Source organism: Tamandua tetradactyla, chromosome 10 (assembly GCF_023851605.1).
Source record: "Tamandua tetradactyla isolate mTamTet1 chromosome 10, mTamTet1.pri, whole genome shotgun sequence".
NCBI lineage: Eukaryota > Metazoa > Chordata > Mammalia > Pilosa > Myrmecophagidae > Tamandua > Tamandua tetradactyla.
Genome location: NC_135336.1, coordinates 57,961,477 through 58,529,602, shown reverse-complemented (window position 1 = coordinate 58,529,602; position 568,126 = coordinate 57,961,477). Strand labels below are relative to the sequence as shown.

The 568,126-nt window shown below is 36.0% G+C and overlaps 1 protein-coding gene, 2 long non-coding RNA genes, 1 other non-coding gene and 1 pseudogene across 24 annotated transcripts; 3 read left to right on the top strand and 2 right to left on the bottom strand.

Moving 5' to 3' along the window:
- Window positions 1–63,225: 63,225 nt before the first annotated feature.
- Window positions 63,226–91,057, top strand: LOC143647940 (uncharacterized). Its single transcript, XR_013158264.1, has 4 exons — window positions 63,226–63,326; window positions 79,604–79,798; window positions 89,683–89,877; window positions 90,805–91,057. It is a non-coding gene; the product is annotated as an uncharacterized LOC143647940 (long non-coding RNA).
- A 46,864-nt stretch (window positions 91,058–137,921) lies between these two features.
- LOC143648949 (U6 spliceosomal RNA) lies at window positions 137,922–138,026 on the bottom strand. The gene has a single exon (XR_013158846.1). It is a non-coding gene; the product is annotated as a U6 spliceosomal RNA (small nuclear RNA).
- An 89,688-nt stretch (window positions 138,027–227,714) lies between these two features.
- CSNK2A2IP (casein kinase 2 subunit alpha' interacting protein) lies at window positions 227,715–515,523 on the top strand. 20 transcript variants are annotated; one of them, XR_013158580.1, is made up of 5 exons: window positions 248,467–248,592; window positions 324,163–324,319; window positions 362,972–363,121; window positions 425,816–425,935; window positions 515,509–515,523. XR_013158580.1 is itself a non-coding variant. In XM_077118679.1 (4 exons), exon 4 carries the CDS (start codon window positions 363,251–363,253, stop codon window positions 365,450–365,452), a length of 2,202 nt encoding a protein of 733 aa, XP_076974794.1. In that variant the 5' UTR covers window positions 232,705–232,782; window positions 233,729–233,847; window positions 324,163–324,319; window positions 362,972–363,250; the 3' UTR covers window positions 365,453–365,476. The 20 variants fall into 20 exon arrangements, 14 of the variants coding, with proteins under 14 accessions (XP_076974795.1, XP_076974787.1, XP_076974797.1 ...); XM_077118679.1 differs by lacking the exons at window positions 248,467–248,592; window positions 425,816–425,935; window positions 515,509–515,523 and adding exons at window positions 232,705–232,782; window positions 233,729–233,847 and having other exon boundaries at window positions 362,972–365,476; XM_077118677.1 differs by lacking the exons at window positions 248,467–248,592; window positions 425,816–425,935; window positions 515,509–515,523 and adding exons at window positions 232,708–232,782; window positions 319,630–319,922 and having other exon boundaries at window positions 362,972–365,476.
- Window positions 439,165–439,749, top strand: LOC143647939 (tumor protein p53-inducible nuclear protein 1-like; annotated as a pseudogene).
- On the bottom strand, window positions 502,533–567,563 carry LOC143648508 (uncharacterized). 2 transcript variants are annotated; one of them, XR_013158585.1, is made up of 3 exons: window positions 567,129–567,563; window positions 560,968–561,125; window positions 502,533–502,651 (listed from the first exon to the last, which is right to left on the bottom strand). It is a non-coding gene; the product is annotated as an uncharacterized LOC143648508 (long non-coding RNA). The 2 variants fall into 2 exon arrangements; XR_013158584.1 differs by lacking the exon at window positions 502,533–502,651 and adding an exon at window positions 559,001–559,072.
- Between the last annotated feature and the right edge of the window lie 563 nt (window positions 567,564–568,126).

Here is a 568,126-nt window from a genome sequence, read left to right as displayed (position 1 = left end):
TCAAGCTAAATATCTTATATAACATTTTCTGAACTATTTTGGGCAATGATAAATACTACCACTAAAACAGACCTTATTCTGATTTAGATTTCAGTTAGCAGCTCAAAAAGAACATACTGTTGAAATGTTTTAAAATTTATGCCAGTTCCTAACTTTTAAATCAGTTACTGTTCTTCCTCTTGATTGATCTTAGAAGAGGTGACAAAAAGCCCACAAATTTATGTGTACATACATAAATACATATACACCTACATCATAATTTTAAAAGTTATTTGTTTTTCCAACCTCTAACTTGTGTGTTATGAGGTTTGAGTTACAAGGTTGAGCTGTCAGATTAATTACATAGTGACATTAAAGTTTAAATTCCTCATCACCCAACAACTATTTGCTGATCCTGAGTTTAGTTAGTAATTTTAATTTATAAAATTGCTATTTGAAAAAAAATTTAATTGGAAAATTGTGATGATGTACTTTATGTGTTTTACCTTTAACTCTGCTCATGGTCAAAAAAATAACTGATAAGAATGTTGGAAGCAGGAGGAGAAAACTGGTTTTCTTTTTTTGTTTTTACTACGATTCCACTTTTGAGGAGTGCAAATCGATATGTCCTAAAATAACTTAATAAAGAAGGGAGATGCCTGTTGCCTGCTACAAGAATAGTGTAATTGTTTAGATTTAATTTACAGCTGTCTTACTCTTAACGTTTTAGGCAATTAACCAAAATAAAGCATATTTTACTACTGCTAGTTACACTATCAGTGTGATATAATTAGATGAAAAGAAAACAACAATTTGCAAAATGATTACCTCATACTTTGTGAGGAATATTTTCAGTTCACGAGTCAATCAGTCCCTATCCTATAGTTCTTGAGTTTTGAAAAATTAGTAACTAAAGCCAAATCATTTTCTTCCTTAAGTTTGAAGTGTCTGTATAAAGTATAATAGATAAGTATCCTAAGAATAAAATCAGAAGCTATTTCCATCTTTTAATTTTTTTGTTCTACTGGTGTCAGATACTCGGAAATATTGCATATGGTGTGTATGGGCAAGGATTGCCTCCAGTCTCTTCAGTATTGAATTTTTGGATTTGTATAAAACCTAAGTAAGGCTACAGATTCTGCCCATAGTTTTAGCCAGCCTTAAAAATTTGAACGTTTCCTTGTAGCCTAAGCTTAAGGATTGAGTCTATGTTTTATGTGAAACCCCCAGTGGGGCACACAAAAAGAGGCCTGATGTTTGAGTGAATGGGTGAAAGGAGTGAGCAAAAGATTACTTAAGTGAAAAGGGCTTTTATGCCTCTATAGGTTATCTTCAGTTCTTATTAGTGGCAGTTTTTTGGTCATGTAGTCTATTTGAATTTTGTGATCCACAGAAAGTTTTAGGCCCCCAAATAACTCAGATTTGGGAGAACTGCACTACATTTTAAAAGCCCAGGGCTAGCTCAGCATGTATTGAGAGTGCTAAGACTACCTAACAAATAAAGGAGAAGCATATGAAGAAATCCTGTTCAGAGGAAGAAGATTTGGACAAATTGAAATCCATTCGTGAATCTTGAAGCTTGATACTTGGTCAGGTCTTTGAGGAGAACAAGAAGCACACCTGATACTGCGGAGATTGAACTTCGTATTTACTATAATTCATTTCTCTGTGTCAGGTGATGGCAAGACACCTGCTTTAGTTCTTTCTTTTTTTATCCCCAGCTGGTATTTGAAAAATCTGTAGAGTCTAGTTGTAAAGAATAATACAACCTTCTACACTTAATTCATAAAAATGGGGTGGTCAAAGTAGGGAAGCACCTGGGCTTAATTTGTTGTAGACTGATGTGTTGTAGTCTAATAAAAAGGCATACATCATGAATTTGATAATTTAAATAACTTTCTTTTATTTAAAGAAAAAAATCTTGGAATATTCTATCAGCATCTAGAATGCCTAATAACATGCTTTGGTTCATGTGTCTTATTAACTAAAATACCAAACTATAGGAAAAAGCCACCTTTAGTTTATTAAATCAACTGGCAGATGGCAAACACTGTTAACAAGACAGGAAAATGTTACTGGATTTTCAGAAAGGTAACATTTTTATGCTAGAGAAAGCCTGGTTACCTAGGCCCAGTAAGAAATTTTAATAATACCAGACAGCTTTAAACATCAGGCTAAGGCAGAGGGGTTCATAGGAATGAATAAAAAACCATACCTAAACATTTTCTTCAGCATCTCTATTTTCACCAATTTAGATGACCCTTTTTTACTGTTTCTAATTTGGTTTGGCAGAGCTGGTCATGGCTTTTTACAGATTAAGATAAAAGCTGTTCTTTCTCCTCAGGAAAAACTTTAGCATGTGGTGTTACAATATGATTCAGTGAGTTTGTGGACTTCCCTAAAGCACATCTATAAATCTTAAAGGGATCCTTATACTCCCTTTTTAAAGTAGTTCTGTTTCCCCAGACTAATTCCTCTATTAGATTGAAAAAAAGAATCAAAATTTTAGAAAATTGCGTGGCATTAACTGAGTTTCTAAGTTAAGGCTAACTTATGAATGAAAAGATAAGTCTCTTTAGGAAGTTTGTTTACAGTAGTTGTTACTTGAGAACTTTGCTTTGAAAGATGTTAGATATGAAGACAACCTACCACAGTACTGTCAAGTGGAACATAAACATACTCAGAATTCATTTTGTTTTAACAAGATAAGTCTAATGAACAATTAACATGCTTTGAAGAAAATGATAAAAATGCAAAAAGAAAAAAAAATTGAAAAAATATTTTCAAGGCCTTTACAAAAATTTTATCCAAAGAAGATATTTTCTTTATTTAGTAATGATTGTATATTGCTAATGTATTCTGATGAAGAATTTAAAAAGTATGAATGTTTCTTCTACAAGGTCTGTATATGTGATCTTCCCATCTTAACTATATTCTGCCGTAACTCCCAGCCCAAACCACAGCCAATTTATAATCTTTGTATATACCCAGTTACGATGCAGATAGCACAGCATTAGGAAATAAGACTTTTTAATATTTTCAAGTTCATTTGGCGCATATTTTATTGAGCATCTATTTGTAAGGCACTGGGCCAAGATATACATTGTATATCTAAATAGGTTATTTACCTAAACATCTTATTTTGAAGAGTGATGCTGGATTGAGTTCAAATCTTTGTCTCTGAATTAGGTGTGTTGTAGATGAGAAGGAGCAGAAGGTTTCCAATAGATCCTTAACTTTGATCCTTACATGAGCAAAAAAAAAAAAAAAACTTTAATTGAAATATTAAATAGCCAGTGTGGCTTTTAGCTAAGCCATAAAATTTTTGTCAATATACAATATAAGATATTTTGACTGATCACTTTAATGTATTTAGAGTTGGAGAAGTGTCAGAACAGAAAGTGCTTTTCAGTCCTTTTAGCTTTATTTTTTTGCTAAATAAAGTGAAAGACTGGAGCATTAATATGAAAGTTGTGTGAAATACTTACTTTTAGTCATAATATACCCCAAAATATAAATTCAGAAACTCCAATACTACGGGGTCCTCATGAAAATGCTAATAGAATCATTGGCCTAGAATTTGTGGCCTAAATTTCATTCCTCATACAGCTAAATTCCCTTATTGCTCTTTCAGTGAGTTTTGTGAGGTTCTTTGGTAATCACTTTTCATCTTCAGTTTGTAGATACCCTAAATATCAAGTATGAAATTTTATGTTTGAATTAATGAAATTAAGTATTAAAGGAACAGTCACCACTGCTAACTCTGTTACTTGTCTGATTTGGTGTTTTTGTACAAATATAAATCAATACTTAGAAAAGCCTTTTCTTTGCAGCATTCAGTTACATAACTTTACATTAATCTTTTATCATTTGATCATTTACTGAGCTTATGATTAATATCAGACTTAATTGTCCATACATTATCTCTAAGTTAAAATTGCCTCCCTAAATAGATTATAAATTCTTAAATTAGTGATTCTTACTTCACAGTATTCCTTCTTGCATTGCCTTACACAGTATAAATAATAGGTGAAATTTGGGTGCTTACTATATGCCAATTACTTTGCAGTATATTTTACATGGGCAATTCAAGAGGTATATACCATTGGACCTCTTTTACAAAAAAATAGTGTTGAACAACTTCTTACACTGTCACAGCTAATGGTAGAAGCTAGATCTACACCCAGGCATTTGAGCAGTGGAATCTATGCAGTAACTATTGATTATTGCCATTTACATATAGTAGGGTTTTGATAAATCATTTTTGACTATCTTCTGCATGCACTTATTTCCAAAGCAGAGGTGCTTTAATCTGAACTGCACATCTAAATACAGAGTAGAAGCATTAATACATCCTATACATCCCTTGTGATTATCTCTCTTCAGTTGCTTATTTACTAACTTAAAATATCCTGGAGAAAAGACCAGAATGTTCTTACATAATGATATTACTCATGAAAAATTAGAAAAGAAAGGTAATTGGGTAATATAAAAATATATAACAATTTATAACAAATTTCTTGAACTCACTATTTTATCACAATCTCCACCCTCTTCCTGTTGATGACACCATTATTCTTTCAGAGGTTTTATGTACTTTGTCTCTGGAGTAATCTTTTCCAAGCTTTTTGCATGTCTTATTTTCATCATTGAGGGCTGAGGACTTGGCTTAAATGCTGTTTCCTCTTTGACTATGGAGACCCTCTAGTTAATATTTATCAGAGCACCTTGTTTCAATCTTAGCACTTCAGATATTATTTGTTAATTTACTAATTTATTGTCTCCCCCACTACATTTTAAGCTGAGAGCAGGGAGTATATCTGTTTCACTTACATTGTATTTACATTCCTTTGCACAGAGTAAATACTCAATACATAACTTATATAAGGGAATGAATGCTACTTTTTCTTCAGAACCTTATATGTTCCTAGCCCTTTTGTGTATTGGTTAAGGAAAAATGTCTAGCATTTGTATTAGCTGTTCAGTAATATGTGTTTAAAGACTAAAGCTAAGGTTATCTGCTTAAATGATGACATGAGTTCTATTACAATTAACAACACTTTCAGGTAGATAGAATTATTAAAGTCATATTAAGATCTTGTAGAAGATGAGAAAACTACAGCCCCAAAAGTTAAGTAACATGAAATTCACCTAGTATTGTGGAGATTTATCTGACGTTTTTTGTTTTGTTTAATTTTCTTTTTAAACTACAAAGCCTTTGGTTTTCCTTGCACTTTGTTTCCAGTCTGTCTACTGCTACTGTTTTATTTTGAAAGAGTTATTTAAGCTCTAATCCTCAACTTCTTCACATTAGTATGAACCAATAGATGATTTATGAAGTCTGCTATGATTTTAAAGTTACGTGGTTTTCAATTGTATACCTTCTGAGTGATTCAAGAATGTTATTTTTAAAGGATATTTGTAGCTCATTGTTGGAGAGATTGAGTTTGTATTTCTTTTTCTTACTCATAAGTCATGCTCATTCAAAAACATTCTATGCTTAATATTCTCAAACTATACAAGTATACATTTTAAAATACATATGTGTGTATTTCTGTGTATGGAGACAAATATACAGAAAAGAATGAAAATATTCACAAATCTAGAACAAAATAGGAAAATAAAATTATAAAACCTTTAAAGTATTTCACTATTTTGTTATCACTTGAAATTCTGAAGATGTTGAAACTACTGTTCTGTAAAAAAAATTGGCCTTGTTGCATATGTTCAAATTTTAGTTCTGTGTTTAGGCAAGAGAAGTGCATGGTGTTGTGACAGGCAGTAAGCCCTAGTTAAAGATGTTTATAAATAATAAAAAATAGATTATTCTTCCTAAGAGTTTGGAGTAATAGTAGTGCCAAGCGTTTAAGAGTGCCACTGAAGATAAATGGTAGATTTAAGGTAGACTTATGGGCCTGGGTGGGTTCTGATGAGGGAGGTCAGTGAACGTTGTTCCAGGAAATTTAATGGAAACATTTGGATAGCTAAGACCAGAAATGTTGTTATACTGACTGGAATGGTACAGATTTGTGATAGAGCCTGGAATATAGAAACAAGATAACAATAAATTTAGGCACCTCAAAGGGCTTTAATGCAAGCTGACTTTAGAATGATCATAAAATCAGTGAACATCAATAGACTCACAGGAATTGAGAAATTTCAATTGTCATGATTTTAATTCTAAGAGCATACCTATGCTAGAGCAAGAGATTGAGGAAAAAGTTTATTCTAAATAATACATCAGTGTTTTATTATTTATCTATCCCAACCCCTCCGGGCATACCATTCTATGGGATTAATTACATTCACAATGTTGCAGTACCCTTACCGTTCCTTACTATAACTTTCCCTTTATCCCCAAACAAAATGTTAAATGTTTCCCTTTCAATTTGTTATTTATTGAGCTAAGCACTTTAACAAAAGACAATTGGGGGTGGGCCACGGGGGCTCAGCCATGCCTGAGACCTTGGTTTGATTCCCAGTGCATGCTCATGCAAAAAAAAAATCGTTATGGCAAAAGACAGTTGGTGCATAAAGAAGTTTGCTGTTTCTTATGTTTTTCTCACTTTGCTTAACTTGTATCAAGTAATATTTACTGTTTAATAAAGAGTTTATTTTATTAGAAAATGTTTCTTTCTAATCTCTCATTAATGCCCTTTTTACCAGGTTAACCATTTTTCAACTTCTGGTACTTACCTAAATTGTAAGGGAAATTCTAACCTTTGGACTAGAGAGTACTACTGTAAGAATGGTGATCTTTGGTAGCTTGTCAAATAGTTTGTAAGTTTCTGAGGGGAGAAAATTCACTGAAACCTTCTTTATTTCACATATAATCCCATTAAATTTTTTTAACTTTTTATTTTGAAATAATTTCAGACTTACAGGTATTTGCAAATGTAATACAAACCCCATACAGGGAACTCCAACATTCCCCCCACCCCCAATACCCATATCCACCAATTTTAATGTTTTGCCGCCTTTGCCTTATTCTATCCATCCATCCATCATCCATCCGTCCAGCATCCATCTATTTATTTTCTAAACATTTGAGAGCAAGCTGCACACATCATACTCCTTGAGCACATTAACACCTGGCATGTACATTTGCTAGGAACAAAGATATTCACTTATGTAATCACCTGAAGTACAGTTCAAGAATTTAAATGATAAAAAAATTACATTCAATATGCCAATTTTTTCCTTATGCCCCAGTGTTATCCATTTAGAGCCTTTTCTTCTCCATTCTTAGATCCTATTCAGTGTCATGTATTTCATTTAATTGTCATTATCTCTTCAATTTCTCTTTTCTTCATTTATGGAAATATGTACAACATAAATCTTCCTATCCCAGCCCCTACCAAGAATACCATTCTATGAGATTAATCACATTCCCAATGTTGCAGTACCCTTACTGTAACTTTCCCTTTATGCCCAAACAAAAACCCTACACTATTTTTGCATTAATTCCCCATTGCTCATGTCTCCCCCCAACCTTAATTTGTACTCTTATTTTCTGTCTCTGTGAATTTGCATATTCTATGGTATTTTCTTTTCCTTTTTTTTTCCTCTCCCTACCCCTCAGACTGGATTATTTAGTAGTTTATCTTAAAGCTCACTGATTTTTCTTCTAGCTCAAATCTTCTATTGAACCCTGTTTTAGTTTCCTTGGCTGCTCAAGTAAATACTGTGCAACAGATTGGCTAAAACAGTGGCAATTTAATGGCTCACAGTTTTGAGGCCTGAGAAGTCCAAATCAAGGCCTCATCAAAGTGATGCTTTCTTTCTGAAGACTGGCATTTTGGGGCTGGCTGCTGGTGATGCTTGGTCCTGGGCTCCTCTGTCATATGACAATGCATGTGGCAGTCTCTTCTGGCCTCTCCCTTCTCTTCTGGGTTCCATGGATCTTCAGCTTCTTGCTTCCTGTGTTTTATTCCTATCTGAATTTCATTCTGCTTATAAAGAACTCCAGTAATAGGATTAAGACCCATCCTGGTTGAGTTGGGTCATACCTTAAGTAACCTCATCAAAAGGCCCTATTTACGAATGGGATCACATCCACAGGAATAGATTAAGTTTAAGAACTTGTTTTTCTGGGGTACATACCTCCAAATCAGAAACCTCTCTAGGAAATTTTTAATTTGTTGCTATGGTCTTCAGCTGTGTTTCCTTTTCATAATTTCCATCTTTCTATTCATATTTTCTTTGTGTTCATCTTTTGTTCCTGATTTTATTTAGTTCTTTGTATTTTCTTTAATGTCTTTAAGTGTATATAGGATCGTCTTTATTTTTTTTTTTTTTGTCTTGAATATCCCAGGTCTGATCCTCTTCACTGATGATATCTAATGCTTTAATCTTCTCCTTTGCCTGCACCATCACTTCCTGTTTCTTTATTTTATAATCTCCTATTGAAACCTGGACATTTTGATATTATAGTGTGCTGACTGGAATTTAGACTATGAGACATCTTTTGCTTAAGCTTGTGTCCAGCTAGAGTTATGACAAGAGTTTTCCTTGAATGCCAGGAGTTAACAAAAAATAATAAAAAGGAAAGAAAAGAAAACGCCTTCCCCAGTTTGAGCAGACTGACGTGTGTGTGTGTGTGTGTGTGTGTGTGTGTGTGTGTGTGTGTATGCTTTCCTTCAAGTCTTAACCATAAAATGACTTTGGAGAATAATTCCAGGCTGAATCATAGGGGTATCTATGGTCCTTTCTGCTTATGTGTCTTGTTTTGAGCATGCGTATGTGTCCCTAGTAGTTCCTCCATTTACATGGGTACAAATGCCCCCTCTTCCCATAAAAGTTTCCTCATGGTTCTGGGTATGTATATTATCCAATAGCCAACAATCCCTTGCCCCAGGCAGCCATTTGACTGCTCTCCCACAACCTTCTGTAGGAGATGGGGAGTCCTTCAGGCCAACACCAAATAGATTGGGCTAGACATATACATGCTCCCAGTATGTCAACTGGGATTACTCTGCTCCCTCCGAACTGGATGCTCAGGCTGACGCCTAGCCAATAGTAGGGTGTGGGGGAGGGGCAAGCCAAGCTCCAGGAGAATCTACTGCTTTTTTTTTTTTTTCGCCTGGGCAGGCATCAGGAATCGAACCTAGGTCTCTGGCATGGTAGGCGGGAGCTTTGTCTGCTGAGCCACCGTAGTCTGCCCTCTACTGCTTTTAAGAGGGCTTTTTATTGATTCAGTGCTGGCCTTTTACTGCAACCCTGTAACTATTTTCTTGAGCTTTTCAAAAGATGTTTCTGCCAGTTCTCCCTGGTTATTTAAAGCTTCTGTGGGGGGATGACCCCTGAAGCATCTTATTCACCATCTTCCCCATTAAGTTTTTAAGAAAATTATATTCTTAAAGATTATGGACACATATGTATACTACAGGAATTGTGTTGCTCAGTTGCTCTTATCCAAATGCAGTTGACAGTGTTCATCTTCACTAATGGACTTTCTGTTCATTTTAATGCTTGTTAAATTTGCATTTTATGGCTGACATTGTTTTTATTATATCCCCATTTCACAAAAATGGCTTACTGAAAAATGACAAAAATAGTAAAAAAAAATACCACCACTCATTAAAATATCATAATGTAAATAGTGGAAATATTCTCATTGTGAATACAGAATCAGAATCAGTGCTGTGTAAGAGATTCTGTGAATGTGATAGTTTCAAAACCTAAGCTGAAATACATAAGTGATTAGGAGAAATGATAAATATCTGAGAAATGATAGTTTTTCTGGGGGTAGTGGTGGCTGTAATCCTTTAATCACTGGACAATAGCACATTGCCTGTCAAATATTTGTTACCATCAAAGTTTTCAGATCATTTTAAAAGTATATTGATATATCTGCAAACAAGTAAGTTTTTTAATTACATTTTTTCAAAAACAAGCATAAAAGAATGCATCCTAGTATGAATTTTTTTATGCAGATTGGAGAAGGAGCCAAAATTATAGAAACCACAATCCAAAGTCACATTCTTTAAAATAAAACCAAGTAAAAGACACTGTTGCTGAGAAGACTATTAAGGGTCTTGACATTAATAGCAAATATAATTAGAAAACTAATAAAACAAGCTATTCTATCAAGAAGAAAATTGCCTAATATTAGTAGCCAACAATGTGGAAGAGTATTCCAGAAGAATTTTTTTTTTTTTTGGCACTTAAGCCATTATTGTGGAGTGTATGAATCATTATTTAACATATATGTGTTCCGTATATGAGAAGTCCTCAACAACTTTTTCTGATAATTCCTGAATACAGAAAACAAGATTATACTTTTGAAATAAAGTTTTGGTGTAGACTAGAAAGGATGTTGTAGGACCTCTAATGATGGAATACTGGTTAACATGGGCAGCAACGAATGTACTTGTTAGTAAATAAAAGGGTTAAACAAACAAACAAAAAAGCCAGTCAACACATCTCCTTTTTAAAAGAAAGCAGTTAATTATCAGCAATAAGCTGTTAAGATATTGATTCCGTGTTGAAGGGAATAGAAAAAAACAATAAAATTTTGATCACTTTTTTGATCACTCGCATCGACATCTTTCTTATTTTGCTGTATGAAAAACCTGGCGGGAAGTACAAAACTTTTTTTGTACAGGCTGTTTGTTTAGAGGAAAGATGTTCACATGAGGTTTTAAAATATTAGCAGAGATTAAAAGCATTTCTTTGAGACAGTGTTAATATTAGTAAGGGGCCTTTCCTTGATTTTAGGTGCCTTTCTCAAATGAAATATCAGCCAATCTGTCCACTCTCTTGATGAGATATCCACTCCAGGTCCACAATGTGAATTTTTTTTAATTTAATTTATTTTGTATTATCAAACCAGAACAACATACAAGCATGAACACATTCTTAATATACAAACATTCCATATATGGTGTACAATCAACGGTTCACAATATCATCACATAGTAGTATATTCATCACCATGATCATATTTTAGAGCATTTATATCACTCCAGAAAAAGAAATAAAAAGAAAAATCTCACACATATCATACCCCTTATCCCTCCCTCTCATTGACCACTCACATTTCCATGTACTCAATAGATTTTAACCTTTGTTCCCCCTATTTTTTTCTTACCCCTTGCCACTCCCTTTCATTGTTCACTCGTATTTCAATCTACTCGATTTAACATTGTTCGCCCTATTATTTATTTATTTTAATCCATATTTTTTACTCATCTGTCAATATTGTAAATAAAAGGAGCATCAGACACAAGGTTTTCACAATCACATAGTCACATTGCAAAAGCTTTATCATTATACATTCATCTTTAAGTAGGCCAGCCTATGCTTTGCGGGGATAAGTTTCGTAAGAACAAACCCCAAGATTGAGGGCTTACCCTACTTTATGTGAATTTTAATGGTAAGGAGATAAAATTATTTTATGATCACACAGTTCTTGTGAGAAGTTCTACAAAGCTTCACGATTTCCCCCCATCATGCCATTCTCATGGTTTACTGCCTAAACTCTATTTTGGGGTTATTTAAATCACATCCACATACTACAACATAACATGAAGTAACACTTTCCTGAGCTGAATGCAAAGAATGGATTGGGAGCCCATTTAACACCATCTCACAAGATGAAATACTAAAGTTTCCAAGTTTTTATTGTGACCTAGTATCTGATGGAGCATTGAAAGTAGTTCTCAGTGAGAAGTTACTCCATAATGTCTGAGCCCTTAATTATCTGACAGAACCACAACACTTGCTTCCATTTACCCAGTAATTGTCAGAATTGACAAAATTGTCAGAATTTTCCAACTAATAAATAAAAAGTAAAAGAAATTAAATTAATATGGAGTCTGACTCCTTATTCAATTTATTTATTGGACACTGACTTGTACATTTATAATTTGTTAAAAGATTTTAAAGATGTCCCATATCTCATGATTTTTAATGTTGAAAATACATCAAGATATCAAGCCCTGATATATATAATCAATGATATAAAAAATGTTTTGTATGTGAGTAAAGTTTGGAGTGGTCATCAATTAATATTATTATGAACTTAAAATGTGATAACTTAGTTCATCATTTAAAACCATTGCAATCATTTAAAAACATTTTCACTCCAAAAATGATAGTCCCTGAAAATACTGAGTGCCTTTTTATGTAGCCAACTGATTAAAAGTGTGAGGAACATTGTTAAATATGTCAAATGCCAGTTCCTTAAATTTACCAACACAACCTGTTGTAATTTAGAGCTGAGTTTATTGCTCACCATGGTTATAGAGAATACCACCTCAACAGAGCTTTGGTAGTATCTTGGAGGAGAAAAGGCAAGGTCAGAATATATTGAGAATTTCAAATTTAGTTTAAGTGGCGTGTTTTGACGTGGGTTGTTTTTGGTGGGGCTTCATTGGCTTGTCTACAATTGATGATTAACTGTAAGAAAATTAAGGTAAGCTTTCACACAAAATGACACAAGAAAGGGCTGCAGAAACTGAAGCTTCTGGCAAAGAAGGATAAGTGTCTCTGACGTAAGCCTAGAATTGGTGCCAAACAAGTAGAAACAAGTATAAATAAAAAGGGCCAGGGTCATTGAAATGTGAAGCCTAGTCAAACGCGGGAATCTTCCTTGAGAAATTTAAATTAATCAAACTGTCTGGATAGGCTGTAATTTCTGGAGTATCCAATCAGCTGAGAAACAGGGGAGGGGCCTGTGTGCTAAGTTTAGGATATAAATACCTGTGGCATTCTATTTTTTATTGTGTCCACCACCACTTTTCTTGCAAGATTGTGAATAAATCCTTCACTTCTCCACAATCAGGTGAGTGATTATTCTCTTTCAAATTCGGTGTTTATTCTAACAATTTGGGGGCTCATCTGAGATCCAACGCTTTGGAGGAGGATCCCTGGGTAGGACAAAGTAAAGGTGCACCCTGCTGATTAAGTGGTCTCAGACTCCGCCACTGGGGGCCCACGTCCCCAGCCAGAAGGACCTGAAGAGACACTTAAGTCCACCAGTTGTGAAGAAGAAAGGGAGAATATTCTGCCTCACAGGGACCAGGCAACTCTGTGCACAGACCGAGGTAAGAAAAAGGCTATTAAGGATTGCCTTGGTGGTCAAGATGAATTCTGATGAGCCTGGTGGTGAGTAAGGGCAGAGTTCCAATCTGCAGTTCCCTTGTCCCGTGAGGGAAAGGGCTGGAATCAGAGAATTGAGATGGTGCGGAAACAAAGGAAACCAGGCAAGACTCAGAATGGGTAGAGGCAGTCGGCCAGCTGGTGCAAAAGGAAGGGGGTACCTATAACCTCCCCCACCCACCCCCGGGGAACATTCCCCTAGATAGTCCATAGTGAGAATGTTGAAACGTTGGCAGACCAAGAGAAAGAAAAATGTACATTTGGACAAAAGAAAGCATTGTGCAGCCTGATGTATTCTGGCCAAAACACAGGGCAGATGAGGATTGGCTTTGTTCAAGAGCTTTAAGGCCTCACTATACAGGGGATAAGATTGGATGTACCCAAATCTCAGAACTTAAGTAAAGCCTTTGAGGTGGCTCAAGGAAAAGACAGCTTAAACTATCCAGTAATTTTTAGTCCTTAAAAGGGACTTGAAGAAGCTATCCAGAGTTATTTGTATTCTGGTAATTTTCTAGTTTTGTCTCTTTGGTTCAATAAAACTATTTCAAAGTGGTGTGTGACCATTTAGTGCAGAGTTTGGGTTTCTCTATCATAAATCCCTTCACCAAATGCAGGAATTGCAGACTTGCTACTAACAAGAGTGAAGCAATAGGTGAATAAAACCATCTTGATGTGGGAGCATTTTTCTGTAGGAGTTCAGTCTTGATGAAAGTGTCAGGGGCAGGAATTGGGCTCCCAGGAGGGTTATGGTGTCTCTGAACAGGACCTGCCACCTACTTCTGAACAATAATGCTGGCATTATTTAAGATGGCAGAAAACATGCCTGCTTTCTAATTTATTTAGGCAACTAGCTGAGTCAAGGAGAGGTTGGATGATTAAAGAGACACAAGAGATTCTTAGTTAAACTAAGGATACATATTTTCCAGTAAAATCTTTTTTTTTTAAGGAATAAACTTAAACAAAACTCCTTCTGCTAACTTGCAAAAGTTGAGGGACCAAATAAGGAAATATTCAGGGATGGTCCCTGATAGTCCTGCAGCCCCAAAATGTAAAGGTGTCTTGGGCTAACATTCAGAAAAAGATCCAGAAAATAAATAGGTGGAAGGATAAACCACTAGGAAGGTTATTTTAAAAGTCTCGGAGTGTATTTTAGTTGTGATGTTTCACTGTATCAATTTTACTGGTGATGGCAGCCCTTAAGACCCAGTTAGACTCCTTTCTTTGCTTCCACATTTTATTTTAGATGCAGAATCACCTGTTCCTTTTTTGTCGCAGGCGTGGGCTTTTGTTTGTTGTTTGCCTGCTTTGAGGTGTTGTGTAAGAAGGAGATGGGAAGCAGATGAGAGAGGGGTGTTCAAAACTGCTCAGTAGCAGGGCTGTAAAAATTAATGGTGCTGAAGTGTTGGATGCATAACCAGCCATCGCCAGCAGTGGGGAGGCATGCAAGAGGGACCTGAGCTGGAAGGGCAGTCTCCTCTTTGTGGTGCCTCCTGGATCCCCAACCCTGCAGAGGCTATGCTGCAACAAGAAGGAGGGCTGCTGCAGTGAGCCTTAAAGCCTGGAGCTGCCGCAGGTGCAAATCTTGGTGGTAATAGCAAATATTTAAATGAGAACTTTGAAGATGAAATGGAGAAGGGTTCCATGTGAACAGCAATTAAACATGGGTCAGTCAGTCCAGAGAGCATGGGCTCAGCACCTCCCTGGCTGCCTCCTCTAAGCCCCAAATGCCTCTACTACACGTGGCCCACCCCTGGGTTCCTGGGACTGCGCAGTCGCTGGCTCCTCTAGGGTGGGGACTGGTGCAGGTATGGGCCAGAAATGAGCTGGCCGAGGGGCCAATTCAGATACTGTACGGTGTTCCCCCGGCTGCCTGCCAAGTGCAGAAACTAAGTCACTTAACTGGATGCCTTCCCCTGCCAGGCCATTGGTTATATTGGGATGGGAAAAGGGAAAAGGAAAGCAGAAACAAATTAAAATCATGTTGAACAGAGTCGACCGCATGGTCAAGAAAGGATTAGAAATAAGACAAGGAGGAGACAGGCAGAGGCAAAATAGAGAAACAGTCTGGGCCAAAGGGGATAAAGGAATGTGGAGGGCACGAGACTCAGCAGGGCATTATCACTGTGGGAAGCCTGGTCATTTCAAAGGGGAATGCCTGAATTTAAAGAAAGAAGGTTGGGGGATACCCCTAATAAGCTCTAAACATTAGAGAGGTTAAAGCCTCCTCATCTCAAGAGCCCACCAGAAGCCTTTGATAAATCTAAAGGTGGGCCTATATCAGGGAGAAAATTACGTTTTTGGTAATGTAATTTAGGGCAGCTTGATCTACGACCCATATTGCAAAGGGAATCAAGTTCTTGGTAGCTTCCTCACAGATTCAGGGGTAAAGTCCCCATTTTCAAACTTACTGATATCTATTGGGAAGATAACCAAATTATAAGCCCCCTGCTATACATTACAGAAGTTGGGAGTAGCTTGTTGGGAAAGGACCTAATAGAACCCATGGAACTGGCTAAGGGGCATGACCCAAAACTTCTACATAGATGGGCAGTGGAAGTGTTGCAGCATCTGTTAAAAATAAATAAATAAATAAATAAAGCCACTGCCAGTCAGTACTGGGAGGGAGAGGGAAGGGACGTGTTGAAGGAAAGTTTGGAAGCAAAACTATGGAGGCTGTTGTCTGAAGTCAGGAGGCCTTGGGCTGGGAGAGCAGACCCACCCAAGCACTTGGAGAGATTGGTTTTGCCCTGAGGGCAGAGAATGGGCCTTCCACCTTACAACGGGGGCATGGTGCCACCCCAGGCCTTGGAGAAAGGGTTGGGCACATTCCTTGGGGATTGGGGAGAGCCTGGCTGCCACCACATAGAGCGGTTGAGCATATAACCCAGAGGTGGAGGAAGGCCCAGGTGTGGCCCCAATGCTTGGAGAGGGTGGAGCCTAGAGGGGTGTGATCTCCCCACTGTTCCCTCGGGTTGCATTTGGAAAGAGGTGGGCTGCTGTGTGGGCCCTTGGAAAAGGTGGGACTGCTGCTTTCTGGGGCCTGAAGATAAATGACTTTTAAACTTTGAAGTCTAGTAGAGTTGGCCCTGTGGGTTTTTTGAGGCTGCTTGGATCTGGTGACCCCTGTGTTTCTCCCAATTCCTCCTTATGTAAATGGGAATATGTATCCTCTGGCTGTCCCTCCTTTATATGTTGGCAGCAAATGACTTGTTCTAAGTTTTGCAGGTCCAAAGCCAGAAGAGAGTTTTGCCTTAGGACAGACCATACCAGTAGCTGACTTTGCAAAGGACTTCTTCCTTAAGAATTATATACTGGCTTTGGCCTCTGCTTAGCCATCCCTCAGGCATCTTGGCTTGCTGGCCTAGACCCCATCTCTTGAATTTGCTGTCCATCGACACCAATCTGGCAGTTGGGTCTGCATCAAATTGTGGAGAGAGTCCAAACTCCAACTGACCTGGGAAGGATGTTGACAACTGCAATGACCATCTGGACAGCAAAGAAAGGCTGGACTCACTACACCCAAGTGAAAGGACCAATACCTAAGCTGGACGATAAGTACTCAACAGCACAGTCTGATTCCTGGGAAATAACTCCAACTTTGGACCCTTTAAAAATTGTGTAGAGAGACAATAGTTGGGAGGGTAAAAGGGTTTTTTTTTTTTTTTTTTTGGATTTGGGGTTTGGAGTCTGTATTTTAATCTAACATAATTAATAGTGACCCTGGCCAAAAAAAGACTTACCCTAGAAAGACAGATTAGGTATCTGGGGCCCAATTTAAAAATGAAAAAAATTATATTAGTTATAATGTTCCAAACTAGGAACACAGTAAGTCCTGTCAAATTAGTAATGAGTGTAACTAAAGTTTAAAGCCCCAAACTGTACAGTTTGATGAAAAGCAAACTCAGCAAAGTCACCAGGAAAGACGTGAAACAAAAGGGTTTAAGGAAAGGTTTTATTTTTTTGAAAAACAGAGCCACCCAAGCAGTGTTTCAAGAGAAAGAGAAAAATGGTTTCCCTGAGGTGGTGGGTGGGATTAAGATTTTTAAGGCTTAGGGTTAAAAAGTGGGGGGCAAGGGTTAGGCAAGTCCCTATAGGCTAGTTTTCAAAAATAGGGGCTAAGTTTGAAGTTGGCAGCTTTCCACTGGTAAAGTTTAAAATTTCCACCCTGCCTTAGGCATGCAGGGTTATAAATGCTGGAAGGTGAATAATAAATAAGGAGAGTTTACACAAAAATGCCTTTGCTGGAAAGTGGAGGCTGAATAATGAGAAGTAACTGAAAGAAGGCAGCTAATGGGGGGGGGGGGTGTTAAAGGAGATGCTGGACTGAGACAGTTTGGGGTAAGAGAGGCTTTCTGAAATATTTGCCAGGGGTAGGTTACATCCTGAGGGAAGGGATACTGGCCTCCAGGCCTAACATTTAATGCTTGGAAAATAATAGACCTCGGAGACTTAACAAATCAATCGTAATTGAGTGGGAAAAACAAATACTTGTGTCCAGAACCAGTAAGGGGGTATACAGTTCAGCCTCTCTTTGCCCCTCCTGGAATGATGTATGATGGATGTGCTGGTTTGAAATGATGTATGTACCCTAGAAAAGCCATGTTTTAATCCTAATCCCATTTTGCAAAGGCAGCCGTTTAAACTGTAATTAGATCATCTCCCTGGAGATGTGATTTAATCAATAGTGGTTGTTAAACTGGATTATGCCTCCACCCATTCGGGTGGGTCTGGATTAGTTTCTGAAGTCCTATAAAAGAGGAAACATTTTGGAGAATAAGAGATTCAGAGAGAGCAGAGCAGAATGAAATAGCCAAAAGAAGCAGAGTCCACCAGCCAGCAACCTTTGGAGATGAAGGAAAATGCCTCCTGGGCAGGGCTTCATGAAACAGGAAGCCAGGAGAGGAAGCTAACAGATGACGCCATGCTCGCCATGTGCCCTTCCAACTGAGAGAGAAACCGTGACTGTGTTCACCATGTGCCTTCTCACTTGAGAGAGAAACCCTGAACTTCATCGTCCTTCTTGAGCCAAGGTATCTTTCTCTGAATTCCTTAGATTGGACATTTCTAATTAGGCCATTTTCTCGGCCTTAGGACTGTAAACTAGCAACTTATTAAATTCCCCTTTTTAAAAGCCATTCCGTTTCTGGTATATTGCATTTCTGTAGCTAGCAAACGAGAACAACGGACAACACAATTTCAAGGATGAACTGTGGACATGGAATTAATTTCAAAAACCTGAATGCAGTGTAACCTGGTAATAATAACCATCAAGAAAGCAGACAAACATCTACAGGGGTGGCAGCAGAGATGCAGTAATAGTTGATAGAATATATGGGATGGGGCAGACCTCACTGGAAAATACCCTCAAGGAAAGTTCAGGATGCAAGTTATAGTTGATAGAATATATAGGATGGGGGCAGACCACAGAGACACAAAGTGTATTAGTGGTTTCCAGGGACTGTGAGGAAGAAGGATGGGGAGTGACTGCTTAATGGCTATGAGGTTTCCTTTGGAGTGATGAAAAAATTCTGGAATTAGATAGTGGTGATGGTTGCACAATGTTGTGAATATACTCAACCCACAGAATTGTATACTTTAAAATGATTAAAATAGTATACTTTATGCTATGTATTTTGCCATAACTTGTTGCTAAGAAAAGGACCATAAATAATTGACAGTAAGGGAAGAGCGAGCCTGAAACTTAGGCAATATAAGATTTCCTGGGACCAGGTTCTTTGCCTTCAGATTTTGAAGTTTGGTCAATTCCAGGTGTTTTAGAACTATAGCCTCATTTTTCACTTGAAATCTGCATGAATGTTTCACATTTTTAAGAGTTCATTAAGCTAGAAAAGTCCAGAGAATGGAAGCAAAATAATCAAACTAATAAATTTCCAGCATATTTATTCAATGTAGGAAAAAAGATTGATAGAGGAATTAAGATTATTTTATTAAATTGTTGAATACTGTATATATCAACTTATATTTGACTTGGCTTTCCATTAAAATATGAAGTTTGAAGGTGGTGATTTTATTCAATACAAAAGAATAAAATCATATATTAGGTTAGATGTGTATGGATATGATTAGATTCAATTACCTTGTGGGTCTGAAATATTATCAGATTTTTCAATCAATAACTTAAAAATTACACATTTGATTTCATATTACATAAATCACTTTTCTTCCCTGATTTTTCTAACAAACTCCTCCTTCAGATCTCAGCTTCTTAGAAGTCCCTTTCCCAAGGCAACCTTTCAGACCCTTGAAATTCAGATTAGATACCCCTCCCTGGTACTCTACCCTGTCAATGTTTTCAACACAATTTGCTATTTTTGCCTGTTTACTTTTCATCATGAATAATTGCAGGCCACCAAATAAAGTCTTAAGAATATGCCAAACCTAATTCAGTCCTCTTGCATATCAAAGAGAGCGGTAACTACCAGTGCTGAACCTTATCCTAAATTATTGCAACATATATTTTAATAAATGCCTATGACTGAGTCCTGTCAAACTATAAAACTGCATTCCTCTCTCCATCTTATTAAATTGTTAAAGAACATAAAAATCAGGCATTGAGAGTACAGTTTTGAAATGTTTCTCAATTATTGTTTAAAACAATGGATCTTGACATACCACTAAATAAGTAGATATGACTTCATATGCACAAGGCATTGGCTTGAGCACTTTATAGGTACTAACTCATCTACTCTTTATAACAACACTTTGAAGTAGGTGTTATTATTATACTTACTTTACAGATTGGAAAAACTAGGCATAGAGATGTTAAGTATTTACCTAAAATCATGCAAACAGATAAATGGCATAACTTTGATTTGAAAACATGTGGCATACATAGCTCTGAAGTTTGTGCCCCTCACAACTAAAATAATGAGCATTTTATCTAGAATATTTTAATAAACCATCTGCTATATTTGTAGTATTTAAAACAAACAAATGCATACACACACACACACACGTCCCTTTGTACTTAAAATAGAAAATTTCTTAATAAAAAGGGGAAGATTGGCGGGCCGCGGTGGCTCAGCGGGCAAAGTGCTTGCCTGCTATGCCGGAGGACCTCGGTTCGATTCCCGGCCCCAGCCCATGTAACGAAAACGGAGAAACAAAATACAATAAAAAACAAGAAAATGTTTAAAAGATGTTTCCCTTTCTTCCTCTCTTCCTTCCTTCTATCCTTCCTTCCTTCTCTCTGTCTCTGTCTTTCCTTTAAAAAAAAAAAAAAAAAAAAAAAAAAAAAAAAAAAAAAAAAAAAAAGGGAAGATTTTCTCCTTGGCATAACTTGTTATAAAGTGGAGTCTGTTGGTGGCACTTGTTTGGATCTCACTACCATGCCATTTGGTGTTGACCTAGATTTAACTTTATCCTCCACAGAAGTTAACATAATCTGTAGCATAGTGATAACTGATAATTATCAAAGATTCAGCACTAAACAGCTGTGTATAAACAATAAAGACTTTGTTTTTTATATTTTTAGAAAACTCACCTCTTTGCTTAGTTACACTTCTGCAACAATATCCCTAACAGTCAAGTCAGATGATATTGCTATAAATTGGGCCCTAGAGGCAAACAAGGGCCATTTGTGTGCAGATTGGCACAGTAAACAACCTTGAAAATAAAACCAAGGTTATCTGTCAAGGAGTCTTAAAATAAATGGAGTAGGAAAAAGCAAACAATTTGACTGACAGTGTAAAATTAAAATCTGTGAGTAAGGAATTTTTGGTCTTAAACTATGATTTAAATGAAACAAATGGGCAAATACATATGACCATAAAATGGCAAGCCTAAGCCAATGTTACAGTGTTTGGTCTAAAATATTCTAGTTTATTATTTATAGTTTATAAAAGTGAATTTGGTGTGTGTTCTTACATTTCTAAACAAATTTCTGAAAGTGAAAATCTTGAGGATTATTGAGACAGTTTTTTGGCTAATTTCAAGTTTGTTTAGAAATCTAACTATAAAGCTTATTTTTTTTCCCCTCTGTATTCCAAATTAGTACTCTCTGAAACTCTGATTTATTTTTATTTTTTATGACATACATAATATTAAAAGATGCACCTATTTTCAATAGTATTATCTGAAAAGTATGCAAATAAAGAACAAAATTGGAAAATATAACTATATAACTTATTTAAAAAAGCTATAATAATCCATATCCTAGGATCAATGGAATAGAATAGAGAACCCAGAAATAAACATGTGGACATTTGATTTTTAATAAAGGTAACAAAGCAATTAGGAAAGGGAAGTCACTTGGAATAACTTAATATTCATATTTAAAAACTGAATCAATGTCCACTTCATACTTTACAGAAAAATTCAGTTTAGTATCATAGATTTAAACATAAAAGTTAAAACCATAAGGCCTTTAGAGGAAACCATAGGAAAATATCTTCATAACTTAGTACTAAGAAGAGTTTTCATATAAATTACAGGAAAATCATATAAGAAAAATTTGATAACTTAGACTTTATCAAAATGAAAACCTCCTATCCATTAAAATATACCACTAAGAAATTAATATAAGCAAAGACTGGAAGAGAATTTTCAAAAACAATGAACTTGAATATAAAATACTATACATAAATAACTCTGAAAATTCAACCATATAAAGATGAGTATTCTAAATAAAAATGGGCAAAACATTTGAACAGACAGTTCACAAAAGAAGAAAGTATTGCACAGAATTATGTATATGAACAGTTTCATTTAATTTTCTAAGGTAAACCTGCAGGAAATGATCAGTTTGATTTTCTTAAATACACAAATATTATTAATTTCTTGAGTATTTTAATACAACATCATTTCTACAATAGTTGTTCAAGTTTAGATTACTTAAAGTTTATTAAATATTAATTCCATTTAAACATATTTATTGGATTACATTTTCTTAGAAACAAATTTTCTAAGAAAGGCCAAGATAGCATAAGATAACATTGTAAAACTACTTCATTTTTCTTCATCAATTTTCCCTGTCACATTAGTATTTCTTTTAACATTAAGAAGGAATCAAATAGACTTTATCATCATCTTATTCAGAACTCAAACACTGGTGCTGATTATTTTGGAGGAATAAAGCTTCTTGGAGTAGAATGTGGAATTTTAGTGACATCTTGTGGCTGAGTCTTTTCTCCAAACATGATATGTCTGTGACATAGAATTAACTTTACAGTAATGGACTTCCAACTGGAAAATAGGTACTTTTGAGGATACCTGAAGACTCTGAAAAATCTACCTGTTTAAGGCAATCCTTTCCTGATTCCCAGCCTCTTTCTGCCTATACTGCCTTGGCTGTTTCTCTGCTTCAGGTTCTATATCATTTCTTCTTTGTAACCTTCCCTTCTACAATGACCGTTGTCCCTCTTTACAAGGGAAAGACCTATTTATCACTCCTGAGTTTCACTACAGTACATTGTTCTGGGATATCAAATCTTTGGGAACTAAATAAAGAGAATTTTGAATTATTGATATTGGTTTAGGAAAAGTTTTTCTTGTAAAACTTTTGTTATACAAGAAGTGGTCAACAAAAGTTTTGCAAGTCAGGTGGATTCCAACTGCTTTAAAAATAATTTTGTTTCTGCGAAGTTAAAGAACAACTCAAATTTTCATCTGATAGGTTATTCATTAAAAATAAGTCTCAGGAACAAATCACTAAGTGATATTTTCCTTTTGATGAAAAATTTAAAAAACATTAAAATGTAGAAGTCTTCATTATAAATGTGTTAAAAATATTGCATGGTTTTATAATTTCTGTTCTATTTCCATCCCTAAAACAAAAAAGAGACATAGAATTGATGATGAACCCTGACTTATCCAAGCAAGAAATAAATCTATCATCTCATTAACTTTTACATTTCTAATGAAATGTGTTAACTATTTATGTCGTTCTGACCCATTATATACCAAAGTTATTCTAAAAATTATAAGAACTCAATCTTTTTTAGCACTTAAGAAATTGTGGTCACAGGAAATTTAAAAAGTTATCTGTATCAGCCCAGAGCCTGGGCCCCCTCCTAAACAGGAAAAGAAACCCCAAATACATAACCATCTGCTTGCCCAGGACAGGGGTCAGGAAAGAAAACAACCTCCCTGGAGGGAAAAAAGTGTAATCACAGATGTAAAGGGACAGGAATGAAATGGCACTGATTGTACTTTGTCTTAAACGTTAATCTTAGTAATACAATTGGTCTTAAGACTCTTAAATTATTATAATAGAGGCCCAATGCCTCATACCATATAGAACATTTTTGTTCTACAGTCATATATATATTGCCCCTTGCACCCCTGCCCCTCTATGGAGTTCTGTCCCTCCAGACTACCATCATTGGAGACTCTCCCCTGTTTGCAAATCCTAATAAATCCATCTACTTTGGTGCCAGGTGTGTTTTTCAGTCTCATGGCAACATGGCTGTGCTCTTCATGAACTCAGTCTGGGCCTGAACAATTGGTGAGCCAGCCAGGAGACAAAGACCCTACCAGCAGCATTAAGCATGGGTCTGGGGAATTGAGACTCAGTGGGCAAAATCCGGGGTGGGCCTGCACTGTCCATGTGGGGAGGGGTGGGTGCCTTCCTGAATATATATGTACTACCACGAGAATATGAGGATGTCCTAAAAGCTCCAGAGGCGTTGCTGTTTTTCAACAGATAGCAGGACAATCAAATCTTAGCAAAAAGAAAGAAGACCGCCAAGTAGTGGCAGCCATAGTTTTACCCCTTTTAGGAGCCATACATATGGCCACAGAAGCAGAACAAGTGGTAAAATCAACAGCCCACTGTCTTGAAGAGGAATTGACATTAGAAAGGGACACATGGCTCACTCAAGTGGACATAAAAGATACCTTAACTTAGTGCTTGTGTTGTGTGGATGATCAGTTAGAAACTCTATCACGTAGATATGCTAAAGCTTGTGGTCAGGAATTATCCTGAATTTGAGTCCAGAGAATATTAACTAATTCAGGGTAGGACCCAAAAGTTTGGGATCCCGTAGCTTCTTCATCTGATGATGAAGAGGAGGAAATGGAAGAAGTATGGGAAGTGGAGGAAGAGGAGCTGTTCCAGCAGGTATGCCTAGTGGTACAGCAAAAATTAAAAGCAGTACAAAAACTACCTAATGGGGTGGACGCTCAGAATTTACAACATCCTGAGCAAAGGCTCACATTACCATGAGAAATTATTCTTTTGCTGAATTAGATGATCTCAGGCAACATTATAGGCAGAAGGCTAGGGAGTCATTACTTGATTGGCTTTTATGATTATGGGACAAACAAGCCCAGGGAGTAATATTAAGTGGAATGGAGATGAGTAAGCTAGTACCTATTAGAACACACTCATCCCTATGCCAGCACTAAATGCTCTCCTAAATCAGGGAAAATTGGTATCTTTTTTTAGCCTGACTATAAGCTGCATGCAAGGCTGCCTGGACCAATGAGGGAGATACCCCATACACTACTCCCCATTTGCAATCTATGGAAAAATTGCAAGGTGTTTTAAGGAATCTTGGGAAGAAACATGCAATATATTCTGAGCATTTTGTAGGCCCTGAATATGAAATTTATAGGAAGAATAAATGATACCATTCTGCATACCACTCATTTCTATGAACTCCTTGTGTCCATTTTGAGTCCTCTGCTAGGACAACCCATTTTGAGAGGTGCTCAGACCATAGCAGACCTCAGAGAATCAGAGCATGCATTAGTTAAAGTTCTTTAGAGAAACAAAACCAACAGAAGAAGTCTGTAAATATGAGATTTATAAAAGTATCTCACACAACCATAGGGATGTAAGCATGCAAAATCCATAGGGCAGGCCACAAGGCAGGCAACTTTGATGAAGTTCCTTGACAAACTCTACAGGAGAGGCAGGCTGGCTGAAGAAGTGGAAATTCTCTCATCTCCCACAAAAGTCTTCAACTGATTGGATTCTCATTGTAGAATACTCACCCTTAGTTGATTGTAGATGTAACCAGTCACAGATGCAATCAATTGATTGATGACTTAAAAATTCATTCATCTGGTTTATTAACCAGTCAAAAAATATCCTTGCAATAACAGTGAGGCAAGTGCTTGCTTGGCCAGATAACTGGGCACTACCGTCTGGCCAAGTTGACACTTGAACCTAACCATCACAGCCCACCTCTTGTCAGCTTGTCAGTTATACACATCACCTTAAACCATACTGAATTTCCAAGTAGAACACAATAAAAGGCATATGCTTTGCCTAACAATACTCAATTGTTCTGCATACAACCAGAAATGCACTAAATCTCTCCAGAATAGGGTGCAAGTCCTTAGGTAACATTTACTCTTAAATTTGATATCCTATAACTTAAGCATATAGCATGAACAATATGACTTATGTCATATGACAAGAAGAGAACAAGATATTTGCTTTATGTACAAATATAAACATAATCATAAGAAAACAAGGAGGAAATGTTAATACCATCACAGTCCTCATTTCTGTAACTAGTCATGTAGTCATAGTTCATATTTATTACTGTGTTTTTCACTACCCATTCTTTGTCCCCTTTACTCTCCACAGGCACTTCAGCTGGCCATGGTTCTTTGCCTAGTGGCTTGACCCAAACCTTCACTCCTGAAGTTTCTGGGCCATTGGTAGCTGTTTTAGTTTGCTAGCTGCTGGATTGCAATATACCAGAAACAGAATGGCTTTTAAAAAGGGGAGTTTAATAAGTTGCTAGTTTACAGTTCTAAGGCCAAGAAAACATCCCAATTAAAGCAAGTTTATAGAAATGTCCAATCAAAGGCATCCATCCAGGGAAAGATACCTTGATTCAAGAAGGCCGAGGAAGTTCAGGGTTTCTCTCTCAAGTGAGAAGGCACATGGCAAACAAAGTCAGGGCTTCTCTCTCAGCTGGAAGGGCATATGGCAAACATGGCATCATCTGTTAGCTTTCTCTCCTGGCTTCCAGTTTCATGAAGCTCCCTGGGTGGCATTTTCCTTCTTCATCTCCAAAGATCGCTGGCTCGTGGAATCTCTACTTCGTGGTGCTTCAGCATTCTCTGCTCTCTCAGAATCTCTTTCATTCTCCAAAATCTTTCCTCTTTTATAGGACTCCAGAAACTTATCAAGACCCACCCAAATGGGTGGAGACATGTCATCATCTAATCCAGTTTAACAACCACTCTTGATTAAATCACATCTCCAGGGAGATGATCTGATTACAGTTTCAAACATACAGAATTGAATACGGATTATTCTGCCTTTATGAAATGGGATTTAGATTAAAACATGGCCTTTCTAGGAGACATACATCCTCTCAAAGCAGCACAGTAGTGCTGCCTGGATTGAGTTGTTGCTATTTTCCTATTGGCTTTAATCATAGGGCATGTTAGGACCAAGAAACACCCTCAGAGATCTCCTGAGGGTGTATAACCAGGCAACTCTTCTCTACCTCCATTGTATAGTTGCAATCTTATTTCCCCAATGTAGTCAGGATCAATCACCACAGCCAGTACAGCAATCCCCTTCCCTGCCTGTTGATTCAGAGGCATGAGTAGTCCAAAGTAGCTGGGTGGCACTTTGTATCTTCCAGTTCAATGGAATCATTGTGGGTTCTCCTGGTGGGAGCACTATTCCTTTTGGAACTAAGACATGTAGAACTACAACTTAAGGTTTCAGGGACAGGAAGCAAAAAATTTTCTGGTAGATCCTAAGGTGTTAGTAAGTGGAACCACTCCTATTTCCACCCCTTGATTCCTGGACCTGTGAATCCTGGCTATGGGAGAAATAGCACCGTAGAGTAGACACTGATTCAGAGCATGCACAGCTTCCTGGGGAACATTGCCCCAGGCCTGCAAGGTATTGCCACTTAATTGGCACCATAATTGGGTCTTCAAAAGACCATTCCTTATGCCCCCCCACAAAAATGTACAAAACGAAGAAAAAAACATAAAAGACCATCCCATCGTTCTATCAAGCCAGCTGCCTCTGGATGATGGGGAACATGGTAAGACCAGAGAATTCCATGAGCATGTGTCCATTCCTGCACTTCTTTTGCTGTGAAGTGGGTTCCTTGATCAGAAAGCAATGCTGTGTGAAATACCATGGTGGAGGATAAGGCATTCCAAAAGACCGCAGATGGTACTTTTGTGGAAGCATTGCATACAGGGAAGGCAAACCCATATCTGGGGTATGTGTCTATTACAGCTAGAACAAATTTCTAACTGGAAGTTTAGGCCAGAAAGCTGTTTCCTTAAGGAAGATTAGAGGTCAGGAAGCTCTTTCCTCAGGCCAGGCACAAGGTCAGGCAGCTGTCTCCTCACACAGGCTGGAGATTGGGTGCATGTTTCCTTAGGACAGACTGGAGGTGGGGCAGCTGTTTCCTCAGAACAGACCATTATAGGTCTATCTAGTAAAGACCCAGCAGATTCCAGGATTTCAATGTCCCCACTGCCAACATTATCAACCCATATTTCCCTATCTGAGGCTTCAAGATCTCATTCATTTCTTTGTTTTAAACTTTTTTTTTATATAGCATAGTATAACATGTATACAAAGCAAAGAAATAAAAAAGCAATAGTTTTCAAAGCACTCCTCAAAAAGTGCTTACAGGATAGATCCCAGAGTTTGTCCTGGGCTACCATATGATCCTCTCAGATTTTTCCTTCTAGCTGCTCCAGAATATAGGAGACTAGAGGGCTTACACACTTTTTTATCATCACAATGGACTTTTTTCCCTATCTTTTTTTGAACAATAACATACATACAAAAAAGCTATAAATTTCAAAGCACAGCACCACAATTAGTTGTAGAACATGTTTCAGACTTTGACATGGGTTACAATTTTACAATTCTAGGTTTTTGCTTCTAGTTGCTGTAAAATACTGGAGACTAAAGGAGATATCAATTTAATGATTCAGCATTCATATTCATTTGTTAAGTCCTATCTTCTATGTATAATTCCACCATCACCTGTGATCTTTCCATACCTCTTACTGGGGTTGTTTGGGCTATGGCAATTCCAAATTTTTGATATTGGAGTAGGGAGATGGAACTATATGATGTTCTGGAGAGGTTGGGCTATGTTTCAGGACTTATCTGTACCAGGGACCCATCTGGAGGTTGTAGGTTTCTGGCAACTCTAGTGCCTAGAACCCTTGAGAATCTTACAAATTGCCCTACATGTTCTTTAGGATTGTCTGGAATGGTTCTGGTTGGGGTTGGCAGGTTATGACATGTAGCAAGGTCTACCCAAAGCTTGCATAAAGGCAATCTCCAGAGTAGCCTCTCAACTCTATTTGAACTCTCTCTGCCACTGACACTTTATTAATTACACTTCTTTTCCCCCATTTGGTTAGTATGAAATTGTTGACCCCACAGTGCCAGGTCTGGTTTCATCCCTGGGAGTCCTCTCTCATGTCACTAGGTAGACTTTCACCCCTGGATGTCATGTCCCATATTGGGGGGAGGGCAATGATTTCACTTGCAGAGTCGTGCTTAGAGAGACTGAGGTCACATCTGAGCAACAACAGAGGTCCTCCAGAAGTAACTCTTAGGCATTCTTATAGCATATGTTTTCTATGCTACCTACATAAGATTCACAAGAGTAGGCCTCATGATCGAGGGCATGGTCTATTGATTTTGTTGTCCCTAAAGTTTGACACATATCAGGGGATTCCCTGATAGTAAGGTTTAATAGTTCCATAGTCCTCCTCTCCTTCAGGGGACTTTGCCAATATTTTTGAATATCTGGTTAATATACTCTAGGATGTTTCCAGGCAATACAATAATCTATACAGGATTAAAGGACCTCTTTCTCATTCTGTGTTCTCTGTGTTTCAGTTATTCAAATGAGCTATACACATAGATTGAATTAGATTATGCATTACAGAAAATTTCAGTTCCAGATCAAACAAATCTTTCTTCCATTGGTATCAAAGAGTATGTGTGGTTCTAAAATGTAGATGCTGTCTTCCTTACCCTTATGTTCTGAATTACTTTAATCCCAACTGGTTCAGTTTCGTTCTTATCTCTAAATATCAGGTTATATATATAAAACAGCCTCTCAAAATCCAGAAATAATAATCACCACTGCAGATAATGTGTCTGCTCTAAGAGCTTACAATCTAGGCCCGTGTTTTCTTATAAGCATTTTCTAAAGGTGACCATACCATTGCTGTTTTTTTGTTTCTGGCTTATTTTGTTTCACCAAATGTCCCACATGTTCATTCACATTATTTCATGCCTCATGACATTGTTCCTTTTTGTAGCAGCACAGCCTTCATTCATAAGAATACATCATCATTCACCATTCTACTTCTCCATCAGTGCATCCTTTCAGTCACCTGCATTCAATGGGCATCATGTAGACAATCCAAAGTCCACAGTCCATCGACATTCTCAATTTTAGATAATTTTATTGTTCCCAAGAGACAAAACTAATAAGCACACCCTCACCAAATAGGAGATCTAAACCTCCTCTTAACTCTTGTCCCTCACCCCATTATTTACCTCTGCTGTTGCTGTGGTAGTGCTGATGGTTTCCTTAGAATGTAATAGGCTTTTCTCCCTGTACTCTGGATTTAAACACTCTTTATACAAGAATCATATCTTTGAAGTAACTCTTACAAGAACTCATTCATATTTCTAGTGTGAGTCAGTGGGACACATAGGTCTATACAACTCCTTTCAACCTTGTTCATTTTCAATATTGTAATATTACTTTTAGACCCACCGAGAATCACCTTCACTCCTATCTATTCCCTTACATTGGAGTTTAGCCTCATTAGCTAGTGGTTCATCCATCTCTAACTTCTCTGTAGCTCTAAGTCCCCTGCATTCTGATTATAAGTCTCTGATTATACCTTTTTGCTGGTCATGAAAGTGGAATCATACAGTATCTGTCCTTTTGTGTCTGGCTAATTTTGCTCAGCATTATGTCCTCAAGGCTCATCCATCTTATCACGTGCTTCAGGACATCATTTTGTCTTACTGCTGAATAATATTCATCCTATGTATATACCACATTTTGTTGATCCACTCGTCTATTGATGGGCATTTGGATTGTTTCCATCTTTTGGCGATTGTGAATAATGCTGCTATGAACACTGGTGTGCAAATGTCTGTTTGTATCATTGCTTTCGGCTCTTCTGGGTATATACCAAGTAGTGTTATTGCTGAGTCATAGGGCAGCTCGATATTTAGTTTCCTAAGGAACTGCCAAACAGTCTTCCATAGTGGCTGCACCATTGTACATTCCCACCAGCAGTACATAAGTTTCCCAGTTTCTCCACATCCTCTTCAACATTTATAGTTTCCTGAGTGTTTAATAGCAGCCATTCTTATAGGTGTGAGGTGGTATCTCATTATAGTTTTGATCTGCATTTTCCTTATAGCCAGTGAAAATGAGCATCATTCATGTATTTTGAGCCATCTGTATTTACTCTTCAGAAAAATGTCTATGCATATCTTTAGCCCATTTTATAATTGGATTGTTTGTTTTTTTGTTGTTGAGTTGTATGATTTCTTCATATATACAGGAAATCAAACCTTTGTCTGATATGCGATTTACAAATAATTCCTCCCATTGAATTGGCTACCTTTTCACCTTTTTGGCAAAGTCTTTTGAGGTGCAGAAGCATTTGATTTTGAGGAGCTCCCATTTATCTATTTTTTTCTTTTGTTGCTTGTACTTTGGGTGTAAAGTTTAGGAAGCTAGCTCCCGTTGCTAGGTCTTGATGATGTTTTCCTACTTTTTCTTCTAGAAGCTTTGTGGGGCTAGTTTTTAAAGTTACATGTTTGATCCACTTTGAGTTGATTTTCTGTAGAGTATAACATAGGGGCCTTCTTCATTCTCTTGGCTATTGATATACAGTTCTTCCATGCCCAATTATTGAAAAGACAATTTTGTCCCAGTTCAGAGGATTTGGGGGCCTTGTGAAAAATCAGTTGACTATAGATTTGGTGGTCTATTTCTACACTTTTGATTTGATTCCATTGGTCAATGCTTCTGTCTTTGTGCCAGTACCATGCTGTTTTGACCACCAGGGCTTCCTAATAGCTTTAATGGCAGGGAGTGTTAATCCTCCCATTTTGCACTTCTTTTTTAGGATGCTTTCAGCTATTTGGAGTCTCTTTCCCTTCCAGATGAGTTTGGTAGTTAGCTTTTCCAAACCTTCAAAGTAGGTTGTTGGAATTTTGATTGGTACTGTGTTGAATCTGTAGATCAATTTGGGGAGAATTGATATCTTAATTATATTTAGCCTTCCTATCCATGAGCAAGGAATGTCTTCACACCTATTTAGAGCTCCTTTGATTTCTTTTAGCAATGCTATGTAGTTTTCTGTGTACAAGTCCTTTATGTCCCTAGTTAAGTTGCTATTCCGAATGGAATTTTTTTTCTTTAACTGACTCCTCAGCTTGTTCATTGCTTGTGTATAGAAATGTTACTGATTTTTGCACATTCATTTTATATCCCACTGTACTGGTTTGAAAGGATATGTGTCCCCTAGAAAAGCCATGTTTTAATCTAAATCTCATTTCATAAAGGCAGAATAATCCTTATTCAATTCTGCATGTTTGAAACTGTAATCAGATCATCTCCCTGGAGATGTGATTTAATCATGAGTCATTGTTAAACTGGATTAGCGATGACATGTCTCCATCCATTTGGGTGGGTCTTGATAAGTTTCTGGAGTCCTATAAAAGAGGAAACATTTTGGAGAATGAAAGAGATTTGGAAAGAGCAGAGGATGCTGCAGCACCACTAAGCAGAGAGTCCACGAGCCACTGACTTTGGAGATGAAGAAGGAAAATGCCTCCCAGGGAGCTTCATGAAACCAGAAGCCAGGAGAAGAAGCTAGCAGATGATGCTGTGTTCGCCACATGCCTTTCCAGATGAAAGAAAAACTCTGAGTGTGTTCACCATGTGCTCTTCCACTTGAGACAGAAACCCTGAACTTCACTGGCCTTTTTGAACCAAGGTATCTTTCCCAGTATGCCTTTGATTGGACATTTCTATAGACTTGTTTTAATTGGGACATTTTCTTGGCCTTAGAACTGTAAACTAGCAACTCATTAAATTCCCCTTTTTAAAAGCCATTCCATTTCTGGTATATTGCATTCTGGCAGCTAGCAAACTAGAACACCCACCATCTTGCTGAATTTGTTTATTAGCTTAAGTAACTTTGCTATATATTTCTCAGGATCTTCCAAGGATAGTATCATATCATCTACAAATAATGAGAGTTTTACTTATTCCTTACCAATTTGGATGCCTTTTATTTCTTTGCCCTGCCTGATTGCTCTAGCTAGAACTTCTAGCACAGTGTTGAATAATAGTAGTGACAATGGGCATCCTTGTCTTGTACCTGATCTTAGGGGGAAGGCTTTCAGTCTCTCTCCACTGAGTATGATGCTGGCTAGCGGTTTTTCATATGTTCCTTTTATCATTTGAGATAATTACCTTTGATTTCTATCTTTTGAAGTGTTTTTATTAGAAAAGGATGCTGAATTTTGTTGAATGCTTTTTCAGCATCTATCAAGATGATCATGTGTATTTTCCCTCTGTTAACGATTTGTTAACATGCTGTATCTGTGTTACATTTATTGATTTTCTTGTGTTGAACCATCCTTGCATTCCTGGTATAAACTCCACTTGGTCATGGTATATAATTATCTTAATGTGTTGTTGGATTTGATTTGCTAATATTTGATTAAGAATTTTTACATCTATATTCATAGGGAGGTTGGCCTGTAGTTTTTCTTATAACATCTTTACCATGTTTTGGTATTAAAATTATATTAGCTTCATAAAATGAGTTAGGTAGAGTTCCTTTTTCCTCAATTTTTTTGAAAAGTTAGAGTAGGATTGGTGTTAGTTCTTTCTGGAATGTTTGATAAAATTCCTCTGTGAAGCCATCTAGCCCTGGGCTTTCCTTTGTGGGGAGATTTTTGATGACTGATTGAATCACTTTACTTGTGTTGGTTTATTGAGATCTTTCTTCCTGAGTCAGTGTAGCTTGTTTATGTGTCTCCAGGAATTTGTCCATTTCATCTAAGTTGTCTAGTTTGTTGGTGTATAGTTGTTCATAGTATCCTTTTATGATTTCTTTTATTTCTTCAGGGTCTGTGGTAATGCACCTCTTCTCATTTCTGATTTTGTTTATTTGCATCCTCTCTCTTTTTTCTTTGTCAGTCTTCCTAGTGGCCAATCAATTTTATTGATTTTCTCAAAGAACCAACGTTTGGTTTCATCGATTCTTTCTATTGTTCTTTTGTTCTCCCAGTCATTTATCTCTGCTTTAATCTTTGTTATTTCTCTTCTCCTATTTGCTTTGGGATTAGTTTGCTGTTCTTTCTAAAGTTCCTCCAGGTTTGCTGCTAAGTCCCCAATTTTTGCTCTTTCTTGTTTTTTTGATATAGGCATTTAAGACAATAAACTGACCTCTCAGTTCAGTGCATGCCACAAAGGATCCCATTCTTCCAATCAAATTCCAAAATCCATAAGTCAGGTCATGACCCTGGCAACTCCAATGAAGTTCCCAAAAGAACTCTATAGGAGAGGCAGGCTATCTGCCTCTCTCCTCTTTTCTTAAAAGTTTTCAATTTATTGGATTAAATTTAATGGATTGTTTCTGTCCTTGAAGAAGATACACCCTTAATTGATCATAGATGTAATCAGTTACAGATGCAATCAACTTACTGATGATTTAATAAGCAAACCTTCTGGTTTATCAACTAGCCATGAAGTATTGCAGTAATGGTTAGGTCAGTGCTTGCTTGACGAGACAACTGGGCATGATCACCTGGCCAAGGTGACATTTGAACCTAACCATCATACCTTTTATTCCCCATTTAGCTCATATATTAAAATAATTGCATATGTTAACTAGAAAAAGTCATATTTGGGAATAGGATGACCCCCCAGCAGGCTACTTCTGAAAGAGCAAAAAGGGCAATGGAACAGGCACAAGCACTAACTGGAGTTGATTATGCTATAAATTGTATGTGCTAGCACTGACATTGGCTTTTGTTGGGATTTGTGGCAAAGGCAACATTCTAAATGAGTGTTCCTAGTCTTCTGGTCACAATTATGGAAAGGGGCAGAATTAGTTTGTATCACCTTAGAAAAGCAACTGTGTACTGCATATAATGCTCTATTATAAGTGGAAAGTCTGACGCAGAAATGTCCCATCACCTTGAGGATTGCCTTCCCCGCACAGGAGTGGATATGGAGATGCCAATAAGCCACACTCTGGCAGTCCACAACTAAGTACCCTAACAAAGTGCAAAGCTTACTTGTTGCAGCACAGTGTTTTCAGTACCAGCCCTCTTAGTGCCTAGATGAATGAAATTTTAGGATCAGTGTCATATGTAGAAGATGCAAGAGCTAAAATTGTGATACCTGAGAAATAGCTGTTGAATTACCCACTCTAGAGGGTATAGGAACATATCCAAAGTCTGCTGGGAATACTGATGGATTAACTAGCAGGCCACCACCTACCTGGACAGTTGTGGTGGTATAGCCAAGTACTGACACTACATGGTGGGAGACTAGTGCTATGCAAAACAGTCAATGGGCCAAATTAAGAGCCATATGAATGATTATAGTGCATAAACCAGGAGATATGCTATTTATCTGTACCAGCAACTGGGTTGTTTACAAGGCCTCATGACCTGGATGGCAACCTGGAAACAAGAACAATGGACAGAGGACTGAAACTGTTATGTACCCCCAAAAAGCCATGTTCTTTTAGTCTAATCTTGTGGGGACAGACGTATTCTAGGGTGGGACCTCTTAATTAGGTGTTTCCATGGAGACGTGACCCTGCTTATTAAAGTGGGTCTTAATGAGCTTACTGGAGTCCTTTAATAGGGAAACATTTTGGGAAAGCTCAGAGACAGATGATAGGAGATGCAGAAGGAAAACACCTCAGGAGACACCAGAAGCTGAGAAAGCCATTTGAAACCAGAAGCTGGGAAAAGACAGCAGATGTTACCATATGCCTTCCTATATAACAGAGGAACCTGGATTCAAACTGCCTTTCCTCTGAGAAGGCATCCTTTTGTTAGTGTCCTAAGTTAGGCATTTTCATGGCCTTAGATTTGTAACTTGTAACTTAATAGATCCTCTTTATAAAAGCCAATCCATTTCTAGTATATTGCATTCTGGCTTTAGCAAACTGAAGCAGTCATAGGTCACCCCTTATAGGGATGAATACTGTGGTAAGACATCTGAGATGCCTATCAGTGATGAAATGTAGCTATCTACCATGTCCCCATCCTCACTCCTAACATGCTAACCAGGAGCCTTGAGGCAGATGCCTTCACTTGAGTCCAAAGCCACAGTACTGAAATTTAAGTAGCAGCTGAGTGACTTCATCAAAAGAACAGACACTAAGGGTATCAAACTTTATGGTGTTTAGCCCTGCAGTTCCAGCTACCTATCACATCCCAACAACTTAAATATATTACATAGAAGTGCCCATTTTGTTCCCTGTGATGACCATGCTGATTGCCCAAACAGATGACATGTGTGGGCCAATCACAGGCTGCAGTGACACAATGGTGACTGGACTACATCAGCCCCCTTCCAAGAGTAGAAGGAGCAAGATATACATTTACCACAGCAGATACAGTCATGGGACTTCTATTAACTTTCCCAGTGGGAAAGGCTAATCGATGAGCACCCACACGTTGCCTTAAATAGGTAAGCAACCTCTTTGGGATAGCTACACAAATAGGCAATGATCAGGAAACCCCTTCACCAGACAAATGGCCCAAGTATGGGCTACAGAACATGATGTGATGTTTATTTACCCTATAGCCCCCCCTCCCACAGGTCTTATAGAAAGAATGAATGTCCTCTTAAAGGACAGTTGAGAGATGATAAGAAATTCCCTCAACAATGGACTAAACAGCTAACAACATTAGGCCTTAGCCCACCTAAACTCTACACCTCAGGCTACAGTCCCAGCTCCAGTTGAAATGCTAACAGCAGGGCTGATGCAAGTGTTAATAATACAAGCACCAGACACTTTACAGCCTAAAAAGGATAAATGTTAATAATAAATTATTATTGCCTATGCCTCAGACCATGCAAATGGGGCAAATGAGAGCCTTTGGCATAAGTGCTGGTCTATGCAGACACACTATTTAAGAGTCTTAAACCCATGGGGAATAGGAGCCACCCAAAGCATTGTAATATAGCCATAATTTATGCAAAAAAATGCCTGTTAAAATTTGTATTACCAATCTAGGTCCTCCTATTCCCATGGAAAATTTATGTATAATTATGTGAACCCTTCTTATGCCTAAATTAATAGTTAATAATTGTTGTCATGGTAAAAGACTCTCAAGACTTACAGGAGGAGAATATCTTGTATTTAAAACTTCACCATAGGGTAGGCAATGGCGTCTCAGTGGCAGAGTTCTTGCCTGCCATGCCGGAGACCTGGGTTCATTTCCTGGTGCCTGCCCATGTGAAAAATAAAAACCTCACCACAAGGGGTGCAAGAGTAGCTCAGTGGTAGAATTCCCACCTTCCATGCAGGACACCCGTGTTTTGATTCCAGGCCCATGCATTTCCCAAAAACAAACAAACAAGCAAAGAAAGAAAGAAAAAACAAACAAAAATTCAACAAATAGTGCTGCAATAACAGGATACCCACATGGAAAAAGAATGAAATGTGATCCCTGCCATACAGTGTAGAAACAAACAAACAAAAAAACCTCACCACAATATCCCTCTGCCTGTAACTTACTATCTTCCAATGAGAATCTTGCATGTATATTATTAGATCAACAGGGTTTACCACTCATTGTTCCCTATAAACATTTTTTTTTTTTTTTACCTGTAGTGCCCTAGCAAACACCTTTCTACAGTGGGCTTCCGGGGGACCTCATGCCCACAACTGAACCCAATGTTGGGTTTGCATGAACTTGCCATCCTTGGGTGATACTGGCCTTCCCTGGACTGTAGCTCCAGCTAACTGGACTATGTGGAACATTCTGTTGATGTGGTAGAACTTGCACAACAGCAAATCTGGAGTGAGACCTTCTCTTTTAAGATTGAAATTCAATTACCATCTTATAGGAGACTTGAATTTATGTTTTTCCCCTTTTAAGGGCTAAAAATGATTAAGAATCACTGATTGCATATGTAGAATGGAATGATTTCTAAATGTTGTGTTAGTTAATTTTTTTTAATAAAAAAAAAAATTACCAGAAAAAAAAAATGATAGCCTTTTCCAATGGCAAAATGTCTCCCACAGACACAAAAGATATGCCTCCCCCTGTGGGGTGGCTATGGACCTGAGGGCAATATGGATGGCTCTATATACCTTACAATTGGACAGGAAGCTGCTGCACATGTGGACGGTTGTGGTCTCTGCCACATTATATGATTCTTTACCACACCCTCCCAGCAACTGGGAAATGGTTAAATCTAGATATCAAGTCCTACCTCATGGTGGTTGTATCCTTTAGCTCTTCTTGCCTTAGGGAGCACTGTGATCGTCAATGAAAAGCATATAACAGCTTTAGCTAATAATACATTTCATGAGCACAATGAATCTAGGTTGGCAATATTATTGTTAAATGATAAGGCCATCTAATTATGGAAAGTAATCTTACAAAATAGAATGGCTTTAAACATTCTGAGGATGCATAAGATGGGATCTGTACCCTTATAAACACACGATGTTCTGTATATATTCTTGATCAGTTACACAAAATTTCACAAGCTTTAAATCATATGGAAAAGCATATGCACACTATTGCCCACTTACCTACTGACCCCTTTCTACTTGGGTTAATTTTCTTACTCAGTCTTAGTAACATTTCTTTGTAGGATGATCTGCCCTATGTGTTGAATTGTTACTATTTTGTTGTCTTTTATATTGTTGTTGTCCTCTGGTCAACATAATCTGTTATTGGGGATGGACTGTGGCGGTCCAGGGCCCAGGTCCCCTCGTAAATGGGAATGAAGTCCCAAGCATGTAACCATCTGCTTGACCAGGGCAAAGGTCAAGGGAAAAAAACAGCCTCTCCAGGGTGAAAAGAATGTAATCACAGATGTAAACAGATGGGAGCAGGATGATGCTGATTGTATCTTAGTCCTAAATTTTAATCTTAGTAAAACATCAGGTCTTAAGACCATTTAATGATTATACTAGAGGCCTAATATCCTCACACTATATGGAATGTCTTTGTTCTAAAATCATATACATCTTGCCCCTTGCACCCCTGTTCCTCTGTGGAGCTCTACCCTTCCAGACCATTGCCATTGGAGACTCTCTCCTGTTCATAAGTCCTACTAAACCTGTGTCTACTTCAGTGGTTGGTGTTTTGCTTCTTTTTTTTTTGTCTCATGACAGCACCAGCCTGTGCTCTTCACAAACTCAATCTGGGTCTGAACATTATGCTCACTTTAGTTAAGTAGAAGTGTTGTACAGTAGTCAATAATTCTTTTAAGATTAAAATATATCACATTGGAATAAAATTCTTAGGCAACTAGAATAAAAGTACAAGCTGAAGGAGTACAAGTAACATTTCTAACTAAAGAACTAAAGGAGAGCTTGCTTATATAAATTAAATAGAGTTGATGGATCTAAAATTCAATGAAATTTAGAATTCAATAGATATATTTAGAAGAGTTATCTTTTTTGGGGGTGCATGGTCCAGGAATCAAACCTGGTACTCCCGCACCCGTGTGGAACCACCTGTGTACCTTATATAACTCTTTTATTTAAAAAAGTGGAGTTTACTCCTTTTCAACTATTTAACCATATAATGAAATATTTCAGATGTCAACTGAAAATTTGTGAGGTGGTTAATTTTGTAAACATTCTTTTAGGGGATATGCAAGTAAACAAGTTTGAACAGTAGAGCTTTGTATCATTTAATGTGGTCCTCTGGTCATCCATCCAGACAGAGATCTCAGCTTGCCTGGAAGGAAATCACTTTCTCTTGGGCTTTAGACATGGGGCAGTATTTTCTGAAACTAAAATTGGGACAAAATCTGTGAACACTATTGGATGTTTCAAATTAAAATTTCCTAGATGTAAGAAACTGTGGTCTATATAGCATAATATAAAAATCAAGGCAAATGGAAAAATTTTAGGAGCGTTTTTTCCTTTTTCTTGTTAGAATCGATATATTTGCTTCTTAGAGTGTATTGATTATATGCTGCACCACTGATTCAATTACTTTTGGAGCTAAAGTTAGCATCACATTCAGTGGATATGTTGAGTAAAAAAAAGAATCAGTTCAGATATGTTAAAAAGAGAATGTGTGGGGATGGAGATGTCTTAAGGTCAAAGAATTATACATACGCACAACCAGTTTTAAAGTAACAGAATTTTTTTTAAATGGCAAGGTTAAATATAATGTGACCAACACTCAATATTATTATCATTAGTAACTGCAAATGATAAACATTGAGTCTGTATTATTGGTATGATGCTGTGAAGGACACTAGGGTTACACCGAAATACAGAATATGGTCAACTTTTTATATAAACAGAAAAAATTAGTGAAAAGAAAACAGCATAGTTGTCAACAGCAACTTGGAAACTTTCATAGGATAGATTGAGCTGTGCAAGAAGAGCAGGCTTAGTTACATGTAAAGTAAAGGTGGGCATATCATAACCCAAGAGCCAAATCCTGGTGAACACCTGTTTTTGTATGTTGCCTTGGGTTAAGAATTATTTTTATATCTTAAAATGGTTGAAAAAAATAATAATATTTGGCGTGTGAAAATATGTGAAATTCAAATTTTATTGGAACCAGCCATGCTAGTTCATTTATTGTTTGGCTGATTTCGTACTGTAAGGTAGAGTTGAGAGTTGTGGCAGAGATCTTATGGCCTGCAAAGACTAAAATATTTGTATTTTCATCTTTAACATAAAAATTTTGCCTGTGCAAGATATAGAGGCGCAGTTTTCTAACCATAAGTATTACTGACATCACTGACGTAGTGAATTTTTGTAGTGAAGATGTCTGAGGACTGTGTTAAGAGGCCAAGGAAAAAGGGAGTCAGTAAAAGATTTAGATAAATAATTGGCAATTTGATAGGAGGAAAACCAAGGAAGGGTAATTTCTCAGAAACCACTTGAAGAAAGAAGTTCAGGGAGGAAGGAGTGAGCAACTGTTTTAAACAATATTATTGATGACCTTGACAAAGGCCACTTTAGTGTAGTGACAGAGGACAGAAGCCTGAATAGTGTGGGGCCAAGAGGGAATGGGAAGTAAGATACTGGACTAATAACCACTCTTTATAGTGTTGTACTACTTCATAGGCGTTATACTGAGAAGAGAAATCAGGTGGTAGTTTGAAAGAGATGTGAGGTTAAGGGAGAGTTTTTTTGAAAGGTGAGAGAAATTCTGAATCCTAATAGGAATGATCCAGCATAGAAAGATAAATTAAAAATGTGTGATAGTAGGGAGGATTACTATAATGCCTTTATTTTAGTATTCTGGCTGCCAAAGCAAAAACCATGCAATGGGTTGGTTTAAACAATGGGAACTTACTGACGCCTGGTTTTGCGGTTAGGGGAAGTCCAAACCAAGTCCTCATCAAAGTGACAGTTTCTTTTCAAACACTGGCATTCTGAAGCTAGGCTGACAGCAATTCCTTGGTGCTGGCTTTTCTGACAGATGACAATGCACATGTCCATCTCTCCAATTTCTGTTTGTTTCAGCTTCTAGCTGCTTGCTCTGGATTTCTCTCTTTCTGTCTGTGTTTTATTCTGCTTATAGAGGACTCCAGTAATTGGATTAAGACTCATCTTGATTGATTTGTGCCACACCTTAACTGAAGTAACCACATCAAAAGACACTATTTACAATGAGTCCACACTCACAGGATTGATTGCATTTAAGAACATTTTTCTGAGGTACATAACTCCAAACACCACAGTTTCAGAATAGGCAAGTGGTTATAAGAACTAAGTACAATGGAAGAATTGATCTTATATAGGAGCACAGGCAGTTCATCCATATCAATGCAACGTAGCAAGGAGCAATATAATGAAGAGGCTAAGGAGAAAAGCTTGTCTACTCACTGGCTGTGTGCCTAGAGACCAAATTACTTCTCTGTGTCTCATCTCTTCCATTTGTAAAATGTGGATAATAATGGACCCTAGCCCATAGAATTGTCATGTGAATTAAATGAATTCATTTTTGTTAATCGCTTAAAACAATTTCCAAACACCTGTTAGCCCTATGTAAGTGTTTGCTGTTGCTATTATAACAATGGTAAGAATGTTACCATTGCATTACAGGTGCAGGAGGTGAAGTAGATGTGGGGGGAGTGATAGAAAATGAAGAAATTCCTTCTCGACTGCTTTCATTTATTTACTATTATTAAAATAGGAAGTGAGGCCATTAGCAGAAAGTGAGGAGGGGGAGCCAGTGTGGTGTCCACTTGTGGTTGGTGACCACAACTTAGAATACGGTTTTCTCCTTCCATAGTCAGCCTCCTGGGTGTGGGTGTGGAGGAGGCACACAGTAGAATTTAACTGGGGTTGGGTTTTTCCTAGATCAATAAAACAAAGGGAGAGAAAAGTAAAAAGAGCTAATGGTAGGCAAATGATCATAATAATGGACAATTCATCCTTGGTTGGCATAAAGAAGGAATAAAAAATCCTAGAAGACATACATGACAGTGAAAAGAGTGTAGGATTAATGGATTGTAGATTCTAGTGTGCCTAAGAATTTGGGGAGTCACAACATTAGAGGCAGTGAGCTAGAAATGTAAGTGGAAGTGGCTGTAAAATAGAATACTTGAGATTGATATTAAAAGGGGATATTGCTATAGCAGGAACAAAGTGTATAGTATGCTGATGGGAGTGGATGGGGAGGAAGGATGGTAAATAGATCATTGAAGCATGGGGGACAAGGAGCTGTGTTGTTATGGGTTATTACAAAGATCATCTGTGAAATCACAGAGAAAATAACACGTGAACCAGAATTTAAAATCCTTAAAGAAAAGGAGTGACCAAGAAGGAAGGTGTTGTTTGGTCAGACTGATGGCATGAAATTTATAACTGAATGTTTTTAGAAAAGAGAGAGGGACAATTGCTTCCTTCACACCAACTAATATGAGGAATGTGGGAAAACAAATAGATTCTACTTGGGGAGTCTGCAGAGGAAGAGAAATCTTCAAGTTAGAGTCAAAGCAAGGTTAAATACAGAGCATTCATAACAGAGCCTGATGGAATATTTACAAAAAAAAAAAAGATTATATACTTAAGTACAAAAAAGCTTCACTGGGTATATACCAAAAAAGTGGGATTGCTAGTCTTATGGCCATTCTATTTTCAACTTTTTGAAGAACTGCCAAGCTGATATACTTAAAAGAATTGAAAGCAGTGTTTCAATGTTTAGTGCAGCATTATTCATACTTGTCAAAAAGTGGAAGTAACCCAAGTGCTCATCAATGGATTAACAGATAAACAAAATGTGGTATGTACACTCAGTGGAATATTATTCAGCTATAAAAAGAATGTAATTCTAATGCATAATACAATATGGATGAAACTTGGAAATACCATCTTGAGTAATAAAAGCCAGATACAAAAGAACAAATATTGTATGATCTTACTTATAAGTGAAAACTACTTGGGAGAAGAAAATGTCATAGAAACAGATGATGGTTCATAAGTTACCAGGAACTGGGACATAGGGGTGGGAATAGGGAGTTATAGCTTAATGGGTGTGTAGTTTCTGTTTGAGGTGATGAAAAAAAAAAGGGGGTTATAAATATTGCATCCAGAAGGGGGGAGAAAGTCTACTTCATAGGGATTAGAGGAGGCATTCAGATTCCTGTAACCTGGGGAGTTCTTAAGGCCCCAAGTGAGTGAGCATAAGCCCAGGACAGGTTTAGAAGATGGAGCACACTGCACACTTTCACCTGTACTAATGTTCTTGATAGGAAGGCTGAGCTCTTAAAGAGAGTACTAGCCAATACAGAGCCAATTTTCAGAGACTATGAGAAGTCTTTTCATGCATTTGTATGTTTTTGTTAGCTCCTGATACTCAAGTAAATCCCTGTCATTTCGGTAATTGGATATAAACTTAAGGAACAGATAGAATACGGACTAAATGCCAGAGTTAACACATATGTATGTGTTAAAATATACAGTGCACAACAAAAAATTCCAAGAAAAAAGACAAAATAGGAAATGATAGCCTATCCAAAGGAAAAAGATAAAAATTCAGAAATGATCAATGATGACCAGATTTTGGACAGAATAGACAAAGACTTAAAAAAAAAATCAACCTCAATATATTCAAAGAGGTAAATGAAAACATGAGAAAGAACTAAAGAATTCCAGGAGAATGACGGAAGAATATGAGAATCTCAATAAAGAGATAGAAACTGTATAAAAGAACCAAACAGAAATACTGGAGTTGAAGACAAGAATAACTGGATAGAAAATTCCCTAGAGGGTATTAAAAGCAGCTTCGAGCCAGCATAAGAAAGAATCAATGAAGTTGAAGACAGGACAATTGAAATGAGTCAGGCTGAAGAACAGCAGAAAAAAACTAACAATGAAAAAATGAACAGAGCCTATGAAAACTCAGGGACACCATCGAGTGTGCTAATATGTGCATTATGGGAGTCCCAGAAGGTGAAGAAAGAGAGAGGAAAGAGGGAAGGGATTCAAAAAGAAAGATCTTAAATCAGAGACCTAACCTCACAATTGGAGCAACTAGAAAAGGGAGAGCAAACTGAACCCAAAGTGAGCAGAAGAGAAGAAATAAAGATTAGAATATAGATAAATTAAATAAATAATAAAAATAGAATCAATAAAACCCAAAGGTACTTCTTTGAAAAGATCTATATATATAACATCCACAGTCTTTTTAGCTAGACTGATACAGAAAGCAAGAATGAGGATTCAAGTGACAAAAATCAGAAATTAAATCAGGAACATTACTACAAATACAAAGGATTATAAGAGGATTCTAGGAACAGTTACATGCCAATGTATTAGATAATGTACATGAAATGGAGAAAGTCCTAAAAACACACAAACTGCCTACACTGAATTAAGAAGAAATAGAAGATCTCACCAGAGTAATAACAAGTAAAGAGACTGAATCGCTAATTAAAAAATTATCACGGAATTTCTCTTTGGGGGTGACCAAAAAGTTTTGGTAAGGGATAGTGGTGGTGGTAGCACAACATTTTGAACATAATTAATAGAAATGAATTATATATTTGAATATGGTTAAAAGGGGGAAATTTTAGGTTGTGAATATATTGCTAGAATATATTATATTTAAAAAAAAACCCTCTCACAGAAAAGACCGAGACCAGATGGCTTCACTGGTGAATTTTACCAAATGGTCCAAGGAGATGTAATACCAATCCTGCCTAAACTCTTCTATAAAAATTGAAGAAGAGAGAACACTTCCTGACACATTATATTAGGCTATTATTCTAATATTAGCAACAGACAAAGATATCACAAGAAAATAAAATTAAAGCTCAACATCACTGATGAATAATGATGCAAAAATTATCAACAAAATACTAGCAAACTATAGCACATTAAAATAATTAAACACCATGGTGAAGTGAGATTTATCCAAGTTATGCAAGGGTGATCCAATCAATTGATGTCATAAACCACATTAACAGAGCAAAGGAAAAAAACACATGGTCATCTCAATTGATGCAGAAAAGGCATGTTACCAAATCCAGCACCACTTGTTGATAAAACACCTAGACAACTTGGAATAGAAGGAAACATCCCCACTCTTGTAAAGGATAGTGTGGTGTTTCAAGCTGTATATCCTCCAGAAAACATATTCTTAAATGTAATCCGTTCCTGTGGGTGTGAATCCATTGTAAGTAGGACATTTGATGAAATTACTTCTGTTAAGGTGTATGTGGCCCAGCTGAAACAAGAAGGGTCTTAATCCAATTACTGGAGTCCTTCCAAATGGAATGAATTCAGACATAAGGAAAAAAGCCACAGGAAGAAAGAAGCTGAAACAGAATCCAGAGAGAAGGAAGAGACTATGAGATGATGCCATGTGTCTTGCCATGTGGCAAAGGAGCCAAGAATCACCAGCAACTGGTCGTCAGGAAGAAAGTTTCAACTTGATGATGCCATGATATAGAAGCTTTCCTGGCCTCAAAACTGTGAGCAAATAAATTACCATCAATTAAGCTGAACCATTTCATGTATTTGGTGAAGCAGCCTAGGAAACTAAAACTGGCATACATGAAAATCCATATATAATATCATGGTCAATCGTTAAAGAGTGAAAACTTCCCACCTAAAATCAGGAATAAGACAAGGGTGCCCAGTGTCACTACTGTTATTCAACATTGTGCTGCAAGTTCTAGCCAGAACTAGGAAAGTAAATAAAAGGCAGAAATAAAACTTACCCTATTTGCAGTTAACATGATCCTATACATAGAATATCTTTAAAAAGTTCACAAAAACACAAAAAAGCTACTAGAGATAAACATATTCAGCAAAGTAGTATGGAACAAGATCAGCATGTAAAAATCAGTAGTGTTTCTATACACTAGTAATGAACAATCTGAAGAAGAAATCAATTTAAAAATCCATTTACAACAGCAACTAAAAGAATGAAATATTTAGGAATAAATTTAACCAAGGATGTAAAGGGCTTGTACATTGAAAACTATGAAGCAGTGCTGAAAAAAATGGAAGTCTACTACTTATGCATTCTTTTTCTGTGACACTCCAACTGCTCTAACAAAAAAAACCCCAATAACTAAACTAAAAATAAAACAAAATAATCAACAATATAAAAATTTAAGCCCATTGTTAAATGAAAACGCATACACTAGACCACAATACACCCAATATACCCTTTCCAATAATTCATTAAAGAGTGCATCAAAATAGGAATTTAGAAATACTTTGAGTTGGCTGTCCAGTGAAAATATTAGAAAAACTATGTGAAATTATCATTTTAAAAATTTTATGTAGTCAGACCATAAATAGATATTTCACTGAGAAAGATATACAAATGTCAGTCACTCAAAAAGATGTTCCACATCAATATCTATTTGGAAAATGCAAACTAAATCACAAGATATCACCAAACACCTATCAGAGTGACTAAAAAAAAAAAAAAAAACAGTTACATTACCAACTTCTGGCAAGGATGCAGAGAAACTGGATCACTCATACATTGCTGGTGGAAATAAATAATGATACAACCTCTCTGGAAAGCAGTTTAAGAGGTATTTATAAAAGTAAACATGAAATTACTATGTAACCCAGCAATTGCATACTCTGGCATTCACCCCAGAGAAGTGAAAGTTTATATTTACACAAATATCTGTACATGAATGTTCATAGCAACTTTATGAATAGTAGGCAAAAAATGGCAACAAGCCAAATGTCCTTCAATGAATGAGTGGTTAAATAAACTGTTGCAAATTCTTACTATGGATTAGTAGCAATGAAAAAAATTGAGCTATTGATATATACAACAACTTGGATTAATATCCAGTATGTTATCTTTTTTTTAAATATAGTTTTATTGAGATACACTCACACACCAGACAGAACATCTGAAGTATACAATCTCTGGCTCCCAGTATCATCACCCAGCATGTTATCATGAGTGAAAACAGCTAACTTCAAAAGATTGCATGGTGTTTGTGTCTGTTATATAACATTCTTAAAAAGACGAAAGTGTAAAGATGGAGAACAGATTTGTGACTGCAATGGGTCAAAGAGAGAGAAGGGAGTGAGGGGCATCATGAGTGTGGCCACAAAGAACAAAGGAGGGGTCCTTGTGGTGATGGAACTGTCCTATGTCTTGACTGCATCAAGGTCAATATCATGGATTATGATATTGCAAAATAGTTTTACAAGTTGTAACCATTGGAGAAACTCATTAATGGATGACTCTATCCATTATTTCTGACAACAGCATGTGAATTGACAATAATCTCAAAATAAAAAGTTTGATTAAAAATGGCATTGGTAGGGTGGTGCGATTGTGGCTCAGTGGCAGAATTCTTACTTGCCATGCCAGAGACCCAGGTTCGATTCCCAGTGCCTACCCATGCTAAAAAAAAAAAAAAAAAGTCATTGGCAATTTCGTATAGCTTAACTTTATTCCACATATTAAAAAATCTGTTTTTATTATGATTTACTATGGAATAAGTAAATACTTATAGGAAAGCTTATAGTCATAAATGCTTATGTTAGAAAAAGAAACCATGAAAATTGATGAACTAACTGAAATAGAAAAAAGACAACAAACAAAAACTAAGGAAGCAAAAAGAAGGAAATAATAAACACAAGAGCAGAAATTAATAAAATGGAAAGGCAAAGGAATCATAGAGTATATAAAGAAAGTTAAAAATTGTTTTTTTGAAAAAAATTAAAATAATCTGTGGCTAGTTTGGTAAAGAATATAAAGCAGGCAAATGAAGTAATAAGAAAGAGTACATTGTTACACGTTAGCAGAGATTAATATAAGAGGATACCATTTACACATTTTGGCCAACAATAATTAAAACCTCCAGGGAAATGAAACATTTCATTGAAAAAAAATAGAAATGATTCACAAATGGCCCATGAAAAAATTTAATAATAATAAATAGTCTTATGACAATTAAAGAAACTGAGTCAATTATTAAAAATTTGCTCTTTTCCTTTGCCCCTCTCAAAATAAACAAATGATAAACCCAAACGTTGCCAAGATTGTTTTACAGGTGAATTCTACAAAATAATTAAGGAAAATAATTCCAAATTTCTAAAAACTTTTTTAAAGAATAGAAAAAGAGTTATTACTCTCAAAATCATGCTTGAGAATTACCTCAAAATGAAAATTACCCAAGGACAACCTAAGATAGGATAATAATAGGTCAGTGTTACTTATAAACATAAATCTTAGTGCTAAAATAATATTGTTCTAGTTTGCTAGCTACCGGAATGCAACACACCAGAGATGGATTGGCTTTTAATAAAAGGGGATTTATTTTGTTGGTTCTTCAGAGGAAAGGCAGCTAACTTTCCACTGAGGTTCTTCCTTACGTGGAAGGCACAGGATGGTCTCTGCTGGCCTTCTCTCCAGGCCCCTGGGTTCCAACAACTTTCCCCGGGGTGACTTCGTTCTGCATCTCCAAAGGCCTGGGCTGAGCTGCAAGTGCTGAGATGAGGAATACCGAGCTGCTTAGGCTGTGCTACATTGCGTTCTCTCATTTAAGCACCAGCCAATTAAGTCAAATGTCACTCATTGCAGCAGACACGCCTCCTAGCTACCTGCAGATGTAATGAGCGACAGATGAGGTTCACATACCATTGGCTTATGTCCGCAGCAACAAGACTAGGTATGCTTACCTGGCCAAGTTGACAACTAAATCTAACTAACACAAATATCAACAGCAAATTAAAAAAAATTAAAATTGTGCTTATCCCATGAAGCCAAGGATAGTTACAACATTATAAGATTAGAGGAAGAAATATCATATGATCAGAGTTAAAATATAAATCAATAAAATGTATTGTCATTTATGGAAAAAAAATTTGTAATAGAAGAGAAATTTCTCAACCAGTTAAGGATATCTACTAATTATACAGGACACAATACTTACTGGCATAATCTTAAAAGCGTTACCTTTATCAAAATGAACACAAGTATTTTTGCTTTTTTATGTGCATCATATGATTACTACCTCAATAAAAAATTAAAAGTAAATATCCTAGGGAAGGATGGCAGAGTAGTGAGCTCCAAAACTCAATCCTCCCACTAAAACAACTATTAAACAGGGAGGAGCTGCCTGAAACAACTATCTTAAAACTCCAGAGGCCAGAAGAACATTGTACCACATCCAGAGAAGGGTGGAAGGAAATAGTTGATAACTTAATGTAAAGAGCAGTAAATTGTATTCTTTGTGCAGTGGCTACTGTTGCCCACCCCCTACCCCCACTCTCATGGCAGGCTGTACATTGTCCAGTCCCTGGCTTGCTGCTGGTGAAGAAAGGGATGTAAAAATCCTCTTTCCCCTAAGCAGAGACAGGGACAGCCAATTGCTGATCACATTTTTTTTTTTTTTGTATGCTGTATGGCCAGGGTCACATTTCATTCTTTTTCCTATGTGAGTACCCTGTTTTTGCAGCACCATTTGTGGAAAATCTTTTTGTGTTTGTGGGTTTGTTTGCTTTTGTTTTTTAGTTTTGGGAAGTGCATGGGCTGGGAGTTCAGTATTACCACTGAACTACCCCTACACTCCCTGCTGATCACAATTTTGATGAGCAAATTCAGTTCACTGGTTCCTGGCTCTGAGGGCAGCTATTATTTCAACCAGCCCTGGACAAAGAAAGGGGCAGCCATCAGTTCAACAAAAACCAAGAAACAGATATCCAAGGGAGTAAATCCCAGAGTTAATGTTTTAAAATAGTTAAATGTACAGTGTGTAACCAAAAAGTACAAGACAAGTAAGGAAACAGGAAATGAAGGTCTAACCAAAAGGGGAGCATAAAAATACAGAAAACACCGGTCAAGAATATGATCATGTGCATATGTTGAACAGACCCTTTAAAAAAAATGATGTTAAAAATGCTCAAGGAGATGAAGAAAAGTATAGAGAAATAATGGAAGGATATTGGGAAAACAATGAATCAGCAATAGAGTGTCTAAGAAAATAAAAAAAATTAAAGGTACCAAACAGAAGTTGAAGACCATAATAACTGAAATTAAAAATGCCCAGAGTATTTCAAGAGCAGATTAGAGCTGGCAGAAGAAATAATCAGAGAATTTGAAGAAGCTCAGAAGACACTCGATTTGATCCAGGGTGAGAAAGAAAAAATAAATATTAAAAGTGAAAATAGGGCAGGCCATAGTGGCTCAGCAGGCAGAGTTCTTGCCTGCCATGCTGGAGACCTGGGTTCATTTCCCAGTGCCTGACCATGCAAAAAGAAAAAAAAAAAAAAAGGAAAATACTTCTACATGGTGCCTGATGAAGGCAGGTGGCTGAAAGTTGCATTGATGGAGAAGTAGATTGCTGAACGATGGTGTATACTTATGAGCAAAGGTTGTACTGCTACAAAAAGGAACAAAGTTGTGAGGCATGCAATGATGTGAATAAACATGTGGGACATTTGATGAGACAAAATAAGCCAGAAACAAAAGAACAACAGTGGTATGGTCACCTTTAGAAAATGCTTATAAGAAAACAGGGGCCTAGATTTTAAGCTTTTAGAGCAGACACATTAAGTTCGGAGTGGTGATTATTATTTCTGGATTTTGAGAGGCTGTTTTATACATAACCTGATATTTAGAGATAAGAACGAAGCTGAACAGGTTGGGGTTAAAGTAATTCAGGATATAGGGGTAACGATGACAGTGCCTATACTTTAGAACCATACATACACTTTGAGACCAAGGGAAGAAAAGTTTATTTGATCTGGAACTGAAATTTTCTGTAGTGCATAATCTAATTCAAGCTATCTGTATGGCTCATTTGAACAATTGAAACACAGGGAACACAGAATAAAAAAGTGTTCATTTAATCCTGTATAGATTATTGTAATGCCTAGAAACATCCTAGAGTATATTAAGGCAGGTAATCAAAAAGTATTGGCAAAGTCCCCTGAGGGAGGGGAGAAAGAATATGGAACTATTAAACCTTACCATCAGGGAATCCCCTGATACTGTTTCAAACTTTAGAGATATTCAAATCAATAGGTCATGCCCTCAGTCATGAGGCTTATACTCTTCTGAAGTGTATGTAGGCAGCAGAGAAGCATAGACTATCTATAGGCATACCTAAGAGTTACTTCTGGAGGGCCTCTGTTGGTGCTCAGATGTGGTCTCAGTCTCTCTAAGCCCAACTCTGCAAGTGAAATCATTGTCCTTCCCTCTATGTGGAACATGACATCCAGGGGTGAAAGTCTCCCTGGCAATGTGGGAGATGACTCCTAGGGATGAATCCAGACTTTGCACCATGGGATCAACAATTCCTTCCTGACCAAAAGGGGGAAATGAAATGTAATTTATAAAGTATCAGTGGCAGAGAGAGTTCAAATAGAATTGAGAGGCTACTCTGGAGGTTGCGCTTATGCAAGGTTCAAGTAGACCTTGCTACCTATCATAACCTACTAATCCCCAATCAAGACCATTCTAGCCAATTCTAAAGAACATGTAGGGCAATTTATAAGATTCCACAAGGGTTCCATTCTGTAGAGCAACTTTTCAGAAACCTACAACCTCCAGATGGATCCCTGGTCCAGATAAGTCCTGAAACCTAGCCCAGCCTCTCCAGAACATCAGATTGTTCCATCTCCCTACCCAATATGAGTGACAGAACCTTCCAATATAAAAAATTTAGAATTGCCATAGCCCAAAGAACTCTAAAGAGAGGTATGGAAAGATCAAAGGTAATGGTGGAGTTATACACAGAAAATAAGATTTAAAAAATGAATATGAATGCTGAAACATTAAACTGATATCTCTTTACATCTCCACTATTTTAGAGTAGCTGGAAGTAAAAACCTAAAATTGTGAAATTGTAACCCATATCAAAGTCCGAAATGTGCTCTACAACTAATTGTGTTGCTGTGTGTTGAAATCTATAACTTTTTTGTATATATGTAATTGTTCACAAAAAAGAAGGAAAAAAGTCAATTGTGATGATAAAAAAAATTTAAGCCCTCTAGCCTCTTATATTCTGGAGCAGCTAGAAGGAAAAATCTGAGAGGATCATATGGTAGCCCATGATGAACTCTGGGATCTGTCCTGAAACAACTTGTTGAAAAGTGCTATGAAAACTATTGCTGTTTTATTTCTTTGCTTTGTATATATGTTATATTATACAATAAAAGAAGTTTTAAAAAAGTGAAAATAGCCTGAGACAGCTATGGAATGCCATCAAGTGCACCAATATGCTAATTTTGGGAGTCCCAGAAGAAGAAAGAAAGTGGCAGAAGGAATAGTCAAAGAAATAGTGACAGAAAACTTCCCAAGCTTAGCAAATGTGAATATGCACATCCTAGAAACTCAGAGAACACCAAACAGGATCACATGAAGGTAAATACACCCTGACATATATTGATCACACTATCAAATTCAAAGGACAAGGAGAGATTTCTGAATGCTACAAGAGAAAAACACCATATTATGTACAAGGGAGTTCTAATAAGATTAAGTACTAATTTCTCATCAGAAACCATGGAGGCAAGAAAACATTGGGTTGAAATACTTAAAATGCTGAAGGAAAACAACTGCCAGCCATTAATTTTATATCTGGCAAGACTCTCAAAAATGACGGAGAGATTAAGATATTCTTAGAGAAACAAAAACTGAAGGAGACCATCACTATTAGACCTACCTTAGTAATGCTAAAAAGAGTTCTTCAGACTGAAAGAAAAGGACACTAGACAGTGGTTTAAAGCAGTATAGAAAATAAAGAACTGTGGTAAAGGTAGCCATTTGGGTAATTATAAATGTTAGTGTTATTGAATTATGCGGTATGTCACTCCATTCCTTCTTACAGGTGGTAAAATGCAAGTACATAAAAAGTAATGATAAATGTAAGTTTTTGGACACACAATGTACAGAGATATAAGTGGTAACAAGTACAAAAAAACAGAGGGAGACAAAGAGATATAAGAAAATTATATGTACATTCTATTGAAGTTAAGTTGGTATCAAATCAAATACGATAGTTACATAACTTAGAATGTTGAATTTTAACCCTGTGGTAACCATGAGGAAAATAGATGAAAACATATCCAGATAGAAATGAAAAGCCACTCAAAATGCTAGCACACACAAAAAACAAATATATATATAAAGGTAGGCTTTAAAAGAAAAAGTGTAAGATTTACATAGGTTAAATAGCAAAATGGCAGAGGAATGTCCTGTATTATCAGTAGTGATGTTAAATATAAATAAATTATACTCTCCATTCAATGGCTGATTGGCAGAATAGATTAAAAAAAACCACTATGATCCAACTGTATACTGACTGTATATAGCTGCCTTAAAGTCAAAGATGCAAGTGGGTTGAGGGTGAAAGGATGGAAAAATATATACAATGCAAATAATAATCAAAAGACAGCTGTGTGTGTGTGTGTGGGGGGGCATTGAATGGTGGCTCAGTGGCAGAATTCTCGCCTGCCATGCCGGAGACCCAGGTTCAATTGCTGTGCCTGCCTATGCAAAAAAAAAAAAAAAACGCAAAAAAAAATCCCAACTTTATGTCAAAAACAGTTATGAGGGATAAAGATAGTTATTACATACTGATAAAGTGATCAATTCAATAAGATGTAACAATTATAAATATATATGCACCTAAAAATAGAGCTCCAAAATATATGAAGCAAATACTTCATATATTTGAAGGAAGAAATGCGCAGTTCTAAATTAATACTAGGAGACTTTAATACACCACTCTCAATAATAGATAGACTATCTAGTCAGAAGTCAGAAGATCAATAATTTAAGTACAGGACTTCAGTGATACACTTGACCAACTAGACCTAACCCACATATGTAGAACACTGCACCCTATGCAAACAGAATACACACTCTTCTTGAGTGCACATAGTTTATTCTCCATAAATGTTGGATCACAAAATAAGTCATAATATATTTAAAAATATTGAAATTATACAATGTATATTCTCTGACCAAATTGGAATTCAGCTAGAAATCAGTAGCAGAGGGAGAAATTGAAAATTTATGAATATGTGAAAATTAAACAACATACTCTTAACCAATGTGTTAAAGATGAAATCAGAAATGAAATTAGGAAATATCTTGAGGCAAAGAAGGCAAATGAAAATGGATATACAAAACGTATGGGATACAGTGAAAACAGTGCTGAGGTTTATAGCTCTAAATTCTTACATTAAAAGAGAAGGAAGACTTCAAATCAGTGACCTAACCTTCAAATTGAAGAACTAGAGAAAGAAGAGCAACCTAAACTCAAAGTGAACAGAAGGAAGAAAATGAAAATGATCAGAATAGAGATAAATGAAGCAGAAAACAAAAAAAGTAGAATCAACAAAAGTTAAAGTTGCTTCTTTAAAAAGATTCATAAAATTGACAAACTTTGCCTTGACTGACGAAAAGAAAAAAAAGACTGTGGATACAAGTAATGAAAATCAGAAGTGAAAGGGGGCATTCTACCTACCCCAACTGAAATAAAAAGGACAATATGAGGATACTGTGAACAATATCGGCCAATAATTAGCTAACTATGGCAGAAGAATGCCTGCCAATAATTAACTAACTTGGATGAAATGGACAAATTCTTAGAAACACACACATTACCTACATTGACTCAAGAAGAAATAGAAAATCTCAACAACCAATGACTAATAAACAGATTGAACCAGTAACCAAAAACATCTCAACAACATGACTCCCAGGGGTGTGAATCTTCCTGGCAATGTGAGACATGACTCCTATGAATAAACCTAGGCTTGGCCTCATGGGATTGAGAAAGCCTTTTTGATCAAAAGGGGGAAAAGATATGAAACAAAATAAAGTTTCAGTTGCTAAGATATTTCAAATAGAGTTGAGAGGTCATTCTGGAGGTTATTCTTATGCATTATATAGATATTCCTTTTTAATTTCTAGTGTAGTAGAATAGCTAGAAGGAAATACCTGAAATTGTTGAACTGTAATCCAGTAGATTGGATTCTTGATGGTGATTGTATGACTATATCGCTTTTATAGTATGACCATGTGATTGTGAAAACATTGTGACTAATACTCCCTTTATCCAGTGTATGGGCAGATGAGGAAGAAAATAAAGTCCAAAAAAAAAAAAAAAATAGTAGGAGGGTGAAGGGGTATGGAATGTTTTGGGTGTTCCTTTTCATTTTTATTTTTTATATATTTTTAAGTAATGAAAATGTTCTAAAATTGATTGTAGCGATGAATGCACAACTATTTGATAACATTGTAAGCCACTGATTGTATCTTTGGATATTTATATGGTATGTGAATACGTCTCAATAAAGTTGATCAAAAAACCTATGTCAGGTCAGCTAAGCTTTGCTCAAAGAGATTGTGTGATGAGCAGTAGCTCTGTGGTACTTAGGCAAGAAATAAATTCAACTTTTTGACTCAAAAAAACAAAAACAAAACCAAAAAGCCTCCCAACAAAGAAGAGCCCAGACAGATGGTTTCAATGCAGAACTTTACCAAATGGTCCAAGAAGAACAAATATCAATCTTGCTTAAGCTTTTCCATAAAATTCAAGAAGAGGGAATAATCCCTAAGTCATTTTATGAGGCCACCATCACCCTTATCGCAAAGTCAGATAAAGATACCATAAGAAAAGAAAACTACAGATCAATTTCTCTTATGAATATAGATAGTAAAATCCTTAGCAAAATATTAGCAAACAGAATCCAATAGCATATTAAAAGAATTATACACCATGATCAAGTGGTGCTTATCCCAGGTATGCAAGGGTGATTTAACCTAAGAAAATCAATTAATGTAATATACTGCATTAATGGAATGAAGGAAAAAAAAACCCACTTGATCATCTCAATTGATGAAGAAAAGGCATTTGACAAAGTCCAACATTCTTTTTTTTTTTTTTTCCAAATTATAACCACCATTTATTCACTCATGTCTGTCAAATACTTGGAAGAGTAGCTACCACCTCATAATAGGTGCTCAATATTTGTTGAATGAATGGATGTGCTTGGAAAAAAAGGTCATGTGCAAGACAGAGTGAGATTGAGAGAAAAGAACAATTGAGACAGGTGCAACTTGGATCCCAATAAGGGTAAAGCTTTAGTAAGATGCAAGTTTTTTCAGTTTTCAAGATGCCAAAACAAATACCAAGCTGTGGGTTAGCTTAAACAGTGGGATTTTTCTGTCTCATGGCAATGCACATAGTAGCCTCTTTTGACTTCTACCTTCTCTTCTGGCTCCCATTACTGTTTAGTTTCTTGTTGTTCCCTCTGGTTTTCATTTACTGTCATCTTCCCTATAAATCCTTCAGGAATAGGATTAAGAGTTATCCTGATTGAGCTGGACCACACTCTAACTGAAATAATCTTATCAAAAGGTCTTACTTACGATGAGTTCACAACCACATGAATGTATTAAGTTCAAGAATATAATTTTCTGCACTACATAGCTCCAAGCCACCACATAAAATAATTGAGAGAAACAAAGATACTTCACTCAGTATTTCATTAAAAAGTATCATCTTTCTAAACTGCGCTTATATTGATGCCACTAACTAGTTATAATCATTTAATCATAGAATTTTGAGCAAAAGGGATCACAGAAATATTCTCATCCATTTCCCTTATTTTACAGGTTTAAAAACTGAGGACAGGGTGCATGGGTGGTAGAATGCTCATCTTCCATGTGGGAGACCAAGGTTCATGCACCCTAAGGTAAGATGGTGGCCAATTTGGCTGTGGAACCCACCAAAAGCTAATGGTCTCTCTCTCAGCCATAAAGGTCGGACTCGCTGAAGCAATCAGGCCTGTTTCTGAAGAGTATTTTCCCAACAGTCTTTCAGTGGTCTGTTGTGGTGACGAGGCAGTGTGTGGAGCTGGCATCAGGAAAAGGGAGTGGGGCAGAAGGCAGTGGTGGCAGTGAGCAATGACTCTCCTAAAATTTCTTTTATTGGAAAGCCAGGACAGCTTCTGGTCTTCAGGTCTTCCATACATTTTTGTTGGGGCAGGTCTTGGGTCTCAACGCTTGTTTCTCCAGCCCCAACATTCTTTCTTGATAAAAATACTTAGAACACTAGGAATAGAAGAAAACTTCTTTCATATGATTAAGGGCATATATGAAAAGCCCACAGTTAACACCCTACTTTATGGTGAAAGATTGTAAGCTTTTCTTCTGAGATCAGGAACAAGACAAGGATGGCCACTGTCACCACTGTTATTCAACATTGTGCTGGAAGATCTAGCTAGGGCAATTGGACAAGAAAAGGACATAATAAGGCATCCAAACTGGAAAGGAAGAAGTAAAGCTTTCCCTATTTGCAGATGAAATGATCCTATATATAGAAAATCCTGAAAAAAACCCAAACAAACCCATGATAAAGCTACTAGAGATAAACATATTCAGCAAAGTAGTAGGAAACAAAATGAACTTGAAAAAATCAGTAGTGTCTATACATTAGTAATTAACAGTCTTCAGAGGAAATCAAGAAAAAAAAATTGCCACTTACAATACCAACTAAAAGAATAAAATATCTAGGAATAAATTTAACCAAGGATGTAAAGGGCTTGTACACAGAAAACTACAAAACACTGCTAAAAGAAATTAAAGAAGACCTAAATAAATGGAAGGATATTTGGTGTTTATGGTTTGAAAACTAAATATTGTTAAGGTGATATTCTAGTTTGGAAGCTGCCAGAAACAGTTTTGAAAAGAGAAATTCATTAAATTGCTAGTTTACAGTTAGAAGACCATGAAAATGTCCAAATTAAAGCAAGGCTATAAAAATGCCCAATCTATGTCATCAAGGAAAGATACCTTGATTCAAGAAAGCTGATGATGTTCAAGGTTTTTCTCTCAACTGGAAATTCACATGGCAAACATAGCAAAGTCTGTTAGCTTTCTCTCCAAGTGCTTCTTGTTTCATGAAGCTCCCCCAGGGGCATTTTCCTTCTTCATCTTCAAAGGTCTCTGGCTGCATGTGCTCTAAAACTTTTTCCAAATGGTTCCATCTTAAACGGCTCCAGTAAACAACCCCCCTTGAATGGGTGGAGACACATCCCCATGGAAACCATCTGATCAAAAGTTACCACCCACAATTGAGTGGGTCACATCTCTATGGATGATCAAAAAGCTCCCACCCAGCAATGTTGAATGAGAATTAAAGGTCATGGCTTTTCAGGGGTACACCACAGATTTAAACTGGCACATTCCATCCTTTGGACTCCCAAATGATATATTCTTTCTAAGTGCAAAATACATTAATTCCATAACAATATCTGAAAGCCTCAAACTGTTTCAGTAACAATACAAGTACAATGGTCAGAAACAGTACAAAATCTCATCAAAGTTAGTTACAGGCATGGTCTGTCCTAAGGCAGAATTCTCCTCTGGGTCCAGAACTATAAAACTCAGAACAAGTTATTTGCTGCCAACATACAAAGAGGAACAGACATATGATATATATGCTCATTTCCATTAGGAGAAATTGGAAGGAACACAGGGGTCAGTGGACCCAAGCAGTTTCAAAAACCTGCAGGGAAAACTCCATTCAATTTCAAAGTCTGAGAGTCATTTATCTTCTGGGCTTTAGAAAGCAGCAGTCCCACCCTTTCCAAGGGCCTATTCAGTAGCCTGCCTTTTTCTGCATGCAACCTTGGGGCACATGGGGAGAACACCTTTTTCTTGGCTCCACCCTTTCCAAGTATAGGGGCCCCACCTGGGCTCTCTGCCATCTCCAGGACACATGCTCAATTCCTCCATGTGGCGGTAGCCAGGTTTTCCCCAATTCCCAAGGAATGTGTTCCATCCCCTTCAAGCCCCAAGGTGGCATAACTCTTCCAGTGAGATGTGGAAGGCCAACCCTCCATCTTTGGGGCAAACATCCTCTCCAAGTACTTGGGTGGGTCTGCTCTCCTGGCCTGAGGTCTCTTGACTTCAGCCCTTAGTCTCATGGTTCTGCCTTAGAAAACATTTTACCTTCACTTTGTCCCTTTTCTGAGTCTTTTAGTCCAGATTGGCAATGGTTCTGTTTATACAGGTCCCACAACACTTGTTGGCTTTCAATGCAATATACCCATCAGACAAAAGGAGTTTCCACAAATGTTTCCTGGACTCATCTCCAATCCTGGCTTTCTATGAAATGACTGACTGGTTCCACTTGTGGCCAAATCCTCATGTGGGCACCATTCTTTGAGGTCTCTCTTCCTGGAAGCCCCAAATTTTCCAAAATATCTTCTTGTTTATTTGTACCCAAGAGTTCAGTTCCCAACTTATTTCTTTTCTGTTGCACTTCTCTATAAGCTGCAAGGAGAAACCAGGCTGCACCTTCGACATTTGATTTAGAAATGTCCTCTGCTAAATACCTAAGTTCATGGCTTTAAAAATCTACCTGCCATCTAAAGCTCACAGTCAGTTTTGAAACATTTTTTGCAACTTTTAAACAAGGGTTGCCTTCCTTCCAGTTTTCAATAACACATGCCTCATTTCTGTCCAGAGCCTTAACAACAATACCTTTAGAGTCCACATTTCTACCAATAGTCTCTTTAAAACATTCTAGGCTTTCTCTATCAAGAGCCTCACAATTCCTCCAAAATCTTCCTCTCACTCACTGAAAAAGCCATTTCAACATGTTTGGTATTTGCAAACTGCAGCAGCACCCCACTTCTGGTACTAAATGTTCTAACTTGGAAGCTGCTAGAATGTGAAATACCAGAATGGAACAGTTTTTAAAAAGGAAAATTCATTAAACTATTAGTTTATATTTCTAAGGCTGTGAAAATATCCAAATTAAAGCAAGGCTATAAAAAACAATCTATGTCATCAAGGAAAGATACCTTTTCCAAGAAGGCTGATGATGTTCAAGGTTTTTCTCTCAATTGGAAAGGTACATGGCAAATATGGCAAAATCTGCTAGCTTTCTCTCCAAGTACTTCTGGCTTCATGAAGCTCCCCCAGGGACATTGTCCTTCTCCATCTTCAAAGGTCTCTAGCTGTATGGGCTCCAAAGCTTTTTCCAAAATGGTTCCTTCTTAAATAGCTCCAGTGAGCAAGCCCACCTTGAATAGGTGGAGACACATCCCCATGGAAGTCATCTAATCAAAAGTTACCACCCACAATGGGGTGGGTCACATTGCCATGGATAATCAAAAGCTCCCACCTAACAATATTGAATAAAGATTAAAGGACATGGCTTTCTGGGATCACCACAGATTCAAATTGGCACAGATGATGATACTCTCCTAAGAAATTAATAGATTCAATGCAATCCCAATGAAAACTCCAATCATCTTCTTTGCAGGAATGGAAAAGCCAATCATCACATTTATATGGAAGGGTAGGGGCCCTGAATAACCAAAGCCATCTTGAAAGAGATGAATTAATTAGGAGGACTCTCATGTTCCAATCTTAAAACTTTTTACAAAGCCACAATAATTAAAACAACAGGGTACTGGCACAAGGACAGACATATGACCTATGTAATAAAATTGAGAGGTCAGATATCAATCCTGAGTTTTTACAAGGTGGCAAAGACCACTGAATTGGGAAAGAATAGTCTTTTCAACAAATGGTGCTGGGAAAACTGGATCTCTATTTGCAAAAAAAGAAAAAGAAAAAGGAGGACCATTATGTCACACTATATACAAAATTCAACTCAAGAAGAATAAAAGACCTTAAAATGAGAGCTAGAACTATCAAATCCTAGAAAAAAATGTAGCATAGCATCTTCAGCACCTTGAGTAGTGCAAAGGTTACTTAGATTTTACACCAAAAGCAGAAGCAACAACTACAAAATAAAAAAATGGGACCTTATCAAAATTAAAAACTTGGTCCTCAAGGATTTTATTATAAAAATAAAATGATAATTTACACAATGGAAAAAATTTCTTCCACTTAACAAAAAGACAAACAATCCAATTAAAAAATGTGCAAAAGACTTGAACAGACATCTATTCAAAAAAGAGATGGCTGAAAAGCATATGAAAAGATGGCTCATCAGGGAAATGCAAATCAAAGCCACAATGAGATACCATTTGACACTCATTAGAATGGCTGCTACTTAAAAAAAAGAAAAAGGTACAGTCATTTATTGTTGGTGACAATGTAAAATGCTGTAGCCACTGTGAAGAAAGTTTGGTAGTTTCTCAGAAAGCTAAGTACAGAATTACCATATAGCCTGATAATTCTGCTACTAGGTTTATATGCAAAAGAAGCAGGGGCACACACACACACGAAGAAGTAGGGACTCAAAGATATATGATCATAGCAGCATGATTCACAATTGTCGAAAGATGGAAGCAACTCAAGTATCCTTCAACCAATGAATGAATAAATAAAATATGGTATATATATGTATTATATATATATATATATATATATATATATATATATATATATATGGTAAAAAAAAATGCAATGAATACTATCCAGCTGTAAAAATGAAGTCCTGATGCATGTGACAACATGGTTGAAACTTGAAGACGTCACGTCGAATGAAATAAGCCAGATAGAAAAGGACAAATGATCTCATTGTTTTAAAACCATTAGAATAATCAAACTCATAGAGTCAGAATCCAGAACATAGGTTACCAGGGGATGGGGTTGAGATAGGGAATGGGAAGTTAAGGTGTAAAATATACAGGGTTCCTATTTGGAATAATGAGAATATTTTGGCAATGGAAAGTGGTGATAACACAACATTGTGAAAGCAATTAACAGCACTGAAATACATATCTGAATATGATTAAAAGGGGAAATGTTAGATTTTATCTATAATAACAAGAGTAAAAACATTTAAAATATCCATGGAGCTGGACTACACAAACAGTTGAATCCTAAGCTAAACCACCGACTTTAATTAATAGTGCAATTATAAAAATGTACTACCATCAATTGTAACAAATGTTTCCCACCAATATAAGGTGCTGGTGTTGGGGTGTATATGGGAATCCTTTATTTTATTTGATTGTTCTGTAAACCCACAACTTCTGTAATAACAACAACAACAATGAAATATCCCTCAAACCATTGGTATTCCTTCCTGTGTGTTTCAAAATTTCTTATTATTCCCCCGTTATAAATTGCATCACATCATGGTTAAATAAATTATTTCTCTATCCTACATAGGGGAACTCTTCCAGGACAATGATTAGCTTATTCTTTGATATGCATTTTATGCCATAATACAAGACAAACTCACAGGGAAACTATCTCCCCCTTTCCCAATGAGAATTTATAAAATAATTATAGGAAAGTTAACTATACAAACTTTTAGGGATGTAGATAAAATAGCTCCATATCTGCATATAATATTTATACTTTAAACTTACATATACACATTATTTAAAATCATATATTAAAAACATCATAATTATATACTGATACCATGAAAATCTCCTCAACTTCCCACATTCATCCTCAACACTAGTGTCTTCAAAATCCTGTAGTCCACCAAGTCACCTAATAATTTTCTAGAGGCAATTTTCATTTTTGTTTAAATAATTTGAGACAAAACACTTTTGGAATTTTGAATGGGAAGTGAGGAATTAGTGATAGTATTGGCAAATTTATTTGGGACCTTTGCTGTGAAAGAGAAGAGACACAGGGGTATTCCTTTAAGGGAACCAAAAACAGAATGGCTTTACCTTGACATATAAATACAAGACAAGAAACCAGCTAAGGAGGAGGTTTAAAGCATGTAAAATAAAACCTAGGCCTGAAGAAGGCAAATGGAAAGAGGATACCCAGGGGATGGAAGAGTAAATGTAGTGGATAAGAGATTGGAATGCAAAGCTAGATTGCCTGGGTAAGATCCTGTCCAAAGATCACTTACTAGCTATGTAATCTTGGGCGAATATTTAACCTGTCTTTGCTTTAGTTTCCTTACTTATAAAATGGGGATTAAAGTAGTAGTATCCACCTGTCTTGGTGGTCCCATGACTACCCTCAATTTCAATGAATTGATGGAAGGAATCAGATGACTCATCATAAAGTTATACTCAAGGCTAGGATTTATCACAGCAAACAGTGGAAGATCATCAGGAAAAAGGTACACATAAGTGAAGTCTAGACAGGCGCAAAGAGGCTTTCTTGTTCTCCTATAGGAATCATACAGATGCATCCTTCTCTGCAGCTGCAAACTTCAGGGATGTGGGCAAAGGCGTCCTTGCCCAAAAAAAGCCTACTTGAATTTTGGAATCTAAAATTCTTAAAAGGAGCTGGTTACATTGGTACATATTTGCCACATGATCTGCCATGGTGTGGACTCAAATTCAGGTACCAGGTACCTAACATATATCTTGAGGTTTACTTTAAACATATTGACAACTTGGTTCATCTTAGCCTACTGCTTCCAGCATATAGAATAACATCATTACCCAATAGCTTTGTGAATATTCCAGTGGTTTAGTTCTCAGAGTTCGATCAAAGGTCATCACCGTGGTTATAGAAATAATAAAGAATTGAGTAAAGCAGGCCTGCTGTGTTAATTCTTTCTTCACACCCACCTCATAGGGTTGTTATGAACATTAAAGGAGTTTAAATATATACAGAACACTTAAATATATATTTATGTAAAACTCCCAGCCATATGGTAAGTACTGCACAAGTGTTTATTAATTTTATCACATTATCTCTTCATTATATTAGTCAGTACAATAAGATGAAATATGATGGTTTAAAGATTAGAAAGAGTTAAGCAAAATTGTCATTATTCATAAATCATATGATTACATAGAAAACAGAAGAAAGTCTGTATTATTAGAATTAGTGAGAGCTTAGCAAAGTTGATGACAAAAGATGAATATGTAAATATCACTTACGTTTGTAAAACCACTAATAAAAAACTTGAGAATATATACTTATTAAAAGATAATAGCAACTACAATATAAGGTATATTGAGTTAAATCAAAGAGATATATGACCTTTAGGAAGAAAAGTAAAGTAAATGGAAGAAAAGTAAAGTAAACAAGAGTAAAATAAATGGAAAACTATGCCATGTTCATGTATAAGAAGATTCAATACTTTGAAGATCTTGCTGCCCCTCATATTAATTTTCAAATGTGATGAGCCAAGTACAGCCAAAACAATTTTGAAATAAGCAAATGGAAACAAACAAGGTGTGGAGTCTAATATCAGGATTTTTTTTTGCATGGGCAGGAACTGGGAATCGAACCCAGGTCTCTGGCATGGCAGGAGAGTACTCTGCCTGCTGAGCCACCATGGCCCACCCCTAATATTAGGATTTTAACATACTATAAGGCTAAAGTAATTAATTCTGAACAATATTTATTTGCACAGGGATAGATATTAGATCAAATGGATGGAAGAAAGGACTAGGAAGTAACTTAGCAAATATGAGAACTTGGCCTGTAGCAAAAGATGCATTTTAGGTTAATGGGGAATTGGTGTGTTTCAATAAGAGATATTAGTACCACTGATGATTCATATGGAAAAAAATTGCTACTCTGACTCCCAAATAAATCAGTTCCATATGGTTTAAAGAACTAAGTGAGCAAAGCAAATTTTTCAGATTTTTAGAAGAAAATAAAAGAGAACATAAATGACCACAAGATGAAGTATTTCTTAAACCAGACACAACAGCACAAAAGCACATTTGCATAAAATGATTTAAGTGATATGAAACAGAATGAGGCACTTGATAAATATTACATATAATGAGTAATATTAAAAAATTTATCCATCTAAAAACATAACAAAAAGCCATAAAGATATATCAAGTTTCAGCAGAGACATTTACTTCTGTAAGAGATATGGAGTAATTTTTGGGGGGAAGGGCACGTTGGGATCTTCAATTATGCTGTTAATTCTATTTTAGATATATTCCTCTCTAACCTTTCTTGTATATTTGAAATATTTTGATCTACATTTTTGAATGGCTAAGAAAGTTTGGAGGGGGTAGGGAGCTAAACTTTGGCAGGAGGGAATCATGGGAGGTAAAAATTAAGCTGGTCATGAAGAAATGTGAAGAAAGACAGAGATTAGAGTCAAGAGGGGATCACAGGGTAAGGAAACAGTATGAGCCTCTACCCTAAAACTCAGAGAACATAAGAATGTCCCGGTTCAATTTGAACACAGTGACTGGAGAGAATGAAGGAAAGGTAATTTAGGATGTTTCAAGAGAAGTTGTTAATTAGGGTTTTCTATTTTGTTCACACACAATGAGAAGCTATTTAGGTATTTTAGCAGGAAATTATAAGATTTGATCTGTGCTTTAGGGATATTAATATGGAATAGAATAAATCAGGATCTGGAATATAGAAACATAGAGCCTAACATGGGAAAAGAGCTTAGGGAAAGAATGATAGAGGAGTGACTGTAGCTAGCATGGTGGCTCTAGAAGTGTGAAAGAAAAGATGGGGCTGAGAAATAATATTGAGGTAAGAACAAAATTCAGGGTCTGACTGAGCATGGGATGTGGGAGCCATGTGAGATTCACAGATAACTCCAAGCTTTTGAGGCTAGATGACAGAATAACTGTGATGTTCCTAAAAAGGGAAACATCAGCAGGATGTTCTGGTTTTTTAAAAAAAGATTATGAGTTCAGTTTTAAACACATTGAATTTTATGTGGTCCCTGTATAAACATTAAGAAGGCTCCTGAGAATATTGATCTAGTTGTATTTAAGAGAGAGCAGGTATTAGAACCATGTATTTGAATGCTATTGGCTCAGTGTTGATACCAGAAGCCATGTGGTTAAACTGCGAGCCACGGGAAACAAGCAAAGAAAAAGTATTGGGAACAGAATCTTCTGGAATGTCTATTTCCACAATGCTGGAAGAGAAGCTGGAATGACTTGTGTAACGAGTGCTAAGAAAAAAGTTGAGTAGGTGGTCACATCATCATGTTGAAGTGAGGTAAGGGAGCTGGAACTGAATTTAATGATTCATAGGTCACAGATGACTTTTGGGAGAACAGTTTTAATAGAATGACTAAATATGAAATGCTTTTTTTTTCAAGACAATGAAGTTCTAGTTGTAATTTAGTTTTTAAACACAATTTCTAATGCTAATTAACTAATTATGACATTTGGTTCTATAACTGTTTCTTACTGCCCTTCAGCTTTACTGCTCTTTATTTCCAAGGAATTCCTCATTTCTTGAGCATTTACCAAACAACAGTTTCCAAAAATATTTACAGGACAAATGAAGTGTAGAGAGACACTATCAAGCTTCCTTTGTATCCATTGATGGAAGCATCTTCCAAAGCCCCCAGGGTTTAAAAATGAGTTTCCTACAGCGATTTTTTTTGTTAATATCTATTATGCTTATATATTTTAGCTGTATCCATTGAACTAATGTAAGTAGTTTTGTTTTTTTTTAAAATTAAATTAGAGTAGTCAATATGCCAAACCCATGACATAGCCAGTCTCTCAAATACAACAATATGATTTTGGCATTCCATGTGCTAAATTAATTTATCTGGAGCATTTGTCTAGTCTAAAACATGTCTTTATGGACTTGCAATTGCTGTCTCCCTAAAATATTTCTCTAAAAGTGTCATAGTTATGTTGGAAAATCCTAAATATTTGGCATTTGGCTTAAAAATTTTGTATTTATTCGATTGTTATTTTTCTTTCTTGTAATTTTTTTGATTGTTATTTTTATACACAGAATCACAGAATCTTAAATCTCTAAGAGGTTTTAGAGAAAATTCACCGGCTTCATGTTGTACATGGGGATGATAATCCCAGAGAAGTTAGGGGATTAGGTAAAATCCTAATATGCATGAGCATATTAAGGCATCATGCACATTTTGTCACACAATGAAAAGAACCAAAATTACAGTACAATGATTAAAATATTGCCTATTTCTCTAAACGTCACTGGATTTCCATTATGTACATTAAATTATATTAGGAGCTGATGAGGAAACAAAAGAAGGGAATAACGTTTTCTTTGCCCCAAAGGAGGTACATACCTGGGGGAAATCTCTGCTGTGCCATCTATAGAATCTAACATAGGAAATAGTGTTGGATAAAGGACAAATGCATGAATCACTTAGTTAACAAAATGAATTTTCTCTATTATATGGTGTGCCTGTTTGAAACTGTTGTGTACCTCAGAAAAGCCATGTCTTTTAATCCTCATTCAATATTATTGGGTGGGATCTTTTTGACTAAGCTGTTTCCACAGAGATGTGACCCACTCAACTGTGGGTGAGAGCCTTTGATTGGGTGGTTTCCATGGATATATGTCTCCACCCATTCAAGGTGGGTCACTTACTAGAGTCCTTTGAAAGGTAATCATTTTGGAAAAAGCTTCAGAGCTGACACAGACAGAGACATTTGGAGATGAAGAAAGAAAACACTCCTGAGGAAGCTGTTTGAAACAAGAAACCGAAGACCCAATAGATGCCAGCCACATACTTTCCCAGCTGAAAGAGGTGTTCCGGACCCATCGGGCCTTGTTGAGCCAAGGTATTTTTCCCTGGAGTCTTAGTTTGGATATTTGTATAGCCTTAGAACTGTAAACTTGCAGCCTAATAAATTCCCTTTTTAAAAGCCATTCCATTTCTGGTATATTTCTGCAGCTTTAGCAAACTAATACAAATAAGACTAGAAATAGGCAAGCTAAATCAAGGGAGTCTATAGATCAATAAATTTTAAACAAAGTAGACAACTATTATGAAGTGTGAGATGTTTTGAAAGTTTATTTTAAACAAAATAATTTTGTTACATCAAAAAGACTTGACCTAAGAGGATTGGGAAATTTGGCTAGATTTTTTCCTTCTGTCCTTATTTAGAAAATCTCTACTGTTTACTCAATACTGGAAAAGGAAGGCATCTCCTCTTACCTGCAGAGATATCTCTTCTAAAGTCAAGCATTGGAAGAAAAGAATTAAACAGCAGTTTTCTCAGGTGTTTCAGAGAGAACTCACCAGGCACATAACAAAAGCAGATGAGCTTTTAAAGATGCTAATGACAGGCCTCTTGGAAAATAAACTAATGGTGTTTGCTCCCAAGAGAGTCCTTATCCATGGAATGCTTTAGGAAGGATGTACCTGCTTAATTTTAAGATTATGGTAAAATACTTGAAATTATGGAATTATGGGACATGGCTCCCTGAGAAACAAGGATAAGTTATGTAACCACCTGAGTCTGTTAAATAAGGATCCTTCAACAATGAGAGGGCTCTTTTCTGTGGAAGCAATGTGAAACACAAATATAATTTAGAGGCCTCACGGTTAATATAGGCCAGAGTATGGCAAATCAGCACTCTGGAGAGGTGCTTGATGGCTCCAACCTCTTGCTGCTTTGCCTGAGACTTGAGATTTCTTGTATCTTTGAAATTATTAGGAAGCTAACATCTCTGATTCATGTGAGTCTGATTTGACAAACTGATCCTTTGCATTAACTCAGACAGCACCGAAGGAAAGCTCTTCTGTCTCAAAGTCATGTTTGTCAGTTCAACTTTCCTTATTTTAGGAAGTAAAATGTTTTTTGTTTATTAGCACTTTGATTGTGCTTCTAGATACGTGTGAAATAGAAGCAAACAAAAGACAGCGAAGAGTATCAGCAATTTAAAAAGGAACATCAAGTGGTAACGTTGACAATAACCCATAATGGGCATGATTGGATAATGAAAATTTTACTACTTTCTCAGTATATTAAATCGTATTCCATTATTGGAATTTTTACATCCTGTAGGTAAAATGTATTTTTCCCTGGTTAAAATCTACGTGTTTATCATAAGCTCTTCTTCCTCTTTGAACATTTGATACCATGATACAGTTTTTGCTTATGAATTTGAAAACAGAATTTATGAAATAAAGCTTCTTATAAAGTAGCTAAAGATGAACATGCCAAACCTGCAGCTGTATTCTTCCTGTGTTCTATTAAGATGAACAGCTGCTGTAACCACACTTTGTGTACTACCTTTCCATTCACCAATTTTTAATTGTGATGGTAGCTGTGGGTTTTAATATTTATGTCAGGAACTATACTTGTTTTCTAATATAATGAAAAATATTTTATCTTTGTACCTAGTAGAAGAATTAAGAGTTTTCATTATGTGCTTGGACTGTTCGATTAATTGACTGTACCAAAAAGATGAAAGTCAGATCTATGATTTAGATTTAATGTTTATTATGAGGTAATGCACCAAAGCACAATGAAATGAGCACATATGTAAACAGCAGATTTTAGATGTTCAATCTAATCACCCAATTTTTAAAAAACACTATATAAGTTTTAAGATTAACTCAAGTCAGCATCTCAGGTTATTGGAGATCAGATATATTTTTTGAGCAAGGTGGTAATGATTTAAAAAGGTGCTTCCTGCTAGAATAGAAAAAAAGAGTTATAGTACAGTTCCCCTTGCTTTTTAATAAGTAATAATATGTTTGAATTTTTTTTAACAATTGCTTTATGCATTTGTGTGGGATGAAAGAAAGGTATTAACTACTAGAAAAGACCATAGCAAATTGTGCCAGCATTGTATTAGACCAGGATGATTATGTGATATTAATAACATTTTGGCTAAGATTAATTTTCAGGAAACCATTCAAGTTCATTCTATCTAGTATTGAATAAACGTTTAGGAGTATTACCCTTACAACTTGAAAACCAAACGTTCTCACAGAATAGTAAACGTTTCTGGAACTGACCACAGTGTGGAGATGTTGTAACATAGATTCACCTTGTCATGCCTGATGAACTGTATTCTCCCGTTGGAACATGGATTTCCATTGCCTGCTTTCATTTCCCTCTCCATTTTATAATTTCTTATCATAAAGTAGTGCTTCTGTTTTCTAGTAAAGCTCATAAATGCGTGTGACACACTTGCTTTTTTCTACATGGATGGAGTGATTTTCCTCTGTAGCATTAGAATTTCTCTGCATCTCCTACCCCTAAAAGTTCACATGTATTGTGATGCTTTTCACTGTTTGATACGCCATACAACAATTAGGTATCTGTATAATGCTAAATAAGCCAATCTCCATATATAGTGCTCTTGAAAGACCCACTAGAGCATATAAAATAATACCAAACATCACCCGAGTCTGCAGGCGTCATCAGAATGAAATGACATTCAGTGGAAAATGCATTCATGAATGCATGTGCGAATCAGGCTATTCATTTATTCTACAAATGTGAAGTGCCTACTGTATCCAAGGCACTCTTCCTGGATAGGCGGAGAGAAACAAAACAGACTTGACACCTGTCTTGTGGAACAAACTGCATTAAAAAAATAAACAGATACAGGGCAGGCAACGGTGGCTCAGTGGCAGAGTTCTCGCCTGCCAGGCTGGAGACCCGGATTCAATTCCCGGAGCCTGCCCATGTAAAAATAAATAAATAAATAAACAGATACATAATTATGATGTGAGACAAATATAATGAATAATGAAATATGATAATCTAATTTGGTTATAAAGAAAAAAGAGACGGAGGTTAGCCTGGTTTTCACAAGAACAGCATTTGGAGGGTACTGAGAGGGCAGACTTGGCAAAGTTGAGAAACTGGAACAATCATACTAGGTTGTGACTTGGCCATCTTGAAGAGGGTGAGAGAGGCAGTATAAACCTGTCAAGTCAGCAGGGGCCAGAACATTCCGGCCTGTGGGGGATGTGTCGAGGAGCAGAGTTTATCCCAAGTTCAGTAGGAAGCCATTGGAGGAATTTTTTTTTTTTTTTGTATGCTGTATGGTGGGGGCCACATTTCATTCTTTTTCCATGTGCGTTTCCCATTATTGCAGCACCATTTGTTGAATTTTTTTTTGGGGGGGGGGAATGCAAAGGCCAAGAATTGAACTAGGAGGAATTTTAAGAAGGAGAATTCGAAGATAAGCTTTTGTTTCCTGCTATTCTATATACATCACTACCTCAAAACAAAAAACAAAAACAAAACAAAACAAAAAAACCCTAAGCATTTTTTATTTTTATTTTTTTCTTCACTTCTATACTTACTTCTCCAGAAAATATCTTGGAAATGGGAAGCGTGACATTTAAGATTGAGAAGAAAAGTCCTTTCATAAATATATTTATTTTATTCTGGTAATAATATTCTGCTTTTAAATTGCAGCATAATTCTCCCATTCAGTGATGAGTTTGTGTAACTTGAAAGGAATTTAAGTTTATTAGAAAAAATTTAGATCATTAAACTGTTAAAATCTATTTTAGCAATGTACATTATATTTACTGTTCTGGAATAAAAAATCTAGAGCCAACCAAAGTTCCAAGGATCACATTCAGTACCTGATTTGAACATTAGGAGATCCTTTAAACTTGAACTGGGCATCTTTTGACAGACAATAAGGAAGCTCAGGTTTTTTTCTAGAAAATGAATTTGCCGTGTCACTCTCAGTAAACTACTAACATTCTTTGCACTCTGAGAATTCCACATCTACCTCTCCGTACAGAACTTGGAGAGTGACTAATAAGTGCAAAAAGTGCCTGAGAATTGGCCACATGATTGTTAATAAATTGCATACCTTCTACATTCATCACTTGTAGAGCTGCCACATAAAGAGAAAAGAAACAGAATGGTAAAGAGTGGAGATTAAATTATAAGGATGAAATTAAGGTATGGATTTCTCCCTAATTGATTACACTTGCTACTTATCCTTGGAGAGAAATGAAATTTACAGTAATAGAGGTATGAGAAACTAGTTTTAACAATATATAAATTTGTAGGAATTAATTTGCTTTATTTATAAAAATTGCATTTTAAAGAAGCTAAATATGAGAAAGAAGGTATTTTATATTTACTGACATACTTGCAGTTTTTAATGCTCCTCTTTAAGTGTAAATATATGCTTCTAGTATCGTTTTCCTTCTGCTTATAGAATTTACTCAAACGTACTAGGTTTCCTTAATCTAAGACATAAATGTATAAAAGAAAATATTATCCAAAACGTGTTTTAAAATGATAAAATTTATTTTCACCAAACTTTCTAAAAGCATTTGCATTCATAATTATAGGATAGTTTGGAAAACTTCTATGTAAGTGAATGTTTTTGAAAATTTGAAGCGGACTACAATGAAAATTATCTTGCAAAATTTGCAGCATAATCACTAACAATGATAATGATTTGGAGCTTACTTAAGAACAATTGCCATGTTCTCTGAGAAATTATTAGGTTTCTTATTGGGAAACAAAGTATCTGAAAATTATTCATGAGTGCATAGTCCTCTCTTGATTAATAAATCTTAATTCACTGAGTTCCCCAAGTTTAAAAATCTGAGGGTTGTCACAAATGGAAACAGGACACTTCCTTACCTGAAATCTTTTTGGGTTTTTCATGAGCTCAAGTTCTACCTCTTTTTCAAGTCACCTCTCTAATCAGTCTCACGCCCCACCCCATTCCTCTGTTGTCCTAATAAGATAACAGGACTGTTATGAGAATCAAAGAATGGGATGAGGCAAAGTTCAAAACAATTGTTAATATTATCTTCCTCTGTCATTGAAGATCCAACTTAAAAGTGACTTCCTCTATGAAGCCTTCTCAGGTATGTAATCTTAAGGTCTCCTTCTGAACATCATACCATTGTAACTATTCCTCTTTCTCAGTATTTATGTGTGTGAGTAATTTATTACAGGGGTTGGCAAACCATGGTCTGAAGTCCAAATCCCATTGGCAGGCAGTTTTTGTAAATAAAGTTCAGTCATTTATGTGTAGTGTATAACTGCTTCTGTGCTCCAATGGTAGAGTTCAGTAGTTGGACAGAGACCATTTGGCCCATAAAGCCTAAAATATTTACTATTTTGCCCTTTACAGAGAAAATTTACTAACTCTTGGGTTAGGTAAAAGAAAAAAATTGCTGAAAAGTATAAACAATTATGCATCATAATTTTTTTATGCATTGTATTTTAAGTATTTATTTCCTCTTTGAATTCTTCATTCCATAATTCCATAATGTTGAATTTCTCAACCGCAACATTTCTTAGGCATTTTGGAGCAAATAAGCCTTTTTAATAGGGGAATGTTCTGTACATGAGAGAATGCTTAGCAACACTCTTGGCCTCTGCCCACTAGATGCCAGTAGCACACCATCCTCCCTCCACAAGTTTTGACAACCAGAAATGTCTCCAGACATTGTGAAATGTTCCCTAGGGTGCAAAATCACCTCTGGGTGGGAACCACTGCTATAATGTATCTTTGTATTAACCAAACACGAGAAAATATAGAAGCTCTATGTAAATCAGTTGCCTCTTATTCATATGGTGAACATTCCGTAGTACTATCTCTAAACCTTTCATTTACTGAGTATTACACTGATACAAGTGTAAGGAATGCATCTGAATTTAAAAAGTTGTACTTACGAGAGTCATGTACATAAAATACTGACAATTGTTCTAAAGCTCAAAATTGAAGGTGTGACAGAGTGAGCAGGAAGCCTTAGTAAAACAAAAACAGATTTCTGGGTCTCAGGCCCTGAAATTTGAGTTTAGTAGGTCTAACTAGGGTCTAAGAATTTACATTTTTAATACTTTGTAAGGTGATGGTAAAGCCGTTGGTCTTGGAATCATATCTTGAGAATCACTGTTCTATAGCATAGTTATTTTTGTTTTTTAACTCTGCTAATGCTAGTTTTTCAACAAAAAGCATTTGAATGATAATGTGAAAAATTTGAGATGACCATGTGATGTATTACAAAGAAGTATAGGAACATAATCGAAAAGAAAACAAAATACCTTGGTTTAGGTCTTGCTCATCCCTTACTAGAAAGTCATTTTGCATCTTTGAATATGAGTCCTCATCTGTAGAAAGGGAATTATATGCTAGCTATCTCATAATAGTAATTATTTAATTACTTTAAATATTTAATACTTTAATTTCAAAAATTAATATCATTTTTATTCCATGTATTCTTCACACATACATGAAAAAATTATACTGACCATAATATATGGACTCCTTTAGAGGAAACTCTAAACTATTCAAGCAGAAGCCACTGGAAGACATCTTATTAGGGAAACCAAAGAATCACTATAATAATCACTTTTGTATTTTACATTCATTCTGGAATAATCACTAAGAAGTATATAGGGTCTGATTTGTGGCTGGATAGAGTATACAGGATCTACTTAACCCCTTCTTGGAATACCCATATTGGGATTTCCCTTTGAATGAATGAGAAATTTTGAGGCAGAATTATAAATATGTCCCCCTTGACAATTTCAGACTGAACTGAAAACATTTGTATCTGCCTTATTAAACTTTCTGGTTTACTTTTGGTCATTTATGAGAAATGAATGAACTTGAGAGTTTGCTTAAAAAAGCTTTTGCCAGTAAGACCCATCAGTCACTTGGAGGTTGCTTCTCAAGATACACATGTTACAGAATGCTCTTTATTGCATTTTTTTTTTCGTTCTGGAAGGATGTGCAATGTGTTACCACTTCTATCATTAAGAGTATGGATCTTGCTTAGCATAACATTTTGTGGGATCCTAGTTGTGTGGTATATTTATAGGCATCTAACCGGATGAATAACATCTGATGAGTTCAAAGCACACCCATTAATGGTAGTATGGATATCTTTTTGCAGAGACTACAAAAACAAATCCAAATTCTGTGGCAATGCTACCATCTGTCCTATGATATTCTTTATTATAGAATATCATATAGTGGTAGTGTCACAAATTTTATGTCTCCGGAGCATCATGTAACCTTGGGAGCAGCAATATCTGAAGAACCAAAGGAGAATAAAGACTATAATTAAAAATAAGCCTCAAGAAATAGTTTCCATGTGGTTGTGAGGAGCCTTGGAGCACAGCTGGAAAATTTCAGGCTGAAATATGTTGGAACAATAGTTTACAGAGGAAAGTAGCTGGGTTTGTGGTTACACTTGGAAGTGAAATTTCCTTGCTTGGTCGTAACAGCAAACTAGCTATAAAGTTTGGAGGAATATTCCCTAAAAAAGATCTTACTACCCGAGTTACAAAGAGAATAGAAAGTGATTTCTTAAATGAGAGTACAGGCTTATACTCACATTGAGTAGTTGTATTATGTACAAATGAAAATAATTTTAAGATGTAGAAAAATACAGATTTATTTAATAATTAAGGGTTGAATAATCCAAATGGAGAGGAGATTAGATTCAGTATAAAGTTTAAAGCCAGGTTAAATCTTGTGCTACAAATCTCTCATTTTAGCATTTGAATGAACATGTTGCTATATTCAAAATCCACCCATCATTTCCTTCCAGATGCAACTTCTTCTGTATTTCCTTTTTAGCTATTGTTGTTATTGGTGTCATCCTTTTTCAAGTCACTGATCTTGAAACTTTGGGGTTTTAAAAATTTCTTCTTCATATTAAACGAATTGTTAATTTCTCTCAGTTTTACTGCTGAGTCATTCATAGCTACATCTATTTTCACATTGTTTTAAAATAATGGATTTATTGAAAATAGCCTTGAAAATACCACATAAGCAGAGAAGTACTGTGAAGTTCTGAAGTCCTCAGATATGAATAATCATTTGGAAATGGAAGAAAGGGATGGCCGGGTGGCTAATTTGTGGGTGATGAGATTTTAAGAAATCAATGCACAGAAAAGTTACAGTGGAAGCCAGAGGTAGGAATAGAAAAGCTAAAAGCAGATGTGTGGCAAGCATATGCAGGTAATCATGAATAATATTTTGGATAATAGGGGTGCGTTTTACAAGAATGTATACTGCTGCTGACAAACCGCATTATCAAACTATAAAAAATGGTTCCAAATGTGGGTCTCTCTGGGGTGGCAACTGAACCTCCTTTTTAAGAAAGTGGCTTCAATTAATGCTTCTTCAGACTTCAGACATATTATTATTAATTGTTTAGTTGTTAGAAAATAATGTTGGTGATTTTGTTCAAGAGTTTTTCCAAATAATGGTGAAGTTTTACTCTTGTTGAAAGGGCAGTTTTAAAAACCAATTTATAGTTGTATTAATGTGATTTCTGAATTAGTGGTTTGGATATCAACTTGTGAAATTTTTAAGTTCTTTTTTCAAGGCTCAAATCATAATTGCATGTTCAGTAAGCTACGTGGTGAATGTTGGGATTGTTCTCTGCAGTATTAGTTTTTAATGCTGCATACCAAATTGCCACAAATGTAGCAGTTTACAGCAAAATCTACATATTTCACAGTTTTGTAAGTCAGAAGTCTGGGATGGCATGGCTGGGTTTTCTGTCAGGGTCTCACTAGACTGAATTCAAGGTATTGGCTGACTGGTTTCACCTAGGGCTATGTCTCCCCAGAATTCCTGTAGTTGACAGAATTCAGTTCCTTGCAGTTGCCTTCGTGTGGTACCCATTTCCTTGCTGGTCATCAGCCAGGTTTGCTCTTATCTTCTGAAGGTGTCTGCTTACTTATTTTTGGGGCTCCCTCCACTCTCAAAGAAGAAATGTGAATCAAGTCCTTCCCTTGCTTCAGAACTCCCTTTCTCTCCTGCCATCAGTCAGAGAAAGCTCTCTGCTTTTGAGGGCTTATGTGATCAGATCAGGCCCACTGGATGGATAATATGTCAGCCTGAAGATCAGCTGTGCTACATAACATAATCATGGATGTGACATCTCATCATTCTGCAAGCTTCAGGGGTTAGGATGGAACATCTTTGGGTGGCCATTTTAGAAATCTTGCTTACCACACCTGCATGATGTCAGCAACGAGATAGTGAAGTTGTAGCTGACAATGTGGTCCAGTAAGAATAAACAGCCAGAATGGAATTGTTCTTCCTACTGGGTCTGCAGGTACAGTCTTATCACTTTTTAAGTTGATTTAAATAAAAAAACAAATTGCATCTAAAAAAGCAAAATAAACTCTCTTTCCAAGACCACAATATCCTGATTAAAGAACAGTTAATGCAAAATTAATAATTTTCAAGGAATTAGATAAAATTCACTTATGATTATATTTAACAAATTGAATACAGAGACATTTTTGGTAAATTTGAAGGCATTGAAGTTATCAACATTGTACACAACTATTTGCATGATGCCAATACAAAGCAGAATGTTGGCCAAGGGACTGTTGTGAAATAAAATCCATTTTAGAGATTTACAAATAGAGAAAATTATAATGAAATCTTAAATTTGCATGACTTTCTGTGGTTTAAGAGACAAACAGAAAGTATTGCTTTGTTAGGAAATATTTTTAGTGTGTCTTTTCTAAGATTTCCTTATTACCTGTATGTTTTACCACTACCCTCCTTCTGCCAACACTTCATGCCTTGTGAATGCTATTAAAAATTCTCATAGGAAGAAGTTTTTGCAAAAAAAAAAAGTTGGGCAAATCATGGTTAATTGTATAAATCATAATAATTTAGTAAAATTCAGTATGACACATTCAAGTGCTAAAGATTTGACTATGAATATATCCTTTGGGAATGTAAATGGATGTTCCATTTTAAGAGGAAATATGAAATTGAATTAGTAAAAAAATATGAGAAAATCTGGTTCCAGATTTAACTATAAATAAGAGTCACTGCTTTTGATTAGCAATGCTGAATAATAATTGATTTGAAAATTTTGAAGACATTGAGCTAAAATTGAATGACTTCCCATTTCTATTTTGTAGTAAAAAATTTGGTCCTTAAGAGAAAAGAACAAAAACTATTAAAAGTTCTGAACATTGAATGTTATGGATTATTGGAAGAGATTTATTATACTGTGTGTTATGTGATAACAATGTAAAACTAATTTTAATGAGATTAATTTAATACTTTTGAGGAATTTCAGATAAGCATTATTATGTTTTCTTTTTAAATTAATATTGTTAATATACTGTTTCCTACAAATCTAGTCAAATTATCATCCATGAATATTTTCCTATAACATTAAAGCCAAATTACATTATAAATTGATAATATTAATTGTTTTAGTGAAGGACAGAAATCTTTACCCTTTCTATCCTTTAGATAATTTTATTTCTTAAATTTCCCAGGCCAAGATTTTTCTTGTCATAGTTTACAATACCATGTATATATTCTTATTCCTGAGAAATTAAAACAAAATCATATTTTAAAATGTTGATTTTAATTCTGGTTTAGAAAAAGCCATAAGTACAGAAAAATAACTCATCAAACTGTCATTAATTCAAAATGTGTAAATATTCAAATTATACTTATTGACGTTAATCTCTGTGTGAGAAGTAAAGAAATAATTAAAAATTTTACATTTTTAAAAAGAACAGGCAGTGAGGCAAGGGAAATATTAAGCCTGAGATAAAAAGGGCAATTTTTCCCTTAGAGTTTCATATATTGCTTTATATTTTTAAGTATATCTGGTATATAATATAGAACATCATATAGAAGCATATTAGCTTTCTGTTAAGCTAAATCTTAAAGTAAACTTTTCTAATTCATTCATTCATTCATTCATTCAATCATTAAACATTTTGTGAACACCTGCTATGTCCCAAGCACTGTGCAGGGGCTAATAATAATAGAAATACAAAGGGAAAGCAATGGACAGTTTCTCTGTGTCATATAATTTGGTAAGCTCTTGGCATCTTGGTCATCACAGCCTCAGCAGATGTAAAGCAGAGAAGAACTGAGAAACCCAGCTGACAGCCAGCGAAGAGACTCCAGGTGAGCTGTCCCTACCATCTTGAGCCCTTTGAGCCACCCGAATGAAGCCTCAGTTATTACAGCACAGAAACAACTATCAACTCCGAGCTCTGTCTGAATTCTTGACCTACAAAATAATGAGTTTAATAAAATATTCCACTCTATTTTCACAGCCAAATTTATGAATAAATACAAATCTCCCAAAGCAGGCATGAGCACTGAAAAATAGATGCTATACAATTTTTACGAAAGGTATTGGAAGCCTTCAGATATTCCTTAGAAATGTTATTACACATCAGACTTCAAGGAAATGTCACTGGTCTGCTTCAAAAGTTTTTGTTTTATACTTGTTACCCAGAAATATGACCCTCAATGGTGAAATTTTGCTACTTACTCTAAAAGGATTATTCCTATCAGAAGTACTGTGTATTAGAGGTGACTACTGGTGGAGTTGGTAGGAGATAAATCTTTAGCAGGAAAAGCCACTAGAAGTTTTTATGTAGGGTTGGCTTTATTTCACTGAGAATGATATATAAATTTAAATTATCTTTTCAAAATTGGAATTTTATAAAGAATACAATACTTGATCTTCCATCCATTTGCTTATTTTCACAAGTAAGAACACTTTACTCATCAAATAGTGTCTTCGAGTAATGTTTCGGGTTAAGCAATTATAATTTCTAGAATAACAACACTTTATCAACAACACACTTGTGTCAACGACACACTTGTATGTCAAGCATACATTTGGTGAAACTCCCTTTGAATATAGACAGAAGGTATTGGCTGGAAATGTTTATGCTGGCACATGTGAATTTATCACATGGAGGAAATAAGGCAACGAAGAAGAAGCTGAAAGCATTCAAGAGAGGTTTGCAGGTGAGTGTGCTGCATGGAAAAGAGAGGAGGTGTGACAGAAGAGGGTAAATCAGCAGGTGATAAAAAGGAAAAAAGCCAGGCTGTATCAGAGTCAGGGTAATGGCACTTAGGTAAAGACATAATTTCTGGAACCTTCTGTAGGTGAGGATTTGAGACATTTTTACTGATGGGCACTTGAATTTTTTCCCCTACTCTCTATTTTTCTGCCTGGACGGGTACCAGGAATCAAACCCAGGTCTCTGGCATGGCAGGCGAGAACCGTCGCACCGCCCCACTCTCTTTTTATATCAAGCAAAGATGAACATTTTCCCTTCTTATAAGAAGCCTGTAAATGATAGGCAATGGTAATATTCAAGTCATGAAAAACTTACATAGAGCCTTCTCACTAACCTCAGCTATTTAAATATCTCAGGAATTATCTGCTTTTAGACATTTCTGCTTTATTTGTTATGTTTCATATACCATTTTGTGACTTTATAGGAAACAATGGCCTCAGGATTTCTGCTGTTCATGTCTTGACTGTGGCTATCTGAAACTACTCACACGGAAAGCTCATGATGGCACTCACTATTGGTTGTCTACCCTTTCTCATTCTCACTCTTCTTGGAGACAGAACCATGATTAGCCCTGCAGAGCCATTTACACCAAAAAGAAGCTCCCTTCCCACCCTAAGAGGTAAATCTTGATTAGTTGAAGCACATTATGGTGATTAAATCCTTCCAGTTTTTGGTTCCGGTGTGTGCATGTGATGATTCTGGTCAATGTGATATGAGGGAAAGTCACCTGGGGCTGTGTCAGTTCTTAATTTTAATACCTTTTACCTCTTAATATCCCCTTTAATCTGTGCTTTATGATAAACAGTGGAATTTCCCGTCAGCCATTTGTCCTTTCAAATGAGTATGATGTTAAGCTTTCTCAGCCAATGACGCAGGAGAGACATCACAGGAAGAAGAGATTTCTTCAAATTGCCATTCTGGGTGAGTGTTGGTTGTATGGGTGTGACAGCATTCGATGGATCCTGCCTGAGTCACAGGTCCAGAATGATTCCTTTGTGATGTTGCGGACTTGGCCTATAGATAGCCTGTCCTAGCCCCCTTGACATGAAGCCAAAGCCTCCTCACACAGCTAGCATTAGGGGTATGGGATAGGAGCATTGGGATTTTGGGGAATCCATATGGAGCAGCAGCTCCCTCTGCAAGACTCCCTACCCTAGCCTACATACCCGAAGTCCCTTGGTCCAGAGCCAACACTCCCAGTGTATGCCCAAGCCATGGGTTGCTGATTCCCCACTCCCAAACCACGTTCTGGGGTTGCCTATAGTTTGTCCAGCAATACCAGACACCAGTGCCAGTCTGGATAAACCAGTAAACTTACCTTCTATGGCTGGATCACATGTTTTCCAACCAGGTCTAAACTCCTTCCAACTTTGCCTTTCTTTCTGTACTCTCCGTTAGCCCTAGGGCACCATATGACACCATACAGAAGTTCCTTATATGTTATAGTTCCTCTTTTATTACACTTAATGATTTTTGTATTAAACTTCCCCTGTTTAATCTACTGCATGATGTCTACCTCCTGAATGGACTCAGACTTCTGCAAGGAGTTCTAGGAAAGTGTTCTTCTTTCATAAAAGGCAAAGAATGAGTGAACTCTGCCCTTTTCTGCCTCTGGTTGTTAATATACATAACAACTGGAACCTCAGCAGTTACTTTTGATATATGAGAAGAAGTAAATGGAAAGGACCAGGATTTTTTATGACATCATTGAATTGTCAAGTTAACCAACCCAGGTATGGCCCTTTTCCGAAGGCTGAATAAAAATTGCCCTTATATTTGAGCTACTTAAATATAATATTTCATAAGCATTTCTTTCTTTATATATTAGTTTTCCTTTCTGATTATATCTAATTTCTAACTACCAGTTTTTATGGCAAAAAATCTAATCCAAGGAAGGTCCTGTGTTTTATTTTTTGGAGGATAAAACAGCTCTTAAACATCAATCCATCTCAAGAAACTGAGAATGGTCTTTCTCTTAGAAAGCAGATGTCATGGTCAGGTTCATCTGTCAGCTCGGCCAAGTGGTTGTGCTTGTTTGTCTGATTGGATAAGTGCTGGCCTGTCTGTTGCTATGAGGACATTTCATAGAATTAAATCATGACCATGTTGGTTGCATCTACAACTGATTCCATTTGTAATCAGCCAAGGAAGGTGTCTTCCGCAATGAGTGATGCTTAATTTAATCACTGGAAGCCTTTTAAGGAGGATTCAGAAGAGACAGGCTCTCTTCCTGCTTCGCCAGCGAGACTCTCCTGTGGAGTTCATCCAGACCCTCCATAGGAATTGTCAGCTTCTCAGCCTGCCCTACAGATTTTGGACTCTATATTCCCATGGTTGCATGAGACACTTTTATAAATTTTATATTTACGAATATTTCCTGTTGATTCTGTTTCTCTAGAGAACTCTAACTAATACAACTTGGTACCAGGAGTGGTTCTTAAGAAACAGAATCTTAAAAATGTTTTTTTATGAATGGTTTTCTACTCTGACTGGACTCAAAGGCACTAAGGACTCTGATTCCCACAATCAGAATGACACTGCCAATCCATTGAGTGAGTTGGCAAAAGAAATAGTCAAAATGTCACCATTCAATTCTTCTAATGCTTCACTTATATGAAGCCAGGCTCTGGGGGATAATGTTTTTGACACCTTTATGGAGTTTTGTGGAAATGAGAGGTATAGAGATTCTGGCTGTTTGTTGTTAGATACACTGGATACATTAATGAGTGAAAGGGATGGGCCGAAGTCTTCAAAAGAGAAGCTTAAGCACCATCTGACAGATGTAGAAGTTACTATGAGTGTCCTGAAGGAAAATCTTATTTCCTGTAGCTGTAGACTTGAGATCTCTGAAAATCAGACTCAGAATCTTATTGTTAGAGTAGCGACTTTACAGCATAAACTGAAATGTAAATCTTGCACGGTGTCTGCCGTTAAAGTGAGGGCATTGATTGGAAAGGAGTGTGTGCTAGTTTGAAAGGATGTATGGACCCTAGAAAAGCCATGTTTTAATTAAAATCCCATTTTTTAAAGGCAGAATAATCCCTACTCAATACTGTATGTTTGAAACTGTAATCAGACCATCTCCTTGGAGATTTGATTTAATCAAGAGTGGTTGCTAAGCTGGATTAGGTGATGACATGTCTCCACCCATTTGGGTGGGTCTTGATAAGTTGCTGGAGTCCTATAAAAGAGGAAACATTTTGGAGACTGGAGGAGATTCAGAGAGAGCACAATGACATAGCCACGAGAAGCAGAGTCCACCAGCCAGTGACCTTTGGAGATGAAGAAGGACAACACCTCTTGGGGAGCTTCATGAAACAGGAAGCCAGGAGAGAAAGCTGGGAGATGATGCTGTGTTTCCCTTATGCCCTCCCAGCCAAGGGAGAAACCATGACTGTGTTCACCATGTGCCTTCTCAGATGAGAGAGAAACCCTGAACTTCATCGGTCTTCTTGAACCAAGGTATCTTTCCCTGGATGTCATCTATTGGACATTTCTATAGACTTGTCTTAATTGGGACATTTTATTGGCCTTAGAACCCTAGGTCGTGCTGGGTCTTCTCTAGATAATCCTGTAATGGTTGGCCCTGAAGACACAGCCACCCCACCTCCAGGCTGCCTTGAGAAGTTGGCCACCCAACCAGCACCTGAAGGAATTAGCCCTAGAGTGATTAATACTGTTTCACCAGATAAAACTGCAAATGAATGCCCTGAAGCAAATGGCTTGGAAGATACTTCTAATTCTTTTCATGACCCTGTCCCCATCATCCCTCATTTCTTCCAGACCTATAACTAGACTAAAGTCCCAACAGACCCCTGAAGGTGAGGTACAAAGTCACACATGAGGAGGTAGATTATACTCCAAAAGAACAGTCAGTTTTGCAATTTATATAGACAGAAATCAGGGAATACATGTGGCAATGGATTTTAAGGGCATGGGATAATGGTGGGAGGAATATAAGACTGGATCAGGATGAATTTATTGATATGGGCCCACTAAACAGAGATTCTGCATTCATTGTTATAGCTCGAAGGGTTAGAAAAGGCATTAATAGTTTGTTCAGATGGTTGGTTGAAACACGGATCAAAAGGTGGCCGACATTACCTGAGGTTGAAATGGTAGAACTACACTGGTATAATGTAGATGAGGGGATCCAGAGGCTTATAGAGATTGGAATGTTAGAATGGATTTATCATGCAAAGCCCTTACACCCCAGGAATGTCTGGGGATGCACATTTTACCAGAACAGTGAGAAATAAATTCGTGAGACTAGCACCATCATCCCTGAAGAGCTCTGTAGTTGCACTTCTCTGTAGGTCAGATATTATTGTGGGAATTGCTGTCACTGAGCTGGAATTCTTAAACACAGTGGGGATGACTGGTTTCTGAGTTGGCAGAAGCCAGGTGGCAGCACTTAGTCACCAAGCCAAGGTGGATGTGACTATTATAATAGTAAACTCAAAGCAGGAGTCAAAATAATCTGACTTGCAGAGATTTGTGGCATTGGCTAATAAATCATGGGGTACCTAGAAATACAATAGATGGGCAGTCTAGTAAATTCTTGTTTGAGCTGTATAAACAAAAGAGTTCTAGGTCAAGTGACCAGAAGTCTAACTTGAATTACAAAAACACAGAGTCAAGACCCATTAATCAATTTCTGGACTTGAGACGATTCACAGACCCAGAGCCCCTTGAATGAAGGGGAGGCCAGGTCCCTTTGGGGGAGAACCCTGTTATACTGCCACAAATTTATACTGTTAATCTTCCTCCAGGCCTTCCCCAAGGAGACTGATGGTCTTTTACCAGGATAACTATGCATTGGGAAAAAGGAAATGATCAGATATTTGGGGGATTATTAGACACTGCTTCAGAAGTGACATTAATTTCCAGGGATCCAAAATGTCACTCTGGTCCACCAGTCAAAGTGGGGACTTATGGATGCCAGGTGATCGATGCAGTTTTAGCTCAGGTCCATTACGGTGGGTCCAGTGGCTCACTGGAGCTCTTCTGTAGTTATTACCCCAGTTCCAGAATGTATAATTGGAATAAACATACTGAGCAACTGGAAGAATCCCCACACTGGCTCTCTAACTCATGCAGTGCGGGTTATTATGGTGGGAAAGGCCAAGTGGAAGGTACTAGAACTGCCCCTACCTAGCAAGATAGTAAATCAGAAGCAATATCAGATTCCTGGAGGGATTGCGGAGATTACTGCCACTCTTAAGGACTTGAAGGATGCAGGGGTCATGATTCCCACCACATCCCCATTCAACTCTCCTATTTGGCCTGTGCAGAAACAGATGGGCCTTGGAGGATGACAGAAGAGTATTGTAAGCTCAACCAGGTGGTAACTCCAATTGCAGTGGCTGTTCTGGATGCAGTATCATTGTTTGAACAAATCAGTACATCCCCTGGTACCTGGTATGCAGCTATTGATCTGGCAAATGCTTTTTTCCCAACAGCTGCTAGTAAGGACCACCAGAAACAGTTTGCTTTCAGTTGGCAAGGTCAGCAATATATTTTCACTGTCGTACCTCAGGGGCATATCAACTCTCCACCCCTATGTCATAACTTTGTGTGCAGGGAACATAATTGTTTCTCCATCCCACAAGACATCACACTGGTCCATTATATTGATGATTTCATGTTGCTTGGACCTAGTGAGCAAGAAGTAGCAGCTACTCTAGACTTACTGGTAAGGCATTAGCATGTCAGAGGATGGGAGATAAATCCAATAAAAATACAGGGGACTTTCACCTCAGTGAAATTTCTAGGTGTCCAATGGTGTGGGGCATGTCGTGATATCCCTTCTAAGGTGAAGGATAAGTTGCTGCATCTGGCCCCTCTTACGACCAAAAAAGAGGCACAATGCCTAGTTGGTCACTTTGGATTTTGGTGACAATACATCCCTCATTTGGGTGTGCTACTCAGCCCATTTATCGAGTGACCAGAAAAGCTGCTATTTTGAGTGGGGACCTGAACAAGAGGAGACTCTGTGACAGGTCCAGGCTGCTGTGAAGCTGCTCTGCCACTTGGGCCATATGATTCAGCAGATCCAATGGTGCTGGAAGTGTCAGTGGCAAATAGAGGTGCTGTTTGGAGCCTTTGGCAGCCCCTATAAGAGAAGCACAATGCAGACCATTAGGATTTTGGAGCAGAGCCTTACCATCTGCTGCAGTTAACTACTCTCCTTTTGAGAAATAGCTTTTGGCCTGTTACTGGGCCTTAGTAGAGACTGAACACTTAACCTTGGGCCACCAAGTTACCATAAGACCTGAGTTGCCTATCATGAGATGGGTGTTGTCTGACACACCAAGCCATTAAATTGGGCGTGTGCAGCAGCACGCTATCATAGAATGGAAATAACAGAGCAGGTCCTGAAGGCACAAGTATGTTACATGAAGAAGTGGCCCAAATGCCCATGGTTTCCACTCTTTCCACATTACCTTCTCTTTCCCAGAACAGAGCTATGGCCTCTTGGGGAGTTCATCACAGTGAATTGACTGAAAAGGGAAAACTCAGGCCTGGTTTACAGATGATTCACCATGATATGCAGGTACCACCAGAAAGTGGACAGCTACAGCACTACAACCCCTGTCTGGGGTGTCCTTGTAGGACAGTGGTGAGGGGAAATCCTCCCAGTGGGTAGAACTTCGAGCAGTGCACCTGGATGTTCTTTTTGCTTGGAAGAAGAACTGGGCAGAGGTGTGTTTGTATACTCAATCATGGGCTGTTGCTAATGGTTTGGCTGGATGGTCAGGGACTTGGAAACACTATAATTGGAAAATTGGTGACAAAGAGGTCTGGGTAAGAGGTATGTGGATAGACCTTTTTGTGTGGGCTAAAAACATGAACATATTTGTGTCCCATGTGAATGCACACCAGAGGGTGACTTCAGCAGAGGAAGGTTTTAATAATCAAGTGAATAAGATGATCTGTTCTGTGGATACCAGTTAGCCTCTTTCCCCAACAACTCCTGTCATTGCCCAATGGGCTCATGAACAAAGTGGTCATGGTGGTAAGGATGGAGGTTATGCATGTGCTCAGCAATATGGACTCCCACTCACCAAGGCTGACCTGGCTACAGCCACTGCTGAGTGCCCAATCTACCAGCAGCAGAGACCCACACTCAGGCCCTGATATGTCACCATTCCCTGAGGTGACCATCCGGGTAGATGGTGGCAGGTTGATTACATCGGACCACTCCCTTCATGGAAGCAGCAGTGTTTTGTTCTAACTGGCATAGACAGATACTCTGGATATGGGTTTACTTTCCCTGCACACAATGCTTCTGCCAAAATTACCACCTGTGGGCTTACAGAATGCCTTATCCCTCGTCATGGTATTCCACATAGCATTGCTTCTGATCAAGGAACCCACTTCACAGCAAAGGAAGTGTGGGAATGGGCACATGCTCATGGAATTCTCTGGTCTTACCATGTTCCCCATATCCAGAAGCAGTTGGATTGATAGAACAGTGGAATGGCCTTTTGAAAACTCAATTATGGTGCCAACTAGGTGGCAATACTTTGAAGGGCTGGGATAATGTTCTCCAGGAAGCTGTGTATGCTCTGAATTAGGGTCCTCTGTATGGTGCTGTTTCTCCCATAGCCAGGATCCATGGGTCCAGGAACCAAGGGGTAGAAATGGGAATGGTACCACTCACTATTACCCCTAGTGATCCACTAGGAAAATTTTTGCTTCCTGTCCCTGTGACCCTGATCTCTGCTGGTCTACAGGTTTTAGTTCCAAAAGGAGGAGTGCTTCCACCAGGAGAAACAACAATGATTCCATTGAACTGGAATCTAAAACTGCCACCTGGTCACTTTAGGCTACTCATGCCCCTTGATCAACAAGCCAAGAAGGGGACTACATTGTTGGCTGTGGTGATTGACCTTGACTATCAGGGGGAAATAGGACTGCAACTACACAATGGAGGCAAAGAAGAGTTTTCCTGGAATATAGGAGATCCCCTAAGGTGTCTTTTAGTACTACCGTGCCCTGTGGTTATAATTAGTAGAAAATTGCAACAACCCAATCCAGGCAGGACTGTCAACAACTCTGAAACTTGAGGAATGAAGGTTTGGATCACCCCACTGGGCAAAGAACCACAGCCAGCTGAAGTGCTTGCTGAGGGTAAAGGGAACATGGAATGGGTAGTGGAAGAAGGTAGTGATAAATATGAACTATGACCAAGTGATTAGTTACAGAAATGAAGACTGTAATGCTATTTTGTTCTTGTTATACTATTTAAGTTGCAAGATATCAAGTTTAAGAATGAATATTATCCAAGGACTTGAACCCTATTCTGGAGAGATTTAATGTGTTTCCAGTTATATGCAGGACAGTTGAGTATTGTTAGGTGAAAGAAAAAAATGTGCATTTTATTGTTTTTTATTTAGAAATTAGGCATGGTTTAAGGTGATGTATATAGCTGCCAAGTTGACAAGGGGTGGACTGTCATGGTCAGGTTCATGTGCCAACTTGGCCAAGTGGTGGTACCTGTTTGGTTGGGCTAGTGCTGGCCTGTCTGTTGTGATGAGGGCATTTCATAGACTTAAAACATGATCATATTGGCTGCATCCACAGCTGATTCCATTTGTAATCAGCCATGGGATGTGGCTTCTGCAATGTGTACTCACTTGAAGCCTTTTAAGGAGGATTCAGAAGAGACAGGTTCTCTTCTTGCTTCAGCTGGTGAGCCTCTCCTGTGGAGTTCATCCAGACTCTCCATTAGGATTGTCAGCTTCACAGCCTGCCCTACAGATTTTGGACTCTACTTTCCCATGGTTACATGACACACTTTTATAAATTTTATATTTATGAATATTTCCTGTTGGTTCTGTTTCTCTAAAGAGCCCTAAATAATACAGCAGATATCAGCAGATTTCCAACTACTCCACTAGCACACAGCAGGGGATAATGCTTCCATATAAGCCTATATTTATAATTAATACTCTCACACACAAGAAAATAAAAAGGAATACCTTACTCTAAAGTCTATTGCCTCATATTGTCTCTGTCTTGTAGAAAGTACTTGCAATTTTCATCCCTGATTAAAAAGAAACCTTTTTTTGCATCTGGAAATAAGCCAAACACAGAAAGATTTACTTTTTAATCAAAACTAGAATATAAATTACCAGGGGATGGGGTAGGGATAAGGAACGGGAAGTTCAGGCTCAAAAAGTACAGGACTCCTACTTGTAACAAATAGTCCACACCAATGCAAGGTGTTAATAATAGGGTGGTCTATAGGAATCTTGTATTTTATGCATGATTATTCTGTAAACCTACAACATCCCTAATAAAGTAAAACTAAAAAGGAAATCTTCATAGCAGGATCACCTGCAGGAAGAAGACTTCTGTCACATTGCTTTCACAAATATGATCTGCTCATCACCCTGTCTTTGTCACTTTGATCCTTGTTTTTAAAGTGTGGTTTAAAAGTGTGGTTTTAAAGTGTAGTTTCCTTTGCCTTCTCTGACAACCCCAAGTTTTCCACCAGAAACTTCTCCAACACTCTAGGTATCTCCAGTCCTTTCCTGTTGGAGCCAGTGATTATAATTATTTTTTGGGAAAAACAAACATCATACAATATTCAACCCATCCCATCCTCACTCACTCCACCTCCTCATACTCTAGTCCCTTGACCAAGGATAATGCATCTGATTATGGCTTTACTATTTTTTGATGCCAGAATTTTGTCCATGAGCTGCTTTATTTTTTCTCTTCTTTTCAGAGTGGCTCACTCCACACTTCTTTAAAGCACTGCTTCCATTCTGGGTTTTAAGAGACCTGGTATCCCTTTCCAGATAGACATGGTGACTTGCATGAATGTACTTCCAACTTGCAAGCGTCTTCTAGTGAATGATAATGAGCATACTTTCTCATGGAGCTACCTATGCAAACTGGCTACTACTAAAGCTAATCACTGCCTTACAGGAAATAAAGTTTCAAACTCTTGTAATATGGAAAATTAACTGGTGTTTTTCTCAAAAGAAAGAAGCAGTTAAAATTTGTGAAGCAGACAAGAGAAGGAAACAAACAGAGCTTCCTCCTGCTGCTTACCCTCAGCACCTTCCCCCCTGCAGTGCTCAACCATATTTGCTAGTCTAAGAAAAAGGGGGTGAGACCCCAGATCTCTAATAGGAATATCTATTTCATATCACATAGGGTATAATCTTCAGAAAGCAAAACCCTCAATGAGATAAATCGCATCTTCTACATTTACACTTCCAACGTTGCAAAGCAAAATTGTTATGATTAATGACCTTCTATCAGCAAATGTCATTGCTATTTGATTTTTAAAAATCAGAAAAATGAGTGTCAGTGACTACACTATTTTGAAAACTGTAGGAGCCGCCAAAGGTGAAAGACTAATTTCAAATGCCAAGTCTGAGAAGCTATTCATTTTGTAAGTAAGGCAAGAAGCCTGACAATTCATAATCAAGGGTGTAGCTTTCTTTTGTGTATTTACTGAAAGGCTTGTCTGTGTTCTTGCAGAGTCCTTGCTTCTGTCTATTGTTTTCTTCTTTGGAAGGAAATGAAGAACTCATAAAAGGAATATTGAAGATTGGTCTCTGTTGCATTCTATTTGTTCTATCTCACTGACATCCAGAATGGAATGATGAATTAAGTGAAGACAGCTGCTGTTATCCTATATCAGGACACTTCCGAAACCATCTTGACTTCTCACAAGTTAGTAGAATCAGTTTGAATTTACAATTCTCTTCAGTAGTCTTCTCATCATAAAATCTTTAAGCTGTCTCCACCCTAAGCTTCCTTACTGCCCACTTCTCCTTGCACTAGGGACAATATAGCTTTTTTGTACTTCAGATCCTTAATAACATATTTAAATTAACGCTTGACTTGCCAATTCTTGACAAACGTCTTAAAATTTTTCATAGCTTTCCAAACTAACTTTTTTTGGGGGGGGGTACATGGTCCGGGAATCGAACCCGGGTCTCCCACATGAAAAGTGGGCATTCTAACCACTACACTGCCTGTGCAACCAGTATAACTTTTTATATCCAGGAAATTAACCTTAAAATTATGAAAGTGTGTAAAAATTTAGCTATTGGCTATTTATTATAACATTAAAAAATTCAGATGTTCAGTTTTATGGTATTGGATGTCGTTAATCATGTTGCTTTTGAAAAATACTTAATAACCTAAAAATATTTATTTTTAAGTGTCAAATCAATTTAAAAATAAGGCTTCTACATCATTTGTGTCTATCTATACCATATATATCTTCACATCTGTAGCAGCTACATCATTTATTGGCTCTATCACCCATTTCATCTGACTCATGTCCCCACCATCTCGTCTACCACTCTACTACTCTCTTTTCCTTCTTTCCTACACTCTAAAATCTGAAGAATGTTAATATCTGGGACTTAAAATTATTTCTAGTTTATGTATTTTCTCTGCCTTATTTTATATTTTTCTATAAGAATTGTATATCATTTAGCTCTATGACTCCTGCATGATTTCCTGAAGTGATTCATGATTAGAACTTCAGAAGTATCAGAAATATTTTTAGTTACAAAAATTACAATAAAAAGGGCCTTTCTACCTTGAATTATTAGTAGTTTTGAACAATTTGACTTCTTCTATTTATAGAGACTCTGGAAGCTGGAAAAGCCTTAGAAGTTATCCAAACAAGTTCTTATGGAGAGCACACTGAAATCCAGAGAAGTTGACAATTAATCAAGGCAACATCAGATGTCACAGAGTTGGTGGTGAATCTAAGATTCTCACTGTACAATGACTTTTATGAATACATCATGAACTTATTTGAAATTCCATTATTTTATTTTGATAGCTGTTAGAAAATATACATAGCTAATGCATACATGTTAATAATGACCACAGAGTTGGCATCTCTAAACCAGAACACTGAAAAAAGAAGAAAAAGTAATAATTCCAATATAGGTATGACAATCTTATAGTTTGTCTTGTGCTCAAAATAGCTTAAATTACGAGTTTAATGTTATTTCATTTTAAAGGGAAACGAATAAAATACGTCTATTATAATAAGAGAATCTTCCTTGAAGACACCATGCTAACAGAAGTCAAAATACAATCTTTATTCCTTAAGCACTGAGTTTTTATATACTAAAGTGATTCTTCTCAGCAGTTGTATTTCAGATAAAAATTTATTGTAAAAACCCACTATAAAGTTAAAATAATTCTTGTGCTTATTCTATGGGAGTGTGGATGAAAATAATTGCTGCCATTCATGAAATACAGTAGTAGCTTTACTTGTTTGAGTTACATTTTCAGTCTTTGAAAAGACAATCTCCGTGAAGCCCTCAGAGGTCCTCCCTCCAAGACACTTTAATTGACAATTGAGACCAACCGTGCTCTGCAAAATTGCAACAAAGAAATTTGTAAAGACCCCCATGATACATTTGAGCTCCTGGTTCACTGCTTCCACCTTATTTGATCTGGTTTGTTCTGGCATGTTGTTTGTATTTATACAGTGTAATAAGACATCTGCTGTCCACCAGAACCCATCATGATCCACAGCACTTCACAGCTGACTGCTGTCCTATTTATATTAATTGAATGCAGTGTATTCTGCATACACTGCTGATTACCCTCATTTATTTCAGTTCCTAAAGACCCAGGATTTCTCTATGTGCCCTACAACATTGTTCTACTCATTTGGCTCCAATTAGCTTCAGCTAACGAAAATACATTACAAACAAACCTCTGGGTAGCCATTGCTGTTTCTAATGACATAATTTGTGAGTTTTTAGCCTTTGAAAGTAAAGACATTGGAAATTAAGTTATAGTATCTTCTGTGGGGCTGAGAAATATTAATTGCTGGCATCTGGGCTTATTTCCTTAAAGAAGATTTGTGATTTCTATTTAACTAATAAATGTTGACATAATTGGAGAGCTATAAGCTCCATATGTTAGGCTTTTGAGTAGTTTCTGTTCATATCCTTGTTCAGTTGAGTGAGGAAATGCTTTGGCATTAACATTGTATCTTGGTTTATATGAATCTTACAATTATGCTGAACAGTTAAAGCACTTATCTAAGAGAGTTTCTTTAGGCATTTATTAATATATGCAAATTTATCTGGAACTATAAAGAAGTGTCAGTTTAACGAACAGTTACATATTTTTAACTGAAATTTTTATTCACAGTGAACTGATTTTTCCATTGTACTGTCCTGTTTTAGTTCTAGAGTCTGAGATCAGACTGTTTGTATTTTGAAGGTAACAGTCTTTGTAATCATGTTTTTGAATAACGATTATTTCAAAGGATATTTCAGATGTAATTAGATACTTGAAAAAAGAGAAATGAATACTTAACAAATTAAGAATGGATCAAATGGATAGTATAATAAATAAAATTTCTTCACTCATTAATAAAAATATTATAACAAGAAGTTCAGCAATTTTGGTGCATCATAGACTAGCTGTTTGCATATTGCACGGATGTCCTTCATGGTACGAAATCTGGATTTTGATCTGTTTTGAAATATAATCAATTATCATATATTAGTCTGAGGAAATTTCATTGCTAATTTATAACCCCAAGCAAAAAGCCTTTCTACTTATTACTCCTTTGAAAGAAACCAAGATACAAGTTTTTAGTGCTATTCTGAAAGCATTTCATGTTTTTTTTTTTTGCCCTTCCATCCCAAACTTGAAAAGACAAGACCAATCACAGTCACATACCATAAAAACTGTGCTCCCATGGTTTTTATGTAAAGTTAATAAAATAAATAAGAGGCAGCTGTGCATTTCAGGAAATCACTCTATTGAGGGGTACTGGGAATACTATAGCCACAAGTGTGAAACTGGAGTCACCAGAAACCCTCAATGGAATTACAGCTCAATAAATAAAAAATTTCCCGCTTTTTACTTTTACAATATAACTGCATTCTGTGTAATGCTAATGCTTTGCAACATTCCCACTGCTATCTTTTTTAATTATCATAGACCTTTTGTTTCCTTTTCCAGCACGTTGGGATTTTTGGAGAACTTTTGCTGTATGGTTGGTTGCTGTGGATCTCAACCACATGTGGGCTTAGGAACTATGGCATGGTAATAAATCCTTCTCACTTTTCATTGCCAAATAAGAAAAGAAAGAACGAGTACAAAGAATCATGATGCATTTTGATAACGTTCTGTGGAGGTGTATAGTAAATGCATCATACATATTAATAATTCCATGGACTGGCAGGTAGACCAATATACTGGTCTGTATACTATTGAGCTTGATTGATAGGCTGCCCATTATTGTTTTGGACAGTCACTGCAACATGGTTATCATTCTTCTCTTTGACTTATGTATACTTTGGTAACAAACCTGGCAAACTATTTTTTTCTCAGAATTTCAAGTTCTGTTGTATACTCCTAATTCTCACTTTCTTTAAAAGCAATAGGAAAATCTCAGGTCCTTTAATTGAGAAAATACTATAGCCGTTCTTCTAGTAGAAAAAAACACAAAAATATGCATCAATGCAAGAACCTGGGATCAAATCCTGGTCTACATCACTTGCTGGCTATATAACCATGCAGCAGTTACTTAACATTTATGTAATATCTCAGCTTTTACATAACATATCAATAATATTGACACTCAGGTCCTAACATTACCGTGAGGTTTATCAGTAAGCTTCTGCTGTGTAACAAACTACCTCAAATTAATGGCTTAATACAATAAGTATTTACTATTTGTCATAGTCCTTTGACTGGTAGGGACATCTTTCATGTCTGGAGCAGCTTGGTTGGGGATGGATGGTTTAGGATGGTTTTACTTACATGTCTGGCACTGGCAGGCTACTTGATCTAGGGAATCTTAACTCTCATGTCTACCAAATGGCCAGACAGCATCTGTGGTGATGGCTATACATCTCCCATCCTCCAACAGGCTCGCCCAGGCTTCTTCACACAATGGTCTCAGGGCAACAAAAGAGAGCAATCCCCAGTGTCATCCCTGCTTTTATCATGTTTATTAATGTCCCATTAAGCAGAGCCTTTTATACTCTCCCCTTTAAAGAAGGAGTGGAAATTCACAATACAAGGGAGTATTATGAATTCAAGGACCATTCAAGAGTGGGTGAAATTTTCAACCTTTTTTATTTTATCACATAAAGATGAGATATGTTAGCAACGCCAAGAAAAAATTTCTCAGAATTACTGACTGGCACATAGTAAAAATTCAAATAAATGCTTTTTGCAATCATGTTCATCATCTTCCAAATTAGCATCCTCCTCACACTTAACTCTTGCCATTAGAGAAGGTTTTGTGTGGTTATTTATTCTATATATAAGTAAGAGATTTTATCAATTTAGTTGCTATTGAAATTATGATCTTTAATTTCTGAGCCCCATGTAAGATCCTCCTAGATGGATTCTCTTTAAGAAGGTGAGTCAAATGGTCGTGGAAAAAAGAAGTGTCTTTTCAGTTCATCCTTCACACAGCTGCCTAGAGTGATAAGTAAAAAATCTGGATATTTTCTCTTTTAATTTTTTACTTTCTAGCTCCATTTTCCACAATACTCTGAGCCTGCCCCCAAACACAACACATGTCTTGCATTCTTGCTCAAATTTGCTACCACAACTTTTTTGCATATGCATTTCCTTCTCCCTGGAATGTTCTGAAGTCACCTGTTACTTTTTCAAATGCCATGTTTTCAGAAGATCTCCCCTCACATCTTGTGCTGAGATGAGGACTCTATCGTCTGAGCTTCCATCTGTTCTGTACATGACAATAACCTAACCCATATATTTTACTGCCAGGGAATCCTTTTCAACTTAGTGGTCAAATAGCCACCTCCATTTAACTGCTCAAAACATGAATTTACCATCCAAGACTGGATTTTGGCTATTATAGATATTTGTTTTTAACATTTTTTTTAATGCTCTATGCTCTTTGTTACATGGGAAGCTAGCTCTGTGCTCTTGGTTATATGGGAAGATAAACCAAGCATTTGGTAAAAAGTGAGGGGATCACTCCTTGGTGATGAGAAGAGGTAGACTAAGGGCATTAGCAGGAAAGCCAGTTGAGATTAAGGGACTGTAAGGTTAATTCAAGCGGGACTGAGATGTTGGAAGAACTGACTCTTTCAGAGCAGATGAACAACTGCCAGTGGACCATATATGCTCACCTGTGTGAGGTCAGAATATAAAAAAGAAGGGCGTGAGAAGGTGGAGATTAGCTAGAGTGATGCTGAAAGAAAATCAGACTAGAATAGTTCATCAGTTGATTATTAGCTCCTTGAAGGTAGTGACATCTCATATTTTATTTTTCTGTTTGGGGTGTGCTTTTTTTTAAGCACATTGCATACTCAATGCACCTTTAAAAACTACTATCAATTATATCTGTGGGTTTAACATAAAGATTTATAATGTAGTATGCAGCTTTAGATCATATAATAATATATGTATTTTTAAAGCAGAGTGCACATTAACACAAAGTGTGAGAACATGGGGAATAGGTTTCCTCAGAAGAGAGGCATTTCCTGATGTCTGTTGATTTCTTTGGAGAGAGAATATGGAACTGAATAATCTTTCTAGAGTCTGTTCAAATCACTGGAGTTCGTGGAAAATAAAATTGAACTCTTGACTAACCTCATAGATAAAACAAATATCTTCATACCTGTTGAGGAGTCTCTGCCTTAGGATTTATTTCAGAGCAGGCCTTGTAAGAGCTGCTAAATATCCTAATGCACAAGACAGCTCTTCACAACAAATAATTATCTGGAACAAAATTACAATAGTGCCACTATTTGGGACCTGGCTCAGGTCTTGGGATTTCCATTTCTTAGAATGACAGTTTTATTAAATTTATTTAATTGACCATTGTATTTTCTTGACAGTAAAATATGCAAATGTTTAGAGTAAAATGATTTTGAAAGACGTTTTAAATGAAGCAGAAATTGACCAATTGACAGAGGGTATATGGATTTCCCTCAACTGGGATCTCTAACTGATAGTAACTGAATCTCAGAGAAAAGTAGTTTTCACAATCCAGAGTTCAGAATGCAAAATGGAACCCTTGAGGTTGATACAGTAACTGAACTCATATTGGTTTGGATTTCATTATGCTTAATAACTATGATAAATGCCAGTCATGCATTCTTGCAAATTCAATCCTGGGAAAGTCTTCATAAAGATGTGACTCAGGTAAAACAAATTTGTTTTAAATATCTAATCTAAAGTGAACAACTTGTTCTATCTCTGAGGAATAAAACAATAATTTTAAACACATGTTTGGGTAACTGGACAGTAAAGGGAACATGATTGCCATAGTATCTTGTTTAAGGAAACAGTATTCATTTATAGTCTCTCTAGCATGATTATACTGAGATATTAAGAATGATACTATTTCAGCTATTTATTGATGATTTTAAACAAAGGGAAGCTACTAATGAAAGCTATCATAATGTACTGAAATTAATCTACACATCTAATAAAATACTTATAGTAGTATGAGAAATGAAGAATTACCGTTGGATCTAGGTGATTGGGAAGCTGCAGTAGGAGAAGTAGAACTTTTAAAACTGAGATGTAAAAATTCAGTTGTTCATCCATTCATGACAATCTTCCTGTGAATCAGTTAATAAATATACATTAAATATTTGATATGAATAGGGTACCATGTTAATCTCTGTAGGGCAGAATTTATAAATTCAAATGCCTACAGGATCAGTCAGCAAACAGATTAGTGAAGGCAACCAAGTATAATGTAATAGAGAATGGTAGGAACTTGGCCAAGTGGAAAACACATTTCCCACCTAAATGGGCAGCCATAACTCATACAATTCCCATTAGGCCCAATATTTCTGAGTTTTTAAATGAATATGAAGTTTCAGATTGATTTGGGTGTGTGAGGGAGAGAGATATCTTGATTTTAAAAGACTATGCCATTCTATTCAATATTGTCCTGGAGAAAGGGCAATTAGGCAAGAAAAAGAAACATAAGGCATCCAAATTGAAAAGAAAGAAGTAAAATTGTCTCTAACTGCAGTTGACATGATCTTGTATATAGAAAACTCTTATAACTCTACTAAAAACTAAATGTATTAGAACATACAAGTGAGTTTAAAAAGATTGCAGGATTCAAGACCACTACACAAATATCAATTATATTGCCATACAGTTATAAAAAAGAAGGCATTAAAAATTTAAGAAAACAATTCCACTTATAATAGCATTAATAGAGTAAAATACTTAGGAATAAATTTAATGACAGAAGCACAAGACTTGTATAGTGAGAACTACAAATCATTACTGAAAGAAATTAAATTCCTAAATAAATGGAAAGATATCCCATCCATGAATTAGAAGACTTAATATTGTTATGATGGCAATATTCCCCAAACTGGCCTGAAAATTTCATCTGGCTTATTTGCAAAAATTGACAAGCTGATCCTAAAATTCCTATGGAAATGCAAGTGACCCAGAATCACCCAGACTTAAGAGAACAAAGTTAGAGGACTCATACTTTGAGATTTCGAAACTTACTACAAGATAGTGGGATAACAGAAATAAAGAAAGTCGAAGACACATAGAACAATGAAATAGAATTGAAATTTCAGAAATATACCCTCACATTTATGGTCAGTTGATTTTTGTCTGGGATGCCAAAAAAATTCAAAGGAAGAAAGGATAACTCTTCAACAAATGGTGTTGGTATAAGTGTATATTTAAGTGCGAAAGAGCAAAGTGAGTTTCCTATCTCACATCATATTAAAAATGAACTCAAAGTGGATCATAGACCTAAATGAAAGAACTAATATCTTAAAGCTCTTAGAAGAAAGCTTAAGAGTAAATCTTTGTGACCCTGGGTCACAAACTAAGAAAATTGTTTCTTAGATGTGACAATAAAAACATAATTGCCAAAAGAAAAAAAGTAGATAAATTGAACTTCATCAAAATTAAAATCTTTTGTGCTGCAAATGATACTGTCAAGAGATTGAAAGGACAAGCCACACAATGGGGGAAATACTCGAAAGTCATATACCTGATAAAGGATGTAGATATAGAATATGTAAACAACTCATGAACAATATTAAAAAGACAAACAATCCAATTAAAAATTGGACAAAGGATATGAGTAGAATTTTTTCTAATGAAGATATATAAATAGTAAATAGGCACATGAAAAGATGCTCAACATTTTTGGTCATTAGGAAATGCAAATCAATATCATGAGATACTACGTCATACCCTCAAGAATAGCTATAATTAAAGAGGCAGATACTAGCAAATGTGGGCTAGGATATGGATAAACTGGGATCCTCATTCCTCGCAAGTGAGAACGTAAAATGGTGCAGCCAGTTTAAAAAACTGTCTGGCAGTTTCTCAAAAGGGAAATTGGCATTATCATATGACCCTGCAGTTCCACTTCAAGTATATATCAAAAGAAATTAAAACATTTGTTTCACATACAAATTTATATGCACATTTCATAACACCATTATTCACAATAGCTAAGAAGTGGAAACAATCCAAATGTCTATCAACTGGTAAATGGATAAATCAAATGTGGTCAATTCATAAATGAAATATTATTTTGCAAGATTAAGGAATAAAGTACTGATACATTATATTACATGGATGGGGTTTGAAAACGTTATGTAAAATGAAAGAGGCCAGCAACAAATGAAAACATAGTGTAGAGTTTTCTTGTAGGAAATAGCCAGAAGAGCCAAATATATAGGACCTTAGTAAATTAGTCATTTCCTAGAACTGTGTGTATGTGTGTGGTAGGAGTGAAGGTGGGAATAGTTGGTGGGGACGGGCGGGTAGTCACTGTTAATGGGTAGAGGGTTTCTTCTTGCTGCAATGAAATTGTCCTAAAATTAGATTGTAGTGATGGTTACGCATACCTGTGAAAATACTGAGAAAAACTGCATGGGAAAATGCACACACACATGCACACACATTATGTCAGCTAAACTAAATGTATCTGCAGGCTGAATCTGCCATGCAGTTTGCCAGTTCATGACCCCTGTTAGAGACAGAAAAGAGATGAAAACAGATGTTCTTGCCATTGAAGCACCTTTGGAAGACATACATAAATAATTATAACAAAAGAGAGAATTAGAAGGTAGGACCTTCTGGCTGTGTGATCACAGGAGAAGGTGTCATGAAGGTGGTGGCCTTGAAGAAATTTTTCTGTTTTAAAAAGAAAGAGAGTGGGATATGTATTGCCATATAAAGCACAAAAAAATCTAGTTGAACTGTGTTCATGTGATTTTGGAAATGTACCCTAAAATGCAATTTGCTTTTTGCCAAATACTGAATGTTGGAGTGATAAGATGACTATTTACTCAAAGCCAGGGCCAAAGAAAAAAGCACTATGAAAGAACGAACGTGTGAAATAAAGAATAGATCAGAAGTTTTATTTTAAAACTGTTTATTATTCTAGCTTTTAATAAAAAATTGGGGCATCAAATTTTATGTTTGATATAGTGGACCTTGAATATTAACTTTACAGTTTTTCAGCTGGATGGCTCATTTTCTTACTCAGTTGAATGTCTGAGGTACTAAACGCACACTCATTTTCAACTGCCAAATTCAGCAACGTCATTAATCCCTTTAATTCAGCAGAATAAACTTGAGGAAAGTGGCTTTTAATTTCATGTTTTGTCAGGTGAACTTAAGGCAAATCTTACAGAAGTCTTCATCTTTAAAAATTGAAAATCATTAAGAATCAGCATTTAAATTAGTTTTTGTTTAAATTTTAACCCCATAAACTCAAATCTAACAAATTTAATACTTTATTATTTTGCTTATTATTATGTTCCTTAATATGTTTACCTTGTGGACAATTTATTATGGATGTTGTTATGTATAATTTTGGATATTTTCCTCATTGGGTATTGTCAAGGTGGCAAAATTGGCACTCTGATTTTAATTTACCCTTATAAACTATGACAGTTCTTCAAGAGAATCTTTTTCTTGCAAAGTTTAAGGTCTTGATGGAATTAGGTAACTGATAAATACAATTCTTAAACATTATTGTCCTTCATGTGATAACTGCTGCTGCAGTTATCTCCTTCACGTGATAATGCTGGTACAACAATTCTACAACTATGGGTTATAAATGTGCTATCTTGTCTATTATTAACTTGGCACCATGACTCTCCCTTCTTACGCTGAGAACTAAGCTTTTCAGAATCTTCTTTGATGTGTATTTCTGATGAGTTTCCTGTTGAGAGCAATTTTTGCTAGTTTTGGAAGATGGTAGTCAAGTGGTCAGATAGATACGGTGGCTTTGCTGAAGGTTCCATGAGTTTCATTTGATAGGGGTGGTGGTAGAGAGAAAACTTCTCAAAGTTTTCTGCAAATTGTAGCTTCTCCTCACTCCAGTGCTTCAGGTTCAAGTCTTGAGTAGCTGTTTCCTGATCTCTTGGCTTCATCCTTCCAGACCTTCACTCCCCAGCACCCACCTAAATTATAAGACTTAACTCCTATCTTACATGTTGTATTTTCATAATTCTTATAGTGACTGTTTTTTTTTTAAATCAAACCCAGATTGGTATAGCTTTATTCTAATCTCTATTAATAAAGTTTGCATTATTTATATTTTAGAAGCATTTCTTGGCTTTCAAAGTATGTTTGTGTTTTCTCTAAAAAGAGATACATTAGCTAGTAAATATGCTCTTAGTATTAATTTAGCTGTCAATCTATTTTTTATTTAACTGTTGGAAATTTCTGAACTTCTTTTAAACTTCTTTTATTGTACAGTGTAACACTTATACAGAGCAAAGAAATAAGAAAGCAATAGTTTTCAAAGTACTCTTCAACAAGTGATTACAGGACAGATCCCAGAGTGTGTCATGGGTTAACATACTATCCTCTACTATTTTTCCTTCTAGCTGCTCCAGAATATAGGCAGCTAGAGGGCTTAAACACTATTTTTTTAATCATCAGAATAGACTTTTTTCCCTTTCTTTCTTTTTTGGTGAACAATAACACATATACAAAAAAGCTATAAATTTCAAAGCACAGCACCACAATTAGTTGTAGAACATATTTTAGACTTTGACATGGGTTACATTTTCACAATTTTAGCATTTTACTTCCAGCTGCTCTAAAATACTGGAGACTAAAAGAGATATCAGTTAAATGATTCAGCATTCATATTCATTTATTAAGTCCTATCTTCTATGTATAATTCCAACATCACCTTTGATCTTTCCATACCACTATTTGGGGTTGTTTGGGCTATGGCAATTCTAAAGTTTTGCCATTGGAAGGGTCTGTCACTAATAGGGGATAGGGAGATGGAACTATCTGATGTTCTGGAGAGGCTGGGCCCTTCTTAGGTTTCAGGACTTATTTGGGCCAGGGACACATCTGAAGGTTGTGGGTTTCTGAAAAGTTACTCTCATGCCTGGAACCCTTGTGGAATCTTGTATATTGCCCTAGGTGTTCTTTAGGATTGGCTGGAATGGTCCTGGTTGGGGGTTGGCAGGTTGTGATAGGTAGCAAGTTCTACCTGGAGCTTGCATAAGAGCAACTTCCTGATCAGCCTCTCGACTCTATTTAAACTCTCTGCCACTGATATTTATTAATTATACTTCTTTTCCCCCACTTTGTCAGGATGGAATTGTTGATCCCACAGTTTCAGGACAAGATTCATCCCTGGGAGTCATCTCCCATGTTGCAAAGGAGACTTTCACCCCTGGATGTCATGTCCCACATAGGAGAGATGTCAATGATTTCACTTGCAGAGTTGGGCTCAGAGAGACTGAGGCCACATTTGAGCAACAACAGAGGTTCTTCAAAAGTAACTCTTAGGCATGCCTATAGGTAGTCTAAGCTTCTCTGCTACCTACATAAGCCTCAGAAGAGTAAGCCTCATGGTCGAGGGCATGGCCTATTGATTTGGGTTTCCCTAAAGTTTGACACAGTATCAAGGGATTCCCTGGTAGTAAGGTTTAATAGTTCCATAGTCTTTCTCCCCTCCCTCAGGGGACTTTGCCAATACTTTTTGATTACCCAATATACTCTAGGATGCTCCCAGGCATTACAATAATCTATACAGGATTAAAGGAGCTCTTTCTTATTCTGTGCTTCCTGTGTTTTAGTTGTTCAAATGAGCTATACAGATAGGTTGAATGAGATTATGCACTACAAAAAAATTTCAGTTCCAGATCAAATAAACTTTTCTTCCATTGATCTCAAAGAGTGTATGGTTCTAAAATAAAAACACTGTCTTCCTTACCCCTATGTTCTGAATTACTTTAACTCCAACCTGTTTGGCTTCATTCTTATCTTTAAATATCAGGTTATATATATAAAACAACCTCTCAAAATCCAGAAATAATAATCACCTCTGTGGACTTAATGTATCTGCTCTAAAAGCTTACATTCTAGGCCCCTGTTTCCTTATAAGCATTTCCTAAAGGTAATCATACCATTGTTGGTTTTTGGTTCTGGATTATTTTGTCTCACCAAATGTCCCACATGTTCATTCACATCATTGTGTGCCTCACAATGTTGTTCCTTTTTGTAGCAGCACAACCTTCATTCATAAGTGTACACCACTGTTTGCCAATCTACTTCTCTACCAGTGCGTCCTTCAGCCATCTACATTCATCAGGCATCATGAAGAAGGCCCAAAGTCCAAAGTCCCTGAACATTCTCAATTTTGGATAATTTCATTATTCCCAAGAGACAGAAAACCAATAAATACACCCTCGCTGAATAGGAAATCTAAACCTTCTCTTAACTCTTGTTCCCTCACCCCATTATTTACCTCTGCTGTTGCTGTGGTAGTGCTGATGGTTTCCTTTTGAACATAGCTCATAGCATGCAATAGCCATTTCCTCCTTGTACCCTGGATTTAGATACTCTTTATACAAGAATCATACCTTTGAAGTAATTCTTATGAGATCCCATTCATATTTCTTGTGTGACTCAATGGGACATGTAGGAATATACAACCCCTTTCATTCTTGTTCATCTTCAATATGGTAATGTTACTTCTAGACCCACTAAAGAATCACCTTTGCTCCTGTCTATTCCCTTACCTTGACTTCAATCTCATTAACTAATGGTTCACCCATCTCTAGCTTCTATTGATCTTGAAGTCCCTTATCTTTTGGATTATTGGCCTCTGATTATACCATTATGCTGGCATAAAAGTGGACTCATACTGTATCTATCCTTTTGTGTCTGGCTAACTTCACTCAGCATTATGTCCTCAAGGCTTATCCATTTTGTCATGTGCTTCAGGACCTCATTTTGTCTTAATGCTCCATAATATTCCATCGTATATATATACCACATTTTGTTGATCTACTCGTCTGTTGATGGGCATTTGATTTGTTTCCATCTTTTGGCGATTGTGAATAATGCTGCTATGAACACTGGTATGCAAATGTGTTTGTATCATTGCTTTCAGCTTTTGGTTATATACCAAGTAGTGCTATTGCTGAGTCATAGGGCAGCTCCATATTTAGTTTCCTAAGGAACCACCAAACAGTGTTCCAAAGTGGCTGCACCATTACACCATACACCAGCGGTGCATAAGTGTCCCAGTTTCTCCACATCCTCTCCAGCATTTATAGTTTCCTGTTTGTTTAATAGCAGTCATTCTCGTAGATGTGAGGTGGTATCTTGTAGATGTGAGGTGGTATCTCATTGTAGTTTTGATCTGCAGTCCCCTTATAGCCAGTGAAAATGAGCATCTCTTCATGTGCTTTTGAGCCATCTGTCTTTGCTCTTCAGAAAAATGTCTATTCATATCTTTAACCCATTTTTAAATTGGATTGTTTGTTCTTTTGTTGTTGAGTTGCATGATTTCTTTGTATATACAGGAAATCAAACCTTTGTCTGATATGTGATTTCCAAATATTTTCTCCCATTGAGTTGGCTGCCTCTTCACCTTTTTGACAAAATCTTTTGAGGTGCAGAAGCATTTGATTTTGAGGAGTTCCCACTTATCTATGTTTTCTTTTCTTGCTTGTGCTTTTGGTGTAAAGTTTAGGAAACTGCCTCCTATTATTAGGTCTTGATGATGTTTCACTACATTTTCTTCTAGAAGTATTATGGTGCTAGTTCTTATATTTAGGTGTTTGATCCACTTTGAGTTAATTTTTGTGTAGGGTGTATGATAGGGGTCCTTGTTCATTCTCATGGTTATTGATATCCAGTTCTTCCATGCCCAATTTTTGAAAAGACCATTTTGTCTCAGTTCAGAGGATTTGGGGGTCTTGTCAAAAATCAGTTGACCATAGATTTGGTGGTCTATTTATGCACTCTTGATTCGATTCCATTGGTCAATGCTTCTGTCTTTGTGCCAGTACCATGCTGTTTTGACCATAGGGGCTTTATAATAGGTTTAAAGTCAGGGAGTGTTAATCCTCCCACGTTGTTCTTCTTTTTTAGGATGCTTTTAGCTATTCGGGATCTCTTTCCCTTCCAGATGAATTTGGTAGTTAGCTTTTCAAAATCTATAAAGTAGGTTGTTGAAATTTTGATTGGTATTATGTTGAATCTGTAAATCAACTTGGGGAGAATTGACATCTTAACTATATTTAGCTTTCCTATCCATGAGCAGGGAATTTCTTTCCCCCTGTTTAGATCTCCTTTGATTTCTTTTAACAATGTTATGTAGTTTTCTGTGTACAAGTCCTTTATCTCCCTTGTTAAGTTCATTCTTAAGTATATGATTCTTTTAGTTGCTATTTTGAATGGAATTTTTTCCTTTAACTGACTCCTTAGCTTGCTCATTGCTTGTGTATAGAAATGTTACTGATTTTTGCACATTAATTTTATATACTCCCAGCTTGCTGCTTTTGTTTATTAGCTCAAGTAACTTTGCTGTAGTTTCTCAGGATCTTCCAAGGGTAGTATCACATCATCTGCAAATAATGAAATTTTTACTTCTTCCTTTCCAGTTTGGTTTTCTTTTATTTTTTGTCCTACCTGATTGCTCTAGCTAGAACTTCTAGCACAACGTTGAATAATAGTAGTGACAGTGGGCATCCTTGTACCTGATCTTAGGGGGAAGGCTTTCAGTCTCTCTCCTTTGAGTACGATGCTAGCTATCAGTTTTTCATATATTCCCTTTATCATATTGAGGTAGTTACCTTTGATTGCTATTTTTGGAGTGTTTTTATCAGAAAAGGATTCTGAATTTGTTGAATGATTTTTCAGCAACAATCAAGATGATCATGTGATTTTTTCTTTTTGATTTGTTAATGTGCAGATATTCTTGTGTTGAACCATCCTTGCATTCCTGGTATAAACCCCACTCGGTCATGGTGTATAATTCTTTAAATGTGCTGTTGGATTCGATTTGCTACTATTTTATTGAAAATTTTTGCATCTATGTTCATTAGGGTGATTGACCTGTAGTTTTCCTTTCTTATAGCATCTTTATCAGGTTTTGGTGTTAAAATGATATTTGCTTCACAAAATGAGTTAGGTAGAGATCCTTTTTCCTCAATTTTTTGGAAAAATTTGAGCAGGATTGGTGTTAGCTCTTTCTGGAATGTGTGATAAAATTCCCCTGTGAAACCATCTGGCCCTGGGCTTTTCTTTGTGTGAAGATTTTTGATGACTGATGGACTCTCTTTACTTGTGATTGGTTTGTTGGGATCTTCTATTTCTTTCTGAGTCAGTGTAGCTTGTTTTTGTGTCTCCAGGAATTTGTCCATTTCATCTAAGTTGTCTAGTTTGTTGGTGTATAATTGTTCATAGTTTCCTCTTATGATTGCTTTTATTTCTTCAGAGTCTGTGGTAATGCACCCCTTCTCATTTCTGATTTCTTTTATTTGCATCCTCTCTCTTTTTTCATTTTCAATCTTGTTAGTGGCCCATGGATATTACTGATTTTCTTAAAGAATCAACTTTTAGTTTTCTTGATTCTTTCTACTGTTCTTTTGTTCTCCCAATAATTTATTTCTGCTTTAATCTTCGTATTTATTTTCTCCTATTTGCTTTGGGGTTAGTTTGCTGTTCTTTCTCAAGTTCCTCCAGGTTTGCTGTTAAGGCCTTGATTTTTGCTTTTTCTTGTTTTTTAATATAGGCATTTAAGGTAATAAATTTCTCTCTCAACACAGCCTTTGCCACATCCCATAAATTCTGATAAGTTGTATTCTCATTTTCATTCATCTCCAGATAGCTACTGATTTCTCTAGCAATTTCTTCTTTGACTCACTGGTTGTTTAAGTGTGTGTTATTTAATCTCCATATATTTGTGAATGTTCTTATTCTTTGGTGGTTATTGAGATCCAGTTTAATCCCATTGTGATCAGAGAAAATGCTTTGAATAATTTCAATATTTTAAAATTTATAAAGACCTGTTTTGTGCCCCGGCATATGCTCTATCCTGGACAATGTTCCATGAGCACTAGAGAAGAATGTATAACCTTATGTTTGGGGTGCAATGATCTATATATATCTATTGGGTTGAATTCATATATCAAGTTTTAACTTCTTGATTCCCTTGTTGATCTTCTGTCTGATTGTTCGATCTATAGAGGAGAGTGGTGTATTGAAGTCTCCTACAATTAGTGTTGAAACATCTATCACTCCCTTTAGTTTTGCCAATGTCTGTTTTATGTAGTTTGAGGGCCTTTATTGGGAGCATAAACATTTATGATTGTTATATCTTCTTAGTGAATTGACCCTTTAGTATATAGTGTCCTTCTTTGTCTTTTATGATGTCTTGACATTTAAAGCCTATTTTGTCTGATGTTAGTATAGCTTACTCTTGCTTACTTTTAGTTACAACTTGCATGGAAAATCTTTTTCCATCCTTTCACTTTCAATCTATTTGTATCCTTGTTTCTAAGATGAGTGTCTTGTAAGCAGCTTACAATTGGATTATGTTTCTTAATTCATTCTGCCAATCTGTAGCTCTTAATTGGTAAGTTTAGTCTGTTAACATTAAAACTTATTACTGAAAAGGCGTTCGATTCCACCATCTTATCTTTTGTATTTTATTTGTCAGATCTATATATTCTTTTTCCTCTTTCTTTTTGTATTCTTTAAATTACCCTTAGTGGTACTCTTCAATTTTGTGCCCTCCTCCAGACCACCCTCTCCTGTCTTTTTTTTTCAGCCGGCAGAACTCCTTTTAGTACTTCTTGTAGGGCCAATCTCTTGCTGACAAATTCTTTCAGGATTTCTTTGTCTGTGAAAACTTTAATCACTTCCTCAATTTTGAAGGACAACTTGGTTGGGTAAAGAATTCTTGGCTGGAGGTCTTTCTCTTTTAGGATCTTGAATATATTACACCACTTTGCCTCCAGGGTTCTAGTTGAGCAGTCCGAACTCAGTCTTATTTGATATCCCTTATATGTAGTAGATTGTTTTTCTCTTGCCACTTTCAGGATTTTCTGCTTCTCTTCAACATTTGACAAACTGAGTAGTATGTGCCTTGGGGAAGGCCTATTTGGATTTATTCTGTTTGCAGTTAGTTGGGCTCCTTTGACTTGTATATTTATGTCCTTTATAGGGTTGGGAAGTTTTCCCCATTATATCCTCAACTACTCTTCCTAGCCCTTTACTCCTCTCTTCTCCTTCTGGGGCACCAATGATTCTTATATTCCTGTGCTTTGTTTTGTCTATAATTTCCCTGAGTTCCCATTCAATGTTTTCCAGCTTTTTTGTCATTTGCTGTTTTGAGTCTTTGAAGTCAATTATCCTGTCCTCTATAGCACTTATTCTTTCTTATGTCTCTTGAAATCTGGTGTTGTGTGCCTCTAGTATGTTTTTCTATTTAATCAACAGAGTCTTTAATCTCAGTGATTTTGGCCATTTTTCTATTTATTCTTTCAAATTCTTTTTTGTGCTCTTCTACTGTCTTCTTGATCATCTTTATGTCATTTGCTATCCCACTTATTTTATTAAGTAGAGTTGTATGAACATCTTTGATTAGTTGTTCCAACATTTGTGTCCCCTCTGGTGTTTTAATTTGGTCATTATGCGGGGCTATATCTGTCTGCATTGTGATATTCTTAGTGATCTTCTGCTGTCTTTGTCACATGTAAATATCTTGATTGATTTACTTTGGGAGATGATTTATTTCAGTAGTCTAAGGCCTTGTGTTTGCAGGATGATTGTACAGCAGGGAGCAGGGCACAGGCTGGAGCACTCAGTACAGTGATTTGTTTTAGGCCAGGCATGGGCCCAGGTTGGGGATGTTACACTGATGATTGTGAACGGGGGAGCCCAATGGCCAGGGAGGATGTAGCTGTGTGGGTGCACCTGGCTGGAGGGTGAACCCTGGTGTGTGCTGGTCTATGACACATGGGGCCCTTTGTGTGCATGTGTAGAGCTGTGGCAGCAGGCCGGCATTATGCCTTTGTGGATTGGGGGCAGATGTGACCCAGCTGCACATGTCAGAACTTTCTTAGAGCTGGGAATCGAGGCTGAGGGCTGTGAGCATGTGTGGTTCTAGAACTGCTGTAAAGTGTGGTTACCAGAGCTGAATGACGTGATTGGGGGTCTCTGTGCATGCATGTGCCTGGGGGTGTCATAAAGGAATGTGCTGTGCTCAGGAGGGCATGGTGGGGCTGTGCAACACTGTGGGTGGGGGGCAGGGGTAGCCTAGCACACACAATCTGGCAACAGCTTGTAGGGAACAGAGAGGGGGAGGTAGTTCTCAGAATGGGTGCAGGAAAGGTGGGTTGGGCTGCACTTGGCGTGGGGTTGTGGGGCAGGTACATGCACTGGGGGCTGGTGGGGTGGGGTAGGATGGGGTCACCTGGAGTGTGGGGAATAGGAGAGGGTGATGGTGTTCAGGTGTGTGGGGTGTGGGGTGAGCAGCTGGTCATGGGGCTGCGCTGGTAAGGGGAGTGCACCCAAAGAAAGCGGTCTGGCTTACTTCCTATTCCTGTGCTCCAGTCAGTGCACTACTGTGGGCTCCACCCCTACACACCAGGCTCCAGCCTTTTGCCTCTCAGTGCCGCGGCCTCTGCAACCAGAGCTGCGACTTGTGGTGCAGAAGGCTCTCTTAGGTCTACGCATTCCTGAATTGCTGCCTCAGTCGCCCTTCTGTCCCCTCTCCAACTTTTCTGTGGATCAGGGATAATCTGGAGGCACTCTGGTCAGACATCTTCCCAGAAGTCTCTGGAAATTTCTTAACTTTAATGCCTATTTTTCAGCCTTCATGTAATTAATAATTATTTCTACTATTAATTCCGACAATAATAAAAGTATTGTACTTCAATTGACAGAATTTCAACATATAAAGCACATTGATTTTTATGTTCAGGTTACATCTAGAATGCTTTTATCTATATGTATTCATCTGAAAATGTAAAATTTCAGAGCATAACAGTAAATCTGAATGGCATGTTTTATTTATATCACTGATGTTGTTATATTGATGAGAGGTGTTGGTAACTTCTCAAACACTTGACATTGATTATGCACAACTTTAGGGACGCCAGAAGTAGTCCTTTGGATCTAACATCCAAATGCCAAGGTCAAAGAATATTTCAGCAGAATTCTTGGCAGAAGCCAAACATCAGTGCATCGTTGAGAAATATTTACTTAGTGACAAGTTGAGGTTATTAATTATGATTTACAAAAAACAGATACAGTTTTAAAGACATATCAGCATAAACAATAGTGAAAAAAAATGTCTGGCTTCTTTATCCTCCCATTTAGAGAAGGCTTGCATTAGTTTCCTTCTGGAGTTCATCAAAATGGAGTTTTTGGAAACTTTCATTATTAGCTTAGCATTTTGTACCAATTAGAATACTAAAGGATTAGTTGTCATTTCACGTGGAAAAAAATAGGAACATTTGAAAAAATATAAAATGTATTCTCACAGCTTGAGGACACTCAGTGATAAGTTGCTTTGCATTAGTAAAATAAATTTTCATTTATAAGATTCCAGAAATGATTCATTCTTATTTTTGTTTCTGAATCATCTCCATGTAACTAACTGTCTTGGAGATATATGGAAAAGTGAATTATAATATTTTGGCAATGAAACTACTGCTTAGAACTCCCTTCTGACACTGTTGTACAACTTGAGAAATAAAAGTTGTTAGAAGCTTGTAATCATGCATGTTGGAACATACCAAAAGTGTAAAGCTTTTTCCAGATCCTAAGAGAAAAAAATACATTAATATGCCGCTTTCCAGGATTATTCAAGATAACAAGAATAATATTCTTTGAGTTTGGCCTGTTGCAGTTGGGTATAATAGGTGACAATTGCTGTACTCAATAATAAAACAGATAATCAACATTATTATTTATGGGAATGTTTACCCCCAGGTATTATGGGGATAATAGGGTCCATCTGCCAAGATGAATGTTCTTCAAGGATCCAAATGGCAGTAAAAAAATTGCTTCAGACACATTAATCAAAAAAAAGTTTTAAAAAGTTTATTTCTGAGGTTATTGTTGTTCTCAGTTAATTGATAATCTTAATTGGATATGTTTGGAATTGATCCAAATTCTTATTTGGCAATTGAATTGTTTTAGTGATTAAACAAAGTAGCTGAGGTCACCACCTTATTCAATAAGATGCTTTTTGGCATGTAATTTATTATAATCTCATAAATTGTTTTGATTTAAAGGATTCTTTGTTTTGATTATGCTTTTCATTTTTTTAAATTAAAATTAAGGTAAGAGACAGATCACTCTAGAACATTTTCATGATGTTGCTACTTATTTAGTGAAAAGTCTTTATTCTTGGGTCAAAAGCAATGGATATGGCATAACTGCATTGATTCTATTATATTGAATAGGAAAGATGCATGGGGATTATGAAACTTGTCACAATTCTTTTCTCTTATAATTGTTGGTTCTTTTGTTTCAGTTTTAAAAATATGGTTAAACTCTATAGCTTTTTCTCCAAACATTAATGAATTTTGTATTCTTTTTCTTGATCGTCCTTTTTATTTACACACACACACACACACACACTTAGAAAGAAGCTATTTTAAGAAGGATGGGTGATTTTATTATTCCTCAGGCCTGGATTAATAGTTATTGCAAGCCACCCTTGGGAGTCGTGTCCTGAGTGCGGTGGGGAGGGTGGTGGGTTCTCCTGCCGTCTTGGCTGAGAGAGAGAGAGAGTGCCCAGGGATTTGTATTTTTAACAAGTATCCCAGTTGATTCTGATATAGGCCAGGTTTAAATTTCCCTCCATAAGGAGAGGGTGGAGAATGATATTTACGAGCATGCCCCGCATCTGCGACCCTCATACACTGCTGGGGGAGTATAAGTCGATACCACCATTTTGGAAAAATGTTTATCAGAATCTTCTAAAGCTAGCCATGTGCATACTCTGTGATCCAACGATTCTGCTCCTAGGTATACACCCTGTAGAAATGAGTGCATGAATATATCTAAAGATATATACAATGGTCCCATTGTCCCTGATATTCACGCCCATGTGTACTCACCTCCCTTGAGTGTGAGCAGGACCTGTGATTTGCTTCTAACCAACAGAATACAGCCAAAGTGATGAGATATCATTTCCAGCATCATGTGACTTGAAATTGTAACCTCCATCTTGCTAGAAATTCTCTTTATCAGCTCTTTTCCTTTCTGGCTTTGATAAAGTAAGCTGCCTTACAGAGAGGAGTGCATGGCAAGGACCTGAGCGTGGCCTCCAGCTGACAGCAAGGACCCGAAGCTCCCAATCCAACAGCTCATGAGGGACTGAATCCTGCCCAAACCCCATGCATTTGAAAGTGGGGCCCCCGCCCACCCAGTGCCTTCTTTGTAGCGTTAGGGGAGATCCTGACCACAAGAGCTACACCTGCATTCCCAAAGAAACTGTGACGTAATAAATGCATGTTGCTTTTGTGGTCATTTGTTACACAGCAACAGACAACTAATACAATAGAATACAATATCTTGACAAGAACAAAAAAGCTACAGCTACTTGCAACACATGGTTGAATCTCACAAACATGACAACGAGTGAAAGAAACCAGGCAGAAAATAGAATCTGTATGATTTTGTTAATTGAAAGAAGTGAGGATCGTGGTTTCTCCTGGGTGTGGGTAATGAATCAGGAGATTTCCAGGAAGTGCTGGCCTCTATGATTAGGTGGCTACAGATATTTTGTGAAAATTTATCAAGTGCACGCTTATGTGTACTTTTCAATAAGTAGGTCATTCTTTGAAAACAAGTTTACTAAAAATACAGCACTCTGTATTCAAACAGCCAGAGTTGAGATCTTGGGCCCTTCGCTTATATGATTTGAGACTGAACAAGTTACTTAACCTTTTTGTGCCTCAGGCTCCCCTTCTGTAAAAAAGGATTTGGCTGGGAATTAAATAAAATTGTGCATTAAATGCATATCACGGTGCTGATACCTAGGAAATCTGTATAAATATTATGTGGCATTGTTATCCACATTAATAAAAGTTCATTACGATTTGCAAAAAATGGTGGAGGTATGCTCAAATGTCTGAGAACAGAATTTATGGAGTTGTCTAGCAGGAACCACCCCATAGACTCTCTGAAATTCCCTCTAGGTGGTAGCCAGGGAAGGGGTTTGAGCAAATATCTGCTATTCATATCCAGAACTGTTCCTGGGCAGCCACTGTATACTATGGGGCTGTCTAAACCACCACTGACCAATCCTCTTTTCCACTGAAGTAGCCCCTACCCTACTAGTTCAAAAAGGTTTCCCCTTCTTTTGCTTGAGCTCCCACTTCTTCATGTTTATTCAGTAGAAGCTTGCTTCACTGCAAGAAAAGTTACTGTTCTCTTTCTCTTTGTAGCACCTGCATGGCCAGCTCAGACCAATTCTAGCAACTGAGCATGCTAAGCTTCTGTTTGAAAATCAAGCCTGATTTGCAGCAGAGCCTGCTCTGCTAAACCCATGCTTTAATTTACCTCCCCCCACCTGGATTAGCCCACATCATCTCATCCCAGCCTTAAACACTTCCTTAGCTTGCCTTGCCAAGATAATATACCCCCACTCCAGTCCCTGTTTGTTCTGGGAGACTGGTCTCAGGCTATTCCTCCAGTTTATTTGCTAGTTGACTATGCAATAAACTCCTCTTCTTGGGAAAAAAGAGAGTTATTGCAAGCTTATCCATAGTGTTTCAAACCAAGTAAAATGAACGATTTCATATGTTTTCTCTACAACTACTATTCAGCAGCTTGCAACTCTTACTCAATGATTATTTTTCATAAACATCAAGAAGTTTAATGTTAGAAATTAGAATTATATACTACACAGTATGTTATTTTGTTATATATGGGAATTATAGATTTTAATGTATTACATTTTCTAAATATGGAAATTCATTAAGACCTATTACTAATTTTAACATTTTCTTGTATGGAATCATTAAAAAATGATATATAAGAAAATTATCCATTCATTCTTAGAAATAAAAATCACATAGTAAAATGCAAGAGCTGCTGATTTTCTGAAGCATATGATACTATATATCATGACTGATAATAATAATTTTGAAATTATTTCAATATCATGTTATCATAAGATTAACCTCTTGGCCTGTTGCTACAACATGGCTTGAGTAGAGATCAAGTTGTGCTGATGATGAATTTTGAGGCATGAGTAGTTGAGGGTCCATAAAATAACTTGTCATCTGCCCTTTGGCTGCTTGATACAGTCAATAAAAAGTTAAGGGGAAGATACTGAAGTGAAAGCCAGAGACAACAATGAGTGAAGAAACTAAGGAAGTAAGAGGTATCAAACCTTGGGGTAGGAAGATAAAAGAAAAATTTTGGTTTGTTCACCTTGGGAGGTACTATAACTTGCACTGAATTTTAAAATGAAGCAGTGGCAAGCCAGAAGGACTTTGAAGCCCAAGATCCTGGAGGGACTTCTGACCCTGACCTTCCTGTTCTTAGCCAACTTATCTCCAATCTCTGAAGGTCAAATCAGCAGAGGGAGAATTTCACTTTCCTTCACCCCAGGCAGAGTCCTACCTGTTTCCTTATTTTCTGTTCCTCACAGGAAGCCTGGGCCAAGTCTAATGTTGCAAGTAAAGTTAATAAAGTGTATAGATGATTCATGAAGATGAACCTTAAATGTGGAATGTTTGGTCAATCAATGTGGAAAACAGAATACTTTCAAGACTACTCTAAACTATTTAAATAGTCACCTATTTACACCCTGAAATTATTCTCCATATTAAGTGCGGCATTAGAAGTGTTTTCCCACCTGAGAAGGATCTTTGTGGTCTTGTAATGTCACCATGACTTGTTTTTTTTTTTTTTCATTTTAAAAGTTTATTTCAACATAACATACTCTCATATTGGTTAGCAGAAGGCAATTTAGATTTAACCTATCCAATACCAGCCAAAACTTGATAGCAGACCTGTTGTAGGTGGGAAATTTCTGCTAGGTTATTTTAATTGAAATGTTACCCATCCTATTCAGGTTGGGTCTTAATCCTTTACTGGAGTCCTTTATGAGAGGATAAAAGGATAGAAAAAGTCTAGAAAGTTCAGAGAGAGGAAAACCCCAAAGATGCTGAGAGAGGACTCAAAAAAGCTAAGAGAGGAGACCATTAGAACCAGAAACTGAAAGCAAAGAAACCCAGGATAGAAGGACCAGCGGACATCATCATGTATTTCCCTTGTGACAGAGGTGTCCCAGATGCCAGCAGTAGCAGTCTTTCTTCAGGGTCCAGGTATCATGCTATTGATGCCTAAATTAGGACATTTCTCATGACCTTAGAACCATAAAATTTAAGTTAAAATATATACATTGTTAAAACTAAGCCATTTCTGGTATATTGCATTCTGGCAGCTTAAGCAAACCAAAAAAAAGGATATACAATCTGGTTTATTTTCCATCTGTTACAAATGTAAAATGGGTCCTCCCTCAAATACTGTAAGAACAATGAGAAATTTACCTTTGGTTTGCTTTAGAAAAATAACATACATTGTGCTGTAAAAATTTTAAATATTGGTACAACAAAATGTTTGCATGCCCGCGTACAAAGTTCAGTAACTAATGGATGTATATGTGTGTATGTACACACATGAATTGTAAAAGCTATGTGATTTTATTAAAAGAACATGTAGATTGTAAATATACATAAACCAAGACTTAGAACATTACTTAAATCTGAATTGTTATCATCTCAGTTCATCAGTTTAGGAGTACAAGAAAACTTGGTACACTGTAAATTTTTCTGATTTATGTAAAAAAATTCAGTTTCATCCCTAACTTTTCAGTTCATAACTGATACTATACTACATAAAAGGTACTCCTTCCACAGTCAACATTCATGGGGTGACAAGCCATGGGTCTTCTTAAGTTTAAATTTATTTCAGCACTCATATGCAAAATAGTCCCTAAAGTTCAAAGACCACATAACTTTAGAAATAACTCAAAAATAAAATGGCCTTTCTTGGAAGACTAGAGCAGACTATTCACCCCATAGTTATAAGAAGCCTTACCTCAATTAAAAAAAAAAATACAACAAAAGGACATTAACAAAAACAACAAAGTAGACCATAAAGGAAGAAGGAACTATGAAAAGGAGGAAAAATATAATTTAAAATTTTGAAAACAAGTGTGAATGTAGACTCATAAGAAAGTTAAAAGAGATACATTTTCATAAGACTACCTAGGATTAGACTTAATTGTATTCTAGTATTTCAAGTTTTCACTAGCTACTAACTATCAATTTACAAATAACATGTTCATTTTTTTTCCTTTATTAAAATGGAAAATTTCAGGCTCAGTTCTATCCAGTGCATGTGGGGAGTGGGGATGGCTGAGAAAATAGAAAATTCCATGCAAATATCACAGTTTTGAAATGGAAGAACTCACACCTGAGCCATCATTTCATATTAGTAACACACTTTTCATTGATATAATTTTCAGTAATAAAGGTCTGACAATCAAGTCTCTGAGTAGAAGAAACCACCATAATCTCTTTGTCCAATTTAGAGTTCTCGGGGTCCCACAATTTGATTATGCAAAGTAAACCCTTATTTTTAACATTGCGAGAGCTCCAAAATTGTCTAAATGTAATCTGAAATCACCACATGCACATCACATTGTCTAAATCATTTTGTCCTACATGGAGAAGTTTCTAAACCAGTGCTTCAGGTGAGAACTAGACCACAAACTTACTCTTAATATTAGATCTCAGAAAAAAACACTTATAATATATTCCCTCAATCTTAAATCTTCTGTTTCAATGGCGTATGGAAAGCTAAAGAGAAAAAGATTTAAATGGATGGAAACATTATAATTTAAATGTATATTGTTCTATAAGAAAGTAAATGCCCTTTTAATCAGATTCAAAGAAACATTTACTGCATTTCTTTCACATTGGGTTAAACTCTACAGCTGCTGCTACCCAGGCAAGTTACTGAAATCTTAAATAAGATTATTAAAATTAATAGCTTGGCATCTTGTTTCTAAGCCAATTATCTACTTATCTAGTGCTGTGGCCTCCTCATTATACATGAAGTTTACCATAATGTTCACAAAAGGATCATTTTTAATAAGGATTTAAGAAGAGTTTTGCGCTCACCATAGAGGCATTTTCTTTGGTTACCAATGTTCCGATGTTACTTGAGGATAATTGGGGTCCTAAATGTGGCCCAAAGAAATCTGTTTTGCCAATTTTCTAGTTATCTAACTGGAGTCTGGTGCCCTCATGAAAAGTGACTTGCTTATTTCTGTACTTCATAGTCTATGACGTTAAAATGAACCAGAACACAGTACTGGTCTTAGTAAGATGTGATGCTTTCTTTGACACAAAGGCAAGAATTTCCTATTACTAGTACCCATGTAGAAAACTGCTCAGCTCACCACAGGGATTTCTAAGGCTTGGTTCATGTCTCTTGCTGAGAGATGTGACTGATAATCTAGTAAAAGAACATGGTATGAAGTATGCCAAGCCCCAACTATCAGTATTTCTGAAAACCTTAAAGAATATCCTGAGCTCAATCTAAGACTCTGTAAATGTTATACTTAGTAGGCTCATTTTCTCAGAAACTTCAAGCCTCCAGATTGTTCCTACGCCAGATAAGCCCTGAAACCCAGAGGTACCAGTTTCTCCAAGAATATCAACCAGTTTCATTCTTACTCCAAATGTGGATACCCTTTTTCAGCACAAAGAAGTTAGAACGGCCATTGCCCAGATATCCCTGAACATTGAGAGAATGATCAAATGAGAGGGAGGAGTTGTAACTGAGAATTTGGAGTTTAACAAATCATTATGACTAGTGATTCATTATATAGATATTTATTTTTAGTTTCTAGTGTATCAGAATAGCCAGAGGGAAGAATCTGAAGTTGTTGAACTGTAATCCAGTATAATTGATGATTGCGTAACTATATAACTTTAATTATGTGACCATGCAATTTTAAAGACTTTGTGATTGATGCTTTCTTTATCCAGTGTATGAGTAGATGAGTAACAAAATAAAGATATACATGAAAAGAAAGTAATAATAATAGGTTGAGAATATGGGGAAAAATACCCTACATGAACTATTAACAACAGTTAATAGTACAATTTACTAATCTTTCCTTAATTGTAACAGATGTAACTACTGCCAAAAAAATAGTAGTAGAATTAAAAAAAGTGCTATGATCAATTGTAACAATTTTTCCACACCACTGCAAGTGTTGGTGGTAGGATGGTGTATGGAAATGGTTTATTTTATGCATGATTGTTCTGAAACACTCATAACTTCTCTAGTAAATCTTTTAAAATTAAAAAAAAAAGCAACAATGAGAAAATAATTTAATATGAGGCAAGGCATAAGTGGAATCATGGACCATGGACTCAGATAAAATTATCCTATATAAGTCACTGAATTGGGACATTAAATCTAAACTTACTTATGCAAAGACATCATTTTGATTATTTTTTACTAGTAGTTAGGGATGTCTCAATTTTAAGGACAAAGCATAGCTTATCAAGTCTTTTTTTTTTTTTTTTACATAATTTTCCCACGAATGGAAATGATTAACTTCGTCACTTCACATCCATCCATGCACTGCAAGCCTGCATTATATTAGACATTTATGGAGGGATTACAGTAAAACATAATGTCTGGAGATATTATAGTGAATCAAAATCTGCTCTCAACATGGTTATAGTCTATATTTAGGAAATATTCTAGTAGCAGACACTGATCACCTCTCTAGCATCAAATTTCTCTTCCTTTTTCTTAATATTGGTTTAGAACATCATAATGTTTTGGAAAAACTGATTTTAGACTAAACCTTACATTCCATCTCTTGGATATTGTGAGCATGGGACCTAAGATGGTTCAATAAGATCAAATCTCTGGACTTCTTCTTGAAGTTCTGTTTCCGGCTATCTTTCCTATTAAAATCCTTTATAATAGACAAGATTACAGGGTAGAAAAACACATGAAACACAGGTGACATCTACCCAATAAATGGGCCAGATCTCCCAGTACATTTGGTCACATGTATCTTAAAGCCGCCTAGTAAAATGCACATTGTACGTCCTGGAATTACTTTACTTATTCTGGTAAAACACAAGGAGAGGAAACAGAAATAATTTTGCCTTATTTTTGTATTTGAAAAGAAACATCAATTACAAAAATATAGCATAAAACAAAACTTCTCTAGGTTTTCTTGTTAATGAAATCTGGGGCAACAATTTGATGTAAAATCATTTATTAAACCAAGACAGGAATTCATAGCTTTGTGACTTATCAGAAAGATTGAATAACAAAAAAAATGCCTTTAATCCAACTGAGAGGTTTAATTAGCAGTTGCAAAATCAGGAATGGGAGTAGGAGAGGTGAGGGACCTAAGCAAAACAAAATAAGAAGGTGAATGGGTAAGTAAGAATGATAGTAAGACTGAACAGCTATTTAGAGTTAAGGTAACTTTAGCTGATGTTTTTTCTTTTCAAGAAAGTTCCCTTAATCCTTTTATTTTTGATGATGACAACCGCTTTTTAGGGCTGGAGTTACAACTTCATTTCACCCACATTGTCCCTGCTGCTAGTACACAGGACTTAGAATGTAACAACCTTTCTCTTGGTCATAACCGACATAATTTACTTCATGTTCAATAAGCTTTTCTGCAGCTTTGTGGGGCAAACTGAGCAGCACTGAGCACCCATTCTGAGCTGGGCTTGATGTGGAGATGAGGGCTAGACTCCAGTAATTCATAGCACCCAATCAAACACTTGGATTGTATTTGTGGGCAGACACTGGGACTTAGGAAATTGCACTCTTCTCTGGAAAGGATCATACTGGAGAAGTTTAAACTGAAACAAAAGCTAATGATAATTGGATAGAAACAAAGACAGACTCTAGGTGAAGAACCAGTTTTTGCTTCTTGTTTTTGTTTTTATATCTATTCTTTCCTGGTCTGAGAGTTTTTGTAAAATAAAGTACCAATAAATTGCTTAAAAACTTAAATTAAAGCTACAATTTTTATTAGATTTTACAGACACACCATACTCTTTCAAGTTGTTACAGAAGTTTCTATATATTTATGTTCATTTTCTATATATACAGCTCATTGTGGACTGGCACACTTTGGGGAGCACTTTACTGGTGCTCATTTGTAATTTTCAAACGTAAATTAAATATCATTATTAACAAGAAAGAAGAGTTCCAAGTGGTAGTACTACTCTGAGAGACAGAGGCTCAAAGAAATTCCTTTACTAGCACCTCTATTCTGGAGCTATAAATCTGCTTAAGATAACTGGAATACTACATAGAAGGCATAGCATTCATTTAAAATCTTTTTGGGGCAATGCACTGTTGAAGACTCTTTGCACATCTCTTTTAAGATTTAAAAGCTTTACTTTTAAGATTTTTGAACTAATTTAAGGAAAGAAAAATTACAATCTAAAGAGGCTGAGAAAGCAGTAACATAAAGCATGAAAATTACTTAAGGCTGTCTTGAATAGAAAATAAGAGGTGATAGGCTGGTAAAACTTTTTACTGATGTATACATTGAAAAATTTCACTTATAAAAGATGTTGGTTGATTAGTTTATAGCCTGAAGGAATAAAGGAGTCACTTTTAATCTTTGGCCAATAATTTCCCTATCAGAGAGTATCATGAATAAAATGGAGAATAATGGCTATTTTGACTGAAGATATTGCAGGGCAAAGTTGTGCTATTTTTTTCTTTATGCTGATGAGTTTGACTTTCTCCTGTGGGAAATGGAGAACAATTCAAGAACAGGAAATGGAATTGCACAACTAGATGATGTTGTTTGTTTTGAAAAATCACCGTGGTTATAAGGTGGTGAATAAATGGGAATGAGGTAGTAGATGTACATAGTAGAGGAAGGGAGACTGGATGGCTGGTTTAAAAATACAGGCAAAAGAAAATGTGAGCCTGAATTAAGACAGCAACAGTGAGTCAGAGACAGTGAACAGATTTGGAATCTTCAAGAATTATCACCACAATTATTGGTGAGTAATTGAATGAAATAGTAAGAATGAGATAGAATCCGATGGTAATTCCAAGTTTTCTGTCTTGATCAAGTGTAAGTGGTGGGGCATTTCACAGGAAAAGGAGTAAGGATGAGGACAGAACGGATTGATTCAATTTTGGTCATGTCAAATTTGAGATTATTGTGGATGTTGGTGCTAATTATGAGTAATTGGAAAAAGGATGCTTCTTTTGACTTTTGGGGCATAGTAACTAGAAAAATTATAATTATAAACATTTTTTTTTTTCTTGCATGGGTAGGCACTGGGAATCGAACCCAGGTCTCTGGCATGGCAGGCAAGAACTCTGTCTGCTGAGCCACCATGGCCTGCTCAGTTATAAATAACTTTTAACAAACTTTTTTGAGACAATTTATCCATAAAAATTGTAATGTAAGATTTAAAACAGATTCAATGCTTTATAGCAAAGTCTCTTTGTGTAATAAGTATGTATCAAAAATCAGAAATAATTGGGAGCCTGGCTGAGATGTTATTGATGTCAGACTCAGGTGATATCTAACGTGCAAGTAAAAAAAAAGGAACAAATACATTAAATCTATCAAGGATTAGTTTTCCTTAAATCTTCTGTATTGGAATTAAAGAAACATGCAATTAGCTGTGATGATTTTGACTACTTAAATTTTTTTAATGTGAAGAAAGCACATTATTAAATGAATAGCAGAAATGACTGTAGGAAAGTGGAGATAGGCTGTTTAATGACTTCTGAAGAAGTTAGGGTCAACTAAGGTTGGTAAAATAATCTAAAGGGAGGAATTCTGGACTAAGACTGGTTTGCCACTTTTTGGCTCTGAGATTTTGATAATTCGTGTATTTATTTATTCAATCATTCATCAAACATGCACTGATGTCTATTATGGCCCAGGTTCTGAGAATATCGAGGGGTTAATCGAGGGAGGCAGACAGGCACACATATCAATGTAGTATACGCATGCCACTGAAGCTGCTATGGAAAGAGGGCTCAACTCCCCTGGGGCCAGTGGAAGGACTTTTTGCTCTGATCAGTGGAAGGAAACACTGAGGGCAATAGTCTGTGTTTCAGAAACAGTTTTAAAGGGTATGGGGTAGTTTTATAGCTTTATTCTGGTTATGATGGTATCATTTAATGAAAATGTGGAGCTTGATAAGGAAAGTTCTGTGCTTTGAAAAGAGAGAGAAAGACAAGTTTGCAACTTAGGCAGGGATCCAAAAGTGAATCCAATTTTTAAGTGACCAGTTTTTAAGAAGATCAATTTAGTGTTCAGCATGTGAGTGGTTCTGTTTTATTTGAACACTGTTAATGGCTAATACTTAAATGCTGTTTTATTATTAAAGTTTCACATTTTCAAAGGAGAGGAACAAATAGAGAGTTGTAGAAATATTTATCACCATGATTCCAATGGAAATAGTGATAGGATAGAATCCTGATGCTGGTAACCTAACTTTACAGGTGGTTGGCCTGATCTGGGGGTCAATAAGCAGATTTCAATGTGGGGTTAAGGAAGAGGGGGCAATCATCTCTAGATCAGTGTGTTGAGACAATTTTATTTGGATGAATAACTCCTCCTATTCTATTTTGGGGCATGAATTTATCAAGTAAGAATTTTCATCAATTTTTCCAATAACCAAAGAAAATGTTTGCAATATTTATGTAAAGATGTTAATTGAAGTAGGGCGAAATTCAAAATGAATTAAATAGCTATAAAAATGATTGGTCAAATAACTTACTGTGAATAATATGCAGCCCTTAAAAATAATGTTGTTTGGGGGACTTCAGGGAAGATGGCCGACTAGAGTAGCTTGAAATTAGCCCTGCTCCATGGAAAAGTTAGAGAAGGAACAGGAGAGTGACTGAGGTGGCAATTCAGGAGTGCAGTTGACCTGGGAGAGCCTTTTACACTACATGCAGCAGCCTTGGTTGCAGAGGCTGTGGACGTGAGAGGCAGAAAGCTGGAGCCAAGAGGGAGGCACAGAGGCGCAGGGCCTCGGAGCCCGGGTGAGCTCATGGATGGGAACACGAGAGTAGGAAGTAAGCCAGGCTGCGTTCTTGGGGTGTGCTACCCTCACTAGTGCAGCCCCATGACCGGTGACTCACCCACACCCCACACACTGGAACACCATCACCCTCTCCCATTCCCCGTGCTCCAGGCGACCCCACCCCACCCCACCAGCCCCCAGTGCACATTCCTGTCCCACACTCCCACCCCAAGTGCAGTCCAACCCACATCTCCTGCACCCCTCTTGAGCACTATCTCCCCCTCCCTGTTCCCTGTAGGCTGTTGCCAGCACATAAAGGTTGTGTGCAGTAACCTCCCTACTTATGCTACCTCTGCCCTCCCCACCCATAGTGTCGCACAGCCCCACCATGCCCTCCCTGAGCACAGTGCAGGCACTCCAAGGTCCTTTTATGGCACTCCATAAGGAGAGAATTTTGACTTGCTTCTAGAACAAAATTTGTAGTGCAGAAGCTGAGAGTTGCAGTTTTCTAAGAATGGAGATATAACGGAGCCATCTTCTACCTTCTTTGTAAATTCTGCATCATATATGGTGTGTATTAGAAATGGTATGTACCATATTCTTTTCCCTTAATGGTCTGCCTTAGGTAAATCATAGTTTTAGAATACTTTATAAGGTAAACTATATCATGTTCTTTCAAGCTGTGTTTTTGCTTGTAGTCTGTGTCCCCCTTTCTGGGATACCCTTCTCTTTCCTCATCCTTCAAAATGCATTTTGAATACCATTTCCTTCTTGCTAAATCTGTATCCTATTCCAGGGATACATAGTTGCTTTGTGTCTGCCCCCATGGTGTCTGAAATGAGGTCCTTATCACATTATTGTGTACTTAATCTCTCTATATATCTGTTTTCTTCACTAGAAAATTCCACAAATTTCCATTTCACTAGTTGTGCAAAGACTATTGGTCCACCCAAGGTTTCTGTGAATTCTCAAATTCACTTTGGTCCCAACTTCTTGTCCATACTGAATTTCATGAGCGATCACCTTGTCATCTCACATGTGCTCTCCTAAAATTACACAGGACACAAAGTTGTGTCTTTGTATCTCCTATACTTGGGCAGTGCATGACACAGAACAGTTTTTCAGCTTGTATTGCATGGCTAATAAGCACTGGGGTTAAGTGTTTTAGAATATGGACCCCATCCTTATTCAATTCAGTAATAGTTATAAGACTATTCCACTGCGTTGAACCTACAAAACAGAATAAAGTTTTTACATTAAAAAGTATAAGCATATCACCAAGAAAACTTTAAATATAGATACATTATTCATGCTTTAAGTAAATCATACTTAAGAATGATTTTATATACTATACCATCTCCCAAAATTGATATTTACAAAAAGTTATCTTCATGTGATATTTACTTTGCAATACATTTAGAATTTTCCCATCTGTATTAAGTTTAACTTCAAACATTTTGAGATCTGTTCTGTATCCAACTTCCAGAGAAAACTGCTCTGTCCTTCTTCTATCATCTATTATTATTAGGTTTTCTGCAGTGCATTATTCCATGTGTAACTAATATTTTAAAATTATAGAGAAGCATCTGCTTCTGTTTTAATGTCTTGATAAAAGTGTTGTAAATTTTGCAGCTGTATAAGATTCCTTTCCTCAAAGTATCTGTTTCATTTCACCTGGAAACTTATCTTAATGCTTAAATCCTTCACCCAGATGATACGTCTAGGAGATGAACTGCACAGCATTTAATCAACTTCTTTGTTAATTTGTAATGGAAAACACACAGCTTTAGATTTTCAAAAAGTGGTATCAAAAATTCCGAGATAAATATAGAGCCAGTGATATAACATTTAATCCTGTAACATACAATTAACCTTTTAGAATGTAGTGCTCAAATTCATTTAATTACTCAAAGCTTGAAAATTATGCTTACAATGTAGAAATAACCGCAATGGCTCATATGGCCATGAGGGAGTACTGTCTGTCTGTGCAGCCAGGTGACTTTATTTCAGGGAATCCTCTCTCTTGGAGAGCCACTCTCCATGTGATTGCCTCTTGATGCTCCTTTCACTCAGTGATAATCACTTTAAATAAGCTTCTGGGGACAGCTGGAGGTTGCCCTTTCTCCATTTAGACATATATCCCAGTGGGAGCAGGGAGCTTGTTAGGGCTGTAGCAATCAACTCAAGTTGGGCTATATTCAGCTTGTTGCTTGAAGGTTGGGGGTGAGGGGGACGAGGTTAATTTACTATGCTCTGTGTTCAAGCCGAACGTGAGCCTAGGCAGGTGGACCTAGAGTTTTCATAAATCTCAATGTGTAAACCAATGGAAAAACAACATCCTCCTCGGTGCTGACATCTGCATAAGGTGGACACAAACTGCCATTTCACTTTAGGTGAAAAAACTATTGGCGTGATCAAGGTTTTTGTGAATTCTTAAGTTTCCTTCTGGCCCCATACTGAATTTCATGAGCGATCTCACATATGTTGTCCTGAATCAAGCAGAATTAACTTCTTTTTCTCAATCCTTTCCAAAACAAATACTCTTTCTCTAGCCTCTTGCCATACAGCTCAGTCCTGCCCCCTTTTTTCTTTTTTTTGCCATTTGATTTCCAATCAGGCTATTATATATCTTCTTATACTTGGCTTTCTTCTGAAATGGATTATTAAGTTATTATTATCTTTGTGTAAGCAAAACAAAGTTCCCTCATGCAAAGAATATATATATATATGTGTATTAGACATATATGGCTGTTAAATTAATATAAGCCAATAAATAAACACATAAATAAAAAGATGTACATAAATAAAAATTCCTAAGTCACTAAATAGTCCTTCCTTCTGGTTAATATACTGTATCTTCTTCTAAGCCCTCTTAAACTATCGCAAGAAAGAGTTCCCTTTCTCTGATCTCCTACAGTCGTCATGGTATCAGTTAATTGTTCTCATTCTTCCACATACGACAACTCCTTCTCCATATTAGACCAGTCAAAAATTTTGTTTCAGGTTTTTGTGACAAGGTTGCAAATTTCTTCACATTCTATGCAAGTGCACAAAGGAGATGCAGTTTCTTGTTTTCTCTAACTCACTGTCTGCAATCTCCCAATACCCAGGCCACACTGTAGCCCAAGCAAATAAAAATCTTTCTGTATAGCATCAAGAGTCTTTAAAACTCCCCAGTTTGTTCCAGTGTGCAGTTGAAGTTGAGATTTTCTAGGCTAGCTGATCTGATCTTACTCATGGACCTTTGAGCTGCTGGGAAGCATAGAAAAGCAAAATGTAGCACACTCCAGTAAACTTGTATCTCATTTATTCATCTACTTATTTTTCATTTGTTTTCTTAGTACTTCATATATACCAGGCACTGTTCCAAGCACTGGAGATAAAGTCTAGCATGTATGTGGGGAGGATGGCAGGTGAAGTGAAGGACTAGCTATGGAGATGGGGTGATACACGTTACACACATAAATAAGGAAAACATTGAGTAATGACAACTGCTAACCAGAGAATTAAAAGTAGTGTGAGGTCAGAGAAGCATTGGGTGCTTCTAAGCTAGCTAAGGAAGTGATGGTTAAGCTGAGGTCTGAATGACAATTCAGTAATTTACACCATGTAAATTACACCATGTAATTTACAGCTCAGTCCTTTAGATTTCATTCTCTTTCCTGATCATATCCAAGATGCCTTCTGAGTTGGTGGGGGATTGGAATTTATGCAATCCGAGTCCTCTGTGTTCTCTGTTGCTGTGAGTTGATCTATGGTCTGTCCCTTCTTTTTCTTCCCTGGTCTCTTGAATATAAAGTTCTTGCCTCTGCAGCTGGCATATGCTCTTCAAAGCTGCCAAAGCCCTATGTTCTGGGTCTCTATGTCCTAACTCCTGGGTCTTTGCCTATCCACTGACCTCTTGGAACTTCCACATTCTCTCCTGGGGCTGTCATCTGTATTTCCTACAGACAAAGGGGATGTGCCTTGGACTCATCTTTCTAGCAACCTGTCTTTTGTATTCCTAGTACTGCTCCCACACTTGGTGGAATGCTGCTGAGCACAGGGCTTCTACCTAGAGGCTGGTACCTGAGACCTGTGATAGGATTTTTTTTTCTTTTTTGCATGGGCAGGCACCAGGCACAGAGATAGAAATTTGCCAATTTTCCTGATGCCCCTTGGCATTCTTACTTATCTTGGTGGTCTTACTTATCAGGACATAGAACCCACCTTTCTTGGAGTTCCAGAATGAGAGAGGGAAGTTATTATCCCTCCTCTCTCTTTCTCCACAAAGCCTGATTTTTAAGACCACTGAGTTTCTTAAGACTTTAAAAAGTCAACTTTGTAACTCAGAGCAGATAAGTATCAACTTCTAGGACTGTTCAGTTTCCTTCTTTAGTTCATAAGACTTATTGCTTAGCTGCAGAGGTAGAAAGTCACAAGGAATATGCAAGAAAATGGAAATGGAAGTATATTGGTATGTTGGTTTAATATTTGGAAAATCTTATTCTTGGTATGCCTTTTTGCCTACTTCCTATACTGCCTAGCATGGTGTTCAGCAGCTAAAATTGTTTCTTTACTAATTGTTGCTTATATGATCAAAAACTTCAGTTCATTTATGGCTAAAATAAGGAAATAATAGGCTTGTGAGCGAAGTATTATGCATTGCTTTTCTATCTGGCTCACTGGCACATTTAATAAATGGATTCTAATAAAAGTTTATTGTTGGGTGAATCTACACATAATCTCAGTTTTCCATTTAAGGGTTGCTTCTGATTTCACATGGACTATTTACCCTTCTCTTTATCTGGGGTACCCAGTTCTGGTTAAATCCTACTCTCTAGCTCTTTACTATCTGTCCCTAAACAGCTGAATATTGCTGGAGAAATGTACCCAGCCCTGCTGAGTGATTTCTCATTAATTCTTGACTCTGCGGGTTCTCAGCCTTGCCTCAAAACCGAACTTCAATTTCTTCATTTTCTCTCCTATAGGAGATGGCTATTTCACACTGTTTCCTCTCTCCTCATATCTTCAACACCTCCTCCCCTCTTGTCTTCTTGATGAATAGTTCTGCTTCTTTTTCATTGAGAAAATAGGAGCAAGCTGAAGAGAACTTCTTCATCCCTCTATTTCCCAATCAGCTGACCTGTTGCATCTGTACCCATAAGCCTATAAAGCTGCCCCTTCTGTCAACATGGATGAACAGTCTGTGCTTATCCCTAAGGCTGGCTCTTCCACTGTGCACTGCTGTGCTTAGTGCTGTGCTTGGTACGTAACAGGTGTGCAGTAAGTATTTATGAATGAGTGAATACCACTCTCTCCTTAGTTGACATAGATTCAAGGTCTGTCCAATACATAAGAGGCATAGGCTTTTAGAAAGTGACTTTGGAATCTCCATTTCACTCACTTAGAAGCGTTCGTGCTTCCTTTCTGAATTCTGTCTATATGCGGCTGCCATAAAACCAAGTTCTCTCTCTCTTTCTCTCTTTTTTTTTGCATGGGCAGGCACCGGGAATCAAACCAGGTTTCTGGCATGGCGGGCGAGAACTCTGCCTGCTGAGCCACCGTGGCCCACCCTGAATTCCCTTTTATAGCAACAAAAACTGAGGGTTACAGTAACGGATGAGGAAAAACAAGAAACATGACAACATCCTTGCTTTTGAGAAGTTTGCATTCTAGTGAAATGAGGCATTATTGTAGCTTAAAATTTATTAAAATGTTTTGAGATTTTTTTCTTTCCATGTTTGTCAATTGACCAAAAAAAAAAAAAATCAAGTTAAACAATTATAGATGGATATTTTCCCTTACTACTCGTTGACTTGCCTTTTCTGATAGCTTATTTATTTGGTTTGATGAGTACTGTTTTATTTTTTCTTAAGAACGTCTTTATTTCTCTTCTACCTGAATCCCACCCACTGCAGCTGCTTTCCCACTATGTTTTATCCCATGACTGTAATTAAGCTGCCCATTTTCCTGTAATTAAAAAGGTTAAAGAATTGATTGTAATCATCACTCTCTGAGGAAAAACAGCAGGAATAAAATTATAGTTGATGGTTTTTTTTTTGAACCAAACATGTTTAATATGTGTTTCTTTCAAGCTATTTTCAGGATTTATAGAACAATGAGCCATATTACTTATCTTGGGGATTTTAGGCAGAACTGTAAACTATCTTGCTTAGATGGATAGTTATTCTCATAAATTGTTTTAAAAGAAAGGATTTTCTTTTTATTTTGGTTTTATGTTTTATAAATTTATACTTTTATATAATTCTTTCTTATTATCTTGACTGACATTTTTTTTGCAGAAATTTTAGCTAAAGTTTTCATAAAATAGAAGCTTAATCTCAGTAATTTCATCCATCTAATCTCCTTTCTTTAGCTTGAAATTTTAATTTCTCTGAAACTTTCCCTTAGTTTCATTTTCTCACAACTTTCTCCGTCTCACAAAATTTTTATAGACCTAACTATCAAATAGCAAAATATTTTACTGTAGTCATTATAAAACAAAATTTTTATTTGGGCCAAATACAGCAAGAAAAATACCCCCTGCTCATTTTTTTAAGTAAAAATTAAAAAAAAAAAAATGATTGCATTAATGGTGTATATTATTTAAATGTCCCAGGAAGGTAATACAATGTGTAGGATGTTCTATGTATATTAAAGGGCTCAAAATTATGTAAGAAATGCAGATTTAAAGACAGTGTAATCAAGACTTTAGTCATCCTGTTGCTAAATTGTGAAGGACTGATTCTCTTTGTTCTAGTTTGCTAGCTGTCGGAATGCAACACACCAGAGACGGATTGGCTTTCAATAAAAGGGGATTTATTTTGTTGGTTCTTCAGAGGAAAGGCAGCTAACTTTCCACTGAGGTTCTTTCTTACGTGGAAGGCACAGGATGGTCTCTGCTGGTCTTCTCTCCAGGCCCCTGGGTTCCAACAACTTTCCCCGGGGTGACTTCTCCAAAGGCCTGGGCTGAGCTGCTAGTGCTGAGATGGGGAATGCCGAGCTGCTAGCAGTGCTACGTTGCAATCTCTCATTTAAGCACCAGCCAATTAAGTCAAACGTCACTCATTGCAGCAGACACGCCTCTTAGCTGACTGCAGATGTAATTGGCAACAGATGAAGTTCACGTACCGCTGGCTTATGTCCACAGCAACAAGACTAGGTATGCTCACCTGGCCAAGTTGACAACTGAATCTAACTAACACACTCTTCTTAAATTTACAATTATAAGGGAAGATAATATATACACATGATAAATTATAGGTAATCAGTATTTGTGTGCTGAGTTGTGTGTTGGAGCATATTAGAGGTATTCATGGAAAGAAAAAATTAGGGTGGGCTTGAATAATTGGGAAAGTAATCATGCCACAGGTGGGAGTTTGGGCCCAAAACAAGAACTGGGATTTGCCTGGGGAGAAGAGAGAAAGTCATCACAGAAAAAGGAAATTCCTGAGTGAAGTCAAAGCACTTGAGATAAACTATGTGAAGATTAATAAAATTTTGACTAATATCTTCTCAAGAAGTCAGGGTTAATTTCTTAGAAAAAGAAATGTTTAGTTATTCCTCTAAAAACAATGCCTTTTATTATTAACACGGAAAAAAAATAGCAGCCTCTCAGAGTAAAACAATTGACTAATTAAGTTTACTTCACTGATGGCTCTTCCCACCCATCTATCCTCACCCTGTCTTAAATAGGTATGTTTTACTATGTATAGTTCTGTAGATATATTATAAAAACAGCTTTCATTCTTCAAGTATTCATTATATACCACAAACTTTTCTAAGTGCTTTGCAGTTATTAACTCCCTTAAATCCCTTACAAGAACTTTATGGCATAAATACCGCTATAATCTCCATTTTACAGAGGAGGCAAGTGAGGAGCAGAGAGGATACATGAGAGGTTAGTTAACATGCAGACTTATCAACAGCAGAGCTGTTGTCTGACACTGGTTGTCTCCCAGAGCTTGTGTTTTTGTTCTTATTCAGAGCCTGTGCCCCAGAAATACTCACTTTGGCATTTTTGTTGAGCATCTTCTAAGTGTTGGATACAAGATATGGTTCTGCCCTTCAAGAATTTACAACCTGTTGTACTTTATGAGGGAGTGATTCACAAGATTTAGTCATTGAAAAAAGAAATGTTTCTAAAATCAGGGGAAGTCAAGGAAGTCTGCACTGAAGGTCAAAGAGGGGTTGGATGAATCAGGTGAGATAGAAGAGGTCACTTTAGGCAGTGTAGCAATGAGAGAGGATATACTGGTAATAAGCACAGGGATTTTCAGTGCAATGGTGCAGATGCCATGCTCTTTGAGAAAAGGCAATAAGTGAAAGAATAGTGTGGAATAAGTTGGATAAATTCCATGGCTCCAAATGACTGAAGACTTCAGAGGCTGGTCATAGTGGTTGAGATCATATGCACAAGGGAATTGGGAGCGGTTTTTGAGCAGGAACAAGATGTACCACATGCAGGAAAGAGTATAAAAAAATGTATTTGGAAGCCTCAGTTAGAGATTATTGCATTAATCTGAATATAATACTTGGTCTTGGGGGGTGGGTATGGCAGGAAAAATTAAGAAGAAAATTTTATGTGGCAGGATTTGGTTTTTGACCAGAAGGATATGTTGCTAAGATTTTGAGCTTGAGTCACTTGGAGAAGCAAGATGAAGAAATTGAAAAGGGGAAACCTTTAGGTTTTTGCTTTCAGTCATATAAGTTTGAAGTCACTGGAAGACATCCTAGGAGAAATGTGCAGTTGACTGCTAGAAATACAGGATTGCAGATATGTATGAAATTTATCAGTGATAGCAGTCAAGCTAACATGTAATGAGTGTTCCGCAGGCACTGTACTAGCATTTTAAATGCAGTTTCAGTTTTCCTGCCTTTATAACCTCCTCACGAGATAGGTATAATCATTTTTTTTTCTTTTGCAAAATGAAGTGATTGAGTTTTAGAGAGTGTTCTAATTTTTTTTTGTGGTCAATCACATAGATAGAAAGTGTCAAGGACAGGACAATACAAGGGGCAATCTGAGTTCAATAAGGAAGTCATGACAATGACTACATTTTAGGAGGATGGGGGTTAAATAAGGAGTGATAGGGAATATTGACATAGGGATAGGAAAGATTGCAGCATTCTGTGTCTAAAGATGGTTTTGTGGCATGAGATGAAGAATTTAAAATTAAACTCAGGGGTGATTCTGGCAATGTTTATGTAAAATATTCAATTGTGGTTGGGGATTGAATCATGTCTCCACCGAAGACATTTCAGACCCCAACTCCTGGTCCTGTAGGTCTGAACACATTTGTAATAGGAACTTGAAGATGTTATCAGTTAAGGTGTGTCCAAAATGAATGAGGTTGGACCTTAATTCAATATGGCTGAAGTACTTAAAGTAAAGGAAATGGACATGGAGGATGTCACAGAGAGCAGCCAAAATCTGGAAGTCAACAACTGGAAGAGAAAGGAGAAGACACTGCCATGTGCATTTCCATGTGATGGAAAAGCCAAGGAATCCCAAGAAGTACCAGCCAGCCAGAAGATATCAACTCAATGATGAAGCAAGCCTTCTTGCCTCTGAAATCAGAGCCAATAAATTTCTATTGTTTAATACAATCCATTGTATGACATTTATTATGTATGACAGCACAATGGTCAAGTGATTCTATCATCTGAGTGATAATTACTAGATGTTAATATTTGTAGTACATGTTTAAAAAATGTCCAATTGTATCATTTTTGTTAACTGATTTATATTAACTTCTAGCTACCATATCCTCTCACTTCTAAAATCTCACTTATGGCCTTTGATTTAATAACTTTTTTAAGAAAAAATAATGAAAAGCAAATCCTTATCTAAATGCACAGTAAAGAAAAAAATCCACAACAGGACATATTTATCTGTATACTTTTCTACATTTTTCTCTTCAGTATCACTGTTTTAGTTTCCTTAGCTGTTCAAGCAAATTCTCTGCAATGGATTGACTCACACAACAGACCTCTTTTTGCCCATGGTTTTAAGGCTAGGTAAAAGTCCAAATCGAGACTTTACCAAAGTGATGCTTTCTCCCCTGGCGATCCTTGCTCCTTGTCACCTCTGTCACACAGCAATGCACATGCAGCTTCTTTTGGCCTCTCCTTTCTCTTCTGGGTTCTACTGACTGTCAGCTTCTTACTTCCCATGGCTTTTTCTCTGTCTGAATTTCATTCTACTTATAAAAGATTCCAGTAGTAAGATGAAGTCCTATCCCGATTGATTTGGGCCACACTTTAACAGAAGTAACCCCATCTGAAGGTCTTTTACAATGAGTTTACAACCACAGAATGTATTAAGTTTAAGAACACATTTCCCCCCCCCACCCCGGGGTACATAGCTCCAAACCACCACAGTCTGCTCAAAAGATATGCTCTCTCTACATGCAAAACGTTTTCATTCTATTACAACATCCCAAAAACCTTACATCATTTCAGTAACAATGCTCAATATAAAGTCTCATCAGTATGCGCCATGTGTTTGGTCTGTCCTTCAACACATTCTCTGTCTGTGGACCTGTGAAATCTAGAAAACAAGTTATCTGCTTCAATATATGGTGGAGCGATGGGCTTGGGATAGACAATCTCATTCTAGTAGGGAGAAATTAGAAGGAAAACAAGGATCACGAGTACCAATCAATTCTGGAACTCAGCAGGAAAGAGGGTCATCTTCGGATCAAAGTTTTGTACTTCAGGCCGAATGCAGTGGCAGCCCCACCCCTTCTAATTTCTATATGGTCAAGGCAGTACATTCTAAACAGACTGAAGGTGTCATATAAATTTTGAATTTTGAAGTTTCCATAAATTTTCATCCTCATGTGTTACCAAGTTTTCTTCCAATATGACAGTTCACTTATAGGAAAAGGATTGAGTATATTGTTTCTTGAAGAACAATATCTAACAATTAAACAGTTTATTCCATTATTCTAGTTTTGTTTTTTGCAATTTCTCAGAATATAGATACAGTAAATTATTTTCATAATGTTTTAGATTTATTTTTAAATTATGCAATTGCTGTCATATTTCACACCAGTGTAACACTTTTCTAAATGAACATGTTTTAGATTTTTTAATAAATCTGATTTGATGTATAAATGCTGGGATTTTGCTGAGCTATTTGTAATAAATCTGTTCTTTGTGCACTGCTGATCTATTTAACATAGAAAAAATATATTATTAAGATAAAACTGTCAGCTTGTTTTCTAATGGGTGGTGAGATAAGTCAGATCAATTGGAACATACAATCTCTATGCTTTTCATTCGTTCATTTACTCCTGCAACTATTCATAGGAGGTAAGAGGGTCAGTGGAGCTCATTGATAGGATTTTAGATATGCAGATTATATTGCTTTGCTGAATATAGAGGTTGAAAACAGTTGAATTATTTTATGGAAGAAGGTAGAGGAACAGTTTTTTTTTCCTTCTGGAAGGTTAGGAGAAGAGATGAGCAGATAAGGGTATGGGAGAGAGTAGAGAAGAGGCTTGAGCTAATTTTATGGGTACTTGAAACATTCTCGGGAATAAAGATCTAATATTGCATTTTAAGTTTTTTGGATTTAAAAGATATTGCTTCTCCCTCTCTCCAGTTAAAGTCTGAAGCACTAAAGGTCTTTCATATGAGTGTGTAAATCGAGGACAAGGGCTGAAGATGGATGTTGGGGATTTCATTATGTACCTCAGAGAAACATGTTCTTAATCTTAATCCATTCCTGTTGGTGTGAACCCAATGTACATAGGACTTTTTCATGAGATTGTTTTTAGTTAAGGTGTGGCCAACTCTATCAGTGTGAGCCCTAATCCTATTGCCAGGTGCCCATATACAGAAGGCCACAGATAGATGCCATAGGTAGCACCAGAAGTAGGAAGCAGACAGAATCCAAAAGAAAAAGGAGACAGTGCTACATACACTGCTATGTGATAGAAAAGCCAAGGACCCACGATCATAAGCAGCCAGTCCCAGAAGGCCACAATCTTTGGCGAGAAAGTATCACCTTGATGATTCCTCGATATTGGACTGCTCCTGACTTTGAAATGATCAGTTAATAAATTCCCATTGCTTAAGCCAACCCATTCTATGGCTTTTGTTTTAGTAGCTAGAAACCTAAAACAGTAGAGTTATAGTTATTTTAATGTGACATTGATTTCCTCATTCATTTTTGTTAATTAGAATTAAAATATTCTTCTCACTTTTTCTTTCTTAAATTTTCAAGTGATCACTCATTTTATTGTATTCCAAAACAGAAAATTATGATCATAGGTCATTTTCAAGTGCTGCAAGTGTCATTTTAAAGTCTCCAAGGAATACGTGACATTGACAATGCAGTACATCCATGAATGGTGTTCACGTGGCTGATCATCAGTGCCCCACATGCTGGTGTGTGCCAGAGCCCAGAGTGGCTTTCACAGCTTTGAGTGCACATCTATACAATACCATAATGATGGAAAGTACGACCCATTAACAATTTAGGGACTGAGTTCATGGCACTGAGGAGTCATATTTGATTTATAATGTGTGCTATCATTATCCTGTGTCACAAAATATAGAGGTCAAGAATCCCTATGGCTATAATGGCTATGCAAACATTGACACTCCATCAACCATTTAAAAAGAAAAGGGGATTTCAATGATGACAGTATCAGTGATAATATTAGGGTGCATAAACTGTTCTTATTTTATTTTTAGTGTATTAACAAAGAATAGTAAAATACTTTGAAACTGGAACTTAGTTGTAAAGTCAATCTGTGTCCTTCACATATGTGGTTCGAAATTCACCTTAATTGCTACAGTGTAGTGACATTATAATGGGATCACTCTTTCTCATGCAGAATTCTTGGACTTCTATTCCATTTCAGAAAGCAAATCTCATGATAGTTAAAGACTACGTTATTGACTTAATTTTGCTGGTGGCTTAAATCATTCATGTTTTCTTCTGCAGAATTTTGTTTGCATTTGTAAGGACATGCAATGTGCCTTATATTCCAGTTCACGACACCTTTGCTCTAAAAAATCCCATTAGATGACCTTGTGGACTTTTTGAATAGAAATATTAGTTATATGGATGCTGGTTTGTACATGCAAGCATGCAGATTTAAAATTAAATACACATGAATTCCAACTTTAATTTACATTGCTTTGAGTGACTTAATAGATGTTTTCTACTATTAAATAAGTTATGTCATGGTCATATCATGGTTTAAGATAATTAAATATATTTCAATACTTTTGTGAGGGGGAGAATAGGTCAAAATATTTTAGAATAAAATGCCTAAGCCTACCATAGCATTTAGTATTTATATAATCATAAAAGGAATTTAAAAATATCTGCAGTATGCATTTTTAGGTAATATTTCCATTTATTGCTAATCAAATTCCAATGTATATATTATAATTTTTTAAATTTATTATTTCTAAAGATACAGATGTTTTCCTTTCCATAGGAAAAACTATGGACTTCCATCGATAACAAGATTTTATTATTTAATCTATTTGTTGTAATGAAATTTGAAAAGAGATAATAGGAAGAATTACAAACTATTAAGTGATGCATACATTTGCATTGTGATGCGGTAAAATGAACAGTGACATTAAGTCAATAGGAACTTGAACAAATTGTGGTATGTTTGAAACCCAGTATGTATACTCGTGCATGCATAATGAGGGCTCACCCGGGAAAGACCCACGGGAAAACTGATATTTGCTGCCCTCATCTCCTGAGAGTGACTTTTACTTCCAAACATTCCATTCCTGATGGGCCACTGGTATTTCACGTGTGTTAGCTGAAAAAAGGCCAACTTGAACAAGACAGGTATTATTTTGAATGAAAAGAACTATTATTTAGTTGCATATTATATAAATATTACAAAATGAAGGTGAGCACACACATACGGTCACTGGTATATTCACTAGTACTGTATTTTCATTAAAAACATATATCCATGCCTGCGTCAGACCAAAACACCAAGACCTAGTTGGGAAGTGCGTTTCTATTTCCAACTCCTTTGTATTCTTCTTCCGGAAATGACATATATATAACTTCTCACTTGCTCAGCTTTCCTTGTGATTAAGGGTCTTTCTGAGACTTTCAGCCCTATGAGTTATAACTAAAGGAAAGATTTTACTGGTGGTGACTCTTTCCTTAAGGGAAAGGCCCAGAGACCTGGGAATCCAACCCCAGCATCCAGCTGGTCTACTTGCCCACAGGGTAGTCACTAGATCATTAGTCATCTGGCTAACGAGCTCTTGAAATGTGCCTTGTCTGAATTGAAATGTGCTGCAAGTATAAAAAATACACATTAGATTTCAAATACAGTATAAAAATGCAAATTACCTCACTGATGTTTTTGTATTGATTATGTGGTGAAATGATAATATTTTGGCTATACAAGTTCAATAAAATGTGACATTAAAATTTACTTTACCTGCTTCCTTTTACTTTTTTAATGTGGGTACTAGAAAATTTAATATAACATATATGGCTTGCATTTGTATCTTGCATTATTCCTTTATTGGACAACACTACTCTTGATTTCCTTTAATGTGAGAAAGTTATGTTTAGACCAATAAAAACGGAACTTCTTGTGACTTATGTCTGAAAGCATTCCTTACTGCTACCAAGTGCCTTTTTCCAATCATCATAAAAAGGATAGCTTTTATCAAACCCCGGTATAGGTTTAACCAGTTTTGTAACCATTTAATCCTATCTTCTGCTTATTATTAATTTTCAGCAAATATATATTTTAAACAACTACATATTGGGTTTCTATTATGGGCAAAGCACTCTGCTAGGCACGATGGATATAGACAAATGAATAAAGAGGAGTTTTACCTCAAATAATTTTTTAACTTTTCTTTATTGTATAGTATAATATACATACAAAGCAAAGAAATAAAAAAAAGAATGGTTTTCAAAGAACTCTTCAGCAAGTATAGGTCAGATTCCAGAGTTTGTCATGGGCTGCCATACGATACACTCAGATTTTTCCTTCTAGCTACTCCAGAATATAGGAAGCTAGAGGACTTAAGTACTTTTTTTATCATCACAATCAATTTTTTCCTTCTTTTTCTTGTGAACAATAACATATATACAGAAAAGCTATACATTTCAAAGCACAGCACCACAATTAATTGTAGAACATATTTCAGAGTTTGACATGGGTTACAATTTCACAATTTTAGGTTTTTACTTCTAGCTGCTCTAAAATACTGGAGACCAAAATAGATATCAATTTAATGATTCAGCATTCATATTCATTTGTTAAATCCTATCTTCTCTGTATAATTCCACCATCACCTTTAATCTTTCCATCCTTCTCTTTAGGGGTGTTTGGGCTATGGCAATTTTAAATTTCTCATATGGGAAGGGTCTGTCACTAATATGAGGTAGGGAAATTGAACTTTAAAAATATGGAACACTTCATGAATTTGTGTGTCATTCTTGCGCAGAGGCCAAGCTAATCTTCTCTGTATCGTTACAATTTTAGTATATGCGCCGCCAAAGCAAGCATTTAAATAAACTTTTAATATTGAAGAAGGATGTATGCAAAAAAATGTTAATACCAGGTGATAGTATTTGAACCCCAGTTATGGTAGGTTGAATTATATACCTGAGGAAAAAAATCTTAATTAAAAAATTAATCTTAATACCATTCTCATGGGTGTGACCCACTTTAAATAAGATCTTTTAAAGATGTTATTTCCAGCTAAGATGTGGCTGATTGAATCAGGATGTGTCTTAATCCTATTACTGGAGGACTTATAAAAAAAACTATGGGAAGGAGCAGGAAGCTGAAGTCTGTGGGAACCCAGAAGAAAAAGGAGAGGACATCGCCATGTAACAGGAAAGCCAAGGAATCTTAGGATTGACAATCAGCCAGAATGCTGCTGAATCCAGAAGAAAGCAAATCTTTTAGTCCCTGAAGTCATGAGCCAATAAATTCCCTTTGTTTACACCAACCCATTGTGTGGTATTTGTCATAGCACCTTGGCAGACTAAGACACAGATGAAGTTCTATACTTGATATACTCAGAGCTAAACTTTTCTACTTATAAATAAGACAGCTTGGCATAGTACAACGAAATGGACTTGGTGCACACCTAGGCTCCACCTTTTATTATCTGTAGACATTAAGCAAGTTATTTAATCTCCATGAGCCTCAATTTCCCTAGTTTTAAAACAAGTAAGATAATGCCAAACTTGTAAAATTCTATAAGGGTTAAGCAATCCAGTTCACATGAAATGGGCCACTCAGTGCCTGGCACACAGTTGTTGCTTAAGGTCTAGTGCTTTTACTATGATAGGATAAGCCTCTATCAGTCATTGTGTCAGTAAAGGAGGCTGAGGAGGGAAAGAGTTAAGAAAATGTGTGAGTTGGTTGCTATATGAAATGGTAAAAACTTGATATACAGGCTGGAGGGGGCGGGGTGGGAAGGTTGCTTTGTGCATGAGACAGGACTTAATCCTTCTCCTGGGGGCCCTGCCAAGACCCCTTCTCCAAACTACTCATTTTTTCCTTCCAAGGCCAATGAAGACTTGAGAATATTAAGGACTTACTAGTTAGGAAAGGAAAAGCAGTGTGATTATGAATTCTTAAGAAGTGAGGTTGTTTCACTCAGGGAAACTATACACTTTAAATTGTTTGTCTTTCTACAGTTTGTCTGTGTTGGCAGAACTGTTTAGGAAAATAGTCCTGCTATTAATGTTGTAAAAGGAAAAGGTGAAGATTAGAAAAGTGAGAGCACAGTAGTAAGTAGTATTGATGCTGAAAGGGAGAGGGATGGGCTTCTAGTAGTTGCCTTGGAGGAAAAAGGAAATCCACAGAAATATGCACATACACACATAAACTCATTCTTCCTGATGCGCATTCCACGTGTGGCCTGAAAATGTCCATATGTGTAGCAGGAACACTGCTGAGATACTTGATTTAATGAGAGAGTCAGTGCTTTTGCAGTCAATTTTTCAAATGCGACATTCTAAGAAAAGCATAACTGGGAAAGAGAAGGGCTTAAAATGGATTAAAATTTTAACAATTTCCAATCAAATGGAAGTGTTCTGGGAATAGTGCCAGAGAGTATTGTTGAATTGGTTTTGATATCAGCATTCTAAATTTAACCAGCTGGAATTATTTGTGATTTTTTGAAGTTATATGTATGAATATGTAGTACAGATATTGAAAATACAATATTTATTTTTATTAAAAAATCAAACTCTGTTCTCAGCAACTGAGGCATAAGAATACAAATTATGCTCAGAATATAGAATCACTGAATTTTAAGACAGGAAGGAATCATAGAGGTCAGCAAGTACAGTTTCTGGTAGGGAAATAATCTGGGGAAACTGAGGCTCATAATCATATCCAGTGAGACGCTGAGGCAGAATTGGAACAGAGTTCTCTGCTGATGTCTGAGTTAAGGCTCTTTTCATCACGTCCAGGTGCTTTCCCAATAGACACTGTGAAACTCTGCCACTGGCTTGGCCTACTTTCTGGACAAACAGATGGGCTCTTCTGGTGAACTTCTTGGGTAACATATGTGCATTTTAAACAGGACCCATGGGAAAAGCTTAATCTCATATAATGACAAATGTGGAAGACACCAAAAGCCTTTTTATAGGCTGCTGAGGCCAGCTGGCATTATCTGTTACATAGGGATTGTTTCTGTGGAAGTAACTTGAAGAATATACAAAATGTCAAGTCAACTGCATGTTTTCTCTTGATAAATGACTGAGCGATTGCTGTTTAAAGAGAAAAAAATTGTCTACTGCACACAATCTCTATAGTGAATTTTAAAAGGTTATTACCTTCTTCAACTCCATTTATATAAAGAAAGTTGGATTGCACAGGAAAGGATACAAGATGACAGGAATATCTACAGCCTCTATAGGTGAAACGTCCACGTGGCTAGCTGATACTCTCGGTTTCTCAAATGCTCCTTTCCACCTGTTTCACAGTCACCTTTCCTTTGGATTACAGCTAGTAAAGCAAACCAGAAATCATCTGCCTGCTGGGATCTCAGACCTCCCAGTGGGTCCTCGACGGAGAAAAAGTGAAGTTCTACTGCACAGTTGCTGGCAGCTGCCTTGCCCGCACCCATTGATTGCTCTGGGAATTGAATTGCCCCTCTAGTAGTGAGAAGTGATTTGACAAGAGGAGATTGGAGTCTTATCCCTTATGCAAACTTTTATTTAGTCACCCTTATTTCCCTGTGGTATCCTACTCCTTGTCTCCCTGCCTCCATAGAATAACTGTCTCATCTTTTATGGTGGGAGGAGGTAGAAGAGGATCTGGGGCTCAGATGAGTGCAGTGCACCCTGCACTCTCTCTTCAGAGGTCTTCCCGTTCCTGAGATTTGCTGAATTCTGTACAATCAGCTGACATCTAAGACCACCTCCATTGTAGCTTTTGGTTTCTCATTTTCTGGTGTGCTAAATCAATCACCAATCATTGATTTCTGGTTTCCAAAATTTTGCTGGTTGTCTTTTCTCCAATTCTCAACACCCCATCTGCCATGCTTTAAAATTTTATAACTGCCTTTTTAATAATGTACAGGAGGGAGTAAGGTAAATGTGTGCTTGATCAGCCATTTTTTAACTAGAATAGGTCCCAGAAATATAAAGCCTGAGTCAAATGGATGAATATATTAAGAGCCATTGATACACATAAGCATTTGTTTTTATTTAAAAATTTTTAAAAGCTTTGTGATATACAGTATGCTGCACATATTTAAATTGCAAGGTTTGATAAGTTTTGACACATATATATGGCTGTGATATAATCACTATAATCAAAACAGTAGCATATAAATCCCCCCTACCAAAGTTTCCTTGTACCCATAGTGCATATTGGGGACAACTGACATCTAAACAATATTGAATCATCTGACTAGCATCTTTCCATTTGTTTAGGTCTTCTTAAATTTCCCTGGACAATATTTTGTAAGTTTTAGTGTACAGGTCTTCAACCTTTTCTGTCAGATTTATCCTTAAGTATAACATACTTGAAAATGCTGTTGTAAATGATACTTTTTTCTAAATTTCAAATTCTGGTTATTCATTGTTAGTATATAGAAATATAATTGATTTTTCTATATTGATAATGTATCTTGCAACCTGCTAAACTCACTTATTAGTTCTTGTAGCTGTCTTGTAGCTTCCATGGGGTTTTCTGTATAAACATTAATGTTGGCTGTTAATAAAGATAATTTTACTTCCTTCTTGCCAATATGGACAGTTATTTCTTTATCTTGCCTAATCATATTTGTTAGACCTCCAGTACGATGTTGAATAGAGGTGGTGAGAATGGAAATTCTCATTTTGCTCCTGATCTTAAGGGCAGAGCCTTCAATCTTTCACCATTTAGGATGATGTCAGTTGTAGATTTTCTACAGATGTCTTTTATCAGATTGAGGAAATTCCCTTTAATTTATTTTTTTTCAGAGTTTTTTTTAAACAGGAATGGATATTGGATTTTGTTAAATGCATTTTTAATGTCTGTTAAGATAATCATATAGTTTTTCTTTTTTAGTTTGTTAATATGGTGAATTTAGTTGAGTGATTTCCAAATTTTAAATCTGCTTTGCATTATTGGCATAAACCCCACATATATATGACATATAATCCTGTTTTTATATTATTGAAATAAGCTTGTTAAAATTTTGTTTAGAAATTTTGCATGTATGTTCATGAAAGAAAATGTCTTTGGTTTTGATATTAAGATAATGCTGCCCTCATTGCATGAATTGGGAAGCATGCCTCTGTGTTTTTATTTTCTGGAACAATTTGAGTAGAATGGGAATTACTTCTTCCTTAAAAGTTTGGTGGATATCATCAAAAAAGCCACTGGAATGGAGTTTTCTTCCTGGGAAGTTTTTATAACTGCAAACTCAAGTTCTTTAATAGATCTAGGGTTATTCAGGTTATCTATTTCTTCCTGAATGAGCTTTGGTAGTTTTTGTCTTTGAAGAAATTTGTTTTAAGTTGTTGAATCTGTAGTCATAAATTTGTTTATAATATTTCCTTGTTATTATTTTAATGTCTGTAGAAAGTGTAATGATGTCATCTCTCTCATTACTGTTATTTGTATGTTATGTCATTCCCTCTTTTTTGCCCCTAATAAATATAGCTGGAGCTATATCAATTTTATTGACATTCTCAAAGAGCCAGCTTTTGATTTCATTAATTTTCTCTACTGATTTTCTGTTTTCATACTTTATTAGTTTGGACTGAGATCCTTATTATTTCTTTTCTTCTACTTTGGATTTCATTTACTCTTCCTTTTCTAGGTTCTTAAGGTGGAAGCTGAGTACACTGCATTCAGAACATTCTTCTTTTCCAGTACAGCCATTTAGTGCTGCCAATTTCCTGTTAAGTACTCCTTTGGTCATATCTCACAAAATTCAACTTCCTGCTTCACTATTTTTAAACACTTAAATTCCTTAGGCATTTTATAGCACAATAATATCTTGAATATTCTAACACTTTATACTATCTTTCTAGGATTCTCAAAATATTTGACCATATTTTATTCTCACAATAAGCTAAAACAGGTACTGATTGTATCCCCAGTTGAGCAGTTGGTCAGTTAAGCAATCAGCAGATATTTATTGAATACCGTACTTTGTGCTAGGCACTGGGGCTACAGTAGCAACAAAAGATTACCCTCTCTTTTTTCTTTCCAGTGGAATGAATAAGCATATTCATTCCAATAAGCATCCGATGACATATGGACACAGCAAAGTTAAGTGGCTTACCTAAGATCACACAGCTATACACATGGGATCTCATCTGTTAGCACCAATTTCAGGATCCTTTTATATGCTATAATATTTAATAATAATTTGTTTATTAAATATAAAAATAAAAGGGCATTAATAAAAAAACATATGGACATCTTTAAAGCAGAGCCATATAAAGAACCCTCAATAAAACTACAGGCTATTGTTTGCTCATGCTGATGTGATGTTTACTAATTCTAGTAAACATTACATTTTAATGAAAAGTCCAGTATAGTAAGTAATATCTGACAGGGAAGAGGAGAATTATTCCACCAAAACAGTCATCTTAGGTAAATAGATTAACTTTTCTGATTCTTAGTCTTTACTTTTTTAGAAAAGCAAGATCAGATCAAATATTTTTTCCTTCACTCTCCCTCCTAACTGTTAGATGCCAAGAATTTAAATTTTAATTATTTATTGAGCAGTCACTACAATGTTCTATTAGGGATTCAGAAGTAAGGTACAGACACAGTGCCTGTACTAAATAAAGTCTAGCTTGGCAGAAAGACACATTCACATGAAATATGTTAAGTAACACAACCAATAATGCTGTAGAACAGTATTCTTAACCAAAATAGATTTTTCCCTGCAGGGGACATTTTGCAAGGTCTGGAGACATTTTTGGTTGTCTGTACTGGGGACTGGCTCCTATTGCCATCTAGTGGTGGAGGCCAAGAATGCTGAAATTCCTGCAATGCACAAGGCAGTGTCCCAAACCTTGAATCGCCTGGACCAAAAATGTCAATAGTGTTGAGACTGAGAAACCCTGCTCTGGAAATTCTGAGGGAAAATCATTGTTGGAAGGGAAGATCAGGAAAGTTTCATATAAGGGCTGTTTGTCCATGAACTTCCAACATGGTTACAACTGAAAAATCACAGTTTAAACAAGGTTATGGAGAAAGGAATCAGTATTGTTTATTTGGAGAGTAGTGAGAAATTCAGCACAGTTGGAGTGGAGGGCTCATATATCAGGTAAGAGTTAGATTGGTGCTATATTGTGGAGAACCTCAAATGCTGGGATGAAGACTTCTTACTTTATTTATTACACAACAGAGAGCCATTGGATAGGCATCTTTTAGAGTAAGCAGTGTTTAATTAGATTAGTCTGGCAATGGTCTGAGGATCTATTGTAGTGGAGAGGTTGGGAGACAATCAGGAGGTTATTACAACAATTCGGGCTTGAGGTATTGAGTATTGATTCAAGCACAACTTCGTTTAGCCATGATGCTTGTGCCACATAGCCTTGTCTAAATGGAATTAAAGATTGGGTAAAGCCATCTGGCAGTAATAGCATCAGATGTTTTCACACAAGTGTATAAACAATGAATCCTAGTTCATAAGTGACTGAAGCTATACAACCTTGTCCATGTGCTTATATAGTATGTTGATATTTAAAAAAAACTGTGATTTTATTTCACAAAGCAAAGCAATGAAAAACTTGTGAACATGTTAGCTTTTATCATTTTAATTTTGGGTCTTTTCTTGTCCCTGGTCTCTTTCTTCTCTCTAAAACAATGTTCCTTAAATGTTGGGTTGCATAATTCATCGTGGCAGATATCTTGTTTCTTAAATTTGTCGCCATACTTATTTCCATTTCCCTAGGCAAAAATAAGCAGCCACCAAAAAGCTTAGCCCTCAGGTTCTCAGTGAGAGGTGAGGAGAAAATTTGGGGAAAGACTTTTCAAGGTTTGTAATTCTCATTATTTATTTTTTATCAGTAAAGTCAGTGTAAACAACCGTTTCTCCTCCTTCATTCTCTCCAGTCCCATTGCGAGGACTGAATCCTAGTTACATCAGTTAATTATTGCATTCTGATTTAAATAAGGGTTAGCAAATTGACTTTTTGAAGAAAGAAAGAAGCAGAAATGTGACCGTCATTGTAAATTTTCCTATTCAGTTGTCATAATCACTTTATTACACCCTGTCTGTAGCAGGTCCTCAGTGAATAGCAAAGGTGTGAATGAACAAATGAATGAGTAAATAAATGAAATACACCCAACGTGGCATGGCAAAGATCCTGAACTGATATCTGGCTGGATACTACTACAACAATTAGTATTTCATAAAGATGGAATTTTTTAAAATAGAAAGAGAAAAGTAAATTTTCTTCTTCTTTAATGGTATTAGAAATGACTTTCTGGAAAAGTCTTAATTTAGGCAAACAGCTGCTTTTAAACACTGGCCATTTGGCAATATTTATGACTGGTTTAGTTTCAGCAAAAGATGGAAGTCTAATCATGGAGAAGAAAACTGAAAATAACTGGCAGAACTGTGAATTGAAATTTTCTTTAAATTGGAAATTCTTTCTTAGAAAGAAAATTATTGAAACGATTTATATAACTAAGCAGCATTACTTAGTCTGTACATCAAATAAAATAAAGTGGCCCCCCAGTGATTAGTCTGGATAGGATTAGTTTTGGATGAAAACAAAGCCTATCCAGTAGATCATTCTGATGAGAACGAAATCCTAGTCTGTGACAGGCATTGTACCAAGGATCAAAGTGGAGGCTGCTCAGGTTAGTTTAATACCTCTGAACTGGAATTCTAGGCTCATATGAAGGGTCTTCCTCATGTAAATTCTCCTTAGAATAACTCTGCTTTTCCTAGACACACAGAAACTCAGATTTTTTTCACATTTGGAGAAAATAATCACCATTAAAAAATAAATGTGTATTACTGCTTTTACATTATATGGGATTGTGGTAATCTTGGGGCTATGTGGCTGTTTTTAGGGAAATTCTATTAACAAAGCTCTGGTTGTACAAAAGTAAGCCCTAGAACGTAGTCTGGAGTGAAGGAAATAAGTGTGAGATAAAGTGCATTACATGATTAGGTAAGAGGAGTTTGGGGACTCTAAGACAGTGCCTGGAAAGGGTAATGAATTGCAGGGGACTAGAAGTGGGCAGCAGAAAGAATGCAGGTATTGGGAGAGATGGTGAGTGAGACCTAGCAAATCTCATTAGACCAAGGACAAAGAAGATAAATGATTACTGAGTAATTCCCCATGGTGATGATAACAAAGGAACTTTGGAATATAACTGATGCTCAACTATCCAATTTAAAGTTGTTTCTTCTTTGGTTTTGCATCATAATCTCCCTCAAGTATCCTTCACCTTTAATAAAATAGACACAATAGCCTTGTGTTAATAGTACTCTTGGAAATGAAGGAGAGGCTCTTTCTTAATCTAGGCTCTGGAGAAAGTTCAGAGCTGCAGTGTTCAAGACATGGGATGGGAGATTGAGATTTAAGCAGGAATAAAAATTTGGGGCCAGAATCAATTGTCTAAGGAATATTGTAGATACACTGACTTCCCATTGTAGTGTGCTCATCGGACTGCCATTATTTTATGTAGATATTCAAAAGACTCTTAAAGACTGGAAGATGTGAGGGAAACTCTGGGTATGTTAGAAATAAGCCCAAAGGGAGAGAAAAGAAGAAAAAGGGAAGGCGTGAGGAAATGAAGCCCAACAATCATAACATTTTGATCTTTTCTCTTACCTTCCCAAACCTCTCATATAGGATAAATCAGATGAAAATGAAAGCCTAGCACAGTCTTGAAGGACAAAAGAATATATAACAGAAGTGGCTAGTGAGCAGCAACTATCCTGAAGAAGAAATGATGTTAGTGAGAAACAGGACAGACCTTTGCATTTGGACCCATACAAAAGTTTTTTGTTTTTTTTTTTTAATAACACTTAAGGCTTTTGTTTAATACCATCTGGCAAAACCACAACTTCTCCCGAAAATAAGGGAGAACTTTGGGACCTTTCTCAATCTTCTAGTTTTATTACCCCTGTGGATATCCCTGAGTAATAGTCCCTGACAATAATGGTGCTCTTGTTCCGAGGACAGTGTGAAGGCTTAGAGATGCCACCACAGACAGAGGGAATCACCAACAAGTAGACGGGGTGGGCGGGTGGGGAACACATACTTATGGGGCCAGCAGTGCAGGAATTGTGACGCTCGTCTGGAGTAATGTACTGAACTGTTCTAATAGTGGGGTGGAATTTGGAAGGAAATATTTTAAAACTCCTTACAATATCCATTCAAGGAGTTTTAATAGGTTGCGTGTTAGTGAGGCCCTACCTTCAAGAAGATACCTGGCAATATAATCATCAACCTGTAGAAAACAAAGTAAGTAATTACAACAAATGTGCAGCTTTATGTGTGACTTGGACATTATTTTAAATCCCCGGGCTTTAGTTTCCTCATCTACGAAATAAAGAGAATGAAATAAATGATATTCTAATGCTTCTAGTCCAAAGATTTTATGATTTAATAATGTTAACCATAGAGAATAATTCACATTGATTACTAATTAAATTGAAGGCACTTTAAAGGATTCTAATGATATAAGGGCTCAAACTAACCTTTGTTTTGAAGGCTCTTAAAATAAATTGGAAAAACAGGTCTCATATGACTAGTTAAAAAATCTGTTTCACAAACGCAGTGAATTTGTGTAAAAATAAAGCATCTCTTCAGTTTCTAAAAGGTAACTCAATTTAGTATGAAAAATTTTTTATCAATTATTTTGAGGGGTTTCAATTCTTCTCCAGTATTATGCCATATAAAAAAACTATAAAACATAGTTTTAGGATCTTGCACAAGGGTAAGCCAGGGTGGACTATGGTATGCGATGTTCACGTATGTTAGTGCCGAGAAGTTCAAGTCTTATTCTATTTTGCCTCAGATCTCGTGATTATTGCTGGTTCCTTGCCATGTTTAGGACATGGAACTTCTGCAAGGTTGCCTGTACCCATCTGGGAGACCCACCAACCCAACAATACTCTCTGGACTTTTTTGGTGGATATCTTTAGGGACATTTATGCTCTAAAAAATTGCAGATTTCTCTCCCTGCCCGGGAGATACCCATTCAGTCTGGCGAATCCTTTCCTGTTTCTTCACAGCTACTCTGTTTCAGCTTGTGAGCACTCTAAATTCTCCATTGGGCTCCAGTTTTTGACAAACAAAAATAAGTAAGACTTGCAAGCTATTTCTTGGTCTGCTTCTGCCAACCTGAAACAACGAATGACAGAGGCTGCTCCTTTCCTTAAAGGAAAGAAAGAGAAATTGTAAATACATTGAGAAGAAGGTTAATATTTCAAATAACATGCGTAACTAAAAACGGCTAAAACCAAAAGAAAGCATGAGAGAATAAACTTTTCATACTGGATATGTGTTTGTTCACTATAAATGCATTTTAGCATTGTATGATTGTAATGTCTAGAATTTTGAAGGCTATGCCTCTGGTGAGACCACTTTGGAGAATCTGAGAAAGTTGGAAGAATTGCCAACATCTTAAAAGAGTTAGAGAATGTCAATCTTCTCTGCTGTACAAATTAACAGGAAATTAAGCATATTCTTTCTAGAGAGGACCTCAGTGGAAATGCCAAATGAAAGGACTGCTTATTAAATGAAAAAAATAGACATCTGATGATGTTTTCATCTGAAGGAGGATGCGGGGGTGAGGCCAAAGGAACAGGCGGAGAAATCACATGAGGAAAGAGACTTCTGGGAGGTGGTACCCCTCATCTGAGGCTGTGAGTTTACTAGACTCTAAAATATGGGTCAGACCATGAGCTTCCAGGTTCTGGGTGGCCTCAAGAGTGCTTGCAATATCCTCTGTGAAACTTTTGCTTTCCCTCATAGTCTGGCTAGTGAATATATTGCAGTTTTGAGAGGGAGTTTGGTAGGACATGGAGTAGAAGCAAAGAGACTACCCAAAGGGTAAAGGAGATTTTCTCAAGGTCCAGGAAGCCATACCTTGGGTTTTGATGTGTGGTGGCTGTCCTGATGAGGTACAGTGTTTAGTCAGAGGAAGCATCTAGGTGACCCAACACTCAGAGAAAGGACCCACAAAAAGGCTCCAACATGAATATTCTTCAGATTAGGTTTATAGCATCTGGGACAGTCAGGGTTTGGTGAGGACGAGAACCAGGGGCCTGTATGCCCAGAAATTAAATCAGCCAAGTCCGTTTGTGGTTAGACCAAATTTATGTTATGGTTAAAAAATGCATACTGTAAATAGGACCGTTTCTATGATTTTGTTACTATGAGTTTGTGCTTTTGGTTGTTTGTGTTTTGTCTTTTCTTTTGCATTTTAGGAGAAACCTTTTTGAAAATTCCAGTTTGTCTCAGTGAGCCAAGGTACAAAAAAATCTCCCTCCCTTCTAGGGTAACTGTGAGGGCCACAGCTGCTAATGCCCAGCAGACGAGTGGTGGTCAGGAGCAGTAGAGCTAAGGGCATACTTGAGGGTTTTCCTAAACTAAAGACAGGATACTCCAACTACTGAACATGTAGTTCTTAGACTGAGCACTGTAGAATGTCCTTGTAGGAAGAAATAGCTGTGGTTGGGTTTGCTCAGAAAGATAATCATGAAATATTTTTTATTTGAACTAGACATTGAAATATGGGAAGGACTCAGAGAAATGGGCTTAAGTTTTTATGTACATAATGGTTTAAACACTAAATCCACTAAACACGGCCTGTTTTGGGAACAACTATTTTTTAAATTCTGGATTCTCTGGCTTGGCTCTAAGTGAATGAAGAAGCAGTGCAGTCAATTTCAAAGTCACCAGTCTAAAGTAAGTCAACAGTGGAGTAAATGAAGATATGCGGAATATTCTACAGAAACCACTAATTTTTAAGAAATCTGAAAACCTAGGTGAATCATGGTTTTAATATCTCCTTATATAAGAGTTATGAGATGGAAGATAAATATTAGCAGGTGGCAATTACAGAGCTTTAGCTTTTGGGTAAGAAGACTGGGTAAGTTGTCTTTTATAACTTCACATACAGTGGGTCAAGGAAAGAGCATTTAATTATTATTTTAAGCACATGTATATTTTTGTAGGATTTTATATGGAAATTTATCATTAGATTATAAATTCAGTAACTTGTAGATGATTTGCTTGGAGAGAGAGGCTGTCACATCAGAAAATTGGCCTCTGGATCTTGTTATGCCAATATTAGCCTGCGACTTTTGGCAAATTACTTAAATTTTCTTAGTATTTCCTCATTTGGGGATTGTTTCACAAGTCCCTGACCTTTCTCTGAATGGGAACTAGTTTTTCTTTTTCTTTTTTTCTTTTTCCTGAAGCCTTGACATCACTTTCAAAGAATTCTAAATGCTGTCTTGGTTCTGAGCAGGGTATTAAAGAACTGCTATCAACTTGATTTCATAACTTTTGTTTAGCTTGTGGTGTTAAATGGAATCGTGTAGAACTAATAATACTCCTGAGCAGAACCATGGAGGGAGCACCAATGGCTATTTCTTGATTAGGGATCTTAAAAAATTACAGGAAATAGAGGATTATTTTTAAAATATCTCATGGGTCTCCAGGCACGTAAATCCCGGCTAAGCTTGCTTTTCAGGCCTGGAGCCTATTTATTCTGGGCCAGAAAATTCAGCTTAACTTCTCTATCTTCTTTAAAGACTCCATAATTGACTATACTCTAGAGATGAAGTAGGTTGTGATATCCTAAAATCTCCGTTTTCTGGTTTTTTTTTTTTTCTTCATTTGTCTTAGGGCTTTTACAGCAATCACTATGGGGAAAAGACTAGACTAAAAATCTCTTAGATTAAACTTTGACATGATGTGTGTTGCCTGTAGGTCCTGTTTCTTTGGCTAAATGTTCTACAGCTTCTTTAGACAGTTGTGGATTGTAGACTTGAACATCTTCCCTGCTGTCTGTAGTTGTGCTGCTATAGTTTTCACCTACTAGCTTCTTTAGGTAAAGGGCACTTTTAGTCTGTTCTGCACTGATGCACAATTTTTGTTGTTTTTAAATACCCTCTTGGCTATTCCTTAGGCTCCAATCCCCAGAATTTTCACTGTTACCTTGATTTCTTGGCTTTGGCCTGGGCAGCAGTAGATAAGATTAATTTTCTCTTCACAGGGGGTTAAGTTTCTTTCAGAATCTGAACAAAAGACTTGCCACTCTCTTCTGAAGTTCATGTAGTCTGATTTCAGGCAAGTGCTCTGGGAAGCCATTGTTGCCCCATCACAATATCAGGCAAACTAAGCATTTATTGGTTCAAGAATGTTCATTACCTGTGGGAACTCTGAGTGTCTGTTTATGATATTTACACGTTTTGTGTGTAGTCCATTTGTAGAGGCCAGTGACAGACACACATTCTACCCAATGGATAACCATCCTTTTTCAGGTATGAGCTTAACCCTGAGTCTCTGATTTTCTGTGATGAATTATTAAAATGCTCTCCTGCTCATTTGCATCCTACCTCCTCTTCCCTTTCAGGAAAGATTTCTTTAATTAGTATATTAAATCATATTGTATTACAGATCACTTATTTTAAGTCATGGTATACATATTAAAATCACAATTATTTTATTCCACATGTTATTAAATATTTTTTAAAAAGCTTAAAGATGGGTGTCAGATCTTCTCTGCTTTACCCCTCCCTAAACTTGATTTGACTTTGTGACCTCTGGGCAATGCCATTTGTTAATACTTCTGAATTCCATCAATGCAGAAGTGATTATCTTTAAGTTATGTCATGTGCTGGCTTGAAAGGATATATGGACCCTGGAAAAGCCATGTTTTAATCAAAATCCCATTTTTTAAAAGCTGAATAGTCCCTATTCAATACTGTATGTTTGAAACTGTAATCACATCTTTTTGTTAAGCTGGGTTAGGTGATGACATGTCTCCATCCATTTGTGTGTGTCTTGATAAGTTTCTGAAGTCCTATAAAATAGGGAACATTTTGGAGAAAGTGAGAGATTCTGAGAGAGCAGAGAATGCTGCACCACCATGAAGCAGAGAGTTCACATTCGGAGAAGAAGAAAGAAAACGCATCCTGGGGAGCTTCATGAAACCGGAAGCCAGGAGAGAAAGCTAGAAGATGACGCCGTATTTACCATGTGCCCTTCCAGATGAGAGAGAAACCCTGACTGTGTTCACCATGTGCCTTCTCACTTGAGAAAGAAACCATGAACTTCATCAGCTTTCTTGAACCAAGGTATCTTTCCCTGGATGCCTTAGATTGGACATTTCAACAGACTTGTTTTAATTGGGACATTTTCTCGGCCTTAGAACTGCAAACTAGCAACTTATCAAATTTCCCTTTTTAAAAGCCATTCTGTTCCTGGTATATTGCATTCTGGCAGCTAGCAAACTAGAACACGTCATTTCTCTTACTCCGTGTTATCAGCATGAGGCCAATAGCTAGACCTCAGGGTAGAGAAGGGATCTGGAAGGCCATGTCCAGTATGGAAGTCCACCACATGTTCCCCATCTGCTGGCCTAGGCTAGTTGATGTCCAGGATGTCTTCTAGTGTTAATACATTAAGATTCTATATGAATCTTAGAAATATCAATGCATTTTACCCAATTAATGTCTGAAGTTCCGATTTAGAATTAGAACACAAAGCTAATTGCCTGTAAGAAGGCAACAAGATAAAAATTCTCTTACGAGGAGAATAGAAGCTGTCTTTGCTTGATGATGCTAAGCATCAACAACTTACATTCCCATGCATGAGTTTTCCAATCAACACAGCTGCTGTATGAGTCTGAACATACAGTCATAGAAACATGGATTCTCACCCTGTCTCTTTCTCTTCTCAGTCTTTCATTATCAGTTCTTCAAGAATGTTACAAGCATCCTCATAAAAAGTACTAATTATATACTTCTCTGGGCATGATTCTTGTTGACACAGCAAGTCAGTGTTTGCATTATGTGTAAGGAATTCAGTGGGCAAATTTTAAATGGTGTTGAGTGACAGGGAAATTCTGGGGTTTTACAAAAGGTGGAATTTTAGGCCATTTATCCTGAGTTTCCACTTCAGGATCACTTCTTTGTTTACTAATTTAAAAAAATTAGATGTAGATAGAACCATAACCTAAAGCTTTTAGTGAGAATGACATTTTGTCACATTCTTATATTTTTCTATCTTACTTTGAAGAGCATGAGGGTTAGCTCTTAGGCAAGAAGCATAGAAATCATTATCTTTGCCCCCATTGATCTCAAGCCTCAGAAATTACTGATTCCTCAATGTAGTGAGAATTCATAGCTATGATTATATTTGTAACAATTGAAGTCACATGGGCATCCCAGAATTATTTCATATTTATAGTGTATGGATTATGTGATATTTATAGCTCTAATATAATAGCCATCAGGCAGTTTCTATGCTACAAATGGCTATTAAAATAATGCAATCATGGAAATTAGATTTCTTTGGGCTTCTGTGGCTGCCTGAATTCCACAAAATAGATGCCAGGTTATTTTTTATTGCCAGACCCCATACTTAGGGAAACCATGAAAAACTCGTAATTTCTTAAATAACTGTCACAAAGATACAGTTCAATTTAAACTCCTAAAAAATACCTTATTTTGCAGTTTTCTCTTCCTTCTTCTACCGTGGTCATGCTTTCCTCTCCATACAACCCCTAGTACTCCTGCCATGCTATTCATATTTTCACACCTGCACACTTGACTTAGCATTCCAAATATTTTACGCTATGCATTTCATTTTACTATTAAATAAAAAGTTATAAGTCAATTTTATCATCTTTATATTCTTTTATTGTTTGGGCTAGATTTTTCCTTTTCTGGTTTATATTTGTTTTGGGGGGGCTAGATTTTTAAGGGAGATTTTCAAGCTGCATCTATCAATAAGTACTTAGGAATCACTGGTTATTTATTCAAAACTGTCCTTGGATTAGTGGCCATACAATAAGCTCTTGGACTATCATAAAGGGCTTACAGTGGCAGGTGTGATAAACTGTTTAGAAGAAAGTGCGAGGTTAAAAATAACTCTTAGAAGACTATTGTAGATACATGAATTTCGGATAAAAAGAGTACTGTGAGTGTATACAATGGCAAAAGGAATAAAGTCCGAGATTCAGAGATACACTGCCAATGAGTGAGTTATGGTATTTGTTGAAGTCAAAAAAGATGGAAATAACTTTGGGATTCAGAGTTCAATTTACACTATATATACAAGCTATCAACCATCCAAAAATGAAATTAGGAAAATAGTTCTATTTATAATGGCATCTAAAAGAATCTAAGAATAAATTTAACTAAGGAGGTCAAAGACCTGTACACTGAAAACTACCAAACACTGCTGAAAGAAATCAAAGAAGACCTAAAGAAATAGCAAGAACATCTTGTGTTCATGGACAGGAAGACTTAACACTTATAAGATGTCAATACTTCACAAGTCAATATATATATTTATTAAAATCCCTACGAAAATGCCAGCAGCCTCTTCTATAGAAATGGAATAGCTGATTCTCAAGTTCATATGGAACTCCAAGGGGTCCCAAATAGCCAAAACAATATTGAAAAAAGAACAAGGTCAGAGGGCTCACGCTTTCTAACTTCAAAATGTACTTCAAAGCTACATTAATCAAAACAGTGTGATACTGACATCAGGTAGACAATTAGTCCACTGAGATGGAAATGAAGTTCCAGAAATAAAACCACACATTTTATGGCCAACTGATTTTCAACAAGAGTGTCAGTACATGCAATGGGGAAAGAAAAGTCTCTGATAAAATGTTGTAGGGAAACTAGATATCCACCTACAAAAAAATATGAGGTTGGACCTTACCTCATACCATATACAAACGTTAATTCAAAATGGATCTTAACATAAGACCTATAATTGAACCTAAATATAAGAGCTAAAACCAGAAAATGTTTAGAAGATAACAGGGGCAAACCTTCATGATGTGGGATTCAGTAATGGATTCTAAATAGGACATTAAAAGCATGAGCAACAAAAGAAACAATAGATACTTGGACTTCATAAAAATTAAAAACTTTTCAAAGGATATTACCAAGGAAGTGAAAAGACAACCTCCTTAATGGGAGAAAATAGTTGCCTACCATATATCAGATAAGGGTTTAATATCCAGAATATATAAAGAACTGTTACAACAAAGCAACAAAAAGACAAACAACCCAAATAAAAAATGGGCAAATGATGAACAACCATTTTCAAAGCAGTTAATGCAAATGGGCAATGAACATATGAAAAAATGCATGTCATAAACCATTAAGGAAATGCAAATCAAAATCATAATGTGTTACCACTTCACAACTGCAAAGAGAGTTTTAAATAATTAAAAATGTATTAGAGAGGGTAAGAAATTGGAACTCTAGAGCATTGTTAGCAAGGAAATATAATGGTGCTGCTACTGTGGAAAGCAATAGGATTGTTCTTCAAAAGGTTAAATATAGAATTATCGTATGACTCAGAATTTCCATTTCTAGGTGTATTCCAAAGAAAATAAAAACAAGGTCTCAAAATGATTCTTGTGCACTAATGTTCATAACAGCATAAGGTGGAAACAATTCAAGTGTCTATCAATAAACGAATGTGTAAATGAACTTGGTAGAACACATAATGGCATGTTATTCAGCCATGAGAAGGAATGAAATTATGATATGTTGTAACATGGATGAAACTTGGAAACATTGTTTTGAATGAAATAAGCAAGGCATATAAGGACAAATATTGTATGATTTCAGTTATATGCGATACCTGGAACAGCAAATTTACAGGGACAGAAAGTGAATTAGAAGTTTCCAGGGGAAGGAGGTGTTTTTGTTTGGTGAATGTAAAGTATTAAAAAAAATTATTAATAAAAAAGTTCAATTTACAGACATACGTTTATCTGAATAGTGACTTCATGTGTAGACTTGACTTTCTCATCAAGTCTTGAGAGGTTTACATCATATTTAATGGTAATTATTTGGCAAAGTATTATTTTATGTATGTGTATGTACATATAAATATTTATGTACTCATATCTCTATAAATCTCTGAGTACTGCATGAGGAATATATATATATATGCACACACATATACATACTCAAATACATGCATACACACATCCCATTAACTAGCTATACTCTCTGTCATCTAATGTTTACAATTATCTGGGGGATATTTCTAAAGAAATACATCTGTTAATCTTTCACTTTTCAGATCACTGCATATAATGGCATGACTGACTCACTTTACCCTGAAAATTTCCATTCTTTATCCATTTTATTTATTTCTAGGGTATTCATTATGTATGGCAGCCTCATTTAGATATTCCATATATCATTAGTAAGAAGCCATAGCCCATATTCACTCTAAATGTGTCAATATGCTTTTCTTTTATGAGTTTTAAATTTCTGAATTATTTTTGGCACTTTGATAGTTTTAAAGGTATTTCTCAGAAAATCTCACATTTTAATCCATAAATATGTGATAGATCAAGTCTCTGCCATTTACCCCATTGCTATATTTCAGAACAATGGAGTTTTAGGGCATGTAAATATTAATTTCTGATTGACCACCTTTTCAAGGTCATATTATTTTGCTTCAATTAAAATTACACTTGAATATTTGCATATCCCATAATGTCTTTGGATTAAATAGAAAACGTATGATTAATTCCATTGGTAGCCACATCACTGCTATAGATACCTTATTAACATATAAATGACTCAGTCAGAAATGGAATGTATTCCCACTACATTTAGTCAGAATGTAGTATAAGCCCCCTCATTAGGAAAATTTCCCATGTACCACTCTTATCCTTCCCCATTTAATATCCCCAGTCTCTTCTTTTCTGTTACTTTTTTTGGTAAGATCCTTACTGGATAAATGTTGGTTTCTGCCCTGTGCTCAAAATTATACCCTTTCCTTTTTTTTTCTCCTTGTTTTACCATAAAATGACAAACATTCATGTAAATATTAGCTTTCTTTCTTTTTTCTTTTTTTAAAGGAAATCAAGTCTAGCCTCTCTGAGTAAATTGTAAATAGTGTTCACTTTTGGAAAGGTCTAAATTTTGTTTTCTCATGCTATTTATGAAATGAAATAACTGCATGGAAAGTCAAGATAAAAATTCAATGTTAAAGCCATGTATATTAGCTGTATTTTGGCCAGGACTTTGGGGCATCTGGAAGGTTTCTTAGAAAAATAATTTCTCAACTGAGACCTGAACAACCAGTTAACCAAAGTGGGAGGTAGGAGAATGCTGATGACAGAGGAAACAGTGTGTAGAAAAAAACATTCAAGAGGTAAAAAGTATGGCAAGTGCTGTAACTGAAAATGATTCAATACAGCTGAAGCATAGAATTAGAAATGAGGATGAGTGAGAAGCTTGGAGAGAGAAACAGAGTTCAGTGTCTAGGTGTCTTTTCTTTTAAACTAGCTGATTGGGTTGGATTTTATGGCCACAGCCACTGAAGTGAAACAATCTTATGTGTCTAAATAAGAATGTTATTTTCATCTCAATCACATGAGCTTACATAGTGCTGTACAGATCTTTAATGGTAATGCAACTCTGTGTTTAACATCTAGATAGTTCTATCAAACAAAATTAAACAATGTTTTAATCAATCAGTTTGACAATTCATCAATCAACAACATGTAATCTCTTTAAAGTAAAAACTACCTCTGAGGTAAAGACTTTATTTTGGCATTTCTTAAAACTCCAACATGTTTCTCGATCATTTTCCTGTCTTTAAATGACATATAGTTTAGTTCTGAGTATGTGATTGATTGATGTGTAATAAATTCTTATATGAAATGATATTCCTGAGTTAATCATACAAAAAATGCCTTTTAAGAATACCTTATTCTGGGTGGGCAACGGTGGCTCAGTGGCAAAGTTTACGCTTGGCATCCAGGTTCGATTCCCGGTCCCTGCCCATGCAAAACGAAACATAACAAAATAAAAAAAATACCTTATTCAGCTATCAGCAATAAAATTAAGAGACAATAATTTTTCCTTAAGTATTTTTAATTTTTATAAACATCAATATACAGGACACTGCCATGGAAACATTTATAAAAAAATAAAAGAGGAAACTTAATTATCTTGGGAAAAAGTTGGAAAAAACTTTAAAGCCCCTGAAGGAAAGCATACATTTACATTATTATAAAAAGGAGGAAATTAGTCACTGTAGACAAAGACCCTCAGGTGTTTGGCATTCTCAACTGTCTGAAATAATAAAAAACCAGAAATAATTTGAAAATAAGGCACTGAGCATGAACATCAACAAAAATTGCCAAAGCTTTATTAATACAAAAATCACAAGAGAAGAAATGACTAGCATTCGCATATATATATAGCTCTAGCTTTCAAAATCAGATTTTGTTAGATGAATGTGAAGACATATAAGATCTTCTTTTTAAGAAATAAATAGGGAAATAATAAAGAAAAAAATGATATTGGCAGAAAACAGGAAGAAATGGTAAAGAAGGAAATGGTAGCTGAGATTAGAAGCACTGATAGCTACATCCTTTAAAATTCTATCTGTTAAAAATTTCAAAGGATGAAAAAGCTGCCCATGTGTGAAAAGAAGGAAGAAGCACTGACCAGAAAAATATTGAGCTCTGGGCATGCTTAGCAAAAGAGAAAATCATGCTTACCTCCACAATTCTAAGCACATAATTTTGCCACATTTCAATGACACAGAAGTATTTGATCAGTCTAGGGACACATTTTAATTAATATGCAAAAATGTCTTACATCTACAAAATAATCCTAGTTCATTAAGGAAAGATCAGCATATTTAGTTATTTTAAGTACAATCATAAGGAAGAGTGCAATGAAATAGGGAACATTTAATAAATTTTAGAATGTTTTCATAAAATTATTAAAATTAAAGTTCCAGAATTTGAAGAATCAAATATGCACTTGTCTGAAACTTAATTTATCCAAGTAACTGTCTTCTAGGTGCTATCCACCCCACCACTGCATTTGCATCAGTATCAATATATAAAAATTTTTTTGAATTACCCAGTTTATATTGTCTCATTTTACCTACCTACTTTATTTCATCTGGGTAGAAACTGTCTAATTTTGGGTCTTACTATTAAATTGCTTCTTTTCTGTGATAATTGATTTAATAGAAGTTCATTTAAAAATTGCTTTAGAGAAGGATATAATCACTTGCTTTCTCAACCATTAAAAATGAGAAATCGAGGTTTCAATAATACATTATGTGTTCAACTAGAATCTAGAGCACTCAATGTTAATGAAAGCTATAATGGTAAGCCCCTGTGCATTAATATACTGCCTGAAGAATTAAATGAAACAAAATGCAAATGTTGAGACTTTTCTTCAGTCAGAAGTTTTGGACATTTTCCATTTTTATCTGCTCAAACCACACTGCCAAGGGCTGCCTGAATTTCCTTATCTTTAGTTTCATACCTGAGTTGGATGGAGTGACTTGTTTTTTTTCCATTTTAAATGTGCAGTTCAATTTTGTGAACTTCTTAAAAATAGTCTAGGGATTGTAAAAATCCTTGGAGTGGGACCAAATTTTCATGAATTAATATGCACTCTCCTCTGCCCTCAGTTACACATGACTGCCATTGACATTTTTTGTGTCCCTTTTCGTTCCAATAACTAATGTGCCACACAATGCCACTGTACTTTTAAAAACACTTTTCAAAATTAGCTTTAAGCAGGTAGGGTTCTCTTTCATTTAACATGCGATGATCTTAATGTGGTCAGAATCAGCACAATAATCTGAAAATGCTGCAAAATCAAATATGAAAAGGTCAGCAGCTTATTATTGCTACACACATCTTTGGAGTGCTATTGATTACAATTAACATGAATATTAGCAGTTTTTTTTTTGGTCTCATTTAATTCCTCTGCTTATTTGCAATCAGAGGAAAAATTTACCTTGGAGACTTAGTTTCATCTCTAGAGTTCTGTGACATCTGACAGTATTCAGTTTAGAAAATATTTGGAATAGTGTTTACTGTAATTTGGTAATTCTGAAAAATACCAAACTATGGTTGAAAGATCACTTCCATTTGTTTTGCTTGTGTGGGGGCAGTATGCATAAATATTGCATGACTATTGGTAAATATCTCTTCAGAATAGTGTGTTCATGCTTCTATTCTAAGATAAAGTCCTAAATATGAAGACAAACCATTCAGTTGGTCCCAAGTAACCAGGAAAGCTTATAAACCTTCTTATGGATTTAAAAGCCCATAAAAGTTTTCTAGCATGTATTTTGACCAATCTGATATATGGCGAAGTTAATTACCAAATCTCAAATATACACATGTTGAGATAGGATTCCCCTATCTCAACATGAAAGCAAATAATTTTTAGGTAAGTTTAAAGAGTTAATTATTTTAAGAAAATATTCTTATTATATGTTGGGAACTTGGTATCCCTTTCAATTATATTCATGTGGAATTAGTGCTAGTTATTGAAGCATAAATTTCCTTAGGGCTCTTCTTTTATTATCTGCTTAAAATTTTTGTTTGGAAGAACACTTGCACTTGCTATTATGCAACTATAATACAGCTCACTAAAGTCCTAGGTGTATTTTTGCACAGTAAATAGCTAAATGTATTTCCAGTAAAGGAAGGCACCTAAAGATATCAGGTTAAGAGGTCAATCTCTTCATTTCATGGGTCCATGAATTCACCGAGGTAGGAGAGAAATCAGACCCGAAATAGAAACGTATCTCCAGATGACCTATTTTTGAAGAGATTGTACTGTTTGTAGTAGAAGCTGGAGGTGTTCTACCCAGAGACCACCCAAACCAGAGCACCCATCTCTCAGCTGCCCTGTGCATTGCTTATTGAAGACTCATATCTACTTCCTTCTACTGAGAATTGTCCTCCCTAAGCTGATATTAGCTTCTGGCCTGGAGATGGTTAGGTACGGTTATGCTTTCCACTGTCTTAGCTCTCCAAGCTTCTACAGCGTGAGACTGATGACTGATACAGAGATCCAAAAGCTTGGTCCCTTGGCTGGCTCGAAGGGGACAACTACATGATGTTGTTAATGTTCCATACCTCCCAGTGGGGTCAGGCTGAGGTTAGACTTCAACTAAAATGATGCCTTTGATTGTGTTTCTGCTTTCCTTGTTTCCCTACAGGTTTCACTTCAACACATTCCTTGCATGGAAATCCCCTTCTCAAGCTCTGCTTCTAGGGAAAGGGATCTAAGGTAATACTGATTTCACTCCTTCATTTATGGAATGCTTATTTTACAGATGTCTACTGCAGATATTGTACACTCACATACAAAAAATGGTAAGAAATAATTCCTGCTCTTCTTACACTCAACCTGGTAGTGGTGGTTGTTGGTGGTGAGAAAACATGACAGGCAATTGCAAAGCAATATGTGTTATGACAGAGGAAAGTGCACAAATTTAAGGCTTGTATGGGGGGGGTAAAGAGGTTTCAAAGAGAACAAAATATTTGAATTGTGTATTTATCAGGAGGGACTTGTTAAGCAATAAGAAAAGATAGAGAAATAAATTCTTATTTTCAAAGACACAAATCCGTGATATCTTTGGAAAACCATGGCAAGCTCAATGTGTTCAGATGGTGCAAATGGAAGGGCAATAGAAAATTTTATTTTATTAGGCAAGAGGGAGACTATACAGGACACTAATGCAAGGGAATTAGATTTTTTCCTACAGGGTTGGACCTCTGAGGAATGTTAAGCACCAGAATGACATGGTCTTATTGGACACTAAAAAACAAAACAAAACGAAATAAAAATAATAAAAGTAAGGGTTATACTTCAGAGAAAGAAGGTATAATGAGAAGAAGGAGAGGCAGCAAGTAAAAAGAGGGGGACAATGAGAAATAGTAATGACATAGGCAATGCCAATAAGATTACTTTGAGGGGCAGATAATTTATTAAATATAGGAGAAAATGAAGAGGAAGCATCCAGGATATATTCTGGGGATCTGGCTTCAATGCCTGGGTAGCTGATGGTTCTAGGGATTATAATGGAGAGATCTGTTGATTTTACCTCCAAGCATATTTTACTTACATGCTTTAAAAAAATATTTTTTTGTTGATAAATCTTAATATACAAGCACACAAGTATTTTTAATGCCCAAACATTCCATACATGGTGTACAATCAATGGCTCACAATATCATCACATAGTTGTGTATTCATCACCATGATAATTTTTTAGAACATTTGCATCACTCCAGAAAAAAAAAATAAGAAAGAAAAAAGAAAAACTCATGCATACCATATCCCTTACCCTTCCCTCTCACTGACCACTAGTATTTCCATCTACCCAATTTATTTTAACCTTCGCCCCTCTATTATTTGCATATTTTTTTACTGATCTGTCCATACTCTAGATAAAAGGATCATCAGACACAAGGTTTTCACAATTTAAGAGTCACATTGTGAAAGCTATATCATTATATAATCATCTTCAAGAAACATGGCTACTGGAACATAGCTCTACAGTTTCAGGTACTTCCCTCTAGCCACTCCAAAGGCACCATAAGCTATACAGAAAAAAAAAAGGGATATCTATACAATGTGTAAGAATAATCTCCAGGAGAACCTCTTGACTCCAAAATCTCTCAGCCACTGACACTTTATTTTGTCTTATTTCTTTCTTCCCCATTTAGTATATTGTATACCAGAAATGGAATTACTTTTAAAAAGGGGGAATTTAATAAGTTGCTATTTTACAGTTCTAAGGCCATGGAAAATGCCCAGATTAAAGCATGGATGTAGAAATGTCCAATATAAGGCATCTGGGGAAAGATACCTTGGCTCCAGAAGGCCGATGATGTTCAGGTTTTTCTCTCTCAACTGGAAAGGCACATGGTGAACGCGGTGATATCTCCTAGCTTTTGCTCTGGGCTTCTTGTTTCATGAAGCTCCCCAGGGAGCGTTCTCCTTTATCTCCAAAGGTCATTGCTGGTGGACTCTGTGGTTCTCTCATCATTCTGGCGGCTCTCTCAAATCTCAAAACTTTTCCAAAATGTTTCCTCTTTTAAAGAATTCCAATAAAGTAATCAAGACCCACCTGGATGGAGGAGTCACATCTCCATCTAGTCAAGTTTAATGCCCACAATTGGGCAAGTCACATCTCTGTGGAGATAACCTAATCAAGTTTCCAACCTATAGTATTGAATAGGGATTAGAAGAAATGGCTGCCTTTACAAAATGAGATTAGGATTAAAACATGGCTTTTCTAAGGTACATAAATTCTTTCAAAATGGCACAGTGCCTTTCTAGGGAGTTGTCCATTTCATCTACAGTGTCTAGTTTATTAGCATGTAGTTGTTCATTGTTTGCTCTCATTACCTCCATTATTTTTGCAGGGTCAATGGTTATGTCTACTCTTTCATTTCTGATTTTATTTATTTGCATCCTCTCTATTTTTTTTTTTTGTCAACCTAGCTAAGGATCCATCAATTTTATTGATTTTCTCAAAGAACCAACTTCTGGTTTTTTCGATTTTGTTAATCATGTTCATGTTCTCAATTTCATTCATTTCTCTGATCTTCATTATTTCTTTCCTTTTGTTTGCTTTAGGATTAGTTTGCTGTTCCTTCTCTAGTTTTTCCAAGTGAATAGTTATTTCCTTGATTTTTGTTCTTCTTTTTTGATATAAGCATTTAAGGCATTACATTTCCTTCTGAGCACTGTCTTTGCTGCATCCCATAAATTTTGATATGTTGTGTTTTCATTTTCATTTGCCTTGAGATATTTACTGATTTCTCTTGTAATTTCTTCCTTGACCCACTGGTTGTTCGAGAGTGTGTTGTTTAGCCTCCATATATTTGTGAATTTTCTGGCCCTCTGCCTGTTATTGATTTTTAACTTCAGTCCTTTATGACCTGAGAAAGGGTTTCGCATGATTTTAATCTTTTTTACATTTATTGAGATTTACTTTGTGACCCAACAAATGGTCTATTCTTGAGAATGATCCATGTGCACTTGAGAAAAGGGTGTATCCTGCTGTTGTAGGGTGTAATATTCTGTAAATGTCTGTTAAGTCTAGTTCATTTATTGTGTTATTCAAATTCTCTTTCTTTATTGATCCTCTGTCTAGACGTTCTATCCATTGATGAGAGTGGGGAATTGAAGTCTCCAACTATTATATGTGTCTATTTCTCTTTTCAGTGTTTTCATTGTTTGCCTCCTGTATTTTGGAACATGCTGGCTTGGTGCATTAATATTTATGATTGTTATGTCTTCTTGTTGAATTGTTTTTTTTATTAAAACATAGTGTCCTTCTTTGTCTCTTTTAATTGTTTTACACTCAAAGTCTAATTTGTCAGATATTGGTATAGCTACTCCTGCTCTTTTCTGATTGTTGTTTGCATGAAATATATTTTCCAAACCTTTCATTTTCAACTTATTTTTGTCTTCAAGTCTAAAATGAATCTCCAGTAGACAGTATATAGATGGGTCCTGTTTTTTAATCCATTCTGCCAGCCTATGTCTTTTGATTGGGGAGTTTAATCCATTAACATTTAGTGTTATTACTGTAAAGGCGGTACTTTCTTCTACCATTTTGCCTTTTGGATTTTACATGTCATATCTAATTTTTTTCCTCTTTTTACTTTGACTGATAGTCTTCATTTCTATACTCTTCTCTAGACCTCTCTCTCCTGCCTTTTCCTATTTGCCTGTAGTGTTCCCTTTAGTATTTCTTGCAGAGCCAGTCTCTTAGTCACAAATTCTCTCAGTGATTGTTTGTCTGAAAAATATTTTAATCTCCCCCTCATTTTTGAAGGATAATTTTGCTGGATGTAGAATTCTTGGTTGACAGTTTTTCTCTTTTAGAATGTTAAATAGATCATATCATGGCCTTCTCACCTTCATGGTTTCTGCTGAGAAATCCACACATAATCTTATTGGACTTCCTTTGTATGTGATGAACTGCTTTTCTCTTGCTACTTTCAAAATTTTCTCTTTCTCTTTGCCATCTGACAGTCTGATTAGTAAGTGTTTTGGAGTATGTCTATTTGGATCTATTCTTGTTTGGGCTACACTGTACTTCTTGGATCTGTAATTTTATGTCTTTCATAAGAGATGGTAAATTTTCAATGACTATTTCCTCCATTAATATTTCTCCTCCTTTTCTCTTCTCTTCTCCTTCTGGAACACCCACAACACATATATTCAGGTGCTTCATGTTGTCATTCAGTACCCTGAAACCCTGCTCATATTTTTCCATTCTTTTCCCTATATTTTCTTTTGTGTGTCAGATTAGTGAACTAGTCAACTAGTTCACTAATCCTTTCTTCTGCCTGTTCAAATCTATCATTGTAGGTTTCCATTGTTTTTTTTCCCTCTCTTCTACTGTGCCTTTCATTCCCATAAGTTTTGTGACTTGTTTTTTCAGACTTTCAATTTCTTCTTTATATTCACCCAAATGCTTTCTTTATATCCTCCCTCAGCCTGTTGATTTGATTTTTTAAATTTTATTTATTAATCAAACCAAGCTGATTTGATTTTTAATGAGATTCTCCATGTCTGCTTGAACATCCTGAATACAGATCAACTCTTGTATCTCATTTGAAATGTTGATTTGTTTCCTTTGACTGGGCCATATCCTTGATTTGATGTTTTTGGCTGGTGTTTAAGCATTTTGATTTCCTTAATTAGTTTATACTGGAGGTTTTCACTCCTTTACACAGGATTTTCTTGCTGGATAGCTTCATTCTCTATCTGTTCTTTGACATTCAGTTCAACTTATTCTAGACTTCTAGCATAGATTCTGTTTAACTGATCAGAATTTTCAGTTCTTATTTTTCTGTTTCTTGCCCTGCCTATATGGAGTCTTTTTTTATTTTGAAGAGAGTCTCCTCAGATATTAAAGACTCCAGTCAGATTTACCCTAACTGGACTGGCCTCCTCTCAGGAAGAAAAAATCACTTGCAAAACTTTTCCCTGAGGATGAGACCCAGCAAATTGTCAGACTTTCCTAAGAAACTTTTAGACTCTGTGCTTTTCTTATCCTGCCCAGCATGTGATGCTTGTCAGCCCATGGCTTCCTACCAGCATAAAGTGATGTAGTGCCTTTAATTTCAGCAGACTTTTCCTGCTGGGGGCATGGTTGAGATAGAGGTGAGGTAGTAGGCTGGCCTTAATTGCCTCAATTTTCGAGGCCCTGGGGCCTGGGTTCCTTGAAGGAGGAATTCCACTTGAGCTGAGCCCCACCTTTTTCTTGGGGAAGATACTCCCTTTAAGGAATTAACTCCTTTCACCTGACTAGTTACTTTATTTCTCAGACAAGCTTAATTCTGCCCTTGTCTGGGGCACTACTGGAGCCTGAGAAGGCTTCCAGTTCTATTTGATGAGCTGTTAAGTGGTAGAGAAAAAGCAAAGCAAACAAACAAAAAAGCCTTTTCAGAGCAGGACCCCCACTCCTCAGGTTTGTCAATCAAGAATTTAAGTTGATATGTGGCTCTATGTATGTCCAGGTCTATGCCCCCTCTTCTTGGGGTCCAGCCCTTTTACAGTATTTTGTGTTGTCTGACTCAAAAAGCCCCTTTCTCTCTCTTTTTTTTTCCTGTCAGCCGTGCCCCCTTTCTGCAGGGCCAAAAACTCCTAGTATCTTCAGGGCGTATTCCAGGTTTCTCTATGCTGGGAGCCTAATTTCAGTAGTCAGAGTTTGTTTATTAATTCTGCAAGTGGAGGTTGGTTGAACTAAAACCTTGCTGCTAGTAAAGTCTGTTTCCTTTCCCTTTGGGGAACCAGCCTGCTTTGACCTTGGGGTACAGAATCAGTCTCCATGGCTTGGGGGACTTAGAGTTCTGTGTGGGGTCTTAGCCCATCCACTTGGTTCAGACTGGGGTATGCTGTGTGTCCATCATTGATGTAGCCCCATTAGCTGTTCTGTACTGCTCCGGCTATTTACTAGCTGTTCTGGAGGATGAACTAAATTCCTCATCTCACTAAGCTGCCATCTTGCCCCTCCTTATATGTTTTTGAAAACTTCTAATATTTCCTTAGCAGACAAATTCAGTTAGTTGGTAGACTCAGGAGGAAAGATCTGTTGATTTTACCTTTTAAAAATCTTTACTCATGCCTCCTTTTCAAGTTGCAAATGCTACCTGTGCTAGTTTGCTAGCTGCCAGAATGCAATACACCAGAAATGGAATGGCTTTTTGAAAGGGGAATTGAATAAGTTGCTAGTTTACAGTTCTAAGGCTGAGAAAATGTTCCAGTTAAAGCAAGTCTATAGAAATGTCCAATCAAAGGCATCCAGATAAAGATACCTTGGTTCAAGAAAGTCGCTGAAGTTCAGGGTTTCTTTCTCAAGTGAGAAGGCATTTGGCAAACAGGGTCAGGGTTTCTCTCTCATCTGAAAAGACATGTGGCACACATGGCATCATCTGCTAGCTTTCTTTCCTAGATTCCTTTCATGAAGCTTCCTGGGAGGCATTTTCCTTCTTCATTTACAAAGGTTGCTAGCTGGTGGGCTCTCTGCTTCTTGTGGCTGTCATTCTGCTCTCTCAGAATCTCCCTTTCTCCAAAATGTTTCTGCTTTTATAGGATTCCAGTGAACTAATCAAGACCCACCCAAATGGGTGGAGATACATTTCCACCGAATCCACTTTAACAACTACTTTTTTTTTTTTTTTTTTTTTTTACATGGGCAGGCACCGGGAATTGAACCTGGGTCCTCGGGCATGGCAGGCAAGCACTCTTACTTGCTGAGACACCGTGACCCACCCAACAACCACTTTGATCACTCAAGATCACGTCAAGATGTGACTTCCTAAGTCACACCTCCAGGGAGATGATTTAATTACAGTTTCAAACACAGTACTGAATAAGGATCAGAAGAAATGGTTGCCTTTAAAAATGGGATTAGGATTAAAACATAGCTTTTCTAGGGTACATATATCATTTCAAACCAGCTCATACCATAGCTATTAAATTTAATTTTTATTATCACTCTGTTTATGCAAACCAACTATGTCAGTTGAAAAATTTTACAAATCCCATGTTCTGGAAAATCCTGCCCCCATTCATTTTAAAATATTTTAGATAATTCTTAATAGTTACAAATTTGTTTCCATTTACTTTGAAACCATCGTTTTGACTTGTAAAAACAATATCCTTTCATGGCTTTCAATATCTGTTAATTGAAATGGTTTTGATTGAAAATGCTAAAGAAGTGATTTACTGTAGAATTTTCCCAGGGTTTCTTTAAGTGTATGTACTAGAAGATTCATGTGTATGTTTCTATTAAGTTTATGTGGTACTTGCAATCTATAAGGGCAACTGAAATTGAGGTACCACCAAAACCCAAGCGACTAGCCATAGTCAAAACCTTTGTGAAATATCATGGACACAGAAAAACAGAACCCCATATTGAAAATTGCAAGGGCAGATGTCTTGAATTGTAAGAACTGATTTACAAGTGAACTGCTTTTCAAATGGACTTCTATGTAGCTAAAGGGATTTAACAGATTTATCTGTATATGGATGGTTGATAATTCTCCCAAGGAACACTAGCGATACTTGCTAGTCTTTCAATAAATAAAATATGTAGCTGAATTGAAAGTAAAATAAGAACATGTATGTAAGAACTTTTATCAGAATAAAGTGAGGGGAACTTCTGAATATTTCTGTTATTTTGGGGTTGGGAAATAGTCTCTTTTTAGAATTCATTCTAAAATAATCTTTGTTAACTATGAATTTCTGATAGGGTGAGAAAACAATTAAAAGGGTCAAAAACTTTTTACTCATTTGTAATGTTTTCATTTCTGATCTTTTTTGAACTTATAACTTGCCCATTTAACATGGACAGTGAAATTTCTTTTTCTATTCACATTCTGTTCATATTCCTGAGATAAATAGAAATATTCCTTAAAATAAATTGTCAGTCTAACTTTGATGATTGATTGATCCCTTATTTTGTTTCCCCTTAGTATGTAGTTAAACATTGTTAAACAGTGTATCTATGGATAAGATTTTATTGAACACATGCTAAGTTTAAGAAATTGCATAATGATCATATCCCAGGAGTCCAGGAGCATTTCCCTAAGATGCAATATAAAACTGTTTTTTCTAACAATGGCATTCTGGTACTTTAAATACTAAGCTTTTTGTTTCTACAAGTTATTGTGGACTCCCATACAACTACAAGAAGATTTTAATGTTTTATAATTAGTGGAACAAATATATTATCGCTTGGAATAATTCTATCTCAATCATTGTTGATGACAAACATCACCTTCAGGTCCATAAAGACATTTACAATATATAATGTTTAAATTCTGTGATTATACAATGCATCAGTAGTCACTGATTTGGTAAGAAATAGAACGCTATTAACAATAAAATAATTCAATAATATTTGATTTGGTAATTTAGTGCTATTGGTATTTATTGAGGAACTGATATTCCGTGGGGAATTATTATTATTATGATTATTCTATTTTTTTTATTTTTGCATGGGCAGGCACCAGGAATGGAACATGGGTCTCTGGTATGGCAGGCTAGAATTCTGCCACTGAACCACCATTGCACTGCCCGATGGGGAATTATTTTAAAACCAAAACAAAGTAAATGATTTTTGCTCTTGTGTTATTTGTTATTTTACAAAGGACATTTCTGTTTTACCACAATCAATTTTGCCAACCTGATATTGCTTTTGACCCTGATCTGAGAATGTTTCACTTGTACTTGGCCTCCCAAATAAGATAAATATGGTGGTGGTTGTGGTTTGTGGAGGGCAGAGGGGCAGCCAGCCTGGGCTTACCCAACCGACACTAAGTAAAATGTTATGCTGTAAAAGAGGGAATGTGCCAATTCAAAGATGAAAGAATTTCCTGTGCTTTATTCCTCAAAGCATTTGGAATTATTGAGTTGGCCCCTGATGTACAGAAAAATTCTAAACTGGAAAGTAATTTGTTTGAGTGGATTTTCCCCGATGGTGAAAACCCATGAAAGTAACTTCAATGTATTATAATATATATGGTGAAATTTGACACCCTATATATCTCTAAGTAATATTTCTCTTGCATAAGGAAGTCTCTGGAGTTTTGATAATTAAAACTACCCCATAACACTGGCAAAGTGGATGTAGGTTGAGATTTTCCACCACATAAGTATTGGCTAAGTTTTATTGCCTGAAAAAAAATGTACTTTTTCATTAGTGAATTTTCCTATAATATTGTGTGCCAGTTCTAACCTTTATTTTTGTTTTACATAAGTTTGACTTTTCCTCATATAATTAAATTCAGATTTTTATTGGCTGGGGCTTGTTTCTTGGAATTTTTTTTTCTTCAAAATTATTCTTGCAAATAATTCTTGACTGGCCTCATTTTTGCATTGAAGGAAAGGTCCAGTTTGGATGGAAAGGAAACATGACAAGGGAATATTACTTACAAACAAATTTCACTTTCATCATGCTGTCCCTGTATTTAGGAAACTGAGTGTTTTAAACCTTATATCAAAGAGTACTAACTGAATTTGCTGCTGAACGTCTTTCATCACCAGATATATTATAACATCAATTTTATCTTTTCATCAGTAATCTATCTCCTCACGAACTTATCCAAGTTTGTCTTTTCCACCCTTGGAAACTTTGCATGTGATCCTCTTCCTGTCTAAAAGGACTACCATTTCCTGCCCATCCAAATCTTATACTTTCTTTCAGATAGTTGAAATAAATTCCTGGATTAAGCTTTCATAGACAAATCTTGACCCAGAAGGCTCTTTGTGTACTTCCATTACTTTAAATGCTGCTTTTAATCACATATATAAGACTAGCTAGCTTGGGGATAAAGGCTGTGGAGTCTAACTATCTGGATTAGAATCTTGGGAATTTTTGTCTCAAGATGTATAAACATGGCTGCAATATCAGTGATAGCAAAAGGGAAATTTGTGCTTAAATTCAGTGTGGGACAGATAGGTTATTTCATGTTTTAGATCAATCCCAAACATGTTCTTAAATTTAATCCATTCCTGTGGATGTGAACCCATTATAAGTAAGACTTTTGAAGAGGTTACTTCAGTTTAGGCATATACCATCTCAATCAGTATGGTTCTTGATCCTATTACTGGAGTCCTTTTTAAGTGGTATATAATTCAGACACACACAGAGGATGCCACAGCAAGAAGCTGAAATACAAAGGAAACTGTAAGAGAAGGGAGAGACCAGGAGATGCCACCATGTACCTTGCCATGTGACAGAGGAGCCAAGGATTTTTGACAGTCAGCTATAGCCTTTAGGGAGAAAGCACCACCTTGATGATGACTTGATTTGGATTTTCTCTTAGCCTTTAAACTGTAAGCTAATAAATTCTCATTGTTTAAGCCAACCCATTTCATGATAATTGCTTGAGCAGCTTAAGTTACTAAAAAAGATTTTGGTACTAGGAGAATGGTGTGCTGCTATTGCAAATACCAAAAAAATGTGGAAGGTGCTTTGGAATTGGGAAAGGGGTAGAGGCTGGAATAATTGTGAGGGCTCAAAAATGAGTGAGGGCTTTAGAGAGAGTGTGTATCATTTTAGAGAATGTGTAATTCATCATGAACAGATTATTGGACATTAAAGGTAGTTCCAAAAATACCTAAGAAGGGAATGATGAATTAGTTATTGGAAACTGCAGGAGAGATGATCCTTGTTTAAAAGAGACAGAGAGCTTGGCAAAAATTGAGTTCTGATGTTGGACAGAAGGTATTACTTGAAGGTGATGAACTTGATATTTAGCTGAGGGCATTTCCAAGCCAAGTATGTATTTCAGGTTGCTAAAGCTGCCAGAATGCAATATACAAGAAAGGGGGTGGCTTTTCAATGGGGATTTATTAGGTTACAAATTTACAATTCTAAGGCCATGAAAATGGCTAAATTAAGACATCAGGGGGAGGATACCTTTTCTGAGGAAAGGTTGCTGGTATCTGGGGTTCTTATGTCCCATGGGATGGGACAGGATGACATCTGTTGGACCTTCTCTTCTGGGTTCTGGTTTCTAAATAGTTCTCTCTCTCCAAATGTTTATGAACATTTCTCTCTTAGCTTCTCTGAGCTCTCTGAGTTTTATCTATCTTTATCCTCTTATAAAGGACTCTAGCAAGGGGATTAAGACACTCCTTGAATTGGATGGATCATATCTCCATAGAACTACTTAATCAGGAGGTCTCACTCAACAACAGGTCTGCCCCAAGAGAGGTGGATTAAGAGAACATGACCTGATAGGTTCAAGATGGTGGCTTAGTGAGGTGTGGAATTTAGTGTGTCCTCCAGAGCAGCTAGTATGTAGCCAGGAACAGGGCAGAACAGCTGCTGGGGTTACATCAGTGATGGGACACACAGTATACAGCAGTCGGACAAGCTGGATAAGTTGCAATCCCACCAAGAACCCTGAGTCCCTCATGCCGTGGAGGTTGGCATCCCTCTCCCACAGGCTGCTTCCCAGAGGGGAAAGAGACTTGACTAAAAGCAAGAGGCTGAGCTCAACCAAGCTGCAATTGTGGAATTAATTAACAAATTCTGACTACTAAAAATAGACCCCAGCTCAGCTGAACCTCCAGTAAAAGCTGAGGTTGCTGTTTTTTGCCCTGGCACAGAGAGGGCAGGGCTGTTGGAAAAAGGGGAAAAAAACAGGTTTGTGGATTAGACAACACAAAATACTTGATGAATTCTGGGCCCTGAGGGAAAGGAGGGGGCACATAGGACCTGGAACATACATAGGGCAACATACCAACTTAAGCTCTTAATTGGCAAACCCAAGGAATGGGAGTCTTGGTCTGAAAAGGATTTTTTTTTCTTTTCTTTTTTTTGTGGCTGTGTTTCTACAGCTTGACTGATCTTTGCATACAACTGTAAGGCTTCTCAGCCTCCAGCTGCCCCAGGCAAGGGTGGAATTAAGCTTGTCTGAGAGGCAAAGAGGTTGGTCAGGTGAAAGGAAGTAATTTCCTGGAGACTGTCTCTTCTCCAGGAGAGAGGTGGGGCCCAGCACAGGTGGAATCCCTCCCCCAAGGAATTCAGACCCCAGAGCCTGGAAAACAGAAGCACTAAAGCTGACTACAATTGCTCCTCTGTCTCCATCATGCCCCAGCAGGGAGAGTGTGCTGAAGTTAAAGGTACCACATCACTTTATGCTGGTGGGTCCCATAGGCAGACAAGTGCCACATACTGGGCAGGACAGGAAAAACACAGAGTCTAGAGGCTTCATGGGAAAGTTTTTCAACCTGCTGGTTCTCATCCTCAGGGAAAACAGATGCAGGTGATTCTTTCCTCCTGAGAGGAGGCCAGTCTGGTCTGGAAAATTATGAATGGAGACTATAATACCTAAGTAGACCTTCCTAAAGGGAAAGACAAGGTCCCATACAGGCAGGACAAGAAACAAGAAAATAAGAACTGAAAAATTCTGATCTGTTAAATAAAACCTAAGCTAGAGGTCTAAAATAAGCTGAACTGAATGTCAATGAACAGACACACAACAAAGTCATCCAGCAAGAAAATCCTAGGTAAACAAGTGAAAACAACCTCCAGAATAAACTAATTAAGGAAATTAAATGTCTAGATGCCAGCAAAAAATAATGAATCATACCAGGAAAATTGAAGATATGGTCCAGTCAAAGGAACAAAGCAACAATTCAAATGAGATACAGGAGCTGAAACACTTAATTCAGGATGTTTGAACAGACATGGAAAATCTCATCAACAATCAAATCAATGAATTGAGGGAGGATATAAAGAAGGCAAGGGATGAATAAAAAGAAAAAATCAAAAGTCTGAAAAAAACAAATCACAGAACTTATGAGAATCTTTCACAGTAGAAAAGATGAAAAAAATGAAAACCTACAATGTTAGATTTCAAGAGGCAGAAGATAGGGTTAATGAACTGGAGAACAGGACATCTGAAATCTGACAAGCAAAAGAAAATATAGGGAAAAGAATGGAAAAATATGAGAGGGACTCAAGGAATTGAATGACAACATAAAGCGCATGAATATATGTGTTGTGGGTTTCCCAGAAGGAGAAGAGAAGGGAAAGGAGGAGAAAAACTAATGGAAGAAATTATCACTGAAAACTTCCTAACTGTTATGAAAGACTTAAAATTACAGATCCAAGAAGTGCAGCATACCCCAAACAGAATAGATTCAAATAAATGTACTCCAAGACACTTACTAATCAGAATGTCAGAGGTCAAAGAGAAAGAGAGAATTTTGAAAGAAGCAAAAGGAAACCAATCATCATATACAAGGGGAGCCCAATAAGACTATGTGTATATTTCTCAGTAGAAACCATAGAGGTGAGAAGACTGCATATGATATATTTAAGATACTAAGAGAGAAAAACTGCCAACCAAGAATTCTATATCCAACAAAATTGTCCTTCAAAAATGAGGGAGAAATTAAAACATTGTAAGACAAAAAAATCACTGAGAGAATTTGTGACCAGGAGACCAGCTCTGTAAGAAATATTAAAGGGAGCATTACAGACAGATAGGAAAAGACAAGGGAGAGAGGTGTGGAGAAGAGTGTAGAAATGAAGACTATCAGTAAAGGTAAAAAGAAGAAAAATTAAATTTGGCATATGAAATCCAAAAGTCAAAATGGTAGAAGAAAGTACTGCCCTTACAGTAATAACATTAAATGTTAATGGATTAAACTCCCCAATCAAAAGACATAGATTGGCAGGATGGATTAAAAACGGGACCCATCTATATGCTGTTTACAAGAGACTTATTTTAGATCTGAGGACAAAAATAAGTTGATAATGAAAGGTTGGGAAAAGATATTTCATGCAAACAACAATCAGAAAAGAGCAGGAGTAGAAATACTCATATCCAACAAATTAGATTTCAAATATAAGACAATTAAAAGAGACAAAGAATAACACTATGTATTAATAAAAAGAACAATTCAACATGAAAACATTACAATCATAAATATTTATGCACCAAACCAGTGTGCTCCAAAATATAGGAGGCAAACACTGAAAATATAGAAAAGAGAAATAGACACATCTATCATAATAGTTGGAGACTTCAATTCCTCTCACCCATCAATGGACAGAACAGTTAGACAGAGGATCAATAAAGAAACAGAGAATTTGAATAATACTAGAAATGAACTAGACTTAACAGACATTTATAGAACATTACACCCTCCAACAGCAGGATACACCTTTCTCTCAAGTGCTCATGGATCATTCTCAAGGATAGACCATATGCTGGGTCACAAAGCAAGTCTCAATAAATTTAAAAAGATTGAAATCATATAAAATACTTTCTCAGGCCATAAGGGAATGAAATTGGAAATCAATAATAGGCAGAGGGCCAGAAAATTCACAAATGTATGGAGGCTCAACAACACACTCTTAAACAACCAGTGGGTGAAGGAAGAAATTATAAGAGAAACCAGTAAATAACTTGAGGCAAATGAAAATGAAAACTCAACATATCAAAATTTATGGGATACAGCACAGACAGTGCTAAGAGGAAAATTTATTGCCCTAAATGCCTATATCAAAAAAGAAGAAAGAGCAAAAATCAAGGAATTAACTGTTCACTTGTAAGAATTAGAGAAAGAATAGCAAGCTAACCCCAAAGCAAGTAAAAGGAAAGAAATAACAAAGATTAAAGCAGAAATAAATGAAATTGGGAACATGGAAACAGTTGAGAAAATCAACAAAACCAGAAGTTAGTTCTATGAGAAAATCAATAAGATTTTCTTAGCTAAGTTGACAAAAAGAAGAGAAAGAATGCAAATAAATAAAATAAAAAATGGAAGAGAAGACATAACCACTGACCCCACAGAAATAAAGGAGGCCTAAACAACTAATTTACTAGTTTAAGAAAACATTACTAGCTTAAGTAATAAACTAGACAATGTAGATGAAATGGGCAACTTCCTAGAAAGGCATGAACAAACAACATTGACTCGAGAAGAAATAGACGACCTCAATAAAACCAATCACAAATAAAGAAATCGAATTAGTCATTAAGAGGCTTCCCAAAAAGAAAAGTCCAGGACCAGATGGCTTCATATGTGAATTCTACCAAATATTCAAGGAGAATTAGTACCAATCCTGCTCAAACTCTTCAAAAAATTGAAGAAGAGGGAAGGCTACCTAACTCATTCTATGAAGCCAACATCATCCACATACCAAAGTCAGACAAAGATACTACAAGAAAAGAAAATTACGAACCAATCTTTCTGATGAATATGGGTGCAAAATTCCTCAACAAAATTCTTGCAAATAGAATCTAGCATCACATTAAAAGAATTAAGCACCATGATCAAGTAGGATTCATCCCAGGTTTGCAAGGATCGTTCGACATAAGAAAATCAGTTAATGTGATACAGCTTATCAACAAATCAAAGCAGAAAAACCACATGATCATCTCAATTGATGCAGAAAAGGCATTTGACAAAATTCAACATCCTTTCTTGTTGAAAACACTTCAAAGGATGGAAATAGAAGAAGGCTTCCTCAATATGTAAAGGGAATCTATGAAAAACCACAGCTAACATCATCTTCACTAGGGAAAAACTGAAAACCTTCCCCTTAAGATCAGGAACAAAACAAGGATGTCCACTGTCACCATTTATTCAATATTGTGTTGGAATTGTCTTGTCAATTAGATGAGAAAAAGAAATACAAGTCATCAAAATTGGAAAGGAACAAGTAAAACTCTCACTGTTTGCAGATCATATGATCTTATACATTGAAAACCCTGAAAAATCCACAGCAAAACTACTAGAGCTAATAAATGAGTATGGCAAAGTGGCAGATTGCAAGGTCGACACTCAAAATCTGTAGTGTTTCTAGACACTAGTAATGAGCAATCTGAGGGGGAAATGAAGAAAAAATTCCACTTACAATTGCAACCAAGAGGATAAAATATTTAGGAATAAATGTAACTAAGGATACAAAAGACCTATACGAAGAAAACTACAAATAATTACAAAAAGAAATCACAGAAGACCTGAATAAATGGAAAACATACAGTCCTCATGGATTGTAAGACTAGATATAGTTAAGATGTCAATTCTACCTAAACTGATTTATAGATTCAATGCAATACCAATTAAAATCCCAAAAACTTAATTTGAAGAAATAGAAAAACCAATAACTGAATTTATTTGGAAGGGCAGGGTTTCCCGAATAGCTAAAAATATCCTGAGAAAGAAAAATGAAGTTGGAGGTCTCACACTACCTGACTTTATGGCATATTTTAAAGCTACAGTGGTCAGAACAGCATGTTACTGGCATGAAGATAGATATAATGACCAAAGGAATCAAATGGAGTGTTGAGATACAGACCCTCTCATCTATGGACAATTGATCTTTGATAAGGCAGCCAAGCCAACTCACCTGGGACAGAGCAGTCTCTTCAATAAGTGGTGACTAGAGAACTGGATATGCATATGCAAAAGAATGAAAGAGGACCCGTATCTCACACCCTATACAAAAGTTAACTCAAAATGGATCAAAGACTTACACATTAGCTCTAAGACCATTAAACTTTTAGAAGAAAATGTAGGGAAATATCTTATAAATCTTATAATAGGAGGCAGTTTCCTAGATCTTATACCCAAAGCACCAGCATTGAAGAAAGAAATAGATAAATAGAAACTCCTCAAAATTAAACACTTCTGTGCATCAAAGAACTTTGTCAAGAAAGTAAAAAGAAGACTACACAATGGGAGACAATATTTGGAAATGATATGTCAAATAAGGGTCTAGTATCCAGAATATATAAAGAGGTTGTTCAACTCAACAATAAAAAGACAAACAACCCAGTTACAAAATGGGTAAAAGACATAAACAGACATTTCTCAGAAGAGGAAATACAAATGGCTAAAAGGCACTTTAAAAGATGCTCAACTTCCCTGGCTATAAGGAAAATGCAAATCAAAACCACAATGAGATATCATCTCACACCCACCAGAATGGCCATTATCAGTTAAACCAAAAACAACAAGTTCTGGAGAGGATGTGGAAAAAGAGGCACACTTATCCACTGTTGGTGGGAATGTAAAATGGTATGCAACCCCTGTGGAAGGCAGTTTGGTGGTTCCTCAGGAAGCTAAGTATAGAATTGACATATGACCCAAAAATACCAATACTAGGTATCTGTTCAGAGGACATGAGGGCAAGAACACAAATGGACATTTGCACACCAATGTTTATAGCAGCATTACTTACAAATTGCCAAGAGATGGAAACAACCCAAATGTCCATCAATAGATGAGTGGCTAAACAAGCTGTGGTATATACATGTGATGGAATATTGTGTACCTTAAGACAGAATAAAGTCATGAAGCATGTAAGAATATGGATGGATCTTGAGGACGTTATACAGAATGAGATCAGCCAGAAACAAAAGGATAAATACTGTCTGTTCTCACTGATATGAACTAACATTAATGCATGAACTTGGAGAATTTCAGTTAACAGCAGACCGTCAAGATATGGAAATAGGGTAGATTTTGGGTAATTGGAGCTGAAGGATATAGATTTGCAGCAGGATTGTAAAAATTCAGAAATGGATAGCACAATACTACCTGATTGTAGCACAATAATAATGTTAGTACACTGAATGAAGCTGAATGTGAGAACGGTAGAGGGAGGAGGGCTTGGGGCACAAATAAATCAGAAAGAAAGATAGACAATAAAGACTGAGATGGTATAATCTAGGAGTGCCTAGAGTGTATGATGATAGCGACTAAATGTACAAATTAAAAAAAATGTTTTGTATGAGAAAGGAATGTCAATATCGCAGGGTGTTGAAAATAGACAGTAATTAGTATTTTAAAACTTTAACTTATGTGTGAGATTAAGGCAAAAAATGTTTATTTGGCACAAACATTTATTTTGACTAGTGCATTTCCTAATATAACTTACATGGACAGTTTAATAGAACATCATAAGCACATGGAACCTTGAATAGAGCATGAGATTTTGTAGGTTTGTCCAGAGTGAGGCCCTGATAAATCCCAGAGTGATCTGAACAGAGAATAAAAGAAGTATTTTCAAAGTCCCCTTGGGGAAATGGCAAGAAAGGGGGTGTATTAGTTAGGGTTCTCTAGAGAAACAGAATCAACAAGAAATATTCATAAATATAAAATTTATAAAAGTGTCTCACATGACCGGGGGAACGCAGAGTCCAAAATATGTATGGCAGGCTGTGAAGCTGATGATTCTGATGGAGGGTCTGGATGAACTCCACAGGAGAGGCTTGCTGGCCAAAGCAGGAATAGAACCTTTCTCTTCTGAATTCTCCTTAAAAGGCTTCCAGTGATTAGATTAAGCATCACTCATTGCAGAAGACACTCCCCTTGGCTGATTACAAATGTAATCAGCTGTGGATGCAGCTGACGTGATCATGATTTAATTCTATGAAATGTCCTCATAGCAAAAGACAGGCCAGCACTTGCCCAACCACACAAACAGGTACCAGCACCTGGCCAAGTTGACACATGAACTGAGCATGATAGGGGGAAAATTTAACTTTCCTATTTGGAGAATCCCTGATATTCTCGCAAGCAGTGGGGATAACCAAATCAACAGACTGAGCCCTCAATCCTGGGGTTTGTTCATATGAAACTTATCCCCACAAAGGATAGGCTAAACCTACTTAAAATTAGGCCTAAGGGTCACCTCCACAGAAGCTCTTTCATTGCTCAGATGTGGCCTATCTCTCTCTCAGCCAACATGGCAAAGCAAACTCACCACCTTCCACCTCTCTACATGGAACATGACTCCCAGGGGTGTAAACCTCTCTGGAAACATGGGACAGAAATCCTAGAATGAGCTGGGGCTCATCATCAAGGAACTGGGAAAACCCCGACTGAAAGGGGGAAGAGAGAAATGAGACAAAATAAAGTGTCAGTGGTTGAGAGATTTCAAACAGAGTCAAGAGGTTATCCTGGAGGTTATTCTTATGCATTTTATAGATATCCCCTTTTTAGTTTAAGGTGTATTAGACAGGCTAGAGGGAATTGCCTGAAACTGTAGAGCTGTGTTCCAGTAGCCATGTTTATTGAAGATGATTCTATAATTACATAGCTTCTGCAATTTGACTATGTGATTGTGAAAACCTTGTGTCTGATGCTCCTTTTATCTATGATATTGACAGATGAGTAAAAAATATAGATGAAAAATAAATAAATAATAAGGAGAACAAATATTAAAATAAATTGCATAAATTGAAATACTAGTGAACAATGAAAGGAAGTGGTGAGGGGTATAGAAAAAACAGGAGGAACAAAGGTTAAAATCTATTGAGTAGATGGAAATACTAGTGGTCAATGAGAGGGAAGGGTAAGGGGTATCATATATGTGAGTTTTTTCTTTTTATTTCTTTTTCTGGAGAGGTGCAAATATTCTAAAAAATGATCATGGTGATGAATATACTCCTTTATGATGATACTGCGAGCCATTGATTGTATACCATACACGGAATGTTTGTATATTAAGAATGTTCATGCTTGTATGTTGTTTTGGTTTGATAATACAAAATAAGCTAAATTAAAAAAAAGAGAACATGGCCTTTTATGGGGTACATAGCAGATTCAAACCAGCACAGTGTAGAAGGAGCAGCTTGGCTTCTCTTTGCAGTTTAATGTGAGATCAGAGAGGAAAGGGATGCACTGAGAACTGAACTCCTAAGCACAAAGAATCCAGAAATTGATGGTTTGGGAAATTTTGAGCTTATCTAGGGTAGAAGTAGCTCTATCAGGGCTCTCCATGAGCCTCTAGAAAGTGAATCCCTGGAGAATAGGGCTTTAGATGAGAGTTTTAGTGGACATGGAACCAGCCAGTCAGAATCGGAAATGCAACAACGAAGGGAAGATCTATGGCGGGCTCTGTTATCTGATGGTTTGGGCTCCCCTGAACAGCAAGCAAACTAATAAGGGTTTTTGCATAATTTATATGAAAGATCCACTGCCAGCTTGGACTAAATGGTACAGAGAAGGGACAAAATAAAGGAAAAATCACTTCAAGAGCTGAACCATGGAAGGTGAAATTTGGATCAAAGACATTTTCTGAAGCTAAGAGGGAGGGCCCACTCATGTGTGTGGAGAGGAGGTGTCTGTACAGGACAGGTGCCTCGGCAGGGCAGGCCTTCTACTCTGTTGTTCAGGGAGAGGGCTGCCACTCCAGTGTTCATAGAAGGTGGGCCTTGTGCCCCAGGGCTTGTGGAGAGTCTGGCCACCACCCCAATGCTCAGAGGGGGTGGAGCCTGTGTCTTTGCATTTATGGAGAGCCTGGCTACCATTCTAATCCTTAGAGAGGGGGACTCTTCACCCCAGTGTTCTGGGAGAGCTTGACTACTGTACAAGCACTTGGAAGGTGTGGTGCTGCGGCTTCAGCAGGACTGAGGAGAAAACACCATTCTGTAGATGACCTCAGACCTTGAAATCTAATGGAGTATGCTCTGACACATTTCAGAATTGCTTGGGGTCTGTGATCCCTGTTTTCCTTACAATTTCTCCCTTCTGGAATTGGAATGTTTATACTATACCTGTTCCTCCATTGTGTATAAAAAAGTGGATAACTTGTTCTCCAGGTTTCACAGGTCCATAGAAGAGGGGAAGTATGCCCTGGGACAGGTCACACCTATAAAAAATTTTGATAAGACTTTGTACTAAGTATTGTTTTTGAAATCACTTTAGGCTTCTGGAATATTGTGATGGAATGAATGTAGTTTGCATGTCGAAAAATATGCCTTTTGGGGGTACAGAGGGTGGATTGTGGTGGCTAGAAGCTGTACATAATCCAGAAAAACATGTTTTAAAACTTAATCCATTACTATGGGTGTGTACCCCTTATAAGCAGGACCTATTGATGAGGTGACTTCAGTTAAGGTATGTCACCTCAATCAGGATGGATCTTAATCCTACTACTGGAGTCCTGTATAGGTAGTGTGAAATTCAGACAGAGAGAGAGAGGAAGCAAGAAGCTGAAATTCTACAGAACCCAGAAGAGAAAGGTGAGAACAAGAGATACTATCAAGTGCCCTGCCACATGACAGAGGAGCAAGGATTGCCAGCAGGAAGTCTCTGAACACTTCAGTTTTCAGGGAGAAAGCATCACTTTGATGATGACTTGATTTGAACTTTCTCCTAGCCTCAAAATTGTAAGCTAATAAATTATCAGAGTTTCAACCAACCTATTTCACATTTTGTTTGAGCAGCCTAGATAACTAAAACAACTTTCATATTAGGTTTACTATGGGAATTGCATAGAATAATGAATTATAAGATGATAATATAAATGGTAGTCTAGAATTTATTAAGTGCAGTTTATGACAATAACAATGTTAGGGTATTACTGGCGTTGTTGCCTTCAAAAATAGCATTTTTTAAAATAGAAAATAAATACAGAAGTTATCTTGAATGTACCAACTATGCAAGTTGACTTTGGCATTATCACTATTTGCACAAGGAGAAAAATTTTTCATTTATGAGCCTACAAATTTGGTAAGTGAACTCATTGCTGATTACTGTCATGGTGCTAAGAGGCAGTTTTGACTTCCTAGAGCCTGAATTGCTTTCTGATTATAAAAGTGTAAAAATTTATTTGACTTTGTCACATATACAGGGTATTATTTAATAAATGACCAGTCTAGTCCACCAAGTGGTACTTTACCAGTCGAATTAACTTTCCAAAGTATCTATTTGTACCCAGGAGTTTTCTGACTAATCATCTGCTAGTAACTGAACTCTGTTGCTCACTATTTTTAGTATGTTTTATTTCTACTTTCAAAGTAGGTGGCTCTTAAATCTAAAGATAAAATTTGTCTAAACAGCTATTCATATGAATTTATAGACTAAATGGATTTGGTTCATTTATTTACTCAACCATTCTTTTTTATCATTAATTCATTAATCATTTATTCATTCATTACATTTTTTACATTTCTATATTAAAATTTATAAAATAAGTAAAAAATAGCCTTAGCAATGCTGAGAGTTGCTTAGAGAAAAGTAATTAGTAAGTAACTAGAAAATAAAGCTGCAATATTGGTTTAATACAACAAGAATGGATGATTTATGGTTGTCAAGGAAGGCTTTTTGAAATTAAGGGTTGTGCCAGTTTGAAGGGATTATGTAACCTAGAAAAGCCATATTTTTATACTGATCCATCATGTGCAGGTAGTTGTTTCTTTTAATTCCTATCTAGCACTATAGGTTGGAAACTTGATTAGATTATCTCCAAAGAGATATGAAACACCCAAATGTGGATATTAATCTTTGATTAGAGGGAGATATGACCCCACCCATTCTAGGTGGGTCTTGGTTAGTTTACTGGATCTTTTAAAAGAGGAAGCATTTTGGAAGAGTCACAGAGCCCATGCAGTGAGAGACCTTTGGAAATGTAGGAACATGCCTGTGGGGGAGCTTCATGAAACAAGAAGCCTGGGGAGAAAGCTAGCAGACATCACCATGTTCGCCATGTGCCTTTCCAGTTGAGAGAGAAACCCTGAACATCATTGGTCTTCCTGAACAAAGGTATCTCTCCCTGGATGCCTTAGATTGGACATTTTTACAGACTTGCTTTAATATTGGTCATTTTTCATGACCTTAGAATTGTAAATATGCAACTTAGTAAATTCCCCTTTTTAAAAGCCATTCCATTTCTGGTATATCACATTCTGGCAGCTTTCAAACTAGAACAAGGGTTGAGAGAAGTGAACTACATGCATAGTAAGGTTAATTATGTCTTTTTCAAGTAACACATTATTCAGTTATGTAATGGGAATTAAGGTGCAAATAGACAAAATATATCTTGCTCTTTAAGCATTTTCTCTAAAATTTTGAAGCTCGTGGCTTCAAATTTAAACCTTTTCTTTTGACTTTTTTTTCACCCTTACCCATTGGAAAATATGTCCAGAATAAAACACATTCGTATATCCACTGAAAACCACTTTACAAGGGATGCACAATTTTCCCACAACCCTTGCAGCCTTGAAAATGAGCATGTGAAGGAAGAAACTGATCTGTATAAAAGTATCTCTGATCCTTGGGTGGCTCGTGGTTAGGGTTGTTTTTAAAATGTGCTTTTGGCTTTTGCGGTAGATTGACCTATATATGGAATCTCAAAGTTCCACTCTGTAGGACACTGGGTCAAAGACAAAGGGCTTTGGTCTTTCCAGTAACAATTCTTTTTCTCAATATTCACATGATGATATAAAACCCATCTTTTTATTTGAGGCAAATGTTCTTAGAACAAGCACTATGAAACTTTGGAAGCCAACTTTCAATGCCTCAAGTTCAATACTATATTAGACTGAGAAGGCAGATGAGGCAACTGTCTATTTGGTTTAACTTTAATGGTGTAGAGGGCTTGCTTTCCATGTATAAGGAGCTGCTGTTCTCAGCATTAGCCCTTAACATTTTGGTTAGGCCACACTTCTCCAGAAGGCTGCTATTAACATTCACTGTGATTTAAGCCATTTTTAGCTTAAATACAGATTCATTTACCATATTATCTAGAAAGACTATGGAGGAATAGACTGTAGATACATACATTTTTATTGGTAACAAGAAAAGGTCAAATCAGGAGTGTGGTGCACTGTCCAGTTTGGATGATGGAAAACGAGGCACTATTTATTGGAGGCAGCTGAATGGATTCCTTATGAAGAGGAAGAAGATTGAAAGTGAGTAAAGAGAAATGATGAAAGACAAGGACCCCCCCAAAGCAACTGTCCATTTCAGAATTTTGTTTAAGGTTTCCTTGATTAGAGTGAGGCTGTATCTTGTCTTGGGTTTCTGTGATTAGGGTGTGTCCATGACTGAGTAACTGGAATATACTATCTGTGAGAGTGCTACCCCCAAGGAAGTCTGATATATAAGATTTGGCATTAAAGCTACCTAATGGAAAGTTGGAGTAGAGCAAATGATTCAAGACCTTTATCTTCCTCAAAATGAAAATCTGGAAGACTTTAGAATTTCCCAAGGGCTGAGCTCTTCAAATATAGCCTGAACGTGTGGTGCATTAAGATAGTATCAGAACTTTGTCAGATGGTCTTGGACCTCAGATTTCATTTATCTCCTGCTTTATACATCCAGCGGTTTCTCTTCCCAAACGATTCTGACATATACCTCCACTGATGTCCCACATCTTTCCTTACTCCTGCCCTCATTTTTTGCTCCACCACACTATAATTTCTGAGCAGACAGAATAATAGTCGCTTCTGTGGGAACTGAAATTAAGCAATCTTCTTGAACTGGCCAAGACTACCTTGATCTCTAGACCCAGGATTTTCTTTATTATAAGATGACACCACAATTGATCCAGTTGCTCATGCTATTAGTTTGTTACGCTGTGTTATAATGAATCCACTATCTCTAATCCATAAGGGATTTCTGCTGGCTCTACCTCTTAAATCCCTACCTTCCTCTCCATCTTCAGTGCTACTACCAGAGGCAAGGCCACCACCATCTTTTATCTAGACTATACAATGCCCTCTTACTAAATCTGCCAGTTTCCACTCTTGCTTTTCCACAAACCATCCTCCACCCAGTAGCAAGGCCAATCTTTCTAAACGTGAATTGAGTTCTTAACATTCCCTAGTTTAGAAGATTTTAATGTCTTCTTATTGAATTTAAGCAAAATCAACTTTTCACCACAATCTGTAAGGCCTGATATAAACTTGCTTCACCCCTGTTTCCACAAGCTTATTTGGTATCATTCTTTCCCACAGAATTTCATTATTCAGTGACACACGCTGACCTTCTTATCAACTTGGCCACATCACGCTCCTCTGTATCTTGGAGCATCAGCCTGAAATGACGTTCCTTACATTTCTTCCATGTCCAGATCTTTCTACTTTTGAATCTTTTGATTTAAGTGCTATCTTAATCTTAGATTTTTCATTTGATTAATTTTTTTATTTGTTTGTTTATGCATTTGTTCTGTCTCCTGTACCTATATGTGCTTTTTGAAGTCATAGTCTGGTCAATATTTCACTATTATGTATCAAGGCTGTGGCACAGTTCTGACACATAGTAGCTTCTCAATAAATATTTGAAATACAACTGCCAAGGAAAGTCCTGTTCCTAATATTTCTTGTAAGGATGGCATCACTGCTTCCTCAGGGCTGCTGGTGAGACCATATCTTTGAGCTACATGACTATCCAACCGCAATTAAATTTGCAAGTGAATGAATTGGGTATAGATATCACAGAATCTGTTGGACTTCTAGAGAGTTCCCTCTAAATAAATTGCTAAACTGGATTAAATGCCTTGTACATAAGGAATTATCTTTGCCAGCATCTTGGGTTTTGAAATATACTAGCCAGCTAATATAAAATCATTTTTACAATTGGTCATAGAGTTTCCCCAAGAAGTCATGCATACCATAAACCTTTTGAGATTTTCCTTAGAAGATTGCTTTCTTAGCCGTGCATATCTTTCTGTTTTCTCACCTCTTTATAACTCTTATCTATCTATGAGAACTAATTGCAAAAAGTTCACAGATATAATTACATTGAAACATCAGAATAAACTATCCTTTCAAAATAAAACTGAATATCTGACTATAGTTATTAACTCCAAAGTATATCTGACCCATGTACACTCAATAGCATATTTCTCATCACTGTATTGTGTAAAAAGCTTGACTCCAATTCAGGAGTTTAAACTTTGCTCACTGTACATTTACTTTTCAGTAATGTTAATTAGCTAATTTGTGTGACACAAATAAGCTATAATTAGCATGGTGCTTTGATATTTTATTTCTAACAACAGGAAGATGATTACCTTCTAAAATAATAAAAGATTTAAATCTAAGTAAGGATCTAAATTACAGTCATTGAGTTGTGAAGAAAAGTGAATTCAGTTAATCCCCATTTGCATGTGCCAATTAGTTTAGTATTAATCAATTTCCTATATAAATGGAAATGAGGATGCCAGGATTCTTTGGTAAGATAATGTTTCTCATTAACACAAATACAACCTCCTGACATTTCTATGAAAAAAATCTTCCTTTTTCCATTTTTCTTTTAAAAAATTCTATTGATTTATTTTTTCCACAGTTATGTATCCTAACATATTTGTATAAAGTTTTTTTTCAGAATTTCTCTTAGAATCTAATAGTATAAAATAGCTATTGAACAGAACTCAGAGCATGCATAATTTTTTATTTCAAAAGTTTCAGATGTTAAAATCTGGATTATTGAGATCTAAGAAAGCAAAATCAGGAAGAACTGAACAGTTTAGATGAGCTGAGCTCCAGTGAATCAGTCTCTCTCCCTCTCTCTTTCTCTATCTCTATCTATCTATCTATCTATCTATCTATCTATCTATCTATCTATCTATCTATCTATCTCTACTATTTCTATCTATCTAACCATCTGTATGCAATCATCTAGGTATGCAATATACATATGTATACATGCTTAAAATATCTTTATTTAAAAGAATATTGCAGTTGATGAATTAGGACAGATTTTTTGATATTTGAAAAAGTACAAAAATTTCAATGTAAGCATTAAGTAAATGAACTATTTTTAAAGTGCTTTCACAGAACTTTTAGCTTCGAAGATCAATTTTTCACAATTCAGAATGACATAGACATGAAATTCACAGAAGCAAGAATATGTCAATGCTTTCCTGCCTGCTAGAATTTATCCTCTGGCTACATTTGCTCCCTGGCAACCTGGCCCCACACCATATTGGCATGCCTCTAAAATTCAATTAAAATATGATTATTATGCCAGGAAGTGAGAATTTAAAATAAAACCAAGATAGGCCTTTGAAACGTGATTAATGTGGGAAATATTGTAATAAGATGAATAGAAGAGTGGTCTGGTTTTTCCACCTTATTACAAACTTTAGTTTTAGGTGCTTCTAAGTATCTACTAGCACGTAGAATCCCAATTTACTCTTTTTTGATTCAAAAACCAGATGTTTTCTCGTTACTATTTATAAAAAGCAATATTATCAATATGATTATTTAGAAAATTTTTGATAAAATCAAGAACGTACAAAGATAATGATGAAGGATATAGTAATATCAGATAGCACTAATATGATTTCCTTTCCTTTATTTAGTTAATGAAAAATAAACAAAAGGCAAAAATCACCCAAAATGCAGGCTTAAAAATAATTGAAGTAATAAGTGAATGGTCTTCTCTTCTTATCCTGTTCTTAGAATAACAATCCCCAGAGGTAAACTGTAGTTGATATTTTAGTGGCTATATTTAATTTTTTTCTTATTTTATTCAAAAGCCATACATACACACACATATATTCAAATTTACACTCATTTTTCAAAAATGAAAACATGACACTTGTTTTTCATTTTTCCTTTGTGTGACTTTATATGGATAGAGATTCAATTCATTCTTTCAAATGCTTACATTGCATTTAATAATATGAGTATACCATGATTTATTCAACCATTTCCTTATTGGTGCATGTTAGGGATTTTGTTTTCTTGCTTTTTGCTTTTCTCAATACAAACAGTGCTTTAGTGGAAATTCTACTACATTTATGATCTTTTTTTGTTTTTCTTTATTTGTTTGTTTATCTCATGGTTCAAAAAGTTGCATCTCTTTTTAGTTCCATAAACAGTCTGTGAGAGGACCTATTTTCTTGCACTCTCATCATCCCTGAATGTAATTGGTAATCATTCTTAATTTTTGTTAATCTTATGACAATTATTTTATATTTCCTTAAATATTAATGAAGCACAGCATCTTTCAAATGTTTGCATATTGTCCATTTGCCTTCCCTGTTCTGTAAATTCCCTATATCTTAAGGTGTTTTAAACATTTACGCGACTATGACATTAATAGTTTTGTGATCAAAATGTAGCCCCCAAATTAAGAATACGATTTGAATCCAGACTTTTTCCTCAGTCATATGGTAAAATAAGTAAATTTTCTTAATCTTCTTTTTCCTTCTCTTTGGATTCAATGGCAGAATTTGTTCTTCATTTGACTAGGTTATAAAACCAACCTGATTAGGAGTATGAGCCATAAACCTACAAAAGCAAAGATGTGATAAAATAGCGCATTTGAATTGATGAGGTTACATTTCTTTCTTTTTTTTTTTTTTTTTTTACATGAACAGGTACCAGAAAGTGAACCCAGATCTCCTGGCATGGCAGGCAAGAATTCTGCCACCGAGCCACCATCACACTTATCTACTTTTTTTTAATTAAATAGTTCTGATGGGTAAATGCTTCCCTTAGAGCTCTTCCAACCAACACTCTGAATTAACAGTTCACTCAAAGCCCAGAAGGTGGGACTATGAGGTACAAGAAGGCAGATTGTAATTTGCCCCTGAAAATGTTCTGATTACAGTTATTTAGATGGGGACCAGTCTAAATGCACATGTTGAAATATATGCACATCTATGGGTGTCTGGGTGTGTGTACGTGTGTGTACTGATACGTGTGTGTATAGATAGATGGATAGGTTGATTGATCGATAGACTAGAAATAGAGATAGAGGCTTATTCTAAAATATGTTTCTGTGATTTCAGGAGTATAACAGTTACAGGAAACAATAAGTAGCATTTAGAGCGAGTCTGAAGCTTTCTTGCTAATATTTTGAAAGAAGCCATGGAAATCAGGTTTCCAGCTTTGATTTCAGCACTGAGAAATGTTACTAGAAATCCCTATTTAAATTTTCTCTCTATCTTTACATCTTTGTTAGACATTTTAAAAATAGTAATCAGCATACTACTCAATTCCTTTAGAGTTTTCTAGCTTGTTCAAGATTGATGACTAAACTGTATTTTCTTAGAGATCAACTGTGATTACCACAGCTAGGGATATTGATAATGAGATGGATGATACCATTCACTTTTCACTGTCATAAAGCTCTGCTTTCTTTGGGTACTAAGTGCTCTACTTATTTCCTTGTCTGTTAGTTCATTCTTTTATTTGAATTAATCTATGCATATGGCCCATAAAGAGTGCTCAGTAAAGGGTAGTGGTAGTGGTTGCTATTCCCATCTCCTTCTTCTTGAACATAAGTCTTTATATCAAGTTTTCTGTCCTCCTTTCTCTTCATTTAGCATCACAGGATAAGTCTATTCACCAGGCCCTTTCTCGAGGGATTTTTAAAAGAAAAGTTCTGTTGCATGATACATATATTTTTTTAAATAGAGATTAGAAAAGAAGTAATCATATGATAAGCACACAAAAGCTTTAGCAGATTTAAATTTAGTATATTACAACATGTCATATGTATAGGTATGTGTAAGAAAGATTATACGTGTGTGTGTGTGTGTAGTGAAGACTGACACACCTAACTCACATTGTGAGATAATTTGACACAGGAGTCCTAACTCAGTCCCTTAAAACCAGCCAGGGCATAAAATATCAGATGATGGTATCTGGTTGTGTCAGCTAATATGGCTAGTTGTCTAATATGGCTGGTAGCTTTCCTATACTTAAAAATTTAAATTTGGGGTTTTGCATGATGCTCAGCAGAAAACATACATTTCCCAGTTTCCCTCACATATTAGTATAACCACGTTACTTAGTTCTAGAAATGAAATAAAACTGGAAGTCATTGTGTGGGGCTTCTGGGAAAACTCCCTAAAAGGATCATTGACTCAGCTGGCATAGACCTTTTTGTCCTTTATTCTTAACTCTTCTTCCTACCTAGACCACATTTGTTAATCAGGGATTGGAACCATCACTGTCGCTAAGGATGCAGAGGGAGATACTAGAAACTGATGAGAGGAGACGTTGTACCAGCTTGATACCTTAGGACTGTTTGATATGTGTGAGAAAAATAAATCCTATCTTGTTCAACACACTGCCAATTGGATTTTCTGTTACAATTGAGCTCAGAGAGAGATTGGTGGATATCTTTCTTGTGAATCATAAGACTATAGATAAACTCTTTACAATTTAGATTCAGGGAAGCATTGAAAGATTTTTATTCTTTTCTATTGTGGTAGTTAGGTTCAAGTGTCAACTTGGCTAGTTAAATGTGCTTAGTTCTATTGCTGTGGACATGAGCCAATAGTATGTGAACCTCATCTGTTGCTCATTACATCTGCAGTGGGCTAGGAGGCATACCTGCTGCAATGAACGATGTTTGATTTAATTGGCTGGTGCATAAATGAGAGAGCTCAACATAGCACAACCTAAGCAGCTCAGCATACCTCATCTCGGCACTTGCAGCTCAGCCCAGGCCTTTGGAGATGCAGAAAGGAATCACCCTGGGGAAAGTTGTTGGAACCCACAGGCCTGGAGAGAAGGCCAGCAGAGATGGCCTTGTGCCTTCCCATATAAGAAAGAACCTCAGTTGAAAGTTAGTTGCCTTTTCTCTGAAGAACTATACGTCAACTAAATAAATCCCCTTTTTATTGAAAGCCAATCCATCTCTGGTGTGTTGCATTCCAGCAGGTAGCAAACTAGAACATTTTTTCTGTTGTTTTTGTTGTTATGCAAGGACATTGTGAAATAACACGGAATTGGATTTGGGGTGATAATGCAGGTGGAGGGAAAGGTTGTGTGAGGTAGTATAGGTATTGTGATTATATAGAATATATAAGTAAATTTCCATGAGTTTCCTTGGAAGCTCTTATATAAACACTCCTCATACAGTATTTCTCAGGAAAAAAACTCCCGCTAATCACCAAATAGACTCCAAAATTATCTCTGCAGTGAAATCTGTTTCTCCTGAGATATGTTTTGTTTTTTTTTTTTGTTTTTTTTTTCCTCCTGAAACATGCTTTAAATGAAGGCTTAAGTATCTTCAAAATGTTCTTAAAAAATGATCAAATTGAAGGAAGCCCATGAAAAAAATATATAGCTCATTTTGAATATTTTGTAAGTTTTTATTTACATAATTCATGTCAATACATGAGATTTTTTTGTTTTGTTGTTGCTTAAGCAACCTGGATAGTTTATACATTTCCTCTTTCATTTTGCAGGGAAATACATAGCAAAATTGGTATAATCATGTTTTTGAGTCTTTATAAGTCTTCTGTGAAAATTATATTTTACTTCAGTTTAAAGCGATTTCACAAGTTGAGTGAATATAAAACCCTAGAGAAAATTCAATTGTTAAACTTTGCTTTTTAAAAAAACTTTTTAATGGTAAATTTAAATATATACAAAGATGGAATTTTATAATGAAATCCCTTATACCTGTGATACTTTCAAATTACAAACACAAGGCTAATCTTATGTCAACTGTACCATTTGGTTTCTCTATCCCTATTTTATTTTGATGAAAGCCCAGACATCATTTTATTTCAACTTGAATTTTCATGATATATGTCAAAAAAGAGTAGATCTTACCAGGAACAATTTTGTATCCTCTCCCCAGGGAAATCTGCCAACATTTGGAGACATTTTTTTCACCACAAACTGGATGCTGACGGTGGTGGAGCTACTGGGATCTAGTGGGTAGACACCAGTGATGTTGGCTAAAGATTGTACAATTCACATGACAGCTCCCCACAATAAAATTATGTGGTCCAAAATGTCAGTAATGCTACTGTTGAGAAACTCTTCTAAAAGATAAGGTCTTTTTCTTAACATAAGCTTGGTACCATTATCCAATCTAAAAATTAATAGTTCCTTCGTATGATCAAATATTCAATTAATGTTTAGATTTTCTAAATTGTCTCACATGTTAATTTTTAAAAAATTTTTGAATCAATATTCAAAGTAAATCTTTTTTTTTTTTTAATCAGTAGGTAGTACCTGTCTTAGTTTGCCAGAATTGGTTCACAAATATAGCATAATGGGTTGGCTTAAACAACAGAAATTCATTGGCTTATGGTTTTGAGTAAAGAAGAGGTTCCAAATCAACATATCAGCAAGGCTTTCTTTTTCCCCAAACACTATAATGTTCTCATGCTGGCTGCTGGCTCTTGTTTTTTGTTTTTCTTTAATCTCAGTTTCCTGTCACATAGCCACACCCTCTCCTTTTTCACTTCTGTGACTTCCAGATTCTCTACATAAGGCCTCCATTAAATTGCATTAAGTCCCATCCTAGTTCAGTTCTTCATATTTTAACTAAAAATAATATCATCAAAAGGTCATATGTCAATTGGGTTCACATTCACAAGGATGGGATTAAGATTAAGAAAATGTGTTTGTTGGGATACATAATTCAACTGCTACGATATCCTTTCTTATTTCTTTATCACTATAATTTATTTGTTGAACAATTTGGATTTTGCTACTAAATCCTTGTGGTGCTATCTAACATGTTTTTCTATCCTCTGTGGTACTTGTAAATCAGTACTTAGTTGTACAGGCTTAGTGAGATTCAATTGATTCTTTGACATGACTACTAATTAGGAAGTAGCATTAAATTCCATCAGGAGGAGCATAATACCTGGTTGCCTCTCTTTTGTGAGGTTGGCTGCCATTGCTTGTCATTGAAAACTTCCATTATTTTATTATGGTTTGAAAAATTGTGATATTTTAACCGTAGCATTTTAGTTGAAGCCCATTTATATTAAAAAAAAATTCCTCACATCAATTCTTTGATTTCTTTGAGATTCAGTTTGAAAGGAAAGACAATTTAATCCTGGATTCTTTCCCATTATTTTTCAGTTTTCAAATTAATAATTTGATCATTTATTTTTTTTGTATTTTTATAAACTCATTTTTGAATCAATCTATTGTAGTAACTGTATTTATTGATTCTCATATTGTTTCATGTTTGGCCAGTGGGAGTATCTTCAGGTTAACATAAGCTTAATAGATATAAATAGCTTCCTTGATGACATGACATGATATTTCATACTAATCTTGAATATTTCTTGCCCCAGATCTGGAATCAGCCATTTTTCAAAGAGTTTTAGAGGAATTGTGTCTATTGGTGAATGGTCTTCAGAGGCTAAAAAATGGGTGTTAATGTATTCAATGTTCCTGTTAACTAGTCATTGTTTCTAAACCACAAGGAAAAACCTTTTTAAAAAATACACACTGTGTCTACACAGATAATTTCTATTCAAATTCAAGAATATGGGCATTTTTACATAACTTAATCAATGTTGTATTTGTATTCTCTTTCTCAAACATTGAAAATTCCTTGCTATTGAATGAAGGCAAAGGAAAGAAGGTATAGGGTTCGAAAGGAAAAAATCAAGCTATCAATATTCACAGAATACCTCATTGTATAGATATAAAATCCAAAATAACCTACAAAACTATTAAAATTAATAAGTGAATTTAGCAAGATAACTGATTACGAAGCCAATATATAAAAATAGAATTTATTTTTATATACTTGTCACAAAAATAAAATAAAATAAACATGCATTTTTTCTTTTGATATGTTGTATGGTAGGGGTCACATTTCATTCTTTTTTATGGTACTATCCCATTATTACAGTACAATTGTTGATTTTTTTTTTGGTGGGGGGGGAAGTGCATGGGCTAGAATTGAACCCTGGTCTCCTGCATGGCAGGTGAAAATTCTACCCCGAAGTACCCTTGCATCCTCCATTTATCATTTTTAAGACATCAAAAACAAAATTCTTGGGAATAAATCTATCAAAAGGCGTGCAAGACCTTCAAACAGAAGACTACAGGACATCATTGAGTGTAATTACAGCATACTCCAAACTGATCTATATATTGAAGATAGTTAAAATTTTTTAAAAAGCCAGACATTATTTTTACATGTGAAAATTGAAATGCTAAATGCAAAATTTCTATGGAAAATTAGAAGTGTCAAGAATAGCCAAAGTTTTTGGCTAGACTCACTCAGCATAATGTTCTCTAGGTCCATCCATGTTATTACATGCTTCATAAGTTTATCCTGTCTTAAAGCTGCATAATATTCCATTGTAAAAACTAAAGGACAAATACTGTATGGTCCCACTGATGTGAACTGACATTCGAGAATAAACTTGGAATATGACATTGGTAACAGAGTCCAGCAGGAGTTAGAAACAGGGTAAGATAATGGGTAATTGGAGCTGAAGGGATACAGACTGTGCAACAGGACTAGATACAAAAACTCAAAAATGGACAGCACAATAATACCTCATTGTAAAGTAATCATGTTAAAACACTGAATGAAGCTGCATCTGAGCTATAGGTTTTTTTTTTTTTTTACTATTATTATTACTTTTATTTTTTTTTCTCTTTATTAACATTCTATATCTTTTTCTGTTGTGTTGCTAATTCTTCTAAACCGATGCAAATGTACTAAGAAACGATGATCTATGTGATGATGTTAAGAATTACTGATTGCATATGTAGAATGGTATGATTTCTAAATGTTGGGTTAATTTCTTTTTTTCCGTTAATTAATAATAAAAAAAAAAGAATAGCCAAAGTAACCTTGAATAGAAAAGTTAGGAGGAGGATATACACTACCAAGATTTATACCATGTCGACTAATTATAGACCTGCCGGAATTCAGACAGTCTAGTATTGGCACAAATGTAGACAAACTGATGGATGAGACAGAGTCAGAATCCAGGACAAACTTTGACATGCATGGCTACTTGATACTGATAAAGATAATTCCAGTGCTGTGAAGAAAGCTGCTGGTAAATGATAGGTGCTAGTTTAACTGGCTGTCTATATAGAGCCTACTGAACATACTCCATCTCCAGCTCATATCATACACATAGCTAAATTAATAATTAGGTCTGAAAGGTAAACTGATAAAGCTTCTAGAAAAAAACCATAAAACAACATCCTAATGACCTTGAAGTATACGAATATTTCTTGAACGAGAGGTAAAAAGTACTGACCATAAAATAATTGATAAAGTATTCTTCATTAAAGTGAAAGAATTCCTGACTATCAAAAGACACAATTTAGGGACTAAAAAACAAACCATAGGTCATAAAATAGGAGAAATTTTCCCTATGTGTGTATGTGTGTAGAAAAATGGGCAAAAGACTTGAATAGGTACTTCAGAAAGAGAGCAACTAAATGGCTGATAAATATAATAAATAATTCTTTAATGTAGCGGTCTATAAACGCCTTCCATAAAGAGCCAAATAGTAAATACCTTAGGCACTGTGGGCAATGTGATTCTGCCACAACATTCAACTCTGTGGTAGCAGCATGAAAATAACCATAAACAATAATGAACAAATAGATATACCTATGTTCCAATAAAATTTTATTTACAAAATAAATTCAAAATTTATGAATAAATTTTGGAGAGAACATGGAACAATGGGAGCTCTCATATACTTCTGGTGGGGATATAAATTGGAACAAGAATTTTGGAAAATTATTTGACATTTCTTGTGAACCACAAATGCTATTCCTAGGTTTAAGTAAAAATTAATACATCTGGGTGGTGAGATGGTGGCTCAGTGGCTGAGCTCTCACCTGCCATGTGGGAGACCCAGGTTCAATTCCCGGTGCCGGCCCATGCAAAGAAAAAAAAATACATCTGTGCAGCAAACCTACATGCAAAAATGTTCATAGCAACATTAAGTAATAGCTCCAAACTGGAACAACCCAAATGTCCATCAACAATAGAAGCAATGAATAAATCATTTGTATTATGTGTATATAAACATATATGTCTATATGTTTATATACACATAATACATACAAGGCAGTGAAAATGAGCATATTAATGTTTCATGCAGCAACATGGATGATTCTTACAAATATAATATTGAGAGAAAACAGTTACAAAAAATTCAAAATGATAAATCCAACATGATTGCCTTTATGTAAAGTAGAAAAATAGGCACAGTAATTGATGGTGCTAGAAGTCACAATAGAGATTTACCTATGGAAGGCAATGACCAGGAGGAGGCACGTGGGGGATGTCTGAGGTTCTATTCCTTAATCTGTGTGGTAGTCACCCAGTTGTACATTTATTTTAGAAAATTTAATAAAGTATATGATTTGTGATCCTTTCTGTATCTATGCTGTGCTCCAAAAATGTTTATATACTCTTGGAGTCTATAGTCTGAAATGTAATTTAGACAGATAGAACCACATGACGTGACAAATAAAAATCTTTAGTAATGTTAAATTACAGTCATACATTAGGAATGGCATTTTTAAGAAACTGTAAAATTCTTGATAGCAATTTAGAAAATCAAGTTTATTTTTCCAAAATAATCATTCTGTTTTAGGAATAACTTAAATGTAGCTAATACTGTTGATTTTTGAATGATATGATATTTTGGAACCATTTCCAGTAGTTAATTTTTTCCTCAATATGATTAATGTTGAAAATTGAAAAATTCTTGAAGAAGAAATTTTTTTAATTCACAGAGATCTTTTTTATGAAAAAGTAGATTTCTAATATATAAAATGTTAGGCAGGACTAATTATGAGCTCTTTGAGAACAGTAAAATTTAGTAAGGAAGAGTGAGTTGTTGGCAGTGGCCATATTTTCTTTCAAGTGTCAAAGCTGAAAGGCTATGACACTAACTTGCACTGCACTTTTTTTATCTTATACATATAATCAACTCACTGCTTTAGTTACTTAGTTGGAACTTTCCTGAGGTATTAATATTCAGACTTTCCAAAAGTCTTTAATTGTCATTAGCCACTTTAGCTAATTCCTTCATCTCAGAAATGGGAATTCTACCACCTTCCTGGCATCACACTGACATCATGATTAATTATTTAATGTTTGTAAAGTGCTTTGAGGATGTAAAGCGCTAAATAAGTGTTAAGCACTGTTAAGTATGTTATAATCAATCAACATAATGTTTTATTTTATAGCTCTCACATGTTCATTAATTTACTTACTGTGAGAGATTTTTTTTTTTTTTTACTGTGAGAGTTCTTACCATATAACAGCTACCACAAAATTAGCAGAAATTTCATATATTGTAAAGATTCAGCTGGGATCAGAAAGTTTACCAATCTATTTATTTAGTTTTTAGTTTATATCCATTATTAATTTTCATCTTTAATCAAAAATAAACATTCTTCCTTTCAACTTTGCATTTTAATTTCATGCAGTAAAAATACTCATAAAATAAGCTCTACTGGAGTTCCTTAACCATCCCTAATTCTAAAAATAGTGTTTCATTTCCATAAGTATTATTAGTACATTTTAAAGACTATCCCTCCCTCCCTCCCTCCCTCCCTCCCTCCCTCCCTCTTTCTCTCTTTCTCTCTTTCTCTCTTTCTTTCTTTCTGTATCTGTCTATCTATCTTTTGGCATCAAGGAAAGCTCTGTCATAGTACTAGGTGGATAGAAGCTCAAGGAATAGAGTCTTAAAGTCTAAATTCCAACAATAACTCATTAAAATATAAAATGTCTAGATTTCAAAAAAATTATAAAATAAACGAAAAAAAACAGGAAATGATTGTCTTGGCAAAGAACAAGATTAAAGCATTTGAAAATATCAATGACGAGGCTCATACCTGAGACATTTCAGATGAAGACTGTTTAAAAAGTGGTCCTAAACATGTTCAAAGAGCTCAAAGATATTATGGACAAAGAACTAAAGCAAATCAGGAAAACAATTGAACACAAAGAAAATTTCAGCAGAGGGATGGAAATTATGAAAAGGAGCCAAACAGAGTTGATGATCACAGTCACAAAAGTTCCTAGGAGTGTTCAGCAAGTTGGAACTGATAGAAGAAAGAATCAGTGAATTGGAAAATAAATCCAATAAAAATGATCCAGTCTGAGGAGTAGAAAAATGAAAGAATGAAGAAAAGTGAACAGAACCTGAGGAATTCATGGGATACCATCAAGCAGAACAATATATGTATTGTGAGAGTCCCAGGAGACAAAAGAGAAAAAGAAGGAGAGAGAATATTCAAACAATTCATGACTCAAAACTTCTCAAATTTAGAGAAAGACATCCAAAATGCTCAACCAACTCCAGACAGGATATGCACAAATTAACCCACACTACATAATGCTATAATCAAATGGACAAATACCAAAGGTAAACAGAATTCTAAAAGCCACAGGAGAGAAACAATATGCTAAATGCAAGGGAACCTCAGTAAGAGTGTGTCATTTTCTCATCAGGGACCATAGAGGCAAGAAGGGAGTGGGAAAACATATAAAGTGCTAAAAGCAAAAAATTGCCAACCAAGAATTCTGTATCTGACAAAACTATCTTTCAAAAAAGAGGGAGGGTTTAAGACATTTCAAGATAAACGAAAGATGAGAGGCTTCACCGCCTCTCGACTGACTCTCTAAGAAATGCCAAAGAAAGTTTCTCAGGCTGAAAGAAAAGGACGCTTAGACAATTGACTGAAGCCACATGAAGAAAAAAACCTTTGGCAAAGATAATGACCTGAGTAAATATATAAATACTAATGCTATTGTATTTTTTATTTTACTCCACTTTATTTTTTCCTATAGTATCTAAAAGGCAAATACATATAATGTAATGATAAATCAATGTTTTTGAACTCATAATGTATAAATATTTAATTTGTGAGGAAAGCTACATAAAGGTGGACAGAGGACATAGGAACATAGTTTATTTATGCTATTGAAATTAAGTTGCTATCAAAGCAAACTAGATTGTTAATAGATTGAGGATGTTAAATTTAATCTGCACCTTGACCACAAACACACAAAAAATACCAAAGAATATACAAAATCCCAGAGAGAGAAAATAATAGTACAGATTACCAGAGGTAGAGGAAAGGGTCAGTGGGGATTTAATGCAAAGTGAGTGGAGAGTTTCTTTTTGAGGTAAAGGGAAAGTTCTAGTAATGGATGGTGCTGAGGATTCTGCTGCCTTTTGGATGTGATTAATCCTACTGAATGGTATGCTTGGGAGAAGGTGGATGGGGAAACTTATGTTGAATATATGTTAGTACAATTTAAAAAAGAAAAACTAAAAAGATAATGAGAAATACAATGCATGATATTGGATGGAATCAAGAATTGAGACGAAAAGTTTCAAAAGGTTATTAGTGGGACATAAGAAAAAATGAAATATGAAATGTAAATTTTATATGAGTGTTAAATTTCTTGAACTTGATAACTTCACTTAAGATGATTACATAAATGAATTTGCTTGTGTTTAGGAAATGTACATGGAAAAATTATGTGTTCAAGTATTATGATATGTGTAACTTGTCCTCAAATGTTCTGAAGATAGAAAGATAGATAGATAGATAGATAGACAGATAGAAAAATAGATAGAGAGAAAGCAAAAAAAAAAAAAAGATACAGCAAAAGTGGCAAAATCTTAAAACTGATGAATCTGGTTATCCGTGGGAGTTTAGGAGTATGCTGGGGTTCTCTTTAGGGGGTTTTATTATTTTTGCAACTTTTGTTCCATAACTTTGAAATTATTTCAAACTGAAAAATTTAAAAGGTAAATGAATAAATAAACAAATAAATAAATGAACAAGCACTATGACCCCCCCCCCCAAATAAATGGTAAGAATTCTGTAATATAGACAGTTAGGTAATATAAGAAAACTTTCATGTGGGGTGGTCTAAGAGTAACTAAAAGAGACTTGATATTTTCCGGAGACACTGACTCTAAATCCAGATGTACAGAATAATGAAGAAGGTAAGAAAAATAAATTCTTTTTCATTTTTTTAATCCTAGAGGACATTCATATTCTTTGTGTAGGAGTAAAGAGTTAAAACAAGTTCATTTATGTATATTTCATACAGAAATGAGCAAATGACAAACAGGGAAAAATCTTTGTTATTAATGATAGTTGATAAAGTATTCTTAAAAAATAGCTTAAACAGATAATTACATGAAAATATATTGTGCTCTTTGTTGCATCGATTAATTTGAGGCGTATAATGGACAGACTGAGAGAATAAACACAGAAATACACAGTTTACGAAACCTAGACAGCTTTTACTTGCCTTTGTACACTAAGGAAGTTCTTCCTCTGTGTAGACATCAGCACTTGCATGAGAATAATCTCAGAACAGCAAAGGATTAAATTAGATAATTGATTTTGCAGTAACAAACCACATTTTAGGAAACATATGGCTCTCAGAATCCTCACTCATTCTGGGAAATTACTTTCCTGGATTCCTAAAGATCATCCAGTGTAATTTTAAAAATGAGAACACTGAGTTTCAGCATGTTCTCATAACTTGTTCAAGGTCATAGGACGGTAAATCAGTGGGCTCCAGTCAAATGTTCTCTCCCCAGTGAAGTGTCCACTGTCTTTGTGGGAAAGGCACTGAGGGGCAGGTTAAGTTTAGGGAGACTAGGCTTGGGTAAATGTCTGGCATAATTTCTATTTGTGTGACTTTTAGTACATCTCAGTACCTTATAACATAGAGAAATAATGCCTGAATTTCAGTGTTCCTATAGAGTCCAGATAATGTACCTTGAGTATCCGGTTCAATGCCTTATATATAGCCAGGGGCTTAAGCTCAACTGTTGATAAATTATGTATTAGCTTATATTTCCTTCACACATTCTTATCTCAATTAGAAAATTATAATTATTGCCTTAATATAATTAGCTATATGAATACAGTACCTTGCAATAAATAATTCTCTGTACTTGCTCACTTAATCCCACAACACCATTAGGTTCATATTTACTTCTGTTTTACAAATGAGAAAATTGAGATTGTGTTGTTCATAACACAATCCAGATTTATGGTGATTAAGTAACCACTCTGTGGCAGATTGAATTATGTACCCCATCAAACAAACAAACAAATGTTCTTAATCTTTTTTTTTAACTTTTTTATTAATTAAAAAAATTAACAAACAAAACATTTAGAAATCATTCCATTCTACATATATAATCAGTAATTCTTAATATCATCACATAGTTGCATATTCATCATTTCTTAGTACATTTGCATCGATTTAGAAAAAGAAATAAAAAGACAACAGAAAAAGAAATAAAATGATAATAGAGAAAAAAAAACTATACGTTCCATACCCCTTACCCCTCACTTTCATTTACCACTATTTCAAACTGAATTTATTTTAACATTTGTTCCCCCTATTATTTATTTTTATATGTTCTACTCTTCTGTTGATAAAGTAGCTAAAAGGAGCATCAGACATAAGGTTTTCACATTCACAGTCTCATTGTGAAAGCTATATCATTGTTCAATCATCATCAAGAAACATGGCTACTGGAACACAGCACTACATTTTCAGGCAATTCCCTCCAGCCTCTCCACTACATCTTGAACAACAAGGTGATATCTACTTAATGTGTAAGAATAACCTCCAGGATAACCTCTTGACTCTGTTTGGAATCTCTCAGTCATTGCACTTTGTCTCATTTTACTCTTCCCCCTTTTGGTCGAGAAGGTTCTCTCAATCCCTTGATGTTAATTCTCAGCTTATTCTAGGGTTTTTCTCAGTCCTTTGATGCTGAGTCTCAGCTCATTCCAGGATCTTTGTCCCACGTTGCCAGGAAGGTCCACACCCCTGGGAGTCATGTCCCACGCAGAGATGGGGAGGGTGGTGAGACTGCTCATCATATTGGCTGGAGAGAGATGTCACATCTGAGCAACAAAAGAGGCTCTCTTGGGGGTGACTCTTAGGCCTAAATTTTAAGTAGACTTGACCTATCCTTTGTGGGGTTAAGTTTCATGTGAACAAACCCCAAGACTGGGGGCTCAGCCTATAGCTTTGGTTGTCCACACTGCTTGTGAGAATATCAAGAATTCAACTTGGGGAAGTTGAATTTCTCCCCACTCTCACCATTCCCCAAGGGGGCTTGCAAATACTTTTCCAGTCACTGATCAAATCATTCTGGGATTCATCGAGGGATCACTCTGGACAAACCAACAAAATCTCATGTGCTACCTGAGATTCCAAGTACTTATGACATTCAATCAAACTATCTACATGAGTTATATTAGGAAATGCTCTAGTTAAAATCTAAATTTTGTAACAAATAAACATTTTTTGCTTTAGTCTCACACATAAGGTGACATTTTAAAGTATTAATTATCATCTATTTTCAGGACCCTGTAATAATGACATTCCTTTTTTCTTCCTCATGCCAAAACATTTTTAAAATTTGTACATTGTACAATTCACTATTATTATACACTCTAGGCATTCCTAGATTATACCATCTTGATCTTTAACATCTATCTTTCTTTCTGATTTCATTTATGTCCCCAGCCCTCCTCCCTCTATCATTCTCACATGCAGCTTCATTCAGTGTTTTAACATAATTACATTACAGTTAGGTAGTACTGTGCTGTCCATTTCTGAGTTCTTGTATCCAGTCCTGTTGCACAGTTTGTACCCCTTCAGCTGCAATTACCTACTATCTTACCCTATTTCTATCTCCTGATGATCTCTGTTACCAACGACGTATTCCAAGTTTATTCACTAATGTCAGTTCATATCAGTGAGACCATACAGTATTTGTCCTTTAGTTTCTGGCTAGTCTCACTCAGCATAATGTTCTCTAGGTCCATCCATGTTGTTACATACTTCATAAGTTTATTCTGTATTAGAGCTGCATAATATTCCATCGTATGTATATACCACAGTTTGTTTAGCCACTCGTCTGTTGATGGACATTTTAGCTTAAACGTTCTTAATCTTGATGCCATTTATGTAGGTGTGAATTTATTGTGAATAGGACATTTTGAAAGTGTTACTTTTAGTTAAGGTGTGCCATCTGAATTAGGATGGGTCTTAATACAATTACTGGAGGCCACAGGGAGGGGCTTGAAGCCAGAGTCAACAGGAACCTTGAAAGAAAGAAGAGGACATCACCATGTGACAGGAAAGCAAACTCAGGGATTGCCAGCCAGTATGCTACTTAATCCTGGAGAAAGCAAGCCTTTTAGCTTCTGAAACTGTGAGAAAATAAATTCCCTTTGTTTAAGCCAACCCATTTGTGATATTTGTAATAACATCCAGGAAATAAAGACATAACCCAAGACCACACAATTTATGCCAGGGTGCTAGACCTTGACCAAATTAGCCCATTTTCTTTTCTCTGCCTAATATAGCACATTATAGTGCCAACCTAGTATAGGCACAAACAAATCCCAATAAAAGGAAGAGTATTAAAAAAATGAGGGCAGAAAAAGAAGAAAGGAAGAGATAAAGTAGAAAAATTAAGAATGTAGTAATGTTTTAGTTTGTTAATCCTGCCAGAAATGCAATATACCAGAAATGGGTTGGCTTTTTTATTTTAATGGCAGAATGGAAGGAACATTTTATTTTTTAAAATAACCCCTCTCCACTATAGTTGAAGTGCCAAAGAGTCCTGAGTGGTTGCCAAGATATAGGCAAAGCACTGGCTTTTATAAAGGGAATTTATTAAGTTATAAGTTTATGGTTCCAAAGCCATAAGAATGTTAAAACTAAGGCATCCAGAGAAAGATACCTTGACTCAAGAAAGGCTGATTTGGGAAGGTGTGTATCTTGCATCTGCTGGGCCTTTGGCTTCTGGTTTCAAACAGCTTCCCCAAGACAGTTTTCTATTTGCATCTCCAAATGTCCCTGTGTCAGCTCTGAAGCTTTTTCCAAAATAGTTCCCTCTTAAAGGACTCTAGTAAGCTGATGAAGACCCACCTTCAATGGGCAGAGACAATTTCCGTGGATACCACCTAACCAAAAGGTGCCACCCACAATTGGGTGCGTCACATCTCCATGGAAACAACTTAATTGGGAAGATCCCACCCTACAATATTAAATCAGGATTAAAGAATATGGCTTTTCTGGGGTGTACAACAATTTCAAACCAGCACAAGTAGGTAAGTTTCTTGAATAACCAATGCCACTGATACCTCCTTTTATATTGATTATAGGATTTTAAAAGACCCTGCTATTTTGCAACTCTGGTGCAAAGGCAGTATTAAAAAGGTTTGAATTTTTCTCAGTCCTAGTGTGTTACCGTTAGACAAGGTCAGTTTATATAATATTGTCTCTTTGCCACTGATTTTACAGGCTAAAATAGACTCCATTTAGTATCTTTTACTGACTTAGAACTCATTCGTCACTGTTGAATGCACATTATATCCTCCACTGTGGTAGTGACTTTATCCAAAGACCCTTGGGGAACTGGAGTATATCACTTACATCGCTTGGTGAGCTCATAAAGCTGTTTATAATGTGTAACATAAACCATTAATAGTTTAAATATTTATAACCATATTTAATAGCTATATATCACTGATGCAACAGCAAAAAAATACATATGGAAATAGAATGCTTTCTTTCTCAAAGGCAAACTGATTTCTTTGCCTTTAAATGCACTTGGGACAAAAACTAGACTAGCATTTGCACAAAACCAAAAATGGCCTTTCAAGAGAAATGCATTCTAGGATTCCTGTAGAAAATCATAATAGTGTTGTTATCTACATGAACACCACACATTTTTGGAGTTTTACTTTTCTGACCCTTCTGGGTCCACTTAGCTCAAATTGGCTTAGTTTATCTAACAGACATATTAAAATTAACAGCTACAAAACTGAACACTAACCCCACCACCCCAAACTTGCTCCACTTGAAGTCAACCTCTTCCTTGCTGATGGCATCTCTATCCTTTCAGTTGTTCATGCAACAAACTTTTGAATCAATCTTCACTCTTTCTTTACTGTCTCTCTTTATGGATCTTCTTATTAGAAAGGCTTCCCTGAGCTTAGAAACTCTATGGATTTTAGTTTAAGAACCCCTATTAATGTCCTTTTAAAGTTTATAATCACACTGTGCTTCTCATTAGAAATTTTACTGTAAAGTGGCACAAAGCAAAACATGATTGTTCATTTTCCAAAAAATAAACAATATTTTAATAATTGTTTATTTTAATCAATGGAAAATAATTAATTGGTATTTCTCAGTTTTTCTTCTAGTGTTGATGATGAGAAAGTCTGATATGGAAAATCAATCATGAGGGAGGTTAGGGTCAAATCAGGGACCTCGGTCTTCTACAGTATCTGATTCTGGAAAATTCTCAGATATTTCACCCTAGGATCAACGGACAACATTTCTGTAGCTCGTTAGGTTTTTAAGCACTAATTTAAAATTGCAATATGAAACTAGCGTCACCTACACTATATGCAAGCAAGAGACTTTAGAAACTTGGGTTTGTTAAAAATTCACTGTGGACCTTTCTCTTTGGCAAGTTTATCAACAGTTATCAAATTAATTTTTTTATACAATTGGAAATTGTACCATTATCATACAATCTTTGTTGTGTCTGCCATTTTTCTCATCCTTAAGGTCGTTATTGTCTATTAACCATTGTCACAGATCCCTACAAGTCAAAGCAACTTGAATTTCCCTCCAGTCTTGCTGCCCATTGCAGTAATTACCTTCCCCTTGCTTTCATCAGTTGATCACCACCACCTAGCCCGCGATACTTTTAAATCTCTTTAATTACATTGATAATAGAGAGCCTACATCTTGGTGACTTCTCCTACTATAAACTCCAGCATAGGAAAGGTAGCTATCACTTCTCAAAGGTGTTTCTGTCCCACCTGCCTACGTACCCACACCTCAAGAAAAACATAATTAAGTGATGGGTTTCCTGGCCTTCACATTTGAATCTCTTCTCACTCCCCCATGTCTAGTATCTTTGAGGCTCCTGACATCTTTATAAATAGTCTGCCATTTACCAGAGACATTACTGTGTCCAGCACGAAGCTATCTCAGGAGCACATTACAAATAGTTTCAACTTTCATTGCTAGGACATTTAATTTCAGATCACGGATAATAAAAGCCTGCTTGAAATTCTAACATATTTTTGATCTTAGAATTACGACATCATCTGTTTGCTACCTTGGAATGCTGCTTAGCATTTTAAGTAAAATGGAAGCTGTTTTAGTGGCTCATACCTATCTTGTTTCCGTACCTCTGAATAATCTTATTTTTAAAAATAATATTTAAATTTTAAGCCTTTAATCTTTTAAAAGTAACTAAGCTTTTAAGTTAAACTTCTAAATTTAAAACAATAGCAATTGCAACATTTCATATGAAATATTATCTGACCACCAATCCTCAGGGACAGTAGAGGTAAAATTTTCTTCCCATGAACAGAACAAATTGAATTTAGACTCTTTCAGGTATACTAATGTGTTACCACAGCAGAGTTATGAATTGAGTTAAAGTTTATTTTAGTAATAATTAGCATGACTTTTGAATATAGTTAGCCCACTTGAAATTTTCATTTTCAGAAGGGTTTATGGTTTAAAAGATATGGTTTAAAAGATCAAAAGTCTTATTGAGCTAGTCTTATTAAGAAGGTAAAAAATGCATACATGTGTTTGTGAAATCATTCTGAAACATGAATAGCAAGGTCTGAATTTGAGAGTTTATAAAATAATACAGTACAAGACAATATAATATTGCATTGTTTAAGTGAAAGAAATGTTTCTTCTTACCTAAAATAACATTATATTTGGATTTCATGGAATCATACACTTCTGACATAAAAGAGACTTTTGAGGTTATTTCATTAAAAGCTAGGTGCAATAACAATTTAGGAGAGCTCAATATTGGAATATAAACTCTATAAATATTTTTCATAATTAACTGTGTTAGATTCTATGATGCATAAAAGAAACACTGTTTTCACTGTCATCATCTCACAATGAATTCATCACAATAAATGATAAATAGTATTTTGTAGTTGTGGTACTACTCCCTTCTCCCCGACCATTGACCGTCATTATTAACTGATAACTGCACACACCTGGGAGTGACCTTATAATCCTTTTTAATATAATCCTACAAATTATTCTGAGTTGGATGATGTATGAAATCTATCTGCCATTCTTTCTCCACAGTAGCTCCAAATAGCTTACTTATCTTGTCTGGCTAGGAATTATGTCTTTTTTGGTTGGAAAGTGTTTGTAACATATATATTGTATGGACTTTTCTCAGGGATTGCTCAATGTACTTCTGCTGAACATTCAAGCTTTCTTCTTACTGACCTGTCTTTTGAAAAAATTCAAGAATACATATTCACATTGTGGGTAGTTAACTTAACAATTATCAGGAAGACTAAATAAATTGTCAGTAACCCTAAAATTCTGAATATAGGTATTCTAACCCAGGAAAGAACAATGTATGATGTTATTTAAAATATTAAAAAGTTAGGGCACATTTAGATATACTTTTACTACCTAATGTAGCAGCCTGTTCATTCTTAATAAGGTGTATTTTTTCCTCATCATTACTGATGTCAGTTACAAGTCCCCTCTAAAAGATCAATATGCTGTTAAGAAAAAGAATCTGAGAATAAATAGCGTGCATCTCTTCAGTGTAATATTTTTTTCTTTTCTTAACCTGGAGCATAAAAGCTTTTCAGTAAATGATGTTAAATTCTTAAAATAGACTGCATTATCTTCAACTATATTATCTATTCCCATATGTCATAAAATGGCAAAGTTTCTAACAGAATACCAGGAAATATACAAAAGGAGTCAGTAAGTAGTATTGTTTTCCTAATGCCTATTGGGAGACATGCTAAATTGGATTCTGAATTTTTAATGTAGCATAATAAAGCAAGATAGGAAAAATATATTTATTTGTTAAAAGCATCACAAGTTAGGGTATACTTTATTAAATTTTCTCTGATTTCAAACACCATAAAAAAGTGCAATGACAGATGTTGCAATCCCCCTGCTATTCAGTCATTCATTGAACAAATATTTATTGAGTGCCTTCTACATGTTAGTTGTTCTAGCTTACAACAATGAAAACTAAAACTAAAACTGAAACAAATCTCTGCTCTTGTGGGCAACCTCCAAAATGGTCTCCAATGATCTCTGACTCCTGGTATTCACGTCTTTGTGTAATCCCTTCCCTTGAGTGTGGGCTGGACCTAATGATGCACTTCTAATGGATAGAATATGGCAAAAATGATGGGATGTCATCCCAAGGTTAGGAAATTAAAGACTGACTTCCCTTTTGCTCAGGCTGTTTCCTGCACTGGATCTCTCTCTCTATCTCTGTCTCTCTCTCTCTCTCTCTAAGCCTTTGTTCTGCGGAAAGCACTGTGCCATATTCTGAGAGCTCTTTGGAGACATTCATGTAGCAAGGAACTGATATCTCTGACCTACAGTTTGTGAGGAACTGGGGCTTATGAATAGCCATGTGTGTGAAATTTAAAGTACATCTTCTGAGACTTAGCCAAATGAGTGAACTTGAAAGTGGAGCCTTTTCCTATCAAGACTTGAGGTGACTGCAACCCTTGCGATAAGTTGATTCAAACCTTGTGAAATAGACCATCAGAGGTACCCAGTTAAGCTCTGCCAGATTCCTGACCCTACAGAAGTTGTGAGATAATATATGCTTATTGTTTTAAGCTGCTAAAGTTTGAATAATTTGATACACAGCAACAAATAACTAATATAGCTGCCCTCATATTTATATTCAAATGTGTATACATAATGTTGGGATAAAACATCTTAGGGTATGGTGGATATAAGAATTAGTGTGAAGAAAAGCCCTCATCTTACCCCCAGGCCTTAAAGGCACCTGTTTGAATACATTTCAAAGATTGGTTTATTACAAAAGTAGGCAAGGTGCAACGTGAATGCTCCTTGTGGAAGGGGAGGAATTGGTCCTGCATTTCTGTTCCACAGAGACTCAAGAAGGATGGGAGTTACTTGAATGCTTTGGTTAATGATAATATCACATTCAACAGATAAACAGTAAAGACATAAGATGCAAAGATAAAGGTGCTTCCAAGTCAGTGTGGACAATTGAATGGGTTTAGAGGAGACAAGGTAATAAAGCTACAGAGTATATTGTCCAGAAAATATATGCTTAAGTCACTGGTGGTTTGTGGGTGTGGGACCCCACAGATTCTTCAGACTCTTTTATTTCCTCTGGATACATTCTGTGAGGAGCTTACATGGGTGTGCTTTTCAGAGCTAGTTCTATCATGGCATGTCACATAAGGCTGAATCTATCCTACAATCCAGCTAAGGAATAGATAGGAAAGATGAAGATTTGGGGCCACACTGAGAGAACGTATTTAGAGAAGATGTGGCTACATATCTCTGAGTGCCTGTATAAAGTCTTTGCTTTTGCACCCACAGATAAGATTGAGAGGACCAAGCTAACCAATAGGTACCATGCCAACCCTATAGCCTTCCTGGTGAGTCTTACTCCTGAATGGAAAGCCAGAATAGGGAATCCCATGTTAGACTGCACACTAGGGCAAGCTCAGGGATGGTGCTTAATTGCATAAGCCCAGGGATGAAAGTTTCCAAGTCCTGGTGCCACTTTCTCAGACTCTCCTTTTTATTGGCCCCTTCGACATTGAAATGAAGTTTGAAGAATATTTTGTACAATTAGAAAACTATATCATCACTAATTTCTCAGGCTTTTTGGTGCTAAAAATTATTTAACTTATGATGTCTGCGGTAGAGAATTGACAACATAGTCACAGATATAGGAAGAGCTCTCAACAGAGAGCTCCTGGCAGCTCAGGGGAGCTCAAGCACACTTGTCAAAAGTGTCCTAAGGGGTAACCAATAAGAAAAAAAGCTAAGAGAGTGATCCCAATGAATATGGTACTAAAGAGGAGAAGCACTGAACCTTCCTTATCAATTACCTCTCTCTTCTTATCATTTGCACTTCACATTGGGATGTTTCTTACATCACCAAATACCCACATTTCAATTATTAATAATAAATGCTTGATTTAGAACATATCTGCCTATGATTCACTTAAGGTGAATTATAAATTTGCTATGGCCATGTATTCAGTATTATTGAGTGTGTCAGTATACTGCCTCAGATGGCAGGGATAGAGGTGATTAAGAGAAACTCTACCTTAAGCAGCCTGCAGTAAAGTGGGAGGAAATAAATAAACAAATGTTTGTGTTGCAACATGATCTGTAGGATAATGAGGTATAGAAAAGGTGCACAGAAGAGGGAGTGTTTTGGGGGTGAGAGAAGCTTTCCTAAGAAATGTGAATGCAAAGCAGTCCTTCTAGCCTGCACAGAAGCAGCGAAAGGTGAGAGAGCATGAAGCAACTAGGGAAATGTGTTAGTACTCCTATGGCACTGCATATGGATAGAAGAAAAGACTAAGAAATGTCGGGAAAGGTCGGTGAAGCCAGTCCCTGCCGGGCTTGGCATGTCTTACCTCGTGTCCCTGTAGGTGATGAGGCACCAGAGGTAGAAGTGGGAGAAAATCAAATTTATGTTTCCTTGAGATGAAAACTATGAAAAGGAATCTCTCAGGTAAATTATAGATGCTATCAATTTTATGAATTAAATGATTCTTCTCCTTCTCCTTCACTTTTTCTGTCTCTACCTCTCTATTTTTATGATAACTATGAGTATTCAGATATACGTTATTCCCATCCTCCTTCATTCTTGATCCACCACCCATATAGGGAGACAAAAGCTGACTATGATTGAACTGGAGGTGAGAAAGTCAAGAAAAACAGTTGGTGATTTATTTGCAAAAATTAATTTAACATTGCTGTTAGTTTTTTTTTAAATCTCTTTTTGGGCTCTTTTTATCTGGGACACAATATTGATCTTGTGGATTCATTGGGTTCCTATATATCCAACCCAGCAGAAAGTCAAAAATGCATTCTTTCTTTTTTCAGAATTTAAAATTCATGATTATTCTATTATATTCTTCCCTCCTCCTAAATATTATTTAACTATTGTTTTTATTTTCAATTATTTTTGAAATGTTAAAAAATTAAGGTGACATGGTAAAAGTTTTATTTAGTAAAGCATAAGCACAAAGGAAATAAAATAATAGTATTTCATAGATACTGGAAAAATAGTTTTGCCTCCTTAGAACAGTTTCTTAAGAGTATCTTTATGCAAGCCAGATTTGGTCCCATTAATTTTATATAATCTACTGAATTATGGCAAAAATAAGATACTTGTATCATTTAATGAAACATAAGATGCAATTTCCCTACCATGAAAATCTATACTGTATACGTAAAAGCAATAATACAATTGCAAAATAAAAATATATTGAAATTTTATAATGTGAGAATTTGTTCCATGGTGAGTCTGAGAAAAATGGGTTACAGCTAAATATTTTGAATGATTTGATAGGGTTTCCTGTTCTTCTTACTTTAGAATTGATTTCTAAGAATAATAAAGGTGGAAAATCAATTTGAAGAGATTTGAAAAGTCCTCTTTAAGGTCCTGCAAAGAAATATATTTCAAAATCAACAAGCAGCAGTAGCAATGAAATGACAATAAAAATAGACAAAACTGAAATCCTGGGTAGATCTGAATTCGTTTTAGGCTCAACTCTAAATTTTCATTTTCTAAGAAAATATAAGTAGAACTATTGCTTTCTGTGCCTTTCAATTATCCATTCATTAAACAATGGGTTGCTGAGTGCTCACCACATGCTTGTCACTCTCTATAGGTGGCCTTATAGCGCTAACAAAAAATGTAGAAGACAGATCAGATAATCTTAAACTACAAGTGAGTTAAGAACTGAGAAGTTTCCCTTAGATATACTAACAAGGAGGTGGGCTTGGAATATGCTGCTTCAATGGAATGTTGGTGATTGTGATGCACTGATAAAAGATGAAAAGACAGAAATTGGACACAGACTGTAGATAGTTTTGCAAATTTTTCCTCTGAAAATCTGAAAGATGGGGTGGTAGTTTACTAACGACTTGGGGATGATGGAAGGCTTTTGTATTTTAACATTGACAGTTGAGCTCCTTTAAATACAATACAAAGGGAGTCAGAGGAGAGTAAGGGGTTGAAGATATTGGAGTGACAGTCACAATATACAATGATAGATGCATCTGTGAAATCAGACAAGTGATTGGGTTTGTAAAGGTAGGGAGTATACGCCATTTGGACTTGAAGTAGAATATAGAGGGAGGATCTTTTGGGATTCTGTTTGCAGATATGACAAGTTGAGATGGAGGGTAGACCTTTCACTGCCCTTTTTATTTCTCCTCCCAGATTGCTATTACATGTAAGATGTGGAGGTAAAAATGACTGAACCGCTTTTGTCACAGACTGTACCACAGTTTGTTTCCACTATGAAGGTTACCAAGGCTGGTTCCAAAATAATTCCTTTAAAAAGCTAAAGCAATGAGTCAAGATTAGAGCATTAGGGTTTTCTTCAGAACCTTCCTATACTCCAAATGATTTCTGTGAAATAATGAAATAGGGATGATAACCATGTGGATTGATAAAACTTGGGGAGGATAATCTATCTTTATCTTCTTCTATTTTGCTTTCTCTTTCCTTTTCTCCATGAAGGCGGTATTTCTCTCTGGTGGTTATCATAGAGAAGCAGGCATGGGCAGAGTGGAAAAAGACAAGTCTGCTTGTGTTTTGTTTTCTGAAAGTCGAAGTCTTCAGAGAAATTTGGAGATGTGATACAAGAGTTAAAAGAAAGGAGATTCGTATGTATAGGCACAATATTAGGAATACATTGTACTGAAGAGTAGTTTCCCCTCCAGCCTAGAAAGACTCTCCATGTCTTAGGCATTTAGGGAAGGAGCTGATGCATTCTCTGGGTTCTGAGATTTGTACAACCTGCTCCCTATCACCATTAGCACTGCTGGGAGCTGCAAGATCTGAGAGTGGAATGATTGTGGGGTGTCCATGCAAGTGGGATCATGGGAAGCTTTAACTTTTACCTGTGGATGCTAAGCATGGCTTTAAAGCAGTAGATCCATTGGGACCATGCGGCAAGAAAACTGGGTGGTACAGCACAAATCTGCGTGGACTGAAGACTGAGGAACAGGTGACCAGACCGCCCAATATACCTTATAGTGATTTATTTCAGATTTATTAGAAGAGTTCTGCTCAAGGTGATCTTACTGATCCAGAAAGAAGTGAGTTGTAAAGTCTGGGGAGTTTTGTAAGATGAGAAGGGAAAGCCTTATGGAGAGATATAAAGGAGGAGAGGCCCCAAACCAAATACATCCCCAAATTTCTGTATCTTTAACCTATATATTCATAATGACGTATTTTTTTCACTTTGAGCTTACTTTAATGTGGATTTATAATTTATTAGCTCATATTCTAGTCATGCAATTTGGCTAGCCCATATTCTAGCCAGATTTCTAGGCTCCTGTGGCTGAACAAATGAGACATATAGCTACTTTGTAAAGAATTTAAAAACCGAGAATGACTGTAATGGACTGCATATAGATGCCTTCAACAAAAACAGCATCAGTATAAAATTGTTTTATTTCCTTTTTTAGGTAAAATAACCCGATATATGATATATGTTTTGCATAATTTCCCTCCTCATACTCACAGCAATCATGAGAAAAATTGTGCTTTAGAGGAAAGCAACTTTTTAAGGTAAGGCATCTAGTAGGTTGCAGAAATGGTCTTTGAGTTCAGCTCTCTCTCTTAATCTTTGTTTTGTTTTTTCCTACTCTTTTGTCCTCCTTTCCATTGCTGTTGAGATGTTGAGAGTAGTGATATTTACTTTTGACAAATATAAATAATTTATGGATTCAAACAAATATATTTTCTCTTTAAAGTGGTAACTTCGTACATATGTTCAACAGTGTTACTGTTTATAAACAAATGTGGAATACCCTTTGGCATTTGCCTTCAAAACCAGTTTGTGAGCCATGTGAAAAGAACAATTTTAATTCATGTCTCATTATATCATATATGTCTAAAATTAATACTGGATTAGTTATCCACAGTTATCATGAAGTTTGATACTGGATAACTAGTAGATAATGTAAAAGTCCTTAATGGCTAAAAGACATGACATCTTTATTGACTTCAGGAAAAACTGCGTAATGAGCTCTTAAAGCAGTTAAAAAGAAAGGCTTAAAGTGTGAGATCATAGCATTTTAGAACTGGAACAGATCTTTGTCCGGCCTCCTGATTCAACTCTATGGTATGTTCAAATCGTTTAAAGATAACACACAGATTTTCGCGTTAGTAGCATAAAGATATTCAAGAAAATATTCCCCCCAAAGATTCATTTTCCATCTTTACACTTTCTTAAGACATTTAATTCCAAGAAGGAGATTTAATGCCTACCACTTGTGCTAATGGAGTAGTGAAGACAGATTTCTACTTAATCCCCATGAACCAAAGAAAAGCTCATTTTTAAGGCTTCATATAACAAGAAGATTATGAATTTCATGAAATCCAGGTGGGTAAACAATATCTATATTATGTCTTGAAAATTTACAATTTTCCTTAAATGTGTTTTAGTTTTATTTAAAAATGTAATTGAGAAATTAAATACTCTGGATTTTAATCATCATTCATTATCATGTTTTTATGATGCAGAAATATTTCATGTGTTAAGCTGCTCTATAGCTGAGTAAATAACAGTACAAACAATTATTTTTGTATAATGTATAACAGCTTTACAATGGGCAGTCAATTCTAAAATTTTGAGAGTTGTTTTTTTAAATTAATTTTTTAATTTTTTGAAAAATATAGCAACAAACAAACCTAAACAAAACTTATGATCATTCCTTTCTACATATATAATCAGTAATTCACAATATTTTCATGTAGTTGCATAGCCAACATCATAATCATTTCTTAGAACATTTGCATCAATTCAGAAAAAGAAATAAAAAGACCACAGAAAAAAATTCATTGTTTTAATGGAATTTCAATTTTCTTATGCTAGAAACTTTTTACTGAATTTACATTAAGGAAAAAAGCCTTAAAACCAATGTAATTGCCTTATTTTACTAATGAGAAAGCAAACAGCATGTACTTTTTATTTAGCGAAACCAAGTAAGTAATAATTTTTTAATGATTGTTGCAATAATCTTTTATACCTTTAGTGTTCTATGTAACAATAAAAATTGCTCAAGAGATTATGTATTGTCTAAAATCAGCACTTAAAAAAAGATACGTAAAAAGGACTTTTAAACATGTTCAGTTTCCTTTTCTGGAGAATATGATCATTAAAACTAAAAATTCTTTATTGCCGCATATAAAAGGTTATGGTGTTGTGGGAAAAATATTACTGGTTTGCTGGACAGAGCATAAAATTATAACAAAAAATATTTCTCTTCTACACATATAGATTAAATAAAATGTCTAGACCATGAAATTCCTATTAAAGTTTGAATTGAGATAAAATATTTTCAAGTATCTTTACAACATTTATTATTGTCTGAAATTCAATATATATTTTAAAAGTTAATTAAATATGTTAAGTGTTTTATCTAACTTACCTAAAGAAGGAAATATTCTTTAATAATTGACTCATATTCTTTAAATAGCCTTTAAACAGACATAATAAATGACTCATATTCTTTAAATAGCCTTTAAATAGACATTTTGGGTTTTTAGTTTTTAATACCTTTTTCGCTAGAACTTACAAACTTTCGGATGTGATGCTATTCAAAAATATGTTAATTATAATGTTATTTGAGCTATTGGAGACTGCAGCTTTCTGCTGTTAGAAAACTTATTTTATTCATCCTAATATTCCTAGACAGCACAATTCTTTAGACTTGGCCTATTTATTCAGGCATTGAATGAATAAATAAATTATACGTTCTTTATGAAGCATCTTTAGGATATCTACAGCTTCATTAATTTATGTAATTTTTATTGCTGAAATGGAAACATTTTTTGAGTTTCTTAATGCAGCTTCACTCACTTTAAAATAATTTAACAAATAAAACTAAACAAATTATTTGCTGAATACCCATGTGAAAGTAAAATAAGTTACAATAATTAAGAATGTTATCTATTTGAATGAAGGCAATGTTTAGAAATGATAAATTGGGCTAAATAATGAAGCCCTTGAATCTGAGGCATGGAATTTAGAATAAGTGAGGTAAACATTGGAATCCATTTTAGGTCATTAATCAAGATTTTAAACATGATAAACTCAGAATGTGGCATAAATGAATTTTGGTACCATATAAGAAACCACTGAAGACTGACAAGGCTGAAGACAGAGAGATAAGCTGGGAGTCTATTGCTGTAATTTAGATGTGAGCTGCGTGGTAGAAATATGAATAAAGAGAAATATAAATGGAAGATATTTAGCAGAAAATATTAAGACTGAATATAGGCCAAGGAAAAGTTAGATTCAAAACTTTTTAGCTGATCTCACTGACAAAATGATGATACCTTAAACTCCCATCAAGAAATGAAGGAGAGGGACTGGAAAATTTGATAGCTATACTTACAGCCATTAAAGTTGAAATGACAGTAGGGAATCCAAACATTCGCCTGGAAAAATTAGAATAAAAACAACAAAAACCAGCAAACCATTTGGAAATGTGAATGAAAATGCGGAGAACAATGTGGGAGTACTTAGGTCCTGTACAGAGGGTAGGCTGTGGGATTATGTAGACACAGAAAACAGGATCACTTCACTCCCCCAAACCACTATAAATTGAAAATGAGAGTTGGAAAAGGACACCTGGAGATAAGTGAGTGAAGGTCAAAGAGAGAAGAACCCAGATTGAAGTAAGGGGTTAAGAGGGTAGAGGGTGTTTTAATGAAGGAGATATAGCTGTGGTGTGCAGAACCCTGCTTCTATCAGCTCAGGAGAGAAAGTGATTGTATTTTCAGGAATTGTATGTATCAGTTTTAAAACACAGACTTGAAAAAAAAATTTATTTAAGAAAACAAATAATATACGTAGAACCACCAAAATTGGATATCTTAGCTAAATAAACAGTCATTTTTAAAAATTTAAATATACAAATGTATAAGCAAATAAAATATCAAGAATAAAATTAATAAATATCAAGTTTCTAACTATTTTACTACCTTTTACTATTATACATACTCCTTAGGTTATTTATATACAGCGTATCTGTGTGGTAGAAATATTATATAGTGGTGCTCTATTGTACAACTCTTCTCAACTAGGCATGCAGTGACATCACTTTAGTAATGCGAAATCAGCAACGGTGGGAATGTCCACACTGTGAAAAAATTGGCAGGGGCTGAAAATCAGGACTGATTTATTGCTCTGTTAATTATCTACAGCCCCTGGACTAAATCTAACCTATTGCCTATTTTTGTAAATAAAATTGAATTGGGACTAGATACAACTATTTCTCTATATTTTCTCTCTGGCTGTTTTTGTATTATACTGCAGAGATGAATAATTGAAACAGAGACCATATGGCTGGTAAAACTCAAGATATTTCCTGCCTGGACCTTTACAGAAAATGTTTCCCTACACATAGTCTAGGTATATAAAAATGATGGAGAAAATATTAATAATGCAGATTAAACTGAAAAATGTGTTCTGTGTATAGCATTACATTGTGAAGACCACAAAAAGAGGAAATATTCTATCAATATTTGAAAACGATTATCTGACTCGATAAAAAGTTGCTCACGTCATTGAGAAATGTGTGAGTTTCCAATATATGCCTTTATTATTTCATTTTTATTGTATTCTATAATATTAAAAAAGTCAACTATTATCCACATTTTAATAATATTGATTTGTAATTATAAAATAAATTCATTATAGATACAAGTTTGGCAAAAATCAACAAAAGCACTCTGAGAATCAATGGGCTACATGGACTTTTCAATTAAGAATATTGCGTATTTTATTATTATTTGTAAATTGTATTCTATACATCCTTTAAGTGTACAGAATTTGCAATAAACTTATGTGTCTTCTTTCTGTTGTAAAGAGGAGGTGGTTAAACATTTACCAGCACAACAATGTGCAACAGTTTTAGAAGAGATGTAGCTTGGAGAGAAGATAAGAATAGAAAGGGTCATTACATTTAACAAGGACTAATATATTTGTCTTTTGGAAAATTTTGTGTCAGAAACTGCCTGAGAATTATTTGCATGCTTTCTTTCTTTTGTCTTGTACTTGTTGAACAAATAGTTCATTGATTACCTGCTCTATATGGATGAGCATTATGCTAACTAATGGTGGTACTTTGAAGACTTAAGAAAAGACACAGCCTATTTTGTGGAGTTTATAATCTGGTGTAGAACGCAGATGATAAAGGAGTAAATATATTAAAATTATAATTACAAATTATATAAGCAGAATATAAAGTTGGTTAATAATACAGGTGAGCAGGAATTGACCAAGTACTTAGGTAAGGCATTTGGTTAGGCCTTTCTGGGGAAGTGCTATTTCAGCTGAGGCAAACTGGACACTGGGGAGAATTGTCCCTGGCAGAGGGAAAGGCTGTACAATTCTCCAGAGAATTTATCTTTTTTTTTTAATTTTTAAGAAATATATTCCTTTACAATAAAAAGGTAATCACTTTCAGTTGCTCTTTTATAATCATTAATTATAAAAATAAACTACATTTAAATATTACTTGGGATGCAGGCTATTTCCCTCTAAAAACCTCAAAGTTAATCATGTGTAGAAGTTAATTTCCCAAGTCTCCTTTTAAAGCTGGTGTGGAATTTTCTGTATGTTTACATACGACCGTCATTAAGGCCAAGAATTTCTTCATTTAGAGTTTGGCTTTACTTGACGCTAATATGTTACATCAGGCTGTTACTCAATCCTTCTTGTCAAAGGAGGATAACTTTTTCTTTTTTCAGTTATGTGTTTTTCAATCTCTACATCATACTTCAGCTCAGACCGGGAGGTATTCACTTCTTAACCAATTTGGATTTTTTCCCTAATTCATCAAATTGTATCAGACCGAGTACATAGCTTATTCAAGAACTTACTTCAAGAAGTTCTTTAGCTTCTTGAAAACACTGAGCAAGTTCAGCTTTACTGTGGATATTTATCATGTAAGAATATATCAGTTTTCATTTTCTCATCTTTTATTTATTTATTTTTTGCTATGTAATCATTTTTATCATAAGGCTGTCAGTTATAAGTCATTCAATTATAAAGATAAGAGCTAATATTTGTGAATAATTTGAAGTGTTGATAAAATATCCTCCTCACCACTATCCCTTCCCTTCTTCATCTGTCTCCCTTCCACCAAATTTTAAACTTTTCTCTTCTCTTCTGTTTTTCTCTTGGGCTTTGAGAACCTTCCTTCTGGTTCAGGCATCCAAAAACTAGTCATAGAGTATTATCATTGTGGAGATCTGAAAAAAAAAATATATATATATAAAAAGGTAGAAAATTTAAAGTCAAAAGTCTATTCTTACACGATAGAAAGAATATTGATTACCCAGTTCTGAGCTCCTGCTACTGCTCCTAGAGCTCCTGTGAACTGGAGAGGAGGGTAGAAGCACAGGACAGGAAGCAAAAATCTTCAGCTTGCTCAGTGATGGACCAGTGCTCTGTCTCCACTATCTACCCAGTGTTATTTCAAAACAGGGCAGAAGGTGATTGAAATTCTAAAGATATGTCTGGAGATCCAAGAGTAGAGGCAACCAGTGCTTCAGTCCCTATCTGGCACTTTGGTAGTCTCCACTCCCTTAGATATTTCCCATGTGACAAGGCTGCAAGGGCAGTAGGGTGTAGAATACTGATGGCTTTCTTTAAAATCTGAGAAAGTAAATTCTTGATAAGCTTTTAGTGATTTGGAGATTCCACAGAAGCAAGGGAAAATAGCTAATGGGTTCTCTTCAAAGAGATCACACAATTGGCTGAAAGAAAGGGCCAATAGTCTAAAACACTTTGTTAATTTTGGCTGGTTGGTGCTATGGAAGACCATGGAGCAGGCCAGATTTCAGAGGACAGCAGGAGTTTATGCAGGAACAGAGATCATGCGAAACAGAGGCCATCTTAGTAGACACCAAGTACAGAAGCCAGTCACAAGCCAGACATCCCTTCTCCTGATCCTTTTCACCTCCATATAAATCCCTGAAAGTTAGGCACCAAGTTGAAGAAAAGAAAGAGGAAGGGAAATTTTAAAGGAATTACATTTAAATCTGAAATGACCGAAGAGAGTAGGAAATGACTGAGAGGCTATTTTTCTACCATCAAACTGCTTCAGCTCAACTTATACTTACTGAACAATTGCAATGTGTCAGACACTTTTCTAGGTACTTGGTAGGGGAGCAGGGAGTTGGAACAGACCTATACCCCCATGGAGCCTTACAGTGTAACAAGAAACAAATTGATTGAGAAAGTGGGTTTGGTGGGCAAGATGTGATATGAATTGGGATGGTCAAAGTCAGCCCTATTTTGAAGATAGATTTGAATAGATGCTTAATGAAGTGAAGAGGTTAGTAACATGGCATTTAGGGGAAGAGCATTCCAGGGAGAGGAAACAGCTAGAGCAAAGGTCTATGATAGGCACATACCAGGCATATTTGAGGAAAAGCAAAGAATGGTGAAGTAGAAAAAGAAGTCAGAGAGGAAATGGAGGGGGTGGGCAGGCAGGAGAGGACCAGATTTTTAGGAACTTACAGGTTATTTTCCAGCATTTGGATTTTACTTTGTATATAACATTGGGCATTGAGGTAAGGAGTTATATGATCTGATGTGCCTTTTAAAAGGATCATTCTGCCTGTTGTGGTGAATATAGCTTGTCGGGGGTGGGGGCAAGGATGGATACAATGAGAGCAATTAGGACGTTATTTCTGTAATCATAAAACAAGTAATGGTGGCCATAGTGAAATGAGTTCAAGTGGTCAGATTTGGAATATATTTCAAAAGTAGAGCAAGCAGATTTCCTATTGGACCAGATGAGGGATATGAGAGAAAGTAAGGAGTCAATGAACTCTAAGATTTTCTGTCTTGATTAATGGAGGGATGCAGTTGTGACCAACTGATATGGAGAAGACTGCCTGATGAACAGGCTTGATCTTGGGCATATTAAGTTTGGGGTGTCTATTTGGAAACCGATTGGAATGTTAAGCATGCAGTTAGATATGCAAATCCAAATGGCTCTTGATTGGAGATATTAATCTTGTTAGCACAGAGACGGCATTTAAAACCATGGGACTGAATTGGGAGGTTGTTCCCAATTAATATGTTTGAGTAATCTTTTACCAGATAACCATCTTGCAAATAATTATAAATCTGGACTAAAGTATCACCAAGAACTATCTAAAGGCTCTGGGGAGTTAACAAACTACACAGACTGTGGAGGGAAAGCAAATTGTGAGAAGCAACTGCTTTGGGATGGATTTTTCATTTTTACAGCTTTTAGCCTGAGTACAGGCTTCAGTAGTCTTGTAAGGAGAGGCTCAGATTTCAGTAGAAAACTTTTTAAGTTTTTCTGACCCAAAGAATCAGAAGACAGAGTTTGAAGCAACCACAGAGAGGGGAAAGAGAATATCAGAGAAAGCGGCCCTAAATTTTGTGTGTAAATCCTGCCAAAATCTCTGGCTGACCATTGAACAACGCAGGTGTAGGAAAGACTTCCGTTAAGGATAAGAGAACTGAACTGACTCCTGAGTTACCACTGAAGAGACAAACTTTGAAGTCTGAGTCCAATGAAACTCATTTTCTGATAAAACAAAAATATTCTACTCTTTGAAAGAGTAATATAGCATATAAAGTTTTTACAACATTAACATTTGTAATGCTCTGGATACAGTGTGAAATCACTCAACATTATGAATAAGGAAATATGACCATTCTCAAGAGAAATAACAATCAGTGGAGGCCAACCCTGAGATAACCCAGATGTGGAAGTTAAAAGAAAAGGATTCTTAGGCAGCTGTTTAACTTTTTAACTTTGCTCAATAAAATAAAGTGAATATGCTTATAAAAAATGAAAATATAGGAAGCCTCATCAGAAAAACAGAAATGTTTTTAAAAAAAACCCTCAAATCTAAATTCTGGAACTAAAAACCACTGATCTGAAATAGAAACTTCATTAGATGGGCTTTTACAGCAAATAGATGTGACAAAGAGTGAGCTTGAGGAAAGATCAATAGAAATTATCCAATCTGAAAAAGCAAGAGAAAAGGGTTCAGAAAGTTGAACAGAGTTTTGAGAATCTGTGAACAATAGCAGAAGATATATTACACCTGTAATAACACCAGAAAAGAGGAGAGAATGGGCCAGAAAAGTTATTTTAAGCAACAATGGCTAAAATTCACCAATTTGGTGAAAGATATTAATGTACAGACTAAAGAAGCTAAATAAACCCAGAGCAAGTTAAATGTATATTGAACTACGTGATTGTGGTCACATCATAGTCAAAATGGATGAAAACCGAAGATGAAAGAAATAAATTTCAAAAACAGCAAGAGAAAAGGACCCATTACATATGGGGAATAGTGATTAAAAGTAATTGTTGACTTATAATCAGAAACAATGGAGACCAGAAGATGGTGCAACAATGTCTTTAAAGTGCTAACATAAAGTAATAGAACTAAATAAGATCACCAAGGGAGTGAATGTAAATAGAGCAAAGGAACTGAGGATTCAACAAAGAAGATTGAGTATGAAAGACTAGAGAGACAGAAGAAAAACCCAATGTGAGGTGTTCTGAATAATTTATCAAAAAGTAGGGAGACCTCTCACCTCACCCCTTTTTTCTTATGAGAGTGCCTGCATATTTCTTCTCCACCTGTGTATTCAATAAACTTTCTATTTGTGTTCTAGTTTGCTAGCTGCCAGAATGCAACATACCAGAGACAGATTGGCTTTTAATAAAAGGGGATTTATTTCATTAGTTCTTCAGAGGAAAGGCCGCTAACTTTCATCTGAGGTTCTTTCTTACGTGGGAAGGCTCAGGGTAATCTCTGCTGGCCTTCTTTCCAGGACTCTGGGTTCCAACAACTTTCCCTGGGGTGATTTCTTTCTGCATCTCCAAAGGCCGGGGCTGAGGTGAGGTATGCTGGGCTGCTTGGGCTGTGCTATGTTGAGCTCTCTCATTTTAGCACCAACCAATTAAGTCAAACATCGTTCATTACAGCAGACACGCCTCCTAGCCAACTGCAGATGTAATCAGAAACAGATGAGGTTCACATGCCATCAGGTCATGTCCACAGCAATATATCTAGGCATCTTCACCTGGCCAAGTTGACAACTGAATCTAACTACCACAATTTGCTTACTCTATACTGTGCCTTTGAATTTCTTCTCACAGCACAGCCAACAAACTGGAAGCCAAAGCTGGCAACATATTTTGGCAAGCCAGTCAGGAGACACTTCTGTCTGATGGTCTGGACTGGTAAGTCATGGCTATTGCCTAGGAGACTGGACCATGTACTTTTGCTTTTTCTTCTTGCTTGCCTCATTGATATAATCTCTTATGTCCTCATGCAACTCTTTTTTTTAATTCTCTCCCTGTCTCTGTCTCTTTCTTTTTTTTCTTGGCTCTCCAAGACTTCTCCACTCATTTGGCTTCTGTGTCTCCAGGAATCTAGGAACTTTAATCTTGCTCCCCACGGACACAAACTCTTTTTTTTTTTCTTTCTCTCTTCTATTTTCCAAGACTCTCCCACCCTCTTTTCTTCCCCTCTGAGGACCCAGATCTTACTCATGCTAAATCTCTTTAGCATCTTAGAGGAGAATCTTCTTTCTCCTCTATCTGGATTTCAGTGTCTTCTGAGACATTCCATTTTTTGTAACCAGGATTCTGAGCTAAGGATTCTTATAATAAACAAGATGTTATCTTTGACATTCTGGGGAGTCACCGTGGTCTTATGCCCATGGGAATGGGATACTTTCCAATGGGACTGTGTCCCTCCTAGGTCTTTATTGTTTAGTCTCTATTGAGACCCATTGCAGCTGAATACAAGATTTCCTTTCTAGAGCATGCTTCTTTTTAGCCCTCAAGAAACAGGAAACATAGAAGAGAAAGATATTCCCAGGAGTGTTGGTCTAGACTTCTCTCAGATCGGATGAGCACCTCCATCTCAGGGGTATAGATCTAGATGTCTCCCAGGGAGGATCACCCTGGGGATGATCAGCAACTCATCCTAGGACACATTATGACTTACTCCCTGTGTTCCAAAGAGATTGGGATGGTGTAGACTCCTCAAGAGTGTTGCCCTGGAATTCTTCTCGGCAAGGCCTGTGAAACCTCCTGATAGCATAGACCCAGAAATCTCTCAGGAAAGATGTTCCAGTTTCACAAGATGACTGTACTCACCATGTTCCCAAGAGGTTGGGCCAGCAGAGAGGGAAATGCCCAGCTCTAACATGCACCAGGATGTCATGCAATCACACTGGCTGTAGTGAGGCTCTTCTATTTCCTTTTCCAGAGAAAATGGGAAATGTCAACAGTCAACATAAGCTAAAAGGTGGAGGAAACATAGCCCTCCAATTGGATTCTCAATTGTAGTACCACCCTCCAGTCTTTAAAATCAAGGAAAGTAGCCAAAATTCCCTATGTGCAGATGTTTATGGCTCTCTATCAAAACAAGGACCTGAGAGGGACTTGTCAATTGTGTTATGCCCATTCTCAGTTTCCACTGGAGAAGATCTTAATGATCCCCCCTTTTTTTCTCTTTTCCTTCATTTTTTATATGTATTTTATTAAGGTATATTTATAAATCACACAATCCATCCAAAGTATACAATTAGGGGAGTGGTTCACAACTATAATATACAGTTGTGCATTCATCATCATGATAATTTTTAGAAAATTTACATTTCTCCAGAAAAAGGAATAAAAAGAGAAAGGAAAATACCAAACATCCTTGCTGATTTAAAATTGTTATGCATTCCAGAAGAGCCTTTTTCTTCTAACCCTGATTCAATATTGTAGGGTGGGACTCTTTGATTAGATCATTTCTATGGCAATATAATCCACTCAATTATGGGTGTGACCTTTTGATTAGATGGAGATGTGACCCCACCCATTTAAGGGTCTTGATTAGTTTACTGTAATCCTTTAAAAGAGGGAACAGTTTGGAGAAGCTCAGAGCAAACAGAGATACAGACATTTGGAGATGCTTGAAGTGCTGACAGAGAGAACAGGTACCTAGACATGGACATTTGAAGATGCAGAGCCGACCAGATGTTGTCATGTGCCTTCTCAAGCAAGCCAGAACCCAGAACTGTGTCCTGGAGAAGCTAAGTAAGGACCTACAGATGCTCAGATAGGAAACTACTGGCAGCAGACACTGGAAACAGCAGAACCAAAAACAAGGACTGACACATGTCAGCCATGTGCTTTCCCATGTGACAGACATCAGAATTCAGAGTATCTTTCTATGGATGCCTTAGTTTGAACATTTTTAATGGTCTTATAGCTATAAACTTTTGACTTAATAAATTCCTTTTAAAAAGCCATTCCATTTCTGTAGATTGCATTCTGGCAGCATTTAGCAAACTAAAACATATTTAGGTAACAGAGAAGTGTGGTGTTGTGATTTGCAAATACCAAACATGTTGGAACAGTTTTTTGATACAGGAAAGATTTTGGAAGAATTTTGTGGACTTTAATAGAGAAGGCCTCGAATTCTTTGAGGAGACTATTGATAGAAATATGAACCCTAAAGATATTCCAATAATGCCTTAGACAGAAATAATCCATGTGTTATTGCAAACTGGAAGAAAATTGATCCTTGTTTTAAAGTGGCAGCAAGTTTGGCAAAAATGACCACTGGTGTTGGATGGAAGACAGAATTTAAAAGTGGTGAGCCTGGATACTTAACTGAAGAGATTTCTAAATTAAATGTGGAAAATGCTGCCTGGATTCTCCTTGCAGCTTATAATAGAATGCAACAGGACAGAGATAAGTTGACAACTGAACTCCTGGGTACAAAGAAACCAGAAATTGATGGTTTGGAAAATTTCTGATCTTTGAGAGAAAATAGTGCCCCATGTGAGGATTTAACCAAACATGGAACCAGTCAGCCATTTCAGAAATATCTGGAATTAGAGATGGAGTTATCCAGAAAGGATTTATGGAAGATCCTTTTATCTGATGTATGTGATCTGTGTATGCTGCATGGAAAGCTGATAAGTTTCTTGAGAGATCTGTACAAACAGATCCACTACTTGTTTGGACTAAAAGGGTCAGAAAAGGAACATGTTGAAGGACAAATTACTTCAAAGTCAGAGCCATGGAAGCTAGCTCTGAATCCAGGAAATCTTGGTCCAGGAAAGCAGACCTACCTATGCACTTGGAAAGGGTGAGTTTGCCCTGAAGGCAGAGGGCAGGCCTTTTGCCTCAAAAGTCAGAAAGAGTTTTGGTGCCCCAGGCCTCAGAGATGGTGGAGCACATTCCTTGAGGATTGAGGAGAGCCTTGCTGCTGCCCAGTTGTTCTGAGGGGTTTGTGTATGTGCCCTGGAGATGGCAGAGAGCCTGGGTACTGCTCCAATGCTTGGAGACAGTGGAACCAAGAAAAAGGCAATCTCCCCAAAGTTCCCCAAGGTTGCAACTTTCACCCCAGCATTTGTAGAGAATGGGGTGTCTTCATAAGCCTTTGGAAAGAGTGGGACTGCTACTCTTCCAAGCCCCAAGAATAAATGACTCTCAGACTTTGAAATCTAATGACGTTCACCCTGCAAGTTTCCAGAACTGTTTGGGTCCAGTGACTTCTGTGTTCCTTCCAATTTTTACCTATGGAAATGGGAATATTTATCCTCTGACTGTCCCAATTTTTCCCTATGAAAATGGGAATATTTATCCTCTGACTGTCCCTTGGCAGCAGGTAACTTGCTCTTAGTTCACAAGTCCACAACCTGAGAAGAATTTTACATTAGGACAGACCATGCCTGCTGAAGACTTTGATGAAATTTGGTACTATTATGACTTTGCATGTATTTGTTTTGTTACTGAAATGGTTTAAGGTTTGTGATATTGTGATGGAGTAAGTGTATTTTGCATTTGGAAAAAGCATTTCTTTTTGAGGTACAGAGTGTGAAATGTGCTGGTTTGAAACTGTTGTGTGCCCCACAAAATCCATGTTCTCTAATCCTGATTCAAAATTGTTTAGGGTAGGACCTTTTGATTAGGTTCTTTCAATGGAGATGTGTCCCATTGAATTTTTGGTGAGATCTTTTTGATCACATTGTTTCCATGGAGATTTGACCCTACAAATTAGAGATGGAACTTTTGAATAAGTGGTTTCCATGGTGATGTTTCTCCACTGATTCGAATTGGTTGACTTACTGAAGTCCTTCAAGAGGGAGCCGTTTTATAAAAAGCTCAGAGCTGACAGAGCTGTTTTCAGATGCAGAAAGAAAATATCCCTGGGGAAGCTCTTTGAAACCAGAAGCTGAAGGACCAGTAGATGCCAGCCACATGCCTTCCCAACTAACAGAGGTGTCTCACACCACTGGCCGTTCTTGAGTCAAGGTATTTTTCTCTGGATGCCTTAGTTTGGATGTTTTTATGGCTTTAGAACAGTAACCTTGTAACTTAACAAATTCCCTTTATAAAGCCAACCCATTTCTGGTAAGTTGCATTTCTGGCAAAATTGACAAACTAAAATATAACCCATACCCCTTACTACTCCCTCTTATTGACCACTAGTATTGTACTCTACCCAATATTAAGACTTATGACTGAGGTAGGTTAAATAAGTTAGTGTATTATTGTGGAACAGAACAAAACATCCAGAAGTAGGTCCATACAAACATGGACAATTGACTTTTTTTTCTTTGCAATATAGTTGTATAATCATTATCAAAGATCAAGGCTACTGGACTACAGTTCAGCGACTTCAGGTATTTCTTTCCAGCTATTCTAAAACACTAGACACACTAAAAAAAATCTATATCATGAGTCAGTAGTCCCAGCCATTTGTTAAATCCTAATTTCTCCATTATAATTCCTCCTTCTCATTTGGGCGATGACAATTTTAACTTTTCCATACTGGGGTGCTAACCTTATGTGGATAGGAATGAAACTGGCTGATACTTTTGGAGAGACTGATACTCCAAGAAGAATTCCCTGTTCTAGGGAGCTACCAGGCTAATTTTACTCAATGTAATGTCCTCAAAGTTCATTCACCTAGTTGCATGCCACATGACTTCCTTCCTTTATCCACCTGCTCAGTATTCCATCATATGTATACACCATGGTTTGCCCTTCTGTTCATCAGTCAGTGTACCCTTAGGCTTTCTCCATCTATTGCAAATCATGAGTAATGCCAGCATAAACACCAGTGTGCAAATGCTTATTCGTGTCCCTGCTTTCAGTTCTCCCAAATCTTTGTTTAAAAATAGGATTGCAGGATCATGTGGTATCCCTATACTTAGCCTCCTCTGGAACCACCACACTGCACTCCAGAGGGAGTGCACCATTCTACTTCCCTACCTACAGTGAATAGGTGTTTATCTCTCTCTACATCTTCTCCAGCACTTGTACCCTCCTGCTTATTTTTTAAATAGCTTTATTCATGCACCATACAATCCATCCTATGCGTACAAACAATGGTTTCAGTATAATCACATAGTTATGCATTTACCTTTACAATGTATGTGAGAACATTTCCATTTCTTCTGCAAAGAAAGAAGAGGAGGAGAAAAGAGAAAAAGAGGGAGAGGAAAAACAGCAACAATGACACGGATTCTGTATCCCTCCCGTATATCCACCACTTATTGACGTTTAGCTTTGGTGTATTACCTTTGTTAAAATCAATAAAAGAACACTACAATATTACTGTTAACCATGGATCCTAGTTTGTATCAATTGTATTTTTTTCAATGTACCATCCCATTTTTTAGCACCTTGCAATGGTGACCATCAATTGTTTACCATCAAGTAAAAACTTTCTTATACAGAGAGAAAAAAAAAAGAAAAAAAGAGAACAAAACTGTTGCAGCCACTTGTGGCTCAGTGGCAGAATTTTTGCCTGCCAAACCAGAGATCTAGGTTTGATTCCTGGAGCCTGCCCAGGCCAAAAAAAGAAAACAAAAACAAAACCAAAAAACACTTTCTTATATTTGTACATTTAATTACTATCATTGTCCACTCTAAGTTTTGCTATGTTATACAGTTCCAGTTTTTGTCCTCTATCTTTCTATCTGGTGTCTTACATGTCCTTAGCCTTCCTTTCTCAACCATACTCACATTCAGCTTTGTTCATTGTACGTATAATATTGTGCAACCATCACATAGTATTGTGCTATTCATGTCTGGATCTTTACACTTTACAATCAATCCTAGTGAATGTTCTGTATTCCTTCAGCATCAAGTGCCCAAACTCTATCCTCTGTCTTTCACCTGATAATCTGTGTTCTTAACTTTAACTCTCAGAATATGCTCATAATCATTAATACACATTGTTGAGACCATACAGTATTTGTCCTTTTGTTTCTGGCTTTATTCAGAGCAAAGTCATGGCTTCCTAATATTCCATTGTGAAATATTCCAGAATATTTAGCACTTGGTGCAAGGCTCCAGTGGGTCCTGAGGGCAAAAATCATTTAAGATTTCTAGCAGGGGCCCCTGTCTCTGCCAGGGGCCCTCTGAGCCACAACTGAAGCAAGGCCTTTAAGGCTTGGAGCCGTGATTTGGGTGATGTTGAGGGGGCGTGGCACTTTTAACAGTGATGCAATAAGCTAGGCCTGTTCTATGGTCTTTCTGTTACCTCTCATTGCCTTCTCTTCCTCCTCAGCCTTGTTTCAGTCATCAAGGACAGAAAAGGAATAGGTCATTACTGGAAGTTTGTAGGCACAGGGAAAACTTTTTCAGCTTTCCTGGAATGTCAGTGGCAGGTTGGCTGATGAAATGAGTGCCCAGCAATATCTGACTTTTCCAAGAATCCAGAATTACATTAGCATACATTTTTAGGGCTTCCACTAACCTACCCCGGAACAAGGCTGGGTTTTCTTCTTGCCCCTGAGTGATTTTCCTTAGCTTATTATAATTAACTGACTTGGTGGTACCTTTCTCATGCCTTTTAGCAAACAATTTTTAAAAGTGAATCATTCTGGAAGGTAGTTTGGTGGTTCCTCAAGAAGCTAAATATAGAATTGCCATATGACCCAGCAACCCCATTACCAGGTATATATTTGGAGGAACTTAAAGCAGGGATATGAATGGACATTTACATGTTTATCGCAGCATTATTCATGATTGCCAAGAGATGGAAAGAGCCCAAATGTCTATCAACAGACAAGTGGATAAAAAAACAGTGGTATATATATATATATATATATATATATATATATATATATATAGTGAAATATTCCGGAAATTTCAAATAAAGTTAAGAAGTCATTTTAAGAGTTATGCAGATTTCAGCCAGATATTGCGAATTGCCATACTATTCCAACTTCAACCACAGTGTTCTTAAAAACTCTAAAAAATACCCTGAATTCCATCTTGCTTCTGTTCAAACCATGTGTACATTTTCTCATCCAGTTTGTTTCTTCCAGATTAGGGACCTTTCACAACAAACCTCTCCCCACCAGAGTCTATGCTCATCTTCCCCATACTCAACCAGCCACCCTCAATAGTATAGTCAGAAAATGCTGTGCTCTCATGTGTAGGGCCTATGACTCACTGACAGTTTGAAGCAGTTACAGAAGATGGCCCAAGGTCCCTTTAGATTAAAGGAAAAAGAGATAGAGTAGTGGCTTGGTTGGGGAAAGGACAAATTCTCAGAGGGAGTCAGGCCTCAAGGAAAAAATTATCTAAGAAGAGTAGCAACAAACAGCACCTGAAGTGCCAATGGACCCCCACATTTAAGGAGAAAGAATGAAGCCAACCCAACCCATCCAAATGAACTATCTACTACGAGCCATCTTCTGGGAGAGAAGGGAGGGGAAGAAAAAGAGCCTTGAATGAGGAAGGGGGATGGTGAGTAAGTAAAGTTAATCTATAAAAGCAAACTGCCTTGGGTGCATGGGTGGTTCAGTGGTAGGATGCTCACCTTCCATGCGGGAGACCTGGTTCGATTCCTGGACCGTGCACCCTGCCCCACACAGTCCCTAAAAAAGAAAAATGTAAGTTGCCTCAGAGTGTTGAGATCTCTACACCTATCATCCCCTTTTTCTTGTGAGAGTACCCGCATGCCCCTTCTCCACATGCATATTCAATAAACTTTTCCTCTGCTTACTCTAAAAAAAAAAAAAGGAGGTAATGATCAACTGTTTCAAATGGTGCTATCAAGTCAGATAAGATAAGACAATTAGACAATTAGATTGAACAACATGGAAGTCAATAATGATCTTGGAAAGAAAAGTTTGGTAGTGTGGTGTGTTTAAAGCTTGATTAGAGCAGGTTCAAGAGAGAATGAGAGCAAAGAAATTGGAAACAATAAGTAAAGGCAAAAGTTTAGTGTCTCAAAAAACTTTGCTGCCAAAGGAGGAAAAGGAATCAAATAATAGTGTGGAGAGGGAGGTCAAGAAAAGCAAGAGAAGTTTTTTGTTTATTTTCTTTTCTTTTTTTTCTATCACATGGGCAGGCACTGGGAAACGAACCCAGGTCTCCAGCATGGCATGGCAGGCGAGAACTCAGCTACTGAGCCCCCGTTGCCCACCCATTTTTTGTTTTTTCTTCATTTAAGTACCATGTTAAGTAGGATAATCCAGTAAAGAGCCCCCCAAAGTGATAGTATAGTAAATTATCTCCCAGAAAATGAGAGAATTTTCCAGTCTTATCAAGCCTATAGAAGAAAAATAAAACAAAACAGCCAGTTGAGTTGAGTTAAGGGAAAAAAATCTTTTGTACACATGACTATTTGACTTGAATTCTCATGTCTCCTATATATATATAGTGAAAAACCCTTTGCTCCCCCGACTCTCTTATTTACAGTGTGGTCATTTCCAATGTAAATATTTGCAAAGTATATTCACTAATATTTATGTAAAATTCTATAATTTTATAGAGTAGTAATTTTTATTTCTTCCTTTGTATTTTAAATTCATAGGAATTCCCAAAATTATGATCAGGATATATTTCACAAATCAATTTTTGTTATTTTAAAACTCAAAATACATTTTTCTGTTAATACTGATGTTATATGAGGTAGTTTATCCTGGCCAGCCCGTAAAGTCCTATAAAGTAGCTGAATTGCATTATTAATTACTTTAGGAAGTTTCAACTATTCAGACTTTTATTTCTATGAGAAAACTTATTCTAATTTCCCACCCAAGATTCTGGAACACATCTCCCATTATGAAGTGGGTCTGAAGGTGGGAGTGGAAACATCCTGACCTTCCAGTAGTGGGGATAGGACACCAAGGGCTCTCATGGCACCACGGATTGAAGCCATGGGGTAAGGAGATCCTGCTCATTTTTTTATCAGTGAAAATGCAATGACCATTCAGGAGACATTTTAGCTAAAGAGATGAGAAGGATGTTTCAGCAACTGGAGTGTAGTGGTGAGTTCCTGGCTACCCGGCTTGTATATAATGGCAGCTAAAGTCTTTCTGTGTTGTACTAGGTCGTGTGTGCGTGTATGTATGTGCATGTGCGTGTGTGGTCTTGTTGACCTACAAATCCAACATCTAAAAATTGTCAATGAACAAACTTTTTTCTACTTGTTTCTGTGTTTAAGGGATAAATGACCATTAAATAAACTAAAAACTCAGACTTATTCCAACTATATATTTAAAAATATGTAGCATTAAAGTCCATTTCCTATGCATTCTATACCTTCAAAGTTGTGCAATGATAATTGATGTCTCTAATGAAGATACTTAGGGCAGGGAAAAAATCCTGAAGGGGATTCTGAATCATCAATAATTAAATTATCTGCAATATTATTTTCAATACAGACTTAGTCTTCTGTGTAAATCTTTGAACATTGACAAACACTTAATTCTTGGGTAAAAAGAATTTTAATCAAAGTAAATTCCAAGCATGGTGGGTGAGATGTTGTGGCTGTTTCCTTAAATGGAGAGATCTTTTATTTAGGTATTTTGAAGTGAATTTGTTTTCTTCTTTTCTTATTCTTCAGGGTCATTACTTTAATGTCTGCATTCACCATTTCTGTCTTGAAATATAAATCTATACTTTTAGATACACGTTGGTTCTTAAGATTGGGAGATGCTTTCATGTATTTGTGAGGATATTGAATTACTTTAAACTTGCAGGGAGGAATATATTTTCTTAAATGCACTAGAGAAACACTTGAGTTCAAAAGGTTTAGAGTCATTGTAATTACGACTCATTGAAAGTAAGAATTACAGCTAAGTAATTTTCTTTTCTTGTTTCAAAAGGAATGGGTACACAGATGTATATTCTGAATGCTTTCAGAGTCTTAATTGCCTGCCATGAGATAGTTTTTAGGAGCATGATTAAATGGATTAAGACACATCTATAGAAAAGAAACTTCTAAGTAAGTGAACACTGTCTCTAAGATTGAATTTAAGATTTATAACATTTTCTCCATTTTTTAAAGTTGTGTGTGGTTTATGTGCATGTTGTTTAAAACCAGATTGTTCATGAATGATATATTATATGCTGATCCATTGATATTGCTTTTCAGATACTAGTTTCTACTTTAAATCTTCTCTTTCTTCAAAAGTCGTACAGATTTTCTTAAGTACCAAGATCTCTTCTCTATAATCTTGTTCTTCTAAGATATCTCTGGTGTTGTGATCTGGAGCTATTTGTTCAGTAATAACCTGTGGGGCTTTCTCAACCTCTTTTAAACTTAAGTGCCAATCATTAGGCTGGATATAATTATGCTTTGGTGATTTCTTTGAGCTTCACACGCTAATGGATAGCCTCAGGTACTTAAATAACTGCTTGAACTTTCTTAATTGGTACAAACTGTCTGTAATAATTCTGCTTTGTCTGGTATGCCACCTGAACAGTTTTATCTTAGGTTTATATACTTAATTGGTAGTGTTCAATGGTACGTGGTATTTATATGAATCTTTGTCTTATTGAACTAACTACATATGAGATCATTTCATATTTTGAAGCTCTATACTAGCTTCATAAACTAACAGATAATTTGGAATCAATGTTTGCATGCTAGATCAAGCAATTTAGCATTTCCATCTGTTTTGATTTGCTAAAGCTACCAAAATGCAATATATCAGTAAGAGGCTGGCTTTTAACAATGGGGATTTATTAGGTTGTAAGTTACAGTTCTAAGGCTGTGGAAACGTCCATGTTAAGGCAGCAACAAGAGTATACCTTCTCTGAAGAAAGGCCACCAGCACCTGCGACAACTCTGTTACATGGGAAGGCACATGGCCGGCATCTGTTGGTCCTTCCCTCCAAGTTTGCTTTCAGTTTCTGATTCCAGTAACTTTATCTCCGAGCATCTGTGCGTTCTCTCTTAGCATCTCTGGAACATTTCTCTCCAATGCCCTCATAAAGGGCTCCAGTAAAGGATTAATGAATTGGGTGAATCACATGTCAATTGAAACAACCTAACCAAAAGGTCCCACCCACAGTAGGTCTGTACCTACAGAATGGATTAAAAGAAAAACATGGGTTTTTCTGGCTCCAAATTATGATAGCATTCATATGATTTTTCAAGTTTTCTCACACTGCAGATTTATATGACTGCATATTTACTTTTCAATTAAAAATGAAGCATCCATGTGAAATTTATGAAAACTATGCTAAATGATTGATAATTAACTATAACAATTATCTGAAGAAAGTTTTTTCATTTTCTTTGCAGGATTTTAATTTATTTCTACATTAAAAATAATCTAGGTGTGATAATCAATATTTTCTTTAAAATTCAGGTGATAGAGTGTACATTAAATATTGACCTGAATCACGATTAATATGTTATCATTATAGATGTGGAAATAAAAAGAATTGTAAACGAGAAAATGGCTTTTGAAATTTCTCATTCAGAAACAACCTTAGCATCCTAGATTTGCTCTAGCTAGTTAGATATTCTTCGGTTAGAGTCTTTTTTCTGATGTGTCTGTCATGTAACATCAGGCAAGTTATGAAAATTCTTACAACAGCTGTTTCCTCATCTGTAATACTGAGAAATAACTTTGCAGACTAGCTATACTTATGCAAAACACATAGCACTTCTTGATAATTCATGAGCACTCAATAAATAGCATTATTATTCCCATAGAAGAAATGTCTTACTACTTTTAGTTCCACTTTAATTATAATTAGAAGTTATATTTCTAATCCAGACTGGGCTTTAAATAATCTTGGACTATTTTCAAACACTAAATATGCCCCCAAATTATTAAACGCTAACACTACTACTAGGGTTATTCATAAGAATATTTCAGAGAATGTAAAAGCAAGTCTTTTTTTCTGAAAGGTGATGACTTGAGAAATTTGAATGTAGAAATCAGAGAACGTAAAAGCAAGTCTTTTTTTCTGAAAAGTGACTACTTGAGAAAATTGAAAAAATTCAAACATGTTTGAAACAATCCTGGTTGTTCTATGATTGCTCTATATTGTACCATTTTTATTTATTGTATTCTTTCTTGATAGGTAGAGGATCATATAAAAACATGTACATCATTAACTAGGCACTGTTAATTCTAAGTCACTAAACTTTGTCAATCCTGGATTGTCTGCCTATATATTAGTTTGAATAGGTGTTTTTGTTTGATAGGTCTCTTCATTTGCAGGCTGCTATGAAAAATACCACACAGTGAGTTGTCTTAAATAAAAGGAATTGATTGATTCATAGTTTTGAGACTAGAAGATATTAAGATACTGGCCAGGTTTGCTTTTTCCTAGAATCTGTAGCATTTTGGTGTTGGCTGCTGGAAATCCTTGGGATTCCTTGGCTTGTATTTCTGCATCCCTGTCACATGGCAATGTCCTCTCCTTTCTGTGTCTGCTCTCCCAATTTCCAATGACTTCCTGTTTTGGGCTTCTCTCATATTTCCCTGACTTCTGGCTTCCTCTTTTATAAGGCGCCCTGTAATATGGATTAAGACTCACCCCAATTCACTTGGCTACAACTCAACTAAAAATAACATCTTCAAAATGTTCTGTTTACACATGAGGTCACAACCACAGGAATACAGATTAAGAGAAAGAACATTTCTTTGTGTGCTGGTTTGAGTCTGTTATGTACCCCAGAAAAGCCATGCTTTTTAAATCTAATCTTGTGGGGGCAGAACTATTGTTGGATGAGACCTTTTGATTAGGTTGTTTCCATGGAGATGTGACCCCATCTATTTAACATGGGTCTTAATTCACTTACTGGAGTCCTTTAAGAGGCGGATAATTTGGAAATCAGAACACAGACACTTGGAGACAGTAATGTCCTGGGAGATACTAAACAAGGACCCACAGAAACTGAAAGAACCAGAATCTGGGGACAGCCAAGGGAAGCTAAAGGATGAAATCCAGAGTTTGCTCTGGAGAAGCTAAGAGAAGCCCCACAGAAGCTTAGAGAGAGATGTCCTAGAGATACTGAGAAGAGACCTGCAGGACACAGAGAGCTCAAAGAGTTGTCCCTGAAGAAGCAAGCAAGGACCTATAGATGCTTAGAGAGAAAGCCAGTAGAAACAGAGGCTGAGAAAAACAAAGCCCAGGAGTAAAGGACCAGCGGATGCCAGCCACACGCCTTCCCAGCTGACAAAGGTGTTTTGGATACAAGCGGCCTTTCTTCAGAGTTCAGATGTCTTCTTGTTGATGCCTTAATTTGGACATTTTCACAGCCTTGGAACTGTTAACTTGTATCCTAATAAAAGCCAATTCTTTTCTGGTATATTGCATTCTGGCAGCTTCAGTAAACCAAAACACTTTGCGATGGTATATAACTCAATCTACTTGAAAATAAGTGTATGTGTGATTTTTTTCTTCTGTATTAGCACTACTGTGTGATAAATAATCCTCAAAACAAATCTTCACTACAGTATTGTATAGACATATGTTCTAGTTTGCTAGCTGCCAGAATGCAATTCACCAGAAATGGAATGGCTCTTAAAAAGGGGAATTTATAAGTTGCTAGTTAACAGTTCTTAGACTGAGAAAATGTCCCAATTAAACAAGTCTATAGAAATGTCTAATCACAGGCATCCAGGGAAAGATACCTTGATTCAAGAAGGCTGATAAAGTTCAGGGTTTCTCTCTCAAGTGAAAGGGCACATGGCAAACACAGTCAGAGTTTCTCTCTCATCTGGAAAGGCACATGATGAACATGGTCAGGGTTCCTCTCTCAGCTGGAAGGGCACATGGCAAACACAGTGTCATCTGCTAGCTTCTTCTCCTGGCTTCCTGTTTCGTGAAGCTCTCCAGGAGGCATTTTCCTTCTTCATCTCCAAAGGTCGCTGACTCTGCTTCTCGTGGCTATGTCGTTCTGCTCTGCTCTCTCTGAATCTCTCATTCTCCAAAATGTTTCCTCTTTTATAGGACTTCAGAAACCAGTCAAGACCCACCCAAATGGGTGGAGACATGTCATCATCTAATCCAGTTTAACAACCATTCTTGATTAAATCACATCTCTAGGGAGATGATCTAATTACAGTTTCAAACATACAGTATTGAATAGGGACTATTCTGCCTTTATGAAATGGGATTTTGATTAAAACATGGCTTTTCTAGGGTCCATACATCCTTTCAAGCCAGAATAACATATAAACACACAAGGAATATTATTCAACCATAAAATGTAATGAAGTTCTGATACATGTGACAACATGGATGAACCTTAAAGATGTCATGTTGAGCGAAATAAGCCAGGTACAAAAGGACAAATACTGTTTGATCTCATTGATATGAAATAATTAGAATAAGTAAATTCATAGAGTCAGAAAGTAGAATGTAGTTTACTAGGGGGACAGGGTGAGAATAGAAAAAGGAAAGTTAATGTTCAAATTATCCAGTTTCTCTTTTGATGATGGAAAAGTTTAGATAATGGTTGGTGGTTATGGTAGTGCAACATTGTGAATGCAATTTACAGCACTGGAATGAATATTTGAATGTGGTTAAAGGGGGAAATTTTGTTTTATTTAAGAAAAATAGAATAAAAGATTTTAAAAAATCCATGGGACTGTACAAAAAAAAAAACAAAATAACAATAGTGAACCCTAAAATAAACCATGTACTATAGTTAATAGTACAATTATAAAATGTTCTTTCTACAATATCAAGAAATATACCACATTAATCCAAGTTGTTAATAATAGGCTCGTATATAGGAACTCTGTATTGTATGCATGATTCTTTTGTAAGCCTACAACTTCTTCTTCAAAAAACGATGCAGCCGTTTGTACATTCCTTTCTCCTCAGTAAAACAAAACTAAACAAAAACAAAAAAAGCATTAGAGCACTAGTTTAAAAACTGTACATAGATGACTGTGCTACATATATTAACTTCTGGAATCAAGCTGATAATTTTGGCTTGTATCACCTCTGTTTCCAGGAACTAATAGATATAGCATAGTCATTTATGTAGAATTTCCATTTTTAATGGTAGCCATCAGCCACATGTGGCAATAAACACTTGAAATTTGGCTTCATGACAAAGAACTGAACTTTGTTTTACTTAGCATGGTTCTGTATGAATGAGAATTTTTCATGTGTGGTTACTTTTATGCCCTGCCTTGCTCCTGAGAATGCCCAGAATAAAAGTATTTTGGAGTGGCACTTCCCTGAACTAATTCCCTCATAAAATAGACATGGCCCAGAGAGTTTTAGTAAGTTGCAGAAGATTACAAAGCCACACAATAGCAGAGATGAGGTTCAGATCTCCGGTTATGGTGTCTAATACCTAATAGAATTAATCTCTGATTTCTTTTGATACGTGTCAAATTTGGTAGATGGTGATAATTATATTCAAACACTCTAATAATTAAACTCTGTGTCCACTTCTGTGGTGTGGTGACAAGAAATGGGGAAAAAAGAGACAGAATAAAGAAAGCATTCATATCATTAGTCTTTGCATCCCTGTCTCTCCAGGGACTCTATTCGAAGATATGGTTATATTCTTAACAGGCATTCTCATTAGGCTTGCTTACCAATCAGTAGTTGAATTCATTTTGTGAAAGTCACTGATTTAAGTACACAATCCCTTTGATAAAAATATTGATAGCTCAAAAAAGCTATTTTTCAGATTTTGTGTAAGGAATAAATTATTTTAATAGCAATAAACTCACATGACAAAGAAGTATACAGGGTCAATGATTCAGAGATCAAAGGGCCATTGCACCTAAATTACTAAACAGATGCCATCTAGGAGTCCGAGAAATGAATCTTTATGTTTCCTTTCACTTAATCCAGACTTTCTTTCCCTGAAACATAACATCAGACAACAGGTATATAAAACACAATAAATGCAATGTCTTTCAAAGTTAGCATTATTATGATAGAACACAAAAGAAATGACCACATAGCTGTTTTCATTCTCCTGACTTAGATATCACCATGGCTCTCGCAGATCAATCAATTGACCCTATTATTAAGATTTATTTATAGGATGGCACATAATAAGAAATTCTGACTCCTGGCATTTCTCTAAGAATAATTTCAGCAATATTTCAGAAGAATTAAAATGTAAAGATTTCATGATTTCCAATCCCAAGGGCTACAGACTTTTTGATAGAATTATAGTAGATAGTAGTAACATTTCTGCTAGAAATTGTGAGCAAGCTCAAGTGCTGTTTAAAAAGTATTCTTCAAATTAACAGAGAAGCAAGGTGTTCACTATCTGTAGGAGCTCACTTGACACTAAATAACATGTTTATAATCAGTTAAACTGGTGAGCCATTTGAAACAATTTCTGTTGCCAATGAAATTTGTAAAAGACAAATGCTCTGTTTTAAGTATCTATATATTTTGAACTTGCAAAGAAGGCATGTGCTTTTTGTTTCCTGATGATGTTCTAAAATCCTCCATTTAAATTGTTTTCTCTGACCTTTAGTAATAATTATAGGTTCCTATTGAATAGCTTATCATTTCTGGGGCAGAAAATATCAGAAATAAGAGCAGGAGAGATTTTAAATTGACAAGAACTGAGCCCCAAACTGAGTTTAAAGTTAATCATATTTATTGCTGGTCTACATGATATAAATTGTATGTCTACATGGATTAGATGTTTTAATTCTTTTTTTGATATTCGCCTTAAAAAAATCTATGTAGATAATCTATTAATGTAAAGCTGACACTTATTTAAACTTGCCATTTCCCATTTTGCTGGAAAGATTTCAGTTTAGAACTACAGGAAATAGAGCGAGCATGCCCATTCCTCATGATAAATTAATAATGAAGGAAGAGATACCATTACCACATTGTAAATCATACAGGCAGTCTTAGGTGATATATTTAGTACCTTAAACACCTAGGAAATTTCACTAGTTGGCAGCAATTGAAAACGCATATTAATTGCATGCTCTATTCTGCCTCTGAAATAAAAGGCGAATGTCAGAAAATACTAACTCTAGTTTCCTTTTGAATACGTATTTTAATTTCTTATATGCCTTTAATCTTTTCAGCAGTGCTTAAGGATTTGGAAGATGTTGATTAAAGCATTTCCTCTGATTAATTATATTTTGGCTTTCAACTGTTTTATTTTATTTTAAAATCAAGTGCACACACATTGTCTGGATTATATGAGCATCTGCTGTTCCCAGTCTCTGCAAATATTTATATAAATCTTACTGCCACTCTGTTCCCTCCAAGTTCTCACTGCTTAGCTAATCCTGATTGCATCTCCTCATTAAGTCATCTTCAGGATATGGAAACATAAATAAAACAGACTACAGCCTACATTTCAGGGATATTTGTGTGCACGGCTTGCCATTTAGCTAATGTTATTAAATTCTTAGAATTTGTCCTGAAATCATCGGGTTTCCTCTACCTCTGCTTTCTTTAATTATACATCTGATTGTTATTAACATAAAAAAGCTATTTTGGATATAAATTCTAGGCCTGAATCAAGAGGCTATATAGTACTTTGTGTGTAAGAGCTATAAAATCAATATGATTGAAAATTTTAATTTACTAGGATTTTTAAAGGTGAGGCATGAATGTCTCCTACATTAGTTTTTCCTGTTAATATCCTTAGTGTTTGTTCCTTCCTTTTTTCATTTATCTATGGGCTAAGGAAATATATAAAGATAGCACTTTGCCACATGGAAGGCTAGTATGTTTTATAGAGACGGTTGTTCACCTGGGTTCCCTTAACTAATTATGGCTTTCATATGAAGACAGGACTTTAATCCAGGGTCTTAGCTATATTTCATGCTTTGATACAGAGTGAGTGACATCGATTTGACTTCATTTTACAAATTGTCCTTTGACCGCGTAGTTTTTGCATACAGAATGATTTTTTTTTGATAGTGAATTTCTAAGGCTGAGAATTTCTGTTCTTGCAGCTTTATGTAATTATGTTCAAAGGGGTTTGAATTAAAATGGAACAGATGTGTCCATCTTTAATTATGGTGTAACAAATTGTGTTACTCTAAGGCTTTATTAAGTGAAACGCTCATCTTTATGTAATAATGGGTCAGACAGTTTCAAAATGATATCAGTGAATACAGTGTACTGCCTATTCCATTTTGACTTCAAAAGATCTCTTAAAGCTCATAGGATGTGCACAAAGAACCAGAAGAAAAAAAACGGGAAATACGTGTTTGTGTTTTATTCCAAGTTAAGTGAAAACAATCCTTAGAACCATAAGATCTTATTAATGTCATTCTAAATAAGATAAAAATTGTAACTTGTGACTTCACAGATAAATCTAAGAAGTGCTGGGAATATTCAGCTCTCAGTACTGGAAAGTACCATTTGAGTTTTCAGGAAAACCCTATTTTATACTTTTGTGTAGAGACTCTCAATAATGTGTGGTCAGAAAACTTTTTTTTTTTCATACCATTTCTGAGTACAACAAAGCCCTTTTTTGACTTTCGGGCAACTACTTAGAGGACGAGAAGGTTGCCAGAAGAATGCAGATATGCATGCATCTGTGTTGTGAGACCTAATCCAACGCTTCCATTTCTGTCAGTGATGCCTCAGTGCTTTCATGCCTCGGCAGGTCTTCAGCTCCTCTTGCTTTTCCATCCCCATGACCCAATACATCACCAATTGTTCCCATTTTTTCCAGACACATTGTCTCTCCTCTGTTATCCTCATGTCCTAATCCTGGACCCATTCCCTCATACCCAGATTATTACAATTGATTTCTAACTGCTTTTTTGACTCATTCTCTCCTCTTTCCTTACGATTCTTCAATTGGTTGCCAATCTAATGTAAAATTAATAATTTTACTGTTGCACACCCCTTCTTAAAATATTGGAATAGATTCAAGATGTCCATTACAGGAGGCCAGACATTTTAGTCAGGTCTACAGGACCATTCACAGTCTCTATAGACCTTTCTATTAGTCCTCACTACTCCTCATTAAAAGGGTGAAATGATGCTCTTCTCAGGAAGTGCCTTAACTTGCAGCAAGTAGGCACAACTTTATCCAGTCAGGGTTGTTCACTGCATTCCAACATGTCTTGATCCTCACCTCTGTGCTTTTTCTCCAGTTTAGGGTAGGTAGCTGTCCTGTTCTCACTAAAATATACCTCTTTCTTGAAAGGCCAGATTCTCCATGATGCCATCTTTTCTTTACACTTTTCTCTCTTTCTGAATTATTTCAACTTTGGTTCATGCCTTAATTGCTCTTCAAGCTGGCTTTGGCTCCTCATATAGATCTTATTCTCCTTGTGAAGTAATATCTTATTGATATAATGACTCCTTATGAATATAAATTGGTTGATTAATTAACATGAATTCTCTGAGGGATTCATTGTTAGAGCTGCCTTCTTGTTTATTGGGATGGGGCAAGAGGTATAAAGATGAAAGGTGAAAAACAGAAGATTAGGGTAATGAATATTTTATTTTATTTCCACATTCATAAAGAACAAGTGCATTAAATTTGAGAAGAGGAAAGAAATGTAAACTTCACAGAGCTATAGTAGCTATAGTAGACACCAGATGTTTTAAGACTTAGCAAACAGGCTCCTTCAAAGATCTTTCACCTCTGAGAGATGAATTAAAACAAAAAACCATAATAAACATTAAGAAACCATAGAGGACACCAAGTGAAAGAATGAAGAGGTATAGATTTCAAAACGAAGGCACACCTATTCCATTGTTTAACTTGGCCCATTTTATGGTATTTGCTTGAACAGCTCATGAAACTAAAACAGATTTTGGTAGCAAGAGAATAGGGTGCTTCTATTGCAAATATAAAAAATGTGGAAACAGCTTTGCAATTGGGTAATGAGTAGAAGATGGAAGAATTGTAAGAAACTTGAGAGAAAAGGCCTAGATGGCTTTGAAGAGACAGTTGGTAGTCTGCCAATGAGGACTTAGAAAGATGAATGTATTATTAGAAACTGGAAGAAAAGTGATCCTAGTTTCAAAATGGCAAGACCTTGGCAAAATTGAGTTCTGATGTCAGAGGAGGAAGTAGAACTTGAGAGAGACTAACTTGGATATTTGGCTGAAGAGATTTCCAAACTAAGTGTGGAGAGTGCAGCCTGGTTACTCCCTGTAGCTTATAGTAAAATGGAAGTGGAAAAGGATAAGCTGAGAACTGAAATCCTAGGCACAAACAAAGCAGAAATTGATTGTTTGGAAAATTCTGAGCTTCCTGAGAGTGAGCCCCAGAGAATAGTGTTCCATGTGAGTGTTTAAGACAACATGGAACCAGTCAGCAATTTCTGTGGAAGTCAGGATTGGAAATGCAATTATCCAGGAAGGATCTATGCAAAACTCCTTTCTCTGACATTCTGGATTCCTGTGTCACTACATGCAAGTTCCTTGCATAATTTATATGAATGGAACCTCTGCTAGTCAGAACTAAGAAGGACAGAGAAGGGACAAATTGAAGAGGAAACCACTTCAAACACAAAGCTGTGGAAGCTGAGGTCTGGACCAAAGGCATTTTCTTGGATCAGGTTGGAACCACCAATTTGTGTGGAAAGAGTAAATCTGCCCCTGTGTTTGGAGAGGGTGGGCCTTCTGCCCCATTGTTCAGGAACAGTGCTGCTGCCCCAGTGCTTGGAAAGGGTAGAGCCTATGTGGCGAGTGTAGCTGCACCCTGGTGTTCTGAGAGAATGAAGCCTGTGCCCCAGGGATTTCAGAGAGCCTGGCCCACCACCCTGATGCTTCGAGAGGGTAGAGCCTTCACCTTTTTGCAGAGAGTGGCAATTGTGCAAACATTTGGAAAAGGTGGGGCTGCTGCTCCATCAGTCCTGAAGGACAAAACATCATTCCATAGATGACTCTCAGACTTTTGAAATCTAATGAAATATTCCCTGCAGTGTTTCAGAATTGTTTGGGACTTGTGACCCCTGTTTTCCTTCCATTTCTCCCTATGGAAATAGAAATGTTTATCCTATGCTTATCCCTCCATTCTATATCCGAAGCAGGCAACTTGCTCCCAAGGTTTCATAGGTCGACAGATGAAAAGGAATAGTGCCTTAGGACAGGCCACACCCGTAACTAATTTTGATGAGACTTTGTACTATGCATTATTTCTGAAATGACTTGAGGTTTTTGGGATATTGTGATGGAATGAATTTATTTTGCACATGGAAAATACATGTGTTTTCTGGGATCTAGAGGGAGGAGAAAGGTTGTTTGAAGCTGTATGCACTCCAGAAAAACACGCTGTTAAAATTAATCCATTCCTATGTGTGTATACCTATTGTAAGTAGGAACTTTTGATTGTAAGTAGTAATGTGTATATACCTATTGTAAGTAGGAAATTTTGATAAGATTATTTCAGTTAAGGTGTGTCCCAATCAATCAGAATGGGTCTTAATCCTTCTACTGGAGTCCTTTATAAGAGAATGAAATTCATAGGGAGAGAAAGCCATGGGAGCAAAAAACTGGAATCAGTGAAACCTGGAAGAGAAGGGAGATACCAGCAGGCACCGCCATGTGTCTTGCCATGCGACAGAGGAGCCAAGGATTGCCAGCAGCTGGTCTTCTATGAGAAAGCATTTCCTAAATGATGTCTTGATTTGTACATTTTCCCAGTCTTAAAACCAAAAGTGAAGAAACTCCCATTGTTTTATCTGACTCATTTCATAGTATTTGCTCTAAGTATCTTAGGAAGCTAAAATATAAGGCATTTGTTATTCCACAATATAACCATTATTGTATTTCCTTTAAAAATGATACATATTTGTTAACCACAATATCCAACTCTTGGAATTGCATGGACAGACTCCACAGAGTTATTAAATATATATTAATTTTCTATAATTATATATGTTTTTACTTTTTCAGTATACACACACATAAAACTAACATTGATGCTGATGAAGGCAATTTTGGGCTAATGTGACTCAATTCTTACAATATTATCCATGTCTTGAATACAATTCCTGTATTCAAGACAAAGGAATTGAAAAAGCACTCTTTGAAAGGATTAATTTTAAACTTACTCTTTTTGAGACATCATTGTGGAAAAAAGGAATTTATCTATAATTGAACATATAAATTATAATAAAAGGATTGTACGGGCACTTGGAATATGTATTTGAGGGTTTTTCTTTTTGTTTAACACTGATAAAAACCATTTTATACTTGAAAATTAGACAATTAGGAATAAAGAATTTTGACTCTGAAGGAGATTTTAGAGATTATCTAATCTAATTCTTTGCAAATGAATAGTGTAAATGAATAGTGGTACTAAGAGAGTAAGTAACCCTCTCAAGTTCCACAGGTATTTAGAGGATAATTTAAATTTTCATAGGTCTCCTGTCAGCCAATGTTTTCCTTTTACTCAATACCATATTGAAGCCTGGACTTTTGTAGAGGACTAATTTATCCTAAACTTAGTCCAGAAATTTAGAAACACGTTCTTTTAGTTTGCTAATGCTGTTAGACTGCAATATACCAGAAATGGAATAGCTTTTATAAAGGGGATTTATTAAGTTACACGTTAACAGTCTTAAGGCCATAAAAATGTCCAAATTAACACATCCGCAGAAAGATTCCTAGACTTTGAAGAAATGATCAGAAAGTGCCCAGATTTCTTCTGTTACATGGGAAGCCACATGGCCAGCATCTGTTGCTCCTTTCTTAGCTTCTCTGAGGTAAGTATGGATTTCTTCTCTTAGCTTCCCTTAGCTCTCTCCAGGTTCTACCTTGCTTCACATCTCATGGAAAGGCACATGGCAATATCTGCTGGGCTCTGGTTTCTGTCTAGGCTCTGTAGACTTTCTCAGTTCCTGGTGTCACCTGGGGCTTCTGCATTTCCAAACATCTGTGCCTGTGTTGGCTCTGATCTCTCTTTCTGTGAACTCTTTCAAGGACTCCAATAAACTAATCAAGACCAACCTCGAGTGGGTGGAGTCAAGTCTCCATCTAATCAAAAGGTCACACCCACAGTTTTACCGAAAGGTTCATCCTAAACATTAGGTCTGCCCCCACAAGTGTAGATTAGCATTGAAGAACATGGCTTTTCTGGGGTACATAACAGTTTCAAAGCAGCACACACACCCAAAGAACCAATTCTAATAAATTTTACCAAACTAGTACACTACATCAGGATAATTTCTTCTCCTTAGGTTTCTGTGAAGAAATCCTATGTCACTTGTTTTCTAAGAAAATGATAAACTTCTCTACCTCCTGTCTTGAGAAATACTGTCCATTAGTATCTGGATGGACACTACTTCCTCACCATACTTTCTTATTTGGCGAATGTTGACTTAGGTGAGCTAAGCATAAACTTTCTTTCTCAGCCCTTTAGCCCCACATTACTCTGGATTCTGGAGGTGTTCATTCATTTATTCATTCAGCAAATTTACATTTATCTAGTCAACTGCTACTTTACACTGAAATTGTGCCGGGTGGAGAGGAAACAAATGTAAAAGATATCATATGATAGTCATTAAGATTCTTCTCTTTGTTTTAGGTGTCTTGTATGATTGACTTGTTTTTCTCTGTGTCTTGGACATTAGATATGACCGTGTTACTTGCTTGTCACAGATCCTTGCCTATACTTGACTCTGTATGGCTCTAATTTCCCTACCATGGAAGTATGTGTCAAGCATGTCAACTCTGGCAGCCTGGGTTCCTGAGTATTACAGTAAATAAGGCTTTTCTACTGGCCAATGTTGGACATATAGGATGAAGGTGTCATCAAACTACTAAGATTTTAGGGGTTGTTACCACAGCTTAACTTAGGCTTACATGACATGCAAAATCTTTGCTTTAAGGCCCTCTTAATTTAGTGAAGAAGAGATAATAATAAAGTATTTGAAGTATATTCTAAGAAAGTTTATTATAAAAATATGCTTACATATGATAGAAGGACTAGGGAATGAAATTAGTGATGTTGATAAGAGATCAGGCTTAAGAATGGAGTAACTCTGGGTTGAAATATTGATTCTGCTATTTTTAGCTCTAAGTCATTAAACACTCTAAGTCTCACATGCCATATCACAGAATATGGATAATAGTAATCTCTACTAAAAGGTGATTGGAATAATTAGATAAGCTTCATAATAAGTACTCAATGAAAGCTATTGCAGTTATGGTTATTATTTTATAAATCTGCATGTGGTATGGTATTGGGAGTGCTTGTGTGTTAAGCTTCATAGGAGAAGTAGTGCTGAACACTAAAAAAGTCCTGAAATTTGAAGAGTTGTGGTAGGTAAATGAGAAGCAGACATTTCAGGCAGAGGCATGGGTGAATGTGTTAGATGTGGAATTGTTATGCATAAAGCACAAGTGAGTGGCAAGAGTGAATTTAAGAAAGTAGGCAAGAATTGAAGGAAAAAAGGACATACCAACCATGACTAAGAAGAGGTGATCACCTCAGATTGGAGAAGCATTAAAGGTTTCAAGATCAAATTGACATTTTTAGAAAGATCATTAAAGCAGAAAAATGGAAGATGGTTTAGAGGAAGACACAAGATTGGAAACAGATATGTAAAGCTGTGACTGAAGTCTTCCAGGTGGGAAATGTGGATGTATAGTATGTGGATCATAACTGAAATCATGGATGTGTGACGTCACAATGAGGGGTCTATTGATGATGTCAGGGCTGGGAACGGAAACACATGCATCACTAACATTCAGCTGGCCTCATGAAGTGAAGTGTTCTTGGGAAGAATTAGGCCAGGGAGGAGAAGAAAGACAGGAACCAGGAAACTTGGCGACCATGAATGCCAAGGTAGGGGAGAATGTGAATGGGGATATTCAACACTATGAAACCTGGCAGAAGTGCAGAGTAAGATAATGTCTTAAGAGTCTCTATTTTATTTGAGCATGAAGAGATCATTGTTAATTTGCATGGGGTGATTTTGATAGATTGGGGGAGGTTAAGGCCGGATTCTAAGAGAGAAATGAGGGAGTATGGTCACTGTAAGAAAGTAGCATGAGTGAGTGCAGACTATAATTTCGAGAAGTTTGGCTATAGATAAAGGGTTATTATTTATTTATTTATTTCTGAGGTATTCCTCTTTGACCCAGGCAAATAGGACCCTTCCCTGGTCTTCATTTTAAAGTGAGTCCCTCTAGACTATTGGCCACATCTGTGTTGAAGTCAAGGGAAATCTAAATTCTCACACCCTCCTGCAGGATGTGAGAATTCTGGACCCAGCCTTCTTCCCTGAATTTGTGGTTCTGAGGTCATGGGTTGCTGGAACGTCACCCCTGGGCATGGGGGAGATGAGTAGCCATAAATTTGCTGTCATAAAGGTGGAGAGGTATGTTGGTAGGAACTCCAAGGAGTCTGGGAATTCTAAATTAACCTGCCATTCAGGTCATTATAAAACTGTATTTGTTGGGAGGTGCAACAGTGGCCCCATGCCTGCCCATGCAAAACACAAATGAACAAACAAAAACTGTAGCTGTCAAAGTAAGATGGTAAAACATATTGTTAGTAATTTGTTAGCTTGATTGACTTACTTCAAGTAGCTTTTTTTTATTTTTATTTTTTATTTATTAAAAAAATTAACTAACACAACATTTAGAAATCATTCCATTCTACATATGCAATCAGTGATTCTTAATATCATCACATAGATGTATGATCATTATTTCTTAGTACATTTTCATCGATTTAGAAAAAGAAATAGCAAGACAACAGAAAAGGAAATAAAATGATACTATAGAGAAAAAAATAAAAATAAAAATACAAAAAATATATTAAAAAACAGAAAAAAAACATACAAAAAAAAACTATACCTCAGATGCAGCTTCATTCAGTGTTTTAACATAATTACATTCCAATTAGGTAGTATTGTGCTGTCCATTTTTGAGTTTTTGTATCCAGTCCTGTTGCACAGTCTGTATCCCTTCAGCTCCAATTACCCATTATCTTACCCTATTTCTAACTCCTGATGGTCTCTGTTACCAATGACATATTCCAAGTTTATTCTCTAATGTCGGTTCACATCAGTGGGACCATACAGTATTTGTCCTTTAGTTTTGGGCTAGTCTCACTCAGCATAATGTTCTCTAGGTCCATCCGTGTTATTACATGCTTCATAAGTTTATTCTGTCTTAAAGCTGCATAATATTCCATCATATGTATATACCACAGTTTGTTTAGCCACTCATCTGTTGATGGACATTTTGGCTGTTTCCATCTCTTTGCAATTGTAAATAACGCTGCTATAAACATTGGTGTGCAAATGTCCGTTTGTGTCTTTGCCCTTAAGTCCTTTGAGTAGATACCTAGCAATGGTATTGCTGGGTCGTATGGCAATTCTATATTCAGCTTTTTGAGGAACCGCCAAACTGCCTTCCACAGTGGTTGCACCATTTGACATTCCCACCAACAGTGGATAAGTGTGCCTCTTTCTCCACATCCTCTCCAGCACTTGTCATTTTTTGTTTTGTTGATAATGGCCATTCTGGTGGGTGTGAGATGATATCTCATTGTGGTTTTGATTTGCATTTCTCTAATGGCCAGGGACATTGAGCATCTCTTCATGTGCCTTTTGGCCATTTGTATTTCCTCTTCTGAGAGGTGTCTGTTCAAGTCTTTTTCCCATTTTGTAATTGGGTTGGCTGTCTTTTTGTTGTTGAGATGAACAATCTCTTTATAAATTCTGGATACTAGACCTTTATCTGATATGTCGTTTCCAAATATTGTCTCCCATTGTGTAGGCTGTCTTTCTACTTTCTTGATGAAGTTCTTTGATGCACAAAAGTGTTTAATTTTGAGGAGCTCCCATTTATTTATTTCCTTCTTCAGTGCTCTTGCTTTAGGTTTAAGGTCCATAAAACTGCCACCAATTGTAAGTTTCATAAGATATCTCCCTACATTTTCCTCTAACTGTTTTATGGTCTTAGACCTAATGTTTAGATCTTTGATCCATTTTGAGTTAACTTTTGTATAGGGTGTGAGATATGGGTCCTCTTTCATTCTTTTGCATATGGATATCCAGTTCTCTAGGCACCATTTATTGAAGAGACTGTTCTGTCCCAGGTGAATTGGCTTGACTGCCTTATCAAAGATCAAATGTCCATAGATGAGAGGGTCTATATCTGAGCACTCTATTCGATTCCATTGGTCGATATGTCTATCTTTAGGCCAGTACCATGCTGTTTTGACCACTGTGGCTTCATAATATGCCTTAAAGTCTGGCAGCGTGAGAACTCCAGCTTCGTTTTTTTTCCTCAAGATACTTTTAGCAATTTGGGGCACCCTGCCCTTCCAGATAAATTTGCTTATTGGTTTTTCTATTTCTGAAAAATAAGTTGTTGGGATTTTGATTGGTATTGTGTTGAATCTGTAAATTGATTTAGGTAGAATTGACATCTTAACTATATTTAGTCTTCCAATCCATGAACACGGTATGCCCTTCCATCTATTTAGGTCTTCTGTGATTTCTTTTAACAGTTTTTTGTAGTTTCTTTGTATAGGTCTTTTGTCTCTTTAGTTAAATTTATTCCTAAGTATTTTATTCTTTTAGTTGCAATTGTAAATGGAATTCATTTCCTGATTTCCCCCTCTGCTTGTTCATTGCTAGTGTATAGAAACACTACAGATTTTTGAATGTTGATCTTGTAACCTGCTACTTTGCTGTACTCATTTATTAGCTCTAGTAGTTTTGTTGTGGATTTTTCCGGGTTTTCGACGTATAGTATCATATCGTCTGCAAACAGTGATAGTTTTACTTCTTCCTTTCCAATTTTGATGCCTTATATTTCTTTTTCTTGTCTAATTGCTCTGGCTAGAACCTCCAACATGATGTTGAATAATAGTGGTGATAGTGGACATCCTTGTCTTGTTCCTGATCTTAGGGGGAAAGTTTTCAATTTTTCCCCATTGAGGATGATATTAGCTGTGGGTTTTTCATATATTTCCTGTATCATTTTAAGGAAATTCCCTTGTATTCCTATCCTTTGAAGTGTTTTCAACAGGAAAGGATGTTGAATCTTGTCAAATGCCTTCTCTGCATCAATTGAGATGATCATGTGATTTTTCTGCTTTGATTTGTTGATATGGTGTATTACATTAATTGATTTTCTTATGTTGAACCATCCCTGCATACCTGGGATGAATCCTATTTGGTCATGATGTATAATTCTTTTAATGTATTGCTGGATTTGATTTGCTATAATTTTGTTGAGGATTTTTGCATCTATATTCATTAGAGAGATTGGTCTGTAGTTTTCTTTTTTTGTAATATCTTTGCCTGGTTTTGGTATGAGGGTGATGTTGGCTTCATAGAATGAATTAGGTAGCTTTCCCTCCACCTCAGTTTTTTTGAAGAGTTTGAGCAGGGTTGGTACTAATTCTTTCTGGAATGTTTGGTAGAATGTGAAGCCATCTAGTCCTGGATTTTTCTTTTTGGGAAGCTTTTGAATGACTGATTCAATTTCTTTACTTGTGATTGGTTTGTTGAGGTCATCTATTTCTTCTTGAGTCAAAGTTGGTTGTTCATGCCTTTCTAGGAACTTGTCCATTTCATCTACATTGTTGTATTTATTAGTGTAAAGTTGTTCATAGTATCCTGTTATTACCTCCTTTATTTCTTTGAGGTCAGTGGTTATGTCTCCTCTTCCATTTCTGATCTTATTTATTTGCGTCCTCTCTCTTTTTCTTTTTGTCAGTCTTGCTAAGGGCCCATCAGTCTTGTTGATTTTCTCATAGAACCAACTTCTGGTCTTATTGATTTTCTCTATTGTTTTCATGTTCTTAATTTCATTTATTTCTGCTCTAATCTTTGTTATTTCTTTCCTTTTGCTTGCTTTGGGTTTAGTTTGCTGTTCTTTCTCCAGTTCTTCCAAGTGGACAGTTAATTCCCGAATTTTTGCCCTTTCTTCTTTTTTGATATAGGCATTTAGGGCAATAAATTTCCTTCTTAGCACTGCCTTTGCTGCGTCCCATAGGCTTTGATATGTTGTGTTTACATTTTCATTCGCCTCAAGATATTTACTAATTTCTCTTGTAATTTCTTCCTTGACCCACTGGTTGTTTAAGAGTGTGTTGTTGAGCCTCCACGTATTTGTGAATTTTCTGGCACCCTGCCTATTACTGATTTCCAACTTCATTCCTTTGTGATCTGAGAAATTGTTGTGTATGATTTCAATCTTTTTAAATTTGTTGAGACATGCTTTGTGACCCAGCATATGGTCTATCTTTGAGAATGATCCATGAGCACTTGAGAAAAAGGTGTATCATGCTGTTGTGGGGTGTAATGTCCTATAAATGTCTGTTAAATCTAGCTCATTTATTGTAATATTCAAATTCTCTGTTTCTTTATTGATCCTCTGTCCAGATGTTCTGTCCATTGATGAGAGTGGCGAATTGAAGTCTCCAACTATTATGGTAGATGTGTCTATTTCCCTTTTCAGTAATTGCAGTGTATTCTACACGTATTTTGGGGCATTCTGATTCGGTGCGTAAATATTTATGATTGTTATGTCTTCTTGTTTAATTGTTCCTTTTATTAGTAGATAGTATCCCTCTTTGTTCTTTTAACTGTTTTACATTTGAAGTCTAATTTGTTGGATATTAGTGTAGCTACTCCTGCTCTTTTCTGGTTGTTATTTGCATGAAATATCTTTTCCCAACCTTTCTCTTTCAACCTATGTTCATCTTTGGGTCTAAGATGTGTTTCATGTAGACAGCATATAGGAGGATCCTGTTTTTTAATCCATTCTGCCAGTCTATGTCTTTTGATTGGGGAATTCAGTCCATTAACATTTAGTGTTATTACTGTTTGGGTAATACTTTCCTCTACCGTTTTGCCTTTTGTATTATATATACCATATCTGATTTTCCTTCTTTCTACACTCTTCTCCATACCTCTCTCTTCTGTCTTTTCGTATCTGACTCTAGTGCTCCCTTTAGTATTTCTTGCAGAGCTGGTCTCTTGGTCACAAATTCTCTCAGTGACTTTTTGTCTGAAAATGTTTTAATTTAACCCTCATTTTTGAAGGACAGTTTTGCTGGGTATAGAAGTCTTGGTTGGCAGTTTTTCTCTTTTGGTAATTTAAATATATCATCCCGCTGTCTTCTTGCTTCCATGGTTTCTGCTGAGAAATCTACACATAGTCTTATCGGGTTTCCCTTGTATGTGATGGATTGCTTTTCTCTTGCTGCTTTCACGATCCTCTCTTTCTCTTTGACCTCTGACGTTCTAACTAGTAAGTGTCTTGGAGAATGCCTATTTGGATCTATTCTCTTTGGGGTGCGCTGCAGTTCTTGGATCTGTAATTTTAGGTCTTTCATAAGAGTTGGGAAATTTTCAGTGATAATTTCTTCCATTAGTTTTTCTCCTCCTTTTCCCTTTCCTTCTCCTTCTGGGACACCCACAACACGTATATTTTTCGCTTCATATTATCATTCAATTCCCTGAGCCCCTGCTCAAATTTTTCCATTCTTTTCCCTATATTTTCTGTTTCTTTTTGGATTTCAGATGTCCCATCCTCCAGTTCACTAATTCTAAACTCTGTCTCTTGAAATCTACCATTGTAGGTTTCCATTGTTTTTTTCATCTCTTCTACTGTGTCTTTCATTCCCATAAGTTCTGTGATTTGTTTTTTCAGACTTTCCATTTCTTCTTTTTGTTCATCCTTTGCCTTCTTCATGTCCTCCCTCAATTTATTGATTTGGTTTTTGAAGAGGTTTTCCATTTCTGTTCGTATATTCAGAATTAGTTGTTTCAACTCCTGTATCTCATTTGAGCTATTGATTTGTTCCTTTGACTGGGCCATATCTTTAATTTTCCTAGTGTGATTTGTTATTTTTTGCTGGCATCTGGGCATTTAATCAGATTTCCCTGAGTGTGGGACCCACCAGGTTGAAAGACTTTCCTGTGAAGTCTCTGGGCTCTGTTTTTCTTATCCTGCCCAGTATGTGGTGCTTGTCTGTCTGTGGGTACCACCAGCAAAAGATGTTGTGGCTCCTTTAACTTTGGAAGACTCTCACTGCTGGGTGTGTGGTGGAGACAGAGGAAAGGTTGTAGGTTGGTTTTAATGACTTCAAATTGTGAAGTCCTGGGATCTGAATTCCTTGAGAGAGGGATTCCACCTGAGTTGCATTTCACCCCTCCCACGGGGAAGGTTCAGGTGGTAGAGAGCCCTGAAAGCAGCCCACCTCTGTGTTCGGGTCAGTCGCAACCTGTGTAATCCCAGCGCTGAGCCCAGAGGCAACCAAGCTTCTGCAGAAACAGCTGTAGAAGGCTCTGTTTCGCCCCCTTTCCTCTTTTTCAGTTAGCCCAATAGGCAACTTCCACCTTGATCAGTTTTGCCTGAGCTGAGGGCCTATTTTTGGTAGACAGAGTTGCTCATTAATGCCACTATTGGTGTTAGGTTGGACTCAGTCTCTACTACTGTTGGAGACTCTTTCCTTTACCTCCGGGAAATCGCCTGTGGGGAAGAGGCACCGGCTGCTTGGAGAACCACCGATCCGAGGCTCCCAGCTGGCCCGGGAAGCCACATGTGTGGGAGGGGCTCCTGCCACTGGCCGCTGTGGCTTAGGGAACCGCCGATCCGAGGCTCCCAGCCAGCCCAGGAAGGAGGGAGGGAGGGGGTTCGGCTGCCCGCCACCGCGGCCCGGTGAAGCACGCACCGCTCGGGGACCTCACTGCAGCGGAGTCTCGTAGCCGGTCCAGCCATTCCAGAGTGGGGTACACTGTGTGTCTGTTTCTGTTGTGACTCCGGGAGCTGTTCTGTACTGTTTCTAGTTATTTAGTAGTTGTTCTGAAGGAGGAACTAAGACACACACACCTTACTAAGCCGCCATCTTCTCCGGAAGTCTCTCAAGCAGCTTTTAGGTGTAATTGATATTCAGTAATCAGTATATATACAAATTATACTATTTGATGTTTTGACATTTGTATGTACCCGTGAAACATCACCACAATCCAGATGGTGGACATATCCATCATTGCGAAAACTTTCCTTGTTGCCCTTGTAATGCCACTCTCTTGGCACCTGTCTGCCTGCCACACCCCTAGGCAGCTACTTACCTGTTTTCTGTCACTCTAGATTAGTTTACATTTTAAAAAGTTTCCTGTAAGTATTCCATTATATGGATATACAGTGATTTGTTTTGTAATTAACCTGTAGATGGACATTTAAATTGTTTCCAGTTTTTTTGCTTATGTAAAATAATGTTGCTATGAAATTCTTATTAAAGTTTTTCTATGGATATATGCTTTCTTTTCTCTTGGGAGAATACCAATAATAAAATGCCACATCGTAGATGTATATTTAACTTTTAAAGAAATTGCTAAACTGTTTTACGGAGTGGTTATACAGTTTAACATTCTGAACTACAGCAAATGAGAATTCCAGTTTCTTAAATGCTCAACAGCACTTGGTATGGTCAGTCTTTAATTTTAGGCATGTTAATAGGCATATAGTGGTAGCTCACTGTGGCTTTAATTTACCTTTTTATAATGATTAATGATGCTGAATGTTCTTTCATTTATTTATTTGACATTCATATTTCTTTTTTGGTAAAGTGTCTGTTCAAATCATTTGCCCATTTTTAAATTGGTTGTTTACTCGTTGAGTTTCAAGAGTTCCTTATATATTGTTGTCATGGTCAGGTTCATGTGTCAACTTGGCCACGTGGTGGTACCTGTTTGGTTGGGCAAGTGCTGGCCTGTCTGTTGCAATGAGGACATTTCATAGAATTAGATCATGATCATGCCAGCTGCATCCACAGCTGATTCCATTTGAAATCAGCCAAGGGGAGTGTCTTCTCTAATGAGTGATGCTTAATCTAATCACTGGAAGCCTTTTAAGGAAGAGACAGGCTCTTCTTCCTGCTTTTGCTGGTGAGCCTCTCCTGTGGAGTTCATCCAGACCCTCCATCGGAGTCGTCAGCTTCACAACCTGCCCTGTAGATTTTGGACTCTGCGTTTCCACGGTCATGTGAGACACTTTTATAAATTTTAAATTTGCGAGTGTTCCCTGTTGATTCTGTTTCTCTAGAGAACCTTAACTAATACAATTGTAGCTACACATCCTTCCTCAGATATATGCTATATACGTATTTTCTCCCAGTCTGTGGCTTGTCTTTTCATTTTTTAACCATGAACTCTGAAGAGAAAAGATTTTACATTTTTATAAAATCTAATTATTAAGGTTTTGTTCTTTTTTGAGCTTGTGCTATTGATTTCAACTCTAAGAAATGTTGACCTAACACAAGGTCACAAAAAATTTCTCCTATATTTGATTCTAGAAATTTTAGTGTTTTAGGCTTTACATTTAGGTTTTGAGTTAATATTGAGTTAATAAAAGACGAACATTTTTCCACTGAATTGCTCCTGTGCCTTGGTCAAAAAACAGTTTTAAAACATGTACGGGTATGTTTCTGGACTCTATTTTGTTACATTATCTGTGTGGTTGTCTTGAAGCCAATACCAATACTACACTATCGTGATGACTAAAGATTTATAAGTCTTGAGATCAGGTAGTGTCAGCCCTTCAATTTTATTTTTCTTTTTCAAAATTGTTGTCTTAGTTTTATAGGGTTGCTGTAACAAAATACCACAAACTAAGTGACTTGAAACAACAGAAAATTATTCTCATAATTCTGGAGGCTAGATGTCTGAAATCAAGGTGCCAGCATGACCATGTTTCCTCTGAAACCTGTAAGTGATAATCCTTTTTTGCCTTTTCCTAGCTTCTGGTGGTTTGGTGATATTCTTTGGCATTCCTTAACTTTCACCTGTAGCACTTCAGTTTCTGCCTCCATCATCATGAGGCATTCTCCCCTGTGTCGATCTGTGTCTTTGTCCAAGTTTTCCTGTTCTTATAAGGACATCTGTCATACTGTTTTAAGTGCACTCTAGTCCAGTTGGACCTCATTTTAACTAACCACATCTTCAAAGACTCTATTACCAAATAAGGTCACATTCATGGACCAATGCCCATGGGCCACCAGATAGGGTGCAAACATTATCTTTTGGGGAAATCCAATTCAACTCAAAGCTGTTATTTTGACTATTGCATGCTGTGTTAGCTTCCTAGGCCTCTCCAAGCAGATTACTATAAAATGGTTCTGCTAAAACAATGGGTATTTATTCATTTACACTTAGAGTGACAAATTAAGGCATCATCAAGGCAATGCTTTCTTCCCCAAGACTGGCAGCCAGCAATCCTGGGCTCCTGTGCCACATGGCAAAACACATGGCATCTCCTGATCTCTCTCTTCTGTTCTTGGGTTTCACTGATTTCAGCCTGCTTCCTTGGCTTTTTCTCTCTCCCTCTCTTACAGTCTCTCACTCTCTCGATATATTCATTCAGTTTATAAAGTACTCCGGTAAGAGAATAGACCCATCCTGAAGTATGGTGGGTCACATCAGAACTGAAGTAGCCTCCTCAACATGTCCTATTGACAATGGGTTCACAGCTATAGAAATGGGTTAACTTTAAGAACATATTATTCTGGAATACAAGTAGCTTTAAACCACCACACTCCTCCTCTAGACTCCAAAAAGATATGTTATTTTCATATGCAAATACATTCATTTGATTACTATAACCCAAAATCCTGAAGTCATTTCAGTAACAATATTAACTACAAATTTTCATCAAAATCGAATATAGGTGAGTTCTATCCTGGAGCATAACTCCCCTCTGTCTGTGGACCTGTGAAACCTTCAGAACAAGTTTTCTGATTCTAATATGCAAAGAAGGTACATTCCCATTTCTATAGGGAGAATTTGGAAGGAAAACTGGGGTCATGCGCGCCAAACAATTCCAAAACCTAACAGGGCATACTCCATTACATTTAAAGGTCTGAGAGTTATTTATGGAATGAGGCTTTTTCCTCAGGACCTGATGGGGCAGCAGCCAACCCCCTTCTAAGCACTTGTGCAGAGTGGAATTCACTCCCCAAACACTGGGGTGAAGGCTGCCCATTATGAGAAACACCGAGGTGGTAACCAGACTCCGCAATCCTGAGGGTATAGACTCTACCCTCTGAGAAAGTTTGAATGGTAGCACTTTTCCTGAACAGCAGGCTGAAATGCCTGCCCTCGCCAGGATCCAGGGAGACTCACCCTTTTCATCCACTCTCTTGGCCTGAGAAGATATCATTGGTGCAGAACTCAGCTTTGGTGTTTCTGCCCTTGAAGTGATTTTTCCTTTGATTTGTTTCTTCTCTGTCCATTTTAGTCCAAGTTGGCAGTGATTCTATTCATAAAAATTTGCAGGAAACTTGTCAGTTTTGTATGTAGTACACAGGGTTCTAAGCTTTCAGGCAAAAGAACTGTTCCAATTTGTTAGCTACCAGAATGCAATATATCACAAATGGAATGGCTTTTAAAAAGGGGAATTTAACAAGTTGCAGGTTTACAGTTCTAAGGCTGAGGAAATGTCCCAATTAAAGCAAATGTATAAAAATATCCAAATTAAGGTGCCAACAGGAGGTACCTTCACTCAAAAAAGTCCGATGAAGTTCAGGGTTTCTCTTTCAGCTGGAAGGGCACATGGCAAAGTCTGTCAGCTTTCTCTCCTGGATTTTTGTCTCATGAAGCTCCCTGGGAGGCATTTTCCTTCTTCTTCTCCAAAAGTAGCTGGCTGGTGGACTCCCTTGCTCTGTGTAATTCTGCTGCATTCTGCTGTGACTTTTTCATGGCTCTAAAAGGGGACTCTCCAAAATGTTTTTTCTTTTAAAGGATTAGTGGGTGGAGTCAATTCCATGGAAGCTCTCTGGTCAGAAGTTACCACCCATAATTGGGTGGGTTACATCTTCACAGGAACAATCAAAATGCTCCCAGCTAGCAATATTGAATGAGGATTAAAGGACATGGCTTTTCTGGGGTCCATCACAAATTCAAAGTTGCACAAGAACTTTCCATAGATCTTTCGTGGATAACTGCATTTTCAATCTTAACTTTCACAGGAATTGCTGATTGGTTCCATGTTCTATTAAACCCAGTTATTAAGTTGCCAGAATGCAATATACCAGAACTGGAACAGCTTTTATAAAGGGGAATTTAATAAGTTACACATTTACAGTTCTAAGGAAGTGAAAGTGTAAGGCATTGACAAGAGGCTATCTTGACTCAGGAAAGGCTTGTCAGATCAGGAACGCCTCTCTCAGCTGGATAGTTATGTGGCTGGCATCTGTTGGTCCCTTATCCCTGGGATCCATTGCTTTCATCTTCTGTTTCTGTTGGGAATCCTTACTTTGCTTCTCTTTTCTGGTTTTCATCTCTTGACTCTCTCCAGGTTCTGGCTTGCTTACCATCTTATGGAAAGGTCTGCTGGGCTCCAAGCATCTCCAAACATCTGTGTCTGTGTTCCGCATGTGTCTGTATCTGCGTCAGTGCTGCTGGAAGGTCCTGTTAACTCTGAGACTTCCATCATTTCTGACTCTTTCCAAAATGTTTCCCTTTTTAAAGGATTCCAGTAAACAAATCAAAAGACACCTGGAAAAAGTAAATAAAACAAACAAAAAGACACCTGAAATGGGAAGAGTCACCTCTCCACCTAATCAAAAGATTATGCCCTTTATAGATTATACCAATTAAGTATGTCATATCTCTGTGGAGTTAATCTAATCAAAAGTTTCCATCAGCTGACTTATAGGATTTGATAACATGGCTCTTCTGTGGTACATAATACTTACAAACTGGCACATATGGGGAATTGCTCTCTGGTAGCTCAGAACTTTCTAAATAATCAACTTCTGGTTCCTTTGTTCCCAAGAGTTGAGTTCTCAGCTTATTCCTTTCTTCTTGCATTTTACCATAAGCTGCAAGGAGCAACCAGGCTGCATTTTCCATATTTAGTTTGGAAATCTTCTCAGCCAAATATCCAAGTTAATCTCTATCAAGTTCTGCTTTCTCTGTGACATCAGAACTCAGTTTCACTAAGTTCTCTGCCACTTTAAAATACAGATCACCTTTCTTCCAGTTTCTAATAACATATATTATTATTTCTGTCTAAGGCCTCATTGGAAGTACCTTTAGCAACCATGTTTCTGCCATAAGTCTCTCCAAAACAATCTAAGCCTTTTCTGTCCAACAGCCCACAATTCTTCCAACCTCAACCCTTTACTCAATTCCAAAGCCCTTTCCACATTTTTTGTGTTACTAGTAGCAGTATCTGACTCTCTTGATACCAAAATCTATTTTAGCTTCTTAGACTGCTTCAAAAAAAATTACCATGAAGTGGTTTGGCTGAAACAATTCAAATTTATTTCCTTATGGTTATAGTCCCGGAAAATGTCCAAATCATGGCATCATCAAATAATTATTTTCTTCTTGTAGACTGACTGCCAGTAGTCTTTGGCTCCTCTGACACATGGCAAGGCATATAATGGTGTCTCTTGGTTTCTCCCTTCTCTTCCTGGGTTTCATTGATTTTAGCTTCTTGCTTCTGTGTCTTTCCCTCTCTCTCTCTCTGAATCAATTCTATTTATAAAGGACTCCAGTAATAGGATTAGGACTCATCCTGAATGAATTGGGTCATCCTTAGCTGATGTAACCTCATCAAAATGTCCTACTTAAAATGGGTTCACAGGAATAGATTAGCTCTAAGAGCATGTTATTCTGGGATACATACAGCTTCAAAACACCATATATGTTTCTCACATTTTCATATACATTTTAGAATAAAAAATTTGTTGAAATTTTTGAAAAAAATTTTTGAAAAAAATTATCAATTTCTGCTACAATGACTACTGGAATTTTTAATTGTGATTGCATTAAATCTATAGATCAATTTCTGGGAAATTGATATCTTAATATATTGAGTTTTCTGGCCTATAAACAAGCTATATATATATATATATATATATATATATATATATATATATATATATATTTCCTTAGATCTTTTAATAATATGGTTAGCAGTACTTTGCATTTGTCGTTTGCAGGTATTTACCTTCTGTTGTTAGATATATCTCCAAGAAATTTATACCTTTGAAGCTATTGCAAATGGTAGTTTAAAATTTTCAATTTTTTATTGCTCATTGATAGTTGATTAAAACACTTTTAATTGATTGTAATCAATTGTGTTATGTAACGTATACATAACACAAATTTCCCATTTTGACCAAGAAAATTTCAATTGGTTTTCATATGTCTTTCAATCTTGATAAACTCAATGTTACTTCTAGTGGTTTAGTAGATTCCATCAGACTTTATACAGAAATATTACAGTCAACTGCAACTAAAGATAGGTTTACCCCTATCTTTCTCATATGGATGTTGGTTTTTGTTTTTCCTGCTGAATTACAGTACCTAGAATCTTCAATACAGTGTTGAATAGAGCATCTAAGAGTACCTGTCCTTGTTTTTCTCCTGAACTTAGGAGGAGACATTCAGTCTTTTGAACTTAAGGATATGTAGGTTTTCTGTAGATGCACTTTATCACATTGAAGAAATTACCTTCTATTCCTGTTCTGTTGAGAGTTTTAATCAGGAATGGTAATAAGATTTTGTCAAACATTTTTACTGACTCTAATAAGATTATCTTATTTTATTTTCATTTTGAGTTTGCTAATGGTGAATTATATTGATTAGTTTTCAAGTAGAAAACTAACCTTGCATTCCTGGGATTAAGCCCTATTTGATCATGGTGAATATATTTGGATTCTATTTGCTAAAATCTTGCTTTGAATTTTTGCATCTATGTTCATGAAATATATTAGTTGGCAGGTTTCTTTCTTTGTAGTTTGTTTGTCTTGTTTTGGTATCATGGTAATATTGGCTTCATGGAATGATTTGTAAAAGTAGTTCCTCCCTTCCAGTACTCTAGATGAGTTTGTGGAGAATTGAAATGAGTTCTCCTTGGTGTTGAAATTCACTAGTGGAATCATATTGTCATCGTGGCTTGGCTTGAAGCCCTCTTTGTGGGAAGGTTTTAAATACAACACATGCATCCATTTCTTCTTAAGTGAAGCTTTGATAGTTTGAGTGCTTCAAGGAGTTTACTGTTAAAATGACAGCCTTAACATTTTTCAAAATAATCCCTTATTTTCCCTTTAAAATCTATAAATGTTTGATGTCACCTCTTTCATTTCTCATACTGGCAATTTGTGTCTTCTCTTTTTTATTTTTAACGCACCAGTCTGGCTTTAATCTTACCAATTTCATTGTTCTCCAGGAACCAGCTTTTGCTTTCACTGATTTTCTCTATTGTTTTCTACATTGATTTTATTTCCTTTCATCTAGTTATTTTGCATTTTGTTTACTCTTCTTTTTTCAAATTTCTTAAGGGGGAAAATGGGGGTATTGGTTTGACTTCTTCTTTCCTAATATGGACTTTTATTGCTACAGATTTACTCATATGTGTTGCTATATCATATCATAATCACACACATTTTTTAATTGTTTTTATTTTTATTCAGTTCAAAATATTTTCAAGTTTTCCTTATTTTTTTTCTTTGACCTATGAACTTTTTGGAAATGTACTATTCAGTTTCCATAATATTTGGGGAATATTTCAAGATCTTTTCATGATTGATTTCTAATTTAATTCTGTTGTGGTCAGAGAATGTATCATACTTTGTAGACCTTGAATGCTTTTCAATTTATTGTGACTTTTTTACTGCCTAGAATATGGTGAATCTTGGCAAATAGTCTGCGTGCTCTTGAAGAAATGTGTATTCTTAGGTTGTTGAGTGAAGTGTTTCATAAATGTACTTTATATCGAGTTTGTTGGTAATATTATTAAGTCCTACCACATTCATGCTCATGCTCTGTTTACTTGTTCTGTCAGTGATCAAAAGCAGGACAGGGTGGGCCACAGTGGCTTAGCAGGCAGGGTTCTCGCCTGCCATGCCCGAGAGCAGGGTTCAATTCCTGGGGCCTGCCCATGCGGAAAAAAAAAAAAAAAAGAAAGCAGGACATAAAATCTCTGACTATAACTACAATTTTTTCAATTTTTCCTTGGAGTTCTCTCTCTCCCTTTTTTGCTTTTTGTTTTCTGAAGCTCTGTTGTTAGGGACAAAAACCTTTTAGAATTGTTGTATACTCATGATGACATAACTTCTTTGTCATTATGAATTTGCCATAATAATAATATTGTTATTATTATTGTAATGTTGTTTGCTCTGAGACCTTAATCTGGTATTAATCTCACCACTTGAGCTTTCTTTTAACTTGCATTATTAGCATAGTGTGTCTTTTCCATCTTTTCACTTTTAATCTAGTATTTCTATTCAAAGTGTATTTCTTATAGACAGCATATTGTTGGTTTCTTTTTTTAAAAAATCTAATCTGGCAGTCTCATTTTAACTGGGGGCGTGTTTAGCTCATTTATATTTAATCTGATTATTGATAAGATTAAGTCTATCATCTTTCTATTTGCACCTTGTGTTCTTTTTCTATTTTTCTGCTTTTTAAGCATTTTTATCATTTTAGCTCCTTTGTTGGGTTTTTAGGATTTGTATTATATGCCTTTAATTCATCAAAGTCTGTGTCCAAGTGATAATATGCCACTTCACATTTAGTATAATAGCATTAGAACACTCTCCTACCATCTCCTCTCCTGGCCTTAGTGTAATTATTGTAATATTTTACTTCACAAATATTGTAAACCTCACAATACAGTTATTCTTTTCTTTAAACATTTAATTATTTTTAAGGAAATTTAAGTTACGAGAATAAAATCTTATATAGTTATTCACACAAATGCCATTTCTGTTGTTCATTCCTTTGTACAGACCTAGATTTCCATCAAACATTTTCTTTCCTTTACTATATCTTGTAGTGTGGATCTGCTAATGTCAGATTATTTTGATTTTTGTATGTCTGAAAATGTACTTTGCCTTAATTTTTTGAAAGCTTTTTCACTGGGCATATGCTCTAGGTTGGAAGCTTTCTCTTTCAGTTGTCCCCTGTCTTCTCGTTTGTACTGTTCCCCATGAGAAATCTGTCATTCTTATCTTTGTTGATCTCTGCATAATGTGTCTTTTTTCTCTGACTGCTTTTGATTTTTTTTCTTTATTACTGATTGAGTAATTTGAGTAGGAAGTGTCTTGGTATAGTTCATGTGTCTTTTATTTAGGTTGTATTGATAATCTTGGACCTGTGGTTTATAATTTATATGAACCTAGAAAAATTTTCAGACATTATTCCTTCAAATAATTTTCTGACCTCCACTTCTTTGGTGACTCCAATTGCATGTATGTTAGGTTTGACATTGTCTCCAGCTAATTGATGCTTTTTACATTGCTTCATTTTTTTCTCTGTTTCACGTTTAATAGTTTCTGTTCTTATATTCTCAAATTTAATAATCTTTTCATTTTACAATATCTAATCTATGATTAATTTCATTCAGTATTTTCTTTTCACCTCAGGAGTTGTAGTTTTCATTTCTAAAAGTTTAATTTTGGTCTATTTTATATCTTTTGTGTCTCTCATCTTTTTAACATATTGAATGCAGTTATTAAAACCATTTTATTTCCTTCTTTGCTAATTCAACCACTTAGGGTTCAATTTCATTTCGTTGGTCATTCTGCTCATTATATTTCATGCTTCCTTGCTTTGCATGCTTAGTAATATTTGATTGGTGCCATACATTGTGAATTTTACTTTTTTGAACACTGCATATGTTTTCATTCCTGCAAATATTTTTGAGCTTTTTCTAGGGTACCTGGAGACTATTTGATTATTTCTGGTTTTTCCTTTTATGACTTTTTAGCTGGGGCCAGGTTAGTGTTAGCTTAGAGCTAAGTTTTCCTCACTGTGGAGGAAAAATCTTCCTGAGTTTCCCACTAATTACCTGTGAATGATGAATTTTGTTCTTTTCTTTTTTAGTGTGGCTGGTGGGAGAAGGCACTTTTCTTAACCCTGAGTTAGTTCCTGTCATTGTTCTAATTTTTAAAAAAAATTTTCCCCAGGTTGTGGGTAGTTTTCTCAAATTTATGTGCTGGTATTTCTCTGCTAATTTGTTGAAAGAGCCCCTCTGCAGATATCTAGGGTTCTCTTTCTATGTAATTCTCTTTTTTCTGGTAGTCTACCCTGTGAACCCTAGCAGATTTATTCCCCTGGACTCTTAGATCTCTTTCCTTAACTCAGGTTGTCTATTCATCTCCTCCTCGATTCTTTCTTCCTACACCATGGCCTCAAAACTCTCCAGACAGTAAAGTAGAAAAATTTTAGAACTTATGCCAGGGACCACTTTCATGTGTTGACTTATATCCAATGTCTTAAAAACTATTCTTTTATACATTTTTGCCTGACTTTTGGGGAGGTTGCTTGAGGTTGGAGAATATATCTTGTCTGTTCTTCTGTCTTGAGTGGAATCAAATGATTCTGATACCTTAATTTATAACTGTAAATGTTTAAAATATATATGGTAGGCCTCCATTTGTATTTTTGCCCTGAACTCAGCAAGTGTCTGAGTGGGCTTAGAAAAAAGTGAAAAAGAAGTGTGAAAATATAAGAGCAAAAAGAGGGTAATTGATATAACAAAATCTCAAAGGAGGCAGGATTACTACTGCTTTAAAAATTTTTACTGAAAGGAGATAAAGATTTGCAAAAAATGTTGGAAATGTTTATAGAGAGTTATTGGAGACATTTAAAAGGCTTACTGAGCCCTCACAGTAATACAATTGTTTTTAGAGATCTTAAATTTATAGTCATACTGATCCCCAGAGTTACATATTTTTCCGTCAGTTCAGCAGTATTGGTATGGAGCAGAGAAGTTGTTTCAGTTGGTTAAATTTTTTTGACTTATGTAGAGGAAAGAAAATGATGAAGTACAGATTTTAGGTTGGCTTTGGAAAAAGTTAGAAGAAAATTAAAACATTTTAGGAAAAAATAAATGAGTAAAAAGTAGCTAACATTTATTGAGCAACTGTTATATACTAGGCACTGTGTTAAATTTTCTAGATTATCTCATTTTATTTTCATAGCAGCGAAACTAGACAGGTAAGCTTATCTGATAAATTAAATACAATTTCATTTCCTTCAGATAAGGAAATCAAGGACTTGCCCATGTTTACACAGCTAAGGAGCAAGTCATCCAGGATGTGGACACAAGCAGCCTGATTTAAGAGGCCACACACTTAACCAGACTACACTGTGAATGAAATGAAAAATAGAAGTGGATTCGCATCTACAAGAGAACTGCCAGGATTGGAGATTATGGTCAGAAGGCTGGATAGTCATGTTAAAGATGTCAGGGACAGCACTGCTTTGGGTGATGTCAGGTCTGAGGTGGACAGCTGAAGAAGAGTTCACACAGATGGGATTGGAGTCGACGCACGTTACGAACCTTAAGGCAGGGTTTTGGATAACTCATGTTCGTGGTCCTTCACAATCACCCATGACACTGGCTGACTTTAGGTGGAAGGAAGACTAATGAAATTTTATTTCTCTGTACTACTTGTCATGCTGGATGACACTCTCTAGGCTTTCAGAAAAATTCAAGAAGTTGAGAAACCCCAGGTTCTGACAGTGGATACCTCTTCTTATTAGTCAGGAAAGAACCCCAGGACCTCACCTGCCAGCAGACTGGTTAATACATGTATGTTCTTGCTTTACTAGTATCCATTCGTTGTCATCACTCTTGAAATAAACTGGGTCATGAAGAACATTTTTTCATTCCCAAGAAAGGCCTTGATATTATTTGGGGGGACTTAATCTTGATGTTGTGACCTTTTGGCCTCTTTGGCAGGCATTTCGTCAGTCCCAGAGAGGAACTTCATCACCTGAGAACAGGGTCACCTGATGTTCCTTCTTTTAGTAGAGAAATTCTCCGAATGAGTATATACTGAAGGGCTAAAGTCCATGGAAGCCCTGACTTTTTGGCTGTTTATTTTATAATTTGTCTCATAGAGTATCAGCTCTCCAACTTCATCCTAACAAATGAAAACAAATTTTTAAAACAGCATATTTACATAAATTTTCTGTTGGCAATTGAAGGGTAGGCGGTGCCAATTTCAGCCCTAGAAAGGAGACCATCATGGATTTTGTACTGTACTTAATAGGATTACAATGTAAAAATCAGTCCAAATGTTACTGCAACTTGGCATATTCTCTTTCCCACGATTTGGTTTAGTGTGGGTTTCCTGTTCTGCAGCATTTGGTCTTCGATGAAGGCTTTTAAACCACAGCCCTTTGAGGTTCCACGGAGTTGTGCAAGGCCATGGATTTCCATTTGTGGCTAGTTCTATGATTAAAATGCTCCTGGGCATATCAGTGGCAAGGCAACCTTGGCATTCCAGTTCGCTCGGTTTGTGTAATGATTAAGTCACAGCTGAATATGGGTATCATGTTGTCATCACATTTGGAAGTGTGTAGACTGAAAACCAATGCAGTGAAAGCATAAAATCATCCTATAAGGCAAATCAGGAAGGAGACATTTATCTTTCTAAAAGAGATTTGAAGTTGTCATGTCAGTAAGCCCTAAAGTTTGGTTTGTGAATGAGTCTTGAAGTTGAAACCAAAATACTTTATTTCCTCTAGCAATAATTCTATCTACCCATATGTGTATATTTTAAAAGAGAATGGATAAGTACAGGTTAATCTTAATTGGAGTGTTAAAGTGATCACCCTTTTCTAAGATTGAAAAAGAGAAATAGGCAGTGGTTATATTGAAAAGGGAATGAGGGGAAAAGTAGGGGTGAAATGTGTAATTTGGAGGCAATGCAAAGGACAGGGAATGTTTCTTGAATAGTGACATAATTTAAATTTAAAGTCAGTATTCTTTTCTGAAACTTAGCTTGTATCTGAGCCTGCACCCTTGTTCTCATCAAGAGGAGTTTCCTAATTCATAGGAAGGAAGAAAAAAGTAAACCAAGATAAAAAGAAGAAACAAATAGTACCTAGAAGAATCAAATACTAGCTGGAGAAGCTAGGCTTCATTTGTGAAAGCAACGCTCAGAGTAAGTCTTAATAGTGGGTGTGGAGCCCTAGATATTTAAAGCGGAGGTTCAGGAGATAACATAGGGACAGAGGTAAAGAATGGATAAAGGATGCATAGAAGACAGTGCTTGAGCCTAACAGGTTAGCACATTCTGAGTTTTATTTTCCATGTATTATTACCCTGTAGCACTCATAATGAAAATTTTAAAAAAATTACAAATCTTTTAGAATTATTAACAAAAATAAGTAAAGTTCTAAGGGGACTCTGCATTTCATATTTAACATTCCCTTAACAGTCTGTAATCTGTGCTTTTAAAGTTGGCTTATAACTTTGTTGCAGATGGTGTTTTGCCAAACAGATCCCTATTTCCGAAAAGGGTAATGAGAATCTTCTCTACCAATAAGATGCACACTTTGCTTTCCCTCATTCAGGAATAATTCATCTGATTCTAGTCAACATTAAAGAAATGAAAACTTTCTGCATTATCCAAATTCTTTGTTTTGTTCTCTGGGCATATGATCTGGTGTTAGTATGCGAAGCCTAGTTGAATAAACCTCATTTGGATAGCATTTAATAAAAATGCAAGTCTTTTGACTAATGGCAAGATTATAATATTTAGTTCTTCTTCCAAGTAAACAGATTTATTTCCAGAAATTTGAGTAATACAAAAATAACCTTTAAACCTATTTTTCTCAAGTTCGAGAGACTGTTCTGTTGAGAAAATTCATATGCAAATATTTTGGAGCGTGCAAATCTCCAATGAATTAGCAAAGCAAAGAGCTAAACAATATGGACTTCAGGTGATATGGCTGACACATATCATTCTTTTTTTAAGCAAAGTAGTTTTGTAATATTAATTTGGAGGATTTCTATCAAAACGTTTTCTAGCCAAATTGAGACATTTCTGCTATTTTTCTGTTAACATGTCTTTGTCGAGGGCCTCCTAACTAGCAGGCCCTCTTGTAGGACTTAAGGATATGATAGTGAACAAGGCAGGGTGTCTGCCCTTGGGAATTCACATCCTTACTGGTAAAGGCAGTGAAAAGAAAAGTGTATGTGAGCAAAATAGCAAGTAAGGTTCAGTCCACAGAAGAAATAAAATAAGGCAGTTGTCTAGGGAGTAGTTGAGGAGCTACTTTAGCTAGAGAAAAGACTATCTGAAACCATTGTGCTTGAGTTGGAATCCAAATAATGAGAAAGAGGTAGGCAAATTAAAAATTGGGGGAAGAGATCTTAAAAAGAATGGATAATAATTGAAAAGACCTCAGTGCTAGAACTGGTTCAGCATTCCTGTGGAATGGAAAAAAGGCCAGTGTCCTTTCCTTCACAAGAAAGAGAAAATAAACCATTTTAATGAGTTTATACAATGAAGACGTACTATGGCTTGCATAAATAGAAGTTTAAATGTCAGGTGATTTTCAGAGTTGTTTTTTCTGGTCATCAAGAATGTCTTCCCATTTTCCTCCCCAATGTACTTTTATTATCTTTGATCTGTACCCCTTGAGGGTCAGTTCACTTTGTGGGCTGTAGAACAGGTGACAGTAGGCATCAGAGCTTCCTCATTCAAGTTCAGCAGGCAAGAATATTGTTAATTCCTGAATTTCTCTTAGTGGGCAGGAACTTTTCAGCAGCTCTGTAAACCCATCCTTATATGTTGCCAACACATACTAAATGCTGACTCCTGACCCAATAACTGGTGGAGGGAGTAGAACTACCCTTAGGGGAAAGAAGGCCACTTCTGGATCTGTCTGGGAGGTAGATCACCTCACATTCCCCACATTCCTGAGACACATAACTTACATGAGTGGAAGAAGGCCCTGGAAAAAAATCATGATTGATTTTAAGAGGGGGACAATGAGGCAAACTATTGATTAGGTGACCAGTAGCATCTGATACAACCACTTTGCCTATTGCATAGTGACAATGAGAGTGTAGAGAAATGAGGTCAGAGGTCAGATTATTCAGGATCTTATAGAATATTATATTGATTTTTTATATTGAATATATAAAAATATATTCATATATATATTTATATATTATATATATATTATATATATTATATTCAATATTATATTGAATATAATATTGAAGGGTTGTTTTAGTTTCCTTGAATGCTCAGGCAAATATCATGAAATGGGTCAGGTTGACAATGAGAATTTATTCACTCATGGTTTTGAGGTTAGGAAAATGTCCAAACCAAAGCACCATCAAGGCAATGCTTTCACCCCAAAGATTGTGGTATTCTGTGGCTGGCTGCTGGCAATACTTGGTCCTTAGCTTGTCACATGACTAGGCACACGGTGTTGTCTTTTGGTGTTTCCCTTCTCTTCTAAGTTCCGTTGATGTTCAGCTTCTGGCTGCTTCCTCTGGCTTTCTCTTTCTGTCTGAATTTCATTCTTCTTATAAAGGACTCTAGTAATAGTATTAAAACCCATCTTAATTGGGCTGGGCATGCCTTAATTGAAGTAACCTCATCAAAAGTTCATCCTTGCAGTGGGTTCATACAAGCAGGAATGGATGAGATTCCTTCTCCACAAAGGGAAAAAAATATTTTATTTTTAAGCCATAGGAGGATGAAATGGTTTATGTCTTAAACTGATCACTGGTCCTGTGTGGCATGACAAATTCAGGCAATTCTTCCTGCAGCAAACAATTATAAAGATTAAAAAGTAATGTAGACCAATGATTTGAAAATGGCAGGCAGAAACTTGAGAATTTACTCCTGAAAGATTGCTACTGCATTCAGTATAAATTGCAAATTTGTGTCTTTCTTGCAAAACCTCAACTAAATATTTAAGGGAAAATTCTAGAAGCAGGAATACCACAAAAAAGGTTGGAATCTAAAATCTGAGTACAAACTCTGCCCCAATTTCTGGCTAACTAGCAAAGTAATTATATGTGCAGTGTCCCCAGGGAGCCTGGTGAAAAAGCAGGGAAGAAGAAGAGGCAGGTCTATACGGATCCTATAAAAAAATGTTTTTTTATGTAGAATTATTTAGGCCACTGGGTGGAGAATGAATTACAGCATAGCAAGGGTTGAAGCAGGGAAGCTGGTTAGGAGCCTGTTAAAAGAATGCATATCACTTGATGGCTGATTAAATTATGGTCATTGCATTAGGATTGGCTACAGTGTTTTAATTGGTAGTATATTTTGGAAGAAGTGCTGATAGGACTTACCAGGTGATAGACATGGCATATAAGAGAAGATTAATCAATATGTCTCTTTAATTTTTGAGCAATTAAGTAGATGAGTTATTACAATGTGGAAGAATTGAATGAAGTGCATTTGGGGTAAAGGGCATATCAGGAATTATAGTTTGTACATGTTGAGTTAGAGATGCTTCTAAGATATTCAGTAGTTGTCTTATGCTTAGCTGGAGAGGTGCAGACTAAAAATATGGATTTGGGAATCATCAGTATATAGAAAAATTTTACCAAGGGACTGAATGTAGTCTCTAGACTATGAGTTTAGCTGGAAGAGAAGAGAGGGCTAAGATCTACCTGTATGTAGAAGCATATGTGAATAAGAGAAGACAAAAAATGAAGTGACTCTGTATCTACAATGAGATATTCTTCATTTATCTGCACCTCTTCCGTATTTTTCCTATTCTACAAACACCAAAACCTTACTCCTGACACTCAGATTCTCTCAGGTCTCCATGCCTTCTACTTTGACTATGAAATTACCATCCTGTCCATTTCCTTTTCATCCTGTTTCTCATCTCAAACTTTTACACTTGTTCTTTTTCTTACTGAAAAGCTCTTTCCATTGGTTTCCACACAATAGGCTCAATCATATTCAGATCTCATCTTACATTTTGCTGACTCAGAGACTCCTCCCTGTGTGAACAAAACTACCTCCTCAGCTACTCTTTATGCCATTATCTGATTTAATTTTTGTCTATAATAATATGTAAAATTACCATTAAAAATTAATTTTAATTAATTGCCACTTTATTTTCTCTCTTTTTCCTACTCTCTCCTATTTCTAAATATTAGTGTATGACAAGATTGACTTCAGCCTTTTTTATCTTTCATGGCACTTCATACTCTAGAATATATTAACTCTATGAATTCAGGTTCCTGCCTTTCTTATTCACTTCTGTATCACAGCTCCTAGAACAGTATCAGTCTGTTATGTCAGTGATGCTCAACAAGTATTTATTGAATAAATAAATGAATACTCTAGCCATTTGATCTTAGTTACCTAAAATGTCTTAATTTCAGTCTTTAACTTTCTATAGATCTTCACTTACTTTCTTCATCTTTCCTTTCTTCTAAAATAAGCAGTTTTTCCTCCCCTCTCTAAGGGGTAAACTTTCTTGGTTTTTCCTTGACTTCCCATTTCACTAGTTTCAGAATCTACCTCTGAATTAAATTCTATTTGTTTCAATTTTCAGTCATCCTTCATGTTTACTACTTTTTTCAGCCTCCAAACATATTCAGAGCAAAACATTAAAAAAAACTTGCCCTAATTTCTACCATTTTCTCAGTTTAATATACTTTCCTTTATTCTTTTTGAGGCTAAACTTATTGAAAGAGCCCTGACATTTGACTTTCAAGAAAAGCTAGGATGCTGGTTTCTGGTCTGCCCACTCTTTATCAAACTTCTCATTCAAAAGTTACTGATAATTCCTAGTTACTAAACCCAGTAACTTCTCTCAATTGTCATCCTCCTCTGTAGCATTTAAAACTCTTAATTTTTATTACTCTTTTGTACTTTGGCTTCTATGATATAGTATCTTTCTGATTTTTCATCCACCTCTGAAGTCTTTATTTCAATCTCAATAATTGGCTCAATTTCCTCATTTTACCTACAAAAACAAAGTTTCCTTATGAATCTTTTATCCACATTCTTTCCCATGGGAATCTCATTTAGTATCATGGCTTTAATGATTACCTATATGTTGATAATTTATAAAACTGCAATTTGACTTAAAATGCAGAGTTTCTTATCCTTATTTCCACTGGTCTTGGATATCTCAACTGGAAGTTCTTGCCATAGCCTGAAAATAATATTTCTGAATTGAAACCCAGCATTGTTCCTCCCAAACATCTACTTCTCAATATGTATTTGTGTTTCTCTTCCTAGATTGGAAACTCAGGTATACCCTTAGATCTCTATTTCTCTTTCATCTCCATATTAAATTACTTGTCAAATCCTATTTATTTCTAGCTTTGTTAGAAACATTATCCCCTTCTCTACATTCCTATTGCATTTACACTGTTCAGGCACAGCATTACCTTTAACCTTTGAATAATTTTATTTGCATTCCAATTGTTTTTTTTCCCTTAGATTGCAACTTCTCTTATCGATATTGTACTCTGTTGCTAAATTAATTTTCCTAAACACAGATCTGATAACGTTACACATTGCAAATATTATAGTTATAACAGCAAAAACTTGCTAGGTTGCTTTACTATATGGTGGGCACTCTTTTTAATCATCTTTCAACTAGTCCTCACAAAAATTCTAAAACATAGGTACTCTTAATGGCTCCATTTTATAGATGAGGAAGCTGAAGCACAGAAAAGTTATTTAATATGTCCAAGTTCACATAATTGGCAAATATTAATGCTGATATTTGATGATTTTTAACCACCACACTATATATGGACTTATCCATAAGAGCTGAAAAGACTCTTCGTTGTCTATAGAGTGAAAACTAATGAATTTGAGTCAATTCACTCTTATTTAATTGAAAATAATTTAGTCTTGTCCAAAGCAATATCAGTACTATAATAGATTTTATGTGCTAATATCAGTACTAAAATAGATTTTATGTGCTAGTCATACAATTTTTTAAATACCCATAAAATATAAAGTATTAAAACAAAAATTTTGCCAGTACACCATAAAGTCATTTTGCATATGATGCATCAGGACATACTTTCTACAAAATAATGTTAAAATCATTATGCTATCATTCAACTTTTTTCCCATTCAGATTTATTAGTAATTGCAATCCAAACTTAAGCTTGTAACTTTATTTACTGACTACTACATTTTATTCTCATATCAGTAAAAATCAATGAATAAATGATGAATGAATAAATGTACTACCTCCCCTACAAATCCCAACTTTTTGTGGCACCTTAACTTTTATACATGATATTTTCTTCTCTTTAATAGCCATTCCTCTAAACATTTGATTATGTCAAAATTCTATTCATTCTCTCCATTCATAAAGATTCCCCTCAGATGTTTTAATGAATTTTTGTAACTTGATATGGTCTATATTTAAATAAGTGATGTTCAACAGAACTCCTCACAGTGATGGAAATTCCTTGCTCAGTAAACAGTGTAAATGTATAGTAAACACTAGGCTATTGAGCATTTGAAATAAGACTAGTGAGATTGAGGAATTAAATTTTTACCTTTATTCAATTTTAATTAATTTAAATTTAAATCATAGCATATAGTTGATGGCTTCTACACTGGACAGCACATCTCTAAACTGTCAATCCATTACACTGACATCTCTGAATGACCATCATAATGACCAATATTACTTAAAAATTTATATTAGAGTAGCATATCTATCTTGATTTCCTTATTGCCTTCTGGAAGGAATGATCTGTGATTTATAATTTGTGTGTGTTTCCAAATGCATATAGCACATTTCTTTGTATCTAGAAACACAATGAACATTTGCTATGTGATTTGAATGAATGTTGATTTTGTTTAAATTGTGTTAGTATTAGTACCAAAATCTGCTTCGTAACTGATTTTTGTTAAAATAGCGAAAAAAACCCAAAAAACACATGCTTAAAACAAATCACTTGTCTTCATCTTTGCAGTTATCTATACTATATCTTAAAGTACTTTCATTTTATGAATTCATCCACGTTTTACCTGGCATTGCTAGAAATGAAAAACATTCTTTTTATTGACAGTCTCGACTCCAAAGTTAACAAGACCACAAAGCCCTAGTTTTACTATAGTTTAGTCAACAAACCCTGAACATGTTAACCTAGATATACTATGGTTCTAATCAGCATTTTGCACATGGAAAGCTTCCTATGTGGTTCAGACTGCTGTGACAACCATGTCTTTTTAATGCCACTGCTTGTTTCTCCCTCTCCTGGTTTTAGAATAAACGCCTTGTCAAAAAAGAATTAGATTTTGACAGCTTTTTCTCATATGGTTAATTGAGGTGATAGATATACTTGACATTTATCTAAGTGCAGAATAGAAGATTAAGGCATATTTTCCGCATGCATTCTCTGCTTTAGAGGAGGTCACTTTCTGGGGTCCTTTTAATATTCCTGTGCAATTAATAGCAATGATAATTCTGCTTCATATCACAATGTCTTAAAAGTCCTTTTTTTTTTTTTTCAAATTGTCAAACTTTTCTTTCCATGGGGTTTGAATTATTTGAATCTTCTTCAAGTTCACACTCCAGGCCTTCCCCCTTTGTCCTGTAAATTAATACTGGTTGAAAAGTTCACAAGATAGTGTGCAAACCCACTCAATTGAAAGAAAGTAGGGAGAAAAGGTTGTATTTGAGATTGCTTTAATTATTACCCCAAAATCTATGAGGGCATTTCTTGACATTGTTAGTCTGACAGTAACAAGAGATTCGAACATTTTGTTCTGTACATAAAAAGTTCTTAACATTCAATTGTATTTGTGCTGTTACTTTGTAATGCAGATTATCACTTTTGATCTTCTGGAGAGATTTTGTTTTTTTAGCTTGCTGACACTATGTCATGCAGATATTTAATAAGATCCTTGGCAGTGTTTTTCATCATTCACTTTAATACTAGGTATTGATATATTATAACTAATATATTAAACATTATATTGAGTTTTGTAGGATTTCATTTAAAACCGTAAAGCATTTTATTAAAATTAAAAAACGTTAGTATATTTTTACAATATCGATATATGAAAAGGGGTTATGAAAACATATCCTTTCAAAAGTTGATATTTTCATTGTCATGAATGAGATAGGGGATAATAATATTTACAAGGGAAAGAGTATACAAATAATTTGCAAGATTAGAAAAATGTATTTTGAAAATAAAGCAAAAATTTTCATTTTAGAAAATGTTAACAGTTCTATTCAGGTCAAATTGATCACACAGACAGTTGGCTGGGAACAAGAGTAGTAGTGCTGAAAGAAATCAACTATTTGCTATGTAAGAGACAAAAGAATTAGACAAAAGGAATATTAGATTATGTCAATAAACATTAGTAGCTCATCAAAAGGAACTTTTTAAAAAAATTTTTCAAAAGGATTTTATAGAAAGGCTTTCAAACTACAGTAAACCCTTTCTCTTTATTGTTTATTAGCATCATTAAGGACAACAGCACAGTTTTGAAAAGTTACATATGAGGTTATAGATTTGCATTTTTGTTGACTGACAGTACTCTCTACAAGAAGAAGCAGGTTAGATTAGTACATTTGAAATATGATTCAATTAAGGCACAAAGGAAACTTAATGACATGAATTAAGAAATAGAAGAAAAATAAGTGAAGATATTTGTGTCAGGAAAAGAAAATGGTAGAGATGTAAATCTACCGTCTAATGATGTTTTTAGGAGGCGAAGGATTCACAGATACATTTTTATTTCTTTTATGTGTTGAGGTATTAAGAATTAATGTCTCTTCCCACTAATGCTTATTTCTGTCAAGGAGCTTTGAAATTAGAAAGTTTTGGCTCAAAAATATATTTTTAATATATTTGTCAGCTGAATATCAAAGTGGAGCTTAAATGGGACTCCATGGAAGAGATTACTTAAAAAGCCAGGCTCATGACTTGTTCAAGTGGAGACAAAAAGTCCCCACAACAGGGAAAAGATATCTCAGTGGCCCTGCAGTTGGCCCAGGGTAGGACTAAGATCCAACTACTGTCTATAGATTAGGGGGTGACTAAGCTTTGTCCATCAAGGCTTAGATGCTCCAGGTCAGGAAATCTACTCTTTGAGAGAAAGGTTTATCCATTTATAGATGAAGACTGGGGTCTTCTCTAAGAGAAGAGAGGTCAGTAAGTATCTTTAATATTCCTCCTTGAAACTCCCAGTACAGGAGACCAAGTAAAATGACTCTGAATGGGCCTGCCCAAGGCTCATTGTCAGGCAGGGGCTTTGAAACCCTAGAAAAAAATTTCCTATGGAAACAACAAGTTTAGACTAGTTCTTTAGCTAGAATACAAAGAACCAGTTTTCATTAGAAGGGAGGAAGAATTTTGTTGGTTATGATACAGAATGGGCTGAGGTGGGAAAGCTTTGAGGTCTAACCTTGGTACTCTTATTTGGGAAACAGTTCTTGGAATATGAGAGTAGCTCCTAAGAGATGTATATCTTCAGAAACTAAGCATGGAGACCCACTGGGGTTAATATGGTAGATAAACATCTATAGGATTAAGCAAAAGTAAGCTTCAACAGTAACACAATGTTGGAAGTGAAAAACACTTCCAGATATGAGATTGTTCAAATCCTGATTTCAGAAGAGGATTAACTTTCACTGCTTTATTGGGCCTTTATGATTTCTGAACAATTCAGAAAGAAAGGAAGGGGTCTCAGGTTGAAGGAGCCAGATTTCCTACTGATAAGACATATAGGAGCTCAAAGAATTAATTTAAAAAATGAGAGGAATGGGATTATACTTGGTAACTGGGAGCAGTTAAGATATAATTATAAAGATGACTATTATTCAATCAATTAAAACTAAAAAGATAACCCATATTAGTCAAGGGATAAACTATGAATGTCTGCTTTACCCATTCGGAGAGTGGTCACAGGCAAATTTTGACCCAGGGTCCTATACTTGTTTCTCTCTTCACCTGCTTCTTCACCCTACCAAATGCAGTCTTGCTCTGTGTACTTCTCATTCAAACACCTAATGAGAGAGAATCTAACTTGTTCAGTTAATCACTATTTAGTATAAAACATTCCTGTTGGATATGGTTCTTGGGTAAGTTATCTCAGAGTTAGCATCTTACATGAAGGATGGAAACCTTTGAGGTAGGAACTAGCCCTCAGTATAATTCCCTGTAGTCAGGATATTGATATTGAGAAACAGAAGGGTAACTTAGTCTTCAGGTATTTTTGTGTGACTCATCAGATCTAGAGGTTCAGTAGAGTGATACCATTGCAGTCTTACCAGATTGGTGATGGTTAGGCAGAAGTGGTTAGTAGATGGGGCTAGATTAAGGCCTTTAAAGGCCATGAGCACTAAGAATATTATGGTAATTTTGAGTGTGATTTTTCCTACTATTTTGTAATTTGCTTTCATTGTTTTGGTTTTTGTGACTTCTACCTTGCAGACACCCATAGCAGCCTTTATTGGTCTAATGTGTCATCCAGTTATATTTAGACAAATAATTTTGGACAAATTGAACCTGCAGTTGTGGTGGTGGTGGTGGTGGGACCATTGGGCCTAGTTGTGAAGACCTAAAAATGAAAGATTCAGTAGAAACAAATCATGGATTTATCAATAATCTGTGTAACGTAGTCCCTGTAATTGAAGCAGCTATAGCCTTAGAAGGTTCTTACCTATGAGGTTTGATATGAATGCTATTTTTTAAGCTAATGGATTCTATTGCTGATATGGTTCACTTGTGTCAATGAAAACCTAATCTTTTGTTTTCATGCTATTATTTAGCTATATGCCTCTAGTTTATATTTGCATGAACTATTGGGATGAAATTGAATCCAGAAGCAAGTTTCTAATCTCACATTTGTTGCTAACTAACTGTGACATTTCAACTTTTTCTTTTTTAAAATGTAATTTTATTGAAATATAGTCATACACCATATAGTCGGTCCAATTGATTGAAAGTATACAATCAATGGCTCACAGTGTCATCACATAGTTGTGCATTCATCACCATGATCATTTTTGAAATTTGCATTACTGCAGAAAAAGAATTAAGTAGAAAAAGTAAAATCCCAGACGTCTTGTGCTGGTTTGAAAGGATATATGCCCCTTAGAAAAGCCATGTTTTAATCAAAATCTCATTTTGTAAAGGCAGAATAATCCATATTCAATACTGCACGTTTGAATCTGTAATTAGATCATCTCCCTGGAGATGTGATTTAATCAAGAGTGGTTGTTAAACTGAATTAGGTGATGACATGTCTCCACCCACTTGAGTGGGTCTTGATAAGTTTCTGGAGACTTATAAAAGAGGAAACATTTTGGAGAATGAAAGAGATTCAGAGAGAGCAGAGAATGCTGCAGTGCCATGAGAAGCAGAGTCCACCAGTCAGCAACCTTTGGAGATGAAGAAGGAAAATGCCTCTCAGGGGAGCTTCATGAAATAGGAAGCCAGGAAAAGCAGCTAGCAGATGATGCCATGTTCGCCACGTGTCCTTCCAGATGAGAGAGGAACCCTGTGTTCACCATGTTCCTTTCCAGATGAGAGAGAAACTCTGTGTTCGCCGTGTGCCCTTCCACTTGAGAGAGAAACCCTGAACTTCATAGCCTTCTTGAATCAAGGTATCTTTCCCTGGATGCCTTAGATTGGACGTTTCTATAGACTTGTTTTAACTGGGACATTTCCTCAGCCTTAGAACTGTAAACTAGCAACCTATTAAATTCCCCTTTTTAAAAGCCATTCTGTTTCTGATATAATGCATTCTGGCAGCTAGCAAACTAGACCACATCTCATACCTCTTTCCCTTTCCTCTTATTGACCACTAGTATTGAACTCTACTCAATTTTTAAGACTTACAGTAGAAGCAGGTTAACTTAGTGTACTATTGTCAGAATATCAGTGGAACAGGACAGAACATTCAGAAGTAGATCCACACAAACATGGGTAACCAACATTTTTTTTGTGTGTGTGTAGTTTTACAGTAATTATCAAGGACAAATGCTACTGGATTACAATTCAACAACTTCAGGTATTACCTTCTGGCTATTCTAAAATACTAGATATTAAAAAGAAGTATCTATATAACAAGTCAGTCATCACAGTCATTTGTTACATCCTAATTTCTCAGTTACACCTCCTTCCTCTCATTTGATCTTTCTCTCAATCTTCATAGAAAAATAAACTTACTAAGAAAGACTTTTATAAAAATTTAGATAGAGACTAAAGCAGTCCCTAGGATTTTCAAGAATACTGTTGGTTGGGGCTTGGCATACTGCAGTAGTTTTCAATATCTGGCTAAAGCATGCATAAAATTAACCTCCAGAATAACCTCTCAATTCTATTTGCAATCTCTTAGCCACTGCACCAAAAAAAAACACTTTATTTTGCTCCATTTCTTTTCCCCCTTTTGGTCAAGAAGGCATTCTCCAATCCCATGTTGATAGGGCCAGGTTCATTCCTGAGAGTCATGCCCCATGTTGCCAGGGAGGCTTGTACCCCAGGGAGTCATGACCCATGTAGGGACGTAGGCAGTGTGTTTATTTGCAGAATAAGACAGCACACTTCTGTGGGCCAAAATTAGTCCAAATCTCCTCTTCTTCCTCTTCCTCTTCCTCCTCCTCTTCTTCCTCCTCTTCTTCCTCCTTCTTTTTCTTCTTGTTCTTTATCATTATCATAATTGTCTCTTTAGAGAGCCTCAAGGAAATAAAAGTAAGTCTCCTATGGATCTCTGCTGGCCCTACTCCTTCATGCTCAGGCTCAAAAGGCACTACATTTAAACCTCATTGAAATAAGGAAAAAAGATAGGAAGTTACATAAATTGTAGAAAGCATATGACTTTAGAGTCAGGCAGATATGATTTTTAATCTAAGCTCCATCATTTGCTATTCATGAAATTTTAGACAAATTTTTATTTTCTTGAGCTCTGAATTTTTAGCTTTAAATTCAGGATGACAAACATATGCTTCAGAGTGCTGTGACTATTAAATGAGGTAAGAAATATAAAAGTCTCAGCATAATGTTTGGTATACAGTCAATTCTTCATGATTTTTAGCTTCCTTTCCAGGCGAACACTCAGAGAGCTATTTTACTGTTTATCTATTAGCATATGGCCTAAGTGGCATTTCTATACTTTTGTTAGTCATAGGCTATATCCTGGTAATTTGTTAGTCATCATTTTGAACAGCTGATGGAAATGTATTTCTTCACACCCAAAGCTCTGCTTTTGACACTGTAGATATTACTGCAGATGTGTATTAGTCAGGCTTCTCTAGAGAAACAGAACCAATAGAAGTTATCTGTAAATATGAGATTTTATAAAAGTGACTCAAGTAACTTTGGGGAAATGCAAGTCTAAATTCTGCAGGGCAGCCTATGAGGCTGGCAACACCAATGAAGGTCATTGATGAAGTCTTTGGGAGAGCTGAAGAAGAAATGAAAGTTCTCTCGTGTCCCTTAAAAGTCTTCAACTGATTAGATTATCCAACAGATTGGAATTTCACATTGCAGAAGATACTTCCTTGGCTGATCGTAGATGTAATCAGCCACAAATGTAATCAACTAACTGATGATTTAATAAATCAAATTTTTGGTTTAGCAACTAGCCATGAAATGTCCTTGCAGTTATGATTAGGCCAATGCTTGCCTGATCAGACAGCTGAACACTATCACCTGACCAGATTGACATATGAACCTAACCATCACAAGATTATAGACAATATAATCTTCCCCTAATTAGTCTTTATGTGTTAGCTCATTATTTCATTCATTTTGTTGAGAAATATTTACAAGTGTGACTGCTTTGTGTCAGGCTCTTCTTTGGAATGGTAGCAGTGTAGTGAACAGATAGATAAGATTCCTGCCTTTGTTAAAGTTACAATGTAGTATCCAGAGGTGGGTAACAAATCAGGAAATGAATGCATAAAACAAGAAAATTACTGATTGTGCAAAGATTCTGGGAAAAAGCACATTGAACTAGAGAAACTGGGAACAGAAAATGTTTATCTTTGATATGGTAGTCAGAGAATTTATTCTGATGAGGTTCCTTTCTTCTTCCTTCCTTCATCCCTCCATCCCTCCATCCCTCCCTGCCCTCCCCTTCCTTCCTTCCTTCCTTCTTTTTTCTTTCTTTCACTAAGAATTAAAGGGTTAAGAAAACACACGAAATTAAAGAGCCAGGGAAAGAAAATTGCAAGTCATGGAAGACTCTGAGACTGGAAAGAGCTTGGCAGGAATGAAAAGAGTGAAGGAAGCCAGTGTGACTGTTGCATAGGGAGATGTAATAGCAGGGTAGAGTGATATATTATGGGATTAGAGGAATCTGAGAAGAATCATTATTTTTCCTGGAACTGTTTTGTACAAGGAAGTGATGTGATTTAACTTGCATTTTAAAAGTGAATAATTTTTGTGGCTATGTGAAAGGGTAATGAGATAAAAGTGAAGCAGGAGACCAGCGGTCAACTTGATGTTGTTCAGACTGGAGATACTGCTAGCTTAACCAAAACGGAGATGATAGAAATGGAGAGAAGTGGACAGACAAATATATTTTGGAGATAGAATTAAAAGGACTTGGTGATACAGTGGATGAAGAGAATGAGGAAAATGGAGGAATAAATTCTGGTTTATAAGGAACTACAGACCATTTGCCAATTTCTGTGCTAAAACGATTAGAGGAGAAAGGTATTGCAGAAGAGAAATCAAGATTTCGCTTTAGAGTGAGACATCTTAGAGGAGACTAGCCTCAGCCATTTAAGTTGGAGATGCAAACTGGGAAAATGGGCTGGTACATATGTAGATACATAGGTCTGGATGGAGATTTAGAAATACTTAGCATAAAGGTTTTATTTCATACTGTAAGATTACCTTTGGAGAAAACATAACACAAAGAGAAAAGATAACTCAGGATGGTTATCTTGCATCATTTAAATATTTTCATAATTGGTCACAGGAGGAATAGCTGGCAAAGGAACTTGAAAAAGTGGGGGTGAAGAAGCAGAAGGAAAAATCAGCAGTGTGTAGTGATATGGTAGCCAACCGAGGAGGAAATTTCAAAATGCAAGAGTGGTCAACTACCTTTAATGTTGCTGAGCCATCAGGTACGAATAGAACAAAGAGGCTCAACTGAATTTTGGAAATATAGGTCTTTGGTGACCTTGAAAAGAGGAATATAAGGCATGTTGGGAAACTGTAACCAAGATTGGAGAATACTGAAAAGTAATTGGAAGAAAAGGAATTGAAGCTGTCAGTAGTAAACCCCTCTTTAAAAATGCTTTGCTTTTATGTTGTTTTTAATGAACTGAAAATGAAATGGTCACTGGAAGAGAATGCAGGGTCAAGCAAGTTTATTTTTTTAAAGATAGATGCTACTGAAACATAGTAAGATGATTGAAAGAAGAAATTGGTAAAATAAGCAAAAGGATGTGTGACTGAGTGGAGTAAAAGGAGGTAGAAAACCAGATTATAGAAAGTTGAAGAGAAATTAGAAGAGGAGGAACTGAGGCGGTAGTTGTAAACAAAAGATGTGAAATATGAGCTGGAGAGTAGGAAAAAAATTATTTGGGAAATCTTGTAAGGTGGAGAGCAATAGGGATAATTTAATTCAGGTTGGAATTTATGAGTGTAAAGTGAAATCTCTCTCGCAGCAATATTCACCTTCTTATATAATGTTCAGGGAAAGTAGATAATTTGGTTGTCAGGTTTGATAGGTTTTGCCAAGTAAATATAATAGAGGGAGGACAAAAGAATTAAGGCCGTTGTCAGGAAGTGGTTGTAATGATTAGACACAGTCTCTAAACTGGATTAAGCAGGCATTAAGATGAGAAATGGGGAGGAATGAAATAGTGGCAGAAAGAGAAACTAATGGGGTCAACATGTAAAGGTCAGATGTTATGGTGGGGATATAACTACAAGGGAAATGGAAGAAAAGCATGGAGTGGTCAGCAATGGAATGCTAAAATGGCTATTTTAATGTACAGTTGCTGGTGATGACAAAATTCAGGGTGTGATTGAGAGAGGAGGTGACTGAAGAGGGTGGAAGAAAAAGATGGTTGATGATGGGGAAATTCAGGAACTAGAGGTCAGTATTTAGAAGGGATATCAACATGGATGATAGTGTCACCAGTAATAAAGCTGAATTCTGACACAAGATGAGATGTGAAGCAGAAGCTAAAAATCATCAAGCATCTCCATAATTTCAGCATGCAACACTAAGTACAGTTCACATATAACTGGGTGCAAACGTGTTTCTCTTAAATTATTTTTCTCATGTTTACATGCTTACATATGTGCACCCACTGTAAAGACTAAATGTAGGCCCCCCCCATTCCCATTATCTGTGAAATGAATTTTATTCATGAGAGTACCTTGTAATTTTGCCTGTATCCCATCCTTTCCACACTTAATCTTTAGGATGGTATTTGTATGTGAGTTTTCTTTTCTCTTTCTGCTATCTGTGTTACTGACTTGAAATAATCTATAAACATTATTAAAACTCTCCTCTCCCACAGTGTTTGCCCAGGTTTGGGTTCTTAACTCTTTCCTACTTCTTTGTGCATGGTATTCACTCATTTTTTTAAAAAATGAAGGCAGTTCTATTATCAGACTTCTTTTTTAACTAGTCTTATTTTAGGCTGCAACTATTCGCATTACTTCTATACTAATTATTTTTGCCAAATAAACTCCTGATGTAATCATACATGCACAAACACACTATTATCTTACAAGAAAGAATATCTGTCTAATATCTGCATCTTAAAAATATAACTCTAGCAATTTTGGTGCTAGGCCAATTATGTTAATTAGAGTATATTAAGTAAAGTACATATTTTCAGTCTCTGAACATTTATTATTCAATTTGATCAAGCTTCAATATATAAAAGCTTTTTGTAAAATGTAGCGTCATAATGTTAATCTTTGGTCAGAATCTTGGCAGATTAAATCAATTATAGAGGTCAAAATGATGGTCCTTTATTTTACAGGAAGTACAAATGTACAGAATCTATTAGCTAATTAAATGCAATTCAGGATTAGAATTTAAATGGACCCAAGTCAAGAATTAGGAAACTTAGTTGGTTTATTAACAGTAATCAAAAATAAGATCAGCAGTCTAATTCAGTGTTGTTTATTCCCTTTTGTTGTTCTGGAAAACCTTCATGTCCCCATATAGCCATAAACATTTTCTAGTTAGGCAAGTTGTCTTTGTTATTAATTTTTTGTTGGTTTTGCATCTGCTGAATTAAGGCTGTTCTATTTGGCCACAAAGGAGTCTTCAATGAAGAACATAGGCACTCTCTGTAGATTATTTCCTCCCCCTGCCAAGTTTACTGCCAAATAAGAGTATTGATTGATTGAGTCATTTAACAAATATTCATTAATTTTCTGGTCTCTTCTTTGCACTTCTTAGGGACTGAAGATAATACAATGAACAAAATAGTAAAAACAAAAATAGAACAACAAACCAACCCTTCCTTCATCAGTCTACATTCCAGTACAGAGAGAAAGATAATACAATAAATGTGTTGTATGCATATATTAGACAGTTATAAGTGCTCTGCAAAAAAAAAAAAATCACGGAATGGGGATTGGGAGTACCGGGGAGAGGTAAAATTACAAAATTGAAAGCAGGGTGCTCAAGAAGGGCCTCACTGAGAAAGTAACATTTGATAAAAAACTAAATGGACATGAAGACTGTCATTCAGTCTTCTGAATGATCATTCTCAGAAGAGAGAACAGCAAGTATAAAGGACTTAAGGCTAACATTTGTCTGTTTGAAGAACAGCTAGGAAGCCAGTGTGGCTGGAAAGTGTGAAGGACAGTGAGAGTAGAAGGCAATGAGATGCCAGATCACATAGGGACTTATAAGCCATTGTAAAGATGTTGCCTTTTTCTCTGCATGGGATCCTGAATTAGTGTACAGAGAAATAAAGACAATCTGATATGTTTTAAAAAATCAGTCTTGTTGCTTTGCTGAGAATAGACTGGCAGATTGGGGAGTGACAAAGATAGAAGCAAGGAGAAGAGTAACCATCCAGATGATACACAGTGGCTTGGACCAGGGTGTTGGAGATAAAAGTAGTAAGGAGTGGTTGGCTTGTAGATGTATTTTAAAAATAGGACCAACAGTAGAAATCTACTTCAAAGATATATGCCTGAGTTCTGGTGGCATTGGAAGAGAGACTGAAAACTTTCCTTTTTTAACTGGGGTAGTTTTTTTATTTTTTATTTTTAAAATCAGGAAAGTTCCCTATGAAAGTACTACCTGGTTTCCATCCATTGGAAAGAGATCGTGCCAGTACACTTTCTTTCATCTGTGAAACTCATCAGAATAGATTGGCCAATAGGAATATATAAAACGAGTGCCTCCTCAATATTCTAGAGTACAGAGGTAAAAGCACCTTGTCTTAATCAGAGATTAGGCTCGGTTCTGAATGTGGATAGGACTTGAAAGCTTCTCTTCCACCCCACGGTGGAAGGAGGCATGTGTGTATCAGGAGTATGGGGTGACACATTTTGGATAAAGATACATTCAAAATCATTACAACAGATATGATACAATCAATTGGAGCCAAATGAGACTGGCAAGCAGGAAAATAGAACAAAAGATTCTCATATAGACTTACCTGATATGTGACATATCTAAATTAATAATGAGGGTTAAACAGCAGGGCATGCAATTTTAAATGTAAAAGCTTGGAAACCTAAGGCCAGGATGTGCGTAGTTGGAATAGCCCCTTGCCTCCTCCCACCCACCCCAGCTAAGCAGCACTGACATGGCCCTGTTGGTATGACTTGAGAGGAAATAATTACAAGTATAGGAAATGAAAAAATTGGCCACAAGGCATTTTTCTAGTTGATGATCAAATGTCATGCCTAGTGAGAGGTTTTCTCACAGGGACCTACCAGTAACAAATATGCAGTGAAATAAAAATATTATTGAAGAAATTAAGCAGACATTTCTTAATGTCACTTGGAGTCTGTTAAAAGTTTCGTGCTTTGGGAGGATGTTAATTCTATTAGTAATTGGAGGTACTACTCATTTCATGAAGTATTAACTTAATTAATGAGTTCTTGAACAGCCTGAAATAATTAATGTGGCAATATGTGTCTAATATTTTTACCATAGATTATTTTAAGATCTAAGAAAATATATGTCTCTGTTATCAAATATTTTGCTAGATTAGCCTGTGGTAGTATACTGACAAAAAATGACTATGAACATATTAACAACAGCATTAATAAAATATATATTTTTTATTTTATAAGCCTCTTTCTAAAATAAAAAAAGTGAACCAATTAATCAGTGTTTAAGAGGATGCATTTACAATGGTTAAGAAGTTGGATTCTGGAATCAGACTACCCTGGAACGAATCCCACCTCCATCATTTACTAGTTATGTGATTGGATCAGATAATTCTTTTTTAAAAACTTATTTATAACATACATACAAAGCAAAGAAAGAAAAAGCAATAGTTTTCAAAGTACTCTTCAACAAGTAGTTACAGGACAGATCCCAGAGTTTGTCATGTGCTACCATAATATCAACTCAGATTTTTCCTTCTAGCTGCTCCAGAACATTAGGGGCTAGAAGGAATACATATGTATATATTTTTTTTATCATCACTTTTTTCTTTTTTTTTTTTTTTTGTGAAAAACCAGATAACTTCTGTTGTGCTCAGTTTCCTCACAGGAAAAATGAGGATACTAATGCTTAATAGGCTTCAGCAAGATCCAAGTGAATAAATAAATATAATCTCCTGAGATGAGTGCATAATGCATAGTTAAGACTAAAAGTGTTACCTGTTGTTCTTGGGAAGCTTTCAAATTATGATTTTTTAGATTTTTATACAATTAAATTATACCATTCATTTATCCATTCAACAAACGTTAATCGAGCACCACCCATGTGCCATACAATGTGCTTGTGCATGTATCTGTGACCCGAATGGACATGGGTCCTGACTTAGGGATTTACAGAATAGGGCATATGCATATTAAAACTTTTAAACTAGTGAATTCCAACTTGAAACGTAAAAAAAGTGTCTAAAGATGTATATTAATGGGGAAATCCAAACTAAATAGTTCTTTTTTTTTTTTGGTTAAAATATTTAAGATGAAAGTAGATAATTTTGTAGGAAATAGCCAGGTGAGTAGTAGAGAAAAGTATTCTAGGCAGAGAGGACACCAGAACCCAAGAACCTAAGGTAAAGAGAAAATGATTTGTTCATGAGCTGTATTAAATCAATCATAGTTGGAACAGAGGAATCAAAGTTCAATCTCCATTGATGAGTTTATAGAGGTAGAAAAGGATGAGAATGTTAATAGGCTTATGAACTATAATAGAAACATGTAAATTCACTCTAAGTGTTGTGTGAAGCCATTGAAATGATTTATAAAGAGGGTGACACAATCATATTTGGATTAAAACAATATATAACCCTTGGATTAGATAATGAGGGTGGGGAAAGGCAGCTGAAAGTGGTTGCAGTGGTTCATTCAAGAGATGATAGTGATATGATGGTAGTTTGAATGGAGTGAAATGGACAGAACCAAAAAATCTTTGGGATATAGAATTAAAGGAATTTGTGGTAACTTAAGTGGGAAGGAAGGATGAGGAGGGAATAGCCAAGGACAAGCTCCAAAGTTCTGGATATATCACTTGAAGATTATACTGTCTTTTAAGAAAATAGGGAATACTACCAAAGAAGAACGTGGGGCAGGGTAGGTAAGAGCAATGGAAGATAACAAATTTTGTTCCAGCATGTAAACTTTGAATGTGTAAATGTCAAGTAAGCAGATATGTAGTTCAGAATTCAGGAGAGAATTCTGGATTGAAGATACTTAAATTGCTGTCACACATCTCAAAATAGTAATTGAAACTCGATTGAGGGTTTGAGGTAGCCCTAGGGATATAATGTAGGGTGAGAAGAGAAGCAAGCTTGGGATAATGTCCTGAGGAGAAAAAAGCAAAGGAAACTAAGTAGGAATAACCAGAGGAATAGCTAAAAAAATGAGAGAAAATTGTAATAGAAAATTTGCTTAAATTAGAGAAAGTAAACCGACTGTTCAAATTCTTCCAAAAAGTTAGGAAAGGTTAGAACTCACACATATCAGTAAACTTTAAGAGCAGAGAATACTTTAGTGACTTTGATGAAAACAGTTTCAGGGGATTTGTGAAAGCTGAAGCCAGATTGGAATGGGCCAAAAGTGAAGAAATGGAGAAAAGGGCAGCCAACACATTATATAAGTTTGGTGTGATGGAGAGGAGAGAGATAGAATAGTAGCTGGATTATAGGATCAAGGAAAGATGCTTTCAGTTTATTTTATTTTTTAAAGATGGGACAATATGGTCATTCCTTTTTTTTTTTTTTTTAGTTCTCTGTTTCTCACTCTCTCATTGCCCTCACACCACCCAGGGCCATCTATATGATCATTTAAAAAAACAGATAGGATAGAGGTGAAACATATGGTTGAGATATAGTTGAAAAATGGATAATTAACAGCAGAAGTCCAGAGAAGGAAGGATGAGCTGGACTCTACAGAACAAATAGAAGGATTAACCTTGGGAGGTGTTTTGTTTTGGTAAAGCTGCCAGAATGCAATATAGCAGAAATGGGTTGGCTTTTACAGTGGGGATATATTATCTTACAATTTACAGTTTTTAGGCCATGAAAATATCCAACTCAAAGCATCAACATTTTGATACCCGGACTCTGAAGACAGGCTGTTGGCATCGGGGACACCTCTGTCACACGGATAGGCACAATGACCAGCATCTGTTGGTCCTTCTCTTCTGGGTTCTATTGCTTTGTTTCTGACTTCAGTGGCCGGCTCTTAGCTTTTCCTGTGAGCGTATCTTAATTTAATCTCTTAACTTCTGTATGCATTTTATCCTCTTATAAAGGACTCTAGTAAGAGGATTAAGAACCATCTTAGTGAGGTGAGTCACATCTCAACTGAAATAACTTAATCAAAAGGTCCCACCTATGATAAATAGATCTGCACCCACAGGAATGGAATAAAAGAACATGGCCTTTTTCTGGGTTACGTAGTTGCTCTAAATTACCATGTAAGGGATGTATTGTATCTTCCTTTGCCTCAGGAGGAAGAGAGAAAAGATGGGTATAGCAGTTTATTATAGCTTTTGTGGTGAAAGTTGGAGAAATCGCTTGCATATCTGTGGAGGATATGAGGAATGATGGAGGGCTACAGCTTCAGGCAGATTAGAGAAGGTTTGATGTAGTCATCATGGAGAAGAAAGAATCAAGTGGTTTATGGAAATTTACAATTATGAGAAATTTGGAAGGCCCGGACCTAGTAAAGGCTTCAAATTTTGATACCAAGCTGAATAACTGTTAGGCCTATCTTCACCTGGAGTATGGAGAAAATGCATAGTGGATTCACCTGGGATTAGGAATTTGTTAGCTGTAGGTATGGGCAAAGGAATTTTAGGATAATGGAAAGAGAGTAGTGGATACGATGGATCTTTGAATCAAGATAGATGGGAGTGATATAACAGGGATGAAGTTGATAGGTGTAGATAGAATAAATAGAAGAGATGATTGAGCAATCAGTTGATACATAGATAGAAAGATAAGTGGTTTAATGAACTAGACAAATTTGAACAGTTTGTAACAGGGCGATATATCCAGACTTTTGGGTCAATAAGATTTCTGAAGTAGTTTAATGTGATTGCCAGATTTATTCTGTGTTCATAGAAATGTGTGGTTGAAATGGGGCGGGGGGAAAATGCTTTGAAGAAGTAATAAATTCAAGGGGATGTAAAACTCAGGATATAGATTTTAAAAATAATAGTAGGGTTGGTCGACATGAAATAATGTGAGATGGGTCAAACATCATTAGTGAAAAAGGAAAAAGGACCAACATCTTAGTAGATACGATAGAGGAGTAGGAGGGTTGAAGAACTAAAATAGCCTTAAGCCACAGTAAGTAAGAGTAATTTAAAGTGATATTAGGGAATGAGGAAAACATTGACCAAACTTTACATAATTATATACCTAGTTTCTGGAGTAATATGTGACCTTTACTTAAGCACTACTAGGGATATGGTGTCCTCAGGGAAGAACTGAGTTTCATTTAAGGTCGGGAGGAAGCGCATGGAGAATATTAAGGAAAAGATGTGCTGAACCCTGCCTGAATTTTTGGGTGGGGTGGTGGTCAAAATATTTCTCAGTGGGGAAGAATTGCAGAGTATTATCAAGGAGGGTACGAGAGAGTTTAAGACTCTGTGAGGGCTTACAAGTTTTACGTTAATCAAAGGCAATATGGATAGCATAAGGTGATTATTACAAAGTCTTTCAGTCCCTTGAGGAAAGTGGGGCTCCCAGAACTTAAATGTATCTTGGAATGAGACATGATATGAGCTGCTAAAAAGGCATTTCTTTTCTTTCTCTTTTTTTTGTAGTCTTACTTCATTACCCTATTATTTTAAATGTTAGCATATTGTTTTTTCATTTATTCAATTTTATCAAATATTTTACCTATAATAAAATGAACCCATTTTAAGTACAGTTTTGTGAATTTTGACATAAGTATCCATCCATGAAAGAACCTCTATAATGAAGTTATTGGATATGTTCATCACCTAGAAAAAAATCCCCTGTTCCTTTTCGCCATCAGGCTACCCACTCGCTAACTCTAGACAGACATTGATCTATTTTTTGTTACTATACATTAGTTTTATCTTTTCTAGAATGTCATAAAAATGGAGTCCTAGAGCACATTCTCTTTTGGTCTGGATTCACGTATTCAGCATAACATTTTTGAGTTTTTTTTTTCCATGCTATTGTGTGCACCAGTAGTGCACTCTTATATATAAAAGTGTATCGTATTCCATTGAATGCATATATCACAATTTGTTTATCTTTTCATCTGTTGATTCAAATTTGTGTTGTGTTCAATTTGGGGCTAGTATGAATAAAACTGCTATAAATATTTGTGTATAAATCTTTGTATGGACATTTGTACCTTTATAAGAAACTCTCAAACTATTTTCCCATGTGGATATACTATTAAACATTCCTACCAGCAAAGTATTAAAGTTCAATTTTTTTTCTAAACACCCTTTTATCATTTGCTATATTAGAGAGTGATGGCATAAACTTGTGGTTTTAATTTGCATTTCTTTGATGGCTAATGATATTGAGCATCTTTTCAATCATATATTGGTTATTCAAATATGTTTTATTCTGAAAGACTTTTGTCCATTTTTTGATTGAATTGTTTGTTTTCTTATTGAGTTGTAATTTCTTTGTATATTCTGGATACAAGTTTGTTGTCATACATACATGCACACATGAATGTGTGCATATGTATATGAGTATATAGATATGTATTTATACATATTTTCTTCTAATTGTCTTTTCATTTTTTAATAATGCCTTTCAAAAAGCAGATGTTTCAAATTTGATGAATTCCAATTTACCCATTTTTCATTATTTAACTTTTCTGCTTCCTATTTTAAGATTATGAAAATTCTCTTCTACTTTTTTCTTCCTACAAGTTTTTTAAGGTTAGAATTTACATTTAAGTATGATTCATTTCAAGTTAATTTTTGAGAACTATGTGAGGTACGGGTCAAAATTTAATTTTTTTCCATATGAATTTCCAGTTAGTTGTTTCAACACCACTTGTTGAAAAGTTTATAGTTTCCTTATTTAAATATAGGTTCTAAAATATAGACAATATCTTCCTTACCCCTGTATTCTGAATTTTCTTAATCCTGACATGATCAGTTTCATTCTTATCTCTAAATACCAGGTTATACATGAATAAAAGTCTCTCAAAATCCAGAAATGACAATTACCACCCCAGACTAAATATGGCTGCTATAAGAGTTTACAATCTAGGTCTCTGTTTTCTTATAAATATTTTCTAAATGAGACCATATAATATTTGCTATTGTATCTGGCTTATTTTGCCCCACCGAATGTCCCACAGGTTCATTTACAATGTTGCATGCCTCACAACTTTGGTCCTTCTTGTAGCAGCACACTATTTGATCATATGTATACACCATTGTTCACCAATCTACATCTCAGTCAGTGCATCCTTCAGCCACCTTCATTCATTGGGCATCATGTCCAAAGTCAACTGTCCATCAACACTCTCAATTTTAGATAATTTCATTGTTTCCAAGAGAAAGATAGCCAATAAACACACACTCACCAAATAGAAAATCCAAACCCCCTCCTAACTCTTGTCCCTCCCTCATATGTACTCCTGGTATTGCTGCAGTACTGTTGATGTTTTCCTGTTAAATATAGCCCATAGCATGCAATAACATTTTTCCTCCTATACCCCGAAATTATACACTCTTTGTACAAGTCTCATCCTTTGCAGTAAGTAGTTCATGCAAGAACTTTTTTATATTTGTAGTGTTAATTGTTGGGACACATGAGTCTATACAACCTCTTTAAATCATGTTCACATTCCATATGGTAATATTACTTATAGACCCACTAGTGAACCACCTTCACTTCTATCTATTCCCTTACATTTTAGTTAAACTTCATTAGCTAACCATTCACCCAGCTCTAGCTTCTGTGTATCTGTAGGTCCCTATATTCTGTATTATAAGCCTCTGATTTTACTTTTACCCTGGTTATGAAAGTGGAATCATACAGTATCTATCCTTTTGTGTCTGGTTTATTTCACTTGGCCTATGTCCTTAAAGCTCATCCATCCTGTCATGTGCTTCAGGAAGCCATTTTTTCTTACAGCTGCATAATATTCTCTCATATGTATATATACCACATTTTATTAAGTCACTCATCTGTTGATGGACACTTGGATTGTTTTGAACTTTTGGTAATTATGAATAATGCTGCTATCATTGTACTAATGTCTCTTTGTGTTACTGTTTTCAGTTCTTCTGGGTATATACTAAGTAGTGATACTGCTGGATCATAGGGTAACTCGATATCTAGTTTCCTAAGGAACCGCCTATTGTCTTCCATAGTGACTGAACCATTATACATTCCCACCAGCAGTGCGTAAGTGTCCCAATTTCTCCATATTCCCTCCAATATTTGTAGTTTCCAGGATGTTTAATAGCAGACATTCTTATAGATGTGAGATGGTGTCTCATTGTAGTCTTGATCTACATTTCCTTTATAGCTAACGAAAATGAGCTTCTCTTCATATGCTTTTGAGCCATTTGTATTTGCTCTTCAGAAAATGCCTATTTATATCTTTAGCCCATTTTATAATTGGGTTGTTTGTTATTTTGTTGTTGAGTTATATGATTTCTTTATGTATACAGGATATCAAGCCTTTATCCCATGTGTGATTTCCAAATATTTCTCCCATTGAGTTGGCTGCCTCCTCATCTTTATGACAAAGTCTTTTGAGGCGCAAAAGCATTTGATTTTGAAGAGTTCCCATTTGTCTATTTTTTCTTTTGTTGTTTGTGCTTTGGGTATAAATTTCAGGAAGCTACCTCCTATGACTAGGTCTTGAAGATGTTTCCCTACATTTTCTTCTAGGAGTTTTATGATACCAGCTCTTATATTTAGGTGCTTGATCCATTTTGAGTTAATTTTTGTATAGAGTATAAGATAAAGGTCCTCTTTCATTTTTTTTTGGCTATTGATATCCAGTTCCCCCATGCCCATTTATTGAAAAGAAAATTTTGACCTAGCTTAGTGGATTTGGGGGCCTTATTGAAGATCAGTTGACTATAGTTTTGCTGGTCTATTTTTGCACTCTCAATTAAATTCCATTGGTTAATATTTCTATCTTTGTACCAGGCTGTTTTGAGCACTGTGGCTTTATAATAAATTTAAAATCAGGATGTGTTAATTCTCCCATTTCATTCTTCTTTATTTTTAAGATGTTTTTAGCTATTTGGGGTCTCTTTCCCTTCGAGATGAATTTGGTAACTAGATTTTCCAAGTCCTCAAAGTAGGTTGTAGGAATTTTATTGGTACTGTGTTGAGTCTGTAGATAAGTTTGAGTAGAATTGATCTCTTAACTATTTAACCTTCCTACCCATGAGCAGATAATATCTTTCCATTTATTTAGACCTTCTTTGGTTTCTTTTAGCAGTGTTATGTTGTTTTCTGGGTACAAGTCCTTTATGTCCCTAGTTAAGTTTTCCAAGATACTTTCTTCTTTTAGTTACTATTTTGAATGGAATTTTTTCCTTAATTGAGTCCTCAGTTAAGTCATTGCTTGTGTAAAGAAACATTACTGATTTTAGCACATTAATTTTATATCCTACCACCTTGCTGAATTGTTTATTAGCTGAAGTAATTTTGTTGCAGATTTCTCAGGACGCTATGCTCCAGATAGCTACTGATTTCTCTAACAATTTCTTCTTTGACCCACTGGTTGTTTAAGAGTGTGTTTAATATCCATGTATTTGTAAAAATTCTCATTCTTTGGTGGTTATTGATTTTCAGCTGCATACTGTTGTGATCAGAGAAAGTGCTTCGAATAATTTCAATGTTTCTAAATTCATGTACCCTATCATATGATGTATACTGAAGAATGTTCTATGAGCACTAGAGAAGAATGTATATACTGGTGTTTTGGGGGTATAAAACCCATATATGTCTATTAGGTCTAGTTCATTTATCAAATTGTTTAAGGTTTCTATCTCCTTGTTGGTCCTCTGTCTGGTTGTTCTACTATACAGGAGAGTGTTGCATTGAAGTCTTCTGCCATTATTATTGAAATATCTATGACTTCCTTCAGTTTTGCCATTGTTTGTCTCATATGCTTTGACGCTCCTTGACTGGGAGTATAGACATTTATGACTCTTATAACTTCTTGGTGAACTGTCCCTTTTATTAATATATAGTGTCATTCTTTTTCTCTTATGATGTCTTAATATTTAAAGTATATTTTGTGTGATATTAGTATAGCTTCTCCTGCTTTTTTTTGGTTACAGCTTGTGTAGAATACCTTTTTTGATCCTTTTACTTTCAATCTATTTGTATCCTTGTGTCTAAGATGAACCTCTTGTAAACAGCATATAGTTGGATTATATTTCTTAATCTATTCTGCCAATCTGTATCTTTTAATTGGCAAGTTTAGTCCATGAACATTCAAAGTTATTACTGAAAAGGCATTTCTTGAGTCCACTCTTATCCTTTGGATTTTATTAGTTAGATCTATATATTCTTTTCCCTCTTTATCTTTTCATCCTTTAAGTTACCCTTACTAGTACTTTTCAATTTTATGTTCTCTTCTAGACCTCCCTCTCCTGTCTTTTTTTTCAGCTGGCATAAATCACTTTAGCATTTCTTGTAGGGCCAGTCTTTTGTTGGCACATTCTCTCAGGATTTATTTGTGAATATTTTAATCTCTCCCTAAATTTTGCAGGACAATTTTATTCTGTACAGAATTCTTGGTTGGAAGTCTTTTTCTTTCAGGATCTTACATATATTATACCACTGCTTTCTCTCCTCCATTTTCCCAGTTGAGTAGTTCAAACTCAGTCTTATGTGGTCTCCCTTGTATGTAGTAGATTGTTGTATTTTTGCTTCTTTCAAGATTTTCTGCTTCTTTTCAAAATTTGACAGACTGATTAGTATGTGTCTTGGGGAAGGCCTATTTATATTTATTCTATTTGGAATTTGTTGGGCTTCTTTGATTTGCATATTCATGTCCTTTATAAGGTTTGGGACATTTTCTCCCATTATATCCTCAACTAATCTTCTTACCCTTTACTTTTTTCTTCTTCCTCTGGAACACCAATGATTCTTTTTATTTGTGCACTGTGTTTTGTCCATCATTTCCCTGAGATCCAACTCAAAAATTTCCATGTTTTTGCCATTTACTCTTTTGTGTGCTCAAAATCAGTTGTCCTGGCCTCTAGTTTGCTTATTCTTTCTTCTGTCTCTTCAAATCTGCTGTTGTGTGTCTCTAGTATACTTTTTATTTGATCTAAGCATCTTTAATCTCTATGATATCTGCTATTTTTTAATTTATTCTTTTAAATTCCTCTTTATGCTCTTTTAGTGTCTTCTTGATCTCTTTTATGTCATTAGGTACCCATCGATTTTACTTAGTAGTTATATGAACATTTTTTGATTAGATGTTCCAATATCTGTGTCTCCTCTGGTGTTTTAATTTTGTTATTGGGCTGGACTTTAACTGTCTGCATCTTGATATACTTAGTGATCTTCTGTTACCTTCAAGGCATGTAAATATCTTGATCAGATTACTTTGGACGTTGATTTTCTTCGGTATTCCACAGCTTTCCATTTGTGGGATGGATGTGCAGCAGGATCCAGGGCATGGGGCGGAGAATGACAGTGCAGTGACTGGTTGCCATTCAGATATAGGCACGCGTCTGGGACGCTATGCAGGTGCTTGTGAATGAGAGGTGTAGGGTTCAGGATTGTAGAGGTGCGTTGTGGGGACCATGGGGATGGGGTGCAGCTCAGGCAAGCCTTGGAGCACAGGAGTAGGGTGCGACATGGGGGACACAGAAGCAGGGCACAGTGGGAGGCAGATGGGGGGCTGTGTGGATACACAGGGGCTGGTTCTCAGGCAGGATGGGGTGGGCACTTGTAGGGTGGGGGTCATGGGTGTCAGGGTGTAGAATACGGGCACAGTGGTTGGGGCACAGGGAGGGCAGTGCACGTGTGTGTCTTTGCACAGGGTGAGAAGTCCAAAGGGGGTGGGATACAGATGTGCAAGTGTGTAGACGTGCGGCACAGGTCACGGGTTTGCAGGATGTGGGTCAGGGAGGGGTGATGTTGGATTTCCAGGGCCCTGGCATGGGTGCACAGTTGCAGCGGTGTTGGGGCAGGGGTGCACACATATGCAGGGTGGGGTTATGTAGCACAGAGGCACACGTGAGTGCCTCCCAGGTTGGGAGCAAGGCACCGGTCTGCTAGGGATGGGGTTTGGGGTTTGGGGTCAAGAGGTCAGTGCACAGATGCATGGGTTCCTTGCTAGGAGGATGTGGCTGTTCATATGTGTGTGTCTCGAGGGTGGAATCCTTGCGTGTGCATGCACAGAGCTCCAGGGCAGCTGGCCAGGGCTGCATCTGCATAGGCTGGAGGCATGTGTGTCCCAGATGCATAGGTCAGCTCTTGTCCAGAGCTAGGAGACATGGCAGGGGTGCACACGAGGATGTGAATGGATGTGAGGATGCCTGAAGCTGATGTACAGGTGCGCAGAGCTAAAGGGGGCAGAGCGGGATTCCGCGACTGTATGGACTGTGGGTGGATGTGGCCTGGGCATGAAGGTGAGTGCCCACAGTCTGGATGCAGGGTGCAGGAAGTAGGAGGTAGGGGTCTAGGGGCTGGACAGGATTTTGTGGGTCTTGGGAGGGGTGAGGCAAGCCTGCGAGCTTGAGAGGGAGAGGCAGGCTCATGCTTGCATGCACATTGAAAGGTTCTGGGGTGGATATGTGGGTGGGAGGGTCAGGGCAGGGGCACTTGGAGCCTGGTGGAGAAGTGGGTGATGGAGTTCAAGTGCGCTGGGTGTGTAGGGAGTTGTGGGTTATGGAGCCAAGGTAGCTCATCTGAGGGTAGCGTGTTCAAAGAATGTGGCTTGGTTTACTTCCTGTCACCGTCTTCCTGTCCGTGCACTCCTGAGGGCTCTAGGCTTCCATCTGGAAAGCTGTACGTTAGGCTGTTTGCACTAGCTGAAAGGCCTCTGGTTCTCGGTGTCACATTTCTTTAGCTTTTGTAACCAGGGCCTCCCTGTGTGGTGTGGAAAACACTCCCAGGTCTCTTGCATCCTGAAATCACCATCCCAGTCACCTTCTTATCCCTTCTCTATCTGTTCCTTGGAGCAGGGGTAAACTCGATCTATCCTATCCTGCCATCTTACTGGAACTCTGTTATAGTCTATGTTTAACAGAAGACATCAACAGTACCACAGCAATACTAGGGGTAAATAATTGAGGGGGAAGGACAAGAGTTAAGGGAGGTTTAGGTTTTCTTTTTGATGAGTGTGTTCATCAGTTATTTTTCCCTTGGGAGCAATGCAAATTGTCTAAACCTGAGAGTATTGATGATTATGCATCTAAATGAGGATAATGTGGAACATGGGTTGTTGACTTTAGACTTTATACATGATGCCCAATAGATAGAGGTGGCTGAAGGATGCTCTGACTGAGAAGTAAAGTGATAAACTGTGGTGTATACATATGATCGAATATTGTGTGGCTACAGAAAGGAGCAAAGTTGTGAAGCCTGCAACACGGTGAATGAACCTGGGGAAAATTATGTGATGCAAAATAAGGCAGAAACAAAAGAGCAAATATTGTATGGTCCCTTTTAGAAAATACTTACAAGAAAATTGGCGCCTAGATTGTAAGCTCTTATAGCCATCACTTTTAGTCCAGAGCTGTAATTGTTATTTCTAGATTTTGAGAGGCTGTGCTATACATATGTGTAACCTGTTATTTCTCGAGAACTTTGGGTAATTATGTTACACCAAAGACTCAGAGTAGGAGTTCTGTGGGTCTGAAATTCAGCATTGCCACATATAACAATTGTTAACGAAACTGAAAAAGAGATCAAGCTACAATTGGAGATAAGACTGAAGCCAATCAGGTCAGGACTAAAGTAAATCAGAACACAGGGGTAAGGAGGACATTGTCTGTATCTTAGAACTTCACCTACCCAATGAGACCAAAGGAAGAGAGGTTTGTTTTGTCCAAAACCTAAATTTTCTGTAGCACATAATCTAACTCAATCTATCTGAATGGATGGATCATTTAAACAACTTAAATACATGGAGCCCAGAATGGGAATGAGGGCTTGTAAGTCTGTGTAGCTTAATATAATGCCTGGATACATCACAGAGTATGTTCAGCAGGTAATTAAAAAGTATTGTAAAAATCCCTTGAGGGATGGGAGAAAAAATATGGAACTATTAAGCTTTATCAATAGGGAAACCCCTGATACTATCTCAAATATTGGGGACTTCCAAGTTAATAGGCCAAGTCCTGGATGTTGAGGGTTCCTTTGTGAAGTTTATTTATGTAGTAGAGAAGCTAAGCCTACGTATAGTTATGCTTAAGAATTACTTCCAGAGGACCTGTTTTGTTGCTCAGATGTGGCCTCTCTCTAAGCCCAGCTCTGCAAGTAAAATTGTTACCCTTCCCCCTACATAGGATATGAGGTCCAGAGGTGAAGATCTCCCTGACAGCATGGGATGTGAATTCCAGGGATGAACCTGGCCTTGGTACCATGGGATCCACAATGCCTTCCTGACCAAAAGGGAAAATGAATTGTAACAAAATAAGTAATCACTGGCTGAGAGAGTTCTAATAGAGTTGACAGGTTATTCTGGAGGCTACTTTAATACAAGCTTCAGCTAGATATTGCTGTTTACCATTGTTTGCCAACCCCCAACCAAAGTTATTCCTGCCAGCCCTAAAGAATGCCTAGGGCTTTATCTAAGATTCTGCAAAAGTTCCATGCACTATGATTACTGTCCAGAAACCTACAACCTCTAGATGGGTTCCTAGATCAGATATGTCCTGAAACCCAGAGGGGCCAGTCTCTCCAGAACATCAACTAGTTCCACATTTTATATGTTCCTGTCTCATATTGTTGATAGCATTTAAATTCAGAATGCACATAGCCCAAAATACCCCTTAAGATTGTGAGGAAGATCCTTAGGGGAAGAAGGAGTTATAACAGAGCACATAGGATTTAACAAATGAATGTGACTGCTGAATCACTTTATTGATACTTGTTTTAGTCTCCAGTGTCTGGGAGTAGCTAGAAGGAAAAACATAAAATTGTGGAGCTGTCACCCATACCAAACTCGGACATCTGTTCTATAACTACTTGTTACAATGTACTTTGAAATTTATTTTTGTATCTATATTATATTGCACAATTTTTAAAAAATGTTAAGAAAACAAAACAAAATAAAATAATTTACTGTCTAGGGGAGGAAACAGATATTGATAAAGCAGTCATATAGTAAGTGTAATAAAAGGAAAGTGTCTAGTTCTCTAAGCCATATAATCAAGCATTTTGACCTTGCCAATAGGTTAAGGATAGTTTCTCTCTTTGGAGAAACTTCCAGGAAATTGATATCTGAAAGATGAATAAGAATTTATTAAGGGAAGAGGGAAGGACAGAACATTCCAACCAGGGAGAAAGCATGAGTAAAGACTCTGGTGGAGGAAGTACAGTGAGAATGTGCTGCTGAAAAGATCTTGGTAATAAGAGTGGAGAGAGATCAAACAGAAGCATGATTTTCACTTGAGAGATACGTTACTGACTAGATTATGGTCTTGAAGCCATATTTGTCATTTCCTAGATGGTTTTAGTGAGGTACATAACATGATTTATATTTCAAAAAGGTCAAAATGGTTGCCATTTGCAGCATGGATACTGGAAGGGAATCATGAAAGAATTAGGGAGAATCATTAAGTAAATATTGCAATATTCCAAGATGGAATTTTAGAATAAGGTGGTAAAATTGAAATTGGAGAAAACTGGATATATTCAGGAGGTAATAGAGAAAAAATGAGTTAATGATGGATTGGATATGTCAGGTAAAGTGAAAGGCAGGACCAAGGATGGTGTCAATGTATCAAGTCTATGGCAGTGACATTTTGAAGACATTTAAGAGGAAATGTGACAAAATAGTTGATAGTTATGTTTGGAGCTCAGAAAAGAGGTCTAGTCAGAAGATGAACATTTTTATTTTGCCCAAAGTAACAGCTGTCTATTCAGATTGTTGCTGAAGATAATATTATCACGGTAGGAATAACAGAATGAAAAAAAGAGAGCGCCACTCTCAAATGCTCTTTTCCTTCTTTCTAATTCAGATATATTTCTCTATGTGTGTTCATATTATCCTGCTCATCTTGTTTTTTATTCTCTGAAATTTCCAATTTTGTCAGTTTTTTTCTTTTTTGATTTCTTATATTTCAGGTTGCACTTGTAATAATGTACTTATAATGTTACTTGTCAGTTTTTTTCTTTTTTGATTTCTTATATTTCAGGTTGCACTTGTAATAATATACTTATAATGTTACATTTTTAACATTATTCAGCTTTTATTAATTTTATGAAGCTTTACAGAATAATAAAGCAGTCGTGCATAAAATGATAAAGATAATAGAGACTACCTGGTCCAAATATTGATAATTCCTCACATGATTGTACAAAGGTGACAACTGACAGGGCACTGTTGAGCAAATTTCTGGGTCAGTGCACTTATTTTGAGAGTCATCATTAGAAAATATAAAATGTGAAGATTTTATTTTAATAGTGTGAGGAAGAAAAATTGAGACTAAAATAGAAGATATGTATTATAATATCTATATTCATAAAATATTAAAATATTCAGGGAATATAAGTTATGGAAAATCAGCTTTTTAATGTATACTATTATTATTTATGAATAATGTATTAATTTATATTTAGGGTACCAAGTTATTTATTTTCTCTATATTTTTTTGCAAAATATCACCATAGTTTGAGACATTTCAATCCCAAATTGTAACTCTTTCATTATTAAGAGTAAAAAGTAAACTGATATCACATAAATTGGACATTCGTCTTTGAGATACCATCTATTATTTTATTTATTCACACAGAAATCCTTAGTTGGAGGGGTTAGCCAGGGAATTGATTCCATTTTATTACTTACAATAGCTTGTTGGATAAGAACCATTGTTACAGCTTAGTAAAATTGGGTAACTGTTTCCTGACAGTCTGCAGGAAAAAAATTATTTCCTATAATAAAATACTGAACCACATCCAATTCGGAGAAAATATGCTGAATTCATAAACAGAAAATTAAATGCAGTAATGTGCAATGAATATAGATACCATGGCTGCTGGAACTGTTCTTAAACTTGAGCTGTTATTACTTATACATAATGTCCAAGGAAGATGAATGGCTCATTGTTGAACCCATTGAACAAAACGCTTTGATTCCTACTAGTGATTCCAAACAGGACTCATTATATGACTTAGAATCAGATATTTAAGAATTCCATGCCTCTATTTTATCATCAGTGATCTAGGAAGAAAAATATATTTTCTCTCTGCCTTTGAACTGTTAAAGTTGTAAAGAATAATAATGTTAGAATACACCAATAAGTGCAAAAGTTTCATAATGAAACGTTATTTAAATCCAGGTTTCAGCTAGATAAGTTAATACTACAAATTAAGTATGTATAGGACTTCTACTTTTAAAAAATACCCTACATACCAAAATATATGTTCCGTATTTACCAGTGCAACTTTCCACCCAGGTAGTCTCACTGCTACAATCTAGGAAGGCAGGGACTTGAATGTAAAGAAAAAGCATAAGTGACAGATTCAAAAGCAAAAAGGCTTTATTTAATGACCTCAAGTTGAAAGTTAATCTTGCCATGAGGATTAGATACTAGAAAGAACGTCTTGATTTATCTTCAACTAGGGAGGCTTATGTACGGTTACAAATAATTCTTTATTTGGAATTATTTCCATTATTTCCTTATCTCTTACCCCTAATGACAGGGAGCATTTATGTCTTGTTCAGTGCTAGAATCTGTGCATCTCTCACACTTTCTTGCACATAACAATGATCAATAGGTATCTGAGAACGATATTCCACCAAATGAGATATCCATTTATTCATTAATTTAGAATTTTTAAAAGAAATCGTCACTGTACTAGGATACTATCAGATGCTGCAACATATTGAAGACCTGTCAGAGTGTTAAGAAATAAAACCATGTAGCTATAATAATATACTAACTTGTCAATGCTTATATATGTTGTGTTTTGAATGACGTCATTTTAGAGGGATGCTTTGACCAATAACAGCATCGTGACTGAAAGCGTTTCTGGAATACTTTTGGAATTATTCTGTTACTATGATCCACAGAGGATTTTACTACCTCTTTTATAGGCCACAGTGGTTGTTTTGGGCTTTATCATTTATATTTCATAGAAGACAACTCATTCCCTTTTAACATTTCAAAAAAAAAATCACATCAACCTCCTAAAAATATGTGTCACCAGTGAGAGGGATTCTCATGGACTGGAGTATCCAGGGAGTTTGAGAAAATCTACCTACTCCTCCTGCCCCACCAGCCCACATTAAGACATGCTAACATGGATCAGTAAAAGACTGATTTTCACATCTGTCTTTCATAGATCCTTTCATTTATGCATTTCATACGTGTTTATTAAGTGCCTACTATATGAAGGTAATCGGCTGAAAATGGGTTAAGCAGTGATGAATAGAAAGATTCTCCCAGAAGAAAAAAACAATATAACATGCACAATGACCTGAGGCTGAAGTGGGATTTCTACTTCTTCCTGCATGAATTAAAAAGAGCTGGGTCTGGGTGTGAGTCCAACTTGAGCTGCCATCCCACTTTCATTTAGAAAAGGAGGAAAGAAAAGAGAAAGGAAAACCTGCCCCGGGAAATGGCATCCTGCCTTGATATGCTTTCTAGTAAGGGGAGTACAAAGAAGAGCTCAGAAAGGAAATAGAACTAGGGAGCCTGGATGTTGCTCATAGGTACAGAACTGACTCAGATTGTAAACTATGGCACAATAAACTACAGTGGAATCATAATTGAATGGCTGACTGAGAAATAAAATAAAGAAAAAAATAAAGAACATTTCAAACATAAGAAATATAATATTTGAGAGGATAGAAGTAATGTTTGTCCTTGTATAAAACAAGTGATTACAAATTTATGTTCAGACAATAAATGTTAGAGAGGTTTGGGGTGAGAACTGTATTTAAACTGACATAATTAAAGTAAGCCTTCAAAGAAATACCATCATCTGAGCTGAGGCCACAAGTGCACATAACTTCATTCAGTAGTTATAACAAACATTTGTTAAAAATCTACTCTCCCTGAGGGAGGCCTGGGTTCGATTTCCAGCCGGTGCACTTCCCAAAGCAAACAAAGAAATCAAACAAACAAAAAATTCAACAAATGGTGCTGCAATAATACAGGATTTACACATGTGGATACACATATGGAAAAAGAATGAAATATGACCCCACCATGCAGCATACAAAAAACAAAACAAAACAAAAAACACTACTCTCCCGTAGCGATGAGATTGGTGGTCTTCTCTGTAAATAGAGATGTTGAATTGAATGATCTTTTTTAGTGTAAAACACCTACTACATCTTCTAACTCTATGAGTAAAAAGGGAAACTTTGCTAGGTAGAAGGAATAAAAGAAAGTTGTGATAGGCAAAATAATGGACCCCAAATATATCAGTTGCTAATTCCCAGAAATTCTGTTACTTTACAAGGCAAAAGAGGCTTTGTATGGTGTGATTAAATTAAGGACCTTGAGATAGAATATCATGGCTTGCTTAGGTGGCTCAATTTTGACTATGATTAGAAAGAGGGGCAGACTGGGAAATTGGTCAGAGAAATGCAATAAGGCTCGCTTTGAAGATGAAAGAACAGGGCCACAAACCAAGGAATGTGGGAAGCTTCTAGAAGGTGGAACACATCAAGGAAACAGATTTTTTTTCTAGAAAGTAATGCAAACTTGAACACATCTTGACTCAGTGAGTCTTGCATTGGATTTCTGACCTCAGAACTGTAAGATAATAAATATGTTATTTTAAGCCAATAGATTTGTGGTAATTTGCAATAAGAAGCAATATAAAAATATTTATGTACAGGTTATAGTATCACCTATGACACAGAGGGAAAAAATATGGAGTGTATTTGGTGAATAGAAGGTAAGGACTTCTGCTCGAGTATAGGATGTATGTTTAGGAACAATGGAAGATGTCTAGGAGAAAAGACAGGTTTAGGAGAATTGTTTAACTCCAAATGAAAAGTTACAGAGCTTTTTGAATTCTGCTGCTATATTAATGAAAAGTACTCAAATGCAAAGATTCTGGGGGAAGTAATTGTTGCCATATCTTAAGAAGTGGCTAACCAATTCAAACTTTACAACTGAGTATATTTAAATATAGGCTGTTACTAAAAAATAAAAAAAAGAAAAAAGAAAAAGAAAGAGGCAGAGCAAAGAAGAGAAGCAAGAGGAGGAAGGAGAGAAAAAGAAGAAAATTGAAGGGTTTTAAAAGATGCTTCTATTTACAAAAGTGTAGATTAACTAGAGAAGGTTGGACTTAATACACTAAGGTAAGTGAGTTCTGGCTTGATATCCAGTTGCTCTTTAGGAAAATGACTCAGGGCAAATATCCTCCCCGGCTTTGGAAAGAAGAGGAATCTGCTGCTATGTTTTTTTTTGTTTTGTTTTGTTTTGTTTTTTCGCGTGGGGCAGGCACTGGAATCGAATCCAGGTCTCCAAGGTGGCAGGCTAGAGCTCTGCCTGCTGAGTCACCGTGGCCCACCCTGCTATGGTTTAATCATTGTGAATAATGTTCAAGATAGGTACTAAATGGGTTAAGTAAAAATTTAGCAAACTACTTCATATCTATAACCTGTTAATTTATGACTTAAAAGACATTCATTCAAAAGTTTAACTTTGGCTTTTATAAAATCTAAATATTATTATTTTATTTCATATTCATTGCATTAATAAACTAAAAAAATTCTGACAATACCATGTGCTGGTGAGGATATGGAAAAAAGAAACCCCTCATATATTGGTAATGATTGTATATATAATTTGGAAATATCTAGTTAAGTTGACCAGGACCCAGAAATTCCACTTCTATGTGCTGAATTTACTTCAGAGAAACTTTTCAGTATCTTTCAATATTTATATAAGGAGATAGCGACAAGGTTATTCAATGCAGCTTTGTTGTTTATAGTAAAAATCTAAGAAACACTCTATTCATCATTAGGATGATGAATATATATTCATCATTAGGATGACTTTATATAAGCAGTTGCAATGAGTAAAGAAATTAAATAAAAAGAAAAATGCTGAGAGAAAGGCAAACTCATAAAACTTCATAGACTATATCTGCCATTAAAATTTTTGAAATACATAAAATAAAAATACACACATACGTATTTATTTCTAAATAGTATAAAATATGAAGTTGGAGAAGTTACACTCCAGCTTTAGAATGGTGATTATGTCCAGAATGCAAGGTGATGGAATGATAAATGATAAGATCAAGAATGATAGGATCAAGAATGATAAATGATAGGATGCACAAAAAAAGACTTCCATTCAGTTTTTACTATTTTATGTCTTTCCGAAATTATCCAAAGAAAATGTGTTAATGTGTTTATTAAATCTGAGAGGGGGGTATGAGGTGTTTGTTAGATTATTTTTCTGTGTTTTCTATATTTTGAAATATAATCCAACTAAAAAAAGCAGAGGACCATATTTATTTCACTATGTAATTAGATACCATTTATCTCATGCATTATATAGAAGTGGCTTTAATTTGGGTTAGTTTGTGTAATTCTGTCAATCTTATTTTAGTCTTAGAACCATATTTTTCATTTCAGTGAGCTGGTCTGTATTTCTATCTAGATTGTGTGGTTATAGCATAGCAGGTCTTTCCAAGGCCATCATGTATTTAGATGATTCATTCATGAAGTTATTTCTTGTTGCATTTCAAAATACTTACAGAACTATAATGTGCAATATTTCTGTTGGTTTATTTCAAGATTAAGTTGAATGCACTAAATATGATTCATTAAGCACAGTTCTAGAAAAATGCTATCAACCTCATAAGATATAACTTTAATCTGAACTTGCCCATTTGATTAATGGGGATAAATAATGTGCCATTTCTGAAATAAATACCAGTTTGTTCTTACAGATGATTCGAACTCATTGACACCAAGGAGTTATAATGGGGACTGCATTGTTCTTTGTTTTCATAATTCGTAGAGCAGCCTTGACCCCTAAGCTTATTTTATTGCCATCTTTCACAATAAGTCATCTACTTATCATAGACAGCCATTTAGAAAGCAATAGTAATAACAGTTAACATTTAAAGAGCTTCTATTATGTGCAGCACTTTGATCAGGACTTTTCATGGATAATGTCACATGATTTTTTTTTAGGTGGAGTGCATGGTCTGGGAAACGAAATGTGTGATTTTGACAATCTATGGCAAGGAAGCTATTGTTATTATTTACCTTTTGTAGATGCAGGAACTGGGGGCAATGAAATCTCAGAGAAAAAAAGTGATAGCAAAAAAAAAAGGCCCCCCAAAATTCATTCTGAGTTTGCTAAATGTCTTAGCAAAAGAAGGCTGTGTTTTGATTGGCAAAAAAATCAGGGAAGTTGAAATGATTCTTGCTGGCGGAAACAAAATGAGAGCTACAGACATGTGAACGGGGCAGAGAATTAACACTGAGACTTGTAGCAAAGGGAAGCAGGTTCTATTACTTCCTTATAAGACTGGGAAACAAGTTGACGTAGTTGGTATATTTCTCTACTTTATTTTCTTGTTTCTATATAGCTTGGTTCCTCTGAAAGAAATCAAATCCTAGACAACAGAAGCTAGAGAGAGCAGTAGCAGAGGAGGCATGGTAGACCAGGAATGGTTTAGGATGGACGTGATGTATGTCAGGAGTAGTTCAGGAAAGATGTGAGCTGGTAGTGAACAGAGGAAGCATGGGGGGCATAGAGTGGAATGCTGGAAACTTTAGACAGCTGAACACCAAGGAAATGACTCAAAAATCTCCTTGCCAACCAAGGAAATGGAAGGCATTTCAGGTTAAGTGAATATATTTCATCGACTGAAGTAATCTATAATATCCACATGCAGTATACAGTTTAATGTTGTATATATAAAGCAATAGAACTTTCTCTCTTGCCCCGGTCCTACTGTAACAGGTTTAAATGAAAAGGATTTTTTTAAAGCAATTTTAACCTGTCTATACCCATCACACCCACTAGAAAGTGTCTCCCACTCAACTTTTCCTCCTCCTCTCCATTTGTTCTTCTCTTTCTTCAGAAACCTGACTTTGCAAGCTCTCTATTAATAATCCAATACAGGCTTCGTTCAACCATTTCATTCTGCACTGTCTTGTCCCTTGCAATGAGTTAAAACAATTTTGCTTCTCATTCTTAAATTGATGTTTTTTTCTATTTTAGCTCTTTCCCTATGGTTCTTTTCCTTGTCCACATGTCACCTGTATACCTTCGTTTACTTCGTTTAGATCCACACTTTGCCCTACCTAGACTGTGTCAAGAGGCCCTCCTATCATCTAGCGAGTTTGCTACTAGAAATCAGAGGACGAAGAGGGAGGCCAGCACAGTCCCCTGCTTCCCTCCTGGGAGAATCGCCTCACATTGGCTCTGCCTCTGGACCAAAGTTCAGAGCTCTTGTCAAAGTTGCCCTCTCTACTGGACACCCTCTCTGTCTTCTAGGAACTCCTCCCTCCCCTATGCACTTCCCTGGGCTAGTCTTAGGAGTAGTAATAGCTTGGCTATTTCCAGCCCTGGACTCAGGCAATATCTTTTGTGATTTCTTTAAACCCTGCCCATACCTTGGTAAAGAGTCCATTTATTAAACCCTTGCACAGTTAATTCTCTTTGCATGCATAGTCTGTTTCCTCTTGTGATCCTGACTGAACTAATCATTTTAAAGCAATTTTCCACTCTTTCACACTTCCTTTAGTCAGTCCTAGGTACCTATTCATCAATCATGTAATTGCTATCCTGTTTTAATCTTTATTGAACATGAGTATGTAGAATTGAAAAAAAAGAAGAAACTTCAAGATTGAAAGTCCAGACATTTTGATCTCAGCTTTGCCATTTAGTAGTCACTGATCACTCACTTTCTCTATACCTCTTTTTTTTCTCATTTATAAAATGAGGGTAATTATATTAGATGATCTTTAAGATTATCTTCTCTAATTTTATGAAATAAGGAATACGTTTTGTACTAAGCTCTTGATTGCTCAACTCTTATTTGTGCTTAATTGTGACTTTATATGAAGAATATTTCTTTTGAGAAGAATCATTGCTATTTTTCTATTATATGAGAAAAGTTTAAATGGGAGAAAATAAGACTGAATGTGTAGGCCTCATCAAATCCAATTTATTTATATTTCAGGCATGGGATATGGGAAGAGTAGTTGGTTTAAATGTTATCTACAGAAGGTTAAACTGTCAATTGAACTTTTCCATTTCATTTTTTCTCTTATCTCTTTAGAAGTGAAGAGATAATTTTTATAAAAAAAAATTACAGCATTCTAAAAAGGGAAAATAGCCACCATACATCGAGTGGTCAGATCTCAAGAAAAATTTGCTTATATTTTAACTAAAGGATACAACATTGATTTGAGTGATATTAAGATGGGATTTGGGGATACAGTTCTATTCGACTTGATATTAAAAATACTGATCATAATGATATTATATTTCCAAATAACATTGCTCAATTTTCCTTTGCTGGAAGGTATTTTCTTGCAAAGAAGTCAAGCAGAGACACCTGTGTTATTAAAATTCTTTATTTTTGGAAGTAAAAGTCTTTATTTCTGGAAAGAAAAAAAATGTCTGTAATATGCAATATTTGAATTCCGTACTCCAGGCAAACCTGTGCCGCCATGCAATTGGCCACAGAATTCAGTTTCTGTCACGGAATTTGCCCTGTGGAGATCACTGTGCAGCTTACTCTCATGTGGCTGGCAGAGAAGTAGGGGAGCTTTGCACTTGGCTCGGGCTTAGGAAAATTGCTCAGGCTATTGCTCTTTGTAGCATGTAATGCTGTTAGTTCCTATCCCACTCTTAGCAGCCTCCCACCCCTAAGTAGACCACAAAGTGGTTGGAAGAAAGAAAAACTATTCCTTCCACTAACCATGTTGGCCTATGTAGCAATAGAGAGCAGTCATTTTTCAGTCTTACCTATTAAACTCTTACGTGGATTCAAGGAAGTCGGTGTGGAATCATTTACTCAATGCTGTGCCAATATTAGCCAACATTGTGCCAATATTCTTTTTATAATTCTAATAAATTGTAAGCTTTGGACAGAAATAAAGTGAAAACTTCAGAAAAAGTAAAATAAGGAAAGAGATTCTTAACGCATATTTCTGTATTTCTTTTAACATTTAGTATGCTAAATTCTTTGTGTATTTTGTTTTTATGGATTGACACTGTCTGTTTCTAGATTCAAGGCAATAAAATAAGGGCCTGACATAGAAGTTTGATTAGCTTTTTGGTGGAATATGTAGTGTTGGTACTCCCCTGCATTTTTTGCATTCTATTCATTTCTTGAGATGGAGATCAGGTTTCATGCTGTCCCTCAGTGCAGGCGGTGCCACAGGTGGCCATGCAGGCTGAGAACACATATATATATATATTTTAATATGGCTTAGAGCTTCTTTTCACAAGCAAATCTTTATTACTGTGAAGGCAATACCCTTTGGAAGGAATTAAGGGAAATACCAGGGAATGGACTTGTTTTATATGCAATAGATTAATTTTTAAATATGCACTAAAGCAGTGCTTTAAGTAGAACAGAAAGAGAATGTAAATTCACTTATAAATGGTGAAATTGTTAAGTAATAGGAAATAGTAAAAAGAAAGGAAACAGTCACTCTTTACATGTTATGTTTCCATAGGTAGTTTTCATATAGCCAGTAGGTTTAGAGTGATAGAGGTTTTCCTCAAGGAAATACAGACAGCAGATGGAGGTTTGCTTATTTTTATTGTTTACCACAAATCTGAAACACTTGTTGGACTTCTAGTGGCTTGTTTTTCTGAAATAAAAATGAAGTTCCATTTCCTTGTCTATTAGACCAATTTGTTTTTATTCCTTGGTCCTCACTTCATGGAAATAATATTAATCCTTCAAGAATTTATGGAATGGAACGAAAGATTAGAGACTTTTCCACTGAATCAGCTAATTAGGCTTAGATAGCATAACAAAAACATAGTGTAATGGCTATTTTGGCTAGCTGATTCTCAAAACTATTGTCAGCATAAAGTAAAGCACTATTTACTATATTTGCATGAAGCAAAGCACTCTGCGACTGTCCCATACAAGGGAGACAGTTTAAATGCTCATCTCCCAAAATATAAATATTCAAGGTTGCCCATTTTAGAGAGCACTGAAATCTGGGAGCTGCCTCTATCTCGTACTAGACAACTCTATTCTATATTGAATGCATCCAAACTAGTCATCTCAAGAATTTGAGCAGTTAGGAAGTTAACTGGAGTCATTACTCCCTTCCATTTGAATGTTTTGGTGGTTTCATCATCAGAACCAGTTTTCTTTTGTAAAAATTTATCATAACTTTAGAACACTGTAAGTGAATCAAAATAAGTCACCCAGGACCATTGCTGCCAACTGAGACCATTGGAAAGGGGACGTGGGATTAAGCAATTACTTACCATTACTTGGCTGCATGCCTTCAATTTTCCTACTGACTCTGGCCTACTGTAATGCTTAAATATTTGTACGCAAACTCATGGTAATTGATCCCCATCTGTGTTAAGAGTTTCATAACTTTAAAAATTAAAGAGGCAGAGTGTCTCAAGTGGTTTGAGTGGGCAATTTGATTCCAGTTTTATTATCACAATGGGTCCATAATATGCATGAAGTGTCCTTTCTAATTAGTCTTATCTCAGCGGTTGCTTACTTTATTTCCCTTTCTGCATGCCTGTTCTGTTCCTCCTCCTCTTGTAGTTCAGGCTTCCCCTCATCTTCTGAGAAAATGGACATTGCTTGCAGAAATTGACCATTCAAAGTGGCTGCCCAGAATCAGGATTGGCCAATACAACATGGCGTTTCCTGCTAAATCAGCTGCCTCTCTTCCACATGAAAATGATTTCTGTCACTTCAGAGATTGAGAAAAATGTAAACTTTTCACTGTGTCCAGTGAAAAATGAAAACTTTGTTCTAAATGGTAGATTAATTTTTCTTAATTCTTTCATTACCAAATTATAGATCATGAGTCTAATAGAAAAGAAACAAAATCATTTAGCCTATTTAGTAGAATGTGATGTAACAAAATTATTCTTAGGACTGATTGTAGCACACTTGCACAATACGATACCCAAGTTGGACCTAATTTAAGGACCATGTTATTCAGTAACAATATCATTTTGTTTAATTCTGTTTTCTTCTGGTTATTTTCTCTTATTTCTATTTTTGTTACATTTACTAGGAAAGTCAGAGGCCTTGTCTTGAGTAGGATGTGTATTCATTTTATTAGCCACTTGTAAAACGAAATAATAAAAACTCAAATTATCCTTTACTACAGGAACAGTTATAAAAGCAGTGATAGTACCCAACTTCCGTAACAAATGCATCTGGGTGACATATTTTTAGCTACCCTTGGGTCACAGTCTGTGATTGAATTAGGACCGTTGTGTGTCACAAGAGGCCTTTGATTCAACAGTAGCTGAGAAACCCTATCTGGAATGAATCAACAAATCTATCAAAAATTCCCAGATTCTGCCATAGAAAGAATCCAAATTTTGTCAATATATGACTACAAGCATATAGAGGTTCCTATTACTTCACAGGATAATATGACTCGCTGATCTCAAAAAGAAGGCATTGTATTTGAAATCATGAAAATAACACCAGGGCAGTAACTTTAATCAAATTCCAAAGTTTAGAATATCCTGAAGATCACCCACACCTCCATGTATTTCTATAGCTAGAAGGGCTTTCTTTCGTATTATGACTTATTCCTATAGCTGAGCATGTAAATGGTCTGTTCCTTTGCGGCATGTGCAGAAATCAGCGAAGATACATGAGTTCCAAACCCATGCCAAGGATCAACAGAAGTCTGACATGTTTACAATGGCCTCTGGTTACAAAATCTTACAGCATCCTTTACTAATTTGTTGTAGTATGAACCACTTATCCACACAGGAAGCTATCCTGCCACTAAAATCCTTAAAGCAGTGTATCTTGTATGGTCATATGATTGATGATGATTTAGTATATCTTCAGAATTATTACTCACTATGGACAGTGGTTATTGACTTTAAACCTTGTCTTCTCAGGTTGAAGAGATTTATCATGATTTACCAGTTTATTCATTTTATTCTTGTTTCTGGTCCTATGCACCATGATAAAAACTTGCCTGGGTCTTTGTCCCAGTTCCTTTGGCATTTCCTGTGATATGAGTGTCTCCTATTATTCTTGGTGGGTCCAAGACCATACTTGATAGTCCATATACCAATGACAGTCAGAGTAGGGCCACACCAGAAAGCCAACCATATGTTTGTTCCATGTCCTGTTAGCCCCACTTCCCCAATATCTGGGAGGGGAGGGGGGGCAGATTGAGTTCCACCTCATGGGCATTGATTATCAATCACGTCTATGTAATAAGGCCACTCTACATTTGAGACACTCAAAGGTCTGGTGAGTTTCCATGTCTGGTAATGGCATTGCTGTGTCAGGAGAGTTGCACAGTCTGACTCCATGTGAAGAGGACACCAAAGCTTGTGCTTGAGACCCTCCCAAGCATCACCCTATGCATATCTTTTTTGGCCTCTTATTTGTATCCTTTTACTATAATAAAACTATAAGCATAAATATGGTGCTTTTAGTGAGTTATGTGAGTCATTCTAGGGAATTATTGAACTCTAACGAGGTAGTGGAACTCCCCAGTTTGTAGCTAGTTGGTCAGAAGCATGGGTGGTCTGGGCCTCCAAACTGGAAATCTTGCAGAAGACTGCCCTTAACAGTTGGAGCTTGGCCTAATTCTTGGTAGTCAGAGTCAGAACTGAATTGAACTACTTCACTCTTTGTAGTTGCTGATTGAACTTTTCTATCTATATATTCCCCAACACTAGTATTGTAAAGTGGAAATCCAAATATGCATTTATTGTCAAATGATGCCATTTGATTACTTTTGCTCAAAGGACAAGATGTCAGCTTCAGAATGAGTCCCTAGTTCAGTAGTGGTTTATTGTATGAATTCTGGTGATATTCACCAGACTTCAGGGTATAGCAGATTCCTAATCTATGGAGCAAAAGAAATAGCAATTGAATACAACATTAATGTTGACTCCCCCCAAAAAAGCTTTTTCTCATTTTAACTGCTGATTAGACAAGAAATATTTAGTTTGCAAAATGACAAATGTTTGTAGCATAGTATGGGAAATCAGTTTTTGTTGTAATAAGTACAAATATCCTTATAAATACAATTAAACCTTATATTGATTAGTCATTTTTAACAAAAGAGAAATGAACTTTTTTATCCTAATCAAGATGAACATTTTTTTACCAACACTACTGAGAAAAGCATAAAAGAATGAGGTAAGATTCAAAATGCATTTTAAAACTGGAGTTATTTCTGGGGCCTAGAACAAATCTCAACTTTCTCTTAGTTTCAAAAGAAGCTTAGAACATCTTGTTTTCTCCAATTTCTGACATTTTATAATGTCTACATGTGATGTGAAATTTACCACACATTTTAGCATATCTATCCTGTCTGTCTGTCTGTCTATCTATCTATCTATCTACCTACCTATCTATCTATCTATCTATGCCTTGTCTTCCTAAATGATTTTTAACTTATTGTAAACCTGGACTATGAGTTTTCATTATGCTAAGAATAGTTAGAGATAGATTGATAGAGAGAGAGAGATAGAGAGATAGATAGATTGGTAAATGCATGGATAGATAGTAAGTACTTTAAATATTCTTATTATATTGAACTTTAAGATTCCATCCTTATGTACATAATTGAGTCTTTGCTCAACTACTAAAGAATATGGACCCTCTAGATTGGTGCTGTCCAACATAGTAGCAACTAACCACATGTGGCTATTGGGCACTTGAAATGTGGATAACATGACTGAGGAACTGAATTTTTAATCATCTTTAAAGATGATTATTTTAAATTTTAAAATTGATATTTGATTTGGTTATTGGAGAGATTTTAAGTTTGGAAATTTATGAAATCAAAATATATAAGTATTACTGATGAAAATTGTGCCTGAATTGAAATATTTCCTAAGTATAGAATATATTCCAGATTTCAAAGACTTATTATGATAAAAAAGGAAAGTATTAATTTATTCTATATTGATAAAATGTTGAAATGATTACATTTTGAAAAGATTTGGTTAAATAAAATATACTGTTAAAATGAATTCTGCCTGCATCTCTGTTTTTAATATGGCAAAAATTTGAACTTACATATATGTCTTAGTTTATACGTCTCGTTGACAGCACTGTTAGAAGAATTCTCCAAAAGAAAATGTAATGTGATATGCCCTCTATCAAAATAAGTTCTAGATGAACTAAAGAGTTGGATGTGAAAAATAAGTCATAAAAATTTAGATGCTTAATATTGATCATTTGATTAGTGAAAGTTTTGTCAGAATTAAGAAAAAGAAAGGAATAATAAATATTATATTGATAGCTTTGTTACATGTATATTTTAAAAATACATAATTAACAACATTATAAAGCAACAGCTCACAGTATTGTTTCATTGCGGGAAAGTTCTGCTCATTTCTTCAGAATGGGTAGCATTGGGATTATCCTTCTGGGTCCTTTCTCTATCCTTATTTCTTTCCCCAGAGAAAGAATGACTTACTTCATTATTAAGATTGTGTCCAAAGTCATTGTCATGTTATAATGTGGCCTTTCTTTTTCTTTTGGAGAAACACATTGCTTTTCTCCATTCTTGTCTTGTGATGAGTTTCAGTTATTAGAAAACATTGTATGGTTGGAACAACTAGGACTAGGCTACGTAGATAAACTTTTTCAATTGTAACTTTATGAAATTTGTAGCTGGGAGTGGGGATGGGAGAACTTGGATTGCCATTTTCCAACCACTCATGATAGAATTGATGGGTTAAATTGGTACATTTCAGTGCATAGAATTAAGTGTGCCTGTTTTGACTTTTGGTACCAGTTATCTTCTTACTTAGCTTTCCTGGGGGAACCTTTTGGATATTAAAGCTGATAGTGTATCTTGACTCCTATCTGCCTAACTGGGGAAATTTGAGTGTGGACTGTGTGTTGAATGATACTATTATTTTTTGATTTGCTTACGTGTCCTAATGAAGTTTTAGTTGCATAGGAAATACTATTCTTGGGAGATGCTTGATAAAATGTTTAGAGATGGAGAGTCATGATATCTGCAACCTACTTTTGGAAAGTTTATAAAAGGCAAGTGTGAGAGAGTATATGTGTGTGTGTGTGTGTGTGTGTGTGTGTGTGTGTGTGTGTGTATGGATAGCAAGCAGATATATAGCAGGGTGTTGACAATTGGTGACATAGATTAAATGCATACAGGTTTCCCAGTGATGTTCTTTCAAATTTTCAGTGAATTTGACATTTTTCAGTATAAAAACAAATTCTACAAAGTATATCTGTGTGTGCGGCATAAGGGATAAGTGTGATTCACTAATAATTCAAAATTCCAAACGTATAAGGGACAAATATTTGCAACATATATTTAATGATTAATAAACCAATAACAAAGTCTTCTTAAGATCAGTAAGAAAAAGATAATGTCCTTAACAGAAAAATGGTCAAATAATGAACAGAAATAGGTTATCAACAGAAGCAGAAAGACTTATTAAATGGCCTATAGATTTATTAAAATATTTTTCCCTGATAACCAAAGACATAAACTTAAATACAATAAAATGGAAAATTTGCCTCTCATTTAAGGAAATATTTTGAAATGATATAATGGTCCACATAAACAGATCATCTCTTAAATTGCTGGTAAAGTACAATATTTGAAAGTTTGAATCAACTAACATATCCTAAGAGAATCAGAAATGTCAGCAAAAATATATGCACAGAGATTTTTAAATAGGATATTTTTTAAAGGAAGAGTATTATAGATTCTGGATTCTGATTCTTCATATTTAGAATACGTAATATTTAAAATACCTGTTTCTTGTTGGTATTGCAAGTATTCAATGAAATAATGGTGTGTAAAATCAATAGGATTAAACGAGATGATGAATACATCGCATATGACACAGTATGGTAGTCAAATAAAAATGAACTCTCTCTCTCTCTGTCTTTCTTTTTCACTCTCTCTCTCTATATATATATGTATATATATATGTAATGCATAAATTATATTTCATCTGTCTTAGTTTGCCAGGGATGCTATGACAAGTATCACAGACTGGTTGGCTTAAATAATAGAAATGTATTGCCTTATGATCTTGAAGAAGAGAAGTCTGTGGCGTTCTGGTGGTGGCTTACTGGCAATACATAAAGCAGGCTCTGCCTCTGCCACAGGGTGATCTTTCTCCTTTTTCCTCCTCATTCCTGCTGCTACTGTGTCTAAATTCCTCCGCTTATAAGGTCTGTCGTCGCATTGGGTTAAGATCCCTTCTGATTCACTTTGGCCTTATCTTACAGGGATCTTCAAAGATCTTATTTACAAATGAGTTCCCATCCAAAGGAACAGGAGTTAGGACAGAACTTTGTGGGGACACGGTCCAATCCACAGCATTATTTATACAATAGAAAATTATGGAGTCATTAAAAAATTATGTGTTCAAAGATTTTTTAATGGCATGGGAAGTGTTGATAACAACTGAAAAGAAAAGCCAGCTTTACCAAAAAATAATCTTTAGTATGATCTTGATTTTGCAAAAAAAAAAAAAATACTTAAGGAAATACATTTACACTAATGTGAAAGACTAAATAGACATATAGCAAAAGATTAACAGCAGTATTATTAAAAAATTCAGATAGTAAAATAAAGGATAATGTTAATTCTTTGTTGCTTTTGCTCTTCTCTTTTCCTCCTTAAATTTCCTCACAATTATTTCATTTCCTGATGCAAAAAAGCACCCTTTGCAAGTTACAATACTCTTCTCTGAAAAATGGAATAACATTCCTATTTTCCAAATCAGATTATTAATAGAAAGTTGATAAGATGAGCTCAAGTTGCTAATAGAGCCAAGAGGAGTTCAGACCATCTGAGAGTGTCTTTCTATTTCTTAAAAGGCATTCTGCAGGGTGAAAACAATGTTGGCAGTTCTCTCCTTGATGATGGTGTAATTTTTATTAAAAATAGAGTGGGGTGGGAGAATCAGATGGGCTTGAGTAAAAATGATTCTGATGTTCATGTTCAGAATGTTCATTTTTGGAAATTTCCTTTAATTTCTCTGAATTTCCATTTTCTCATTTGTAAACAGAATAACATTGTCTAAATCAAAAGAATGCTGTCTTCTTTGAATGAAATAATGAAAGTGGGGACAGGGTGGGAAAGGTGTAGAGAAACCAGTATTTGTTTAATATCCACTGTGCCAAACTTTAAACAATTAAATTTACATGATAATCTCATTCAATCCTTACAGGCCAGTGAGGTACTCTGGGTGTAATTCCTTGCAAAGTTCATCTGACTTGAAGAGCCATATTAATGCTGGTGCTTGATGAATTCCACAAACTGTCCTCCACAGAGAAGGCTTTACAAGCCCTAAAGCCACATCCAGGCGGTGTCCTGTATCCTTTGTCTCCACAACAGGGAATGAATAACTTTGTGAGGCATGACCTCCTGAGAGTGTAAAATTTCCCACTAGAACTCAAGTTTCAGCCAGACATCCTAAAGTGAATCTATGCCAAAATTCAGAAACACAGAAGCCACGTTAGGGTCAGTGCTCTCTAAAAGTCTTTAACGAAATAGGGTGATGGAAGCCTCAGCTAGCCACAGAGGAACAGAAAGCAGTGGTGTTCAGGAAAATGTCACTTGCATTTGCACTTTGTAGCTTTTGTATCATCCGAGTGGTTTGTTCCCTACTGATTCACAGGCCTGATAAAAAAGTTCATCACATAGCTGAGATAAGGAGATTCGAAAGCATTTCCAAATCTCAAAATAACATTAAAATTAAGAGGCACAGAGAGATCAGTGATACATTATTATAGCTTTGAGACTGGTGGAAATTATTATCCTTCTACAATGTCTTTGCTCCCGAGACAGTTGCTATACCATACCACTGAATTATATATTTATCACCATTAATACATCTACACATTATCAGCAGGCCTCTGGGCATAAAGGGGATGATGCTGTGTTGGAGACAACACATTAAGAATCCTAATCCATTAATTTACACACCCTAATCCATTCATTTACTTTTTTCAGGGAATGTTTTTGCAATTAAAATTACTTGACCAGAAACATTGTTATTTCATCTTTAGAGTTAAAGCAATTTTTTGTTTAATTTACAAATTAAATAGTATTTCTTCTTTTAAATTTTAATTGCCCATGCTAACAGCTTTTAAATGTGTGGATGCATATGGAATAGCACAGCAGGAAAATAATTTAGAGTACCACGAGTGTCTTTCTGAATTCTCCTTAGTTTACTGCATTATTAAATGGTGCACAAGTGATTTAATATTTTTTTTCTTGCAAATAGTATCAAAACTACGTGGAGTTAAGAGTACTAGGTGCAAATGATGTAACATTTTTTTTTTTTTTTTTTACTAAAAATGGCCTGTCTCTAATTTACATACTGCACTGATTGAAGCCCAGAAGAAAGTGTGGCTTTTTCGCCTACAGAAAAATAGGGAGGCGATTTAATCTATTTACACAACAAATAGCCACATTTGTTGGTATTTAACATTTATTTTTTTAATGTTTCTGCGCCCTGAGATAAAAATTTGAGCATGTACTTTCTTCTTGGTTATCTAGCCCCAACAGAAGGTTGCCTCGGGACTGGACGGGTAGGTAGGCATTTTAAAACCCAAACATTTAATTACTTCTCCGGGTCTCCTTGAGAACTATTAGTTTAGAGAAACAAGAATGCTTCTGCTTGGGCTAGTGCTTTGCTGTGCCAGAGACTAAATGTCCGTCACACCCTCAATGGAATAGGGAGCAGGATGAGCACTTATCAATTTTATTTTACCTTCTGTTTATTGCTTTCTTATTTTCAAAGTTGGTGACTTTCCAGATAGGAAATGATAAGAACCAACTATGAATATGACAGAAATGATGAATAACACAGCTTGTTTCCTTAGATCAAATTGTTTGTTCTATATTGATCCCAAATTTGATTCCATATAACTGCCAAGCACTAGTTCTGATTTTTTTTTCCTGAAGCAACATAAAACCCTCCTTTCTCTTTTTTACACTATAGCTCTTGTCTATCTAACATTTTCTATGATCCAAAAAGGCCCATGTTTGATCATGTGATATTTCAACTTGTAATTGCCTGGGACAATTAGGTATTTATACATCCATGTTAGGATAGAGTCTAAAATAATTTCTTATAGATCAAATACTAGTCCTACCTGAGACGTAAAAAATATATTCAAATTTACAATATTGATTCACAACATATCTGACTCAGTAAAATATTTGAAAAATGATTAAAATGTGATTATATATAAACATATGAGAAATGGAAACTGTACTAGATTTTGTAGTTGTAGAAGTATGGAAATCATGGCAATCTCTTGGCCAAGCTGAATAATAAAATGTATCCTTAGGGCATTAGAAGCATTCTGAAATCAGAACTCATTGGCAATTCATTTGTAATGTGTGAAAAGGTGCACACCACTGGGGTATTCAGAGGGTCTGGATGAAAGCCAGTGGAATATTTCTAAGAATTTCATTTTAAAAGAAAAGTAAAAAAAGGCCATGGTGCAGTTAACATATTGCATGCCTATCGGCATCTTATTGTAAAGCATTCTCCACACGAGTAGTTTTAATAATTAGAACTGTCATTGTGCTACTGCTGACAACTTCCAAGTGTCTACAGGGAACCAAAGATTGGTGTGTGTGTGTATGCACACTCACATGCATATGAGCACACCTTTATCCAGCTACTCTGAATCAGCAGCATTTGTCTGGTGTTACACTTGATCTTGTTACAATTAGCCTTAGTAAACAAGGGCACATGAAGGGTAAGAGAAGTAAAATTCTAAGATCAATGTTATTTGGAATTAGGTATTTGGTTGATTATTATTGTTGCTTTGTGATTTAAGTTTATTTCTTTTGACTATTGAGAAAACAATGGCTAAGAAAGTTTTCTCATGAGTCTCATTGATTAAATGGACACGAACAAAATCTTTTGCTTTTAAGTGCCAAGTAAGTCCTTTAACAGTCTTATTTGATACTCTTTTTTAGAGCAGTTGAAAGGATCTTTTGAGTCCCAGATGTACCTAAGGGATTGTGCAGAATTGGGGCAGAGGGAAAACCAATATATATATATATATTTTCACCCTCACTATATCAGAATCACTTGGGGCACTAGTAAAATATACTGCTTATGCCCAGGTCCCTCCCAGAGAAATTCTGACTTTATTAGTCTGAGATGGGGCTTGGGCATCAGTATGCCCAGGTGATTCTAATGGGCAGCCGGGGATTAGAACCACAAGTCTACTCTAGAGCATCATGAACATAAAATTTACATTTGGCATATTCCACACTTGAAGTAGGAACTTTCATGGAAACCAGTCCCACTCTCTCTAACTAACTGTGGTGCTTTAATCAGTTCCTAAAAATATTGCTGATGGTCAGTAAATGGTGAACTCAATACTAAAACCTTTTGTCTTGCATCTATCTCCTGCCAATTAGATTGAATGGTAAATCTATCTCACATGCTACCATTTGTCCTTCTCATAGCCAAAGCAGGAATTTCTATTAGTCCTTCATTCTTAAGTAGCCTGAATAAGGCATCATGTTCCTTCTCAATACAGTAAGGCAGCCACAAATTATGGATCAGAATTTGCTTGTGAAATGAAATCTATATAACATCTCTTCACAAGAGTAAAAGTGCCAGGCATTTCCCCAGAAGGACTTTTGAAATATGACAAATAAAAGTGCTCACTGTTTACTATATGTAAAATAATAAGCTATGTTTTCTATAAATTTTTATGCATCAGTTGGGGCTAAAAATTCATATAATTTTACAGGTTAAAGTTTAATCACAAGTAGATTGTTTCATGAAAGAGATACAAGATACTCTAGGGAAAGAGCAAAGTGTAAATTCTGAAGACGAAAGATGAGTATTTATATATTTTCAGGTCTCATGTCCTTAGGAATGTATGTTCCTTGGGTTATGATACATTAGTATATGACAAGTAAGAAAAGATGAATTAAGAAGAATGAAATATGAATTGGTATGGGCCAGTAAAAGATATGTTTATTCTATCCAATCTGAAATGCTTTCTTGTTGATTTTTGTAGGACCCAACATATGGAATAAGAGTTGGAGAAACTACAAAAATCACATGCAAAACATCTGAGAAAGGCAGGCCACGGTGGCTCAGTGGCAGAGTTCTTGCCTGCCATGCCAGAGATCTGGGTTCGATTCTCAGTGCCTGTCCATGCAAAAAATTAAAAAAAGAAAAAGAAAAAAAATCTGAGAAGTAGATAAATGATATTAAATGTTATTAAAGGTCCAAAATTTACATGCGAAGAGATACATTTAACGAGAACACAATAGGGGAAATTTGTGTGGGATTCACTTAGCTCCTATATCACTGATTAGATTCCTATTTCTCTTTCTTGTGTCAGAAGAGGCTGTCTTAGCTCCCTTTTCACTTCCTTAACTTTAGATTTACCAGGTTCATGTATTCTTCTGTACAGAGCCATTCAAAAACATTTTCCCCATAACTAAAATTCTTAGCTGGTGAGGAAGAGGCTTTTTATGATTACATCCGAATTCCTTGCATCCCTATTCTGGTTCCTTTTTCCAACACTGAAGATATGGAAAGATTATGTATATAGGGATCCTGTCCATGAAGTTCACCTAGTACCACCACAAGGCTCCACAAGGCACATGCCTCCCGTGTGTGGCAGCAGCTGTTTTGTTGCAATCAAAGTTTCTCTTTAGTTTATATAGGTATTTCATATGCTAAGTACTTCAAAATTATTTTGTTTTACAGAATGACAGCACTTCCTTGCTTCCATCAAGAATTTGAACTTCAACCGACATACCACGATTTCCAAAAGCCATCTGAATTTGCTCCTAGCAGTGTCACAAGCTTACTTATTAGGACAACTTTTAGCAGAAACTATCCCAGAAACAATTTTCTTCAAAGGGTCTGTATATTTTTCTTGGAAAAAATATGTAAACATTATTTCAGCAGTGTTTTAAACATAGATTTAATAACATAGTAGCACCAAGAATCCATGAGTTATTGAGTTCTCCCATTACCAAAATATTGACTCTTCGTCTTTCTCTACATCTTACAGTATGTGTACCTCACTGCCTCTCTCCTTATCTCTGTATTAGTTTTGAGAACTTTTTATGAATATTTCTTTGTATGTTTTAGTGTGACTTTGTATGTTGATTTTTATCTATGTCTCTCTAGGGATTAGTTTAAAAAATATTTATGTGGAACTCTATGTCTTCTATTGGTATCTGTATCTTAGACCTTATAGGTCATTCAATAGGCAGAACACTTATTTCCTCACTTGTCTTCCTATATGCTCATCTATTTGAATTTTTTCATTCCCATTTTCTCATTTCATTCTCTTTTCTACCTGTTTTCCACTTCTTGTGTATCTTTATTAAATTTGTCTGATTGATGAAATCTTTAATTTTTGTTCTTTAAGCCTAAACTTGTATGCTTTGATTGGTTTACCATTCTCTAAAACTAGCAAACCAACAAAAACTGAACAAACAAACAAAAAACACCCAACCAATTTTCTGTTCCTCTCTCATCCATCAGACATTGTTAATGTACTTGCCCTTCTTTTATGATTTTAATGAGCTTTATCCTATGGAGAGAGAAAATAGATTTTTCACATAAATGACTTAGTAACAGTTCTTCTATTAAAAAAAGCAAAATATGAATACAACATTAGAATTAAACACTTAGAAATTTTATTTGTATAATTTCTGCCAGAAAGTACAAAGTAAGTATCGTTCCTGGAAAGGCAGTTGTTGAGCTGATACAGATGAATTTGATTTTTTTTTCATGTATAGGAAACAACAGACATCTGGGGCATTGTTGCTCTTTTATTTTCTTCTTTATCTTCTATTGAATGATGGGAGACAATGAAAAGTTTGTGGGGGGCTAAAGCCCTTGAAGAGTCTTACAGATCTCTTAGCATTTCTGACCTGTATTCCTTTCGAAGTGCAAACTTTAACAGCAGCTATTAGGCATTTTTTATATAAGGGATAATTGCAATGACTTGTATCATTTGAAAAAAAATCCCAAACTAGCAATAACAACAACAAAACAATACAACTTCAGTTCCATCTGTTCCTGAACAGAAATGGACAATATTGGATTTAGTTTTTAACATTAGAATTGACAATGAGTTTAGGTAGTAAATGCCATGAAGGTGGGGGACCTTGGTCTGTCCGCCTTTCTGCTTATTGTCTGGTGTCTAGCACAGTGCCTGGTACATAGTAATTGTGTTAGTTAGATTCAGTTGTCAACTTGGCCAGGTGAAGGCACCTAGTTCTGTTTCTGTGGACATGAGCTAATGGTACGTGAACCTCATCTGTTGCTAATTACATCTGCAGTCGGCTAGGAGGCGGGCATACTGCAATGAATGATGTTTGACTGAATTGGTTGGTGCTTAAATGAGAGAGCTCAGCATAGCACAGCCCAAGCAGCTCAGCATACCTTATCTTAGCACTTGCAGTTCAGCCCACGCCTTTGGAGATGCAGAAAGGAATCACCCCTGGGAAAGTTGTTGGAACCCAAAAGCCTGGAGAGAAGGCCAGCAGAGATTGCTTTGTGCCTTCCCATGTAAGAAAGAACCTCAGATGAAAGTTAGCTGCCTTTCTTCTGAAGAATTAACAAAATAAATCCCCTTTTATTAAAGCCAATATGTTTCTGGTGTGTTGCATTCCGGCAGCTAGCAAACTAGAACAGTAATGTTCAATAAATAAATTTAAACATTTGAAGCAGTATTCTCTTTGACCCTCAGGTTTTCAGTCATAGAAGCATTTTATTTTTTGGATAATTATGGATAATAAATTGGATAATTACATGTAGTGGAAAATCATTGTGGGTTGTATCTGATTTTTCTATTTTTGGGTACTATATAATTTATTACAAAATCAATGTTGCATAAGAAGCAGCAGATTAGAACAGTCTAAGCCCTCATCTTTCCTGACAGAATAATTTCATCATTAATTTGGAAAATTCTCAAATAGATATGCTGGTTTTCATTCTTCTAATAGGAAAACAAAGGGCTTTAATAAATGGCAAAAAGCAATGGTTTGTTGCATTATGTCATTATTTTACTTTTGCAGAAATGAATCCTATTGCTTTGAATAAAGTTTATTTTGTTTTCTTATTATTTCTTCCTTTTCTAATATTTCCTCCCTTGGTTCATCTTGCTCAAGAAATGCAAATGTGACAAGACACTAATGTTCATTTTATTTTTCTGAAAAAGATAACAAAAATGTTTCTCTCAAGATAATCCAATTAGTTTCTTATGCTCCCCAAATCTGAATAGGTTATGATGAGTATCTGTGACATTCACTAGCATTGAATACATGCTGGGTGTGCAGCTTAGAGTGGCCAGGATTTAGAGTTTTCTTATAAGGCCCTACATCTAGCTTTCTAGTTTGCTGCCACTAGTTGAGCAACTCTGACAAAAAAATGTTGGTAAACTGATTGGTAGATTGAGGAGCACTTTCATTTACTCGTTTTTTCATGCATGGATTCATGGTTCTTTGAAGGAGAAACCATAATATTTACAAGGCATATAAACATAAAACATAGTCCCTGAGATAGATACAAAGCAAATAATGGTAATACAATTGCCATGACTGATACTGAAACAGACAGAATATACAAAGTGGTTCTCTACATTAAGGACAGGAAAAACAGAGACTCCTGGGTACACTTTTGTCTTCCATCTATTGTTTCAGCTTCTTAGAAATTGCAAAACAGAGAGCATAAAGATTTGAAGGTAGAAAGTTCCTTTGTCTCATTGCATGACTTCGGAGGCTTTGTGGCAGATGAAGGGGTTATGTCAGGTGGCGAGAAGTAGATGAAAGGGATTCTAGCAGCAGAGCAGGGTCTTATCACAAAGCAGAAACCCATTTATAGATGAGGAATCTGAGACCCTAAGATAGGAGAAAACTTGACCAAGTTTTCATATCTAGGAATGTGGAACTGGGACTTGGGCAGGAGGGTAGATCCCTGAATCTGTGTCCTTACTTTGTACTCTTTGCTTCCTCTTCCCCAAAGATGTCACAGTTATAACTGCCACTCTTTGTGAAAGGAGGCAGTTTATATAAAGGGCAGATTTATTTATTTTCCCCCAGAATGTAGAAGTGTAGTGTAACAATTAACAGCCTATGGGGTTATTGCTCCCAAGTGGGTTTTAAACTTACCAGCACCTGGTGAAATTGTAATCAAGGATCTTCTCATTTTTTCTCTCTTTATTTATTTTTTTTCTACTCCCCCCTGTTTCCTTCCTCTTCCTTTCTCCCTGCTTCTGTCCCTCACACATTTCCTTGGATAATTTTAAATTACCTTTGCTACATTCTTGACTAGTCTGGTGATGTCCATGCAGATTCTAATCGGTAACTGGGTGCTGGGAATACTATTTTTTTCCTTAGGGATGTCAGTGAGTAATCATGTATTAGCTGGTGTAGTAGTTACATATTATTCTAGAGTATTTATGTTTTCTAAGTTTTGAGTTCTGGGAGCAAGTGTAAATAAATAATTCTACAGGTCCATTTGACCTGTTAGTATTTCTCACCAAAATGAGAAAATTGGGATAGAATAATACACCTTATATGTAATGAGGGAGCTAAGTCAGCTGCAGCTAACAGACAATTCAGGCTTCACCAGAAAGTGGGAGAAAACCTCACTAGAATTGAGCAGAATAAGAAAACATGGAGAAAGAATGCTCTTTGTATAGATTTTGACCTTAACTTCTCTGAAGGAAATAAAGAAGAGAGATAACTTATTTTATAGGGATTGCATTGAATTTATGGATCAATTGGGAGACAATTGCCATCTTGAATAGTGAGTCTCCTAATCTATGAACAGGAAATGTGTTTCCATTTATTTTGCTCTTCTTTAATTTTCCCACCAATGTTTTGTACTTCTCAATGTACAAGTCTTACTCATTTTCTGTTAGATTTATTTCGGTGTTGTATTATCTGTGATACTATTGTGAATGGAATTGTTTCTTAATTTCACTTTTGCACTGCTCATAGCTAGAATGTATACATGCAATTGATATTTTATATCAATACTATATCCTGTGTCCTTGCCAAACTCATTTATTAGTTGTAGCTGTTTTTTTATTCTTTGGGATTTTTTATAGACAGGATTATGTCTTTTTTAAATAATCACAATTTCATTTCTTCCTTTCCTATCTGGGTACCTTTAATTTCTTTTCCATGCCTTACTGGCTCTGTAATGTCAGAGAATATTCATTTTAGTGGATACATGTTTCTCTGTGGCAATAAAGGATTGAGTTTATTCTGGGAGGGATTTTATATATTTCAAAATTTGGAAGTTTATTTCTTCTCAGGATAAGGGATTTCATACAATATTTTCCAGCAAAATAAAAACAGAAAAACAGACAAATTCACAAACTAGAAATCTTTGCTCTTAATGTTCTTTTGACTGCATAATAGAGGGAACTTGTCATTGGCTTTATTAATTCATACAAGCCTGGTTCCTATCATCATCTCAGTGGTTGTTCTCTCCCCCATTTCAACTCTGATATAATCACCTAACTCTTCCTTTATCTTCTTAATCTGTTGTTCACAAAATTTCGGCTCTTATTTGTTTTTTTTCCAAACTCAGGTCCAGACCCAGCTTTTCTTTTTCTCTCTTTTTTTTTTTTTTTTTTAACTTTTTTTATTGTATAATATAACATATATAGAAAGCAAAGAAGTTAAAAAGCAATAGTTTTCAAAGCACTCTTCAGCACATAGTTACAGGACAGATCCAAGAGTTTCTCATGGTCTATTATATCATCATCTCAGATTTTTCCTTCTAGCTTCTCCAGAACATAGGAGTCTAGAAGTCATAAACATTTTCTTATCATCACAATCGACTTTTTTTTCTTTTTTTATGTGAGAAATAACATATATATAAAAAAGCGATAAATTTTAAAGCACAGCACAGTACTTAATTGTAGAACAGATTTCAGAGTTTGGCATGGGTTACAATTCCACAATTTTAGGTTTTGACTTCCAGCTGCCTTAAGATATACTGGAGACTAAAAGAAATATCAATTTAATGATTCAGCAATCATATTCATTTGTTAAACTCTACTTTCTCTGTATAACTCCAACATCACCTTTGATCTTTTTATCCCCCTCTTTAGGGGTATTTGGGAAATGGCCATTCTAACCTTTTCATGCTTGAAGGGGCTGCCAATAATGTGGGGTAAGGAGATGGAACTAGCTGATGTTCTGGAGAGGCTGGGCCTTCTAGGTTTCAGGATTTATCTGGACCAGGGACCCATATGTAGATTGTAGTTTTCTAGAAAGTTACCCTGGGGCATGGAACATTTGTAGAGTCTTATATATTGCCCTAGGTGTTCTTAGAACTGGCTGGAATGGTGTTCTAGTTTGCTAGCTGCCAGAATGCAATATACCAGAAACAGAATGGCTTTTACAAAGGGGAATTTAATAAGTTGGTAGTTTACAGTTCTAAGGCCAGGAAAATGTCCCAATTAAAACAAGTCTATAGAGATGTCCAATCTAAGGCATCCAGGGAAAGATACCTTGGTTCAAGAAGGCTGATGAATTTCCGGGTTTCTCTCTCAAGTGAGAAGGCACATGGCAAGCACAGTCAGGGTTTCTCTCTCAGCTGGAAGGGCACGTGGCAAATATGGTGTCATCTGCTAGGTTTCTATCCTGGCTTCCTGTTTTATGAAGCTCCCTGGGAGGCATTTTCCTTCTTTATCTCCAAAGGTCGCTGGCTGGTGGACTCTTTGCTTCTCATGCTATGTCGTTCTGTTCTCTCAGAATCTCTTTCTGTCTCCAAAATGTTTTCTCTTTTATAGGACTCCAGAAACTAATCAAGACCCACCCAAATGGGTGGAGACATGCCTCCAGCTAATCCAGTTTAACAACCACTCTTGATTAAATCACATCTCCAGAGAGATGATCTAATTACAGGTTCAAACATACAATACTGAATAGGATTGGAAGAAACACTGCCTTTACAAAATGGGATTAGGATTAAACCATGGCTTTTCTAGGGTGCATAGATCATTTTAAACCAGCACAAATGGTTTTGATTGGGTTTTGGCAAGTTATGATAAGTAGCAATGTCTAAGCTTGCGTAAGAGTGATCTCTAGGGTAGCCTCTCTCCTCTATTTGAACTTACTCAGCCATTGATACTTTATTAGTTATACTTCTTTTCCCCCTTTTGGCCAGCATGGAATTGTTGATTGCACAGTGCCAGGGACAGACTCATTCCTGGGAGTAATCTCCCACCACACCACAACACTTTCACCCCTAGATGTCATGTCCCACATAGGGGGATGGCTATAATTTCACTTACAAAGTTGAGCTTAGAGAGAGTAAGGCCACATCTAAGCAACAAAAGGATCCTCCAGAAGTAATTTTAAGGCATGGCTATAGGTAGTCTGTGTTTCTTCACTATATACATAAGTTTCACAAGAGTAATAGGCCCAGCTTTTCTTATAAATTGTTTAGTTGAATTGCTGTCAATATGCTGAGCTCATAATCCTTGCAAAACAGTTGTGTTCTGAAATTGTATTTATGTTTCTCTGTGTTAAACTGACATAGGATTCATTGGCCTAGGAATTGTGGCACTTCCATATAAACAACCCTGGTCAGCTTTTTGGACAGCACTGATAAATTCGAGTTAAGATCTGCTGCAAAATGGAGTTGGCTTCAGTTTCTCATACAGTATGGACTTGGACAAACTTATTTTTTTCTTATAGAAGGCTTCTGAGGACAACCCAACTTCTGAGTATATTCTATTTTGGGAAGAGAGTTAAAACTGTACTAAAAAATATCACTTTAGTTAGTGATAAGTGCTTTAAAAAATGAAAATGGAATGGTGTATCCGAACATAACTGGGGAACTTCCATCATTTCCTTAACTTCATTATCCCAATATAAGCAAAGTTCTGTCATTGGTTTTCACATAGACAGCCTGCCTGCATCTTTAAAAAGTCAGTCAAGAGTGACTGTTGATATATATATATATATAGTTTTATCTGTTAGAGAAGGCAAAATAGGGACATGCCATTATCATAACATGGCTTCCTGAATTGTGTATATGAAAAAGTAATGTTTTACAGTTATGTCTTAATAAATTATTTATAACCAAAACCCTCACAAAGTTTTTTCTGCACATGAAAAGCCTATAACATAAACTTAAAGAAGTGTAGTGATGAAGAAATTTAGGGAACAGTTTATATAAGAGATGGTAAACTGAAAAATATTTCTAACCTAAGGAATAAACCTAAGATGTAGACATGAATGCAGATTTCAGTGTTTTAAATACAAATGTTATACTTTAATTCTTCTTGGGATAAATTTAAAGAAAGAAACAGAATCTTATTATGAAAATTTGTATACATAGAGCTACATCATTGACATTTCATTCAGACATATTACTCTAGTTATTTTCAACATTATTCTTCAAAATGGTATTAAATGTCAGGTAGTTAATTAAGAAAAAATTATAACCTGCACGATCATGATCATAAAAATCACATTTTCAGGGAGTCTGGCAACAACTGTGTTGCAACATAAATGATCAAGGTGATTTATATTTGAACATCCTTTATAAATGCTGTTAAAATCATCATTCATGTAATTAGCTCCCTGTGACATATACTATTCTGAATAATCCATGCTTCTTTCTTTTTGCTTTTCATCAAACTGGATTAAAATCAAACAAAGATATTTTCTTCTTTCTTTATGCGTTGGTTTGTTAAATGCTGTTGGAATGCAATATACCAGAAATGAAACAGCTTTTAAAAAGGGAATTTATTAAATGACAAGTTTATATTTCTGAGGCCATAAAATTTCCAAACTAAGGCATCCAGAGAAGGATACCTTGACTCAAGAAATGTCGATCTGGGAAGGCACAGTGGCTCCCTTCTGCTGGTCCTTTGGCTTCTGGTTTCAAACAGCTTCCCTGGGAGTGTTTTCTTTTTGCATCTCCAAATGCCTCTGTTGGTGTCAGCTCTGAAGTGTCTGCTTTCTCTAAAATGTCTCCCCTTTCAAAGGACTCTATTAAAGTAATCAAGTCCCACCTGGAATGGGTGGAGTCACCTCTCCATCTAATCCAAAGGCCACACCCACAATCGGGTGCATCACGTTTCCATGGAGAAATCTCATCAAAATGCCACACTCACAATTGAGTGGGTCACTCTCCATGGAAACAGCTTAACCAAAGGTTTCCACCCTACAATACTGAATCAGTCTTAAAGGACATGGCTTTACTGGGATACACAACACTTTCAAACCAGGACGCTTTCCAAATGTTACAACTTTTCCAAACCTAAATAAGTTAATAAAAAGAAATATTAGTTGTGATTAACTTATGCTTTAATCCCTCAAATTCTGTTTTTCAGTAATTATGTCACCAGCATCATTTCCTAAAAATAACAAGGTGGATTTTATTTGGTGAACTCAAGTTGTCTTGCTCATTCTATAACTAATATACAAATTTTTCTGCAGAAATGTTTTTTTATGGTGTCGTGTACTAGTGCTAAGTGACTGGACATAATTAAAATTGTTTAATTTGCACAAAATAGTAGTAGCAGTAGAAGTACTGTAATAAGCAGATATAACACATTTAGCTTTATAAAATATAGACATATTCCTTATCTTTTTTAATCTTCAAATCATTATTATTATCCACATTTTTACAGATGAATGTTGGGAAGCTTGGAAAGTTTTCCTTGTTACCATGAATACCTGGTAGAAATTGATCCCCAAACTAAGTTTTCACCTCTATGGTGAAATGGACTGCACTCTATTTTCTATGCTATATGTTGTGAAATTATAATCTTTTTTAATTTTACCCAGTAAGGAAGCAGAAATCTAGAGAAATTGTGATGCATTTGCTAAGCATTCACATATTCCACACATACAGTGTGTGGAAAATTTGCATGTTGTTGCAAAGAAAGTAAGAATATATGTATATTACAGGTTCTTCAGGAGATAATAATCGTTCCGAATATTTTCACAAAACAGGGAAATGTTGTTTTAGGAAATGAAAAATTATGAAAACCATGAATATTTAAGATCTTGCTTATGCTTAATTTACATACAAAGCAAATAATGAAAAAAAAGTGATAATTTTCAAAGCACACTTCAACAAGCAGCTGCATTACAGATCCCAGAGTTTGTCATGGGCAGCCATTTCATCATCTCAGATTTTTCCTTCTAGCAGCTCCAAAACATGGAGGCTAGAAGGAATATGAATATAATGATTCAGAAGCTGTACTGATTTGTTAAATACTAGTTTCTCAATTATACATCCTCCTTCTTTAATCCCTCTCCCATTCTATAGGGATCTTTAGGGAGTGCCTGTTCTGAAGGATATGGGGATGCAATCAATTGAAAATCCTGGAGAGGCTGGTCCCACTGGATTTCAGGAATTATGTGATCTAGGAACCTTCTGGGAATTATATGTTCCAGGAAGGCAAACCTAGTACATGAAACCTTTATAGAGTGTGGTAGTCGATTAAGGTGTCAACTAGGCTAGGTGAAGGTGCCTAGTTCTATTGCTGTGGACATGAGCCAATGGCATGTGAACTTTGTCTGTTGCTGATTACATCTGCAGTTGGCTAGGAGGCATGCCTGCTGCAATGAATGATGTTTGATTTAATTGGCTGGTGCTTAAATGAGAGAGCTCAAAGTAGCACAGCCAAAGCAGCTCAGCATACCTCATCTCAGCACTTGTGGCTCAGCCCAGGACTTTGGAGATGCAGAAAGGAATCACCCTGGGGAGAGTTGTTGGAACCCAGAAGCCTGGAGAGAAGGCCAGCAGAGAGCGCCCTGTGCCTTCCCTTGTAAGAAAGAACCTCAGTTGAAAGAACTAATTAAATAAATCCCCTTTTATTAAAAGCTAATCCAGCTCTGGTGTATTGCATTCCAGCAGCTAGCAAACTAAAACATGAGTCTCAATTTGAGCTCTAGGTGTTCTTAAGAGACTACTGGAGTGATGATAATTGGAGTTTAGCACTCACTGCCTGTTAACTATTGGCCATAGCATGCATTTTTTAGTTTTCCCCCTATATCCCTCTACAATGGACTCCTTGTCCACTATTGAAATAGTTCATGTGAGAACTAATTTATAATTATAAATTTAATCAGTGGAATACATGGCACTATAATCCCCCTTCAGTCATATTCACCTTCATGTGGCAATGTTACACACTGGCTAATTAGTTATCATCACTTCTATCCATTCCTTTGCCTTTAGATTCAACCTCTTTGGGTAGCCTTTCCTCTGTCTCTAGTTTCTGTGCATCTCTAGGTCTGCTATATTCTACAGTATAATCTCTTAAATTACCTCACAGTAGCGAAAGCATACAATATTTGTCCTTTTGTGTCTGACTTATTTCACTCAGGTTTCTGTCCTCGAAGTTCATCCTTGATGTTGTCATATGTTTTGGGGCATTATTTCATCTTACTGTTGCATAATGTACCATCATATGTATATACCACATTTTGTTTATCCACTTATCTGTTGATGAGTACTTGGATTTGTTTCCATCTCTTGGTAATTGCGAATAGTGCCAGCTATGAACATCAGTGTGCAATCGTCCATGCCACTGTCCTCAGCTCTTCTGGGTATATACTAAATATTGGTATTGCTAGGTCATAGGGCAATTCAATATTTAGTTTTCTGAGGAATCGCCAAACTGTCTTCCTTAGCAACCGCAACATTATACATTCCACCAGCAGTGAATAAGTGTTCCAATTTCTCCACCTCCTCTCCGACATTTGTAGTTTCCTGTTTAATAGCAGCCATTCTTATAGGTGTGAGGTGATATCTCATTGTCATCTTAATTTGCATCTCCATTATAGCCAATGAAGATGAGCAGTTCTTCATGTGCTTCTTAGCCATCTGTATTTGCTCTTCAGAAAAGTGTCTTAATTCACATACTCTGCCCATTTTATAATTGCGTTGTTTGTTCTTTTGTTGTTGAGCTGCATAATTTCTCTATGTACACAGGATATCAAGCCTTTATCCAATATGTGGTTTCCAAATATTTTCTCCCGTTTAGCTGTTTTACTCTTCACTTTTTAAGAGTCCTTTGAGTCACAGAAGCTCTTGATCTTAAGGAATTCCCACTTGTCTATTTTTTCTTTTACTGCTTATGCTTTAGGTGTAAAATTTAAAAAGCTACCTCCTGTTACAAGATCTTGAAGATGTTTCCCTGCATTTTCTTCTAGAAGTTTTATGGTATTGGTTCTTATATTTAGGTCTTTCATCCATTTTTGAATTAATTTTTGTATAGGGTATAAGGTACAGTCCTCTTTAATTTTTTTTGGCTATTGAAATCCAGTTCTCCCATGCCCATTTATTGAAAAGACCATTCTGTCCCAGTTCAACTATTCTGTCCCAGTTCAATGGATTTGGGGGTCTTATCAAAAATCAAATGTCCATAAATTTGGTGGTCTGTCTCTGCGCTCTTGATTCTGTTCCACTGGTCAATCCTTCTGTCTTTGTGCTGGTATCATGCTGTCTTGACCACTGTAGTTTTATAGTAAGCTTTAAAGTCAGGAAGTGATAGTCCTCCCACTTTGTTCCTCTTTTTTAGGGTTTCTTTAGCTATTTGGGGTCTATTTCCCTTCCACATAAATTTAATAATCAGCTTTTCCAAGCCTTCCAAGTAGGTTGTTGGGATTTTGATTGGTATTGCATTAAATCTGTAGATCAGTTTGGGTAGAACTGACATCTTGAGAGCATTCAATCTTCTTATCCATCTCTTCTTTTGGTCTCATACAGAAATTAAAGTTTTAAAATTTAGAAAATATTATCTTTTACCCTGTATTCTGATTTACCTTAGTCTTAACCAGATCAGCTTCATTCACATCTATGGTCAGAGAATGGTCTCTTTTTCAATTTCCTTAACAGTTGGTGTATGGAGGGAAGCTGACTTTCAGAACTGGAGAGTTCTATCTCTGAGTCTCAGTTGTCATGCAGATAGTTCCAGGGAACTTCCAGATTATGCAAGGTACAAAGCATCTCAGAATTTAGACAGAACACTTAAAGCTCAAGAGTAAATGGGCCTGTTGTAAGAGCTTTTTCTTTTACAACCTCTAAATAGATGAATAACACTTTATCTACATAAAATTAGCTAACAAAAGGATAGAAAATCATTTTAACTATTATAACACTTCTCAAACCCCTCCTATGTTAAAATAACTAACATAGTTATAGTTAAACTAGTAAATAGTTAAACTGTTTTGGCACCTCAGTTTTACAAGGTGAAATAACAAATCCTTTGTTACAGTTTTCTTTAAAAGAAGACTTGTCAGTGGCAAGGTCAATAAAACATTTACAAGGATATTTTGATATAAAATCTTTGCTTTAGACAAAGTAACTTGGATAAAAAAACTTTTAATACTTTTCATTAGGAGTAGATTAACACTTCACATTATTTTAGCAGAGAGAAAACTCAATTTTAGTTTTGAATGCAGACATGGTTTGTCACAAAATCCTTTTCTCAAAAATATTACAAAAAGGCTTATTAAATATTTTGTTATCACTGACTGTGACAGATAGAATTCACTTTTATAAACCTTCTAGAGCTTTCCATGTTTATTTAGGGCTTGTAGTAAGCAATAACTAGAAGGAACAAAATTCGCTTTCTCAAACCTACAAACTTGCAATATTCATTCAGGGCTTGTAGTCAGATACAAACAAAATTCACTTTAATAAAAAAATATGGCTATCTTAGTATGGGACATACTAAAAATCCATCCCAGCTGTAGTGTTCACTTATCCAGACTGCATATAATTAGAAATGAATTTGATAATAAATTCACAAAGCTCTTTGAACATGCATACTATCTTCCAGTAACCATATTCCTGATGGGGAGAAGAGACAGAGATACTACAACATAATGGAAGAGAAAAGTATGCTTGGGTTTGAATTGCAGTCAGACATTTATATACTTTATACTCAAAATGAGCAAATGATTACTTCACAACATACTTAAAATTTATCAGTCCAATCCAGAAATACCTTCAAAGGTCAGAAGAGCCCAAGTTTGAAACATAATAATTTCTTCAATGATTAAAGGATTCATATCCAGAAGAAAACTCAATGTTTTTCAATGTTATTCCCAAGAACTAAAAAACACCAGGAGTGCATTAGTTTGCAAAATTAAGTTCCGGCTTTTAAAAACTAGTTCAGAGCGCTATTTATTTGAATGCTACTTTCTTATTTAAAAGTACTACAAGTGCCGTCTCTACCATGAGGTCTTCTAAGGTTATTCTTTATCTATCTGCTTTTTAAAAATTTGCAAGCATTTTTTTTCCTTTATTACTATTGTCTTATATTATGCTCTGGTATATATATATTCTAACCTGAGTACAAATTCCATGAAGCTGAGAATTATGTCTTCCTAATTTATGACAATAATTTCTAAGAAAAATATATTGATTGACATTAACAAAACCACAACAAATTCAAATTCTTCCACATATGGGGCTAACAAATGGCAAAGTAATTTAAAAGCCAGATTCTTTGAAATCCAGGTAATCAAGGCTACAAAACTTTCATTTATATTTCTTACTAAACTTAACTGATTTCTTAAATAAGATGTATTTGAAGTATCAGCATATTTTTATTTTTATTACATTTTATATAGTGTCATCTTTGCCAGGTACAATGCTAAGTTTATGCAACGTGTCTGGTTAGGCTATTTTAAGAAGAATTTTGAGAATGTACTTACAATATTAGCTTACTTTATCAGTAAGTTAGTATAAATTTAGGGAAAACATAACTAAGCAAATAAAATTGTATTCATTCAATTCAAGTGACCATCATAAAATCAGGCATCAGACTAGATTTTGTCACTACAATTTTTGATTCCTTCTATTGGAGGTTAAAAAAACTCTTTGTTTTCATAATATCCTAAAATTACAAACACCCTTAAAAGTACATTGAGTATCGAGCTCTGGAAAATGTATTGAAATTGTTTAATTTGTCCCAAGTCTAAATCCAGGAAAACTTTTCCATTGTTCTCAAGGACCTTTCATTTTATTTATTGAAACTTGTCAGTTATAACTTAGTCAATTGCTCCTATCCCAAGGCTATTTATATTTTAATAATGATTTGTTTACTATGGTTACCATTGCAAAGGTATTATTGGAAAAAAATAATTGTAATAACATGACCTATTCCAAAGCATTTTTTGTATGTCTAGCATTTCTAATCTACAGGCCTAGTAAAAAAAAATTCTAAACCACAGCTCCCACATCTTTCCCTTCCCTCATAATTGCTTTAGGTGGTTAGGACCCAGGAGTAGGATAGGTGAGACAGAAAGAATGAGGCCTGTCCTGTTGAACTTGGATTTAAAAGTTTTAGGTGAGGGTGGTAGAATTTGAGAATTCCTATGCCCTTTTTTAAATTATTTCCAATTATCAGGTCTATTTCACGTAGAGCTACGACCCAGACAATTGGAAAATAACTGTGCCTTTTCCAGAGGCAGCCCTCTGGCAGCCTTCTGCTGACTTAGGGAAATGCCAGGGGAAGTTTTTTTCTAATGTCCAGGTTTGTTTACAGTAATTACAAAAACTAAAACATTGAATCCTGCTGTCCAGAGGGTTTTTCTTTTTTCCCTCCTCTGGGACTCCTAGAGTAATAGTTTATGTATAAAGTTGCTTTATTATCTTTAAGCTCTTTGAATAGAGCTCTTTAAGAATTTTTGTTAATTTGCTATTAATATCCAGAAGTATGAGAATATGCATTTACCAGGTAGACAGACACAAATAGAAAGTTAATCACAAGAAACAGGAACACAGAAATGCTTTTGAGAGGGACAAATAAAGGATTGAATATACATTATCTTATCCCATTTCTGCCCTTTTGCAGAACAATTTTAGAGCCACTTTCAGGGTATTTCTCCCCTGATTCTAAATCATACTGAGGCCAAATTGTGTTACTGAAATAAAACTTTTTCTCATAGACCCATGACTAAAATCTTTATAATTTTTCAATACATCCCAAGGTTCCCATTTTAAAGAATTACCGTAAACAGTAACCAATTTAGGAATACTTGACCAACACAAATACAGTAAGACACAAACTAACAAATTTAAGTATACTTGACATTTATTATATATTTAAGTAACAACCATTAATAACTGCATCAAATACACCAATTAACAATTAAAGAGGCATTAAATACTATATCAAAGTAACACAAGTAACAATTAAACAAGCATTAAATAGTACTATATCGTACTATATAGTACTATGTTACCTAGGTAACATACCAGTAACAGTCAAGCAGGCATATTTAATTTCATTGAACAACAATTTGATTATTTTCCACAAGTATACTCAACAGACAAACTTAGGTCAGGGTCTCAAACCCCATACAGAATGGTACCCAGAAAACAGGTGCAGAGGTCAGAACAGGGGGGAGCATTCTGGAAACAGAACCCCCCGTACTAATATCTTGATCCATTTTTGCCTTGATGATCCACTCCGGACTTGGAACTGGAAATGATTGCTCTCTTTGAAAGTTTTTAAGTTGCTAAAAGGGTTTAGAAAGCCAGCACAACAGAAAAACTTTTTAAGTTGCCGATAGGGTCTAGAGTGCTGACACAACGGACAAAACCCTGATTGCCAAGGCTCTAGACTAAATAGAGTCCAGCAACTGTGCAAGGTTTGGTTACTGCACTTACTTGTAAAAGGCTTCCAGAGCCTCAGGCAGCATCCCACCTAGGGGTTGCCAAATTGTTACCAGACAAAGGCAGTGAGTTATCTGCATGATGTGCTCAATGACCAATTCCTGAGACATCAGGGTTTCAAAGACAGAGTTTATTTGTAGGCATGAAAAAGGAGATCAAATGGCCCATCAGCACCAAAATCTGTCTACCAGAGCTGCAGTATTAGGATAATTTTATAGTATCAGAAGATGGGCCAGTTTTAGGATAATGAGCAAAATGGCTCCTGATGCAGTGTAATTACAAGTGATCTAATTATTGAGCATGCATAGGTTAATTGCATGCTTAGTCACAGAACATATGTAAGAAAATGTCAGCCTTAATATGATGATGGGTGTGATTTCACTTATAGATTAAAGTCTAAGCTGCTGCATGTCAGGCAGGCCTATTTTGGTTATATCCAGTCTCATTATCAAGAAAATTTTGGACTTGGGATGGGCTAGCTCTAAGCTGATCCAAGACCCTTCATTAATAAACATTCAGGACTATCTTTAGTGACCATAAGACTCCAAAGTTGAAAAACTGGATAAAATGGGTGCGAATGTCAGACACAAGGTTTTTGCAACCACAAGGGCACAAGATAAAAGTGATACAATCATTATCAAAGATCAAGGCAGTTGAATTACAGTTCAAAGATTTCACTTATTTCCCTTTGTCTACTTCCATACACCAGAAAGCAAAAAGGAATATTTATGTAATGATTCAGCAACCCTACTCATCCTTTAAATCCTAATTTCTCAGGTAGGGTAATCATTTTTTATCAGGCAAGAATTGACTAGCAGGCCATATTTGAGGTGACCAATAAGCTATACTTGGGAAGGACTTGAGTGGGACTTCTCTTTTCCCACTTCTCTGGCTCTTCCCTGTCCCTGCGTTATCTTTAGTAGTTTTTCACCATTCTGACTTGGCTCACATTATCGTTAATTTAGGACAGAGAATGCATAATTTGTCCAACCTGTGAACATTGAAATTACCTGATTTTCAGCCTACATAAGTAGCTGCTTCTTTGAGAAAGACAATATTCTCTTTAATTTTTGGTTTAAATGAGAAACCATCTAGGCTAAAAATTGTTTTTTTCTAATAGGTCTTTATTGAAGGTTTCGATAATACCCAAAACCCTTTAAAAGCCAACCTTCCTCATAATGGTCCCCTAAACTCTTGCTTGATAATTGCATTTTCTAGGGCCTTTCCTCCAGCAGATTACAGTTTGACATCTTACTTTGTTATACTTTACATACATGACTAATTTGCAACAAGTATATGCTCGCTACCACTCAGCACTGTGCCTTCTAAAGAGTGTGTAGTATTACAAGAGAGCTTTGAGAGGATATTGCATCCGCAGAACAAGAAAAGCCTGATATATGTATGTAGGGAGAGAGTGATAACATAAGAAAATGATTCTAAAAATTAAAAAGGCAATTACTGATGAATCATATTTGATAGAAGGGCTGGAAATCTATTGGCAATACCAGAAGATAAATTTGAGAAAATTTACCAGCCTGTAGAAAGACAAAGACACAGAGAAGAACAAATGAGACGAGACCTGAAGGTCAGATGCAGAGAAGTGAATTTTGGGCTAGTAAGAACTTCAGGAGAAAATAAAGCAAGTAGAGGAAAAGGACTATAAAATATAAAAAATATTCACTCTTTTTAGAAGGAAAGAACCAATTTAATGCAAGGAACAATTGAAGACACTAAGTGGACCACAGCACTAAAAATAAAGTGGGGAAAACCCCACCTATACAAACACCAATGTGTACCCCCCCACCTCCCCACCCATGCCCATTACTTAGACACATACTGGGGATATTTCAGACCTCCTAATGTTAAGAAACATTCTAAAAGCTTTGAGAGAAAAACAAATGAGTGTGGAGTGAGTTGCTACAAGGTACCTTGTAGGAGCATAGGCTCAGGCACATCAGAGATTCTCAATAAATGACTGCTTTGTTGCTTATATAGCACAGAGTCTAAAAAAGCAAGCAAAGAGATTATGTCATAGCTGGTCCCCTGGGGAGGTAAACTGCTTGTCTCAGTGTAGGTGGATGGCAGCTCCACACACCCAGCCTCAGAGAGCAGGAATGTCTGCAGGTATTTATGCAATTGCAGGGCAAGGGAGCCCTGCCACTGAGCACAAAGCAGTCATCAAGCAACTTTTGTGCACAGTTCCAGACCTGGCAAGCAGTTGTAACTGCTTGTTCTGGTTTCAGATAAGGTCTCTCTGTCAGGCTGCTCCATTAGACCTAATATGCTCCTTCTGCAACAGGAATGGAAACATATTGAAACATCTGCGCGCGATAAAACAGGAAGAGTGGTAGTCTAAGGTTGGCAGAAGGCTGCTAAGCCTGTCTGACTTCCCCAGCAATGAGGTTTTTTTTTTTTCTTTTTCTAAATAAGGTAATGGCTCTATTTAGAAGTCTGTGTAGGGTTCATATCAGAAATACTGAATGGTAAGTATTTCATATCTTACCATTCATATCAGAAATACTGAAAGCTAGGACTCCAAAATTCTGGAAAAATGATTTGATGATCCACTCTACCAAAACAATATTATAATTGAGAAAAATTAATAATTAGACTTAAAATATTCGTAGAAGTGATCCAGAATATAATAATCAATTATAGATTACAGTAAATGCAGCAAGTTTGTAGGCATTTGTTCAACTTAAAATATTATGTTTGGGGTTTCAGAGTAACATGAGTCACAAATTATATGGGTAAGAACTTAGAAATTCGTGATGTGCTGCAGATTTGTGTCTTCTGTCAGCATGAAAAACGAAAGCCAATTAGAAATTCTGGGAAAAGTAAAGCTAAAAAAGTGGACAAAAAATGAAACAAGTAAAAATGTCATGCTTTTGGAGAAACAAAGCAACTATGTATTGAATAAGTGATTTGGGACAGTGGAGAGGATCTACTTATATTCTAAATTCATGTAAAATTTCTTTGAATGCTCCAGCCATTTCCCCTTAATGTCATGTTGTCTTTTCCTCAAAAGTTTGTTATTTTTAGGGGATATTTTGTACTTTGGACTTTATATTTTACCTTCTTTATAAAATTTTTTAATCTATTAAAATGGATTTTTATATTCCTTTAGATATTTGAAATGCCTTTAATATTTTTATGAAATAATTAACAAAGTTATTTTTGCAGAGAATTTAAATATGCTCTTTCAAGAAAAATATACTTAAAAAAATTGCAATAGTGACCCCAGCATTTAATATTTTTCACATTTGTTAATTTAGAGGAATGTTTTAGGAAAAGATATTTATTGGCAATGAAAATGTTTATCTAAGGTTTAAAAATTTATTTAATTTCATATTTTAGTTTATTTCTCTTCAATGTAAAATTAATTAAATTACACATATATAAGCATAAATGAAATGCATATACATATGGAGCATCTACTTCTCTACTGTATCTATCTGTCTATCTATCTAATCATCTATATGAAATTTATTGCCTAGAAATTGAATAAAATTTTCCAAAATACATACAAACTTAATTGGGAAAAGACATAGTTAAGTAGCAAGAAATAAAATATTTTGAAATCCAATCATTTAGAGATAATTAGCATTTAGATTTGTGTGTATTTCCTTTTGACTACAGTGCTATAATATACAAAACACTGTTTACTGGACATTTCACTTAACATTATTGGTGATTAATATTCCATGCTATTAATTAATTATTTGAAAGTACACTTTAAAATTGATTTTCCAATATTTTATATTGTAAATGAATTCTGATTGACTCAGTGATTCCCTGACTATTATTTATCTAGGTTGTTTCCAAAGTTCTAATGCTATTAAGGATAAGTGTCCTTGTACCTAGTTCATATGTCTTTCTCCCTATAGCTTTGATTAGTGCTTAACACTTGGAAGCAGTATTATGAGTGTAAGAGTATGAACAAGTTTCAGGCTCAATATAATGACTGAATAACATTTTAAAAACTTTATACTGAATAATAAATCCTACCTGGTGTTATGAGGATTTAATGTCTATGGAACCTCATGGAAATTGAACATTATTTTAGAAACAGTGTTGATTTGTTAAATTTAAGATGATACATAACTTTTTATTTTTCATTTAATAATCACTTTTTATTTTATTATTTGTTGATCTATAAGTTTTTTTTAATCATATTTCTTCTTTTAAGTTGCTCCTGTTTATCCATTTTATTAGTCTGCTTTTCTTTTTTTGCTTTTGATTTGTATATCCTTTATATAGTAAAGTTTTTTTTGCAAATATTTTATTTCAATTGCTAGGTTGTTCTAAATATTATTTATGGTATTACTGACCTAAGATAATTTTGATTTTAAATGACCAAATCTCTTTATTCTTTATTATTGCTTCCCTATTTTGTACATATATAGTTCTTTACCATCTCAATATCTGATTAATACTGACATATTAATTTTCCGTTTTTATACTTTAGCGGTTTTTTAGAGTGACATTTAAAGACCACAGTTTTACTCTATTGTCTGGGTTCTTGGTTGCAAGCCAGAAAAATACACCCTGCTTTGAGCAGGAAAGGAATTTATTCATTGTTTGGAAGACACCAAGACCAGAGTTGGAATATGGTCAGGAATAAAGGAACCTCAGCAGTAGCTAGAATGACAGTAACAAAACATACCACAAATCTAGTCTGTTGAGAGCAGTGTCTTATTCTCTTGCTAAAAACAGTACAGACAATGCTTGTACCACTTCTGCTAGGTTTAGACATTGATGTTGGTTACTGTATAGCAGCACTTCTGCCCTTGAAATTTGTTTCTGCTGCTGTTGCCAGTTCCGCTGTACTGGATACTCAGTCTTTGCTCTGAATTTCTAAGCATCATTTTTATTCAAAGTCCCAGTTTGTAAGAATGGCTGGCCATTTGCTCATGCCAAGAGCATGTTATGTTAGGCAATATATTTTCTAATTCTTAAGTCATTTTACCCCATGTTTTCTGTTATTTTTGGACAAATATATCTCAACTCAAATAAAATTTTATGCCCAGAAATGGGGTACTCCAAATAAAAGAACTTAAATATGGAATTGGCAGTGTGAAGGAGATTGTCTGAAGGGTACTTTATTTGTAGCTTGGAAGTTGATGGCAACTATTAAGTGACAAGAAGCATTTGATTACATTGTCTACTATTATACTTGGTGATACATACTACTTGCCTGTCAATACTGGAGAAATTGTTGGAAAAAACTGGGATGTTATGGTGTATTGGTATTTCTTTCAGTCTTCAATAAAGCTCTAGTAAAAGAGACTGATTCTGAGGTGGCTCATCTGAAAATAGAAAGGAAAGAAAATATTTGTCTTTTCTGAGAGAGGGTGTTTTAAAATTGTTGTTTTCATCTGAACTGACAGAGTCTAATTGTCTGCATATAATAGGTTTAGAGAACCAATCCCCAAAACTCTTGAACCAAATCAGAAATCTCATCCCTAAGATTCTGTTTTTCAAGAACCAATTCTTGTAAAAAATTCTGTATTAGCAAGGGTTCTGTAGGAAATAGAACTGACAGGATATATATATTATGTATATATATTATTTAAATATTATGAGATTTGTTATAGGAATCGGCACACAGAATGGTGGGGATGGGCAAATTCAAATTCTGTAGGTCAGACTGCAGGCTGGGAATTCCAATGAAGTTTTTTGAAGAATTTCCCAGCAGAAACTGTCTGGCTGAGGTAGAGATGGAAATTCTCCCCTCTGACTACTGAAATCATCACTTTTTTCCTTTTAAGGCCTCCGGCTGATCAAATGAGTCTTCTCTCATAGTTGAAGCATGTTGTTGTAATCAACCACACTTATTGATGATTTAACCCATGAAATATCCTCACAGAATAATCAGGGCAGTGTTTGCTTGACAAAACAACTGGATATCATAATCTGGCCAAGTTGACACTTGAATGTAACCATCATAAGCTGATATGAATTAGAAAAGAGTATAAATGATTTTTTTTCCTTAGAAAATGTCCTTTGATACTAAAAAGCACTTCCGGCCTAATTTCATAGTTAACTGATGGTTGAGTTATATCATGTTAACAAGACAGATTTTTGACTAAATATACTTTTCATGAAATTTAAACAAAATCTAAATTTAATTATAAAATACAAGTGTAAAAAATGTTAAATGAAAAGAAATGTTACACAAGTTCATAATTAAAATAATTAAAACATTGGGCTGTTTGCAGCTGATGAACTGAATCTTCTGAAAATGTTATCTGTTTATCCAGGAAGAAAGAAAATCTCTTATAGTCCTAAGAGCACATGGAATTTTGGTGGTCAGTTAGTTTGCTGGGTACTTTTTACATTGTACCAATAAGGAAAAAATTGAATTCATACTATTCATATTATATTATTAACCTGAAAATCTGGTGTTCTGGGGCTGAGTCCCAGCGATCTTTGGTTCTTACTTTGTTGCTTGGCAAGGCATATGGTGATGTCTTCAGGTGTCTCCTTTCTCTTCTGTTGATGGCAAAGATCTGGCTGTTCCCTCTGTGACTTTAATCTTCATCTGAGTTTCATTCTGCTTATGAAGGACTCCAGAAATAGGTTTAAGACCCGTCCTGATTGAGGTTGGCTAGTTATACCTTAACTAACTTTGTCGGAATGTCTACTAAAAATGGGTTCACCAATAGGAATGGATTAAATTTAAGAACATGTTTTTCTGGGGTACATAAGCTTCAAGCCTCCACACTTCATCCTTTGCACCCCAAAAATGCCATGTTCTTTCTATTCACAAAATACATTTCTTCGATCACAATATCCCTACCTTAAGTTATTTCAGCAAAAATATTAAGTATAAATTCTGAGCAAAATCACTTACATGTGTGTAGTGTCCTGAAGAGCGATTTCCCTCCGTCTCTGGACCTGTGAAAGGCATAAGATAAATATTCCCATTCCCATGGAGAGAAATTGGAAGGAAAACAGAGGCAAGGGCCCCAAAGAATTCCAAAACCTGACAGGGAATAGTCTTTTAAATTTCAAGTTCTAGGAGCCATCTATGGAAGGATGTTTAGTCCTCCGAGCCTGGTGAAGTGGCAATTACACACTTCCAAGTGCTTGCAGTGTCCATGGTCTCCAAGAACACTGGAGTGAAGGTTCCACCCTCTGCAAGCATTGGGATGGCAGCCAGGCACTCTGCAGTCCCTCGAGTGCAGGCTTTAATCCCCCAGAACGCTAATGTGACAGCACTCAACCCGAACCACAGGGAGAAAAGCTCACCTTCTCCAAGCACTGGGGCAGACTTACTTTTAAAACACACATAGGTGGACCTGCTCTCTTGACTTGAGAAGATGTCTTTGGTCAAGACCTGAGTTTCCCTGCTTCTGCCCTTGATGTGAATGCCTTCTATTGAAACTTCTTTGTCCCTTTTATTCCAGGCTGGCAGTGATTCCATTATATACACTGAAGAAAAAACTTGGTCTTTCATGTAGTGAAAGTCATCAGACAAAAGAACTTTCCAAAGATCCTTCTGGATAATTGCATTATAACCCTGAATTCCACAGAAATTGCTGACTGGCTCCATGTTCAATTAAATCCTCATGTGAAGTGCTATTGTCTGGGGACTCACTTTCTGGAAACTCAGAATTCTCCAGACCATCCATTTCCAGTTTATTTGTGTCTAGGAGTTCAGTTCTCAGCTTATCCCTTTCCTCTTGCATTTTACTATAAACTACAAAGATAAACCACCTTGGAAATCTCCTCAGCTAAATATCCAGGTTGATCACTCTCAATTTCTGTCTCCCATCTGACCTCAAACCTCAATTTCATCAAGTTTTCTGTCCCTGTAAAACAAAAATCACCTTTCCTCCAATTTCTAATAAATCAGTCATCATTTTTTTTCCTAAGGGTCTCACTGAAAGGACTTTTAGCATCTATATTTCTACCAATAGTTTCTTCAAAGCAATCTAACTTTTTTCTATAAAACACATCAAATTCTTACAGCCTCTCCCTATTACTCAATTCCAAAGCTGACTCCACATTTTTTGGTATCTGCAACAGCAGCACCTTATTCTTTTGTACAAAAATCTGTTTTGGTTTCCTAGGTTGCTTAGCAAATACCATAAAAGGGGTCAGTTTAACAATGGAAATTTATTTTCTCATGGTTTCAGGCTGAGAAACAGTCCAAATCAAGGCATCATCATGACAATGCTTTCTTTCTGAAGACCAGTATTTAGATCTGGCTGCCAGCAATCTTTGGTTCTTACTTTATCATGTGGCAAGGTACATGATAATTGAGCTGGTCTCTCCCTTCTCTTCCAGACTCTGTTGTTCTCCAGAGGGATCTGGCTGATCCTTCTGATGCTTTTCTTTTTTTTTTCTGATTTCCATTCTGTATATAAATGATCCAGTAATAAGATTAAGACCCATCCTGATTGAGACTGGTCATATCTTAACTGAAGTAACCTCATCAAAAAGTCTTACTTACAGTGGATTCACACCCACAGGAACAGATTGAATTTAAGAATATGCTGTTTTGGGGGTAATTACAGCTTCAGATCATCACTTGTGTTCATGATTAGGAAAAATCTATTGTAGGTTTGAATGACGTACAACATACTTGGAGGCAAAACTCCAATAATTCTTTATTGTGGTGGATTACATTATGTTCTCTAATTTAGATGTGCTTTTGATTTTGATTTGCATTCCTGTGGATGTGAACCTACTGTAAATAAGATCTCTTGAAGATGTTATTTTAGCTCAGATGAGGCCCAACTGAATGATATTGGGTTGGAGAAGTTTAGACAGGGAGAAAATGAAGGGAGGGACTAGAAGTTGGAAGCCAATGGAAACCAGCAGAACCCAGGTGGAAGAAAAAAAGACCTCACAAGGGATACAATCCAAGGAACCCCATGTATTACTAGAAACCAATATCAGAATGTTAGAATTTAGGGGGAGAAAGCATCGCCTTGCTCACTCCTCAATTTTAGACCTTTCCTATCCTCACAACTGTGAGCCAATAAATTCCCGTTGTTTAAGCTAACCGATCATGTGGGTACGCCTTATGTGGCCTGGAAACTAAGATATTTGTTGAAATCTATTGCTTAATTCAATCATTGTATTACTAATTAGAACAAAGAACATTTGGCCCCTTTTTATTATCAGACCATGAATACTATCTTTCAAAATGTTAACTCTATGCCAAGTTTAGTTATTTTGCGCTTACATGATTTTCCACTTTTCCATTTGGTGTTTGACTAATATGATGCCTATGGTACCACACTCTTCAGCTTGCTGTCTCTCTTGTAAAATTAAAAACTTGTTTGAAGGTATCTGAACATTTGTCCTGTTGGAGGGCCATTAACACAGTCAATTCAATACTAACGGCCCTGCTCGATTAGTGGCGGATGATTTGGAATTCATGGCGTACTGCCCTCAGTTAAATGGAAGCTACTATATTTTAGTTTTGATTGGAGTTTAGTATAGGAACTACAAAACTGTGAAATACATTCATTAATTATGGACCAAGAAAGGACATTTTAATTAAAATAATATCACAAAACTATTCTTAAATACCTTCAATCTGTTTTGCAATGGAAAGATCTTCAAGTTCATATTGTATAAAGCTGTATATTATGTTAGAAAACCTACAGATTAGCTAATTTTTCCAAGTCAAAATAATTTATTAATATCACAAATAATAAAATGTTTGAAGAATTTGGCATACATGCAAATCATGTTCGAGTGCTGCTGTCGAGGATTGATTATTCACCTAACTCAGCCGAGTTTTAAAAATAATTTTCAAGAGTCCTAGTTGTCTATTCTACCTCTAGAATTTTATTATTATTTTATTATCTCCTCTCTCCTTCCTTTCTGTTCCCACTGCTACTACCATCATCCATTTCTTTAATATTGCCAATTTTAATAATATTTATCATTTCCTGAGTACTGACTATATTCTAGACCCTGAGATAAATGTTTTATTTCTTTTATTCTTAGTATAGCACTGAGTTCCCTATTACTGTCATTCCTAGAAGGACCCTTAAGGCTAAGAAAATTGTTCAAGAACACTCAATAAATAGCAGAGCCTGTATTTCAAACCCAAATCTGACTAATTCCTAAAAAAATCTCATTGATTCTGGCATAGTATTTCCCTGTTTACTTCATAGCTAGATATTTGCAACAACTTTCTAAATAATTTTCTACTGTAAATCTATCAATTGCTATCAGATTACCACAAAAAATGTATTTATTTCACCTTCTCTGAGAGTGTTACTTGTTCCCCACTGGCTGCTGGATGACATAAAGCCATCAGCCATACGTTTGCATCCCTGTCTGTATTGTACCCAAAGTACTGGCTTGCCACACCCATGGACATCAGCTGTGCTTCAATCTGCCTCAACTACTTCATGTTCCCTCAGTCTGCTTATCCTTTTTCCTCTGCCTTGATTCCTGGTTCAACATTTCTACCTTTTGAAATAGTATTTAACCTTAAATTCTCTCCCAGATATGGCACCTTCTCCATGAAATCTTTTCTAATCTCTATCCACTCTCTATCCTTCAGCCTCCCCCAATTTCTAAAACCTTACTTATCTCACTTTTCTTTTACCTTCCATCCACTGCCTTTTTGTACCACTGTTATTGCACATCTGCTATTTGAGAGCTATGATGTCTTTTCAATAAGAAATAAAATGCCTCAGAACTGTGCCCCATGTGTTTCTATGCCAATTTGTTCCTTATTGAATGCCCATGGAGACCTCTATTATAAAGAAACTCAGAGTCTAATAAAATAAAACAATTTGATAAAACACAAGTTATTTTATCATTTTTTACAAATGATAGTTTTTACATTTTTTAATGGGTTGGTTTGGTTTTAGTTTAGATTATTTTAAAAATCAAGAAAGAGTGGCACTACCAATAATTGTATAGGGACTAGAATTCAATGCTTTTCTTAAAAAAGTATTTTTTGGCTTAAAAATTTTAATCTAATGGTTGACCTCTGACTAAGACTTGACTAGTCATTTTATCTGGGTAAGCTTATGATCTAGTTTCCAAACTTGTACAGTTTGAGAGCGATCTGGCACACTGCAATTGTGCAAGGACACGAGGTATCAGCCAGGATAGTCTTTGGAAAATGTGATCCCATTACATAGCTAAAAGATCTCAGGCAAGTCACTTAATCTCTGTGTGACTCGGTTTCCTCATCCTTAGATGAAAAGTTTGAACTAGACATTTGAGGTCTTTTGGCTCTAAAATTTGTGAAGGTTGTAAGAAGCAATTAAAATATTTCAAGATGAGTTCTTTACCATGAATTCTACATTTGGATTTTGAATTCAGCGATATGTGAATGCAAGGAACGGTAGTGGTAACAGACTCTTCTGGAAAATGATAAAAATTTAGAAAACTATTGAAATTAAAGAGAAGATTCTTGTTAAATGAACCAGAAGTGAATTCAGTAGCAAAGGAAATTGAGTAGTTAGGAACACAAAATAGCCTACTATAGTTTAATGCAGATATTAAATAAAAGCTTCAGGCTTCAAAGAGCTGTGTGAGAGAGGCTTTGGAAATGTATAGAAGATCTCTGGTAGGTAAGAAATAAGAACTCTTCCAGAGAATAGGTGAATGAAAGTGCATATGGGAAAAGGGTTGATGTGTGTTTGGGGAGGGGTAACTTGAACTAAACGGTTTAAAGATTTTTTAGGATAGTCACTGCTAAAGTTTCTAAAAGCAATACCTTTTTCTAATGTATTTCACACAAATACATATTAAAGTTGATTTTATTTTGCTTTTTTTGTTTGCACAGAGAAACTGAAGTTGTTCTTTTCAATTTTTTTTTCCCTTTCCTTCAAGTGACTTTAGGTGTATGGAGTCTGTATATTTGTAAACAGAAGGTACATTTCCTAATGCACCTGAAGGTCCCTGCATTTTCGAAGTCTTCTACAGATTATCTCTGCATCTTTCTGCAACATTTTATTACATTTATCTTGTTACTTCATCTCAAATGCCAGGAAATAGCCTGACCAGATGCAGATAAAAATATTACATTCTTTTAAGTCATTATTTGAATTTCAAAAAGAAACAAACACAAAAAAGGATAAGTGATCTTTTAAATTGTAGATTCAAATGTCATTTCCAGGTGAAAATGAGATTTTAGTTGCCTCTTAATAAATGTTTCCAAGAGTTCAAAGGTGAATTAAAAGGATAGCACAGTTTAATAAATGCCTAATTTAACTAGGTGCTGCCTAGAGAAGTTTATGAGTCCTTCAGGAATTTAGAGTGGGAAGAAACAATATATTAATAGCAAAATTAATTCCATTTAGATCATCACCTGGCATGAGAAAGGTGTAAACCTTTTTTTTTTAAAGATATCCCTGTTTATTTTTTTTTTAACTCTTGCCAAGAAAATAATTAAAGTGTGTTTATTCATAGTCTGGGTTTGGAAGACCTAAATGTATCTGAATCTTGCCTACTCCACATTTTTACTTGAAAAATCTAGCTTCTGTGAGGAAGGAAATTTTATTACCTTCAGAAGAAAAAGAAACAGAAATTAAATGGAATATGTTTCTTGGTTACCACATTAAGTGATTTTGAGTGTATTTCTTCCTTCAGCTCTTTTGTACTAGAAATAAAAAACAATAAAAAGTTATATAGTACATTTCTGTGATTGGTTATATGCTGGATTAAATCCTTAAAACATAGAGCTATTTTTTTAAATCTAATTCTTTAGTTTTGGTAGAATGACATAAATTTTGAAAAGCTGATATGATTTGGGAGATAATCTCTTAGATAATATAAATGGCCGCCCTTTTGTTAAATAGAATTTTCTTGTTCTCATTGAGAAATTATCATGGCATATTTAGATAAGATAATCTTGGTTTGGATGCAAGGTCTTACTTTTTCATTCACTGGGAACCGATTTTCTTTGCCTATAGTGTTACATTTTTATCCAAATGCTTACTTTCATTACATCAATTAGACTGAAAATACCAGTATGTGACTGTGTTTTACAGGAGTTTTCTGCAACCAGAATTTAGCTTCTTGTTATTATCTTATACAATACGCTAGATCTCAGTAATAAAGGCCCCTCTTAATTGAAAACAGAACCATAGTTAGGGCAAATTACTTTTTATACTTTTCATATGATGAATTTTTAAAATTCCATACTTCTTGGGAAATACTTTAAATTAAATAGCTAGACACTAAGCTAACACCAGAACTGCAAGGCTGGCATCCTTACATCTCTTGTATACTTGCCATGCTAGATTAGGATAGATCCACACACACGCCCGTGCGTATAAACCTTACACATACACACACAAACCACATCCTGTGAATTTCTATTTGGTTTGTGTAATCTTTATTGAATAGTCACACATATGTCACAATATTGCATCTCCAGATAATTATAGAACTAAGGGAAACACTACCATGGATTCCCACAGACAAACCCAAAAATTGACTATAAAAACTTCATGGGAGAGGTGTTCAGATAATTTGCTTCTCCTATATGACTGAGACAGTGGTAATTAATTTATAATAATGAGAATAATGTAATTCATTGCTCATGTTCTTTATGAGACATTATACCAAATGCATGAAGGACATTTTCACATTTATTCCTCATAGCAAAACCATGAGATGTGTACTACTATTGTCTTTATTTTGCCTAGATGAGGAAACCGAGACTTAGAGAAGTTGATCTGTGCAGGGTTATAGAAAATGACTGAATTGGGACTGTAATTTTGATTTACTTAACCTAAATGTTCTTTAAAAATAACACAACAGCAGTGTGAAAATTCTTTTGACCCTGTTGCATAATTTTCTTCCTAATGATAATGTTTTTATAAATCGCATTATTGTTTCTTAATATAAAGAAATCTGGATAACACAAGTAATATGTTATAATTAGTTAATTTACTGACCAGTTAAAAATAAGATATTTTTACTGCAATTGTTCACAATATAAATAAACTTCTAATTGCTTTCATAACCAAGACTGAAATGGCTTAAGAAGAGAAATGAATGTATGTTTGCTTTTACAAAAGATGCTAAGATAGAAGTTCCACACTTCAGGTAAATCTAGACTAAAAATTTGTGAAAATAATAAAGGAGCATGATTTTTCAAATTAATAATTTTATTGATTTATCCCTTCTTGCACACGTTCAGTAAACTGGCTGATCATATTAGTTAAAAATATTCTATCCAGGACAAGGGGTTGGAGTAAAAATAATGTAAACAGATTGTTTGTATTAAATGTCTAGTTCTTGGCACTGCTTTTCAAACAAAACATTTGGGTTTTACCTCAAATCTTTAAAATTGTTGATACAGTGATTTTTGGTAGAAGTGAGGCAGAGAGAATATAAAAACAATGACCTTGATGTGAAATAGAAGAAGAGCTTCGGAGTTAGGAGAAAAGTGCAAATTGAGAAAAGAGGTGCATAGATGTAGGTCAAAGAGAAAAGTTCAAGAGATGAAGAGAAACCATCTCGGGAAGCATGTAGAGGGTGACTGAAAACAGATGCTGGCAACAGGAGAGTAGGGGAGAGGACGTAGTGACTCTGAAGCTTCTTTATCCCTTAAAGATAAACAGAAATTAAATAGTCTTCTATGTCCAAAGAGAAAGACCAATAAGAATAGTTTTCATCCCTCTTTGAAGATAAGATGGTAAAGACAAACCTACTGTTTGGGACAAGAGGAACAGTTAATTTTTTTTCCACAAAAGTTGGGTGGCTATTAATACCTACTGGAAAGGGTTGTTGTGGAGGAGTAGCCAGGGCTCAATAAATATTCACTACTGTTTTTATCATTTTGGTATTTTTATATTGTTTCCTTTGCCATTCCTCATTTTTTAATGAATAAAATCATTTTGGAAACAGATGGATAGAAAACTAGTAAAGGGGTAATAAAATCAAACTGATTCAAAATATTTGTGGTATCAAAGGCCTAATAGAGTTAAAAATTTTTTTTTTGCTTAAATTTTTTATTTGTACTTCTAATGTAATGTTTTAGGGAGGATATAGAAACATTCTTCTTATAGTATCAAAGAACATAACTCAAAAATATAAGATTTTTCAATTTGTACATTGTATAACAAAAGATATTTAATAGGTAAATAAGATAAACAAACGTTGATTTATCTTCATTCCTTATGTCTAGTTTTTCTGAAATATTTGAAGATATTGGGCAAAGAGCAATGGAGCTTAAACAGAAATTCTTTAAATCATAAAACTGTGGGTTCAGAAAAATTACATCTATCTTTTAAATGGAAGACCTTTAATTTAGATGAAGCCAGTTGACAGTGATTTATTTCAAAAAATCATATAAACTTATTTTTCAATAAGTAAAAGTTTATTCAGTGCTTACTCTCAAGAAATGGTAGGGCTAAAATGTTGCCTGTTATTATGACAACACTTTGGTTTGTTGTCAGGAAAGGAAAACATGTCTCTTACATTTGGAAAAAAGACTAATATTGCCAGCTATTCTCAAACTGTGATAATATTTTGAAATATCTTATTTCATGCTCATCTTAAAATGTTTAGCATTTGACCGTTACACATGCACTAAGATATAGAAATGTTATGCATATTAAACTCATTTAATATATTTAGAACAAAATCTGCATTATTGAAATCTAATCATTTTAGATTCAGACAAGTAGGAGCTTTCTCTTAAGTGAGAAAACATGAATCAAGCAACATGATGGCAATGTGTAATCTACGACTTATTCATTGGAGGCTAGGTTCTTAATTTCGTATGAGTAAAATACTTAAATTAGGCATGCGATGTAATCAACAGGTCTTTTAATGTGTCATCGTTTCCCATAAGATTCTTCCTTTTGTTTGCACAGCTGCTTTCTAGAGACCTCTTGTGTATCACATTTCCCTTATTTTATTGTCACTGCTGTTTTAAACTTAGTGACCATTTCCAGGAAGAAAGTTGCTTTGCACGAATGTTTGATCCTATGAAAACTTGATCCACGGTTTCATTTTAATGGGTTGTTTTAATTTCTGTATTGTCTAGACATTTGAGTTTTTCACTATAGTGTTAAATATAGTGCAGTTTATGTAGATTTTAGTCTAGAAATATAATATAATAAATATACTCCAAATTGTGTTTTTATGTAGTCATGTTGTTAGGAAAATTATATTATGGCACATTTGATTCACAGATTGATTTATTGGCTTTGAAGAGAATTCTCAAATGTCAATCTCAAAAGTTACACTGGTTCCAAAATAAAATTGATAGATAAGCCAATAATGTTGTGAGCTTGATTAACAAACTACTTGATTGAGATCAGTAAACTTTATTTTGGTGACAAATAGCATATTAGAAAGACATTGTACTACATGGTTATATTAATCTTTTCCAGTTCTCTGGTTGATTCTTCGCTTTCTTGTCAGTTACTCATAGCGTAAAAAATATATTTTTCAGCAGCAAATGGAGCTCTACTGCATCTGGCTCTAACCTAATCTTTCAGGGGTCATTAACCTGCCTCCCCTCTCCTACAAGGTTCAGTGTCACTCAGTGAATTTCTCACTCTTCCTGAATGTTTTACGTTGTTTCATTTCTTTCATGTCTTTTAATAGAATAACCTTACCCTGATTCTTCCATGGTACAATGAATCCTTCAAAACTCGGGTCATATGTTACCTCTTCTTTGAAGAATTTTTGGACTTCCTATCTGATAAAGAAGTTTACCTCTCTCATAAGGCTGAATGAATGAAAGTGTGAAGAATTCTTGATTTGACACTACACATACACACACGTCTACTACTTGAGAGCTACATAGAAAAGAGCCTCAAAACTTTTTACTCTTATGCTTTTGTGTTGAAAATGTTGATGGTCTTCACAATTAATGAAGACAATATTATTGGAGATGACTTTCTATTTATCTTGGTTTCTGGCACCTTATAGATACTCATAAATTTGTTGTACTGATGTTACTGGGACTCCTGGCTATGTTTTCATATAAAGCACAGGTAAAACCTCTTTATTTAAAAATATAAATCTTGAATAAAAATTTTCCTTTTGAGTGGGAGAAGAGGCAACTCTCTGGCATGATGAATTAAGGAATATGACCTGTGGAATATATTCGCAGTATATGTGACAAAAAGTAGCCATTCTTAATACAAAGAGCTATTATTCTCAATTTAAAAATATGAACACACCTATTGAAACATGAACAAAGAAAATGACCAAGGAATTAACAGAAAATGACCAAAGAAATAACAGCATAAAAATATAAGTAGTCATAATTTAGGGATATTCAAGATATGCACATTAAAACAAGAGGCCATAGGGTGGAGGACGGCAAAGAGAGAACTATTTAAAATATATTACAGTAAATTTTGGCAAGGTAGCTAAATGTCACCTGTGTATTAATAATGGAAATGTAGTTTTTGTGTTATAGATAATGATCTTCAAGGCCTTGCTTCTAAATAGTAGTATTTGAAAAAAAACATGTTCTATGGACATTCATTACAATTGTATTTTAGAAGAATATTTAATGACATAAAGATATCTTTATAATTGAAAAAGAAAACGATTGATGCAATGTCACATTTGTGTAAAAATACAGACTCATGTAAATATAGCAGTTATTCTGGTTAATGGGATTATGGGTGATTTTTATTTCCTAGATCACATTATTCTCTTTATTTTCTTCAGTAAACATATATTTATCATGAGACTATTTAAATGACTAAGCATCCAGGTAATTTTATTTAGTTAGTTCTATTTTTGCTAGGACTAAAACAAATTAAATTTTATTTTAAAGAATACATTTTATTGTGTGGTAAATAGTTATTCCCTTGATTAAGTAGATGGCTCAATATATTGCATGCTTTTCTAAAAATTCAATTTAATTTAAATCATACAGAAGAACGAATATATTTCAAATAATTCTACTTACATAAAATATGGTCTGTGGTGTCAATGTGCATATTTCCTGCATTTTCAATATTTGCTAGTGTTTCAGTGAGATATCTGGTAGAAGATATTGTCTGGGATTTTGCTGGAATTAGATAGAAGAACTTTAAAAGCTCCTTTTTTCTTGAGCTTCACAGCATTTGGCCATTGCACAGTATTTGTGATCCTGAAATCCTGGGCAATAATTGAATCCTTTCTTATACCCTGCTTCTATCCTCTCTTTTACACTGTTATTATTTCCTGAAGAATCACGAAAGCATCGTAATTTCCATATACCACCCACCAGGCTTCCTAATGTTAGCACTTAAACAATTATATTTACCAGACCTTAGAGTTCCTATATACCATTCACCCAGGTTTCCTAATGTTAGCACCTAGATAATTATGATATATTTACCAAAATTCTAAACATTAACATTGGTACAATGCTATTAACAGAACTACAGACTGCAATAGAATTTCACCAGTTTTTCCCTTAATGCCTTTGTTTTTCTAATTCTTGACCCAATCCAGGATATCACATTGTACTTAGACCTTATGTCTTCTTAGTGTCCTTCAATCTGTGACAGTTTCTCTCTTTTTAGTTGTTTTTACATGGCTTTGACTACTTTGAGGATACTGGGGTGCTGCCTCTTGTAGAATACGCCTCAATATATATTCCATTTGCTATGCTTTTGTTTAGAATTTTTGCAACTATATTTATGAGGAATATTTGTCCACAGTTTTCTTTTTTCCTGTAACTTTTTGTTTGCGTTTGGTATTAGGATAACACTTGATTCCCAGAATGAGTTGGAAAGAAATCCCTCTGTTTTAATATTCTGAAAAATTTTGTGTAGACAATCTGATGGAAAGCATAACCAGTGAAGGCATAATTAGAGGGCGTTTTAGAGTTTCTGTTTATTCAAGGTGAGTTTGGGCAATTTGTGTCCTTCAAGAACTATGTCCATTTCATCTTTTTTCTAATATAGTAGCGTAAAATCCTTCACAAAATTAACTTACTATCCTTTTTAATATCTAACAAGTCTGTAGTAATGTCACCTCTTTCATCTTGATATTGGCACATATGCACTTAAAAAGAATTTTTAGAGTGAAGTGTTTCATTAATATGAATTAGATTTTTTAGTGGTCTTTTTTTCAAATCTTATAGAGTCTTACTGATTTTCTGCCCTTTCTATTCATTAATGAAAAAATTGTTAAAATGTAATTTAATTATTGGGGATGTATTTTGACAAGGGAAGCAAAATGAAGGCATAAGGAACTTCTGTACATCTGAAAGGGACATGAACAATGCAAAAGAACATATATGTATTGACTTAGAAGATTGACTTTCTCAATTTTCATTGATTCTATTGGGCTTTCTAAATTTCAGTTTGGGTTTTCAATCATATAGTATGCATATGGAGATCATTTAATTTCTGGCTTTTCAATAATTATCTCTCTCTGATATTTTTACCCTGCACTGGCCAGATCTTCCTAAACAATGTTAATTTTTGACAGTAATAGTGCATATTCTTAGCTGTTATAATTTAGTGATATTATGGAGCTGGCTCATATTGCCCATATTTCAGTACCAAGTAGATTACCTTTACTTCCAGATTGATATTTGTTATCATTAAATACCTAGTTTTCTCTCAGTTTACTGATTTTTTTGCAGAATAGAGATTGAATTTTATAAAGTGATCTTTTTGGGCATCTATTAAGATTTATCATATGAATGATGAATGACATATTATGTTATTTTCATATAATAAATATCATTGCTTAGTTTGGATAGGACCAAGTAAGTACCATCGATTATTTATTCATTTTTTTGCACGGGCAGGCACTGGGAATCGAACCCCAGTCTCTGGTATGGCAGGCAAGAGCTCTGCCTGCTGAGCCACCTTGGCCCGCCTGCCCTTTTTCTCTCCATCAATTATTTTATTGTACTACCATTAAATAAAATATTTTGTTTTATTTAGGATTTTTTCCTGCATGAAGTAAGTAGCATTTTCACTCTATTATTTTCCTTTTCATTTTTGAACTATTTCTTTTGTGTGTTAATATCAGAATTAGGTAGTACAGAGTTTCATAGGGCAAGTTGAAAGTATTTATTCACTTAATCATACTCTGAAAAAGTTCATTCAGACATTATAAATATCTGTTCATTGAAAGTTTGGAAGATAATCAATATGAAACAGTTGGATATAGAATCTATTTTTTGTGAGTTAATTCTTTCACATGTATTATTCATTTTCTTCCATAATTATCGCTACCTCCATTCAAATTTCTACTACTGTTATATCTTTAATATTTACATGTTTACAAACACATTCTTTGATATGGGAGTCATTTGTTGAGTAAGTATGAAAGTGGGAAACATTTAGAATTGTTATCTTTTTCTATTTTTGTCTTAAATAGACTTGTTCAATTGTTGTGAATTCCTTTATTCTTCTCCATATGTAGCAGGATTTTCCTATTGCACTCTTCTCTTTTTTTCATTACATCTGTTTGCCAGATCTTTGTTCATCCTTTTATGTTTCACCTTTCAGTGCAATTTGTTTCAGATGTGCCTTTTCAAATCAACATCAAGTTATAAATGTTTTTAAAACTTTTTATTGAATTAAAATCATACAAAGAATACACGTGTCATAAATGATAGCACTCAATTTTCACAAAATGAATTCACCCATGTAATTATCATGCAGGTCAAGAAACAGAACAGTAACACCAGCTCAGAAGTTCCCTTTCTGTTTCCTCCCAACATCTACCTCTGCAAACCTATTACGATCCTGATCGTTAATGCCTTAGTCCCGATTTTGTACTTTTATAAATAAAATTATGAAACATTTTTGCATGTCTGGCTCTTTTCACTCAAAATTTTGTATGTGGAATTCATCCATATAGTTCCATGTTGCATTATTTTCTGTTTATTTTCACTGATTCCATTGTATGAATAGTCACAACCTATTTATCCATTCTATTGATTTACCGTTGATTCCAATTTGGGGCTATTATGAATAATTCTTCTATGAATATCCTTGCACATGTCTTTTGGTGCAAACTATTCATTTATTGCAGGTTGGAATATTGGAATGTACCCAGGAGTGGAAATAGTAATATTCATTATATGTATATGTATATATATATATATGTGCACAAATATATAATGTTTTGTATATATAATGTTTTTATGGTGCTTATTATTCATGTAGGCAGGCTCAAAAAGGAGGGAATTCTTATGTGAGTACCAGCAGGGGCCAATAGCAGGACTTTTGAATCTTTAGCAGAGGGGGAAAGAGAGAAGGTGGTCAGGAAGATTTGTAGAAGTTAGTAAGCTTTTAAAATAGTCTAGATGAGATCTTCCTGGAGTATAAACTGAAACAGTGGAGTTGCAAAGAAAAGGGTGACTTAAGATATGAAAGTAAAATCAACAGTTCTAGGTGGTTAAATGGCTTGGGGGAGTGAGGCTTTCCAAGATGATTTCAAAGATTCGAAATTAAATAACTAGGCGGTAGGAATTGAGATGGAAGATTCAAAAAAAAGAAGATTTCTCTAAGAAGAGAAATAGCTTTATTGAGTTTTGTGTTTGAATTGTCTTTGGGAGTTTTGGATGGAGAAGTCTGATGGTTAGTTGGAAATATAATTTTGAAGTTCAAAGGAAAATGTTGGGACTAGAGACAGAAGACTGTGGAGTTATTATTATATAAGTAGTATTGTTGGTACTTGGGATCCCATAAGGAATGGCTCAAGACTTAAATAAAACAAATAAATTAAGATATTCAATAAAAAATATGTTTTTAAATGAAAGTAGGTTTAGAGTAAGTATGTGCAAAGTCATCTTGAAGTAAGAGAAAACAAAAATTTCTAGCACTAATAAAATTGATAGTAAATTAATTGAATATTTTTACATGTGTGAGGAATAAATTTGTCCATCAGAAAATGGGTTGGTAGGTCATGGAAGAATAGAAGAGGGTCAAGGGGCCAAATTCTGATAGTTCTTATTTTTCAAGGTAGAACGTGTCTTGGCCAAGAAATTAGTCTGATTGCAGGGTCTATTGCAATCATTATCTGTTTTTTCTTTGTTATTGCCATTTGTCATATTATGCTTCTAAACTTTAAAACCTAAAGGATAAACCCTTGGCCATGAAAAATGCCCTAAAATAGTGTATCACATCACACTATCTATTGTCTTAGGAAGCAGCCCAACTTCCTTCTCTGGATAGTAGATCCTTGTAGCACTTTCAGCCAGCAATTTTTTAATGATGATTATATGTTTTTTTGTTTAAATCCTAAAGGTAACTAATGTGATTAGCTAAGCATAAAATTAGAAGAGAAGAGGGCTGGTGATATAATTCTGAGAATTATACTGGGGCAAGAGTAAAATAAAAGATTCAGTCAAGACCAGGAGAGAAATAAGAGAATGAGGAAAGAGAGTCAGAATAGAGAGAGATAATGGAAATCAAAGAAGAAAGTAGTTTTAAAAGGGAATAGCTAACAGTTTCTAAAGTTGCAATAGTGGGAAAAAAAAAAGCAAGACTGAAAATATCCAGTAGACTTTCAACTAAAATTATAGACTTTTGGAAGTGATCTGAAAGGTGACAGTTATGGGGATATGAATCCATTTATCAATAAATATTTCAGAAGAATTTCTGTTGCAACTTCCTGTAATATGCTTTTGTTCCATATCACAATTTTAATAAAGTAACAACAAAGAGGCCCATAAACATCTATTAGCTTTTATTGAGTGACTATTTATAGCCTGGGCACTGTTACACATTATAGATTCATGATCTTATTTAGTCCTTAGCCCAATAAATATTATATGTAGTTATTTTAAAGGAGGACAATTGAGGCTTATTTTTTTAATTAAAAATTATATACTAGGTATCTGATATATGGCATTAGGTTCTTCTTCTATCCACAACAACAAATTGAGAAAATTAATACACTTATCAGGACAACTTCTGAGCTTTCTTTACTATTTTGTTAACAGGCATTATTTCCTCAAGGGGGAAATCTGAAGGACACTAAAGTGAAGACAACAGAGGAGAATCTCAAATGGTGTCAACTATTTTCAATCTCATCTACATCTCAATTCCCAGACATTCTATAATATTTGGAAATCAAACAAGGAGGTTATGAGGTATATGTTAAAAACTATCAACTTGTATTTATTTAAATGTGCCTTTTGTCCATGGAATCCAGCTAAAAAGACAATTACAAAACATCCCCTCAAAACAGCTTTTAAAAAGGCTTCTACCATTAGCACAAGATGGTACCATTAACATGTTATGACCAACACTTCATGCCATTATGCCACTCTTACCAGTTGGCTACAACAAATTCATTAACACAACAATACACGGGTAAAAATATAAATCAACTCAATAACCAACCTGTGACTAGAGGGGAATCCTGTAGCAATCATATTGCAGTGTCTCCATTATGCTCTAACCAGAAGATCCAGAATTGCTCAATATCACCCTCTTCCCAGTCTCAGGAAAAAATTTCACGAGGTTTCTCTAACATAGCTGTGAAATCACCATTATCTCACTCCAAATATCAGAGTACATCTTTACCAGACTTCCACTGGAGAATTCCTTCAATGGGGCTGAATAAAAGAGCCTTGAGCTCACCCTTGTCCCATTCCAAACCTCAGAGTACATCTTCACTTGATCACAACAGGATATCTTCATTGTTGTTGCCTAATCAAATACCTATGACCTCACAATTTCCCCTTCCCAATCCTCAGATTACATCTTCCCTAGAATTTTGCCAGATGCTGCCTTCATTGAATTCCAATCAAAGGGTCTTGAGTTCATCATTATTCCCCCCTCAACATCAAGGAACACCACCTTTAGACATCCTCTGGGCACATTCATCTTTGGGACCCAATAAAATAACTTTTAGCTCAACATTACCTCAATCCAAGTCTCAGAAAATATCTTCATTGGACTGCTTTTGGATGTCTTTATTGGAACAAAATCAAAGATCTTTGAACTCACCATCTCTCTATCCCAATCTTCAAACATCTTCCCAGGACTTCCTTTGGACATCGTCTTCAACTCAGCCCAATCAAATAACCCTGAGTTCTTCATTACCTAATTCCAGACCTGGGACAACACCCATAGTGAGTGCTAATTCCAGCATTCTGAATTTACCATTGTCCCACGCAAAACCTTGGAAATCACCTTTCACACATTCTATCCACCAGACTCAGAGTTTGCCACTGTCCCAGCCCAAGTCTCAGACAGTGATTTCACTTGATCATGTTTTCCAGACCCTGAGCTCACCAGTTTGTCATCTCAAGTTTCAAAACACCATTTCACCAGCTTCAAAACACAGGGCCACAGATTCACCATCACCCCATCCCAAACAAAATGTCTCAAGTGAATCATTGCCAAGCTCTCAGCATTGCATCAGGAACACAGCTGCTTCAACATTAGGCTCCAGATTCCAGATTAATAGAAGCAGTAATTTTTGTGCAAAGACAGGATCAAATACGGAAATTGGATGGACTTTAGACTGTATCCAACCCTGCATAGTTAAAGGTGGAACTGTCCCTGATGATGTTGTAAATAAAATCGTCAATTCTATCTCCAAGACAAAAATTCAGAGGGATCTCTCCAGGCAGATTCTGTTACGAAGGATGAGGGGAAGGCCAAATCCTCATCCTGGTCCCCGCATTTCATTAAATTATATGGTTTGCTTAGCGTGTGCTTCCTGCATAAAAACTCAGTGTCAACATCTGACAGGAAGGAAAGATCCTCGTGGTGCAACATTATATGTAATACCAACACCTGAGACCAGTTCTGAGGGCAAAACTGAGATGAAGTTAGTTCTCATCCTTTCTCTACCACAGACTTCTTTCTCATCTTGCTTCCTAGTCCCTGTGAAAGAAAAACAACTTGATCAAGATCCTGAAGACAACTTTGAAGTAATGGAGCAGGTATCCCACTTTGCTCTGAACTCTGAACTTGGGATCATGCAGGAGTCTAACAGGAAGGAAAAATGGTTGACAGTAGCACCTCAAACCAGTGTTATAAGCCAACAGCCCCGGACTATTAACTGGCTGCTTCATGTTAAAGAAAGTAATGATTCTCCATCACAGTCCTCACCCTCGCCTTCTTCCACCTCCACTTGCTCCAATTCCTCCTCTTCCTCCTCTTCCTCTTCCTCTTCCTCCTCCTCAACCCCATCTCCTCCTTCAAAAGTTTCCAACACATCTGCCCTCCCAGGCTGTGTATCCACTCAGAGACCCAGGTACCACCGCTTGCCTCCAGGAGTCTCCTGGCTTGAGTTTATCTGTAGTAAAGATCGACAACCTCTTCCTGGAAAAGCAAGTCAAAGTGCATCACCATCTCCCGGAACAAGGTCTGTGGGGAATAGCAACAAAATAAAAGGGACAAAGAAACCAAACAAGCTGTTCAAACTTTTTCAGACAAAGTTTCAAAATGAGAGAAATTCTGATTAAATTAACTTTTGTCTCTTTGAAAGCCATTGACCTTTTAGTTCTTTGAGATTAGTGTTCGGTTTTCTTTAGTGCTTATTAATATTCTTAGTAATAACTTTGATTCTATATTTAAACCAATGAAGCACCTAGTTAAGGGGAGACTATTTCCCTTAAGTCTATTTTCTAGTTAGATAATAGACTATGATCTCCCAGAAACCAAAATTGAATCCTATGTTTGTAACTAAATGTTTGACTTATGGTAGCCCTTCTATAATCATTGTAGAATGAATTCATCATAGTTGACCATGGGCCAGAAATACATCATCTGCCTTGCCTTGAATAGAATCTAGCTTAATGTTAGTCTTCTTCCTCATAAGCCATGATGATGACAGTATCCTTAAAGCAAATTATGCTAATCTATTATTTTCCCCATCTCTAAAGAAAATTCAGTTCACCCTTCCACAGGTAAGAAAATATAGAGAAAGGAATCTTTTTAGATGTGTGTTCCTAAGGATAATTCTTCTATGCTAAGAATCTGAAATCCAGTGATTTATGATTTGTTAAGCCTTAGTTTACACAGCTGAGATTAGATAGAATAACCAACTGGTACAAACAACCCTACTTCATGTTGAACATGCTAGTGTTTCAATTTTGGGCTTGTAAAGTCACCCATCTATCACTTTTATCTATGCAACTAAAATGAGTTAATAGAAAAAGGAGAAAAAGTTTTTATTCCACTTAGGTCTATTTTTAATAAGAAGAAAAGGGAGTTGTCTGACTTACTTATCCTAAATTATCTTCTCTATTTCAAAGGGTTAAAATTTGTATCTCTTACACACACTCATGGTATGTAATTCTACTTCTCCACCCCATATCTCTTCTGATCATCAGACTGGACGCTGTACATTTCTAATTGGAACATGGTACAAGCATCTTGAACCTAGCATGGCCAAACCTGAATTCATCATCTTTATTCTTTAAACCTTCTCCTCTGGGTTCTCTATCTCAACCCATGCATCATCACCCAACAGGGTGTCATGTTTGACTTTCTCATTGCCTGCTCCTTTACTAGTCTGTGAATTATATGACCTTAATGCCTATAGGATCCCGACTTTTCACCCATATCCATCATCACTTTTCTAGTTATGGTCACTGCCGTTTGTCACTTGGATTACTGCAATAACTTAAACATGAGCTGTGGCTTTTTAAAATAAAATTATGAGGCATACATTTGATAATGCCACTCCACCAATTAAAATTCTTTAAACTTTGCCCTCTGTTTTTTGGGGAAATTCTAAATTCCTCCTATGGTTGAACTATGATAACTTCTGCAAACTGATTTCTCATCCTATTTTTGTCCCTTTTGGGGTGCTATGCTGAGTTCCTTATAATGCATGGAATGTTGCATGACATCCTTTACATTCTAGATTTTTAAGTCACTCTTGTTTACAGGGATTTGCCTAGTTCTGACTTCTAGGAAGACTTTTCTTTTTTTTAATCCAGTTACCAAGGAATTAATTGGTCCTCCCATTATCACAAAAGTCTGAGTTTATTTTTTTATTTCAATATGGTGAAATAACCACCATATTGGTGGTTCTTAACCACATTACATTGCAATAATTTCTGCTCTGTCTTTACTTCCTAGACTGAAAACTCCTTGCTCACCATTTTATTCCTATTTCCTTTTTAAATTTTCACCTGGTGCTTGGAATAAAATGCTCAATAATATGTGTTGATATTGAGTTAATGCTATTGAAGTGCTACATCTTTTTAATCCTCTGAAATAAGTAATGTTTCATTGATTTGATCCTTTTCTATTATATCAGTACCATTGTTCTTTGTACCTGTGCCTTATTTAGAACTTCTATAAAAATGTTACTGATGGCCATAGTCATCCTTGTCTTATTTTTTATGTGGAAAGTGTCTCTTTCTATTATTTCAGCATTAAATATGATGCTGGCTGATATATGTAGCTCATCAGTGATGATGAGAAAGAACTTGTGTATATGACAATCTGTTCAGGGCCTTCTCCAGTCTCTTTAGAAAATCCTTGACGTGGCTCTACCCATCACAAACTTCCCTCTGGATGACACATGTCACTTTTGTAATTGTTTCATTAATATGTTTTCAACCAGACTTAATGTATGAATGCCTGTTTATACCTTGTTCCATACCAAATCCTCAGAACCTAGTGTTGCCTGGCACTTACTAAGCACTCAATAAATATTTGTAAACTAAACTTAGTGAAGTCAGCAGAATTTTATTTTTTGATGTAACTTACATGTTTAATTTTTTATTTCTTAATGTGTTTTCTACTTTTATGCATTATTCTATTTCTTTTTCATTTCTTATTTTTTTATTTTTTGGGCTATGCTTTAGTTGTTTTTAACTTCTTCATTTTAATTGGTCATTTTGTTCTTAATTCTAACAATGTCTACTTTAAGGATTTTTTTCAAAAATATTTTTACCTATATTTGTCTAGTTTTTGAATATTGAAATAAAAAATAATGGAATTGTGAAAAAGATTTATATATGAACAACACATATCCATCCATGTCTCTTCCTTTTTCCTTCTATCTCTCTTTTTCTCTCTTAACTTCTATTGAAACCAATAAAATACCAAGACTGGGAAAATTATGTACCAGTTCTAAAAAAGGTCAAGAAATTTCTGCCAGATCTTATGCTGAAGAGAGTACATAAGGGAAGGGCACAGAAACCTGAAATTTATTGCATTTTCAGAAAGAGATCCTCTAGAAAATAATAGAAAAAGATATCAATATCATCTCATCTATGGCTTTTACTTTAAATGGAAAAATCTGGAAATGAGGACGGGCTACATAAAAGATAAGAGGTAGAAGTAGATCCAGTAAGTTGTCACATTTTAATCCCACTAGTTGGTGTAAAGTGATATGACATTTTTGAGTGATAATTTGACAGTAACATTAAATCCTTAATTATATATACATAACCATATTCCCTATGGTCCTCTTTCTTGGAATTTATTTTAAAAAAATTACAAATGACCATGTACAGTTATGTAAACCAGCAAGCATTGGTTATTTCTTTATTAATAGTAATTGAAAAAATCTGGATGTTCATTTTTAGAAAATTATTTAAATACAATATGATCCATACATGTGGCCCATTTTTTAGTGGGGAAATTTTTAGTATTCCCCCAACATTTCTCTTATGAATGGAATTACCTTGATTAGGAAAGTTTTGTGTGAGAGTCCATGGGCTTGGACAATGACCCTGAGCATATGCTGGAAGAAGAGAGAGAAACAAAGAGGAGCTAACTAAACTACATCCAACTTTTAAACACTAACTTTTAGGTGCGAGATAGAAGAGAGGATAAATCACTTATGATGTCTCTCAAGTAAAAAAAAAATCGGATTATAAAACAGATTACATGTAGTTTATATATGTACCACCTTGTAAAGGATTGAAATTATGTATATATGTGCATGTATGAGGTTGTGTTGAATCTATTTGACATATATAAAAGATGGATGACTAGAAGTAAACACCAAAATGATGAATAAATACTTGTTATTTGAAAACAATTCTAATGGGTACTTTAGGAAATGAGTGAATTTTTTTTCATCTTCTATATTTTCCACATCACCAATGAATATGAATTCCTTCTTTAATCAACAACTTAAAACCAAAGTTTTAGAAATGAAAAATGAAAGCATGTTTTGTCACCTGTATTTTAGATGCTATATCTAGCCCACAATAATTGACAAAATTTTTGGCTTTACAAGCCCAAAGGAAATACGTATTTCTACAGGGTATACATTTTCATCAGAATAAATGCATTTGTATAAACCTTTAAAGTCTCTTAAGATATTTAGAAAATCTTAATTTATTTACTTCAGTGTTCAGTGTCAGACTTCTGGACTATTATTTATTCGTGAATTTGTTTCTAATTTATTATTTTTTAAAGTATTTTTTCTTTTTCTTTCTTTTCTAATCTATTTTTAATTATGAAATATTTCAAACCTATAGAGAAAAATAGACAATAAAATAGTGAATATCTTTCTACCAACCACCAACTTTATCAAATTTTACCCTATGGTTACATTTGCTTCATGTGTTAAAGAAATAAAACACTATGATACAAGGGCAAATTCTGGTGTTTATGACCAAGCACCAGGACTCCAATACTATAATTCACTCTTCAGAGGAAAACATTGCTGCAAATTTGTTGTGAATAACATTTGTCTAATTTTAGAAATTTACTGTATTTAAGGAGTCATACAATCTATATATTTGCATGTTTTAAACTTTTGCATATATTTTTATCATAAGGCATTCAATCTCTGATATGTGGCTTTTTTTCGTTCCCTTTCATTGTTTCATGTATATAACATTCTATATGCATTACTTCAATTTATATATTCATTTTTTGTGAAAATTTTCTTTACATTTTTTATTAGTGTATACATTATAGCATTAAACATTTTTTTTCATGTTTCATTTTGCCCATGTTTGGGAGCTTCTCAGGAGTCATGCTACATGGCATGTGATCCATGGATTAGCAGCAAACACAAATATCACCTAGGATCCTGCTAGAATTGCAGAATTTTGACAGGGATTGTGGGAAGAGGGTGGAGTACAGAGTGACAGTACTCACTCCTTCCATCAGAACAACTATTAAATAGGCAGGAACTGTTTCAAATAACCAATTTGAAATCCTGGAAGTCACAAGAACACTATGCAGCTTCCAGGGAACAGCAGGAGGAAGAGGAAGAGGCAGATAAATTATGGTAAAAGCACTAAATTGCTCTCACAGTACAGTGGCTATTGGGCACTTTTACAGCAGGCTGCTGTAGCATCCAGCCTTTGGCTAGCTTGCTGGTGACAGAAAGGAACATAAAAATTCTCTTCCAAAAGACCAGGGAAGCACAACCAATCACTGATCAAGGCTTTTGATTAGCGGTTTTGGATTGCTGGAGATCTGGCTTGAGGGTGGCCATTATTTCTATCTGCCCCAGTCAAAAGCTATGGCAGAGAAGACTTACAAATGTCACGTTTCTCTAGGGCTGGAGGAAGTGTCATTGAAGGGCTGCATTTGCTGGGCAGGTGGAGAAAACTCAGCTTTCGGGAGCAATGGAAGAAGTTCTGTGCACCCTTCCTGATCTCCCCAGGGCACTTTGGAGCTGGTCCGTGCTGCTTTCATGGGTCCCTGGCCATGTTTCAGTTGGGAAAGACTGATTTGGAAACGTCCTCTCCTGCATGCTCCAGCTCCCAGAATTTGCCCTCCAGGCAGAAGCAGCTTGGGATAATGAAAGGAATGTGTAAAACACTGAGGATAAGTTGTTGGCTTCAAACATCCAGGAGAGGGAGGTCTGTCTCCTGGGAAATGGGACCACCAAACTCCTGTGAACTCCACAACAGCCAACAAACAAAAGCTCAAGAAAAGACACAGGCCCAGAAAGACAGGGAAAGCCCTGCAGATGGCATTCAGCTTGGACAGATGTTCCCAATAGGAGGGCTGAGGTTCAAGAAATTCTCTGTCTTATCATCAACTCATTCTAAAATCAGGAGACATAGTTCTCAAGGAATAACTCCCTGAGATAACATTTAAAAATATTAAAATGTACAGTATGCAACAAAAGTGTACAAGATAAAGAAGCAAGATATGATGACCCATCCAAAGGAAGAGACAAAAAATCCAGAAAATAGAATTAGGAATGCCAAAATGTGAACAGTCTGAACAAAAGCTTTTTAAGAATGATCTTGAAAATGCTCAAGGAGATGAAGGAGAATATGGAGAACTAAAGGACATCAGGAAAACAATGAATGAGCAATATGAGAATCAGGGTAAGAACTAGAAATTTAAAAAGGAACCAACAGGGAAAGCCAGAGTGGATTAGTGGCAGAGTTCTTGCCTGCCATGCCAAAGACCTGTGTTCAATTCCTGGTGCCTGCCCATGTAAAAAAAAAAAAAAGAAAATGGAACCAAACAGAACTACTGGAGTTGAAGACTGCAATGACTGAAGTGAAAAATTCCAAGGAGGGTTTCAGCAGCCTATTGAAGTTGGCAGAAAAAAGAATCAGCATACTCGGAACCTATGGGACACCATCAGGTATACTGATATATACATTATGGGAGCCCCAGAAGGAGAAGAAAGAGCAGAAGGAATATTCAAAGAAATAATGGCAGATAAATTCCCAAACTCAGCCAAAAGATTTGAATATGCACATCCAAAAAGTCCAGAGAACACCAAACAGAATAAACATGAAGAAAAGCACACCCCACCATATACTGGTCAAACTGTCAAATTCAAAGGACAAAAGTAGTTACAGGGGACAAAAACAGTCATTATATACTGATGTGTGTCAATTCAACAAGATGATGTAACACTTATATGTATACATATTATTATATATATATATACACACATATATAATATGTATATTCATCTAACTGCAGAGGCCCAAAATATAAGGAGCTAGTACTGACAGATTTGGAAGGAGAAATAGATGGTTCTGCATTAATAGTAAAATACTTTAATCCACCATTTTAAATAATGGATAGAATAACTAAATAGAAGATTAATAAGAAAATACAGTAATTGAATGATACTCTGAACAAAACAGATTTAATATCTAGACATATCTAGAATACTTAACTCAAAAACAACAGAATGCACATTCTTCTTGCATGCACATAGATCATTCTCCTGAATAGACCATATGTTAGTTCACAGAATAATTCTCAATACATTTAAAAATATTGAAATTGTACAATGTATTTTGTCTGGCCACAGGGATTGAATCTAAAAATCAGGAACAGAGGCAGAAATGGAATCTTCACAAATACGTGGAAATTAAACATATTCTTAAACAACCAGTGGGTTAAAGAGGAAATCACAAGGAAAATTAGAAAATATCTTGAGGTGAATGAAAATGAAAATACAATATAACCAAACTTATGGGATGTGGCAAGGGCATTTAAAACTCCAAATGTTTACATTAAGAAGAAGAAAGATTTCAAATCAGAGACCTAATTTCAAAACTGGAAGAATTTAAAAAAATCTGAAAACTGAGAATTCAGAAATCACATTTATGGCCAAATGATTTTTAAAATGCTTTTTATTGTTTATATCTATACCCATACAAGGCAAAGAAAGAAAAAAGCAATTATTTTCAAAGCATTCTTCAACAAGTAGTTACAGAACAGATCCTAGAATTTCTCATGGGCCACCATTCCATCGTCTCAGATTTTTCCTTCTAGGTGTCCAAAACACTGAGGCTAGAAGGAATATTAATATAGTAATTCAGCAGCCATACTCATTTGTTAAATCCCATTTTCTCTCTTATACCTCCTGCTCCTCCTTTAATCCTTCTCCCAATCTATAGGGATCTTTGGGCAATGCCCATTCTGATTTAGGAACCAAAGAATAGGAAGATGTGATAAACTGATAATCCCGGAGAGGCTGGTTCCTCTGAGTTTTAGGATGTGTCTGATCTAGGAACCTTCCAGGAATTATATTCCAGGAAGGCAAACCTGGTGCATGAAACCTTTATAGAGTCTCAGTTTGAGCCCTAAGTGTTCTTAAGAATCAACAGGAATGATGTCGATTGCACTCAAGCAAACCATGGCAATTAGCAGTATCTGAAGGCTGTATAAGAGCAGCCTGCAGAATAGCCTCTTGAATCCAATTGACCTCTCTTGGCCACTGATGCCCTATTTTATTACACTTCTTTTCCCCCTTTTGGTCAGGAAGGTGTTGTCAATCCCACAGTGCCTGGGCCAGACTTATCCCTGGGAGTCATGCCTCACATCGTCATGTGAACTTTCAGTCCTGAATGGCTTGTACCATGTAGTGGGGAAGGCAACGAGCTTCCATGTAGAGTTGGGTCTAGAGAGAGAGAGGCCACATCTGAGCAAAAAAGAGGCTTCTGGAAGCAACTCATAGGCCTCATTATGAGTAGTCTTAGCTACTCCTCTACAGAAATAAGTTGCACAAGGGCAAGCCTCGAAGTCCAGGACTTGACTTATTTTCTTGACTTATTTTATTGTTTAGGTGCTCTATTTTTTTGTTGCTCATCTGTCTGGTTGTTCTCTCTGTAGTGGAGAGTGGTGTACTGAAATCTCCCTCTATCACTGTTGGAATATCTATAGCTCCCTTCAGTTTTGCCAGTGTTTGCCTTATGTACACTGGAGCTCCTTGATTGAGAGTATAAAAATTATGATTATTATTTCCTCTTGGTGATTTGTCCCTTTTATTAATATGTGGTGTTCTTCTTTGTCTCTTATGCCATCTTTACATTTAAAGTCTATTTTATCTGATATTAGTGTAACAACTCTTGCTTTCTTTTGGTTGCAGCTTACACAGAAGATCGTTTTCATTCTTTCACTTTCAAAAATCTAATTGTGCCCTTGAGTCTAATATGTATCTCTTGTAAATAGCATATGGAGGGATTATTTGAATCTACTCTGCCAGTTTGTATCTTTTAATTGGTGAGTTTGGTCTGTTAATATTCAAAGTAATTACTGTAAAAGCAGTGCTTGTCTCTATCATCTTATCCTTTACTTTTTATTTGTTCAGACTTATATATTCTTTTCCTTCTCTCTTTTTGTCCATTAAATTACCACTGCTCATATTCTTCAATTCTATTCTGTCCTCCAGACCCCCCTCTCCTGTTTTTTTTTCAGCTGACAGGGCTCCCTTTAGTTTCTTGTAGTGTAGCTCTCTTGTTGACCAGTTCTCTAAATCTTTGTTTGTCTTTGAAGAATTTAATCTCTTAATTTTGAAGGATAACTTGGCTGCATTAAGAATTCTGGGCTGAAAGCCTGTCTCATTCAGGATCTTAAATATATCATACTGTTGTTTTCTTGCTTCCATGGTGCCTGCTTAGTAGTCTGAAGTCAGTTGTAGTAGGATGCTTTTCTCCTGCTGCTTTCAGGACTTTTGTTTTTCTTTAACATCTGGCAATTTGGTTAGTATGTGTCTTGAAGTAGGCCTGTTCGGATCTATTCTATTTGGAGTTCATTGGGCCTCTTTGATTTGTGTATTTACATCTTTTATAAGGGTTGGGAAGTTTTCCCTGACTATATCTTCAACTAACTTTCCCATCCCTTTACTCTTCTCTTCCTTCCTGGACACCAATGATTCTTATGTTTGTATGTCTCTTGTTGTCTATGATTTCTCTAAGATACAGTTGCACTTTTTCCATCTTTCTTGCCATTTGTTCTTTGTGCACTCCAGTTCAATTATTCTGTCTTCAAGTTCACTTATTCTTCCTTCTGTTTCTTCAAATCTGCTATCCCATATTTCTAATATATTTCTAAATTTGTCTGCTATATCTTTCAATTCTGTGAGATTTGCCATTTTTATATTTAGTCTTTCAATTTCTTTTTTATGTTCTTCTAGTGTCTTCCTGTGGTAGTTAGGTTCAGGTGTCAACTTGGCCAGGTGAAAGCACCTAGTTCTGTTGCTGTGGACATGAGCCAATGGTACATGAACCTCATCTGTTGTTGATTACATCTGCAGTCGGCTAGGAGGCGTGCCTGCTGCAATGAATGGTTTGATTTAATTGGTCGGCACTTAAATGAGAGAGCTCAGCATAGCCAGCCCAAGCAGCTCAGCATACCTCATCTCAGCACTAGTAGCTCAGCCCAGGCCTTTGGAGATGTGGAAAGAAATCACCCCAGGGAAAGTTATTGGAACCCAGAGGTCTGGAGAGAAGGCCAGCAGAGATCACCCTGTGCCTTCCCCGCATAAGAAAGAACCTCAGTTGAAAGTTAGTTGCCTTTCCTCTGAAGAACTGACAAAATAAATCCCCTTTTATTAAAAGCCAATCCATCTCTGGTGTGTTGCATTCTGGCAGCTAGCAAACTAGAACAGTTCCCAATATCCTTTATTTATTTATAAGTATCCTTAAGTAAAAGTTGTTCCATGTTTTGTGATCCCCTGTGGACCTTTGATTTGGTTATTTGGCAGGGACATTTCTGCTTGGATCTCCCTGTGCTTTGTGATTTATTGTTGTGTTCAAGGCATTTGATGATCTTAATATAGCTATTTTGCAAGTTGACTTCCTTCACTTGTTTAAAGTTTTGTATTTACTTGGTTTTGTGTTGAAGGTTTCCTTTTGCACTGTTTTTACAGTTATTCCTCACAAAACTTAAGTCTGGATCTCATGTAGGAGATCCAATTCAATTTGAGGGTCTATTGGGAGCTAGGCCGGGTCACAGGTAATTCTGTAATAGAATGGCTGCCCACCGTGTGGGAGACCTGGGCACAACTCCCAACCCATGCAACCCCCCACCAAAAAAATAAGAATATAATAAAAATATGAAAAACAACAACAAGAACAACAACAAAACACACCTCAACAGTAGTAGGTCCCAGAGTCAGAGACTCCAAAATATATTGGGAATGAACTCAGGCTGGTGTCCACCAAAGGGAGAGAAAATTTAAGCAAAAATTAAACAATAAGAAAAATAATAATAAAAATAAATGAAATAATGTAGAATAACAAAAAATAATACTAAAATAAGAAATAAAAAATAATGAAATATAAAGTATATTTTAAAATAAAAATAAGGACAATTATACTACTACTAAGAATATTAAAATGTATTTTTTTAAAAAAGGAAAAAGAAAAAACAATATTAGGAAAAAATAATAACCTAGGCAGATAGGGAATTAGAACCCTGAACTAACCTCTTCTTACCAGCAGGTGGGATGCCTGAGTCTCCTCCTCCCTAAGGCACTCCCCTCCTGGACTCTAGTGGGTGGAAGATAGAGTGCATAGACCACGGAGGCTGGATTGCTGATCTCTTCCCCCAGGACAGGGGAGCCAACCAGTGCCTGGAGAATAAGCCTCCTGCCGCACCCAAAATTCAGCAGGCCCACCAGACACTGTATCTGTGGGCCAGCTATTCTATGCACCGGGCAGGGAGATCACGTCTTCCACCGCCACAGACAATTGGTTCCAACTCCACGCTTCCTGGGAGCACTGTCGACTGTGGACCCACATGGAGTTTTCCACAGCCAGAGCAGGGGTAGGTTGAAGCAGAGAGAGGATCAGTTCCCTCCAATTGCACCTCTCCTCACACTGCAGTTTGTTCCTTGGTGGGGATCACAGTCAATTGACCCACCCAGTTCTACTCAACCCAATCCCCCCGCCCAAATGGCCTAGAGACCATGTTTGTTTGCTCACACCCTGGGGCTGCCAGGGTCATTTTCTCCATTTCCCCTATTTTTATTCAACAGAGCAGGAGCAAAGTCAATTCACTCCACTCTGCCATTTTCCTGGAAGTCTCCTTAATGACTTTTTTCCCCGGGAACTGAAACTGGGTCTGCGGTATGGCAAGTGAGAACTCTGCCACTGAACCACCATTGCTTGGGAAAGAAAGAATAGTCTCTTCAATGAATGATGCTGGGAAAGCTGGATCTACATTTTTTTTTAAGCTTTTATTATTGTATAGTATAACATATATATCAAGCAAAGAAATAAAAAAGAAATAATTCCAAAGCACTCTTCAACAAGTAGTTACAGGACAGATCCCAGAGTTTGTCATGGGCTGTGGTATCTTTAACCCATTTTATAATTGGGTGGTTTGTTCTTTTGTTGAGTTGTATGACTTCTTTGTATATATGAAAAATCAAACCTTTGTCCGGTATGTGATTTCTGAATATTTTCTCCCATTGACTTGGCTACTTCTTCACCTTTTTGACAAAGTCTTTTGATGTGCAGAAGCATTTGATTTTGAGGAGTTCCCATTTATCTATTTTTTATTTTCTTGCTTGTGCATTGGATGTAAAGTTTAGGTAATTACCTCCTATTACTAGGTCTTGAAGATGTTTCCTTACATTTTCTTGTAGTAGCTTTGTGGTACTAGTGCTTATATTTAGGGGTTTAATCCACTTTGAGTTAATTTTTGTGTAGGGTGTAAGATAGGGGTCCTTTTTCAATCTTTTGGCTATTAATTTCCAGTTCTTCCATGCCCAAATATTGAAAAGACTATTTTGTTTCAGTTCAGAGGACTTAGGGGACTTGTCAAAAACCAATTGACCATAGATTTGGTGGTCTATTTCTGCACTCCTGGTTCAATTCCATTGGTCAATGGTTCTATTTTTGTGCCAATACCATGTTTTTTGCCCACTGTGGCTTTATAATAGGTTTTAAAGTCAGGGAGTGTTAATCATCCCACTTCGTTTTTCTTTTTTCAGGATGCTTTTAGCTACTCAGAGTCTCTTTCCCTTCCAGATCAATTTGGTAACTACCATTTCCATTCTTCAAAGTAGGTTGTTGGAATTTTTATTGGTACTATGTTGAATCTGTAGATCAATTTGGGGAGACTTGACATCTTAACTATATTTAGCCTTCCTATTCATGAGCAGGGAGTGTCTTTTCACCTGTTTAGATATCCTTTGGTTTTTTTTTTTTTTTTATCAGTTATGTAGTTTTCTGTGTACAAGTCATTTATGTCCCTAGTTAAGTTCATTCCTAAATACTTTATTCTTTTAGTTGCTATTTTGAATGAAATTTTTTCCTTAACTGACCCCTCAGCTAGATCATTGTTTGTGTATAGAAATGTTAAGGATGTTTGCACAGTAATTTTATATCCTGCCACCTTGCTGAATTTGTCTATTAACTCAAGTAACTTTGCTGTAGATTTCTCAGGCTCTTCCAAGTATTGTATCATATCATCTGCAAATAATGAGAGTTTTACTTCTTCCTTTCCATTATGGATGCCTTTTATTTATTTGTCCTGCATGATTGCTCTAGGTAGAACTTCTAGCACAATGTTGAATAATAGTGGTGACAATGGGCATTCTTGTCTTGTTCCTGATCTTAGGGGAAAAGCTTTCAGTCTCTCCCCATTGAGTACGATGCTGGCTATCAGTTTTTCATATAGTTCCTTTATCACATTGAGGTAGTTACCTTTGATTCCTATCTTTTGGAGTGTTTTTATCAGAAAAGGTTCTGAATTTTGTTGAATGCTTTTTCAGCATCAATCGAGAGGATCATGTGATTTTTCCCTTTTGATTTGTTAATGTGCTCTATTATGTTAATTGATTTTCTTGTGTTGAACCATTCTTGCATTCCTGGTACAAACCCCACTTGATCATGGTATACAATTCTTTTAATGTGTTGTTGGATTTGATTTGCTAATATGTAATGAGAATTTTTGCATCTATGTTCATTAGGGAAATTGGCCTGTAATTTTCCTTTCTTATAGCATCTTTACCCAGTTTTGGAATTAAAATGATAGTAGCTTTATAAAATAAGTTAGGTAAAGTTCTTTTTCCTCATTTTTTTTTGTAAAAGTTTGAGCTGTATTGGTGTTAGTTCTTTTTTGAATGTTTGATAAAATTCCCCTGTGAAACCATCTGGCCCTGGGCTTTCCTTCATAAGAAGATTTTTGTTGATTGCTTGAATCTCTTTACTTGTCATTGGTTTGTTGGAATCTTCTATTTCTTTCTGAGGCAGTGTAGCTTGTTTGTGCATCTCCAGGAATTTGTTCATCTAAGTTGTCTAGTTTGTTGGCATTTAGTTATTCATAGTACCTTCTTATGATTTCTTTTATTTCTTCAGGGTCTGTGGTAACACACCCTTCTCATTTCTGATTTTGTTTATTTGCATCCTCTCTCTTTTTTTCTTTGTCAGTCTTGCTAGTGGCCCATCAATTCTATTGATTTTCTCAAAGAACAAACTTTTGGTTTTATTCGTTCTTTCTATTGTTCTTTTGTTCTCCCATTCATTTTGGTTTGCTTTAATCTTTGTTATTTCTCTTCTTCTGTTTGCTTGGGGTTAGTTTGCTGTTCTTTCCAAGTTCCTCCAGGTTTGCTGTTAAGTCCTCAATTTTCCCTCTGTCTTGTTTTTTTTTAATATAGGCATTTAGGGCAATAAATTTCCCTCTCAGTACAGCCTTTGTAATATCCCATAAGTTCTGATAAGTTGTATTCCATTTTTATTCATCTCCAGATAGCTACTGATTTCTGTAGTGATTTCTTCTTTGACCCACTGTTTGTTTAAGAGTGTGTTATTTAATCTCCATATATTCATGAATGCTCTTGTTCTTTGTTCAGGAGAAGTTTTCAGACCTCTTTCTCCTGTCCTTTTTTAAATTTTTTTCAGCCAGCTTCATTCCATTGTGATCAGAGAAAGTACTTTGAATAGTTTCAAGGTTTTTAAATTTATAAAGACTGGTTTTGTGCACCAGCATATGATCCATTCTGGAGAATGTTCCATGAGCATTGGAGAAGATTGTATATCCTTGTGGTTTGGGGTGCAATGACCTATATATCTGTTAGGTATAATTCATTTATCAAGTTACTTAATTTCTCTATTTCCTTGTTGATTTTCTGTCTGGTTGTACAGTCTATAGAGGAGAGTGGTGTAATTGAAGTCTCTTACAATTAGTGTTGAAACATGTATCACTCCCTTTAGTTTTGCCAATGTCTGTCTTATGCACTTTGGAGCTCCTTGACTAGGAGCATAAACACTTATGATTGTTATATCTTCTTGGTGAATTGACCCTTTAATTAGTATATAGTGTCCTTCTTTGTCTCTTATGATGTCTTTACATTTAAAGCCCATTTTGTCTGATATTAGTATAGCTACTCCTGCTTTCTTTTGGTTACAACTTGCATGGAAAATCTTTTTCCAGCCTTTCACTTTCAATCTATTTGTATTCTTGTGCCTGATATGAGTCTCTTGTAAGCAGCATATAGCTGGATTATGTTTCTCAATCCATTCTGCCAATCTGCATCTTTTAATTGGTAAGTTTAGTCTGTTAACATTCAAAGTTATTACTGAAAAGGCATTTCTTGAATCCACCATCTTATTTTTTTAAATTTTATTTGTCAAATATATATATTCTTTTCCCTCTTTCTACTTGTATTCTTCAAAGTACCCTTAGTGGTAGTTTTCAATTCTTTGCCCTTTTCCAGACCTCCCTCTCCTGTCTTTTTTTTTCAGCCAACAGATCTCCTTTTAGTATTTCTTGTAGGATCAGTCTCTTGTTGACAAATTCTTTCAGGATTTCTCTGTCTGTGAAGACTTTAATCTCTCCCTCAGTTTTGAAGGACAGTTTGGCTGGGTACAGAATTTTTGGCTGGACGTCCTTCTCTTTCAGGAACTTGACTTTATCATACCACTGCCCTCTAACTTCCAGGATGCTAGTTGAGTAGTCTGAACTCAGTCATATATGGTTTCCTTTGTATGTAGTAGAATGTTTTTCTCTTGCTGCTTTCAGGATTTTATGCTTCTCCTCAACATTTGACAGACTGATTAGTATTTGTTTTGGGGAAGGCCTTTTTGCATTTATTCTGTTTGAAGTTCATTGGGCTTCTTTGACTTGTATATTTGTTCTCTAACAGGGTTGAGAAATTTTTTCCCATTATATCATCAACTAACTCTTCCTAGCCCTTTACTCCTCTCTTCTCCTTTTGGGACACCAATGATTCTTTTATTTGCGTGTTTTGTTTTGTCTATCAATTCCCTGAGAACCAATTCAATTTTTCCCATCTTTTTTACCATTTGCTGTTTTGAGTCTTTGAAGTCAGTTATCCTGTCCTTGATATCACTTATTCTTTCTTCTGTCTCTTCAAGTCTGGTGCCTCTAATATATTCTTTATTTGGTCAACAGAGTCTTTAATCTCCTTGATATCTGCTATTTTTCTATTTATTCTTTCAAATTCTTCTTTATGCTCTTCTACTGTCTTCTTGATCCCCTTTATGTCATTTGCCATTCCACTTATTTTATTAAATAGAATGTATGAACATCTTTGATTAGCTATTCCAATGTCTGTGTCTCCTTTGGTGTCTTAATTTGGTCATTAGGCAGGGCTATCTTTGTCTGCCTTATGATATGTTTAGTGATCTTCTGCTGTCTTCATGGCATGTAAATATTTTGATTGATTTACTTTGGGAGTTGATTTCTTTCTGTAGTCTAAGGCCTTGTGTTTGTGGGATGGTTGTACAGCAGGGAGCAGGTTTTGGGGTGGGGCCCTCAGTACTGTGATTTCTTTCAGAGCAGGTATAGGTGCAGGTTGAAGATATTACATTGATGCTTGTGAACGTGGGCACCCAGCGGCCAGGGAGGATGTAGCTGTGTGGGTGCACTGGTATGGGGTGTGTAACCCTGGTGTGCACTGGTCTAAGGCATGGGGTCCTTTGCGTGCATGCATAAAGCTGTGGCCACAGGTCTTATGCCTTCATGGATTGGGGACCGATGTGACTCGGCTGTGTAGGTCAGCACTTTCGCAGAGCGGGGATGTGTGACTGAGGGCTGTGCACATACATGTTTCTAGGACTGTTGTAAAGTGTGGTTCCCAAAGCTGAATGATGTGATTGGGGCCCCATGCACATATGTAGGCATAGGAGTAAACTGATGTGCACAGCTTGGGTCAAGGGGAGGCTGTACGACACTATGGGCAGGTGAGCAGGATTAGCCTGGGTATGAAGGTTAGTGCCTGCAGCCTTTATGTGCTTGCAATAACCTGGAGGGAACAGGGAGGGGAAGGTAATGCTCAGGAGGGGTGTAGGAGAGGTAGGTTGACCTGCACTTGGAGAGGGGCTGTGGGGCAGGTACATGCACTGGGGGCTGCTGAGGTGGGGGCACCTGGAGCATGGGGAGTGGGAGTGGATGACCAGGTTTGGGTGCATGGGGTGTGGGGTGAGAGGCTAGATATGGGGCTGTGGTGGTGAGGGTAATGTACCCAAGGAATGTGGCTTGGCTTACTTCCTAGTCCTTGGCTCCTGTCCAGGCAGTCCCACAGGCTCTGTGCCTCCATGCCAAGCTCCTGTTTTCTGCAACCAGAGTGCCCTATGAGGTGCAGAAAACTCTCCCAGATCAGCTGCCCTCCTGAATCATTGCCTCAGTTGCCCTCCTGCCCCTTCTCTAATTTTTCCATGGAGCAAGGCTAATCTCAAGCTATGCTATTCAGCCATCTTCTTGGAAGTTCCTGGATCTACATTTGCAAAGGAATGAAGCAGACCCTCTATCTCACAGAATATAAAAAAAAATCAACTCAAAATCAACCAAGACAAATATAAAAGCCAGAACTCTCAAAGCTGTAAAGAAAATGTAGAGAAGCAACTTTAAGATCTTGTGTTAAGCAAGGTTTTCTTAGATTTTACACCCAAAGCATAAGAAACAAAAGAAGAAATAGATAAATGGAACCTCACCAATATTAAAAACTTTGTGCCTCAAAGGAAACTTATCACGAAAGTAAAATGACAGCCTACACAATGGGAGAAAATATTTGGAAACCACATATCAACAAAAATTTAATAGCCAGAATACATGAAGAAATCTGGGCTGGTTTGAAACTGTCATTTACCCCAGAAAAGCCATGTTCTTTAACCCTGATTTAATGTTGCTGGCTGGAATCTTTTTTTATTGTGTCCCTGGAGATGTGTCTCCACTCATTCAAGGTGGGTACTTTAAGAGGAAACCATTTTGGAAAAAGCTTTGAACTGACACAGGTAGAGAAGCTTAGAGATGAAGAAAGAAAATGCCCCCAGGGAAGCTGTTTGAAGAAGCCAGGAGAGAAAGCTCGCAGATATTGCCATTTGCCTTCCCAGCTGAGCAAGAAACCCGAATATCACTGACTCTTTCTTGAGTCAAGGTATCTTCTCCAGGATGCCTTAGTTTGGACATGACATTTTAATAGCCTTAGAACTGTAAACCTCTAACTTAATAAATTCCCTTTATAAAAGTCATTCCATTTCTGGTATATTGCATTCCAGCACCATTTAACAAACTAATATAAAATCATACAGTCAACAACAAAAAGACAACAACCCAATTAAAAGTGGGCAAAAGATTTGAATAGACATTGCTTTGAAGCAGATATACAAATGGCAAAAAAACACTTGAAAATATTTTCAACCTTATTAGCCAACAGGGAATTGAAAATAAAAACCATGAGAAACAATTTCACATTAGAAGGTATATTTAAAAAAAATTACTAGTGTTCAAGAGAATGTGGAGAAAAAGGAACACTCAGTACTTGTTGATGGGAATGTAAACAGTGTAGCCACTATTGAAAACAGTCTGGCAGTTTCTCAGAAGTTATATATAGAATTACCATATGACCTAACAATCATTCTTCTAGGTATACTCCCTAAAGAATTGAAAACAAGTACTCAAGCAAATATTTGCACACAAATGTTTAAAGTAGAGATATTCACAACTGCTGAAAAATGGAAGCAACCCAAGTGTCTTACAACTAATGATTGGATAAGCAAAATGTGGTATAAGTGTGTGTGTGTGTGTATACACACACAGTGGGATATGAATAATATACAATGGGGATATTGTTCAGCTGTACAAAGGAATAAAGTTCTGAAACAAGCAGCAGCATGGATGAATCTTGAAGGCATCAAGATTGTTGAATGAAATAAGGCAGACACAAAATGACAAAAGTTGTATGATCTAAATGATAAGAAATAATTAGAATGAGGAACTCATTGGGTCAAAATCTAGAGTACATATATGAGTTGGGAATAGGGAATAGGGAGTTAAGGCTTAAAATGGATGGTGTTCCTATTTGGAATAACAAAAATATTTTGGTAATGAAGGGTGGTGATTTCAGTACAAACCTGTGAATGTAATTGACAGCACTGAAATACATATCTGAATGTGGTTAAAGGGATTAAATTTTAGAAAAATTCTTGAAAATGCACACACAGTGAACCCTGCTAAACCACGGATTACAGGGAACATAGTACAATTATAAATATGTGCTTTCAATAATTGAAACAAATGTACCACATCAATGCAAGGTACTAATAGTAGAGTAGTATAGAGAAATCCTGTATTTTATGCATGATTGTTCTGTAAACCCACAATTTCTCTAATAAAAATTTTTTTAACTAGTGCAAAATCTTACCCCACCAAATGCACTGAATCATAATTTGCATATTTTTTGGCCTAAAACAAACATTGACTTTCTCTGAATTTGTGTTGGTCAGGAACATAATAATGCATTTATATGGTCCTCAAGTAAGTTTTGTATACATTAAGAGTTTGAGGAACACTGATCTACAGTGTGTATCTCCAGCTGAAAATTGATGGTTATAACAATGCTGTCCAATAGAATATATGAGTCGTATGTAATTTAAAAACTTCTGCTAAGAATACTGCTAAATATTGTGCAATGCACAGGACAATCTCCCACAACAAAGAATTATCTTCACTAAAATGTTAATAGTTGAGTTGATGTTAAATGTAAAAGATTGAGAAGGCTTGAATTAATAGACAAGTGCTATTTCATGTTTTTTTTTTTAACTATACCTTCAAAATCTGTTGAATTTTTAGAGCACATCATAATTCAGACTAACCACATTTCAAGTGGTCAATAGCCACATTGAACAAAGTGGTACTATAGTATAAAAGCACTTTAATATTTACTGGATCTTGCCAAAATTCTCCTAAAAGTATTTGTGATGGTTTGAAGCCATATATACTCCAGAAAAGATCAAATTCTTATAACCCATTCTTGTGTGTGTAGACCTAGTGTGGGTGGGACCTTTTGATTAGGTTATTTTGATTGAGATGTGACACACCTCATTCAAGTTGGGTCTTAATCCTCTTACTGGAGTCCTTTATGAGAGGGTAAAAGACAGAAAAAAGCCCCGTAGAAGCTAAGAAAGAAAGAAGCTAAAGGGAGAAATGTGCAGGAGTTCAGAGAGGAAGGCACTGAAGTCAGAAGCTGGAAGCAACAAAACCTGGGAGAGAAGGAAGAGATCTGCAGACAACACCACATGCCTTCCCATGTGACAGAGGTGTCTGGGATAACTAGCAGCCTTTCTTCAGGGAGAAGGTATAGCCCTGTTGCTGCCTTAGATATTTTTTATGACCCGCAAACTGTAAGCCTGTAAGTTAATAAATCCCCATTGTAAAAGCCAAACCATTTCTGGTACAGCATTTATCAAATTTAGCAAACTAAAACAGTATAAATACTAATATAAGCTACCATAAACAATAAATGGAAATTCTCATGGCTCCATAGTTACACTGATACTAGATCAGTGTCAGCCTTTTTGTTTGCCTTTTTTTCTTTTGCTTGGGCAGCACCAGGAATTGAATCTGGGTCTCCAGAACGGCAGGGGAGAACTCTGTCACTGAACCACCGTGTCAAGTTTTTTAATTCCTACCTTATACTGATAAGTATAAAATGATCTCTTTGTATTCTGATTTTAATTTTCAATTTTTTAATGCTGGTTTGTTTTAATACCTTTTCATGTTTATCAGTATTTGGGGCCTCCTGTTCTGTGACTTTGCCTCTCAAAAGCTTTGCTTGTTGTTCTTTTAAGTTCTTTGTCTAACTCTCATTAATTTATAGAAATTCTTTATATGTGTTTTCTAAACATATACTCCTTGGCTTGGCTTGATATTAAACCATTCTAAACTATCCCAATAAATGCTTCATGGTCATCATGTGTTATTATTATACATGATTGGATACAGATTCCTAATTGACTTAGAATTTCACATCTGTTTTGAAAAGTATGATGTAGCTATACGTTTTTTATACTGTCCTTGCTAGCTTTGTTATAAAATTACAAAAGAGTTGAATAGTTTTTCCTATGTTTCTATTCTCTTAAACACTTCATATCTCAAATTTTCATGAATACTTTATAGATTGATACATTTTAATCATACTTAATAATTTAACTGTTCAGATATTTTACATTTTGCAGGCCAATTTTTGTCTACCTGGATTTTTAATAAAGTTTTTCTTCATCGTCTTAATTTAAAATGTTGTCAATGAGTGCCTTTGAAATGCAATAAACTTTTTAATGAGTGCGCATAGGACTCAATCACAGGTTATTTTCTTCTATAAATTTTAAAATGCTTTCTCTAATTTGTTGTGGCATCTTCTTTGTGACCACCAGTTAATCATGTGTTTAATTTCTATTCTTTGCTTTATAATATCTTTTATCTTTTCATTGCATCATTTTTCTTTGCTTTGAATTATAGGAAATCTCAAGTTTTTTTTTCACATCACTAATCCTGTTTCATCATTTGTATTCTGACTGCCTCCCACTGGAGTTTTAACTCTGCTATTGTGTTTTTGCTTCCTTGCATTATTTTCATAAAGCATCATCATCAGGATATATTACTCTATTGCTTTGACAGTTTAGATTGATGATTGCATGTTCTTTCATGTTTTTAACAGAACCATTTAAAAATCCCCATTTAGAAATGATTTACATTTTTTAAAACTTTTTTTTATATAATATAACATATATACAAATTGAAGAAATAAAAAAAAAACAATAGTTTTCAAAGCACTAGTAGTTGAAGATCCTAGAGTTTGTCATGGGCTATGACATGATCTTCTCAGATTTTTCCTTCTAGCTGCTCTAGAATATAGGAGGCTAGAGGGCTTAAATATTCTTTTATCATCATAATCAACTTTTTTCTTTCTTTTTTTGTGAAAAATAACATATATTCAAAAAAGCAGTAAATTTCAAAGCACAGCACCACAATTAGTTGTGGAACATATTTCAGAGTTTGACGTGGATTACGATTCCACAATTTTAGGTTTTTATTTCTAGCTGCTCTAAGATACTGGAGACTAAAAGAGATATCAATTTAATGATTCAGAAATCATATTCTTTTGTTAAATCCTATCTTCTTGGTATAACTCAACATCACCTTTGATCTTTCTAGCCTTCTAGTTAGGGGCGTTTGGGCTATGGCCATTCTAGCTTTTTCATGTTGGAAAGGTCTGTCACTAAAATGGGGCAGGGAGATGGAAGTATCTGATGTTCTGGAGAGGCTGGATTAGGTTTCAGGACTTATCTGGTCCAGGGACCCATCTGGAGGTTGTAGTTTCTGGAAAGTTACACTAGTGCCTCGAACACGTGTGGAATCATATATTGCCCCAAGTGTTCTTTAGGAATGGCTGGAATGGTCCTGATTTGGGTTTGCCAGGCTATGGTAGGTAGCAAGGTCTAACTGAAGTTTGCATAAGAGCAACCTCCAGAGTAGCCCCTCAACTCTATTTGAACTCTCTCTGCCACTGATACTTTATTAATTACACTTCTTTTCCCCCTTTTGGTCAGGATGGAATTGTTGATCCCATGGTGCCTTGTCTGGATTCATCCCTGGGAGCCATCTCCCACATTGCCGGGGAGACTTTAACCCCTGGATGCTGTGTCCCATGTAGGGGGGAGGGCAACGATTTCATTTGCAGAGTTGGGCTTAGAGAGACTGAGGCCACATCTGTGCACCAAAAGAGGACCTCCAGAAGTAACTCTTAGGTTTCCTATAGGTAGTCTAAGCTTCTCTGCTACCTACATAAGCTTCACAAGAGTAAGCCTGAAGATCAAGGGCATGCTTATTGATTTGGGTATCCCTAAAGCTTGACACAGTATAAAGGGATTTCCTGATAGTAAAGTTTAATAGTTTCATATTTTTTCTCCTGGGACTTTGCCAATACTTTTTGATTATCTGCATAATATACTCTAGGATGTACCAGGCATTACATTAGGCTATACAGGATTTAAGAACCTCTTTCTTTTTCTTGGCTCCCTGCGTTTCATCTGCTCAAATGAGCTATACAGATAGGTTGAGTTAGATCATGTGCAACAGAAAATTTTGGTTCCAGACCAAATAAACCTTTCTTCCTTTGGTCTCAAAGAGTATGCGTGGTTCTAAAATATAGACATTGTTTTCCTTACCCCCGTGTTCTGAATTACTTTAACCCCAACCTGATTAGATTTGTTCTTATTTTTAAATATCAGATTATATATGTAATAACCTTTTGAAATCCAGGAATAATAATTACTACTCTGGACTACATGTGTCTGCTATAAAAGCTTACAATCTAGGCCCCTGTTTTCTTGTGAGCATTTTCTAAAGGTGACCATGCCATTGTTGTTCTTTTGTTTCTGGCTTATTTTGCCTCAGCAAATATTCCAAATGCTCATTCACATCATTGCTTGCCCCAGGACACTGTACCTTTTTCGTAGCAGCGCAACATTTGATCATATATATACACCATCATTCACCAATCTACTTCTCAGTTAGTGCATCCTCCAACCACCTGCATTCATCAGGGATCATGTATAGTGCCCAAAGTCCACAGCCCATCAACACTCTCAATTCTAGATAATTTCATTGTTCCCAAGAGAAAGAAAGCCAATAAATACACCTTTGCCAAATAGGAAATCTAAACCTCCTCTTAACTCTTGTCTCTCCTCCCATTATCATGACCTCTGCTGTTGCTGTAGTAGTACTGATGTTTTCTTTTTAAACGTAGCCCACAACCACAATAGCCATTTTCCCCTTGCATCCTGGATTTAAACACTCTTTGTATACGAATCACACCTTTGAAGTATTCTTGCAAGAACTAATTCATCTTTCTAGTGTTAATCAGTAGGACATGTAGGTCTATACAACCCCTTTCAATCTTGTCCATCTTCAATATGGAAATATTACTTATAGACCCACTGGAGAACCATCATTACTTCTATCTTTTCCCTTATATTGGTGTTCAATCTCATTAGCTAACTGTTCACCCCTTTCCAGCTTCTATGTATCTTTAAGACCCTATACTCTCTATTAAAAGCCATAAAGATTTCACCTTTATGCTGGTCATAAAACTGGAGTCATACACTATCTATTCTTTTGTGTTTGGCTTATTTCACTCAGCATTATGTCCTTGAGGCTCATCCATCTTGTCATGTAATTCAGAACATCATTTTGTTTTATTGCTGCGTAATATTCCATCGTATGTATTACCACATTTTGTTAATCTACTAGTCTGTTGATGGATAATTAATTTCTTTCCATCTTTTGGTGATTTGAATAATGCTGATATGAACATCAGTGTGCAAATGTCTGTGTCATTACTTTCATCTCTTCTGGATATATACCAAGTACTGCTATTGCTGGGTCATAGGGCAACTCGATATTTTGTTTCTGAAGGAACCACCAAACAGTCTTCCATAGTTGCTACACCATTATACGTTCCCACCAGCAGTGCATAAATGTCCCAATTTCTCCACATCCTCTTCAACATTTATAGTTTCCCTCTTTTTAATAGTAGCCAATCTTATAGGTGTGAGGGGATATCTCATTGTAGTACTGATCTACATTTCCCTTATAAAGTGAAAACGAGCATCTCTTTATGTGCTTTTGAGCCATCTGCATTTTCTCTTCAGAAAAATGCCTATTCATATTTTTAGCCCAGTTTATAATTGGGTTGTGTTCTTTTGTTGTTGAGTTGTATGATTTGTTTGTGTATACAGGATATCAAACCTTTGTCCAATGTGTGATTTCCAAATATTTTCTCCCACTGAGTTGGCTGCCTTTTCACCTTTCTGACAAAGTTTTTTGAGGCACAGAAGCATTTGATTTTGAGGCATTTGCATTTATCTACTTTTTCTTTTGTTGCTTGTGCTTTGGGTGTAAAGTTAATGAAGCTACCTCTTATTACAAGTTCTTGAAGATGTTTCCCCACATTTTTGCTAGAAGTATTATCATGCTAGTTCTTATATTTAGGCATTTGATCCACTTTGAGCTAATTTTTGAATAGAGTGTAAGGTAGGGGTCCTCTTTCATTTTGTGACTATGATGTCCAGTTCTTCAATGTCCATTTATTGAAAAAAACTATTTTGTCCCAGCTCAGAGATTTGGGACAGCTTGTCAAAAATCAGTTGACCACCAATCCTAAAGAACACATAGGGCAATATATAAGATTCTACAAAAGTTCTATGCACTAGGGTAATGTCCCAGAAATCTACACCCTCCAGATGGGTCCCTGGACCAGATAAGTCCTGAAACCTAAAGGGGGCAGCCTTTCCAGAACATTAGCTATTTCCCTCTCCAAACCCCTTATTATTGACCACGCTTCCAACATGAAAAAGGTAGCATGGGCATAGCCAAAATATTCTTAAAGAGTTGGAGAAAGATCAAAGGTGATGTAAGAGTTATACAGAGAAGATAGGGTTTGACAAATGAGTATGATTGCTGAATTATATTGATATTTCTTTTAGTCTTCAGTATCTTAGACCAACTAGAAATAAAAACCTAAAATTGTGGAATTATAACCTATACCAAACTCTGTCTGTTCTACAACTAATTGTTATGCTGTGCTTTGAAATTTATTGCTTTTTTGCAAATATGTTATTTTTCCAAAAAAGAAAAAAGTCATGATAAAAAATAAAAATTAAGAAAAAAAATCAGTTGACCATAGATTTATTTCTGTCATCTATTTCTGTGCTCTCAATTCAATTCCATTAGTCAGTGACTCTGTCTTTGTGCCAGTACCATGCTGTCTTGACCACTGTGACTTTATAATAGGTTTTAAAGTCAGGGAATGTTAATCCTCCCACTTTCTTCTTTTTTAGTATGCTTTTAGCTATTTAGGGTCTCTTTCCCATCCAGATGAATTTGGTAGCTAGCTTTTCCAAGTCGTCAAAATAGATTTTTGGAATTTTGATTGGTACTATGCTGAATCTGTAGATCAATTTGGGGAGACTTGACATCTTAAATATATTTAGTTTTCCTATCCATGAGCAGGGAATGTCTTTCCACTTATTTAGATCTCCTTTGAGATTTCTTTTAACAATGTTACATAGTTTTCTGTGTGTTGGTCCTTTACATCCCTAGTTAAGTTCATTCCTAAGTTCTTGATTCTTTTAGTTGCTATTTTGAATATTTTTTTTTCCCTTAACTGACCCTTCAGTTAGGTCATTACTTGCGTATAGAAATGTTACTGATTTCTGCATATTAATTTTATAGCTTGCCATCTTGTTGAATTTGCTTATTAGCTCAAGTAACTTTGCTGTGGATTTCTCAGGATCTTCCAAGTATAGTATCATGTCATCTGCAAATAAAGAAAGTTTTACTTCTTCCTTTCCAATTTGGATACCTTTTATTTCTTTGTCCTGCGTGATTGCTCTAGGTAGAACTTCTAGGAGAATGTTGAATAATAGTGGTGAATGTGGGCATCCTTGTCTCATTCTTAGTCTTAGAGAGAAAGCTTTCAGTCTCTTTCCATAGGGCATAATGCTGGCTATCAGTTTTTCATAATTCCTTTATCATATTGAGGTAGTTACCTTTGATTCCTATCTTTTGGACTGTTTTTATCAGAAAAGGATGTTGAATTTTGTTGAGTGCTTTTTTGGCATCAGTCGAGATGATCATGTGATTTTTCTTTTTTGATTTGTTAATGTGCTGTATTACATTAATTGATTTTATTGTGTTGATGCATCCTTGCATTCCTGGTAGAAACCCCACGTCATCATTATGTGTAATTTTTTAAATGTGTTGGATTCAATTTGCTAACATTTTGTTGAGAATTTTTGCATCGATGTCTGTTAGGGAGATTGGCCTGTAATTTTCCTTTCTTACAGCATCTTTACCCAGTTTTGTTATTAAAATGATATTAACTTCATTACACAAGTTAGGTAGAGTTCCTTTTTCCTCATTTTTTTTGTAAAAGTTTGAGCTGGAATGGTGTTAGTTCTTTTTTGGAATGTTTGATAAAATTCCCCTGTGAAGCCATCTGGCCCTGGGCTTTTCTTCATAAGAAGATTTTTGATGACTGATTGAATCTCTTTACTTGTCATCGGTTTGTTGTGATTTTCTATTCCTTCCTGAGGCAGTGTAGCTTGTTTGTGTGGTTCCAGGAATTTGTCCATTTCATCTAAGTTGTCTAGTTTGTTGGCATATAGTTGTTCGTAGTTTCTTTATATGATTTATTTCTTCAGGGTTTGTGGTAATACACCCCTTCTTATTTCTGATTTTGTTTATTTGCATCCTCTCTCTTTTTTTCTTTGTCAGTCTTGCAAGTGGCCCATCAATTTTATTGATTTTCTCAAAGAACCAACTTTTGGTTTTATTGATTCTTTCTATTATTCTCCCATTCATTTAAATTTGCTTTAATCATTGTTATTTCTCTTCTTCTATTTGCTTTGGGGTTTTTTTTTGCTGTTCTTTCTCAAGTTCCTCAAAGTGTGGAGTTAAGTCCCCAATTTTCGCTCTTTCTTGTTTTTAATGTAGGTATTTAGGGGAATACATTTCCCTCTCAGCGCAACCTTTGCCACATACCATAAGTTCTGATAATTTGCATTCTCATTTTCATTTGTCTCCAGATAGCTACTGATTTTTCTAGCGATTTCTCCTTTGATCCACTAGTTGTTTAAGATTGTGTCATTTAACGTCCTAATGTATTTGTGAACATTCTCATTCTTTGGTGGTTACTGAGATCCAGCTTTATTCCACTGTGATCAAAGAAAGTGCTTTGAATAATTTCAATATTTTTAAATTTACAAAGACATGTTTTGTGGCCCAGCATATGATCTATCCTGGAAAACGTTACATGAGTGTTAGAAAAGAATGTATGTCCTTGTGTTTTCGGGTGCAATGACATATATGTCTGTTAGGTCTAATTCATTTATCAAGTGTTAACTTTTCTGTTTCCTTGTTGATCTTCTGTCTGGTCATTCTATCTTTAGGGGAGAGTGGTGTATTGAAGTCTCCTGCTGTTGTTGAAACATCTATCGTTTCTTTTAGGTTTGCCAATGTCTCTCTCATGTACTTTGTAGCTCCTAGATTGGAAGCATATTCTTTTATGATTGTTATAACTGCTTGGTGAATTGTCCCTTTAATTAGTATATAGGTCCTTCTTTGTCTTTTATGATGTCTCTACATTTAAAGTCTATTTTGTCCGATATTCATAGATCTACTCTTGCTTTCTTTGGTTACAACTTACATGGAAAATCTTTTCCATTCTTTCACTTTCAATCTATTTGTATCCTTGTGTCTAAGATGAGTCTCTTGTAAGCAGCATATAGCTGGATTATATTTCTTAATCCATTCGACCAATCTGTATCATTTAATTGCTAAGTTTAGTCTATTATCATTCAATGTTATTACTGAAAAGGGATAATAAGAATCCACCATCTCATGTTTTGAATTTTATTTGTCAGAAATATACATTCTTTTCCCTCTTTTTCTTTTTATTCTTTAAGTTGCCCTTACTCATACTCTTTAATTCTGTGCCCTCCTCCAAATCTCTCTCCTGTCTTTTTCTTTTTTTTTTTTTTCAATTGGCAGAACTCCCTTTAGTTTTTCTTGTAGAGCTGATCTCTTTTTGACATATTCTTTCAGGATTTATTTGTATGTGAAAATTTTAATCTTTCCTTCAGTTTTGAAGAGCAGTTTGGTTGTGTACAGAATTTCTGACATGAAGTCTTTCTCTTTCAGGATCTTAAGTATTTCATATCACTGCCTTTTTGCCATGGCACCATGGATGCCAGTTGAGCAGTCTGAACTCAGTCTTACTTGGTTTTGCTTGTATGTAGTAGATTGTTTGTCTCTTGCTGCTTTCAGAATGTTCTGCTTCTCTTCAACATTTGACAGACTGATTAGTCTTTGTCTTGGAGAAGACCTATTTGCATTTATTCTGTTTGAAGTTCATTGGGCTTCTTTGACTTGATTATTTATGTCCTTTATAGGGTTTGGGAAGTTTTCCCCCATTATATCCTCAGCTACTCTTCCTAGCCCTTTACTCCTCTCTTCTCCTTCTGGGACACCAATGATTCTTATATATATGTGCTTTGTTTTTTTCTATCATTTCCCTGAGATCCAATTCAATTTTTTCACTCTTTTTTTTTTGCCATTTGCTGTTTTGAGTGTTTGAAATCATTTATCCTGTCCTCAATATCATTTCTCCTTCCTTCTATCTCTTCAAGTCTGCTGTTGTATGCCCCTAGTATGATTGTATTTGGCCAATAGAGTCTTTAATCCCTATGATTCTGCTATTTTTTAATTTATTCTGTCAAATTCCTCCTTATGCTCTTCTACTGTCTTCTTGATCTCCTTTATGTCATTAGCTATCCCAGATATTTTATTAAGTAGAGTTATATGAACATCTTTGATTAGTTGTTCCAATGTATGTGTCTGCTCTGGAGTTTTATTTGTTCATTAGGCTGGCCTATATTTGTCTGCATTGTGATATGCTTAATGATCTTCTGTTATTTTTGTTGCATGTAAATGTCTTGATTAATTTACTTTGATAGTTGATTTCCTTCAGTAGTTTAAAGCCTGGTGTTTGCGGAGTGGATTTTTAGCAGGATGCAGGGTATGGGGTGGGATACAACAGTGCGGTCGTGTGTTGCAGTGCATGTATAAGCGTAAGTTGGGTATGTTATGCTGGTGATTGTGTATGTGGGCGCCCAGTGACCAGGGAGGATGAAGCTGTGCTGGTGCACAGTCTGGGGGGCGTAACCCTGGTGTGCACTTGTCTAGAACCTGGGAATGGCAGCAGGTTGGCATTATGCCTTCATGGGCTGGGGGCAGATGTGACCCGGCTGCACAGGTCAGCATTTTCTCATAGCTAGAAGTGTGACTGAGGGTAATGTGCATGCGTGGATCTAGGAATGCCCTAGACTGATGTGCAGAGCTCAGGGAGGCGGGGTGAGGCTATGCCAGCACTGTGGGGGGGTGGGGGGGGGTGGGTGTAGCTTGGGTATGGAAGTAAGCCCCCGGCAGTCTTTATGCACTGGCAATAGCCTGCAGGGAGCAGGGAGGCAGAGACAGTGCCTGGAAGGGATTAGGAAAGGTGGGTTGGGGTGCACTTAGGATGGGGGTGTGGGGCGGGTACATACACTGGAGTTTGGCAGAGTGGGGGCACTTGGAGAGTGGGGAGGGGCGTGGGGGCAGGTGACGGGGTCAGGTGTGTGGGGTGTGGGGTGAGTTGTGGGTTACAGAGCTGCACTGATGAGGGTAGCACATTCAAGGAACACTTGGCTTACTTCCTAGTACCTGTCTCCCCCTCAGTGCACTCTTGTAGGCTCCGCCCTTCCACATTAGGCTCCAATCCTCTGCCTCTCAGTTCCTCACCCTCTGCAACCAGGGCAGGTCTATGTGGTGCAGAAGGCTCCCCCAGGTAAGCTGCACTCCTGAATGGTGTCTTAGTTACCCTTCCATCCCTTCTCTAAATTTTCCTAGGAGCAGGGCTGAACTCAATCTACCCTATTCGGCCATCTTCCTGAAACTCATCAATATTTAAATTTGAACTACATAGAAACTACTATCCTTGCAGGCTACCAGAGCTCTCTCTTCTCTGCCTGGTCTGAGAAAACTAGATAAAGCAGAATCTCATGTACCACATATTTCTTCTTTCAATCTTTTGTTTTCCTCTGTGTTTCTTTTGAGGGAGAAAAAGTAATTCCTTTCCTCCCTGCTTCTTTTCTTACCATTCCTTTCTTCTCCCAATAATGGCTCTCTATATGAGAGTGACTGCCTTCTTTTTTACTTGTTAGATTTTTCAAGTCTCAGAGTTGGGGCAAATTTGGAGGGAATTTATAAGGAATCCACTTATCTTTCTTTTAGGCATTCACTCACCAAATATTCCATTTACATGTTAGAGGGAAAGGATTTGAAGCAGCTTGCCTGAGGTCCATGATCCATTTATCCCTCTTGAGGGAGGAGAAACCCAACCTCTGTGGAGAAAATGAAGTCAGGTGACCCAGTATAATTTCTTTATCAAGTGTTGTTTCCTTTGAATAAATGAGTTATATAAGCCAGGAAAAAGAGTCCTTATCTGTAGAATGTCCTCAGCAAAAGACATCTAGTTAATGATTATTTATAGTAAATAAATCCAGGATCTATAAATTTATGATGCATAGCTCACTGGAGACTGTCAAATAAACTATACAACTTCCTTAGTGTAAAATGGTAATGTTTCATAATTTGAATGTTCCCACTGTTTATGGTAATACCTCACAAAATCTCACTTGCAGACCTCATCTTTTTTTTTTTTTTTATCTGGGGTAGATAACATTCAGGAAAGAAGGGCACAGGAGACTTGTGAAATGTCCAGGCCTTCTCTCTGTTTTTCCTATTACCTCGAAAACCTGTACTATTGCAGTAATTAGGTAAAGCTGGTGCTGATAAATGTCTCTAGAGTAGGAATCAGATTCTACAATCTTTCCCACTTGTTCCTCCCACATGCCTACTACCTGTGAGGCTCAAAAGTGTTGGGAACAGAACTGGTGAGCCAACCAAAGACCTTAAACTAAGGCATCTTGACTTATAGAGGAAGATGACATGTGTCATGGTCAAGTTCATGTGTCAACTTGGCCAAGTGGTGGTACCCGTTTGTCTGGTTGGGCAAGTGCTGGCCTGTCTGTTGCAATGAGGACATTTCATAGAATTAGATCATGATCATGTCAGCTGCATCCACAGCTGATTCCATTTGTAATCAGCCAAAGGGGAGTGTCTTCTGCAACGAGTGATGCTTAATCTAATCACTGGAAACCTTTTAAGGAGGATTCAGAAGAGACAGCCTTTCTTCCTGCTTCGGCTGGTGAGCCTCTCCTGTGGAGTTCATCCAGACCCTCCATCGGAGTTGTCAGCTTCACAGCCTGCCCTACAGATTTTGGACTCTGTGTTGCCACGGTCACATGAGACACTTTTATAAATTTTATATTTGCGAGTGTTTCCTGTTCATCCTGTTTCTCTAGAGAACCCTAACTAATGCAACATGCAATAAATAAATGGGTGTACATATGTAATCTGTCAAATAGAAAAAAGGAAAATGACAGAAAAATTTAGCATAAGGTGGCAGAGAATCGTGATGGTTGTTTGAGATCAGGGATCAGCAACTCTCTGTATAGGACCAGATATTAACTATTTATAGACTTTGTGAGCCGTACAGACTTTGGTCCAAGTGTTCAACTCAGCGATTGTAGAAAAAAGTAGCCATAGGGAATATGTAAACATACAGATTTGTTCATATTCCAATTTGGCCCTTGGGCTGCAGCTTACTGACTCCCATTCTTGATAGAGTAGTTTGAGAAAGTTCTCTGAAGAGCGACAGTTGTCTCTGTTTCAAGAAATGAAGGCATGCTGTGTCATAAAGACAATCCTGCATGGATTTTCCCCCTTCACTTAAAAAATAATGAATGCTAATATTTGTTCAGCCATAGTTGAGTTTTACCTTCAGTGGCTTTTAATTGAAAATTTGAGAGAATGAACCAGTGAAAGTTAGATAATTTTTCCCTTGGGTGTAGTTTTTTAACTTATAAATTTATATAAAATTCATTTTATTAACTTTTAAGGTGATGATTTTCTATCTTTAGTATAATATAGCAGAGAAGAATTAAACGCTAAAGGAAAGGATGGAGACTTGAGTGCCTGGAGGCTCAGGAAGGAAGCAAAGGAGAGCATGACAGTGGAATAGAATTTGGGGTAGGTTAGTGGACTAGACTGTTGATCCCCTTCTCTTGCCCTCTCCTGTGCTCTCTACTAAGTTTTACTTCCTTGACATCTAGATTGGTTTTCTTTCTTCAAAGCCAATTTTCAAGTTGTTGAGTTTTATTGCAATAAAGTTCTCTATATGTAGTCTTTCTCCCCCTTTTCCTCCTTTTTTGTCCTTTTCATCTTCTTTCCTTTCCTTCCTTTTCCTCCTTCTAATCTGGAGCAGATCTATAAAAATTATTTGTCAATTAGACACTTCAGAAAAAATATCTCACATTAAACCTCTCACCGGTTTCTTTCTTTTTAAAGGAAAATTGTAAATTTCTGTGTTCAACTTACAGTTCAATGTTAAGCTGCATTTCTTTATCCATTCCCTCCCCAACAACTGAAGGCCTCTCTTGCCACAACAACTACCATACACATGTGTGTACACACACACACCCCCACACAGATCCACTGAATTAGTGAATTTCCTATAGAAGACACTGGAACTTGTTTTCATGCTAACAAGCTATAAGATACTTGGCAGTTAATTTAGCCTTTAATAATCTCAGTTTATTTCTAAGCAAAGGAATTAAAATATATGTTCCCTCAGGAGTCTTTCTTGCTCTTGCATACAATATTCTTAAGCCCAAAATTATAGTTAAATCTAACAATCCCATTTAATCATATAGCATATGACTTCCTTTCTTTATGTTTTGTTCGAGGATCCCAAACAACAGAAACAACTTTATTTAGTACTAATATGTCCTTTTATTTGGTCTGTGTACATTTAATAAAAGCTATGTAAATCACTTTATTTTTTCATTACTTAAATTCATGAAATAGTAAGGTGCTAAAATAGGCTCATTCCTCCATTCCTTCCTTTACAAAACAAGTATCAAGTGTGCATTTTATTCAAATCAATTTCCAGTGAAACACTCATTGTCTCTGGAAAATCACTGAACTCCATGTCTTAAAATCTCCAGAGAAAAAGGAAACAAACCACTGGACTACATGAACTTTCAGGCATTAATATTGTTTCTCTCCTAGGTTTAAAAATAAAAGATAATTTTAATGTTCAAAGATAATGACAACATGTTTTGCACACTTGGGCTCAGAAACACTCAAACTTTGGCTCTTTCAGTAATCACATAGTCCTGGCAAATTACTTAATCATTGTGAAACTCTGTACCCTTCACAAAGAGGAATTACAAAGGGAACATCTGGTACATTGTAACCTTGAAATATATATTATCATTCATAGTTTTATTATTATTTTGTTGAAATGTATATTTTGTATTTATTGCTCTACTTTGTGCCTTAATTAGCAAAGGATGGTCATTTTATTTAATTATTTTTTGATGATTTAGGGTAATAATGATCTGAGATCAACCGTCAAAAAATCAGTTATGGTACTTCACATCGGTCTATCTTCTAACCCTTACATTTCCATTTCCTTGTGACCATTGTCACTCAGCTCAAGGATGCTGATGGCTCACTGAACAGAGCCCAGATTCTTGAGATTGCTGCATGACATCCTCCACAATCTCACTCATATCCCCCCTCTTTCACTGTGTACTATTTTTACCATCTCCCACATCCATAATGGACTTCAAACTCCCTCTAATCTTTGTCTCTTTCAGCTTCTCAAATATAGCAGAACTTTTTTTTTCTGCATCTGAGACCTCGTTCATGCTGCTTAGCTCTACTTGGAATGCCCAACACCCACATGCGTCTACTTTAGTATACTATCCATTTCTTGAGGTCAGCTCTGTTCACAAGCTACCAACAATACTCGTGCCCTAGTCCAGTGATTCTTCCCCTTTTGTGTTCCTATGCATCTGTCCTGGGTTTCTTTTTATTATACTTACACATAGGATCTTTCAATGCAGGTATTTATTACAATTTCCATTTCACTCATAAGTTTGTAGGTGTCTTAAATGCTAAGAACATTTTCAGCATATTTTCTTCACTTGGTACATTACACTTCATAGTATCTTGCCTTTAGCATACGACTTACCATAAACATTGAAGTGAAAATTTGGTCTTAGATTGGAAGTATAGGGGGAGGGGCTGAGAGCAATTTCTGTTCTTAGAGAAAATGACTTTCCCAAAACTTTAATTCATTTCTATAGTGAGGAAAATGGTGTGTCAGAAAGACATTCTGGGATTTGTGCCAGGCTTGCACTCCAAAGCTGGATGTGTTTGAAAAAGGTGACATTAAAGTGTTAGAATCTTTTACTAAAGAAGTATTAATTGCCATTCTTTAAAATATGAAAATGCGCTGAAATATTACCACACACTTCTCAGTTAACCAAAAAAAAAGTATATTGCATAATGGATATGTAATATTAGGAAATGTTTTTAGAAAGATTGATACCCTGTTATTAGTAATAGAAACAAAAGTTGTGAGAACTGTAATATGAAGCAGCATAACAGCATATGGCATTTAACACTTCTATTAATGACTAAACTCTAAATTAGCCTCCACTTAGGAGTTTGTGATTTCCAGACATTGTCCATTAGAGCAAGTTATGTTTTTCTTCATATTCAGTAATAATAACAATAGTCACAAAACATTTATCTTGGAGAAAATATCTTTCCTCTATTGGGGATTACAATTTGCATATACAAAATTGATCCCATTTAAAACACTTAGATTCCTATATTTGCTTCATATCTGAAATTCTGAGCAGATCATATTGATATTTTGCATATGAAAGATTACACATAGAATTTCTGATAGTTTTTAAAGATTTTAATGATAACTTTATTGGTTATCACCTCTACTGTACCATCTTTCCCAGAGCAATTAGTATTCTTATGTATTTTGAAACACAATTGTACAGAATTAAAAAATGGAGACACAGAGAAGGGTTTAGCCTAACATTATGTCATTTATACAATGGTCAAGGAAATATTTTTTAAATATCTATAACTGTAGTCTCCAATACAGTAGACATTAGCCTCAAGTGTCTTTTGTGCTCTTAAAAAGTGGTTTTGTGCACCATTTTAGAATTTAAAAACTGAAACAGCACAAAATGTTTTCCACTGCATGCAACATTTTCATTTTGGTAGGACTACATTTCCATTTAATGGCTGCATCACACTAATATTACTGTTTTATCACAGAGCACATGTGGAGGTGTGTGTATCATTTCTAGTATTACATGTGAGTACAGCACAGAACTAGTCTATACCAATAGATTCATTCACTTCAACTTCTTTTTTCTAAACCCCAGTGTGACATTGTAATGTGTTTAGTTATTTTTTTGGTACATAGCACAAGTTACAATAATATCTATGTAAATTGTAAGTGGTAATTAACGCAAAATGCTTATTATAATTTTAGTTATAGAATAATTGAATTGTATTTTTATGTCAGTATGCTCCATCAGAACAAAACAAAAAAGTTTATAGTGTAAAATAGTTAAATAAAATATAGTGGGCAATATTAGGAATTTGAATTTTTTTCACAAATACACATTGAATTTGATAAGTATTCTATCAACAGACAAAAAAGACTAACAGAATAATTTGCCTTAAATCAGAATTAAATGCCTAACGAAATATTTCAAAATTATTTTTAGCAGAATTTGAACTTCTAACTTTGGCCAACTTTAAAATGCCTTGGATTATGTATGAGAGTTTAAAAAAATACATAGAGAGATGGCAAAAATTATTATTTTAGTTATGGAAATTTGTTTTCAATTGTTTGAGGAAAGGCTAATAAAGCATTTGTGGAAAGACTAATAAAAGGGCATAAAAAGACTAATAAAAACGATTACTAAAAATGAAATATCTTTGATTAAACCAGGAATAACTGTTAAAATATGAGAACTTTCTATCAATATCAAAGATCTTTTTATTACAAATTTGAAAATTACAGTCACTTTTCTTTAGCTTTAAATGAACTGTGCAACATAATATATACTATCTAATTTATACCCAAAAATACACTTGGGTGTGTTTTATCTCAGAAGATTTCCAGGTTTTAAAAGCAAATGTCATTTAATAGTTTAGGAAATAAAACCTTCAACATAGAGTTTTTAAAAATCTTTTTCACTGCTAAAGACAAATTTCAACTAGATATGGAAATTTTTTTTTGTTATAATGTATGGTATTCCATCTATGTTAGGTCAAAGTTCTGGATTTATTGGAATTTTAAAATAAGAGACTTGTTTCCATTATTGCTTCATTCCACTGTGCAAATGTCAATAACATCAGTGCACAGTTTTCTAAAGAAATTTTATTAAATGTATCGCGGATATAGTCTTAAAATTGTTTGGCATATACATGTAAATGCTATGAACCATCACCGGTTAATGGAACTGTTGAAGAGCTAGTAGACAATGAATGTAATGATCTTGTGTCCTTGGTCAATTCACATTGGTTGTGTTGTGGAAGAGTGTTATAAAGGTTTATTTTATAACTTTGAATTACTGTTAATTCAAAATTTCTTGAAACAAAAGGGATGCTTGCCAAATGTTCAGCAATCAAAATAATCAAATACAAGAAATGGCAGTATGATTTGTTTTCCCAGTAATATAGCACTGCATATGAACAAGCTGAATTTGAGGCACCAAAGAAAAGAAAAGCGTGTTGGTACCGTAGCTATACAGCTAAAAGAATTTCAGTTGAAAAAGAAGCTATTTGTGTTCAAATCAACAATAATGATTTTACACATTTTCCCAACATGAATCAATATTCAGATTTTGATTGTAATTGACAGCATTCTGGAAATTGGCATGAAAACTACAAACTTGAACACTTTGTTGATAGTGATGAATTTAGAGCAGCTTTTCAATTCATCCATTGTCTCTTGAATTTGGTATCAAAAAATACTGAATTCAAACAAGAGCTGGTGAACTTACTTAACTTGGACAGATTTGAAATCAATATACTTTTGCTCTAAAATTAAAAAAAAATCTTCTAAAAAGAAACAAGTCAGTTTTATTGGTTTGGATACAAATATTAATGCAAAATGATTTTTGGTATTTGATACAGTTATTGGAAAACTTTTGAATATGTTTGGAATGACTTGGGTACATAAACGTTTTGTATGTTCATGAACTCTTAGTTCAGATCATCAGTTCTAAATACAATTCTGATGAAAATTTAGAGTACTACTTGAGATATTTGCAAGTGTAATGCACACATCCGATTTCAAAGATTGAACAAAAGTACTGTAACATAATCACATTAACAAGTTTTGTATTCATCCTATGCTGAAATGATATTTTGGCTTATGGGGTTAAATACATTATTAATGCCAATTTCACTGATTGCTTTTTATTTTTTCGGTGTGGCTACTAGAAAATTATATTACATAAAAATTAAATTGTATAAATATTTCACTAATATTTCTACTGGACAGAGCTGGTCTAGAATATATATTCCAATAAGACAGGGATCTTGAATGATTTGAAAGCAACAGTTTCCCCAGGCCTGAGATAATTTTACTCGGCATACGTTCATTAGTTAACGAATATGCTGAGTGAAAAATTCTATGACATGTTTAGCAATGGAATAGAAATTTTACGGAATGTGTGAGGTGATAACTTGTTTCTTTCTTTCACTGTACTTTTTTCTCATTAAATATAAGTTTCATGAAAAATTCAAAAGTAAGGTTTAATATAGGTTTTATGATGCTGTTTCTGAGAGAAAATGATTAATGACTTGATATATCATTCCAAATTGGTCATATCTATCATTCTATCCCTCAATTTTTAAAAAATTACTGGCATCAGTCGATTTACACTGTGGCAATTTTAATCTGAGTCCAGGAACTCTGCTTTCCTTTCTGTTTTATGGATGAATTGTCTATGCAATGACCTGAGGCTCAGAAACTCTCCTTTTGTACACTTGCTTTTACCTCTTTCAGTGATATAACGACAATGGTCTAGCAAATGCTCCCTGTGCAATCAATTCTCCTTCTTTCCCAGGTTTATCCTATTGCCAAACAAAAATGATGCATTTTCTACCAACTCCAGCTACCACTCATTTACTCTATTTTCTGTAACCTCTCAGAAAAGTTGCTATGCTTGCTTTAAATATCTTTCCTGAGTTCTTTGATATACCCAATCCAGGGTTTCACTATACCATTAAACCAAAATCACTCTTGCCAAGGACACAGTAAGCCTTCATATGGGCTATATCCAATGGCTAAATCCAATAATCAATTTTCAGTCTTCATCTTGGTTGACTTTTCCTCAGCATTTCATCAATAAATTGATCAATCCTTCCTTCCTGAAATGCTTTCTTGTATGATCCTGGTTTTCTTTCTATCCTTCTCAGTCACATTTATTGGTTTCTTCCTTTTACTCTAATGTTGAAATATTGTAGTGCCTCAAGACTCAGTATTTGGATCTTTTTTCTATCTACTCTCATTTCTACAAAATGGCTTTCATATGGTTTTCAACACCAACTATAAATTGATGATTCCTGAAATTGATCTTCTAGTCCAGTTATTATGAGCTTCAAATTTCTTATTCACTATCTCAAATGGTAGTAGTCATTTCAAACACAACAATAGCAGACCAAATGCCTTATCTTTGTTCCTACACCCTTGCCCCATCATTAAACTCTCTTCTTCTGAAGTCTTCCCCATCTCAATGAAGTGTGACTTTATCCTTCCAGATTAATTTGTGGAGAACCAGGAGGTTTACCATATTTTCTTTTAAATCCAGAAGCATGGTTTCTTTTCAAAACTTATATTCTTCCTCATAATATAATTTTTTGTTCATAATTCTTAATGGTAGCACTCAACATTTACATACATTTTACTCAGGTATAGTCATGGCAGGCTTTCTTAGAAAAGTTTCTCAGGTTTCTTAGAAAATTTATTCCTTAGTGGTAGTTAATCTCTTGTTTGTCTTTAAACATATCTTTCTTTTAAGCAAAAGAGAATTTAAATAATCCTATTGGTCTTTGAGTTGGCTTAAAATATGAAAGAGAATGCCTTAAAATATGAAACCATTTCCTTCCCTTTAACTTTCTCAATATCAGATTAAACAGAGGCCACCAGAAAATACTAGGGGACATCTAATAAAAGTCTCAAACTCAAGTAGAAAGTCATAAAATAATTTCCAGATATTTGGGAATTTTTTAAAGCAGCTTGAAAATGTATCTTCTCAAATTGCTAATACTGGTACAAAACAGCTTTCAGAATGAGGGGAGCCATAGCAATTGATGTTTAGAACTTTAAATAGGAAAGGAAAGTATATTTATTAAGTTATTCATGTCCCAGATTAGGGTTTGTCAGTTGGGTGAGGGAGAAGGGGAGGTGCATTTGAATCATATTGGTTACCTTTTAAAAATGTATGAGCCAAACATCAGAGACTACATTAATGCAGGAGCAATAAGGACTATTTTGAGAAAGTTCTCCAGGTAATTTTGACTAATAGTATATCCATCAGTTTTGAGAATTAACAGGTATGTATTCCAGAGAAAGGCATAATTTTAGAGGGTTCGAACTTTGTTAGCAATGGAAGAGGTATAGTTTAAGTTGAACTCTGAAGGAACTTAGAATTTATATCAGAGGGGAAAAAAAGATAAGGCTATTTCAGATAGGCATACCAATGCTGTTAAAGATATAAAAGTTAAGGGAGAAAGAACCGGCACTTTTAAATGAAGAGTACAAAACTTACGAGTCAGGCAAAAATCATTTAATTTATTTGAAAATGCTTTTATTGTCCTAGGATATATATATTTTTTAGCAAATTTCCCAAATTAGGAAATAAATTTAAAGACATTCCGAAGGGAAAGAAAGTAAAGAATTAAGAACTAATATTACTTGAGCCATATGTAACATACAAAATTTTAAAAGTTTGTATTCATTATCTTATTTAATTCTCAAAAGTCAGTGAAATAGGAACTCTGAATAACTCTCCTTTCCAGCTGAACTGAAGCATTGAGGTTACATAATTTGCCCGAGGTCATAAAGCCAGTAAGTAGGAGACCAATGTCAACCAACAAATAGCTTCACTTCTTCAACTACTGTTCTGTTGCAATGATAGCATATATTACTGAGTTTTTCTATTTCTAATCCAGGAATTTTTGGTTATTGTTGTTTTGGAACGGCTTTTTAAATGGATATGGGGAAGATTCTGGAAGAGTTGTGAAAAGCTTGATAGAGAAGGCCTAGAATGCTTTGGAGAGACTGTTGGGAGAAATGTGGACTCTAAAGATACCTCTGATGAGGCCCTAGACAGAAATGAGGCACGTGTTATTGTAGACTGGAAGGAAAGTGAGCCTTGTTTTAAAATGGCAGATAATCTGGCAAAATTGACTCATGGCTTTGGCTGGAAGGCAGATTGTAAAAGCCATGAACTTGTATATTTAGCAGAAGAGATCTCCAAATTAAGTGTTGAAAGTGCAGCCTGGTTTCTCCTCACAGCTTATAGTGAAATGCGAAAGGAAAGAGATAAGCTGAGAACTGAACTCTTGAGTAAAAAGAAACCAGAAACTGAGGTCCTGGAAAATTCTGGGCCTACAGAAAGGGAGACTACAGAGTATAGTGTGGATTTAACCAAGTGTGGAACTAGCCAGCCATTTCAGAGAAAGTCAGGATCAGACATGGAGTTATCCAGGAAAGATTTGTGGAAACTCCTTATGTCTGATGGGCACAATCCAAGGCTACTGCATAGAAAGCCAACGAGAGTGCTGTGGGACCTGTATGAACAGAGCCGCTGCCAGTCTGGACTGAGGGGTTGAGAGAAGGGACACATTGGAAGAAAAATAACTTCAGAGGCAAAACCATGGAGTCTGAGGTCTGAAGTCAAGAAGCCTCGGGCCAGGAGAGTGGACCCACCCAAGCCCGTGGAGAGGGTGAGTTTGCCCCAAAGGCAGAGAATGGGCCTTCCACCTCGTTGCAGTGGGAGAGTCATGCCGCCTCAGGTCTTGGAGAGAGTGAAGCACGTTCCTTGGGGTTTGGGGAGAGCCTGGCTGCCACCACATGGAGGGGTTGAGCGTGTGCCCCGGAGATAGCAGAGAGCCCGGGTGTGGCCCCAATGCTTGGAGAGGGTGGAGCTGAGAGAAAGGTGGTCTCCCCAATATCCCCCAAGGTTGCATTCAGAGAGAGGCAGGCGTAGGCATTTGGAAAGGGTGGGACTGCCACTTTCTAAAGCCCTGAGGATAAATGAGTCTCAGACTTTGAAATCTAATGGACTTTGCCCTGCGGGTTTTCGAAACTGTATGGGTCCAGTGACCCCTGTGTTCCTTCCTCCCTATGGAAATGTGTCTGTGTATCCTGTGAATGTTCCTTCTTTGTATGTTGGCAGCAAATAACTTGTGGATGAGTTTTCAAAGGTCCAAAGCAAATGGAGAAAATTTTGCCTTAGGACAGACCATGCCTGTAACTGACTTGATGACATTTTATACTGTCTCTAATTTTGTACTTCATTGTATTGCTACTGAAAGGTTTAAGGTTTCTAATATTGTTATGAAATTAATGTATTTTGTATTTGGGAAAAACATGTCTTTTTTAGGGGCCAGAGGGTGGAATGTGCTGGTTTGAAGGGAAGTATGCCCCCTAAGAAAAGCCATGTTTTAATATAAATCCCATTTCATAAAGGTAGAATAATCCCTATTCAATACTGTATATTTGAAACTGTAATGAGATCATCTCCCTGGTTGATGTGATTTAGTCAAGAATGGTTGTTGAACTGGATTAGGGGATGACATGTCTCTACCCATTTGAGTGGGTCTTGATTGGTTTATTGGAGTCCTATAAAAGAGGAAACATTTTGGAGAGAGAGACTCAGAGAGAGCAGAGGATGCTGCAGCACCACGAAGCAGAGAGTCCACCAGCCAGCGACCTTTGGAGATGAAGAAGGAAAACGCCTCCCGGGGAGCTTCATGAAACAGGAAGCCAGGAGACAAAGCTAGCAGATGATACCGTATTCGCCATGTGCCTGTCCAGCCGAGAGAGGAGCCCTGACTGCGTTCACCATGTGCCTTTCCAGATGAGAGAGAAACCCTGAACTTCATCGGCCTTCTTGAACCAAGGTATCTTTCCCCGGATGCCTTTGATTGGACATTTCTATAGACTTGTTTTAATTGGGACATTTTCTTGGCCTTAGATCTGTAAACTAGCAACTCATTAAATTCCCCTTGTTAAAAGCCATTCCGTTTCTGGTATATTGCATTCCAGCAGCTAGCAAACTAGAACAGAGTTGGTACCGGAGAGTGGGGAGCTGCTGCGGTTTGCAAATGCCAGATCTGTTGGAACTGTGTTTTGGATGGCTAAGGGGAAGACTTTGGAGGAACTGTGAAGAGATTGATGGAGAAGTCCTGGAGGGCTTGAAGAGACTGTTTGTGTAAATGGAACCACCGCCAATCTTGACAAAGGAGGACACAAAAGGGAGAGATTGGAGTTTGCAGAGTGAGAACCGTGGAAGTTTGGGTCTGAAGCCAAGAAACCTTGGCCAGGAGAGTGGACCCACCTGTATGTGTGGAGAGGGTGAGTTTACCCTGAAGGGCGAGGATGAGTCTCCCCTCTCATTGCAGTGGAATAGTTGTGCAGCCTCGGGCCTTGGAAAAGGCGTAGCACGCTCCTTGGGGGACTGGGAGAGCCTGGCTGCCACCATGTGGAGGGGTTGAGCGTGCGCCCCAGAAATGGCAGAGAGCCCAGGGGTGGTCCTGATGCCTGGAGAGAGTGGAGCCCAGAGGTGGTCTCCTCGATGTTCCCCGAGGTTGATTTGGAAAGAGGCTGGCCACTGCATAGGCCCTTGGAAGGGGTGGGACTGCCGCCTTCTACAGCCGAAGGATAAATGACTTTCAGACTTGGAAATCCAATGGTGTTTGCCTGCAGATCTTCCTTCCAATTTCTCCCTATGGAAATATCCTGTGAATATCCTCCTTTGCATCTTGGCACTAGACAACTTGTTTTGAGATTCACAGGTCCACAGCAAGAACAGAATTTTTTGCATCTGTTTAAGGTGATGCTTGAAGTTGCCAAGTTGACAAGGGGTGGACATGTGTTAGTTAGATTCAGTTGTCAACTTGGCCAGGTGAGCATACCTAATCTTGTTGCTGCGGACATAAGCCAACGGTACGTGAACCTCATCTGTTGCCAATTACATCTGCAGTCGGCTAGGAGGCGTGTCTGCTGCAATGAGTGACGTTTGACTTAATTGGCTGGTGCTTAAATGAGAGATCGCAACGTAGCACAGCCTAGCAGCTTGGCATTCCTCATCTCAGCACTTGCAGCTCAGCCTGGGCCCTTGGAGATGGAGAAAGAAATCACCCTGGGGAAAGTTGTTGGAACCCAGGGGCCTGGAGAGAAGACCAGCAGAGACCATCCTGTGCCTTCCACGTAAGAAAGAACCTCAGTGGAAAGTTAGCTGCCTTTCCTTTGAAGAACCAACAAAATAAATCCCCTTTTATTAAAAGCCAATCCGTCTCTGGTGTGTTGCATTCCGGCAGCTAGCAAACTAGAACAACCTTCTAAAGTATTTTACTTATAAAACTTTCTAAGGTATTTTTTTTTATATCAGGGACAATGAAAATTCTAAATCCAAAATCAAAACAAAATGCTAACGATGCCAAGAAATAAAAAAACAAAACAAAACAAAGCAAATAAAATACCCCAAAACATTGAAAACAAGTTATGGACTCTAGTGAGAAATAATCCTAAGGCATCAAATACTCATTCTGGTAATGAGTTGATCAATGATAAATAATAGCATATTTTTAAGAAAAAAATTTGCAATTGCATTTGAGCCTGCATTTTTCTTTAACAAATCTGATTAATAATAGATGTGTTTTACTATATTTATTAGATGTTTTTGGAGAAAGAAATAGTTTTGTAAGACATCAATTTGTTTTCATATTTTAGCATCTTTTCAAGATATAAATTTCTTTCCAACTGAAAATTTATTTCCTAATTTGGCAACTTTCCTTCTACTGCTTTAAAAAGATAGATAAGAAAATGGGAGGGTTTTTTTTACTTTTCTATTTAGCTGGCTTATAGTAATCCATAGTGTTTTCTAAACACTGGATGTAGACACTGTAAAAAATAAACAAAACAAAACAAACATGTGTTGTTACTTCTAAGCTAGAAAAAATTTCTCTAAAAAATAGAATTCATCATTGGTTTAATGTGCCCTTCTTCTTTGAGAAAACCATGTGGATACGTTGAATAGTTAAATTAATATTAAACAAATTTGCCTGTTTCGATCTTATTGTGGTCATTGGTGGCAGCTCTGAAGTCGTTTAGACTGAGAAGATTAAATTTCCCTTGTTAATATAATCACTTGTGTATATGTTTTAGAGCTACCACATTGAGTCGTAACTTAATTGGGAGTAAAATTTCACAGTCCCTATGGCTATTGGAATTTTTTTTATTTGCCCATACTTATTTCTCTGCATCTAGGTATTTTGAAGTCTGTTCGGTAGGGGGGATTGGATAAGGAGATACTTGCAGGACAAAGAGTGTAGGCTGCAAGCTCATTCCTAAGAAAGATAAAAATGATACTTTCTTGAAATATTAAACCAATAAGTTTTGATTTCCTGTGATTAATGTTTCTGTATTGGTCTCCCTCCTCACTAAATTAGGTTACTCTTTGTTACAGGGGAAAGAATGCTAAGGAGAAGAATAAAGAAGCTATTGGATAAATTTTTAAAAATTATCCACTGATTTGAGAAGCATTCCTCTTGAAAATAAGGCATTGTTCAGAGACAAAAGAGATTCTAAATTCCAAAAGCTTTTCTTTATATACCATAAACTATGTTGTTGGGTGGTTGACCACAGGTTTCATTATAAAGCAAGATATAAAATATATTTAATGAAAGTCTTTGCAATTCAAGAAGGAAAGAGAAGTTCCATTGAAGAAATAAGAGGCAGGACATAAGTGACATTACCACATTCCATCTTCTTCTCAGTATCAAATCTAAAAGAGATAAGATGGCAGAGACATTCACAAATATAAGGGGAACTCTCAGGTATATGACTGGGGAAAGGGGAGTTGTGCTTCATTTTTTTTAGAACATAGTCCAGGAAAATTGCAAGTACCTGGGAGAAGGTCAGCATTCATCAATGTTCTGGAAAAACATGGTGCTTTGTTGATAGTACATATAGTAAGTTGCTACAATGGTGTGTCATGGGTTCAGCAAGTGATCCCTTTATTACTTGCACAGAATAAACAGTCCAGAAAAGAAAGCAATTTTCTTTTCACTTACACAGCACAAATAGTTCAAAAGAACAGAGGAAGTAGTCTTATCACAGCTGATCTCCCAGGTCAGGGCCAATGGGTGACAGCTCTGCACGCACCACTTCACATTGGAGAAGATAGACAAATCTATACTGTTTGAGAGTGGTTCTTATTTATTCCGTGGGGAACAGGTCCTGCCACTGAGAATTCCTGTTTTGATAAGTATCTGATGTAGCTTATTCCTAGTTTCAGATCTGGTAGAAACTTTTCATCAGATTTACAACCCCCATATGTTGTGGAATGGCACGCAATACAAAAAGAGTTACAGGTAGCTGAAGGCCAAAAGATGGCTACTTAGTATGTCTTCCTGACTTTCCCAGAAAAAGAGGTGGGGATGGTGAGGTCTTGGTGATGGCTGCCTGGTCACTATCTGTGATTTCCTTAACACAATACTTTTGAAATCAGTCGAGTGGATGCTTAGGTATATGGATCTTAAAGAGTGAACTGGTTTCCCTTGGTATATGTGTGACCAGGAGGGATTCCAGAAGTGCCACACATTCAGTCGGAGTTTTGAAAGTCTTGTGAGAACTGATAAAGCAGAAAACACCAGAAGATGTGTGGCCCTATAATTAGAGAAATATCAAGAATCATGGACTTCACTAGTGGATGTCAGCATGTTGTCACTATAAACATTTTAACATTAAGAAAAAGAAAAATGGCTGTGCAACCACTCCTCAGGAAATACCTATTCAGAAATGTCTCTAAACAAGATGACAACCAATGCATCTGACAGGAGACTAGCAAAGACTGAGAGAACAATTAAGGAGAAGAAAAGGTTAAAGGAAAAAGGGAAACGCTTTTTTCCATTTAAGGGGATGACATGTAACTTTAATTTATTATACCAACTCAATGTATTGATATATTCTACTCAGCAAATGGTTGTGAATTGCCATATGCGGCCATGGACCATGAGTTTACACCTGGCTATCATGAAAGAAAAGAAGAATCAATTTTGAGGGCCTATTAGCAAAATCTATAAACATTGGCAATTTGATCTATTTTAACTTCAATCATCAAAAAGAATGAGAGTTTGGGATTAAAATGAGATCGATTGTGAGATCGATTTATTTTTTCTAGAAAAAAATAAATAAATATTTTCTCTGGAAATCCAGGTTTCAATGTGTAAAAATCACACCTCATAAAAATTTTTATGACTACAGGTACAAGTATCATTGTCTGCAGTCCAGAAAAGTGTCTGATACAGAAGGGGGACGAGTATCATGATCTCCAAAATATTTGTTTCCAGCAATGTTCAGACACTATCAGGCTGAGCTTTGGTAATAGTGGGAAACTACATTTGGCATAGATGGATGATTGAAGAAATACCATTAGGTACAGAAATAACAAATTCTCCTCCCATGGCTTTGAAGCCTGTGAACATTAGCAGTGAAGCTACAGTGCAGGAAAAGATCATGGCAGACATGGAATTGTACTTTTTAACCAAGACTAATTTCAATGTACACATGGGGTAATTTTAAGGATATCTAGAAATAACTGAGGTAGAATTAAAGGGGCACAGAAACTGAAGCCCAGTAACCAAGCCCACTGGATTAAAAACTGGCTTTTATACTTTTTTTCCAACAAATATTTATTTTAGGCAGATACATATTGATGATGAAAGTATTAGAAAGTTAGAGAATGATCAAAACAAGTACAGTGATTTGTTCTCAGAAGCATTTGGTATATATAAGTTATTGATGCTATTCTATTCCTTTGATAGGGTTTGGTGTTAATTATACAATTATAAATGAGAAATAGAAAAATGAATAAAAGTTATTCATGGACCAATACTGCATGGGATATTATGACCAAATAATTGCAATTAAAGTCCCCACAATTGAGGCTCATTAAGACAATGTAAGACAATTTCAGTTCTGGAATGTAGATAACTAAAAAGGAGTATTGCTCCTATACTTATAAACAACAAAACAATAAAAAGCAAAATGTCTTCAAATTCATGACTTATTTCAAACCCATCATTGAGCTGCGGTTGCAGAACACACACACACACACATAAAGGACCTTTAAATCTGAAGGTCAAGTAGATACTGCATTGGTAAATTGACCCCCAACAAAACAGAACTCTTTATCTAAACACAAGGTATTGGTACATGAATTTGAACTGAGTGAGATATCTGGAAATCTCCAGATATTTGGAAATGAAATGAAATTAAAAAAAAATGTTATAATCATCCCTAAAGCTGCAAAAAAAAATATTCAACAAAATTCAACAGCTATTCATGGTAAAAACTCTCAGCAAAACAAGAATAAATGGCAACTTCCTTGACATTATAAATTGCATCTTCATAAAAACCTACAACTAATATCATACTTAATGGTGAGGATATGTTTGAGAACAAGGCAAAAAATTTCCTTTCTCATAACTCATATTAGAAACCATACTGACAATAAGACCAAAAACAAAAAAGAAACAAAAAAGTAATATGAAAAAATACAGCCTTTTACTGGCAGATGACATAATTGTCTATATAGAAAATCTCAAGTTGACAACAAGTTTCTTGAAATAATAAAAAGTGTAATATCTAAGGATAAAAAAGTAAATCACATTCCTATATACTAGGAATGAACAACTAGAATGTTAATTATAAAAACAAACAACAAATTGAATACCATTTAAAATAGTATCTCCCTAATAAAGTTCTTAGCTCTGCATCTAAATACATGCAGGATCTGCATGCTAAAACTATAAGACACTGATGAAAGAAATCAAAGACAAATACAGAGCTAAACCATAACCATATATTAAGAGATTTAATGTTGTTAAGTTTAAATGATCCCAAATAAGAGCTAATAAATTCATTGAAAGTCCAATCAAAATCCCAGCAGACTTTTTGTAGATATTGACATCTTACTCAATAACTATGTGTGATTTAATTTCATAGGTAAACTTGACTAAAGTTTGGTGTCCAGTTGTTTGATGAAGCAAGTTCTGATCTGATTGTTATTGTTAGGGCACTGCATGTATGGATTTGCCTCTGCAATCATTTGTTTATATCTATGGCTGACTGCATCTACAATTATCAAGGGTGATTACACTCAGCAATGAGGGGTGCCTCCTCATCTAATCAGTTGAAGATCTTAAAGCCAGAATTTGAGGACTGCAGAAATCTGCAGAAAAGAATTTCTGTCTCTATTCAGCCAGCCAGCATTTTCTCCTAGAGAATTCAACTTCACATTCATTGAAATTTCTAACTTGCAGCTTCCCTACGCAATTTAGACTTTCTAATCCCCTGGTTGCATGGATCGATTCCTGTAATAAATTAGTTTATACATATATTTTCTCAGTTCTGTTTATCTGGAAAATACTAAGTAATACTACATGTAGATGGAAAAGAATTAAAATAGAGAAAACATTTAGAAAATAAGAATTAAGTTAGATGATTCACATTACTCAATATTAATACTGTAAATCTACTGTAATCAAGACAATATGATATCAATGGAAAGATAAAATTTCAGTGGTACAGAGTGGATTGCTCAGAAATAGACCCTCAAAATGTCATCAACTGATTTTTGACACATGGGCCAAGAGGCAAGTCAAAGGAGAAAGGATAGATTTTTAACTGATGCTGAAATAACTGGAGGTCTTTATGCAAACAAAAGGAACTTTGACCAATACTTCATTTTTTAATAAAAATCTAACTCAAAATAAGTTGTTGACCTAAATTTAAAGCATAAATAAGTTCTCAAAGAAAACAGGAAAAAAATCTGTGTGATCTTGTGTTAGGCAAAGCAGTTTTAGATATAACACTAAAAACAGGATCAAAAAAGGAAAAAAAAAGGAAAAAAAGGATAGAAAGAAAGAAGGAAGGAAAAAAGTAAAGCTGGACTTTATTGAACTTAAAATTTTTGCTCTGTTGAAAGCACTGCTATGACAATGAAAAGAAAAGACCTCAATGAGGAGAAATATGAGAAAATATTTGCATCACATATCACATATCTGACAAAGGAATTTTATGCATATATATATATTGAACTTTCAAAATTCAATAAAAAGAAAACACAAATTTTTAAAAATCGGCAGAATTTCTGAGCAAACACAGCAATGAATATTTTGGGTAGTAAATGACCATGAACAATGTGGTATATCATTAATTACCAGGGAAACGCAATTGAAAACAAAAATGGAATATCACTATCTGCTTACTAACATGGCTAAAACTAAAATAAAAATTAAAAAACTGTATTAATTGTCAACTAGGATGTGTACCACCTATAACACTTACATAATGCTGAAGAGAAAACAAGTGATATAGCCATTTTGGAAAAGCAGCTTGGCAGTATCTTACAGATTTAAATACACATCTGTCATATACCCAACAATCCCACTCCTAGGTATCTGCCTAAGACAAATGAAAATTTATGCTCTTGCAAATATCTGCAAGTGAATATTTATAATACTTTTATCTATAATCTTCAAAAATTGAAGACAATACAGATGCTGCTCAATCGATGCATGCATAAACAAACCGTGGTCCATCCTTAAAGCGAAATACTACTCTGCAATACAAAGGAATAAACTATAATTTCACACAACAGTATGAATAAATCTTTGATGCTTTTTGCCAAAGTCAAAAGGTGATATATTGTATGAGCCCATTTATCTGACACTCTGTAAAAGGAAAAATTATAGGGATGAAAAACAAATTAATGGTTTCCCAGGTGTCAGGGAGTGGTTTACTATACAGTGACTATACAGGGGAGTTCTAGAGGGGTGTCATGGTCAGGTTCATGTGTCAACTTGGCCAAGTGGTGGTACCTGTTTGCCTTGTGGGGCAAGTGCTGGCCTGTCTGTTGTGATGAGGACATTTCATAGAATTAAATCATGATCATGTCAGCTGCATCCACAGTTGATTTTATTTGTAATCAGCCAAAAGGGAGTGTCTTCTGCAATGGGAGATGCTGAATTTAATCACCAGAAGCCTTTTAAGGAGGATTCAGAAGAGACAGCCTTTCTGCCTGCTTTGGCTAGCGAGCCTCTCCTGTGGAGTTCGTCCAGACCCTCCATCAGAATCGCCGGCTTCGCAGCCTGCCCTGCAAATTTTGGACTCTGTGTTCCTGTGGTCACATGAGACACTTTTATAAATTTTATATTTGCGAGTGTTCCCTGTTGATTCTGTTTTTCTAGAGAACCCTAACTAATATGTCTTGGTACAAGGAGTGGTTCTTAAGAAACAGAATCTTAAAAATGGGTTTTTATGAATGGTTTTCTACTCTGACTGGACTCAAAGGCACTAAGAACTCTGATTCCCTTAATCAGAATGACACTCCTAATCCATGGAATGAGTTGGCAAAAGAGATAGTCAAAATACCACCACTCGATTCTCCTAATGCTTCGCTTGTACAAAGCCAGGCTCTGGGGGATAATGTTTTTGACACCTTTACAGAGTTTTGTGGAAATAAGAGGTCTAGAGATGTTGGTTGGTTGTTGTTAGATACACTGGCTACATTAAAGAGTGAAAGGGATGGGTTTAAGTCTTCAGACAAGAAGCTTTAGCACTGTTTGACAGATGTAGAAGTTTCTATGAATATCCTGAAGGAAAATCTTATTTTCTGTAGCCGCAGACTTGAGATCTCTGAAATCAGACTCAGAATCTTATTGCTAGAGTAGCAACTTTACAACGTAAACTGAAATCTCAATGTTGCATGGTGTCTACCGTTAAAGTGAGGGCATTGATTGGAAAGGAGTGGGACCCTGAAAAATGGGATGGTGACATATGGATTGATAAAGATGTTGGGGGTGAGTTGAAACCCTAGATCATACTGAGTCTTCTCTAGATAACCCTGTAATAGTCTGCCCTGAGGACATAACCACCCCACCTCCAGCCCACCTTGAAGGAATTAGCCCTAGAGTGATTAATCTTGTTTCACCAGATGAAACTGCAAATGAAGGCCTGGAAGCAAATGGCTTGGAAGATACTTCTAATTCTTTTCATGACCCACCCCCACCATACCTCATTTCTTACAGACCTATAACTAGAATAAAGTCCCAACAGGCCCCTAACGGTGAGGTACAAAGTATCACACATGAGGAGGTACATTATACTCCAAAAGAAATACGTGAGTTTTCCAATTTATACAGACAGAAATCAGGGGAATATGTGTGGCAATGGATTTTAAGGGTGTGGGATAATGGTGGGAGGAATATAAGGCTGGATTAGGCTGAATTTATTGATATGAGCCCACTAAGCAGAGATTCTACATTCAATGTTATAGCTCGAGCAGTTAGAAAAGGTATTAACAATTTGTTTGGATGGTTGGTTGAAACATGGATCAAAAGGTGGCCAAAATTACCTGAGGTTAAAATGCCAGAACTGCCCTGGTATAATGTAGATGAGGGGATCCAGAGTCTTAGAGAGATTGGAATGTTAAAGTGAATTTATCGTGCAAAGCCTGCTCTTTCACCCCAGGAATGTCTGGAGGATGCACCTTTTACCAGAAGAGAGAAATAAATTTGTGAGACTAGCACCATCATCCCTGAAGAGCTCTGTGGTTGCACTTCTCTGTAGGTCAGATATTACTGTAGGAACTGCTGTCACTGAGCTGGGATCCTTAAACACAATGGGGATGATGGGATCTCGAGATGGCAGAAGCCAGGTAGCACCACTTAATCGCCAATGACAGAATCAACGTGGCTGTTAAAATAGACAGCAAACTCAAAGCAGGCATCAAAATAATCTGATTTACAGAGATTTGTGGCATTGGCTAGTAAATCATGGGGTACCTAGAAATACAATAGAAGGGCAGTCTACTAAATTCTTGTTCGAGCTGTATAAACAAAAGAGTTCTAGGTCAAGTGACCAGAAGTCTAACCTGAATTACAAAAACACAGAGTCACGGCCCCTTAATCAATTTCCAGACTTGAAACACTTCAAATGAAGGGGAGGACAGGTTCTTTGGAGGAGAACCCTGTTACACTGCCACAAACTTGAACTGTTAATCTTTCTCCATGCCTTCCCCAAGGAGACCGAAGGCCTTTTACCAGGGTAACTGTGCATTGGGGAAAAGGAAATGGTCAGATATTTCGGGGATTATTAGACACAGGTTCAGAAGTGACATTAATTCCAGGGGACCCAAAATGTTACTCTGGTCCACCAGTCAGAGTGCGGGCTTATGGAAACCAGGTGGTCAATGAAGTTTTAGCTCAGGTCTGACCCACAGTGTGTTCAGTGGACCCCCAGACCCATTCTGTAGTTATTTCCCCAGGTCCAGAATGTATAACTGATATAGACTTACTGAGCAACTGGCAGAATCCCCACATTGGCTCTGTAACTCGTGCAGTGAGGGCTATTATGGTGGGAAAGGCCAAGTGGAAGCCACTAGAACTGCCCCTACCTAGCAAAATAGTAAATCAGAAGCAATACTGGATTCCTGGAGGGATTGCAGAGATTACTGCCACTCTTAAGGACTTGAAAGATGCAGGGGTGGTGATTCCCACCACATCCCCATTCAACTCTCCTATTTGGCCTGTGCAGAAAACAAATGGGTCTTGGAGGATGACAGTGGAATATCATAAGCTCAACCAGGCTGTAACTCTAATTGCAGCTGCTGTTCTAGATGTGGTATCATTGCTTGAGCAAATCAATAAATCCCCTGGTACCTGTTATGCAGCTATTGATCTGGCAAATGCAGAAACAGTTTGTTTTCAGCTGGCAAGATCAGCAAAATACTTTCACTGTCCTACATCAGGGGTATATCAACTCTCCAGCCCTATGTCATAATCTTGTCCACAGGGACCTTGATCGTTTCTCCCTCCCACAAGACATCACACTGGTCCATTATATTGATGATATCATGTTGATTGGACCTAGTGAGCAAGAGGTAGCAAATATTCTAGACTTATTGGTAAGGCATTTGCATGTCAGAGGATGGGAGATAAATCTAAGAAAACTACAGGGGCCTTCCACCTCAGTGAAATTTCTAGGTGTCCAGGGGGGGTGGTGCATGTTGAGATATCCCTTCTAAGGTGAAGGATAAGTTGCTGAATCTGGCCCCTCCTATGACCAAAAAAGAGACACAGTACCTAGTTGTTTTTTTTGGATTTTGGCAACAACATAGTCCTCATTTGGGTGTGCTACTCTGACCCATTTATGAAGTGACCAGAAAAGCTGCTGATTTTGAGTAGGGATCTGAAGAACAGAGACTCTGCAAGAGGTCCAGGCTGCTGTACAAGTGGCTCTGCCACTTGGGCCATATGATCCAGTAGCTCCAATTGTGCTGGAAGTGTCAGTGGCAAATACAGATGCTTTCTGGAGCCTTTGGCAGGCCTCTATAAGAGAATCACAATGCAGACCCTGAGGATTTTGGAGCAAAGCCTTACCATCTGCTGCAGATAACTACTCTCCTTTCGAGAAACAACTTTGGCCTGCTACTGGGCCTTAGTAGAGACTGAATGCTTAACCATGGGCCACCAAGTTACCATGAGACCTGAGTTGCCTATCATGAGCTGGGTGTTATCTGACCCACCAAGCCATAAAGCTGGGCATGCACAGCAGCACTCTACACTAAAATGGAAATGGTATATACGAGATATAGCCTGAGCAGGTCCTGAAGGCACAGGAATGTTACATGAAGAAGTGGCCCAAATGCCCATGGTCTCCACTCCTGCCATTACCTTCTCTTTCCCAGGCCAGAGCTATGGCCTCTTGGGGAGTTCCTTACAGTGAATTGACTGAGGAAGAGAAAACTTGACCCTGGTTACAGATGTTTCAGCATGATATGCAGGTACCACCCAAAAGTGGACAGCTGCAGTACTACTACACCTTTCTGGGGTGTCCTTGAAGGACAGTGGTGAGGAGAAATCCTCACAGTGGGCAGAACTTCGAGCAGTACACCTGGTTGTTCATTTTACTTGGAAGGAAAACTGGCCAGAGATGCGTTTGTATACTGACTCAAGGGCTGTTGCTAATGGTTTGGCTGGATGGTCAGGGACTTGGAAAGACCATAATTGGAAAGTTGTTGACAAAGAGGTCTGGGGAAGAAGTATGTGGATACACATTTCTGAGTGGACTAAATACATGAACATATTTGTGTCCCATGTGAATGCATACCAGAGGGTGATTTCAGCAAAGGAAGGTTTTAATAATCAAGTGGATAAGATGAACCATTCTATGGATACCAGTCAGCCTCTTTCCCCAGCAACTCCTGTCATTGCCCAACAGGCTCATGAACAAAGTGGTCATGGTGGTAGGGATGGAGGTTATGCATGTGCTCAGCAACATGGACTTCCACTCACCAAGGCTCACTTGGCTATAGCCACTGCTGAGTGCCCAATCTGCCAGCAGCAGAGACCTACAATCAGCCCCTGATATGGCAACATTCCCTGAAGTGACCAGCTAGCTACATGGTGGCAGGTTGATTACATTGGACCACTCCCTTCATGGAAGGGGCAGTGATTTGTTCTAACTGGAATAGACACATACTCTGGATATGGGTTTGCTTTCTCTACATGCAATGTTTCTGCCAAAACTACCATCTGTGGACTTTCAGAATGCTTTATCCATTGTCATGGTATTCCACACAGCATTGCTTCTGATCAAGGAACGCACTTCACAACAAATGAAGTGTGGGAATGGGCACATGCTCATGGAGTTCTCTGGTCTTACCATGTTCCCCATCATCCAGAGCAGCTGGATTGATAGAATGGTGGAGTGGCCTTTTGAAAACTCAATTACAGTGCCAGTTAGGTGGCAATACTGTGAAAGTCTGGGATAATGTTCTCCAGGAAGCTGTATATGCTCTGAATCAGTGTCCCCTGTATGGTGCTGTTTCTCCCATAACCAGGATCCATGGGTCCAGGAACCAAGGGGTGGAAATGGGAGTGGTACCACTCACTATTACCCCCTAGTGATCCACTAGGAAAATTTTTGCTTCCTGTCCCTGTGACCCTGAGCTCTGCTGATCTACAGATTTTAGTTCCAAAATGGGGAGTGCTTCCACAGGAGAAACAACAATGATTCCATTGAGCCGGAATCTAAGACTGCCACTAATCACTTTGGGCTACTTATGCCACTGGATCAACAAGACAAGAAGGGGATTAAATTATTGCCTGGGGTGACTGACCCTGACTATCAGGGGGAATTAGGACTGCAACTACATAATGGAGGTAAAGAAGAGTTTTCTTGGAATATAGGAGATTGCTTAGGGCGTAATTTAGTACTACCATGCCCTGTGATTAAAATCAATGGAAAACTGCAGCAACCCAATCCAGCCAGGACTATCTATGGCTCTGAAACTTCAAGAATACAGGTTTGGGTCACCCCACCAGGCAAAGAACCACAGCCAGCTGAAGTGCTTGCTGAGGGGAAAGGGAACATGGAATGGGTAGTGGAAGAAGGTAGTGATAAATATGAACTTCAACCATGTGATCAGTTACAGAAATGAGGACTGTAATGCTGTTCTGTTCATGTTATACTATTTAAGTTGTGAGATATCAAATTTAAGAATGAATATTATCCTAGAATTTGCACCCTATTCTGGAGAGATTTATTGTGTTTCCATTATATGCAAGGCAGTTGAGTATTGTTAGCTGAAAGAAAAAACATGTGTTCTATCTGTTTTTATTTAGAAATTAGGTATGGTTTAAGGTGGCATGTATAGCTGCCAAGTTGACAAGGGTGGACTGTCATGGTCAGGTTCATGTGTCAACTTGGCCAAGTGGTGGGACCTGTTTGTCTTGTTGGGCAAGTGCTGGCCTGTCTGTTGTGATGAGGACATTTCATAGAATTCAATCATGATCATGTCAGCTGCATCCACAGCTGATTTCATTTGTAATCAGCCAAAGGGGACTGTCTTCTGCAATGAGTGATGCTGAATCTAATCACTGGACGCCTTTTAAGGAGGATTCAGAAGAGACAGGCTCTCTTCCTGCTTTGGCTGGTGAGCCTCTCCTGTGGAGTTAGTTCAGACCTTCCATTGGAATCATCAGCTTCACAGCCTGCCCTGCAGATTTTGGACTCTGCATTCCTGCTGTCATGTGAGACGTTTTATAAATTTTATATTTGCAAGTGTTCCCTGTTGATTCTGTTTCTGTAGTGAACCCTAACTAATACAAGGGGCATGGAACATTTCTGTATGAAACTCTAGTTCTGGATACTCAGTTCTATGCATTTGTCAATACTCCACAGAATAGTACAACGTAAAGAACAAATTGTGCAGAATAAACTTTAAAAAAAAAACTCATCCAGGATATGAGGGAAAGATGGGACACTGCCATGACAAATGAATCTTTTACAAACAAATCACATAATTATTCTGGAGGGTATGGGGGAGAAAGAAGCTAAGCTACATAATTTGGACTACAGAGTTTTGATTGGCTATTATAAGGCTGCTGGACACTGTACACAAGTACCAAATTTGTTTCTTATAGGGATATGTGTTAGCAATTTTGAAACTACTTTATTGTTTACTAGTATTAGGCCAACAAGTAGATAATGAGAGCCAGGTTTCTCATGGATGGAGAAATAAGTTAAAAATAAGGAAATGAGGAAGACTAGACTAAACCCTGTGCTGATGAACTGGAGTTGGATATATTAATATAAACTCTTTTTAAAGCTATATGTAAAGATAAATACACAAATACAAATGTGTGTTTGTGTGTGCATGCATGGGTTAGTCTACAAATACATTTTCTAGTTCTATCCACAAGAGGGATTAGAAATAGTGACACAGAAGTAGTGTTAACATATGTAGCACCCAGAGAATGGTTTCTAAATACCTTTCTAAAGATATTTAGCAAGGACACAGTACTTCTTGGAGACCTGGTTGATTCCTGCTTGGAGGATTTAGGAAGGGATGTATAAGATGAAATTGAAGCATTTTGCATTTTCAGAAAGTAAGGAAATACTAAAAATAATAATAATAGTGATAATAATGATGATGATGAGAGATAGGGGTACATACAAAGGGCACAGGAGTCCATCTGAAAGGGATCCCAATGGCCAACTTTAAAATAATTTGAATGACAGCAGAAAGAGCAATAGTTTTGGAACAACACAATTAAAAAAATACAAATCCATTGAATGGATTTAAAGAAAAATCTATTTAATAAATACTTGAATAGATAACTGGGAAGTACAGACAACTCTTGGTTATAGAATAATTTCACTTAATGAATGTATATGGAATATGGAACTATAAAATCACCACTACAACCCCACAGTAATAATTGCGGCAGGCAAAATCCTCTGTTGAATGCTAAAATTAGTGGGTAAAAGTTAAACAAAAACAGATTTGCATTGTGTGGACATATTCAGTAATTGTCCTGAAATATTCAGTAATGACTAAAAGGAAAATAGAAACTCTACGGTGGAAAATTCTGGCATCCATAATATTAACCACAAGATCAAGGTTACCAATAAAATCTGTGGACATCACATACCCTGAAGGGATGCACTGAGAAGAGCTCATCACTGTGGAAGCATTCTTCCTAATAATGCAGAACTTCAATCTAAAAGTGATGAATCATCAGAAAAGCCCAGTTTGAGAGATATTCTACAAAGACAAGGAGGATGGAGAGCGTTACAACTCAGAGGAGAATGAGGAGACATGACAAGTGAATGCAATGTGGAATCCTGGATTGCATCCTGGGACAGAAAGAGGACAATAAGTTGGGGGGGGAGCATTAAATTCAAATAAATTGTGTAATTTAATTAGTGGTATTATTTCGAGATCTTTTCTTTGCTTAGAATAATTGTTCCATGGCTATGCAAGATACTAATTGGATAAAGGGTAGACTGTTTTTGAAAGCTTTCTGTATGTCCAATTTGTCACAAAATAAATATACTTTTTAAAAATGTGAGCTTCTAATCAATATATATGTATATGCTTATGGTATGTTTTGAGCCACACCTTTCCATCATTCTGAATACAATGAAATGATAGATAAAATATAAGAAGTAAAATTATAAGTGATACTGCCGGTTCCCCAAATATAAAAATCTCCTCAGGGATCAGAAATGGAAAAGTGGCTAACAGGGCTGAAGCATCAGGCCTACTGAGTCTAGAAACTGGGCTAGGTGACTGAAACAGGGTAACAGGAAAGAATAATGCTTCATATGAAGAAAGGTAATGAATCCAGTTGTAGTAAAACAGGAAACTAGTTGGGTTTCTCTAAGCTAAGAAAGAGACTAACGTAGAAGTTGTGAGGAAGAGTGATTTGTAGGAAGCTGTTGCCTATGGAAGTGAGAAAAAATCAGAGCACTTTGATGACTTGGTTCTCGGACTGCATTTCTTGGTGATTTTATGATTGGAATAATAGCTTCAATTTAATTGTGGGCCTACCACAGGGAAATGGGTAGATGCAATTCTGAAATTCTTAAAAAAAATGAGAGATAGAGGGAAGACATGAGAGACAGCGACACACAGAGAGAGATTGATTGTTGGTTGTTATTTAAGAGGCATTCCAATCCCTTCTGCTCTATTACAGGTTATGTAAATCACAATACTTGAATTCTCAGTGTTTGCAACAAGATTATGTGATACCTTTCTAGTTATTGAGGTAAAAGTCTTAGCTTTGGGTGAGGGCTTTTGGACTCAAATATAACCTTGATAGGAGGAAATCTTTGAGTCTTCCCCATTATTTCTTCCTAAATAGTTGCATGGTATCTGGAGGTGCAGCTGCAATATTAAGGCCATGAGGATAAAAGCTACATGTTAGAGATGACAAACATGAAGCCAGATACAGTCAGCTTCCTTGATGTCTTTCTTGAGCTATTATAGCAACCGTGGTTTCTTACTTCTGTACATATTAAGTGAGAAAAACAAACCCTTCATTCACTTAAACCACTTGATTTTACTTACAGCAAAATGGGATTTTAACTAGTTCAGCGGAAAGCTAAAGTAATTATTCTTAGGATGTGTAAACCTAAATAATTTTAAATCGTATGAATAAATCTTATAAGAGAACAAATAAAAATGAATAATCAAAACATAAATTCCTTCTAGAAGGGATTAAAATAATTGGGAAATCTGAAAAAGTCTTTTAGAATAACTTTATAATTAAAAGAGATAACTGAAGGAAAAGCTTTCATTAAAATAGAACAAGAATCCAAGACATAAAAGATGCAAAACTAAAGTAAGAGCCTATGCATTTAAAGAAAAATACAACTTAAACTCATGGAAAGATTTATGATATAAACTCTTAGCAAACTAGAAGAGGGGAACTTCCTTAATCATAAAGGGTATCAAAGAGAAACCTAGAGAAAACAGATTAGATGATGAAACAGGAGAAGCACTTCAGAGATAAAAGTAGACTTAGATCTATAGATTCAACTCAGTTTGGACATGCTATGTAGCTTGACCAATTTAATGAAATTTACGTGGAAGAATTAGAGCCATATGTAACCAAAACAATTGTGAAGAAAAAGAGAAATTGTAGTGGCATTGCTTATGAAATGTCAATATTTATTTTAAAGCTATAATTACCAAAGCATTTTGCTATTGTTACAGGGATAAGCACAAGAACAAAGAGCTCTGAGATAGATCAATACATACATGAAAACATGGCATGTAACAGAGATGCCAAAACAAATAAGTTGTTAAATAATGAACATTCGGTAAATGATCCTGACCAGTTGGCTTTCCAGATGGGAAAAAATAAAATTAGATTCCTACTTCACATCATAAAAATGCAAAATAATTCAGAAATCAATAAAGACAACAGACATTAAAATGGAATTTTAGAAGAAATTATAGAATAACATTTTTCTAAGCTCTAAGGAAATATTTTTTTTAAAAAATCACCAAAAGCAAACACAAAATGGGTCAATATTATGGCTGTCATTGGTTGATCAGAGAGAAAAAATGTAGCTCTGTAAAAACAATTAATAAAAGTCTTACGCTTGAACGTTCTAGATCATACCCCATCACAAATGATAAGATTAAGTTCACAAAAATGTTTATGTTTGGTTAATCAATTCAAATATTTGGACAAGTTCTTTTAGTAAGTGTCCACCTATATTTCAGACTGCGGTAGAATCACCATGGAAGGGACAAAATATCTGAATCTCTGGTAATGTATCATCCATCATCCCTTATCTGTTACCTCAGCCACTCTGAGAAGGTATCCCTTGCTCTCTAGGTTAGGTAAGTAAAATTGTAGCTGCAAGGAAATAAACAAGGTAAGACTAGTTATGAAGACAGAGAAAATGAAGAAATTAATTAAAATCCATGATATTTAGCAATACTGTAACCATTATTTATAATCATTTAGAGAGCTGTACAATGACTTTATTGTCATTTTAATGTAATTAAAGCATAAGAGAATTTGGCAGATAAAACTTGCGATTGTGAAGAGTATAATTAATTGAAGTTGCAATCAATGCTCAAATGTTTGGAATTTCTTAATTATTTAAACTTATAAATTTTTGATTTATTAATTGTGTCACTACCATGTAAATATTTTGAGAAATGATGTTTGAAAATCGTTATACATTAGACAAGGGGCAAATAGACATGAAAGAATATATCAGAATGAGGAAAAAGATTGATACAATTGACCATACTAAATTTAAGATTGCTATATGTGTACCATAAGTATAAAGAAATTCAATTTACCCTTTCAAAAACCAAGATAAAATATAGGAAAAGGTAATTATTTGAAAAATATATGAATTAACTGGAAAAATATGACAAATAATAAGAGAATATTGTACACTGGCTGAATACAAAGTACACACGATTGAATAGGTGGCCATAAAAAATGGGAAGCAGATAAAAACATACTGGAATAAATGGCCTTATTTTCAAAGGCAAAAATGAAAACAATAAGAATGTGCAAACAGAAAAACAAGTTTAAAATAATATTGAGGGAGAAAATATAATTTTATGGAAAGCTATACTTTCATTTTGCATAATATGTTTTGAATATCATAAAGATTTTAATTCTATCTGTATTAATCTATATATATAAGTATATCCAAATGAATGATCAACAACAATTTTTAGATATAGCCAAATATTTTCTTTTAAAATTACAAATATGGTTGGAAAAACATTTTAAAAAGTGTAATGAGGAGGGACAATTGATGGGAAACTGGAAAAATATTAGATAGCTATGGGGCAGTCATAGTATATATATATATATATATATATATATATAGAGAGAGAGAGAGAGAGAGAGAGAGCTGAATAGAGATTCCAGCAATTGAACACAACACACATAAAAGTTTAGTTCATAGCAGAAAATGGAATTCCGCATTGGTTGGAAAAGAAGTACTAGTGAACAAATAAAAATGAAATTATTGGCTAGTGTGGTAGTTAGAGTCAGTTGTCAACTTGGCTGGGTGAAGGTACTTAGTTATGTTGCTGTGGACATAAGCCAACGGTACATGAACCTCATCTGTTGCTCATTACATCTGCAGTCGGCTAAGAGGTGTACCTGCTGTAATGAATGACATTTAATTTACTTGACTGGTGCTTAAATGAGAGAGCTCAATGTAGCACAGCCCAAGCAGCTCCACATACCTCATCTCAGCACTTGCAGCTCAGCCCAAGCCTTTGGAGATGCAGAAAGAAATCACCCCAGGGGAAAGTTGTTGGAACCCAGAGGCCTGGAGAGAAGGCCAGCAGAGATCACCCTGTGCCTTCCCACGTAAGAAAGAACCTTAGATGAAAGTTAGCTGCCTTTCCTCTGAAGAATTAATGAAATAAGTCCCCTTTTATTAAAAGTCAATCTGTCCCTGGTGTGTTGCATTCCAGCAGCTAGCAAACTAGAACAGCTAGCCATGTGGGAAAAAAATGGATCCTGTATTAGTTTAAGTTACCAGAAATGGAATGGGTTTTAACAAGGGAATTCAATAATCTATGAGTTTACAGTCCTAAGCCTACAAAAATGTCTAAACTAAGGCATCCAGGGAAAGATACCTTAATTCAGGAAAGGTCAATGAGTCTGGACCATCTCTGACAAGGGGGAATGCATATGGTTGACATCTGCTGGTTCCTTGCTCCTGGGCTCTGTTGATTTCAGCCTCTGTTCCTGTGAGGATTCCTCACTTGCTTCCCCAAGGCTGGCTTTCATCTCTTGGCTTACCTTGTCTTTCTCCAGGTTCTGACTTGTTTAACATCTCATGGAAAGGCACACAGCAATGTTTGCTGGGCTCAAAGCAACTCTAAACATCCATGACTCTGCTCTCTCTGTCAGCTCTGCTTTCTCCAAAATGTTTCCTCTTTTAAAGGACCCCAGTAAACTAATCAAGACCCCCCAGAATCACATCGCCATCTAATAAAAATCATCACACCCACAACTGGGCATGCTACATCTCAGCAAAGATAATCTAATCAAAGTTGCCATCTATCATATTGAATAAGAATTAAAAGAAATAGCTGCCCCCACAAGATAGGATTAGAATTAAACATGGATTTTGGGGGGTACATAATAACTTCAAACCAGCACAGATTCTTACCTCACTTTTTATGTGGAGATAAATTTCAGATGACTAACAATTATTGTAAAAAATGGAAGCCATAAAGTAAATAATAGAAAACAAGCAAGATCTTGAAATGGGACAGCTCTCCAATCATAAAAGTAAGATAAACAACATAAAAGAAAAAAAGTGATGAATCAATTTGTGCAAATATTAAAATTTGTGGTGTATAGAGAAAGCTAAAACCTAGTTAAAAGAAATAAACAATTTGATCTTTTATCTACCTACTTCAATAATAGTGATTATTTGTAAGTCAATAAATTCATGATATAATGTGAAAAGGACTACTCAACAAAAATGCATTGATTTTTAAATGTTAGAAAATATGCTCAAATTTAATCATAATAAGAAACATAAAGCCTAAGCAACACTATTTTCTCTACACTGTATTGAAAAGCCTCTGTGGAAACACTCATTCTCTTAACACTTGGTAGGAATTTAATTTGGGACAGTCTTTTCAGAGAATAATTTGGCAAAACATAGCAACATAAAAATACACATACTCATCACTTCAGCAATTCTACTTCTAGGACTATATCCAACAGTTATACTCTTACATGTGAACTAAAAAAAAATAAGTCGATATATTTGTTGTGGCTTTCTTTTTTTGCCTTAGCAAAATATAATAGAAACTACCTATATGTCCAACATTAGCTGGTTAGTAAAATGTAAACTTGGTGCATCCATACAGTGAAATACTATATAGTCAATTAAATATATTTTTATGGGACTGAATATTATTTGAATTATTTTAAGTGTGGGATGCAAGGTGTAAAATAAGTAGTACTTTTTATCTGCTAGACACTGTTCCAGGAACTAGGGATTTCAATTGCAAAAAGAACAAAGTTCCTGCCCTTAAATATCTTGTATTCTACTAGTGGGAGACAGCAGAAAACATATAAAGAAATCAACTAATTTTAAAAAATAATCTCAAATACTGAGGATTTTTGTAGGAAAAATAAAACAAGGTAATGGACTAAAGAGTGACCAGAAGTATATATGGATTTTGTTTATATTAAGTACTTATTTGATATATAAACATTAAAATATGCTACTTTTTAAATTTGTTTTTAAAAGATTCTGTAAAAAAGATTCCATTGACTTATTGTATTTTCACAAACTATCTCTGGAAAGATAAACAATCGACCAGTAGCAATGGTTGTCTCAGGGAAAGTGAGGGAGTCAGGTGTAAAATGTTCTTTTCTTGTTTTTCATTTGTATATGTGATTTTGGAACTCACACCATGTATATAAATAAATATATACATTTACATGTCTAATGAGACTTTAGTTCTTATATATTAGTGATTATTGGGTATAACTATAAGCCGATAATTTTAGCAAGATAAAAATTTATTAGAAATGAGAACTCTACTTTCACGTAATATTTATAAGGTATAGCTGAAAATACCTTTTGTCATTCCATTGACCCCAAATTTCCCATAGAAAAATGTGTTCATACTAAAACATTATCTTGGGAGAATGGGAAAGTATGTGGATACCTGAAAATGTGAAATTACATCTTATTTTGAGAATCACTGGGTCCATTACTTTTGTCCACTTTTAAAATTGTAATGTGTTATATGAGATAGACAAATAAGCACTTAAACATACATACCAACAGAACAGGGGCTTAATGCCTTCTTCATGTATAACCCTTTTTACCTAATGGTGATTCTACAGTGATCAGGGAAACTTCCTAGGAAATTCATTGAAAGGATTTGTTCATGGACTATTGATAGGACCACTGGAAAAGAAGAATTTTTTTCCTTCAAATCTATTTTGTACTTTAGAACACTTCATTCATAATCTTTCAGCATGGAAATGTCTGTTATTACTTATTATTGCCCTGACGATATACCCATTAATTCCTCAAAATACAACGTTCAATTTATTTTACACACAATTTCATGAAATACAAATTCATTAACTTAATTGTATGATGAGCTTAATTGAACAGGTTGCTTATTTCTTTCTCAACAAAAGTTTTATACTTTCTAGACTTTTAGGTATGGAGATTTTCTGAGCAGCCTATGGTAAAAATTTGTAGTTTTTTAAGTAATGCAATTATAGTTTTGAGGAGAAACAGAAAATGAGATAAATTCATTCCTTGTACTATTTTTCTTGGATGAAACTCTAGCAGCCTGTTGAAAGTGTCTATTAGAAAATTCATTGGAAGATAAACAATTTGCCATAGAAATCATCCTGAAATCTTCCTTCTCAAATTTACCATGAAGTTCTCAGTTTCAATTTCAGATATTTCACAGCAAAGCTATTATCCCAGAATAACTCTCATTTAAAAGTTGGAAAACAAGTGACCTTTTCTAGTGAGTCTGATAACAAGCCTAAATATATTTTATTATTAAAAATATTCTTATATAATTGATAATCACTAGCAAGAATTTATAAATTAAGATTATATAACGGCAAACTTTTTCTTATTTTATATTCCATGCTATTAGATATGGCACTTGTCTCTCATGAAATGTTAAGTTTATTTATTTCACTTGAAAACCTTAAATTGATTTTACTTACTTTGGAACTTTCACTTAAAACATCACATATAAATAGAAATTCACACCATTTGAAAAATGCTTCTCTCTCTCCCTGACAGACTATCTATATATATTCCTCACGCTAAAGAGAAAATAATTTGGAAAATGAGTCAAACATATTCTAGTTTATTCCCTCTTATTACAAAACAATATCAACAAACCAAAAACAGAGATCCTATATAGTCCTTCCACCCTTATTTCTGTACTCACCTTCAGGGTCAAGATAAAACAGGTTGTATGCTCAAACTGCACCACTCCTCATCTTTAATTTCCTACTCAATCTATTCTTATCTTTCCTTCAACCTCCTGACACCGCTCTTGCTAAGAGTATCAAAGGACTACATTTGCTAATCGAATAAGATCTTTTTGGTCATCATTTTACTCATCTCAAAGGTACTTTCAACATACCTAATGTTTCCCTCTTTTTAATTAGTTTTATTTATTACAGATGTGGGTTTACAGGACAATGAGATATCCCTCCATTTTTAAAAAAATGAGTCTCATTGATTTTTGGATGTCATTCTTTCTTGGTTTTAGATAACAATTGCCTGCATTTTAACTAGAAAGTACTAAAACAATGGCTAAAACAAGAAGTTTATTTATTTCACATACAAAATAATTCTGGAATCAGAAAGTCCAGGGCTCTTCTGACAGCTCTGGTGATATAACTGTCCTGTGCCATCCTTCAAGATATCCTTATTGACCAACATGGCTGCTCGTGCTCCAGTCATTATATCTGTATTAAATGTCAGAAGCAGGAGACAGGTCATAGGACAAAAGCAATCTTCCTTCCAACTAAGTCAGTTCCTTTAAATTGACTTATGATTGTTACACACACTACCCTTGAAAGAGAACATAATCATATGGTCATGCCTAAGACAAAGAAATCTGGGAAAGTATTTTAACAGGAAGCACAACCATCTGGAATAAAATTGGAGTTTCTTTAATAAAGAATAAGAGGAGGAGGAATATTTGTTACAATTAGCCATCCCTGTCACACTTACTTTCTTAAAAATTTTGCTCTAGTGTATATGTCCTCTTTCTATTGTCTGTAACCTCACCCTTTATACTAATTCCTTTTCACCAGCATTTAAATATATTTAAGGTTTTTCTATTTTAAAACAGAATATCTGGTGGTGCAACGGTGGCTCAGTGGCAGAATTCTCGCCTGCCATGCCAGAGACCTGGGTTTGATTACCAGAGCCAGCACATATCCATAAAAAACAAAAATGAAACAAAAGCAAAAAACATGGAATATCTACACTGGATGGGCAGATTTCAAATCTCAGCTTTACTTCTTGTTAGTTCTGGGATTCCAGGAAAGTTACATAACCTTTCTTTTCCCACAGTTTTCTCCCCTATAAAATAGTAAAATAATAGTTGTTACTTTTAAGAGCTGTTAAGGTTAAATAAGTTAATGGTTATAATACGCTCAGAGCATTGCCTGGCACACAGTAAATGCTGTGTTACTGATGGTGACGCTGCTGACAGTTTTTGAATAAACATTACTGAACCACTCACCATGTATGTCAGAAATTTGGAGTCTTCTAACAGAAGGAATGCTCTCAAAATGAAAATGTAAACTCTGTGTTCACCATACTTCCAGCCAAACGAGGCAAGGCTACCAGCTTTTAGACTTGTGCCTATTCTTCAAGAAAATTTCAAAATGAAATTCTTAGATGGTTTCCATTTCTTCTTTTAATTGGTCAGCAACAAGTTATAAACCCTAAATCATGTATCATCTAATATACCATCACTGTAAATTCTTTCCTGTCTCTGACCCTTCCACCTTTCCCCATTTCCCCATTGTACAAATCCTCTTACTCTGGACCACTGGAATCACAGTTTTATAACTAACAAACTCCTGTCAATTTGCAAATCTTTATTTGAATATTTTCTTAATTCCTTTGTCTTAAGTGAAACTGCTTCTCTTCTGAGAAAAATCAACTGTCATAGTATTTTCTAGTAATTTCTTTTTTTCAAACCTCAAAGCATAAAGTTGAGAATGGTGTTATTTCTACTTTTTGCTATGTCTAGGTCATTACTTGTTCAAAAAAAACCAAAATCTGCTTCAGTCCCTCAGGTATATTGCCTAACTCCTCCTGTTTTTGTCATTTAATGACTTCTAGATAGATCTCTCTAATCTTTCAATGATTTTGACATGTATCTTATAGATTTCCTTAACAACAGAAGCATTGACATCTTCCAGAGTCACCCAAGTGGAATTATCTATCTTAGCTTTTATATCTTGACTACTTTATCTTCAGTGTCATCTACGTTTATTCTCTTTTAACCTTCTACTCCCTCTGTCACCCCTAGTACCTTTGGCATTCCACTCTGGCCACGACCTTCACTCATATTTTGTTTATATAAATACCCCCACTATGATCAGTTTTTCTGTAGTCCACTGCCTTTTCTTCCTGATCCTATCATACTGGCCCAGTCCTTTCTTCATTTCCTTGTTATCCAGTGTGGTGGCTTGCAGCTATGTGCCCTCAGAAAAATATGTTCTTAAATTTAATTCATTCCTTAGAGTGTAAATCCTTGAAAGTAGAAGACTTTGATAAGATTTCTTCAGTTAAGGGTCTTAATCCTTTTATTAAAGCCCTTATACGGAAGGTTACAGAAAGAGAGAAAGCCAGAGGGAGGAGCCAAAAGCCAGAAGTCAACAGAAACCAGAGAAACCAGGAAAGGCCACAATGTACCTTGCCACATGAAAGTAAAGCCAAAGACCAAGGATCTGCCAGCAGCCAGTCCCAGATCACCAAAATCTTACAGCAGAGAGCATTGTCTTGATGACACCTTGATTTTGGACTTCTCCCAGCTTAAAACTGTGAGCTGATAAATTCCTATTGTTGAAGCCAACCCATTGCATGGTATTTGTTTTAACAACCAGGAAACTAATACATCAATTATAGATTAATACATTATTCTAAGAATACACTTTCCAGTATTACAAACTTCCTTTACTTTCTTTTAGTCTTACGTATTTGGCAAAATCCAAACTCTGGAAGAAACCAACCATACAACTTCCTACACCTGAAACCAAGAAGTCAAGCAATACAGCAGGAGTCACCCAATCAGCTCTCTGGCTTTCACTATAAACTCATGATCACTGACCCTCAATGGCCCCTCAGCACTATTCAGAAATCTTACTACAAATCTTTGAGCAACTGTCCATAATTCTATTTGGATAATGTACTTTCCAAACCTTCACCCCAGTAACTTCCAATTTTACCTTACCTGCTTAGTTTCAGTAGATCATTCATCTTCTGACAAAGAGAATCTATCTGAGAAGGAACTCCTTCAACCTCCTCCTGCCAGACACACGGACTGACATCTGCCTTCATCCTGTGATGTTTACCTGCTCATATGAAAGGACGATGCCTCCACCCTTATTTTGGATCTCAACTTTGTTACAAGAATTTCACACAAAAAATTACCCCCACTTTTTCCTATATGTTCACATTTTCATCCTAAGGAATCTTTCCTTGGCTTCCATTCAAGACTCTCCCATTTAAACAAACCTAAAAGCCCACAAACACAAACAAATAAACATATTCATTGTATTCCTCAACTCTTCCCTTTGTCGTTAATCACCTACATATGAAAGGTTCTAAACAAATTTGTTTCTACATGCTGAGTCCATTTCCTTACCTCAGAATCACTTTTTGACTTATTCCTCTGGCACCTTGCTGCAGTTGTCCATTAAATTGGTTCTTTATTAGGTTATATCTGTCTGCTCTTTCTTAACCCAATAAGAACTTTTCCATCTACTTAATTTTCTTTTTAATTGCTACTCTAGGCTTACCCTGTATAAATGTTACTATTTCTTTAGTTTTTTTTTAAAGACCTTTCTGACTTTGCAATATTTCTCTATTAATCTAGTTGGTACCCATCTCTTTACTTACTATATTTTCAAAGCTAACACACAAACATATATTTTTAAATGTGTTTCTAGATTTTAATATCTTCTCTGAATTCCAGAGCTGGATTCCCAACCTCCCATCAGATAACTTGCCTTAAATATTTCAAATAAATCTTTGACTTAATTTATCTCTACCTCCCCACATACAAGCATGTAGAAAAAAAATTCTCGAAAAATAAGAATAAAACTTTTTGTATTACTCTCCTAGGGCTGCCATAACAAAATACCATGAACTTGGTGGCTTAAAAAACAGAAATTTGTTTCTCACAATTCAGGCCAGAAGTCCAAATCAAGGTAGGGCCATGCTCCCTCAAAGCTTTAGGAGAGAACCTTTCCTTGCCTTATCCAGTTTCTGGTGACTCCTGGTATTCCTTGGTTTGTGGCAGCATAACTCCAATCTCTGTCTCCATCTTCACATGGCCTTCTTCCTTGTGTTTCTCTGTCTCCAAATCTCCTCCTCCTTTCTCTTAGAAAAATACCAGTTATTTAATTTAGGACTCACTCTATATCCAGGATGATTTTATCTTGAGATCTTTAATTACAATTACAACTGCAAAGACCATCTTTCCAAATAAGGTCACATTTTGAGGTTCCAGGTGGGCATGGATTTTGAGGAAACACTATTCAACCCATTATACTTAGTGACTGTATTTCCTCTGCCATACCATGTGTCAAACATATTTTAAAGTTTATTTTATTATAACTTTCTTACTATATTTTAAGTTCCATAAGGGCAATGACAGACTGTATTCATCTTGCTCAACATTGCATTTCCAGCAAATGAACACCACTTTAGCACGTGCTAAATTCTCATTACACATAAAAAACTGAATGAACGAGCAAACAGGATGTTCTAAGAGAACAATGGAAAATGTTAAATGAAAACTGAATACACTTTATAAGGAACATTTAAAAAAATAATCTTTTATAATCAGATCTCCTGATCCTCATTGTAAACTTGAGTAAATATAGAAATTAATTAGGAAACTAAGTTAGGGTGAATGCATATGACAGAAGGAAGAGTTTATAGCATAGTGATTTAAATAAAGTTGGCAATAGATTCTGGCATTATAGATTTCAGAACAGATGTATATATTTGAACTCTGAATTTATCATATTTTTCTTATTTAATTGACGTGTCTTAAATCATCTTTTTGTTCTTTGGGACAATCAACTGAATATCAGAATTATTGTAACAATATTTTAGAAATGCCATAATAATTTGAAATTTACTTTGTTCATTACTGAGACAGAATTCTAATATACCAACATCACTTAAAATGTCAGTATTTTATTAAATTAAAGATATTATAAAATTCATGTAATTGAACTTTAAAGGTCACAAATACAAACAGTAATTAGAAAATTTATAATTAGGAAAATAGTGCTATCATGTGAAATACTGAGTTCATTAATAAACAGTACTTTTTGATACGTAAGATAGTAGATACATCTAAAATTAAAAGAACAAAATTAAGTAGTGGACATAACTTTTTATAGAATGTAAAGGATCACAGCATTTTAATTCAACTTTTGTCCTGTGAAACTCTTAACAAACAGAACATAAACATAAGTAACAGAGAGGAAAATGGGTCTTGATGAAACAAAGAAATAACCATAACTTCAGATTCTAAACTATGACAAATACATGCCAAATGCATGGAATTGGGGCCAAAATGAGAAAGAATGCGCAGAACCAACTAATTTCTCTTCAGATCTTTGGCTAAATCTTATTTTGTAAGTGTGATAGCCCTGAAGTGTTTCACATACCACTTCTGCATTCTTCTTAATATTCCCTGAAGTGAACATGAGATGGGTTATGAGAATCTCTTGCTATCTTAACACCTTCTCCCTTTTGCTTTTTATAATATTGGCACCTTGGTCCACGACATGCAATTCTGTTATTTAAATATGCTTAAATGTCATACAACATGGCCTCTGAATGTAAGCCAGTACTATATCTGTGCTCAAGCAAAGAAATAAGAATGTTTTCCAGCTCTGGAGGAAAACTTGGCCCTACTGAGAAATGGTATAATGTGTTTCAAGTAGAGCAATGTCAAAGGAATTTCCCAGGATAAATTTTCCTATTACAGATTTTAACCTTATGATATCATGATAGATGATGAGATTCCCCTATAGTAAAACTGTTTGTTTCCCAGCACTAAGACAAATACCATGCAATGGGTTGGCTTAAACAACAGGAATTTATGGGCTTGTGGTTTTGAGGTTAGGAGAAGTCCAAACTGAGGTGGCAGTAAGGCAATGCTTTCTCCCTGAAGACTTAGCATTCTGGGGCTAGCTGCTGGGAATCTTTGGGAGTTGGTTTTTCTCTGACAAGACAATGCAGGTGGTTATGTCTTTTCTTTTCCCTTCTACATTCTGTTGACTCCTAGCTCCTGCCCCTCCACATGCTTTTCTCTTCATAAAGCCCTTACTAATAGAAGTAAGGTGCAACCTCATTTGGTTGGGCCACACTTTAAAAAATATCTTCAAAAATTCCTATTTGAAAAGGGTTCATACCCATAGGAACAGATTAAGATTAATAACAGTTTTTTTTTGTTGTTATGGTTGAGGGTACATGATGCAACCTATCACAAATAGATTTCTAATTATCAAAAGAGATAAAGCCAAAATATATATTTTTGAGTGGTAAATTTATTAAGAACAGCGGAACTTGAAGAGTGTTTGCTGAACTCTGCAAACTTTTTATAAGCTTTTATGAAAGAATGTATTTTTCTAGGGAAATAAAATGAGAAAATCAATACAGATGGAAATTTTTTTAAAAAAGCCTCGCAGCAACAACTATGGAATGAAACAAGAAAATGTTCAGACAGTTAACCATGTAAAAAATAGTGAACAAGCTGAGATGGTGCATAGGTGATATCTTTCATACTTCAAAGGAATAATGAGTGTAATTTAAACTCTTAAAGACCAGAGGGAATAAGGGAACTCTTCCAAAATATTTGTTTACAAAGCTAGAATAACAGTGCTACTAGAATTTGGCCAAGATAACTCTTGTGCAAGTGAGTGTGCGCATACACACATACACACACACACATGCATAGCACAAACTATAGATTGATCTCATGGTCAATTTTTTTTTTTTTTTCTGGACCACAGCGGTTCCCTCAGGGTCAGCAACCAGCGCCAATGCCTGCCAAGCTACGACAGACCTTATGGTTAATTATTGATGCTTAAATCTTAAATAAAATATTTTTAAAAACCCATAATATATAATACATTTTATGCATTGAATATAAGAATTTTCCTCCATAAGTGCAAGAATGGTTTGATATAAGGGAGCCGGTTTATAAGTGCACCCACGAAGAGAACAAAGGAGAGAAATACATTATCTTAGTATAAACTTAGTATAAACTGAAATAAATGTGATATTATTTTTTCATAATAACTCAACAAGATAAAAAAGGTTAGAATTTTCCACAACGTGAATAAGAAGAAAAATATTCTTTCAAACTTAAAGCAAAAATACAACCTCTCAATGTTGAAACAATGCACAAATACCTGTTGAAGTGAAAAATAAAGCAAGAATATGCTTTTCATTGAATTAAATATGACCAAAAATTTTATTTCTCTCCACACTGAGGGGTAAGATATATTTCTGTTTTCCAGGCTGGTGCTGTGACTATTTAGTAAAAGTCACTGAACTGGCACTGTAGCAGTTCCAACTTAAGCCTTAACAAAAAACCTGGCATATTCTACTGTGCGTTTCTGCAGAGCCATGAATTGCAAGGTGAGGAAACTGACTGTAGTGCTGGAGAGACCACATGAGTGAGGAAAGGCTCTGAGACTATATGAAATAACCGTCCCAACATACCAGTCAAGCTTCCAAATGATTCCAGCCCCCTCTTTTGCCATCTGACTCTAATTGCTGTATGGGCCCTAAGCAAAGCCCAGCAGAAATGCCCACCCATGCCAAGGCAATGCAGAAATCTGTAAGATATAGAAAATGATTATTGTTTTAAACCTTTAATATTTGAGTATTTTGTTATTAATCAGAAAACAGCTAAAAAGAATTGGCACTTAGAAGTTGCTCCTCTTACAAAAACTAACACATGTTGTGTTGACTGTGGGGCCTGTAGTAAGCAGTAGTCAGAAGGGTCTCAAGGAGAAGGTTAGCAAAAGCTGGAAGGAAAGAGAATAAATTGCTATTGGAGGATTGTTAAAAGGCAAATGGAACGTGTCCCCCTTAAAGGGAGCTGTCCACTTTTGTGCACACAGTCAGCTTTGCAAGTCGGACTCATGGATAATAACTCATGTTGCTTCTCACCTAAGTTAAATAAGCACTGTGTGTATTTAGTATCCTGCTGGTGCCACTGCACCACTGCAGACAGAGTTCTGAGCTCTCAGCTATAAGACATCCAACCGAAGTCTCAATCTTACCTTTACGATGTTCCAGAGGCTAAATAAAATGTTTGTGGGTGGAGTGAATACTACTTCCAACCAAGAATCAGAATTTAGTGAGGAAGAAGATGATGAATGGGCTCTTGTTGATTTCATAGACAATGGTTTCTCAGCAAAGGAGGAGGAGGAAGGGGGGGGGAAGAAGAGGAAGAAGAAGAGAAAGAAGAAGAGGAGGAGGAGGAGGAGAAGGAGGATGAGGAGGAGCAGGAGAAAAAGAAGAAGGAGAAGAAGAAAACATTAGTTAAGGTTGCCCACAGATCACCCGTCAATCTTTCTCTGTTTATCTAGATCTCTTTAGTGCTTGGCTGATGCAAACAATTCCTGCTTCCTCCAGCTTGAGTCCTGTCCAATGGAGAAGAACTCGTTTATTACCCTAACCCCAATGTTTTACTGCAGGTGGATCAACCACTATCAATGTGGAAACTAATCCTATGGAAAACCTTCTCATCAAACATCCCAGCATGTCTGTGTATACTGCATGTGACTCCTGTCCCAGTCTCAGTGAGGCCACTGTGGGACCGACAAATTTTATAACCCAACTAGTCCCAGGGCCAGGAAAAGCTGCTTATAAGACTCACTGGCACTGAAGTGGAAGTTCAAAATGAAATAAGGCAGCACATCATTGCTATGCTTCATTGTTCTTTATGCTCATACAACTTTTCTGGAACAACCAAAGAACATTCACCCTTCCCAGTGGATAAAAGTACATAGGTTAAAGACAGTCTCTGAACAGAATTAGCCTTCATCACCAAAATCTTACTGGGATTGTCACTCTTAGCATATCAGGCATGATGCCTGGGTTGTTCATCAGCCCTGCCCACATCAGTACAATTACCAAGAATTTCAAGTTTCTTGGTTTATCTTGCTTTGTGCATGTGTGTGTGGATGTGTGTGAATGTACAGTGAAGATGCTGTGTTTTTACAGCTAATTGATGACCAATTATATAGTTTGATCAGTGTGTTTAGACACAACCTTGAAAACCAGATTTATATACTGCATATCATATAATGCCTTGGTCTTAACATTCTCTTTTTAAACATTTTTTCAGATTATTTTTTGAAACATATCAATAAATTTACAGTGCTTGGTGTTTAGGGATGTCTTTAATCTGTTGAGGTGCACATGAATTAGTCAGCATTTAAAAGCCATTCTTCCCAAGTATGAGAAGAGGTACCTTTCAACTTTGCTTTGTATAACTTAATCAATCCTTTGAGTAAGTAAAAATGTTTCCCAGCATTAGCCATACATTTTATAAACCAATACTTGATAATCATTTCTGTATATATGAACACATTTTTATACACTAACATGAGCATTGACAGGTGATATTTGCCATGGATATATTAGAATTATGGCTGAATGTTCTTTTAAAGAAAACCACATATATCTGTGTGTTTGTTTTGTTTTTTTCCAAGTTAATCATGCTGTTCACCTTAGAATTTAGGAGGTACATTAAGTTTTAACAGTGCTTTCAGTAATTCTGATGTGACTATCTGACAGTACAAAGAGGCATCGTGGGACATTAGCACTTGTCTCACACACAGGGGTTAAGTTAGAGCTGTGAAATTTTATTTCCAAAAAATGTATGTGTATAGCCAACCCATTAGTCCAGACTTTAAGTTGTTTTGATTCTTTTCTGCTAACTCTGTCTCTGCCATCTCATATCAATTGTTTAGAAGTGCTCGCTCAGACACTTAAGTGATTTTTCATTTATTTGTGCCTAAGAGAGAAGAGATAGGCTTTGTATTTCCAGATACACTGGTAAATCCTCCACCATGGAGCTTGTCCTGCCAAGTGGCAACAACGGTCTGGCGGTGAGAGGGAACTCTTGGTAACAGCTTCTCATAGTGTCTAAATTAAGAGTGACAGGTTAGCTTACTTGAGTTTTCATTCTTAGTTTTACTTGGGCTTCAGGCAAAATATTTAACCACTTTGGCCTCTTTCTTCCACCAACAGAGGAGTAATATTTACTTCCGTCACAGAGTTGGGAGGACTGTATCTTTTATTTGAAGTGGGTTGTGTGCTATTGAGAACTGAACCCTGTGTGAAATTCCAAGGGTCTCTCTACGGAACCTAGTTGTAGGGTGGAGGACCTGTGGCAATTTTCTTGCCGCAACTGTTTGATGTGTTGGTGCTGAGACCTTGGTGTGGGGTTCAACTTACATGTGGGCCAGCTAATCCAATATAGAGAAAATCTATTTCCCTACTTCCAGCCAGTCACTTTAATTTTTAGTAGCTGTGGTAGGTTTTGCTGAGCCATCCATACTCTCACTGACTTCTCCCTGAAATGAAGTAAACATATACAATAAAAAGCACATTTTACCTACAGAACAGTAGTAATGCTTTTGTAAGAACACCTTATTTTTCCAAGTTCCCATTCAACCGTAATTAAAGAGTATAGATCTATAAAACCCTTTCAAGCAAAGAGTAAATATAGTTATATGAAGTATATATTTTTCAATGACCCTGAAATAGTGTGATGCAGTGAATAATGGAAGAGTTGTTTGTTTGTTTGTTTTCTTAAATGAAGACCTGTGCTCTTTTTTGACTAGGCTGGAGCAGCTAGTATTGTAAGAGATCAGATAAGGTAAAGATGGCGTTGGGTTGTTCTTCCACTGCCTGAGATAAAGTACCAGTAATGTCTCTGGAGACCAAGAGTCTAGATTCCACTTCCTTCCTCATTCCCCTTCCATTTTGACTACCTCTTTATCTGTTTTCTAATTAGGGGCCAAGTCTGTAAAGTTTTGTCAAACTGAACTAGCAGTTATTTGGTTACTGTGTGCATTTATCAGAGTTGGGAGATTAGAGCTTTCATGAAAGTGTGTCGTTATACACCATGTCAGTTACAGGGCCATACTTCCACACCTTGAAAATAGACCAGCTGAATGTAGTCCGGATGTAAGCCTTTGAATTCATGGGGGTTCTCATCATACTTTGCATGCACATTGTTAATATCTTAAGAGCTATAGACGTTCAGCCATGTAAATTTGTTCAGAAGCATGAACAAATTTATATATGAAACTGCAATGGGCTTTTTAAACTCCTATATATTTTTTTTTTGTTTTGGCTACTTTAAATACATTTACATCAATATCAGCTACAATTTCTTACAGGCAGGAATCAGACTGAGAAGCTGAGCCTTACAGAAGCTTACATGGATGAGTCCTTAGGGTAAAGAAAGGTGCCTCCCAGGGTAAAGCCAAAAGCCCAGAGGGTGGAACCCATGACCCACAGAAAAACATTCCCAGGCAGCAGGACCCGGCTCTAATCAAGGAATGGTGATTACATGTGCCAGGCTGGGTTTCAGAATTATCATGCACAAGTAACTGCTCTGTGCCTTTCATTTCTCCTCATTTGTTGAATGGAAGCATCCATTTTGGTTTCCTTATCTCATCTCATCATTGTATGTTGGGTATGTGAGGGTAACAAATTTTCTCAATTGTAAAGTCTTCAGCTCCTCCTGAGAAACCTGATTCACATTTGGACCTGGCAGGGAGTAAGTATACTTTACACCAGAGAAGAATATAAATTGTGGGCAAAAGACAGACTGAAAATTTAAAGATGACTATACTTTCTTCCATCCCCCGTTGAGAAGTGTAGTTTATTTTCCTTTCCTTTGATCTGGGTTGGTCCTGTTACTGCTTTACCAATAGAGGGTGGCAGAAGTACTTCTAAGCTAGTTCCAGACTTTAGACTTAAGAAGTCCTTGTCCACTTTCGTTTTTGCTCTTTTGGAGTGCTCAAAACTGCCATATAAAACATCTAGTTACAGTGCTGGAGAAAGTATGTTGAGAGACCACAAGCAGTGGCAAGGCTCCTGAGAATACATGGGGCAGAGAGAAGCCTAGTTGCACCAATGTGAAAGTCAGATTTCAAGCAACAATTTGAGGGCAACTGCTTGAGAAACCCAATGTAAGACCAGTGGAAGAGCTGCTCAGCTAAGTAAATCCACAGAACTGTGAAATATAATAAATGGTGTTTGTTTTAAACCACCAAATTTTGGGGTGATTTATTAACAGCAATAAATGACTGGAAATGCTCACTATCGCCATGATTATTTAACTATTTAACATTGTTTTAGAAACTCTAACCAATGCAAATTATCAAAAGAAAGATATAATAAATGTCAACATGGAAAGGGAAATGCAAAATTAGTATTATTTGCATATGATATGATTGTATGACTTGAAAATCCAAGAGAAGTGATAAATATTTCATAGGTTCCTTGGTCTCAAAATTAATGTCTAAAAATTATTAGTTTCTCTATTTTAAAACAGCAACCATTTAGAAACACAGAAGAAAACAACATCATTTACTGAAATAATTAAAAGTTAAAATATTTGGAAATATACTAACCCATAAATTAAAAATATTTATACCAAGAAATTTTAGAAGTGCTTTGGAACATAAAAGAAGACAATAAATTTAATATATTGTTTGTTCTTGGATAAAAATGCCCAGTATTTTTAGAATTTCAATTCTTCTTATAGAAATCAATAAATGGAATGTGATTTACATAAAAATACTAATACATTTTTAATTATCTTCATCTGTAAAAACAAACACAAGAAAATATCAAGGGAAACTATACAAAGTAACATTTATGAGGGGAAATTAGACCAACCACATTTAAAAACACAGTATAAAGTTTAATACTACAATATTAAGTTTGTGCTGTCAGAAGAAAGGACAATCAATGAGAAACTGAAATCCCTAGAAAATTGTGGTGTATGGTACATGTGGGAAAATGTTGAATTTTTTAGCACCTAGTGTTAGGGTAACTGACTAACCCAATAAAGTTATACGTCTCTCCTTATAGTGAAATAAATTCCAGATGGCTCATATTTAAATGTAAGAATGAAACCATAAATGCGTTAAAGAAATGAGGTTTTGTTTCAAATTTCGATAAAAAATTTTTTTTTGAGTTTGATAAAAATTTACGGAAGATTTTGGTAAAATCTTTCAAAAATCAAAATTTGCATAATCTTCAACTCAGTCATTCAATAGTGATGTATTTATTCTATACTTATATACATATAAGTAAGCAAAGTACAGCTATGTGTTCACAAGTGTGCAAAAACATTATAAAATATTTATCACATAGGAAAAATTTCAGAGCAATCTAAACTTTCACCAATTTGTTAAACACAATTTGATATATCTATATAGTGAAATATAAGGCAGTTATTTAAAAAATGTCATATTCTTTATGTTCAGTGGAATAACTATCCATATATGTTAATAACTGTTATGGATTGATTTGTTTCCCCCCCAAAAGATATGCTAAAGTCTTAATTCCAAGAATATCAAAATGTGACCTTATTTGGAAACAGGGTCATTATAGATGGAATTAGACAAGTTAAAATGAGGTCCTACTGGAGCAGGGTGGGCCTTTAAGCTAGTATGACTGGTGTCCTTATAAAAAGAGAAAATTTGGGCATAGACTGCGAGGCATAGTATACTGAGAAAATAGCAATGTGACAACTGAGATAGAGACTGAAACCCAAGGACTACCCGGAAATTACCAGAAACCAGGAGAGAGGCAAGGGACAGATTCTTTCCTACAGATTTAAAGTAAGCATGGCCCTGCCAGCACCTTGATTTCAGATTTATTCCTCCTTTTGTACAATAAATTTCTGTGGTTATAAACTACCCAGTTTATGGTACTTTGTCACAACAGACTGAGGAAACTAAGATAATAATATATAACCCCAAAAAATCAAAGTGCAAGGCAATTATTTACACTATAGTCTCATTACAATGTACCAGCACATAAGCATTAAGTTTCTAGAAGTGTTAATGAGAAACAGTTCAGTTTGTGGCAAACTCTCAGTATAGGAATGATCCTTTTTGTATTTTATATTGTATTTTATTTTTGATGTCTTTTATTTCCCTCTCCCAATGTCATTAGTCTCCTTTACATTTCTAATTTTTGCATTTTTAATTTACATATTTGCTGAAGATTCTTAGCCTGGTCCTTACTATTATGCTTTTCAAATATCTAAAGCTTGATGGATAGATACAGTTCATTCTTTTAATTGACTTATACAGTTTTCATCATTTAAAAGTTCCACATTTTATCTAACCACTTCTATACTAGTGGACATGGAGGTTTCCAAATTTTTACTTTTTAAATAATGCAGCAAAGATCATCCTCCTTATGTCTAATTTTTTAGTGTGGAGAGGAATCTTTTTAAAAAAAAACATGGGGATGGAATTGCTGGACTTTAGTACTTATTCATATCCATTTCATGCTTCCAGATTATTCCAGAATGCCGGACCGCTTTCCATTGCCATCAGTAGTGCATAAATGTCCTAGAGTCATTACACCCTCGCAGCTCCTTGTAACAATTCACTTACAAATCTTGCCGATATGAAGGTGTAAAGCAGTATGTTTTTTTTTTTAATTTTCACCTCTTTGGGTATTAGTGAAACTGATAATTTCTTCATATACTTATCTTTTAAATTTCCTGTTTTTGTGAAATCTTATCATTGGCCCATTTTTCTTTTTGGTTTGTTTTTTCCTGTTGATTTCCAAAACATTTGTTATTATATTATTTGCCTGTATGAAATTATGAATTTATATATGTGATGTATATACACATAGTGCCAGCTTATTACCTGTCAGTTAAATTTTCTATATTCCCCTTTAATGAACATAGAACTTTTCTTTTTGGCTGTTCTAGCTTGCTAGCTGCCAGAATGCAACACACCAGAGATGGATTGGCTTTTAATAAAAGGGGATTTATTTTGTCAGTTCTTCAGAGGAAAGGTAGCTAACGTTCAACTGAGGTTCTTTCTTACGTGGGAAGGCTCAGAGTAATCTCTGCTGGCCTTCTCTTCAGGCCTCTGGGTTCCAACAACTTTCCCTGGGGGGATTTCTTTCTGCATCTCCAAAGGCCTGGGCTGAACTGTGAGTGCTGAGCTGCTTGGGTTGTGCTATGTTGAGCTCTCTCATTTAAGCACCAGCCAATTAAATCAAATGTCATTCATTGCAGCAGGCACGCCTCCTAGCCAACTGCAGATAAGCAATGAGCAACAGATGAGGTTCATGCACCATTGGCTCATGTCCACAGCAACAGAACTAGGTACATTCACCTGGCCAAGTTGACAACTGAATCTAACTATCACATTGGCATACTAAAATCCAATAATATTTTCATTTGTAGTTTTTAGAATTTTTGGCTTTCTTTCTCTTTTTTTCTTCCCCCTTTCTTTTATCCTTCCCCTGCCTCTCTTCTCATCACTTTTCTTCCTCCCTCCCTCCCTTTCTTCCTTCCTTCCTTTCTCGAACTATGCTCCTATAATCATAGGAGCCATAAGTATTTTCATATATTTCCTATATTTTTTCTCCAATAGTTGTATAAACTTGTATTTCATAATTACGTCATCAATCCATTGGCAGTTTAGTACTTGTACATAATTATATTTTTCCCTATAAACAAGTCAATTTTCCAGGATCATTTATTAGTAAATCATCTTTTTTGTCTGATTTTCCATTATATGGAAATACCATTTCCATCGTATAACTTTCTTCCATGTATCCTTTTATCATCCCATGTTGATTTTTTCTGTTCTGAGTCTATTTATCTGTTCTTGTGCCACTTATTCATGGCCCAAATGACTTGTTTTATACATATATATATATAAGGCAACACACTAATTCACTTTAATTATTTTATTTCAAAAACATCTTGGTCTTCAGAAGATTTTTATATTTTCATATACATTGGAGAATCATTTCATCCAAATCCCCAAGACAGCACTGAAATTTTAATCAAAATATATAAAATGGATAAATTGGTGCAAATTTTTATCTTTATGTTATTAAACTTTGAAATCAATTGGCAGAGTGTGCATGCTATTTATACACCTCTTTTGTATCCTATAAAAAAAGGTTTTGAAACTTTCTGCATGAGCTTTAGTGTATTTGTGTCTACATTAATGCCTATGAACACTTTCGTTATTATGGTGATTACAAATTCAATCTAATCATATCATCTTGTATGTTATACTTTCTAAATGGCCATTCCTATTATTGGGGAAAACTATTAGTTCTTTTTGATCTTATATCTAGCTATCTTTCTGAATGTCTTATTATTTTAAATATAATTTCTCTATGTAGCATGAAACGTTGCATCATAAGAAGATAAGGAAGGCTTGTTATTCTCTTCCAGTACTTCTACCTTCTACTTATTTCTTCCTTTAATATACTGCCTTAGCTAGACATTAGTTCAAAGGTGAATAGAAGCACATTCGGTGGATGACTTTTTCATGTCCCGATCTTAAAACATTCTTCTAAAATTTAGAAGTATACATTTGCTGTAGATTTTTGTCATATATTCATTACTAAGTCATTCTGTTAACCTAACAGCTTTTATTACACATGAGGAAGATAGTAAAAAAAAGGCTACTGTAGCCTCTATATTTAATTTTTATATAAACATCTTCTTTTGTCAAAATAGAATGAGTTTCACTAATTTGTCAAATATTCTTACATTTCTGGAATGACCTTTACTTGAACATCATTAAACATATTTTAATTGAGAGATTTGGTTGGCTAATTTAATATTTAGGATTTTTAAGTCTTGCTTATAAGTTAATTTCCATTTATTAAACCATCCTTCTCTAACTTTGATATCAAAACTCTACTGGTCTTATACATAGCCCTATTCTCTGTGTAGTGAGGAATTATTTGTTCTTTGAAAGTTTGGTTAAACTCCCTTATAAAATTGTCTTCAGGGAAATGTATTCCAATTTTTAATTTCTAGCTGTGTCAGTTTCTGGAAATATCCATTTTGTCCTCAGTTTTTAACTTCTTGAATGCTTTTCATTATATTCTTGAAATATCTAGTTTTCTATCTATTTTTATCTGTCTTCCCATCCATACATACACCTAACCCTACACACACACACACACACACACACACACACACACACACACACACACTTTGTTAGCTTTTTAAAGAATATATTCTTTGGTTTATTAAAATTATTTTTATATTTACATCCTCAAACTTTGTACTTTTTATCTTATATATTTTGAGTCTTTTTATTGGATGAATTTTCATCACTTTTTCATGTTTTGCAGTTTTTAATTTTATTGTGCTTGATGTTATAATTGTTATTCACTTTTTAACTTGATTTATATTTGCTGGTACATTTTTTCTCATCATTTTATCATCTACTTTTCATTTGTACTTTTATGTTATAATTTTCATAGTAAACAATGTATTGCTAAAATTTTTTTGCATGTAGTGGGTGTCTTCTTTTAATCAGAGAAGTTGTGGGTTTACAAAAAATCATGCATAAAATACAAGATTCCCATATACCATCCTATTATTAACACCTTTCATTGGTGTGGTACTTTTGTAACAATTGATAAAAACACATTTTAGTAACTGTATTATTAACTATAGTCCATGGTAGAATGTAAGGTTCACTGAGTAGCTCAGTTCCACGGATTTAAACATGAGCTATGCCATGACAACAATATTTTTATCCTTAGGTTTTATCCTATGGTTCACTGTACAGTGCAGTTTCATGGATTTCTTAAAAAGTGTTCTATTACCATATATATAACATAACACTTCCCCTTTTAACCACATTCAGTTTTGTATTTCAGTGCTGTTAATTATGTTTGCAATGTTGGATAAACAAAATGTGGTATGCAATACAATGGAATATTATTCAGTTATACAAAGGAATGGGACATCATGGATGAAACTTGAAGACATCATTTTGAGTGAAATAAGCCAGACCCAAAAGGACAAATATTGTATGATCTCACTGACATGAAATAGAATAAACAAACTCATAGAGTCAGAATCTAGAATACAGGCTACTAGGGAATAGGGTAGGGATAGTGAATTGGGAATCAAGGTTTAAAATGCACAGAATTCTTATTTGAAACAATTGAAATGTTTTGGTAATGGGATGGCAGTGATGCTGGATATTTTAATCCAATCAGAAGTATTTAGTAACTTTAACCCATTTATATTTACTGCAATTATTAAAATAATACAATGTATTATTTATTTCATGTTTTCTATGATTCTTTCTTCTTGTGTTTTTCCCCCTTTGAAACCATGCACTGGATAGATCAAACTATCTTCATCCAATATTTTTCTTCTTAAAGTTTGAAAGTTATGTATTATATTTGTATTTCACTAATATTTTTTTCTAATTAATTACGCATTTTTTCTCATCATTGTGTAAAGTTTATAAATACCTGGATTTTGCTTCAACCATACAATATTATCATGCTTTCATATTCTTTTAGTATTTCCTTTTCATTCCAGATAAATGTGATTTTTTTCCTGACATTTCTTGCATTTTGTGCAAGGGAGGAAATCAGTAACTTGTCTTTTTATCTCCACCTGTTAAGGAACAGAAAATGATGGGGTTAACCAAAGTTGTTCATCTGAATTATCAAACAGTTCTAACAATTTTTATTTTTCATCTAATTACATTTTACTTTGCTTAAAAAATATATGCTGTGCTTCACAAAGATACAAGCCGTATAAAATATTTTAAAATACTTTAAAAATTCACTAATTTTCTAATGTATTCTTTAAACCTTTTTTTCTAGTTTGCAAGCTGCCAGAATGCAATATACCAGAAATGGAATGACTTTTAAAAAGGGGAATTTAATGAGTTGCTAGTCTACAGTTCTGAGGCCAAGAAAATGTACCAATCAAAACAAGTCTAGAGAAATATCCAATCGAAGGCATCCAGGAAAAGATACCTTGGTTCAAGAAGGCTGATGATGTTCAGGGTTTCTCTCTTGGCTGGAAGGGCACATGGCAAGCAAGGTATCATCTGCTAGCTTTCTCTCCTGGCTTCCTGTTTCATGAAGCTCCCCAGGAGGCATTTTCCGTGTTTATCTCCAAAGGTCGCTGGCTCGTGGGCTCTCTGATTCTTGTGGCTGCGTTGTTCTTCTCTGCTCTCTCTGAATCACTTATTCTCCAAAATGTTTCCTCTTTTACAGGACTTCAGAAACTAGTCAAGACCCACCCAAATGGGTGGACATATGTCGTCACCTAATCCAGTTTACCAACCACTCTTGATTAAATCACATCTACAGGGAGATGATCTGATTACAGTTTCAAACATACAGTATTGAATAGGGATTATTCTTCTTTTACAAAATGGGATTTTGATTAAAACATGACTTTTCTAGGGTCCATACATCCTTTAAAACCAGCACACCTTTTAAGGTACATTTTCATGGGAAATGCATGTTAAGAATATTAGCATGCATTCCAATGAACATTGTTACTTCATCCATTTACAGTTGGTATGTATTTATCTTTTCCAACACCACTACAAGAGAAATTAGTCAAATTGGTCATTTTTATAGACTTGAACATTCAATTCAAAATTGGCGGGCCGCGGTGGCTTAGCGGGCAAAGTGCTTGCCTGCTATGCCGGAGGACCTCGGTTCGATTCCCGGCCCCAGCCCATGTAACAAAAAACGGAAAAACAAAATACAATAAAACAAGAAAATGTTTAAAAGATGTTTCCCTTTCTTCCTTCCTTCCTTCCTTCTATCCTTCCTTCCTTCTCTCTGTCTTTCCTTTAAAAAAAAAAAAAAATATATATATATATACATATGTGAAAATATACTGCACTGTTAACCTCCATATCATTATTTTGTTCTCATTGAATTCATAGGAAACTTACTGACTCACATGTAGAAACTTTAATGAATAAGAGCTCAGCCTTGTAAGCAATGAGCATTTTGACAACAGGAGCATTACTTTTTTCCAGGCTCTTTGAGAGTCTTTTTAATGCATGCTTCTAATCAATTTTAATAAACTTAAGCAAAAAAATTATTACATATGTAATTTTCGAGAGAGAGAACAAATTATATGTATTAATTAAACTGGAAAAAACCTGGATTTTTTCATTGATGCAAAAGATGACAGGTATTCAAAGAAACCAGACATGTTGATCAGATCACTGCCTTAGTGACATGCCAAAACATAATTATATGTTAAATAACAGATTCAAAGAAGAATTGCCAAAAAAAATCTATAAAACAAGAAAAACTATGCAAATAGTTAATCAACATGCAACCCAATGGATTGAACATTAAAATATGAAAATGACTTTTCCTTTATTGGAAGTTCACTTTCGTTATTAATATTATTATTATTATTATTGTAACTCACTGTGCTTTAATATCCCTCTCTTAATTTCCTTAATTAATCAAGAAATTCTTAATTAAGAATTTTCCTTAATTCTTTGAAAATAATTAAGATATTTTCACCTACCCAAGTCTCTTATTTTCAGGCACTCTGCCTGTGGATATTGGTTGATTGAATGATGTTTGATTGCTTGATTAAAAAAAAAAGAATGGAACAGTCCATCCATCAGCAGTGGAAATAACATTTCTCAAGTGAAGAATAATTTTTGCTCTTTTTGGATATAGCTGAGCTAGCTAAATTAAATAAATATATGTTTCTGATATATTTTTCTGTATCCTCTCAGACCACAATATATTTATAAAACAGTGAAAATCTGAACAGATAACTTGAACTATGTCCTGACAAGGATATTTTTATAAATATTTTAACATAGGAGACTAAATAGTTCCAAAGGGAGACTCAGTTTAATTGAATTGGAAATCTATGTTGTAAAGTAAAAACAAGGGTGGGGGTATTAAAAAAGAGCAACTCGTTTAAAAGTTTGTATTTTGGAAATGCAAGCCATGCATCTGCATGTTCTCAAAGATTTTTTTTTATGATATACATGAATCTATATGACCCTATAAAATTCATCACAGCAAGAAAACCTTAAAATAAACATCACAAGGGAAAATATATTAGAAAAATAGATGTGTGATTTAGTTTCTCAAAATTCTCTCAGGTCCATGCATCTATACAAAGTAGCAATTGGCAATAGCAGTTTTTTTTTTTTAATTTGTAGAAACTATTACTCATAATTATACATTGCATCTTGGTGGGCAAGCTAAATAACCCCTTTAAAGTGCCTTGGGAGATCCCCTTTCCACTAGCCTACTGTAAACATTTTTGTATTTAATATCCTTTCTTTGCTGAGTTATTTTAAAAACCCATGTGGTTTTCCATTCACAAAGCTCACTGATTCTGCCATAGAGTTTATGCATAAAAATCTTTCAGGAATCTCAGCCATCTGTAAAAACGAAAAGAATGCTGTCATAGCTTTTTAGTAATATTGCCATTCTAAATATTGTAAGTACTTTTACACTTTTTAAACTCTATCTAAAAATCACTGTATAAAACTCACTCTTGCTCGCATATCTCCAACTTCTGAAAATTAACAACAAATACTCCTATGGTCCAAAACTATAAATAGGCAAGTAAATGATTTTATATAAGTGACAATCTAAAATTAGCACAAGTAATGATTATCACAACATACCTTTATTAGAAAGATATCTGTAAGCATGATTAGCTTTAAAACACAGCACACTCATGGAAATGCTTATATCTCCAAAACACACATTAAAATTCATTTGGGTTTTACAAATGCTCATGTCACATCCCCTGGCAAATATTTCATTTTATGAACAGAGCCAGTAAAAAATAGTTCTAACTATTGATATAATTAGATATGTAGATACAATTCAGAACGAATGTTTCTTGACATTTATGCAAAGGTAAATATTAATGCTAATCATGATTTCCTAAATTGATGTCATTTTGAATTGAAGCACTTAATTTTGGAAATCAGAACCAGGTAAATAAGCAAATGCTTATTTATTCAAGTTTGCCAAGGGAGGTCAAGATGAACTATTTTTGGATGCTTGACAATTTTCTATGGTAAATTTTTTACTTCACATTGTCATGCATTAAAAGAAAAAAGAAATAAATTCCACATAGAGCAGGGGTGTGAATTTTCATTAGAATATGATTAGTGGCTAATGGAATTTGCTGCTCTGACCTGCTACTAGCCCACACCCCGTCTGGAATTGATGTAGGATCTGGAGGCCATTTTGGTCCTCGATGGCTCCAAAAGCATTAGGCTCTATTAGTAGGAGTTTCCAGAACACCTCCCATTCTGGAGCCTTTCTTGGATGCCCAGTGTAATCTAAGGCACTTGGTTTGTTGAACACATTTTGGCTTCAGTGGTGGTTTAATGTTTGATTTGATGCTTCCAAGTTTAAAAAGCTCGAGTTTCTTTTTGCCTTTGTGACATTTCTCACCTTCATTCATTAATGTCTAACCACATGACCTTCATCTATCTCCTTCCCTTCTTTGCCTTGAAAGCTTTTTAGACAATTCAAATGCCAATAGGAATCAGGTAGGCAATGCAAATAATGGAAGGTGCTCCAGTATATGTATGGTAAACTAAAAAAAAAGAAAAAAATTGTCTATTTTCTTGAGTCATCAGACTCTCTACTTTTGTTGTTTCCAACTTTTGATAGAGATAAAGATGCAGATAAGATTTCCCCATTTTAAAAGAAACAACAACATAAGGATAATGACAAAAGGTATTTGACTTTGTCCTCAAGTGAGACAATATATTATTGTGGGCACAATGAGGAACTTGAAATATGCCATTTGAAAAGTCAGCCACTTAACTCTGTTGAAGGGTTGACTTTAAATTACAAAAAAAAAAAAAAAGAAAAGTGAATTATGTAGAGACTTACTCTCTCATAAACTTTTCACATCTTTTTTACTATCCATTTTTAACAAATCACTTGCAGCATAATTCAAAATTAATAGTAAGTAATGAATCATTTTGCTACACCTTGATTAATGCAGTTATATCAACTGAAATTTGAGAAACTTAATTTGGATATTTCAGCAAAATGAGGCAAAACTAGATTATTTTCCCCAGCCATCTCCTACCTTTGGTACTTTTCTAATCAGATTTCTTGCCTCTTTCCAGCATTTAATTTTCATCTTGAATGGCTGTCTTTTAAAGATTTAAATCTGCCCTTAAACCATAAATAAATACTTTTAGGTACTTTCCAAAGAGTCTCTGTCCCAAAATTTTATAAAAATTATAATTGCAACAAACAGTTTCTATTGGTAAATATCTAAAGGATCTTCAGTCCACAAAGTCTTATTTTTTCCTCCAATTTTATCCTTGGATTTAGTATGATGATTTTTAAAAATTGCATCTTTGACATATTCTTTTGCCTCTTTCATAGTTACATTTTCAATTTTATTTTAACATCTCTCTACATTGAAAGGCATTTTAATTTATTGAATTCATTGCATAGATGCTATCGAACATATTTATAAAAGTTCATTGGAAAATTATATAAATATCTTAGTCTGGGAAGAATTATTTTGGTATCTTTATTTCGTACTCTCTTTTTTGTTTTCCCCAGGGCAATTCATTTGTTTTTATCCTCTGGACACTGCAAAAAAAACATGTGTTTTATTGAATCTCCTTCTAGCATTATCAGACAGAAAGTACAAAGTCATATTTATGTTCTGCCATATGAATATATTTTCAAAATGAAACTTCATAGATATTTTCCTTCTCTTATTTTTTGGTTTTCACTAATTTTATCATTTATATAGTATATATATTTATACTGCATATAATTTTTGTATGATGTCGCTAATGCTTGGAAGGAAAAGAAGAACTTAAATTGGGATCACAAATCAATGGCTGCAGAGGTAAGAGACATGGAAACATTAATGTATAAACACTACTAGCATAAAAAAATGGTGAGAGGAAAGCCCCATGTGAACTTGAGATTATTTTTCAATCTAAAGATATTTGAATTTGAATAATTTAAAAGAATTTAAAACAAAAAAACATTCCACGTTCCTGGGACAAATTCAAACTGTGGAAGCATAGGATACTTTCTCTATAGTGTATGATAAATAAGCAAACAACTAAAATAGATAGATAAAATAGATGGATGGATGGATAGATATGTAGAAATGTAGATGGAAGACAACTAATAAATATATAAACCAGTGATTCTATAATAATTTGAATTTTATGTTCCATTCTTTGTTTCCATTATAGCAGCCACCTAGGTTAAAAGTGGATGATAACTATAAACCATGAATAAAATAACTTTAGTTGTATTCACTATCTTTAGTCTCTAATTTATCAAATCAGTTTTGCACATTTGATGCCATTTTAATTTCAATTCCTTTTATTGTTAGCCTCATATGTCCAAAAAACAAACTTCTTGACATTCTTCACACAAAATTTGTTTCTCCAGCAGTCTTCTATGATGTCATCTGTCATGTCTTCTTTGCCTCCCCTCTTTGGTTTACACACCATATTCAACTATCACCAAATTCTTTCACCTTTTCCTTTGAAATAAATTCAGAATCAAATCTAACATAGTCAACTGTACTCATCAATAATTTCAAATCTCTCTCTGCTTCTCACTTTGCTCTCCAATAATAGCCAGAATGAACATGGCTTTGAAAGATTAGATTATGAATGGGTGAAATACTTACTTTGCTTCAAATGCAACAATATAAAAAAAAAAGCTGTAAGAAGTTGTGCTTACACTGATCTAATTCCTACTCCCTTCCCTAATGGGTAACATTCTCCTTAGAACTTATATATCCTTAAAAATGTATATTTAAAATTTGTTGTCAAATGTAAATATAGATTTTGGTACATCCTCATTTTCTTACAACATCACCGTAGTTAGACACGAATCTGTACTTTGGAGGAATTTTCCTATTGCTGCATACAGGGCATCTTCCTTCTTTCAGACTTCTCCCATATTTTCCATTACATTGTCTGTATATAATTTCTGCAACCCCTTCCTATTTAGAATGTTGCTATGTCTGCTATTACAAATAATGCTGCAAATGGTAGCATAAAAATGTTCCAAATTGCTCTTTCAAAGGGTTTTTTTCATCTAAAATGTCCATGAATACTGTCAAGTTGCCCTCTCTAAGAGTTTTACCAATTTACCATCCCACCACTAATGCATGGGGCTTTCCCACATACTCATCAACAGAGTGTATTATTTTTTTGGATTTTTGTCATGTGATGTCTCACAGAGTTTCCTGTAACTAGTAGGTACTTCTTTTAGTTTTCTTGGCTGCTTAAACAAATACCATGCTATGAGTTGGCATAGAATGAGAATTTATTAGCTCACAATTTTGAGACTAGGAGACGTCCGAATCAAGGTATAATCAAGGCAATGCTCTCCTCCTGAAGACTGGCATTCTGATATTGGCTGCCATTAATCCTTGATCCTTGGCTCTTTGTTACATGGCAATGCATGTGGCCGCCTCTCTTAGTCTCTTCTTTCTCTTCTGGGTTCTGCTGATGTTTGGTTTCTGACTGTCCCCTCCAGATCTCTCTCTCTCTCTGAATTTCATTCTCCTTATAAAGTTTTTAGGAATAGGATTAAGACCCATCTTGATTGAGGTGGGTCACATCTTAACTGAAGTAACCTCATCAAATGGTCCTACTTAAAATAGGATCACACCTACAGGAATGGATTGAGTTTAAGAACATGTTTTTCTGGTACATAGCTCAAAGCCGGCTCAATAGTGCTTTTTTGACTAAATTGACAGATATGCCTTTTAAAAATTGCTTCATATGGGACAGGATCTTATTGGATTATTGACTGTAAGTCTCTTCTATGTATTTCTACATATTCTGTCTATAAGTGAACAGTACACAGGAAGTGATTGCAACACAATGTGTAGATTAGTGAAGACAGAATATTTACTTTCCGAATGGTTCTGATAATGGGACTCTCCTAATTAGCCCAGGCTTATTTTTTCATAGCTTGAATTTAAAGAAAGCAAAGTCAGGTATATCTTTAACAGGCTTCATCCTGACCAATAGGAAATATCACAGATTTGGGGACAGAAAGACCTGCCTTTGCTTCTGAGCAAACTCATGTACTAGATAATGGCATCTAATATTTACTAATGTGTTTTGAGTTCCAAGTCCTGGGCTAAGTATAATTGTTAAAATATTTTTTCTTTATAATAGTCTTAGGAGATAGGTGATATTAAATCCACTTTACAGATATGGAAACTGAGTCTTTGAATGATTGTCATACTGTTTGCCACAAATACTACAATAATTTAAATTTCCTTCCTATTTCAGGAAAACTAAGACATTCAAAACACATTCAAACTTTCATAATTCATGGTTCAGCTATTAAAGTTGTTGGTTTATGTTTTTCTTCATATTATATATGATATTTTACAATATTTTGATTGAATTTCAAACTGATTTGTTAGGGTATATGTGTCACAGTTGCCTATTTTCCATTTGGTAAATATAGAGAAGAGTGGAGTTATCAAGCTAAATCTTAGCTTCACTTTTGGTACTTCAGCAGGTAGAATAAATTGTGTGTTTTAAATTTCCTGTTTCATAAAAAGGAAAATGATCTAGCAGGTGATGTGGATTTATATTTCTTTTGTGTATGTGTGTGTTCACTGGAAGATAATTATATTTTCATCTGATCCTTTTCAATATAACTGTCCTTACCCTACAATAAGCTATGCTTTCCTATTATTTATTCTGTGGTATTTTAATATAAGTTGTTACTAGGTTTTAGTCTGGGAAGATTCCAAAAACCTAAGATTTCCTATCTAATATAAACATTGGCTTAATATCTAACTCAGTCATTTTTTATGCTCTTAATTTTTTTCTACTACAATGGTACAAAATTTGACCAAAAGTGAATGATAAGGATTTAATACCTCTGCTGTATTGTTAGAAATATTTATGTTTCTATTTATTTTGAAAAAAAATATTTTCATTCATTCATCATATAACTTAAATTGCTATATCTTAGAAGGCATATAAAAAGAAATGCATTTATCTTTTGCTCTATGATTATTTTTAATCTCTAAGTATTATTAATTTATAGCTTTAATATATAAAAATGATAATTTTGAAATAGTTAAAAAAATCTACCTTAACATTGTAAAAAATAGAAAACTGAAGTAATAGTGAAGACAATTGAACTGCACAGAGAAAAATGAATGAAAAATAGATGTTTGGCTTAAGATATTAACTTTCGTGAATGTTTTCTCTGAGTCTTTTAGGATTTTCCCCTCCACTTGGGTTTGTAAATATGAGATATTTTTAAAGGAATGAGAGAATTGCTTGCTATTTCTATGACATTGTTGCTCTAATTCATTTCTGAGAAGCTATAGGTAGCAATATAAACCTCACTCTTCCCTCCGCTAGCCCCTATTAGTAGTATACTAGTGAAATTAGTTCCTTAAAAAAATTTGCTGCAGCCTTGCAGGAAGAAAGGAAAAGGAAGAGTTTCTGTGAAGCCAGACTTCAGCCTTTAGGGTGTCTGTGAGAGAGAGGAGGAAACACCAATTTCCTGTAACGTGGAGGAAACCCCTCAAAGATAACTGTTTTCACACAGCATCTCTGAAGGGTAACTCTGTCTTGGTGGCTCCAAGTTAACTTCATTTTACCTGCTATAAAGAACAGGAAGCCATTGGTATTTTAACAAGCCCCTGAGAAACTTGTATAGATATTTAAAAGATGATGAGGCCAAGCTCTTGTGTAATTTTATATTAGGTTTGCAAAACATTTTCCAAATTTTATCACGGTTATTGACATTCCTTAAAATTTTCATATCCTCTAGATATTTAGTACAACAAGATGGATTTTTTATCTTATTCATTAACCCGTTTGAAGTCAATTTATCTGTTTTTACAGATTAGTTAATGTCTTTTTCCAACAGAAGTCAAAGTCAAATCTCATGCTCTCATTATACCTTCATATGTGCTTCCATCTATATTGATGCTTATTATATTCTGGGATTTTAGAGACATTCTGCATCCATTTCTTCACTGTGGAATGGAGGAAGAATCTTTGCATAAACTCAGAATACTTGTTTCTCCCCTACATATTTACTTCTTTTGAAAAGCTTAGTACATGTAGGAATGTTCTTGGTGCATTTTAAGAAATGGGACATCTGAATTAAAAATACATGTTGGTATAGTAGAAGCAATATTACAATAACTAAACTAAATTAAAAAAAAACTATATTCTAAAATCCAAAAATAAAAAAGAAGAAATTCTATAAGTTTCTCAGATATGCAACATAATTATTTACTGAACACAATTTCACTGGGGAATTTCTGACTGAATACTTCTTTCTTAAAAATATTCTTTCAGGGGTACATCCAGTTTTGTGGAACGTAAGCTGATATACTCTGGAGGGCATTTTTAACAGATAAGAAAACAAAATATCTCATTTTTACAAATTTATAAAAAAAAATTCCTGTAAATATTTTGTTGTTTATATTCATTTCTCCTCAAGTTCCATCAGATTCCCACTGAATATTGTCTTAGTTTGCCAAGGCTATTGTATTAAATACTACAGGCTGATTGGTTCAAACAGCAAGAATTTATTATCTTGGAGTTTTTGAGGCTAGAAGTCCAAAATCAAGGTGTTACCAAGATCATGCTTTCTCTGAGGTCTGTCGCATTCTGGTGGCAGCTGGGTGGCAGTCCATAACTCAATCTCAACCTTCATCACAGGGTCATCTGTCTTATACTGACTCCTCAGCCCAAATTTCCTTTGCTTATAAGGACTCTAGTCATTTTGAATTAAGGCTGATTCAGTTTGGCTCATTTTAAGATCTTTGTAGATCATATTTGCAAATGAATTCACACCTACAGGACCTGGGTTTAGCCTTGAACATGTCTCTGTGGGGGACTTGATTCAGTCTGTAATAAAAATATTGTTACCAAAAATTAAATTGTTAAAGTTAACCTGCAACAACTGGAATATAAAATAATAATGAGGAGAGAGAAAAAATGAATAGCTTGTTAAAATACATGTAAAGAGAACATATGGAAAGGTTCTACTGATCATGTTCATGTAATTAATGATAAAGCTATAGTGGACAACTGTAACTTCCTTCTGCCACACTCCATTCCATACTTCCCTGGTCTTTAGCTAGAACCCTAGCTTGTCAGAGTTGTTTTCTTGGTGAGGTGACCCAAATCTTCATCCTTCAAGTGTCTGTATCTTTAAGTCTACACTTTTCTTGTTGTTTGGGCTTCCATAATCCTTTATTATTGGACATGAGTAAGCACAGAAGCACCTAGAGAAACTTCTGAGTTCTAGACATAGTCCACCCATTTATAGCAGCAACCTAATTTTCCTTCAGTAATTGGGATTAATCACTCCAGCCAATAGAGTAAACACTTTTTTTTCTGCATGTTGGTTGGGTGTCAATGGCACAAAAAGCCCAAAATGGCCAGATGGCAGTGTCATCTTCTAATTCAACAGAGCTATCTTTGAAGCAATTCCCTTTCACAATCTCCAACCCATGGTGCTCAAAGCTGCAAGGGACAGAAACCCTAAGTTCAGCGAGTGGGTTATTAGATACAACAATGAGAGTAGTCATTCCCACTTCATCCCTTTATTTCCAGATCTATATATTGTGGTTATGAGGAAAATGGCAATATGTAATGATTTCTATTTCAAAGCATATTCTACACCCTGTAAGATGCAATCTCATCTCTTCATGGTGTTATCTCCCAATTGTTGCCATGATTGAGTCTTCAGTTAGCTATTTCCCACTGAATTAGCCAAACCACTTAAGGATGGTGGGATAAATGGTAAAATTAGTTAGCTTGCTGCAATTACTTTGATGCAAATGAGTTTCTTGATAAGAAGAAATAGGATGTGGAATTTCTAGAAAAAGTGGATTAAGCATTTGGAGTTTAAGAATGGTGGTGATTACAAAGGCACTCTGGGCAGAGAAGACAAATCAATGCATAGAATATGTGCTTATTCTGTCCTGCCCAAGAATGACAAGGAGCGAGACCAGATCTGCGACTTCCTGCATGGCTGTGTGCAGACCCGGGAGCGTGAGGGCTTGGCTCGCCTGCGCCAGGTGTTCCGGACCTTTCGCAGTGTGGCCTTCCCCAGCTGTGGACCATGCCTGGAGCAGCCTGATGAGGAGCACAGTACCCGGCTCAAGGCCCTGCTCAGCTGCTACTTTGAGGAAGAGGAAGAGTTGGACCCAGAGGGCTTGGATGGCCAGGGCCTGGAGCCAGGGCAGGCCAGGCTCCAGGATGGGGAGGAACAGGTATGCCGTGACCGGCAGGTGATGGTTGTCTTTTAAACAACCAACCTGGAACTAGAAGAATAGTATCCCTGAGAAATGGTACTATGTTGGGGGATAATTTGGTCTCTGTTGGTAGAGTTTAGGCATTCAGTACTAGTGTAAGCCAGGTCACTTTTACTAAGGGGAAATACATGTTGTTGAACTTCCATCCATGCCCCCCGTAACCACTCTTTTCATGTGCCCATTGAGCTGCGAGGGTCTTTATGTGCATCCTTCATCCACATTCTGTACTATGATGTACCCTTCCAGGAAACCATTAGAGCCTAGGTCGCATACACTGGCAATGACTTCTATATGTAGGAGGTTGAACTTAAGGAAAAGCTCTGAGAGCCACTGGATAGAGAAATCTGTGTCTTGGGAAACAAGGAAGTAGTCTGGGGAGGGCACATTCATATCAGGTAGGCATGGTGTTTGGGGAAGAGGCTGACTGACATCCTTGGAACATGTCATTTTTCCTCCTGATTACTAAAGAGTCTTCTGTGAGGTAGATGACCTTTGGTGGGTGTGCTGGTTTGAAAGGATTATGTACCCTAGAAAAGCCATGTTCTAATCCTGATCCAGTCTTGTGGGAGCAACACTGTCTTTTAAACCCTATCTAGCATTGCATGTTGGAAACTTGATAAGAATATTTCCTGGAGATGTGACTCACCCATTGTGTGTATTAACTTTTAAATAGAGGGAGCTGTGACTCCACCCATTCCAGATGGGTCTTGATTCATTTACTAGAATCTTTTAAAAGAGGAAACATTTTGGAGAGAGCCCTCTTTTTGAGAGCAACACAGAGCCACGAGAGGCAAGAACGATAGAGCAGAGTCACGAGAATCATGAGCGTTCACAAAGCCAGAGACCTTTGGAAAACATCCCCAGGGGATCATCATGAAACAAGACACCTGGAAAGAAAGCTAGCAGACACTGCCATGTTTGCTGTGTGCCTTTCTGGTAGAGAGAGAAACTCTGAACTTCATCAGCTTTTCTTGAGTGAAGGCAACCTCTTGTCAATGCGTTAGATTGGACATTTCTATAGACTTGCTTTAATTGGGACATTTCATGACCTTAGAATTGTAAACTTGAAACTTAATAAATTCCTTTTTTTAAAAGCCATTTCGTTTCTGGTATATTACTGGCAGCTAGCAAACTAGAACAGTGGGCATTCACAATATAGCACAAATACCCTCATATGTTGCGCTCATTCTGAGTGGTCCATCCACATACATTTCCCCCAGACTTACTTGTCACCAATATTCTAAACCTTCTTCTAAGTTTCGAATCATTCAGCTAAACAGCAACTTCCAGTGAATCAGTGTAGACCTGTACTTCTTAACATGTCTGTGGTAGTTAGATTCAGTTGTCAACTTGGCCAGGTGAATGTACCTAGTTCTGTTGCTGTGGACATGAGCCAATGGTACGTGAACCTCATCTGTTGCTGATTACATCTGCAGACGGCTAGGAGGCATGCCTGCTGCAAGGAATGATGTTTGAGTTAATTGGCTGGTGCTTAAATGAGAGGGCTCAGTGTAGCACAGCCCAAGCAGCTCGGCATACCTCATCTCAGCACTCGCAGCTCAGCTCAGGCCTTTGGAGATGTAGAAAGGAATCACCCCAGGGAGAGTTGCTGGAACCCAGAGGCCTGGAGAGAAGGCCAGCAGAGATCACCCTGTGCCTTTCCACATAAGGAAGAACCTCAGATGGAAGTTAGCTGCCTTTCCTCTGAAGAACTAACAAAATAAATTCCCTTTTATTAAAAGCCAGTCCATCTCTGGTGTGTTGTACTCTGGCAGCTAGCAAAGTAGAACAATGTCTGACACCAAACAAATGGATAACAGAATGTTGTGAGCAAAACACTTGTTGCAACTAGGAACCAGGGGCAGGTTCTGGTACAAAACTTGCTGAATGGTGAGAACCATTGGTTTTTCCCTTTACCCATATTGTTGGTAGCTAAGCCATAGGAGGAAGAGGAATGGAACCCTACCAGAATCAGGAAATGATGATTCTTCCTCCTGCTGTGTCCATCCACTACCCTCTGCTGATGAAACTTAACATTGTGCAAGCTGGCAAAGGAGAAATGCTTAGTTAGATTCCTTACTCTTGCAAATAGATGGGGAGGAGGGCAGGAGGAAGACGATCCTGTTAATAATGTGGATAGGAGCCATTTGGGCAACAAACAAGTGATTTACTATCATCTTTTACCAGGGTTAATGCGCTAGCTTCCTAACTCGTCACACCAATGCATTTTTTCTTTTCCCAGTGATTTTTTTCCACACTGCAGTCAGAGTAACCTTAAAAGGGACATTTGGATCATGTCCTTTCATGAAATTTTTCAATGGCTTTCCATTTCATAATAGAGTAAAATCCAACTCCTTACACTGGCCACTGTGGTTCTGTGTGACCCCGGTCTGGACTGACTCTCCAAATTCACCGTTCACCACCTTCCACTTATTCATCCTCTGTGGTCACAAAGGGTGCACCCAACCTTCTTCCTTGGGGTTCTTGTAATTTAGTTTTGCAAGGAATGTTCATGTCATTCTTCTATGGCTAAATAGTAAAGTACTTAGCACAGTGACAGGTATATAGTATAGACTCAATAAATTTTAGACTTTATGTTAAACAATAGCTCAGAGAGGCCTTTTGTCACTATTTTACTTAAAGTTAAAACTTCTCAGGCCCATCTGGTTTCTCCTCTATCACATAATTTACAAGTTTTCTTTGTAGAGGGTGTTGTGATAGCAATTTGCAGTGGTTTGTTTACTAGGCTTTTATATTTTGATGTGTTTTTCTGTTAGATTCTGAGCTCATTTTTGTTTTTGCTTTTTTTCTTTTACATGGGCGGGCACCGAGATATCAACCCAGGTTTCTGGTATAGCAGGTGAGAACTCTGCCGCTGAGTCACAGTTGCCTGCACCTGAGCTCATTTTTAATCAAAGGTTTAGCACAATAACACATTGTATATTTTCAATAAGTGTTTTTGAATGAATTAATGTTTTTAAATTAACTCTCCCTCACACCACACACAGAACATTATGTCATTTTTTTATAACAGATTTTACTGAAGATTTGATGCTAACCAAGAGGAATTTTAATGTGCATGTGGGGATGGGGCTGAAAGCTAGATATTAAATATGGCTTTCTTTGCAAAGGAAAAGGGAAATAAGAACTAAATTGTTATGGGGTTAGAGCCACCGTTAACATTTGTGAGGTCCAGATCAAGACTTCATATGGAGGCCTGGAGATCATATGTGTAATATTAAAAGTTGTAACTTAAGGTAATGAATTGTATAATATATAGGTACAGTATATATTTTACTTAAATAAATATTTAAGTAAATATATTTATTTAAAATATATTTTAAGTAAAATATATACTGTACCTATCTTGATAAATACATCTTCAGAGTTTCATGGACATCATATTTTAAATAAAAATAGATGAATTGTTTTTGTTCCATGGATTAATGTGATGACTCAGGAAGGCCAAAACTCCTCCCAGCCCAGGCTGTAGCTCATTTCCCCTCTTCTCTCACCCTTGGCTCTATCCCATACCACAGGGGTCTTTATGTGCATCTTCCATCCACATTCTGTACTATGACGTACCCTCCCAGAAAACCATTATAGCCTAGGTCGCATACACTGGCAATGGTTTCTATACATAGGAGGTTGAACTTAAGGAAAAGCTCTGAGAGCCACTGAATAGGGAAATTTGTGTCTTGGGAAACAAGGATGTAGTCTGGGGAGGGCACATTCATATCAGATAGGCATGGCAATATGTGGTTCAACCTGCAGAATTCTAGTCCTGTGGGAAAGAAAGCAGTAGATCAGGGTCAGAGTAGGACTTTATAAAACACAAGGCTAAAGACAGGAGCCCCTTTTACTTGGGTCCTTAAGGCTGTATATTATAGGGTCCTTTCTGTGGCTATAACTGTTCTTAAAGTCCATACTCTTTTTAGCATCTGCAGTGTGAAATTTTATCCCTTTCAAGGAAATCTTATGTCCCTATACTTTTACCTTAGACTTTACTTTTGTACTTAATTAGGCAAATGTATAGGAAACAATAATTTACCTTGGTACATTTGCCAAATTTCTGAATATTCTGTCTACCTTAACATATTGGTAAGGGAGGGAAGAGTGACTTCAAGTGAGAAGGATAGGGCACGCTCTTGGTTCCCTGGACCTTATTACTTCCCTTTCCTCATTCTGCCCAAATGAGATGACTGTATTCCTCATTAATAATGTTCTCTTCAGATTTCCACTCTACATTTCTTGTTGGTATTTCTTGGATGATAACTGAGTCACAGACTTGCTGTAGCTAGTAACTTTAATTTACGTCACAAGTTATAAATGTTGACTTATTTCCTTGTTCGATCTCAATCTCCATTTGATCATAGGGGCCCAGAGAGTAAGGACCATATTGTATTAAATGTAATTATTTTCTTACCAACTAGTTCAATGTTTGCCAAAATATGAACTAAATTAATATTGTTTAATGCATAAATGTGCATTTTAATTGGATAAGAATAGTTCCCTTATAGATAATACAGGCAGACCCACATTGGGGAGGGGGTTCAATAAACTAAAATAATCTTCAAATATATCCCTTGATCAAAACAGATCCTTATATATTTTCCCTTTTTATCTTTTCCCTGTTTTGAAACATTTTCTGAGTTTTCCATGTGCATATGAAGCATACTGATTATTTCTTTAAATAATAGAGTATGTATCTTAAATATGCATTCTTATCTAAGCAAATAACAAATATCAACTCTAAAAAATATTTTTTAAAGTTATGACCACATAAAAACAAAATGCTTCAACAAAATAATTATTTTTCCCAGTTGTGTTAATCAGAGTTCTCAACAGAAACAGAACTGACAGGATACATATATATTTGTGTATGAGATATATTATAGGAATTGGCTCAGACTGTAGGGATTGGCAAGTCCAGATTCCACAGGGCAGGCCACATGTTGGAAAGTTGGAAACTTGATGAAAGTAACAACAAATTCCCCAGGAGAAGCTGGCAGGCTGAAGTAGAGATAGAAATTGTTTCTGACTGCTGAAATCTTCAGTTGTCCCTTAAAAGACCTCCAACTGATGGTATGAGGAGACTCCTCTCATTGCTGAAGGCAGTCTCCTTTGTCAGTTATGGATGTAATCAACTGACTATCTAAAAATCCATCAACAAAATATCCTCATGCTTCTGGACATCATAATTTATGTTGCCACATAAAATTAGCCATCACACCAGACCTTCAAATCAAGTTTATGAACATCATATATAGATTCTTATTATGTCTGAGACTTGGTGGTCATGAAAATGCACTTCGTAGATCCCTTGTTGTGGGGAGCATAACAAACCAACAGTTCCAGCTGTTGGGCTCTAAACTCTGTCACATGTTTGTACTAAGGCCTTGCTTTTCTTGGGCTGCTCCAAGTACTAAGGAATACTAAAGCAAGTCCATTTATTGGAGATGCAAAACTCCTCTGACAGATGACTTTAGCTCTAGGACCACTCACCAACCTTGCTGAGATTTCTAACAATTTAATTGTAGTCTGTGGCTCTGACACCCAATCTTCCTTCCTTCCCTCTGTCCTTCACAAGGGACAGGCATGCATAGTAGCCTGACAGCTTTTCTAGCCACATCCCCTCTCTTTCTGTTTTCCCTCATTTGCCCATCCTTAGTCCATTTCTTAAACATTCAATCCCATTTTGGAGCCTGATAATCAGAGTATATAAACTAAACCCAAGTGGCATCAAGAATAGTCTGAAAAAACAGGTTATAAAATGGGCATTTGAGACAGGTTCTCTGACCATGTAGTAGATGAAGGTGAACTCATTGTGGTTAGAAAGTGGTGCAAATATAGGTACTGGCACAAAAAGCTGGCTCTATTGCTAAAGATTTTTTTTTTCACAGGGGGAAGGTGGTGAGATTGCTTGTTGTATTGGCTGGAGAGAGAGGCCACATCTGAGCAATAAAAGAGGCTCTCTTGGGGGTGACTCTTAGGCCTAAATTTTAAGCAGACTTGACTGATTGCTAAAGATTTTAATGGTGGTAAACTGTGGAAATATTTTGGTAGAGGGGACTACTTTACAGATGTGATGATTCAAACATTTGAAATATATAGGGGAAAAAAGTCCATCTGCAAAGACAGCAGAGTAGGCTGGCTACTGCCAAGTTATTTTGTTGCTTTACAGAGAGATAATGAGAGACAGGGGACTGAAAACAAGCAGTTAAATGCTGAACATAATAGCCAGACAACTTCTGTAGTAGATTACAAAGAAAACCTTATCTTCCTAAGGCAAAGAACAAACATAGGAATCAATCATCAAGCTGAGTGGTAGGTTGAAAAATCTGATTTTAATAGTCTTAGAGATCCAGAGATCTTTGCATGAGTGGCCACACTTAGCACCCTTACTGATCCATCGGGGGATTTTATATTTCTTGCTTCTTAAATCTGGTGTACGCAGATGTGTAAAGGGGCTCACTCTTGCCAGGGTATATGTCAAAATTACTGTTGATGTCAGGGCAGTTAGGATTCTTTGTGCTAAGACAGCAATAGGAGTGAAGAGGGTTAAATGGCCTGCTCAGCAGGAGGAGATATGATGGCCTTATACAGAGGGAGCAGGGAGAACTGTGCATGGAACCCAGGTGATCCATGTGTCCAATGTTTAGAGCATGGTTGTTCCATTATCCCAGTAAACAGCACTTTCTACACTCTTGGCCTGATAATTGTACAATTACCAAAGGTTAAAACTCCTCAGAAATGAAGGTTTGGGTCACACTACCAGATAAACTATTCAGTTTGGTGAAGACAATGATAGCTGAGGATGAAAGCGTTTTGGAATGGATAATAGAGGAAGGAGAAGAGGATTACCATGCATGGTCTTAGGACTAACTGCATGGCTCTGGCACCAGGGGATCAACAATACCTTCCTGACCAAAAGAAGAAAAGAATTACAACAAAATAGGTTAACAGTGGCTGAGAGAACTCAGATAAAGTCAAAGGGCTGGCTTATCTGTAGGCTACTCTTATGCAAGCTTCAGCTAGATTTTGCTATTTACCATGGTTTGCCAACCCTCAACCAAAACCATTCCTGCCAACCCTAAGGAACACCTAAGGCTCCATCTGAGATTCTACAAAGTTTCCATGCACTATGATTACTTTCCAGAAACCTACTCCCTCCAGACAGGTTCCTAAGCCAGATAATTCCTGAAACTCAAAGGGGCCAGGCTTTCCAGAACATCAATTAATTCCATCTCCTTATTGCCTGTTGTCAATAGTGCTTTCCAACATGAAAAATTTAAATTGGGCATAACCCAAACACCCCTAAAGATTGAGAGAAAGCTCAAAGGAGAAGGAGGAGTTATAACAGAGAATATAGGATTTAATAAATGAGTAGGACTGCTGAATCATTATATTTATATTTCTTTCAGTCTCCAGTATCTTGGAGCAGCTAGAAGAAAAAACGGTGGAACTGTAAACCATACCAAACTCTGAAATCAGTTCTATAACTATTGTTCTGGCATGCTTTGAAATTTATTGCTTTTTTTGTATACATTTTTTATTTCATGATAAAAGCTTAAGAAAAAGAAAGCTAGAAGGAAAAATCAGAAATAATGGTAACTCATACCAAACTCCGAAATCTGTTCTGTAACGACTTGTTAAAATGTTCTTCGAAAATCATTGCTTTTTCTTTCTTTTCTTTGTTTATATGTTCTATTTTATAATAAAAATGTTAAAAATTTAAAAACAAACAAACAAATGAGCAACTGCTGTGAGGGGGCTATTGTTCACTCATCTAATCTCTTCTGAATTTCCGATTAATGAAAGAGGGACAGGAGAGACCTAAAGAACTGTTCCCAGAACGTGTGTGGAGAAGTAGATCTGAATAGAAGCAGGGTTAGACTGTGGCAGCCCTGAGAATTTGCCACCCAGATTTCCACAGGAAACATAGCTGACAAATAGACCAAGCTTCTGTGCACAGAAATCCATCACTCATTTGTACTGAGGCCACTTCCCATGAACTGCTCCCAAAGACTGAGTATGGCAGGAATCTCAAAACAAGCCCAGTCTTAGGAGATGTGGGACTGCAACTTTGTATCATAAACTCCCTATTGGCCTAGCTGAATTTAGAACTTCTCTGTAGCCTAAGACTCTTCCACCCAACCTTACTTCTTTGCCTCTCTCTTTTCCAGGGTCATACTGTCATTTTGGTCTCACAGCTCACCCTACCAACCCAGGCTTCCTTCCCATTTCCTTTTCTGCATCTAATCCCATTTTGGTGTCAGCTTCTCAGAGAACCCAGGCTAATACTGATATTTAATTTGGATTGGTCCTCCTTGTCACACCTGGAATATACATGTGCAATTGCTTGATGTGCCAATCTACAAACTATAAAAGAAAAAAAATCATTGGAATAAACTAGGAATATGGATACCATTATTATTTCAGGTTATCAGATGCAGCCATGCATAACTTCAGAAATGTTCTGTCACCTTGCTTTCATTTTGTGAATGTGATAAATGCTTATTTTGAATTTGAGCATGTGACAGAAAATCTTTTTGACTATGAATTATAATTTTTCTTTATTTCAAGAAGAATGGGCATTTTTGTTTTCTTAGAGCAGAAAATATATTCGTCTTAAAATACTGGCCTTGACATATTAAAACTGGGTACGTATGTTGTGGTACGTATGTACAAATTTGGAGATTAAGTTGGAGACAAATGGATTGAGAAGCTCAGACTAGATAAGATCCAAGAATGAGGAATGGGGAGCCCAGAAGGCTGAGGGCTGGAAGGGAAAGCAGAGGCTTGATGGCTGTAGACTGGGAAGGGAGACTAAAAGGGTTTTAAAGAAAGAAAAAACGTGTTTTGATAGTAAATTCTCTCCACTAGCTCCCAAATAGAATACTTGGCAGAATCTTTATTAATTGCTGTTCTCATGAAGTGAAGTTTTGTATGAAGGGAGCTAGAAAAACATGAGCAGACAGCATGAGTATGGGTTACAACCAAAAAAGAGGCTTTTAATTTTTATAAAGAGGAAATCAATTGCTCTCACCTTCAAACAGAATGTTGGGAAAATACATATAATTTGTATCTTTAAGAAGCAGTACAATTTTAGATTGTTCCTGTACCCTCTTATCTTTATATAACACTGCCTTGGGAGCCTAGGGAAGGTCAAAGAGAAACGAAGGAACAAAAAATAGAGGAAAAGATGAGGACAGCAAGAGGAGAGGAAGGTAAAGAGAATGAAATGAGTAAATGATATCGATGGAAACAACATAAATTTTTAAAAGGGATAAGTGAAATCCAAAGTACTATATTGTATATAATGTCTACATGAGACATGTATTTTAAAACGTGGACTAACCTTTTAAGTCAGGTGTCACTCCCAATATATATCCATAGGTATGCATTTCCAGTACGAGAATGATATGTTCCTATAATTTGCAAAAGGTGACTGTGAAGGTTATGTCTTTGATTGGCAGTTGCAGATTGGTTTGTCTACGATAATACCATCTCTGAGTAAATGGCATCTAGCAGCTGTACCTCATCACACCAACTGTTCCATTAGTGTCACTGGGCTCCCAGAGTTTGGGCTCCTCTTACTTTGTGTGTTTATGGATAAAGTTTTAATTCTACTATTACATTTTGGTGACCATGTAGTCACTTTCTTTTCTTTAGTTCCTTTTTCCTATGATTTCTACTCTGGAATCCTCTTGGAAAGCTTTGATAATTAAAACAGTATTAAGAAATGCAGTTTTATGTTACCAGAGTTGAATAACTAAATATCAAATGCATACTGAATAGTATCCTAAAAAAACATGAACTCAACTCCAATGTCCTACTTTTCATTAACTATAAAACTTGTTTAGGCATTTATAAACCACTTTATTAATAATTTGATGCAGTATCTTCATTTTCAAATCACTTTTTATCTTTGTATAATTGACAGCAAATAATTCTGTTAAGATCTTAAAAAGAATCAATGAAATAATTATTTGGCATAGAATTATATGCTGGTTGACTAATATAAATATAAATATCAGCATATTTAAATTACATAAAATGCAACATGTTAAATCATGCATTGCATATATTTTAAAGAAATGTCCAATTTCCCTAGGATAAACTCTGCATGATATAATTGTATCAGGAAGCGTTCTCCAGAGAAGCAGAAAGAGAGAGACAGAGACAGAGACAGAGAAATTTTAAGGAATTGACTCATGCAATTGTGGGCCTGGGAAATCCAAAAGTCACAGGTCTGAGGTTGGCAGACTGGACACTCAGATAAAGTTGGTATTACAGTCTTGAGTCAGAAATCTATCAAGCAGAATGGCAGGCTACTACTATAGTCTTGAGGCAGATTTTCTTCTCTGGGAAACCTCAGTTTTGCTCTTAAGACCTTCGACCGATTGGATGAGGTCCACCCACATTATTGAAGGGACTCTCCTTTACTTAAAGTCGATGGATTATAGATGTAAAACACATGTAACAAAATACCTTCACATTAATACCTAGATTAGTGTTTGAATAACTAGGCATCATATAACCAAGCCACACTGGCATATAAAATTAGCCGTCACAGTTCACCCTGTCAAACTATCACCCATACCCATATCCTTAGACCATAAACTAATCTTCAAATAAAGACAATAATAAAATCATACTTCTTTCTAACTGATACAACTATCCTATGCACAACCAAAAATGCACTAACCCTTACCCCATAGAAGTCCTTGGGTGATGTTCACTCTTGTCTTTGATATCTTATAACTTAAATACTGTAACCAAAAGTTGGTTATTATTACTACAACTTATGATATCATGAAAGGAAAAGGAAGAAAAGAAAACAAACATATATATGTATATTTATTTTATATGTACACACAAATATAAAAATTAATGAAGACATAATCATAACAATTGCAGTCTTCATTTCTGCAATTAGTCACATAGTTATATGTTAACTTGCACTTATAACTATTGTATTTTCTTACCCATTCCATATTCTTTTTACTGTCAATAAGCACCTCCACTGGTCATGTCTCCTTACCTGGTAAGGAAACTCAAATCTTCATTCCTAAAGGATCTGGGATATTAGCAGTACTACCTGAGTCAGGTTGTTGTAGTTTTTCTTTGAATTTAATCACAGGACATGATAATACCAAAAGACGTCTCTGAGGAATTTCTTGCATTTCAGACACACTCATTCAACCCAACCAGTACAGTAAGCCTCTTTATTTCTGTCAACTCAGAAGCATGAGGAAGCTAAAATGGATGGGCGACAGTCTTAACTTCAAATTCAATAAAATCATGTTGTGTCTCCTGGTAGAAGCATTTCCTCCCTTTAAAGTTAAGACCTCTAAATCAGCAGAGCATAAGCTTGTGGAGGCAGAAAAAAAAAATTCACTAATGGATCACTTGGAGTAATAGTGAATGATGCCAGCTCCATTTGCGCTCTGAGTCCTGGATCCACGAATCCTGACTATGGAGAGAATGAGAAGCATGTATTAGACACTGAGTTAGAACCTCTCCATCCACCTGGAAAACATGCTCCAGACATGCAAGATATCGCCACCTAGCTGGTGCTGTAATTGAGTCTTCAAAGGGTCATTCCACCAATCCATGAAGCCAACAGATTCAGGATGATGAGGAAACGATAAATCAGTGAATTCCATCAGCCTAGGTACATTATCACACTTAATTGATGTGAAATGATTTCCTTGACTAGAAGCAGTGCTGTGTGGAACACCATGATGGTGGAAAAGGCATTCTGTAAGTATATTGATTGTTGTTTGGGCAGAAGCATTGCATATAGCAAAGGCAAATTTGTGTCTTTGGTGTATTTTGGTGGAACAAAATGCTGTCCTTCCATGATGGAAGTGGTTCAAATGTAATCAACTTGTCAGCAGATAGCTTGGCAAATCACCCTAGGTGCTATCAGTGAATAAGGGACCCAGAGGATACTGCAGACCAGCAAAGTTGACATAAGACTAAACAAAACATAAGCATACAGAATAAAAAGAGAAGTTGGCTTGAATTTTGTAGACATGAATATTGTCACTATCAATGATTTACAACTTTTAAGTCCAGTTACTTTAATCATTTTGGTCTTTGTAGCTTTAACAGGTAAATGGTGACAAAAGCATATTTCACAGTGTTACTCAGAAATTTAGGGAAGAATCTATGACAGTGCTAGGTACATGATAGATATGTAGGTGCTAAATGATAGATATGATTATTTGGGACCATTTTAACAAATGATGTGAAAAAAGGTTTAGCATAATGAAGTTTGCTAAAGAAAATATAAATAAATTTTAGCCTCTGAAATGCTAGAGTTAGTAGTTTTTGTGATATTAGATGAATTACTTAACCACTTTTTGTCTCAGTTTAATCGCCAGTAAAGTGAGGAGAAAAATTATACCAACCTTAAAGGGATGTTGTAAGGAGACAGGGCTAGTATTTAGCAAGCAGCATATAAAGACTAGATTAATTAATTATTTAATTTTTGAGGTTTCACTATCAATAATGCATGGTGAAATGAAACTGTTCAGCACTATAAGTTTTTACTTTATGTATTTCTAGATTATGAGCTACTCTACAAACCATTTGTCTGAATTACATATATTGATGGTCTAAGAGAAATTATTTACCTGAAGCAGGTATGATTGTCTCTGTGTTCTACTAGGGCCTTGCTACTTAAAGCATGATTCCAGGATTTACATCATTCTTGGGTAACATCATCATGACTGAATCAGAACACGCATCACAAGTTCCTTAGGTGTTTTGAATTTACTATTCTAAAGTATAATAAGTCACCAGTATCTTACTTTTGTGAAACAAGATTAGGGCAAACTTGTGACAGAGTGGCATATATATTTTCCATGTAAATATATTTCTGTTTACACAAGAGACAGAGTATGCAAAATAAAATGTTATAATAAGAATTTCTTCTAACTATTGATGTGAGTCTTTTTCAATTTTTGTTTTTTTGTTTTTCTCCAAGAAGTATAGCAAAATCAGTTAATTATATCACTATTGGGGATCTTTTTTTTATAGTTTTTTGGATGGGTTGTATTTTGCTTTTAATGAAGAAGCATACAGGAAATATCATTGGGACAGATAAACTTGCTTTGATATATATGAAATATGAAACACTTTCACATTTCTAAAATATGAAATAATACACAATTGTAGGAAATGTAAGATTGAAGACCCCTGGGAGAAAGAGCCATCCGAAGGATGAATGAATGTTCTTTATAATTACTGTAAAAACAATGATTGAAATCATTCCTTTCAATCATGCTTGAAAGGGAAAAAACAATGGCAATATGTTAATAGATTCGACAACATATTTGCCAATTTTGCCCCAGAGGTCACTGGTCTTCTGAGTGATGGAGTTGCTTGCTTGAAATTTGAAAGGAAGAACGTTCATATTATCATTCCATGGCAATGACATTACCCACTGAAATGCTTGGATTCTGACCCTGTCAAAGCCTATATATATGGGGACTCAGTCTGATTATTCTGAAACATGTGACATATTATGACAAATGCCACACAAGTGTATGTATGTGATATGCACCTCCTTAGGCAGCTACTGTAATGTGGTTTACCTGCACCATGACACAATGTAAGCCCAATGAAATTTCGCATTACGCTGAGGATTCAATGAAGACCTTTGTAAAAGTCGTGCCTGATAACCTAGCATTTGAAGATGACTCAGACAATTTTCCTCTTTTAACAATTTCATGCAAAGCGATGTCCATATTTCAGAAAAAAATCTGCTTCAGAACACTTCGTGTATTTAAAAATAGACCAAACATATTTTTTTAAAAAAATCAATTCTTGTTGCTAGAAGCTTATAGCATAACATGATTTCTAAGGAAGAGGCCTTCAGGTATTAACTTGAATGCCTGCATAATGTGATTAGTCCGTGGGCAAAGGGTCAGAGGGACAGAGGTGAAGATCAGCAATAAGCTACTCTGTGTCATTCTACATACTCTATTTTCTTCCCTAAGGATTTAGACCTTATTTCCTGGCACACTTTCTCTCTCTCTCTCCAACCTTGCTGCAAATATCATACACAAGGCAAACACACAGACCTTCATTCTCTCCCCCCCTACCCCCACCTTCTCTCTCTCAATAAACTACTCAGGAAAATAATCAGTGATTATTTTATATCAAACCACTCGGGAAAATAAGCAGTGATTTATAATTACTTACTAGAAAAATTACTATATTTTCTAGTAATGTTATAGTAATGCAGTATGTCTAATGTTATAAGTATGTCTATTTATTACATGTATGCATGTTATATGTAATGTTATAATTTTCTAACGTAGAAAGAAAGCAAAGTCACTGGGCTCACGTAAGTGTGATTTAGAATCCTAACCTCCCACGATGTGATTGGGAACACATCACAGTTTTCTGAACATCAATTTCAATATCTGTAAAGGAGCAATTATACTGAATCAACTTAATGAGTCTGCTGTAAAGTCAAAATCGGATAATGCATGCTACATGAGACTTGAGATAGAGATATATTTGTTGTGTATGCTTGGGAAATACTCTATCCTAAAGTACTCCCTACCCCTGCTAGCATGAATCAAGTATCATTTGTTTCTCATGATTTACATTGTAGTTCAGAATGTCTTCATGCTTGTCAAGGAACAAAAATGGTGTTCAATCTTAGGGGTGATTAACAGAGACATGTACATGTTTGATGGACGATGGTGGGACTAAGAAGTTGGTAAAGAAAGAAACTTTAAGATGATATGGAAATACCCAAACTTTCACATCAAAAGCAAAAATTCTGTCTTAATGAGCTAGACTCAGCTAGAAAATCTAGGTCAGAAGGAGGTAGCAGTTTCACTTTTAGATTCAAAGCTTGCCTTTGAATCTGGTCTGACCCATCCTCGTCAGACCCACTATAAGTCATTTGGGAAGACAGGGGCTATGTGCAATCCAGAAGTACCCTACTAAACTCTTTACCACACAGTCCCAAGAAATCTTGCATAAAAGACCTCATTCTTCTGCTGTGAGGGTCAAGAACATTAGTTGGTCTAGGATGGTGATGGAAATTTGCCAATGCAATTTTTCATTGGCAATGCTATAGCTTGAATTGCAGTCATGGTTGTAGATTTCCAGGTGTGTAGAACCTTTGTTTAGCAGAACCTCTGCTTGATAGAGATGTTAATGGCATTCCCAAATTAGGAACAGGCCTAAGTTAGAAATATAGCAAAGACACTTTCGGAAACCATCAACATAATTGTTGGGTGCCTGAAACAGCATTATTCATAGGGCTGGAGTTTTTGCATGAGAAGGTAAGTTCCAGCTTGTGGCATTAGGTTTAATTGTTACCAGAGCATTTACTGTATGGTCACAAACTATTAAGAACTGAGGGCATTTATATTTCTTGCATAATGCAGCAACTGCAATGCCCAACATAGTGGGTTCTGAACAAATTTGTTTATCCTTCACTTATATTGATACCCTTCCTTTCTAATATAATGAACAGGAAAAAACTTCTTTGATTAAAAACAATATTTAATATTGGAATTTTACAATTTCTATGTTGTAAATATTTGATATAATGACTGCCATAATTCAATGACCATAAAAATGTCCAAATAATAGATTTATCTTTGCTTTGTGGGTGATAAAATGTTTTCAATATATATATATATATTCCTTTATTATTTTCAACAACCTTAAGTTTCACTTTCTGTATTTTATAGGATAAGGACTCAGAATAATAGATAGGGAAAGGGAAAAAGAAATATCTAAAAACAATTTTTAAAAATTGAGTATTTAGCCTGCTAGACATCACTTACACAACAAAAATCTATGTATCATTACTCATTTTCAAATTAAGAGAAAATAAACATAATTATATTTACAATGGAAAAATATGTAAATTCATCTGATTGGTATTTTCATGTGGTCAAATTTTATTTTGAAAGGATCATCAGTGTTTTATACTGTTTCACTGGGATCATTTAAAAGTAATTGCATAGAAGCACTAAATGGATGAAAAATTAGCTGAATAGTAATGATAGATGGATATATACTCATAATTATTTAGCAGATTTGAATTTGAATGGAAGATGTCTTATCACTCTAAACATCTATATAAAGAATAAAACAAGTAGTAAAAATATTAATATTAATAGGCAAGAATTTGCTATATAGAGCAGTAAAATGAAATTCCACTTATAACCAAGAATTCACCACTATTTTTTTTTTTGTATACTGTATGGCAGGGTCACATTTCACTCTTTCTCCATGTGAGTATCCCATTATTGCAGCACCGTTTGTTGAATTCTTTGTTTGTTTTTGCTGGTTTGTTGGTTTGTTTGTTAAATGTATGGGTTGGGATCAAACCAGGATCTCCTGCGTGGCAGCCGAGAATTCTACCACTGAACTACCCTTGCACCCCCTCGACAGCATTTTTGTAGAATGAAATGGAGTAAATGAAATATGAAGTAAAATGAAATGAAGACCAATCAAACTTTTAGCGGAGCCATCTATAAGAGTTGTCAAGTGCAAAGCAACACAAATAAGTGCTTGTAGTGCACAGTGGCAACAAATGAAAGCTGGTAAAACATTTTTTTTTCCTCCAAACAAGACCCTTTTTTTTTTTTTGCAAATGGTCTTGAGCCAATAGGAAGCTATTATTTTTGATAGGTTCATTATATTTTTATTATGTTGAAGTCAAACATGAAGATGTTATCTTTAAACCTGGGGGGAAAAAAAGGTATATAGTTCCAAGAGAAATGAAGTAATTCATTTAGGTAGAGAATTGACTTAAGATGTTTGATTTCCTCTTAAATAAGTCAATATGCATTAAGCTAACCATGCATTTAGAGTAGAAAATGTTAATACATGCTTTTGAAAATATTTGTATTAGCAAAGGAAGTTAAATAACATAATGTTAAATACTAAATACCAATTGACAGATTTTCATTTTCCTTGTGGCTTGATTTTGATTGATAACATACTATTCAATTTTTACTTTCTTTTATATATAATTTAAATGTTTTAAAAATGTTATCCCAGTAAAATCTATAAATAGTCAATAATCCAATTGTTTCTCAAATTCAAGTACAATTTACTATCTAACTACTTAATGACTTTTCCTAATGAAAACTCTCCACTTATTATTCAGTTTGCTCACTCTATTTGCCTAAACTGATGAAAGTCCACTGGGAAGGGACTTTTACAACATTTCTGTTTATTTTGCATCTAAAGCAGGGATCAGAACACTTTTTCTATAAAGGGCCAGCTGATAAGTATTTTAGGCTGTGCAGGCTGTTGAGGTTTTGTCACAACTATGCAACTCCATCATTATACTACGAAAACAGCCACCAACAATACATAAATGAATGAACATGGTTGTGTTCCAATAAAACTTTAGTTACTGCAGATTGGCATACAGACAATAGTTTTCTGATCCCTGACCTAGATTATTATTATTACCTAAGTAATGACAACAAAAAAAATCTTTAAAAAACGTACATCCCAATTAGTATTAGGCAATCGTTATATAACTTACATTCATAATGTTACAATAAAACAATTATCAGAAGTATGTTTAAAAATTCAAGCTAGTTATAGTTCTTTTATGCTAGTTTATGAGACTTAAGTAGATTGGTAGGTCAAATATCAAAATAATGTTAATTGAGCACCTATTTATTTAATTTTTACCTTCATTATACTTTTGCGTGATTAGGCACTAAAAGGAAATATGAAACATTTTTATTGGCCACGTGCTGATTTCAGTCTAGTTTGAAGCCAGAGCTTCAAAATTGAACAAATACAGAAAAAACTGCTGAAATTCCATACTCTCTAGTCTCAAGAATCTTTTATTTGAGATGTATTTTAAGTTTTATGCTAAAATATATAATACATCCGATTACTCATTAATTGGCACACTTTTATTCTTCAAGAAATCAAAATGTTAGAGTGATGAAAATTGTAAACATTCTGATATTTAACATCTCTAGAGCAATTGAGATAAATTTGAAGCCTTTCAAACATTGCTGAATAAATGCATTTCAAGATATGCATTTATCGCCAATAAATTCACTTAGTTCACAAGATTTGAACAGAGTTAGGTATGTAGCAAAGGGTTGTGATAGCAGAGGAAATGAAACAAAATTATGAGAGCATTTGATTTATCTAAAGTCTTGTCCATCTCAAAAACTTGGGTCAAATTTTCAAGCAAGTATCTATCAATCATTCCAATTTCATGGATTGAATTAGAGCAGAGTTGAATTAGGAAATATTCTTGAATTAGGAAACCTCTTTCTGTGAAAATAAAGCTATTAAAATAAACTATTGATCAAATATTCTAATATATGATATTTAGATTAAGCTGCACAGAAATGTAAACACATGGATTCTATTTGTTATTTTTTTAATAAGTGGCTACACAACTTCCGTATTGTGGTAGATTTAATTATGTACCCTAACAAACACATGTCCTTCATCTGCATTCTCATGGGTGAGAACTCATAAATAAGAACTTTTGCAGATGTCATTTTAGTTAAATTGTGGCCACTTGGAAACAGGGTGCATCTTAATCCAGACCACTCGGGGCCTTATAAAGAGTCCCGAAAAGTCACAGAAACCAGAGAAGGGAGAACATGGCCATGGGATTGGGAAGTCAAAGAACCCTAATGATTATCTCCAAACCAGAATCAGAAGGTTAACAACCCTGGGAGGAAATTTCCTAAACCTTGTATACTGGTTTGAATCTGTTGTGTAACCCAGAAAACCCAAATTCTTTAATCTTCATGGGGGAAGTCTTCTAACTGTTTCCAAGGAGATGTGACCCCCTTAATTGTGGGTGGTAACTTTTGATAAGATGATTGCCATGGAGATGTGTCTCCACAATTCAAGATGGGGTTGCTTACTGGTGTTGTTTAAGAGGGAACCATTTGGAAAAAAGCTATAGAGCCACTAGAACTGACAGAGCTCATGCATCCAGAGACCTTTGGAGCAGAAAGAAAAGGCCCCCAGGGAAGCCTCATGAAATGAGAAAAGAAAGCTAGCAGATGTCACTATGTGCCCTAATAGCTGAGAAAGAAACCTCGAACTTCATTGGCTTTTTCTTTGGAGTTAAGGTATCTTTCCTTTACTGCCTGAATTTGGACATTTTCAAGGTCTCAGAATTATAAACTTGCAACTTAATAAACTCCCCTTTTGCAAAGTCATTGTGTTTCTAGTATACTGCATTCTGGCAGCTTCCAAATAGAACACCTTGTGACAATCAATTCCCATTGTTTTAGCCAATGCATTGTGTGGAAAACTAAGCCTGGAAACACAACCTGGCAAACTAAGACACTCATTCTTCACTTTAGTATCAACTTTAGTATTCACTTTAGATAGACTTCAAATCATCAAGAAAAATGTCATAAAAAAATCAAATTTTATTAGAAGGAGAAAAAGACTCAACATTCTTTCTACAGGTTCTTTGTCTTAAATTTCCTTTAATGAGAGATTTAAGGCCTTAAATTAGGGTAAAGGTGGGAACTAGAGAAAAAACAGAAATAAACAGGTTGGATATGTGTGTTGCTGTTGTAGGACATAAGCTAAAAGAGTGAATGAGGTATTTGACCTTAGTCTATTTAAGCTAATGAGGATGGTGGATGAGACCAACATTAAGAGCAAATGCCTAAATAAAAAGGAAATATGCTTATGGAACGTAAATACTTGTTCTAGTTTACTAGCTGAAGAAATGCAATATACCAGATACGGAATGACTTTTAAAAAGAGGAAATTTAATAAGTAGCTAGTTTACAGTTCTAAGGCCATGAAAATGTCCCAATTAAAACAAGTCTATGGAAATGTCCAATCTAAGGCATCCAGGGAAAGATACCTTGGTTCAAGGAGGCCGATGAAGTTCAGAGTTTCTTTCTCAGTTGGAAGGGAACATGGCAAACATGGTGGTGTCTGCTGGCTTTCTCATGACTCTATAAAAGGGACTCTTTCCAAAATGTTTCCTTTATTAAAGGATTCCATTAAGCAACTCAACCTTCAATGGATCGAGGCACACCTCCATGGAAATCATCTAATCAAAAGTTACCACCCACAATTGGGTGGGTCACATCTTCATGGGAACAATCAAAATGCCCCCACTTAGCAATATTGAATGATGATAAAGGACATGACTTTTCTGGGGTCCACCACAGATTCAAACCAGCACACTATTCTAGTATAAATTCTCAAAGAATTTCTGAAAGTAGCTACCTGGACAGAGTTGTCCTGTTTGGAATCTAGGGAACTCAGATAAATAAAGAGAAAAAATACATCATTCTAATATCATGAACAAAGAGATTTTAAAGTGCATACATTAAAATTAAAGTTAAATAAATATAACTTTACAGAAACTGATTAAACTGAGCATAAAGAGCTGAACTCAATGTTTACTTTCAATGTATTATAAACATTCTCTTGGCTTTAAAAACATAATTGTATAATCATATGAAAGTATTGTTTATTATTCCATTTTTTGAGCAATTTATTATTGTTATATATTTAATTAACCCCCTTTGTTGACCATTTATGTAGTGCCTGATTTTTCAGCTAGATAAGTGATATCGTATGAACAAACCTATTTTTACAATGCCTGTAATTTATTCTAAAAATCTCCCAATGTTGTGTTTCCTATGACTTGTTATAAAAAATTACCACAATTTTAGCAACTTAACAACACAAATTTATTAATTTACAGTTCTGTAGATTAGAAGCCCGACATGGGTTTCACTTGGCTAGAATCAAGGCATCAGGAGGGCTATGTTCCATTCTAGGGGAGAACTTATTTGCCTTTTCCAGCTTCTAGGGATTGCCCCCAGCCCTTGTCTTAGGGAACCCTTCCTATGTCTTCAATGCTAGCAATTCTGTCTTTCTCTGACCATGCTCTGTAGTCACATATTTCTCCCTCTGTCCATAGCTAAGAAATGTTCCAATTTTAAGGACCTATATGATTAGATTGCGTCACCTAGATAATTAAGGATAATCTTTCCCTCTCAAAGTCTTTTAACCTTCATCCTATCTGTAATGTCTTTTTGCCACATCAGCTAACATAGTCACAGGTTCTAGGGATGAGTGTGTAGACATCTTTAGAGAACAATTATTCTGTCTACCATACTCATATACAGTGAGATATTATGTGTTCCTTATTTAAGCCAACTTAAAATTCTTCAGTGGCCATGGTTACCTGTAAGAAAACTTCATAATCAATGCATGATCAAAGTGGTTTAATCAATTTGCAATGCCATTTATATTTTTTGATGCCTGCCCACAACAATACTCTTATGACAAATATTTGGAAGTATGATTTCTGATGACTAGTAAAAATTTAGAATTCTTTTAATACTGTCACATAGTTCTCCAGAAAATTAATTTTAGCAGTTAGTTTATTATGAGCTGTTTTTCCTATCTTTTTGTCAAACTGATTACTAAAATTAAATTAATAAATCTTTTAAAAATAAAAAAGAAGTTCATCTAATCCTCTGTATTTTTAAGTATTAAAAAGTGTTAAAAAATATTTGATCATTTGTTAACCTCTATAATTAAAACCAGTTTTCAACTGTGAGTGATTTTGTACCCAGGAGGAATTTGGTAATGTCTGGGTATATTTTTAATTTTCATAATTGGGATAATGATACTGTCATCTAGTGGGTAGAGGCTTAAGATACCATTAAACATCCCGTAATTCACTAGACAGATCCCATAACAAAGAATTATTCTGCCCAAAATGTTAATAACACAGGTTCAAGAACCTGACTCAGACACTATCTTTTCATATTGCCATACTTAAAACTATGATTTAGAATTGAATTGGTAAGAATTATCTTCTGGTTCAAAATTATTTGTCTGAATATATACAGAATTTTTCATCATTCACCAGGTACACAATAGAGAGATGAAAAATACTAATATTCCATACATGTGAAAGCTAATTGTTAAAGATTACTTTACTTTTAAACTTATTCAGCAAATAGGAATTAGAAACAAAACTAAGATCCTGGTGTTACCATCTTTACATGGAACAGAAATAAAAATCCCAATTTTAAAATGCTGGTGTTGTCAGAAAGATGTGCCCTATTAAATAAGAGTCTTTGTTCTCATTAACAACTTGAAATTTTATAATATTCAAAGGTGTTCAAGGAGATAAATTTGAAAACGAATGCTGGAAAAAATGACATATTGTGCATAGTAGAAGAGATTATTTGGACTATTTCAGTCAAAGTTGCAGCAAGAAATAGATGATCTTCTCAACTTGGGATGTTCGAATAAAATGTAATAAGGGACTAGGAATAAAGCTGACAGCAGTATATAGGTATATATACTATATATATAGGTATATAGATAGTATACCAATAAGGGATAATGTCCAGGGCTAGAAACAGCTCAATGCTTCACCACAACTAAAGAAACAAGGCAAGGGTATGTGCCAGTTTGAAATTTCTGACCCATCTTGTGGAGTCAACTGTTTCTTTTAATCTCTATTCAACACTGCAGGATGGAAATTTGATTAGATTATCTACACAGAGATGTGACATGCCCAATTGTATGTATTAACCTTTGATTAGAGGGAGATGTGATTCCACATTCCAGGTGGGTCCTGATTAGTTTACCATAGTGCTTTAAAAGAAGAAATATTTTGGAGAGAGCAGCAGACATGAGAACCCACACAGCCAGGGAACTTTGGAGATGAAGAAGGAAAGCACCCCTGGGGGAGCTTCATGAAATAAGAAGCTTGGGAGAAAGCTAGCAGATATTACCTTGTTGCCATGTGACTTTCCAGTTGAGAGAGAAACCCTGAACTTCATCAGCCTTTCTTGAGTGAAGGTAACTTCTTATTAATGCCTTAGATTTGACATGTTAGAATTAATTTAATTGGGACATTTACATGGCCTTAGAACTGTAAACTTGCAACTTAATAAATTCCCCCCTTTAAAAGCCATTATGTTTCTGGTATATTGCATTCTGGCAGCTAGCAAACTAGAACAGATTTTGGCACCAAAGAAGTGGGGAGCTGCTGCAGTTTGCAAAAACCAAATATGTTGGAGTGGCTTTTTAAATGGATAAGGGGAAACTTTGGGAGGAGTTGTGAGGAGCTTGATAGAAAAGGCCTAGAATGCTTTGAAGAGACTGTTGGTAGAAATGTATATTCTCTGATAAAGCCTAGACAGAAATGAGGTATGTGTTATTGCAAAGTGGAAGGAAGGTAATCCTTGTTTTACAATGGTCAATAATCTGGCAAAATTGACTAGTGGCTTTGGCTGGAAGATAGATTTTAAAAGCCATGAACTTGGGTATTTAGCAGAAGGGATTACCAAATTGAATGTGGAAATGCAATCCGGTTCTCCTTGCAGTTTATAGCAAAATGTGACAGGAAAAATATAAGCTGAGAACTGAACTCTTGGGTATAGAGAAACCAGAAATGGACGTTCTGAAAAATTCTGGGCTTCCAGGAAGGGAGACCTCAGGGAATATTGCTCCTTGTGAGGTGTAACCATCAGCCATTTCAGAAAAAGCCAGGATTAGAAATGGAGTTATCCAGGACAGATTTGTGGAAAGTCCTTTTGTCTGATGGGCATAATCTGAGCCTACTACATATTAAACCAACAAGAATATTGTGGTATCTGTATAACAGAACCACTGCCAGTCTGGACTGAGGGGCTGAAAAGGGACCCATTGGAGGAAAGATAATTTCAGAGGCAGAACAATGGAAGCTAAAGTTTGAAGTCAAGAAACCATGGACCAGAAAAGTGGACCTAACCAAGCATTTGAAGAGGATCAGTTTGCCAGGAAGGCAGAGAATAGGCCTTCCACCTCATTGCCTTGGAAGAGGTGTGCCACCTCATGCCTTGAAGAAGGTGGAGCACATTCCTTGGGGACTGGGGAGAACCTGGCTGCCACCACATGGAGGGGTTGAGCATGTGGCCCAGAGATGGCAGAGAGCCTAGGTGTGGCCTCTATAGCTTGGAGAGGGTGGATGCGAGAAAAAGGTGGTCTCCCCAATATCCCCCCAAGGTTACATTTGGGGAGAGGCAGGCCACTGTGCAGACCCTTGGAAAGGATGGGACTGCTTTCTAAAGCCTGACAGATAAATGGCACCCAGACATTAAAATTTATTGGAGTTTGCCCTGAAGGTCTTCAAAACTGCTTGGATCTGGTGACCCCCATGCTCCTTTCAATTTCTCCCTATTGAAATGGGGGTATTTAGACTATGACTATCCCTCCTTTGTATGTTGGCAGCACATAACTTGTTCTGAGTTTTACAGGTCTAGATCCAAAGGAGAATTTTGCCTTAAGACAGACCATGCCTGTAGCTGACTTCAAGGAGATTTTGTACTGTTTCTGATTCTGTATTGCATTTGTATTATTACTTAAATGGTTTAAGGTTTTCTGATATTGTGATAGAATGATTGTATTTTGTATATTGGACAAGTATGTCTTTTTAGGGTCTAAAGGGTGAAATGTGCTGGTTTGAAAGGATTATGTAATCTAGAAAAGCCATGTTTTAATCATGCTCTATCTTGTGTAGGTAAAGCCATTTCTTTTACCCCCTACTCAGTAACGTAGGCTGGAAATATGACTAGATTATCTCCATGGAGATGTGACACACCCAACTGGGGGTATTAAACTTTGATTAGAAGGAGAGGTGACTCCAAATTCGAGGTGGATCTTGATTAGTTTACTGGAATCCTTTAAAAGAAGAAACATTTTGGAGAGAGCAACAGAGCTATGAGAACCATGAAAACCCACACAGCCAGGGATCTTTGGAAATTAAGAAGGAAATTACCCCTGAGGGAACTTCATGAAACAAGAAGCCTGGAGAGGAAGCTAATAGACATCACCATGTTTGCCATGCATGTGACTTTCCAGTTGAGAGAGAAATCCTGAACTTCATGGATCTCTCTTGAGTGAACGTGACCTCTTACTGATGGCTTAAATTGGACATTTTTATAGAGTTGCTTTAATTAGGACATTTTCATGGCCTTAGAACTGTAAAGTTGCAACTTAATAAATTCCCCTTTTAAAAAGCCATTCCATGTCTGGTATATCACATTCTGGTAGCAAAGTAGAACAGGTATACTTACAAAAACCTAAAGAAATATAGGTTCTTGCAATCCTTAGGGAGGATGCAAGAAAAATTGCTCTCATCTCATTGTCATATCTTCCTTCAGTTTCTTGTCTGTATTCCCCACTGTCTGAACCTATGTAAAAGCAAAGGACAGGGACCCAAGTGATTCAGGCCATTGGATTAGGCTCTGAGGCACACAGTATGGTGGAAAGAGAAGACATATAAGTCTGAAAGGTAAAGCAAAAGTATCCTGAATAATTACTTTGGAATAATGTACAGAGTGGCTATAAGGAGGTCATATAAGTCAGTAATCAAAATACCTAATACTCAATAATGAAGGGTTAATATTATGTAAACAAACATTCCACTTCTCTCTCTATTCTTAATAAAGTTTACCATCCCCATACACATTTGTGCATATATGGGCATTTGAGTACATTCTTGTGCATAAGGAAAATAAGAATCCATAAACTGAATGAAAACAGTGGAAGTAAAAATGGCAGTGAGATACAGTAGAAAAATATTTTTCTATGTTCCAGCATTTAACAATAAAAACAAAAACTCTTAAATACTTGATTTATAATTGCATTTAAAAAATCAAATACTTATGGGCTAAATCAAATAAAAGATGTGTAAGTCCTCTATACTAAACATTGTTGATAGAAATTAAATAAAGTGATATACCATGTTCATGGATTTAAAAGCTCAATATTTTTTAGAAATAGATTTACCAAATATTTATCTATAGATTTAATGCAATACTAATAAAATTTTCAGGTTTTTGAAGAAATTTTCAATCTAATTTTAAATTTATATGGAAATTCATAGAAGTAAAACAACACAAACAATATGGAAAAAGAGTAAGTTTGGAAGATTTACTGTACTTGGTTTCAATATTTACTATGAAATCAAACAAAGCAAGAATTAGGGGATTTGTATATGATAGATAAATGGCAATGGAACAAAATATAGATCCCAAAAACAGATCTTCACATATATTTGCAATTAATTTTTGACACAGGTAAATTCAACAGGGACAGGAGAGGCTTTCAAACAAATGGACTACAGTGCCTGGATATTTGCACAGGAAAATATATGAACTTTAATCTCAACCTCATTCAATAAGCAACACATTTTGGTGGATTGCCAACTTAAAGAGACAAGCAAAACCATAAAATTGTTAGAAGAAAAATAGGTGAATAACTTTATAAAGTTAGGTAAGCAGTAATACCATAAGTCTCAAAAGTAATAATCATTAGAGAAAAAATTGATAATTTAGACCTCATTAAAATGACAACTTCTACTCATCAAAAGATACCACAGAAAAAGTTACTAGACCAGTGACAAATAGGGAGAAAATATTTTCAATACATATACATAATACATGTAACATAACACACATATACTATATGTATTATATAATATATATAACAATTATATGTGTTTATAGTTCATATATATTTGTATACATGCATATATAGGACAGAGGACTAGTTTCCTCTATATGCAAAGAGAAAAAAGAAAAAAGTTATAAAAATGAGCAAAAGACAATATGGACTTCTTTAAATATATAATAATATGGCCAATAGGCACTTCAGAGTCTTCAGTGAAATACATGCTGTATCACAATATGCTGTCATTTCATATCTACTAGATTAGCTCAACAAAAAAGACTGAAAATACTGAATATTGTTGAGAATATGAAGCAAAAAGATCTTCATACATTGCTGGTAAGAAGAAAAAATAGTAAAATCACTTCAAAGAACTCTTTGACCATATTTTATAAAATTAAACATGAATCCACCCAGGAAAAGAAAATATATGCCCACATAAAGATTTGTTCAAGAATGTTTATAGCGATTTTACTCACAATAGCTCCAAACTGGAAATAATCCACATGTCCATTACAAAAGAATGGATATACAAATTGTGGTATATCACTACAGTAGAATATTACTTAGTAATAAAAATAAAAGAACTGCTGATATTAACAATAACACTGATTAATTTAAAAAACTATGTGAGTGAAAGGAGGACCCCACCAAAAAAAGCATATGCTCCATGGGTATATTAAAAAAGAAGTCGTATTTAATCTATGGTGGTAGAAATCATAAAGTTCTTGTTAGAGGCAACTTAGGGGAAAAATACACAATAGAACTTTCTGGACTAATGGAAAACTTTTATATGTAGTTTTGGGTGATATTAACATGGAGTAATTGCCAAACTGCACGGAACTTAACACTTATTAATTGAACGTTTTATTATGTGTAAATTATACCTCAAGTGTACATTTAATTTATAAAAAAGGGGCAAAGAATCAGAGCAGACATTTTCACGTATCTTCCAAAGAAGATGTATGAAAAGCCAAGAACGTGAAAAGATGCTCAACAACATTAGTCATTAGCTGTATTAGTCAGGGTTCTCTAAGAAACAGAACCAACATAAGATATCTGTAAATATGAGATTTGTAAAAGTGTCTCATGCAACCATGGGAATGCAAGAATCCAATATCCATAGGGCAGTCTACGAGGCTGGCAAGTTCAATGAAGGTCCTCAATGAACTCCACAGGAGAGGCTGACTGGCTAAAGAAGAAATGAAATTTCTCTCTTCTTCTTAAAAGTCTTTGATTAGATCAAATCCAACTGACTGGATTCACTTGCTGTGGAAGACACACAGTTAGTTGGCCATGGAATAATCAACCACAGATGAAATCAACTGAGTGATGATTAAGTTAACCAGCCTTCTAGCTTATCAAATAACCACAAAATATCCTTGCAGTAATGGTTAGGCCAGTGCTTCCCTGAATAGGAAACTGGGCACCATCACCTGGCCAAGTTGATACCTGAAGCCAGTCATCACAGTCCACCCATTATCAACTTGGCAACTATACACATCACCTTAAACTATACTTAAACTCTAAATGGAAAACATGTTTCACCTAACCATATTCAACTGTTCAGCATAGAGCTGGAAATGTGCTAAATCTCTCCAGAATAGGGTACAAGTCCTTCACTCTAAACTTGATACCCTATAGCTTAAATACTATAACATGAACAAAACAACTTATATCATATGATAAGAGGAAAACAAGATATTTACTTTAAGTGCAAATGCAAACATACTCATCACAAAACAAGGAAGAATTCCTACCTCATCATCCTCACTTCAGTAACTAGTCACATGGCTATAGTTCATATTTTTCACTATCTTCTACTACTACCCGTTCTGTGTTCCCTTTGCCCTCAGTAAATACTTCAGCTGGCCATGGCTCTTTGCATGCTGGAGTGAACCATATCTTCATTCCTGAAGTTCCTGGGCCACCAGAAGTTTTGCTAAGATTGGGTTGTTGCAGTTTTCCATTGACTTTAATCACAGGGCATGGTAGTACTAAGAAACACCCTAGGGGATCTCCTGTATTCCAGGAAAACTCTTCTTTACCTCCATTGTGTAGTTGCATTTCAAGTTCCTCTTGATAGTTAGGATCAATCACTCCAGCTTGTAGAGTATTCCACTTCCTTGCCTTTTGATTCAGAGGCATGAGAAGCCCAACGTTACCAGATGGTAGTCTTAACTTTCAGTTCAATGGAATCACTGTTGTGTCTCCTGGTAGAAGCAGTCCCCCTTTGAGGCTAACACCTACACACAACAGAACTTAAGGTGTCAGGGAGAGGTAGCAAAAATTTTCTTGTGAATCACTAGGGTTGATTGTGAGTCATACCACTCCCATTTACACTCCTTGATTCCTGGACCCATGAAAACTGGCCATGGGAGAAACAACGCCATAGAGTCGACACTGATTCAGAGCATACACAGCCTCCTGGAGAACACTGTCCCAGCCCTGAAAAGTATTGTCACCTGGTTGGTGCTTTAATTTGGTCTTCAAAAGGCCATTCTACCATCCTATCAACCCTGCTGCCTCTGGATGATGGGGAACATGGTAAGATCAGAGAATTCGATGAACAGGTGCCCACCTTCATTCACTGTAAAGTGGGTTTCTAGATTGGAAGCAATGTTATGTGGAATAACATGATGGTGTATAAGGCATTCTATAAGTCCACATATGGTAGTTTTTGTGGAATCATTGCATGCAGGGAAGGCAAACCCATATCTGGAGTACATGTTGATTCTAGCTAGAACAAATTACTGCCCCTTCCATGATAGAAATGGCCCAATGTAATCAACCTGCCACCAGGTAGCAGATTGGTCACCTCACGGAATGTTGCCATATAGAGGGATGGAGTGTAGGTCTCTGCTGCTTGCAGATTGGGCATTCAGCAGTGGACATAGCCAGGTTAACCTCAGTGAATGGAAATCCATATTGTTGAGCCCATGCATAACCTCCATCGCTACTATCATGCCACTATCTTCATGAGCCTACTGGGCAATGCCAGGATTGGCTGGGGAAAGAGTATGACTTTAATCCACAGAACAGGTCATCTTATCCATTGGATTATTAAAACGTTCTTCTGCTGAAGTCACCATCTAGTGAGCACTCACATGGGACACAAATATATTCATGTTTTTAGACCACTCAGATAGGTCTACCACGTACCTCTTCTCCAGACATCTTTGTCTCCAATTTTCAGATCATGCTCTTTCCAAGCCCCTGACCACGCAGCCAAACCATTACCAACAGGCCAACTGCACTATAATAGTATACAGATGCATCTCTGGCCAGTTCTCCTTCCAAGCAAAATGAACAACCAGATGCCCTGCTCAAACTAATGCCAACTGGGAGGATTTCCCCTCACCATTTTCCTTCAGGGACATCCCAGAAAGAATTCATAGTGCTGTAGCTGTCCATTTTTGGGTGGTACCTGCATATTGAGCAGAACCATCTGTGAACCAGTCCTGAATTTTCTTTCTCAGTCAATTGATTGAAAGGAATTCCCCAAGAGGCCATCACTCTGGGCTGGAAAGAGATGATAATGTTGCAGAAGTGGGCCACTTCCTTATGTAAGCTACTTGTGCCTTCAGGGCCTACTTGAGCCCTATCTCTTATGGACCATTGTCATTTTATGACTGAGTGCTGTTTTGCATGCTCCCAACTTTATGGCTTGGTGGGGGAGTCAGGCAACACCCAAATCATGATAGTCAACACAGGTCTCATGATAACTTGTGGCCCTTAGTTAAGCTTTCAGTCTTTATTAAAGCCCAGTAGCAGGCCAAAACCTGTTGTTCAAAAAGAAAAGAGTTATTGGGAGAGGATCATATGATGGTTAGGTTCTGATGTCAACTTGGCTAAATGATTATGCCCAGTTGTCTGGTCAAGCAAGCACTGGTTTGACCATTGCTGCAAAGATATTATGTAGCTGGTTGGTGATTGCATCTGTGGCTGATTAAATTTCTGATTAACTAAAACATGTCTCTCATGATGAGGTAGTCCAATCAGGTGAAGGCATTTAAGGAAGAAGAGAGACTCTTTTACTGCTTTTTCATTTAGCAAATCTCTCCTATGGAGTTTGTCCAGACCCTTCATCAACACCATCAGTTCCACAGCCTGCCCTATGGATTTTGGACTCTTCCATTCCCACAGTTTGTGATACACCTTTATAAATCTCACATTTATATATCTCTCCTGTTGGTTCTGTGTCTCTAGAGAACATTGACTAACAAGGCTTGGGCCCAGGAGTGGTTCTTGAGAAAACTGAATCTTGAAAATGGGTTTTGCAATTGTTTTTCTATTCTGACTAGACTCAAAGGCACTACTGACTCTGTTTTCAGGGATCAAGATGGCACTGACAGTCCATAGGGTGAGTTGGCAAAAGAGATACTCAAAACATCAGCATTAGAGTCTGCTAATTGTATGCTGTTACAAGGCAAGGCCCTGGGTGAGAATATTTTTGACACCTTTATGGAGTTTTGTGGAATTAACAGGTATAATGATGTTGGTTGGGATCCAGAGGCTTAGAGAGATAGGAATATTAGAGAGGATTTATCGCAAAAGACCTACTCACACACTCTAGGAATGTCCAGAGGACACATCTTCCATCAGAACCTTGAGAAATAAATTCATGAGACTAACTCCATCATCCCTGAAGAGCATTGTAGTTGCCTTAATCTGTAGGTAAGATATTACTGTGGGAACTGCTGTCACTGATCTGGAATCCTTAAACACAATGGGGATGATATGATCCCAAGCTGGCAGAAGCCACATGATGACAGTTAATGGGCATGGCCACCATAATGGACAGCAGACTCAAAGCAGGAGGAAAGATAATCTGACTCACAGAGTATTGTGGTGTTGGCTAATAGATCATAGGGTACCTAGAAGTAAAATAGATGGGCAGTCTAGTAAATATTTATTTGAATTGTATAAGCAGAAGTTTTCCAGGTCAAGTGAACAGAAGTCAAACTTGAATTACAAAAACAGACAGTCATGGCCTTTTCATCAATTTCCAGACTTAAGACAGTTTACAGACCCAGGTCCCTCAAACGAGGGGAAGGAAGGCCATGTATCCTTATGGAAGGATCCTTTTACACTACCCAAAATTTACACTTTTAACCTTCCTCCCAGCCTTCCCCAAGGAGACCTATAGTTTTTTACCAGGGTGACTGTACACTGGGGTGAAAGAAATGATCAGATATTTCAGGAATTATTAGACACTGACTCAGGAATTATACTACTTCCAGGAAACCCAAAACATCACTCTGGTCCACAGGTCAGAGTAAAGGCTTATGAAGGTCATGTGATTGATGGAGTTTTAGCTCAGGCCCACCTCAGGTCCACTGGGTCCCAAGACCCATTCTGTGGTCATTTTTCCAGTTCCAGAATGCATAATTGGAATTGACACACTCAGCAAATGGCAGAATCCCATACTGATTCTTTGACTTAAGGAGTGAGGACTGTAATGTTTTGAAGGGCAAAGTGGAAGTCACTAAACTGCTCCATGCCTAGTAAAATAGTGAATCAGAAGCAATACTGTATTCTTGAGGGATTACAGAGATCAGTACCAATCTCAAGCACTTGAAATAGGCAGGGGTGGTGATTCCCACAGCATCCGCTATTCTATTTGACCAGTGCAGAAAACAGGTAGGTCTTGGAGGATGACAGTGGATTATTGTAAACATAACCAGGTGGTAATTCCAATTGCAGCTGCTGTTCCAGATATGGTATCATTGCTTGAGCAAATGAAACAGCCCTGGTACCTGGTATGCAGCTACTAATCTGCAAATCCTTTTTTCTCAATAGCTTTAAGCAAGGGCCACCAGAAACAGTTTGCATTCAGCTGGCAACGCCAGTAGTATATCTTCACTATCCTTCCTGAGGGGTCTATCAGCTCTCCAGCCCCACATCACAATCTTGTCTGCAGGAACATTGATCATTTCTCCATCCCACAAGACATCACACTTGTCCATTAAACTGATGATATAATGCTGACTGGACTGAGTGAACAAGAAGTAGCAAGTGCGCTATACTTATTGGTAAGGCGTTTTCAGATCAGGGGATGGGAGTATAATGCTGGTATTGCCAGCTGAATGCAAACTGTTTCTGGAGGTCCTTGCTAATAGCTATTGAGAAAAAAGCATTTTTCAGATTAGTAGCTACATACCAGGTACCAGGGACTCTTCTCATTTGCTCAAGCAATGATACCATATCTAGAACAGCAGCTGAAATTGGAATCGCCATCTGGTTAAATTTACAGTAATCCACTGTAATCCTCCAAGATCCATCTGTATTCTGCACAGACCAAATAGGAGAGTTGAATGGGGATGTGGTGGGAGTTAACACTCCCACATCCTTCAAGTCCTTAAAGGTGATACTGATCTCTGATATCCCTCCAGGAATCTAGTATTGTTTCTGATTTACTATTTTGTTAGGTAGAGGCAGTTCTAGTGGCTTCCGTTTGCCCTTTCCTACTATAATTGCCCTTACTCCACAAGTCAGGGAAACAATGTGGGGATTCTGCTAGTTTTTGAGCATGTCAATTTCAATTGTGCATTCTAGAACTGGGGAAATAACCACATAAAGGGTCCAGGTACCCACTGGACCCACTGTGAGATGGAACTGAGCTAAAACTCCATTGATCACCTGACTTCCATAAACCCCTACTCTGACTGGTAGGCCAACGTGATGTTTTGGTCTCTTGGAATTAGTATCACTTCTGAGCTAGTGTCTAATAATCTCCCAAATATCTGATCATTTCTTTTTCCCCAATGCAAAGTTACCCTGGTCAAAGGCCATAGATCTCCTTAGGGAAGGCTGAAAAAAGTTTAAAAGTGGAAATTTTGGAAAGAGTAAAAATATCCTTCCCCAAAGGTAACTGTCCTTCCCTTCATTTAAGGGATTCTTGGTCTGTAAACTGTTTCAGGTTTGGGAATTGATTAAGGGGCTGTGAGTCTCTGTTTTTTTTGTAACTCAAGTTAAACTTTTGTTCACTTGACCTAGAACTCTTCTGCTTATACATCTCAAGCAAGAATTTAGTAGAGTGGATCTAGTTTACTTCTAGGTAGCCCATGATCTACTAGCTAACACCATAGGTCTCTATGAGTCAGATTATTTTGACTGTCCATTATGGTAGCCACACCTACCTTGTCTATGGCAATTAGCCATTGCTATATGGTTTCTGCCAGTTTAGAATCAGATCATCCCCATTGTGTTTAAGGATTTCAGGTCAGTGACAGCCATTCCTACAATTATACCTGACCTACAGAGAAAGGCCACTACAGAGCTTTTCAGAGACGATGAAGCTAGTCTCACAAATTTATTCCTCAAAGTACTTGTAAAAGGTGTGTCCTTTGGACATTCCTGGAATGTGTGAGCAGGTCTTCCACGATAAATCCACTCTAACATTCCAATCTCTCTAAGCTTTTGGATCCCCTCATCTACATTACATTTTGGCATTTCAACCTCAGATAATGTTGGCCATCTTTTGATCCATGTTTCAGCCAACCACCCAAACAATTAATACTCTTTCTAAGCCCTTGAGCTTCAACACTGAATGGAGAATTTTGTTTAAAAGGCCCATAGCAATAAATTCAGCTTGATACAATTTTATATTCCTTCCACCATTATCCCACACCCTTAACATCCATTCCCAGACATATTCTCCTAATTTCTGTCTATATAAATTGGAAAACTCATGCAGTTTTTTGGAGTATAGGGTACCTTCTCATGGAACACATTTTGTACCTCACCTTTTGGTGCTTTTTAAGACTTTATTCTAGTTATAGGTCTTGAAGAAAAGAGGGATAGAGGGAGTAAGTCATGAAAGAATTAGAATTATCTTTCAAGCCAATTACCTCAGGGAGTTCCATTGCAATTCCATATTGTGAAACAGGATGAACCTCCCAAAAGAGGAGTGGGAGTGTTATCCCAGGGAAGGTAACTAGAGGTTTAGCAGGCACTGAAGGGTTAATCTTGTTATGTGGAGGTTGGATTGCAGACTCCTCAGGGCAGACTGGAGGCTGGAAAGCTGTTTCCTCAAAGCAGGATGGAAGTTGGAATGCTCTTTCCTCAGGGTGATTGCATCTTCAGGGCAGACCATTACAGGTTTATCTAGCAAAGACTCAACAGAATTCAGGGTTTCCATGCCCTTATTGCCATGATTATCAATCCATATGTCCCCAACCTAAGTTTCATGATACCATACTTTTCCAGTCAAAGCCCTTAATTTCACAGCAGATCCTTGCAAGATTGTGACTTTAGTTTTCTTTGTAAATCTGCTTCTTGCACAATAAGACTCTGTGCCTGGATTTTAGAGATCTCAAGTCTGCAACCACAGGAAACAAGATTTTCTTTCAGGGCACACATAGAAATGCTTGTATCTTTCGTACAGCATTTAAGTTGCAAAATTAAAGACTTCAGCTCATCCCTTCTCTCATAACTGTATCCAGCATATCTAAGAACAATCAGACAATATCATTATATCTCTTAACTCCACAAACCTCTTTTGAGGTGTCAAAAACATTCTCACCCAGAGTCCTGCCTTATATAAGATTATGATTAGAAGAATCAAATGGTGATATGTTGCATATCTATATTGTCAACTCATGCTATGGACTGTCTGTGCAATCTTGATGATTGGAAATAGTTATTAGACTCTTTGAATCTAATCAGAGTAGAAAATCATTGTAAAAATGCATTTTAAAGATCCTGTTTCTCAAGAACCACTCTGGATATCAAACTGTATTAGTGAGGATTCTCTAGAGAAACAGAAACCAACTGGAGATATCACTAAATATGAGATTTATACAGGTGTTATGCAACTGTGGGGATGCAAGAGGCCAAAATCCATAGGGTAGGTGGCAGGGCTGGCAACTCTGATGAAGTTACTTGATGAACTCCTTAGGAGAGCCTTCTGGCTAAAGAAGAAATTAAATTCTCTCTTCTCCTTTAAATGTCTTCAACTGGTAACACTAAATCTAATGCACTGGATACTTTTGATGTGGGGACACACTATTGATTGATCATAGGTATAATAGCCACAGATGCAATCAACTCACTGATGATTTGATAAACTGGCCTTCTGGTTTATCAACCAGCCAAGAGATATCCTTGCAATAATGGTTAGACCAATGCTTGCCTGACCAGACAACTGGGAACCATCACCTGACCAAATTGACATCTGAACCAAACCATCACATTAGCAAAATATAAACTGTTACCACAGTGTGAGACTACTTCACACCCACTGGGATGGCTATACCAGAAAATGATAAGTGTTGATGAGAATGTGGAGAAATAGGAATCCTCATATAGTGTTGGTGGAAATATAAAATGGTTCAGTTGCTTTGGAAAACATTCAGAAATTTTATAAAAATGTTGAATATAGCGTTTTTTTTTTTTTTTTTTTAAGGAAAGACAGAGAGAAGGAAGGAAGGATAGAAGGAAGGAAGGAAGGAAGAAAGGGAAACATCTTTAAACATTTTCTTGTTTTATTGTATTCTGTTTCTCCGTTTTTGTTACATGGGCTGGGGCCGGGAATCGAACCGAGGTCCTCCGGCATAGCAGGCAAGCACTTTTGCCCGCTGAGCCACCGCGGCCCGCCCGAATATAGCGTTTTAATTGGACCTGATAATTCTGCTTCTCAATACATACTGAAGATAAATGAAAACTTATATCCACAGAAAAACTTGCACAAAAATGTTCATAGTCCCATTATTCATAATAGCCCCAAATGGAAATAATCCAAATGTCCATCAACTGTGAATGGAATTGTGCTTTATCTATACAATGGAGTATTATACAGCAATAAAAAGATTGGAAATACTGAGATATGCTACAATATGGAGGAACCTCAAAAACATTCTGCTAAGTGAAGAAAGCCAGACACAAAGGGCCACCTATTCTATGATTTCATTTATAGGAAATGTTAAAATAGGCAAATCAATAGAGGCAGAAAGCAGATTAGTAAGATTGTCAGGGACTGGGGCAGGGAGGATAGAGTGATTGTGAATGGGCACTCTATTAGTTAGGGTTCTCTAGAGAAACAGAATCAACAGGAAATATACACAAATATAAAATTTATAAAAGTGTCTCACATAACCGTAGGAATGCAGAGTCCAAAATCCACAGGGCAGGCTGTGAAGCTGAGGAATCCGATGGAGGGTTTGGATGAACTCCACAGGAGAGGCTCGCCAGCCCAAATAGGAAGAGAGCCTGTCTCTTCTGAATCCTCCTTAAAAGTGGCTCAGCGGGCAAAGTGCTTGCCTGCCATGCCGGAGGACCTCGGTTCGATTCCCGGCCCCAGCCCATGTAAAAAACAAACAAACAAAATACAATAAAACAAGAAAACGTTTAAAGATGTTTCCCTTCCTTCCATCCTTCCTTCCTTCTCTCTGTCTTTCCTTCCCTTCCTCCCTCTCTCTTTAAAAAAAAAAAAAAAAAAAAAAAAAAAGGCATCCAGTGATTAGATTAAGCATCACTCATTGCAGAAAACACTCCCCTTGGCTGATTACAAATGGAGTCAGCTGTAGATGCAGCTGACATGATCATGATTTAATTCTATGAAATGTCCTCATTGCAGCAGACAGGCCAGCACTTGCCCAACCAGACAAACAGGTCCCACAACTTGGCCAAGTTGACACATGAACCTGACCATGACAGGTACTGTGTTTCCTTTTGGGGTGATGAAGATTTCTAAAATTAGATTGCGGTGATGTTATAAAATTAGGTTAATTTCATTGAAACTGGAAATTAGATTTAGTACAATTATGACTGTACTAAAATCAGTGAATTATATACTTTGAATAGGTGAATTGTATGGTATGTGGATTTTATCTCAATAAAGCCACTAAAATAAAAAAAAAAATCTCCTGAATAGTCCTTTGGCACCATAATATTAATCTCAAACTACATGGCCTGACGTTTGGGTCTCCAAGTCAGAGCCCTACCTGGAAGACAACCTACCACTTCAAAACTCCTAGCTCTTACACAGAGACAGAAACTGGTCTGCTGAAAATTCTTCCAATCATTAAACAACTTGGTGAAGTGCCTGGTACTCATGGATGACTGTGGAAAGGAAATTTCCCATGAAGGATATTCTTGATAATGAAATGTAAATAACTAAAAATGTGTTATTCTTTTTGGATGGGAATGATTCATAAAGTCATTACCAGGATCCCTATGTTTGAGGGCCACAGCCTTGCAGCAGTATGACAAAGGCTGAAGTTATCAGTGTGAGAAGTGCCATGTTTTATGCATCTCACCAGATCAGATCATGTCTCAGCATGTCATTACCAATGAGCTGTGAAGCTGAAGAAGTTTTTTCCAAGCTATCAAGTCTGCAGAACAAATTTTGATCAACTCTGCTAGAGGAAAATCTGAGCTATTTTTTGACTCTTTATAGAAACACACATTACAAAAATCATTGTCATATGAAGAAACAATCAAGAACAAAGCAGTCCAAAAATGTAGAAAAAGTATTATAGTGCTGTCTCAGGAAATTAATTATTCAGAATATTATACTAGCTTTGGATTTTATGTTGCTTGTTGTATTGATCAATCTTTTAAATTCAGCAATTTTGGGTGACTTGCTTTCATTCTAATTAAATATTCCTTTGTGAACCTAATTAAATGAATAAACATTTGAATTCAAATTTTATCTTTCTTGATTTTGCTAGTTACAGATGGCTCCTTGCCTACTTTCTCTTGATACTTCAGTTTTAACAAGGCATTTTAAAGTCTTCCTCTCTTTTCTTCACTTGTGATAGTGACAGCTTTGACTAAAAATTAATTCAAGCCAAACGCCTCCATCATCTGTTTGTTTTTTTTTTTTTTTTTTACATATATATAGTATTCACGTGAGTTTACCAAATGGATCCATGGTTTGCCACTGCTTCCTGCGATCATCACATTTGACATTCTGTCAGCTTTAGCCCTTCATGGACTTTTCTGTAAACTTTATGCAGAAATGCACACCTTGTGCCACTTAATCAGACACAAAGAAGCTTTGTATTATCACCACAAAATTGGAATTTGAGTTGTGAAATTCTACATGCTGTCACTTTTTCCTGTTGATAAATTATGAGAAGTACCATAACTCAGAATTAATTGCATTTAATCCACTGAGTTTACAGTCAGTTCATCCACCCCAGACAGTAGAACCTGGTAACATCATACAAAGTATAATCTTCCTGCAGGTCATAGATGTCAAAAGGGACAGACTTAAGCAAAGTAAAACCAAAATGCATGCATTGAAAATGGTTTCAGGACAAAGTATTCAAAATGCAGGCATGATTCTTCTCTTTCCAGTTATAGCTTGTGTGTGCAAAAAAGAGAGTCAAGACAGAGAAAGACAAATTTCTAAGTTTTTCTTTCCTAATCTGTCACAGCCCAGTGGTCAGGTTAATAACTTGAAGAAAAAGCTATCCTGTCAGGGTAAACTGAGCTTTCATCACAACTAGATCCCACCATCAATGAATTGTCAAAAACGGAACGAAAAGAAAAATAAAATCTCTGACGATCTTTCGTTTTATCTTTTGGAGCACCTGCTGCCCCAAATGATGCCAAACTGACTGACAGCAGGTAGTTTCTAAGGAAAATCAGCCACTTTTCTCCCCCAGGCTCCCTGTGTTTTTACTGAGCCCTTGGCATGGAATTGTTCAGCGGAAAAAGTCAATAGTGCCTGCTGTCAACACGATGCGCCTATGTGCATTTTTTAAGTCTCTGCCTTCTTAAAGTTTAGTTGTCAGGAACCTCGCTTTTAAATAGATTTCAGTGTCAATATGTGCTGCTTCCTACTAATGTTAAGAAATGGCCACAAAGAGCAAGATTAGATGCTCTGTCAGAAAGTTGGCAAATGCTGATACTTATTGGCTGCTCACCCATCAGAAAACATCTTTAGAAACTGAGAAGGCTCCGATGAAAAGAATACCATTCCAGCTTCTTTCTCGAAGTTTTCTCATTATCACTGGGCAAAAAAAAAAAAAAAAAACGTGGGGTTGGGGGTGATGGTGACAACGTGTATTTCCTTTCAAGGAATACTCAAAATAGATTCATTGGCCTAGAAGTGAAGTGTCTACATTATTGAAAAAATCCAATACACATAGTAACATCAACATTTTCTAACTTACATGAATTATTATACAGACAGAAACAGCAGCCTGTCAATTTCTGGGTGTGATATGGTTTTTCCTGTTTAAAGTAGTCACCATTCATTCTATCAATGTCCTTCCTCCAAATTCATGTATGGTAAGGGCTTTTTGGAGAGAATAGACACTTTTGTGGATTATTTCTTATTATAGACAAATTGATCAACCTAAATTAACCTCATGTTTTTGAAAGGTAGACTCAATCAATTAAACGTGATTTTAGCATCAACTATACTGAGCCTCAATATTAATATGGACATTTTCTGAAGATGTAAAATTAGGTTCACTTAGTTTTTTTTCCTGCAACAAAATATTTTAAGTACCTTAGATATGCAAGGCATTGTCCATGACATTGGGAGAGAAATTAAATCAATTTCCTTGTTCAACAAGGATTTAAATTCTAGTATACAGATAGCGACAGAAGTACACAAAAACTATAGTGAGTAAAATTTTTTAACAGGAACGTAAACAAACGTAGCAATGGAGAAGGAATAATTTTATTAAGGGGAAAATAGTGTTTTGTGAAGGAAATGGCTTTTAATCTGAACTTTGAAAGTTGAACAGGATGTCTATAGCTGTAAGTGAGGTGGGGGATGATAGGAAAAGTATTCCACATTGAAACACTGGCATGATCATACTTGATAAACTAGGAACATATGGAGTAATTCATGGCTATCTGTCTCTTTGGGGAGGGAGGCAATTGGGCCATGCAGTGAAAATACTAGATAAAACAGAACAAATAATTTATCTTACGAGAAAGCCTTATTAAATGTAGTATATAAATTTAGGACTTTTTAAACCTATCCATTCATTTATCCATGCATTCTTTTAGCAAACGTCTTGAGGCCAGATTGTGTTTTGAGCAGTGAAAAAATATATATTTTATCATTGCATGAATATTTTAGTAGAGGGATACAGAAAATGAATGAGAAAAAAATAGGTACTTAAATGTCCAGTAGGATTAGTTGTAAAAAACAAAATAAAGCAAGTTAATAAGGTAGAGAGAATTGATGTAATGGATAGCAAATACTATCTTATATTGTTCTCAGAGAAGACCCCTCTGATAGCTGACATTTGAGCAAAGACTTACAAACAAGGCCAAAATCCATGGAGAGATAATAGGAAGAGTGTTCCAGGTAGAGGGAAGAGTGGGTGCCAATGCCCTGAGGCAGGAGAGACCAATCATCCTCTGCAAGATTTCTTACCAAATGAGAAGTTACCATTACATAAATTTGAGGTCGTGGAGTAGTGTTTAGTTCCTTTAAGAAAGTTTCCATGAAAATTATCATGATGTTTATGTACAATTGAGATGTCTTGGTCCTAGTTAGAACATTATTTCTTTTTCCATAGAATAATAGCTTTTGATCTGACAGTTCTGAAAACAGGATGGAGCCTTGTGTTAAAGCACAGGAACTTTTTTTTTTTTTTTAAGTTTTTTGCTGCACGTGAGCATAACTTATTTTAGCCTATACTATCACAGTCATATAATTTCATACACTCAGTATTTCAATTCTATTTCTCGCCAGATGATATTTTACTGTAATAGTTCATATGAAAACAGACAAAATGGCAGAAATGATCTCAAGGAGAAAGAAATAACAAATAAATCCCAATAATTAGCCAAGAGATGTACTTTGTTTAGTTTTTACTTCCTTTTAAAGAACAAGGCAATTTTACAATCATGCCATCATTTTGAATGTTTACTAAAGTAGGCCACATCCGAAGTGTGAGTTTGTGAGCCAATGGTACCCTGGAAGCCTCAACAGCTTGCCTGCATACACAAAATGAGAACACGAGGGATGACTCTTCAATGAAGATTCCCAACAGAGCCAAATCAAAGAGATTCATGATTTAGTGAAGAAAAAGTTCAACAAACCTACACATTAAGTCAAAACATTAGTCTTTTTTTCCTTTATCAAAATAAACTGGAGAGGGTGTGCAAGGGTAGTTCAGTGGTAGAATTCTCACCTGTCATGCAGGAGACCCAGGCTAGAGTCCTAGCCTATGCACTTCCCAAAAACAAACAAACAAACAAGCAAAACAAAGAAAGAAAAATAAACAAACAAAAAATTCAACAAATGGTGCTGCAATAATAGGATCCTCACATGGAAAAAGAAAGAAATGTGATCCTGGGCATACAGCCTACAAAAAAATAATAATAAACTGGAGATATTTTTTCCATATCCCTTATAGAATATTACAGATCAGAAGCAGAAGTTTAAAATAATAACAGTTTTCTAGTCTTTGAAGGACTTGTTTTCCCAGAACTTAAAGCCTTATTTTTTTTTATAAACAGTAGCATTTAAAGAGATATTTCCAAATGTGGGATATTCTAGTACTTTTCAGGAAAGTCACTATTAGTTGACAAGTTGTTTATGTCAAACAGAGCTGAATAATGGGAGAAAGAAAGGATTCTTATAAGATTTCAAATGCTCCAGTCAAGGAAGTTTTATGTAATTTAATTTTCCCTAGGTTAGTAAAATAAGTTTGGTCATTACATCATTAAATAAAAACGCATTCCAAGCTTCTCCATTAGATATGAAATGGAATATTGATAATATCCGTGTGTGCTTGAATCTGCTATGTACCCCCAGTAAAACCTATATTATTTTAATCCATTCTTGGGGGTGTAGACGTATAATGCGGGTGGGACCCTTTGATTAGATTGTTTCCATGGAGATGTGACCTGGCCCATTCAAGGTGGGTCTTATTCCACTCACTGGAGTCCTTTTTTTTTTTTTTTAATTTTTTTTCTTACTGGACTCCTTTAAGAGAGTCATGGAGAGAGAGTGAGCAGAGAAAGAAAACTCCCTAGGAGACGCTAAGAGAGAAAGAAAACACCCCAAGAGAAGCAAGAAGTATCCAAAGATGCTGAGAGCCGTTTTGAAACCAGAGCCCAAAAGAGAAGGCCCAGCAAATGTATCCATGTGCCTTACCATGTGACGGAGGAATCCTGGATCTCTGCAGCCTTTCCTCAAAGAAGGTATCTCCCTCTTGATGCCTTACTTTTCATGGCCTTAGAAGGCAATTTTGTAACCTAATAAATCCCCTTCAAAAAAGACAACTCATTTCCGGTATGTTGCATTCTGGCAACTTTAGCAAACTGAAACACCATGTTTCTGTACAGTGAATGGAAATTCATCTGCTCTTTTGTTCTGAATCAGGAAATGATTTTCCTACCCAAGGAGTACAGTATCTCTGCAGCATGAAAGAGAATGCAACATAGCAGAAAAGGAAAGCACAGGGACCCAACTTGGCATACTCAGGTTAGAGAGAGAAAGGGGAGTCACTGGCAATTTATGAAAACAGACATTTTGCAGTTTACCAGCAGAAGCAAACCTCAAAAGAAACATTGCTAGACTTGATACTTGAAGCAATGTTGAGCAATTATATTAGCCAAATACGAAACTAATCTACAAGAAATAAAAAGGTCCTTGATTAAGAAATTGATCAATTTTGGAAATATAGCAGAACAACCATGCAGGACAGAATGGAGAATCTGTCCAAACTGGAGGAAGAACCCAGACTGGACCTTATTAACAAGTATAGTTAACTGGAAGTTAGAAGAAACAAGAAATTGACACCAGACATCTATTCTATGTAAACTATAGTGTTTGTAACTGCTTCTTTTCTTATCTATGTTAGGGATATGTATTTCTTATTTAGGAAAACTCATCACATCCTGAGTAAAAATCATACTTCAGATATCATCATACATAGCTCTTTGGATAGGCTGACCCAACAATCATTTGTCTAGCATAAATGTAAGTACAGATCATCATTTAGATATTTATATCTTAAAAATTTAGCCATGAATTTGGTTTCTTTTTAAATCAGCTACCAACAATTTGCCCCTACTAGTCATTTTCCCTAGGTTAGCCTAGGGAAAATAGTGAGTCCAATGTCTCATTTGTAAAATAGTGAGTCCAATGTCTCCTCTTTAGTATTATTTTTAAAAATAATTATCAATACCATTATAATTTTAAGTATTTCATATCAAAGTATAATATGAAAACAGAGGTTTTCAAACAGAGGTTCAGATCAATCCATGAAGTTTCCACAAATTTCAAATCCAATAAATGTCACAGTCAAGAAACTTAAAAATAAAAGCAGCACTATATATATATATAGGATATGAATTTGCACACTTTAAAGAAAAATTTTGTATAAATGTTGTATAGTTAATACAGTTCATAACATGAATTTTTGTCCATGAGTAGTCAGTTTGTAAATAAAGTAAAAATGTGCAACACTAGAAAAATACATGTGCACATACACATACATAATTTTTTTCTATCAAATGAATATCTTATGGACAATTATTTAAGTCACTATAAATTAATCATTTCAAATAATGAAGTTGTCTTTTTCATTATTTATATTTGTGGGTATAAAATTTTTCATAGATCAAAATATGATGGCATAATGACTTTACATTGTTCAACTCACTTACCATGACTGATAATGAAGTGTACCTTTTGAAAAGTAATTTGAGGAACCAGAATACAAAACAAATACTCAATTGTTTGAGCTCTGCATCAGAATGTATTTCCAAATATAATTCAAATTAACTACAAAGTTTATTCTTAAGCATTTAATAAAAGATCAATATCAATATAAAAAGAGAAAGAAAGCATAGCTTCTCCTAGAAGAATAACCTAAATTTAAGTGCCACTTTTTTCTTAGTTGTTTCTATTTGATATTATAAATATGAGAACAGAAAATATGAGAAAATTTCTCTTGCAATATCACAAATGCAACATAAAAACTAAATACTAATAATTCACAGAATATGACTGTATTAGCTAAGGTTTCTAGAAAAATAGAATCAGCAGAAGATATCCATGGATATAAAACTTATAAAGGTGTCTCATGTAACTATGGGAATGTAGAATCCAAGGCTGCAATCTAGCAACTCCAATGAAACAATGAACTCTCAGCAGAGGCTGGCCAAGGAACCATGAGAATGTAAGGGTCCAAGTTTTGTAGGACAGACCACAAGCTGTGAAATCCAATGAAGGGTCTGGACAAGCTCCACAAGAGAAGTTTGCTGGCAAAAGTAGGAAGAGTGACTGTCTCTTCTGAATCCTCCTTAGAAGCCTAAGCATCACTCATTGCAGAAGACACTCCCTTTAGCTGATTCCAAATGCAATCAGCTATGGATGCAGCCAATGTGATCATGATTTAAGTCCATGAAATGCCCTTATAACAATAGACAGGCCAGCACTTGCCTGACCAAACAACCAGACACCACCACCTGGCCAAGTCGACACATGAACTTGATGATGACAGTCCACCCCTTGTCAATTTGGTAGCTATACACATCACCTTAAACCATACTTAATCTCTAAATAGGAAACAATAACAGGGACATTTTTTCCTTCACCTAACAATACTCTGTTGTCCTGCATAAAACTGGAAACACATTAAATCTCCCCAGAATAGAGTGCAAGTACCTGGATACCTTAAACTTGATGTCTTACAACATAAATACTATAACATGAGCAAAACAGCATTATAGTCCTCATTTCTGTAACTGATCATGTGGTCATAGTTCATATTTACCACTTCCTTCTTCCAGTACCCATTCCATGTTCCTTTTACCCTCAGCAAGCACTTCAGCCGGCCATGGTTGTTTGTCTGGTGAGGGGACCAAACCTTCATTCCTGAAGTTTTAGAGCCATTGATAGTCCTACCTGGATTGGGTTGTTGCAGTTTTCCATTGATTTTAATCACAGGGCATGGTAGTTCTACGATGCCATAGGGGATTTTGCATAATCCAGGAAAACTCTTCTTTACCTCCATTGTATAGTTGTAGTCCTATCCTGACAGTCAGGATCAACCATACAAGTCAGTAAAATAATCCCCTTCTTGGCTTATTGATCCAGTGGCATGAGTAGCCCAAAGTGACCAGGTGGTAGTCTTAGATTCTATTTCAATGGAATCATGTTGTTTCTCCTGGTGGAAGCACTCACCCTCCTGGAACTAAAACCTGCAGGCCAGTAAAGCTCAAGGTGTCAAGGACAAGAAGCAAATATTTTCCTAGTGACTCTCTAGGGGCAATAGTGAGTGGTGCCATGCACATTTCCACCTAGACCTATCAATCCTGGTTATGGGAGAAATAGCACCATGCTGTAGATGCTGATTCAGAGCATATACATCTCCTGGAGAACATTACTCCAGCCCTGCAAAGTATTGCCACCTAGTTGGCACTGTAATTGAGTTATGAAAGGCCATTCCATCATTCTATCAATCCAGCTGCATCTAGATGATGGGAAACATGGTAAGACCAGAGAATTCCATGAGCATGTGCCCATTCCCATACTTCATTTGCTGTGAAGTGGGTTCCTTGATCAGAAGTAATGCTGTGTGGAACACCATGCCAATGGATAAAGTATTCTGTAAGTCCATGGATGCTAGTTTTGGCAGAAGCATTGTGTGTAGGGAAAGCAAATCTATATCCAGAAAATGTGTCTATTCCAGTTAGAACAAACTGCTTTCCTTTCCATGATAGGAGTGGTCCAATGTAATCAACCTGCCACCATGTAGCTGACTGAACACTTCAGGCAATGGTGCCATATTGGGGCCTGAATGTGGGTCTCTTCTGCTGGCAGACTGGGCACTCAGCAGTGGCTATAGCCAGGTCAGCCTTGGTGAGTGGAAGACCATGTTGCTGAGCCCATACATAACCTCTGTCCCTACCACCATGGCCATTTTTTTTCATGAGCCCATTGGGCAATGACAGGAGTTGTTAAGGAAAGAGGTTGACTGGTATCCACAGAATGGGTCATCTTATTCATTTGATTATTAAAACCTTCCTCTGCTGAAGTCACCCTCTGGTATGCATTCACATGGAACAGAATTATCTTCATGTTTTTAGCCCATTAAGAAAGATCTATCTACATATCTCTTCCCCAGACATCTTTGTCACTGATTTTCCAATTATGGTCTTTCCAAGTCCCCGACTATCCAGCCAAACCATTAGCAACAGCCCATGAGTCCGTATATAAATACACCTTTGGCCAGCTCTCCTTCCAAGCAAAGTGAACAACCAGGTGCACTGCTCAAAGTTCTGCCAGCTGGGAGGATTTCCTCCCACCATTGTCCTTCAGGGACATCCTGGAAAGGGATTGCAGTGCTACAACTGTCCACTTTTGGGTGGTACCTGCATATTGTGCAGAACCATTTGTAAACTAGGCCTGAGTTTTCTCTTTCTCAGTCAATACCCTGTAAGGAAATCCCCAAGAGGCCATAGCTCTCTTATCTGGGAAAGAGAAGGTGATGTGGCAGAAGTGCAGACCATAAGCATTTGGGTCACTTCCTCATGTAACCTACTGTGCCTTCAGGACCTGCTCTGGTCCTATCTTGTATATACCATTTCCATTTTATGATGGAGTACTGCTGCATAGGCCCAACTTTATGGCTTGGTGGGTCAGACAACACGCAGCTCATGATAGACAACTCAGGTTTCATGGTAACTTGGTGGCCCATGGTTAAGCACTCAGTCTTTCCTAAGGCCCAGTAGTAGGCCAAAAGCTGTTTCTCAAAAGAAGAGTAAGTAGTTATCTGCAGCAGAGGATAGGGCTTGCTCCAAAATCCTAGGGGTCTGCATTGTGATTCTCCTATAGGAGCCTGCCAAAGAATCCAGACAGCACCTCTATTTTCCACTGACACTTACAGCACCATTGCATCTGCTGGATCATATGGTCCAAGTGGTGGAGCAGTTTGTACAGCAGCCTGGACTTGTCATAGAGCCTCCCCTTGTTTAGGTCCCCACTCAAAATTATCTGCTTTTCTGGTCACTTGATAAATGAGCTGGAGTAGCACACTCAAATGAGGAATATGTCTTCACCAAAATTCAAAGAGACAAACTAGGCATTGTACCTGTCTTTGGTCATAGGAAGGGCCATGTTCAGCAACTTATCCTTCACCTTAGAAAGGATATCTTGACATTCCCCACACCACTGGACACCTAGAAATTTCACTGATGTGGAAAGCCCCTATATTTTTGTTGGATTTAACTCTCATTCTCTGACACAAAATGCCTAACCAAAATATCTAGAATAGTTGCTACTTCTTGCCCACTAATCCAATCAACATGATATCATCAATATAATGGATGAGTGTGATGTCCTGGTGGAAGGTAGAAATGATCAAGGTCCCTGTGGACTGCATTATGACATAGGGCTGGAGAGTTGATATATTCCTAAGGTAGGACAGTGAAAGCATATTGCTGACCTTGTCAGTGAAAGCAAACTGTTTCTGGTGGTTCTTACTCACAGCTATAGAGAAAAAAGTATTTGCCAGAACAATAGCTGCATACATGTACCAAGGGATGTATTGATTTACTCAAGCAATGATACCACATCTGGAACAACAATTGCAATTGGAGTTACCACCTGATTGAGCTTACAATAATCGCCTGTCATCCTCCAACACCCATCTGCTTTCTGCACAGCCAAATAAGAGAGTTGAATGGGAATGTTGTGGGAATCACCAACCCTACATCCATCAAGTCCTTAAGAGTGGCAGTAATCTCTGCAACCCCTCCAGGAATCCGGTATTGCTTTTGATTCTGCAGGGACAGTTCTAGTGGTTTCCACTTGGTCTTTTCTACCATAATAGCCCTCACTGCATGAGTTAGAGAGCCAATGTGAGGATTCTGCCTGTTGCTCAGTATGTTTATTTATTCAGTTATGCATTCTGGAACTGGGGAAATAACTGCAGAATGGTTCTGGAGGCCCACTGGACCCATTGAGAGACAGATCTGAGCTAAAACTCCATCAATAATCTGAACTCCATCAACCTCAACTCTGACTGGTGGACCACAGTAAAATTTTAGGTCCTCTGGAATTAATGTCACTTCTGAACCAGTGTCTATAATCCCTGAAATCAGATTATTTCCTTTTCCCAATGCACAGTTACCTTGGTAAAAGGCCATAGATCTCTTTGGGAAAGGTTTGGAGGAAGATTAATAGTATAAATTTGTGGCAGTATAAATGGGTCCTCCCCCAAAGAGACTTGACCTCACCCTTATTCAAAGGGCTCTGGGTCTGTAAACCCTCTCAAGTTTGGAAATTGTTTGAGGAACCATGACTCTGTTCACATAATTCAAATTAGACTTCTGTTCACCTGACCTAGAACTCTTTTGCTTATACAGCTCAAACAAGAAGTTAGTAGACTACTCATCTACTGTACTTGTAGGTACCCCATGATCTGCTAGTCAATGGTACAAGTCTCTGCAAGACAGATTATTTTGATGCCTGCTTAGAGTCTGCTGTCCATTATGACAGCCATGACCATCTTGTTTTGGCAATTAAGTGCTGCCACCTGGCTTCTGCCAACTCAGGGTCTGATCATCCTCATTGTGTTTAAGGATTCCAACTCAGTGACAGCAGTTCCCACAGTAATATCTGACCTGCAGAGAAGGGCAACTAAAGAGCTCTTCAGGGATGATGGAGCTTGTCTCACAACTTTATTTTCACAGTTCTGGTAACAGGTGCATCCTCCAGACATTCCTGGGGTGTAAGAGCAGGCTTTCCATGATAAGTCCACTCTAACATTCCAATCTCTCTAAGCCGTTGGATCCTCTCATCTTCATTATACCAGGGCAGTTCTGGCATTCCAACCTCAGGTACTATTGGTCACCTTTTGATCCATGTTTCAACCAACCATCCAAACAAACTATTAATATCTTTTCTAACCCCTTGAGTTATAGCAATTAATGCAGAATCTTTGCTTAGTGGACCCATATTCTAGTTTGCTAGCTGTCAGAATGCAATATACCAGAAATGGAGTGGCTTTTAAAAAGGAGAATATAATAAGTTGCAAGTTAACAGTTTTTTTTTTTTACTTCTTTCACACAGTTCTTGGTAATAAAAATGAAATACGTTACAGGCAGAGGGATAGAACCATCAAATACACAATGTGGAAAGGCCTACTTTTTATTTTTATTTAAGTGACTTAATTTGTTTTAAAAAAAATACAGTGCCACCCCCACCTAAAATGGGACATATTGAAAAATGAAGATGTCTAACAGGCCTTTTGGACTTTTCTCATTTCTTTCATAAGGCCAAATTAATCTCAAAGAAGTTCTTTAACTGACCAACATTATAAAGCTTTGATTCAAAATTTTGTGGGGGAGAAATTGAGAATGGATGAGGGAGATGGGCTGAAATGCTAAACGTACCTATGACTTGCAATCCTCACAAAACTACTAAAACAGCTAGTGTTTGGAATAATGCTTTAAGACCTGCTTGTGGATATCCTCACCTTAGATCCCTATTTTCAAGTTTGTTAGGGTAACAAGGTCATCCTTAAATGCTTGATATAGGAACATACTAGGACCTTTTTTTTTTTAAACCATAATTCTGATAGCTAAGTAATACTGTGCCTTTGTAGAATCAATAGGTTTGCCAGAGTAAGGAGAGAGACTATTCTTTTTTGAAATAACAAGGGCCTCCAGAAAGTGGTACAAAAGACAAAATAAGGGGAATATTTGGGAAATAGGAAGGTAACTTAACAGTTTTTAGGCCATGGAAATGTACCAATTAAAACAAGCCTATACAAAAACAAAACGGAACAAAAAAACCCAAGTCTATACAAATGTCCAATCTAAGGCATCCAAGGAAAGATACCTTGATTCAAGAAGGCCGATGAGGTTCAAGGTTTCTCTTTCAAGTGGAAAGGCATACAGCAAACACAGTCAGGGTTTCTCTTTAAGCCGGAAAGGCACATGGTGAACATGGTGTCATCTGCTAGCTTCCTCTCCAGCTTCCCAGGAAGAGTTTTCCTGCTTCATCTCCAAAAGTTGCTGGCTGGTGGACTCTCTGCTTCGTGGTTCTGCAGCATTCTCTGTTGAGGCTTTCTTGTGGCTCTGTCATTCTTCTCTGCTCTCTCCAAATCTCTCTCTTTCTTCAAAATGTTTCCTCTTTTATAGGATTCCAGTAAACTAATCAAGACCCACCTAGAATGGGTGGAGACATGTCTCCATCTAATCCAGTTTAATAGCCACTCTTGACTGGGTCCTATCTCCAGGGAGATGATCTAATTGAAGTTTCCAATATACAGTACTGAATAGGGTTTAGAAGAAAGAGTTGCCTTCACAAAATGGGATTACGATTAAAACATGGCTTTTACATACATTCTTTCAAACCGGCACAGCCCATATCCATAAATTCAGCCTGATCCAGCTTTATATTCCTCCCATCTTTATCTCACATCCTTAAAATCCATTGCTACACATATTCTCCTGATATCTGTATATATAAATTGGAAAACTCATGTAATTCTTTTGGAGTATAATGGACCTCCTCATAGGTGAAACTTTGTACCTCACCTTTTGCGACCTGTTGGAACTTTACTGCAGTTATTGGTCTGGAAAAAATGAGGGGTGGGGGGGTGGGTCATGAAAAGAATTAGAAGTATCTTACGAGCCAGTTGCTTCAGGGCATTCTTTTCCAGATTCATCTGGTGAACAGGATTAATCACTCTAGGTTAATCCCTTCAGGTGGAGGTTGGGTGGCTATGTCCTCAGAGTAGATTATTACAGGGTTATCTAGAAAAGACTCAGCATGATCTAGGGTTTCAACCTCTCTGCTGCCATCATTATCAATCCATATGTTACCATTCCATATTTCAGGGTCCCACTCCTTTCCAATCAATGCCCCCACTTTAACGTCCGATACCATGTAAGATTGGGATTTCAGTTTATGTTGTAAATTTACTACTCTAACGATAAGATTCTGAGTCTGATTTTCAGAGACCTCATGTCTGCAGCTACAGGAAATAACATTTTCCTTCAAGGCACTCATAGAAATATTTACATCTGTCATACAGCACATGAGATTTTCATTTGAAGCCTTCAGCCTATCCCATTCCCTCATCAATGTATACAGCATATCTAACAACACTCAGACAACATCTCTATACCGCCTATTTCCACAAAACTCTGTAAAGTTGTCAAAAAACATTATCCCCCAGAGCCTAGCTTCATATAAGTGAAGCATTGGAAGAATCCAATGGGGGTGTTTTGACTATCTCTTTTGCCAGCTCACCCCATGGATTAGCAGTGCCATTCTGATTATGGGAAACAGAATCCTTAGTGCTTTTAAGTCTAGTCAAAGAAGAAAACCAATCATAAAAACCCTTTTATATGATTATATTTCTTAAGAACCACTTCTGGTATCAAGCTATATTAGCTAGGCTTCTCTAGAGAAACAGAACCAGCAGGAGATAGCTGTAGATATAAAATTTATAAAGGTATCTCACGTAACCATGGGAATGTAGAATCCAAGGTCTGCAGGGAAGGCTGCAGATGGTAACTCTGATGAAGGTCCTCAATGAACTCTCAGGAGAGGCTGGCTGGGCAGTCGTGAGAATGTAAGGGTCCAAAGTCTATTGGGAAGGTTGGAAGCTGGCAACTCTAATGAAGGGTCTGGACAAGCTCCACAGGAGAGGTGCACTGGCTGAAGCAGGAAGAGTGACAGTCTCTCTTAATCCTCCCTAAAGCCTTCTGGTGATTAGATTAAGCATCATTCATTGCAGAAGACACTCCCTTTAGCTGATTCCAAACAAGCTGTGGATACAGTCAAAGTGATCATGATTCAAGTCCATGAAATGTCCTCACAGCAACAGACAGGCCAGCACTTGTCCAACCAGACAACTGGCACCACCACCTGGCCAGATTGATGCATGAGCTTGACCATGACAATAACCCTCAGGCATTGTTTATTCTGGCAACAATAGAAACATGTTATAGAGATTCAGATAATAATGAGGATATTAGAGTTTCTAAATACATGAAATTAAGAAGGATCAGCACAAATCAAAAGAGGAAAAAAATTTCCAGTAGGAGAAGTGATAGAATGATTGTGCTGGCTATTTTTGATAAAACTTCAGGAAAAAATATGGAATTGTAATGCTGTATGACTTCAGTTGGTGACATCTCTGATAGGAACAGCATTATTTCAGAAAACCCATGCTTCTGAGCCAGAAAAACTGGAATATAGATTTAGACCTAGATATATTTACATGGAACTAGTAATACAGAGACTACAAAAGTAAATTTATTTCACTTTGACATCAAGAAACATAGAACCCACCTATTTAGAAAGACCAGATTCCAAACTGGAGTCATTTTTCAAGGAAGTATAGCTAGAGATTATTCTAACAACTGTCCAACTTGCCTTTTAATATAAGAGGTTGTTTATAGCAGATATGTGGATAGAGTTAGTGTAATAAAATTTGGATTTGAATTGCATTTTTCATTTTTTGATTTAATGAATAGCAGATCCTATATGCTAGGCACTGTTGTCATCCCTTTACATAAATTCCATTATTCTTCATAACAACTCTGTGGAGTAGATAGTAAAGTACGACCATGTCAAAGAGGAGGAATCTACAGCACAGAGAAATCCCACAGCTAGTGGGTGAGGAGCTTTGACAGAGCTGTCAAACTCAGAGCATTCCATAGGTAATTTGCTTAACAAGGCTAATACTTGATCATTATTATCATTAGGATCATAAAAAGTGATACATGACATCTGCCAAGTGGTTTATCATCATTAAATGCTTTTTCATTCAATGATGTTAGATGTTTACAGAGACTTTTCAAGCAGACAGGATAAACATTAAAACTCCCACTTTACAGGTGACAAAGCAATGACTGAAGGGGTAAGTAATATGTCACAACAAGAAAAGAACAGAGCCAGAACCAGAAGTAGGTTTTCTGATTCATCGTGTCTAAGATTATTTACAGAATTCAAATACCTGTATCACTGCAATAAAATCAGTTATTTAAAGGGTCTCATGAATTCTCTCTCTCTCACACACACACACCACATTTTAAGGCACTATAAAAATAAGTTAGAATACTTAATTAGAATGCAATATTTATGGAGTACACATTTAAATAGTAAGGTAGTTTGTAGTTCAATGGGCATTATAACTATAACTGCAATTTAGCATCTTATCTGTTTTTCAAAGCATAAGTCAGAGAAAACTCCTCTCTCAGAATAACAGTATATAAAAACAAATAGCTATTCTATTTATTTATACCTCATTGGCTTCATCTGTGCTCAGTTGGCCGCAGGATATTGCACTATCTAAATTATAGTGGTTAAAAGTGATTACATTATTTAACTTGTTTAATAAATAATAGATCATAATTGATTTTATTTTCCTTATGCATTACCTTGCCTGGGTATAGTCATTTGGTTTACATGGCAGAGCCACGTATTTGTTCTCATCTTCTATTATGTGAAGTTGTCACTGCACAGTAGCTGTCAAGCCAGAAAATATATTTTCTAGTTTCCGGTGACTGAATGACTTGCTGTGACACTAATAATGCTTAACTCTTAAGACCACTCAGTCTCAAAAGCCTTTTTCAAAGCCTTATAAATAGTTTTGTAACAATAATTTGCATTTTAACCTTAAAAAGACCTCTAATATTGCATAAGTTTGAGAACACACAATATTTGGAGTTGTAGGTCACTTTTATACCCAGATATGGCTACATGACTAGTTCCCATCAAAAAATGATGAGTGACAATGATGTTTGCAATTGTGGGCTGTGGCTTTAAAGACATTTACTGTGTGTCTCCATGCTTGCCCTTCCCCTTTCTGCAGGATAAATGCAGATACCCAAGACATCCTTCAACCTGAATGATTCCATGAAGCAGAGATTCACCTCTCCTCCCCCCACTAGGAATGCTGTTCATGCAAAATACATTTCCATTATGTTTTGAAATTTGGGGTTGACTTGTTATGAGGGCTAGTGTAAACCTGATGAACAGAGGGAATAATCATTTCACTTGGGGCCAAAATTATCTCCCAAAAGAAAATTAAGTGGATTTTATTCTATCTTATATTTAATCAGGAGGTCTGAAATATCCAGAAATTTTTATAAGGAATAGGTGTGTTTCTGAATCACAAGTTGATAGGTTTCATTATGAAGCTGAAGAACAAAAAAGATAGTCTTTGCTCTCTTTTTCCATAATGTAGGCAGCAAAGAAGAATCCCTGTTTACAGTAAAGAAAATTGGATACTTTTTAATATAAAGAAGATGATCAATAACATGAATCTCAAAGGCATGACAAAAATGCAGCACTAATTAAAAAATTACTTTTAATAAGTTGTGTGTTATGAGGCAAGAGCAAAATTCTTAGGAACTGACAGACTTGGGTTCATACACTAGCTTCGCCTTAATCTCCATGTCAGTGGCCTTTTACTTTATCTATCAACTAATGCCCTCATAGTGTTTGTCTTTGTTGTTGTTGGGAAGTATGTTGACACAGTGCCTGGAACAAAGTAGCATCCAATAAAAGTCAGGCAATTTTCCTGTAAGCTCATGATGAGAATTCAATACTACCTAAATATCTATTCAGTTACAATATTATGATGTTAATGGAAAGAATAAAAATTAAAAAAAAATCATCAAATGACTTTTCTGAGAAGAGTTTGCAAATGTGTGTGCTTTGTGACCCAAACAACACATCAAAGGACAATCTGATATAAACTGGAGGTGCTTGAAGGAAATATTGCCAGCCCGCTAAAATGGCAATGACTTTACTAAAAGGATAATCAACTTGTAGAGGACCACAGAGGAGGTATCAACTAATCCTACTTTGTGAAGTTCAAGGAAGGGTCTATACAGAAATTAACTAGATGAGAAATAAGGGCAAAGACATGCTATTCAGATAGAATTTGCCATTGAGATATATACACCATTGAGGTGTGAATGTATCCAATGGGCTGAGGGAAGAGTGAAAAGAACCATGAGACAGAAAGTAATTAGATTCAATCAGTGTGAAAAGCAGTAATGTGGTGACAGAAGCGAAATCAGGTGGGCTGTTGGAAGAGTCCAGCGAGAGATGGCCAGATTCTGAGCAGGACCAATCATTCTGGATACAGAGACAACTAAGTCCAGCAGTGCACACCTCTCCACCATGAAAACCTTCCTCCTTCTCCCACTGACCAAGCCCATATTCTCCCTCCAATTTTGACTCTGGGGCACATCCTTTAGGTAGCCTTCTTTGACCCCAAACTCTGAGTTAGATGACCCTCTTCTGGGAACCTATTGCCCCTGGGATGCCTCTATTGTAATGCTTCTCACATGACCAAGTACACAACTTAGCAAATACTAGATTACTTGAGTTCATTTTCTCAAATGTGAACCTCATACGTATTTACTTTTGTATCATGAGCATCCAATACACTGTCTGACACAATAGAGATAAAGACTAATCAGCTGAGAATCTTAGATACAGGTGAAACTGGGACAAAAATGAAAAAGCAAAGGAATTTGGACTCAGTAATAGGGAGAGGAATCCTTCCAAGTGGAAACTATATAAGGAAAGCATGAAGATTGGGAACCACAAAGTGATTACAGTAAATTTTTCGTAAGTTTCATTAGTTCAATCATAAGTCAAGTAGGGGTGGCATTTGTCTTAGCAGTTAGGAAACTAAAACAAGGTGGCTAACTGGAAAGCCGTTTGGAGAAAGAAATTGAGGCCCTATCATTTAGAACTTTTAATTCTAGGATTAGGAATTTAGATATTTTTTTCTAAAAGAAATAGACAGTTAAGAAAGTTTTCTTAGAATGTAAATGACACAGAGATGCACTTGAAAAAAATGACTTTGGCGATAGTGAATAGGATAGATTTCAGAGAAGATTCCTAGCAAGCAGTGAATCTAGTTAGAAAACTCACATTGGGCAGGATGGGGAATTAGTAATATTAAGCCAAGGCATTAAGATGGTTCATACTCATTTTTTTGTGTGTGGAGGGTGGGTAGGTGTGCAGAGAAGTATCTTATCCTTATGGTGAGGTAATGAATAAATGTTTATTACAAATAAATGTTATGGATAGAAGGATAGATTATGAAGAATAAAGGTTATATTTTAGAAATATAATCAATCAAGTTGACTTAGTCTTGTTTCTGGTCTGTGCAAGGGAACCAGAGTATGCTTTTGCTGAATATAGGACTATATTTCCAAGAATATGCATTCTTGGCTTCATGTTGATACAGTGGGGGCTGTGTCTCCTGATGCAGATAAACCTATGAAGTTCACTATGTTAAACACAAAAAGTGTTGATATATCCAAGTCTTTGATTCTTTGCTCCTCTTCCCATGCGTTTTCTGATCACATTAGATAATCATCGGATGGAGTGAATGAATCTTTTCCTCCAAGGTCAATAAAGCTTAACCATACTTTTCAAATGCTCACTTAGGTAAAGTAAGAAAGCCTATAAAGGCTAAAGGCAAACTGGGATGGCAATTATTCTCATCTGACATTTTTTGGGGATTATAACTAAGCAATAAGACAAAAGTCAAGGGTGTGTTACTTCAAGATAACACACGTCTTAAAAGTGCTGTGAGGCATAAGGGGGGAATTAGAGCCACCAATGATCTGGGAAATGTCTTATCTCCTAGTAACACAAGTCTCAGTGTATGTGTATATTAGTAGTGCCTGTACAAAGTGTCAGATGCATTGTTGTATATGGATTTATTTTACTATGTAAAACATGTTTAAAACATGTTTTTCCTTATGGTCTGGCAGTGGTTATTGATTTGGAAACCCCAGTTTTGCCATTATCAGCTGATAGGTGCTTGGACCCTGACTTCAGCGTTAGGAGCTTTAATGGGAGATGTGTGCTCAGGGAGCTGGAGACCACTCACTTATAACAATCCTGTTCACTCCAGTTGAGCTCTTTTTGATGATTTCTTCCATTTGGCCCTTCTATATTTAAGAAAATGAATTGAGTAAGGTAGTTCAAAACTGAATTTTTAATATGAGGACCTCTTCTTTCTATATCATTTTCATCTGGTTTTCATAACTAGGCTGTCAGTTACTGGATTTGCATTTGATTGACAAAAAGTGATTTCTAGTTCAGCCAACATCAAACATCCTGGCACTTCATCCTGGAAGATGTTCTGGTAGTTAAGGAGAACATGTTGGACAAAGAATCCTTTAAAGCTGTCTCTTTCTTTCTGCGAGTAAGTACCACAGTGAGACACACCAGGCAAGAAGAAAGACCCATCTTTAATCTATGCTGCTGAGAGAAATCAAAGGGAGTGAATTAAAACCGAGAGTAGCTCTTATGCTCATTGGAGAGCCTTTTTTCTGCTCCATTTGATAGAACAAATAAGATCATCAAAGTAAGTCAAGCACAGGTTCGAAACCCACGGCTCCTTGACCTCAGCTTCCTCCCAGCTTGCACCACCTTCCCTGGAATTTCTTGTGATGTCAAATCACAAAGCTACATGAAGTGCTCACATGCCAGAGGCAGAAAGGAAATTTTATTTTTGGTTTCTGTTACTCTACTGAAATAATACGAAGTTCTTTCATGGCTCTATCTAAGAGTTTCAATAAATCTGCTGCATTTCAAAGCCTGAAAGAAGTGATAATAATAATAAAAAAAGTTTGTCTTGACTGCTTCTAACCACAAGGTTTTCTTGAGAATATCTGCAGGGTACAATGGCACTCAGCTGGCCATTGTTCAGCTCTGGAAACTGTAGGGAATTTCACCTCACTTAGTAGATCTCTCTATTCAGATGTATTCCATACATTTCATATAATAGACATTTATTTTCATGTCAAATTATATACCTTCTAGTTTAGGGTTCTCCTAGCATCTAAGAGGATTTTTAGATACATTGTTCAAGATGTTTCTTAAACTTAATGTTTTATCACTGAATGTATTAATATACCTGTTCCAACTGAAAAATCAAATTTAGGAATGGTGACAATATAATATGCTATGATATATAATATGATATAATGCTATGATATGATGTGATGTGATATAATAAAATTAATGATAAAAATCCAATGAGAAAGGTTAGAGTGTGTCCCATTATGAAATGACTCAAAAGTGTGGCTAATTAGCTCATATATGCTGCTAGTAAATAGTGAGTAACAGAAGGTCTCTAAAAAGGTAGTTTCTTGATCAAAGTACTGTTTTAGCAGATAAATCTATCAGATTATATTGGGGCAGAAAGAAAATAGAGGCAGAGTTGACTGCCAAGTTCTTACAACTGTAATCCATGTCAGAGTAATTGCAGGATCAGAGCATGAGAAGAGTGAAAGCACGTACAATATTCACACACTTTTCCCAAGAACCAACAAGCACATCATTGAAGACTGTTTTTGGAATGCCATATCTTCAGGGAGGAAAAACAAAGAGGAAAAGAAGGAGGAGCTAAATGCAGGGACAAGGTGGATTTTTACTGGTCACAAGGGGGATGAGGCAATGAAAAAGACAGATAAAAAGTAAGTGAGAATGCTGAGTTAGAAAACTTTTCTGAGTTTGTCATAACTTCCATGTATTATATCATGTTCTTCCTTGGATTTCCTCTCTTTCATCATCTATATCTCTTAATATCTCCTCTTTGCTACTTCCAATAGCTGTCTTTAATGAGGGCTCTCCCTTGGCATTTTATTTGGGGATTTCTTTTGTGATCAGAAAATCATGTTAGGGAATTTAACATACAGTGTAGTCAAACCAAATGTAAATTATGTGATTTTAACCTTATCCTTAAAGAGTTGCCACTCCATTCCAATTTCAAGATCCATTATTTTTTAAACTAGTGAATTATCTTTATTTATTTATTATTGATTGATCTGATTGATTTAACAAGGGAGTAAAGGGGACCAGTATCTTAAATTATTTTGAGGGGGAAGTATTTTTTTTTTATCATGCAAACATGGGGAGTGATTCTAACTTTTGCCTAAACATTACTTCTTTTCAATGACTCCTGCGTATCTTTAATAATTGTAACCTGTGTCAAAAAGGAAGAAAAAACCCTCCTCTACCTTGATGCAGCTCTACAAAAATAGACTCACAGATGTCAATTAAAATAATGAAACCAGCCTGAATCATTAGCGTTTTTATAAATGTGGATTTTCACTTCCAAAGAGAAGCACTAAAATTCTTCTTTCATTCATTAAATTCCACTCCATGTAGTTGAGCTGTCTTATTGACAAAATTGTACAGTTCAAACACAACAGATTTTCAAAGCGACATTTCAAGAAGTTGAACTCACCATTTTTAATAGATCAGGTTATTGAGGTGAAGCTCACTGGTCTAAGAAAAAGGATACTCTTCTGTACAATAGTTCTTTGTTTTAATCTGTGCCTGAGACACTGTGAAACACAAGGTCTTTAAAATTAGGATAAAGCATTTTTGTCCATCATTTCCATTTCATCATGCAATTTTCGATCACAATATAGCTTTGCTTAAAACTGCAAATCCTCCAAATTATGGGGTATGTTTGCACCCTGGTGAGAGGGAAATTAGATATAGAACTTCTGTCTTCTGTTAATGTTAATGGGAGTTGCATGTGTAATTCCATTAGTAGCCCAGAACAAATGTATGCTCATGAGTAAGCATTACTTGGTTTTCTGGGCCTTTACCCTTTAAAAGCGCCATTAGTCTGAATAATAGCCAATCCCCCTGGTTATAGCAAACCAAGCCCCAGCTCCTGTAGTTGGAAACTAAGTTTTCAGCTTTCACAAATAGCTCATACTCTCCCTAACCTGACCACTCATATATTTTATGCCCTTTTGTCCTTTGGAGTTAAAATTCAAAAATTTGTATCTTTATCTTAAAATCCCTACATTTTGAAAGTAAGACTCATGAGGTAATGAGACATTTTTAGGAGTCATTAAAAATACTACTAATCCTATTTGAATCTTAGAAAATTTATTAATCTTCCCCATACATTTTTTCCACATTTATACTATTATAATATGCTATTCCCTGCAGGAAGATATTACTTAAAACAATTCTGTGTTCTGTGTTCTCCTTCATGAAGTCTTTGCTCCTAACAATTTTATAAGGATGGACATTCTGGGTTATTCAATTATATTGCATTAAGATTTTGTTTCATGAAGTATGAGGGGCATTTGACAGAAGAAAGATACGGTTTTCAATGAGATTTTTAAGACTAACATGAATTTTTAAAATATCTAGTCTGTAATTTTATCTTTTAGTCAAGAATCCTATTTTAATCTTACTGAATGGAAATAATTTCAAAATATTTGTAAAGAAAGGGCCAATAACATGGAAACATTGCAAAGTATTACTGCTACCACCGTGAGTCAATTGTTTTCTATAACTTTGTTACTCAAGGTATGGTCCACCTTGGAGTTTGTTAGATATTCAGAATCTCAGCCATACCCTGGTCCTTAACCTGCATTGCACCAAGGCCCACAGCTTCCTTTTATCCACATAGACATGCTCCATTGCATTCAAGCACACTTTAGGGACTCAGAATTGTCATTTTTGAGCCAAGATTTGCCCATAATTTTCCATCTTCTCATGTCTAGAAATTTGTCACGTTTCCTTAACTATAGAAATCTACTTTTCTTGATATATAAATACATTTACTCCTGAAAACATAGATAAAACTCCTATAAAGAAATTGAGAACTTTCAGAGTATATGTTTTGGAAACACTGTAAACAAATGCAATTTTCCTACTAGATAATTCTTTATTGGACTGGCTATCAAATTAAAGACTCAGTAGACTAATTGTGGAGCTTAGTAAATGTAGGGTCATGGGCCCTATCCCCATATATTTCTGTTATATTAGTTCAGGTTGGCATCCAGGAATCTGTATTGTTTTTAATGATCTCAGATGATACAGTATATCCTTGGACAATACTTGGAGGAAAATGATCTAATGCTTAGCTTAAAATACCAAGTTTGTTCTTTTCCTTACTGAGCTGTGTGATATAGTCTAAAGCTGTCACTATTTTGTATTTTGTAGGTCAGACCAAATATGTGGGAAAATGGTTAGAAATAATACCATTGCATCTTGAAATTTTTCATTACCTATACTAAAAATAAGTCTCTATTCATATGATAAGGAGTAATTCTGTAATACTATTTCAGAAAATAACCCAAACTGTTCCCATCAATCTTTTTTGCTGGATGTAGATATTGACATTGTCATTTTATTTTGGGTGGCATATTTTGAATATTTAAGTGAATCATTATTCTGGGTTTTAAAAGTGTGCTATCAAAGTAAGGACAAAAATTAAAGTTATTTTTTAATGTCTGAAGTCCTGAATAAATAACAGTCCAACAACTAGAATATTAAGTTGTCAACCTGTCTGTGTTCAATCACTTCAAAACTGAATATTTTAATGGAGTTTTGGAAATGAGTAAGTTGCTCTGGGCAGATCTACAGATCAACAAGTACATGCTTAGGACCAAACTCTGCAGGGAGAAAATATAAGAAAATCTGGATGTGAAGAAGCTACAATTGCATTTGGAAAAAAGTGACAGAACAACAGGAAAGAAACAACATGGTTGAAATGAAATCATATTTCACCAATAAAAATAAAAAGTCTCCTTCTCTTAAAAACGATCTTTTAATTAATCCTTGAGCTAAAGAGAAAATAACATTGAAAATAAGGAATAATGTACAAAACATCAATGAATCTATCATCGATCACAGCCTGTGGGATGCATCCAAAGGGCTTCTCTGAAGGAAATACATAGTACAGAAACATAAAGTACAGAAAGGATAACTGAATATGCATGAGATAAGTGTTAAACTCAAGGAGCTAAAAATAAATACTAAAAAATTGAACTTGAAGCAAAAAGAAATATGAAATTAAGAATGAACAAAGCATTGAATAATATACAATCATATAGGTGGACAGGTATTTGCCAAAGAAAAATCTGACTTAATATAGTCTGATAAATGAAGGAAACACTTTGCAAGATTAATCAATTACTAAAAAAGAAGGTGGCACCCCAGACAGTATCTTATCATGAAAGTCAAAGAAAATGACTATGATAATAAAAATATTCCAGTGCTATCTAGAGATAAGTAGATTAAGGGCCAAATGTTTCCACTCAATTGTGGGACAAGGGGATCAGGTGATTTTAATATTGCAGAAAAGAATAAGGTTACCAGGATTTAGGAATAGTAAAATGTCAAAAATTAAGGACAATAACTAAAGGCAGAATATTAAATTATTTTCTGTGTAGGGAAGGTAGCGATAGAAGGGCAGGTAAATGGGCAAGACAGAATAGAGGAAGCTTTTTAATACTTTAGAAATAAAGGAGAAAGGATAATTGAGGGCACAAGATTGTGGAGCACGTAAGAAGGGAAGGGATCTGAAGCTCAGGTACGAGAAGAAGCCACAGAGACTTTACTGCAATAGGGGCAAAAAAGGAAACCATACTGCAGATGCATGTAGGTGTGCAAATTCTTGTCTGATTTTTAGCTTGTATTTGAAACAGAAGGCAAAATTATGTGCTTAAATAAACAAAAGTTGATGGAGTTGGAGTTTTGAGCAAACATGGGAACTTGGTAAAATCACACTGGAAAATGAGGGAGTGAGCTGATCACAGAACGATCACAGAATAGCCCCACAATGTTCTGAGACTGTGATCTATAGGGGCCCTGATTTGTACAGTTGTGAAGTTTTGCTCCATTTCTTTTCAACAATTGGAATGAAGGTGAATTAATCAAGAATTGAGCTTTTCCAGACAGGTTTCTTAAAAAGACAATGAGTTAAAGAAGTTGTGGACAAAGACAAAAGAATGGTTGAAGTGGAATTCTGGGGAGATGGTAGAACAGGAAAAACTGAGTTCAACACTGCTCCAAGGAACAGCTAGAGAAGGGACAGAAGGATGACTGAGATGGCATTTCCAGGGTGTAAGCGACCTGGAAGAGTTTTCTGCACCACATAGGGTAGCCATTATTACAAAAGTTGAGGAACTGAAAAGCAGAGAACTGAAAACTATCCGGTTGGTACAAACAGCCTAATGTGAAAGGCTGGAACCCTCAGGAGTGCATAGACAGGGAGACGCGCAATAGGAAGTAAATCAAGCTATGTTCCTTGAACATGCTGCTCTCACCAGTGCAGTCCTAGGACCTGTAACTCACCCCACACCCCATGCATCTGAACCCCTTATCTACCTCCACTCCCCTAGATCCAGGTGCCCCTGCCTCACCAACCCTTCACACACATACCCCCACACCAGGTACCCACCCCACACCTCCACCCCAAGTGCATGCATGTCTACCCCAGCCCAACCCACCTCTCCTGCACAAAATGTCCATCTCCCCCCACCCCTCCTGAACCCTACCTCCCAGTCCCTACCCGCTGCAGGCAGTCACAAGCACACAAAGACTGCAGGCAATTACCTCCATAACCAGGCTGCATCTGCCCCCAACCCATACAGTTGTGTAATGCCACCCTGCCTTCTCTGAGCTCTGCACACATATACGTAAAGTTACAGCACTCTAAGAATCACCCTTGTGCATGGCCTCCAGTCACATCCCCCAGCACTATGAAAGCACTAACCTACTTAGCCCAGCCATATCAGCCCCCAGCCCACATAAGCTCAATGTTAATCCACTGCCCTAGCTCTGCACATGCACACGAATGGCCCTGTGCCCTAGACCAGTACACAACAGACCCCTCCTCCCCAGACTTATGACCTGCACAGCAACATTCCCCCCCACCCCACCACTGGGTGCCCAAGCGCATCGGCACCAGCCTAGCTTCCCCAACCTGTGCCTTACCTACACTGCAACACATCACTGCACTGTTGGACCCTGCCCCATGCCCTGCATTCTGTTCACATCCATCCCACAAATACAAAGCTTTAGACTACTGAAGGAAATCAGCTTCCAAAGTAAACCAATCAAGATATTTAAATGCTACAAAGACAGCAGAAGATCATTAAACATCACAATGCAGAAGATATAGCCCTGCCTAATGACCAAATTAAAACACCGGAGGAGACACAGACTTGGAACAACTAATCAAAGATGTTCATATAACTCTACTAAATAAAATAAATGGGATGGCTAATGACATAAAGGAGATCAGGAAGACACTAGAAGAGCGTAAGGAGGAATTTGAAAGAATAAATAGAAAAATAGCAGACATCACAGAATTAAAGATGCTGTAGAACAAATAAAAAACATACTAGAGACACACAATGGCAGATTTGAAGAGGCAGAAGAATGAATAAGTAAACTAGAGGACAGGTCAACTGATTTCAAACACTTAAAACAACAAATGTCAAAAAAGATGGAAGAATTTGAATTGGAACTAAACAAAGTTCACAAACATAAGAATCATTGATGTTTCAGAAGGAGAAGAAAAGGGTAAAGGGCTAGGAAGATTAGTTGAGGATATAATGCGGTAAAACTTCCCAAACCTTGTAAAGGACATTGACATACAAGTCAAAGAAGCTCAAATAAAATGAATCCAAATAGTCCTTCCCCAAGGCACATACTAATCAGTCTGTGAAATGTTGAAGAGAAAGAGAAAATCTGGAAAGCAGTAAGAGAAAAACAAGCTACTACACACAAGGGAAACCACATAAAATTGAATTCAGATTACTCACCTGGCACTATGGAGGTGAGAAGGCAGTGGTACGATATATTTAAGATCCTAAAAAAGAAAGACTTCCAGCCAAGAATTCTGTACCCAGCCAAATTGTTCTTCAAAACTGAGGGAGAGATTAAAATTTTCACAGACAAACAAATCCTGAAAGAATTTGTCAGAAAGAGGCCAACCCTACAAGAAATACTAAAAGGAGTTCTGCCAGTTGAAAAAAAAAAAAAAAGACAGGAGAGGGAGGTCTGGAGGAGGGCACAGAATTGAAGAATACTAGTAAGGGTAAAATAAGGGATAAAAAGAGAAAGAGAGAAAAGAACATATAGATCTGACAAAATCCAAAATATAAGATGGTGGATTCAAGAAACACCTTTTCAGTAATAACTTTGAATGTTGCCAGTTAAAAGACAGATTCAGGGTGGGCTGCAGTGGCTCTGCAGGCAGAGTTCTTGCCTGCCATGCCAGAGACCCGAGTTAGATTCCTGGTGCCTGCTCATATGAAAAAAAAAAAAGAGAAAAAGATACAGATTGGCAAAATGGATTGAGAAATAAAATCCAGCCATATGCTGCTTATAAGAGACTCATCTTAGACAAAAGATACAAATAGATTGAAAGTGAAAGGATGGAAAAAGATGTTTTATGCAAGTTGTAACCAAAAGAAAACAAGAGTAGCTATACTAACATCAGACAAAATAGACTTTAAGTGTGAAGACATCATAACAGATAAAAAAAATACACTATATATTAATAAAAGGGACAATTCACCAAGAAGATATAACAACCATAAATGCTTATGCTACCAATCAAGGAGCTCCAAAGTATGACACAGACATTGGCAAAACTGAAGGGAGCAACAGATATTTCAACAATAATAGTAGAAGTCTTCAATACTCCACTCTCTTCTATAGATAGAATAAACAGAAAGAAGAACAACAAGGAAATAGAGAAGTTAAAAAACTTGATAAATGAATTATACCTAACAGACATATATAGGTCATTATACCTCAAAATACCAGGATATACATTTTTCTCTAGTGCTTATGGGACATTCTCCAGGATAGATCATATGCTGGTGCACAGAACAAGTCTTTATAAATTTTAAAACACTGAAACTATTCAAAGCACTTTTGCTGATCACAGTGGAATAAAGCTGGATATCAGTAACCACCAAAGAATGAGAACATTCGCAAATATATGGAAATTAAATAACACACTCTTAAACAACCAATGCGTCAAAGAAGAAATTTCTAGAGAAATCAGTAGCTATCTGGAGATGATGAAAAAGAGAATACAACATAGTAGAACTTATGGGATGCAGCAAAGGCTGTGCCGAGAGGGAAATTTATTGACCTAAATGCCTATATTAAAAATAAGAAAGAGCAAAAATTGAGGATTTAACTGCTTACCTGGAGGAACTTGAGAAAGAACAGCAAACTAACCCCAAAGCAAATAGAAGAAGAGAGATAAGAGGGATTAAAGCAGAGTTAAATGAAAGGGGGGACAAAAGAACAATAGAAAGAATCAATAAAAACAAAAGTTAGTTCTTTGAGAAAATCAATAAAATTGATGGGCCACTAGCAATACTGACAAAGAAAAAAAAGAGAGAGGATTCAAATCAACAAAATCAGAAATGAAAAGGGGTGTGTTACTACAGACCCTGAAGAAATAAAAGAAATCATAAGACAATATTATGAATAACTATATGTCAGCAAACTAGACAACTTAGATGAAATGGACACATTTCCTGGAAACACACAAAGAAGCTACACTGACTCAAGAAGAAATAGAAGATCTCAACATTCAATAACAAGTAAAGAAATGCAATCAGTCATCAAACATTTTGCTACAAAGAAAAGCCCAGGCAGGGCCAGATGGCTTCATAGGGGAATTTTATCAAACATTTCAAAAAGAACTAACACCAAACCAACTCAAACATTTCCAAAAGATTGAAGAAAAAGGAACACAACCAAACTCGTTTTATGAAGCTAATATCATTTTAATACCCAGACTGGGTAAAGATGCTATGAGAAAGGAAAACTACAGGCCAATCTTCTTAATGAACATAGATTCCAAATTCTCATCAAAATACTAGCAAATCGAATTCAACATCATATTAAAAGAATTATACACCACGATCAAGTGGGATTTATACTAGGACTGCAAGAATGGTTCAACACATGAAAATCAATTAATGTAATACAGCACATTATTAAACTGAAAGGAAAAAAACACATGATCATCTTGATTGATGCTGAAAAAGCATTCAACACAATTCAACATCTTTTTCTGATAAAAACACTTCAAAAGATAGGTGTCAAAAGTAACTTCCTCAATATGATAAAGGGCATATATAAAAACCAATAGCCAGCATCAAAATCAATGGAGAGAGATAGAAAGCTTTCCCCCTGAGGTCAGGAATGAGACAAGTATGCCCACTGTCACTATTGTTATTCCACATTGTACTAGAAGTTCTAACTAGAGCAATCAGGCAGAACAATGAAATAAAAAGCATCCAAATTGGAAAAGAAGAAGTAAAACTTTCATTATTTGCAGATGATATGCTACTATACTTGCAAAATCTTGAGAAATCAATAAGAAAGTTACTTGCAGTAATAAACAAATTTAGCAAACTGGTGGGATATAAAATTAATGTGCAAAAATCAGTAAAATTTCTATAAACAAGCAATGACCTAGCTGAGAAGTCAGTTAAGGAAAAAAATCCATTCAAAATAGCAACTAAAAGGTTCAAGTACTTAGAAATGAACTTAACTAGGGACGTAAAGGACTTGTGCACAGGAAACTACATAACATTGCTGAAAGAAATCAAAGATGATCTAAATAGGTGCAAAGACATTCTCTGCTAATGGATAGGAAAGTTAAATGTACTTATAATGTCAATTTTCCCCAAAATGGTCTACGGATTCAACACAGCACCAATCAAAATTCCAACAGCCTACTCTGAAGACTTGGAAAAGCTAGTTGCCAAATCATATGGAAGGTAAAGAGACCCTGAATAACTAAAAGAATCCTAAAACAGAAGAGCAAAGTGGGAGGATTAACACTTCCTGAATTTAAAACTTATTATAAAGCCACAGTGGTCAAAACAACATGGTACTGGCACAAAGATATAAGTATTGACCAATGGAATTGAATCAAAGGCACAGAAATAGACCACCAAATCTATGGTCAACTGATTTTTGACAAGGTCCTCAAATCTAATGAACTAGGACAAAATCGTCTTTACAATAAATAGGCATGGGAGAACTGGAAATCAATAGGCAAAAGAATGAAAGAGGACTCTTACCTTACACCCTATATAAAAATTAACTCAAAGTGGATCAAATACCTAAATATAAGAACTAGCATCATAAAGCTTCTTGAAGAAAATGTAGGGAAACATCTTCATGATCTAGTAATAAGAGGTAGCTTCCTAAACTTTATCCCCAAAGCACAAGCAACAAGAGAAAAAATAGATAAATGGGAGCTCCCCCAAATCAAATGCTTCTGCACCTCAACAAACTTTGTCAAAAAGGTGAAGAGGCAGCCAACACAATGGGAGAAAATACTTGGAAATCACACATCAGAGAAAAGATTTGGTATCCTGTATACATAAAAAATCATACAAGTCAACAACCAAAGAATAAACAACTCAATTATTAAAAAGGCTACAAATGGGCATTTTCTGAAGAGTCAATACAGATGGCTCAAAAGCACATAAAGAGATGCTCATTTTCATGAGCTATAAGGGAAATGCAGATCAAGACTACAATGAGATATCACCTCACACCTATAAGAATGGCTGTTATTAAACAAACAGGAAACTATAAATGTTGGAGAGGATATGGAGAAATTGAGAGACTTACACATTGTTGGTGGGAATGTATAATGGTACAGCCACTAGGGAAGACAGTTTGGCAGTTTCTTAGGAAACTAAATATTGAGTTGCCCTATGACCCAGCAATAGCACTACTTGGTATATACCCAGAGGAGCTGAAAGCAGTAACATAAACAGATATTTGCACACTGATGTTCATAGCAGCATTATTCACTGAATTGTCAAAAGATGGAAACAAACCAAATCCCATCAACAGATGAGTGGATTAACAAAATGTGGTATACACATATGATGGAATATGATGCAGCAGTAAGATGAAATGACATCCTGAAGCACATGACAAGATGGATGAGCTTTGAAGACATAATGCTGAGTGAAATAAGCCAGACAGAAAAAGACAGATACTGTATGACTTCACTTTTATGACCATGGTAAAAGTAAAATCAGAGGCTTATAATACAGAAGATAGAGGATTTAGAGATACACAGAAGCTAGAGGTGAGTGAAAGTTTAGTTAATGAGGTTGAACTCAAATGTAAGAGAATAGGTAGACGTGAAGGTCGTTCTCTAGTGAGCCTGTAAGTAATATTATCATATTGAAGGTGAACAAATTGAAAGGGGTTGTATAGATCTATGTGTCCCACTGATTAACAGTAGAATTATAAATAAGTTCTTATAAGAACTACTTCAAAGGTATGATTCATGTACAAAGAGTGTTTAAGTCCAGGGTACAGGGGAGAAACTGCTAGTGCATACTATGGTTTATGTTTAACAGGAAAACATCAGTAGTATCACAGCAACAGCAGAGGTAAATAATGGGGGGGGGGGGTGGAAGACAAGAATTAAGGGGAGGTTTAGATTTCCTGTTTAGTGAGGGTCTGTTTATTGGTTATTTTCTCTTGGTAACAATGAAATTATCTAAAATTGAGGGTGTTGATGGATTGTGGACTCTGGGCATTATACATGATACCTAATGAATGAAAGTGGCTGAAGGATGCACTGACTGAGATTAGATTGGTGAATGATGGTGTATACATATGATCGAATATTGTGCTACTGCAAAAAGAATGAAGTTGGGAGGCATGCAGCGATGTGAATGAACCTGTGAAACATTTGGTGAGGCAAAATAAGCCATAAATGAAAGAACAATTATTGTATGGTCTTCTTTAGCAAATTCTTATAAGAAAACATGGGCCTAGATTGTAAGCCCTTATAGCAGAAACATTTAGTCCAGGGTGGTAATTATTATTTCTGGATTTTGAGAGGCTGTTATACATATGTATAACCTGATATTTAGAGATAAAAATGAAGCTAATCAGGTCAGGGTTAAGGTAATTCAAAACACAGGGGTAAGGAAGACATTGTTTGTATTTTAAAGCCATACCTACTCTTTACAACCAAAGGAAGAAAGATTTATTTTGCCCAGAACTTAAATTTTCTGTAGCACATAATCTAACTCAGACTGTTTGCATAGCTCATTTGAATGATCAAAACACAGGGAGCCCAGAGTAAGAATGAGGGCCTTTAATCCTGTCTAGCTTCATGTAATGCTTGGATACATCCTAGAATACATTAAGCAGATAATCTAAAAGTAGTTGCAAAGTCCCATAAGGGATGGATGAAAAAATATGGAACTATTAAGCTTTACCAACAGGGAATCCCCTGATACTGTGTCAAACATCAGAGGCACCCAAATCAATAGGCCAAACCCTTGATCTTGAGGCTTACCCTTGTGAAGCTTAGCCTTCCTATAGGTATGCCTAAGAGTTACTTCTGGAGGACCTCTTTTGTTTCTCATATGTGACCTCACTCTCTCTCAGCCCAACTCTGCAAGTGAAGGCATTGTCTTCTCCCCAATGTGGGACATTACATCCAGGGATGAAAGTCTCCCTAGCAGCATGGGAAATGACTCCCAGGGATGAGTCTGGCCCTGGATCCATGGGATCAACAATTCCATCTTGGTCAAAAGGAGGAAAAGAAGGGTAACTAATAGAGTTATCAGTGCTTATAGAGAATATACGCATGCCAGCAACCATATTGCATCATAATGTGATCTTGAGGATAGAAGCCATGCTCAAGTATGGTGGAGCAGAAAGATAATAAGAACCTGGATATCTTATGATGATGGAGATGATGTCAGTATTTATTTACTCTAGAGAGAGTTCGAATAGAGTCAAGAGGCTACTCTGGAGATCACTCTTATGTAAGCTTCAGTTAGACATTGCTACCTATCTAACTTGCCAAATCCTAAGCAAAACCATTCTGCTGATCATAAAGAACATCTAGGGCAAAATAAGATTCTATAAAGGTTCCATGCACTAAGGTAACTTTCCAGAAAATGGGTCCTGGGACCAGATAAGTCCTGAAACCTAGAGGGCCCAGCCTCTCCAGAACATCAGCTAGTTGTACCTCCCTACCCCATATTACTGACAGCCCCTTCCAACATGAAAAAGTTAGAATGACCATAGCCCAAATACCCTTAAAGAGTGGGATAGAAAGATCAGAGATGATGGTGGAGTTAGAGTTTAACAAACAAATATGATTGCTGAATTATTAAATTGATAATTCTCTTCGTCTCCAGTATATCTTAGAGTAGCTAGAAGTAAATACCTAAAATTGTGGAATTATAGCCCATACCAAACTCTGAAATCTGTTCTGCAACTAATTGTTGTGCTGTGCTTTGAAATGTATTACTTTTTTGTATATGCTATTTTTCACAACAAAGTCAATTATGATGGTAAAAAAAATTATGCCTTCTAGCCTCCTATGTCCTGGAACTACTAGAAAGAAAAATCTGTAATGATGGTATGGTAGCCCATGACAAATTCTCAGGTCTGTCCTGTAACTACTTGTTTAAGAGTGTTTTGAAAACTATTGTTTTTTTTTTCTTTCTTTGCTTTGTATATATGTTATATCATACAATAAAAAAAGTTAAAAAAAAAAAAAAAAAGAATGGTTGAAGTCTAGACTATGGAATCCAAGATGGACGAAGAAAGAAGTGGGTCATGATAGGGGGAAATGGTGAAAGTCAGTAGACTTTAGTCAAAAAGTTAGAGGCTTCTGTGCAAAATATATTAACAACATGAACATTATATTAATCCACATGATTGTGGAATTTGGAGTGAGGAAATCTGGATGCTAAATGCAAAAGAAGGTGATACTCAAAGGGGCTTAAGTAAAGATTATCAGGTATCTGCTGAGGAATTTGGATCTGTTCATCTTAGTGCAAATTGAGGGGTATATCACCCTGAAGGACAGGCACCTGGAGAATGAGCAATTTGTTCTTGATATGGTTGGGTTATGTCCTCAGTGGAGAGCTGGGTATCATCTAAAGCTGAGGGTAGAGAAAATGAGAGAAGAGTGAAGAAGTAGATACAGGCACACCTTACCAATACTGTGGGACCTGATCCAGACAATCACAATAAAGCAAATATTGCAGTAAAGCGAGTCACATGAATTTTTTGGTTTCCAAAGGCATATAAAAGTTCTGTTTATACTGTATTGTAATCTATTAAGTGTGAAATAGCCTTATGTCTAAAAAGCAATGTACATACCTTAATTTAAAATATTTATGGCTAATGAATGCTAACCACCACCTGAACCTTCAGAAAGTCATAATCTTTGCTGGTGGAAGGTCCTGCCTTGATGTTGGTGGCTGGTGACAATCAGGGTGGTGGTTGCTGATGGTTGCAGTGGCTGTGGCAATTTCTTAAAATAAGACAATGATGGAATTTTCCACTTTGATTTGCTCTTCCCTTCCCAAAAGATTGTTCTGTAGCATGCAAAGCTGTTTGATACACCATTTTACCTGCAGCAGAACTTTCAAAATTGGAGTTAATCCTTTCAAATCCTGTCACTGCTTTGCCACGTAAGTTGATGTTATATCCTAAATGCTTTGTTGTCACTTTACCAACAGGAATAGATTCTATTTTAAGTAATTATTTCCCTTTTTTACACATGAGAAGCAACTCCTCATCCATTAAAATTTTGTCCTGAAATTGCAGCAATTCAGTCACATTTTTAGGCTTCATTTCTAATTCTAGTTCTCTCGCTATTAATACCGTACCTTCAATTACTTCTTCCACGGAAGTCTTGAACCCTTCAAAGTCATCCATGAGGGTTGAAACCACCTTCTTACAAACTCCTGTTAGTGAAATATTTTGGCATCCTCCCATGAATCATAAATGTTCTTAATGGTAGTTGGAATGGTGAATCTTTTCCAGACAGTTTTTAACTTACTTTGCCCAAAGCCATCATTGGAATCACTATCTATGGTAGATATAACCTTACAAAATGTATTTCTTAAATATTAAGACTTGAAAGTTAAAACCACTCCTTGGTCCATGGGCTTCAGAATGGATGTTTTGTTAGCAGGCATGAAAACAACATTAATCTCATTGCACATCTTCATCCGAGCTCTTGGGTAACTATTTGCACTGTCAGTGAGAAGTAATATTTTGAGAGGAATCTTTTCTTCTGAGCAGTAGGTCTCAACCATGGGCTTTAAATATTCAGTAAATCATGTTGTAAACAGATGTTCTGTCATTCAGATTTGTTGTTCTGTTTACAGAACACAGGCTGAGAAGACTTAGCATAATTCTTAAGGACCCTAAGACTTTCAGAATGGTAATGAGCATTGGCTTCACCTTGAATTCACCAGTTGCATTAGCACCTTAAAACAGAGTTAGTCTATTCTTTGAAATTTTGAAGCCAGACATTGACTTATTTTCTCTAACTATGAAAGTACTAGGTGGCATCATCTTCCAATAGATATCTGTTGAGTCTACACGAAATTCTGTTGTTTAGTATAGCCACCTTCTTCAGTTATCTTACCTAGATCTTCTGGATAAGTTGCTGCAGCTTCTACATCAGGACTTACTGCTTCACCTTGCACTTTTATGTGTTGGAGATAGCTTCTTTCCTTAAGGCTCGTGAACAAAGCTCTGTTAGTTTTCTAACCTTTATTCTGCAGATTCCTTACCTCTCTTAACCTTCAGAGAACTGAAGAGACTTAGAGCCTTGCACTGGATTAAATTTTGGCTTAAGGGAATGTTGTGGCTGGTTTGATCCTCCCTCAGGACCACTAAAACTTTCTCCATATCAACAATAAAACGATTTCACTTTCTTATCATTCTTGTCCTCATTGGAATAACACCTTTAATTTCTTTCAATAACTTTTTGTTTGCATTCACAACTTGGCTAACCATTTGGTACAAGAGGCCTAACATTTAGCCAATCTCAGATTTTCACATGTTTTCCTCATGAAGTTTAATCATTTCTAGCTTTGATGTTCCTTTCATTTGAACACTTTGAAGCCATTGCAGGGTTATTAATTGGCCTAATTTCAAAATTGTTGTATCTCAGGGAAGAGAGAGGCCTGAGGAGAGAGAGCGAGATGAGGGTGGCCAGTCTACGGAGCAGTCAGAGCACACACAGCACTTATCAGTTAAGTTTGCTGTCATATATGGGTGCAATTTGGGGTACCCCTAAACAATTACAATAGCAACATCAAAGATCACTGACCAAAAATCACTAAACAGATATACTAATAATGAAGAAAGTTTGAAATATTCTGAAAATTACCAAAATGTGACACGGAGACATGAATTGAGCACATGCTGTTGAAAAAATGGTGCTAAAAACACTTGCTCAATGCAGGGTTGCCACAAACCTTCAATTTGTAAAAACGCAATATCTGTGAAGCACAGTAAAGTGAAGTGAAATAATATGAGGTATGCCACTAGTTTGTTAACCAGGCAATAGGAAGATTTATAAGAGATGGAGGATATCAGGTGGCTTGGAAGTACATAGGAAAGAATTAAGAGCAACTGAGAACCGAACTGAGGGAAGAATCCTGGAGAGGTTACTTGTGAGTGGTGAACAAGGAGTCAACACAAGAGGTTTGGTGTGTTAAGTTTCCACAGTGTTGCCAAGCAACTAGTCTAGTGGAATTGAGGGACTTTGTCTGGAGAAGAGTTTTGAGGCATAAGTCTGTGGCCTCGTTGCTTCCATTTCTGAGTGGTATCCTACTCTCGGGATGTGGAATTTTCTGTATGGATTCTTGCCTTCCAGGCTAAAGTTCAAGACTACCAACAAGGAAATTCCTCTGATGTGTTTGGAGACATGTTTCCCCTGAGGTGCTGAGACTATAAAAGGCCTTTTAGGCCATATAAATTATTTTCATTAATCCATGCATATATCCATGCTGTCCATAAGTACTTATTGGGCAAATAGTGTTTGCTGAAAATATCTATAAATGCATAAGATAATTTGAATTTTTGTCACTTTAAAATATTTTCTACTTACCATTAAAAAATTGAACAATTAGAAATTTCAAAATGCATGTTAATTACTTGTGAATATAACATAATAATGGTCATCTTAAATGACTATTTTTATATAAAAATTAATAAAAAGTACATTTAATCATGCTATTTATAAGATTCAAAACATCAACTTAAAAGTTTTGAAATTGATAATTAGTGGTATTACAATAATGTTTGTATTATTACCAGTTTTATAACAAGATCATCAGAAATATTATAGTTTCTGCTATTTATGTTTTAATCTTATTTCTTCTCAGCGTCCTTATTAAGGCTTAAAAATATCAAAAGCATATAATTGATTATATTTTGAAATCAACAGTCAGAACTCATTAGAAGCTTTACATTATAATTATGACCATCTAAATGCAGATCATTTAGACTATGAACTTCTGTTTCTATTAGTCTATTATAAGAATAATTTGAATCAATTAAGACAAAAATAACAAACAGGAAGTTTACTTAACCAATTTCTCTTAGATGCACTGCAAAATATAATTAACAGAAAGTTAGGAAATCAGGGTTCAGAAATTGGTTTTACCACCACCAAGCTATTGATATTGAACCATTATCTTGAAACACTTAGAGATTCTTTAATTTTATGATTACTGAGATATTTATTTGCCATCAACCATATGACTATACAGTGATCATTGCCAGTAAAAGGAAGAGATAGAAAGTTGGAATCTATTTTACTTGAAGAGAGAATTCTAACTCTAGGAAGTACCAGCAGACATTATGTATAATGAAATATGATTAGGAGAAGCACATACAGTAAATGTTCATGTAGCTTAGAGCGTAAAGAGATGTGATTAATGTAAGTGTTTTGGTTGATATCAATACATAAAGTGAGAAATAAGAGCTGTTTTAACCATATTTCTGATATGTGCGTTAATTCTCTTTCCTATCATGCATGTATTAATTTTTCTATAGGTAAAGAGAGAGCCTTTTAGAGTTAAAGAATTTATGGAAGTGTGGTGGTTTGAAGCTGTATGTACCCCAGAAAAACATGTTCTTAAATCTAATCCATTCCTATGGGTGTAAACCCATTGTAAATCTTTTGGTGAGGTTACTTCAGTTAAGTGTGACCCCCCCTCAGTCAGGATGTGTCTTAATCCTATTACCGGAGTCCTTTATAAATGGAACTAATACAGAGAGAAAGAGAGTGAGGGAAAGAGAGAGAGAGATAGAGAGAGAGAGAGAGAGAGAGAGAGAGAGAGAGAGAGAGAGAGAGAGAGAGAGAAGAAGTTGAAATCAATGACACCCAGGAAAAGAAGGGAGAGATCAGGGCACCTCGCCATGTGCTTTGCTATGTGGTACAGGAGCCAAAGATTGCCAGCAACCAGTCTTCAGGAAAAAAGCATTGTCTTGATTTGGACATTTTCCAGGCCTCAACACTATTAGCGAATTCCAATTGTTTAACCCAATCCATTTTATGGTATTTTCTTTGAGCAGCCTAGGAAATTAAAACAGTATGATAACAGAATGAGAGGGTATTAAGGCAATAGGACGGCTTGAAAAAGAGATAAGGACATTAAAAGTCTTTTTCATTATCCTGTTCTGGGTCTAGCCTAAACTTTATAGAGTATTTTGCTTTCTGGAAGATGGACAGTGCTGAGGTCAGAGGAGAAAAAGAGAAAAGTTTTGAATACTTGGGAAAATGCAGCAGGTGCCCTGGGAAAATGTTTTTTATATGTATGATAAACTTAGAGATAAATACATAAAAATATTACACATATAACATAAATATATAATAGAAACAATAGAATATTTTAGTTTACAGTTAGAAAACCTAGAGATCTCTTAAGTATCAAGATATCTAGGGGGGAGTAAAATATATAGCTGTGATAGATGATTCTAGAAACAAGAAATTTAATGCCAGCCTAATTTCATCTCACATCACTTTTCCTATTGCTTAATAAATTGTAATGACATATTGTTTCTTCTTTCAATTTATTAATCAAGTCAAGTTCCTTCTTGCCACAGGACCTTTGCACACGCCACTCCTGTAACTTGAATATTCTTGCTCCTCATTTTCTTGGACAACTCCTAGTCATTATGATCTCAGTTTAAATGCCTCTTCTAAAGTAATCCTCCCATTACTTATTCTCATAGTACTTTGCACTTTTACTTTATAGAAAATTTAAGTAAATAATTATTGCCCTTAATTATTGCCTTTAATCATACATTCATCAGCCTTCTCATCCTCTTGTCTATTGTGGCCAGGGAACAATAGGGTTTTCTTCACTGCAATATTTCCTGAATTTATGGGAGTGCTTAGCTCAAGGCAGTTCTTAAAAAGTAATTTTGAATGGATGATTGAAAGAATCAGCAAAATGCCAAGTGATTTTAAATGCATAATTATGAAAACACCAATATGAAACCTCATGTAAATCAAGTGTGAATTGAACACACAAATATTTCTGTTGACTAAAAATGTTAGGAAATGAAAAAATGTTTCAGATTAGATAATGTTCCCTCTGTCATATTAAGCTAGTTTGCTGTTTGAGATTTTTTCTGCATAGAATCAAATAACCTCTCTATCAGGTTTGTAAGCCTGCATATTATGATTGAAGAAATATGTGTCAGTATACCTTACACCAACAGGGTTTTTCTTAAACTCTATAGTAACAGTGACTTTCCCAAGGGGAGGATTTGGAACACCTATTTTATAGACAATTCTAAAAGCATGAACTGTATCTAGTTTGCAACAGAAAAGGTAAGATTATGACTGAATATTAAATCAAATATGCCTCTTAAAGAACTTCTCTTTGATGGATGACCAAAGGAAGCAAGTCCCATAAGAGATCTAAGTATGAGAAGAAAGTCACATAAAGGAAAATTCCTAAAATATCAGGCTAGTATGAGCCAGAATTATTTTAATAAAGCCCATTGAGAGATGAAGACTATGGCTATTTTTCTTTCAGCTGAATGGAATTGTATAAAAAAAAGTCAGTTGGAAATACATTGTTTGACTTACTAAAGAAGTAAAAAACACTGCAGGAAGTTTGTATACTAGAGAATGAGTTTCAGGACAACTAGGGTTCACTTTTTTCCAAATCAACAATACAAGCAGAACATAAAATTTGACATTCCAGGACAAAAATAAGGAAGAATAAGAAATCAAGAAATTTCAAGTTGGACGGAACTTCAGGTTATTGAATCCATTGATTTCTAACTTTCTACAAGGGGCTCCAGATGCAGAGGGAAAAGAAAAAGTTGTTTTAAGATTTTCTTCCCTAAGTAAGTCCTAAAGAAGTTATTTTTAAAACCAAACTTATCTTTGACATACACAAACTATGAAGTCTGGATTATAAATGCTTCAAAAAGTTTTTAGGAAGCACAAATTTTTTACAGTAACAGTTACTGTTTTCTAGATACAGAGTCATGGATATTTATTCAAAAAGTCAAGAAATTAAGAGAATACAGAAGGAAATAAAAAACAGAAATGATAAAATCATTTAATTCCAGGCAAAGACAACTACTTTACAACGAAATCAGTATTTACCATGGCAGTCTCCTATCAACAAATATTCAGACTAGAGGAGTAAGGAAGAAAGACCACACCCAGCTTTGGAATAACACAGCAAGCCTGGGAAAATGAATTATTTTATTATTTAATTATTATGTATTACTTGATTCAGCAAAGCAATAACAGCCCTCGAATTATTCCCTAATTCCTACTACAGTTTTAGGAAATTACATATCTAGTTGAAACAAGCATCCTAATCTCTCACCAAAAGAATTCAGGTGACTGAATAGGCTACATGATAGAATGGAAATAAAGCAATTAAAGGAACCAAGGCTGTGTCTTTAATAGGTAGTCATAGTATTTAATCCCAGGGTTCACAATGTAAAGACAATTCTTTAAATACAATGCAGACAATGAATCCGAGTCTATTTTCTGCACCTATGTCACTGATCAAGGGCCTCTGTCCATTCCACGCTTACACGACAGGGAACACCACCTGCTGTCATTGCCACCTTCTCAACACATCTACAGTAAAATGTTAGAATAATGCTTTTCCAACTTCAATGTGCATATGAATTACCTGATACTAATTATAAAATACAGATTCCAATTCAATAATCTGAAGTGACGTCTGAGACTTTGCATTTTTTCATGCACCATATTTATTTATTTATTTATTTATTTTTTTATTAATTAAAAAAATTAACTAACACAACAATAGAAATCAATCCATTCTACATATGCAATCAGTAATTCTTAATATCATCACATAGGTGTATGGTCATCATTTCTCAGTACATATGCATCGATTTAGAGAAAGAAATAGCACTACAACAGAAAAAGAAATAAAGTGATAACACAGAGAGAAAACACAAATAAAAATAAAAAGTACAAAAATATATAAGAGAAAAAAAACAAACAAACAAAAAAAAACTATAGATCAGATGCAGCTTCATTCAGCGTTCCAAGATAATTACATTACAATTAGGCAGTATTGTGCTGACCATTTTTTTTTTTTAGACGTCATACCATTCTACATATGCAATCAGTAATTCTTAACATCATCACATAGATGCATGATCATCGTTTCTTAGTACATTTGCATCGGTTTAGAAGAACTAGCATTATAACAGAAAAAGATATAGAATGTTAATATAGAGAAAAAAAATAAAAGTAATAATAATAAGAACAAAACAAACAAAACAAAACAAAACAAAAACCTATAGCTCGGATGCAGCTTCGTTCAGTATTTTAACATGATTACTTTACCATTAGGTATTATTGTACTGTCCATTTTTAAGTTTTTGTATCTAGTCCTATTGCACCGTCTGTATTCCATCAGCTCCGATTACCCATTATCTTACCCTGTTTCTAACTCCTGCTGAACTCTGTTACCAATGACATATTCCAAGTTTATTCTCGAGTGTCGATTCACATCATTGGGACCATACAGTATTTGTCTTTTAGCTTTTGGCTAGACTCACTCAGCATAATGTTTTCTAGGTCCATCCGTGTTATTGCATGCTTCATAAGTTTATCCTGTCTTAACGCTGCATAATATTCCATCGTACGTATATACCACAGTTTGTTTAGCCACTCGTCTGTTGATGGACATTTTGGCTGTTTCCATCTCTTTGCAATTGTAAATAACGCTGCTATAAACATTGGTGTGCAAATGTCTGTTTGAGTTTTTGCCCTTAATTCCTTTGAGTAGATTCCCAGCAATGGTATTGCTGGATCGTATGGCAATTCTATATTCAGCTTTTTGAGGAACCGCCAAACTGCTTTCCACAGTGGTTGCACCATTTGACATTCCCACCAACAGTGGATAAGTGTGCCTCTTTCTCCGCATCCTCTCCAGCACTTGTCATTTTCTGTTTTGTTGATAATGGCCATTCTGGTGGGTGTGAGATGATATCTCATTGTGGTTTTGATTTGCATTTCTCTAATGGCCAGGGACATTGAGCATCTCTTCATGTGTCTTTTGGCCATTTGTATTTCCTCCTCTGAGAGGTGTCTATTCAAGTCTTTTTCCCATTTTGTAATTGGGTTGGCTGTCTTTTTGTTGTTGAGTTGAACAATCTCATTATAAATTCTGGATACTAGACCTTTATCTGATATGTCGTTTCCAAATATTGATTCCCATTGTGTAGGCTGTCTTTCTACTTTCTTGATGAAGTTCTTTGATGCACAAAAGTGTTTAATTTTGAGGAGTTCCCATTTATTTATTTCCTTCTTCAGTGCTCTTGCTTTAGGTGTAAGGTCCATAAAACCGCCTCCAATTGTAAGATTCATAAGATATCTCCCTACATTTTCCTCTAACTGTTCTATGGTCTTAGACCTAATGTTTAGATCTTTGATCCATTTTGAGTTAATTTTTGTATAGGATGTGAGATATGGGTCTTCTTTCATTCTTTTGCATATGGATATCCAGTTCTCTAGGCACCATTTATTGAAGAGACTGTTCTGTCCCAGGTGAGTTGGCTTGACTCCCTTATCAAAGATCAAATGACCATAGATGAGAGGGTCTATATCTGAGCACTCTATTCGATTCCATTGGTCGATATATCTATCTTTATGCCAATACCATGCTGTTTTGACCACTGTGGCTTCATAATATGCCTTAAAGTCTGGCAGCACAAGACCTCCAGCTTCGTTTTTTTTCCTCAAGATGTTTTTAGCAATTCGGGGCACCCTGCCCTTCCAGATAAATTTGCTTATTGGTTTTTCTATTTCTGAAAAATAAGTTGTTGGGATTTTGATTGGTATTGCATTGAATCTGTAAATCAATTTAGGTAGGATTGACATCTTAACTATATTTAGTCTTCCAATCCATGAACACGGTATGCCCTTCCATCTGTTTAGGTCTTCTGTGATTTCTTTTAACAGTTTCTTGTAGTTTTCTTTGTATAGGTCTTTTGTCTCTTTAGTTAAATTTATTCCTAGGTATTTTATTCTTTTAGTTGCAATTGTAAATGGGATTCGTTTCTTGATTTCCCCCTCCGCTTGTTCATTGCTAGTGTATAGAAATGCTACAGATTTTTGAATGTTGATCTTGTAACCTGCTACTTTGCTGTACTCATTTATTAGCTCTAGTAGTTTTGTTGTGGATTTTTCCGGGTTTTCGACGTATAGTATCATATCGTCTGCAAACAGTGATAGTTTTACTTCTTCCTTTCCAATTTTGATGCCTTGTATTTCTTTTTCTTGTCTAATTGCTCTGGCTAGAACCTCCAACACAATGTTGAATAATAGTGGTGATAGTGGACATCCTTGTCTTGTTCCTGATCTTAGGGGGAAAGTTTTCAATTTTTCCCCATTGAGGATGATATTAGCTGTGGGTTTTTCATATATTCCCTCTATCATTTTAAGGAAGTTCCCTTGTATTCCTATCCTTTGAAGTGTTTTCAACAGGAAAGGATGTTGAATCTTGTCAAATGCCTTCTCTGCATCAATTGAGATGATCATGTGATTTTTCTGCTTTAATTTGTTGATATGGTGTATTACATTAATTGATTTTCTTATGTTGAACCATCCTTGCATACCTGGGATGAATCCTACTTGGTCATGATGAATAATTCTTTTAATGTGTTGTTGGATACGATTTGCTAGAATTTTATTGAGGATTTTTGCATCAATATTCATTAGAGAGATCGGCCTGTAGTTTTCTTTTCTTGTAATATCTTTGCCTGGTTTTGGTATGAGGGTAATGTTGGCTTCATAGAATGAGTTAGGTAGTTTTCCCTCCACTTCGATTTTTTTGAAGAGTTTGAGGAGAGTTGGTACTAATTCTTTCTGGAATGTTTGATAGAATTCACATGTGAAGCCGTCCGGTCCTGGACTTTTCTTTTTAGGAAGCTTTTGAATGACTGCTTCGATTTCTTTACTTGTGATTGGTTTGTTGAGATCATCTATCTCTTCTTGAGTCAAAGTTGGTTGTTCATGTCTTTCCAGGAACCCGTCCATTTCCTCTAAATTGTTGTATTTATTAGCGTAAAGTTGTTCATAGTATCCTGTTATTACCTCCTTTATTTCTGTGAGGTCAGTAGTTATGTCTCCTCTTCCATTTCTGATCTTATTTATTTGCATCCTCTCTCTTCTTCTTTTTGTCAATCTTGCTAAGGGCCCATCAATCTTATTGATTTTCTCATAGAACCAACTTCTGGCCTTATTGATTTTCTCTATTGTTTTCATGTTTTCAATTTCATTTATTTGTGCTCTAATCTTTGTTATTTCTTTCCTTTTGCTTGCTTTGGGGTTAGCTTGCTGTTCTTTCTCCAGTTCTTCCAAATGGATAGTTAATTCCTGAATTTTTGCCTTTTCTTCTTTTCTGATATAGGCATTTAGAGCAATAAATTTCCCTCTTAGCACTGCCTTTGCTGCGTCCCATAAGTTTTGATATGTTGTGTTTTCATTTTCATTCGCCTCGAGGTATTTGCTAATTTCTCTAGCAATTTCTTCTTTGACCCACTCGTTGTTTAGGAGTGTGTTGTTGAGCCTCCACGTATTTGTGAATTTTCTGGCACTCTGCCTATTATTGATTTCCAACATCATTCCTTTATGGTCCGAGTAAGTGTTGTGTAAGATTTCAATCTTTTTAAATTTGTTAAGACTTGCTTTGTGACCCAGCATATGGTCTATTCACCATATTTATTTTGAGGAACAAGGTGTAGACGTCTTTCTTGGCCACCTACTCTGCTGGAAAAGATATATTCTCAAAGGAACTCACAGCAGCTATGGAGTATGCAAACATATATAAACATGAGCTGATAACAAGAATGGCAGCAGAGGCAGTAAATTGCAAAAAAAGAGAAACTGAACTGAGCAAGTAGATTAAATGTACTCTCTGAAACACATAGCTACTTGAAACAGAAAAGTTTAATGGAGAATGTCTAACAGGGGAAAAAAGCAGGCAGAGTGGCAGAAAATAACTACACTGCATAGCCTTGGTGTGATCCAAAAGAATATTGGATGATTAAAAAATATATAGGCAGGCCTCTATGAAAAAGCAGCAATCATTCAATCAAAACCAAAACCTTGAAAATAAGAAAAAAAGTTCCTTTTAAAAAACTCAATAAATTAAATGAGTAGTGGAAAAAGTAGCACTAATAACTAAGTTAAATTAGGAGGAATTTTCTTAACTTTTCAAGAATTTTTCCACAACCAAAAATGAAATATAAAGAAACAGATATATTAAAGAAAAAAAGTAGGTATGAAGAATTGTGGTGAATTGAATTATGTGCCCCAGTTTAGACAGTTTCTTAATCATAATCTGTATTCCTGTGCATAGGAATCCACTATAAAGAGAACTCCATGAAGATGTTGTTTCACTTAAGGTGTGTCCCAGCTGAATGAAGGTGGGTTTTAGTATGGATTACTGAAGTCCTTTATAAGCAGAAGAAATTCAGACATAATCAGAGAAAACCTTCTGGAGGAATCATAGAAGAAAGGGCAACACATCGCCATGTGATGTTAGGCAGGGATACATGCCCCGGAAACTTAAGGATTCTGGTAAGGAGGAAGCAAGGTTTCTAGCCTCTGACACCATGAAACAATAAATTCCCATTGTTTAAGCCAACCATTGCATGGCATTTGCCACAGCATCCTGGAAAACTAAAGCAAGAACATACATAGGAGACAATCTCAAAACTGTAAGAATTTCCAGATGAAATTAAGGGGGTGGATTTAAGAAACAAAGAATAGAAAAATATTTCCTTCTGTTAAAGAGAGATTTGATTAGAAAGGCTAGACAAATAAGCAGGAATACTAGAAGGAAAAAAAGGTACATATTTGAATATCAAAGATAAAAAGAGTAAATTCAATAATACACCCAAAAGAAAATAAAGTGGCAGCAACAACAGTGGTGATTTTCCTACAAAGGAAAGATAGATAATGTCACTCTTCTTATCTTGAATACTAAAATAAAATAAATAGAATATGTTATCTAAACTTTTTAAAGTTGTCATCTATTGCTGTGTAACAAATTACACAAAATCAGTGACTGTGCTGGTTTGAAAGTATTATGTACCCCCAGAAAAGCCAGGCTTTAATACTGATCTATTTTTTGTGGGAGCAGCCATTTCTTTTAATCCTGATTCAATATTATAGGTTGGAAACTTTGAATTAGATTCTCTGCAGGGAGATGTGACATGCCCAATTGTGGGTGCGATCTTTTGATTAGATAGAAATGTGACTCCACCCATTCCAGGGGGTCTTGATTTGTTTACTGGAATCCTTTAAAAGAGGAAACATTTCGGAGAGAGTCAGAAATGACAGAGCCGGCGGAAAGTCCCAGAGACGACAGAAACTTCAGAGCAGAACTGACACAGATGCAGACATGTGGAAGACACAGATGTTTGGAGATGCTTGGAGCCCAGCAGACATCGCCATGAGATGTTAAGCAAGCTAGAATGTGGAGAGAGCCAAGGGAAGCCAAGAGGTGAAAGCCAGCCCTGCAGAAGTAAAGGGAAGAACCACCACAGGAACGGAGGCTGAAAGCAACAGAACCCAGGAGCAAAGAACCAGCAGATGCTGAGCCATGTGATTACCCAGCTGGCAGAGGGGTTCATGACCCATCGGCCTTTCTTGAGTGAAGGTAACCTCTTGTTGGTGCCTTAATTTGGACACTTTCACTTCCTTAGAACTGTTAACTTGTAATTGATTAAATTCCCCCTTTTAAAAGCCATTCCGGTTCTGAGATACCGCATTCTGGCATCTGGCAAACTAACACAGTGACTTTATATGGTGACAAATATTTATTATCCTCATAATATCCATGGGTCAGAAATTCAGAAGCAGCTTGGCCAGATGGCCCCCACTTGGTTCCGCATGGGAGTGTCATGGTGTTAGTCAGCAGAAGGTTTAGTCAGGGTTGGAGGATGAGCTTCCTGGGTGGCTCACTCACTTCGATGGCAAGTTGGTACTGGCTTAGCAGGAGGTATCTGATCCTACCCTGAAGAAAACTTGGATAGCCTAGCGATATGTACTTGGTTTTGTTCAGGATGAACATCCAAGAGAGCCAGGCAGACGTGTCAATGTCTTTGGGGATCTGGCATCTGATGTCTCCTACAGGTCAATTCCTCACATTCTATCTGCTTTGAGTAAGTCACAAAGTCCAGCCCTCATTCAAGGAGAGAGGAAATTTGAAAGAAGAGGGTCAAAGAGCCTTTAAACCACAGCCCTCATATTTTTATTTGCAATATTCATTTATTCCTTATATCTCAGCTTATGTAATACTGCATTCTTTTTCTGGAAAAAAAATCATTATTAAAAACATTTTAGGCCAAATGAAATGTGAATTAGGATGAAAATCTCAAGGAACAGGAAGATGTAGTATATAAGAAACAGAAGTGAATGGTAAAAAATAAAATAAAATACATACTTGATTATAAGTAAAGGAAGTTTAATACAATTATTTAAAAAAAAGTCTTGCAAAAAGAAGTAGCAAACAGAAAAATAAAATCTAGAAAAAAGTAGATCATTTTGACAAAATCTAGAAAGTGAAGTGGTCTTTGCTTTGGAATAAATAAAGATTGAATAAAGATTTTATTTTTTTGAGTGAGAAGAGGGTCACAGATTTTTTTAAAATTAACCTAGAAACACTGATACAATACATCTTCGTAAAAGTAAAGTTAATTTTAAAGTATAAAGAAATAGTATACAATTCTTTTTAATATGCAGAAGAAGAAAATTTATTCAGCAGAAGACAGGAGGGAAGGGGGAAGAGATAAGAAATATAATCAATTAGAAATAAATAGCAGGAATAAGACAAAAATAAGTGGCCATAAAAGTGTGAGTTTTTTAAAAGTACCTTCTAAGGTACAGACTTTGAGATTGAATACAAATTCTGTGTCAGTTTTTGCTACAAAAGACACTAAAATAAAATGATAGGAGATTTTAGGATAAAGAAATGGGCAATAAAATATGAGGAAAGAATAGCAGAGGCTGAGGTTATTAATATGACAATGTAATATTTACATAGAAAAGCAAACACATGAAAAAATTATTTTATATTGGCAAAAGAGTTCTCCAAGAAGTTAAAAGAAACTTACACATTTATTTCAAATAGTTATGGAACATTTACAAAGTAACTATTGCATTAGAACAACTCAAAATAATTTGTTAAAAATTAGAAATTATAATAGCAACATTCTTTGTTTACTGTAATATAAATCTAGAAATTATTACATAAAAATATGAAGCTACATGGAAACAAATAATATTTTCCTTTTAAGTCTCTCTAATAGATATTTTTAGAAATTATGATTCTTCACAATCCTATTAAAATTTCATTGCATATAGGTTCTCTGCACCTCCCCACTCGACAGACAGATGTATCTTATCATGGAGTACCAGGCGCATCTCTGAGACCCCATGGTGAAGGTTAGAATAGACAGATTTGGCTATATTGGGTGCCTGATCACCAGGACTGCTGCAAACTCCATCAAAGTGCCTTAATGAGCCCTTTATTGACTTCAGCTATATGTTCCAGTATGATTCCACCCATGTCATCAATGGGAATCCCACTACTATCTTCTAGTAACAAAATCCCACCAATACCAAATGGGGTGGTGCTGGTGCTGAATATGTTATACAGTCCACTGGTGTCTTCACAATCATGGAAAAGGCTGGTTCTCACTTGAAGGGTGGTTCCTAAAGAGTCATTATTTCTGCCCCTTCTGCCAATGCCCTCACATTTGTGATAGGTGTGAACCATGAGAAGAATGAAAACTCCCTCAAGATCATCAGCAATGCTTCTTGTACCAACTGCCTAGCTTCCTTGGCCAAGGTCATCCATGACAATCTTGGCATCATGGAGGGACTTATGACTACCGTCCATACCATCACTGCCACCCAGAAGACTGTGGATAGTCCCTCCAGAAAAATATGGCATGACAGGAGGGGACTGCCCAGAACATCATCCTTGTGTCTACTGGCACTGCCAAGCTGGTAGTCAAGGTCATGCCAGATCTGAATGGGATGCTTACTGGAATGGCCTTCCACATCCCCACCCCCATTTTATCAGTCATGGATCTGATCTCATGACTAGAGAAAGCAGCCATGTACAATGACATCAAGAATTGTTCTAGTTTGCTAGCTGCCAGAATGCAATAAGCAGAAACAGAACAGCTTTTAAAAAGAGGCATTTAATAAGTTACAAGTTTACAGTTCTAAGGCCAAGAAGATGTCCCAATTAAAACAAATCTATAGACATGTCCAATCTAAGGCATCCAGGAGAAGATACCTTGATTCAAGAAGGCCAATGAAGTTCGAGTTTCTCTCTCTAGTGGAAAGGCACATGGCAAACACGGTTAGGGTTTCTCTCTCATCTGGAAAGGCATGTGATGAACACAGCATCATCTGCTAGCTTTCCTGGCTTCCTGTTTCATGAAGCTCCCTGGGAGGCATTTTCCTTCTTCATCTCCAAAGCGCTGGCTGATGGACTCTCTGCTTTGTCGTGCTGCAGCATTCTCTGCTCTCTCCAAATCTCTCATTCTCCACTCGCTTCCTCTTTTATAGGACTCCAGAAACTAATCAAGACCCACTCAAACGGGTGGAAACATGTCTCTACCTAATCCAGCTTAACAACTACTCTTGATTAAATCACACCTCCAAGGAGATGACCTAATTACAGTTTCAAACATACAATACTGAATAGGTATTAGAAGAAATGGTTGCCTTTGCAAAATGGGATTAAGATTAAAACATGGCTTTTCTAGGGTATATATATCATTCAAACCAGCACAAGAAGGTAGTGAAGCAGATACCAGAGGGCTCCCTAAAGGGCATCCTGGGCTGCACTGAGGACCAGATTGTCTCCTGAAAATTTAGCAATGACGCCCACTATTCCACTTTTGATGCTGGTGTCTGCATTACCTCAATAACCACTTCATCAAGCTCATTTCCTGTTATGACAATAAATTTGGCTACAGCAACAGGGTGGTGGGTCTTATGGTCTGTATGGCCTCAGAGGAGTAGGAGTCCCTTGACCCCCAGCCCCAGTGACAGCATGAGAGGAAGAGAGAGGCTGTCAGCTGCTGAGGTGTCCTGACCCAAGCTCGATCCTCCACCACTGAGAGTCTCCCATCCTCTACAGTTTCCTTCCCAGACTCCCTGAAGAAGGGTTGAGGAGCCTGCCATGTCATGTATCATCAATAATATACACTCATACAAAAAAATTCATTGGGTATAGATAAACTTGGATCCAGAAAAAAAAAGAAACAAAAGACTTAAACTATTTCACTAATGCATGAAATGATTATAACCAATAAATTTATATCTTTCAACTCAAAAAAGCTTAAATGGGAATTGGGGGAGGGATTTATAAAACAGAAACTGTAAACATAAAGGAACACAAAAATAAAACCAGCAGATTAGTCTTGATTGTTTTAAAATTAGGATAAAATATATAGACTTTAGTAATTTGAGGCAAGAAAAAATGGATAAAATTCCAAATGCACAGTTTTGTGATTGAGAAAATGATATTCCAAATAGCTATAATCATAGCTATAAAGGATGTGAAAAACTAGGTGAGCTTGAATAGACATCTTCCACTCTGCTGTTTTTTATTCAGTCTTGCATCTATACCTCCAACTATTCCTCTTAACCAATTTCCATAGCACACACTGTCTTGTGGTTCAGGTGAGACTGATTCTACTGCCAGCTCCAAGTCTTTGACATATGACCTAAAATAAACCATTTCAATCTACCAGCGCCTCCATCCCAGCCCCCACAATTCTTTCAGGAATTAAGTAGGTGAGCCAATTTAGGGCCATAGGAGTTAGGACAGGATTTTTATTGACATCTTTGAAAAATGGTGTTCTACTCTGCTGAACTTGAATCAAGTGGACATAATTATAGAATTTCTGAGAGTCAACATAAGGGAGTTCATCTTACTGACAGTGAAACCAGTATAAATAATAATATGTTTGCATCCCTGGATCTGCATCTAACATAATCCACAGACTTTATAATTACACAAGCAAAGCATTTCTTTAATTTTTTTCTAGCACAGTTGAAACTGTATTTTAGTTACTTTTAAAACAACTCTAATGATTTTTTAGCCTATATGTAAATTTATTCCAACAAATTTTCTGTATATACAGGAAAAAAAGAATTACTAACATAGATTGAAGAAACCTAAAGAGGTTAAATGATAATAATACTTCCCAATCCCACCCAGAGGAGTTCTTTCTATCCTTTAAGGATGTTTTTATTATGATTTTGCAAGTGTCACATCAACTTAATATTTAAACTCTTATGAGAATTTAAAGTAAACGCACACTGCTTTTATAAGTATGAACCACTATCTTGTATATATCAGTCCTAGCAGAAGTTTTAAAATGTTGACAAAATTGTTTTGTCATTATAGAAACAAATGTACTGATTCAACATGGGTAAGACTGGCTCAAATGATATCACAAGGTCACATCTTGACACTAAGCTGGACCTGATCTCAGACTCTGATTGGCAGTCCCATTGGCTTCAGGCTCAGAGTATGATAGCATCAAACCCAGCAGAAATGTGAGTTCTCATCTGGTAGATCCCATTCAAATACTGGGAATAATTCTCTGACATTGGGTAAATTGGGTCACTTAAATCCATTGTGAGAAAAGTAGAAGGCTGATTTTGTGTTCAAATATAAAACTTATAATTATGACCCTAATGGAAGAAACTTCTAGTTGTTCCCTAATATTCACTTTCAGTTTCTTTCTTAGTAACGAAACCCTGATTTTTACTGAAATAAACATTACATTTTCCAGTATCTCTAACAGCTAGGTAAATACAGTTGACTTTGTTTTGGCCAGTGGGGTGTAGGGAAATCTCCTAAGTATGCTTAAAAGGAATGAGCATCCATCTTTATCCTTGTCTCTTTCCCTTAGGTTGAAATGCACAAATGATGGTTGAGTGCAAGCATTCGCTTTTGACCATGAAGTATCTCTGTGCATGGAGGATTAAAGAATAATACAGTCAAAGGGATCTGACAACCCTATATTTATGAAATGTTCATATTAGACTTAGACAATGGACTATATGGAGATATGAACGTCTATCCTTCTTAAGTCACTGTAATTTTGAGTTTTCTACCACTCAAGAATGAGCCTCATTTTCACTGATACAATTTATGTTGTATAAGCTCCAGGTCCTGATTTCTGGGTAGCTATTAACATTCAGTAACACTATAAGTCAAATTTTACTCACACTTTTTTTTTTTAATATTTGGTTTTATTTCTTCCCTCCATTTTACTGTATATTTCTTTAAGCATTCTATTGTCTTTACATTAATGTTTTCATTATGGTGCAGTTGAATATTTTTAAAAATTTTAATGTTCAATAGTTTGCTAGATTATTTCGGTATTACTATATGTCTGCACTTATTCATACATGTAATTTAGGAAGCTTCAACTTGATTACCAAACTCCACATACATTTTCTGTCTAGTATTTATTATTAACATCATTGTAATTATTAAATTAGTACCAAGTTTCCAGTCTGTATGTGAGGTTTTACTGATTCTGCAGAGATTTAGATAGATGCAATCTTTCCAGCTTTAGTACTTTGACAATATCATAGTCAACTATTAAAATACGTATGTAATAAAGATGCGTGTTAGTGACTGGGCGTGGGAGTGTATAAATAAAATTTAAGAAACAAAACAGAAATTTGAATTCATTTGAAGGGGAGAGTAAATTCATGTATTGATGTGATGAGACCAAAGAGAAATAACTTTTTACACTTAGCAAAGAGTTCAGGAATGATCATACATAAAGCTATTCTTTCTGTAAGCTGGTGTTAAATACGTTTAGAGAAATACAGTTGTTGGGAAAATGAGGATGTTGAATACTGGAGAGTTGAATGAAATAACAGAGATGAGTTAACTGAGTATGTGGAAAAGGAATTGGGGTCAAAGTGTTTCAGAAAGACAGTGCTGGCAGCGGTATGAAAGAGCCCTGGCAAGGGAATGAGGGGCTTAGGAGGAAGAGAATCATGTTGAAGCAGAGAACTGCGTAAGAAGGAGGCTGCAGCAGCCCATAGATAACTGGATGTTAGAAGTAGAGTTTATATTGGAAAGAGATTAGGAGCTATTTAACAGGGAAATTTAATAACAGTCTAGGTCTGCATTCATAGCTATTGCAGGGTTAAAAATTCCATCAACATGATTTACTGAGGTGGAACAGGTCACTGTGATGTGGAATTTAAGAAGAAAAGGAGTGGTATAGGAAGAAGTTTTGTCTTTTTCAAGTTGGTAAGGAGACAGCCACAAAAAGCCTTAACTAAATCAATAGGAGAAGTACAGAGGTGGATAAACATCAATTGATAACATTCATGATATTTAAATGTTCTTAGAACTGCAGTAAATAAGCCAGGTCAAATGCCATGGCATTTGTGATCTTTGAAGATGGAAGAAAAGATGTATTATGATTAAATGATTTCAAATGACTGAGTGATCTCCCAAGTTATTTTGAGTGACAGCAAAAATATTACTATTGGATGGGGTTGTGGCTTGTAAACTTTTATTTTTCTCTTGGAAATAGGTCCCAATTTTAACTTGTATTACGTTAGGGAAAAATACAATTCCCTTGTACACTGTAAAAATGATGACTGAAGTTTTCAGACTACATATTTGTGGGGAGGGGTGAATTCATATGAAAATTAACTCAATTGGATTGAGTCACATGGATAACAGCATTCTCACCAACTCATGACAAGGATGTATGTGTGCATTTTGCTAGGATACAAGGCACAAAGAACAATCTCTACCAAGTGGTTTGGGTTATTAAGCTGGAAAACATGGTCTAGCACTGTCAAGGAGGGAAAAGCCAATGTTCATGTATAAAAATATTATTTTGTTACACATCTGAATTCGTTAGGTTCCCTGGTATGCTGAGGTATTAGAGATATGTGCATTCTTTCCAGGTGGTATAGTTTTATTTCAATTCTGGTGTGGCCCAGGTGTTTCTCTTGTATGCCTGTGCACACACATAAGGGGCCAATGAACATAGGCATATATGGCGATGGAAGTAATCTTTGAATTATTCCTTCAAATTATTTTTTCAAACATTTTATGTTAAGAGGAATGTAAAATATGATTTCTAAAATACTTTTGCATTTTTATACTCATGGATATTTTATGGCAAATTTCATAAATTTATATTAGATTTAATTACACATATATATAATTAGAACTGTTAAGTAGTTGAAAAGTTTTTGGAACCTCTTTTAAAAAAATTAAGCAAATGAAAAGTAAGAAGCATGGCTCCTTTTTATAAGTAAGTCAGATTTATGAAGGCCCAAGTGTTCATTGCAACTATGCCACCCAGACTTTCAGAAATTAAGTTCAGTCTTTTTCTTCTCTGCCTTAAAGGAGAAGTCCTGTGACTATTGAATCTAGATTGACTGGAGAAGAGAATAAAATAATGGATTTATTGAAGAAGACTATATTATATTATTAAAAATGAAGCAGCACTTCTTTTGTGCCATAGAATAGAAGCAATTTTATGTACATTGTTTCATTTGAATTCTCATGAAAACCAGTCATATTTGTGTCCTTTTTGTAACTAGAATAAATGCCTAGTTATGGTGTGCATATTGATTTGGCCTCATTCCTGGTTTCCTTCCAGGTATCAGTTTGCATATTCTTCCTTCTTTTCTCCCTCTAAATTGTGTTATCTTCTGTAATTATGTATTCTGTAAAGTTTCCTTAATAGTCTCCTGAATAAGGTGAGGTCCAACTAAATAAATAAAAATAGAAAATAAAAACAATCGTGTCATTTTACAATAAAAAGCAAACAACTGAGGCTTAAGGTGAGTATGTATACTTGCCTAATATCATTCAACCAGTTTTATTCATCAATTTCTCAGCAGTTCTTTATTTCCAGTGGTTTGTTATTCTATGCAAAAATTAATTCATTCTTTAAATCTAGTTTAGAGGGTGAAAATAGCTGCAGAAAAACTTATAATAATAATGTTACTGAGCTTTAAGAAGCCAAGGCCTCATGGGATCTTACTACTACAGAGTTCTCTGGGATCCAGGAGATGAAGGAAAAGCCAATCCAAACAAATCCCTTTAAGTTGACTTTTCCTGCTTAGCAGTGAAAATTCTCTGCAGTCTCCTCAATCACTCATGCTCTTCTCCTCCATTTTCTTCCTAATGCCTGCTCTGAAAAGGTGGTACCATCATTAACACATCTTTTTGTTAAGGCTTATAAACAACTGGAATTAAAATTAGTTTATTTAAATAATCTTAAGTACCATTAGACTCTTACATTTTTAGGCAAAACCTTTTTCTGGTGTCTCTAAATTAGCTTTTTTTGCAATTGCCTTTTGTTGTTTGACAACAAAAATATTTTCACCACCACCCCTCCCTGGAGCTTGTAGAGCCCCAGCCCCATACACCAAAGAGGATGATATGTTATATAAATGCAGTTGTAAGAAACAGAAAGCCGATGAAAATGAAAGTAAATTTAGCACTTGAAAGCAGATATGACCCAATTCTAATATGAATGCAAAATATAATTTATTGCTTGTTGACTGACAAGCTGCAAGTACAGCACAACCAATGCACAAAAGCCAGGTCAAGGGCACACAATATATTTAAAGGTGGAAGATACCAGAGTCTGGGAATTCTATCAGCCTGAAGGCTAGGAAAACGGAGGCAGTACTTTTAACCAGGGATCCCCCAAGCCAGGTCTGACATGGGGTTGGGCTGTTTCCAAACCACCAGCTGCAGGCGCTGGTCTGGCTGCCATGCACCCGTGTCAATGGCACAGCACAGGCACTGGAGCCAGCTATCAGAGTGACCAGCAGCCAATCTGCCTCAACTGAGGCTCGCTGAAGTCTCGTCTGTACTGGGTTTTAATAAGAAGTGACCGTCTGGTTGGCATCAAGCCAGTCCACATCATTTCTTCACACAAATGTCTGGCTTTCACTTATTATAAAAACAAGTTGTTCTCAACTTGCTTACATTCTATTTGTAGACAATATGTTTACAATGATTTGTTGTCTTTCTCTCAATTTGTTATAATGGATTAACAATCATTAATAGCATTTCAATACACAATATCATAGTAACAAAAATTCCAAAAGACTGACTTTATTTCTAGAATTAAAGAGAGTCAACAGTCATTGCTATTCATTAGTAGAAGGCTACCATTCTTTAAACTACAAATAAATAGTAATAATAATAAAAATAGTCATAGTAAAAATAGCAGAAGTTTGAGTTTCTAACATTCTTGGATGCCTTGTGTCAGGAATTGTTTTACATGTCTTGTCTCATTTAATTATTAAAAACCCTATAATTAGAACGGCTATAGTCCCCAATTTTCAAAAACAGCTGATATAAACATAGGAAACATAAGAATTATTTTTTAATCATTTTTCTTTAGAGAAATTGGTGCTTCTGTTTTTAATCTATGTATCTATCTATCTATCCATCATTCAAAATGGAGCATCCTTGAGGAAAAATAATATTTTCTTGCTCTGTTTCTATAGTTTTAGTTAAAAATGTAGCTCTTTTTGAAACTTTCTAAAGAAATTGACAAATCAAATGTCATGAATCTTTAAACAATTGCACTGTGTTCAAATATTCACGGGATGGCAGAGGAAGTTCTGAGAAACCAAGAAACAAGAACTCAAGCCATATTGGAGATTTCAGCTTCTGAATGATTTGATATTTATGAAAGGCAGAAGCTCATCCCCTGTCATTTAAGAATGTCCAGAGGAGCTCACAGAGTACTTGAAGGACCTTGGAGTTAAAATGAGACCCAAGGGAAGAAGGCAAAAGGATGCTGAAGAAAGGTACGTTTAAGATTAAGGTGAGTTACAAAAAACAGCCAGTGACCAGGTGTTCTAGTTTGCTAGCTGCCAGAATGCAATATACCAGAAATGGAATGGCTTTTTAAAAGGGGAATTTAATAAGTTGCAAGTTTACAGTTCTAAGCCTGTGAAATTGTCCAAATTTAAAAAAGTCTATAGAAATGTCTAATGCAAGGCATCTAGGGAAAGATACCTTGTTCAAGAAGGCCAATGACATTCAGGGTTTCTCTCTTGGCTGGAAGAGCACATGGCGAGGTCTGCTAACTTCCTCTTCTGGCTCTTATTTCATGAAGCTCCCCCAGGGGCTTTTTCTATCTTCATTTCCAAAGGTCTCTGGCTGTGTGATTTCTCCTTGTGGCTCTTGTCATTCTGTTGTTATTCTCTGCTTTCTCAGAATCTCCAGCTTTCTCCAAAATATTTCCTCTTTTATAGGATTCCAGCAAATTAGTCAAGACCCACCTGAATGGGTGGAGTCATGTCTCCATCTATCAAGTTTAATACCCACCATTGATTGAGTCACTTCTCCATGGCGATAACCCAATCAAGTTTCCAACCTATAGTATTGAATCAGGATTAGTAGAAACGGTTGCGTCCGCAAGATTGATTAGGATTAAAACATGGCTTTTCTAGGGTACAAAAAAACCAGCACACCAGGTATAGGTTATTGAGAAAAATGAGCAGTAACACTAATAAATTCTATCCAAATATATATATAATTCTTCCCTAAAATTATAGGAAATTTTGGCTTCAAAGAGGAACAGTTATTTATGGAAAGAAGAGCAAAAATACAGAAATTAAGATTAGTTCAGGATTTCTGAAGCATTTTATCCATGTTGGACTATTTCAAATCCTTACATGAATGATACCAAAAATAACTTAGGAGACATAAATAAGTGTTTTGGTTCACTAGAGCTGCTGGAACGCAATATGCCAGAAATGGATTTGTTGTTATGAAAGGGATTTATTAAGTTACAAGTTATACCTTTTCTGTTGCTCAGATGTGTCCTCTCTCCCTCTCAGCCAATACAGTAAGTGAACTTATTGCCCTCACCCCTCTATGTGGGACATGACTTCCAGGGGTGTAAAACTCCCTGGCAATATGGGACAGAAATTCTAAGATAAGCTGGGACTTGGCATCAAGGAATTGAGAAAACCTTCTCAACCAAAAGCGGGGAGAGAGAAATGAGACAAAATAAAGTGTCAGTGGCTGAGGGATTTCAAACAGAGTCAAGAGGTTATCCTGGAGGTTATTTTTACACATTATATAGATATCCCCTTTTTAGTTTATGGTGTATTAGAGTGGCTAGAGGGAAGTACCTGAAGCTGTAGACCTGTGTTCCAATAGTCATGTTTCTTGAAGATGATTGTATAATGATATAGCTTTTGCAATGTGACTGTGTGATTGTGAAAACCTTGTGTCTGATGCTCCTTCTGTCTACAATATGGAGAGATGAGTAAAAAATATGGATAAGAAATAAACAAGTAATAGGGGGAAACAAGGTTAAAATAAATTGAGTAGATAGAAATGCTAGTGGTCAATGAGAGGAAAGGGTAAGGGATATGGCATGTATGAATTTTTTCTTTTTCTTTTCTTTTGTTGGAGAGATGCAAATGTTCAAAAAAATGATCATGGTGATGAATACACAACTATGTGATGATATTATGAGCAATTGATTGTAACCATGTCAAGAATGTTTGCATATCAAGAATGTTTGTATGTTTGTTGTTTACAATAAAAATATATATATTTTTAAGTTGCAAGTTATAATTCTAAGGCAGTGAAAATGTCCAAATTAAGGCAACAACAAAAGGATGCCTTCACTCAAGAAAGGCTGATTGAGTCTGGGGTTTCCCTGTCACATAGGAAGGCATATGGTGACATCTGCTGTCCTTCTCTCTGGGCTTCTGGTTTCAAATGGTTCTCTCAGCATCTTCAAACATCTCTGTCTGTTTTCATCTCTCTGTTCTCTGTGTTGGCTCTGAGCTCTTTGTATGTTTTCTGCCTTTTATTCTCTTCACACAGCTTCCAGTAAAAGGATTAAGATCCACCTTGAATGGGTGAGGTCATATCTCCTTGGAAACAACCTAATCAAGAGGTCCCACCCACAACTGGGTGGGCCACATCTCTTTGGAAACAACTTAATAAAAAATTCCCATCCAAGAGTAGTTCTGCCCTATAAAATTGGATTAGAAGAACATGGCTTTTCTGTGGTACATAACAGCTTCAAACCAGCACAATAAGGATAAGAAATTATTTTATATCTCAAGTTCCAATAGCCAATAAACAATAAAAATTATATTTACCTTATCCATATTAGTTAAGGAAATGATTCTCAAAATGTGGTCTTTGGATCTTCAGCATCAGCATCACCTAGGAATTAGTTTGAAATTCAGATTCTTGAACACTACACCAGACAGCCTCAGTGAGAAACTCTGGTGTCCTTTTGCAGCCCTCAGGTGATTTTTTTGGGGGGTGGGGATGCACAGGGCAGGAACCTCAGATGATTTTTATATATATTTAAGCTTAGGAACCACTATGTTAAGGTAACACTGTGCTATAACAGACAAAGCCCCTGATCTCAGTGATTTATGACTCTGAGAATTAATTTCTGCTCAAGGCTGGTCGATGCTCAGGTAAGGAACTCAAAACAGGTGCTTCTTTTTGAGAGCCTGTCCTCCTAGGTGGCAATCTCCTATCAGGTATTTCTATCACCTTAAGCATGGCTCCACATATCTTGAGAGACCTCTCCAATGCAGTTGCCTAGCATGAGAAAATGACATCACTTTAGCCAGCATTCCTTTGGCCACATCTACTGCAAAAAAGGCTGGGAAATATAATCTAGCTTTGTGCCTGGGAAGATGAGGAAGCCAATGTAATAAGCCAGCTGACTCTGCCACACATATGCTTATCAAATATTTAAAAAAACTGTTTAAAAATGCTTCTCAATACTCCTGTTTCTCTGTTGAACTATAGTTTTTCTATTCTCTTTGCTCCATTTATTTGCAACATACATTAAGAGCCCATTTACAATTTCAACACTCTACGTGGTCTTGGATATTAGTACGTTTTAGTAAACCAGCTGCCAAAACAAATACCAAACAATGGATTGGCTTAAACAATGGGAATTAATTGGCTCACAGATTTGAGCCTAGGAGAAGTCCAACTGAGGCACCAGCAAGGCAATTGTTTCTCCCCAAAGACTGACTTTTGGGGGCTGGCTGCCAATGACCATTGGTCGTTGGCTTTTATTCACATGGCAACATGCATGGTGGTGCTTCTGCTTTCTCTTCTGGGCTCTACCTTCTTCTCCACATGTTTTTCTCTCTATCTCTGAATTCCATTCTGCTAATAAAGGACTTCAGTAATTTTGATTAAAACCCAAATTGATACAGTTGGCCACATGTCAACTAAAAATATCTTCAAAAGTCATAGTTGCAGTGTGTTCACATCTGCAGAAATGGACTAAGATTAAGAACATATTTTGGGGGGATGTATAACTTCAAACCACTACATAGCATATTCCTTAATAGTTTCACAATTAAAGACTAAGGACATCTTTTTTTTCCCTTTTACCTTTAACATAATCTCTCCTTTTAGGCCACAAAATGGCTACATGTGTTAAAATTAGCTTAATCAGAGGAAATTTTTATTTCTGTAGAAATAAAAAAAAATTGTTTTTATTATTTTGTTTATGCCAAGAATATAAAACTGGGCCACACACCCTCCTAAAAGCTGGAAGAGATACAAAAATATTTTGATAAACATCTGTGGTGGTTGGAGGCTTTATGGACACCAGAAATGAGATGCTTAAGATAATCCATTCCTGTGGTTATAGACCTATCGTGGATAGGATCTTTTGATAAGGTTATTTCAATTGAGATGTGACTCATTCCATTCTCGGTACGTCTTAGTTGTCTGACTGGAGTCTTTTATAAGAGGATAAAATGTATGCTAAAGCTAAGGTATGAAATTTTGAGAAGCACCCCAAGACAGACAGCCAGTAGACACTACCATGTGCTTTTCCATGTGACAGAGGTACCCAAGCTCACAGATAGCCAGCCTTCAGAGTCCTGGTATCATCCTGTTGATGCCTTGATTTGGACATTTTTCATGGCCTTGGAACTGTAAAATTATAGGTTAATAAATCCCCAATGTAAAAATACAGCCCATTTCTAGTACATTACATTTCATCAGCTTTAGCAAATCAAAACAACATCAATCTCATTACAAATGTTAAAAAGAAACATCGTCTTTAGACAACTTACCAATTGCCTAGTTTAGATGCCTATCATGACTCTTCAAAGTGCTCTTTCTCTTTTTCCTCCATTTTTGGATTTAAAAATTATTTAAGGGTGGTGCAATGGTGACTCAGTGGCAAAATTGTTGCCTGCCATGCCAGACACCTGGATTCTATTTCTGGAGGCTGCCCATGCAAAAAAAAAAAAGAATTAAAAACATGATATTCAACTTGGTCTTTGGAGAGATGCAACTGAACTGGTTGATAATTTAATAATATTGTTTGACTTCTTTGCCACATTTATTTATTTACTTATTAGAAAGGACTACTTATACAATGGAATAACTGATTAAAAGAAGGTATTGAATCTTCTTGGGAATGTATGTGTACACGTGTGCATGTGTGCACATATTTTATATACTTTGTATTTAAGCATAAATACAAATATAAATATATATTTCTCTGAATTAGACATTGGGCTAAACTGAACACCACATGCAAGATTTGTAAAGCATTATGATTTTGTGGTTCTATTATAAAACCATTACATTGCCCATTTCAATGTCTGCCTTGAAACCTGAAAATAACACCAAGTATGAACCAGAATAATGTCTGAGGTCTCTGGAATTCTTTTGGTGAATTACACCTGGCCTCTGTCCCTCTTGAATTATTATGTGCATTTTAAAACTTGTCTCTAAAATGGCCATTTAATTCTTAAATTAAAATATACAGTTTTAAAGAATTTTTTGACATAAATATTGTGCCTTGTTCTGACAACTTAGAAAATTTACTCTAAAACATAGGGAGTCTTGGAAAGGGATTTTTTTTGTATAATACAAATGTTAGTCCATGAGCGGTAGTTCAAAAACTGTTTCAATACAAAGAGGAGGAAGGTATTTCTTTAACTACTGGACTATTATCAGTATCAGTAAATACTTATTGAATATTTGTAAAAATTATCATTGTAATGTTGGCCTTAAGTAGTTTGTTTTAAAAATGGATTTGCTGCTCAAGGGCAAACATATATAACATAAATTAATATAAAGAAAAAGTAAGTAATAGATGCTTGCTTTATTCAGGGTAGATCCTTTTAAGAGTTAATTTTTGGCCAAGTAGTACACTGTGTATGTGACATCTACCATTATTTTACACATTTTCTTTTAGAGCTAGCTCTCCAGACGTAGTTTATTACTACTTGAGGATTTTCCTTCCAATTTAAGTAAGGTGCCACCTGTTGATCATTCACTATCTGCTTAGAATTTTGAACTATTATGACCATATTTTTCCTATATGTGATCAATTTTAATGAACAATTCAAATCAAATTTGTATTTTAAGGCAACTCATTGATTTCCTTTATGCTTTCCATTTTATTTTTCTTCATGTAGTTACTTTTCTGTGCAAAGCAAATCATACCTTACCTTTATAATCTTGACTTACTCTAAAAAGGACAACTTTCATGTGTTCTACACTTAGGTTATTTTCCCCAGTAGATGCCCACTTCATTAAAACTTCAAAGCATAGTATAATTAGACTTGGCTCCAAAGGAAACCTGGATCATCAATTTGTATAACTTGTGAATGTAACGTTGTAGTTTTCCACTACCACTTTGTTTAATGCTGAATAGATACTAACAACTCCCACAGTTTGTATTTTTTTCTGTTGTTATTCTGCTCACCATGTAGGCATGACTACACATAAGAAGAAAGATTAAAAGACAGCATACAGAAATTCTTGTACTTCACATGTCTTGTGTTAATTACTTTTACAGTGTTCTTGTAAAATAATACCTCTCCCTCTTTTGACCATTTCACAGGTGAGGACATTGAAGAACAGATAAAAGTAGCATGTCCAAGGATAGCACAGTGATTGGCTAGAGGAAATAAAGACTCCAAATTCAACGGGAAACAAAGACTCCAAATTCAATAGGAAGTGAAATAAAGACTCCGAATTCCCAAGTCAGAAGCCATTTTACGTAGAGCATGTGGCTTCCTTAGTAAAATTATATCACACCTTTATCCTTCCCGTATTTTTAAATTATTGAGAATTATTGTAAATTTCATACCCTAAAAATGCTCCAAATTTTTTGTTTCTGAACAAAATAATTTCAAATAAAGGGGAAAATGAGAACAGCATTCCACTCTTTGACAAATAGAAGTTTCTCAGAAAAGGCAGTTTATTTCATATTAAATATGATGTCCAGAAGAGAATTAGAGAAGGACTTTAAGCTGAATGCATTAGTGGACAATGTTGATTCTAATTCCCCCATATTCCTGCAATATTGTTTGGACTAGTTGAAAACTGTTGGCCATTTGAAGCAAAATCTTTAATTGCTCCTCAGAGTCTGTGATACTGAGGAGTACTCAAATCCATTTGCGAGCTTTTGTTCAAAACTTGCATTAAACTTGTTAATATTTCAGCCACAGGCAATAGATCTATTTTTGGACACTTAAGGATTCATTTTACCTTTATTAAGCAATAAACAGCGCACATTTGAAACTTTCATAATGCTTTGCACTTTGTTGATGAGTCAAAATTAATTTTACATGGGAGAAATGAAAACCACCTTATTTTTCTGCTAGTTTCTCCAAAACTCTAAATCTGGAGAGGATATATGAAAATTAAATACAGGATTTTAGAAGTTTAAAATATCTAGGGGTACAAAGTAGACAATAAATGTGTTCATCAAAAATACATTCAGGGTGCCATTATACTCAATACATTTACAGGAGATTCAGTTATTTATATTCAATGCAAATTTGGAACATCCAACAACATGATAGAGAAGTGGAGATGTTAGATATTGCAGGGACTTAAAAGGTAATCATTTTGTGATTATCGTATCATAATGTTAGGCATGACACTGGAAGTCATGTAGTTCTTGAGACCAATACAGCAATCTTTGCTTTCGATTTTACGTTAGGTTTTTTGAAGGAAAAATTACTCATACTAAAAAAAAATCAGGGGAGACAAAGTTTCATTGCTACAAATCATTTACCTCAGTATTTTGGTCTAATGAAAAAAATTAACCAGAAAAAGATCTATTAATTTCAAAGTAGGTAAGCTTATCTGACCTTCTATATTTGATAGTCACCTTGGAAGCATACACAGTACCTTCACTGTTTTCTGAGGGCATGATTTACATTGTAATTCAGTGACAACAATTTTTACTTCAAAAAATTCCTTTTTTAGATAATCAAGTCCAATTAATTTAGTCTTTCATTAGTATTATTTACATTAATTTTTACTTATTTTACTCTTTCTGCCAAACCTAGAAACAGAAGCTTGGACACAAAATCTTTCAAAAGAAAATTTACTTTATAAGCCGTTGGTCGGGGGAGAGGCAGAGTTGGGACCTCAGAAAAAGTGTGGACTCTTTGCTACTTTGGAAACTGACATTCTCTAGTTCCTAGTATGAAGTGGATAGCAGGTAGTAGCTGATTTTTAAGCACACTTATAAAATGACACATATTTCTATCAGTTAGATATATGCATTAGAAATTTGTGTATTTGTACACACTTGCATTCCTATTTGTTTGAAGTGTTTTGACTTTCTAAACATTAATTACATCCATATTAAAATATAAATAGAAAAAAAATAATTTCAAAGCCAGATATAAATAGAAAAGTTCCATTTTCTTCTCTCCACCTGCAAGGTAACTGATAATTGTAAAGACTCTAGGGTTTTATAATTGTCTTAGGAGATAGGATTTTCACATATGAATCTTTTTGATAAATTGTTTCAAGCCCTTGTTGTATCTTTCTCCTTGTCTATTTGCAAAATGGGCCAAGTAAGATATTTCATTGCTCTTTCACCCCATATGTTATGAGGTAGGTGACTCAATGACTCACTAGTAGATCAATAATTGTTGGAGTAACAAATGTGAATTCAACCAGGGCTTATGAAAAAACATGGAATCATAGCCCAGTTACTTGAAATGATAATTTAGTACTTGAAGAAACTTATTTTTCTACATGAAGCAGTTTTCTCTCTCTGGAGATAAAACACTCTCTACCATTTCAGAATTTATAAAATCTTAAGATCCATATTAAGGAACATAAAACAGAGAAGCATGCCAGGAAAGTTGGCAGGAAACTACAAACCTATAATGATACACAAGGTAAAAGGAAAGTTTAGTCACATCCATGTGGTTTTAAATATGTATGTACTATTCACTAACTGTGCCTTTATTAAGGAAGTATTTACCCCTTTTAATAACATAACAGAAACAACTCATCAATCTGAGCTAAAAGTGGAATGCTTGTGAGCATGTATTGGGTAGTGAGTGCAGTAAGAAAGGGTCAGCTGCCAAACAATTGGCTTTTTTTGGTGGTGTCTAACTTTCATATTACAGAATTCAAAACTACTTGTGGCAGGATATGAGATTTCAGGAAGAGAGGCAGGGCAATTTACCAAGATTTTTTTTTTTTAATATTTTATGAAGTCAAGGAATTTCTCCAACCTTTTAGTGTTATAATTTTGTGGACATTAGGTTATACTGACAGCTCTAAATAAATTAACTTCTAAAATAAAAACAAATTTTATGACATTAGAGTAGCTTTCCTTGTTGCTAACGCAATAAGATTCACTGACACAAATCTGTGTGTAACATATGGTCTCAGCCTTAGGCCAGGGTGTTCCATTTGAATTATTCCAGGCTTTGCTTTACAGTGCTGTGCTTCAAAACATGAATCCAATTACCAACTGTAGTCAGGCAATTGAAAGGCTGCAGGAGAAATACTCTAATAGATGGGGAGGGGGGTAAAGGGCTATGATTTGTGTGGTAATCAGCAAGAGAAGGTCAATGTAATAGAATAGACTGATTTTCAAGACAGAGCTAATGTAGGGTGCCCTCCACTCCATTGAGGGATGCCGTCAATAGATTTGTTGTTTTCATTACCAAGAATGTCACTTACTGACAAGATGAATAAGGAAAGTGTAAGGAGGCCGGTTGATGAATCAGGTGATTAAAACTTAGATTGTGGTGAGCAATTAGAAAACCCAGGACCTGTTGGAGGACTAGGGGGTTAAAAGAAAGGTGCTGTCTGAAGAGAGTACTTTTGTAATCTTGTAGATTTATATTAGAACTCTAGGATCCATAATAGTAAGACTGAATGGATAGCAGTCCCCCTAGATGGGATACTTTCTTTTCTATGCTCTAAATGATTGAATTTCTTCTCCATAGAGAAAATAGAAATACAAACTAAAGCCTACTGATTGCATCACCTACATGACTTTCCAACAATCGAATTCCTAAAGCTGGTACGAAGATAGAGCTGTGCAAGCTCTACCAATAAAAGAATACATTCAGTTTCTGAGGTTTCTCTTTTTCTTTAAGTGTTCTGTGTAGAGTCAGTAACAGACCCAGATGATGCTTCTTATGCATTAAATTAAAACAAAACAGTGGTACTATGACTCTGATGACCCCAAATGCGTTTATCAGAAATATCAAATATCTCTTTATAAGGATAATCATAATCTAAGGAGTGATTTTTCCAAGGCTCACTGTATCCAATCTCCTGTCCCCACTCTTTAGCACTGACCCATTAAATTACAATGCAAAATGGCTTATTTTTAGCTTTACTAAAGGTTCTACTTCCTCTATTCCTCAATCAACATATACTGAATTTTGTTGCAGGTGCCAGGCTACTAGCAGTTCACCTTCAATTACTACATTTAAATTGCTGAAGGTCATAGTGAAAACGTAAAACCTTACAATTAACTCAATACTGCAGTTTTAAAAACCTAATCATTGAAGGATAACACGAGAGAAAATCAAAATCTCTCCTGTGCGCATATTTTGTAGCTTTTTTATGTCATAGGAGTATTCAGATTCAAAAGGTATAAGTTACTTTCTAAACAATGTCACAGAGTCTGGCTCTCTTTCCCCATTTTGCAAGCACTCACCTATCCTTGCATTCAGCCAAAATTCAAAGGCATACAGTGTATTATTGAGAATGCAAAAGGAATTTGTGATGCAGCAAGTACTAAGGGTCATTTATTGAGAAGATTCAAAGCTAATAGGACAAATGTGCCTGTGCAAGCTCTTCAAAATTTCAACTATATATCAAAAGCTTTTGAACTAATAAAGAAATGTGTTAATAGAGCCGTCAGTAGCTTTTTGGCACATCCTAAATGAATGGCATCTTTGACAGTAGCCCTTACAATGTGGAGCAGCCATCTGCTTACCATATTCGATTGCTGTTCTTTCTGTAAGAGCTCTCCTGCTTCCAGCATTTATGGGCGATTAGATGTTGCCCAAGGAGGCTGATGCTATACTTTCACTGGGCAATTAGAAGAGGAGACAGTTCCTGAGAGCCTCAAGAGGCAAAGATATGCCTTGTTAGCAGCTATGTCCCAGTCAAGCTTTAGAGGTCAACAGCTCACATAAATGGGTCCCGAGGAAAAAGAAAAAGATTTTTCAGGTGATGTCAGAGGAAGAAAATAAAAGTTGGATTCTCGCACAGTCTATTCTACAATATTCTCTACAAATTAAGGAAATTAGACTCCACGTTTTTCTGGTGCATAAATTTCCTGCTTAGAAAAAGAAAAGTTATTCTTTTAATTGCTTTTGTCACATGCCTTCCTCAGCGATTTATTTTCTCTGCAGTCACACCTGTTTTTAATGGTTATTTGGCTTTGCGCAGATTTTTATTTTTTAAATATTGGGCTGTTGCCGATGCTTCTTCTGTTGCTGTAAAGGGCTTGTTCTGAATTCTCTGACTTCCTCAAACAATTTTATTTCCCATTTAAAATATATTCCTATTAAATATATCCATTTTGAATGAATATTCATTGGACTTTTAAGTTCAAGGGGATTTTAAAAACAAATAGTTTAAAGAGACTAGTTTTATGAATAACTATCCTTCCTTCTCCTTTTAAATCTGTTTTTTTTTTCTTAAAATTGGGTAAAGGTTTTGTCAACTATAATAAGGGAGAGTTAATGAAAAAGTCTGTTCTAAACCAAAATTCTACATATTTTCAATGACATACTTTTATTATTTTTCCTCACATAAAACTTTTTACTTAGATGCACTCACCTAGATAAAGTTTTCTATATATAAATCTCAATCCCTGGTAAAAAAACAAATTATATGCATGATTCCTGTTAATTCAGTTTGCCAACAAAAATCCAATATTAATAAAATGTTCAATTGCTTATTTAAGTAATACGAGATTAATAAATT

Bases quoted from the DNA above. Each gene is read 5' to 3' on its own strand.
- CSNK2A2IP (XM_077118680.1), top strand. From the start codon at position 363,251: ATGGTACCATTAACATGTTATGACCAACACTTCATGCCATTATGCCAC.